Genomic DNA, 547,914 nt, shown 5'->3' on the forward strand with positions numbered 1-547,914 from the left:
AACAGCGATCACTCACTCACATTTAATTTTTTCTACAACAAGGAAGAAGCACAAGATAGTCTCCAAACACCCCACTGGCCCGAAATCCCCATAATTTGCAAGAGGAAGCGGCGCTGTTATAGAGGACAAAGAGCCGGATGCCTGGTCAGGACCCGGAGAAGGCGAGTGGGAAAGCTGCAATTACCATCAATACTACTCGCCAACGTGCAATCATTGGACAAGGTACGATTACGAATATCCTACCAACGGGACATCAAAAACTGTAATATCCTATAATTCACAGAATCGTGGCTGAATGACGGCATGGATATTCAGCTAGAGGGATATATGCTGCACAGGCAGGATAGAACAGCACACTCCGGTAAGAAGAGGGGGGTGGTCTGTGTATATTTGTAAACAACAGCTGATGCACGAAATCTAAAGAAGTCTCTAGATTTTGCTCACCTGAAGTCGAGTACATTGTGATAAATTGCAGGCCACACTACTTGCCTAGAGAGTTTTCAGCAATACTTTTCGTGGCTGTTTTTTTTACCACCACAGACAGATACTGGCACTAAGACCGCACTCAGTCAGCTGTAAAAGGAAATAAGCAAACAGGAAACCACTCAACCAGCTCCTAGTGGCCGGAGACTTTAATGCAGGGAAACTTAAATCAGTTCTACCAAATTTCTATTAAATGTGCAACCAGAGGGAAAACAATTATAGATAACCTGTACTCCACACACAGAGACGCGTACAAAGCTCTCCCTCGCCCTCCATTTGGTAAATCCGACCACAACTCTATCCTCCTGATTCCTGCTTACAAGCCAAAATTAAAGCAGGAAGCACCAGTGACTTGGTCTATAAAAATGTGGTCAGATGAAGTAGATGCTAAACTACAGGACTGTTTTGCTATCACACACTGGAACATGTTCTGGGATTCTTCCAATGGCATTGAGGTGTACACCACATAAGTCACTGGCTTTATCAATAAGTGCATCGAGGATGTCGTCCCCACAGTGACTGTACGTACACACTCCAACCAGAAGCCATGGATTACAGGCAACATTCGCACTGAGCGAATGGGTAGAGCTGACATTTTCAAGGTGCGGGACTCTAACCCGGAAGCTTACAAGAAATCCTGCTATGACCTGCGACGAACCATCAAACAGGCAAAGCGTCAATACAGGGCTAAGATTGAATCACACTACACTGTCTCCGACGCTCGTCGGATGTGGCAGGGCTTGCAAGCTATTACAGACTACAAAGGGAAGCACAGCCGCGAGCTGCCAAGTGACACAAGCCTACCAGAACAGCTAAATCAATAAATTCTATGCTCGCTTCGAAGGAAAGCGAGGCATGCATGAGAGCATCAGCTGTTCTGGACGACTGTGTGATCACGTTCTCCATAGCCGACGTGAGTAAGACCTTTAAACAGGTCAACATACACAAGGCTGCAGGGCCAGATGGATTACCAGGATGTGTGCTCTGGGCATGTGCTGACCAACTGGCAGGTGTCTTCACTGATATTTTCATATGTCCCTGATTGAGTCTGTAAAACCATGGTCCCTGTGCCCAAGAACACAAAGGCAACCTGCCTAAATGACTACCTACCCTTAGCACTCACATCAACACCATTATCCCAGAAACCCTAGACCCACTCCAATTTGCATACCGCCCAAACAGATCCACAGATGATGCAATCTCTATTGCACTCCACACTGCCCTTTCCCACCTGGACAAAAGGAACACTTATGTGAGAATGCTATTCATTGCCTGCAGCTCAGCGTTCAACACCATAGTACCCTCAAAGCTCATCACTAAGCTAAGGATTCTGGGACTAAACTCCTCCCTCTGCAACTGGATCCTGGACTTCCTGACGAGCCACCCCCAGGTGGTGAGGGTAGGTAGCAACACATCTGCCACTCTTATTCTCAACACTGGAGCTCCCCAGGGGTGCATGCTCAGTCCGCTCCTGTACTCCCTGTTCACCCACAACTGCATGGCCAGGCACGACTCCAACACCATCATTAAGTTTGCAGACGACACAACAATGGTAGGCCTGATCACCGACAACGACGAGACAGCCTATAGGGAGGAGGTCAGAGATCTGGCCGGGTGGTGCCAGAATAGCAACCTTTCCCTCAACGTAACCAGGACTAAGGAGATGATTGTTAACTACAGGAAGAGGAGGACCGAGCACTCCCCTATTCTCATCGACAGGGCTGTGGTGGAGCAGCTTCAAGCTCCTTGGTGTCCACATCAACAACAAACTAGATTGGTCCAAACAAACCAAGACAGTCGTAAAGAGGGCACGACAAAGCCTATTCCCCCTCAGGTAACTAAAAAGATTTGGCATGGGTCCTGAGATCCTCAAAAGGTTCTGCAGCTGCAACATTGAGAGCATCCTGACTGGTTGCATCACTGCCTGGTATGGCAATTGCTTGGACTCTGACCGCAAGGCACTAAAGAGGGTAGTGCATACGGCCCAGTACATCACTGGGGCAAAGCTGCCTGCCATCCATGACCTCTACACCAGGCAGAGTCAGAGGAAGGCCCTAAAAACTGTCAAAGAACCCAGCCACCCCAGTCATACACTGTTCTCTCTACTACCGCAGAGCAAGCGGTACCGGAGTGCCAAGTCTAGGACAAAAAGGCTTCTCAACAGTTTTTACCCCCAGGCCATAAGACTCCTGAACAGGTAATCAAATGGCTACCCGGACTATTTGCATTGTGTGTGTAACAGTATAGCTACCGTCCCTCTCCTCGCCCCTACCTGGGCTCGAACCAGTGACCCTCTGCACACATCGACAACAGCCACCCTCGAAGCATCGCTACCCTTCGCTCCACAAAAGCCACTGCCCTTGCAGAGCAAGGGGAACAACTGCTTTAAGGTCTCAGAGTGAGTGACGTCACCAATTGAAACGCTATTCGCGTGAACCACCGCTAACTAAAAAGCCATTTCACATCAGTTACACTCACCCCCCCTTTACCTCCTCCTTCTCTGCAGCAACCAGTGATACGGGTCACGGCACCAATGTAACAGTATAGCTTCAGTCGCTCTCCTCTCCCCTAGCTGGGCTCAGACCAGGGACCCTCTGCACACATTTGACAACAGCCAGCCATGAAGCATTGTTACCTATCGCACCACAAAAGCCGCAGCCCTTGCAGAGCAAGGGGAACAACTACTTCAAGGTCTCAGAGCGAGTGATGTCACCGATTTAAATGCTATTAGCACGCACCACCGCTAACTATCTAGCCATTTCACATCGGTTACATATGCCCCCCAACCCCTCTTTTTACGCTGCTGCTACTGTCTGTTCATCATATATGCATAGTCACTTTAACCGTATCTACATGTGCATACTACCTCAATCAGCCTGACTAACCTGTGTCTGTAGGTAGCCTCGCTACTTTTATAGCCTCGCTACAGTATATAGCCTGTCTTTTTACTGTTGTTTTATTTCTTTACCTACCTATTGTTCACTTAATACCTTTTTTTGCACTATTGGTTAGAGTCTGTAATTAAGCATTTCACTGTATGGTGAAATACAACAGCTGTTGTATTCTGCGCACGTGACATATAAACTTTGATTTGATTTGATTGAGATTGCCTATAATGACAAGTTCAGTCCGATGATGCTGTGACACACCGCCACAGACCATGACAGACCCTCCACCTCCAAATCAATCCCGCTCCAGAGCACAGGCCTTGGTGTAACGCTCATTCCTTCGATGATAAACGCGAATCCGACCATCACCCCTGGTGAAACAAAACCGCAGGGCAGTTGTTGTTGCCATCCTGTCCCTTTCCCGCAGGTGTGATTTTCGACTGTACCAATCCTGTGCAGGTGTTGTTACATGTGATCTGCCACTGTGAGGATGATCAGCTGTCCATCCTGTCTCCCTGTAGCACTGTCTTAGGCGTCTCACAGTACGGACATTCCAATTTATTGCCCTGGCCACATCTGCAGTCCTCATGCCTCCTTGCAGAATGCCTAAGGCATGTTCACGCAGATGAGCAGGGACCCTGGGCATCTTTCTTTTGGTGTTTTTCAGAGTTAGTAGAAAGGCCTCTTTAGTGTCCTAAGTTTTCATAACTGTGACCTTAATTGCCTACCAATTGGTAAGCTGTTAGTGTATTAACAACTGTTCCACAGGTGCATGTTCATTAATTGTTTATGATTCATTGAACAAGCATTGGAAACAGTGTTCAAACCCTTTACAATGAAGTTCTGTGATTATCCATTATTTGGATTATCTTTGAAAGACGGGGTCCTGACAAAGGAAAATGTATTTTCTTGCTGAGTTTTTGTGGCCGACCGGTGAAAAATACGGAGAAGAGTAAGACAGAGATTATTATAGAGCCCTTAACAAGAGCAGTTTTCAATTAGACTAAATTGACATTCAAAACAAAGACTCAAATTAATAGCAGAAGGATAATACAGTAGAAGTTGTGAAGCAATTGGGTAAATAGGTCAATCATTTCAATAACTATTTAAATAACTGATTGCACAGTGGTGCTGATAAGAATATACAGTGCCTCCATATACTGGTGTGCCTTCTATCAGAGTAAATACACACCATTTCTCTTGTTTCTATTCAATAACCAAAACAACCATCTAGCACTTCTAAAAACATGCTAGTTAGGGAGCCATGGGGAACAGTGGAAAAGCAATTTTTGTCCTTGGCCCGGGTACCATGGTTGGGACCAGAGCTCCGAGCAACCTCTAGCACATTGATTCAGAGATGGAGGGGAGTCGCAGCACAATCCCAAATGCAATGACCCATAACTCGCTGCCTGATTCTCTGGACAGGTGCACGCTGGACGATTTATGTGAACGTCCTCTCTCAGGTCCCAGGAGCAAATATTGACTGTTTATTCCTCCCCATCTCAAGGCATTCGGGAAGCAGCATTTTCTTTATTTTTGGACCCAGGGTAAACTGAACACGCAAGATCCATTTTTGGGGTGGTAGAGCGTTGAGCCTGTAACCAAAATGTTGCTAAATTGAATCCCCTTGCTGACAAGGTAAAGATCTGTCATTCTGCCCCTGAACAAGACAGTTAACCCACTGTTCCTAGGCCGTTATTGTAAGTAAGAATTTGTTCTTAGCTGACTTGCCTAGTTAAATTAAGGTTAAGTAAATATCCAAACACTTCTGACAGCTAGCACTTTCACTACCTGATTCCCCCAGTCGAACATGTACAGAGAATATTGTTTTTTAATATAATTTACCAATGATTAATAACGTTTTAGCTTAAAGTTTTAAGCAAATTCTGCCATTTAAGCCAGAGCTCTGACTTTTAGCAAGCTAGTCGGCTAGATCTGATGTTAACACCAGACGGTCTCAGGTTGGTTGGATCCTAAAATGCATTATGGGAATCCATGACAACGGACAAATGTGCCAATGATATGGATGGCAATATCTTAAACAAATGCAAATATAAATCACCTATCAATGATATGACATACGTCCAAGGAAGCCCTGCCCCTGACCAAGGGCAATGGTTAAGTATTGATGAGCCTAGTACAGTTAAGATGTTATTAGCAAGAGAGAGAGAGATTGATCACGTTTGACAGAATCAGTGCAGGCTGCAGATAAAATAGCTCAATAGACCCAACAATCCAAAGCTTAGTGATAAATCTCAGGTATGTAAGGATTGAACTGATTATAAGATTCCACCACATGGGCTCAATTCAATGCGTGGCGCTGAAGTTCAGCGTAGTAGTAGATTGACATTTAAAGGCAATTTTCCTGCATTAGCAGAGACTGGATTCATGGTAAATGTTGGTATGTCAGCTCATTTGGAAATTACCTTCACATTTCAAGCGCACTATAGCGCTGAACTTCAGCGATACAGTTTGAATTGAGCCCTATATCTTCACATAATTATGGTTCTTAACTCCCTCTCAGTTGTTCATATTTAACTTTGGTCTGTATTTAGTTACTAAATGCACAGTGGCATCCATTGCAACCCTTCAACAAACAAAGCTTGGAATACAGTTATGGGATCACACAAACCTCCATCCGTCATGGTAAATCCAGAAGCCTTCTTCCTCTCCATCAGCGTCGTTCAATTTGCCCTCTACCAGGAAATGGAGTGAGCTGCCTTTTTCTGGGGAAACTGGTTGTCCTCTTCAAGCGAAATTGTGTTTTGCGTTATCGGTGGGAGATACACGGCCCAGTCAGCTGGAACAGGCAATTATTGTACAGATGGCAGAGGCAGGGTGTCTAAAGCCCAACACCGTGCTGATATTACTGATGTCAAAGAAGTTATAGAATGTGGATTATGCACTAATGAGGGACAGAAAGTGCTGTTCCTTATTACATCTCTCACTCACTCCTTTGCATGTGTTGTTCCTCTCTCCCTATGTTGTAACTACACTGAACAAAAATGCAAATGCAACAATTTAAAAGATTTTTACTGAGTTACAGTTCATATAAGGAAATCAGTCAATTTAAATAAATAAATAATGTCTTATTCTATGGATTTCACATGACTGGGAATACAGATATGCAGTTGTTGGTCACAGATACTGTATATGATACTGTATATATACACTGCTCAAAAAATAAAGGGAACATTTAAACAACACAATGTAACTCCAAGTCAATCACACTTCTGTGAAATACAACTGTCCACTTAGGAAGCAACACGGATTGACAATAAATGTCACATGCTGTTGTGCAAATGGAATGGACAACAGGTGGAAATTATAGGCAATTAGCAAGACACCCCCAATAAAGGAGTGGTTCTGCAGGTGGTGACCACAGACCACTTCTCAGTTCCTATGCTTCCTGGCTGATGTTTTGGTCACTTTTGAATGCTGGCGGTGCTTTCACTCTAGTGGTAGCATGAGACGGAGTCTACAACCCACACAAGTGGCTCAGGTAGTGCAGCTCATCCAAGATGGCACATCAATGCGAGCTGTGGCAAGAAGGTTTGTTGTGTCTGTCAGCGTAGTGTCCAGAGCATGGAGGCACTACCAGGAGACAGGCCAGTACATCAGGAGACGTGGAGGAGGCCGTAGGAGGGCAACAACCCAGCAGCAGGACTGCTACCTCCACCTTTGTGCAAGGAGGAGCAGGAGGAGCACTGCCAGAGCCCTGCAAAATGACCTCCAGCATGCCACAAATGTGCATGTGTCTGCCCAAACGGTCAGAAACAGACCACATGAGGGTGGTATGAGGGCCCGACGTCCACAGGTGGGGGTTGTGCTTACAGCCCAACACCGTGCATGACGTTTGGCATTTGCCAGAGAACACCAAGATTGGCAAATTCGCCACTGGCACCCTGTGCTCTTCACAGATGAAAGCAGGTTCACACTGAGCACATGTGACAGACGTGACAGAGTCTGGAGACGCCATGGAGAACGTTCTGCTGCCTGCAACATCCTCCAGCATGACCGGTTTGGCGGTGGGTCAGTCATGGTGTGGGGTGGCATTTCTTTGGGGGGGCGCACAGCCCTCCATGTGCTCGCCAGAGGTAGCCTGACTGCATTAGGTACCGAGATGAGATCCTCAGACCCCTTGTGAGACCATATGCTGGTGCGGTTGGCCCTGGGTTCCTCCTAATGCAAGACAATGCTAGACCTCATGTGGCTGGAGTGTGTCAGCTGTTCCTGCAAGAGGAAGGGATTGATGCTATGGACTGTCCCGTCCGTTCCCCAGACCTGAATCCGGGGAACACATCTGGGACATCATGTCTCGCTCCATCCACCAACTGTTGCACCACAGACTGTCCAGGAGTTGTAGGGAGGTCATACAGGCACGTGGAGGCCACACACACTACTGAGCCTCATTTTGACTTGTTTTAAGGACATTACATCAAAGTTGGATCAGCCTGTAGTGTGGTTTTCCACTTTAATTTTGAGTGTGACTCCAAATCCAGACCTCCATGGGTTGATAAATTTGATTTCATTGAACATTTTTGTGTGATTTTGTTGTCAGCACATTAAACTATGCAAAGAAAAAAGTATTTAATAAGAATATTTCATTCATTCAGATCTAGGATGTGTTATTTTAGTGTTCCCTTTATTTTTTTGAGCAATCTATATTGACTAATTGATTTGAGAATGTATCAGTATGTTTGTAACTGTAGAATTGCATTAGTAGTAGTGACTAGTGTGTTATGGGTTAGATGGAATGATATATGTAGGTTGAATATTCTTCCAACTCATTAATCTCTTTCCCAATTTCTAACAGCCGGCGAACACAGATTACAGGCTGTAGTTATTCTCACGGCAGTCGCCGAAGGGATTTAAATTGAATCAGATTATAGGCATGGGCCATGTTCGTAGTCTCAGGGGCTACTTTAGTAGCCTTGTTGGGATATAAGTTTATAAAGACTTATGCCACATGGCTTGGAAACTGGGAGACTAATGGGAGTACAGGGGATGCAGGTATTATTAAAATGTCAAAAATAATGTTGTCAGGAAATAACCTATGTGTTGTAGTGTGTATATCCTCAGGTGAAAGCAGAGATAACCAAGGTTATGGGCTGAATTCTGGAGATTGAGTGAACATCCAGATACACCAGGAGGGGGTGCTGGGACAGATTTGGTCTGGTCCACACACACAGTATGCCTTACAGCACCTGCAGCGGTAAAAATTGTCATGTCTCTCCTTGGTGGGTGTATAGTTCTCACGTGAAGTAAGGTCCAGCCGTATAATGGGTGAGCTTGAAGACACCATGACAGAAGAGGCGGTGCTAGAGAGTGAGAGAGAGAGACTAGATTCCACAACATTTTGAAGGCATCGATGTAAAAGCATAGTGCTGAGTTACCTCGAGGATGTAATGTTCATTGGGGATACGCACTTGCATATCAGGTGACGTGCCTATCAATTGAAATGGAGGAGATGGGGAACAAAGTGAAAATGACATGACTTGGGAACATCTCTCGGAACCTGGGGCCGAAAGGGGAAGACTGGGCGAAAGCATGAGGAAGCTTCTTTAGGGCTATTATTTTTGTAGAGTCCAACAGAAAAGTATCCTGAAGGCATAAAGTCAGGTGAAGAGAGAGTGGGAATTGTCATGGTCTATATAATTATGCATAGCTTACCACATTGTTAATACTGATATGTTTTATGTTTCTCGTTGCTTTGCAAGTCTTATGCTATCACTCTCTTAGGAACCAGAAGGAGAGGAAGTTGCCAGCTTCAGCTGGAATGTCATTTTGTTGTGTGATGAGAGATGGAAATAAGATGGTGTGTGGTGTAATCATAGAACAGAGGCCATAAGTCTCCGAGTTTGAAAACCTCACGGAAAGAAGGAAACAACCTGAACCAGGACCAGAGGTTCCTCGTCCGGTGATCCCAGGGCACCAGGACTACATCCGAGTGTTCCGGAGTAAGTGGAACTAGCCAAGGCGAGAGGGTCCCTACGAAGTGGTCCTAGCAACACCAAGAGTCATCCAGGTGAAAGGAAGCAACACGTGGTACCATCTAAACCACTGCACCAGAGTCCCGGCGGGGAGAAGGAGGTGACCACCGAGCCATGAGGACGCAGAGGATGCTCATAAATCAGGCGCGTGTCCGGAGGGAATGGGTGCAGAGGAGGTCGACACGCCAGGCAGGAGCCAGGAAGTAGCCGAAGGAGAGGCGGATCAAGGAGCAACTTCTAACAGCTAACATATGCTCTCGCCTGAATATCCAGAGTCCAGGGATGGGGAGGAGTGACATGACTGTTGCTCCTGATGACACACCTACTCGAACAGATACCACTGACCAAGGCGTTGTCTAAGAGGATGGAGAAACAATGACCAGGAGAATGGAAAGGAGACTTTCTTTACCATCGACTTCTCTGCCCTCACATGGTCTTCCTAACATACAGTGGAAACCAGGACAGATGAAGAATGGTAGAATGACCTTGAAAGTAACAGCGGCAAACCTAGCAGAAATTGTAAAATCACTTCCCACTAGCACTAGTACACCAATTAAGACAATGGCAAAACCACAAGAAAGTGGGCTGATGAAGAAAATTTGGACATCTGTTACCAACTGGGTAGCTACAATGAAGAAACTACCCCTGAATCAAATATTTAAAAATTTTGAAAAGCAAAAATATAACTTAGAATGGACAATTGTATACTGTGTAGCAAATCTCCTATGACAGGTATATTAATAATACCTGAACCTGCAACGTTTGAGGTTTGTGCAAATGGTGGTGATATTTTACCCAATTTTCTGTGCTATGTGTCAAAAGGGTGACTGTCCCTTATGATTGGGATGAGGATGTGTTTAAAGTATACACATAGTATAACAGAATATAACCAATGTTTCCATTGCTGAATGATAAATGATGTTAGACCTTCTGAATATCTGTTCACCTAGACATGTATGTGACATAGGGTTTGTCCTTAATCCTCCTTTTCATTATGATATAACAGTTGTTAGAGAGGTGTCTGTTAGGAAGGGTTTTATGTTTAGTTATCTTATTTAGAATGACATTGTAAGGGTTAATGAAGGTTACAATACTTTTTTATTATTTCATATATTCTACATAACTGAGAACCTCAGGCAAGTCTAGGTAATACATACACATGCTTTAACACTGTATACTTAAAGGACAATTGCCTTGAGAATGGATATTTTACTCCTTTCTAGTTATTTATGTTTGGAGATGTTTGGTCCTGACTCACCAGTGTGCATGAGAAAGTGAAGCTCAGATTGTTAAAATGGATGAGAGGTTGATAGAGTTTCAGAAGGTGCTCCCCTTCTAATCTATACTGGAAAATATAATTGTGTGGAACTCCGTAAGTTCCAAAGGGGGGTTATGTAGGTGAAAATTCATGACCATGGTTGATTTTTCAGTATCTAGACTGTTCTCCCAGAAGTATTGAGACAGAAAACATAGGGTTAATTAATAGACATCAACATGGAGGGTCAACATGGAGTTAATCACTAGACATGCAAAAACAGAACATAAGCAGAAAATATATGCCTGTGCTGTTGTTATAGGCCTGAGGGAAGTCATTACCTGGTCCTGTGACTAGCATTGGGACATGCAGTTGCATTATGTATGTATGCCTATGCTGTTGTAGGCCTGAGGGAAGTCATTGCCTGGTCCTGTGACTAGCTTTAAGGCATGTGGTTGTATTGTATTGTCTGTGCCATTGCAGGCTTGGGGAGAGCCATTGTGTAGTCCCATGAGTATCATTGAACAGACACCTGCATTTGTGTATGGATACACCACCAATAGAATCAAATCAGTAGAATCAGTAAACAAGCAAGAATTGAGACAGAAAGATAATGGTGGCAAGAGGCCAAGGGGCGTTAATTATCTACATAGAGGGGAGTGACCATGTGTGTTATCTGAAAGTGGAAACCTATAAAGCCTGAGGTCTGTGGCAAGAAAATGTTAGTTCTTCCATGTAACTGCTCAGCTTTGTTACTTTTGTAATGAAGTCTAATTGAATTAACAAGTTCCGGTATCTGTGAAATATTTGATTCAATGGGGCTTTGAGACACCTGTCCATCACCAGTGTTTCGATGACTGCCCCGGTTCTTTTTTATGGTTCAAGCCAAGCCCTGGTCATCTGCATTAGCTGGTACATTTTGGCTCTCACTGACTCGTTGCTATCAAATGTCCACTCGTGAAAACACTTGGCCCTGCCAGTGGATTCAGACAGTACCGGATATCATGTCCTCTTCTGTCCTTTCGCCTTATTTCTTTGTCCGTTCTGTTCTCTCCCCCCGTGTCTCCATTGTTCTCCTCTTTTCCTCCTGCGTGATTGCCCCCGTCCCTTCACCTGCACCGGTAATAAGGGGTGTGTTCGGGAATCCTGTGACGTTGGCGGTGATTCCTGGAGTTGCCCTGCCCCTCTGACTCCCATTGGCCCCCACACCTCTGCATGGTTCACACTAGGTTTGAATCCAATTGGCAACAGATTTTGATGGGAATATTCAAAAATCCGCAAAAATAATATAAACATTTTCCCACCAGAGATGTGTTTCCATCAAAGTGACTTGTTGATGAAAAAAGAGGACGTGATGTAGTACACATAAAAATGACTTTTGCAGTCAAATTCTCATGTACCAGATAAAAAAACAAGTTACTGTAAATGGGTTTCCATCACATTTTCAACTCTACTGATGGTTTGTCTCAAAAACCTTATTTGTTAATAAATCCTCTTGTAACTACCAATACCGGATCCGGGAGCTTTGTCATCAACTGACACTAATTAGCATAACGCATCGGACATAAATATTACTAGAACATTTTCATATTCAGGAAATCACAAGTGAAATATATTGAAACACAGCTTAGCATTTTGTTAATCACCCTGTTATCTCAGATTTTGAAAATATGCTTTACAGCCAAAGCAAGACAAACATTTGTGTAAGTTCATCGATAGCCTAGCATAGCATTATGCCTAGCTAGCAGCAGGCACCCTGGTCACGAAAATCAGAAAAGCAATGAAATTAAATTGTTTACCTTTGATGAGCTTCGGATGTTTTCACTCACAAGACTCCCAGTTAGATAGCAAATGTTCCTTTTTTCCAAAAATATTTTTTTTGTAGCCTGAAATAACCCCATTAGTTCTTCACGTTTGGCTGAGAATTCGACGGGAAATTGCGGTCACGTCAATGTCGCTAAATATTCCAAATTAGCTCCATAATATTGACAGAAACATGGCAAACGTTGTTTATAATCAATCCTCAAGGTGTTTTTCAAATATCTATTCGATAATATATATCAACCGGGACAGGTGGCTTCTTAGTAGGAAAGAGAGAAACAATGGCCGCATTTGTCTCTTACGCACAAAAAACACTCTGAGAGACTCCAGCTGACCACTGACGCAATGTTGACGTTCAGGCTCATTTTTCTAAATAAAAGCCTGAAACTATGTATTGTGACACTAGACACATTAGGGAAGCCATAGAAAAAGGAATCTGGTTGATATCTCATTCACTGCTCAATAGGGACGCATAGGAACGCAGAGCTTTCTAAATAAGAGTCCCTTCTTGATCATCTTCTCCTGACAAAATAGCCTGTTTACTTTGGGGAACGTTATTTTTCCAAAAATGAAAATAGTGCCCCATAGATTCAACAGGTTTTAAATAGCAAATGTGCCCACTCTTGTCTTGGCACATGCGCTTTAGCCAAAAGCTTGCAGATACAGTGCAGGTAGGCTAGCCTACATTATGACATTATTATGCATAATAACGAAATCTTTTTATTTGTAAAATAGCAGCCGAACATTGATCATCATGTCACCAGAAGAAGACCCTGGATATTTATTGGAAAAGAGTGTCAAGCTCAACGCCGTGCACTTCACCACTCTGAAGTTCATAATTTATTTAATCTGTAGCCTAATAAACTGCATGCTTTCCTGAGCAATAGTGGGAGGACCACACAACATATCGTAGTGTGACTCCAAGTTTACTTCGATATGATGGTTATGAGTAAATATTGATATAATAAAGGCAATTCCACCGACATCCTTGCATAATACATGTTTACCTACACAAAAAGATCCCACCATGTTGAACAAGTTTAGCGTAATGTGTGGTCCGTAAGCAAGTGAACCAGTCATGTACTGTAGAGAAAGCATGGCTGTAGACATTCAATAAAGTAAAGCAGTTAGTCTAACCATGCCTTGGTCAAAGCAACCGGGCCAACCTGCCCGCTACACTGTTGCTGTCGCTAGCTTCTCATTACTGTTTTGATAAAAAAAAGCTCTGTTGCCACGGTTCAGTAGAACACCAAGCAGGTGTGATGTGTTCAACCCATGTTTCCGTCTCCCTTTTCGAATGAGTCCATTCATTAGATGATATTAGACACAGGGTAAAAAAAGACCATCCCAGCCTCCACAGGGAAACTCACATTATTATTTGCAGATATACTGGAATGTTTGTAAATTGATGAAATGGTTGTGTTGAACCTAGCCCAAATCATATTTGCCCACTACAGGATATTGGAACAGTTAAGCAAAATGGAATCTACATAGTGAAAAGTGTCTCCAAAACCCCAGGCATCAGAAATCTGAAAAAGGAATGCATACACAAAGCTACCTCTCACAGTGTGAAAACATTCTTGACTGGCACAAAATCAATGCCATCCAGCTGTCTCACCTGGTCAGGAAATCCACTTTGTTCCACCACAGTGCTCCCACCACCACCATCATGCACACACCCGCACGCACAAGTGCACATCTGCACACATACACACAACTCGGAGCAACACCACCCACAAGCCCCACTTTGTGGTTGTGTATTACCAATGGAGCGGGAGATGACACATCAATCAAACACAAGCTGATTGTAATCCCCCACACCTGCATGATTGTCAGCTCTCCTCTCCATTCACCACAGTTTGTCTCACAAACCACCTCGGCATAAGGGGGAAAAATCACCCTGTCTCATAAACAGTGATGGAGATGAGTGGAGGCGCTGAGGTGGAAACTCTTTTGAAAGTTGTGTATTGATGGAAGTGGGATTGATGTTGGGGAAAGCTCAGAACACTTCGGTTTGTGGTAGAGTAACAGAGTACCTTCACGCTCTAGTGTAATTTTGTGGTGTGATGCTGCTCACGCTGCCTCTTTACTGTAGGTACAGTAGTGATTGGGAATTCATAATGTTGGTTTAACTCAATGCAATGATGCTGCTAATCACTGATCTACCAGGCACTAACAGAAACTGTTTTGTTCACCTTCTTTGGATCATTAAAGATTTACCAATGGATGCTTTATTATCCATAAGTGCTATTCTGCTGATACCATAAACATTTGACCCCAGTTATTGTCATGAGATACGGTATGTATTCCTTAGCCAGTCATTGCTCAACACTATTGCACCTTTTAAAGGCATCCATCATCATGTTGCACATTAAATGGTTGGCAAATGCTTTGATGAAGGCAAATGTTTTGTCACTCTATATGAAACTAAACATTTTAGCTTAATTTGCTTTTAATGATGATAACCGTAAGGTAAAGTGATAATGTTACTTTCCTTCCCACTGTAGGGACATTAGGTCCTGAGGGGCTCACCTACACCTGACTACAAAATCCATCAGTTTAAGCAGTGTTTTTGCATGGGTTGTCTCTCAATCCACCACATCCGCCTATGTCGGCTTTCCGCATCTGTGGGGGAAGGTGGCTGAACTAGAGCAGAAATTAGACTTCTCACAAAAATGTCTGTAGTGTCTGAACTATTTGGCCTACAAACTAATATATACCCCATTGTGGAAAGGGAAGACTCTCACGAACACAATGGTGTTTTCCATTTTGTTCCTACGACCCACACAAGTGTCACACATACAAATTAATGTAAGTATGGAGGTAGTTTTTTAACAAAAATAAGGGGTTAAATATGTTTAAAAAACAAAAATGTATCTCCTAACACACACACTTCAAAACCTTATTCCTCATGATCTACTTTTTGACTGTCTTGTTTTGACATTTATGAATGTGTTATTTAATGTGTTTTCATGGGTTATAGACTTTTAGATACTTTGCTCTGTCAATAAACAACTGTAAAGACACAAAGCGATTCTGTAATGCATTAGGATTCAGGAATCGCCCTGAAAGACATCCATCATTCAAAATGGGAGAACTCCACATGGAAGGTCCTGATTGTATACTGACTTCTAAGACTGTATACATAACAGGCAGAGCTCAGCAGAGGCTTTCCTCAAGGATTCTGCTATTATAGTTAATACATAGTTGCTGGTCTGGTTTGGGATTATATACATTCATATTTAATGGAAACTAACCAGCATGCCGATCTCTTCACACTAATAATATATTATTCTTTTCCACAAAAGTCACTTGAAATAAAAAATATATGGTCAGGTACCTTTAAATCGGCTCTCCTATAATATTTTTGAGAATTATAGGGCAGAATATCAAGTAGGATAAACCACAAGGGATGTTTAAGCTCTTTTTATTTTTTTTTATTTTACCTTTATTTAACCAGGTAGGCAAGTTGAGAACAAGTTCTCATTTACAATTGCGACCTGGCCAAGATAAAGCAAAGCAGTTCGACAGATACAACAACACAGAGTTACACATGGAGTAAAACAAACATACAGTCAATAATACAGTATAAACAAGTCTATATACAAAGTGAGCAAATGAGGTGAGAAGGGAGGTAAAGGCAAAAAAGGCCTTGGTGGCAAGGTAAATACAATATAGCAAGTAAAACACTGGAATGGTAGTTTGCAATGGAAGAATGTGCAGTAGTAGAAATAAAAATAATGGGGTGCAAAGGAGCAAAATAAATAAATTAATTAAATACAGTTGGGAAAGAGGTAGTTGTTAGGGCTAAATTATAGGTGGGCTGAGTACAGGTGCAGTAATCTGTGAGCTGCTCTGACAGTTGGTGCTTAAAGCTAGTGAGGGAGATAAGTGTTTCCAGTTTCAGAGATTTTTGTAGTTCGTTCCAGTCATTGGCAGCAGAGAACTGGAAAGAGAGGCGACCAAAGAAAGAATTGGTTTTGGGGGTGACTAGAGAGATATACCTGCTGGAGCGTGTGCTACAGGTGGGAGATGCTATGGTGAACAGCGAGCTGAGATAAGGGGGGACTTTACCTAGCAGGGTCTTGTAGATGACATGGAGCCAGTGGGTTTGGCGACGAGTATGAAGCGAGGGCCAGCCAACGAGAGCGTACAGGTCGCAATGGTGGGTAGTATATGGGGCTTTGGTGACAAAACGGATTGCACTGTGATAGACTGCATCCAATTTGTTGAGTAGGGTATTGGAGGCTATTTTGTAAATTACATCGCCAAAGTCGAGGATTGGTAGGATGGTCAGTTTTACAAGGGTATGTTTGGCAGCATGAGTGAAGGATGCTTTGTTGCGAAATAGGAAGCCAATTCTAGATTTAACTTTGGATTGGAGATGTTTGATATGGCTCTGGAAGGAGAGTTTACAGTCTAACCAGACACCTAAGTATTTGTAGTTGTCCACGTATTCTAAGTCAGAGCCGTCCAGAGTAGTGATGTTGGACAGGCGGGTAGGTGCAGGTAGCGATCGGTTGAAGAGCATGCATTTAGTTTTACTTGTATTCAAGAGCAATTGGAGGCCACGGAAGGAGAGTTGTATGGCATTGAAGCTTGCCTGGAGGGTTGTTAACACAGTGTCCAAAGAAGGGCCGGAAGTATACAGAATGGTGTCGTCTGCGTAGAGGTGGATCAGAGACTCACCAGCAGCAAGAGCGACCTCATTGATGTATACAGAGAAGAGAGTCGGTCCAAGAATTGAACCCTGTGGCACCCCCATAGAGACTGCCAGAGGTCCGGACAACAGACCCTCCGATTTGACACACTGAACTCTATCAGAGAAGTAGTTGGTTAACCAGGCGAGGCAATCATTTGAGAAACCAAGGCTGTTGAGTCTGCCGATGAGGATGTGGTGATTGACAGAGTCGAAAGCCTTGGCCAGATCAATGAATACGGCTGCACAGTAATGTTTCTCATCGATGGCGGTTAAGATATCGTTTAGGACCTTGAGCGTGGCTGAGGTGCACCCATGACCAGCTCTGAAACCAGATTGCATAGCAGAGAAGGTATGGTGAGATTCGAAATGGTCGGTAATCTGTTTGTTGACTTGGCTTTCGAAGACCTTAGAAAGGAATGGTAGGATAGATATAGGTCTGTAGCAGTTTGGGTCAAGAGTGTCCCCCCCTTTGAAGAGGGGGATGACCGCAGCTGCTTTCCAATCTTTGGGAATCTCAGACGACACGAAAGAGAGGTTGAACAGGCTAGTAATAGGGGTGGCAACAATTTCGGCAGATAATTTTAGAAAAAAAGGGTCCAGATTGTCTAGCCCGGCTGATTTGTAGGGGTCCAGATTTTGCAGCTCTTTCAGAACATCAGCTGAATGGATTTGGGAGAAGGAGAAATGGGGAAGGCTTGGGCGAGTTGCTGTTGGGGGTGCAGTGCTATTGACAGGGGTAGGAGTAGCCAGGTGGAAAGCATGGCCAATAGTAGAAAAATGCTTATTGAAATTTTCAATTATGGTGGATTTATCAGTGGTGACAGTGTTTCCTATCTTCAGTGCAGTGGGCAGCTGGGAGGAGGTGTTCTTATTCTCCATCGACTTTACAGTGTCCCAGAACTTTTTTGAGTTAGTGTTGCAAGAAGCAAATTTCTGCTTGAAAAAGCTAGCCTTGGCTTTTCTAACTGCCTGTGTATAACGGTTTCTAGCTTCCCTGAACAGCTGCATATCACGGGGGCTGTTCGATGTTAATGCAGAACGCCATAGGATGTTTTTGTGTTGGTTAAGGGCAGTCAGGTCTGGGGAGAACCAAGGGCTATATCTGTTCCTGGTTCTAAATATCTTGAATGGGGCATGTTTATTTAAGATGGTTAGGAAGGCATTTTAAAAAAATATCCAGGCATCCTCTACTGACGGGATGAGGTCAATATCCTTCCAGGATACCCCGGCCAGGCCTGCTCGCTGAAGTGTTTCAGGGAGCGTTTTACAGTGATGAGAGGAGGTTGTTTGACCGCTGACCCATTACGGATGCAGGCAATGAGGCAGTGATCGCTGAGATCTTGGTTGAAGACAGCAGAGGTGTATTTAGAGGGGAAGTTGGTTAGGATGATATCTATGAGGGTGCCCGTGTTTAAGGCTTTGGGGAGGTACCTGGTAGGTTCATTGATAATTTGTGTGAGATTGAGGGCATCAAGTTTAGATTGTAGGATGGCTGGGGTGTTAAGCATGTTCCAGTTTAGGTCGCCTAGCAGCACGAGCTCTGAAGATAGATGGGGGGCAATCAGTTCACATATGGTGTCCAGAGCACAGCTGGGGGCAGAGGGTGGTCTATAGCAGGCGGCAACGGTGAGAGACTTGTTTTTAGAGAGGTGGATTTTTAAAAGTAGAAGTTCAAATTGTTTGGGTACAGACCTGGATAGTAGGACAGAACTCTGCAGGCTATCTTTGCAGTAGATTGCAACACCGCCCCCTTTGGCAGTTCTATCTTGTCTGAAAATGTTGTAGTTTGGAATTAAAATGTCTGAATTTTTGGTGGTCTTCCTAAGCCAGGATTCAGACACAGCTAGAACATCCGGGTTGGCAGAGTGTGCTAAAGCAGTGAATAGAACAAACTTAGGTAGGAGGCTTCTAATGTTAACATGCATGAAACCAAGGCTATTACGGTTACAGAAGTCGTCAAAAGAGAGCGCCTGGGGAATAGGAGTGGAGCTAGGCACTGCAGGGCCTGGATTCACCTCTACATCGCCAGAGGAACATAGGAGGAGTAGAATAAGGTTGCGGCTAAAAGCAATAAGAATTGGTCGTCTAGAACATCTGGAACAGAGAGTAAAAGGAGGTTTCTGGGGGCGATAAAATAGCATCAAGGTATAATGTACAGACAAAGGTAAGGTAGGATGTGAATACAGTGGAGGTAAACCTAGGTATTGAGTGATGAAGAGAGAGATATTGTCTCTAGAAACATCATTGAAACCAGGAGATGTCATTGCATGTGTGGGTGGTGGAACTAATAGGTTGGATAAGGTATAGTGAGCAGGACTAGAGGCTCTACAGTGAAATAAGCCAATAAACACTAACCAGAACAGCAATGGACAAGACATATTGACATTAAGGAGAGGCATGCTTAGTCGAGTGATCAAAAGGGTCCAGTGAGTGGAGAGGTTGGTTGAGGGTCACGGCGATTTAGACAGCTAGCCAGGCCATCGGTAGCAAGCTAGCATAGGATGGAGTCTGTTGTTAGCCACCTCTTGCGTTCGGTCAGTAGATTAGTGGGGTTCCGTGTGGTAGAGGGGATTAATCCAAATCACACAACAACAAAAATAAGAACAATAGATATAGTTATAGAGGCAAGAGAAGAAAACATAATAATAATAAAAATAAATAAATTGTCCGATTGTCTATTCAGATAGCAGCCGGTAAGACAGCTAACGGTTAGCGGGCCGCAGATGGGCGTTCAGGTAACGTCGCGACGGAGGAGCCAGCCAGATCTCCTTCAGGTAGATAACGTCGGCAGTCCAGTTGTGAAGGCCCGGTGGGGCTCCGCGTAGGCAGTAAAACGGGTTCGGATAGGTGACTGCAGCCCAGGAGTGAATGATGGAACTCAGGAGTGATTGACGGAGCTGGCTAGCACCGGAACAATCGATGTTTGCTCCGGAATCGACGAAAGCCGACTGTCACACGGATAGCAGCTAGCTAGCTGTGAGATCCGGGTATGAATGTCCAGAGAGCAGTTGAAATCCAGGGACATGGAGAGAAAAATTGGTCCGGTATGTTCCGTTCCGAGCCGCGCTGCGCCGTACAAAACTGGCGATAGATTTTCGATAGATTTTCGAGCTAAAGGATAGCTGATGACCACAAACCGTGGTTAGCTGAATACTAACGATTTGCCAGTAAAGAAGCTAACTAGCTTCTGATTAGCTTCTGGATTAGCTTCTGGGCTAGCTCCTGGCTAGCTTCTGGCTAGTTTCTGGCTAGCTTCTTGGAGTTTCTGGCTAGCTTCTTGGAGGATTACAGATCTGAGGTAAATAATACTTTTTTATAAATATAAATTGGTGAGGCTGGTTGCAGGAGAGTGTTTAGAAGATGAGTTGATGGAAAATAAAAATAAAATTCTTTAAGAATGAGTTGAAATAATGAGTCAGGCAAGGGATTCTTCGGAAGTAGGCTGGGTGTTAAATGTTGAAACTGTGATGTCCACTACCACAAATAGTTCAGTGCACCCAGAAATGTATTTTGTTCATATAAAAAGGCACAAGTTGGCTACCAGAACATCCATCTTCTGCAGTAAACACCTATTTCTGTTCCTAATCAATTTGAGCTCATTGTAATAGATGTTTCCATTAATCGGAATGCACATTTCTTTGTTGCTGAAATCTACCGCGCCCCTGCTGCAAAGACGGTTGCTGTTAATGCTATATCTGTCACACCCTGATCTGTTTCACCTGTCTTGTGCTTGTATCCACCCCCCTCCAGGTGTCTCCCATTTCCCCCATTATCCCCTGTGCATTTATATCTGTGTTTTCTGTTAGTCTGTTGCCAGTTCGTCTTCTCTCGCCAAGCCTACAATCAAGTTTTTTCCCGTACTCATGTTCCCTCTAGTCCCCGTTTTCTAGTTCTTCCGGTTCTGACCATTCTGCCTGCCCTGACCCTGAGCCTGTACCTTACTGACTCTGCCCTGGATTACTGACCTCTGCCTGCCCTTGATCTGTCGTTTGCATGCCCCATGTTTTGTCAATAAACATGTGATTCAAACTGTCTGCATCTGGGTCTTGTCCTGAGTCCTGATAGTATGAACTGGCCTTGACTGACCCAGCAGACACGGACCAGCTCTGTAACACTGTCTCCTCCCAAGGAGCCAGCATTGGGAGACACAAGGAGTTACTTCAAGGTCTTATGGAAGGATTCCAGACCTTGGCGGAACGCCACGACCTTGCTTTCCCTACTTTGCTGGAGCAAGTCAGCAGATTATCTATTAGACAGCCAGCCACTACGGTAACCTCCCAGCCTCTCAGTAACCCCACTGTCAGCAGGGCGTTCCCCCCATCCCACCCTGGCTTCCTGAGAACTCTGCTTACCTTCTCTGGAACGCTTCACTGGAGATTCAGGAACCTGTCGGGCATTTCTCTCCCAGTGCTCCCTCATCTTTGAGCTACAGCCCTCTTCTTTTCCATCTGAGCACTCGAAGGTAGCATACCTATACCACTGATGTCCGGGAGGGCTCTCGCCTGGGCTACGGCTGTGTGGAGGCAACAAGCCACTGTGTGTTTCAGTCTAGAGGAATTCAAGGCGGAGGTGAAGAAAGTGTTTGATTCTCCTTTGTCAGAGAGAGAGGCTGCTCGGAAGCTACTCCGTCTACGTCAAGACTCCCGTAGTGTGGCAGACTATGTGGTCGATTTCTGCACGTTGGACGCAGAGAGTGCCTGAAACCCGGAAGCCCTGTTCAACCCATTCCTTCACGGATTATCAGAAGAGGTCAAAGACAAGCTGGCAGCTTGGGAGCTGCCCATCGATCTCGACTCGCTTATTGCGTTGACTATCCAAATTGATGGGCGACTACGGAAATGTAGGAGGGAGAGGAGGTCTGTTCCCATTCGCCCTCGCTCGTCCATGGATCCCACCTCGCGTCTAAGGAATGCCAGAAGTCCTCAGCGTCTACATTGCCGAAAGAATCCGAGGTTTCCCGAGTTCCCCCGGGATACACAGTGGTCTGTCGACTCGCCTCCTCCGGAGCCTATGCAACTTGACAGAGCTAGATTGTCTCCTGCCGACTGAACACCAAGAGCTGTCTGTATTTTGGAACTACAGGTCATTACATTTCTACCTGTAAAAAGACCTGACTCATCAGAAGGTATGAGTACGCTGGTGGGCATTACTGAGAATGTCTAGTCTCCACTTACTCATACCTCTCTCCTTTCCATCCTGCTGGGGGGTGACCGGTCCAACTCTCTCTGAGTACTCATTGACTCTAGGGCCGACGAGAGTTTTATGGACACCACCCTGGTGTCTAAGCATGGAATCCCCACTGGACATAAGACATTTTAATCCAGCTACCTTTTAAGCTCTACCTTTGACTGGTGATTCTTCACAATTTGTGAGAACAATAAATTCACCGAATTATGCTAATTCTATCAGAATTCTTACATCATTACTGAAAACAATTAGATAAGGCATGTTTTTAATCATCATTTTATCTCGGCAAGCTTTAATTTGAGAGGAATGGTGGTTTAAACAACCATGTTCAGTCAGTTTGCTGATCTTCCTGCTCCCAGCCTCTAGCTGACTTGAATGATAAACCGTCAACTACTAGTGAATCTGTGTTTTAATTTCAACAATTTACGATCTGTGATGTTTAATATGCCTTGTTTCAGATTCATGTAACAAAATAAATGTACTGAGGTTGATATGCTTGACCCATTTCTACTGCAGCTCTCCACCCACTTGATTGCAAATTCTTTAACCCATATGTTTATGTGACGATCATATTTGGTACTTTCTTGCCAAGCAAAAATATTAGTCATTGATCAGTTCTGGTCTGTTCATCATTGTGGCTTTAGACCAGGTAATAGACCACCCAAATAAAATGCCAGATAAAAATGTGATTCACATTTTTTTTAAATATATATATATTTACATTTTCAAACAGTACATTTATATTTTCCAACAGGGCTAAACATTTGGGTGAGGTTTTTCTTCTCACGTGAGTAGCCTAATTTCACTGCCAAAAATAAAATGTAACAAACTAGTGTTCTGCGAAATAACAACACAATGTCAAATACAGGAAGTCTAGTCAAATAACTAACAACCAATCACATGGTCCGTTACTCACTTGCGTGAAACTTTCAAAAAACAAGCCACAGGAGTTTTTTGAGCGAGAATAAATATGACTTTCGAGTAGTAAGACATGTATAAAAGCAACAGATACCATTCATAAGAAGGGGCTAGAAGCATATTATATGGTGAGCTACCGAGTGGCTAGGACAGGCAAGTCCCATACTATTGTGGAGGGCTTAATTCTTCAGGTTGCCGCGGATATGGCTGGGACAATGCTGGGGGAAAATGCAAAAAAATATATACAGACAATGCCTTCATCAAACAACACTGTTTCATGATGCATCAGTGACATGTCAAGAAATGTTTTGAAACAATTACTGTTTCGCATACAAGCCAGTGAATTATATGCGTTACAGCTGGATGAGTCAACAGACATGGCGGGCCTGGCACAGCTCCTGGTATATGTCCGTTACGTTTATGGGGGGGGTCAATTAAGGAAGACATCCTCTTCTGCAAACCACTGGAAACCAGGACAACAGGAGAGGATATTTTAAAGTACTGGACAGCTTTGTGACACCAAATGGACTTTGGTGGTCAAGATGTGTTGGTACATGTACTGACGGCGCAAAAGCCATGACAGGGAGACACAGTGGAGTGATAACGTGCGTGCAACCAGTTGCTCCCGACGCCACTTGGGTAGACTGTAGTATTCACCGAGAGGCTCTTGCTGCCAAACTTGACAGCTTGAAAGATGTTTTGGACACTACATTGAAAACGGTTAACTTTGTTAAAGCAAGGCCACTGAACTCACGTGTATTTTCTGCTCTATGCAATGATATGCTGGACAAAATTTAGGCTATGATTAAGAAGTTGGAGCTCTTCTCTGTCTACTGTGACGACCCTCCCACTCTGTCTGCCGTATTCTGTCTTTGTTTTTGTTTCCTTATTAGGATGCCGGTGGGCGGAGTTGAGAGGGTCGTCAGCTACATGGGAAACACCTGGGTCCAGGTGTTTCCCAGGATAAATAAACCACTTCCCCATTCATGGAGGAGACTCTCTCCATGCAGACATTTGTAGATTGTGTTGTGGTTCTTGGTGGCTTTTTGTTTGTTTGCTTTGGCACCTTTCAACACCCTGCATTATCACATTCATGCATGCAAAACACTCACTTACACTACTGATTACACACACCATTGTATATTTTCCTTAGTTGCTTTAGCTAATAAATATATATTTTGTTACTCCTTATCTCCACGTTGTCTCCCTTTGTTACGGGCTTTGAGCCGGTTCGTGACACTACATTAACAAGGCCAACACACAGGTCTTTCCATCATTGTATGATTTTTTTTGTGTAAATGAACTCAAGCTTACGGACAATTTCAAATGTGATATAGCGTGAGCTGGGTGCGCAATTACGCAGGTACTTTCCAAAAACAAATGACACTGTCACGCCCTGATCTGTTTCACCTGTCTTTGCCCCCAGTTGGCCCGAAGGTTATCTTAAGAGCAGGTGAGGTGGTGATGAAGGGACTGGCTTCCTCTCTCACATCAAAACATACTTGCAGATGAGTGCAAATTGGGGAGGGGGGCTAATAGCTGAACAATAGACTATTCAACCTTTACTAAAAAATAGTCTAATAGCCGAGCTAGGTGTGAAAAATCCCCCTTCTATCACAGACCAGATTTTCCCTAACGACCAAGGGGTAGCTTGCAACTCAATGTAATAAAATAATGACTTTTCAAGTAAGTTACCATACACATTATGTTGGCTGACAATTTATTAGCTACGCTGTCCTTACGAACCACATAGCATATCATTACAGAAGTATGTACCGGCATGTTAGCTAGCTTCTTAATGTTAATAGTTATTGACTGATTATTCTCGTCATTCTTAGCTTAGCTAAATGGTTTAGTCGTTGTGCTTTGTCAATGGACATTCGGGTGCATTCGTAAATTCCCTTTGGCTATCTATAGGCTGGACAATAGAATGAGTCAAAATTCACCCAAGGCTGAACATTGGCTAACCTGGAACACTAGCGCACGCCATAGCAAATGAATGGAATCGAACATTCGCAGAGCCTGTTTTGACTGGAGTGATGCTTAGAATTCCATAAATGTATCTCTTTTTATTTTACCACTACAATCTGTACGTCGGACGAAACTGAAACCCAACTTGTGTAGAAAGTAAACATCCGCACCTCGATTGTGCTTATGTCTGCGTAATGAAAAAGTAGGGGAAAATAAAACAACTTTTACTATTTCTGGTCTAGCGATCGCTGACAAACGAGCTCGCTGCCCAGACTTACATAATTACAAGAGAGGAGGAGATTCTCCTGATTAAAATGGTGCCAGTGTAAAAGTTTTGCTTCCGTCCCTCTCCTTGCCCCTACCTGGGCTTCGAGCCAGGGACCTTCTGCACACATAGACAATAGCCATCCTCGAAGCATTGTTACCTATCGCTCCACAAAAGCCACGCCCCTACAGAGCAAGGGGAACAACTACTTCAAGGTCTCAGAGCGAATGACGTCACCGATTGAAACACTACTAGCACGCACCCTGCTAACTAACTAGCCATTTCACACCGGTTACAGCCAACTTGAAAAAATATACAGTGCCTTGCGAAAGTATTCGGCCCCCTTGAACTTTGCGACCTTTTGCCACATTTCAGGCTTCAAACATAAAGATATAAAACTGTATTTTTTTGTGAAGAATCATAAACAAGTGGGACACAATCATGAAGTGGAATGACATTTATTGGATATTTCAAACTTTTTTAACAAATCAAAAACTGAAAAATTGGGCGTTCAAAATTATTCAGCCCCCTTAAGTTAATACTTTGTAGCGCCACCTTTTGCTGCGATTACAGCTGTAAGTCGCTTGGGGTATGTCTCTATCAGTTTTGCACATCGAGAGACTGACATTTTTTCCCATTCCTCCTTGCAAAACAGCTCGAGCTCAGTGAGGTTGGATGGAGAGCATTTGTGAACAGCAGTTTTCAGTTCTTTCCACAGATTCTCGATTGGATTCAGGTCCGGACTTTGACTTGGCCATTCTAACACCTGGATATGTTTATTTTTGAACCATTCCATTGTAGATTTTGCTTTATGTTTTGGATCATTGTCTTGTTGGAAGACAAATCTCCGTCCCAGTCTCAGGTCTTTTGCAGACTCCATCAGGTTTTCTTCCAGAATGGTCCTGTATTTGGCTCCATCCATCTTCCCATCAATTTTAACCATCTTCCCTGTCCCTGCTGAAGAAAAGCAGGCCCAAACCATGATGCTGCCACCACAATGTTTGACAGTGGGGATGGTGTGTTCAGCTGTGTTGCTTTTACGCCAAACATAACGTTTTGCATTGTTGCCAAAAAGTTCAATTTTGGTTTCATCTGACCAGACACCTTCTTCCACATGTTTGGTGTGTCTCCCAGGTGGCTTGTGGCAAACTTTAAACGACACTTTTCATGGATATCTTTAAGAAATGGCTTTCTTCTTGCCACTCTTCCATAAAGGCCAGATTTTTGCAATATATGACTGATTGTTGTCTTATGGACAGAGTCTCCCACCTCAGCTGTAGATCTCTGCAGTTCATCCAGAGTGATCATGGGCCTTTTGGCTGCTGCTCTGATCAGTCTTCTCCTTGTATGAGCTGAAAGTTTAGAGGGACGGCCAGGTCTTGGTAGATTTGCAGTGGTCTGATACTCCTTCCATTTCAATATTATCGCTTGCACAGTGCTCCTTGGGATGTTTAAAGCTTGGGAAATCTTTTTGTATCCAAATCCAGCTTTAAACTTCTTCACAACAGTATCTCGGACCTGCCTGGTGTGTTCCTTGTTCTTCATGATGCTCTCTGCGCTTTTAACGGACCTCTGAGACTATCACAGTGCAGGTGCATTCATACGGAGACTTGATTACACACAGGTGGATTGTATTTATCATCATTAGTCATTTAGGTCAACATTGGATCATTCAGAGATCCTCACTGAACTTCGGGAGAGAGTTTGCTGCACTGAAAGTAAAGGGGCTGAATAATTTTGCACGCCCAATTTTTCAGTTTTTGATTTGTTAAAAAAGTTTGAAATATCCAATAAATGTCGTTCCACTTCATGATTGTGTCCCACTTGTTGTTGATTCTTCACAAAAAAATACAGTTTTATATCTTTATGTTTGAAGCCTGAAATGTGGCAAAAGGTCGCAAAGTTCAAGGGGGCCGAATACTTTCGCAAGGCACTGTATACACAGTGAGATATTTGGTGAAATAGACCTCTCCAAAGGAAATCAATGGGGGGAGCTCAGCATTCCGATTTGATGACAACCGAGCTAGCTGCAAAGGCTTGCATAATTAGAAAGGGGAGATTCTCATAATTAAAATGGCATCCGACTTGAAAAAATACACATTGTGAGATATTTGGCGAAATAGACAAACATGCCTATATTTCCCCCATAGGAAACAATGGGAAGACCTCAGAGTTCCAAAATTATTTTTGTTGTTTACATTTTAACTATAAAACAACATGAGCAGGTCTCATTGCCAACAATAACAAAGCAGGCATTGTGACGTTGAACAATATGCTGGGAATAGAACGTTCGGAAGGCGAGTTGGTGCCACGATGCTCAATATAACTAATAAGAGCTGGCAGGGTGAACGTCAAGCAGCTGGGAAATATGATCATTTTATGACACTGAGCTCCACGGCGGATGCAATGAATGTTATTAAAAATGTTATGTGTCAAGCCCTACTATCTACATGGATTTCAGAGCACTCTTATCTGAGTGTACCAGAGCGCAGAATACTAGAGCACAGTAGCCTAATAAACAAATAACCACATTCATTTTGTTAATAAGACACAGATAAAAAAATACTCTTTCAAACTGCAGATGTTGATTTAGTTATGGATCCATAACAAATTACTATGGGAATAAATATCACTGATTTACAGAAATATTGGAACAAAGTTGTCTAATGAAGGCAAACAATTATGAATCCTCCAATCCTGTAGCCTACTCCCGACAATCACATTGTACAGTGCCATATTTTCCATTCCATCCTAACGGAAACAATCAGGGTTTCATTTTTTGTTTTTCTCAATGGAAACATCATAATATTAATCACATGAATTAAGCCAAATTTCTTAAAATCAATCCAATGTACAATGTTATTACAAAAAATGTTTTAAATTCTCTGACACTGCCAATATGGAATACTATCAAATGCTTCTCAAAGATGCCCTCTGGTGGTCAAACTAGCAATAACTTGCAGTAACATAAGAAATGTCTGAGAATTAAATGACGTGCCACAGAATGCTGAAGGGTGTGTATGACGCAACTTTTAAAGGAGGAACCACTGTAGGATAGATAGGGTTATCTGCTGCATTGATGACTAGTTTAGGAGTAGATGGCAGGTTTGGCAAGCTCAATTTCTAACAATGCTGCCTCTCATTACGCAAAGCTTAATTTCTTATTAAATGGCGCTTTATCAAAACTCAGTAAAAACTTTGTCTGTTCTATTTGGTTGTGTGTGTGCACGCATGCGAAAAGGGTTATGCTTTGCTTTCCATGTCAGAGTAGGCATTTATACTTGTCATGAATGTGTAACTGGAGCTGTGTCGACACCAATGGAGACACTATTTCATTATACGCAATTAGTAAGAAGTACTATCTCTTCTCAAGTCTTCTGCCAATCAGCACTCACATGGCCCCAAGAAACATTAATCATTCCTGTTTGCTATTGATGTCATTAAAATGCAACATTAATGCCACAGACCTCAGGCCATTTTAGTTAGAGGAACTGACAAATACATTTGCCTAATTTCATACTAGAGACTTCCACCAGCATTGCTCTCTCTGCCTTCAAAATAATTAAGTGATAATGTGATGTAACAGTAATGTCTTACAAGCTAATAATGAAGCCCTGCAGTCGATAAGAATTGATTTGGGAGTCATCTCATTAACGACTGGGGCTAAGGCTTGAGACAGCCCTGCTCCAGTGGTTGAGAGTTACAGCACTGGAAGGAGCAAGCACCCTCACTGGTGAGAATAAAATGACAAAGACCTGTCAGCAGGAGGGGGAAGGGTAAGTGGCAAAATGGGGGACTGGCTTTATAAAGGATTTTTGCTTTGTATGAATTCATATTTTTTGAATTCAAGAGTGAGCTGAATAAGAGAGTAATGCACTGCTTGTGCAAAACATTTAAATACAATGTCATGTGCTGGAGGCCAAACATCTGTCCTGAGTAATCACCTATCATTCAATCCACATCCTGTCCCCGATGTCCCAAATAAACCACTGATCTAACTGTTAACCAGAACTCTAAGTTGCCATAGACTGAGAGTCTGTACTGCATAAACACCAACTCAAATGCTACTTAAATACTAATTTCACCATACGACTTTGGCAGGAGCAGCAATTCAGGAGGAGTCATCGTGTTGGTGTTGCAGCTTGACACATTGGAGGTATTTCTGTGTAGCCCACAAGCTAATCCTCAACATTGTAATTCTATCGGAGTCGGTACAGCCACCTGATTTCTCCACGCATCGCGCCGGCAGAAACAAGCATCTCTCCGGTAAGAAGAAGGGCGGGGTGTATGCTTTATGATTAACGAGACGTGGTGTGATCATAACAACATACAGGAACTCAAGTCCTTTTGTTCGCCTGACTTAGAATTCCTCACAATCAAATGTCGACCGCAGTGTCTACCAAGAGAATTATCTTCTATCATAATCACAGTCGTGTATATTCCCCTCAAGCAGACACATCGATTTTTACAGCGCTACCCGGGCTGGCAAAACCCTGGATCATTGTTATTCTAACTTCCGTGATGCATATAAGGTCCTCCCCCACCCTCCTTTCGGAAAAGCTGACCATGACACCATTTTGATGCTCCGGGCCTATAGACAGAAACTAAAACAGGAAGTACCCATGCTCAGGTTTGTTCAACGCTGGTCCGACCAATCTGATTCCACGCTTCAAGATTGCTTCGATCACGTGGACTGGGATATGTTCCGCATAGCGTCGAACAACAACATTGATGAATACGCGGATTCAGTGAACGAGTTTATTAGCAAGTGCATTGGTGATGTTGTACCCACAGCGTCTACTAAAAAACCTCTCCCAACCAGAAACTGTGGATTGATGGCAGCATTCGCGCAAAACTGAAAGCGCGAACCACTGCTTTTAATCAGGGCAAGGTGACCGGAAACATGACCGAATACAAACAGTGTAGCTATTCCCTCCGCAAGGCAATCAAACACGCTAAGCGTCAGTATAGTGACAAAGTTGAGTCGCAATTCAACGGCTCAGACATGAGAGGTATGTGGCAGGGTCTACAGTCATTCACGGACTACAAAAGAAATACCAGCCCCGTCGCGGACCACGATGTCTTGCTCCCAGACAAACTAAACAAGGTAACAACATCTCCACCCCGCTGATCCTCAACATCCTCCGCCCTCTCCTGTACTCCCTGTTCACCCACAACTGCGTGGCCATGCACGCCTCCAACTCAATCATCAAGTTTGCAGACGACACTACAGTGGTAGGCTTGATTACCAACAACGAAGAGACGGCCTACCGGGAGGAGGTGAGGACCCTCAGAGTGTGGTGTCAGGAAAATAACCTCACACTCAATGTCAACAAAACAAAGGAGATGATCGTGGACTATAGGAAACAGCAGAGGGAGCAGTCCCCTATCCACATTGACGGGACAGTAGTGGAGAGGGTGGAAAGTTTTAAGTTCCTTGGCATACACATCACGGACAAACTGAAATGATCCACCCTCACAGACAGCGTGGTGAAGAAGGCGGAGCAGTGCCTCTTCAACCTCAGCTTGTCACCAAAAAAACTCACAAACGTTTACAGATGCACAATCAAGAGCATCCTGTCGAGCTGTATCACCACCTGGTATGTACATATTCTTATTCATTCCTTTACACTTGTGTGTATAAGGTAGCTGTTGTGAAATTGTTAGGTTCGATTACTTGTTAGGAATTACTGAATGCACGGAACAAGAGCACAAGCATTTCGCTACACTCGCATTAACATCTGCTAACCATATGTATGTGACAAATAAAATTTGATTTGACAAAGAAGAGCTCTCCAGTAGGTTTACCAAAACAATAAAGGGGCATTTTCTCAAAAGTGAGGTTACACGTTTTTCAAATTTCAAAGCAGATACTTTCCTTTTTTTCCTCAACTGTAGTGTATGATATACCATTTTCTAGCTCTGAATCTCTGCTTTTATCCAATGTAAAATAAAAATAAAAAACTAATGTAGCCACATGTGATCGAGCCGGTCGGTCACATATGAACAAAGTTATGTCTGAGATACTCATGGTTCTCTGAGCCCAGTATTTAAAAAGCTATCTGGATTTCGCCTATCCGATAGGATTAAAGGCATAGAAATTGAATAAATAGAATGCACAAATCATTGACTTGGATGTGGACCCTCGTTCTATTCATTCTATTTTCATGCATTTCATCCTATCTGATACCTGAAATAGATAATGAAAAAGCTCTTGGCAGCTAGATCCTCTTGAGTGATTTGGCTTCTTGTCTATTGTATATTGATAATGAAACAGAGTAATCTATTTAGCAAAGTGTCTTTGAGGTCACAGAGAATATCAAAGACAAAGAAGAATCTTTAATTCCAAAGACCAAAGAATTTCTGCAAACCTTGAAGCACTGTGTTGATAAATAACCTTTCTACAATTCCAATAAGTACTTTTTGTAGATTCCATCCTTCTCATAAATAATGATCGTTAGATTAAGGTAGAGTCATGGTATAGCATTATAGCAGAGCAGTATTTTAACTATTCTTTATTCTGGACAGCATTAAGAAAACATTCAAATACTGCAAAACTATCTCCTATGGACGCACACATGCACATTCTCTCTCTCACACACACGTACACACAAACACCAGCTGACTAATCCATGGTGGTCTGTTTCTATCTCTGTAGTGTGTCATTTAAGTTTAATTTAGATTTATTACTACCGTTATACTGCCGTTCATTCATTGTTGATTGCCATTACCATTAGAATGTATCTATTTATCCTGGTACTGGTCACAATTACTCCTGTTTACATGTTGACATTACCATAGAATTTACAGTATATTTTCCTTCTATAAGACACTTTTCAGCACTGCTATATTGTTTACTACTACTACCAGTCACTTTTTACTAATTCCTGCCTACATGTACTGTACAAATCTACCTCAACTATCCCTGCACACTGTAAATGTGTTACTGGCATTGAACCTGTATATAGCTTGCACTCTCCTGTTTTCTTTTTCTTTGTTTCTTATTTCTCATGTTTTTTTTATTTCTCTAGATATACTATTTTAGACAGTTAATACTGCAATGTTGGGAAGGGCTCGCAAGTTAAGCATTTAACTGCACTTGGGCATGTGGCAATAAAACGTGAAACATGTCGAAGCAGGGATTATGCCAGTGATTATGATGATCATTTACAGAAAATATAAAATTCAAGTATATTCAATTATATACTAAAAAGGTCATCTGACTGCACTTCCCATGTACCAAGCCTGCACTCCCCATATACCAATCCTGTGCTTCCCATGTGCCAAATCACACCAATTGAGCTCTCCTAGTCCTCACACTGAGTCTTCCACTGAGACCCTCTCCCCAGACATACTCGCCGGGAGATACATTTCATTAATTTCCTGTGTTGACAGTCCTGAGCTGCTTCCTTGGCAATGTACAATTAATGGTCCAAAACGTTTTCCCATCCAATATAGGACCATCAATCACATTGCAAGCCTTCATTACTTTCTATAATTATGTGTCACTGTTCTCATGGCACCCTCCTCTTCTCTTTTGTATTCTTAAAATAACTCCAGCACAGGGAAGAGAAAGGATCCTTGAATAATTAAATATGTCGGTAAAACACTGTTAGACTTGGAGATTATGGTCACGGAGAGTGCTATTCGTGTTACGCCGAACATGAAAGCCCAGGAAAATGAACAGGTACAGTCAGCTACAATACTGTAAAGTCGGCCTAATAATGCTAAAAAATAATGCTTAAATAAATTGACCGCTGGTCTTTACTGTATGCTGCACATTTTTACATTGTATTCCGTTTCCAGCGAGACTATTCAAGCCATCGACTCAATGATGGTTGAAGATGATAAGCGATCAGCAAAGGCAATCTGTAATCTGCTGGCATCACAGCACAACATAAACATTGCTCTAATCACAGTCAGAAGACAGTTGAAGAAACTTGAGTGGACTTATGGAAAGGCTCTGTAAGACATTTTATATAGTATATTGTTTTTTAAATTCCAGAACAGTTTTGTACTGTTCTGTAGTTTCGACCCAATGATTCGTCTGACAAACAAAGAACTTTGCATTCTACAGACCCAGGCCCAGATCAAAGTTGGTGAGACATTCAATGACATCAAGAGATATGCTGGACCCGATGTCAGAGAGGTGTTTTTGGGACCACATAGTGTCTATTGCCCTGCCTAATAGCCTTTGTAAAATGACAAGTGTTTGAAAACATGTTTTCAAAATGCCTCCAGCTGTCCATCACTACTGTAAATAAAAACACATTATCTAAGGGGCTTTTATACAATTATAATGCAGGGTTAATAATAATCATCATTGGATAACAGATCAGCTCTCGGATCTCATTAAGAGGCGGTTTCTAGATTTAAAAAATATGCAGACCTGGGAAGGTTGTGTTCCACATATATATAACATTATATCGGTTGCAAGAATTTAGTATAATAATTTTAAATACATATTCGGAGTTTTGAATCCTGCGTCGTTTTGTGTGTCAATTCATAAACCATGTGCCATGGAATTGGTACATCAAAAATCACTCCTCAAATTTCTTGTTAATCAACTTTGTGCATGACACAAGTAATCTTTCCAACAATTGTTTACAAACAGATTATTTCACTTATAATTCACTGTATCACAATTCCAGTGGGTCAGAAGTTTACATACACTAAGTTGACTGTGCCTTTAAACAGCTTGGAAAATTCCAGAAAATTATGACATGGCTTTAGAAGCTTCTGATAGGCTAATTGACATCATTTGAGTCAATTGGAGGTGTACCTGTGGATGTATTTCAAGGCCTACCTTCAAACTCAGTGCCTCTTTGCTTGCCATCATGGGAAAATCAAAAGAAATCAGCCAAGACCTCAATAAAAAAAAATGATAGACCTCCACAAGACGAGTTGATCATTGGGAGCAATTTCCAAATGCCTGAAAGGTACCATGTTCATCTGTACAAACAATAGTACTCAAGTATAAACACCATGGGACCACGCAGCCGTCATACCGCTCAGGAAGGAGACGCATTCTGTCTCCTAGAGATGAACGTACTTTGGTGCGAATAGTGCAAATCAATCCCAGAACAGCAAAGGACTTTGTGACGATGCTGGAGGAAACAGGTACAAAAGTATCTATATCCACAGTAAAACGAGTCCTATATCGACATAACCTGAAAGGCCGCTCAACAAGGACGAAGCCACTGCTCCAAAACCGCCATAGAAAGCCAGACTATGGTTTGCAACTGCACATGTGGACAAAGATATTACTTTTAGGAGAAATGTCCTCTGGTCTGATGAAACAAAAATATAACTGTTTTGCCACAATGGCCATTGTTTTGTTTGGAGGAAAAAGGCAGAGGCTTGCAAGCCGAAGGACAACATTCCAACCGTGAAGCACGGGGGTGACAGCATCATGTTGTAGGGGTGCTTTGCTGCAGGAGGGACTGTTAAACTTCACAAAATAGATGGCGTCATGAGGAACAAAAATTATGTGGATATATTGAAGCAACATCTCAAGAAATCAGTCAGGAAGTTGAAGCTTGGTCGCAAAAGGGTCTTCCAAATGAACAATGACCCCAAGCATACTTCCAATCTTGTGGCAAATGGTTAAGGACAACAAAGTCAAGGTATTGGAGTGGCCATCACAAAGCCCTGACCTCTATCCTATAGAGAATTTGTGGGCAGAACTGAAAAAACGTGTACGAGCAAGGAGGCCTACAAACCAGACTCAGTTACACCAGCTCTGTCAGGAGGAATGGGCCAAAATTCACCCAACTTATTATGGGAATCTTGTGGAAGGCTACCCAAAACGTTTTACCCAAGTTAAACAATTTATAGCCAATGCTACCAAATAATAATTGAGTGTTTGTAAATTTCTGACACACTGGGAATGTGATGAAATAAATCAGTCTACTATTATTCTGACATTTCACATTCTTAAAATAAAGTGGTGATCCTAATTTACCCAAGACAGGGGATTTCTACTAGGATTAAATGTCAGGAATTGTGAAAAACTGAGTTTAAATGTATTTGGCTAAGGTGTATGTAATCTTCCGACTTCAAATGTATGTATTGGAGTGCACAATCATGTATTGATTAAAAGACCAGTAGAATTGGCCTCTCCAGAATCTGGAGAGGCCAACCCACCTCTCCAGTCTGTCCAGAAGGACATAATAGCAAATAGTGTCGAATGCAACACTTAAATCCTAGAGCACAAGGGCCTTAGCCTTCTAAATGAGAGAATTGTTTTTCATGTAAAGTTTTCCCATTCAGTAACCACGCCCACGTGAGCACAGACCTTGTGGCAACGTGACTGACACCGCCCTCCAATGCGGGTGCTTAGAAGGACTAAATAACATATTAGACCAAAACACGCCGGGTTGCTGCCGGTGTGTGAAATGGTTCCAGCTGAATACGTTGCAAATGGTTTTAAAACTATAAGATCAGAAAATGGTAGCGGGACAACTTCCGGTGAAACTGGAGGGCGCGCAATTCAAATAAATAATCATAAAAATTATGGATATTAAACATTTATGTACATGCAAGTGTATTTTATCGGTTAAAGTTTAAATTCTAAATGCACTGTCTGATTTACAGTAGGCTTTACAGCGAAAGCATGACATGCGATTGTTTGAGGACGGCGCCCCACATTCACTTAATTTTTGAAAATCTTCCTCTGATTTGTCATCCAAAGGGTCCCAGCTACAACATGTAGTCTTGTTTTGTTAGATAAAATCCTCTTTATATCCCAAAGTCAGTTTAGTTGGCACCATTGATTTGAGTAATCCGTTCGTTCAACATGCAGAGAAAGGAATCCAAAAGCTACCACTAAACTTTGTTAAAACAAGTGAAAATGTGTTTCTATTTAACCCTCGGATACACTAAAATGTTCAATACGAAAACGATTTAGCAGGTGAGTGTCTTCTTCGTTGCGCGCACATACACAAATTTCCTAGTCTGTGTCCCTGACTCGTTATTCTTCCTCGGTTTGGAAGAAACAATCCTGAAACCTTGAACAAAGACTACTGACACCCAGTGGAAGCCATAGGAACTGCATACTGAGAGGTAGATTACATTTTTTACCTATATCTTCCATTGGAAGAGCATGGGCTCTCAAAAAATAAATCATTCCAATTGGTTTTTCTTTGTATTATCTCCTACCACATCTATTGTGATATACATTATTTTAACATTTCTACACACTTCTGTGTTTTCTTCAGTGTTTTCTTTCCAATGGTACCAATTATATGCATATCCTGGCTTCAGGGCCTGAGCAACAGGCAGTTAACTTTGGGCATGTCAGTCAGGCGGAAATTGAGAAAAATAGACCCTATCCTGATTAATGAAGTACTCTTTGTCTAGTAAACTCGGCCGAGAACCACCGGGTGGTGCTCTGAAAGATCCATTGTGAAGAACATTTCCCTATTAAACAAGCATTGGTACGTCTGAAGTATCCACTCTAACTGAGCCCTCTGAACAAGCTACACCTACGAAAAATGTTGATCTCTGATGGAGAAACCAGAGACTTTGTCGAATTATTCCCCAGACGGACCGTCGATTTCAACAGCGACAACAAGTCATACACACGTAAATATGTACTGTACATTGCAAATCTTTTTGAATGAGCATTGTGTAGTGTAGTAATCATTGTGTAAGCTATCCTGATTGTGTTTATGTAATTCTGTGTGATGGTTTAGTTAGTTAGTAAATAAATAATGAAGCAAATTTGTATATCGCTGATTCATAATTTATGCCAGGGTTCGTGCAGATACTCAAGAGTTTTGCGACATTTATGAATGAGACTGAAGGTAAATAAGAATTAATGAAATTACTAATGTAAGAAATATTTATATCTTTAGAGTTTAGTCGGGAGATAGTAACTCGTTAAATAACTTTTCCCGTTGTGCCCCAGATTACTACTTAATTGAATGTTACATGATTAATTGAATCGCTTAATAATTAAACATAGTTGATTGATTTTATAAAAGAACAGTCAAACACGAGGGAGCACATAAATCTGAGAAACATCAGAGAAGATATAACTGTGAGGGAGCACGCTAAAGCGCCTCCTCAATTCATTCCACGGCTGGTTTGTGCTCTTGGTCTCTCGATCACAGGACAGAAAGGGTTGTGGTGGGAAACAATGATTTGAGGTCACCAAGCAGACGAACTGACGGAGACGGATTCACTGTGGCCCAAGCATGAAATTGCTTTTTCCTTCCTCTGGAACTGAGCGGGAAGCATCTGAGAGGCTGCAAACAATCTCTCCCAGCCGGGATCCAAACAACACACGGCCTGAGTGCCAGGAAAAGCTTAGAGGCTGGAGGTGGGGAAAACACAGGGCTAATTGGATCACATTTCTACATTTTAGATCACCCTAACCTTAACCTAATTCTCTTAACCTGCTGCGTACATTCTCCCAATGTGCTACAAAAAGTAAATTCTGACATAAACTGTACAATCTAGTCAAAACCTGGAGCCAGGGGAAACAGGAGGCAACGAGGCAGCGACAGTCAAAAAGCTATGCAGGTCCTCAAAATGTGTTTAATCAACAGCAGCTGCTGAGGAGGCAATTTGAAGCCCTTCAAGTCCTGCTTTGTTGAAAAGTACATGTATTTGTTGTTTTTGTCATTTCTTGCACAGCTGCACTCTCTGACTCATCAATGCTGTAAGGCCCGGCAAGGTGAAAAGCTCTTGATGTGATGACAGTTGTCTGACAGTGTTGGTAATTGGTAATTAGGCAGGTGGTATAGGCTCAAGCTCACAGAGGAAAACAGACAGGGAGCATTTCACTCGCTCAGTGGGATAGAGACACAGAGGTGTGCTTTCCAATATTAGCTAGAGAGGCTCTGTACTGAGCTCATTGGCGGAAATCCTTGGGGGCCGGGATACGATCCCCCCCATCCTGGGAAAAATAGGATTTGTCCCCCCCAATATATCACTGTAAACATAACTATGTAATTTCAATAATATGAATAATACACAATGAAAGCACCTGTGCTGATTATAGACACTTAGTAGCGCATTTTTAAGTTTCAAAAGATTGAGACCCCCGCTTTTTGCCTCACAATGGTTTGATCCACTGCCTCCAACCCCCCCAGGCCCCAGCCCTCAGCAGTGGCACATGATGCAAGTACTGTGCATGTGTGGGAATCTGACAGAGTCTGTCGTTGGTGGCTGACCTCCAGTAAATAGTTCAAACAAAGGGTATGTTAGATATTTCTTTACTTCTACCACTCAATATAAGAAAACACATTTATAACTTTCACCAGTCTTCATTTTCACAGCATTAAATTACAGGCCACTCTTTATGTTAGCTAGCGGTTAGCTGATGTTTGCTAGCTAGCTAGCTACAGTAACATCAACCAGTGTTTGCAGCTATTTGAATTTGAGTCAATGAAGGAAGCTAGCAATGCAATGTCATGTTCCTTAGCTGACAAGGTAACAGAGGGTTTGTGTCTACCATCTGAAAGGCACTCAATGCACGTAACCCAACGTTTTATGTTGTCAGGGTTCACACACAATAGCAAGCAAGCTAGCAAGCAAACTAAAGCAAACATTAGCTAGCTAGTACCTATTCCATTTATGTGGAGTCTTCAAAGATGGAATCTTTATTCCAAGATCAGCATGCAGCTGTAGTGCTTCGAAGTCCCTGTAATAAGGTTTGTAATAAACTGAACTCCAAACTGAACTACACTCTCTTCTATCATTGTCTTAAATATATTTAATGGTCTCATTGCAAAAGCTAAATTGTCGCTAGGGAACTTTGAAGCACCTGTGTGCCAATCTTGGAGTAAACTGACGATAGCAAAGATTATAGCAAACACCACACAAACGGAATTGGTGCTCGCAGGCTCTGCAAATTCAGCTATTGTTGGGAGCCAGCCAATATGAAACATAAACTATATTAAATTACAAAAGGTTGCAGCATATGTTGACAGCTGTCAACCCTTGTCAATGCAATCCGTTTCACATTTGCTAGCTACCTTTTAGATCGAAGCCCATATAGAATGATAGAAGATAATAGAAGCCCAACTCCTACTGTAAATAACCTGCACACTGTGTGTGTGAGTGTGTGTGTGTGTGTGTGTGTGTGTCTGTGTGTGTGTGTGTGTGTGTGTGTGTGTGTGTGTGTGTGTAGCCAGCCAGCCAGCCAGCCAGGTAGAAAACTGGCAGAAAAAAGAAAAAAGACGGACAGAGTATTTTTCAGTACACCAAAAGCAAAGTAAGAAATGTTTCACAATGATGTCATTAGGCACAGCAGGCAACAGATGGCACACAGACACAGAGCTGGGGACAGATGGGCAGGGACAGACTGGCAGAAACAGGTAAGTTTGTTGAGTCTTTGTTTGGCAACATTATGAAAGGTTCTCATTTTTTTTACTTGTACAATAGGAACATATTTGGAAAATGCCATGGATACCCCCACTCTCAACTTTAACTGGTGACTGAACTAAGATTTGTGTAAGGCAATGGTATTGCTGTTGTGATTAATTGTGTAGTTTTGGGTACCGGTAGGAATACAGCAAACACCTTATTTATTTATAGGAGACAGACTGTGAGTCAGTGAAGGAGGTGAAAGGGAAAGAGCCAGGGAGAGAGACTTCAGAGAACAGTGTCACAGCCACGGCAGGACCAGGTGTCAACCCTGTTGCCAGCAGCACCAGTATAGTGGACAGTGGCACAGCATTGTCCAGTTACCTCAGTGATAGATAGATAGATCCGCAAACTCTTGCCAACAGAGTGTTGACGTTTCAAGAGAGATGGTTTCGCGATTTCCCCTGGCTACATTATAATCCATCAATAAAAGGAGTGTTGTGTTTTCACTGTAGCCAAGGGTTTTCAAGCCAGCCATCTTTTGGCCAAAGAGCAGATGCTGCCTTCATTTGTGCAGGTTTTAGGAACTGGTGAAAAGCCATTGAAAGATTCACAGCACATCAAAACTGCCAAACGCAACGCCACTTTGTAACTGTAACAGAACACAAGCTAAATCCAATCAGTGTCCAGTTATCCAGCTCGTGGGGTAAACAGCAGCAGGACGCAAGGCATTGCTTGATGAAAATTGTTAGTTTGGTGCGGGATGTAGTAAGACAGGGACAAGCTTTTAGAGGCCACACAGATGACAGTGGGAATTTATACCAGCTTTTGAAACTTAGGGCAGAAGAGAATCCCATTTTACTGAAGTGGTTAAACAGAGAGTACCGCAATGTACACAGGCCCTACAGCACAGAATGAAATTCTGAACATCATGGCCAATACAGTCATTCGAGGCATTGCAGCTGAGATCAGGTCTCTTCTGATTGTACATTGTTGATGGTACTCAAGATGTCTCGGTGCTGAACAGGAGAGTGTCTGCGTGCGTTATGTTGACCATGACCTTGTCCCTCACGGTGACTTTATTGGGCTATACGGGGTGTCGGGACAACAGGCGAGGGCATTGCGGAAGTGGCAACTGATGTGTTGTTGAGGCTCAATTTGCCCATGTCTGGCTTACGTGGGCAGAGTTACGATGGTGCCTCAAACATGGCAGGATTTTGTAAAAAAAAAAAACACCTTTATTTAACCAGGTAGGCTAGTTGAGAACAAGTTCTCATTTGCAACTGCGACCTGGCCAAGATAAAGCATAGCAGTGTGAACAGACAACACAGAGTTACACATGGAGTAAACAATTAACAAGTCAATAACACAGTAGAAAATAAAGAGAGTCTATATACATTGTGTGCAAAAGGCATGAGGAGGTAGGCGAATAATTACAATTTTGCAGATTTACACTGGAGTGATAAATGATCAGATGGTCATGTACAGGTAGAGATATTGGTGTGCAAAAGAGCAGAAAAGTAAATAAATATAAACAGTATGGGGATGAGGTAGGTAACATTGGGTGGGCTATTTACCAATAGACTATGTACAGCGATCGGTTAGCTGCTCAGATAGCAGATGTTTGAAGTTGGTGAGAGAGATAAAAGTCTCCAACTTCAGCGATTTTTGCAATTCGTTCCAGTCACAGGCAGCAGAGAACTGGAACGAAAGGCGGCCAAATGAGGTGTTGGCTTTAGGGATGATCAGTGAGATACACCTGCTGGAGCGCGTGCTACGGGTGGGTGTTGCCATCGTGACCAGTGAACTGAGATAAGGCGGAGCTTTACCTAGCATGGACTTGTAGATGACCTGGAGCCAGTGGGTCTGGCGACGAATATGTAGCGAGGGCCAGCCGACTAGAGCATACAGGTCGCAGTGGTGGGTGGTATAAGGTGCTTTAGTAACAAAACGGATGGCACTGTGATAAACTGCATCCAGTTTGCTGAGTAGAGTGTTGGAAGCTATTTTGTAGATGACATCGCCGAAGTCGAGGATCGGTAGGATAGTCAGTTTTACTAGGGTAAGTTTGGCGGCGTGAGTGAAGGAGGCTTTGTTGCGGAATAGAAAGCCGACCATAGATTTGATTTTAGATTGGAGATGTTTGATATGAGTCTGGAAGGAGAGTTTACAGTCTAGCCAGACACCTAGGTACTTATAGATGGCCACATATTCTAGGTTGGAACCATCCAGGGTGGTGATGCTAGTCGGGCGTGCGGGTGCAGGCAGCGAACGGTTGAAAAGCATGCATTTGGTTTTACTAGCGTTTAAGAGCAGTTGGAGGCCACGGAAGGAGTGTTGTATGGCATTGAAGCTCGTTTGGAGGTTAGATAGCACAGTGTCCAAGTGTACGGAATGGTTTCGTCTGCGTAGAGGTGGATCAGGGAATCGCCCGCAGCAAGAGCAACATCATTGATATATACAGAGAAAAGAGTTGGCCTGAGAATTGAACCCTGTGGCACCCCCATAGAGACTGCCAGAGGACCGGACAGCATGCCCTCCGATTTGACACACTGAACTCTGTCTGCAAAGTAGTTGGTGAACCAAGCAAGGCAGTCATCAAAAAAACAGAGGCTACTGAGTCTGCCGATAAGAATATGGTGATTGACAGAGTCGAAAGCCTTGGCAAGGTCGATGAAGACGGCTGCACAGTACTGTCTTTTATCGATGGCGGTTATGATATCGTTTAGTACCTTGAGCGTGGCTGAGGTGCACCCGTGACCGGCTCGGAAACCAGATTGCACAGCGGAGAAGGTACGGTGGGATTCGAGATGGTCAGTGACCTGTTTGTTGACTTGGCTTTCGAATACACAGGTGCACAGGCAATTGTGAGGATGCAGCAACCATTAGCCCTCTATGTGCATTGTGGAGCACACTGTGTAAATCTGATTACACAGGCTGGCTGCTCAGCCTCCCCACTGATCCGGGATTCCCTTTCTTGTGTCCATCAGTTAGGTATCCTCTATGGCCAGTCAGGAAAGTTTAAGAGCATGTTTGAATCAATTGCCACCTCCAAAGATACAAATCTTACCACCCTGAAACCCTTATGTCCAACAAGGTGGACTGTGCGGAATACTGCTATTAGAGCTGTATTAGGGCAGTATGAGCGGGTACTAAGCAGCCTAGAGGTAATGGCAAAAACTGCATCCAAGACAGCTTCAACTGCCAGTGGCTTATTTGAGCACTTCGCAAAAGCAAGACTGTGTTGGGCCTCACACTTGCCTCTGCTGTTCTTGGAGAGCTTGAATGCTTAAACTCAGACTGTCTCTGGTATGCAGGCTGCAGTCGAGTGTGTGCGGTCATCTCTTACGGGCAAGAGAAATGACGAAAGCTACCTTGCACTGTATGAGAAAGCAACAAAATTGATTAACTCCATTGAGATGCACTCAACGATTTGAGTTGAGGAGGAGCTGATCAGAATTTTGTTTGTGGTGCCAGTGTCTTCATGTGAGGCTGAGAAGAGTTTCAGTGCACTCCCCAGGTTAAAGACTTGGCTACGGGCTAGCATGGGCCAAGAGAGACTGAACGGCGTAGTTGTCTGTAATGTACATAAAGACAGGCTGAACAGTCTCAAGAGGAAAAATATCTGCCAGCAATTTGTTGGATCCATTGAAACCCGCAAACATATGTTTGGTTCTTTTGTTCAGTAGTGTGTATAGCAGTGGTTCTCAACCTTTTTTGGGTACTGGAACCCCTGCATATTTTGAGGCAAGGCAGGCAAGGTTTTGAGTGGTCCTCAGGGACCTCCACCCCCTCTATAATATAATATATGTAAAGTTACTGGAATCCTTGTGGTGCTGAATACGTTCATTACACTTTTTTATTTCACGGACCTCTTGCAATTACACCAGAGACCGCTGTTTGAGAACCCCTGGTGTATAGTATATTTGTTATTTTGTTTAGTAGTTTTTATTACATGAGAGTACACTTACTAATGATTTATTTTATGTTATTTTATTTCAAATTGCATGCTTTGTGTGACATACTTGTTGTTTGAAGAGTTTTATTGACTGATCAATAAATAAGTATTTTTGAAGGATATTTTGGTAACATTTTTGGGCATATTAATTGAAGTGGTTATTTCACTTTTAGAACTACTTATTTTGAGCTGTTTGTTCTTATAAAGCTATTGTAGTACACTCAGGCCAGTGGCACATATTTAATGACTATATAAATGTATCAGAAAAAGTCAAATAAAAAGGTGATTATTTTAGATGAGATCGCACCATGTTCATTGTTTTTACGAAAACTGCACCCATACACAGTGCACAGTACCATTGCCACCTACTGGCTTTTCTTGGTATTGCTGGTTGTAAATGCAAATACCTGCATACATACTGGACTGACAAGGAACACTGCTATAACTATTATTATTATAACGATTTAAACATTTGAACAAGTTGGGACAACCCTTCAGTTAACTACTGTACCTGTCAATTATCCAGTAGTAGTAATTATGGTTCCTCACATTTAACATATTACAATGTAGGCTATGTTACAGCACTACTTTTGGTGGCCACCTCAGGAATTGCTCTTGAGAAAATTTCATGCAATTGTCCCCTCCAAAATTGATATCAGATTTTAGCCCCCGACCCAGACTCAACTCCGTTGCTTCGGAGAACAGCTGTGTGAACAGGTGGCATAGCTCTACAACTGAGCTGTGAGTTTGAGAAAGTTCAAATCATAACCATAATCGTCATCACCAACATTATCACAATGATGGGAAATGCAAGGTTAGTGATGTTACAATTCAAAAAGCCAGTGACACTGCATATGGCTGACCCAATTGAAGATGTGAAGATGAATTTCAGGGACAAAGCAGACAAAAAAGGTTTTCCTAATGGACCATAACAGAAGGATTTTTTTTTCTAAAGAAATGTGTTGAATCCCACAGTAGTTTCACCATTGTTCATGGCTGCAGTGTGACGATGCATACCTTTCTGCTCACTCACTCCCCCTCCAAACTCTGTATATTAATCTTTTCCCACACTCTACTATTGGAATTCCAATTGTATTCAGTCACACACCTCTTATGATGGTCTCCACTAATCCACCTCCCCTGACCCAGTTATTTTATGACAGTCTGCCTGATACTGTCGAGTCATATCAGACGAAGCAACCAATCAGCATAGGCCTGTCTCATCCACTGATGCTCTCTGACACTTCACATCATTCACAGCATAGCCAGCCAGCCAGTGTGTGTGCTTGCTTGTGATTGAGATTGTTAATGCTTGCATGTGTGTGTTTCCGTGAAAGAAAGAGAGTGGCCCTGACCCTAAAGGTGCCCACATACTAGGTTCGGTTTGCTCCTAGCAGAACTTGGCTAGTTGAAGTGAACGTCTGTGCCTCGCATACTCCCTTAAAAGACTTTCGCTTTAAAAATGTTTAAAAACTGCAATATTACTGTTTGTCCCTCTTGAGACGCAGTAGACAGTACACTTCCTAAAAATAGTCTTCTAAAGAAATCTGCAATTAGTTGTGAATTTTTTTGCACCATTTTACATCGACCTACTGCAAGATGTTTAATGCAGTATTTCTCAAGACAAAAAATCAGCATGAAAATGAGTGGTCTCTCGTTAAATGACAACAAACACTCAATTGAAGAATCCCTACTGATGACCAATCACTGACTAAAGAGCATAGACTTCAGCTACTGAACTTCAGCTTGACTCAAGAAAAACATTTGTGTGCACGAACAGCCGAAAATACCCTTGCCAATGACCAAAAGGAACAAAAAACGTCACAGAATGTTGTCATAATATACGTACTAATTGTTTCTAACCGTTTCAGATGGGATGCATGGGGACGCCTTAACCCTCACTCCTACTGTCAGCTGACAGGATTGGCTGTGTTTGTCTAGACTGAGCACAGCTCATTTGTCTGTGTGCATTTAATGTGCAGTAGAAGCAGCGTCCTTATTGTATGCCTATTAATGCCAGCTGACAAGTGCAGAAATGGGAAAGCGATAACAGTCAATGATGCAAATGGAATAACCGGACAAGGTACTGGCTGTAAATTCCTCTCGCTAAATTGTTGTCACACTGAATGTCATTCTATCTTGGGCTATAAAACCATGACCTTATCATAGGTTTATTAATTGTGTGAAATTATATTGGACTGATGGCTATGCTCGGCTATGAAAAGCCAACTGACATTTACTCCTGAGGTACGTGCCTGTTGCAGCAATCACTGTGATTATTATTTGACCCTGCTGGTCATCTATGAACTTTTGAACATCTTGAAGAACAATCTGGCCTTAACGGCCATGTACTCTTATAATCTCCACCTGGCACATCCAGAAGAGGACTGGCCACCCCTCAGAGCCTGGTTCCTCTCTAGGTTTCTTAATAGGTTTATGCCTTTCTAGGGAGTTTTTCCTAGCCACCGTGCTTCTACATCTGCATTGCTTGCTGTTTGGGGTTTTAGGCTGGGTTTCTGCATAGCACTTTGTGAGATCTGCTGATGTAAAAAGTGCTTTGGAAATACATTTGATTTGATGGTGGATGTTGACAAACAAATGCTTCCTTTACCAGAGGTCAATGATTAAGGTGTCACTACTCTCGTGTGTGTGTGTGTGTTACTTGCTTACTTGCATGCTTTTGGCCATTGCACTGTAGAGTGGGATAGTGTTCATTGTCTCTGTATCGTGCTGCACTCATACGTACGTACAAACTCTGAGATGTTCTGTCACAGAAGGCTCAATCAAAAACACACCACCTCAAAGTGGGTTGTGACCCTGTCACCTGGAGCTGTGCGGCACCACTGACAGACAACAAGGGGGGACCAGGGGGGGGCAGTGGGGGAGAGACCCAGATCTGCAGCCAGCTCCCCAGACCCCCCACCAGCTGTCAGGACAGAAGCTCCCCATTCCGCCAAATGTGACCTTCCCCCCGCCTGCTATGAAAGGGAGATGGATGGATGGAGAGAGGGAGATGGATGGAGAGAGGGAGACAAGGGTAAGGGGGATGGCAAGGGAAGAAAAACGCATGAATTATTCTGCTCTAATCCTCTGACAAGAGTCTCTGAACACATTTTTAGAAAGAGTTTCCCCTCCACAGACAAGAGTTTAGTGTAACCTGTACAGAAATCAAATATTAAATGGTTACTCTCTGGATGTGTGTGGATTCCTGGGCATGGCCTGTACAGTAGCATGCCACTAGAATCCCCAATGCCCTGAACTACAGATAGAGGATCCCCAAGGTCTGGAGGTCCAAGTACAGACAGGGAAGGAGGTTAACAACAACAAGCCTAGAAGAAAGAGGTTTTCACTCATAATTAAGTTGGAGGGTGTTTATACCTGGTTCTAACTTGCGTCCTTTGTCCTGATCTTGTCCACATTCTGACTGCACCCACATTTTTAGATAATGTGTATTTTGATTGTTTACACCTATGATCTGATTGTGATCATCCTGCCCACCTCCAGAGGGACTACCAGTCAGCCACACATTGTGTCTGGATATCTTACAAGTGTAGACAGATTGGGACAGAGAAACCACTTAAATCATAATTATTCTGCCCTCTAAAATCATTGACTGATTACATCAATATGTGTCTTATAATAAAGAAATACATATTATTTTGAAAGAATAGCCATGAAATAATTTTCATTAAGGAAGGGTCCTAGAAATCTGGTCACAATGCAGACACAGGGCATGGATAAAAGACACATTTTAATACCACACTTTAATGTCTAGACACTTCTGGAAATCTGGCCACAAACAGAATCAACACCAGGATAAAGGACCAGTGTTAGCACAAGGTATAAATTAGGCTTTTGACTGGGAGAGAGAAGGGTCTATAATGTGTCTGGAACCATGGGGCTGGATGCAAGAAGTGTGGGGCTGGTCAGAGAGGTGGGGGAATAGAACGGGCTGTCAATCAGCAGTATGCCTTAGGCAAGCAGAGACCTCTTTGTATGGGGGTCACCCAGAACTATATGGATAGTGGTCTGTAGAGGTAAATGCCTAACCACTGGGTCTATCGATTCTTTCCTGTGCCTCAGCAGCTAAAGGCTTTGATAAGGTCTCAGGCCCTGACATACAGTGCAATCGGAAAGAATTCAGGCCCCTTCACTTTTCCACATTTTGTTGCATTACAGCCTTATTTTAAAATGGATAAAATAAAAACAATTCCTCATCGATCTACACACAATACCCCATAATGACAAAGCAAACAGGTTTTTAGATATTTTAGCACATTTATAAAATATTAAAACACACAGTGGCCTCCATCATAATTAAATGGAAGAAATGTGGAACCACCAAGACTCTACCTAGAACTGGCCGCCTGGCCAAACTGAGCAATTGGGGAAGAAGGGCCTTGGTCAGGGAGGTGACAAAAAACTCAGCGGTCACTGACTGAGCTCCAGAGCTCCTCTGTGAGAACCTTCCAGGAGGACAACCATCTCTGCAGCACTCCACCAATCAAGCCTTTATAGTAGAGTGGCCAGACTGAAGCCACTCCTCAGTTAACCTCTTGAAACTAGGGGGCACTATTTTCATTTTTTGGAAAATAACGTTCCCAAAGTAAATGGGCTATTTTACAGGACCAGATAATAGAATATGCATATAACTGACAGCTTAGGATAGAAAACTATAAAAATATTGTCTGTGAGTATAACAGAACTGATATTGCAGGCGAAAGCCTGAGAAAAATCCAATCAGGAAGTGACTCTTATTTAGAAACCTCTGTGTTCCTATGCGTCCCTATTGAGCAGTGAAAGGGATATCAACCAGATTCCTTTTTCTATGGCTTCCCTAATGTGTCTATTGTCACAAGACATAGTTTCAGGCTTTTATTTAGAACAATGAGCGTGACCGACAACATTGCATAAGTGGTCAGCTGGTGGCTCTCAGAGTGATTTGTGCCTAATAGACAACTGCAGCCATTGTTTCTCTCGCTCCTACTAAGAAGCCAACTGACCCGGTTGATATATTATCAAAATAGATATTTGAAAAACACCTTGAGGATTGATTTTATAAAAAACGTTTGCCATGTTTCTGTTGGTATTATGGATCTAATTTGGAATATTTTTCGGCGTTGTCATGACCGCAGTTTCCGGTGGATTTCTCAACCAAACGTGAAGAACAAACGGAGGTATTTCGGCTATAAAAACAATATTTTTGGAACAAAATGAACATTTGCTGTCTAACTGGAAGTCTCGTCAGTGAAAACATCCGAAGATCATCAAAGGTAAACGGTTAATTTGATTGCTTTTCTGATTTTCGTGACCAAGCTTCCTCCTGCTAGCTGGACATAATGCTATGCTAGGCTATCGATAAACTTACACAAATGCTTGTCTTGCTTTGGCTGTAAAGCATAATTTCAAAATCTGAGATGACAGGGTGATTAACAAAAGGCTAAGCTGTGTTTCACTATATTTCACTTGTGAAAAAATAAAATATGAATATTTTCTAGTAATATTTTTTGTCCGTTGCGTTATGCTAATTAGTGTCAGTTGATGACAATTCTCCCGGATCCAGGAGCGGTAGTTACAAGAGGTTAAAAGCACATGACAGTTTGCCAAAAGGCACCTAAAGGACTCTCAAACCATGAGAAACAACATTCTCTGATCTGGTGAAACCAAGATTGAGCTATTTGGCTTGAATGCCAGGCACCACTCATCACCTGGCCAATTACCATCCCTACGGTGAAGCAATGGTGGTGGCAACATCATGATGTGGGGATATTTTTCAGCAGCAGAGACTGGTCAAGATCGAGGGAAAGATGAACGGAGCAAGGTACAGAGATCCTTGATGATAACCTGCTCCAGAGCGCTCAGCACCTCACACTGGGGCGAAGGTTCACCTTGCAACAGGACAACAACCGTAAGCACACATCCAAGGCAACACAGGAGTGGCTTCAGGACAAGTCTCTGAATGTCCAGGTGTGCCAAGCTTGTAGCTTCATACCCAAGAAGAATCGAGGCTGTAATCTGAATACTATGTAAATGTAATATTTCAGATTTGTTATAAAAAAATATTTTTTAGTGTAACACACACCGGATAGGTGTGAAATGTGTTGTTTTACAGCATTAGCAGCTCTGTCTTCCTGTCCTCTCCACACTGCATCAGTCTTCCATAGCGACAGGAGGGAGAGAAAGAAAGGGATGGGGAGAGAGGGTGAAAAAGAGAGACCCCACTTCCATGGGCAATCTTTGACTTGAGTACTACTGGTAATTTCCAACTCTTTACAGGACAAATCAATTGAACATCAGTGTAGTTAGGTCGTTCGAAACAGGAGACAAAGGGCTGTGAGACAGAGGTGTAATCCTAGACACATGAAAAGTGGGATATATAAAGAGGGTGTGGGGCAACAGAAGACGAACAGCAGAGGGGCTAAGAATCTTAGAGATGGAGAAAGGGACAATACAACAGGGGAAAGTTTGAGGGACTCCTCCCGGAGGGGCAGATCCCGAGTGGACAGCCGTACCCTCAGCCCGAGACAATATCTTGAAGTGGTCTAGAGAAGAGCAGACCGGGCTCTCTTCCAGGTACAGCAAAAGCAGCGGATGAACATCTGGGCCGAGGGTATGCTGACCTCTTCCTCTTGCTCAGGGAAGAGCAGGGGTTGATATCCCATTGAACACTCGAAAGGTGAGAGACCAGTGGCTGAGCATGGAAGGCTGTTGCTAACATATTCCACCCACATGAGTTGCTGGCTCCAGGTGGAAGGGTTGGCGGAGATGAGGTCCTGATTGGCTCGAGGTCCTGATTGGCTCGCTCCAACTGGCCGTTAGTCTGAGGGTAAAACCCGAAGGACAGGCTGGTCAACGACCCAATGAGTGTGCAGAATGCCTTCCAGAACCGGGACGAGACCTGAGGACCGCGGACGGAGACCATGTGCACCGGAAGTCCATGGATCCGGAAGACGTGCTGCACTATGAGCTGGTCCGTCTCCTTGGCTGAGGTTAACTTTTTATGGATGCAGGGGCAGCATTGAGTAGCTTGGATGAAAAGGTGCCCAGAGTAAACGGCCTGCACTTCAGTCATAGTTGCTAATATATGCATATTATTAGTAGTATCGCAGGAAGGCTGGAGATCTGGCAGGTGGGTACAGAGTCCAGAAAAAGGCAAGGTTCAAAACTGTGAGGACAAGCAAAAGAGAATAGAAAAAGCAGGAGCAAAGGAAACACACACTGGTTGACTTGAACAGACAACTTGCGCAGAGTGACAGGAAACACAGGGATAAATATACTGGGGGAAATAAACAACACCTGGAGGGGGTGGAGACAATCACAAGGACAGGTAAAACAGATCAGGGCCTGACAGGTGGCCTCATATTCTTCTCCAAATAAAACCAAAGATGAATCAAATTATGCCTGTCTGTTCCTCAAAAGAGGCGACCTTTTGATAAGCCCATCTTTCAAATTTATGGCAGCAGTAAGATGCTTTATTGAGCAGCAACCGACAAATAGCTCATGTGGAGACCACAGACCCGAACATTTACAAGCTCTCTCTCAGCAAAGCCAAGGCTCAACATGTCTATAAAGTTGAAGTCAAAAGTTTACATACACTTAGGTTGGAGTCATTAAAACTTGTTTTTCAACCACTCCACACATTTCTTGTTAACAAACTATAGTTTTGGCAAGTCGGTTAGGACATCTACTTTCTGCTCGACAAGTCATTTTTCCAACAATTGTTTACAGACAGATGATTTCACTTATAATTCACTGTATCACAATTCCAGTGGGTCAGAGGTACACTAAGTTGACTGTGCCTTTAAACAGTTTGTAAAATTACAAGAAATTACATCATGGCTTTAGAAGCTTCCGATAGGCTAATTGACATAATTTGAGTCAATTGGAGGTGTACCTGTGGATGTATTTCAAGGCCTACCTTCAAACTCAGTGCCTCTTTGCTTGATATCATGGGAAAATCTAAAGAAATCAGCCAAGACCCCAGAAAAAATTGTAGACCTCCACAAGTTTGGTTCCTCCTTGGGAGCAATTTCCAAATGCCTGAAGGTACCACGTTCATACGTACAAACAATAGTATGCAAGTATAAACACCATGGGACCACACAGCCGTCATACCGCTCAGGAACGAGACGCGCTCTGTCTCCTAGAGACAAATGTACTTTGGTGTGAGAAGTGCAAATCAATCCCAGAACAACAGCAATGGACCTTGTTAAGATGCTGGAGGAAACGGGTACAAAAGTATCTATATTCACAGTAAAACGAGTCCTATATCGAAATAACCTGAAAGGCCGCTCAACAAGGAAGAAGCCACTGCTCCAAAACTTCCATACTACGGTTTGCAAATACACATGGGGACAAAGATCGTACTTTTTGGAGAAATGTCCTCTGGTCTAATGAAACAAAAATAGAACAGATTGGCCAGAATGACCATAGTTATGTTTGGAGGAAAAAGGGGAGGCTTGCAAGCCGAATAACACCATCCCAACCATGAAGCATGGGGGTGGCAGCATCATGTTGTGGGGGTGCTTTGCTGCAGGAGGGACTGGTGCACTTCACAAAATAGATGTCATCATGAGGAACAAAAATGATGTGGATATATTTAAGCAACCTCTCAAGACATCAGTCAGATAATTGAAGCTTGGTCGCAAATGGGTCTTCCAAATGGTCAATGACCCCAAGCATACTTCCAAAATGTTTAGCAAAACTGCTTAAGGACAACAAAGTCCAGGTATTGGAGTGGCCATCACAAAGCCCTGACCTCAATCCAATAGATAATTTGTGGGCAGAACTGAAAAAGAGTGTGCGAGCAAGGAGGCCTACAAACCTGACTCAGTTACACCAGCTCTGTCAGGAGGAATGGGCCAAAATGTACCCAACTTATTGTGGGAAGCTTGTGGAAGGCTACTCAAAATGTTTGACCCAAGTTAAACAATTTAAAGTCAATGCTAACAAATACTAATTGAGTGCATGGAAACTTCTGACCCACTGGGAATGTGATGAAAGAATTAAAAGCTGAAATAAATGATTCTCTACTATTACGCTGACATTTCACATTCTTAAAATAAAGTAGTGATCCTAACTGACCTAAGACAGGGCATTTTTACTAGGATTAATTGAAAAACTGAGTTTAAATGTATTTGGCTGAGGTGTACGTAAACTTCGGACTTCAACTGTAACTGTACTAATGACAGGACAGTATCCTTTGTGAAAAATACATGGCTGAATATATGGGCATTATCTCCCTCATTATGTTAGCATTAAAGCTTTTCTTGTGAGACCTTGTAAATCCAATAAATACAAAGGGGCTGCAGCGCCTGTTGTTCTTGGCCCTCAAATAAAAGAGGTAACACAAAGATATCCAGGAGCTCAGATAATCAGTCAGTCAGTTAGCCAAGACTGCACAGGACTGGGAGGGAGATGGCGGAAGGTAAAAGGTAAGCGTGATAAAAAGAGGTCTGGGAGGTAGTCAGCCATGCATCCCACTGAATCACGTTTTCAGGCCTGATTGCCCCTGGGTGCTGGACTGAAACAGTCTGAAGCTCTGCATACAGTGTATGCACAGTGACTTCCTTTGAGCTGAGAACACACCAGGTAGTATAAGGGATCCAGTCAAATGGACCGTAGCTGTAAACCAGTGAGGGAACAAGGCAGTCAGACTGTGGCCCACACCTCCATCCCCACATCGCTCTACTGAGCTAAGACCTGCTGCAGCCACCAGACCCGCCTGGTCTGTACACATCCAACAAGATGAATACCACAGAGAGGGTGGGACAAGATAATAGCTGGACGTGTGTGTGTGTGTGTGTGTGTGTGTGAGTGTGTGTGTGTGTGTGTGTGTGTGTGTGTGTGTGTGTGTGTGTGTGTGTGTGTGTGTGTGTGTGTGTGTGTGTGTGTGTGTGTGTGTGTGTGTGTGTGTGTAACAGTGTACATTCCTGAACCCAGGGGACAAACATTTCCCCCCATTGCTTCACAGTGTGTGTGTGTGTGTGTGTTTGTAACAGTGTACATTCCTGAACCCAGGGGACAAACATTTCCCCCCATTGCTTCACATTGTGATTGCTGGTGTGGGACATTGTGCCCAGCAATCACACAACATGTGGATGTGATGGCCTGTGTATACAGTGCCTTGCGAAAGTATTCGGCCCCCTTGAACTTTGCGACCTTTTGCCACATTTCAGGCTTCAAGCATAAAGATATAAAACTGTATTTTTCCCAACAACAAGTGGGACACAATCATGAAGTGGAACAACATTTATTGGATATTTCAAACTTTTTAACAAATCAAAAACTGAAAAATTGGGCGTGCAAAATTATTCTGCCCCCTTAAGTTAATACTTTGTAGCGCCACCTTTTGCTGCGATTACAGCTGTAATTCGCTTGGGGTATGTCTCTATCAGTTTTGCATATCGAGAGACTGAAATTTTTTCCCATTCCTCCTTGCAAAACAGCTCGAGCTCAGTGAGGTTGGATGGAGAGCATTTGTGAACAGCAGTTTTCAGTTCTTTCCACAGATTCTCAATTGGATTCAGGTCTGGACTTTGACTTGGCCATTCTAACACCTGGATATGTTTATTTTTGAACCATTCCATTGTAGATGTTGCTTTATGTTTTGGATCATTGTCTTGTTGGAAGACAAATCTCCGTCCCAGTCTCAGGTCTTTTGCAGACTCCATCAGGTTTTCTTCCAGAATGGTCCTGTATTTGGCTCCATCCATCTTCCCATCAATTTTAACCATCTTCCCTGTCCCTACTGAAGAAAAGCAAGCCCAAACCATGATTCTTCCACCACCATGTTTGACAGTGGGGATGGTGTGTTGGGAAATCTTTTTGTATCCAAATCCGGCTTTAAACTTCTTCACAACAGTATCTCGGACCTGCCTGGTGTGTTCTTTGTTTGTCATGATGTTCTCTGCGCTTTTAACGGACCTCTGAGACTATCACAGTGCAGATGCATTCATACGGAGACTTGATTACACACAGGTGGATTGTATTTATCATCATTAGTCATTTAGGTCAACATTGGATCATTCAGAGATCCTCACTGAACTTCTGGAGAGAGTTTGCTGCACTGAAAGTAAAGGGGCTGAATAATTTTGCACGCCCAATTTTTCAGTTTTTGTATGTTAAAAAAGTTTGAAATATCCAATAAATGTCGTTTCACTTCATGATTGTGTCCCACTTGTTGTTGATTCTTCACAAAAAAATACAGTTTTATATCTTTATGTTTGAAGCCTGAAATGTGGCAAAAGGTCGCAAAGTTCAAGGAGGCCGAATACTTTCGCAAAGGCACTGTAGCTGCGTAATTCTCCTCCCTGGTGGCAACCCGGAATGCTAATACACTTCTGTTTGTTTTCCCCCTGATGTTTGGGCAAGGTCAACCTCCAAAGCAATCACTGTATCCCCCTTGGAGACTTTTGGTGTTTTATTAGCATTTTTAAAGTTGAGTCATTTCAGAGATAACAGATGTTTCGCTGTTAAACTGACACCCTTGTGCACTTTGACACACAGCATGCTGCAGTTGCTGAAATCTCCAGGAGTTTCACACCATCTTTCATCAACTAGCCGAGCGCCAGAGCTGATCTGTCTTTGGTAACAAATGGAACGCAGTACATCTAGAGCAGCAGCTCTCCTTCTCAACACAGCAGCTGCTGACTGTCAGATCTTATCTGCATCTACAGATCCACAACATGTGTAGGAGAGGAAGGAATAGAAGGGGAAGAGAATGAGCAGCAGTAATCAACAGCATACTAAGCTCATCCTACTGAGAACGCTTCATCTAATGCGCAATTACGTTGATTCCCGCCATTCCTTCATGTTGGTACAGCGCGTCCCCTCAGCTGATTATCACGTCAAAAACACATGGGTCTCGAAAGACAATTCATTTTCTCAATGGTGTGCAGCGAATTTTACTAGATGAAAAGCTGAAATTAGTATGACATCCTAACATTCAAAGCATACAAAATTGTTGAAATTTCACATACTATAAAACTCTTTTTTGAATACCCAAAATGCCTACTATTTGGAACGCAAATACGGTTATTCGGCCGAATGCCTATGGAGTTTAAAGTTAAGTGAACATAACATAAAATAACATCACATTCGATGAGTCTACTTGGCCATGAGTTGTCCTCCAATTCAACAAGGGAGCTGGGTCTTGTCCTCTAATTAATCTGGCTTGTCACTCTGCTTAAACACTGGATCACTTTCCAGGCTCACTGAATTATTCACCATAGCCCATGCTGAGGGAGGAAGTTTGCGGTCCAGATACCTTACCAACCGTGAGGAGAGTACCAACAGGGGAGAGAGGAGAGGGGAAAAGAGAGAGGGAGAGTTGAGGACACTCAGTGAGAAGAATGATATGACAACAAGGAGACGGAGGGGGTAGGATACTTATTGAGAAAAATATGGGAAGAGTGAAAACATTTGAAAGGGAGAGAGAACGGATGTCATCTGATCCAGGGCCACTGATGCTAACAGACCACATCCGTATGGAGTAACCACAGTGGGTCAAGGCCCTACAGACAGACAGGAAGTCATTCTCCAGCTGTCAGCTCTCTCCACTCCTGCTGACAAGACCATAATAAAACCACAGATTATTTTCATTGCTGTACATTTCAGAGAGGAGGACTTGAGATCATAAGAACTCCAGACAGATGCTTTGCCATTGGAGCTGAGTGGACAGTAGGTACTAGCTATACAGCGCAGTGAATGACATCATCATTTGTCTTTACACAACTGGTTTCAATCAAACCATATGATGGGAAACATTTACCACAAAGACACAAGTAGCCCTTTGTCTCAATACATTTTTATTGTTGATGGTTGTTATTCTTCAGAACAAAAACCCGCACACAACCCCAAATATATTTCCGTTATTTTGTCTCCCTCTCTCTCTCTTTACATACACACCCTGCCCCACAAATACATGGTCAGAAACACAGTAGTCTTGTTCCAATATCATACAGAAACTCTCAAGAAGGAACTAATGGGGGCGGGCCACTCAAGCAATTACTGTCATTGCGAAAGCATCATGAGAGCTTTGAAAACGTAAATTGCGTTCAGTTCACACTGTGACAGCTATGTGGAAATACACAGTAAATTCAGCTTTACAGCGTGATATAAGTTTGAAGGTAATGTTCCTGCTATAGCGGAGACTGCATAACACGGTAAATGCTGCATAGGTCAGCACAATCAGGAATTTCTATGGCAGAATCTGTAATACTTCAGCTTTCCAGATTGAATAGAGCGCCAAGTAACGGAAATTTGAATGTCAATGAGCATGTCTTTGAAGTGGAAGACAAAGGCAAACTGATTTGAAGAAGCAGAACATTTGGATTCACATATGCGTTGATGATGGTCAGAGGCGTGCTTTTTAGATGGAAGGGTTTTGGAATGGCACTCAGAGAAAAACGTCCAATATCGGTGCCAAAATGTGGCAAATAATCCGATGGCATTAAACTCAGGCGCCCCGTTTATACCTGGTGGTAAAATAGGTCCTTTGTCCTCGTCTACATTCTGATTGTACCCACACTTCCAGAAATGTGTCTACGCATGGTATTACAATTTTCAAGTACAGTGAAATACATTTCTTACAAGCTCCAACCCCAACAATGCGGAAATCAAATAACATGTGTCTGTTATCCATCCACTGAGTCTGCATTGTGACCAGATTTCCAGATCGTGTCTGACTACCTCCTGAGGTGGACAGGATGATCTGATTCACAATGTGTCGTCTGGATCGTCTACACCTGTCAAAAAATGTGGGCACAATCAGAATGTAGACAAGATCAGGACAAAATATGTTATAACCAGGTTTAGACAGGGCTAGAATGATGGTCATGTACAGTACATTCAGCATTGTGGTCACTTACTGTACATCTTTACTCTGGGCAAACGGATAGTAATTAGTCACAGAACATACAATAAATATACATCTATATGTACACGTATACTCTTAAACCTCAAATAAGTGTCCAGGCACTACCTTTTGGAGTCCAGGGATTCCAAAGATGAGCAACATTTCCTTTTGCACATGAAGTGCCCAACACAACCCAGGAAGTGCTGCACTAGCAAGCCTCACCATTTTCCTCTTCCAGTTTTGCATTAAAAAGATGCACATGTGTCAGATTTTTAAGACCCTGTTTGGGTCTGGAATACTCTCTTTCTCCACTTCCTCCATCCTGGTGCTTTGACCAGACCGTGGATTTAAGAACCAGCTGGGACTGGGTCTGTCTTAGCTGTCGTGGTTGGGGTGAATGCCACTCATTGTAAGGTCCCAGTCCCAAGGAGAGGGCTTTTTTTTAACCCCCTTTTTGTCCCCAATTTCATGGTATCCAATTGTTAGTAGTTACTGTCTTGTACTCCCGTACGGGCTCGGGAGAGACGAAGGTCGAGAGCCATGCGTCCTCTGAAACACAACCCAACCAAGCCGCACTGCTTCTTAACACAGCACGTATCCAACCCGGAAGTCAGCCGCACCAATGTGCCGGAGGAAACACCTAGCGACCTGGTCAGCGTGCACTGCGCCCGGCCCGCCACAGGAGTCGCTAGTGCACGATGAGACAATGATATCCCTACCGGCCAAGCCCTCCCTAACCCGGACGACGCTAGGCCAATTGTGCGTCGCCCCATGGACCTCCCGGTCGCGGCCGGCTGCGACAGAGCCTGAGCTCAAACCCAGAGTCTCTGGTGGCATGGAGATGGCTTTTTTAGGAGGAGGAACTTCTTCTGGTCAATAATAGTGACATTTGCACCACCATTACAGTACAGTAAGACACTGAGATCATCTAAAGAAAAAGCAATATATTGACAACTGCTTATGTTCTCACAAAGTGGGTATTAGTAGAGACTGCAATATTGGTTTACTGACCCTTGATTTAGCCACAAAATGTTTTATTTAAAATTCCAAAGGGGATTTGCTTCATATTAGTGTTCTATGGGTTATAGACACTTAATTTAATTTGAGATCAGGGTCTCAGCACATATCATATAATAGTCTATACATTCCAACATGCATATACGAGCTGTGTATTTTCATACAGACAGGGTCTAATGGGTTAGTTACACCAGTCTGTATTTTGGAACAAGGTCACGGTTGGGTAAAACCAGGTTTTCCACTCCCCCTGTTTGTTTAACTCTAACTAGAGATAGAGAACACAGATGTCCTACAAGGACTGCTCATATAGACAAGTGGTCACAGATAAAGTGGCAGTTTTAACTCTTTACTCTCTTTAAGCCTCTTAAATCTATCTGTACCTCTGCACTTCTTTCAAGACTACCCCATAAGAGGGTCATCATATTGCACACATCCACATTTAGAACAGTGGTTTTACAAATAGAGTGCATTCGGAAAGTCTAGGAAGAGTCCTGACGGTTCCAAACTTTTTACATTTAAGAATGATGGAGGCTACTGTGTTCTTGGGGAACTTCAATGCTGCAGACTTTTTTTGATACCCTTCCCCAGATCTGTGCCTCGACACAATCCTGTCTCAGAGCTCTACGGACAATTCCTTTGACCTCACAACTTAGTTTTTGCTCTGACATGCACTGTCAATTGTGGGAACTTATATAGGCAGGTGTGTGCCTTTCGAAATCATGTTCAATCAATTGAATTTACCACAGGTGGACTCCAATGAAGTTGTAGAAACATCCCAAGAATGAGCAATGGAAACAGGATGCACCTGAACTAAATTTTGAGTCTCATAGCAAAGGGTCTGAATACTTATGTAAATAAGCTATTTCCAGTGTTTTTATACATTTGCAAGAAATTCAAGAAAACTGTTTTTGCTTTGTCATTATGGGGTATTGTGTGTAGATTGATGAGGGGAAAAGTATGTCATCCATTTTAGAATAAGGGTGTAACAGAATAAAATGTGGAAAAAGTCAAGGGGTCTGAATACCTTCCGAATGCACTGTACATGTATCAACATGAAGGAGTAGAACAAAGTGAAGACAGGATTCAAGTCAGTCTGTGGGATTGACACGATTAAATTAAGTGACAGGTTAGGCATCCCGTTTGATTGGCATTGGATCAGTCTTATGACATACCAGGTCGGCCCTTCACAAAAAGTGGCAAACACATAAAATTGTACTTCTTCCTCCTGTCTCGATGACTCTCATCTATTTATCATAGCACTGCCAAATTGGAAAATGTATTATGCAAAGCACTGTTTTTCATGTAGCCCATTGAAATCATTCCATCGAGTTGTACTATATCTCCCCCAGTGTTAGTGGACGGTAAGGCAGTTTGTGGTAGAGATATCTTGTATTCACCACAGTAGACTGCATTTGCTGTGTCTCTTGGAGAGACCGGAACACTTCCATGTAGAGTCAAATTCTGTTTTTAGCGCCGGACTCTCAACAACAAGACAAAAAAACTGCCCGGGCCATCCATGTTTGAAGAAAAATGATGAAAGGCAGGGTAACCTCTCCACAGGTACTCTCTCGTGTTTCTCCATCGTTGATGCCACAGAAACATTTAGCACAAAAGAGCTCCAGTCCAGAGGCAAATACCAAGAACGCACAAAAACTAAGCTGAAAGTATCATAAAGGAAAACAACCAACGTCAACAATAAAATGGAGGAAACCACAGCTGTACATTAAAGGTTTAAAAGTGAGGAGCACTTCTCCCTTTTTTGTCTATTGTTGTACTTCACAACACCTTAGGCACATTAATCCAAACAATTAAGTAAATGTTGAGGGGGTCACAGGGTGTGTAACCCAGTCAGCAGTCACAGCCCACAAGACGCACCAGCTACGGAACATTGCTATCTCATGCTATCTTCTATGCAGTCCAAGTACTCCAGGATAAGGTCGTAGCAGAATCGGTATTGGTCCTGCAGAATACACACATACATGCATTAGTTACATAGATCAACAATGGTAGTGATATGTAGGGTTAGGGTCAAATCCATTTAAACTCAGGAACTGAAAAATTTAAAAAGCTTCAATAAAATATATCTTTTTAAGTCTTGAATTGAAATTCAATTTCATCTTAGGCCCGATCCCTACTTCGGAATTTAGGCCTTTCCTACTCATGCCTATCCCACACACCTCTCAGTATTTGGTATTCAGACATAACTTTTTCGGGTCACCTAACGCGCTCTGCAGGTGTGGCTACCTTAAACATTCTGAATAAATGTAATTGAATTGCTGAAAACCCTCCCACTTGCTGAGCCAACAGATTTTCTCGTCAAAATTTCATTCAATAAGGTTTTTAGTACATTTAATGTATCTTAAGTCATCCCGTTAAATAGGGTGCTCCTTTAATACTTCACAAACATATATATGTAAATGCGCATGCAAATTTTTTTTATGGTTTTCCTGAGTTACAGCTCATATAAGGAAATCAGACCCTAATCTATGGATTTCACATGACTGGGCAGGGGCGCAGCCATGGATGGGCATAGGCCCACCCACTTGGGAGCCAGGTTATACACATGGTCTGTGATGGTGAGGCCGGTTGGACGTACTGCCAATTTTCTAAAACGACATTGGATGCGACTAATGGTACAGAAATTAACATTAAATTATCTTTCAACAGCTCTGGTTGACATTCCTGCAATCAGCATGCCAATTGCATGCTCCCTCAACTTGAGATATCTGTGTCATTGTGTTGTGTGACTAAACACCACATTTTCAGTGGCCCTTTATTATCCCCAGCACAAGATGCATCTGTGTAATGATCATGCTGTTTAATCAGATTCTTGATATGCCACACCTGTCAGGTGGATGGATTATCTTGGCAAAGGAGAAATGTTCACTAACAGGAATGTAAACAAATTGAGAGAAATATGGAATTTACCTCGCCACTATGGCCTATTTTATTGCCTTACCTCCCTTATCTTACCTCATTTGCAAAATCTGTATATAGACTTTTTCTACTTGTATTATTGACTACAGTCGTGGCCAAAAGTTTTGAGAATGACACAAATATACATTTTCACAAAGTCTACTGCCTCAGTTTGTATGATGGCAATTTGCATATACTCCAGAATGTTATGAAGAGTGATTAGATTAATTGAAAAGTCCCTCTTTGCCATACAAATTAACTGAATCCCCAAAAAACATTTCCACTGCATTTCAGCCCTGCCACAAAAGGACCAGCTGACATCAGGTCAGTGATTCTTTCGTTAACACAGGTGTGAGTGTTGACGAGGACAAGGTTGGAGATAACTCTGTCATGATGACGGAGTTCGAATAACAGACTGTAAGCTTCAAAAGGAGGGTGGGGCTTGGAATCATTGTTCTTCCTCTGTCAACCATAGTTACCTGCAGGGAAACACGTGCTGTCATCATTGCTTTGCACAAAAATGGCTTCACAGTTAAGGATATTGCTGCCAGTAAGATTGCACCTAAATCAACCATCAAGAACTTCAAGGAGAGTGGTTCAATTGTTGTGAAGAAGGCTTCAGGGCGCCCAAGAAAGTCCAGCAAGTGCCAGGACTGTCTCCTAAAGTTGATTCAGCTGCGGGATTGGGGCACCACCAGTACAGAGCTTGCTCAGGAATGGCAGCAGGCAGGTGTGAGTGCATCTGCACACACAGTGAGGCGAAGACTTTGAGAATGGCCAGGTGTCAATAAGGGCAGCAAAGAAGCCACTTATCTCCAGGTAAAATATCAGGGACAGCCTGATATTCTGCAAAAGGTACAGGTATTGAACTGCTGAGGACTGGGGTAAAGTCATTTTCTCTGATGAATCCACTTTCCGATTGTTAGGGGCATCCGGAAAAAAGCTTTCCGGAGAAGACAAGGTGAGCGCTACCATCAGTCCTGTGTCATGCCAACAGTAAAGCATCCTGAGGCCATTCATGTGTGGGGTTGCTTCTCAGCCAAGGGAGTGAGCTCACTCACAATTTTGCCTAAGAACACAGCCATGAATAAAGAATGGTACCAACACATCCCCGAAAACAACTTCTCCCAACCATCCAGGAACAGTTTGGTGACGAACAATGCCTTTTCCAGCATGTTGGAGCAACTTGCCATAAGGCAAGTGATAACTAAGTGGCTCAGGGAACAAAACATCGACATTTTGGGTCCATGGCCAGGAAACTCCCCAACCTTAATTCCATTGAGAACTTGTGGTCAATCCTCAAGAGGCGGGTGAACAAACAAAAACCCACAAATTCTGACAAACTCCAAGCATTGATTATGCAAGAATGGGCTAACCTCAGTCAGGATGTGGCCCAGAAGTTAATTGTCAGCATGCCAGGGCGGATTGCAGAGGTCTTGAAAAGGAAGGATCAACACTGCAAATATTGACTCTTTGCATCAACTTCATGTAATTGTCAATAAAAGCCTTTGACACTTATGAAATGCTTGTAATTATACTTCAGTGTTCCATAGTAACATCTGATAAAATATCTAAAGACACTGAAGCCGCAAACTTTGTGGAAATTAATATTTGTGTCATTCTCAAAACTTTTGGCCATGACTGTATGTTTGTTTATTCCATGTGTATCTCTGTGTTGTTGAACTGCTTTGCTTTATCTTGGTCAGGTCGCAGTTGTAAATTATAACTTCTTCTCAACTAGCCTACCTGGTTAAATAAAGGTGAAATATTTTTTTATATATTTTTTAAACATTGAAAGAACGGGTTCAGAATATAAGGTATCAATGAAAGAATGCCTTATAAATACATGCATATTCGTCTCCATTTCAGCATCAACTGGTAGATAAAAAAATACTCTGATCTTGTAGATTATTTAGGTTTCGGAAAGTATTTATGAATCATAAAACCAGGTTTGGAGAGTCTTTACGCAGGAAAGAAAGAAAACAGTGGTTTGATTCATTCTGAAAATTGCCACATGCAGTTCTTCAACCCATGGTAATGTTGGAAGATTAGTGTAGATATAATTAAAATAGGGAGAATATCGTTGTCTAGTGCCTGCATTAACCATGGAACTGTGTGATGACAAGGTCAAGTATTACGCCATGCGCTCTAATTCATAATGATTAAATTAGCCTACATGTCTTATTTTATATTATCAACTGTTAGTAATGATCCTCAGCAACAACTGAACGGCCATGAAGCGTTTACAGAGGAAGTAAATGAAAGTAAACAAAACAATGTAATTAAACTGAATAATAAGATAGGATATATCAACTGAAGGCCTACTGACAGTCGATACTGATATTTAACATGATAGAAATAGGAGACAGAGAAAGTCCGGGTAACCAATCATTTTGACATTCAAGAGTGCCCTGCAAGTTAAAAGGCCATACGTACAATTTATATTCTGCATAATGGCACTGCATTTCATAAACTTTACTCTTGCTGCCATATGACTGGTTTCACATTTGTCTCCGGCGATCATAAGGTAAAATAGATCTAAAATAAGTGTAATTCATATTTACAATCACCTTATCCAAACAGATTACTTATTAACCTAGTTCTTATCAATAGATCCTATCAAATTGTAAATTACACTGCATGGAGAATGGTGTTATTTCCATGGGGAAAACATTTAATAGATTATTTTTCCACTTGGAACTAATTGGTTCGCTAGACCTTATTCATGGTTTCCTCAATCACGGTTTCCTCGCGTGTAAATGTGGTGGAAATATTAGGGAATTAAGTTAAGGTCATAATAGAGCGTATCTGTAGACACACCTCTGCCATTCGAGCTCCACCTCGAGCTTATACGAGCTCCACCTCAAACGAATAGTGAGTGAATAGCATGCTATTTTCATGCTAAATTCAAGGTCAGAATACACAGAGAGAAAAGCGAACATAAAGGGGAATTATGTTCGCTTAACCTGGGACGGAATTCCTCGCAAAAATACTCCAAAGCTAAATTGCAGCCGGGCAGCTCCCCTCCACATACCAGTGACTCCACCATGTTGGGTTTGGAGTTGCGGAGTGTCTTGATGGAGTAGAAGATGTCCACCATGTTCTGGTACTGTATCATCTCCAGCAGGATGGTGCTGGCACAGAATGTCCCACTGCGCCCACCGCCGTTCCTATAAGACAGGGAGGAGTTGTTAGAGAACGAGGAGTTGAAACACAACCTTCAGTGTTAAGATGCTAGGATTTTAGTATTTAGTATTTATTAGGATCCCCAATTAGCTGCTGCCGAGGCAGCGGCTACTCTTCCTGGGGTCCAAACAGGAAACAACACAACAGATAAAATGCATAATATACATAAATATACATAGCAGAAATACATTTACATTGCAATTTATCCATTCAGCAGACGCTCCCATCCAGTGGCCCACAGCTAGTGCATTCATCCTGACTAGTCTCCCAGTCCCTGCAGCTAAAAAACACTGCCACAGCATGATGCTGCCACGACCATGCTTCACCGTAGTGATGGTTTCCTCCTCAGGTTTCCTCTAGACGTGACGCTTGGCATTTAAGCTAAAGAGTTCAATCTTGGTTTCATCAGACCAGAGAATCTTGTTTCTCAGGGTCTGAGAATCCGATGAAAACGTGCTCCAGAATGCTCAGGATCTCAGAGTGAGGCGAAGGTTCACCTTCCAACGGGACAATGACCCTAAGCACACAGCCAAGACAACGTAGGAATGGCTTTGAGATAAGTCTCTGAATGCCCTTGAGTGGCCCAGCCAGAGCCTGGACTTGAACCCAATCGAACATCTCTGGAGAGACCTGAAAATAGCTGTGCAACAGCACTCCCCAACCAACCTGGCAGAACTTGAGAGGATCTGCAGAGAAGAATGGGAGAAACTCCCCAAATACATGTAGGCCAAACTTGTAGCGTCATACCCAAGAAGACTCGATGCTGTAATCGCTGCCAAATGTGCTTCAACAAAGTACTGAGTAAACTGTCTGAATAGTTATGTAAATGTGATATTTCAGTTGACCAGTTTTATTAAACTAGGAACAAATTCTAAAAACCTGTTTTTGCTTTGTCATTATGGAGTATTGTGTGTAGATTGATGAGGGGAAAAAACGATTTAATACATTTTAGAATAAGGCTACAACGTAACAAAATGTGGAAAAGTCAATGGGTCTGAATACTTTCCTAAGGCACTGTATACTGTTAAGTCGTCAACATACATGGACACACAAGCTTTATTCAAGGTCAGTGGAAGGTCATTAGTAAAACATAGAAAACAACAATGGGCCAAGCCAACTGCCCTGTCGTACACCCCACTCAAACGAATTTGCATTAGAGAGGCTTCCATTAAAGAAAAACCTCTGTGTTCTATTGGACAGGTAACTGTCCATCCATGATAAATCAGAGGATGTTAATCCATAACACCTACATTCTTTCAACAATATGTTATGAACAATGATATCAAAGCCTGCACGGAAGTCTAACAAAACACTTCCCACAATCACATTATTATAATTTTCATTCAGTCAATAATCAGTCATTTGTGTCAGTGTAGGTAGGAGGCATGTTGAGTGTCCTCCCCTATAAGTATAGTCTGTAAGAAAACATCTGTAAAATAACATTGTATTCGGTCGAACACGATTTCTTCCAAAAGCTCGCTAAGCACCGTTAACAAGCTGATTGGTCTGCTGTTTGAACCATTAAAGGGTGCTTTGCTATTTTTGGGCTGCGTAATGCCCTTTGCCTCCATCCAGGCCTGAGGGCACACTGTCTTCTAGGCTTAGATTGAAGATGTGGCAAATAGGAGTCACAATGTATTCCGCTACCAACCTCTGTAATTTACCATCCAGGTGGTCGGTTCCAGGTGGTTTATCCTTATTTATAGATAGCAATGATTTTTTCTGCTCACTTTGCGGAATTCAAAGCTACAGTGCTTGTGTTTCATTATTTGGTCCATTATGTATGACTGTGAACTCAGAATTTGTTGTTTGCATGTCATGCCAAAGTTAGCTAATCTAGTCAACAAAAAAGGTATTAAAAAGTGGTTGGCAATATCAAAGGGTTTTGTTACTTTTAATTTTTTTCACCAATGAAAAACACCAACACATATAAATATATTTTTTAACGGGGTGCAGGTGTGGTTTATTTGGGCTTATATGAAAACCACACTACAAAAAAACTATATACAATACATATTGTAAGTTCCAAAATACATATGTGTGCATGTGAGAGTTGGGCTATTTGGAGGAGATTACTGAGTAGTTTGGTTCATCAGGCTGACCCCCAGTCTCCGCTTGAAGTTATTGAGGGATGATGATGTTTCAGCAATGTGAAGATAAGAATTCCAGAGTATGTTACCTCTGTATCTGATAGAGAATTAACTATGTGAGGTGCGGCATTGGGGAGGGTGAATTTCAGAATGAACCTGGACGAATCCATTGAAGGGTTTAGGTACACTGTGGGAGGTATGAGTATTTGTAGATTAAAGTGCATAATTGGCAATATATATTGAGTCTCAGATGGAGTGCAGATAATTAGAGGTGGCTAGTCTTTTTGTATGATGAGTACTTTGTGTAGGTAGGAGACATACGTACAGTACTGGCCCAGGCAGTACAGTAAATGAGATATGGTTAAATTAAAATATTGTATAGAGTTAGGAAACAAGCCTGATGAACCAAACCACTAATCTTTCATCACTTTGCTGCAAAATAATGGAATATGGTCTTTCCATGATACCTTTTCATCAATTAAAACTCTGGAAATGACTTCTTCCATTTCATTCCCACCAAATGAGATGGTGGATCTTTTTTCTGTATAATATTTCTTATTCTTACTAGTGAATACAATAAAGTAGGATTTTTTTTACATTGAAAGATAATTTGCTCAGAAGATTTGGCCATGACTGAGTTGGCTTTATTAATTAGTGAATAAAAATGATTGTGATAAAATCAAATTAGTATCATCAGCAAAGAAAATGGGAACACAGAAGACACAGCAGAAGACACAGCAGCAAGGGCATTGATATAGATTAGGAATAACAAAATTCCAATTATCGAACCCTGTGGCACGCCACAGGATATCTTCGCCCTGGTAGATGCAGAGCCGATTGCATAAACATAACTATATATCCAATTATATTTGCACTATATATAAAAGTATGTGGACACCCCTTCAAATGAGTGGATTTGGCTATTTTAGGCCCACCCGTTGCTGACAGGTGAACAAAATCCATAGACAAACATTAGAATGGGCTGTAGAATGGGCTTGCTGAAGAGCTCAGTGACTTTCAACGTTTCATTATCATATGATGCCACCTTCCCAATAACAAATTTCTGCCCTGCTAGAGCTGCCCCAGTCAACTGTGTGGTGTTATTATGAAGTGGAAACTTCTAGGAGTAACAATGGCTCAGCCTCGAAATGGTAGCCCACACAAGCTCCCAGAACGGGGCCGTGTAAAAATCGTCTGTCCTTGGTTGCAACACTCACTACCGAGTTCCAATCTGTCTCTGAAAGCAACGTCAGCACAAGAACTGTTCGTTGGGAGCTTCATTTTGTACTTCCAACTTTGTGGCAACAGTTTGGAGAAGGTCCTTTCCTGTTTCAGCATGACAGTGCCACCGTGCACGAAGAGAGGTCCATACAGAATTTTTTTTGGAGATCGGTGTGGAAGAACTTGACTGGCCTGCACAGAGCCTTGACCTCAACCCCATTGAACACCTTTGGGATAAATTGGAACGCCGACTGCGAGCCAGGCCTAATCGCCAAACATCAGTGCCCGACCTCACTAATGCTGTGGCTGAATGGAAGCAAGTCCCCGGAACAATGTTCCAACATCTAGCCTTTACCAGAAGAGTGGAGGCTGTTATAGCAGCAAAGGGGGGGACCAACTCCATATTAATGCCGGCAATTTTTCACCAAACAGACACTAATCTCATCATGACCTGCTGCTGATATCTTTAAGTTACCAATTACCTCCATCACATCAGGAGGATCAAACTGAAGCAGAGAAGGGAAATGTCCCTTAATGTAATCCAAGGCATTTCCATCAGTTTTCTCTATTTCTCCATTTCAAAAAAGTTATTAAATTCACATGAAATAACATCAGGATCACTATAGGTCTTACTTCCAACAATAAATTGAGATGGGATAGTTGAATATACCTTTTTCTTTTTCAACAGTTGATTTATTTTCTAAATGTACTTTATATTATTTAAGGAATTATGGAATTTGTTAGTAAAATATATTTTTTGGGATATCCGAAGTAGGTGAGTAAATGTGACCGACCGCCTCGATTCGGCCTTATGTAGCAAAATTTGAAATTATGTTTTTTTTTTTTTACATTGGATAAAAGTTTAGACTCAGAGCTAGAAAATGGCATACCATACACTACAGTTGAGGAACAACTGTAGTGTACTCTGATAAACTTGTAACCTCACTTTTGAGAAAATGGACTTGGAATATTTCGGTACACCTACTTGTGCCTATCAGAGAGGGTTGCCGTGCTCTTAGAAAAGAGTCAGTTGGGTTCTCAGTTCATTGTGCAGACAGGAACAAATATCTCTCCAGGAAGAAGAAGGGGGGGGGTGTATGTTTCATGATTAACGACTCATGATGTGATTGTGATAACATACAGGAACTAAAGACATTTTGTTCACCCGACCTAGAATATGTCAATCAAATGCCGACCATATTACCTCCGAAGAGAATTTGTGTATATCCCCCCTCAAGCCGATACCACAACTGCCCTCAAAGAACGTCCCTGAACTTTATACAAACTGGAAACCACATATCCTGAGGTCACATGTATAGTAGCTGGGGAGTTTAACAAAGCAAATTTAAGGAAAAGAATGCCGAAATTCAATTATCAAATTGACTGTAGTACTCGGCTGCTACAAAACTCGACCACTGCTACTCCAACTTCCGGAATGCCGACAAGGCCCTTCCCTGTTCTCCTTACGGCAAATCTAATCACGGCTCCATTTTGCTCCTCCCTTCCTATAGGCAGAAACTCAAACAGGAAGTACCCGTTCTAAGGACAATGCTGGTCTGACCAATCAGAATCCACACTTCAAGAATGTTCTGATCACGAGACATGTTCCAGGTACCCTCAGAGAATAATATAGACGCATATACTGATACGGTGACTGAGTTTATCAGGAAGTGTATAGGAGATGTTGTACCCATTGTGACTATTAAAACCTATCCAACCCAGAAACTGTGGAAAGATGGAAGCATTCGCGCAAAACTCAAGTGCAAAACATTGCATTTAACCATTTAACAAAGTGTAGTTATTCACTCCGTAAGGCAATCAAACAGACAAAACGTCAGTATAGAGACAGAGGCGTCGCAATTCAAAGGCTAAGATACGAGACTATGTGGCAGGGTCTACAGACAATCACGTACTGCAAAGTGAAAACCAGCCATGTTGAGGACACCGATGTCTTGCTTCTGGACAAGCTAAACACCTTCTTTGCCCGCTTTGAGGATAACACAGTGCCACCGACGCGGCCCGCTACCAAAGACTGTGAGCTCTCCTTCTCTGTGGCCGACGTGAGTGACATTTAAGAATGTTAAACCTTGAATATAACCCTAGCTGCATCCTCAGAGCATCCGCAGACCAGCTGGCTGGAGTGTTTACAGATACAGTGGGGCAAAAAAGTATTTAGTCAGCCACCAATTGTGCAAGTTCTCCCACTTAAAAAGATGAGAGAGGCCTGTAATTTTCATCGTAGGTACACTTCAACTAATGACAGACAAAATTAGAAGAAAAAAAAAATCCAGAAAATCACGTAGGATTTTTAATGAATTTATTTGCAAGTTATGGTGGAAAATAGGTATTTGGTCACCTACAAACAGGTAAGATTTCTGGCTCTCACAGACCTGTAACTTCTTCTTTAAGACGTTCCTCTGTCCTCCACACATTACCTGTATTAATGACACCTGTTTGAACTTGTACTAAGTATAAAAGACACCTGTCCACAACCTCAAACAGTCACACTCCAAACTCCAGTATGGCCAAGACCAAAGAGCTGTCAAAGGACACCAGAAACAAAATTGTAGACCTGCACCAGGCTGGGAAGACTGAATCTGCAATGGGTAAGCAGCTTGGTTTGAAGAAATTAACTGTGGGAGCAATTATTAGGAAATGGAAGACATACAAGACCACTGATAATCTCCCTCGATCTGGGGCTCCACGCAACATCTCACCCCATGGGGCCAAAATAATCATAGTGAATGACCTGCAGAGAGCTGGGACCAAAGTAACAAAGCCTACCATCAGTAACACACTACGCCGCCAGGGACTCAAATCCTGCAGTGACAGATGTGTCCCCCTGCTTAAGCCAGTACATGTCCAGGCCCGTCTGAAGTTTGCTAGAGAGCATTTGGATGATCCAGAAGAAGATTGGGAGAATGTCATATGGTCAGATGAAACCAAAATATAACTTTTTGGTAAAAACTCAACTCGTCGTGTTTGGAGGACAAAGAATGCTGAGTTGCATCCAAAGAACACCATACCTACTGTGAAGCATGGTGGTGGAAACATCTTTGGGGCTGTTTTTCTGCAAAGGGAACCAGGACGACTGATCCGTGTAAAGGAAAGAATGAATGAGGCCATGTATCGTGAGATTTTGAGTGAAAACCTCCTTCTATCAGCAAGGGCATTGAAGATGAAACGTGGCTGGGTCTTTCAGCATGACAATGATCCCAAACACACCGCCCGGGCAACGAAGGAGTGGCTTCGTAAGAAGCATTTCAAGGTCCTAGAGTGGCCTAGCCAGTCTCCAGATCTCAACCTCATAGAAAATATTTGGAGGGAGTTGAAAGTCCGTGTTGCCCAGCAACAGCCCCAAAACATCACTGCTCTAGAGGAGATCTGCATGGAGGAATGGGCCAAAATACCAGCAACAGTGTGTGAAAACCTTGTGAAGACTTACAGAAAACTTTTGACCTTTGTCATTGCCAACAGAGGGTATATAACAAAGTATTGAGATAAACTATTGTTGTTGACCAAATACTTATTTTCCACCATAATTTGCAAATAAATTCATTAAAAATGCTACAATGTGATTTTCTGGATTTTTTTCTTCTCATTTTGTCTGTCATATTTGAAGTGTACCTATGATGAAAATTACAGGTCTCTCTCATCTTTTTAAGTGGGAGAACTTGCACAATTGGTGGCAGACTAAATACTTTTTTGCCCCACTGTATTATCAATCTTTCCCTGTCCAAGTCTACTGTCCCCACATGCTTCAAGATGTCCACCATTGATCCTGTACCCAAGAAAGCAAAGGTAATTGAACTAAATGTTTATCGCCCCGTAGCACTCACTTCTGTCATCATGAAGTGCTTTGAGCGACTCGTCAAGGATCAAATCACCTCTACCTTACCTGACACCCTAGACCAACTTCAATTTGCTTGCCGCCCCAATAGATCAACAGACGATGCAATCACCATTGCACTGCACACTGCCCTATCCCATCTAGACTAGAGGAATACCTACAGTTGAAGTCAGAAGTTTACATACACTTATGTTGAAGTCATTAAAACTTGTTTAACCTGTTGAGTGTAGGGGGCAGTATTTTGATGTTTGGATGAAAAACGTACCCAAATGAAGCCTATTTCTCAGGCCCAGAAACTAGAATATAGATGTAATTGTTAGATTAGGATAGAAAACACTCAAAAGTTTCCAAAACTGTCAAAATATTGCCTGTGAGTATAATTATCCTTTTGAGGGCATGGCAGATTTACGCCCCCTTTGGAGAAATTGGGTACCCCTAGTAAACTGAAAAAAAAATTCTCAAAAATTGCTAATATATGCATATAATAATTATTATTGGATAGAAAACACTCTAAAGCTTCTAAAACCGTTGGAATTATGTCTGTCAGTATAGCAGAACTCACAGGGCATGCATTCTTCCAAACTAGTTTTTGTGGTCATGAAAGTTGGAGCAACTTTGACGTCATCGCCCCCACCCTTCCCGACCACTTATGGATCTGGGGACACTTTCCATCTCTTCCACTAGATGTCCTCTTTCTGTAGAGCGTTCAATCATTCAAATCGCGCGAGAATTGGCCCTATGGGAGTGATTTGAGTAAGTGCCGCGAGAAAAAAACCTGTGCGTTAGGGCGCGAATTGGTCACAGCCATTCCTTTGTTCCAGCACTCCTGGGAAGAGCAAACGATGCCCGGTTGAATTGAAATTTGTTTTGTGTGTTAAAAACATCATAAAGCTTGCTTCTGCACTTAGTTTGACCTGTTTAGTCGACATATAATATGTAATTTTGAAGTTTTGATGCGCAACGTTTCCGGACCAGAGGACGTTTTGGGTGCATTTCAGCTGATGTTATTAGCTGTAGCTAATACAAAGACGCAAGACTTGAAACCAAACGATGTATTGGGTAAGTATGAACCCTTCCAGAACATTCTGAACGAAGACCATCGAAGGTAAGGGAATATTTATGCTTAAATCTGTGTTTCTGTTGACTCCAACATTACGGAGAAATGTAGCTTATATCTGATCGCCGTCTCAGCAAATTGAATAGTGTGCGATTTCTGTAACGTTAAAAATAAATGTACCAAAGCGGTTGCATAAAGAAGCAGTGTATCTTTCTAACTATATGTAGAACATGTATATTTAGCCAAAGTTTATGATGTCTATTTACGTTATCTTGCCGAGCTACCTAGATTTCCTGCGGGCATTTTTGAGTAATTTCTGAACATGAGCACATTGTAAATGGACATTTATGGATATATATGGCATATTATTGAAAAAAAAAAAAATGTACTGTGTAACATGTCCTATCACTGTCATCTGATGAAGATTTTCAAAAGGTTAGTGAGCGATTTATTTTTTAATCCTGCTTTTATAATTTTATATTTTCTGGGACAAAATGGCTGCCGCTTGTCTTGGTTTCGGTGGTGGTCTAATATAAATATGTGGTGTGTTTTCGCCGTAGAACATTTAAAAAATCTGACATGCTGGGTAGATGAACAAGGTGTTTATCTTTCATTTGAGCTATTGGACTTGTTAATGTGTGGAGGTTAAATACAGTGCCTTGCGAAAGTATTCGGCCCCCTTGAACTTTGCGACCTTTTGCCACATTTCAGGCTTCAAACATAAAGATATAAAACTGTATTTTTTGTAAAGAACCAAAAACAAGTGGGACACAATCATGAAGTGGAACGACATTTATTGGATAGTTCAAACTTTTTTAACAAATCAAAAACTGAAAAATTGGGCGTGCAAAATTATTCAGCCCCCTTAAGTTAATACTTTGTAGCGCCACCTTTTGCTGCGATTACAGTTGTAAGTCGCTTGGGGTATGTCTCTATCAGTTTTGCACATCGAGAGATTGAATTTTTTTCCCATTCCTCCTTGCAAAACAGCTCGAGCTCAGTGAGGTTGGATGGAGAGCATTTGTGAACAGCAGTTTTCAGTTCTTTCCACAGATTCTCGATTGGATTCAGGTCTGGACTTTGACTTGGCCATTCTAACACCTGGATATGTTTATTTTTGAACCATTCCATTGTAGATTTTGCTTTATGTTTTGGATCATTGTCTTGTTGGAAGACAAATCTCCGTCCCAGTCTCAGGTCTTTTGCAGACTCCATCAGGTTTTCTCCCAGAATGGTCCTGTATTTGGCTCCATACATCTTCCCATCAATTTTAACCATCTTCCCTGTCCCTGCTGAAGAAAAGCAGGCCCAAACCATGATGCTGCCACCACCATGTTTGACAGTGGGGATGGTGTGTTCAGCTGTGTTGCTTTTACGCCAAACATAATGTTTTGCATTGTTGCCAAAAAGTTCAATTTTGGTTTCATCTGACCAGAGCACCTTCTTCCACATGTTTGGTGTGTCTCCCAGGTGGCTTATGGCAAACATTAAACAACACTTTTTATGGATATCTTTAAGAAATGGCTTTCTTCTTGCCACTCTTCCATAAAGGCCAGATTTGTGCAATATATGACTGATTGTTGTCCTATGGACAGAGTCTCCCACCTCAGCTGTAGATCTCTGCAGTTCATCCAGAGTGATCATGGGCCTCTTGGCTGCATCTCTGATCAGTCTTCTCCTTGTATGAGCTGAAAGTTTAGAGGGACGGCCAGGTCTTGGTAGATTTGCAGTGGTCTGATACTCCTTCCATTTCAATATTATCGCTTGCACAGTGCTCCTTGGGATGTTTAAAGCTTGGGAAATATTTTTGTATCCAAATCCGGCTTTAAACTTCTTCACAACAGTATCTCGGACCTGCCTGGTGTGTTCCTTGTTCTTCATGATGCTCTCTGCGCTTTTGACTGACCTCTGAGACTATCACAGTGCAGGTGCATTTATACGGAGACTTGATTACACACAGGTGGATTGTATTTATCATCATTAGTCATTTAGGTCAACATTGGATCATTCAGAGATCCTCACTGAACTTCTGGAGAGAGTTTGCTGCACTGAAAGTAAAGGGGCTGAATAATTTTGCACGCCCAATTTTTCAGTTTTTGATTTGTTAAAAAAGTTTGAAATATCCAATAAATGTTGTTCCACTTCATGATTGTGTCCCACTTGTTGTTGATTCTTCACAAAAAAATACAGTTTTATATCTTTATGTTTGAAGCCTGAAATGTGGCAAAAGGTCGCAAAGTTCAAGGGGGCCGAATACTTTCGCAAGGCACTGTATTTCTAAGAATATTTTTGCGTTCCATGCGCCACGGTTTGAGCTGAACGGGGGGGGGAGGTGTTCCTCTAGAGGAACTCCTGGCATTAACAGGTAATTAACATAACTGATATTGCAGGCGAAAACCTGAGGAAAATCCAAAGAGGAAGTGCCTTCTATTTTGTAAGCTCCCTGTACCATTGCATGCCTTCCCTCCATTTAAAGGGATATCAACCAGAATCATTTCCCTGTGGCTTCCACATGGTGTGAACAGTCTTTAGACATAGTTTCAGCCTTTTATTCTGAAAAATGAGCGAGAACGATCACATCGCGTCAGTGGATATTATCGATTATTTATTGTAAAAACAACCTGAGGATTGATTATAAAAAACGTTTGACAATTTTTCTACGAACTTTACGGATACTATTTGGAATTTTCGTCTGTCCCGTCGTGACCGCTCGAGCTTGTGGATTACTGAACATAACGCGCCAACCAAATGGAGGTATTTTGGATATAAAAATAATCTTTATGGGACAAAAGGAACATTTATTGTGTAACTGGGAGTCTCGTGAGTGCAAACATCTTAAGATCATCAAAGGTAAGTGATTCATTTTATTGCTTTTCTGACTTTCGTGACCAATCTACTTTGCTGCTAGCTGTTTGTAATGATTTGTCTGCTGAGAGAGGTGTCCTTACATAAACGCTTGGTTTGCTTTCGCAGAAAAGCTTTTTGGAAATCTGGTGGCGTGTCACAAGCTAAGCTGTGTTTTGCTATATTGCACTTGTGATTTCATTAAAATGTAATATTTTTAGTAATTTAATTTGAATTTGGCGCTCTGCACTTCAGCGGATGTTGACGAAAATGATCCCGCTAACAGGATGGGTGCGCCAAGAGGTTAAACAGCTTAGAAAATTCCAGAAAATTATGTCAAGGTTTTAGAAGCTTCTGATAAGCTTTTTGACATCATTTGAGTCAATTGGAGGTGTACCTGTGGATGTATTTCAAGGCCTTCAAACCTTCAAACTCAGTGCCTCTTTGCTTGACATCATGGGAAAATCAAAAGAAATAGGCCAAGACCTCAGAAAAAAAAATTGTAGACCTCCACTAGTCTGGTTCATCCTTGTGTGCAATTTCCAAACACCTGAAGGTACCACGTTCATCTGTACAAACAATAGTACACAAGTATAAACACCATGGGACCACACAGTCGTCATACCGCTCAGGAAGAAGAAGCATTCTGTCTCCTAGAGATGAACGCACTTTCATGCGAAAAGTACAAATCAATCCCAGAACAACAGCAAAGGACCTTGTGAAGATGGAGAAAACAGGTACAAAAGTATCTATATGTGGATAAATAAACTAGGCTTGCAATTTAACAATTTTATTCATATTTACAGATGGCATACAAGTTTCTTATTAAGGCACATGAAAGTTCACGTTCCAGAAGGCATCTCTGTCAAAAAACATTTTGATAAAAAATAAAATGTTTACGTTCAAATGGCTCTCCTGTGAAGTAGTAACCTGCAACATACGCCTTCCTGAAACCAGTCACAAATTTGTTCTTATACTTTTTGTAATTTGCAGAATTCAGGGGAGAAGGATTTGTGAGAAACTTTTAATTATATTTTTTTTTTAGACCGGTTGGTAACCAAGAGTCTCCTTTGGAAGAATGCTTGTCAAGTGTTGTTTGGAAAATTGCGAAAATCCTCAGACATGGTTTTGAATGACGTCTCGCTGGTGACATTCGTCCCTTTAGCTCCTCCACCTCTGACAGTGTAAATTCAAAACAGTGTTTATATTCCATTACATCCTTAAACAGATCATCAACCCTTTTGTTGGTAGAATCCATAAAGAGTTGCAGGAAGGTCTCAGCATTATTTTCCAGCAGATCTATTAGATCTTTATAGAACTATTTTCGTTGATCAATTAGTTCATGGAGTGTAGTGCTTGAGACGTATTCCTCTTCCACATTGAGCTTTGCAGAGTATTTCTAGAGTATTTTTGGCCATGCTACAAGCTTGTTGTGAGCTAAAATGAGTTCGCAAACACAACCCACACCCCAAAAACAAGCGCCACCAGTGAAATGGCAAACACATACAAGCAACACACATGCACCAGTACGATAAACAGAGAGAAAATCGGACAACTTGCTCACTGTATGGATCCTGGCTGCACTTTACTAAATGAGCGGGAGATTACCAACTCGCAGATTAGTGCTGTGGATACAAGCAGTATGCGGTGCATTAAGCCAAAACACTGGTCAAAGATGCTTGGAAGAGACAGTGGTAGGAGCATTCACTTACCCACTGAACGAGCTGTGTGAACGAGCAGTGTGAACAACGCCAGAGTCCTTCCGGGTGCCAACCTGGTTGGTACTATTATGAATAGTACCATTCACCTCAATGAAGGATGGAGCTGAGTTAGCTTAATTTAGAAGCCTATACTTTCATTTAAGGTACTCCAGAGCTTTTTACTATCATTCTTCATATCATTTATCTTTGTTCCATAGTATAGTTTTTTCTTCTTTTTGTTAAGTTTAGCTATGTGTGTTCTCATTTACTGTATGTTTTCCAATCTGCTATGTTGCCAGACTTATTTGCCATTCCCTTAGCCTCATTCCTCTGAGCCATACAGTTTTTCAATTAATCATTTACCATGGGGATTTGGAATTTTTAACAGTCAGTTTCTTTATAGGTGCATGCCTGTCAGTAACCAGAAGAAGCAATTTCATAAATGCTTCAAGTGCAGTGTCAGGATGTTCCTCATTACACACATCGGACCAATACATATTTGTCACATCTTCAAAATAGAAATCATTGTAAAACCTCTTGTATGATAATTTATACTGTGCACTAATTTAGGTCCAGTCTTTGGAACCTTGTTTTTCCTATTATATTATGATCCCTACACCGGATGGGTTTGAATACGGTTTAAGAGCAGTAAATTAGTAAATATGTGGTCAATACAAGTGGATGATTTAGTTCCTGTTCTGTTTGTAAATACCCTGGTAGGTTGACTGATAACCTGAACCAGTTTACAGACACAGGTTACAGTTTGAAGCTTTTTCTTGAGTTTGATGAAAGCCAGTCAATATTCAGGTCACCCAGAAAATATACCTCTCTGTTGATATCCTATACATTATCAAGCATTTCACACATATTATCCAGATACTGAGTGTTAGCACTTGGTGGTCTATAACAACTTCCCACAAGAATAGGCTTTAGGTGAGGCAGGTGAACCTTTACCCATATTACTTTAACATCATTTGACATGAGATCCTCTCTAAGCTTTACAGGAATATGACTTTGAATATAAACAGCAATACCTCCTCCGTTGGCATTCCTGTCTCTTCTGTAGATGTTATAATCATATATTGCTACAATTGTATCATTAAATGTATATCCTAAGTGAGTTTCAGAGATAGCCAGTATATGAATGCTTCCTGTTGCTAGCAAGTTATCGAATTCATGAACCTTGTTTCTTAGGCTACATATGTTAATGTACTCTATTTGTAGTGCTTTTCTGGGATTCTTGATTGTTTTTATTGCTTTAATGGGAGGCTTATCAGAGGTAGCCATGACAGTGATATTTACATTTGAGCTGATAGTGCAGGGTGAAGTGCTAACAGTGGGCTTCTTACTAGTGCAAAAGATCTCAGTGCTAACAGTATAACTCAGGTTCATAGGCACATGCTTACTGCTGAGAAAATCTGTTGTTTTGACAGAGGCATTTAGAGGAAAATAAATTAGGCTACTTACATTATGAATGGCAACACCTCTGGGAAAATGTACATTTGCAGCAGCACCACAACAGCTCAGCAACAAAATGGTAGGGATTATCTGAGCAGGGTTTGGGTCCCTGATAAGTCATTGTCTCAACGCAGCCTTGAAATGTGAGGACAGGGTCCAGTAAGCATGTTGTGTGTGGCATTTTCTGGTGCTAGATGGTCTGGGTTATCATCATAAGCTATAGGAACATTAATAAACAACGGAGGCGAGGCCACATCCTCATTCCTGAAATGCACCCTGGGAAGACTGACATCAAGTCGCTGTGGCAGCCAATACGGGCAATGTTAAGGTAATCAATCGGCGTCAGCAGTTTGGCAGCCTGGAATTTACTGTCGTGAGAGCCGGCACATTCTGTATTAAGCCATAAGTGATTTAATCGCCATAATCTCTTTCCTGGTTGTCGTGGGTAATGCTATGTGACAGCACTGAGTGATGTGTTTTTGGACACGTGTTGTCATTCAGCAATGTGCATAAGGCTCCATAGATCTATATTCAGCTGAGTTCTCATGAGAGGAGGAGAGTACAGTGCAATGCAGCCAATATGCCATGTGGCACCATGCTTACAGCTCAAACCACCTCTTACACTGATTGATGTATGTTCTGGGGGTTGTTCATCAGGGCATTCCTGATGGCTGGTACCTGATTGGCTTTGAGCCTTATGAACTGGTGTTTATCAGATGTAACGCCTACTTCATTGTCTGTGATTGGGTGCTAGCTATGTTGACTGCTGGTGTTTGATTAGGTAAAGGCAAGGCTGACCTCCAGTCTGGGATGAACTAAGCTGGGAGTACTGCTGTTTATGTGTGGATGATTGTGTATGTCAGTCCCTGTGTGTCAAATCAAACTTTATTTGTCAAATGCTCCGAATACTACAAGTGTATACATTACCGTGAAATTCTTACTTACAAGCACTTAACCAACAGTGCAGTTCAAGAAGAGCTAAGAAAATATTTACCAAAATAAACTAAAGCATTTTTTTTTTATTAAAATAAAAAGTAACACAATAACATAACAAAAACGAGGCTAAATACAGGTAATTTGTACATGTAGCTAGGGGTGAAGTGTCTATGCATAGATAATAAACAGCGAGTAGCAGCAGTGTACAAAACAAATGGAGGGGGGTGGTCAATGTAATAGGCCAGTTGCCATTTGAATAATTGTCCAGCAGTCTTATGGCTTGGGGGTAGAAGCTGTTAAGGAGCCTTTTGGTCCTAGACTAGGTGCTCCGGAACTGCTTTCCGTACGGTAGCAGAGAAAACAGTCTATGACTTGGGTGACTGGAGTCTCTGACAATTTTATGGTTTTTCCTCTGACACCGCCTATTATATAGGTCCTGGGTGGCTGGAAGCTTGACCCCAGTGATGTACTGGGCCGTACGCACTACCCTCTGTAGCGCCTTATGTTCAGATGCCGAGCAGTTGCCATACCAGGCGGTGATCCAACCAGTAAGGATGTACTCAATGGTGCAGCTGTAGAACCTTTTGAGGATCTAGGGACCCATGGCAAATCTTTTCAGTCTCCTGAGGGGAAAAGGTTTTGTTGTGCCCTCTTCACAACTGTCTTGGTGTATTTGGACCATGATAGTTCATTGGTGATGTGGACACCAAGGAACTTGGAACTCTCGACCCGCTCCACTACAGTCCCGTTGATGTTAATGGGGGCCTGTTCGGCCCGCCTTTTCCTGTAGTCCACGATCAGCTCCTTTGTCTTGCTCACATTGAGAGAGATTGTTGTCCTGGCACCACACTGCCACTTCTCTGACCTCCTCCATATAGGCCATCTCATTGTTGTCGGTAATCAGGCCTACCACTGTTGTGTCGTCAGCAAACTAAACGATAGTGTTGGAGTCGTGTTTGGCCATGCAGTCATGGGTGAACAGGGAGTACAGGAGGGGCCAAAGAACACACCCCTGAGGGGCCCCAGTGTTGAGGATCAGCGTGGCAGACGTGTTGTTGCCTACTCTTACCACCTGGGGGCAGCACGTCAGGATGTCCAGGATCCAGTTGCAGACGGAGGTGTTTAGTCCCAGGGTCCTTAGCTTAGTGATGAGCTTTGTGGGCGCTATGGTGTTGAAGGCTGAGCTGTAGTCAATGAACAGCATTCTCATTTTGTCCAGGTGGGAAAGGGCATTGTGGAGTGCAATAGAGATTGCATCATCTTTGGATCTGTTGGGGCGGTATGCAAGTTGGAATGGGTCTAGGGTATCCGGGAGGACGCTGTTGATGTGAGCCATGACCAGCCATTCAAAGCACTGAGTGCTACGGGCGGTAATCATTTAAGCAGGTTAGCTTCGCTTCTTTGGGCACATAGACTATGGTGGTCTGCTTGAAACATGTAGGTATTACAGACTCAGTCAGGGAGAGGTTGAAAATGTCAGTGAAGACACTTACCAGTTGGTTCACTCATGCTTTGAGTACACGTCCTTGTAATCTATCTGGCCCAGCGGCTTTGTGAATGTTGACCTGTTTAACCTCTTGAACCTCTGGGGGCAGTATTTCATTTTGGATGAAAAACGTTCTCGTTTTAAACAAGATATTTTGTCACGAAAAGATGCTCGACTATGCATATAATTGACAGCTTTGGAAAGAAAACACTCTGACGTTTCCAAAACTGCAAAGATATTGTCTGTGAGTGCCACAGAACTAATGCTAGGCGAAACCAAGATGACATTTCATACAGGAAGTGAGCCAGATTTTGAATGCGCTGTGTTCCAATGTCTCCTTATCTGGCTGTGAATGCGCAAGGACTACACTTTCTGTCGTTTCCCCAAGGTGTCTGCAGCATTGTGACGTATTTGTAGGCATATCATTGGAAAATTGACCATAAGAGACTCCATTTACCAGGTGTCCGCTCGGTGTCCTCCGTCGAAACTATTGCGTAATCTCCAGGTGCGTGCATTTTTCCATTTTGTTCAGAGGAGAAACCAAACTGCCAGGAATGATTTATCATCGAATAGATATGTGAAAAACACCTTGAGGATTGATTCTAAACAACGTTTGCCATGTTTCTGTCGATATTATGGAGTTAATTTGGAAAAAAGTTTGCCGTTGTAATGACTGAATTTTCGTTTTTTTTTCTTAGCCAAACGTGATAAACAAAACGGAGCGATTTCTCCTACACAAATAATATTTTTGGAAAAACTGAACATTTGCTATCTAACTGAGAGTCTCCTCATTGACAACATCCGAAGTTCTTCAAAGGTAAATTATTTTATTTGAATGCTTTTCTTGTTTTTGTGAAAATGTTGCCTGCTGAATGCTAGGCTTAATGCTATGCTAGCTATCAATACTCTTACACAAATGCTTGTGTAGCTATGGTTGAAAAGCATTTTTTGAAAATCTGAGATGACAGTGTTGTTAAAGGTCTTGCTCACATCGGCTACCAAGAGCGTTATCACACAGTCATCCAGAACAGCTGGTGCTCTTGTGTATGCTTCAGTGTTGCTTGGCTCGAAGCGAGCACTGAAGCATACACGAGAGCACCAGTGATTGCGTTCGTGCATGTGAGCACTTGTGTGTGTATCAGATTGTCAGGAATACTCACAGGCAGTGGACAACAGTGCGGCCATCTCCACACTCCCTCTGCCACTTGTGCACGTGAGCCAGTAGGCTGAGGAAGGCCTTCTTGGAGTCGGGCACGTCGCGGTAGGCTGACCAGCGCAGGAACTGGAACTGACACACCACCAGCTGGCCCTCCTGGGGCTAAGCACAGAAAGAAAACATGAAGCTCATGAGACCTAAATGTGTGTGTGTATGCATGTGTGTGTGCATGAGTTCCTGCCTGCGTGTGCGCGTTCATGTGTGTCCATAAGTGTGAGAGATTTATAGCTCTGCTGGTGAGACTGGGACCTGAGGTGTGAAAGAGAGATGTCCATGTGTGCTCAGAGCTATAGCCCAAACCAGCACCTGCATTAATATCACTCTGATGCTGCAGGGGCACACGTGACAGCTGTAACAGCCTCCAGCCCTACAAGTAAGGAGCTAGGGATGCACTGTAAATCATGCAGATTGGACTAACACAAACAAATAGGATGCAAGGAGAAGTTACAATCATGGAAGTGGGATTTTCTATGGACCTATTTCTCTTTCACACACACAAACAATTGCACACACCCTCATTTCACACAGACAAACACACCATTTCCCGACACTATGCTATCTGTGGGTTGCATTCTTCCAGGTTGTGTGAGGTGCTGTTTGACAGTGCAGTGTAGAGGAGAGAGGTAGAGAGAGGTAGTGTAGGTGAGGAGGGATGACAGGAGGGGTAGATTGGGGAAAGGAGGATGCCACTCTATGAGGGTGGTTATGGGCACTTCCTCTCACAACCTGCCAGCAGGGACAGTCTGGTTGACAGTGATGCAACACACCTATTCATTTACACACCCACACACAGTACAGTAATGTACACAAACTCAGCTCTTTCTACCGTTCTGACAGACAGACAGAAATAGATCATTAAGACACACACAAAAAGGCACGTAGGCATATGCACAAGCACAAACATGCACACGCACACCAAACAAAGTCTCTATTATTCTTCACAGAGGTAGGGAGGGAACATTGACAGGCATCTTCCTTTTCTTCCTGCCGGCATACTAAGGGGGACTTTGACAACACCAGTACTCCCTGTACTTTGACAACAGAGCTGTCATCTTCAGTTGGGATTGACATGAAGCCTAATTCATGAGTTCTGCCTGATTCTCTATGTCAGGTAAATTTGTGACACGCTTTATGAACAAATAAAAAGGGAGAGAAAATGTGCATTTGAGCCTATTAGAATATCCCACATTGTGGATGTGACATGCATTATGGTCAAAGTTCCCCTTAGTATCCCAGCAGGAAGAAAAGGAAGATGCCCATCAACGTAATGTCAAGCAGGAAATTGAAAAAGGGAGACGGTTGTTTTATAGGATTGAACGCATCAACTGTGTGTGTGTGTGTATAAATGCTCACCCTTGTCACATTTTTGACACAGAACAGACGAGTGATGACGTCGTCGTCAGCTGACATGGACAGGAACTCAACCTCCATTGGCCCATACTGCTGCAGACCAGGCTCTGGCCAGTACTGGACACAGGGCTAGAGAGAGAGAGGAGGGGAAAGAGAGAGACAGGGAGGTAGGGTAGAGTGAAAAAAGGAGGAGGAGGAGAAAATAGTTCATTTGGCATCTTTGGGACCTATAGATCAATGTCAAGATTCCAAAAGGGAAATATCAGAGTCTAATCAATTCACCCCCAAAACCACCCTGTGACAACTCCAAATGTGTTCCAACGGCATGTGATTGGAACTGGTATTGCAACAAAAACTAGCAGACCTTTCTGAAAGGAAGGGCTCTCACATAATTATGAAACAAAGTGAGCGCGGAGAGAGCGAAAGAGAGAGGTGGAGGGAGAGAGCGAGAGGAAGAGAGAATGTGTATATGTGTGAGACAGACAGAGCAAGAGAGAGCAACAGAGAAGTGGGACGGTATTAAATGACAGTCAGGCAGACACTGTGAGATACCTACAAAGAGAAACCTTGAGTTGTGGCTTGGGGGTAGGAATTAAAGTTGATATAGCTGAATCTCTAGAGACTGAAATCAAGCGAGGAGTGTTACTGACTCCGCAATACCAATGTGGTCAGAGATCAAAGAGGCACAATGCAGTGTGAAAGAACAAATCCAAAAGCACACACACTTATACAGAGACTAAATGATGGCAGAGCGGCATGGCTCTGACTGGCTAAGTCTTCTGCTATTAGCACAACGGACACAGGAGCAAGAGTTGAGCTAAGATACAGCATCCCAGACACTGCCAGTAGAATCAGAACTAGATTCAAACTCAGATCTGCAGCATTTTTCAATGTGAAAAGTGAAATGCTAATTCATCAACAGAACACTGTCCCTTCCTAATAAACTGCGTTCATTAACATATACATATATACATACATATATATTACATGCATACAGTATATCTTAATATGCATAAATATTGATATGTATAGCTCACCCAGGCAGAGTTGGACTGGTTGAGCTGGTTGAGCATGACCACCGAGGTGCAGCCGTAGTCGAACACCAACCTCCAGAAGTCGGCGGTGGTGCCGGGGAGCGGGTGAGGGGTGACGATGAAAGCGGCGGGCTGGTGGAAGCTGTCAGTGAGTGCCGCGTTGATGTAGTTGTTGCTCTCGCCCTCGGTGGTGACCAGGAATGCCAGGACGCGGTCGGGCGGCAGCACGTCCATGCTGCGGTTCTTCTCCCGGTTCCTGGGGAGCAGGGCGATGCTGCACTCCTCCACGTCCAGGTGAGGGGTGACCGAGTTCAACGTCTGGAGGACGGAGGGGAGGTGGAAAGGGAGGGAAGGAGGGAGGAAGAAAAGTTGGAGGGATATAAAGATTTAATGAAGGGAGAATTTATGAGATTGGTGAGGTGAGGTGAGATGAAGTATCAGAAATAAAAATAGGTGATGAAGAAAAAAGAGGGAAAGGAGGGAATTGATGCAGGCGGACAGAAAGAAGGGGAGGAAGTGGGGGTGGAGAAACAGCATGTAATGACAGATTGGCCACTCGTAATTCTCTGTCAATACTGGTACATTGATTGACAGTTTCAGTTAGAAGCATCTTTAAAATAGTTTAACATCACTCTGAAATAGTCACAGAGTTCAATAACAAATTGGAATAATTAGGCCAGCCTCTTGCATAATGAACACAAATGTTATGAACCTTTGGGAAAACAAAAGTGAAAACAGAATCATTTGCACCTATTCCTTTTGATGAACATTAACAAGTATTCCACCCTAATTACATAAGACAAAATAAACAGAATGTTTGGATCATTAATGCACCACATCAATAATAGATCTGAGAAATGTTGATCTTAGTGATACTGGCTGGTATTGGCTTTATCTGGGCTTTGTGATAGATTCGGCATGAGCAAAATATAGGTATAGTTTGTATTAGAGGTTGTATTTGGCATACATTGCATGGATCCTTTCAGAAGGAATGTCAGTTGGGTGAATTTACAGGATCAAAGGGATCCACTTGCCCATTTTACTTAGGAAGAACTAACAACCTGTAATCAGAGAGCACCCATGCCCATTTTCCCCTGCCTAAGTAATAAGTAATGAATCGTCAAGTAATGAAAAGTGGCATAATTCATATGAAGTGTATTTGGAAAAACACAGTAAACAGTAAAAGTGTGCCGGGTGTGAGCGCCATCACCGACCTAGAGGACTGGGTGAACTCGCGTTCCGAGGCCGACGTGAGTAAGGTCTTTAATCATGTCACCCCTTGCAAGGCCGCGGGGTCCGATGGTATTCCCGGACTCGTACTCAGAGCTGGCAGGCATATTCATAGTAATTTTCCACCTCTCCTTGTTCTAGTCTGTAATCCACACATGTTCTAATGACCACCACCATTCCTGTTCCCAAGAAGTCTTCATGCAACAATGACTACTACCCTGTGTCATGTAAAAATATTCCCAGCGTGAAAAAGTTTGCAGTCGTTCTGATTGTGTTCTGATTGTGACGTCATGCGGTGAAATTTCTCCCAGCGTGAAAATCCCAGCTCAATAATTGCACGTGCATCTCTTTATATGGATGGATGGCTGAGCTCGTGTGGATGTTTCTCTCACACACATTTGCTTTACACATCTGCCAGGAATACTGACTCTGACCAATCAAAAGCTTGTTGAGGCATGAGATCAGCATATAAATATCCGGACTCGTGTGTCGAAGTGCTGAGGGTCAATGTGAGGAGAGATTTTTTGCAAATGCAAAGACTTAGGCGCTACGTTTTTGATTGACAGTACATACATTTGTTTGTTAGTTAGTTAGTTAGCTAGCTATACAAACAAGTTAAAACTGAACACCTCTGAGAACAAGCCATCTCGACCAGTTTATAGCTAATTATGCTAGTTAGCTAGATAAATCCAAGGTGAGGAGATGAGAGAAACGAACTTCAAGGTCCTCGGTGTGACTTAACCCTTGTTTTGTAAAAAAATGACCCGCCACTATGTTAAACAGCAGAGAAAACCCCCTAAATTATATATTTTTAATTTGAGTGACCCCAACATTAGAAAAAGTGAAACATCACCTTTGTTCATATTTCCATGAAAGCTGTACATCACCAGGGTACAAAAATTGTCTTTGGGTCATTTTTGACCCAGCAGTTATAAAATAATTTACACACCACAAAAACCACAAAGACACACACACACTCACAATGAGAAATTTAGATTATATGTGCTACTGATTGAACTCAGTCAGCAGCTCCTGAAGAGAAAGATCACCATGGTTGGCACAGTTAGAAAGAACAAGCCTGAGCTCCCCCTTGCACTCCTCGCAACAAGGGAGAGGCCTTCTAATCAAAAATTGCCTTCAGCCCCACCACCACTCTAGTTTCTTACCTCCCAAAGAGTAACAATAATGTGGTCCTCCTGAGCACACTCCACAAAACGGCTGAGATCAGTGATCATGAGGACAGAAAACTAGCCATCATCCTAGACTACAACCACAACAAAGGAGGCATGGACAACCTGGACAAGGTGATTGGAACTTACAGCTGCAGGAGGATGACTGCCCGCTGGCCTCTGGTCATCTTCCATAACATCATTGATGTGTCCTCAAACAATGCCTTCGTGTTATGGAACAGCTGGGAAAGGCACATGTAACCCCACACATTCAAAGAAGGGAGCGCCTCCCCCACACAGAAGCCTCTGCAGCGCTTGTGAAAGCTGTTCAGGGGGCTGAATCTTGTCCTGATCCACCTGAGGCTGCAGCTGGGGCAGGTAAGAGGAGGAGATGCCAATTCTACCCCCCAAAGAAGGACTGCAAAACAAATACTATGTGCTGCACATGTAAGAAATACATCTGCAAAGTCCATGCACACAAACATGCATACTGTGCTACGCCTTGCTAGCAGCAGGCAAACTTGTCACGGAAATCAGAAAAGCAATCAAATTAAATCGTTTACCTTTGATGAACTTCGGATGTTTTCACTCACGAGACTCCCAGGTAGACAGCCAAAGTTCATTTTTTCCCAAAATATTATTTTTGTAGGCGAAATAGCTCCGTTTGTTCTTCACGTTTGGCTGAGAAATCGCCCGGAAATTGCGGTCACCACAACGCCAAATTAGCTCCATGATATTGACAGAAACATGGCAAACGTTGTTTAGAATCCATCCTCAAGGTTTTTTTCTAATATCTATTCGATAATATATCAGTCGGGACAATTCGTTTTTCACTCTGTCCGATTGGAGTAATGGCTACCTCTGTATTTTACGCGAGAATCTCTCTCGGAGCCACCATGTGACCACTTACGCAATGTGGCTGCCTACGGCTATTCTTCAACAGAAATGCGTAAAACTACGTCACAATGCTGTAGAGACCTTGGGGAATACGTAGAAAGCGTAAACTCGTTGATGGTACGTTCACAGCTGAATAGGGAGTCATTGGAACGCAGCGCTTTCAAAACCTGGGGCACTTCCGGGTTTAGATTTTTCTCAGGCTTTCGCCTGCAACATCAGTTCTGTTATACTCACAGACAATATCGTTACAGTTTTAGAAACGTTAGAGTGTTTTCTATCCAAAGCTATATATATGCATATTCTATCATCTTTTCCTGACAAAATATCCCGTTTAAAACGGGAACGTTTTTTTTTCCAAAAATGAAAATACTGCCCCCTAACACCAAGAAGACTCCAGCCACCCAAGCCATAGACTGTTCTCTCTGCTTCTGCATGGCAAGTGGTACCGGTGCATCAAATCTGACACCAACAGACTTGAAGATCCCCAAGCCATAAGACTGCTAAATAGGTAACTAAATAGCTTACAAAATGGCTACATAGACTATCTGAATTGACCCTTTTATTTATTTTTGCACTGCACACTCACAGAGCCTTACACACTCACGCACACTGACACTCCAAAACACACACAACTACTCACTTCATCATTTGCTCACACACACATAATATGCATATACATTTATACATACTCCACACACACGCACACCCACTCAAATACAATCATCATATACGCTGCTGCGTATTTTTGTTCTACCTCATGTTATTTTTAGTATTACATTGTTGCATTGTTGGGTTTAGAGCTTCCAAGAAAGGTATTTCACTGTACATGTGCATGTGTCATTACAACTTGAAACTTAAAAGGGGGGATGCGTGTGGGGCTATTCCAGTATGAAATGCAGTACTTTGAAATGCAAAACCTTGAATCAATGATGCTGCTCTTATAGTAGAGTCAGTAGACAGTACTGTTTGGAGGGCTAAGAGAGGAAGTTAATGCATGAGGGAACACAGCTGGTGCCCCTCTGTCCTAATCAGAATCAAATAAAGTGGTTTGAGACCACAACATTCCCGGCTTCCCACAAATCATGGGGGATTTGAATGATAATCATACACTTTTAAAGGTGAGAAGAAACTGGAATCCTTGTTATGCCATTAGCAAACACACATCCAAAACAGGCAGGCATGCATATACAAGCTCACATTCACGCATGGATGCACATACACCTGCACCAGACCTTAAAAAAAGCATACATTTTCTGAGATCTGTATTCAAAAAGTTGTAGTCACCTACAGAGTAACTATTTGTTCCCCTGGAAACAATTATTCAGTGGGAACAAACAGTTACTTTGGTGGTGACTATAACTATTTGTGCCTCTGTAATAAACTGTAATTCCTTTTGGAGCAACATTATATTTGTATTTAAATGTATTATGGATCCCCATTACTAAACCCTGCACCGTAGAGGCTGCTGCCCTATGTACATAGACTTGGAATCACTGGTCACTTTAATAATGAAACACTAGTCACTTTAATAATGCTTACATACTGTGTTTTAGTCAATGCCACTCCGACATTCTTATTTCCATTCTTTTACTTTTAGATTTCTGTGTATTGTTGTGAATTGTTAGATACTACTGCCCTGTTGAAGCTAGGAACAGAAGCATTTCGCTACACCCGTAATAACATCTGCTAAATATTCTACATTTCCTGGGGCCCAGCAAAATTAAGGCAGTTTATACTATTTTAAAAACATAAGAAGAGATTTCACAACACATTAAGTGTGTGCCCTCAGGCCACTACTCTACTACCACATATCTACAAAATATAATCTACAGTATGTGTACATGTGTATGTTATTGCGTGTGTGTTGTAGAGTAGTGGCATACAAGTATTTTACACCATTTTAAAGATAAAATTCTCGTTAATCCAGCCACAGTGTCTGATTTCAAAAAGGATTTACAACGAAAGCACCACAAACGATTATGTTAGGTCACCACCAAGCCACAGAAAAACAGCCAAAGAGAGGAGTCACAAAAAGCAGAAATAGAGATAAAATTAATCACTAACCTTTGATGATCTTCATCAGATGACTTCATGTATGTTTTGTTTGATAAAGTTCATATTTATATAAAAAAATCTATGAGTTTACATTGGTGCGTTATGTTCAGTATTTCTAAAACATGCAGTGGTATTGCAGAGAGCCATATCAATTGACAGAAATACTCATAATAAACATTGATAAAGATACGACTATTATACATGGAACTTTAGATACACTTCTCCTTAATGCAACGCTGTGTCAGATTTTTTTTAAACTTTGCAGAGAAAGCAAACCATGCAATAATCTGAGTACAGCCTTTAGACAACAAAGCAGCCAAAAAGATACTGGGTAGTCAACATTATTCAGAAATTTTAAATATTCACTTACCTTTGATGATCTTTATCAGAATGCACTCCCAGGAATCCCAGTTCCACAATAAATGTTTGATTTTTTCGATAATGTCCATCAGTTATGTCCAAATAACTTATTTTGTTATGGCGTTTGGTAAACAAATCCAAAAGCGCGTTCAGGTCGCGCCGAACGTCGGACGAAAAGTTCAAAACGTTCCGTTACAGTCCGTAGAAACATGCCAAACTAAGTATGGAATCAATCTTTAGGATGTTTTTAACATACAACTTCATTAATGTTCCAACCGGACAATTTCTTTGTCTGTACAAATGAAGTGGAATGTACAAATGAACCTTTCACGTGAGCGCGTCAGATCGAGGCTGTGGCACTCTGCCAGACCACTCACTCAAAGAGCCCTTATGAGCCCCTCCGTTAGAGTGGAATCTTCAAAACAGGTTCTAAATACTGTTGAAGTGGAAGCCTTGGGAAGTGAAACATAACTAATATTCCACTGTATCTTCAATGGGGGCTGAGTTGAAAAACTACAAACCTCAGATTTCCCACTTCCTGGTTGGATTTTTTTCTCAGGTTTTTGCCTGCCGTCTGAGTTCTGTTATACTCACAGACATCATTCAATCAGTTTTAGAAACTTCAGAGTGTTTTATATCCAATATCCAATATCCATCTGTACAAACATTGTGTCTTTAGTGCTAGGCAGGCCACTAAGTGATACGGGCCATAAACTTTTATTTCTCCCTTAACCTGGAGGAGACTCAGCCTAGGAGGAAGGGTTAAGCATAAGTGCTTGTGTGAAAATGTTTTTGTCTAATGCAGCTGTCTTGACCCTCTGGGAAGAATAAACTTGGTTAAGCTTTCATAGTGTCTGTTGAGTTTTTGTATTTAACTAGGCAAGTCAGGTAAGAACAAATACTTATTTACAATGACACCCTCCCAGGGAACAGTGGGATAACTGCCTTGTTCAGGGGCAGAATGACAAATGTTTACCTTGTCAGCTCGGGGATTCGATCCAGCAAACTTTCGGTTACTGGCCCAATGCTCTAACCACTAGGCTACCTGCCACCCCAAGAATGCTGATTTAATCCGTCTACATCAGGGGTGTCAAAGTCAAATGGACGGAGGGCCAAATAAAAAAATCAGCTACAAGACGAGGGCCGGACTGTTCGAATGTTCATTGAAAATTTTTTAAATGACGCATATAGTCTAGTGAACCTAATTGAACCTACTGAAAACCTAACAAATATATTACAATATGATCAGATAAATAAAGCAATATTTTCTTATGGCTCTGTCAGTAATCTTTAATTTTCAACAGACACAAAAGACAAATTTCCTTTATATAAATATCCCCATAACATGAACATTAAATGAAAGAAACCGGTATTCAAGGCACCATCAGTAGACTATATTTTCTATTTTAGCAAAAGTGGGCTAAATTTACTTCAAAGAAAAAACAATAATAGCAATTTTCTATCATCCACTCAACTGAAATATTTTTAAAATATAATTGGATTGAAATACAAAAAAATAAAGTGCAAAAATCTATTAATCAAAAACAACACTTTGTTTAAGGAGAAGTAACATGCAGTGAAAACAAATATTAAATTTTAACTTTTAAACTTGAACTGAGTAAAAACTCTAAATATGTGATTGCACAGTAATGTTCACTTGTTTGAGGTTGAGGGTGATACTTGGTGGTGTCCCATCTTTTCCACAAGTTCATCAATGTTCGGGGTAAGGCTCTGAGCTGAAGAAATCCTCAGAATTGAGTGGAGGTGTTCAGCAGTAAGTCGACTTCTGTGTGATGTTTTGTTCAGGTTCATCAAAGAAAACAGTTGTTCACACAGGTATGTGCTGCCAAACATAGACAACGTTTGAGCAGCCTGGATGCGCAGCTGGGGCATTGTGCCGGGGAGGAAACGGGCGAACTCCGCAGCACCCACTGCCGCATATTTTGCCCTCAGTGCATCATTGCATTGGAGGTCAATCAACTCCATTTGGAGGTTTGGTGGTGAGCTTTCCACGTCAACAGCAAATGGGTTACCGAGCAGTTCCAACCTGCTTTTTTGTGCTTCAAAGTCAGCAAATCGGCGTCGAAAGTCAGCGGCAAGCATACCTATTTTATCAGCCAACTGTGTGCTCGGGAACGCACTGGTAGAGAGCTTCTCTTTCATGGTCTGGCAGCTGGGAAAGTGGCTCAAATTTTCTTTCCGCATCTGCGTCTCCCACAGAGTCAGTTTGGTTTTAAATGCCTTCACTGTACTGTACATATCAGAGATGACACGATCCCGACCCTGCAGCTGCAAGTTTATTGCATTCAGATGACTCGTAATGTCACACAGAAAAGCCATTTCACACAGAAACATTTCGTCTCGGAGTTGTGTTGTGTCTTTCCCTTTGCTGTCCAAGAACAGACAAATCTCCTCACGAAGCTCGAAACATCTTTGAAGCACCTTTCCCTGGCTTAGCCATCGCACCTCTGTGTGATAAGGCAAATCACCATGCTCCGTTTCTAACTCCGTCAGAAATGCCTTGAACTGGCGGTGATTCAAACCTTTGGCTCTGATAAAGTTAACTGTGCGCGTGATGATGCTCATTACATGCTCCATTTTCAAGGCTTTACCGCACAACGCTTCCTGGTGTATGATACAATGATAAGCTGTCAGCTCACCTGTCGCGTTTTCCTCTTGCATCTTTTCCCGTATCTTCGCCACCAGTCCGCTCCTGTGTCCACACATCGCAGGTGCTCCGTCGGTTGTCAAACCCACGAGTTTTTCCCAAGGCAGCTCCATCTCATTTACACATCTTGACACCTCTTCATACAAATCATGCCCCGTAGTTGTGCCATGCATAGGACGTAAAGCCAAAAACTCCTCTGTCACGCTTAGGTTGGAGTCCACTCCGCGGATGAAAATTGACAACTGGGCAATGTCAGAAATGTCGGTGCTCTCATCCACAGCCAAGGAATATGCAATAAAATCTTTTCCCTTTTTCACAAGCTGCTCTTTTAGATTGATGGACAACTGGTCTACTCTCTCGGCAATGGTGTTTCTGCTCAGACTCACATTTAAAAAGAGTTGCCTTTTTTCTGGGCAAACTTCGTCACAAACTTTAATCATGCAGTTTTTGATGAAATCCCCCTCCGTAAATGGCCGGGCTGATTTAGCGATCTCTTCTGCCAAAATAAAACTGGCCTTGACAGCAGCCTGGCCTTGTGATTTGGCTTTTTTGAACAGAGCCTGTCGAGATTTGAGGCCTCGTTTTAATTCCTCTGCCTTTTGTAGCCTTTGTTCCATGTCCATATTCTTGTTTTTGTCCGCGTGTTTCGTTTCATAATGTCGTCTCAGATTATACTCTTTCAGTACCGCCACACTTTCTCCACACAGAAGACACACAGGTTTTCCAGCTACCTTCGTGAACATATACTCCGACTCCCACCTTGTTTGAAACCCCCGGTTCTCAGTATCCACCTTCCGTTTTGCCATTTTTGATGGGTATCTGAAAGTTAATTTTACTGTGATGCTGACGACTGCTGTGCCAATAAATATTGAAATGAAGCAGCCTACTGCTCGGTGCGTCACCTTTGCATTGTGGGAAATGTAGTATTGGTGCGTGTAAAAGATCTGCGGGCTGCCGGCTTGCTGCGGGCCGGTTCTAATAATAAATCAAGATCATCCCAGGGGCCGTAAAAAACCTTCTTGCGGGCCGGATGTGGCCCGCGGGCCTTGACTCTGACATATGTGGTCTACATTGTCCTGTTTTCTGCTACAATGTGTTGGACTTCTGAGCCATGCAGCGTTGTTACATCAAGTTCAGGCCAGACACAACTTCTCTCTGATCCCCTCTAGTCCACCAGCAACAAAGTCAAAATATCCAACAGTGCTTCAATTCAGTATTCTAGGTTGGGGTTGTTGTGTTGTTTGTTTTATCTTAACATTTTCTGTGAAGTCACTGAATAGTATTTTACAAGGAAACAGAATATGTATTATTTCATTCCAGTGTGTGACTGACCTGGAACTCATCTCGTAGCTGGGAGGAGTTGCTCTGAGAGTCCAACCGCAGCATGTCTTTGTAGATGAGTGCAAACTCATTCACCAAGATTGCCGTCTCTCCACACAGACAAGCCTCCAGGATGGCATCATGGATAAATATGTACTGCTCCTGCAGATAGAGAGAAAGGGGTGAGAGAGAGGTGTGTATGGAGAGAGAGAAAGAGAGAGAGAGAGGGGAGATGAAAAGGGGGGAGAGAAAGACAGAACAACAAAACAGAGAGAGTAAGAACATGAAGAACATAGGATGATATCACAAAGAAAGTGGGTGAAGTATGATACAGAGGACAAGGGGGGGTTAGAGAAAGCGAGAGGGAGAGAGATAAGAAAGAGAGAACAACAGAACAGGGAGAGTTAGAACATAAATAACATAGGACCATATCACAAAGAAAGAGTATGAGGTGTGGAAGGGTGGCGAGAGAGAAATCTCATTACCTGCCATGATGTGAATTAAATATAAGCTATAACATTGTACAGTGTATCAAAGAGCGGTGGGAGACTGAATAAATATGTCTAAATAAATAAACATTTGCAGTGTATATATTTCATTAGAGCACCCCTGCAAATAACTACAAATGTAATACACAGCTAAACCAATATTGGATTTAGATAATACGATTAAGATATGCTATATCAACGAAAGAAAAGCCATGTGCTTTTGCATTGCACTGTGACAATGTAAGCCTTCACATCTCGGAAACCATCGACCTATACACAAGTCCCAGTGGACGAGCTAGGCTAGAATATTCCCCTCACTCTCTCCGAGTTCCCCAAACACAATACAGAAAATACAGATGTAAGGATACCAGAGAGGTGTGAATCATTTTATCTTCCCCCCCTGAAATGTACTGTAGGCCAGCCCATTCACCTCTGTCTGGATCATGTTAATGCGTCGTGAGCAGAGGGTTTTGACACAGTTGTAGATGTCCACCACACCCTCACACTCGGCCATGTCCAGCATGACGTCCAGCACGATGTAGCAGCCTGTGCGGCCCGCCCCCACACTGACACAGAGACACAGGGAGAACAACATGTCACTGACCTTTGACCCTTTAGGACAAGCCTTCACATACACTACTGTAATAACAGTGTTCAGATAAGGGTTGAAAGCAACTCTTGGCTCTCTCTTTCTTTGGGTGACATGAAAATAATATAATCAGGGCTGGGGATGGATGCAATTCCCCTATACAAGGCATCAGCCACAGCAGGTAAAACTGGTTGAAATAGCGTCCGACTCATAACGAATGTAAAACTGTTTAAAATTGTGTCATTTCAATCAGTTTTGCCCACTGGGACTAAGCTTTAAAGCTTTGAAAACACAAAGTAGTAATGGTTGCATGAGCATTGACAGCTAGCAGGAAGTGATGTACTGCAATGTGCGTTGATTGGAGGCTGGTACCTGCAGTGGACGACCACAGGTCCAGCATCGGGGGGCGTGGATGCTTTGACCCGCCGTATGAAGGCCAGCAGGCCTGTGGCGTGGTAGGGAACCCCATGCTCCGGCCAGGACGTGAAGTGGAACTGACGCACCTCGTGTTTAGCTGAGTAGCCCATCTGTGGAAACACAACATCAGAAGAAGAACAAAAAGAAGATTACATGAGTTACAGTTCCTTCAGAAAGTATTCATACAACATTTTGTTGTATTACAGCATGAATTCAAAATGGAGTAAATATTTGTTTTCAAACCCATCTACACACAATATCCCATAATAACAAAGTGAAAACATGTTTTTATAAATGTTAGCAAATTTATTGAAAACATATATTTATCGAAAACATATTTAATTTACTTAAGCATTCACACCCATGAGTCAAAACATTGTAGAAGCACCTTTGGCAGGGGTTACAGCTGTGAGTCTTTCTGGGTACGTCTCTAAGAGCTTTGCACACATGGATTGTGCACAATTTGCCCATAATTATTTTCAAAATTCTACAAGCTCTGTCAAAATGGTTGTTGATCATTGCTAGACAACCATTTTCAGTTCTTGCCATAGATTTTCAAGTAGATTTAAGTCAAAACTGTAACATTCACTGTCTTCTTTGTAAGCAACTCCAGTATAGATTTGGCCTTGCGTTTTAGGTTTGTATTTGTATTGATTATGGATCCCCATTGCAGCAGCTACTCTTGCTGAGGTCCAGCAAAAAAAGGCAATTTTAAAAACATTACAATACATTCACAGATTTCACAACACACTGTGTGCCCTCAGGCCCCTACTCCACCACTACCACATTTCTACAATACAAAATCCATGTGTACCTGTGTGTAGAGTGTGTATGTTATTGTGTGTGTGTGTGCATGTGTCTGTGTTTATGTTGCTTCACAGTCCCCACTGTTCCATAAGGTGCATGTTTATTTATTTTTAAATCAAATTCTACTGCTTGCGTCAGTTACTCGATGTGGAATAGTTTTCCATGTCGTCATGGCTCTATGTAGTACTGTGTGCCTCCCATAGTCTGTTCTGGTCTTGGGGACTGTGAAGAGACCACTTGTGGAATGTCTTGTGGGGTATGCATGGGTGTGCGAGCTGTGTGCCAGTAGTTCAAACAGACAGCTTGGCGCATTCAACATGCAAGTAGTGATGAAGTTAATCTCTCCTCCACTTTGAGCCGGGACAGATTGACATGTATATTATTGATGTTACTCTGGGTACATCCGAGGGCCAGCCGCGCTGCCCTGTTCTGAGCCAAGTCCCTTTTTGTGGTATCTGACCACACGACTGAACAGCAGTACTGTAAAGAAGGTAGAGGAGCTCTTCATTATGGACAGACTTCTCCCCATCTTAACTACTGTTATATCAATATGTTTGACCATGGCAGTTTACAATCCAGGGTTACTCCAAGCAGTTTAGTCATCTCCACATGCTCAATTTCCACAGAATGTATTACAAGATTTAGTTGAGGTTTAGGGTTAGTGAATAATTTGTCCCACATACAATGCTTTTAGTTTTGGAAATATTCAGGACTAACTTATTCCTTGCCACCCACTCTGAGACAAACTGCAGCTCTTTGTTAAGTGTTGCAGTCATTTCAGTCGCTGTAGTAGCTGACGTGTATCGTGTCTAGTCATCCACATACATAGACACACTAGCTTCACTCAAAGTCAATGGCATGTTGTTAGTAAAGATTGAAAATAGTAGGGGGCCTACCTAGACAGCTGCCGTGGGGTATTCCTGATTCTACTTGGATTATGTTGAAGAAGCTTCCATTAAAGAACACCCTCAGTTCTGTTAGACAGAAACTCTTTATCCACAACATAGCAGGGGGTGTAAAGCCATAACAAACACGTTTTTCCAGTAGCAGACTATGATCAATAATGTAAAAAAAACGCACCGACATCTAACAAAACAGCACCCACAATCTTTTTTTAAGCAATTTATCTTAGCCAATCATCAGCCATTCGTGTAAGTGCTGTGCTTGTTGAATATCCTTCCCGATAAGCATGCTGAAAGTCTGGTATTCTAGTGGTTAGACTGTTGGGCCAGGAACTGAAAGGTTGCTGGATCGAATCGCCGAGTTGACAAGGTAAAAATGTGTTGTTCTGCCGCTGAGCAAGGCAGTTAACCCACTGTTCCCTGGGTGCCGAATACATGAATGTTGATTATGGCAGCCCCCTGCACCTCTCTGATTCAGAAGGGTTGGGTTAAATGCGGAACACAGTTTTCAGTTGAATGCATTCTGTTGTACAACTGACAAGGTATCCCCCTTTCCCCTTGTCAATTTGTTTACTGTAAAATAGTATTGTATCTGGTCAAACACAATTTTTTCTAAAAGTTTGCTAAGGGTTGGTAACAGGCTGATTGATCGGCTATTTGAACCAGTAAAGGGGGATTTACTATTCTTTAGTAGCGGAATTACTTTTGCTTCCCTCCAGGATTGGGGGCACACACTTTCTATTAGGGTTGAATTGAAAATACGGCAGACATGAGTGCCAATATCGTCCTCTATTTTCCACATTAATTTTCCATCCGAGTTGTCAGAACCCAGTGGCTTGTCATTGTTGATAGAAAAATCATTATTTAACCTCTCACTTTACAGAATTCAAAATTACAATGCTGGTCTTTCATAGTTTGGTCAGCGATACTTCTGTAGTGTCAGCGTTTGTTGCTGGCATGTCATGCCTAAGTTTGCCAATTAAAACATCATTAAAGTAATATCATTCGGTTTTGTAATGAATGAGCCATCTGATTCAAGAGCGGAGTTAGCATTTTCCAAAAAAGTAATTTACCTTCTTAAGGTATAGGAGGCAGCATTTTCACTTTTGGATAAATAGCGTGCCCAATTTCAACTTCCTGCTATTCATGCCAAGAATATAAGATATGCATATCATTAGTAGATTTGGATAGAAAACACTGAAGTTTCTACAACTGTTTGAATCATGGCTGTGAGTTTAACAGAACTTATGTAGCAGGCAAAACCGTTCAGATTTTTTTGAGGTCTCTGTCTGTTCAGTGCAGGGTCTGTTTCATTGGGAAACGGTATTTCTTAGGAACTTGTTTTTAGTTCCTACCGCTTCCACTGGATGTCACTAGTCTTTGGAATTTGGTTGAGGTTATTCATTTGTGCAATGAAGAAGTACGGCCATCTAGGAACTGCGTAACACTGTTGAGAGTTGAGCAAGACTTGAAAAGTAGCTTGGTTTGTTGTCTTCCTGTATTGAACACAGATAGACCCGTCTTCAATTTGATCGATTATTAACGTTTAAAAATACCTAAAGTTGTATTACAGAAGTAGTTTGAAATGTTTTGGCAAAGTTTACAGGCAACTTTTGAAATATTTTTTATTGACGTTGCGCAATTTGGAAGCTGTTTTTTTCTGGATCAAACGCGCCAAATAAATGGACATTTTGGATATATATGGACGGAATTAATCGAACAAAAGGACCAATTGTGAAGTTTATGGGACATATTGGAGTGCCAACAAAAGAAGCTTGTCAAAGGTAAGGCATGCTTTATATTTTATTTCTGCGTTTTGTGTAGCACCTGCAAGGTTGAAATATGCTACCCTCGTTGTTTACTGCTGTGCAATCATCAGATAATAGCTTCTTATGCTTTCGCGGAAAAGCCTCTTTAAAATCTGACACGTTGGCAGGATTCACAACGAGTGTAGCTTTAATTTACTATCTTACATGTGTGATTTAATGAAAGTTTGATTTTTATATAGTAATTATTTGAATTTGCCACGCTGCATTTTCCCTGGCTTTTGGCAGAGTGGGACGCAAGCGTCCCCTATACCATGAGCAGTTAAGGTACTCCAAAGCATTTTACGATCAATCTTCATGTCATTTATCTTAGTTTCAGTGTAATTTCTTCTTGTTATTCAGTTTAGTCACATGATGTCTCAATTTGCAATACGTTTGCCAATCGGTTGTGCAGCCAGACCTATTTGCCATTCCTTTCGCCTCATCCCTCTCAACCATACAATTTTTCTATTTCTCACCAATCCACAGGGATTTTACAGTTTTTACAGTCATTTTCTTAATGGGTGCATGCTTAATTGTAACTGAAATAAGCAATTTCATAAATATGTCAAGTGCAACATCTATTTGCTCCTCATTACACACCATGAACCAACAAATATCCTTTACATCAACAACATAGAAATCACTACAAAAATGATCATATGACCAGTTATATACTATATTAGGCCCAGCCGTTGGAACTTTGGTTTTCCTAGATATGGCTACTATATTGTGATCACCACATCCGATGGATTTGGATACCGCTTTGAACCAAATTTCTGCAGTATTAGTAAAGACATGATCAATACATGTTGATGATTTAATTCCTGTGCTGTTTGTAACTACCCTGTTAGATTGACGGATAACCTGAACCAGGTTACAGGCACTGGTTACAGATTGAAGCTTTTTCTTTAGTGGGCAGCTTGATGAAAGCCAGTCCAAATTTAAATCACCCGGAAAACATGTCACTCTGAATCACATACATTATCAAGCATTTCACACATGTTATCCAGATACTGACTGTTAGCACTTGGTGGTATATAGCAGCTTCCCACAAGAATGGGTTTTTAGGTGAAGCAGATTAACATGTAGACATATTAATTCAAAGGTATTTAACATGAGATCCTCTCTAATCTTTACAGGAATGTGGTTCTGAATATAAACCGCAACACCTCCACCACTGGCATTTCTGTCTTTTCCTTAAATGTTATAACACTGTATTGCTACCACTGTATCATCAAAGGCATTATCTAAGTGAGTTTCAGAGATAGAATATGAATGTTGCCCGCAAATAATTGATTTCATGAACCTTGTTTCTTAATCTACATATGTTAATGTGGGCTATTTTGAGCAATTTTTTACGCTTTACTGGGAAGCTTAGCAGAAATAGATATGCTCATGTTATTTACAGTTGAGGTTGGAAGTTTACATACACTTAGGTTGGAGTCATTAAAATGTGTTTTTCAACCACTTCACAAATGTCTTGTTAACAATAGTTTTGGCAAGTCGGTTAGGACATATACTTTGTGCATGACACAAGTCATTTTTCCAACAATTGTTTACAGACAGATTATTTCACTTATAATTCACTGTATCACAGTTCCAGTGGGTCAGACGTTTACATACACTAAGTTGACTGTCCCTTTAAACAGCTTGGAAAATTCCAGAAAATGATTTTATGGCTTTAGAAGCTTCTGGTAGGCTATTTGACATCATTTGAGTCAATTGGAGGTGTACATGTGGATGTATTTCAAGGCCTACCTTCAAACTCATTGCCTCTTTGCTTGACATCATGGGAATATCAAAATAAATCAGCCAAGACCTCAAGAAGAAAATTGTAGACCTCCACAAGTCTGGTTCATCCTTGGGAGCAATTTTCAAATGCCTGAAGGTACCAAACAATAGTACGTAAGTATAAACTGCTCCAAAACCGCCACAAAAAAGCCAGACTACGGTTTGCAACTGCACATGGGGACAAAGATCATACTTTTTGGAGAAATGTCCTCTGGTCTGACGAAACAAAAATATAACTGTTTGGCCATAATGACCATTGTTATGTTTGGAGGAAAAAGGGGGATGCTTGCAAGCCGAAGAACACCATCTCAACCATGAAGCACGGGGGTGGCAGCATCATGTTGTGGGGGTGCTTTGCTGCAGGAGGGACTGGTGCACTTCACAAATTAGATGGCATCATGAAGAACAAAAATTATGTGTATATCTTGAAGCAACATCTCAAGACATCAGTCGGGAAGTTAAAGCTTGGTCGCAAATTGGTCTTCCAATGGACAATGACCCCAGGCATACTTCCAGAGTTGTGGAAAAATGGCTTAAGGACAAAGTCAAGGTATTGGAGTGGCCATCACAAAGCCCTGACCTCAATCCTATAGAAAATTTGTGGGCAGAACTGAAAAAGTGTGTGCGAGAACTTTGCTGTTCCCTCTTAGCAGCTGTACTCCATAATCGTACAGTGGTGCTCCCACGGAGAGTGGCGGCAACAGTGAAACGATAATTCTGTGTTTGTGCCACTGTCACTCCGCAGAGTTGCTCTGAGCCGCTCCATGGAGAGACCCTGGCGTTGATTGACAGGATGGTCTACTGAGAGCAATGAACACTTCAAGCTCAGGTGCTGTCATTGTAGAAGCAGCATGCCTCAGCGGTGTGGGAGGGGGGGGGGGGGGGTTAAGTAGCTTGAGTTATTAAATCCTCTCACTGCAGGCATATTTAATCAGAGGGCCCTCGATGGTCATCGTCTCTGAGTCACATCGGTCTGTACATCAGGAGCTGTTGTTTATTCTAATCTCTCTACATCGTATTTATGCATCGTCAGGCAGTAAGACAATGTCTACTCAAGTCAGTGTATATGCCAACTGCTGCGGTCTCTGCAATGTTTATGAGCATTGGGAATGAGACTGGTACAGGGGCCAACTCAGTAACAAAGGAGAGGAAAGAACCATAGAGCCAGAGTAGTATTTCCTACTATCACCCCTCTTTAGTCAGAGACAGGGTGCTATATGTCCGCCAAGTGCCTTTATCAGAAAGAGGAGTCAAAGAGGCCTCTGTGGAGCCAAGTTCTCTGAATAGGATGCATTCACAACAGAAGCACCTCATAATTGAGACAGATTGACTGCTGGTTCTGTTCAGTTGGACTGATAAACATCACAGACTCTCTATTATAGAATACTGCCTGGAAACGCTGGATGAAGAAACAAGGCCATCATGGTATATTTAAGCAGTGAAGCCATAAGAAACCCAAATAAGAAAAGAATGAGGGAAAGATACTTAGTAATAGCTGGGATTTGTCCTGTACAAGTAAAATCCATGTGATATTGGTCATCGACGTAGACTGACTCAATGTCAAAAATGTGCAGGTACAGAATGGTTGGACTTACCCTCTCCAAGGCAAAAGTACGAACGGTGTACTCTGAAAGTGTGTCCAGCTTCAGCAGTGTAATCTTGATGTCTCCATACATCTCACTGTCATCAGGCCAGTATTTACAGCATTTCACCTGGTCAACAGAGACAAATTACATTTGATCAAATACGCATACAAGGATAGTCACAGAAATGTGTTTGACATGTGTTTGACCAAGCAGTGTTACTTGTTGGAGAATTATGTCACCTACTGCTCAGCATGAAATAAATGTAAGGAAGACACAGAACAATTATACTTAAATTCAGCTCCAACAAAATCAACCAGTTCTTCCATAGATAGAGGTAACTATAATAGTCTTTAATGAGGGGGAACATAATATCTAAAATTGGGCCACCACTAATGTTTTCCATTAAGGCACAAAGGATTTTTGTAACTTTTTATTTAGGTTAGATGTTTTTTTTTTATTCAGCTGACGAACAATCCAGAGCTAACGTATCGATTATGGAGTACAGCTGCTAAGAGGGAACAGCAAAGTTGATGTACTGATATTGATAGAAACACTTTGTCATCCTAACCACTATGTCTACGTTTATGACTTCAGAAGAAAATAACGGGACATAGACTATAACATTTACATTCTGCTGGTGTTTCAATTACTCTTATGTCTGTCTGAGCAAATAGCAAGGGATCTGCATACAGTACAGAGAAAATGTTATTGTGTCCCCCTTTGCACTGTGTGAGATGTGTGTAAGAGGAGAGAAGTGTGGGACTCACCCTGCCTATCTCTACCAGTTTAGTGATCATGACAATGCTGAAGCAGTTCTCCTGCCACACCATCCTCCAGAAGTCATACACCGACTCCTGTTTGGGCCCTATGGGACAAAGAGGTAAAACCATCACATCAACCATCAACCATATACAGTGCCTTGCGAAAGTATTCGGCCCCCTTGAACTTTGCGACCTTTTGCCTCATTTCAGGCTTCAAACATAAAGATATAAAACTGTATTTTTTTGTGAAGAATCAACAACAAGTGGGACACAATCATGAAGTGGAACGACATTTATTGGATATTTCAAACTTTAACAAGTCAAAAACTGAAAAATTGGGCGTGCAAAATTATTCAGTTATTATTCAGTTAATACTTTGTAGCGCCACCTTTTGCTGCGATTACAGCTGTAAGTCGCTTGGGGTATGTCTATCAGTTTTGCACATCGAGAGACTGACATTTTTTCCCATTACTCCTTGCAAAACATCTCGAGCTCAGTGAGGTTGGATGGAGAGCATTTGTGAACAGCAGTTTTCAGTTCTTTCCACAGATTCTCGATTGGATTCAGGTCTGGACTTTGACTTGGCCATCCTAACACCTGGATATGTTTATTTTTGAACCATTCCATTGTAGATTTTGCTTTATGTTTTGGATCATTGTCTTGTTGGAAGACAAATCTCCGTCCCAGTCTCAGGTCTTTTGCAGACTCCATCAGGTTTTCTTCCAGAATGGTCCTGTATTTGGCTCCATCCATCTTCCCATCAATTTTAACCATCTTCCCTGTCCCTGCTGAAGAAAAGCAGGCCCAAACCATGATGCTGCCACCACCATGTTTGACAGTGGGGATGGTGTATTCAGGGTGATGAGCTGTGTTGCTTTTACGCCAAATATAACGTTTTGCATTGTTGCCAAAAAGTTCCATTTTGGTTTCATCTGACCAGAGCACCTTCTTCCACATGTTTGGTGTGTCTCCCAGGTGGCTTGTGGCAAACTTTAAACGACACTTTTTATGGATATCTTTAAGAAATGGCTTTCTTCTTGCAACTCTTCCATAAAGGCCAGATTTGTGCAATATACGACTGATTGTTGTCCTATGGACAGAGTCTCCCACCTCAGCTGTAGATCTCTGCAGTTCATCCAGAGTGATCATGGGCCTCTTGGCTGCATCTCTGATCAGTCTTCTCCTTGTATGAGCTGAAAGTTTAGAGGGACGGCCAGGTCTTGCTAGATTTGCAGTGGTCTGATACTCCTTCCATTTCAATATTATCGCTTGCACAGTGCTCCTTGGGATGTTAAAAGCTTGGGAAATCTTTTTGTATCCAAATCCGGCTTTTCCTTGTTCTTCATGATGCTCTCTGCGCTTTTAACGGACCTCTGAGACTATCACAGTGCAGGTGCATTTATACGGAGACTTGATTACACACAGGTGGATTGTATTTATCATCATTAGTCATTTAGGTCAACATTGGATCATTCAGAGATCCTCACTGAACTTCTGGAGAGAGTTTGCTGCACTGAAAGTAAAGGGTCTGAATAATTTTGCACGCCCAATTTTTCAGTTTTTGATTTGTTAAAATTTTTTGAAATATCCAATAAATGTCGTTCCACTTCATGATTGTGTCCCACTTGTTGTTGATTCTTCACAAAAAAATACAGTTTTATATCTTTATGTTTGAAGCCTGAAATGTGGCAAAAGGTCGCAAAGTTCAAGGGGGCCGAATACTTTCGCAAGGCACTGTAAGTAGGACCAAAGAGTTTTTCCTGGTCAGGTCAAATGCCCTACTGTAATTAAAGTTGTGCTGTACAGTGCTTCATAGCAGTGTTCATTGGTCTGTGCCAGCGAACTGTGGCTCAGTATGAGAAGTGACAGGTGAAACAGGAAACGGATCATATGGCCGAGGAAGACACTAAGAATAGCTTACTCACTCAGACTCACACTCTATCACACTTTATCTCTCTCTCTCAGAGAGAGAGTGAGTTTGTGTAAGATAAGTGAGTAGCTAGACACGCTAGGAGAGGGTTTAACTGATGCTGAGGTGTGTATCTACACATCCAAACACGCACGCATGGAAAAGCATGAACACACACACACAGTTTGTGCACCCAAACTGCTGCTTAGTAAGAGATCACAGGTGTGGATGATTGACAGAGGGAGAACTGTAGGCTCTCACACACACACACACACACACACACACACGCACACGCACACGCACACGCACCCGCACCCGCACGCACACACTCTCTCTCTCTCTGTCTCCATGTATCACCCACCCCATATCATGCAGTGGGTTGGCGGGTCACACATGCAGTCACCTTTTGATTGGATGGAGAGACACTTGAGATCTGTCTGTGTCACTGTTGCTAGGTCCTACGTGGAAGTTCATTGGGTAGGTTGGTCGACCTCAATTTTACACACAAAAACACACAATCCCACACACAAGCACCCAAATCCAGACATGGCGGGATACTCACCCTGAGTGGCAATGAAGTGGCTGGATCGATGGTAGCCCTGAAAAAGAAAACATGGGATGACATACTTAGTAAGCCATCTGTGCCTCAGACAGCGCTTTCAGCATGCCCACGGCATCCACGCACCACCTCAACCGGTCATAGTGGTAACCGTAACCTCCTGAGATTTGACCTCATGCAAGCACAAGTAATATAACTACATAGGGACACTTGTCACATGCTGGAGATGACAAGGCATGCCAGTGGGTATGGTGAAAATGACACAGCTCTATATGCTTACAGGTCACACAAACAATGGGCCACAAGGCAGTCTCGTCTTCCGCAGATATGGGAGCTCCTTCAAACGTGCATTTCTCTTTACTTAGTGGGTTGTCTTTGATTTAGGTTTGGTCGAGAAAAGGGTGCCTATTCACAATACCTCCTTCAACGGTATTGCCAGAGTGCAATGGTGCTCTTGTTATTCTACTGTAAGATGAGCTACTGGCTTGAAGCTTGGACATGGCTCAGGTGGAAATAGACAAACATCTAAGATTCAATGGCAGATAAAAGGAAAAGAGATGGCAACCCTCAGAGTTTCTTCACTCTGCTGCAATCTGAACATTGTGAAACCTCAGAGCAGCTTGCTTTGTGCCAACTCTGAATGCAGGCTCCCAAACACTAGACTGAAGGGTTTGCATTTTGAAAGAGGGATGTGCTGCATGGGAAAGAGGGAAAAGAAAGGGATGGTAGACAATAGAAAGAGCAGTGAATTACTTACTTCCCTGTTAATCCGAATCTACAGAGTCCAAAGTCGAGAAGGTGGGGAAGGTAGTAGAAAAAAAAGAGAGAACAGATAGAAGCTAGTTAATGAAAGAAGATTGAGAAATCTAAGGAGATAAAGGTTGCAGACAGGAGGAGAACCTGTATTGAGAGGTGTGCTAGTTTACATACAGTATGTGCGTGTGAGGCTGAGTGTGTGTTTTGTGTGTGAGCGTGCGTGCATGCATTCGTTCATGCACGTGCTGCCATGTGTGTGTATTGCTTTGGACTGTCTCCCTATTTAACAAATTAGACGCTGTCATATAGCATTCAGCAGGGTTCAGCAGAGTTTGATGATGGAAAATACTGCCCTGTATGTACACATGACAAACACAGGCAGCTGCCAAGCATGCATATACATACAGCACAATACTGTATACCCACACACACACAGCCACACATACAGGCACACAGCCTGGCGATGAGTGACAAAGAGATCAAATCAAATGCTAAAGAGAAAAACTATCTGAGAGCTCGCACTTCGTCAACCTCTGCTTTAACAAACAGAAAACACATTTCAGAGAGAGGATAAACTTTTCCATGTAACCTTTGGTGAAATAGTAATGCGCTCTCCACAAGTACTCCCCTGTAGCAACGTATTTATTCATCATTCAGTACCAGGCCTTGTCAGGGGGCCAACTTGGCCATACAGCGAGCAGCACCCAAGCATTAAGTGGCAGGTCTCTAATGATGCCTGGTCTCCCTGTGCCCTGACACTCTAATTGGCACCCTCACAATGGCAGGAGTCAAAATAGGACGGACCCATTTTAGTGCCCTCTCAAGTGCCCTCTCTATGCTAATGAAGTCCCCTAAAAGCATTTCTCCTCCACAAGTCTCTATATCTCTCCCGGCTTAACGATGTAAAAGGAATGCTTTCACCTTTCCGACGAGGCGTTTTAGACAAGTTTGTCTCTTATGATGGAATAACGTGCATTCATGACTGTACAGTCCAACAAATTGATGATGCATGTTGCTCTACGGGAAACACATTCTAGTTGATGCAGATGGAAACAAGAAGTATAATGAAGTGAAGGTGAGCAGTCAAAGAGATCATGTCTCAGAGATGCTCCCCGTCCATCCAGCGATTGAACAACATCAATCCAGTCTATTCAATTCAGAGGGATTGGGGGGGTTTTACAAAGGGCTTTACCGCCAGGACTTGGTATTATAAAATTAATGTATTGTCTATTAATAGCGTTGGATAAGGGGTTGTAGAGGTAGTCACCAAACAGACATGGCATCTGGCCAAATGCCAAGAGGAAGGTTTGTGATTGGATGGGGGTTGGGTGGATGGTGGGGTGAGCCTGGTGTTTCCAGGAATAGGAATAACCTCTCACAGGTAAATCTGGGGAACCGGATTGCTTAGGGCGACACAAAATACTGTGAAATGGACTGTGGTTTTTCAGAAAGGGATAAGGAATGACTTGGTGTGTTTCCCAGTATAACACTGTGTGATTGGACAGGATTCTGAGCAGAAAGGAAGGAGAGCTGAAACTTACGTCTATGTAGTTGGCGTTGATGTAGTCGGAGTTGGGGTCTCCCAGGAGTGGGTGGAGCTTGACTCTGTGGCGGTTGTCTGGAATGGAAACATGAATCACATATCAGCCGTGTTTCCAATTGCATTACAGTACATCCACACCACATACAACTCAATTAAATAAAACCTTTCTTTTTTTAAAATTTTATTTAAAAAATCTGTACATAAAATAACACATTTACTGTAGTAACTTGACAAGGAATGCCTACACGCATTTCAATATAACTTTCCTTTACTTTCAACCTAAGAAATAAAAGGTGTACAGCCATGTACACAACTGGCTCCCGGGTGGGAGGCACTGCATCTCAGTGCAAGAGGTCCTTGGTTCACATCCAGGCTGTATCATATTCGGGCTGTGATAGGGAGTCCCATAGGGCTGCGCACAATTGGCCCATCCAGGTTTGGCTGGGGTAGGCCATCAATGTAGATAAGAATTTGTTCTTCACTGACTTGCCTAGTTAAATAAAGGTTACATTTTAAATGTACAAACGGTATAAATACAGCCAAACAATACAGCCCACTCAACATGTGGTATAGTCGCATTGTACAGATCCAACTCAGGGTGATGACATCTTCCAAGGGGAAAGGTTACGGTCAATAATAACCATGCACACATGAATAGCAATCATACTATACTGCAGATAAGTACAATTCATATTTAATGTAATTATATATATAGTGTCCACACTATAACACATCTCCCACCTTAATTTCAAAGGACAAGTACATTAGAGTGTCTAAGTTGAGAAACAGACGCTTTGCAAGTCCTCAACTGGCAGCTTCATTAAATAGTACCCGCAAAACACCAGTCTCAACATCAACAGTGAGCAACATCAACAGTGAGAGGCGACTCTGGGATGCTGGCTTTCTAGGCAGAGCTCCTCTGTCCAGTGTCTATGTTCTTTTGCCCATCTAAATGTTTTCTTTTTATTGGCCAGTCTGAGATATGTATTTTTCTTTGTAACTCTGCCTAGAAAGCCAGCATCCCAGAGTCGCCTCTTCACTGTTGACGTTGAGACTGGTGTTATACGGGTACTATTTAATGAAGCTGCCAGATGAGGACTAGTGAGGCGTCTGTTTCTCAAACTAGACAATCTAATGTACATGTCCTCTTGCTCAGTTGTACACTGGGGCCTCTCATGGTTAGAGACAGTTTGCAATGTTCTGTGAAGGGAGTAGTACACAGCGTTGTACGAGATCGTATTTTTAAAAAATGTTTATATTTCACCTTTATTTAACCAGGTAGGCTGGTTGAGAACAAGTTGCCATTTACAACTGCGACCTGGCCATGATAAAGCAAAGCAGTGCGACACAAACAACAACACAGAGTTACACATGGAAAAAACTATATTAAGTGTAAGGCAATAAATAGGCCATAGTGGTGAAATAAATACAATTTAGCAATTAAACACTGAAGTGATAGATGTGCAGAAGATGAATGTGCAAGTAGAGATACTGGGGAGCAAAGGAGAAAAAAACAGCAACAAAAAAACAGTATGGGTTATTTACAGAAGGGCTATGTACAGGTGCAGTGATCTGTGAGCTGCTCTGACAGCTGGTGCTTAAAGTTAGTGAGGGAGATATGGGTCTCCAGCTTCAGTGATTTTTGCAATTCGTTCCAGTCATTGGCAGCAGAGAACTGGAAGGATAGGCGGCCAAGGAAAGAATTGGCTTTGGGGGTGACCAGTGAAATATACCTGCTGGAGCGCGTGCTATGGGTGGGTGCTGCTGTGGTGACCAGTGAGCTGAGATAAGGCGGGGCTTTACCTAGCAAAGACTTAGATGACCTGGAGCCAGTGGGTTTGGTGACGAATATGAAGCGAGGTCCAGCCACCGATAGTATACAGATCGCAGTCGTGGGTAGTATATGGGGCTTTGGTGACAAAACGGATGGCACTGTGATAGACTGCATCAGTTTTACGAGGGTATGTTTGGCAGCAAGAGTGAAGGATGCTTTGTTGCGAAATAGGAAGCCCATTCTAGATTTAATTTTGGATTGGAGATGCTTAATGTGAGTCTGGAAGGAGAGTTTACAGTCTAACCAGACCCCTAGGTATTTGTAGTTGTCCACATATTCTAAGTCAGAACCGTCCATAGTAGTGATGCTGGACGGGCGGGCAGGTGAGGGCAGCGATCGGTTGAAAAGCATGCATTTAGTTTTTGGAGGCCACGGAAGGAGAGTTGTATGGCATTGAAGCTCGTCTGGAGGTTAGTTAACACAGTGTCCAAAGTAGGGCCAGAAGTATACAGAATGGTGTCGTCTGCGTAGAGGTGGATCAGAGAATCACCAGCAGCAGTAGCGACATCATTGATGTACACAGAGAAAAGAGTCGGCCCGAGAATTTAACCCTGTGGCACCCCCATAGACACTGCCAGAGGCCCTCCGATTTGACACACCGAACTCTGTCTGAGAAGTAGTTGGTGAACCAGGCAAGGCAGTCATTTGAGAAACCAAGGCTGTTGAGTATGCCGATAAGAATGCAGTGATTGACAGAGTCGAAAGCCTTGGCCAGGTCGATGAATACGGCTGCACAGTATTGTCTCTTATCGATGGCGGTTATGATATTGTTTAGGACCTTGAGCGTGGCTGAGGTGCCCCCATGACCAGCTCAGAAACCAGATTGCATAGCGGAGAAGGTACGGTGGGATTCAAAATGGTCGGTGATCTGTTTGTTACCTTAGCTTTCGAAGACCTTAGAAAGGCAGGGTAGGATAGATTTTGGTCTGTAGCAGTTTGGGTCTAGAGTGTCTCACACTTTGAAGAGGGGGATGACCGCGGCAGCTTTCTAATCTTTGGGGATCTCAGACGATATGAAAGAGAGGTTGAACAGGCTAATAATAAGGGTTACAACAATTTCGGCGGAACATTTTAGAAAGAGAGGCTCCAAATTTCTGTTTGAAAAAGCCAGCCTTAGCTTTACTAACTGCCTGTGTATATTAGTTTCTAACTTCCCTGAAAAGTTATATATCGCGGGGGCCATTTGACGCTAATGCCATACGCCACAGGATGTTTTTGTGCTGGTCAATGGCAGTCAGGTCTGGAGTGAACCACGGGCTGTATCTGTTCCTGGTTCTAAATGTTTTGAATGGGGCATGCTTATTTCAGATTGTGAGGAAAACACTTTTAAAGAATAACCAGGCTTCTTCTACTGGCGGAATGAGGTCAATATCCTTCCAGGATACCCGAGCCAGGTTGATTAGAAAGGCCTGCTCGCTGAAGTGCTTTTTTGGAGCATTTGACAGTGATTAGGGGTGGTCGTTTGACCGCAGACCCATTGTGAATGCAAGCACAGAGGCAGTGATCGCTGAGATCCTGGTTGAAGACAGCAGAGGTATATTTGGAGGTCAGGTTGGTTAGGATGATATCTATAAGGGTGCCTGTGTTTATGGATTTGGTGTTGTACCTGGTAGGTTCATTGATAATTTGTGTGAGATTGAGGGCATCAAGCTTAGATTGTAGGATGACCGGGGTGTTAAGCATGTCCCAGTTTAGGTCACCTAACAGCACGAGCTCTGAAGATAGATGGGGGGCAATCAATTCGCATATGTTGTCCAGGGCACAGGTGGGGGCAGAAGGTGGTCTATAGCAAGCGGCAACGGTGAGAGACTTGTTTCTGGAAAGGTGGCTTTTGAAAAGTAGAAGCTCAAATTGTTTGGGCACAGACCTGATGCTCCAGATACTCACCTACCCTAAAGAAGGCCAGTTTTATTGCTTCTTTCATCAGAACAACAGTTTTCAGCTGTACTAACATAATTGCAAGAGGGTTTTCTAATGATCAATTTGCATTTTAAAATGCTAAACTTGGATTAGCTAACACAGGAGTGATGGTTGCTGATAATGGGCCAATGTACGCCTATGTAGATATTCCATAAAAAACAGCTGTTTCCAGCTACAACAGTCATATACAACATTAACAATGTCTACACTGTAGTTCTAATCAATTTGATGTTATTTTAATGGACAATTTTTTTTAGCTTTTCTTTCAAAAACAAGGGCATTTTTAAGTGACCCCAAACTTTTGAAAGGTAGTGTATATGATGGTCCTTCTTTCTTTTCAACTAGATCTGCTGTTCCAAACAAACACTAACACAACAAGTCTCTCAGTCTCAATGACTTAGTCTTTCAGGAGGTTTTAACTTGTAGAATTCCACCCGCAACTGTTCCGTCTGAAAATATGGTATTCCTTTGTCATAGCGCAGGCGGATGTGGTCCTGGTGTCCACGCATGACTCAACCATCAGTCAGTTTGACTACAAGGAGACTGGACCACTCTGACTCAGAATGATACCTGGCAACCAGCGCTCGCTTTCTTGGATTTTAACTGTCTTTCCCTCGCGTTGTGGTCATGTCTTGCTTTAAGTTTCTCCTGCTTCCATTCCACTTGTGCTTTGATGTCCGGACACAGTAGATCCAGGTGAGCTATTGGCTTTCTGCCCATCAACATCTCAGCTGGAGCATGTCCTGTGGTTGTTTGGGGCGTGATGCAGTACTGGAACAAGAACTGTGAGAACTTAGTTGTGATGGTTCCCCCAGTCATCCTTTTGAGCCCCTCTTTCAGTGTCTGCACAGCCCGCTCCGCTAAGCCTTTTGAGGCGGGTGAAACGGAGCGTTGCGGACATGGCGAATCCCGTTTCTCCGCATGAATTTTTGGAACAAGTCACAGGTAAAGTTTGTGTCTGACTCTTGTTGAACACAACAGAGTAAAGCATGAATTGCAAACACCTGCCAAAGCTTTTCGATGGTTGTGGCCGCTGTGATGTTGCGCATGATGTGAGCCTACAGCCACTTGGAGCGCGCGTACACCATGACAAGGAACATGTGGCCCATGAAAGGGCCTGCAAAGTCTATGCGTAGCCTGGACCTTGGGTGGTCAGGCCACTCCTACAGATTTTGGGGTTGCGGGTTGCGCCATCTTCTGGTTGATCTGGAACTCAGAACATGATTTCACTTTGTTTTCTACGTCCTGATCCATGTTAGACCACCAGATGTAAGAGCTGGCTAAACCTTTGATCCAGTAGAACCTTGTGTGAGCCTCATGGACCTCATCCATGACTTGCAAATGGCCAGGGGGTGGAACAACCACTCTGGGCCCAGCTCAGTTTTGTGTTTGCATAAGGTCTCAGTCCACCATCCTCTATGACAGGAGGGCAACCCTGACTAAGGAATCTTTTCACTTGGGCCAGGATAGGTCCAAGATAGAATCCCGGTCTGTCCGCTGTTTGATCTGTTTGGCATTCACAGGTGAGTTTGACAATCTCAACATCAGGAAAATTGTCTCGGGAGGCACCACAGTTGTGCTGGGCAGCAATGGGAGACGGCTGACCGCGTCTGCATTTGAAATATCCTTCCCCGCTCTGTACATGATAGTGTACTCGTAAGCTGACAGTGTTAGGGCCCAGCGCTGTACCCTTGCTGAAGCCATTGGAGGAATGCATCCTGATGCGCTAAAATGACTAATCAGGGGTTTTTGGTCAGTACATATGGTGAAATTATGACCATAGAGGTACTATGGCCAGACTTTCCTTGTCTAACTATGAATAACCCTTCTCAGTACTCGTCAGTGTGCCTGATGAAAATCCAATGGGTTCTCTGACCTGTCCTCCATCTAATGGTGGAGTACTGCCCCAATGCCATATGGCAAGGCGTTACATGACAAGATGATCTCTGTCTTGGTCAAAATTAACCAGCAGTTGTGCAGCTTCTAGTAGTGATTTCACTTCCATGAAAGCTTTCTCTTGTGCTGGTCCCCAATTCCATTTACAGTCTTTGTGGAGCAGCTGATAAAGTGGAGCCAACACTGTTGACAGGGAGGAACGTACCACAGTAGTTCACCATGCCCAGGAACAACCTGAGCTCAGACACGTTCTTGGGTTTTGGAGCATCCTTGATTGCCCTGACTATGTCCTCCACAGGATACAGACACTCTGATCATATGACCTAGGTATGTCACTTGGAATGTGGACTTGCTACGCTTCAGGCGTAGGCCTGTCTCTGAGAATCTCTTTAACATCTGGTCCAGATGGTGGAGGTGCCCCTGTAACCAGGATGTCGTCCAGGTACACTGCTACATGACGGATCCCCTGCAGTAGACTGTCCATTGTCCTCTGGACAATGGCTGGACTGGACGCCACTCTGAAAACTAAGCGGTTGTACCTGAACAATCCTTTGAGCGTGTTGACTGTGACATGCTCTTTTAAGACCTCATCCAGGAGGAGTTGTTGGTAGGCTCGACTCATGTCAAGTTTTGAGAACGTCTTCTCTCTTGCAAGCATTGCGAACTGGTCCTCCACCCGCGGCAGCGGGAAAGCATCCAGCCTAGAGGCCCTGTTGATGGTGGTTTGTAGCCCCACATATATGCAACGTGCCGTCATTTTTCAGAATGGGAATGATTGGAGCTGCCCAGCGGGAGAACTGAATGGGAGTAATGATGTTTGTTTCCTGCAGCCGCTCCAACTCATCCTCAACTTTCTTTTTCATGGCGTAAGGCTTGGAAAAGTTAGGCTTGGCCTGAGGATCTACGAACAGCTTAACTGCAGTGCTCTGCAGTGTGCCCAGTTCATCTTTGAAAATCTCAGGGTACTTTTGAATGACATCCTCAGTCTCTCGTGTGTGTTTTATCTCACCCCAGTTCAGTTGTATTTTGGTGAGCCAGTCACACCCTAGTAAACTAGGCCCATTCCCTTTCACCACCAGGTGCTGTGGTCTAGCTTCCTGGCTGTTGTATGCAATGTCCACCTCCAGAGCCCCAAGCAATGGCATCGTCACACCGGTGTACGTACACAGTCTGATCCCTGCCGGTGTGAGGGCTGTTTTGAGTCCCATATTTGTTTGTAGGTCTCCTCACTGATAACAGAGGCAGAGGCCCCCATGTCAACCTCCATTCTTATCTGCTTTCCATCTTCCTCCACTGTAGCATAGATAGGCTCTGCGCGTGGCTCACTCACATTAAATATGTTGTAGGAACAATGCTTGTCCTCCTCCTCTGTGCTCTCTAGGTGGTGAGCTACTGACTGCAGCTTCTTAGCTGTGAACTTGCCCTACCCAGTCTGCCAACCCTCTGGCTTGCTCCTAGGACCCCTGCATTTTTTTACTAAATGTCCCTTTTTGTTGCAATTGTGACAGACAGTGTCCTTGAACTTACAGTTGTTTGCATAATGTGTTCACCCACATCTGAAACATTCCACTGCTTTTCCCCTTTTTCCTGACGCCTCTTTTGTCACCTGATGCACTGCACAACTTCCACTTTCGGCCTTTTGAATATTTATAGCATTTACAAGCCACCACCATCCCCATCCCTTGAGACAGTTCCAATGATCTCTTGAAAGTCAGTGTGGCTTCCACCAGCAAACAGTGCTGTATGCTGTCATCATTAATGCCACAGACTAATCTGTCACGGAGCATGTCCTCTAACATAGCCCCAAACTCACAATGTTCAGAGAGTTCACATAATTCAGCAACAAAGTTAGCAACAGACTGACCGGAAAATGGCAGTTTTCTGAAAATTTCTCCCGGTCTCCGTGGTGTAGCCAAATTCCTCATTAGCTTTTAGCCCCACACACACTCAAGCCTCATCTGTAATTCTATTTGCCAAGAAAAAGTGTCCCAACCTTTCCACATATTCTGTTCAGACCTCGTTCTCTTCCATAAACTTAGTGATAGTCCCAAACATTGCCATTATAATGCCAACTTGTCCTTGGCCCTCATTAGTTATTTTCACTTGCTACTGATTGTCACCATCGATGTTTCCCTCCAGTGGCAGCTGCTCTCTGTCGCTCATTGAGCTAGCTAGCTAGCTAGCTAGCTAGCTAGCTAAGTGACTACCTCCACTGTTTCTTAGCTAGCTAGCACATCACCCTGTACATGCTGATAAAGTTTTATCCCCATCGCCAAAAAGATGTAGTAGTCCCACACGCATTTCAATATTACTTTCACCCTAAGAAATAAAATGTGTACAGCCATGTACAAACACAGCCAAACAATACAGCCCACTCAACATGTGGTAGAGTCGCATTGTACAGATCCGACGGGGTAACGACATCATCCAAGGGGAAAGGTCACGGTCAATGCCAATAATAACCATGCACACATGAATGGCAATCATACTATACTGCTGGTAAGTACAATACATATTCAATGTAATTATTTATATAGGGTCCACACTATAACATACAGTCAAAGTCAGAAGTTTACATAACCTTAGGTTGGAGTCATTAAAACTAGTTTTTCAACCACTCCACAGATTTCCTGTTATCAAACTATAATTTTGGCAAGTCGGTTAGGACATCTGTTTATGCATGCCCATACCCTAACCCCACCACCTCCATGAGGCACACGCTGTCTGCCATCTTCCCGGTAGAGTTGAAACCAGGATTCATCTGGGAAGAGCTCACTTCTTCAGCGTGCCAGTGGCCATCGAAGGTGAGCATTTTCCCACTGAAGTCGGTTACAACGCCAAACTGCAGTCAGTTCAAGACACTGGTGAGGACGAAGAACACGCAGATGAGCTTCCCTGAGAAGATTTCTGACCATTTGTGCTGAAAGTTGTTGGTGGTGCAAACCCAGTTTAATCCGGGTGGCTGGTCTCAGACAATCACACAAGTGAAGAAGCAGGATGTGGAGGACCTGGGCTGGCGTGGTTACACATGCTCTGCGGTTGAGAGGCCGGTTGGACCTACTGCCAAATTCTCTAAAATGACATTGGAGGCGGCTAACAGTAGAGAAATTAACATTAATTTCTCTGGCAACAGCTCTGGTGGATATTCCTGCAGTCAGCATGCCAATTGCATGCTCCCTCAAAACTTGAGACATCTGTGGCATTGTGTTGTGTGACAAAACTGCACATTTAGAGTTGCCTTTTATTGTTCCCAGCACATGGTGCACCTGTGTAATGATCATGCTGTTTAATGAGATTCTTGATATGTTACATCTCACTAATAGGGATGTAAACAAATTTGTGCACAACATTTGAGAGAAATAAGCTTTTTGTGCGTGTGGAAAAAGGTTTTGCCATATTTTATTCAGCTCATTTCAACATGCGACCAAAACTAAGGAAATCAGTCAATTGAAATAAATAAATTTGGCCCTAATCTATGGATTTTTGTCACACCCCTCCAAGTGTCACCCATCTTCCCCATTATCTCCAGTGTATTTATACCTGTGTTCTCTGTTTGTCTGTTGCAGTTCACTTTGTTTCATCTAGCCTACCATAGTTTTTCTCCTTTCTCTAGTTCTCCTGTTTTTGACTATTCTGCCTGCCCTGACCCTGAGCCTGCCTGCCGTTCTGTACCTTTTCAACTCTGCTCTGGATTGCTGACCTCTGCCTGCCCTTAACCTGTTGTTTGCCTTCCCCCCCTGTTTTGTAATAAACCTTTGTTACTTTGAAACTGTCTGCATCTGGGTCTTCTCCTGAGCCTTGACAGTACAAAACTGTCCATGATGGACCCAGCAGACTCGGACCAGCTCCCCAATGCTGTCTCCTCCCAAAGACCCACCATTGGAAGGCACTAGGAGTTGCTTCATGGTCTTACGGAAGGGTTCCAGACATTGGCCGAACACCATGACAGTGAGTTGAACACATTGCTGGAGCAATTCCGCAGGTTGAATGTTAGGCAGCCTACCACGGCAGTAACCTCCCAGCATCTCAGTCACCCGGCTGTTAGCAGCGTGGCCTCCCCGGCGACCCTGGTTCCCGAGAACCCCACTTGCCTCCCCCGGAATGCTTCGGTGGGGACTCGGGAACCTGTCGGGCGTTTCTCGCGTAGTGTTCAAGCTGCAAGCTGCAGCCCTCCTCCTTCCCCTCGAACAGCTCAACAACTCATCACACTGATGTCCAGTAGGGTTCTAGCCTGGGATATGGCTGTGTGGGAACAACAGTCGACCGTATGCTTCAGTCTGGAGGAGTTGGTGGCGGAGGGGGAAGATGCTTTTTTATTCTCTATTGTCCAGGAGAGGAGCCTGCCCGGAATTTACTCCAGCTTCGACAAGACTATACATACGGTGGATTTCGGCACATTGGCAGCTGAGAGTGCCTGGAACCCGGAATCGCTATTAGACACGTTCCAGCACGGATTATGGGAGGAAGTGAAGGACGAGCTAGCAGCCCAGTAACTACTGACCGATCTCGACTCACTCATTGCCTGCTCCAAAACCGCCATGTAAAAGCCAGACCACAGTTTGCAACTGCACATGGGGACAAAGATCGTACTTTTTGGAGAAAAAGTGTCCTCTGGTCTGACAAAACAAAAATAGAACTGTTTGGCCATAATGACCATCATTATGTTTAGAGGAAAAGGGGGAGGCTTGCAAGCCAAAGAACACCATCCCAGCCATAAAGCACGGGGGTGGCAGCATCATCTTGTTGGGGTGCTTTGCTGCAGGAGGGACTGGTGTACTTCACTAAATAGATGGCATCATTAGAGAGGAAAATTATATGGATATATTGAAGCAACATCTCAAGACCAGAACCAGACTTGTGGAGGTCTACAATTTTTTGTCTGAAATACCGTGCCTTGCGAAAGTATTCGGCCCCCTTGAACTTTGCGACCTTTTGCCACATTTCAGGCTTCAAACATAAAGATATAAAACTGTATTTTTTTGTGAAGAATCAACAACAAGTGGGACACAATCATGAAGTGGAATGACATTTATTGGATATTTCAAACTTTTTTAACAAATCAAAAACTGAAAAATTGGGCGTGCAAAATTATTCAGAAGGAGGTATTGTGAATAGGCACCCTTTTCTCGACCAAACCTAAATCAAAGACAACCCACTAAGTAAAGAGAAATGCACGTTTGAAGGAGCTCCCATATCTGCGGAAGACGAGACTGCCTTGTGGCCCATTGTTTGTGTGACCTGTAAGCATATAGAGCTGTGTCATTTTCACCATACCCACTGGCATGCCTTGTCATCTCCAGCATGTGACAAGTGTCCCTATGTAGTTATATTACTTGTGCTTGCATGAGGTCAAATCTCAGGAGGTTACGGTTACCACTATGACCGGTTGAGGTGGTGCGTGGATGCCGTGGGCATGCTGAAAGCGCTGTCTGAGGCACAGATGGCTTACTAAGTATGTCATCCCATGTTTTCTTTTTCAGGGCTACCATCGATCCAGCCACTTCATTGCCACTCAGGGTGAGTATCCCGCCATGTCTGGATTTGGGTGCTTGTGTGTGGGATTGTGTGTTTTTGTGTGTAAAATTGAGGTCGACCAACCTACCCAATGAACTTCCACGTAGGACCTAGCAACAGTGACACAGACAGATCTCAAGTGTCTCTCCATCCAATCAAAAGGTGACTGCATGTGTGACCCGCCAACCCACTGCATGATATGGGGTGGGTGATACATGGAGACAGAGAGAGAGAGAGTGTGTGCGTGCGGGTGCGGGTGCGGGTGCGTGTGCGTGTGTGTGTGTGTGTGTGTGTGTGTGTGTGTGTGAGAGCCTACAGTTCTCCCTCTGTCAATCATCCACACCTGTGATCTCTTACTAAGCAGCAGTTTGGGTGCACAAACTGTGTGTGTGTGTTCATGCTTTTCCATGCGTGCGTGTTTGGATGTGTAGATACACACCTCAGCATCAGTTAAACCCTCTCCTAGCGTGTCTAGCTACTCACTTATCTTACACAAACTCACTCTCTCTCTGAGAGAGAGAGATAAAGTGTGATAGAGTGTGAGTCTGAGTGAGTAAGCTATTCTTAGTGTCTTCCTCGGCCATATGATCCGTTTCCTGTTTCACCTGTCACTTCTCATACTGAGCCACAGTTCGCTGGCACAGACCAATGAACACTGCTATGAAGCACTGTACAGCACAACTTTAATTACAGTAGGGCATTTGACCTGACCAGGAAAAACTCTTTGGTCCTACTTACAGTGCCTTGCGAAAGTATTCGGCCCCCTTGAACTTTGCGACCTTTTGCCACATTTCAGGCTTCAAACATAAAGATATAAAACTGTATTTTTTTGTGAAGAATCAACAACAAGTGGGACACAATCATGAAGTGGAACGACATTTATTGGATATTTCAAAAAATTTTAACAAATCAAAAACTGAAAAATTGGGCGTGCAAAATTATTCAGACCCTTTACTTTCAGTGCAGCAAACTCTCTCCAGAAGTTCAGTGAGGATCTCTGAATGATCCAATGTTGACCTAAATGACTAATGATGATAAATACAATCCACCTGTGTGTAATCAAGTCTCCGTATAAATGCACCTGCACTGTGATAGTCTCAGAGGTCCGTTAAAAGCGCAGAGAGCATCATGAAGAACAAGGAAAAGCCGGATTTGGATACAAAAAGATTTCCCAAGCTTTTAACATCCCAAGGAGCACTGTGCAAGCGATAATATTGAAATGGAAGGAGTATCAGACCACTGCAAATCTAGCAAGACCTGGCCGTCCCTCTAAACTTTCAGCTCATACAAGGAGAAGACTGATCAGAGATGCAGCCAAGAGGCCCATGATCACTCTGGATGAACTGCAGAGATCTACAGCTGAGGTGGGAGACTCTGTCCATAGGACAACAATCAGTCGTATATTGCACAAATCTGGCCTTTATGGAAGAGTGGCAAGAAGAAATCCATTTCTTAAAGATATCCATAAAAAGTGTCGTTTAAAGTTTGCCACAAGCCACCTGGGAGACACACCAAACATGTGGAAGAAGGTGCTCTGGTCAGATGAAACCAAAATGGAACTTTTTGGCAACAATGCAAAACGTTATATTTGGCGTAAAAGCAACACAGCTCATCACCCTGAATACACCATCCCCACTGTCAAACATGGTGGTGGCAGCATCATGGTTTGGGCCTGCTTTTCTTCAGCAGGGACAGGGAAGATGGTTAAAATTGATGGGAAGATGGATGGAGCCAAATACAGGACCATTCTGGAAGAAAACCTGATGGAGTCTGCAAAAGACCTGAGACTGGGACGGAGATTTGTCGTGCAAAATTATTCAGCCCCCTTAAGTTAATACTTTGTAGCGCCACCTTTTGCTGTGATTACAGCTGTAAGTCGCTTGGGGTATGTCTCTATCAGTTTTGCACATTGAGAGACTGAAATTTTTTCCCATTCCTCGTTGCAAAACAGCTCGAGCTCAGTGAGGTTGGATGGAGAGCATTTGTGAACAGCAGTTTTCAGTTCTTTCCACAGATTCTCGATTGGATTCAGGTCTGGACTTTGACTTGGCCATTCTAACACCTGGATATGTTTATTTTTGAACCATTCCATTGTAGATTTTGCTTTATGTTTTGGATCATTGTCTTGTTGGAAGACAAATCTCCGTCCCAGTCTCAGGTCTTTTGCAGACTCCATCAGGTTTTTTCTTCCAGAATGGTCCTGTATTTGGCTCCATCCATCTTCCCATCAATTTTAACCATCTTCCCTGTCCCTGCTGAAGAAAAGCAGGCCCAAACCATGATGCTGCCACCACCATGTTTGACAGTGGGGATGGTGTGTTCAGCTGTGTTGCTTTTACGCCAAACATAACGTTTTGCATTGTTGCCAAAAAGTTCCATTTTGGTTTCATCTGACCAGAGCACCTTCTTCCACATGTTTGGTGTGTCTCCCAGGTGGCTTGTGGCAAACTTTAAACGACACTTTTTATGGATATCTTTAAGAAATGGATTTCTTCTTGCCACTCTTCCATAAAGGCCAGATTTGTGCAATATACGACTGATTGTTGTCCTATGGACAGAGTCTCCCACCTCAGCTGTAGATCTCTGCAGTTCATCCAGAGTGATCATGGGCCTCATGGCTGCATCTCTGATCAGTCTTCTCCTTGTATGAGCTGAAAGTTTAGAGGGACGGCCAGATCTTGGTAGATTTGCAGTGGTCTGATACTCTTTCCATTTCAATATTATCGCTTGCACAGTGCTCCTTGGGATGTTTAAAGCTTGGGAAATCTTTTTTTATCCAAATCCGGCTTTAAACTTCTTCACAACAGTATCTCGGACCTGCCTGGTGTGTTCCTTGTTCTTCATGATGCTGTCTGCGCTTTTAACGGACCTCTGAGACTATCAAAGTGCAGGTGCATTTATACGGAGACTTGATTACACACAGGTGGATTGTATTTATCATCATTAGTCATTTAGGTCAACATTGGATCATTCAGAGATCCTCACTGAACTTCTGGAGAGAGTTTGCTGCACTGAAAGTAAAAGGGCTGAATAATTTTGCACGCCCAATTTTTCAGTTTTTGATTTGTTAAAAAAGTTTGAAATATCCAATAAATGTCGTTCCACTTCATGATTGTGTCCCACTTGTTGTTGATTCTTCACAAAAAAATACAGTTTTATATCTTTATGTTTGAAGCCTGAAATGTGGCAAAAAGTCGCAAAGTTCAAGGGGGCCGAATACTTTCGCAAGGCACTGTATATCCATTTCTTTAGATTTTCCCATGATGTCAAGCAAAGGCACTGAGTTTAAAAGTCATGCACAAAGTAGATGTTTGAGGAGAAATTTGTGGAGTGGTTGAAAAATTAGTTTTAATGACTCCAACCTAAGTGTATGTGTCATGTCTTGTCATGTTATGTCTTGTTCCTGTTCTTTCTCTTCACTCTGTCTCCCTCTGCTGGTCGTATTAGGTTACCTTCTCTTTCTCTCCTCCTCCAGCCGTTTCTCATCTCCTCTAACTACCTCGTTCACCCTCTTCCCACCTGTTCCCGTTTTCCCTCTGATTAGGTCTCTATTTCTCTCTCTGTTCCTGCTTCTTTCTTTGTCAGATTCTCGTTTGAGTTTCTCATGCCAGAAACAAACTATCGTCTCGTTTGCTTCACCCTTGTCCTGTCCCGCAGGAATCCGCCTGGCAAGTGCATCCTGTACTCAGCTAACTGTCTTGTCGTTTGTACTGTGTCCAGTTCATCTGATGCTACGTGAGATCAGGTACCACTGTTCCTCTACGACCCGCGCCTACCCAGAGAGACCTGCAGCCTGTCGCCGCTAACCCAGCTATTCTCCTCTGCTGCTAAGAAGGGGGCTCTTTTGTAATTATCAGAAGGACTTTTTGTTTCATTTGTCGCCCTCTCTGCGGGTTGTCTATTTTTCCATTATCTACATCTGAAGAGGATCTATGTCTTCCCTGTGTTTACATTAAAGGACTCTGTTTTTGTTAAACCGCTTTTGGGTCCTCACTCACCTGCACAACAGTATGTAAACTTCCAACTTCAACTGTATCTTTACCTCAGGTTCTTCCACTGAGGTAAAAATATATATTTTACATGGAAGACCTGGCCAAAAGATCCTACATAACAATTTTTTTCATGTAAAAGAATATAACACATATTTGTGATTGACAATATTGCTTACGGTGATCAGTGCATTCGTCCCAAGCGGGCTGGCATGTCCATGATGACTTATATCCCATCAACGTGTCATTCCTCCCTTTAGTTTTGTCCTTCTTTTTGGTGCAGTCCCAGCCATCAAAGAAGCTCTGTGGAGGGGTAGGGAAGTATATGTTAATGATACTATCACCAATACCACCCTTCCCCTATGGAGTCAAACATATTTACAATGCGTCTCTTCTAAACCATTATATCTGCAGTTGTCTGTTGTGTTTGAGCGACGTAAGGGGGAAATAGAAAATTAATGGGTATAATTGGAGCAATATCTTTCAAGTATTGAGCCAATGCATACATCATGACGGTGTAGTGCTATTCAAAGACCATTCGAACTGAAAGGGAGTTCAAAAGCATCATAGATGACAAGTAGCTACCCGTTCACATTAACTGATCATGCAGAACATGTGGAAGAGCCTTAGCTTCATGTTCACACAGAGACAGAGCACTCTAGTGAATTCCATACATCCTGCCTAGTCATGGCCCCATGCACAACTCTGTTCCAACACGCTCCTGTCCTCTCATCAACATGCCCCACTATCGCCATCCTATGACAGTCCTGATTCCAGGGCAACCCCAGCAGCAGGATCCAGCTGTCTAATGCTCTCATCAACCAAACTACTCCTGTCCCCTAGTGTGGGGCCAAGTTTCCCCCCACACACACCCCTGTGGATGTTCAGCCCCCAGGGGGGGACTGTGGGTGAATCCAAGCCTGCATGCTGAGCAGGGGAATTACAACCCCGCTGCTCCCCACAGAGAGAGTAACCACCCAAACTCTGCCTATGATTACACCGACCCCCCCACTTTTCCCCAATACAGACTTGGAGAGTTAGGCCCATTGATCGGGGTGGAGGGTGCAGGGAGGGAGGGAGGGTTATTTGGTTCTGAGGATCACACAAAAAATTAAGAGTAAAACTCGAATGAAAGACAAGACGAGACACAGTGAAGAACAGTCTGAGCCGTTACATGAATAATTTTGCTGCAGTGTTTACAAATTATCGCTGTGTTTTATCTCCCCCAGTGCAATATTACTGTGTCAACCAGCCCACCGGTTTTGACTACTTTCCTTTCTCCTAATCATGGAGAAGTATCCCACCGGGGAGAAATGTTTCATGGCTGTGTGCCCTCCAAAATGTGGCCCGACGCATCCAGACAGCCATGGAAATCAGCCTTTACAGAGGTACTGGAATAATAAGTGGGTTAAGTTCTGCTTGTCTCCCAAAACAAAACGTTTCCCTCTCTACCTATGGTAAAGTACAGACTTTGTTCCACAGTCTGCATGTCGAGAGATTTCCAATTATTTGACCTGTACTTAACTAGGCAAGTCAGTTAAGAACAAATTCTTATTTACAATGATGGCCTACCCAGGCCAAACCCTCCCCTAACCCAGACGATGCTGGGCCAATTGTGCACCGCCCTATGGCACTCCTGATCACGGCTGGTTGTGATACAACCCGAGATCAAACCAGGGTCTGCGCCACTCGGGAGACCTCGGAAGATAATGGAACTGAGGGAGACTCTCCTTAACATGCACTCCCTGATGCATAAAGAAGTTTGGAACAGAGTCCTCCAAGGCTTCTCTCCTTAATTGTAGGCGATGATTTAACAAAATGACTCCCTCGTTGTGCCGTGCATCACTTAATAACACTTTCAATCTGGTGGTATCCTATACAAGCCTAAAAACCTCTGTTTTTGAATTCTCCTCCAACCAGAGTACAGAGGTTCTTCTTTTTTCAGTGTGGTACTGGAGGTCAGCCAGGGGTTGGAAGCCACGAGCCCCCGATGCTGAGACAATTGTTGGTCACTGGGCTGGGGAACAAATGGACTGGTCTGGAGAACCCCTGGGGATTGGGGCTTCATCAGCGACATCCACTCTGACAGAGGGGCTATTTGAGCTCCAGACAATGAGGATTTTTTAATAGTCTCACAGTGAACTTGGTCAAAGAAGTGTCTTTTAACCCTGATCATGCATTTTTACAATCTGTAACAACTGGGACGTGAGTGATAACTTCACACAATCTGACTACTAAATGCATAATCTCCTGTCTACAATTTTTTACTTTTAAATGATGACTTATTCTACATTTTAAACCCCTAAATAGTGTACGGTGACAAGACTACAAACTTATATTTTCGCACACCATTATTTTCCAGCAACACACCATTATACCAACCAAACACACATCAGCCACAACCATGCCTATACTTCCTACCTCGTACTCCTGTTTGAAGCCATACCCCTCTGCAGTTTTCATCTGGTTGATGTGCTGGAGAAGGTCAGCCACGCGCACAGCAGGGTGGAGCTGACCGGTGTGGTAGGGTGATCCCTTACGCCCACACTGGCGTCGTGGCGAACCCCCCAGAAGACTACTGGACTCGTTCACTGAGCTACACTGCTCACCTGTGAGAGAAGGACAAAGGAAGGGGGCACCATTAGGCATAGAGTTACACACAAAAGGTGGTATCTGAAATTGAGTAATTTGCAACTTCATTTTTCATATGAAACTCTGTTGATGTCAATGCCAGTCAATATTCCATAGGCTCAGTGGTGACCCATCATTCAGGGCAGGTGGGGCAGAGCCCCCACCTGTTTTGAGCCCCACATTTTTTGGGGGATACATTTTTTCCTGGTTTGCTTGTTATTTTGGCATTTTATACACGTCACATATCAAATAGCAAACAATGTAAAACAAATGTCATTGAGTTAATAAAGTCGCAAAAAACAAGGCAGCTCCAAAATGCAGGTGTTTCAGCCTAGCTCAGTGCTTGGTGGTGGTGGGGCAAGCCAGCAGAAAATGATTGGCTCAGCCTGATTGGCTCAGTTTTCTGTCATGATTGGCTAAGTTTTCTATCACTCATGGGGCAGTACGTCACCCCCAAGTCTAAGGTTAGAGCGCAAACATTTTAGCCCCTTTGGTTACAAGTGCCCATCCAAGAAGGCACAAGGTCATTGGCCACAGATAGTATGACATTACATTATATCTACAGTACCTTTGATTGGACTGATACTTTCAAAAATGTTCATACTTTCAAAATCTGACTGCAGAGTCTACTGGAGGACTTTTCCAAAGGATTGAAAGAGAAGTTGGGGAAACACGTGTACAACATTCGACATCAATACTCCAAACTGATATAATTAAAAGAGAATATGTGGAGAGATCATCGTGCATATTGACTTTGCAGAGAACTACCTGTGTAAATACACCAGTGAAATCCAGGCAGTTCACTTCGGTGATTCTCACAAGCAGGTGGCCCTCCACACCCGTGATGAACATACCACAAATGATACAGTTTCACTTTGCTCATTGAGCTCTTCTATGCGGATGACCCCCTGCAATCTGGGCCCATCTCTCAAAAACACTGGCCTCCTTCCTTGAGCTCTTCCCATCGGCTACTTTTGGAATCTTACTTTATCTTAAATGAATTAAATGTTTAACAATGGTTGTTGTTCAAACTGTTTGCAATAAAATATTGTTTTCATAAAGTTTTTTTTTTTTTTGCATAGATGTCATTTCCACCACACCCATATTTTTTAGGTAAATGAGAATATTGTGTATAATTTGATTGATTGAGTGATTTGTTTTAGATAGGGTTATCATTTGGTTGTTATCATAATCTCACAAAAAGGTCTCATCACATTTTTCATGATAAAAACATTTTTTTCCGTTTATACATTCAGGCATTGTGTTGAATAATGTATATTAGAAAAACATAAAAAATCACTTAAAATAAGATTAAATACAAATTAATGAATAAATGTATAAATTAATGTGATACAAATTAACTGTATGATATTTAATTTTCAACTAAAACTGATGTTTAATGACGTGATCAAAATGACATTTGTCAATTTTCTGTCTGAGAAAAATACATTCCTTGAATACCACGATCACAGCCATTATCAGATATTATTTCTAGACACATCAAAAGCAATTATAATGGTGGTGTTTCAACACATTTTCATTTCTGAAAGCTTGCAGGGTCAAAGTGCTCGAAGTTGCAGAATCTCCCAGCTAAAGATAGACTAGCCAGTTAGCTTTGTAGCCATGGATTGTGCACCCTCCATTATTTAGCTAAGTAACTACAGTAGCTGGTTGATGTTTTCCTTTGGTAAACAGAGTGGATGAAAGCAACATTCACCTCCACAAATGCTGTTTACATCGATACTGAATGAAGCAATTAAGGGACATCATGGGCACCCTTAACTTTTTAACTTATTTTAAGGGGGAAATTCACCTTCAATGTTTTTTGCAACTGACTTAAAGTTAAGGAAACTTTAAAGAACAAGATGATTGTTCCTTCATTCTCTGTTATGCACATTAATATTTCAAGATGACGAGATGAGAAGGAAGACAACTAGAATCACAAATCATTTTCTTGCCTGAAGGTGTTTCACTTTACTTCTGTTTGCAATTTTATTTTTATTGTTATCTTATTAGACTGTGGATCTGCTGCAGGGAGCATAGATGCTTCTGAGGTATATGAAGCTTTTCTAAGACTAGATGGATGTTGTCGGAGGAATAACGTTCACACACAATATAGTGGGCGCGTTTGATGAACATTTTGGGAAAAGCTTGTCCTAAGTGATTATGTGAGTGAATATTTTAGTCCTCAGGTGTTCCAGGAATGAATCATAGCTTGATTGCTGGTGTCTTCTTTTTATTTGAAAGTACATACTGCAGGTGTGTGTGCTTATGCCTGTGTGTGTGTGTCTTACCGCGCATGCTGCAGGTGTGTGCCATGCGTGCTGCAGAGAGGGCCACACGCTCATCCTCCTGCAGGGTACTCTGGTCAGTGAAACTGCGCTCCATCGAACCCATGTGACTCTTCTCCTGACGGTACGTTATGGGTGTGTTATTTATGTTCACTGGCTTCCTACAAACACACAGAGTGAGAGAGGGAGGGGGAGGGGGAGAGAGGGGGATAGAGAGAGCAACAGTTTTATTTGGCCACTGAAACTCTTCATTGGTAGCCAGAGACCACAAGCATGTGAATGATCGATTGGCAAAACAATGGAAAGGTAGGAGGGTGGCAGGACCAATCCACAGCCAAAGCAGCTAGACCAGCCTCTAATTGAATATGTCACTGGAACTAAGGGGCCTAGCCCAAAACATGAAAAACAGCCCCATACCATTATTCCTCCTCCATCAAAGTTTACAGTTGGCACTATGCATTCAGGTAAGTAGCATTCTCCTGGCATCCGCCAAACCCAGAATCGTCCGTTGGACTGCCAGATGGTGAAGCGTGAATCATCACTCCAGAGAACGCTTTTCCACTGCTCAAGAGTCCAATGGCGGCGAGCTCCACACCACTCCAGCCGATGCTTGGCATTGAGCATGATGCTCTTAGGCTTACTGCTCGGCCATGGAAACCCATTACATGAAGCTCCCAACTATGTTATTGTGCTGATGTTGCTCCCAGAGGCTGTTTGGAACTCTGTAGTGAGTGTTGCAACTGAGGACAGACAATGTCTATGAGCTTCAGCACTCGGCGGTCCTGTTCTGTGAGCTTGTGTGGCCTAAAATTTTGCAGCTGAGCCATTGTTGCTCCTACACGTTTCCACTTCATAATAACAGAACATACAGTTGACCAGTGCAGCTCAAGCAGGGCAGAAATTTGACAAACTGATTGCGGGAAAGTTGGCATCCTATGACGGTGCCACGTTGACAGTCACTGAGCTCTTCAGTAAGGCCATTCTACAGCTAATGTTTGTCTATGGAGATTGTATGGCTATGTGCTCAATATTATACACCTGTCAGCATCGGGTATGGCTGAAATAGACAAATCCACAAATTTGAAGGGGTGTCCACATACTTTTGCATATATAGTGTATTTTAATAGGCTACATATAGGGAAAGGGGGTTACCTAGTCAGTTGCACAACAAAATGCATTTAACCAAAATATGTATTCCGCATTTAACCCAACTCCTCTGAATCAGAGAGGTGCAGGGTCTGCCTTAATCAACATCATTGGTGCCCGGGGAGCAGTTGTTGGGGGTTAACTGATGCTTTAACAGACTGGAAACGATATGAACTGAGTTCTCCCTACAACATGCCTGCTCAATGTGTAAATGTATGTTTTTTTTTAACTATAGTGCTTTGTGTTTTATTTGTAAATGAAAATGAATGTGCTGCTATATTGGCCTGGTCTCAATTGAACAATCGTTTTTTAATCTCAATGAGACTAACCTGGTTAAAAAAGGTTAAATGAAAATAAATTAAACGTATAATGCCTGTTCAGCTGGACTGGAAACTCTCAACAACCCTCTTTACCTAATTGGGAAATGTCCACCTATTTCTGAATAAGCATAGACCAAACTCTGAGTTATGATGGGGTTGGAACTAAGCTCATGAGGCATTTATATATTTCTCAAGAATTAGGGGTATATACAGTGCTCTCCGAAATGATTGGTACAGTGAATCATTTTTTGTCTTTTGGCTCTATACTCCAAAGGTTTGGACTTGAAATCAAACAAGGACTATGAGATTACAGTGCAGACAGTTACACATGGACAAATATCATACTCCCAAAAAATGCAAACCTCCCCTTTTATTGTAATGATGAGAGGATAGCATGTCTTGGGAGTATGTGTAACTTTCTCACTCATCATGATTCACATTCATTTAGGATTATCCTTAATCATGGTAGCATCCACATTCATGTAGAAGTGTTTAAATACATATTCTATTCTTATTTACAATAAAAGTGACAAATAGTTTACCATTCATTTCTATTGGGCACAAAATCATCTGAAACACAAAACAAACAGCAAATGCATCCAACAAATTTGTAGAGTCACAAGCTTCATGTAGTCATTGCATACTATGAATTTGAAAATGCAAATACTTATTTTTTACTACTTTAAGACACATATACTTTAATACAAGTGAATTGTCTGAATACTTTTGCTCCCCTAAAATGGGGGGACTATGTACAAAAACTGCCGGAATTCCTAAATGATTCACCCAATATGGATGAAAATACCCTCAAATTGTTTGATTTCAAATCCAAACTTGTCAAGTATACAGCCAAAAGAAGAAAAAAACTTCACTGTCCCAATAATTACCACAAAATTTATTTAAATATCATAGAGTGGGCCCATTAAAAAGTGGGCAAAACCCAGACACTCCCCTCAAGGCAGTGTCAAGTCACTCCTGTGAAAGGGAGTATATGAGTAGGGTGTAACGTCTGGGTCATATGCTGCCATAAAGGTGTGTGGGACGACCCTCTCGTTGTCACCATCTGCGGGGAGGTGAGACCTTTGGGAGCTAGCGGCTAGGCTAATCATCTCCTAAAGCACACCTTTTCCCTCCAAATTATCCTCTCATTTATGGGTCACGCTTCTGCCCGGCGTGCGTAATTACAGTAAGTGAGTAATTGAATTGTATTTGCATTTAATTAAATATTTCACACTCAAACGAGCCCTGCAGATGAGAGCGGTGTGGTCCCTCTGATACACCATAAGGGTGTAACCCTCTCTCTCTCTCTCCCTCCCTGTCACATGTTCTCTCTTCAAAACAACCTGGCACTTTGGAAAGGCAAATACGAGTTCTAGGGAAGACTCGAGAGTAGAATTAAAAAAATAGCATCAACATTCTACAGATGGTTTGTGTGGTCCAGAGAATTGTCAGTTAGGAAACAACTTATTTACCACCCTGTGTGGTAATCTGACTGAGTGAGGACTGAGAAGTGGTATAAAAATGTGGGCCAGTGACTCACCCCTTCCTGATGATGATGATGATGGCCCCCAGGAGCAGGATGAGCACCACCAGGCCCCCAGCACACACCCCCAGGATCAGCCCCATCTCCTCTGAGTGTTGGGACACCTCCAGAGCCCGCCGGTGGTCCTTACATGCCGCTGAGAGAGAGAGATGAAGTGAGGGGAGGAAGCAGAGATGGGGAGGGATGAAGGGAGAGACAAAGGAGGAGGGACAGAGATGGGGGTGGAGAGAGACAGAGCGAGAGAAACAGAAGGAAGGAGAGATACAGACAGAGAGGGTTGAAAGAGTGGTGGCAGCTAGCCTAGTGGTTAGAGTGTTGGGCAAGCAACCAAAAGGTTGCTAGACTGAATCTCCGAGCTGACAAGGTAACAATCTGTAATTCTTCCCCTGAACAAGGCTCTTCCTAGGCCGCCATTGTAAATAATAATTTGTTCTTAACTGACTTGCCTAGTTAAAAAAAAATGTACAAAGAGGGGGACAGAAAAAAGGATATAGGAAGAAATGTACAGGCTTAAAATGCAGATCAATAATCAATGCTTAACATACACAACAGTCATCACTGTCATATCACAATGGCTGGACTGACACTAACCACCCTGACCGCTGAGAAAAGATAGAATGTTTCAAAACAGACTGACTCTTTACCGCCACATCTGTGCATTCATTCGCACGGTTTAATTTATTTATATGGCAGTATGTTTCAAGGGACATGGGAAATGGGAAATGTTACATATTGAAACTCTGTCGGCTACCAGAATGTACGATAAAAACACTTACAAGGGTGGTGCCCACATCAATAGCTCCTGCTAATATAGACACATTGTGTTCATTAGACAAAATAATTGGATGGGAGACACAAACAGACCACTGTCATGTGCGTGCTTTTCAATAGGTGAATCATACTGGATATTTCTCTGCTCTTTTAATAGCCATGGGGAAAGGTTTGCATCTTCTTTGACAATAAGAGCCCTTTGTGTCTTCGAGTGATACACAGGAAAGGAGGTTTGAGATATACTGTATGAGGCCAGGGATAAAAGTTGTTTAGGACTGGGGGAATGTTTTGTGGAGGGTCTTCACAAGCTTGCCACACTTGGTACCTGGGTCGTGTTCAACGGGCACCAAACAGAAGAACCGCAGACTGAAATAGATAGGGCCTACCTAGACCTTTTCGCTTTTCAATTGTGTGCCCTAATGAATGTGACTTTGCTTGAAGACAAAGACATTCTGTATAACCACAGAATGTTTAATGCCACATCAAAACAAAAGCATTTTTTTGTGGTGAAATCCAAGACAACACTAATCTAAATCCAAGATGATAGTGTGGTTTATTTAAATACACACGAGTACAGTAGAGTAAGGGTGGCAGGTAGCCTAGTCGTTAAGAACGTTGGTCCCATAACTGAAAGGTTGCTAGTTCACATCCCCTAACAGGCAAGGTGAAAAAATCTGCCGTTCTACCCTTGAGCAAGGCAGTTAACAACTGCTCTTTGGGCACCAATGATGTTGATTAAGGCAGCCCCCCGCACTTCTCTGATTCAGAGGGGTTGGGTTAAATACGAAATAAATTTCAGTTGAATGCATTCAGTTGTGCAACTGACTAGGTATTCCCCTTTCCCCAGTATAATTTCAAGGTGCCCCAGTGTCTAAGATACAGTAAAGGCCATTACTCATCTCACTGGCACAAAGCTCTACACTTATGGAAGCTTTTTTTGGTCTTGTAGCAGTAACCCACTGATCTACTTTCTCTGTGTAGTGTCAGCCTCTCCTTACAGCCCAAGCAGCCCTGCAACCAGCCCTGCAACCAGCCCTACTGTGCCTTTAGGAACAGCACAGCCATTCTCTAGTGGAGGAGAAAGTCAGAGCTGGCCTAAGGAAAGAGGTCTAGATAGCTAGCGGTTGGAATGAAGAGGCTCACAAGAGCAGAATGAGATCTGGGGCAGAGGCATAAGGAAAGGGAAAAGAAGCCATGTTTTAGCCCTCTTCTTGTGCAACCAGGCCCAGGGGCATTTCATCGACCACATCCCTATGGGAGAGAATTCTTACAGTACAATTTGGAAAAGTTTGTGGTTGGTGCCCAGAGTTTTTCTTATGAAAAATCACCAAATACTGTATAGGATTTGATCAATACTAAGGGATAGCCCCAAAGTTTTAGCAGCCTTGTATGTACTCTGACACTAATGTTTTTTACAGTCTATCACATTTATTCAGATAATTACCATAGATGTCATTGGTGTACAGATCACATCGACTAATGGACTCTGAGCCTTATAAATCCTCTGACAGAGTGGATACAGCCTTGGGGTTCCTTATATGAGTATCACAGGTCATCTTTTTGTGTATCACAAGTATGCTTGACATGCAAGGGTGACAGGTATAACTAATTCAGCCAGCCTCCCTTCAGAAAGTATTTATACACTTTGACTTAAGCCACATTTTGGTATGTTACAGCCTGAATACAAAATTGATTAAATATATTTGTTTTTCTTAGCCATTTACACACAATACCCCATAATGACAAAGTGAAAACATGTTTTTAGAAATATGCGCAAATTTATTGAAATTAAAAATACAGAAATATCGAATTTACATAAGTATTTACACATCTAAGTCAATATTCTGTAGAAGCACTTCATTTGTCACATGCTCAGAATACAAGTGTAGACTTTACCGTGAAATGCTTACTTACAAGCCCTTAACCAACCGTGCATTTCAAGACGTGTTAAGGAAATACTTAACAAATAAACTAAAGTAAAAATAAAAAAAAGTTACAAAATAACATAACAATAACGAGGATTTTTACAGGGGGTACCGGTACCGAGTCAGTGTGCAGGGGTACAGGTTACTTAAGGTCATTTGTACATGTAGGTAGGGGTGAAGTGACTATGCATAGATAATAAACAGCTAGTAGCAGGAGTGTACAAAACAAATGGAAGGGGGGGGTCAATGATGAATTGTTCAGCAGTCTTATGGCTTGGGGGTAGAAGCTGTTAAGGAGCCTTTTGGTCCTAGACTAGGTGCTCCGGTACTGCTTGCCATGCAGTAGCAGAGAAAACAGTCTATGACTTAGGTGACTGGAGTCTCTGACAATTTTATGGGCTTTCCTCTGACACCGCCTATTATATAGGTTTTGTTACAGGAAACTTGGCCCCGGTGATGTACTGAGCCATACGCACTACCCTTTGTAGCGCCTTACGGTCAGATGTCGAGCAGTTGACATACCAGGCGGTGATGCAACCGGTCAGAATGTGCCTGGTGGTGCAGCTGTAGAACTTTTTGAGGATCTGGGGACCCATGCCAAGTCTTTTCAGTCTCCTGAGGGGGAAAAGGTTTTGTTGCACCCTCTTCACAACTGTCTTGGCGTGGTTGGACCATGATAGTTTGTTGGTGATGTGGACACCAATGAACTTGAAACTCTTGACCCGCTCCACTACAGCCCCGTAGATGTTAATCCTTGTATTGTGCAACATTTGCCCAATATTTTCCTCTAGGATTTTGCATGTGCTTAGCTCCATTACGTTCATCGCTTTATCCTGAAATACTCCCCAGTCCTTAACGATTACAATCATACCCATAACATTGCACAACACACCACTATGCTTGAAAATATGGAGAGTGGAACTCAGTAATGTATTCTTACCCAAATATAACACTTTGAATTCAAGGGAAAAAAGTGAATTGCTTTGACACATTTTTTTTGCAGTATTACTTTAATGAATTGTTGCAAACTGGATGCATGTTTTAGAATATTACTTTTTTAAAAGGCTTCCTTCTTTTCACTCTGGCATTTAGGATTGTTTTGTGGAGCAACTACAATGTTTTTGATCCATCCTCAGTTTTCTCTTGAAACTGTTTTAAAGTCACCACTGGCCTCATGGTGAAATCCCATGAGGCCAACTGAGTTATGAAGGACGCCAGATTCTGGGTGTGTTGACACCGCATCCAAAGTGTAATCATTAACTTTACCATGCTCAAAGGGATATTAAATGTCTGCTTTTTAAAAATTAACCATTCTTTACGAAGCTTTGGAAATCCTCCCTGGTCTTTGTGGTTGAATCTGTGTTTGACATTCACTGCTCGACTGAGGGGCCTTACAGATAATTGTATGTGTGGGGTACAGAGAGGAGGTAGTCATTCAATAATCATGTTAAACACTATTATTGCACACAGAGTGAGTCCATGCAACTTATTATGTGACTTGTTAAGCACATTTCTACTCCTGAATTTAAATATGTTTGCCATAAGAAAGGGGTTGCATACATATTCACTTTTCATTTTTAATTCATTTGTAAAAATTTCAAAAAACATAATTCCCCTTTGATATTATGGGGTATTGTGTTGAGGCCAGTGACAAAACAAGCCTAATTTAATCAATTTTAAATTCAGGCTGTAACACAACAGAATGTAGAAAAAGTCAAATGGTGTGAGTACTTTCTGAAGGCACTGTAGTTGGCAGAAGATTAATTAAAGACTTTGTTCCTACCAACACAGAGAGACGGAGAAGGCATATATAACTTCAATTCATCATGTGAAATACAGGAGTAGGCCTATATTTTTCAACCTAATAACATGGCTGCGGGTGAAAATAATTGATTTATTTTACTAACACCCTGGACAGAGACGATCATCTTGCCACATTTAGTCTGCGAATTTCTATTAAGCCAAACAATATGACATTTTTATAATCTGGGTATCACGTTTCAGGTAAGACCCAAATGCAGACTGTGTTGAGGTAACAATGGTCCTTACAGCAACAGGGGCAGGCAAACGACAGGTCAATGCAGGCAGGGGTTGATAATGCAGAGTAGTGGCAAAGGCACAGGACAGCAGGCAGACACAGGGTCAGGTCAGGAAGAGGTCGGAAATCAAGAGTAGGGGCAAAGGCACAGGACAGCAGGCAGGGGCAGGCAGAGTGGTCAGGCAGGTGGACTCAGAGTCAGGACAGGCAATGGCCAAAACCAGGAGAGCGAGGAAAAGAGAAACTGGGGAAAAGCTGAGACAAAACGCGGATTGACTTGACAAACAAGATGAACAGACAGGGAATAAGTGGGGAAGATGGGCGACACCTGGAGGAGGGTGGAGACAAGCATAAGGACAGGTGAAACAGATCAGGGTGTGACACTGGGGAATCCTATTTGTCAGTTTAGTTACATCAGTTGTAGTTTCGAAAGCTGGTCTTCTTACTTAACCCTGTCGGACACGATGTTATTTCCTGTTTTTCAAGAAGGATGTTAAAAGGCTGATTAAAAAGTATCTCATGTTGATCTTAACCAATTTGAAAGCTATTTGGGGGTTAAAGTACAATGTGGCTGAATGTTCAAATACATTTCCATAGGGTTCTCATCAAGGCCCTTTACGTTTTTTTTCTCTCTCTCTCTCTCTCTCTGTCTGTCTCTCTCCCCACCTACAGTATGTGCCAGAGACAAGAGGCACGTACTGTTTAATGTTCATCAATGTGTCAAGACGTAATTAATCAAAGCCCAACTGGGTGTCTGTGAGGAGCAGATGGAGTGAGACTCAGAGCTAAAATGACTTGCCTTGCCTTTTGGCTTCATGCTTCAAGAGAGCCTGGTCTCTTTCATTACTCAGTCACAAAAAAGACATCTTCACCGAAAAGTACACCTTGCCAAGACAATTTACTAGCAAGACTAGCTTACCGTTGCAGCACTATGATAACTATAAATACATGGCTATTAGTCACCACGATCCGACAGCGCACAACAGTAGTGGGGTAGAGCCTGTGGTGCCATCAGGACTCAACTTCTATGCCCTTTTCATGTTCTTTTGAGTCCCTGTGGCAGGGTGATAGAGAGTGGGGGGAGGAAGGGGTGAGAAACATTGCTCATATTGATGGGCTCAAGTAGTTACATTTGTGTTTTTGATGTGAAGGGCCCTTCTTGAGCAGACGGGTCAAAAGCCCTCAGATGTTTCCCTCCCCCTCCGAGTAGTGTAGCTGTCTGACGGGAACAGTGGAACTGCCTTTGATATGGTTGTGTTCACCCAAAGAATCATGATGAAAGCCTGACCTCTAATCTCTCCCTGCTTGTTGTCCTTTTCTCTGAAGGCAAGGAGAGGAAAGCTCACAGGAGTCTGCCTCATCACTAAACAACATGGATCTTCAGAGAAGTCCCACTGCTTCTCCCACATGCTAAACTCCATCTACTGTAAATGTCTGGAATACCAGCACAAAGACTAGTGCTTGGACCTGAACCCAACACATCTTTTCATCTTTGGAGTTGCATTTAGAGTGTAAGGTCAACATGCTAGAGTAAAGCCTACAGGACTTCAGAGACTCGGGGAGATCCATAAAAGGTCCATAAAATATTAATGTTGAATTACCTTTGCGGGCTATTCGGATGCAGTTTATTCTGCTTTCCTGAAAAAAAGAGAGAATACAGAGATCAGAGGTGGGAACATTGCCAATGCTTTGCATTCTGTAGAATGCAGAAACGATGAACCTAGCATTATATACTATTTTGGCTGAACCATAATGAAAATGTTATTTTGACAATAAAATCACAAAGCACATTATCTTCAACAGATGAAAATTAGACAAACATTCACTGTTGGATTGTCTTACATCTTTAGAGACCAGCATATTGGATTGAAATACACTCAAAATAGAGCCCCATGAGTGGAATACTGAGGAGGCATTCAATCGGCTAAAATGATAGTCACTTACAATGATATATGACCAGTGAATGTTAATCAATATGAAAGGCAAGAGTTGAGGTGAAGTGTTAAAAGAGAGAAAGGAAGATTTTATGAAAGGGAAATTAACTGAATTGAGAAGATGGCCCTGGACCAATATGCCGCTATAAAAAGGAATTAATTTCCTTCAAATTTCAGCTGATGACATCTTGGTGTTATGAAAAGGACCTTTGTCAAACAACACTAATGAGAATTAAGACCGTAATCCAATTCCGTCTTGCCACCTCAACGAGGAGATACATTATCAAATTAAGATTTACAGACGCTAATTCAGGCCTTATGGGACAATTATGCAAATCTGCCCATCCGGAAAGGAGCAAGAGCCCTCCTCTCAAACTGCGGCTAAATTGCCTTTTTTTTATTGAAAACCCATTTCAAGCTGACTTCCTCCTAAACCCACTCTTAAACCTAGGCAAATGTTTTGTTCTAAAAAGTACAGACACGTAGGGAGGCATATTGAAGACATATATACACACACACACACACACACACACACACACACACACACACACACACACACACACACATATAAACGATCCTCAAACAAACTGACTAAAACATTCACACACTTTCAGCTCTCTTTTTTAGTATGAGTAAACGCTATGAAAATGTAATTGCAGGATGCTTTGGACATTCAAATACAATGGGCTCTTAGAAGACTATCAAGACAGACAGAAACCAGCCCATAAAAATACAGGGGCAATTCCTCACTGCATCAAGGCAATCATTTGCAGGAATCTATGCAGGAATCCAATGCTGATTTAACACTTGTGCTTAATACAGGCAAAACTAAATAAATGCTGTTTTTAAACTCTCGTCAGAACATTTCAGATGAACTACATGTTCACTCATTAGATGGTTCTCCAATCGAACGTGTCCCGCATATAAATACGTTGGCTTGTGTGATAATGCCCAGCCTGGCTTTCCAAAAGCAGATCTGTCAGCAAACAAATTATGAAGACTTTCAAACCATTCCGGGTGATGGGGAATAAGACTGAGCAGACTTGGTTTACTACATTTGACAGAAAAATGTGTAATGCAGAAAGTAGAGGTGATATATTTTGCAGCTCAAACCATCCATACTGGCACGTCGTCAGTCTGGGTGTAGAAGGCAGAAGAGTGGAGTTAATTGGTGATCTGGAGAGCAGAAACAAATAGCCCACATAGGGGACACTGGTGCCCTGCCGCCAACACAAACTGTGCCAGTCATGCCAGAGGGGTTGGCAGCCCTGGCAGCCATCGTTACTACAGTACACTCAGGTTAGCCTGTGTGAGTGTGCCATTAGGAGACACACTGTGACTGAAATGCTGCCCATGCTATGGTCTTCAAAGAGCCAGTCAGAATGCACCCTCTTTCAAGTGCCTCTTTACATGCATCAATCAAAGCAATTGCACAGAGGCTTGACAGCAAACCTCCAGCACATTAGCATGAGTGAATGCCAAATATTGTTAGTCTGTTTCACTTTTTAAACGTCTCTGCCAATGTTTATAAGGACCACTTATAGCCGTAATGTTGATCCTTAACAAAGCTTATTCAGATCAAAATAAAACATTTGCGCTGCTGAGATGTAATTAACCAAACACAGAAACTTAAGGAACAAATTAGGATTATAAAAAAAAATGTATTGGTCACATACACATGGTTAGCAGATGTTATTGCGAGTGTAGCGAAATGCTTATGCTTCTAGATCTAACAGGTCATATCAACAATTCCACAACAAAAACCTAATACACACAATCTAGTAAAGGAATGGTATAATAATATATAAATATAAAAAATATGGATGAGCAGTGACAGAGTGGCTAAGACGCAATAGATAGTGTAGGATAAAGTATACGCATGAGATGAGTAATGCGAGATATGTAAACATTCTTAAAGCGGCGTCATTAAAGTGACTAGTGTTCCATTTATTAAAGTGGCCAATGATATCAAGTCTGTAAGTAGGCAGCCGCCTTTCTGTGCTAGTGATGGCCGTTTAACAATCTGGATGGCCTTGAGATAGAAAAATAGATTCTATCTCTCGGTTTGATGCACCGGTACTGACCTCGCCTTCTGGATGGAGGCAGGGTGAACAGGCAGTGGCTCGGGTGGTTATTGTCCTTGATAATCTTTTTTTGCCTTCCTGTGACATTGGATGTTGTAGGTGTCCTGGAGGGCAGGTAGTTTGCCCCCGGTGATGCGTTGTGCAGACCGCACCACCCCCTGGAGAGCCATGTGGTTTTGGGGCGGTGCAGTTACCGTAACTGGTAGTGATCCAGCCCGACAGGATGCTCTCAATTGTGCATCTGTAAAAGTTAGTAAGGGTTTTCGATGACAAGCCACATTTTTTTCAGCCTTCTGAGGCTGAAGATGTGCTGTTGCGCCTTCTTCACAACACTGTCTGTGAGGGTGGACCATTTCAGTTTGTCGGTGATATGTACACCAAGGAACTTAAAAATTCCACTTTCTCCACTGCTTTCCTGTTGATGTGGATAGTGGGGCGCTCCCTCTGCTGTTTCCTGAAGTCCACGATCCTCTCTTTTGTTTTATTTTCCTGACACCACACTCCGAGAGCCCTCACCTCCTCTCTGTAGGCTGTCTCGCTGTTGTTGGTAATAAAGCCTACCACTGTTGTGTCGTCTGCAAACTTGATGATTGAGTTGAAGGTGTGCATGGCCACACAATCGTGGGTAAACAGGGAGTAGAGGAGGGGGCTGAGAACGCATCCTTGTGCGCGTTGAGGATCAGCAAAGTGGAGATGTTGTTTCCTACCTTCACCACCTGGGGGCGGCCCGTCAGGAAGCCCAGGACCCAATTGCACAGGGCGGGGTCGAGACCTAGGGTCTCAAGCTTAATGATGAGTTTGGAGGGTACTATGGTGCTGAATGCTGAGCTGTAGTCAATGAACAACATTCTTACATACAGTGCCTTGCGAAAGTATTCGGCCCCCTTGAACTTTGCGACCTTTTGCCACATTTCAGGCTTCAAACATAAAGATATAAAACTGTATTTTTTTGTGAAGAATCAACAACAAGTGGGACACAATCATGAAGTGGAACAACATTTATTGGATATTTCAAACTTTTTTAACAAATCAAAAACTTAAAAATTGGGCGTGCAAAATTATTCAGCCCCTTTACTTTCAGTGCAGCAAACTCTCTCCAGAAGTTCAGTGAGGATCTCTGAATGATCCAATGTTGACCTAAATGACTAATGATGATAAATACAATCCACCTGTGTGTAATCAAGTCTCCGTATAAATGCACCTGCACTGTGATAGTCTCAGAGGTCAGTCAAAAGCGCAGAGAGCATCATGAAGAACAAGGAACACACCAGGCAGGTCCGAGATACTGTTGTGAAGAAGTTTAAAGCCGGATTTGGATACAAAAATATTTCCCAAGCTTTAAACATCCCAAGGAGCACTGTGCAAGCGATAATATTGAAATGGAAGGAGTATCAGACCACTGCAAATCTACCAAGACCTGGCCGTCCCTCTAAACTTTCAGCTCATACAAGGAGAAGACTGATCAGAGATGCAGCCAAGAGGCCCATGATCACTCTGGATGAACTGCAGAGATCTACAGCTGAGGTGGGAGACTCTGTCCATAGGACAACAATCAGTCATATATTGCACAAATCTGGCCTTTATGGAAGAGTGGCAAGAAGAAAGCCATTTCTTAAAGATATCCATAAAAAGTGTTGTTTAATGTTTGCCATAAGCCACCTGGGAGACACACCAAACATGTGGAAGAAGGTGCTCTGGTCAGATGAAACCAAAATTGAACTTTTTGGCAACAATGCAAAACGTTATGTTTGGCGTAAAAGCAACACAGCTGAACACACCATCCCCACTGTCAAACATGGTGGTGGCAGCATCATGGTTTGGGCCTGCTTTTCTTCAGCAGGGACAGGGAAGATGGTTAAAATTGATGGGAAGATGTATGGAGCCAAATACAGGACCATTCTGGGAGAAAACCTGATGGAGTCTGCAAAAGACCTGAGACTGGGACGGAGATTTGTCTTCCAACAAGACAATGATCCAAAACATAAAGCAAAATCTACAATGGAATGGTTCAAAAATAAACATATCCAGGTGTTAGAATGGCCAAGTCAAAGTCCAGACCTGAATTCAATCGAGAATCTGTGGAAAGAACTGAAAACTGCTGTTCACAAATGCTCTCCATCCAACCTCACTGAGCTCGAGCTGTTTTGCAAGGAGGAATGGGAAAAAAATTCAGTCTCTCGATGTGCAAAACTGATAGAGACATACCCCAAGCGACTTACAGCTGTAATCGCAGCAAAAGGTGGCGCTACAAAGTATTAACTTAAGGGGGCTGAATAATTTTGCACGCCCAATTTTTCAGTTTTTGATTTGTTAAAAAAGTTTGAACTATCCAATAAATGTCGTTCCACTTCATGATTGTGTCCCACTTGTTTTTGGTTCTTTACAAAAAAATACAGTTTTATATCTTTATGTTTGAAGCCTGAAATGTGGCAAAAGGTCGCAAAGTTCAAGGGGGCCGAATACTTTCGCAAGGCACTGTAGGTATTCCTCTTGTCCAGATGGGATAGGGCAGTGTGCAGTGTTATGGCGATTGCATCATCTGTGGACCTATTGGGGCGGTAAGCAAATAATTGAAGTGGGTCTAGGGTGACATGACAGGTAGGGTGGAGGTGATATGATCCTTGACTAGTCTCTCAAAGCACTTAATTATCACAGAAGTAGTAATTTAGTACCAGTTACCTCAGCTTTCTTGGGAACAGAAACAATGGTGGCCATCTTGAAGCATGTGGGGACAACATACTGGGATAGGGATTGACTGAATATGTCCTTAAACACACCAGCCAGCTGGTCTGTGCATGCTCTGAGGACGCAGCTAGGGATGCCATCTGGGCTGGCAGCCTTGTGAGGGTTAACACGTTTAAATGTTTTACTCACGTCAGCTACGGTCAAGGAGAGCCCACAGCAGGCAAAGAAGGTGTTAAGTTTGTCTGGAAGCAAGACGTCGATGTCCGCGATGGGGCTGGTTTTCTGTTTGTAATCCATGAGATTACAAACCCTGTCACATATGTCTGACACTTTGCTTGTTTGATTATATTACAGAGAGAATAACTACACTGTTTGTATTCAGCCATATTCCCAGTCGCCTTGCCATGATTAAATGCGGTGAAACGTGCTTTCAGATTAGCGCGAATGCTGCCATCCATCCACGGTTTCTGTTTAGGGGAAGTTTTAATAGTCACAGTGGGCACAACATCTCCTATACACTTCCTTATAAACTCGCTCACCGAGTCAGCATATACTTCAATGTTATTCTCTGAGGCTACCCGGAACATGTCCCAGTCCACGTGATTGAAGCAATCTTGAAGCGTGGAATATGATTAGACCTCAGCACGGGTGCTTCCTGTTTTAGTTTATGCCTATAGGAAGGGAGCAACAAGATGGAATCATGGTCAGATTTGCCAAAAGGAGGGTGGGGGAGGGCATGTTACTTGCTCATGTACTGCATTCGAGATGCTAATAGAATTTCTTTGTGAATTTCAAATGATCTTTGTTATAATCTTCAGATACAATAAATGCAGCCTCAGGATATATGGTTTCCAGTTTGCATGAAGTCCAGTGAAGTTCCTTGAGGGCCGTCTGATATACACGGCTGTGACAATAACCGGTCGGCATTTGATTGTGAGCAATTCTAGGTCAAGTGAACAAAAGGACTGAGTTCCTGTATGTTGTTACGATTACACAATGAGTCATTAATCATGAAACATACACCCCTGCCTTTCCTCTTAACGGAGAGATGTTTATTTCTGTCGGCATGATGCACTGAAATTCCCGTTGGCTGTACAGACCCCCAGACAGCATATCCCAAGCTAGCTATGTTTCCTTGAAACAGAGTATGTTACAATGTCGGATATCTCTTTGGAAAGCAACTCTTGCCCTGATTTCATCGTCTTTGTTAAATAGGGAGTTGACATTAGAGAGTAATATACTCGGGTGGTATGCGCACCTCCAAAGCCTCACTAGAAGATCGCTCCGTCTCATTCTCCTCCGTCGGTATTGCTTTAGGTTGGCCTTTGGAATCAGTTCAAATGCACTGGGAGATGCAGACAAAGGATTCGCTTTGGGAAAGTCGTATTCCTGGTCGTAGTGCTGGTTTTGCTGGTAAGTTGACTTCTCTCTGATATCCAATAGTTCTTCCCGGCTATATGTAATACCACTTAAGATTTTCTGGGCTAACAATATAAGAAAGAATACATAAAAAAAAACGAATTACTGTAGTATCCTAAGGACTAGAAGCGAAGCTGCCATCGGCGCCATCTTGCGGAATATAAGCACAGTATACTGTATAAGACCTGAGCAGGAATACTGAACTCCACCCGAAAAATAACCAGATCATCAAAAATGCAGTGAAGTAGGTTGCTCAATGGAAGATTTAAATACCAAAAATATACTCATGCCCGGTGAGAAACACCGTCAGTAGAGAGCTTTACCATCGTTCAACTGTCAAACACATTTCTAGTGGGACAAGGGGGACTACAAGGGGGACTTCCTGAAGGTTAGGGCTTCCGAGTGCCGCAGTGGTCTAAAACACTGCATCTCAGTGCTAGAGGCGTCACTACAGACCCCGGTTCAATTCCAGGCTGAATCACAATCAGCCATGATTGGGTGTCCCATAGGGCGGCACACAATTGGCCCAGTGTCATCCGGGTTTAGCCGGGGTAGGCCATCATTTTAAATAAGAATTTGTTCTTAACTGACTTACCAAGTTAAATAAAACCAGTTTTTAAAAGTTAATCACATTGTAGACCTGGGCCAAGGAATGAGGCAGGCCAAAAACCACCCAGATAATAAACGTTGCCTGACATACAAGTCCAGAACATTCTAACAGCTCTCCCTGCTAATTTGAAACTATCTCAGATCACCAGAGTTTTGCTGTAGTCAAGTGATAACCTTCAAATAAATGTCAACCAAATCACAATGAGGTTACTGTTCCTTTAAGAAAGACCATACATTATCAAACAAATCAGGTACATCATGACATTGCTGTTAGAATAGCAAGCTAGGGGAATCTTAATCGTCATAAAATGAATCCAGCTATCCAGCCTACAGTGTCTTCGGAAAGAATTCAGACCCCTTGACTTTTTCCACATTTGTGAGGTTAGAGCCTTATTCTAAAATGTATTCAATAGTTTTTTCCCTCTTCAATCTACACACAATACCATATAATGACAATGCAAAAAAAAGTTTAGACATTTTTGCTAATTTCAAAAAATAATACATTTACAAAAGTATTCAGACCCTTTACTCAGCACTTTGTTGAAACTCCTTTGGCAGCAATTACAGCCATAGTCTTTTTGGGTATGACGCAACAAGCTTGGCACACCTGTATTTGGGAATATCTCCCATTCTTTGCTGTAGATCCTCACAAGCTCTGTCAGGTTGGATGGGTTGTCTTGATGCAAGGCTATTTTCAAGTCTCTCCAGAGTTAGATCGGGTTCAAGTCCAAGCTCTGTCTGGGCCACTCAAGGACATTCAGAGAGTTGTCCCGAAGCCACTCCTGAGTTTGTGTTGGCTGTGTGCTTAGGGTCGTTGTTTTGTTGGAACCTTCGCCCCAGTCTGAAGTCCTGAGTGCTCTGAAGCAGGTTTTCTTCAAGGATCTCTCTGTACTTTGCTCCGTTTATCTTTGCCTCGATGCTATCTAGTCTCCCAGTCGCTGCTGCTGAAAAACTCCCCCACAGCATGATGCTGTCACCACCAGGATTCACCTTAGGGATGGTGCCAGGATTCCTCCAGACATGTCGCTTGGCATGCAGGTCAAAGAGTTCATTCATCAGACAAAATAATATTGTTTGTCATGGTCTGAGAGTCGTTAGGTGCCTTTTGGCAAACTCCAAGTGTGCTGTCATGTGCCTTTGACTGAGGAGTGGCTTCCAACTGGCCACTCTACCATAAAGGCCTGATTGGTGGAATGCTGCAGAGATGGTTGTCATTCTGAAAGGTTCTCCAATCTAAACAGAGGAACTCTAGAGGTCTGTCAGAATTCTCATCGGGTTCTTGGTCACCTCACTGACCAAGGCCCTTCTCCCCCGATTGCTCAGTTTGGCCGGGCGGCCAGCTCTAGGAAGAGTCTTGGTGGTTACAAACTTCTTCCATTTAAGAATGATGGATGCCACTGTCTTCTTGGGGACCTTCAATGCTGATGAAATGTTTTGGCACCCTTCCCCAGATCTGTGCATCGACACAATCATGTCTCGGAGATCTACGGAAATTCCTTCAAACTCATGTTTTTTTTGCTCTCACATTATTGTCAACTGTGGGACCTTATATAGACAGGTGTGTCCCTTTCCAAATCATGTCCAATCAACTTAATACCATAGGTGGACTCCAATCAAGTTGTAGAAACATCTCAAGGATGATAAATGGAAACAGGATTCACCTGAGCTCAATTTCGAGTCTCATTGCAAAAGGTCTGAATACTTATGTAAATAAGGTATTTCTGTTTTTTATTTTAGAAATTTGCAAACATTTCTAAAAACCCGTTTTCGCTTTGTCATTATGGGGTATTGTGTGTAGATTGCTCATCCATTTTAGAAGAAGGCCCCCCACATAACAAAATGTGGAAAAAGTCAAGGGATCTGAATATTTTCCGAAGGCACTGTATATCCCGTGAGTGGCCCTGCCATATACTTATTCTGGCTTTACATTATACACTGTAGCGGTATTGTTAGAGAGGGGTAAAGATAAAGATTTTGTTTGGGTGCCAGGTATTAACACTGCCGAAAGGAAAAGAGTAGGATAGATAGAGTAATCATCCCAGACACACACACACATCAGCAGAAGAGACTGCCTAGAGTGTAGCCAGCCATTGGAGAGAAAAGATAAGACACACCATATATATTTTTTTCACCTTTATTTAACCAGGTAGGCAAGTTGAGAAAAGAGTTCTCATTTACAATTGCGACCTGGTCAAGATAAAGCAAAGCAGTTTGACAGATACAACGACACAGAGTTACACATGGAGTAAAACAAACATACAGTCAATAATACAGTATAAACAAGTCTATATACGAGGCAAAAAAAGCCATGGTGGCAAAGTAAATACAATATAGCAAGTAAAACACTGGAATGGTAGTTTTGCAATGGAAGAATGTGCAAAGTAGAAATAAAAATAATGGAGTGCAAAGGAGCAACATAAATAAATTAAATACAGTAGGGAAAGAGGTAGTTGTTTGGGCTAAATTATAGGTGGGCTATGTACAGGTGCAGTAATCTGTGAGCTGCTCTGACAGTTGGTGCTTAAAGCTAGTGAGGGAGATAAGTGTTTCCAGTTTCAGAGATTTTTGTAGTTCGTTCCAGTCATTGGCAGCAGAGAACTGGAAGGAGAGGCGGCCAAAGAAAGAATTGGTTTTGGGGGTGACTAGAGAGATATACCTGCTGGAGCATGTGCTACAGGTGGGAGATGCTATTGTGACCAGCGAGCTGAGATAAGGGGGCATGCCAGAATAAGGGGGGACTTTACCTAGCAGGGTCTTGTAGATGACATGGAGCCAGTGGGTTTGGCGACGAGTATGAAGCGAGGGCCAGCCAACGAGAGCGTACAGGTCGCAATGGTGGGTAGTATATGGGGCTTTGGTGACAAAACTCATTGCACTGTGATAGACTGCATCCAATTTGTTGAGTAGGGTATTGCAGGCTATTTTGTAAATGACATCGCCAAAGTCGAGGATTGGTAGGATGGTCAGTTTTACAAGGGTATGTTTGGCAGCATGAGTGAAGGATGCTTTGTTGCGAAATAGGAAGCCAATTCTAGATTTAACTTTGGATTGGAGATGTTTGATATGGGTCTGGAAGGAGAGTTTACAGTCTAACCAGACACCTAAGTATTTGTAGTTGTCCACGTATTCTAAGTCAGAGCCGTCCAGAGTAGTGATGTTGGACAGGCGGGTAGGTGCAGGTAGCGATCGGTTGAAGAGCATGCATTTAGTTTTACTTGTATTTAAGAGCAATTGGAGGCCACGGAAGGAGAGTTGTATGGCATTGAAGCTTGCCTGGAGGGTTGTTAACACAGTGTCCAAAGAAGGGCCAGAAGTATACAGAATGGTGTCGTCTGCGTAGAGGTGGATCAGAGACTCACCAGCAGCAAGAGCGACCTCATTGATGTATACAGAGAAGAGAGTCGGTCCAAGAATTGAACCCTGTGGCACCCCCATAGAGACTGACAGAGGTCCGGACAGTAGACCCTCCGATTTGACACACTGAACTCTATCAGAGAAGTAGTTAGTGAACCAGGCGAGGCAATCATTTGAGAAACCAAGGCTGTCGAGTCTGCCGATAAGGATGTGGTGATTGACAGAGTCGAAAGCCTTGGCCAGATCAATGAATACGGCTGCACAGTAATGTTTCTTATCGATGGCGGTTAAGATATCGTTTAGGACCTTGAGCGTGGCTGAGGTGCACCCATGACCAGCTCTGAAACCAGATTGCATAGCAGAGAAGGTATGGTGAGATTCGAAATGGTCGGTAATCTGTTTGTTGACTTGGCTTTCGAAGACCTTAGAAAGGCATGGTAGGATAGATATAGGTCTGTAGCAGTTTGGGTCAAGAGTGTCCCCCCCTTTGAAGAGGGAGATGACCGCAGCTGCTTTCCAATCTTTGGGAATCTCAGATGACACGAAAGAGAGGTTGAACAGGCTAGTAATAGGGGTGGCAACAATTTCGGCAGATAATTTTAGAAAGAAAGGGTCCAGATTGTCTAGCCCGGCTGATTTGTAGGGGTCCAGAATTTGCAGCTCTTTCAGAACATCAGCTGAACGGATTTGGGAGAAGGAGAAATGGGGAAGGCTTGGGCGAGTTGCTGTTGGGGGTGCAGTGCTGTTGACCGGGGTAGGAGTAGCCAGGTGGAAAGCATGGCCAGCCGTAGAAAAATGCTTATTGAAATTCTCAATTATGGTGGATTTATCAGTGGTGACAATGTTTCCTATCTTCAGTGCGTGCAGTGGGCAGCTGGGAGGAGGTGTTCTTATTCTCTATGGACTTTACAGTGTCCCAGAACTTTTTTGAGTTAGTGTTGCAGGAAGCAAATTTCTGCTTGAAAAAGCTAGCCTTGGCTTTTCTAACTGCCTGTGTATAATGGTTTCTAGCTTCCCTGAACAGCTGCATATCACGGGGGCTGTTCGATGCTAATGCAGAGCGCCATAGGATGTTTTTGTGTTGGTTAAGGGCAGTCAGGTCTGGGGAGAACCAAGGGCTATATCTGTTCCTGGTTCTAAATTTCTTGAATGGGGCATGTTTATTTAAGATGGTTAGGAAGGCATTTAAAAAAAAATAGGCATCCAGGCATCCTCTACTGACGGGATGAGATCAATATCCTTCCAGGATACCCCGGCCAGGTCGATTAGAAAGGCCTGCTCGCTGAAGTGTTTCAGGGAGCGTTTTACAGTGATGAGTGGAGGTCGTTTGACCGCTGACCCATTACGGATGCAGGCAATGAGGCAGTGATCGCTGAGATCTTGGTTGAAGACAGCAGAGGTGTATTTAGGGCAAGTTGGTTAGGATGATATCTATGAGGGTGCCCGTGTTTAAGGCTTTGGGGAGGTACCTGGTAGGTTCATTGATAATTTGTGTGAGATTGAGGGCATCAAGTTTAGATTGTAGGATGGCTGGGGTGTTAAGCATATTCCAGTTTAGGTCGCCTAGCAGCACGAGCTCTGAAGATAGATGGGGGGCAATCAGTTCACATATGGTGTCCAGAGCACAGCTGGGGGTAGAGGGTGGTCTATAGCTGGCGGCAACGGTGAGAGACTTGTTTTTAGAGAGGTGGATTTTTAAAAGTAGAAGTTCAAATTGTTTGGGTACAGACCTGGATAGTAGGACAGAACTCTGCAGGCTATCTTTGCAGTAGATTGCAACACCGCCCCCTTTGGCAGTTCTATCTTGTCTGAAAATGTTGTAGTTTGGAATTAACATTTCAGAATTTTTGGTGGTCTTCCTAAGCCAGGATTCAGACACAGCTAGAACATCCAGGTTGGCAGAGTGTGCTAAAGCAGTGAATAGAACAAACTTAGGGAGGAGGCTTCTAATGTTAACATGCATGAAACCAAGGCTATTACGGTTACAGAAGTCGTCAAAAGAGAGCGCCTGGGGAATAGGAGTGGAGCTAGGCACTGCAGGGCCTGGGTTCACCTCTACATCGCCAGAGGAACATAGGAGGAGTAGAATAAGGGTGCGGCTAAAAGCAATAAGAATTGGTCGTCTAGAACGTGTGGAACAGAGAGTAAAAGGAGGTTTCTGGGGCGATAAAATAGCATCAAGGTATAATGTACAGATAAAGGTAAGGTAGGATGTGAATACAGTGGAGGTAAACCTAGGTATTGAGTGATGAAGAGAGAGATATTGTCTCTAGAAACATCATTGAAACCAGGAGATGTCATTGCATGTGTGGGTGGTGGAACTAATAGGTTGGATAAGGTATAGTGAGCAGGACTAGAGGCTCTACAGTGAAATAAGCCAATAAACACTAACCAGAACAGCAATCGACAAGGCATATTGACATTAACCTTTCTGATCTCCCCATCCCGGATCCGGGATCGTGAATACAGACTCAAGCTCATTACCATAACGCAATGTTAGCTATTCATGAAAATCGCAAATGAAATGAAATAAATATGCTAGCTCTCAAGCTTAGCCTTTTGTTAACAACACTGTCATCTCAGATTTTCAAAATATGCTTCTCAACCATTGCAAAACAAGCATTTGTGTAACAGTATTGATGGCTAACGTAGCATTTAGCATTAGCATTCAGCTGGCAACATTTACACAAAAAAACAGAAAAGCATTCAAATAAAATCATTTACCTTTGAAGAACTTCAGATGTTTTTAATGAGGAGACTCTCAGATAGCAAATGTTCTGTTTTTCCTGAAAGATTATTTGTTTAGGACAAATCGCTCCGTTTTCTGCGTCACGTTTAGCTATGAAAAAACCCCTGTATCCAGGATTGTGTAAATCTATCAGCAAGCTCATTAGCATAACACAACGTTAACTATTTATGAAAATCGCAAATGAAATGAAATAAATATGCCATCTCTCAAGCTTAGCCTTTTGTAAACAACACTGTCATCTCAGATTTTCAAAATATGCTTCTCAACCATAGGAAAACAATCATTTGTGTAAAACACATATGTCAGAGTCAAGGCCCGCGGGCCACATCCGGCCCGCAAGAAGGTTTTTTACGGCCCCTGGGATGATCTTGATTTATTATTAGAACCGGCCCGCAGCAAGCCGGCAGCCCGCAGATCTTTTACACGCACCAATACTACATTTCCCACAATGCAAAGGTGACGCACCGAGCAGTAGGCTGCTTCATTTCAATATTTATTGGCACAGCAGTCGTCAGCATCACAGTAAAATTAACTTTCAGATACCCATCAAAAATGGCAAAACGGAAGGTGGATACTGAGAACCGGGGGTTTCAAACAAGGTGGGAGTCGGAGTATATGTTCACGAAGGTAGCTGGAAAACCTGTGTGTCTTCTGTGTGGAGAAAGTGTGGCGGTACTGAAAGAGTATAATCTGAGACGACATTATGAAACGAAACACGCGGACAAAAACAAGAATATGGACATGGAACAAAGGCTACAAAAGGCAGAGGAATTAAAACGAGGCCTCAAATCTCGACAGGCTCTGTTCAAAAAAGCCAAATCACAAGGCCAGGCTGCTGTCAAGGCCAGTTTTATTTTGGCAGAAGAGATCGCTAAATCAGCCCGGCCATTTACGGAGGGGGATTTCATCAAAAACTGCATGATTAAAGTTTGTGACGAAGTTTGCCCAGAAAAAAGGCAACTCTTTTTAAATGTGAGTCTGAGCAGAAACACCATTGCCGAGAGAGTAGACCAGTTGTCCATCAATCTAAAAGAGCAGCTTGTGAAAAAGGGAAAAGATTTTATTGCATATTCCTTGGCTGTGGATGAGAGCACCGACATTTCTGACATTGCCCAGTTGTCAATTTTCATCCGCGGAGTGGACTCCAGCCTAAGCGTGACAGAGGAGTTTTTGGCTTTACGTCCTATGCATGGCACAACTACGGGGCATGATTTGTATGAAGAGGTGTCAAGATGTGTAAATGAGATGGAGCTGCCTTGGGAAAAACTCGTGGGTTTGACAACCGACGGAGCACCTGCGATGTGTGGACACAGGAGCGGACTGGTGGCGAAGATACGGGAAAAGATGCAAGAGGAAAACGCGACAGGTGAGCTGACAGCTTATCATTGTATCATACACCAGGAAGCGTTGTGCGGTAAAGCCTTGAAAATGGAGCATGTAATGAGCATCATCACGCGCACAGTTAACTTTATCAGAGCCAAAGGTTTGAATCACCGCCAGTTCAAGGCATTTCTGACGGAGTTAGAAACGGAGCATGGTGATTTGCCTTATCACACAGAGGTGCGATGGCTAAGCCAGGGAAAGGTGCTTCAAAGATGTTTCGAGCTTCGTGAGGAGATTTGTCTATTCTTGGACAGCAAAGGGAAAGACACAACACAACTCCGAGACGAAATGTTTCTGTGTGAAATGGCTTTTCTGTGTGACATTACGAGTCATCTGAATGCAATAAACTTGCAGCTGCAGGGTCGGGATCGTGTCATCTCTGATATGTACAGTACAGTGAAGGCATTTAAAACCAAACTGACTCTGTGGGAGACGCAGATGCGGAAAGAAAATTTGAGCCACTTTCCCAGCTGCCAGACCATGAAAGAGAAGCTCTCTACCAGTGCGTTCCCGAGCACACAGTTGGCTGATAAAATAGGTATGCTTACCACTGACTTTCGACGCCGATTTGCTGACTTTGAAGCACAAAAAAGCAGGTTGGAACTGCTCGGTAACCCATTTGCTGTTGACGTGGAAAGCTCACCACCAAACCTCCAAATGGAGTTGATTGACCTCCAATGCAATGATGCACTGAGGGAAAAATATGCGGCAGTGGGTGCTGCGGAGTTTGCCCGTTTCCTCCCCGGCACAATGCCCCAGCTGCGCATCCAGGCTGCTCAAACGTTGTCTATGTTTGGCAGCACATACCTGTGTGAACAACTGTTTTCTTTGATGAACCTGAACAAAACATCACACAGAAGTCGACTTACTGCTGAACACCTCCACTCAATTCTGAGGATTTCTTCAGCTCAGAGCCTTACCCCGAACATTGATGAACTTGTGGAAAAGATGGGACACCACCAAGTATCACCCTCAACCTCAAACAAGTGAACATTACTGTGCAATCACATATTTAGAGTTTTTACTCAGTTCAAGTTTAAAAGTTAAAATTTAATATTTGTTTTCACTGCATGTTACTTCTCCTTAAACAAAGTGTTGTTTTTGATTAATAGATTTTTGCACTTTATTTTTTTGTATTTCAATCCAATTATATTTTAAAAATATTTCAGTTGAGTGGATGATAGAAAATTGCTATTATTGTTTTTTCTTTGAAGTAAATTTAGCCCACTTTTGCTAAAATAGAAAATATAGTCTACTGATGGTGCCTTGAATACCGGTTTCTTTCATTTAATGTTCATGTTATGGGGATATTTATATAAAGGAAATTTGTCTTTTGTGTCTGTTGAAAATTAAAGATTACTGACAGAGCCATAAGAAAATATTGCTTTATTTATCTGATCATGTTGTAATATATTTGTTAGGTTTTCAGTAGGTTCAATTAGGTTCACTAGACTATATGCGTCATTTAAAAATTTTTCAATGAACATTCGAACAGTCCGGCCCTCGTCTTGTAGCTGATTTTTTTATTTGGCCCTCCGTCCATTTGACTTTGACACCCCTGGTGTAAAAGTAGCTAGCTAGCGTTAGCATTTCGCGTTAGCATTTAGCGTTAGCATTAGCGTTAGCATCCAGCACGCAACATTAACAAAAACATAAAAGCCTTCAAATAAAATAATTTACCTTTGAAGAACTTCTGATGTTTTCAATGAGGATACTCTCAGTTAGATAGCAGATGCTCAGTTTTTCCAAAAAGATTCCTTGTGTATTAGAAATAGCTCCGTTTTATACATCACATTTGGCTACCAAAAAAAATCTGAAAATTCAGTCCTCAAAACGCGAACGTTTTTCCAAATTAACTCCATAATATCGACTGAAAACATGGCAAACGTTGTTTAGAATCAATCATCAAGGTGTTTTTCACATATCTCTTCATTGATACATTGTTCTTGGACACATGCTTTCTCCCCTGAATCAAATGGTAAAGTAGAAGCAGCTGGCAATTGCGCACCGAATTCGACGCAGGACACCAGGCGGACACTTGGAAAATGTAGTCTCTTATGGTCAATCTTCCAATGATATGCCTACAAATACGTCACAATGCTGCTAAGACCTTGGGCGAACGACAGAAAGTGTAGGCTCATTCGTTGCGCAATCACAGCCATATAAGGAGAGAATGGAAAACAGAGCTTCAGAAATTCTGCTAATTCCTGGGTGATGCATCATCTTGGTTTCGCCTGTAGAATGAGTTCTGGGGCACTTACAGACAAAATCTTTGCAGATTCTGAAACTTCAGAATATGCATAGTCGAGCATCTTTTCGTGACAAAATATCGCGCTTAAAACGGGAACGTTTTTTATCCAAAAATGAAATAGCGCCCCTAGAGCTCTTTAAGGAGAGGCATGCTTAGTCGAGTGATCAAAAGGGTCCGGTGAGTGGAGTGGTTGGTTGGGGGTCACGGCGATTTAGACAGCTAGCCAGGCCATCGGTAGCAAGCTAGCATAGGATGGAGGTCTGTTATTAGCCACCTCTTGCGTTCCGTCAGTAGATTAGTGGGGTTCCGTGTGGTAGAGGGGATTAATCCAAATTACACAACAACAACAAAAATAAAAACAATAGATATAGTTATAGAGCCCCAAGAAGAAAACATAATAATAATAATAATAATACAAATAAATAAATAAATTGTCCGATTGTCTATTCAGATAGCAGCCGATAAGACAGCTAACGGTTAGCAGGCCGCAGATGGGCGTTCAGGTAACGTCGCGACGGAGGAGCCAGCCAGATAACTCCTTCGGGTAGATAACGTCGGCAGTCCAGTTGTGAAGGCCCGGTGGGGCTCCGCGTAGGCAGTAAAACGGGTCCGGATAGGTGACTGCAGCCCAGGAGTGATTGATGGAACTCAGGAGTGATTGACGGAGCTGGCTAGCTCCGGAATAATTAATGTTTGCTCCGGAATCGACGAAAGCCGATAGTCACACGGAGAGCAGCTGTGAGATCCAGGTATGAATGTCCAGAGTTAGCGGTTGAAATCCAGGGACATGGAGAGAAAAATTGGTCCGGTATGTTCCGTTCCGAGCCGCGCTGCGCTGCGCCGTACAAAACTGGCGATAGATTTTCGAGCTAAAGGAATAGCTGATGACCACAAACCGTGGTTAGCTGAATACTAACGATTTGCCAGTAAAGAAGCTAACTAGCTTCTGAGCTAGCTTCTGAACTAGCTTCTGATTAGCTTCTGGATTAGCTTCTGGGCTAGCTTCTGGCTAGCTCCTGGCTAGCTTCTGGCTAGTTTCTGGCTAGCTTCTTGGAGTTTCTGGCTAGCTTCTTGGAGGATTACAGATTTGAGGTAAATAATACTTTTTTATAAATATAAACTGGTGAGGAGAGTGTTTTGAAGATGAGTTGATGGAAAATAAAAAAATATATGTGAAAAAAGTTGTAAATATATATATATATACGGGACACGACAAGACGAGGACAAAATACGTCTGAACTGCTATGCCATCTTGGAATTGGAATATAAAACACACGTCACAGCACAAGGGTAACCCAACCAATAATACCTCATACAATAATAATGGCAGACTAATTTAATGGCAACATCATAGAAACAATTGACAAGAAAGAACCCAGTCATCAACATTAGAGGATTTGCAATAATCTGTATTACCTCCCAGTGGAGAAGTGCAGAAGGTATAGATAAACAAAGGCCTTATTAAAATGTCCAAAATCTTCTCGAACACCATTCAATAGTACCACAGCACATCAATACAGTTCAAATAACAATACACAATAAACTCGCAAGTAACCTCCCTTTTAACTAAAATGTCAACACAAATACGTCTGGCAGGGCAATAATAGACCAGCGCACTGAGCGTCAATGGGAAGTGCATTGAAAAAAAAGAAAGTCTGCTGCAGTGTTAAGCACTGGAGCGATAGAGGGAAGAGAGAGAGAGGGGGTCTTAGCTGTTGACTTCAGGCTTTCAGTTGCAATGTCTATCAGTCTGATGGTTTGTATGTCAAAGCTTTGCAAAAATGTCAAATCAAATCAAATTGTATTAGTCACATGCGCCGAATACAACAGGGTAGTAGACATTACAGTGAAATGCTTACTTACAAGCCCCTGACCAACAGTGCAGTTAAAAATATGGATAAGAATAAGAGATAAAAGTAACAAGTAATTAATAACGATACAAACCGGCGGTTGCCGGTACAGAGTCAATGTGCAGGGGCACCGGTTAGCACCGGTAGTATGTATAAAACATCCTCTCACTGTCAACAGAGTTTATTTTCAGCAAACTGTGTGAATATTTGTATGAACATAACAAGATTCAACAACTGAGACATAAACTGAACAAGTTCCACAGACATGTGACTAACAGAAATGGAATGGCCCTAGCCCTCACCCTCCGATCCAACAGGTCCCAGACTTGCTCAAAGGGATTGAGATCCGGGCTCTTCGCTGGCCATGGCAGAACACCGACATTCCTGTCTTGCAGGAAATCACACACGGAACGAGCAGTATGGCATTGTGGCATTGTCATGCTGAAGGGTCAAGTCAGGATGAGCCTGCAGGACGGGTAACACATGAGGGAGGAGGATATATTTCCTGTAACGCACAGCATTGAGATTGCCTGCAATGACAACAAGTTCAGTCCGTTGAAGCTGTGACACACCGCCACAGACCATGACGGAACCTCCACCACCAAATCGATCCCGCTCCAGAGTACAGGCCTCGGTGTAATGCTCATTCCTTCGACGATAAACGCAAATCCGACCATCAACCCTGGTGAGACAAAACCGCGAAATGTCAGTGAAGAGCACTTTTTGCCAGTCTTGTCTGGTCCAGCGACGGTGGGTTTGTAGGCGATGTTGTTGCCGATGATGTCCTATGAGAACCTGCCTTAAAACAGGCCTACAAGCCCTCAGTCCAGCCTCTCTCAGCCTATTGAGGACAGTCTGAGCACTGATGGAGGGATTGTGTGTTCCTGGTGTAACTCGGGCAGTTGTTGTTGCCATCCTGTACCTGTCCTGCAAGTGTGATATTCGGATGTACCGATCCTGTGCAGGTGTTGTTACACGTGGTCTGCCACTGCAAGGACAATCAGCTGTCTCCCTGTAGCGCTGTCTTAGGCGTCTCACAGTACGGGCATTGCAATTTATGGCCCTGGCCACATCTACAGTCCTCATGCCTCCTTGCAGCATGCCTAAGGAATGTTCACGCAGGTGAGCAGGGACCCTTGGCATCTTTCTTTTGGTGTTGTTCAGAGTGAGTAGAAAGGCCTATTTAGTGTCCTAAGTTGTCATAACTGTGACCTTAATTGCCTACAGTCTGTAAGCTGTTAGTGTCTTAAAGACCATGCCACAGGTGCATGTTCATTAATTGTTCATGGTTCATTGAACAAGCATGGGAAATAGTGTTTAAACCCATTACAATGAAGATCTGTATGGATATTTGGATTTTTATGAATTATCTTTGAAAGACAGGGTCCTGAAAAAGGGAAATTGATTTTTTTGCTGATTTTACATTTAGGTAGATTTAATTCAAGTGACTATGCATAGATGACAACAGAGAATGGCAGTGGTTTGGAGAGAGGAGGGAGGGGCAATGCAAATAGTCTGGGTAGCCATTTGACTAGATGTGCAGGAGTCTTATGGCTTGTGGGTAGAAGTTGTTTAGAAGCCTCTTGGACCTAGACTTGGTGTGCCGGTACCGCTTGCCGTGTGGTAGCAGAGAGAATAGTCAATGACTAGGGTGGCTGGAGTCTATGACAATTTTTAGGGCCTTCCTCTGACACCGCCTGGTATGGAGGTCCTGGATGGCAGAAAGCTTGGCCCCAGTGATGGGCCGTTTGCACTACCCTTTGAAGTGCCTTGCGGTCGGAGGCCGAGCAGTTGCAATACCAGGCAATGATGCAACCAGTAAGGATGCTCTCGATGGTAGTACCTTTTGAGGATCTGATGACCCATGCCAAATCTTTTCAGTCTCCTGAAGGGGAAAAGGTTTTGTCGTGCCCACTTCACGACTGTCATGGTGTGATTGGACCATGTTAGTTTGTTAGTTTGTTTGTTAGATTGTTTCCTGTTCCATGTTAGTTTGTTTTCCTGTAGTCCAAAATCATCTCCTTTGTCTTGATCATGTTGAGGGAGAGGTTGTTGTCCTGGCAACACACTGTCAGGTCTCTGACCTCCTCCCTATAGTCTGTCTCGTTGTTGCCGGTGATCAGGCCTACCACTGTTGTGTCATCGGCAAACTCAATGACGGTGTTGGAGTCGTGCCTGGCCGTGCAGTCATGAGTGAACAGGGAGTACAGGAGGGGGCTGAGCATGCACCCCTGAGGGGCCCCTGTGTTGAGGATCAGCGTGCAGGATGTGCTGTGACCTACCCTTGCCACCTGGGGGTGGCCTTTCAGGAAGTCCAGGATTCAGTTGCAGACGGAGGTGTTTTATCCCAGGGTCCTTAGCTTATTGATGAGCTTTGAGGGCACTATAACGTTGAACACTGAGCTGTAGTCAATGAATAGCATTCTCACATAGGTGTTCCTTTTTTCCAGGTGGGAAAGGGCTGTGTGGAGTGCAATAAAGACTGAATCATATGTCGATCGGTTGGGGCGGTATGCAAATTGGAGTGGGTCTAGGGTTTCTGGGATGATGGTGTTGATGTGAGCCATGACCAGCCTTTCAAAGCACTTGAGTGCTACGGGTCGGTAGTCATTTAGGCAGGTTACCTTAGTGTTCTTGGACACAGGCACTATGGTGTTCTGCTTAAAACATGTTGGTATTACAGACTTGAATATGGAGAGGTTGAAAATGTCAGGGAAGACACTTGCTAGTTGGTCAGCGCATGCTCGCAGTACACGTCCTGGTAATCTGTCTGGCCCTTCGGTCTTGTGAATGTTGATCTGTCTAAAGGTCTTACCCACATTGACTGCGAATAGCGTGATCACACAGTCTTCCGGTACAGCTGGTGCTCTCATGCATGTTTCAGTGGTATTTGCCTCGAAGCGAGAATAGAAGTAGTTCAGCTCGTCCGGTAGCCTCGTGTCAATGGGCAGCTCTTGGTTGTGCTTCCCTTTGTAGTCTGTAACGGTATGCAGGCCCTGCCACATCCAATGAGCTTCAGAGTCGGTGTAGTACGACTTGATCTTAGTCCTGTATTGAAGCTTTGCCTGTTTGATGGTTCGTCTGAGGGCATAGTGGGATTTCTTAAAAGCTTCCAGGTTGGAGTCCTGCGCCTTTAAAGTGGCAGCTCTAGCCTTTAGCTCAGTGCGGATGCTGCCTGTAATCCATGCCTTCTGCTTGGGGTATGTACGTACGGTCAATGTAGGGACAACGTCATCGATGCACTTTTGATGAAGCCAATGACAGATGTGGTGTACTCCTCAATGCCATTGAAGGAATCCCAGAACATATTCCAGTCTGTGGAGCAAAACAGTCCTGTAGCTTAGCATCTGCTTTTATCTGACCACTTTTTTATTGACCCAGTCACTGGTGCTTCCTGCTTAAATTGTTGCTTGTCAGCAAGAATCAGGAGGATGGAATTATGGTCAGATTAGCCAAATGTAGGGCAAGGGAGAGCTTTGTATGCATCTCTGTGTGTGGAGTGTATGTGATCCAGAGTTGCACATTTAACATGCTGATAGAAATTTGGTAAAACTGATTTAAGTTTCCCTGCATTAAAGTCCCCAGCTACTAGGAGTGCCGCTTCTGGGGGAGCGTTCTTGTTTGCTTATGGCGGAATACAGCTCATTCAATGCTATCTTATTGCTAGCCTCTGACTGTGGTGGTATGTAAACGGCTACAATGAATACAGATGAAATCTCCCTCTGTAGCTAGTGTGGTCAACAGCTTATTATGAGAAACTCTACCTAGGGCGAGCAGTAGCTGGAGATTTCCTTAGATATCGTGCACCAGCTGTTCTTTACAAAAATACATAGACCGCCGCCTTTGTTTTACCAGACACCACTGTTCTATCCTGCCGGTACATCGTATAACCAGCCAGCTGTATGTTGATATTGTCGTCGTTCAGCCATGACTCATGACTTGTTCAGCCATGACTCTACAGGTAGTTTAATCTTCCCAATAACTTGTCCGTGTTATTGTCCAAAGATTGCATGTTTGCTAGCAGAATTGAGGGAAGTGGAGGTTTATTCCATTGCCAACGTTGCTACTTGTCCATGCGATCAATAACACGTGCAGTCCCAAAAGATAACATCCACGACCTAGAGCGGTAACATAGATGATCGAGTTAAAGACTACAAACTAAACACGCTGAAAATAAAAAGTATTCTGCAGCATTGCACACACTATCAAACTGCCGCGCCAATCGAGAGTTTTCCACAGAGAGCCGGAAGAGCTATCTTTATTTCCTCCTTTCTGACAGCTGAGGCGCTCTTAAAGTGGCAGCGCACGGTGCAGGATTTCGCCACAACAGTGTGTCACAAGCTTTGTTTCCATTAGCCTTTTGAGCCGAGATGGATTCAAGCCGAAACTGGCTGGGGTTGGAGGGTGCAGCTCAATTTGCATTACCATGCTGGCAAGATGGAGCCGACAAACATGGTAGCCTCACCATGAACTCCTACAAAACTGCAGGTTTCTACGTTTTCTAGTGTTTATCTCAAATTGTCTTAGTACTCATCGTCCACGCGACCTTCCCAAATTCCCAGAGACTGCGGAACAAAGGTCCAGTCTCTTCAGTGAGGTGCCGGGTAGCCTGGGGGTCCTACTGGTGAGAAGGAAATGAAGACACGGACGTAGAGGCAGACGTGGAGAGGTCTTAGTGAGATTGAGAAGCCGGGCAACCCGTCCTCCAACAGCGTACTACTCGCCAATGTTCAATCACTAGTAAATAAACATCTCCTTCCAGAGGGACATCAGATTTTGCAACATAATCTGTTTTTCAGAGACCTGGCTTTCCTCCAACATCCAAACCCATTATATACAACCAGTGGGGTTCACAGTTCATAGAGCAGATAAAGCAAACGCCACCACCTTTGTTCTATGACCAATAACAAGTGGTGTGATGGGGGAAATGTACAAGAACTTGTGAGCTTCTGCGCTCCCGACTTGGAATACTTTATCATCAAACGTTGCCCTTTTTACCTTGCGAGAGAGTTCTCAGGAATTATCGCCACACCTGTATACATTCCGCCCCAAGCCGAGACAAAAAATGTTCTCAAATATCTTCATTTGACCTTGAAAAAACTGGAGACCGCGTACCCGGAGGCAGCGATCAGGGGGACTTTAACACAATTTAGTTAAGTCCATGCTGCCCAATTACTATCAACACATTGGCTGTCTAACTTGCTAAAATTTTACCCTCGACCACTGCTACACACTTATTCAACAAGGGTATACGTTTCTCTCCTGTCCTCATTTCAGCAAATCTGACCATGACTCCATTTTGCTCCTCCCCACCTACAAACAGAGACTCAAGAGGGAAGTTCCAGTGCTTAAAAACACGGTAAGGAGACCGGGGTAAATTGTAGAGTTAAAAAGTACAAATACGTGGTGGTGTCCGCTTGAGGACAACGAGGGCTACATGCTTAATGTCTCCACAGAGGATGTATGTCAGTCATTCAAGCATCTTAACCCTTGCAAGTCTGCTGACCCAGATGGTATCCCTAGCCGTGCCCTCAGAGCATGTGCAGAACAGCTGGGTGTTGTGTTTTCTGACATTTTCAATCTCTCTCTAGCTTAGAGAGACCAAGCTCAGTTATCTCTAGCTTAGTTACCCCCCACCTGCTTCAATATGTCCACTATCATCCCCATTCCCAAGAAAGGGAAAGTAGTTGAACTGAATGACTACCAACCTGTAGCACTCACTTCGGTCACCATTAAGTGCTAGTCATGAAGGCTAGTCAAAGTCCACATCACCTCCTCCCTCCCCGACACACTCAAACCTCTCCAATTCACCTACAACCTTAACAGATCCACGGAAGATGCAATCACCACTGCACTGCACAATACCCTCACCTACCTGGAAAAGGAATGCATATGTAAGGATGGTGTTCATCAACTACAGCTCGGCCTCCAATACCATAGTGCCCTTTAAATTCATCACAAAGCTCATGACCGTGGGACTGAACTCCACCCTATGCATCTGGGTCCTGGTCATCCTTACGGGCTGCCCTGTAGAGGGGCGAAAGTAGCCAACATTACCTCTACACTGATCCTCAACACAGGAGTCGCACAGGGGTGTGTCTTCAATTCCTTCCTGTACTCCCTGTATACCCACAACTGTTTGGCCTCACACAGTTCCAACTCCATCATCAAGTTCGCTGACTACACAACAGTAGTAGGCCTGTTTACCAACAAAGACGAGACGGCCTACGGAGAGGAGGTAGGCACTCTGACGGCGTGGTGCCTGGTAAACAACCTCTCCCTCAACTTCAGCAAAACAAAGGAGCGGATTGTAGACTTCAGGAAGAATCAGGTTGGACACACCCCCATCCTCATCAACGGGGCCGCCTTGGAGACGGTCAATAACTTCAAGTTCCTCGGCGTACACATCTCCGATGAGCTGAAATGGTCAGGAGGCTGAAGAAATGCGGTGTTATCCCAGTGTTCTACAGGAGCACCATTGAGAGCATACTGTTGGGCATACTGTCCATGATGCATACTGTCAGGCTGCACCACAGAACTCTTGGATGAACCTTTAATGATTCAATGTAGCAAAGGTTCCTGGTGCGTGCAGGGTACTTGTGATGAAATGGACCAGAGGCTTTCCAACCCGGACCCGATATGCATAAATACATTTAAAAATATAGACCAGTTCCAAACGGACCCGCAGACAACAAGACCCGTTCCGTACAGACCAGGCCAGTTCCTGACCCGGTCCAATCCGAGTAAGGAAAGAAGCAGAAAAGTCATTTTATAAGCTACGTTATTAACCAGAGGTGAAAAAGTGCAAGAGGAGGGAGAGTGAGGTGCAGCTCTAACAGGCGGGGGAGGGGTCGTACTGTGAGTGAGTGACATGGGGAGTGGGAGGCAGGGATAGTGCTATAGTAGACTAATAGCTGCCATAGCTAGGTTATTTATCATAAAATATGATTGTGTAGTACCTGTTGTCATGACGTTGCCCTCTTTGGGTAGAGTGAGCACCATCCCCCTCTATCTGTGTCTCCTACACTTTGGCAGCTGCGACCTCAGGTCATACATTCCTGGAGGAGATTATCTCCTCATGGCCATAGTATAGAGAGAGAGGGAGTTTTCATAGAGAGGAATTTCTTCCACCTCTTCCAAAACAAAGGAATTTCTTCCACCTCACAGAACTTGAGGTCTGAACAACATTTATGTTCGGGAGGAGGTATAAAAGATCGGTGAAGAATCCAGCTACGAACTGGTCCATTTGGTACAATTTTGGGAAACTCATGAGAGACAATACGGCCACATTACCATAACGCTGTTTATACAATATCCTCAGATATGAGGCTTACATCTAATTGTTGTATAAGATGAATGAGTGTGGATGATACTGTTTGTGAAATTGTGTAATGTGATTTTGGACTGTTTAATGAAGAAAACTCCAATTCCCTTTGGAGTTGAACTAAATCAGAGGAACGCCCATGAGCACAGTTATGGTCGGGCATCCTGGGACAGGCCCTTTTCTGCTCTTTATGAATAAAACCCCCACCCGGGTTTTCTATCACCAGACCGAGCTTCCCTCAATTACAAGATGGCTAAAAGTTGCAGACCAGCTTACCTCGATAACGAGAGGGCCAAGAGGAGACCATAAACCTAAGGTTTGAGTAGATGGCTGAATCTTTTAACCACACCACGTGGTTAAACTCTTAGACTCTCAATACCGACAGAATAAGAACAAGTCTTTGATATTAATTGCTAGTCTGCAGCTAGGAATTCGGTATCATTGAATGCGAAGAACGAAAACCCCCGAAAGGTACCAATCGAATTGACATCTGCATTTGGATTTCATGACAAGGTAAAACATTGAGCCAGTTAAGGTTGCTTTTTCACTTCTGTGAAGTTGCTATAGCTAGCTAATGAGTTCACAATTTAGACAGTAGCACCTGTATTAGCTAGCTAGTTGTTATGACAGTTGAAGCTAGTTTTTTGGTGGTTACACCTTGCATTAACATTGGGTTGTGGTCATCCGATAAAGATGACCGTATCACTATCTGATCGAGATTTGTTACATCTACACATTGTAATAAAATGTGTCTCTCATCTGCCCGCATGATTCCATGTTCCCTCCCTGTATTCAAATTAATCTAACCTGCCTTGGACCTCCTGTTATGACACAACCTGTATAAATTGACAGAAAACAGCACACTTTTATAGTTAATAGTTTTATACTCTCATCTTTACTCTCATAGATGCTAATGCAGAACCTGTCCCTGTGGCGTATAGCCCCCTCGATATGCAACTTTTTAGGGAAGTTAGGATCTAATATACACAGGCAGATAGGAAAGCTAAGGCTAGCTTTTTCAAGCAGAAATTTGCATCCTGTAGAACAAACTCAAAAAAGTTCTGGGACACTGTAAAGTCCATGGAGAATAAGCGCACCTCCTCCCAGCTGCCCACTGCACTGAGGCTAGAAAACACTGTCACCACCGATAAATCCACGATAATTGAGATTTTCAATTAGCATTTTTCTACGGCTAGCCAAGCTTTCCACCTGGCTACGCCTGCCCCAGTCAACAGCAATGGACAAGGCATATTGACATTAGGGAGAGGCATGCATAGCCGAGTGATCATAGAGGTCCAGTGAGTAGCTAGGCGGGCTGGAGACATGGCGATTCAGACGGATAGTGGCCCGGGGCTAGAAGAAGGGCCTTAGAGGGATGTCGCGACGGAAGAAGTCTGTTGTAGCCCCCTCGTGCGGTTACGTTGGCAGACCAGTCGTGATGGATCAGCAGGGCTCCGTGTAGTAAAAGGGTCCAGGCCAATTGGCAAAATAGTTATAGTAGCCCAAGAAATTGGCTGATGGACCTCTTCAGGAAACAGTCCAATATGCTCTAGACAGATAGCAGGCTGCGGCTAGCAGGCTAGCAGATGGGAATTCAGGGGACATCACGATGGAGGAGCCTGTTGATAAAACCCCTCGGGCGGATTACGGCGGTAGTCCAGTCATGATGAATCGGCGGGGCTCGGTATCGGCAGTAAAAGGGGTCCAGGCCAACTGGCAAAATAGATATTTTAGCCCAAGGAGTTGCTGATGGACCTCTTCAGCTAGCCTGGAGATGGGCCTAGCATAGGCTAGCTCCAGGCTAATTGGTGCATGCTTCGGGACAGAGACTTTAGACAGGAGTAGCCACTCGGATAGCAGCAAGCTAGCTGTGATGATCCAGGTGAAAAGGTTCAGAGCTTGCGGTAGGAATCCGGAGATATGGAGAAGAATAACCCGGAGATATGCTCTGGGTTGAATCGCGCTGTGCAGACTGGCAGGTGTTGTCTGGGCTAAATGTTAGTTGACGACCGCCAGCAGTGGCTAGCTGACTATTAGCTTGTAGCTAGTTAGCTGGCTAGCTTAAGTTGGGGGTTCCAGTTCTAAAGTAAAGAAAATAGTAGATCCATACCACATTGGGTGAGGCGGGTTGCAGGAGAGTATGTTGAAGTTCATTCATTCATCCCCCTCCTCTCCACTGTAACTATTCCCCAGGTCATTGCTGTAAATGAGAATGTGTTCTCAGTCAACTTACCTGGTAAAATAACAGTAAAATAAAATAAATAAATAAAAAACTCTTACTAATTCGCTGGAGAACCAGTTCGGAATTAAGTATAACTTTTGTATGACTGACGCCTTTAGTGAGAGGTCTATAATGCTTTCATATTCATTATATAAAATAGGCCCTTTTAATTTTGTCTGGCTTGCCATTCCCCCAAAAATGTAATATTTTTGCTCATATAATTTAAACAAGCTGGTAAAACCATAAGCCCATAAACTGTGATATGACTAAAGAGTTTATCAGGGTTTCCATGGTAGCAAGATCTTAACAATTTTTGTTAACTTTCTATAAAAATGTATTGAAGTGAGGTAATTTCTTTCTTTCAGGATACGTTGTCCGATTATGTCCACATCCCCATCAGTCCATTTTATTGGTAAACTACATGTTAACGTAAAAGTACAAAAAAAATGGTGATCCAATACATAATATAGTAAGTAAAACTAAATAATGGGCCCTAGACTAGAAAACACCCATTTATCAGACTTCCACCTAAAAGACTCTACAATAACAACGGTAACCTACCATACCAAGCTAACCAGAGGTATCAAAAAGAGCAATGATGCAAAGTCCCGTAGAAATCATTGCCTTACTGATGATCCACAAAAGGCTGCTCCGAATGCTGGCCCAGATTTAGATTTGCAAAGAAAAGCCTTGCCGCGCTCTCTGAATATTAAAACAGAACATTTCTATCTCTGATCATCTGCACCTGTGTCCAATTATCCCTAAGTAATTGTCTCTACCAGGTAGCGGGGTGATCCTGTAATGGCAGTTTGGACTGATATGGGGCTTCCTAGGTGTATGTTTGGGACTGCTACAGCTTTATTTGGGCAGGAGAGGAGCAGTGGAGTGAGAGAACAGGAACAGAGGACGTGGTCTGGAATAAAGCCCTGCTGGATCAGGATCTTCCTCTACTGAGGATCCTATTAGTCACAGGGTTTAGTCAGTCTCCAACGATTTGGAATAACACAGAGGAAAAGGAGTAGATAGAGGAGAAGAAGGGAAGGATGAGGAGAGAGGGAATGGAGGATAAGGTTAGGGATGAGGAGGCTAAGTCCAGTAGCAGAGGGATTAAAAGAGAAAGAGGGAGAGGGAAAGGACAGAGAATGGAGGGAGGGATAATGTTGGAGGGAGAAGAGAAGGAGAGCCCACTTGTCTCTGTTGTCTATCTGAGTAATACCAGCTAATCACAGATTTACTAGCTGGAAGTAATGCGCACAAGTAATTCCCTGTCCCTGACACCTTTTGTATGCTGTGCATCGAATCAAAGCGCTCGACGCGTTCAGTTACATGGATTCCAGCTAGGGACCATGCCAATCCAGGCATTCTCTTCCAACAAGCACATTTTACACCACAAATATTTTTCACATGGGGTACAAGCCTAAAGGAGGTAATTTCCCCTGCTCTTTCAAACCTGGCATACATTATTGGAAATATACAGTGCCTTCGGAAAGTATTCAGTCCACTTGACTTGTTCTACGTTATTATGTTACAGCCTTGTTCTAAAATTGTTTAAATCGTTTTTTTCTCTCACCAATCTACACAATACCCCATAATGACAAAGCAAAAACAGGTTTATACATTTTTGAAAATGTATAAAACAAAAAAATATTATTTACATAAGTATTTAGACCCTTTACTCAGTACTTTGTTGAAGGACCTTTGGCAGCGATTACAGCCTTGAGACTTCTTGCTTAAGCTTAAGATTTGATTTGACACCTGCATTTGGGGAGTTTCTCCCACTCCTCTCTGCAGATCCTGTCAAGCACTGTCAGGTTGGATGGCGAGGTCTCTCCAGAGATTTTAGATCAGGTTCAACTCCTGAAGCCACTCCTGCATTGTCTTGGCTGTGTGCTTAGGGTCATTGTCCTGTTGGAAGGTGAACCTTCACCACAGTATGAGGTCCTGAGAGCTCTGCAGCAGGTTTTCATCAAGGATCTCTCTGTACTTTTCTCCGTTCATCTTTGCCTCGATCCTGACTAGTCTCCCAGCCCCTGCTTCTGAAAAACATCCCCACAGCATGATGCTGCCACTACCATGCTTCACCGTAGGGATTGTGCCAGGTTTCCTCCAGACGTGATGCTTGGCCTACAAGCAAAAGAGTTCAATCATGGTTTCATCAGACCAGAGAATGTTGTTTCTCATGGTCAGAGTCTTTAGGTGACTTTTGGCAAACTCCAAATGGGCGGTCATGTGCCTTTTACTGAGGAGTGGCTTCAGTCTGGCCACTCTACCATAAAGGCCTAATTGCTGCAGAGATGGTTATCTTTTCAGAGGAACTCTGGAGCTCTGTCAGAGTGACCATTGGCTCAGTTTGGCTGGGTGTGGCCAGCTCTAGGATTAGTGTTGGGGGTTCCAAACCTTTTCCATTTAAGAATGATGGAGGCCATTCTTGGGGACCTTCAATGCTGCAGAAATGTTTTGGTACCCTTCTAGAGATGTGTGCCTCGACACAATCCTGTCTCGGAGCTCTAGGACAATTCCTTTGACCTCAGAGCTTGGTTTTTGTTCTGACATGCACTGTCAACTCTGGGACCTTATATAGACAGGTGTGTGCCTTTTCAAATCATGTCCAATAAATTGAATTTATCAAAGGTGGATTCCAATCAAGTTGTAGAAACATCTCAAGGATGTTCAACGGAAACAGGATGCACCTGAGCTCAATTTCGAGTCTCATAGCAAGGGATCTGATTACTTATGTAAATAAGGTATTTCTGTTTTTAATACATTTTCAAACATTGTAAAAACCTGTCTACACTTTGTCATTATTTGGCATTGTGTGTAGATTGCTGAGTATTTTGTTTTATTTAATCAATTTTAGAATAAGGCTGTAACGTCACAAAATTTAGAAAAAGTCAAGTTGTCTGAATACTTTCTGAAGGCATTGTTTTCAGCCAGTCTTGTGGAGGACAATTTAGAAAAATACATTTTCATAAACCAACACGTATTTGGCGTTACATATTGAATTCCAAATTGCCCACTACTCTCTGGGCACTGCTGTGGATTGGAAAGGATTGGTAAGTAAATTGGGAAAAATTTCTACCCAGCCAATTAGCAACTGAAGCAATTATCATATAGGTTGTTATCAATAAAACGTCTCAACAAGGTGCAAAGCATTCGATTTGCCTGCTGGGGGGCAAGGAGACCCCCACCTCCTTTTAAACTGTTGACAACTGCGTGGCATTTTCAATTTATTTTTAAATAAATGTTAACTATTTAGTTGTAACATCATCTACTTTCCCATCCTTTGTGGGCTCTGCCTATCAAGCAGCAGAAGGGTGCATTTTCCGATGTACTGTTAGCTGATATTATAATGTTTAGTTTGCAAGCTACCGGTAGAAACTTTACACAGTTGGCTAAACATAGGTGTAAGCAGACCTAGTGTACTTTTTCTCCAACCAACATAGGCCTACCTAGTGAAGTTAGCTAACATTATACCCTTTTCAACATTGTTTTTAAGAGTGTTTAATCACGATTGTTTAATCACGATTGCTGCAGACAGCCATGATAGGCTAAAGTTTAAGTTGGAAGTTTGTTTGTTTGTTTGTTTGCTTGCTTGTGTGTGTGTGTATGTATGTATGTATGTATGTATGTATGTATGTATGTATGTATGTATGTATGTATGTATGTATGTACGGTACATACATACATATGTAAACAAACTTCTGACTCCAACGTACATACATACATACATACATACATACATACAGTGGGGAGAACAAGTATTTGATACACTGCCGATTTTGCAGGTTTTCCTATTTACAAAGCATGTAGAGGTCTGTCATTTTTATCATAGGCACACTTCAACTGTGAGAGACGGATTCTAAAACAAAAATCCAGAAAATCACACTGTATGAATTTTAAGTAATTCATTTGCATTTTATTGCATGACATAAGTATTTGATCACCTACCAACCAGTAAGAATTCCAGCTCTCACAGACCTGTTAGTTTTTCTTTAAGAAGCCCTCCTGTTCTCCACTCACCTGTATTAACTGCACCTGTTTGAACTCGTTACCTGTATAAACACCTGTCCACACACTCAATCAAACAGACTCCAACCTCTCCACAATGGCCAAGACCAGAGAGCTGTGTAAGGACATCAGGGATAAAATTGTAGACCTGCACAAGGCTGGGATGGGCTACAGGACAATAGGCAAGCAGCTTGGTGAGAAGGCAACAACTGTTGGCGCAATTATTAGAAAATGGAAGAAGTTCAAGATGACAGTCAATCACCCTCGGTCTGGGGCTCCATGCAAGATCTCACCTCGTGGTGATCATGAGGAAGGTGAGGGATCAGCCCAGAACTACACGGCAGGACCTGGTCAATGACCTGAATAGAGCTGGGACCACAGTCTCAAAGAAAACCATTAGTAACACACTACGCCGTCATGGATTAAAATCCTGCAGCGCACCAAGGTCCCCCTGCTCAAGCCAGCGCATGTCCAGGCCCGTCTGAAGTTTGCCAATGGGAGAAGGTCATGTGGTCTGATGAGACAAAAATAGATATTTTTGGTCTAAACTCCACTCGCTGTGTTTGGAGGAAGAAGAATGATGAGTACAACCCCAAGAACACCATCCCGACCGTGAAGCATGGAGGTGGAAACATCATTGTTTGGGGATGCTTTTCTGCAAAGGGGACAGGACAACTGCACCGTATTGAGGGGAGGATGGATGGGGTCATGTATCGAGAGATCTTAGCAAACAACCTCCTTCCCTCAGTAAGAGCATTGAAGATGGGTTGTGGCTGGGTCTTCCGGCATGACAACGACTCAAAACACACAGCAAGGGCAACTAAGGAGTGGCTCCGTAAGAAGCATCTCAAGGTCCTGGAGTGGCCTAGCCAGTCTCCAGACCTGAACCCAATAGAAAATCTTTGGAGGGTCCTGAAAGTCCGTATTGCCCAGCGACAGCCCCGAAACCTGAAGGATCTGGAGAAGGTCTGTATGGAGGAGTGGGCCAAAATCCCTGCTGCAGTGTGTGCAAACCTGGTCAAGAACTACAGGAAACGTATGATCTCTGTAATTGCAAACAAAGGTTTCTGTACCAATGTTAAGTTCTGCTTTTCTGATGAATCAATTACTTATGTCATGCAATAAAATGCAAATTAATTACTTAAAAATCATGTGATTTTCTGGATTTTTGTTTTAGATTCCGTCTCTCATAGTTGAAGTGTACCAATGATAAAAATGACAGACCTCTACATGTTTGTAAGTAGGAAAACCTGCAAAATCAGCAGTGTATCACATACTTGTTGTCCCCACTGTACATACATACTTACATTACATACATACTGTACGTCGGCCCTCTGGCCGACGCGAGAAAGACGTGGGAAAGACAAGTGTTAAACCTCGAAAGGCTCCCGCCACAGAGGGCAACCCTAGCCGCATCCTCAGAGCATTCGCAGACCAGCTGGCTGGAGTGTTTACTGATAAATTCCATCTCTCCCTATCCAAATCTACTGTCCCCACATGCTTCAAGATGTACACCTTTGTACCCAAGAAAGCAAAGGTAATTGAATTAAATTACTATCGCCCCGTAGCACTCACCTCTGTCATCATGAAGTGCTTTGAGAGACTAGTCAAGGATAAAATCACCTCTACCTTACCTGACACACTAAACCCACTTCAATTTGCTTACTGCCCTAATAAGACCAACAGATGATGCAATCGCCATCGCACTGTCTTATCCCATCTAGACTAGAGGAAAACCTATAGTTGAAGTCGGAAGTTTACATACACTTACGTTGGAACCATTAAAACTTGTTTTTCAACCACTTAACACATTTCTTGTAAACAAACTATCATTTTGGCAAGTCGGATAGGACATCTACTTTGTGCATGACACAAGTAATCTTTCCAACAATTGTTTACAGACAGATTATTTAACTTATCATAATTCCAGTGGGTCAGAAGTTTACATACACTAAGTTGACTGTGTCTTTAAACAGCTTGGGAAATTTCAGAAAATTGCGTCATGGCTTTAGAAGTTTCTGATAGGCAAATCGACACCATTTGAGTAAACTGTATATCCACAGTAAAATGAGTCCTATATCGACATAACCTGAAAGGCCGCTCAACAAGGAAGAATCCACTGCTCCAAATCCGCCTTAAAAAACCTAGACTACGATTTGCAACTGTACATGGGGACAAAGATCATACTTTTTTGAGATATGTCTTCTGGTCTGATGAAACAAAAATAGAACTGTTTGGACATAATGACCATCATTATGTTTGGAGGAAAAAGGGGGATGCTTGCAAGCCGAAGAACACCATCCCAACCGTGAAGCATGGGGGTGGCAGCATCATGTTGTGGGGGTGCTTTGCTGCAGGAGGGACTGGTGGACTTCGCAAAATAGATGGCCTCATTAGGGAGGAAAATTGCGTGCATATATTGAAGTAACATCTTCAATATAACAAAGTAACATCAGTCAGGAAGTTAAAGCTTGGTCGCAAATGGGTCTTCCAAATGGACAATGACCCCAAGCATACTTCCAAAGTTGTGGCAAAATAGTTAAGGACAACAAAGTCAAGGTATTGGAGTGGCCATTACTAAGCCCTGACCTCAATACTATAGAAAATTTGTGGGCAGAACTGAAAAAGCGTGTGCGAGCAAGTAGGCCTACAAACCTGACTCAGTTACACCAGCTCTGTCAGGAGGAATGGGCCAAAATTCACCCAATGTATTGTGGGCAAATTGTGTAAGGCTACCCAAAACATTTGACCCAAGTTCACCAATGCTACTAAATACTAATTGAGTGTATGTAAACTTCTGATCCACTGGGAATGTGATGAAAGGAATAAAAGCTGAAATAAATCATTCTCAATACTATTATTCTGACATTTCACATTCTTAAAATAAATTGGTGATCTTAACTGACCTAAGACAGGGAATTTTTACTAGGATTAAATGTCAGGAATTGTGAAAAACTTTGTTTAAATGTATTTGGCTAAAGGTGTATGTAAACTTCCCACTTCAACTGTATGTTTATTAATGGACCACATCAAATTGGTTCGCTAGCTCAGAACAGATCACTTCAATATGGCTAGTTAACAAACTAACTTTCAGGGGATAAACTAGATGGCTATATCCAAATATTGTTTGATTTGCTTGCCATCTGTAGTGGTGATGACAGCAGTCAAACAGAAAAACATACATTTTTCAAACAACATCAGCTGTTAAACCATATTTCTCTGCTACTTTTCTCTTTCATTTACAACCAGTTGTTTGCATCATTTCTTGTTTTGTTCCTTTTTTTGTGCTTTTAAATTATATTATTAGGCTTTACTTCCCAAGCTTTAAACATCCCAAGGAGCACTGTGCAAGCGATAATATTGAAATGGAAGGAGTATCAGACCACTGCAAATCTACCAAGACCTGGCCGTCCCTCTAAACTTTCAGCTCATACAAGGAGAAGACTGATCAGAGATGCAGCCAAGAGGCCCATGATCACTCTGGATAAACTGCAGAGATCTACAGCTGAGGTGGGAGACTCTGTCCATAGGACAACAATCAGTCCTATATTGCACAAATCTGGCCTTTATGGAAGAGTGGCAAGAAGAAAGCCATTTCTTAAAGATATAATAAAAAGTGTTGTTTAAAGTTTGCCACAAGCCACCTGGGAGACACACCAAACATGTGGAAGAAGGTGCTCTGGTCAGATGAAACCAAAATTGAACTTTTTGGCAACAATGCAAAACGTTATGTTTGGCGTAAAAGCAACACAGCTCACACCATCCCCACTGTCAAAAATGGTGGTGGCAGCATCATGGTTTGGGCCTGCTTTTCTTCAGCAGGGACAGGGAAGATGGTTAAAATTGATGGGAAGATGGATGGAGCCAAATACAGGACCATTCTGGAAGAAAACCTGATGGAGTCTGCAAAAGACCTGAGACTGGGACGGAGATTTGTCTTCCAACAAGACAATGATCCAAAACATAAAGCAAAATCTACAATGGAATGGTTCAAAAATAAACATATCCAGGTGTTAGAATGGCCAAGTCAAAGTCTAGACCTGAATCCAATCGAGAATCTGTGGAAAGAACTGAAAACTGCTGTTCACAAATGCTCTCCATCCAACCTCACTGAGCTCGAGCTGTTTTGCAAGGAGGAATGGGAAAAAAATTCAGTCTCTCGATGTGCAAAACTGATAGAGACATACCCCAAGCGACTTACAGCTGTAATCGCAGCAAAAGGTGGCGCTACAAAGTATTAACTTAAGGGGGCTGAATAATTTTGAACGCCCAATTTTTAAATTTTTGATTTGTTAAAAAAGTTTGAAATATCCAATAAATGTCGTTCCACTTCATGATTGTGTCCCACTTGTTGTTGATTCTTCACAAAAAAATACAGTTTTATATCTTTATGTTTGAAGCCTGAAATGTGGCAAAAGGTCGCAAAGTTCAAGGGGGCCGAATACTTTCGCAAGGCACTGTATATAAAATAAAGCATGATGGCATTGGGCATTTTTTTGTTTTAACATAACATCTCCATTGGACTACTGCTCTCACCGGGAGCTATTGCACTGAGATTAGCCACGCCGTGTCTCTTACATTTTCAGACAAGTGATTTGCCCATGCCAAGCTCTTTCCAAAATCCTAATCTCTGATGAAGCAAGCTAAATGACAAGGTGTTTGCTTAGCTAGCTAGCTATATGGATAGGACACCCTCACATATCTGAATACAGTACATAATCAATTGATGTTAACCGATCATCAAAAGCACGAGTTACTTGTCGTATAACTCTGATCATAGAGCTAAATGTGGAATAATTGGAAATGTATAGTTCTGACTATGCTCTTCAAGAAGTGATGATATTAAAACCAAATAGTTAAAACGTTTATTTAAAAATGCCTTGAAACCCGCAGGTAGTTGTCAATGGTTTTAAACGAGCTGGGGGTCTCCCAGCGGCCAAATCAAATGCTCTAAACCGTATTGTGATAATGACCTATTGCTTACCTACCCATACTCTCAGATCACCTAGGGACTAGGGGTTGATCTAGAAATCAGCCACAGCCTTCTTCAAGTCCTGTACTCACCCCTCTGAAGTTGCTCATGGCCTGGAAGTAGACGAGGTAACTCTTGCGGGGGTCCAGCGGGGTGTTCCAGTAGCCATTGTAGGTGTGGTTGTCCCCCACGGTGAAGGGGCTGACTTCAGGCAAGCTGCTGGGAAGCAGCTCGGCCGTGTAGTAGTTGGGGGTCCCTCTGGCCTGGGCCTCCCCATGGGACATGGGCAGAGGGTAACAGTCCTGAACCCCCAGCTCCCTCTTCACCTTCCTTCCACTCTCCTCCTCTACCACAACCTGGTACGTACTGGTGGAGAGAGAGATGTAAGATGTTTCTCATTAAGTTTGGTCATATAGGGGCATTGGCAAATAATATGTACAGTGCCTTGCGAAAGTATTCGGCCCCCTTGAACTTTGCGACCTTTTGCCACATTTCAGGCTTCAAACATAAAGATATAAAACTGTATTTTTTTGTGAAGAATCAACAACAAGTGGGACACAATCATGAAGTGGAACGACATTTATTGGATATTTCAAAAAATTTTAACAAATCAAAAACTGAAAAATTGGGCGTGCAAAATTATTCAGACCCTTTACTTTCAGTGCAGCAAACTCTCTCCAGAAGTTCAGTGAGGATCTCTGAATGATCCAATGTTGACCTAAATGACTAATGATGATAAATACAATCCACCTGTGTGTAATCAAGTCTCCGTATAAATGCACCTGCACTGTGATAGTCTCAGAGGTCCGTTAAAAGCGCAGAGAGCATCATGAAGAACAAGGAACACACCAGGCAGGTCCGAGATACTGTTGTGAAGAAGTTTAAAGCCGGATTTGGATACAAAAAGATTTCCCAAGCTTTAAACATCCCAAGGAGCACTGTGCAAGCGATAATATTGAAATGGAAGGAGTATCAGACCACTGCAAATCTACCAAGACCTGGCCGTCCCTCTAAACTTTCAGCTCATACAAGGAGAAGACTGATCAGAGATGCAGCCAAGAGGCCCATGATCACTCTGGATGAACTGCAGAGGTCTACAGCTGAGGAGGGAGACTCTGTCCATAGGACAACAATCAGTCCTATATTGCACAAATCTGGACTTTATGGAAGAGTGGCAAGAAGAAAGCCATTTCTTAAAGATATCCATAAAAAGTGCCGTTTAAAGTTTGCCACAAGCCACCTGGGAGACACACCAAACATGTGGAAGAAGGTGCTCTGGTCAGATGAAACCAAAATTGAACTTTTTGGCAACAATGCAAAACGTTATGTTTGGCGTAAAAGCAACACAGCTCTTCACCCTGAACACACCATACCCACTGTCAAACATGGTGGTGGCAGCATCATGGTTTGGGCCTGCTTTTCTTCAGCAGGGACAGGGAAGATGGTTAAAATTGATGGGAAGATGGATGGAGCCAAATACAGGACCATTCTGGAAGAAAACCTGATGGAGTCTGCAAAAGACCTGAGACTGGGACGGAGATTTGTCTTCCAACAAGACAATGATCCAAAACATAAAGTAAAATCTACAATGGAATGGTTCAAAAATAAACATATCCAGGTGTTAGAATGGCCAAGTCAAAGTCCAGACCTGAATCCAATCGAGAATCTGTGGAAAGAACTGAAAACTGCTGTTCACAAATGCTCTCCATCCAACCTCACTGAGCTCGAGCTGTTTTGCAAGGAGGAATGGGAAAAAAATTCAGTCTCTCGATGTGCAAAACTGATAGAGACATACCCCAAGCGACTTACAGCTGTAATCGCAGCAAAAGGTGGCGCTACAAAGTATTAACTTAAGGGCGCTGAATAATTTTGCACGCCCAATTTTTCAGTTTTTGATTTGTTAAAAAGTTTGACATATCCAATAAATGTCGTTCCACTTCATGATTGTGTCCCACTTGTTGTTGATTCTTCACAAAAAAATACAGTTTTATATCTTTATGTTTGAAGCCTGAAATGTGGCAAAAGTTCGCAAATTTCAAGGGGGCCGAATACTTTCGCAAGGCACTGTATGTGCTGTAAATGTGACATCAAAATGTCTATAAATCGTATATCAAATCAAAGTTTATTTGTCAAGTGTGCCGAATACAACAGTGAAATGCTTACTTACAGGCTCTAACCAATAGTGCAAAAAAGGTATTATGTGAACAATAGGTAAGTAAATAAATAAATAACAGTAAAAAGACAGGCTATATACAGTAGCGAGGCTATGAAAGTAGCGTGGCTACATACAGACACCGGCTAGTCAGGCTGATTGAGGTAGTATGTACAGTGCCTTGCGAAAGTATTCGGCCCCCTTGAACTTTGCGACCTTTTGCCACATTTCAGGCTTCAAACATAAAGATATAAAACTGTATTTTTTTGTGAAGAATCAACAACAAGTGGGACACAATCATGAAGTGGAACGACATTTATTGGATATTTCAAACTTTTTTAACAAATCAAAAACTGAAAAATTGGGCGAGCAAAATTATTCAGCCCCTTTACTTTCAGTGCAGCAAACTCTCTCCAGAAGTTCAGTGAGGATCTCTGAATGATCCAATGTTGACATAAATGACTAATGATGATAAATACAATCCACCTGTGTGTAATCAAGTCTCCGTATAAATGCACCTGCACTGTGATAGTCTCAAAGGTCCGTTAAAAGCGCAGAGAGCATCATGAAGAACAAGGAACACACCAGGCAGGTCCGAGATACTGTTGTGGAGAAGTTTAAAGCCGGATTTGGATACAAAAATATTTCCCAAGCTTTAAACATCCCAAGGAGCACTGTGCAAGCGATAATATTGAAATGCAAGGAGTATCAGACCACTGCAAATCTACCAAGACCTGGCCGTCCCTCTAAACTTTCAGCTCATACAAGGAGAAGACTGATCAGAGATGCAGCCAAGAGGCCCATGATCACTCTGGATGAACTGCAGAGATCTACAGCTGAGGTGGGAGACTCTGTCCATAGGACAACAATCAGTCCTATATTGCACAAATCTGGCCTTTATGGAAGAGTGGGAAGAAGAAAGCCATTTCTTAAAGATATCCATAAAAAGTGTCGTTTAAAGTTTGCCACAAGCCACCTGGGAGACACACCAAACATGTGGAAGAAGGTGCTCTGGTCAGATGAAACCAAAATTAAACTTTTTGGCAACAATGCAAAACGTTATGTTTGGCATAAAAGCAACACAGCTCATCACTCTGAACACACCATCCCGACTGTCAAACATGGTGGTGGCAGCATCATGATTTGGGCCTGCTTTTCTTCAGCAGGGACAGGGAAGATGGTTAAAATTGATGGGAAGATGGATGGAGCCAAATACAGGACCATTCTGGAAGAAAACCTGATGGAGTCTGCAAAAGACCTGAGACTGGGACGGAGATTTGTCTTCCAACAAGACAATGATCCAAAACATAAAGCAAAATCTACAATGGAATGGTTCAAAAATAAACATATCCAGGTGTTAGAATGGCCAAGTCAAAGTCCAGACCTGAATCCAATCGAGAATCTGTGGAAAGAACTGAAAACTGCTGTTCACAAATGCTCTCCATCCAACCTCACTGAGCTCGAGCTGTTTTGCAAGGAGGAATGGGAAAAAATGTCAGTCTCTCGATGTGCAAAACTGATAGAGACATACCTAAAGCGACTTACAGCTGTAGTCGCAGCAAAAGGTGGCGCTACAAAGTATTCACTTAAGGGGGCTGAATAATTTTGCACGCCCAATTTTTCAGTTTTTGATTTTGTTAAAAAAGTTTGAAATATCCAATAAATGTCGTTCCACTTCATGATTGTGTCCCACTTGTTGTTGATTCTTCACAAAAAAATACAGTTTTATATCTTTATGTTTGAAGCCTGAAATGTGGCAAAAGGTCGCAAAGTTCAAGGGGGCCGAATACTTTCGCAAGGCACTGTACATGTAGATATGGTTAAAGTGACTAAGCATATATGATGAAGAGAGAGTAGCAGTAGCGTAAAAAGAGTCATTGGCGGGTGGTGGGTGGCAGGACACAATGCAGATAGCCCGGTTAGCCAATGTGCGGGAGCAATGGTTGGTCGGCCCAATTGAGGTAGTATGTACATGAAGGTATAGTTAAAGTGACTATGCATATATGATAAACAGAGAGTAGCAGCAGCGTAAAAAGAGGGGTTGGGGGTCACACAATGCAAATGCATATATTTATGTGTGTGCGTGTCTGTTGCTGTTGTGTTCTCACGTGACGGGTGCTCCCCTGCCCAGGGCGGGGCGAAGCAACACAGTGATCGTGCTCTCTGTTTCACTCAGAGGGGACAGCATGTCTCCATAGTCAAACATTGGAGCTGAGGAGGCAGAGCACAGGAGTACAGACAATGTTATATTATATAGCAATTAGACTGACCTTGTAATAAACAAGATGATATACATACGCACACACAAACGCACTTATTCACATGCTCACAAACACACATACATACTCTCACTCCACACACTCACACACACACACACACACACACACGCGGACATACACACATGCACACAGACACATCCTTCATCAGTCCCCTTTAAAACCAGCTGAACTGTGTCTATCCACACATCCTATCTAATAAACATACAGGCTCTTTCCCTATTCTCTCATAAAAGGTCTGCAGCCCAAACTAATCTTGTGAGTCACTGTTCCCACAGAAATGTCCCTCCAGAATTTCCATACGTTCTGGTTGTCTTGGATACCGAGTGCAATTAAAAGTCCTGGAAGTGGAGGACAAATAGTAGGAGCTTCTCATTTAAAGGGATTTGGCCAAAGCTGCGTTTCTCCCAGGAGATGCCTCCTGCACAGCGTGTCTTTAATATCCCTAGTCAATTAGTGAAGGGGAGAAAAGGTAAACTATTACGGAGAAATGAATGATTATGGTATAAAGAAATAGGATTTGAAAAATTGCAGCTAGCTGAAAAAGCTGCCTTCAATTAAAGTGAGGTGTTTAATAAGTGTTTATTTCATTCACACGTAACAAAAGCTCTAGCGTGTTACAAAGAGTGTGAGTTGTTTGATGTCAGTAAGGTGTTGATCGGTTGGGAGTAGGTTTTGAGGGGATTTATTGGAGTAAGTTCATTGGAGATAAAGTAAAAATTAGCTTGAGGGTTGTGTACAGTTCAGTGTGTGCTCTGTGGTAGTTCACTCTGGAAGACTGTAGAAGGCAGACTCTGTGGCTGTCTTAGTAGGGGTGCGTGTACATTATGTGGAGTTCATTATAAGCGCTGTAAGCTAGTTGTCAACGTAGCAATGAGAGATGTTCCGGACAAGTGAATGTTCTGTACTGTAGGCCATTCAAGGGGGTATGGAGGGGGAGGATGACACATAATGGCTTTTGGACTCTCTCTATGGCCATATACCAGCAGGTCCTTGTCTGACATACAGCCACCAAAGAGTGATTCAGCTGTAAATCTTTAATTAAATAACTCTCCTTTGCATGGAGACACACTCATACACCCACTGAGAGAGAGAGAGAGAGAGAGAGAGAGAGAGAGAGAGAGAGAGAGAGAGAGAGAGAGAGAGAGAGAGAGAGAGAGAGAGAGAGAGAGAGAGAGAGACAGAGAACGGGTCACAACTCCTGCAGCTCTGTCGCACGCTGGGTATGTACATAGTCAACGGTAGGCTTCGAGGGGACTCCTATGGTAGGTACACCTATAGCTCATCTCTTGGCAGTAGTACTGTAGACTACTTTATCACTGACCTCAACCCAGAGTCTCTCAGAGCGTTCACAGTCAGCCCACTGACACCCCTATCAGACCACAGCAAAATCACAGTCTACTTAAACAGAGAAATACTCAATCATGAGGCATCAAAGCCAAAGGAACTGAGTAACATTAAGAAATGCTATAGATGGAAGGAATGCAGTTTGGAAACCTACCAAAAAACAATTAGGCAACAACAAATTCAATCCCTTTTAGACAATTACCTGGGTAAAACGTTCCACTGTAATAGTGAAGGTGTAAACTTGGCAGTAGAAAATCTTAACAGTATATTTGACCTCTCAGCTTCCCTATCAAATCTAAGAATCTCAAATAGAAAACCGAAGAAAATTAACAATAATGACAAATGGTTTGATGAAGAATGCAAAAATCTAAGAAAGAAATTGAGAAACCTTCTCCAACCAAAAACATAGAGACCCGGAAAACCTGAGTCTACGCCTTCACAATGGTGAATCACTAAAACAATACAGAAATACACTACGGAAAAAGAAGGAACAGCATGTCAGAAATCAGCTCATTGCAATTGAAGAATCCATAGACTCTAACCACTTCTGGGAAAATTGGAAAACACTAAACAAACAACAACACGAAGAATTATCTATCCAAAATGGAGATGTATGGGTAAACCACATCTCCAATCTTTTTGGCTCTATAACAAAGAATAAAGAGCAAAAACATATACATGATCAAATACAGATCTTAGAATCAACTATTAAAGACTACCAGAACCCACTGGATTCTCCAATTACATTGAATGAGTTACAGGACAAAATAAAAACCCTCCAACCCAAAAAGGCCTGTGGTGTTGATGATATCCTCAATGAAATTATCAAATATACAGACAACAAATTCCAATTGGCTATACTAAAACTCTTTAACATCACACTTAGCTCTGGCATCTTCCCCAATATTTGGAACCAAGGACTGATCACCCCAATCCACAAAAGTGGAGACAAATTTGACCCCAATAACTACCGTGGAATATGTGTCAACAGTAACCTTGGGAAAATCCTCTGCATTATTATTAACAGCAGACTCGTACATTTCCTCAATGAAAACAATGTACTGAGCAAATGTCAAATTGGATTTTTACCAAATTACCGTACAACAGACCATGTATTCACCCTGCACACCCTAATTGACAACCAAACAAACCAAAACAAAGGCAAAGTCTTCTCATGCTTTGTTGATTTCAAAAAAGCCTTCGACTCAATCTGGCATGAGGGTCTGCTATACAAACTGATGGAAAGTGGTGTTGGGGGTAAAACATACGACATTATAAAATCCATGTACACAAACAACAAGTGTGCGGTTAAAATTGGCAAAAAACACACACATTTCTTCACACAGGGTCGTGGGGTTAGACAGGGATGCAGCTTAAGCCCCACCCTCTTCAACATATATATCAACGAATTGGCGCGGGCACTAGAAAAGTCTGCAGCACCCGGCCTCCCCCTGCTAGAATCCGAAGTCAAATGTCTGCTGTTTGCCGATGATCTGGTGCTTCTGTCACCAACCAAGGAGGGGCTACAGCAGCACCTAGATCTTATGCACAGATTCTGTCAGACCTGGGCCTTGACAGTAAATCTCAGTAAGACCAAAATAATGGTGTTCAGTCACCAGGACCACAAATACAAATTCCATCTAGACACTGTTGCCCTAGAGCACACAAAAAACTATACATACCTTGGCCTAAACATCAGCGCCACAGGTAACTTCCACAAAGCTGTGAACGATCTGAGAGACAAGGCAAGAAGGGCATTCTATGCCATCAAAAGAAACATAAATTTCAACATACCAATTAGGATTTGGCTAAAAATACTTGAATCAGTCATAGAGCCCTTTGCCCTTTATGGTTGTGAGGTCTGGGGTCCGCTCACCAACCAAGACTTCACAAAATGGGACAAACACCAAATTGAGACTCTGCACGCAGAATTCTGCAAAAATATCCTCCGTGTACAACGTAGAACACCAAATAATGCATGCAGAGCAGAATTAGGCCGATACCCACTAATTATCAAAATCCAGAAAAGAGCCGTTAAATTCTACAACCACCTAAAAGGAAGCGATTCACAAACCTTCCATAACAAAGCCATCACCTACAGAGAGATGAACCTGGAGAAGAGTCCCCTAAGCAAGCTGGTCCTGGGGCTCTGTTCACAAACACAAACACACCCTACAGAGCCCCAGGACAACAGCACAATTAGACCCAACCAAATCATGAGAAAACAAAAAGATAATTACTTAACACATTGGAAAGAATTAACAAAAAAACAGAGCAAACTAGAATGCTATTTGGCCCTACACAGAGAGTACACAGCGGCAGAATACCTGACCACTGTGACTGACCCAAAATTAAGGAAAGCTTTGACTATGTACAGACTCAGTGAGCATAGCCTTGCTATTGAGAAAGGCCGCCGTAGGCAGACATGGCTCTCAAGAGAAGACAGGCTATGTGCTCACTGCCCACAAAATGAGGTGGAAACTGAGCTGCACTTCCTAACCTCCTGCCCAATGTATGACCATATTAGAGAGACATATTTCCCTCAGATTACACAGATCCACAAAGAATTCGAAAACAAATCCAATTTTGAAAAACTCCCATATCTACTGGGTGAAATTCCACAGTGTGCCATCACAGCAGCAAGATTTGTGACCTGTTGCCATGAGAAAAGGGCAACCAGTGAAGAACACACACCATTGTAAACACAACCCATATTTATGCTTATTTATTTTATATTGTGTCCTTTAACCATTTGTACATTGTTAAAACACTGTATATATATATATAATATGACATTTGAAATGTCTTTACTGTTTTGAAACCTCTGTATGTGTAATGTTTACTGTTAATTTTTGTTGTTTTTCACTTTATATATTCACTTTGTATGTTGTCTACCTGTCTACCATGTTTCCCATGCCAATAAAGCCCTTGAATTGAATTGAATTGAATTGAGAGAGACAGCGAGAGAGACAGAGAGAGAGAGAGAGAAGCATTGAGGTTTCCTCTGAGGTGTTTTTATTCCTGCCTTTACACAGGTAAACATGCATCATTAAAAGTGAATGGAACCACCAGGGATGGATTTCCCTCTTCAGTAATAAGCTCAGAGTCTGTCTCTCTCTCAGCTGGGAGATGCTGCATGGTCACATGAAGATAGCACTGCATCTATCCTTACACATAACAACCGTTGTTTCCTCTCTGCTGTTTGTGCTTTGTTGTGTGCGATGAAAGGGTGTCAATCCTTTTGAGAGGATGGGAGAGGTAGTACTTCTATTCTTGGAGGAGTTGTTTTGCCACTGCAAGAGGATAAAGCAACTGAGGTTGAAAGTCAAATTTCAGACCCTGATAATAGCACAGAGTGAGTGAAACCTACTATAGCTAGCTACACAACTGCACAAGCACAGACAGTCTTCAGTGATATACCTCGGATAGAGAGACCGCAGTATTGGGAATCTATGAAATTGATGAGAGACAATAACCAAATAGAAAAGGACATGACATTGGTATCTTTTCCTCTGATGGATACAAAGGAATGAATTAGTCTATCTCACAACATTCACTTGAGACCCAGAGGAGTTGTGATTACAACAGCCATGTGCAATATCAATTAACATATTGCTGTAACACCCTTCAGACATACACTACATGACCAAAAGTATGTGGAAACCTGCTCATCGAACATGTCATTCCAATATCATGGGCATTACTATGTAGTTGGTCCCATTTTTTCTTTAACAGCCTCTACTCTTCTGGGAAAACCTTCCAATAGATGTTGGAACATTGCTGCGGGGACTTGCTTCCATTCAGCCATGAGCATCAGTGAGGTCAGATACTGATGTTGGGTGATTAGGCCTGGCTGGCAGTTAGCGTTCCAATTCTTCCCAAAGGTGTTTGATGGGGTTGAGGTCAGGGCTCTGTGCAGGCCAGACAAGTTCTTCCACACCAATCTCGACAAACCATTTCTGTATGGACCTCACTTTGTGCACAGGGGCATTGTCATGCTGAACCAGGAAAGGGCCTTCCCCAAACTGCTGCGACAAAGTTGGAAGTGGAGAATCATCTAGAATGTCATTGTATGCTGGTATGAGGAGGCAGCGCGGCGTCGTGGATGGAAGCCCGGGAGTCAGCCCCAAAAATTTATTGGGGGGGGGCTAACAGGGAGTATGGCTACGCCAGGTAGGAGACCTGAGCCAACTTCCTGTGGTTACCGGTGGGCTAGAGAGACCGGGCAGGCACCGTGTTATGCTGTGGAGCGCACGGTGTCCCCAGTGCGGGTGCACAGCCCGGTGCGGTACATTCCAGCTCCGCGTATCGGCCGGGCTAGAGTGGGCATCGAGCCAAGTGCCATGAAGCCGGCTCTACGCATCTGGTCTCCAGTGCGTCTCCTTGGGCCGGCTTACATGGCACCAGCCTTGCGCACGGTGTCCCCGGTTCGCCTGCATAGCCCAGTGCGGGCTATTCCACCTCGCCGCACTGGCAGGGCGACCGGGACCATTCAACCGGGTAAGGTTGGGCAGGCTCGGTGCTCAAGAGCTCCAGTGCGCCTGCACGGCCCGGTCTATCCGTCACCACCTCCACACCCCAGCCCTCCGGTGGCAGCTCCCCGTACAAGGCTGTCTCTCCGGCCCATCCGTCCAGAGCCTTCCTCTTGTCCGGCGCCTCTGCCGGAGCCTCCCGCCTGTCCGGCGCCTCTGCCGGAGCCTCCCGCCTGTCCGGCGCCGCTGCCGGAGCCTCCCGCCTGTCCGGCGCCGCTGCCGGAGCCTCCCGCCTGTCCGGCGCCTCTGCCGGAGCCTCCCGCCTGTCCGGCGCCGCTGCCGGAGCCTCCCGCCTGTCCGGCGCCTCTACCGGAGCCTCCCGCCTGTCCGGCGCCTCTGCCGGAGCCTCCCGCCTGTCCGGCGCCTCTGCCGGAGCCTCCCGCCTGTCCGGCGCCTCTGCCGGAGCCTCCCGCCTGTCCGGCGCCTCTGCCGGAGCCTCCCGCCTGTCCGGCGCCTCTGCCGGAGCCTCCCGCCTGTCCGGCGCCGCTGCCGGAGCCTCCCGCCTGTCCGGCGCCTCTGCCGGAGCCTCCCGCCTGTCCGGCGCCTCTGCCGGAGCCTCCCGCCTGTCCGGCGCCTCTGCCGGAGCCTCCCGCCTGTCCGGCGCCTCTGCCGGAGCCTCCCGCCTGTCCGGCGCCTCTGCCGGAGCCTCCCGCCTGTCCGGCGCCTCTGCCGGAGTCTCCCGCCTCTCCGGCGCTACCAGAGCCTTCCTCCTCTCCGGCGCTGCCGGAGCCTCCCGCCTGTCCGGCGCCTCTGCCGGAGCCTCCCGCCTGTCCGGCGCCGCTGCCGGAGCCTCCCGCCTGTCCGGCGCCTCTACCGGAGCCTCCCGCCTGTCCGGCGCCTCTGCCGGAGCCTCCCGCCTGTCCGGCGCCTCTGCCGGAGCCTCCCGCCTGTCCGGCGCCTCTGCCGGAGCCTCCCGCCTGTCCGGCGCCTCTGCCGGAGCCTCCCGCCTGTCCGGCGCCCCTGCCGGAGCCTCCCGCCTGTCCGGCGCCTCTGCCGGAGCCTCCCGCCTGTCCGGCGCCGCTGCCGGAGCCTCCCGCCTGTCCGGCGCCTCTGCCGGAGCCTCCCGCCTGTCCGGCGCCTCTGCCGGAGCCTCCCGCCTGTCCGGCGCCTCTGCCGGAGCCTCCCGCCTGTCCGGCGCCTCTGCCGGAGCCTCCCGCCTGTCCGGCGCCTCTGCCGGAGCCTCCCGCCTGTCCGGCGCCTCTGCCGGAGTCTCCCGCCTCTCCGGCGCTACCAGAGCCTTCCTCCTCTCCGGCGCTGCCGGAGTCTCCCGTCTGTCCGGCGCCTCTGCCGGAGTCTCCCGCCTGTCCGGCGCCTCTGCCGGAGCCTCCCGCCTGTCCGGCGCCTCTGCCGGAGCCTCCCGCCTGTCCGGCGCCTCTGCCGGAGCCTCCCGCCTGTCCGGCGCCTCTGCCGGAGCCTCCCGCCTGTCCGGCGCCTCTGCCGGAGCCTCCCGCCTGTCCGGCGCCGCTGCCGGAGCCTCCCGCCTGTCCGGCGCCGCTGCCGGAGCCTCCCGCCTGTCCGGCGCCGCTGCCGGAGCCTCCCGCCTGTCCGGCGCCGCTGCCGGAGCCTCCCGCCTGTCCGGCGCCTCTGCCGGAGCCCCTCTGCCCCGAGCAGCTGCCCCTCTGTCCCGAGCAGCTGCCCCTCTGTCCCGAGCAGCTGCCCCTCTGTCCCGAGCAGCTGCCCCTCTGTCCCAAGCAGCCCCTCTGTCCAGTGGGGTCATTGAGAGGGGTGGGCAGGGTGAGTAAGCCACGGAGGCGGACAATAAGGCGGACTAGGACAATGGCGAAGTGGGGTCCGCGTCCCGCGCCAGAGCCGCCACCGCGGACAGACGCCCACCCAGACCCTCCCCTATAGGTCAAGGTTTTGCGGCCGGAGTCCGCACCTTTGGGGGGGGGGTACTGTCACGTTCTGACCTCTATTTCCGTTATTTTTGTATTTATTTAGTATGGTCAGGGCGTGAGTTGGGTGGGTAGTCTATGTTTGTTTTTCTATGTTTTGGGGCAGTTCTATGTTTTCGGCCTAGTATGGTTCTCAATCAGAGGCAGGTGTCATTAGTTGTCTCTGATTGAGAATCATACTTAGGTAGCCTGGGTTGCACTGTTTGTTTGTGGGTGATTGTTCCTGTCTTTGTGTAGTATTCACCAGATAGGCTGTTTTGAGTTCTCACGTTTCTTGTTTTCGTTAGTTTGTTCATGTATAGTGTCTTCATTAAATTACAATGAACAACCACCACGCTGCGTTTTGGTCCGCCTCAACTTCACAACAAGAGAATCGTTACACCTAGACATTTTCACTTCACAATAACAGCACTTACAGTTGACGTGGGAATCTCTAGCAGGGCCGAAATTTGACAAACTGACTCGTTGGAAAGTTGGCATCCATGACAGTGCCACGTTGAAAGTCACTGAGCTCATCAGTAAGGCGATTCTACACCCAATGTTTGTCTATGACTGTGTGCTTGATTTTATATACCTGTCAGCAACTGGTGTGGCTGAAATAGCCAAACCCACAAATTTGGAGGGGTGTCCACATCCTTTTATATATACGTATATAGTGTATTTACAGACTCCTGTTATATCCTTCAGACAGTTGATGTTCAACTTTGATGCAAGCTAGGTACAAAGGTTGACATGACACACACATGGACACGCACTCTACACACACACGCACACATGGATTTTGTATTGTAGATACAGTGCATTCGGAAGTATTCAGACCCTTTGCCTCTTTCCAAATGTTGTTATGTTACAGCCTTATTCTAAATTGGATTCAATTGTTTTTTTTACCCTCATTAATCTGCACACAATATCCCAAAATGAAAAAGCAAAAATAGGTTTTAAGAAATGTTTGCAAATGTCAAAAAAAAAACTGAAGTGTTACATTTACATAAAGTATTCGGACCCTTTACTTTGTTGAAGATCATTTGGCAGCGATTACAGGCATATCTGTATTTGGGGAGTTTCTTCCATTCTTCTCGGCAGATCCTCAAGCTCTGTCAGGTTGGATGGGGAGAGTCGTGGACACAGCTACTTTCAGGTCTCTCCAGAAATGAAAGAGAAATGCAATCAGGTTCAAGTCTGGGCTCTGACATTCAGAGACCTGTCCCGAAGCCACTCCTGCAGTGTGTTGGTTGTGTGCTTAGAGTCGTTGTTCTGTTGGAAGGTGAACCTTTGCACCAGTCTGAGATCCTGAGCGCTCTGGAGCAGGTTTTCATTAAGGGTCTCTCTGTACTCTCTCTGTGCTCCATTCATCGTTCCCTTGATCCTGACTAGTCTCCCAGTCCCTGTCACTGAAAAACATCCCCACAGCATAAGGCTGCCACAACCATGCTTCACCTTAGGGACATTGCCAGGTTTCCTCCAGACGTGACATTTAGCATTCAGGCCAAAGAATTCAATATTGGTTTCATCAGACCAGATACTAGCCATCCCGGATCCGGGATCGTGAGTACAGCCTCAAGCTCATTACCATAACTCAACGTTAACTATTCATGAAAATCGCAAATGAAATGAAATAAATATGCTAGCTCTGAAGCTTAGCCTTTTGTTAACAACACTGTCATCTCAGATTTTCAAAATATGCTTTTCAACCATAGCAAAACAAGCATTTGTGTAACAGTATTGATAACTAGCGTAGCATTTAGCGTAGCATTGAACGGGCAACATTTTCACAAAAACAAGAAAAGCACTCAAATAAAATAATTTACCTTTGAAGAACTTCGGATGTTTTCAATGAGGAGACTCTCAGATAGATAGCAAATTTTCAGTTTTTCCAAAAAGATTCTTTGTGTATTAGAAATCGCTCCGTTTCGTACATCACGTTTGGCTACCAAAAAAAAACGAAAATTCAGTCATCAAAACGCCGAACTTTTTTCAAAATTAACTCCATAATATCGACTGAAACATGGCAAACGTTGTTTAGAATCAATCCTCAAGGTGTTTTTCACATATCTCTTCGATGATATATCGTTCGTGGAAGTCTGGTTTCTCCTCTCTATCAAATGGAAAAATACTTGCACCTGGCGTTTGCGCACCAATTTCGACGCAGGACACCAGGCGGACACCTGGTAAATGTAGTCTCTTATGGTCAATCTTCCAATGATATGCCTACAAATACGTCACAATGCTGCCGACACCTTGGGGAAACGGCAGAAAGTGTAAGCTCATTCCTGTCGCATTCACAGCCATATAAGGAGACAATGGAAAACAGCGCCTCAGAATTTTTGCTCACTTCCAGTTTGAAGTTTAATCTTGGTTTCGCCTGTAGCATCAGTTCTGGGGCACTCACAGACAATATCTTTGCAGATTTGGAAACGTCAGAGTGTTTTCTTTCCAAAGCTTATCAGCTGATAGCTGATATGCATAGTCGAGCATCTTTTCGTGACAAAATATTGCGCTTAAAACGGGAACGTTTTTCATCCAAAAATGAAATACTGCCCCCAGAGGTTCAAGAGGTTAATCTTGTTTCTCTTGGTATGAGAGTCCTTTGGTGGAGTGCTGCAGAGATGGTTGCCCTTCTGGAAGGTTCTCCCATTTCCACAGAGGAACTCTGGAGCTCTGTCAGAGTGACTATCGGGTTCTTCGTCACCTCCCTAAGCAAGGCACTTCTCCCTCAATTGCTCAGTTTGGCCGGGTGGCCAGCTCTAGGAAGGTTCCAAACTTCTTCCATTAAGAATGATGGAGGACACTGTCTTCTTGGGGACCTTCAATGCTGCATAAATGTGTTGGTACCCTTCACCAGATCTGTGCCTCGACACAATCCTGTCTTGGAGCTCTACGCACAATTCATTCGACCTCATGACTTGGTTTTTGCTCTGACATGCATTGTTGACTGTGGGAACTTATATAGACAGGTGTGTGCCCTTCCAAATTACGTCCAATCAATTTAATTTACCACAGGTAGATTCCCATCAAGTTGTAGAAACTTCTCTGATCAATGGAAATAGGATGCATCTGAGCAAAAAATGTTGTATCATTGCAAAGGGTCTGCATACTTATGTAAGTAAGATACAGTGCCTTGCGAAAGTATTCGGCCCCCTTGAACTTTGCGACCTTTTGCCACATTTCAGGCTTCAAACATTAAGATAGAAAACTGTATTTTTTTTGTGAAGAATCAACAACAAGTGGGACACAATCATGAAGTGGAACGACATTTATTGGATATTTCAAACTTTTTTAACAAATCAAAAACTGAATAATTGGGCGTGCAAAATTATTCAGCCCCTTTACTTTCAGTGCAGCAAACTCTCTCCAGAAGTTCAGTGAGGATCTCTGAATGATCCAATGTTGACCTAAATGACTAACGATGATAAATACAATCCACCTGTGTGTAATCAAGTCTCCGTATAAATGCACCTGCACTGTGATAGTCTCAGAGGTCCGTTAAAAGCGCAGAGAGCATCATGAAGAACAAGGAACACACCAGGCAGGTCCGAGATACTGTTGTGAAGAAGTTTAAAGCCGGATTTGGATACAAAAATATTTCCTAAGCTTTAAACATCCCAAGGAGCACTGTGCAAGCGATAATATTGAAATGGAAGGAGTATCAGACCACTGCAAATCTACCAAGACCTGGCCGTCCCTCTAAACTTTCAGCTCATACAAGGAGAAGACTGATCAGAGATGCAGCCAAGAGGCCCATGATCACTCTGGATGAACTGCAGAGATCTACAGCTGAGGTGGGAGACTGTCCATAGGACAACAATCAGTCATATATTGCACAAATCTGGCCTTTATGGAAGAGTGGCAAGAAGAAAGCCATTTCTTAAAGATATCCATAAAAAGTGTTGTTTAAAGTTTGCCACAAGCCACCTGGGAGACACACCAAACATGTGGAAGAAGGTGCTCTGGTCAGATGAAACCAAAATTGAACTTTTTGGCAACAATGCAAAACGTTATGTTTGGCGTAAAAGCAACACAGCTGAACACACCATCCCCACTGTCAAACATGGTGGTGGCAGCATCATGGTTTGGGCCTGCTTTTCTTCAGCAGGGACAGGGAAGATGGTTAAAATTGATGGGAAGATGGATGGAGCCAAATACAGGACCATTCTGGAAGAAAACCTGATAGAGTCTGCAAAAGACCTGAGACTGAGACGGAGATTTGTCTTCCAACAAGACAATGATCCAAAACATAAAGCAAAATCTACAATGGAATGGTTCAAAAATAAACATATCCAGGTGTTAGAATGGCCAAGTCAAAGTCCAGACCTGAATCCAATCGAGAATCTGTGGAAAGAACTGAAAACTGCTGTTCACAAATGCTCTCCATCCAACCTCACTGAGCTCGAGCTGTTTTGCAAGGAGGAATGGGAAAAAATGTCAGTCTCTCGATGTGCAAAACTGATAGAGACATACCCCAAGCGACTTACAGCTGTAATCGCAGCAAAAGGTGGCGCTACAAAGTATTAACTTAAGGGGGCTGAATAATTTTGCACGCCCAATTTTTCAGTTTTTGATTTGTTAAAAAAGTTTGAAATATCCAATAAATGTCGTTCCACTTCATGATTGTGTCCCACTTGTTGTTGATTCTTCACAAAAAAATACAGTTTTATATCTTTATGTTTGAAGCCTGAAATGTGGCAAAAGGTCGCAAAGTTCAAGGGGGCCGAATACTTTCGCAAGGCACTGTATGTCTGTTTTTTATATTTAATACATTTGCCAACATTTCTTAAAACCTGTTTTTGATTGTCATTGTATTGTCTGTAGATTGATGACGAAAAAATACATGTAATCCATTTTTGAATAATGCTGGGAAGGGGTCTGAAAACTTTCCGAATGCACTGTAAATGGGGCAGCAGGTAGCCTAGTTGGGCCAGTAACCGAAAGGTTCCTGGATCGAATCCCCGAGCTGACAGGATAAGAATCTGTCGTTCTGCCCACTGTTCCCCGGTAGGCCGTCATTGTAAATGAGAATTTGTTCTTAACTGACTTGCCTAGTTAAATAAAGGTTAGAAACTGCCTTAATGTTGCTGGACCCCAGGGATCCTCAATGCAAATGGATAGACAAACATTCAAGTGTGAACACATACACCTGCAGTTGTACACACACATCGACACTCACCAGAAATGTTGGTGGTGATCTCAGTTAGGGCGGTCTGGCCGAAGCCCTTGGTTGTGCGAGCACGGACAGAAATCAGATATGTAGTGCCAGGGTGAAGGTTGGAGAACATGTGATAGGTCTCGTTCCTCAGCTTCGACACTGTTCTCCTAGGTCCTGGCACATTGATGCCTGGGTCAGACGACTCAATGCTCTGATAGCTGATCTGTGGACAGATAAATACAAAAAAGACACCAGAATGATTCATATAGCAATTATTTCTGAGAACAGGAGTTATTTACTTTGTGGAGCAACTACCTTTTAACTTTTGTTCAATTGATTTTCTCTGAGGATTCACATCTGACTTTGAAAATTGTGCTTCTGCTCTAAGTCAATGTACTTAATGGTAATGTTGCTTTTCAAATCAAATTGTATTAATCACGTGCTTAGTAAACAACACAGTGTGTACAATGCAGAGAGTAAGAAAATAGAGAAATAATAGAAAAGTAAAACATGTAATAATAAAAGTAATAATAGTATATAAGTATATAACTTGGCTACACTGAGTCGATGTGCAGGGGTACAAGGTAATTGAGGTAGACATGTACATATAACTAGAAATAAAGTGACAGAAATAGTAGCAGCAGGAAATGTGATCCAGTCCAGTGTAATGCTGTTATTTTTTCATGAAAGCAGAATCATTTTCAAACCGTTATTGTTTTGTGTGTTTACAGATTTCCCAACAATAACAAGATGTTAATGATTTTGTTTGGCTTGCTCATCCATTCATAATGGTCAAGCCTGAAGGACATTCATGCTAATATGGAAATGTGTTCTGTGTGAAATATTGATGCTGTTGGAAGCAATTTTTTCCCCACGAGTCAAACTGTCTTATGGGATTCCACCCATGTGGCGTCAGAGAGTAATGTAAAAACTGGGAATGTTAAATAACACAGACACGCCTTGCTTCCCACTGACTTGAACCAAACTATTGACTATGCAGATTATTTTAAGAGCACGATATGCCCATGCAGGCATGGTAACTGTGAAGACAGCCAATGACTGTACACAGTACACACAGATGTGTTCCTCATAAAAAAGCCAACAAAAAAGCAGATAATAGCTTTCAGAAAGAGCAAAGAGGACCAAGGAGGGGCTTGTGAGGCTGGAGTTATGGCGATTGATGGGCTCAGGGAGACTGGTCAAAGCTTTAATGGGAGAGAAATTAAGAGGATTCCTTCTGCGGCTCTGTCTAAAGCTCTCTTTGTCAGCTCAGAGAGATCAGGACGCTACTGGAAGAAAATCCATCCACTTTATATGTCAAACCACAAATCCCATTCCTCCTTGAGATGACATTGAAATAGAGAGGGCTGGGTGAAAGCTTGAGGCTGGTATAGGTAATACTGTAATGAGCCCCTACCATAGGTGAAGACAAAATTAGCATGAATAAATTAGTGCTAATAAATGAGGGTGAAAAATGTGATGATGCATGGCAGTGCTACAGTATATGCTGATAAATATTTTTCTTAACTTCTCTTGGTGACAATGTGCCAGACTATTTGCTAGCTCTAGATGTATTGTTAGATGAGCGGAGAGAAACAGACAGCGCTCTGGGGATGGACTATGAGCTTGTAAAAAAATGCCATACACAACCACATATATATAGAGGCTGATATGTACTGTAGCTTCTGCCTGTATTCTTAACGTCAAACAGCTGTGTTGTGTCTATTGCGTCAATTAACATCCACCTGTAAAATATAGCTATTGTTCTGTCCTTGTTTCTAACTCTGTTTGAAAAGTTCTGTGACATTTCTCTCCTACAACTTACCTGTGCTAATCAATGCCTGTGACACTGCTCTTGCTGACCTAAACTACACCAATCAATTACTACAAACTACAAAATAGGATATGAGGGTCAGGGTCAATTTATGAGGGTCAATTTTGGGAGGAGATGTTTAGAGGAAGATGATTGGAGGGCATCGAGCAGAGTGGGAAGCATCCTTCTCTTTCTGTACAGCACTTTGAGATATCAGCTGATGTAAGAAGGGCTATATAAATAGATTTGATTTACCTCGTATTGGGTGATGAGACCATTGGGTTCCACTGGCTCCTCCCACTTGAGGAAGATCATGTCTTCCAGGGGGGTGAAGGTCAGCGATTCAGGGGTGATGCCACCGGGAACTATTGGAAACAAGCAACATGTCAGGCAATTGAAGCTGTAAAATCATGGCAAGTATCTCATAATGTCAATATCATATTCAGTGGTGAATGTCACTGAGTTCCTCTTACAATGTTAGCCTTAGAACGGAGAATTCTGCATCAAGTAGGACATAAAGGACTATATTTTGTGTCAGTCAGAGAGTGTACAAGCAAAGAGAATAGGAGATGATTGATGGATATAAAACCACTGAAGTAGAGTAATCATTATCAAGTACTTACAATCAATTCAGACTGATCAGGTTCATACTATCATCATGAGGGTGAGGTTCATATTACATGATATAGAGACCCCGAAATACATTTCTTTGAGTACGGAGTCTGACATGAAAACTATTGTAGCTCTGCTGGAGTCACTTTTATTGATAACTTTGACACCTTCTGGGAACAGAAGATGCTCTTCAGGAATGATTGTGTCTATCCAAATCATCTTGGCTCCTGGACTCTGTCTACACATTTCGAGGTTGCATTGAAACAATGACTAGTAAATGATCCAAGACCAGCTCAATTAATCCCTACCATTGTGACAATGAGTCGTCACAACGCTGCATCAAATGTACATGATCTTAGGGGCATTGGCAAACACAATGTAAGTAATTTAATGTATGTACGCCTAATTGCACTGAATACATCTGTTCATCCTACAGCTATTGTAAGCAGTAATCATGAGCCTATAAACCAGAGTTACACTTTTAGTACTGTGGCGGTGTGCAATAGTAGGAAAACCTCAGCTCCAATGTAAATAACATGAGTAAGTCTACGTCTGATAAGCTTCCCAGGAAAGCATTAAAAACAATCAAGCAACCCAGAAAAGTGCTAAAATTAACCCATTTTAACATATGTAGAATAAGATACAAGGTCCATGAGGTCAATAACTTGCTTGTACACAGATGACATTCATATTCTGACTATCTCTGAAACTCATTTAGATGATACCTTTGATGATACAGTGGTAGCAATACATGGTTATAACATCTACCGAAAAGACAGAAATGCCAACGGAGGCAGTGTTGCGGTCTATATTCAGAACCACATTCCTGTAAAGCTTAGAGACGATCTAATGTTAAATACTGTTGAAGTAATGTGGCTACAGGTTAATCTGCCTCACCTAAATCCCATTCTTGTGGTAAACTGCTATAGACCACCAAGGGCTAATAGTCGGTATCTGGATAAGATGTGTGAAATGCTTGATAATGTATGTGATATCAACAGATAAGTATATTTTCTGGGTGATTTAAATATTGACTTGCTATCATCAAGATGCCCACTCGGGAAAAAACTTTAATCTGTAACCAGTACCTGCAACCTGGATCAGGTTGTCAGTCAACATACCAGGATAGTTACAGACAGCACAGGAATTAAATCATCAACGTGTATTGATCACATTCTTACTAACGCTGCAGATGATAGCAATATCTAGGAAAACCAAATTTCCAAAGTCGTGGCCTAATATAGTGTATAAGAGGTCATATACTGTAACAACTTTTGTAGTGATTCTTATGTTGATGATGTAAATAATATTTGCTGGTTTGTGGTGTGTATTGAGGAGCAACCAGACACTGCACTTGACACATTTATGAAACTACTTATTCCAGTTACTAATAAGCATGCAACCATTAATAAAATGACTGTAAAAACTGTTAAATCCCCTTGAATTGATGAGGATTTAAAAAATTGTATGGTTGAGAGAGATGAGGCAAAAGGTATGGCAATTAAGTCTGGCAGCCCAACTGATTGGCAAACGTACTGCAAATTGAGAAATCAATCGCTAAACGAAATAAAAATAAACTACACTATGAAGCAAAGATAAATGATATAAAGAATGATAGTAAAAAGCTTTGGGGCACCTTAAATGACATTTTGGGAAAAAAGCCAATTCGGCACAAAGCCCACTGATATTGCAAACTGCATTAATGACTTTTTCATTGGCAAGATAAGCAAATTTAGGGATGACATGCTAGCAACAAATACTGACACGACACATCCAAGTATATTGGACCAAATCATGAAATTTACGAATTCCGTAAAGTCAGTGTGGAAGAGGTGAAAAAATTATTGCCGTCTATCAACAATGGAAAATTACTGAGGATAATAGAAGACGATATTGCCACTCCTATTTGACACATCTTCAATGTAAGCCTACTAGAGAGCATGTGCCCTCAGGCCTGGAGGGAAGCTAAAGTCATTCCACTACCCAAGAATAGTAAAGTCCCCTTTACTGGCTCAAATAGCCGACCAATCAGCCTGTTACCAACCCCTTAGTAAACTTCTGGAAAAAAATTGTGTTTGACCAGATACAATGCTATTTTACAGTAAACAAATTGACAACATAATTTCAGCATGCTTATATGGAAGGACACTCAACAAGCACAGCACTTACACAAATGACTGATGATTGACTGAGAGAAATTGATGATACAATTATTGTGGGGGCTGTCTTGTTAGACTTCAGTGCAGCTTTGACATTATTGATCATAGTCTGCTGCTGGAAAACGTATGTGTTATGGCTTTACACCCTCGGCTATAATGTGGATAAATAGTGATCTGTCTAACAGAACACAATGGGTGTTCATTAATGGAAGCCTCTCCAACATAATCCAGGTAGAATCAGGAATTCCCCAGGGCAGCTGTCTAGGCCCCTTACTTTTTTCAATCTTTACTAATGACATGCCACTGACTGAGTAAAGCCAGAGTTTCTATGTACGTGGATGACTCAACACTATACACGTCAGCTACTACAGCAACTGAAATGACTGCAACACTCAACAAAGAGCTGTAGTTAGTTTCAGAGTGGGTGGCAAGGAATAAGTTAGCCCTAAATATTTATAAAACTAAAAGCACAGTATTTGGAACAAAACACTCACTAACCCTAAACCTCAACTAAATCTTGTTATAAATAATGTGGAAATTGAGCTGTTGAGATGACTAAACTGCTTGGAGTAACACTAGATTGTAAACTGTCATGGTCAAAACATATTGATGCAGTTGTAGCTAAGATGTGGAGAAGTCTGTCTATAATAAAGCGATGCTCTGCATTCTTAACAACACTATCAACAAGGCAGGTCCTACAGGCCCTAGTTTTGTCGCACCTTGACTACTGTTCAGACGTGTGGTCAGGTGCCACAGAAAAGGACTTAGGAAAATTGCAATTGGCTCAGAAAAATATATACAAATATAATTATTGTACTATAGTGGACAGGGCATTTCTATTGTTCAGTCTTATGCCTTCAAAATATCAAAATACCTCCATGAAATAGTGGTGATTAAATGCATCCTCAGCTGATGGCCAGTGATGACATTCCTTAGTATAAATGCTGAATGCTGTTAAAACTCTGTCTGGCCTGGACACCAGGGGAAGCCTGGCCTATAGACATCCCTATAAAAACAAAGCTAACTGTTTTGATAGTATCCTCTGTGCACTGTGGTTTTCTATTCCAGACCACAATCCCCATTAGTCTCTCTCCCTCTCTTTTTCTCTCATTCTCATTCGCTATCTCACACACTTTTTTTCTTTCTCCCTTTGGTGTGAAAACAGTGCGTTCGTTTAGTTTCTTTTTAATGGAAATATATATTTGATCTTCAGCCAGGCATCTGCAATGCACAGAGGCTGTTGGCTGCCTTGGCTCAAAAGGAATATATTGAGAGATATGGGGGAAAATCCTTTCTCTCTGGCTTCATTTTCATTTGAGAAATGAGATGGATCCTTTGGTATGCTGATGCAGCCTCTTGGAGATGGTCACAATGCTTTTATTCTAGTCTACTGAGACACAACCGCATGGGACAGGAGACGAACCATGATAGTTATGAATCCCTTCAATCAAACTGTAGCTACTGATGTTGACTGACCCAGTGTTATCAATCCCCACTGTATAGATAGCTAGATTTTTTTCCCATTTTTCACGGCATTATTTTTGTTAATTTGTTAACACAAATATGAATTTAGAGCAGAGATAATACCCTCTGGAGAGGGATGACTCCCTAGGTACTTTCGGTTATTTTGATCACCAAAGTGATCCCTGAACAGTCTGTCACTAAAACAGCCAAGTGTTTCTTACTGGGAAGAAGGGATTAAGAAGGTAAACAGCCATGTGAGGTGGTTGGAAAGCAGCCAATTAGGGCACTCTAACACAAGACGGTTCCGATCATTCTACTTCCTATGAAAATGTGCCCTGTACGTATCAGTTCCTTTTTATGTCTCAAACATTCCCCCATGTTATTCTGGTTTCTATGAATAGGTACCCTGTATGAGCTCCTACGTACAGTATATGTCTCCAACATTATCCCATCACTTACTGTCCTCTTCAGTCTGGAAGGTGACCTCCCGACCCTCCTTCTTGCCCTCAGGGTTGGCGAGCGCCAAACGGACCTGGATGGAGTGGTAGGCCGGCAGGTCACGCAGGGTGAAGCGTGAGGCATTGTGCTCAACCGCCAGGCACTCACGCACAGTAGTGTTGTGCCCACCGCCGCCCCCTGCGGTGGCATAGCGGTAGCACAGGGACACAGAGTAGGTGTGGCAGCGGGTCAAGTTGTAGGCCAGCGTCTCCCACTGCAGGGTCAGCTGCCTGGACTGGATCTCTGAAGCTGTGAGACTTCGCAAGGCCCGTGTGGGTTCTATTAAAGAGGGAAGGCAGGAGGAAGGGAGGGAAAGGAAGAGAGAGAATGGAATGTTATCAACTAGGTCCAGGTCTTCTTTTGAAAAACATGTTTTTATCTCAAGAGACTAACCTGGTTAAATAAAGCTTAAATAAAAACTGTTTAAACACAGTGTAAATTACAAAATCCGCCAGTTATCTTTATTGCTAGGACATTTTCGAAAGGCTGCTTGTTTTTAGTAGTCACCCAGTTACTTCTGGTCACTGCTGGGTTTGGGGTCAACACTGTTTCTTTTGACTAAAGCAGAGAGAACTAAAGCCTCGTCTTTCTATTCCTCCCTCGGGAGAGACAGCTAGAGGGATACAGAGGTACTGAGAAGCTTCTGTGCCTTCAAGCACAAAGCCAGTCAGTGTTGCAGTAAGAGATACAGGCTACAGGGGTGAGCCAAGGCCAATCTCAGCAACACACTACCAATGGAGGCATTTGTCACAGCACATTATTGATGCCTTTTTGTCAAACAGTATTCCACATAATGTATTGTATTGCTTTGTTCTTTTAATAGGGATTCGTGACTAATGGCGCGAATCTCTCTAAATATGCAAGGACACATACGAGCACAAACAGGCACATGCACACACACTAACTCACCACTCAAAAGGGCATCTCTTTCTTGCGGATATTTATCTCTGTATCCCTTTCTATTCATCATACCTCTCCCTGAAGTTTATCCATTTATCCCTTCCTTTTCATTATCTTTCTCACTGAAACAGAATTTCATGATATGGCAATCTAAACTTAAGCCTCTCCACAGTCACCTATTTACTTTCCAATTTTTTTTTTTTTTTGCATTTCGGTCTAGAAGGAAGCATGACCACTGCATTGTTCTGGACATTAGTTTATGATAGCAGAAAAATATGTGGGCTGGGTAATCAAGTAGTGGTACATTAGACGTGGCAGGAAATGTTTGAACAATTGTTCAATTTGATTGAGGATTGTCTTTCTGGTGTAATTGATAGTCTGCACAGTCTCAAAGCTAAATAAAGAGGGGCTTTAAACTGATGAACTGAAGAAAAAAAACACAGAAGAGGCCACAGTGTGCCCATTGTGGATTTTCATCAAATTTGACTTTTGTGCCAACACCCTTCCTCTTGCCCAGTCTATTTGCCTGCATGCCACGCTCGACTGTGTGCAACGCACACTCCCTGGCAGCCTTCGGAGAAGGGTTGCAGTATCCCCAACATGGCCCAGAGCGACATGCTTATTCCTCACGTTATAGTGAGAGGAAAAGAAGGGGAGAGCTTCTGGTTTATTACTCCCACTAATACTGATCCATGGGATTAACTGTGGACAGGGTTGTCCTTGGCCTGGGTTGGTGCTAAGCTGTGTAGGGAGTCTGTGGAGACTTAACCACAGGGGAGATGGGAGATGAAGGAGGAATGAAGCAAGATGCTGACAGAGAGGCCTGACATGATGGGCGAGGAAGACGAGCTGTGAAAGGCATGAGCACTCTCTGTAATGTTCCTAATTTTAGTTGGGCATCGGCATAAAGCCCCTCTCTCAGCAGAGAGGTTTGGTGGCAGGGGGCTCTCCAGAAGGCTCAGTGACCCAGTAGCAGGTGGAAGCCTATTAACGTGGTTTGGAAATAACTTGTCTCCTCTGTGATTTACTTGAGGGATTTAGAGCTACGATAATGCAGCCCTGCTGATAATCACAGTGATGGCTCATCAAGCACACCTGGCTGGCCATCAGAGGCGGGCGGAGACCATGTTCATATTCACGGCCATTAGTTTTACAGTACTCACAGGAGGACGTCCGGGCTACACTACATAGGTCAGAAATTCACTTTAGTCAGAATAACACCCAGAGGGTCCAAGCCTCCCATCTGTTCACTCTGGTAACTAGCACACTCCCATAGATACCCACTGTGACCAGACCATACATTTCTTTATGCTTAGACCTAAGCAGCCCAACAAAGGTGAGGAGGATCATAATGCAATGATGAAGTGTGGGGTCAGTGTGGGATCTGGACCAGATGGTCTGGGGGACAGGGGTCAAAGGAACTCAAGGGTGTCCAGGTGGTGATTAGAGAATCATGGAGGGTGGACCTAGTGATGGACGAGGAGTATGTGAAGGTGTGTGAATCAGGGTGAGGCCACCAACAGAACAAACAAGTAGACAACAACCTAACCCGTATGTTGTGAAAACAACAGCTTGGGAAATTACAGGGCAAGAGGTCAGGCTTTGATATCTGAGACAGTTATTGGGAGTTACTATCAGTATGCAAATTACCTGGAGGGAAAAAAACATGACAGACAGGATACAATGGTGCCACTAAAATACATTTACATTAGAACAGTGTGTGCATCCTCTCACTTCACAACTATAACATTCCCTCTCTATGACTTTGAAAATATAAAAACATTTTCCTTGTGTATCTCTACTTCTACTTAATGTGTCATCAGAGAGAGGACATGGAGGCTATGGTTGGTGGAACAGGGAGGGGGGGTGTGAGAGATGGTTTGTGGTGTGAAGAGATCGCTGTGCATATTAGACTGATGACTGTAGAAGACATGGGACAAATGCCCACAGAAAATATGCATGAATTTTGTGGTTGAGTGTCCGTGCTTGTGTGTGTGTGTGTGTATGTGCGTGTTAGTTGTTTTCTTCCAGCACAAATTATATTTTTACAAAGACCACCTCTCAATCTCACAGAGATTTCAGTCTGGAATACAATTTTGCCACATTATCGCCACAGTCCACGGTCTGTTATTCCACAATATAATGAGCAATTACTCTGAGATTAAATAATGTCTGAGCGTCTAGCTGTTGGGCATCTGTACTTTGAATAGAATTAAGAAATATTCTCTCTAAAATGACCAAAAGATATGAGGAGAGTTTCTGAATTTTCGGAGGAAAAATCCACAGAGGAAGCAAACAGCTTGTAGAGTGATACATTTCCCTCTATTTATCAAGACTAGAAACATACCAAGACCAAGAAAACTAGAATTATCTTACAATAAAAATTGCAAATCATTTCATAAGGTATGTGGCTTTAAAAGTATGATATGGTATGGTAAGATTTTATCAAGGATTTGCAAGTGGTTAATAACATGTATTACCAAAATATTCTGGTTTACCAAACACTGCCAACTATGAGAATGTCACATACTGTACAACCTTGTCACACCGCCCAGACCCTCACCTGCACACTTAGTCCTGCTGACGAGGGGTGGTCCAGGTGGCCCGGTGCCGCCCTCTCCGGGCCGGGTCAGCAACACACTTATGTGATACTCCGTGTCTGGGTCCAGGTGCCACAGCTTGTAGGTGACCATGTTGACCCCATGGACCTCGGACCAAGGTGATTGGCTGGCCCGGTACTCAATCTCCTTCCTGATAATAGGGCCATCTCCCAGGATGGAGTTGGTGTTGAGCTGGATGATCAGATATGTGGAGCCCGCTCTCAGCAGCTGTGGGGGCGCGATAGGGGAGGGGGGAACTGTGGGAAGAAGACAGGATTGGAGGCTGTGAGTTTATTTAAATGTTATTATTGCTTCTATACACTGTAGCTGTATATCTTCCATCCATTATGTGACATTTGAGGACTATGTTGGTCGGAAGGGGTTCAACTGCATTCCACTGTACTTAAAAGTACTATATACTATTGCTAATCAGTCTTATTACAACATGCTTATCAGCTTTATTCATCCTTTTACTCTAAATAGGAGGCCTTTTACTTTAAATAGGCCTCCTTTTACTACATCCATAACCTATTTTTTTTATTTTTTATTATTTTTTATTTCACCTTTACTTAACAAGGTAGGCCAGTTGAGAACAAGTTCTCATTTACAACTGCAACCTGGCCAAGATAAAGCAAAGCAGTGCGACACAAACAACAACAGAGTTACACACGGAATAAACAAACGTACAGTCAATAACACAATAAAAAAAATCTATATACAGTGTGTGCAAATGAAGTAAGACGAGGGAGGTAGTAAGGCAATAAATAGGCCATAGTGGCTAAGTAATTATAATTTAGCAAATAAACACTGGAGTGATAGATGTGCAGAAGGTGAATGTGCAAGTAGAGATACTGGGGTACAAAGGAGCAAAAAACAAATAACAATATGGGGATGAGGTAGTTGGATGGGTTATTTACAGATGGTCTATGTACAGGTGCAATGTTCTGTGAGCTGCTCTGACAGCTGATGCTTAAAGTTAGTGAGGGAGATATGAGTCTCCAGCTTCAGTTATTTTTGCAATTCGTTCCAGTCATTGGCAGCAGAAAACAGGTAGGAAAGGTGGCCAAAGGAGGAATTGGCTTTTGGGGTGACCAGTGAAATATACCTGCTGGAGCGCGTGCTGCTATGGTGACCAGTGAGCTGAGATACCTTTACCTAGCAAAGACTTGTAGATGACCTGGTGCCAGTGGGTTTGGAGATGAATATGAAGCGAGGGCCAGCCAACGAGAGCATACAGGTCGCAGTGGTGGGTAGTATATGGGGCTTCGGTGACAAAGCGGATGGCACCGTGATAGACTGCATCCAAATTGCTGAGTAGAGTGTTGGAGGCTATTTTGTAAATGACATCGTCGAAGTCAAGGACAGGCAGGATTGTCAGTTTTACGTGTGTATGTTTGGCAGCATGACTGAAGGATGCTTTGTTGCGAAATAGGAAGCCCATTCTAGATTTAATTTTGGATTGGAGATGCTTAATGTGAGTCTGGAAGAAGAGTTTACAGTCTAACCAGACACCTAGGTATTTGTAGTTGTCCATATATTCTAAGTCAGAACTGCCCAGAGTAGCGATGCTGGACAGGCGTGCAGGGGCAGGCAGCGATCGGTTGAAGACCATGCATTTAGTTTTACTTGCATTTAAGAGCAATTGGAGGCCACGGAAGGAGAGATGTATGGCATTTAAGCTAGTTGGGAGGTTAGTTAAAACAGTGTCCAAAGAAGGGCCAGAAGTATACAGAATGGTGTCGTCTGCGTAGAGGTGGACCAGAGTATCACCAGCAGCAAGAGTGACATCATTGATGTATACAGAGAAAAGAGTTGGCCCGAGAATTTAACCCTGTGGCACCATGAATTGCCAGAGGTCCGGAAAACAGGCCCTCCGATTTGACACACTGAACTCTGTGGGAGAAGAAGTTGGTGAACCAGGCGAGGCAGTCATTTGAGAAACCAAGGCTGTTGAGTCTGCCGATAAGAATGTGGTGATTGACAGAGTCGAAAGCATTGGCCAGGTCGATGAATACGGCTGTACAGTATTGTCTTTTATCAATGGCGGTTATGATATCGTTTAGGACCATGAACATGGCTGATGTGCACCCATGACCAGCGGTGGGATTCGAAATGGTCGATGATCTGTTTGTTAACTTAGCTTTTGAAGACCTTAGAAATGCAGGGTAAGATAGAAATAGATCTGTAACAGCTTGGGTCTAGAGTGTCTCCCCCCCTTTGAAGAGGGGGATGACCGCGGCAGCTTTCCAATCTTTGGGGATCTCAGACGACACGAAAGAGAGGTTGAACAGGCTAGTAATAGGGGTTACAATTGCGGCGGATAATTTTAGAAAGAGCGGGTCCAGATTGTCTAGCCCAGCTCATTTGTAGGAATCCAGATTTTGCAACTCTTTCAGAACATTAGCAATCTTGATTTGGGTGAAGGAGAAATGGGGAGGCTTGGGCAAGTTGCTGTAGGGGGTGCAGGGCTGTTGACCGGGGTAGGGGTAGCCAGGCCAAAAGTTCTTATTGAAAATCTCAATTATCATGTATTTATCGGTGGTGACAGTGTTTCCTAGCCTCAGTGCAGTGGGCAGCTGGGAGGAGGTGCTCTTATTCTCCATGGACTTTACAGTGTTTTGGAGTGTGAGCTACAGGATGCAAATTTCTGCTTTTAAAAGCTAGCCTTTGCTTTCCTAACTACCTGTATATTGGTTCCTAACTTCCCTGAAAAGTTGCATATCGCGGGGACTATTCGATGCTAATGCAGTACGCCACAGGATGTTTTTGTGCTGGTCAAGGGCAGTCAGGCCTGGAGTGAACCAAGGGATATTTCTGTTCCTGGTTCTACATTTTTTTAATGGGGCATGCTTATTTAAGATGGTGAGGGAAGCACAATTTAAAGAATAATCAGGAATCCTCTACTGACGGAATGAGGTCAATATCCTTCCAGGATACCCAGGCCAGGTCGATTAGAAAGGCCTGCTCACTGATGTGTTTTAGGGAGCGTTTGACAGTGATGAGGGGTGGTCGTTTGACCGCAGACCCATTACGGACGCAGGCAATGAGGCAGTGATCGCTGAGTTCATGTTTGAAGACAGCAGAGGTGTATTTGGTCAGGTTGGTCAGGATGATATCTATGAGTGTGCCCATTTTTATGGATTTGGGGTTGTACCTGGTAGGTTCATTGATCATTTGTATGAGATTTAGGGCATCTAGCTTAGATTGTAGGATGGCTAGGGTGTTAAGCATGTCCCAGTTTAGGTCACCTAACAGTACGATCTCTGAAGATAGATCTGGGGCAATCAATTCACATATGGTGTCCAGGGCACAGCTGGGGGCAGAAGGTGGTCTATAACAAGCGGCGAAAGACTTGTTTCTGGAAAGGTGGATTTTTAGAAGTAGAAGCTTGAATTGTTTGGGCACAGACCTGGGTAGAATGATATAACTCTGCAGGCTATCTTTTCAGTAGACCCCGCCACCTTTGGCAGTTCTATCTTGTTGGAAAATGTTATAGTTAGGGATGGAAATTTCAGGGTTTTTGAGGGCCTTCCTAAGCCAGGATTTAGACATGGCTAGGATATCCGGGTTGGCAGAGTGTGCTAAAGCAGTGAATAAAACAAACTTGGGGAGGATGCTTCTAAGGTTAACATGCATGAAACCAAAGCTTTTACGGTTACAGAAGTCAACAAATGAGAGCGCCTGGGGAATGGGAGTGGAGCTAGGCACTGCAGGGCCTGGATTAACCTCTACATCACCAGAGGAACAGAGGAGGAGTAGGATAAGGGTACAGCTAAAGGCTATAAGAACTGGTCGTCCAGTGCGTTCAGAACAGAGAGTAAAAGGAGCAGGTTTCTGGGCGCTGAAGAATAGAATCAAGGCATAACGTACAGACAAAGGTATGGTAGGATGTGAATACAGTCGAGGAAAATCTAGGCATTGAGTGCTGATGAGAGAGGTTTTGTCTCTAGAGACATCATTTAGACTAGGTGAGGTCACTGCATGTGTGGGAGGTGAAACAAAAGGGCTAGCTAAGGCATATTGAGCAGGGCTGGAGGCTCTACAGTGAAATAAGACAATAATCACTAACCAAAACAGCAATGGACAAGGCATATTGACATGATAGAGAGGTATGCGTAGCCGAGTGATCATAGGGACCAGTGGGTAGCTAGGCGAGCTGGAGACACAGCAATTCAGACAGCTAGCGGGCTGGGGATAGCAGGCTAGCAGAAGGGCCTTAGGGGGGACGTCGCGATGGAAGAGTCTGTTCCCCTCGGACGGTTACGTAGTAGTCTGTCCCTAACCAGTCGTGTTGGATCGGTTTGAGCCCCCCAGGTCTGAACATTTTTAGCAGATCAAGGGTTCAAACAGCTGATTGGACACACCTAGTAATAGCACATTATCTAGTCATACATGAACATAACAGATAACCGCGAGCTGTTCACTCACATATGGTCTGAGGAATGTGTATGATCTCAGAATACAAGCTCTCTTAATTGAGCGATGTGTGCCTCCACTGGCACCGTAAAAAATGCAAGCGCTTCACAGAGGAAGTCACCAAGATGAAAGAAGAGACCCAACATTATTTCGAGGACAAGTTGCCAAAGCAGAAATCATTTCAGAGGCCACCGTCCAAATGACACTTACAGATAATATCTATTGCAGATTTGGAAACGTCAGAGTGTTTTCTTTCCAAAGCTGTCAATTATATGCATAGTCGAGCATCTTTTCGTGTTCTCCCACTTAAAAAGATGAGAGAGGCATGTAATTTTCATCATAGGTACACTTCAACTATGACAGACAAAATGAGAAAAAAAATCCATAAAATCACATTTTAGGATTTTTTATGAATTTTTTTGCAAATTATGGTGGAAAATAAGTATTTGGTCACCTACAAACAAACAAGATTTCTGGCTCTCACAGACCTGTACCTTCTTCTTTAAGAGGCTCCTCTGTCCTCCACTCATTACCTGAATTAATGGCACCTGTTTTGAACTTGTTATCAGTATAAAAGACACCTGTCCACAACCTCAAACAGTCACACTCCAAACTCCACTAGGGGCGGCAGGGTAGCCTAGTGGTTAGAGCGTTGGACTAGTAACCGGAAGGTTGCGAGTTCAAACCCCCGAGCTGACAAGGTACAAATCTGTCGTTCTGCCCCTGAACAGGCAGTTAACCCACTGTTCCCAGGCCGTCATTGAAAATAAGAATTTGTTCTTAACTGACTTGCCTGGTTAAATAAAGGTAAAATAAAAAAATAAAAAAAATAAACTATGGCAAAATTGTAGACCTGCACCAGGCTGGGAAGACTGAATCTGCAATAGGTAAGCAGCTTGGTTTGAAGAAATCAACTGTGGGAGCAAATATTAGGAAATGGAAGACATACAAGACCACTGATAATCTCCCTCGATCTGGGGCTCCATGCAGATCTCACCCCGTCGGGTCAAAATGATCACAAGAACGGTGAGCAAAAATCCCAGAACCACACGGGGGGACCTAGTGAATGACCTGCAGAGAGCTGGGACCAAAGTAACAAAGCCTACCATCAGTAACTCACTACGCCGCCAGGGACTCAAATCTTGCAGTGCCAGACGTGTCCCCCTGCTTCAGCCAGTACATGTCCAGGCCCGTCTGAAGTTTGCTAGAGAGCATTTGGATGATCCAGAAGAAGCTTGGGAGAATGTCATATGGTCAGATGAAACCAAAATATAACTTTTTGGTAAAAACTCAACTCAACTCGTGTTTGGAGGTGTTTGGAGGACAACGAATGCTGAGTTGCATCCAAAGAACACCATACCTACTGTGAAGTATGGGGGTGAAAACATGCTTTGGGGCTGTTTTTCTGCAAAGGGACCAGGACGACTGATCCGTGTGAAGGAAAGAACGAATGCGACCATGTATCATGAGATTTTGAGTGAAAACCTCCTTCCATCAGCAAGGGCATTGAAGATGAAACGTGGCTGGGTCTTTCAGCATGACAATGATCCCAAACACACCGCCCGGGCAACGAAGGAGTGCCTTCGTAAGAAGCATTTCAAGGTCCTGGAGTGGCCTAGCCAGTCTCCAGATCTCAACCCCATAGAAAATCTTTGGAGGGAGTTGAAAGTCCGTGTTGCCCAGCAACAGCCCCAAAACATCACTGCTCTAGAGGAGATCTGCATGGAGGAATGGGCCAAAATACCAGCAACAGTGTGTGAAAATCTTGTGAAAACTTACAGAAAACGTTTGACCTCTGTCATTGCCAACAAAGGGTATATAACAAAGTATTGAGATAAACTTTTGTTATTGACCAAATACTTATTTTCCATCATAATTTGCAAATAAATTCATTAAGAAATCCTACAATGTGATTTTCTGGATTTTTTTTTCTAATTTTGTCTGTCATAGTTGAAGTGTACCTATGATGAAAATTACAGGCCTCTCTCATCTTTTTAAGTGGGAAAACTTGCACAATTGGTAGCTGACTAAATACTTTTTTGTCCCGCTGTATATGCTGTACTCAAAACCATCTACTGCATCTTGCTTATGCCGTTCTGTACCATCACTCATTCATATATCTTTATGTACATATTCTTCATCCCTTTACACTTGTGTGTATTAGGTAGCTGTTGTGAAATTGTTAGGTTAGATTACTCGTTGGTTATTACTGCATTGTCGGAACTAGAAGGACAAGCATTTCGCTACACTCGCATTAACATCTACTAACCATGTGTATGTGACAAATACAATTTGATTTGATTTGACTGTCCTCTCAGAGGGCTCTCATGTCTATTCCTGCCTCATCCCATGGATGCTTCCACAGAGCATGTACACAATGCAGGCAAGTATGCAAGCCTCACAAGCCTCTGGAAGCACAGGGAGACAGTCTATAGTACTATATATTTATGTAATATATATATCATCTCACATCAACAATACTCTCTTACTGTACTTTCCCAAGGATTATATAACTAGCAATATTCATTACTGTTGCATTTCATGCTAGTGAGGGCCGAGAATACACTTTCACATAGGTACATGGTTGCACAGGCCATCAGTGTCTTAACAGCGAGATTTTCCAAGGCAGAATACTCTGAGTGCAGCCAAATCCAGAAATCTGGCAGTGGCTTCTGATTAGATTCAATCTTTGCAGAACGGCTTGTTGCAATTTCAATGAAGCTCTCTTGTTCAGATATCGGTAAGTGGACCAGAAGCAGGGCATGAAAGGGATAACGAATCCAGTTGTTTGTGTGGTCTGTTTCAGGAAAGTACCTGCGTAACTCACTCAGGTGCTTCACTATCTCACAGTTGACATTGTCCGTAAGCTTGAGTTAATTTGCAGACAAAAAAATAATACAATGATGGAAAGACCTATGCGTTGTCCTTGTTAATGTAGACAGAAAAGAGCTCCAACTTAATCATTTTGTTCCGCACATTGAATCCTAGATTCAGATCATTCAGGCGAGAAAAAACATGACCCAGTCGTGTGAGAAACTCGTCATCATGCAAACGGTGAGACAAGCGAAAATGGTCAGTAAAGAAAACTTTAAGCTCGTCTCTCATTTAAAAAAAATTGTCAATAACTTGTCTCTTGATAACCAGCGCACTTCTGTATGTTGTAAAATTGATACATGGTCGCTGCCCATATCATTGCATAGTGCAGAAAATACAGCCCTGCACAACCTGTAATTTAAATTGATTTTTATTTGTAATTCATGTAATTGCCTTACACAAAATAGTCCAAATTGGTGAAATGAAAAAAAAAATATTGACTCAAAAATGTTAAAATAAAAAGATAATGGTGCGTGCATATGTATTCACCTCCTTTGCTATGAAGCCCCTAAATAAGATCTGCTGCAACCAATTACCTTCAGAAGTCACATAATTTGTTAAATAAAGTCCACCTGTGTTCAATCTAAGTGTCACATGATCTGTCACATGATCTCAGTATACATACACCTGTTCTGAAAGGTCCAGAGTCTGCAACACCACTAAGCAAGAGGCACCACCAAGCAAGCGGCACCACCAAGTAAGCGGCACCATGAAGACCAAGGAGCTCTCCAAACAGGTCAGGGACAAAGTTGTGAAGTACAGATCAGGGTTGGGTTATAAAAAAAATATCAGAAACTTTGAACATCCCACAGAGCACCATTAAATCCATCATTAATCAGAGAGGCAACAAAGATACCAAAGATAACCCTGAAGGAGCTGCAAAGCAACACAGGGGAGATTGGAGTATCTGTCCATGGGACCACTTTAAGCCGTACACTCGACAGAGCTGGGCTTTACAGATGAGTGGCCAGAAAAAAGTCATTGCTTAAAGTGTTCGCCAAAAGGCATGTGGGAGACTCCCCAAACATATGGAAGAAGGTACTCTGGTCAGATGAGACTAAAATTGAGCTTTATGGCAATCAAGATAAACGTTATGTCTGGCGCAAAACCAACACTTTTCATCACCCTGGAAATACAGTACATCCCCAAAGTGAAGCATGGTGGTGGCAGCATCATGCTGTTGGGATGTTTTTCTTCAGCAGGGACTGGGAAACTGGTCAGAATTGAAGGAATGATGGATGGTGCTAAATACAGGGAAATTCTTGAGGGAAACCTGTTTTAGTCTTCCAGAGATTTGAGACTGGGACGGCGATTCACCTTCCAGCAGGACAATGACCCTAAGCATACTGCTAAAGCAACATAAACATCTATATGTTTATGGGGAAACATTTAAATGTCTTGGAATGGCTTAGTCAAAGCCCAGACCTCCATCCAATTGAGAATCTGTGGTACGACTTAAAGGCTGCCGTACACCAGCGGAACCCATCCAACTTGAACTGGAGAAGTTTTGCCTTGAAGAATGGGCAAAACTCCCAGTGGTTAGATGTGCAAAGCTTAGAGACATACCCCAAGAGACTTGCAGCTGTAATTGCTGTTAAAAGATGGCTCTACAAAGTATTGACTTTGGGGAGAGGGTGGGGGGGAGGTGGAGGGTGAATAGTTATGCATGCTCAAGTTTTCTGTCTCATTTCTTGCTTGTTTGATAATAAAAAATATTTTGAATCTTCAAAGTGGTAGGCATGTTGTGTAAATCAAATGATACAAACCAGCCAAAAACATCAATTTTAATTCCAGGTTGTAAAGGCCCCAAAATAGGAAAAATGCCAAGGGTGGTGAATACTTTCGCAAGCCACTGTACACGTGAGTTCAGGGGCCTTGTTTTAACAAAGTTAACCATTTTCACTGTCGTGTCCAAAATGTCTTTCAAGCTGTCAGGCATTCCCTTGGCAGCAAGAGCCTCTCGGTGGATGCTGCAGTGTACCCAAACTCCATCGGGAGCAACTGCTTGCACGCGCGGTACAACTCCACTATGTCTCCCTGTCATGGCTTTTGCGCCAAGGGCAGTACATATACCAGCACATCTTTACCACCAAAATCTATTTGATGTCACAAAGCTGTCAAGTACTTGTCTTCCTTAATTGACCCCCATAAATGTAACGGACATATACCAGGAGTTGTGCCAGGTCCACCACGTCTGTTGACTCATCCAGCTGTAAGGCATAGTATTCACTGGCTTGTTTGTGAAGCAGTAATTCTTTCAAAACATCTCCTGACATGTCACTGATGCATCGTGAAAAAGTGTTGTTTGATGAAGGCATTGTCTGTTTCGTTCTTTTGGCCTTTTCCCCAAGCATTGTCCCAGCCATATCCGCGGCAGCAGGAAGAATAAAGTCCTCCACAATAATATGGGGCTTGCCTGTCCTAGCCACTAGGTAGCTCACCATATAAAATGCTTCTAGCCCTTTTTTATGAATGGTATCTGTTTCTTTTATACATGTCTTACTACTCGAAAATCTTAATTCTCGCTCAAAAAACTTCCGTGGCATATTTTTCAAATTGCATGTTTTGTTTCTAAATGGCTGTGTAAGAGTGAAGGCTTCATTGAGTTGTGAGATAGTATTTTTGCACATATAACACACTGTGGATGAGGAAATGCAATACTCCCAATATAAGTGAACCCCAAATCAATGTAGTTCTTATATTTGCGCCTCTTCGATGGTCCAACATCCCTGTCTGTTGTTCGGTGCTTTCCCGGGTAAGGGGGCAGTAGCTCTTCGGCTGCATCAGATTCACAACTGTCAGTGTCCATGCTAGCTGGGCAAACAACGAATGTAGAATTACTGATGCTAGCAATGGATGTGCTCGTGGAAGGAGAACAATGTGTCATCGACAGGTGCAGGAGTAGTACTGCTGGTAGTAGCAGTACTTCAAGTAGAGCTGGTGTGTGTCTCTACCAGCTCTACTTACTTTTTTCTACCAGCGGGCCTTACTTTTTTATCCAATTTCAAGCAAACGGAATGAGCAGCAGCTACGTTTGGCTACATACGTAAATTGAATTCCCGTGATGGAGTAACGGTTGATGTGATTTGACGTTAATTATTTGACTAGGCCACCTGGATTTGACATTGTGTTGTTATTTAACTAGATTTAATTTTAGTTTTGGCAGTGAATCGAGGCTACCCCCGATGGCATTGCACATGCCGCTGTTTGGGAATACCTGGTGATAATATCATGATAATATCAAACAAGCACTTCCATGTGTTGATTAAATTATGCCACAGCTGACAAGTGTGTTTGACGTGTAAATTGATTAATGTTAATTTTACTGCTTTTGCTAACACAAATTAACATGACTAAATCAGTTTTATTCAGTTCACCCTTGGTTCATAGATCTACAGTACAGCATATTGAGAGATCCTAGCCTCGTCCCACTGACTGACGGCGGGCGCATTTACCTTTGACGATGAGTTCAGCGAAGTTGGAGACCCCAGAGCCCCTGGAGGACTGAGTGACACATCGGTACAGGTCCTGGTTGTTGCACTGCACACTGTCCACCTGTAATGACGCCACAAAGCGCCGGTGACTCAGGTGCTTGACCAAGGCTGTAGATGTCACGTCCCCACTGTGCCTCTGGAGAGAGAAAACAGGATGGGTCAAATATAAACAGGCACACAAAAACACATGCCGACAACCATCTGTGGAGATCAGTGGACAAAGGGCTGGAAAATGGGCCGCACCAAAAGAACGCATGGTTGCCAAGAAAGCAGTTAGTTTTCCTAGATTCGTAAAATGTGTGTGCAGCGTTTGTGTGTTGGAGTCACTTTTAATTATTAATTGATCTACCGTTTCTATGATAGGCCACTGTAATCTATGGTACCATTCTGCTCATCTGATGAAGGTGCACATGGATCAGATTCAAACTTTGAAGACTGAGATTGAGTCATTGAAGACAGACCAGTAGAAAGAGAAACATCATCTGAGGGCAGAGATATGGGTGACAGCTAATGCATTGGTCCAGAGCCAGACGACATTGGCGGAGAGTTGAGAAATGACGCGTTGAATAGAGCGAGGAATGAGATCTCACAATCCAAGTCACAGTCCATGCCAGGGACACCTGTGAGCTCTGGAATGAGATCTCACAATCCAAGTCACAGTCCATGCCAGGGACACCTGTGAGCTCTGGAACTCCACCACCTCTGAGACAAGCATGGAGAAACTAAAATGTTCAATTATATTCCATGATATTCTTAAAATATATGTGTTGGCTGAATATCAGCAGGTGATGTCTGCTAAATAATCAAGTTGATTGCACAGTCATAAAGCCTCGGCACCTACATAAAGCTCTGTGTGGGCGACCTCATGCAACTGCAAAATGTTGGATAAAGCATACACTGTACAGTATTGTATTTCTTCATCAGCATCTTTATGATTTTGTTAATAAAATGATGATAAAAAATGATTAAAAAAATACTCTTTCAAAATGCAGATGTTTATGTATCCATAATGAATTACTATGGGAATTACTGAATTGCAGAAATATTGGAACTAAGTTGACTAATGCAGGTAAACAAATTGTTGCTTACTGGAAAATACTCTTTCAAACACACAATGTCACATTGTTCAGCACCATTATGGCTATTAGCAGGTAGCTGGACAATAGACTTGCCTAGAAGGGGGGTAGGGGGAGAGTTATATCGTCAAATGTATTTCTTAGTTAGGTTGACTGTATCAAAACCGTCCGTGATCGGTTGCAATTTTAGTTTAATCCAACAGAAAAAACAAAAACAAATAATACAACAAAAATTATTATTATTATGTATCACTTCCGACCGTGATTGGGAGTCCCATAGGGCGGCACACAATTGGCCCAGCGTTTCTCTCCCTCTAAAAACAGAAATAAATATTTTGGCCTTTACAAATATTATTTTGGCCTTTATTCAGATTACAATTGCTCACTTAGTTTTTTTTTTTAAAACAAAGTAACCTCCAAAATATTGGTATATATTATCAAGTAGATGGCACAGTCATATAGCCCGGCACCTACATAAAGCTGAGGGACTCACTCATTCATGGCTTTGGATCCTAATAAACAAGGACCAACATTCTTTCTGATCGTCTTTAATAAAGAATTGTTTTGGTTATCCTGACCTGGACACCATTTACAGTATTATAATAGCCCTCCTGATTGGCGCAGCGATCTAAGATGCTGCATAACAGTGCAAAATGAGATGCTACAGATGCAAGTTCACTACCCATGTCGGCTACCACTGGGAGACCCATATGTAATTATTGGTGGTCACATCATTGAAATAAATATTTTTCAATATACTGTAGGCCTACCGTAGGCGACATGAGTCTCACTAGTGTTGAGTAATGTGTTGTTAAAAGTGGTTTAGGTCTTATTTATTTAAAGAGCATATTGAAGTTAGAAGCAGTTACCTACAACTATTTTAGCACCATTTTGCACTGCTCTGAGACAAGCATGGGGACTGGTCTTGATAAGTCAATGAGATTTTTATCTTCACTGAATCTCCATTTGGGTGTTGGCTTGACTACAATTATACAATTAGGGTGAATAATGTTATGCTGTTAGTGTAACCTTTGTTTAACTAGCCAAGTCAGTTACAACTTCTTATTTATCTACAGCCTACTCCTTCCTCCCAATCAGGGAAACAAACCCCAGTCTCCCACGTGTCCGTATGACACGGGGATAATTTAGCTAAATAGCCCAGTACTGTAGCCTACTCCCGACCATCACGTTATACAGCTAAATATTTTCCAGAGAGTTTTTCATTTTTCTTGGTATAGAAACACCATAATATTAATCAAATTAATTAAGCAACATTTCTTAAAATCAGTTCCATATACGATGTTCTTACAAAAAAAGGTTTTAAACTCTTGAGTACAGTCACTATTGAAGGCTACCAAATGTTTCTCAAATATCCCCGCTGGTGGTCAAACTAGCACAAACTAGATTTAATAGTTATTATGGCTGACACTTAAATAACCTGCCATTGAATTTTGCAGCACCATGCAAGCTGCGCTGCAGTACATTGCAACTTTTAAAGGATGAACCACTATCGCTCCACAAAAAAAAACTACTTCAAGGTCTCAGAGCAAGTGATATCACCAATTGAAACACTACTAGCACACACCACTAACTAACTAACTAGCCATTTCACACCGGTTACACTCACTGCTCTTTGACCACCTCCTTCTCCACAGCCACCCCAGCAGCTGGGCAGAGCCCAACTGAGTGATCCAATGTAACATTAATGCTTCCGTCCCTCTCCTTGCCCCAACCTGGGCTCGAACCAGGGACCCTCTGAACACATTAACCTTTCTAGCGCAGGTGTTCCGCTGAAAAGGCAGCGCACGAAATTCTAAAAGATTTTTTAAAAATATGTAACTTTCACACATTAACAAGTCCAATACAGCAAAGGAAAGATAAACATCTTGTTAATCTACCCACTGTGTCCGATTTCAAAAAGGCTTTACAGCGAAAGCACAATATATGATTATGTTAGGTCAGAGCAAAGTCACCAAAACACACAGCCATTTTTTCAGCAAAGATAGGAGTCACAAAAGCAGAAATATAGATTAAATTAATCACTAACCTGATGATCTTCATCAGATGACACTCATAGGACATCATGTTACTCAATACATACATGCATGTTTTGTTCGGTAATGTGCATATTTATATCCAAAAATCTCAGTTAACATTGGCGCGTTACGTGCAGTAATGTTTTGAATCCAAAACATCCAGTGATTTTGTAGATAGCCACATCATTTCACAGAAATATTCATAATAAACATTGATAAAAGATACAAGTGTTATTCACAGAATTAAAGATAGACTTCTCCTTAATGCAACCGCTGTGTCTGATTTCAAAAACACTTTACGGAAAAAGCATAATCTGAGTACGGCGCTCAGAGCCCAATCCAGCCAAAGAAATATCAGCCATGTTGGAGTCAACAGAAGTTAGAAATAACATTATAAATATTCACTTACCTTTGATGATCTTCATCAGAATCCACTCCCAGGAATCCCAGTTCGACAATAAATGACTGATTTGTTCCATAAAGTCCATCATTTATGTCCAAATAGCCACTTGTTGTTAGTGTGTTCACAGCCCATTAATCCATCTTCATGAGGTGCTCCTGTTCCTGTGCATTCCGATCAAGGTCATCAAAGGTAAGTGAATATTTATAACGCTATTTCTGACTTTCGTGACACCTCTCCTTCTTTGGAAAATGGCTGGATGTTTTTCTGTGACTAGCGCTGACCTAACAAGGTGTGCTTTCGCCGTAAAGCCATTTTGAAATCTGACACAGCGGTTGCATTAAGGAGAAGTTCATCTATATTTCCATGTATAACACATTTCTGTAATTTGATGTGGCTCTCTGCACTTTCACCGGATGTTTGTTTGAGACAATGCATTTCTGATCATAACACACCAATTTCAAATGAGGTTTTTGGAAATAAAGATTAACTTTATCGAACAAAACACACATTTATTGTGTAACATGAAGTCCTGTGAGTGCCATCTAATGAAGATCATCAAAGGTTAGTGATTAATTTAATCGCTATTTCTGATTTTTGTGAGCCCTCTCCTTGGCTGGAAAATGGATGTATGGTTTTCTGTGACTAGGTGCTGACCTAACATAATCATTTGGTGTGCTTTCGCCGTAAAGCCTATTTGAAATTGGAGACTGTGGCTGGATTTACAAGAAGTTTATCTTTACAATGGTGTAAAATACTTCTATGTTCGAGGAATTTTAATTATGGGATTTCAGTTGTTTTGAATTTGGCACCCTGCAATTTCACTTGCTGTTGGCGAGGTGGGACGCTACCGTCCCACATATCCCAGAGAAGTTAATGCGAGTGTAGCAAAATGCTTATGCTTCTAGTTCCGACAGTTTTGTCACACAACAAAACATGCCAGAGATGTCTCAGGTTGAGGGAACAAGCAATTGGCATGCTGACAGCAGGAATTTCCACCAGAGCTGTTGCCAGAGAATTTAACGTTGATTTCTCTACCATAAGCCGAGGTGGCTTATTGTTGTTTTAGAGAATTTGGAATTAAGTCCAACTAGCCTAACAACCGCAGACCACGTGTAACCACGCCAGCCCAGGACATCCACATCTGAATTTCTACACAAACTGTCAGAAACCGTCTCAGGGAAGCTCATCTGCATGCTCATCGCCCTCAGGATCTTGACCTGACTGCTGTTCAGCATCGTAATCGACTAATCGAGAAGTGTGCTCTTCATGGATTCAACTGTACCGAGCAAATGGCAGACAGCGTGTTTGGCAGAGCAGTTTGCTGATGTCAACATTGTGAACAGAGTGCCCCATGGTGGCGATGGGGTTAAGCTATGGACAACGAACATAAGCCATGCACAACGAACACAATTTTATCTTATCTATGGCAATTTGAATGCACAGAGATACCGTGATGAGATCCTTAGTCCCATTGTCGTGCCATTCATCCGCCGCCATCACCTCATGTTTCAGCATGATATTACACGGCCCCATGTCACAAGGATCTGTACGCAATTCCTGGAAACTGAAAATGTTCAAGTTCTTCCATGGTCTGCATACTCACAAGACATGTCACCCATTGAGCATGTTTGGGTATGCTCTGGATCGACATGTACGACAGTGTGTTCTAGTTCCCACCAATATCAAGCAACTTCGCACAGCCATTGAACAGGAGTGGGACAACATTCCACAGGTCACAATCAACCGACTGATCAACTCTATGCGAAGGAGATGTGTTGTGCCTCATGAGGCAAATGGTGGTCATTAAAGATACTGACTGGTTTTCTGATCCACGCCCCTACCTTTTTTAAGGTATCTGTGGCCAACCGATGCATATTTGTATTCCCAGTCATGTGAAATCCAGAGATTAGGGCCTAATTTATTTATTTAAATTGCCAGATTTCCTTATATGAACTGTAGCTCAGTAAAATCTTTGAAATTGTTAATTTAGATTTTTGTTCAGTATAACAACACTTATTTCACTCCATGCACCGATTGAGGAGCATGCAGCCTTTCTGCGCAACAGGTGATATTCCATCCAACCCTGTTCCTGCAACCAGACAGTGCTTAATTTGTGTAACCAAGTGAAATCTGGTCGGGAACATGTTTTCACAACAATACATATTGTATTACATTCTTGACAGCACCTCTCTCTGACCACTCTAGAAAGGAGAAAGAGGAGATGGAAATGCACAGTGGTGCGATATTCTGTAGCTAAAGGTAATGTGTCAGCCTATTAATTATAAAAAATATTTAATAAATGCCCTAATTCTAGGCTATTCAAAATCAAATATAAATTCACTATAATTGTAGGTTAACTTTGTAAGCCCCCCTGCACAATCAATGAACCAACAGCATTGCCTTGGCCTATATTATATTCTCTCTCAGACTCATGGATAGAACGTTTAGAGCGTAGCATAAGGTAACCAGTCCATCCAGTATGCATAATAATACAGTCCACACTCAAAGGCGATTACTAGAATTTGTTTAATTTTGGTGTATCGGCTAGACCAAGTATGTTTTTCTGCCGTGCGTAATATGCAATAGGCTATTAGGAGATGTATTGTATAATGACACAATCATTATTTTAATTCAGGCTTTTTGGGGGGGGATTGGGCTCATACACTAAGTCTATAAAACATTGTTCGTTCCATGACATATACTGACCAGATGAATTCAGGTGAAAGCTATGATCTCTTATAGATGTCACTTGTTAAATCCAATTCAATCAGTATAGATGAAGGGGAGGAGACAGGTTAAAGAAAGATTTTTAAGCCTTGAGACAATTGAGACATCAATTGTGTATGTGTGCTATTCAGAGGGTGAATGAATGGGCAAGACAAAATATTTAAGTGCCTTTGAACAGAGTATGGTAGTAGGTGCCAGGCTCACTGGTTTGTGTAAAGAACTGCAATGCTTCTGGGCTTTCAAGCTCAACAGTTTCCCGTGTGTATCAAGAATGGTCCACCACCCAAAGGACATCCAGCCAGCTTGACACAACTGTGGGAAACATTGGAGTCAACATGATCCAGCATTCCTGTGGAATGCTTTCGACACCTTGTAGAGTTCATGCCCAAGTTCCTAATGGTTGGTATACTCAGTGTATATAGGCCTATGCTTACACATAAGCTCTAATATGCGTATGGGTGTTTTGAATTAATCCTCACCTTAAAAGTGCTGTCCATTTCTTTGTGCTGGGCTTTGAAACAACATCCACAACATTTGTTCATCCACAACATCTTCTTAAACCAGCTAAACGGAGTGCAATATTTGAGGCAGGCTGCATAGTAAGATTATTGTTCCCTTGGTGGAGCCATGACACTCAGCTAACAACATAATAACCTAATATGTTTCAATTATTGCTATCCAGGCCATTTAAGTTGAGTGATTAAAAAGGATGATTGTCCAGCAGCACGCAATTAAAATGGCAGGGGTCATCCCTCTGACTTAAACATGTACAATGACAATCAGGAACCTTTAATACAAACAAATGAAATCTTGTCAAGATAATAATGACTATGAGAGCAATGTTGGTTATCAGGGCCATTAGTTAATTCAGTGCAGGCGCCGGTAGTCAGTCCTCTTTTGTGTCCATACTGTAGCAATATAGGATGTTATCACCACCCAGCACTATAAGTGCATTCCTGATGGGCTTAATATTTCACCCTTTAGCCACTCTAATGTGGAGTCTTGCAGATGAATAGCAGGGTGTAAGCTTTCATGTTTTGGTACAGGGCAAAAGGAAACGAAACAGAGAAAATGACTCTGACACCAGTGCTCTTCAAAGCCAGAATATATCACGGAGAAGGAGTGGGCATGACAAATGTAGAGTGGGCGCATGAGAAAAAATAACAAAAACAAAAGAGATTACCGGTGCTGGGAAAGAAAGCTGCAGTAGAGATGTTGTTGAATGAAAGGAGGTATCCCACTGAACCCTCCAAGGCATTTCTCACAATGTTGTATTCCATTATCACCACAAGTATCCTTCAAGCCTACAGTCTCAATAACAGGCAACCTTGAGCCTAACAATAAGCTAACGTTTAGGCCAAGGCCTTTCCCAGTGTTTGAAATAGCAGGCTTGCCTATCAACACATTCCTCTCTCTCTTTCTTTTTAATTGAAAAACAGCTGTTGAGTAAACAGAATCAGTCTCAGAGAGCACGTAGGCCCGGGGTCCTCTGGGAAGCAAGTAGGTTGAGCTAGGCCCCTTCTCTGTGTTTTGATAACTCATCATGTGGGGTTCTAGAGTGGTCTGAGACACTGCATCTCAGTGCAAGAGGCGTCACTGCAGCACCTGGTTCGAATCCAGGCAGCATCACATCCGGCCGTGATTGGGAGTCCCATAGGGCGGTGTACAATTGGCCCAGCGTTGTCCATCATTGTAAATAACAATTTGTTCTAACTGACTTGCCTAGTTAAATAAAGGTAAAATAAAAAGTATTTGTGCTGTCCAAAGCCACGGTGGACATGTTTGCTCACGAAAGTCGCAGACCACACAAGCCCCAGCTGTCACAAGTAAACAAACTCTGATGAGGGTCAAGCAGTGACAACCAGTCTGGTCTGGTGGTCATACCAAACCAAACCCTCAATCATAGACTTCAGTGGCCACTGCCCATGACTTACTTCTTTTATCTGTTTAGTTTTTTCTGCCTCCACTAAAGGATATTAGGGAAATCAGGTTAATCAAATAAGCCTGAGAAGGAGTATGTAAACAATCAGGGTGGAGCGAATTACTAAGAAAACTAATCAAAATTATCTGTTTAGTCTGGCAGGAGTTGGCATGGTGAGACTAGGTCGCAGCTGGTGCTCACAGCAGATGCAACAATCAAACGAAAACAACAAAACAACATGAAGGGGAAGCAACCTCATCTAAAATGGTAGCCGTGACACACAGACATGTATCTCCTCATGCTGGGGAAGGCAGGCTTCGAAGAGCCTTGAGGACTTTTGTTATTGCGAATGTTAGTGCCATCATGACAGCTCCCTACTGGAGGAATATGTCCTTGTGATGTGACAAAATGGTTTGTCTGATATCATTCTCACTTGGATGTTAGAGTTTTTGAACGTTGAAGGAAGGACAGGGTCTCAAAGTTGAAGATGATGATGTGCACTGTGTCTCAAGGCTTGCATGGTGTAAGTAACACATACTGTAAGAGGTGGTGGTAAGAGTCGTGGATGTGTGGTAATTGCTGTGAGAGACAGAGGCTGTAAAACAAAAGACTATCACAATTCTCTTTGAAACCTTCCATCAGGCCTTCATATGTGAGATTTTTAAAACCAATGCATGTTATTCACTCAGACATACACTGCAGTGGCCTTCCTGACCTTCAGAGGGATGGAATTTGCATGAATAAAGCATACAAGTGGGAAAAAGGGATATTAAAAACAGAGCCCTCTATTTGGATAAAGGAAGAAGGCTGTGAAGAAAGCAGAGCACTGTGATTTCATGAGCAAACTGGATTTTCAAAGGTGCTGGGCTGGAGAGTCTTCAAGGCTGGAGCGTAGCATTAAAACTCTCCCCAATGCTCTGCTGAATTTGAATACTAACACAAGCATGCTTATACAGTTGAAGTCAGAAGTTTACATACACCCTAGTCAAGTACATTTAAACTCAGTTTTTCACAATTCCTGACATTTAATCCAAGTAAAGATTCCCTGTTTTAGGTCAGTTAGGATCACCACTTTATTTTAAGAATGTGAAATGTCAGAATAATAGTATTGAGAATTATTTATATCAGCTTTTATTTATTTATTCACATTCCCAGTGGGTACGTTTACATACACTCAATTAGTATTTGGTAGCATTGCCTTTAAATTGTTTAACTTGGGTCAAACATTTTGGGTAGCCTTCCACAAGCTTCCCACAATAAGTTGGGTGAATTTTGGCCCAATCCTCCTGACAGAGCTGGTGTAACTGATTGAGGTCAGGGCTTTGTGATGTCCACTCCAATACCTTGACTTCGTTGTCCTTAAGTCATTTTGCCACAACTTTGGAAGCATGCTTGCTGTCATTGTCTATTTGGAAGACCCATTTGCAACCAAGCTTTAACTTCCTGACTGATGTCTTGAGATGTTGCTTCAATATATTCACATAGTTTTCCTACCTTATGATGCCATCTATTTTGTGAAGTGCACCAGTCCCTCCTGCAGCAAAGCACCCCCACAACATGATGCTGCCACCCCCGTTCTTCAAGGTTGGGACAGTGTTCTTCGGCTTGCAAGCCTCCCCTTTTTCCTCCAAACATAATGATGGTCATTATTGCCAAACAGTTCAGAGGACATTTCTCCAAAAAGTATGTCCCCATATGCAGTTGCAAACCATAGTCCGGCTTTTTTATTGTGGTTTTGGAGCAGTTGCTTCTTCCTTGCTGAGCGGCCTTTCAGGTTATGTCGATATAGGACTTTTTACTGTGGATGAAGATCATTTTGTACCTGTTTCCTCCAGCATCTTCACAATGTCCTTTGCTGTTGTTCTGAGATTGATTTGCACTTTTCGCACCAAAGTACATTCATCTCTAGGAGACAGAACACTCTTCTTTCTGAGCAGTATGATGGCTACATGTCCCATGGTGTTTATACTTACGTACTATTGTTTGTACAGATGAACATGGTACCTTCAGGCATTTGTAAATAGCTCCCAAGGATGAACCAGACTTGTGGAGGTCAATAAAAAAATGCTGAGGTCTTGGCTGATTTATTTAGATTTTCCAATGATGTCAAGCAAAGAAGCACTGAGTTTGAAGGTAGGCCTTGAAATACATCCACAGGTACACCTCCAATTGACTCAAATGATGTAAATTAGCCGATCAGAAGCTTCTAAAGCCATAACATAATTTTCTGGAATTTTCCAAGCTGTTTAAAGGCACAGTCAACTTAGTGTATGTAAACTTCTGACCCATTGAAATTGTGATACAGTGAATTATAAGTGAAATAATCTGTCTGTAAACAATTGTTAGAAAAATTACTTGTATCATGCACAAAGTAGATGTCCTAAACGACTTGCCAATACTATAGTCTGAAATTTGTGGAGTGGTTGAAAAACGAGTTTTAATGGCTCCAACCGAAGTGTATGCAAACTTTCGACTTCAACTGTAATTCAAAGACACTCACCCATCGTTTCAAGTTTCCCTCTTTAATGGTGTGACCACAAACACACTTCAAGTAGAACTCAAAAGTGCTGGTATTCCCAAAGAGACCTGCATTCAAATAATATTTGGTTTCTTTGAAATACTTCAGCTGCGCTTGATCGAGCTTGCCTGGCTCAATAGAACTAATGTAATAGTTGAAAATGAACGCAAAAGTGCACTTTTGGCACTCCAGACAGGCTCAATCAAACTCTCAGTGTTTGAAAGAAAAGTGTTTGAAAGAAAATAAATACTACAGATGTGCCCTCCAAATCCCCACTGACCTCCAGTAGGAACCTCTCAGCTTCCGATGCCCGGCCCGATGCCACACACTGGAAGGTGGCATTCTGCCCAACGTTGACCTCCTCATCCCCCAGCCGGGAGAAGTGGGGCGCCTTATCTGTAGGAACAGAATGAGAGAGTAGAAATCAAAGGACTGCTGTGCCATGACAGACAGCCAATCACAATGCCAGCCACCCAGACCAACAAAATAAATGCTTTTATTTAAAATACGTTTTACAAAGTTATGTGTGGCAAAACGCTCATGTTCTTCATTTCGAGGGATTTGCAGCTATACTAAGGCTCCCGAGTGGCGCAGCGGTCTGAGGCACTGCATTTCAGTGCTAGAGGCGTCAATACAGACCCTGGTTCTATCCCGGGCTGTATCACAACCAGCTGTGATCAGGAGTCCCATAGGGCAGCTCACAATTGGCCCAGCATAGTCCTGGTTAGGGGAGAGTTTGGCCGGGGTAGGCTGTCATTGTAAAATAAGAATTTGTCTTAACTGACTTGCCTAGTTAAATAAAAATAAAATACTACATTTCGTGATTTCTAAAGAGCTGCAGTAAATTTTCATAAATCAGACGTTGTTCAGCTTCCTTACCAGTGTGAGATGTGTGTGACTGTGAAAGAACAGCTTTTCACATTATACAACAACGTAATTCAAACTTTTATAGTTATTTAGATAAGAATCAGAGACTAATTTTCTCCCATGAAGGATATCACCGCTGTTTGGAGAAGGACTCATTGACATATTGCTTGTTCTCTCCCTTTATTGTCCTACAATAAACCCATAAAGAGAAGTCATCCAATACACAACCTAGAAATTAATTGCTGGTGGCTAATATTCTCAACAACCTTTCACCGTGGCGATACGTCATAACACGGGCATCAATGGAAGTTAGGTGAACATCCTTTAGCCAGATCACCAGACCCCAGAGAAATCAGGCTCAAGAACATTGTTGCTGATGTCATGACTGTCCTGATCAGTTCAGGTTACAGGAGACCACAACCCTACAGATTATCTCTCAACCCCAACAGAGGAGGAGAGATCTAGGGGTCTGAAGATGTGGGGGTTTTATGACCCCTCACACCCCTGGTAAATCTCAGGCCACAGACAAATTCCTTTGTCCTGTTACTATGGAGAACCAGCCTCAGAACATTAAACATTAAATAAAGGGACTTTAGAACAATGGTTTTAGTCAGCCACAATGGTGGTCATGACGATAGATGGAATATGAAAATGTATGTAATTTTTGTTTTGTTATTAAAGGTGACGTTATTACGAAAACATTGTAACGTGAAGAGTTTTCCTAGTATATGTTTGATGTTTATACATTGTACGTTGTGTGGAAAATGTCCAAATCAAAGGGAATGTTTTGGTAAAGATGAAATGTTAAGTTAGTTGTCCAGAATTGGATTTGAGAAAAACCTAGACCTTGCTCTTAACTTGCTACGCCCAGAGAATTGCCCTAAAGGCGGTTACGCCCACTTCTGACCCAAGAGTATAAAACCTGTGAGTAAAGAATTTACAGAGAAGACTACGTGACCCAAGCTGCAGCCAAGGTCTAAAAAGTCAAAACGCAACGCAAGTTTGAAGACAAAGAAATATTTTTCTACCCAAGCTACGGATGAATAGCTGTGTCTAAGTGGGTGAATTCAAGTCGAACCACCTAGCCTCCATCTCTCATCGAATCGTGGTATCTACACTGTTTCATTCCAACGCTGTGAGCTCTGAGCTACAGAGCTGTTTGTCCTCAGAAGACACCTTCCAGAGCAAGGGTGAGGGAACAGACTCCTAAGCCAAAAGGACACTGACATCGGGAGGACGATCAGAGAGGTGCGCCGGAGAAGTGCGTCATCGAGCAGCTGAACAGTCCCCTGAACGATCCACGCAGAGAATCCTTGGAGACCTTCCCCACGTAATCACATCATTATATTCTGACCCATAAGAGCGGCAGTTTGGGGCAAGGCTAGGGTTAGAATAGCATAGCTGACAAATTCACCCAAATGTATATTTCTCTCGTGTACTTTCTTTTTTCTCTCTCTCTTTGAGAGATCACTTTTGACCAGCAGTACAGTATGTAGGGGGGCAAACATGTTACAGGGAGAGAGAAGCTTTGTCCAGGGTTTAAGCTCAGGCGTGTTAGCCACTGTCGTTACTGCTTTTCCCAGGAATGTTCTACTCCTCTAGGACTTACAGCACACTAAGCCTGTGGTATCCAAGATACACTGTGCACACAGTGAAAAACCACAGAGTGAACAAACCACCACGGGTCTTCTCCTAGAGAAGTGGTTCCCAAACTTTTTATAGTCCCGTACCCCTTCAAACATTCAACCTCCAACTGCGTACCCCCTCTAGCACCAGGGTCAGCGCACTCTCAAATGTTGTTTTTTGCCATCATTGTAAGCCTGCCACACACACACACTATACGGTACATTTCTTAAACATAAGAATGAGTGTGAGTTTTTGTCACAACCCGGCTCGTAGGAAGTGACAAAGAGTTCTTATAGGACCAGGGCACAAATAATAATATAATAATAATTAATCATTCTCTTTTTTAATCATCTTACATATAAAACCTTATTTGTTCATCGAAAATTGTGAATAACTCACCACAGGTTAACGAGAAGGCTGTGCTTGAAAGGATACACATAACGCTGCAATGTTGGGTTGTATTGGAGAGTTTCAGTCTTAAATCATTTTCCACACACAGACTGTGCCTGTATTTAGTTTTCATGCTAGTGAGGGCTGAGAATACACTCTCACATACTGTAAGTACGTGGTTGCAAAGGGCGTTAGTGTCTTAACAGCGAGATTTGCCAAGGCAGGATACTCTGAGCACAGCCCAATCCAGAAATTAAATTACATTTTCACAGAACCGCTTGTTGCAATTTCAATGAGGCTCTCTTGTTCAGAGATGGACTAGAGGCAGGGCATGAAAGGGATAACGAATCCAGTTGTTTGTGTTATCCGCTTCGGGAAAGTACCTGCATAATTGCGCACCCAACTCACTCAGGTGCTTCGCTATATCACATTTGACGTTGTCTGTAAGCTTGAGTTCATTTGCACACAAAAAATCATACTATGGAAAGATGATGGACCTGTGTGTTGTCCTTGAGTAACAGGGTTATATTGGTGACTCCCCTTGCCACTTCATTGTTAAGCCAAAGGGTTTTTGGTTTTACTTTTGTCTTGCCTTCACCAACTCAACATGGCATCTTATTGGCTGTATTGCGTGGCTTGCTTACGAGGGAGGATGTTTCAGTTAGAATCGTCCCAGTGAACAAGCACCAAACCAGCGTGCATGAGTGCAGAGTTGGATGGTGAGCCTTGCATTAAATGACATGCAATTTTGTGCTGTTTCTGTCAGAATAAATCTCCATGACTAGTGCCACAAGTTGGAGTTTGTGTCGATGATTTGATTGTACACAACGCAAGAAGAGTACTGTTATAGTAGTGCCATGACCGTTCTCCTGGATCAGATCATCGTTCGCTGGATTTCCATCTCAGAACATCACCGTGTTTGTTGTTCGAGAATCAAATAAGACGTTGCTGGTGCAGTTTATGGCAAACCATAAACAACTCATGAACATGCACATGTGGAACGGTCAGTAAGACACTAACAGATTACAGATGGTACGCAATTTAGGTCACAGTTATGAAAACTAAGGACACTAAAGAGGCCTTACTACTGACTCTGAAAAACACCAAAAGAAAGATGTCCAGGGTCCCTGCTCATCTGCGTGAACGTGCCTTAGGCATGCTGCAAGGAGGCATGAGGACTGCAGATGTGGCCAGGGCAATAAATTGCAATGTCCGTACTGTGAGACGCCTAAGACAGTGTTACAGGAAGACAGGATGGACAACTGATCGTCCTCACAGTGGCAGACCACGTGTAACAACACCTGTACAGGATATGTACATCCGAACACCACACCTGCGGGACAGGTACAGGATGGCAACAACAATTGCCCGAGTTACAGCAGGAACGCACAATCCCTCCATCAGTGCTCAGACTGTCCACAATAGGCTGAGAGAGGCTGGACTAAGGGCTTGTAGGCCTGTTGTAAGGCAGGTCCTCACTAGACATCACCAGCAAAAACGTTGCCTATGGGCACAAACCTACCATGACTGGACCAGACAGGACTGGCAAAAAGTGCTCTTCGCTGACGGGTTGTGGTTTGGTCTCACCAGGGGGGATGGTCGGATATGCGTTTACTGTCGAAGGAATGAGCGTTACACCGAGGCCTTTACTTTGGAGCGGGATCGATTTGGAGGTGGAGGGTCCGTCTTGTTCTGAGGCGGTGTGTCACAGCATCATCGAACAGAGCTTGTTGTCATTGCAGGCAATCTCAACGCTGTGCATTACAGGGAAGACATCCTCCACCCTCCCTGCAGGCTCATACTGACATGACCCTCCGGTATGACAATGCCACCAGCCATACTGCTCGTTCTGTGCGTGATTTCCTGCAAGACAGGAATGTCAGTGTTCTGCCATGGGCAGCGAAGAGCCCGGATCTCTATCCCATTGAGCACGTCTGGGACCTGTTGGATCGGAGGGTGAGGCCTAGGGCCATTTCCCCCAGAAATGTCTGGGAACTTGCTGGTTCCTTGGTAGAAGAGTCTCACAGCATGAACTGGCAAATCTGGTGCAGTCCATGAAGAGGAGATGCACTGCGGTACTTAATGCAGCTGGTGGCCACACCAGATACTGACTGTTACTTTTGATTTTGGGGAATGTTATGGGGAATGCACGCAGCTCTAACGGTATGGATGTGTCGGGCCTGAACCTGGTATTGAAGTCTGATAGGGAGCCGGTGTACTTTAGGGGGGTTGACTCTGAAAGTGCACAGTGGGAGGAAATGGTCAGGGTTTACATGCGTAAGAGGGGCGTGTCTGTGATGGACCAAGCAGATTAGGTTATGGGTAGGATTATGGGATGGGCCCACGATGTTGTTAAAATGGGCATACGCAGCAATCTCTCTGTTGTTTATTTAAAGGCCCAAGTCCCATCTTTGACATAATGAAACAACATTTTAGTGACACTGCTTTTCAAGTATGCCCCTCGCTGACTATTATGCCATATTACCTCTGACTGATGAACAACCATTCGACTACTGACTCAGACTAAACAGGGCTATGGAGGTTGCTGAAGATTATCTAAGGAGACAGAAGAAAAGTGTTGAAGACCCATCTCGTGAGCTCACAGTCATGTTCATCAGACATTGCCCTAATGCTGAAACGTGCACACCATTACAGCAGTGGACCGCTGCAGATGTCCATGAGAGGTTGGATGAATACAGGAGGGAGCGGAGGTACTCTCACTTTTCTAAGGTGACCTCAGCCATCGCAACAATGAAGCAGGAAGTTGGTGCTGTCATGCCACTCAACATGCCTGCTGTGAGGCCCTACATGGAATCACCTAATGTGTTGCCTTCCTCAGCCCAGGCTATGCAGGGCTCAGCTAAGCCATTGGAATGTATCCTTGCAATGCTGGAGCATGTGCTGGAGCAGGGGCCACAACAGTCTAACTGTCAGTTCCAAAAAGGGAATAGGAGCTAATTGAGGTCTAATGGGCCATGTGAAGTATGTGGGCATGCAGGACACAATACTTACTTTCACTGCAGGGCCAATCACCTCTGCCATGCAGCTGGCCACGCACACTCCCAGTGCCTCAAGGCCGCAGCTCTGAGCACAGCTGGTGGAGTCCCTACAGTAATCACTGCTCAGCTGCCGGAAAACTAGTAGGACTGCATGTAGAAAGGGAGAGTGTTGGGCCTTTTGTAGAGTTCCCATCGGTGAGAGCTGTTGATTTGGAGTCTGTATATAAAAGTGTGTGTGATGAAATGGAGACTGAGAAAAGTATCATAATGCAGAACACACAGAGACTTTCCTCGTATGATGATTTATTCTATGCCAAGGTGTTAATAGGAGAAGTGGAAGTGAGAACTCTGCTTGACAGTTGGTCCATGGCTTGTACCTTGAGCTCTAGGGTCTTACCTGAATTGTTGCATGCAGGAGTGTTGAAAAGTCCATCATTGATTCCTACAGAGGTAGTCTTGGTTGGTTGTGGTGGGTTGAAGACGAGGCCTTTGGGAGTATCTGAGCTGCAGCAGCTTTTCAGCCGCAAGTGCAGAGAACAGCTAACATACTCACTGACTGCCAAGATTACTTTATTCTGACTGATGACGGTTCCATCTGACTTCACAATACTGACGGACCTGACAGTTCAAGCAGTCCTGGGGTCTTACGTGACTTAGGTGTGACTGATACTGACATTGACTCCTGTCACATGACTCCTGCTGGCAAGAAGAAACTCATCCAGCTCATAGCTGAGTACCAGTCCATTTTTTCCAGGCACAAGTTGGATTGTGGAAAAGCTACCAGATATCTTCATCGCATTCAACTGAGTGCTGAGAAACCCTTTCGGATGCCCTACCGATGCCTTTCGCCAAATCATTATGAGAAGCTCAAACAAGCATTGAATGAGATGGAAGAACGTGATATCATAAAGAAGTCTAGTAGTGAGTTTGCCTCACACCTTGTCCTTGTCTGGAAGCAGTCTGGAGACCTGAGACTGTACTGATTTTCGTTTACTCAACAGGCTGACGCGCTGGCTGCTTTAGGTGGAAATGCCTTTTTCTCGACAATGGACCTTACCTCTGGCTACTACAATGTGGAAGTGCATGAGTATGACCAGAGATTCACAGCTTTTACATCGCCATTTGGATTGTATGAATACAACCGTATGCCACCTGTTATGTAATAGTCCTGCAACCTTTATGAGGACAATGCTAAACATCTTTGGGGGTCCGAATTTTCTTAGCCTGCTGTGTTACCTTGACGATGTCTTGGTCTATGCGTCCACTGAAGATGTGGCTATACAGCGCCTGGAAATGGTTTTTGAGCATCTCAAGGCTCACAACCTGAAGTTGGTGCAAAAAAAGTGTAACTTTATGCAGAGGACTGTGAAGTTTCTGGGGTATATCATTAGTGCGGATGGTGTAGCTACAAACCCTGAGAAGGTGAGGGCCATTACAGGAGTAACAGAAGCTGATCTGATGGAATATGTCCCTAACATTCCATCTCAGAAGAAATGAATGTCTTGGGCGTGTTGGTGTATTACCAGCAGTTCATTGAAGGTTGCTCGACCATCGCAAAGCCTCTCTTTGGCTTGACAACTGGACAAAAGGCTTCTTTTTGGAAAAAGAAGCGCAGTTGATGGCTGCCGACTGGACAGCTGAATGCAGACAGGCCTTATTCCAGCTAAAGCAAGCCTTACTGGACCAGGTTTTGTTGGCCCACCCCAACTTCGACAAACCCTTTATACTCTTGGTGGACATGTCCAGCAACGGCTTAGGTGCTGTCCCTGGTACAAGAACGGGGAGCTAGACCGAGACCTATAGCCCTTGCGAGCAAGCCCCTCAGTTATAAGCAGTCGAGGTATCCTGCGCACAGGCTCAAGTTCTTGCATTGAAATGGGCTTTATATGACAAGTTCCACCACTGGTTACGGGGGCAGCAGTTCACGGTATGGACGGATAATAATCCCTTGACATACATCTTGACCAAAGCAAAGCTCGATGCTTATGAACATAGGATGGGTCGCCAAGCTGGCACCGTACGAGTACAAGTACACCCCTGGACTAAAACATGTTGTTGCAGATGCTTTGAGCAGAGAGCCCAGTGCACTCCATCGCCTGACAAGGGTCCCGTACGAGACCTTACTAGCTGAAGCTAATGCTGTGCGAAAAGACAGAGTGCAAGACGTGTTTCGCTGGTCCAACCACCCCTTTAACAAAGCCTCTGACTCCAAAGAGGTGGTCATTAGCTGCCAGTCTACTGTTGACCCCCCATCTGGTGATTTATGAAGACATGAAGTTGCAGCTGTTGTTAATTCACACAAGTGCTGGGTGGGTGAGGTAGGCTCACATGCACTGCTGTTGCCAATGCTTCTGCAGTGGCAGAACATCGACCAATGTTCTGCCACACAACCTACTGATGAGTAAGCAGCCTGATGACAATGTGATGAGCAGAGTGATCATCTTTGTGGAGAGGGGGAGGAGACCATCCGGAGAGAGAGAGCCCATGAGTGTTGAGGTTTTGTGTCTTCTCAGAAGTTGGGACAAGTTGACCATGAAGATGTGTGTACTGTATTGTGTTTCGAAGAATGTGGTTACAAAGAGGAAAACGTATCTGTATATGGTTCCAGCCTCCATGAAAGCAATGGTGTTGAAGGTTGTCCATGATGAAGCTGGCCACCAGGGCCAACCGAGAACAGTCTACCTGACAAAACAGAGGTTCGTCTGGCAAGGCCTGGAGAGGGAGGTAAAGGAAGATGTGAAGTGCTGCAGGAGATGCATTGTGAACAAAAGTCCTGATTCGGAAGCAAGAGCTTCTCTTGAGAGCATAATAACAACAGAGCCTCTTGAACTAGTGTGCATAGACTTTTGTTCTGCAGAAGATTCTTCAAACAAGTCCCTGGATGTGCTCGTTGTTACTGAGCACTTTACCAAATTCCTTCTTGTGTCCAAACTAGTCTGCTAAGTCTGTAGCTCATCAGTTGTGGAATAACTATTTCTGTGTCTACAGGATGCCTCGCCGTATACACTCAGATCAGGGAGCCACCTTTGAGAGCGCTCTAATAGCTGAACTGTTGAGTGTTTCAGGTATTTAGAAGCCTCACATCACGCTGTACCATCCGATGAGGAAAGGTCCTGTGATAGGACATTGGAAAACATGTTCTGGGCACAGAAGTTGTCGACTATGACCAGTTTGTTCAGTCCTTGAGGAGAGATCTGAAAGAAGCCACAAATAGAGCACAGGCATCTGCAGTGAAGCAGTTGAAGAGGGATGTTAACCTGTATTACAGAAAAGTCTGAGGAGCACCAGTGGAGATTGGTGATAGAGTGTTGTTGGCTAACAAAGGGGAGCGTGGAAAGCGGAAGCTCGCTGACCTTTGGGAGGATACTATCTACCTTGTCACTGGATTGAATGCTGACAGTCACACTTTAAAGATTCAGAACAGCTCCACTGGACAGGAGACGGTACATCACAACCTGATAATGCCAGTCAACTTTCTTCCTCATACTGACGTTGATTATGGAACAGACATGTCTGGATTAACAGAGTCTGAGGACATGAATGATGGCCTTGTGGTCTCACCTGCCATGGACACTGCAGTGGATGATGATGCTGAGTACAGAACAAAAGTGTGGGTGTCGGAGTTGCCTTCTGAAGGAATAGGTGACACAAGCCTGAAGGGTGATGTTCGATCCTTGGATGCTCAGCATATTCCACCTTTGGATTTTGTGGAAGATGTACTGCAGCTGGAAGGTCTGCCTTGATCAGAGAGTCTTCAAGAATCTGACCAAGACCGCAACAGTGTAGTGAGTGAGCTAATTGACCAGTCTGCTTACAATATCCGTACTGACCTACCAAACTCGGACCATTCCTTACCTGATCAGTTACGCACTGACTGTGTTGACAGACCCACTATTGCAACAGTACACAATGCTGTCACTCCTTATGCAGTTGAAGGTACTCTGGGTCGTATTAGTTCAAGGGCAAGAAGACTATTTAAACCAGTGTCAAGACTGATTTAGATTAGGAATCAGCAGACAATTAGCTCTTGAAGGTTCATATGTGAATAGAGGGTCAACGGTATTGACATCTTTTATTTGTTTTGTTTTTACATCATTGTGACCATGTGTAGAGGTTTCAGGAAGGTAATGTGACGGATATGATAAAGTCTCTTATGATGGTTTATTGTATTACTTGGATGTTTTAAAGTCGCTGATTGTACTTAACACGTAACAGGCATGTTCACCTATGAGGGCTAAGGGGATTGATCAACCACTTTTCACTCTAATTCTCGTGGAGAATAGTCTAATGACTGGAATATTTAGTGACTGTTTCAAAGCAGGGTCTGCATCCTCGATATATACACAACTTTACCTTTTAGTTTTCTCTATTAGGTAGTCTAAAAAATATATATACTTTTTATCTCTGGATTATTCTGTAAATATGTTGTGTGTCTGTGTACCTGGTATGTTTGAGCAGTGCAGTTTTGCATTTGTATTATTTTTGTTTGCAAGTGATATTCAGTAGGCCGTGCATTGCATGACGTGCAATTTTGTGCTGTTTCTATCCGAATAAATCTCCATGACTGATGCTACAAGTTAGAGTTTGTGTCGATGATTGATTGTACATAACGCAAGAAGAGTACTGTTACACTTGTTAATTGCAGACAGAGAAGAGCTCCAACTTCTTAATGCTACCCATCCCTTAATTAAGCTACCCATAATTGTCATCAGCAACCGCTGAATAGCATAGCGCCGCAGTCAAATAATATTACTAAAAATACTCATATTCATTAAATCACAAATGCAATATTGCAAAACACAGTTTAGCCTTTTGTTAATCCACCTGTCATCTCAGATTTTGAAAATATGCTTTACAGGGAAAGCAATTCAAGTGTTTGTAAGTTAATGACAAAACATTAAGTACACTTAGCATCAGGTAGCTTGGTCACGAAAATCAGAAAAGCAATCAAATGAATTGTTTACCTTTGATGATCTTCGGATGTTTTCACTCACGAGACTCCCAGTTACACAACAAATGTTCCTTTTGTTCCATAAAGATTATTATTATATCCAAAATGCCTCCGTTTATTTGGCGCATTATGTTCAGAAATCCACAGGAAAGAGCGGTCACGACAACGCAGACAAATTCCAAATAATATCCTAAATGTCCACAGAAACATGTCAAACGTTTTTTAGAAGCAATCCTCAGGTTGTTTTTAAAATATATAATCAATAATATATCAACCGCAAATGTAGGAGAGGGAAAAACAATAGCTGTCCAAATTCTGTTGCGCGAGCAAAACTCATGTGATCACCTGACGTGATGTTATCTTTCTGGCTCATTTTTCAAAATAAAAGCCTGCAACTCTGTCTGAAGGCTGTTGACACCTTGAGGAAGCGATAGGAAAAGGAATATGGTTGATATCCCTTCAAATGGAGCAATGGGAGGCTATGGAACATGGAGTTTTCAAAATAGAAGACACTTCCTGGTTTGATTTTTCTCAGTATTTTGCCTGCAATATCAGTTCTATTACACTCACAGACAATATTTTGACAGTTTTGGAAACTTTAGAGTGTTTTCTATATCCTAATCTGTCAATTATATGCATATTCTAGCATCTGGTCCTGAGAAATAGGTAATTTACTTTGGGAACGTTATTTTTCCAAACATAAGAGGTTAATCATAGCTTAAAATGGCTAGCTAGTTAGTGCGCGCTAATAGCGTTTCAAACGTCACTCGCTCTGAGCCTTCTAGTAGTTGTTCCCCTTGCTCTGCATTTGCTCTGCATGGGTAACGCTGCTTTGATGATGGCTGTTGTCGTTGTGTTGCTGGTTTGAGCCCAGGGAGGAGCGAGGAGATGGACGGACGCTATACTGTTACACTGGCAATACTAAAGTGCCTATAAGAACATCCAATAGTCAAAGGTTAATGAAATACAAATGGTATAGAGGGAAATAGTCCTACAATTCCTATAATAACTACAAGCCTAAAACTTCTTACCTGGGAATATTGAAGAGTCATGTTAAAGGAACCACCAGCTTTCATATGTTCTCATGTTCTGAGCAAGGAACTGAAACGTTAGCTTTCTTACATAGCACATATTGCACTTTTACTTTCTTCTCCAACACTTTGTTTTTGCATTATTTAAACCAAATTGAACATGTTTCATTATTTACTTGAGGCTAAATTGATTTTATTGATGTATTATATTAAGTTAAAATAAGTGTTCATTCAGTATTGTTGTAATTGTCATTATTACAAATACATTATTATTATTATTATTATTATTTTTAAATCGGCCGATTAATCGGTATCGGCTTTTTTGGTCCTCCAATAAATCGGTATCGGCGTTGAAAAATCATAATCGGTCGACCATCTAATATTTATTTTGACAGGTAGTCATGCTGAGTCATGCTCTTTCACAGATGAGCACTACATTTGACAAAAAATACAAACACTGCAATACACATCAATAATCACTATATATAATACAGTATATAATACAGAGGAGAGAAGAGCTAAAGAGTTGTTTAGAACTTCTGCATACTTAGAGGGTGTATTTACTTTGTGGGATAAATCAGAAAAAGTTTTCTATTTTTCCATCTCTAACCTTGAGTCAGTTGGGCACATTGTGAGTGCTCTTGAGACTAAATCACAGGGGAGTGGCTGGAGCTGAGGAGGCAACTGGTGAGTGTTTTGGGCAAATGTCATTTACATCAAACCTGGACCCACATTTGGACCCACATTGCAATCAACCAATGAAAAAGTAAATCTTCCATTAGCGTTCTTTTCCTCTTTATCAAATGGAACTAACTCTCTATGCAGTATCTGTCTCTACATTTTCGATCCCCAACCACCTCCCTCCTCTTATACATTGGTGATGGTACTCACAACAGGGATAGGTCAGGAGCATGATGTCATCAATGGCGATGTAGCCTCGCCGCTCCCTGGAAACAGTTGCTTCGATCAGGACCTGGGGAGTAGAATTAAAACAAATAAGTGAGATACCATGGAGGGGTAAATATTGAAACAAATGTGATTGCTGTTATCCTTTATACAATTGAATGAAGCTTTGGCATTTGTTTTGAAGCATTTAAAAAAAATGTAAGAGGCATTTGCATCAATTCAAACTGTCCTCCTGAGGCAGAGGTCTTAATTATTATCACAAAGTTCTAGACAATGCATTGCACAGTTACTGACCCACAAGATGGGTCAGGGAAAAAAGAGAGAGGACCAAGGACCCACATCTTTAAGAATGGATACAAATTTGACACTAACAATTACAGAGACATTTGTGTAAACAGTAACCTGGTTTTCTGTAGTATTATACACTGAGTTTTCAAAACAATAGGAACACCTTCCTAAAAATTGAAGTTGCTCTCTCCCCCTTTCCTTCAGAACAGCCTCAATTAGTCAGGGCATGGACTCTAAACGGTGTCAAAAGCATTCCACAGGGATGCTGGACCATGTTAACTCCAATGAATGAATGATGAAACATTCTTGATACACACATGAAACTGTTGAGTGTGAAAAACCCAGCAGCGCTGCAGTTCTTGACACAAACCAGTGCGCCTGGAACCTACTACCATACCTCATTCAAAAGGCAGACATGGATATGGCAGACATACGCCCCCTTTGGAGAGATTGGGTACCCCTAGTAAACTGAAAAAAAAATCTGTCAAAAATTGCTAATATATGCAAATAAAAAGTATTAGAAAACACTCTAAAGATTCTAAAACCGTTGGAATTATGTCTGTAAGTATAGCAGAACTCACAGGGCAGGCATTCTTCCAAACTAGTTTTTGTGGCCATGAAAGTTGGAGCAACTTTGACGTCATGGCCCCCACCCTTCCCAACCAGTTATGATTCACTTTCTATCTCTTCCGCTAGATGTCCTCTTTCAGTAGAGCTTTGAATCGTTCAAATCCCGCGAGAATTGACCCTATGGGAGTGAAATTAGTGCGTGCCACGAGAGAATAGGCTGTGCGTAGGGGCGCGAATTGGTCCCAGCCATTCCTTTGTTCCAGCACTCAAGAGAAGGGCAGACGATGGCCGATTGAATTGAAGTTTGTTTTGCGTGTCTAAAACATCATAAAGCTTGCTTCTGCACTTAGTTTGACCTGTTTGGTCGACATATAATATGTAATTTTGAAGTTTTGATGCGCAACTTTTCCGGACCAGAGGACGTTTTGGGTGCATTTCAGCTGATGTTATTAGCAGTAGCTAATACAAAGACGCAAGACTTGAAACCAAACGATGTATTGGGTAAGTATGAAGCCTTCCAGAACATTCTGAACGAAGACCATCGAAGGTAAGGGAATATTTATGCTTAAATCTGTGTTTCTGTTGACTCCAACATTACGTAGAAATGTAGCTTGGAACTGAGCGCTGTCTCAGCATATGGAATAGTGTGCGATTTCTGTAACGTTAAAAATAAATCTAACAAAGCGGTTGCATAAAGAAGCAGTGTATCTTTCTAACTATATGTAGAACATGTATATTTAGTCAAAGTTTATGATGTCTATTTACGTTATCTTGCCGCGCTACATAGATTTCCTGCGGGCATTTTTGAGTAATTTCTGAACGTGAACTCACTGTAAATAGACATTTATGGATATAAATGGCATATTATTGAAAAAAAAAATATGTACTGTGTAACATGTCATATTACTGTCATCTGATGAAGATTTTCAAAAGGTTAGTGAGCGATTTATTTTTTAACCTGTTAGAGCTCTAGGGGCGCTATTTCATTTTTGGATAAAAAACGTTCCCGTTTTAAGCACGATATTTTGTCACGAAAAGATGCTCGACTATGCATATTCTTGACAGTTTTGGAAAGAAAACACTCTGAAGTTTCAGAATCTGCAAAGATTTTGTCTGTAAGTGCCCCAGAACTCATTCTACAGGCGAAACCAAGATGATGCATCACCCAGGAATTAGCAGAATTTCTGAAGCTCTGTTTTCCATTCTCTCCTTATATGGCTGTGATTGCGCAACGAATGAGCCTACACTTTCTGTCGTTCGCCCAAGGTCTTAGCAGCATTGTGACGTATTTGTAGGCATATCATTGGAAGATTGACCATAAGAGACTACATTTTCCAAGTGTCCGCCTGGTGTCCTGCGTCGAATTCGGTGCGCAATTGCCAGCTGCTTCTACTTTACCATTTGATTCAGGGGAGAAAGCATGTGTCCAAGAACGATGTATCAATGAAGAGATATGTGAAAAACACCTTGATGATTGATTCTAAACAACGTTTGCCATGTTTTCAGTCGATATTATGGAGTTAATTTGGAAAAAAGTTTGCGTTTTGAGGACTGAATTTATGGATTTTTTTTGGTAGCCAAATGTGATGTATAAAACGGAGCTATTTCTAATACACAAGGAATCTTTTTGGAAAAACTGAGCATCTGCTATCTAACTGAGAGTATCCTCATTGAAAACATCAGAAGTTCTTCAAAGGTAAATGATTTTATTTGAAGGCTTTTATGTTTTTGTTAATGTTGCGTGCTGGATGCTAACGCTAATGCTAACGCTAAATGCTAACGCGAAATGCTAACTCTAGCTAGCTACTTTTACACAAATTATTGTTTTCCTATGGTTGAGAAGCATATTTTGAAAATCTGAGATGACAGTGTTGTTTACAAAAGGCTAAGCTTGAGAGATGGCATATTTATTTCATTTCATTTGCGATTTTCATAAATAGTTAACGTTGTGTTATGCTAATGAGCTTGCTGATAGATTTACACAATCCTGGATACAGGGGTTTTTTCATAGCTAAACGTGACGCAGAAAACGGAGCGATTTGTCCTAAACAAATAATCTTTCAGGAAAAACTGAACATTTGCTATCTGAGAGTCTCCTCATTGAAAACATCTGAAGTTCTTCAAAGGTAAATTATTTTTTTGAATGCTTTTCTGTTTTTTTGTGTAAATGTTGCCAGCTGAATGCTAATGCTAAATGCTACGTTAGCCATCAATACTGTTACACAAATGCTTGTTTTGCAATGGTTGAGAAGCATATTTTGAAAATCTGAGATGACAGTGTTGTTAACAAAAGGCTAAGCTTGAGAGCTAGCATATTTATTTCATTTCATTTGCGATTTTCATGAATAGTTAACGTTGCGTTATGGTAATGAGCTTGAGTCTGTATTCACGAACCCGGATCCGGGATGGGGAGATCAGAAAGGTTAATCCTGCGTTTGTTGATTGCATGTTTTGGCTATTCAAATGAGCTGTGTCTGGTGGTGGTTTGACATATATATGTGCTATGTTTTCGCCGTAAAACATTTTAGAAATCTGACTAGAAATCTGGCTAGATGAACAAGGTGTTTATCTTTCATTTGAGCTATTGGACTTGTTAATGTGTGGAGGTTAAATATTTTTAAGAATATTTTTGCGTTCCATGCGCCACCGTTCCAGCTGAACGTGGGAGGGTTGATCCCCAATTGGGAACCAATATCTTAGACAGGCTAATAACCTCTTACAGCTACCCCCCTACTTTTTTCAATTTCGCCTGAAGACACCCAAATCTAACTGCATGTAGCTCAGGCTCAGAACCAAGGATATGCATATTCTTGATTTAATTTGAAAGAAAACACTCTGAGGTTTGTGTAAATGTGAATTGAATGTAGGAGAATATAACACAATAGATCTGGTTTAGATAATACAATGAAAAAACCATACGTTTTTTTCATTTGTATTGTTGTATCATCTTTAAAATTAACAAGACAAGACAAAACAAAACAAACATTCAGATACAGTGCCTTGCGAAAGTCTTCGGCCCCCTTGAACTTTGCGACCTTTTGCCACATTTCAGGCTTCAAACATAAAGATATAAAACTGTATTTTTTTGTGAAGAATCAACAACAAGTGGGACACAATCATGAAGGGGAACAACATTTATTGGATATTTTAAACTTTTTTAACAAATCAAAAACTGAAAAATTGGGCGTGCAAAATTATTCAGCCCCTTTACTTTCAGTGCAGCAAACTCTCTCCAGAAGTTCAGTGAGGATCTCTGAATGATCCAATGTTGACCTAAATGACTAATGATGATAAATACAATCCACCTGTGTGTAATCAAGTCTCCGTATAAATGCACCCGCACTGTGATAGTCTCAGAGGTCCGTTAAAAGCGCAGAGAGCATCATGAAGAACAAGGAACACACCAGGCAAGTCCGAGATACTGTTGTGAAGAAGTTTAAAGCCGGATTTGGATACAAAAAGATTTCCCAAGCTTTAAAGATATCCATAAAAAGTGTTGTTTAAAGTTTGCCACAAGACACCTGGGAGACACACCAAACATGTGGAAGAAGGTGCTCTGGTCAGATGAAACCAAAATTGAACTTTTTGGCAACAATGCAAAACTTTATGTTTGGCGTAAAAGCAACACAGCTCATCACTCTGAACACACCATCCCCACTGTCAAACATGGTGGTGGCAGCATCATGGTTTGGGCCTGCTTTTCTTCAGCAGGGACAGGTAAGATGGTTAAAATTGATGGGAAGATGGATGGAGCCAAATACAGGACCATTCTGGAAGAAAACCTGATGGAGTCTGCAAAAGACCTGAGACTGGGACGGAGATTTGTCTTCCAACAAGACAATGATCCAAAACATAAAGCAAAATCTACAATGGAATGGTTCAAAAATAAACATATCCAGGTGTTAGAATGGCCAAGTCAAAGTCCAGACCTGAATCCAATCGAGAATCTGTGGAAAGAACTGAAAACTGCTGTTCACAAATGCTCTCCATCCAACCTCACTGAGCTCGAGCTGTTTTGCAAGGAGGAATGGGAAAAAATGTCAGTCTCTCGATGTGCAAAACTGATAGAGACATACCCCAAGCGACTTACAGCTGTAATCGCAGCAAAAGGTGGCGCTACAAAGTATTAACTTAAGGGGGCTGAATAATTTTGCGCGCCCAATTTTTTCAGTTTTTGATTTGTTAAAAAGGTTTGAAATATCCAATAAATGACGTTCCACTTCATGATTGTGTCCCACTTGTTGTTGATTCTTCACAAAAAAATACAGTTTTATATCTTTATGTTTGAAGCCTGAAATGTGGCAAAAGGTCGCAAAGTTCAAGGGGGCCGAATACTTTCGCAAGGCACTGTAGGATGATGGGGACAATTTCAGTGAAAACATAAGCGAGCAACAGTACTTGTGCAAAGTTTCAGAATGATAACTTCCGAAGTGAGTGTGCTACATGACATTTATCATGAAGTCACCCAGGTGCCCCACACAAGTAGCCCAAATGTACCCAAGTGGCCAAATTGGTGAAGTTATACATTTTGAATGGAATAACTATATACAACATACCAAAATGGTATTCTAACACACCCCCCCCCCAAAAAAAAAATGGAGAAAAAACATGAGAAAAGAATATATACATTTACAAAATAACACTTTCAATATTTGGAAGACCCTCAGTCCTCTACACAATAGTGTGCTGCTGATGCCAAGTGCCATAGCAGTCTCTTTCTGCTGTAAAGCAGAGGGTCACCAAGCATGTGGTGCAGGTGATGGGGGACTTCATTTTGCAAAGAACACTGCAACACCTCCATGCTGTGCCCTTTTGGCCCTGAGGCACATCCATGCCTGCAGAAATAAATGTGGAACACCACTTGTGGCAGGAGCTGGATGAACCAGCTTTAGTGGGGGATGGACACCTTGGCACTGGGGGCTCCCATTCGGAGTCAGTGTCGCTGTGAAAGAAAATGTTCAGTTAGAATAGTTTCACATATGAGCCCTGTGTCAACAGGTATAATAAACAGATATATATAGAGTACAGGGAACATAAGGTTGAATATATTATTATAGACCTGCTAGATCTACGGTCTCATTTATATTAGAGAGCTGTGGGTTGGCAGTGCACTAAATTGATGCAGAAGATAAGATGAGAGACAGTGTCTGACAGACCAGCCAATCTGCACATATCCTCTATGCCATTGTTATTATCCATTGTACGGTTATTTTTACCCTTAATTATTGTTGTTTCTGATTGTCCTGTTGACAATCCTGACTATTATTATTATTTTAATGATATTAATATTGTAAATGAATCACTTAATTTCAAAGTATGTTTTGGCAATATGTACATTGTGACATCATGTCAATAAAGCAATTGTAATTTAAGTGAGAGAGAGAGTGAGTGAGAGAGGAAAAGAGGAATAGATGGATAAGTTCTATAGTTCTCTACAAGCCCCTGAGGTCTTGGGGAAATAATGGCTTTATCGGGAAGCACAATGTGCTGCCTGACACAGGGCCCCATTCAGCATTCTAGACACAGGCAGCTCTGAAGCTATAACAGCAGATAGTATAGCAAGGAAAGGGCCATGTGTCTCTGCGGACAGGTGGCTTCCGTACCCATCATGTGGTACAATAAGGTGGAGGTCTGTGGGCTCCAGTGAAATCCAATCAATATCAAATCACCACCCCCAGTAATAGTGAGACGGTTATTAGACATGGGGGCGAGGTTTGTTTTCCCAGCATCGAGGGCAACCTGCCCACACATATGATCGAAGTGCAGCCCTGACTTATTGCTTGTCAAAATGACAGGGCCACTCCATTGTAAGGTGTGAGTACTTAAACAGGGGGTCAAAATGAGATACAACTATTTTACAAGAGAGCCCTGTATAAGTTTACAAATAAAGACATCAGACAATAATTGTTAAGGGAATTTTTATCAATGATGACTAATTATGTATACATTTTAATCAGGACTGACTAATCAGAATACTATTATGTTACTGTATATGTACTAATCAGAATACTATTATGTTACTGTATATGTACTAATCAGAATACTATTATGTTACTGTATATGTATGAATTTTCTATTTAACCCTAGTACTGAATATAATGTGTGTAAATATAATCAAGAATTAGAACAATGACTGTCTGTAGCACGGTAGAAATGAATGAATTTATAGCCAGACTGGCTAGAAGGCTTATCTACACAAGCTGACCTTGGCTCGGTCATATATTATCTTAATAGAGAGAGACATATGAGAACCATACAGCCATTCTACTAGAGCGGAGATGACACGGGTTAGTACTAAAACTAATGACGTAATTTTCAGTTTATAACCTGTGGTAAAATGTGTAATGGGCAGTATTCACGAGCTGGTTGATTTCAAAGGCTGGTCACTGTCCATTTTATACCAATAAGGGTCTTACAAACTCTTATGAATTGACAGAGTGATTTATTTTAATTGGTTATTAAAACAGAGGAAAATAATTCCTGTAACAATAATCAAATCAAATTAAATTGTATTTGTCACATGCGCCGAATACAAGAGGTGTAGACCGAACCGTGAAATGCTTACTTACAAGCCCTTATCCAACAATGCAGTTTTAAGACAATTGAATTTAGAGAAGATGTACTAAACAAAATAAAGTTTAAAGAAATTATTAAAATATAAATCAATAATGAGCCTATATACAGGGGGTGCCGGTACAATAACAGCTAAACAGAAACCTTTATTCAGTTTTGCATACATAAAGTAACTTGAACTACCTTTGCCGGTTGTAATGTGCATGTAGGAAGCAGCCTAGTAATGTCCTGAATCCGAGCCCCATGTTAGCACAAGTTTTTTGCCCCGGGAACCGAGAGGCTTTTCAACATAGAGCTGCCGGTGATAACGACTGGTGAGATGGCAGAGGAGGTCCGGCAGTTGATGAGACTATGCTATTAGTCTATTAAACTGAATATCTGACTCCATAAAGATGATTTAGAAATATGCAAAAAACTATAGTTGAGTTCCAGTATTAGAAACACTCAACAACTGAGACATAAACTGAACAAGTTCCACAGACTTGTGACTAACAGAAATAGAATAATGTGTCACTGAACAAAGGGGGGGGGTCAAAATCAAAGGTAACAGTCAGTATCTGGTGTGGCCACCAGCTGCATTAAGTACTGCAGTGCATCTCCTCATGGACTGCACCAGATTTGCCAGTTCTTGCTGTGCGATGTTACCCCACTCTTCCACCTAGGAACCAGCAAGTTACCGGACATTTCTGGGGGGAATGTTTTATTTATTAGTTATTTTACCAGGTAAATTGACTGAGAACACATTCTCATTTGCAGCAATGACCTGGGGAATAATTACAGGGGAGAGGGGGATTAATGAGCCAATTGTAAACGGGGGATTATTAGGTGACCGTGATGGATTGAGGGCCAGATTGGGAATTTGGCCAGGACACCAGGGTTAACACCCCTACGCTTACGATAAGTGCCATGGGATCTTTAATGACCTCAGAGAGTCAGGACACCCGTTTAACGTCCCATTCGAAAGACGGCACCCAACACAGGGCAGTGTCCCCAATCACTGCCCTGGGGCATTAGGATATTTTTTTAGACCAGAGGAAAGAGTGCCTCCTACTGGCCCTCCAACACCACTTCCAGCAGCATCTGGTCTCCCATCCAGGAACTGACCAGGACCAACCCTGCTTACTTTCAGAAGCAAGCCAGCAGTGGTATGCAGGGTGGTATGCTGCTGGCATGCTGGAATTGGCCTAGCCCTCACCCTCTGATTCAAAAGGTCCCAGACGTGCTCAATGAGATTGAGATCCGGGCTCTTCGCTGGCCATGGCAGAACACTGACATTCCTGTCTAGCAGGAAATCACGCACAGAACGAGCAGTATGACTGGTGACACTGTCATGCTGGAGGGTCATGTCTGGATGAGCCTGCAGGAAGGGTATCACATGATGGAGGAGGATGTCTTCCCTGTAATGCACAGCGTTGAGATTGCCTGCAATGACAACAAGCTCAGTCCGATGATGATGGTCTCAGACCATGATGGACCCTCCACCTCCAAATCAATCCCGCTCCAGAGTACAGGCCTCAGTGTAATGCTCATTCCTTCAACGATAAATGCAAATCCGACCATCACCCCTGGTGAGACAAAACTGTGACTCGTCAGTGAAGAGCACTTTATGCCAGTCCTGTCTGGTCCAGCGACAGTGGGTTTGTGCCCATTGGCGACGTTATTGCTGGGGATGTCTGGTGAGGACTTGCCTTCCAACAGGCCAACAAGCCCTCAGTCCAGCCTCTCTCAGCTTATTTCGGACAGTCTGAGCAACGATGGAGGGATTGTGCGTTCCTGATGTAACTCGAGCAGTTGTTGTTGCCATCCTGTACCTGTCCCGCAGGTGTGATGTTCGGATGTACCGATCCTGTGCAGGTGTTGTTACACGTGATATGCCACTGCGAGGACAATCAGCTGTCCGCCCTGTCTCACAGTACGGACATTGCAATTTATTGACCTGGCCACATCTGCAGTCCTCATGCCTCCTTGCAGCATGAATAAGGCACGTTCACGCAGATGAGCAGGGACCCTGGGCATCTTTCTTTTGGTGTTTTTCAGAGACAGTAGAAAGGCCTCTTCAGTGTCCTAAGTTTTCATAACTGTGATCTTAATTGCCTACCGTCCGTAAGCTGTTAGTGTCTTAACGACCATTCCACAGGTGTTTGTTCATTAATTGTTTATGGTTCATTGAACAAGCATGGGAAACAGTGTTTAAACCCTTTAGAATTAAGATCTGTGAAGTTATTTGGATTTTTACGTATTATCTTTGAAAGACAGAAACGTCCCTTTTTCAGGACCCTATGTCATTTATTTATTTATTTAATGAAGCTGCCAGTTGAGGACTTGTGAGGTGTCTGTTTCTCAAACTAGACACTCTAATGTACTTGTCCTCTTGCTCAGTTGTGCACCAGGGCCTCACACTCCTCTTTTTATTCTGGTTAGGGCCAGTTTGCATTGTTCTGTGAAAGGAGTACTACACAGTGTTGTACGAGATCTTCCGTTTCTTGGCAATTTCTCACTAGGAATAACCTTCATTTCTCAGAACAAGAATAGACTGACGAGTTTCAGAAGAAAGTCTTTGTTTCTGGCCATTTTGAGCCTGTCATCGAACCCACAAATGCTGATGCTCCAGATACTCAAGTAGTCTAAAGAAGTCAGGTTTTATTTAATGAGCACAACAGTTTTCAGCTCTGCTAACATAATTGCTAAATAGTTTTCTTATGATCAATTAGACTTTTACATTTATAATCTTGGATTTGCTAACACAACGTGCAATTGGAACACAGGAGTAATGGTTGCTGATAATGGGTCTCTGTACGTCTATGTAGATATTCCATAAAAAAATATTCAGTTTCCAGCTACAATAGTCATTTACAACATTAACAATGTTTACACTGTATTTCTGATCAATTTGATGTTATTTTAATGGACAAAAAATGTGCTTTTGACCCCAAACTTTTGAAAGGTAGTGTAAATATTCATACCCTTTACTCAGTAATTTGTTGAAGCAGCGATTACATCCTCAAGTCTTCTTGGGTATGACGCTACAAGCTTGGCACACCTGTATTTGGAGAGTTTCCCCCATTCTTCTCTACAGATCCTCTCAAGCTCTGTCAGGTTGGAAGGGGAGAGTCACTGCATAGCTATTATCAGATCTTTCCAAAGATGTTCGATCGGGTTCAAGTCTGGGCTCTAGCTGGGCCACTCAAGGACATTCAGAAACTTGTCCCGAAGCCACTCCTGCGTTGTCTTGGCTGTGTGATTAGGGCAATTGTCATGTTGGAAGGTGAAAAATCCCACCAGTCTGAGATCCTGAGCACTCTGGAGCAGGTCTTCATCAAGGATCTCGCTGTACTTTGCTCTGTTCCTCTTTCCCTTGATTCTGACTAGTATCCCAGTTCCTGCTGCTGGAAAACATCCGCACAGCATGATGTTGCCACCACCATGCATCACCGTAGGTGATGCTGGCATTCAGGCCAAAGGCATTCAGGCCAAAGAGTTCAATCTTAGTTTCATCAGACCAGAGAATCTTGATTCTCATGGTCTGAGAGTCCTTTAGGTGGCTTTTGGCAAACTACAAGCGGATCGTCATGTGCATTTTACTGAGGGGTGTCTTCAGTCTGGCCACTACCATAAAGGCCTGATTGGTAAAGTGTTGCAGAGATGGGAGAACCTTCCAGAAGGACAACCATCTCCAAAGAGGAACTCTGGAGCTCTGTCAGAGTAATCATTGGGTACTTGGTCACCTCCTTGACCAAGGCCCTTCTCCCCTGATTACTCAGTTTGGCCAGGCGGCAAACTCTAAGAAGTATTGGTGGTTCTAAACTTCTTCCATTTAAGAATGAGAGGCCACTGTGTTCTTGGGGACCTTCAATGCTGCAGACATTTTTTGGTACCTTTCCCCAGATCTGTGATTTGACATAATCCTGTCTCGTTTTTTCTCTGACATACAATGTCAAATGTGTGACCTCATGTTGACAGGTATGTACCTTTCCCAATCATGTCCATTCAATTTAATTTACTACAGGTGGACTCCAATCAAGATGTAGAAACATCTCTAGGATGACCAGTGGAAACAGGATGCACCTGAGTTCAACTTCAATATCCCTCTAGTGGTGTGGGGCTATGCTTTGGCAAAGTGGGTGGGGTTATATCCTGCCTGTTTGGCACTGTCCGGGGGTGTCCTCGGATGGGGCCACAGTGTCTCCCGACCCCTCCTGTCTCAGCCTCCAGTGTTTTTGCTACAGTAGTTTATTTGTCGGGGGGCTAGGGTCAGTCTGTTATATCTGGAGTATTTCTCCTGTCTTATCCGGTGTCCTGTGTAAATGTAAGTATGCTCTCTCTATCTCTCTAATTCTCCCTTTCTTTCCTTCTATCTTTCTTTCTTTCTCTCAGAGGACCTGAGCCCTAGGACCATGCATCAGCACTACTGGCCTGATGACTCCTTGCTGTCCCCAGTCCACCTGGCTGAGCTGCTGCCCCAGTTTCAACTGTTCTGCCTGTGGCTATGGAACACTGACCTGTTCACCGGACGTCCTGTCCCAGACCTGCTGTTTTCAACTCTCTAGAGACAGCAGAGAGGTAGAGATACTCTGAATAATTGGCTAGGAAAAGCCAACTGACATTTACTCTTGAGGTGCTGACCTGTTGCACCCTCGACAACCACTGTGATTATTATTTGATCCTGCTTGTTATCTATGAACATTTGAACATCTTGGCCATGTTCTGTTATAATCTCCACCCGGCACAGCCAGAAGAGGACTGGCCGCCCCTCATAGCCTGGTTCCTCTCTCAGTTTCTTCCTAGGTTCTGGCCTTTTTTAGGGAGTTTTTCCTAGGCACCTTGCTTCTACAGCTGCATTGCTTGCTGTTTGGGGTTTAAGGCTGGGTTTCTGTACAGCAGGGCTTTATAAGAAGGGCTTTATTAATACATTTGAATGATTGAAATAGATTTTTTAAAATTTATGAGTCTGAATACTTATGTCAATGAGGTATCTGGTTTTATTTTTTAATAAATCTAGCATCTGGTCCTGAGAAATAGGCGGTTTACTTTGGGAACGTTATTTTTCCAAAATTAAAAATAGTTCCCCCTAGTTTCAAGATGTTAAGGGATGGGTAGGGTCAAGAAGTTAAACTACAATGCAGTTTTAATTTAAAAATATATAAAAAATAAAAGTAACAAAAATTGAAAGGCAGCAGTAAAATAACAATAGTGAGGCTATATACGGGGGTACCGGTACAGAGTCAATGTGTGGGGGCACCGGTTAGTTGAGGTAATTGAGGTAATATGTACATGTAGGTAGATTTACTAAAGTGACTATACATGGATAATAACAGAGAGTAGCAGCAGCGTAATTGTCCTGTGATATCATTAAAGATGTAATAATGGAAACATTGTAACTTCAAGAGATTTCACAATATATATGTCAGAGTTACATCTAAATGTTGTAAACTCATATGATTAAATACGAAACGTGATTTTAGCATTCTAAATGAGAATTGTTTTTCATGTAAAGTTTTACCCAGTCAGTAACCACGCCAACGTGAGCACAGACATTATACCAAAAGGATGGAACACCCCTCCCCCCCCCCCCCCCCAGAGTGTTTATAAAAGTACTCCTAACAATATTTACATTAAACCAGACATCGTGGACTGGTGGCTATATGGCTGAGTAATGGTTTAAAACTAAAGACAAGTATACGGACAGTAAGCCAGACGTCACAAATGGTTTAAAACCACCAGATCAGAAAGTGTGGAGCTGTGGCTACACGTGTAAAATGTTAGACTCTACCTGACCAGAAAATGGTAAGACCCTCAAACTCAACAGAGAAGAAGACTAGACATGCACCGCCTCCAGCTAAAAATCCAAATTTACAATGAGCGTATTATTCAACTGTATGTACAATAGTTGAATTAATTTGTCTCTCCTTCTCCCGCTCTTTCTTTCCCCACCCCTTCATTGTGTAACCAGCCCTCACATCGCGTTATTCCACTAGGTACTTTTCATTGTATTATGTAGTAATCAATGTATAATCTATCCTGTGTGTGTGTTTATGTAATTCTGTGTGACTATTTAGTTAGTAAATAAATAATTAAGCCAATTTATGTATCGCTGAATCCTCATGTAGACTAGCGTTGGAGCAGATTTAACAGATTACGTTCAGAATGAGACTAATATGAGGTAATACTTATTATCAATTGACTGCTGATACTGAGATATTCTGATCTTTTAATTTAGGAAATGATGACTCATAAAACAAACTTTTCCCGTGGTACCCCAGGTTACTACTGAGTAAAATGTTACATGATTCATTTAACCACGTAGTAAATACAATCCGTAAAACACTAAATAAGAATAGTGTTCATGGGAGGACACCACGGAAGAAGCCACTGCTGTCCAAAAAAACATTGCTGCATGTCTGAAGTTTGCAAAAGTGCACCTGGATGTTTCACAGCGCTACTGGCAAAGTATTCTGTGGACAGGTGAGTTATTTGGAAGGAACACACAACACCATGTGTAGAGAAAAAAAAGGCACAGCACTCCAGCATCAAAACTTCATCTCAACTGTAAACTATGGTGGAGGGAGCATCATGGTTTTGGGCTGCTATGCTGCCTCAGGGCCTGGACAGCTTGCTATCATCGACGGAAAAATGAATTCCCAAGTTTATCAAGACATATTGCAGGACAATGTTAGGCTATCTATCCGCCAATTGAAGCTCAACAGAAGTTGGGTGATGCAACAGGACAATGACACATTAGTAAATCAACAACAGAATGGCTTCAACAGAAGAAAATACAGCTTCTGGAGAAAGTCAGAGTCCAGAGTCCTGACCTCAACCTGATTGAGATGCTGTGACAGACCTCAAGAGAGCAGTTCACACCAGACATCCCAAGAATATTGCTGAACTGAAACAGTTTTGTAAAGAGGAATAGTCCAAAATTCCTCCTGACCGTTGTGCAGGTCTGCTCCGCAACTACAGAAATCATTTGATTGAGGTTATTGCTGCCAATGGAGGGTCAACAAGTTATTATATCCAAGGATTCACATTATTTGCCCACCCTGCACTGTGAAGGTTTAAACGGTGTGTTCAACAAAGACATGAAAACCTATAATTGTTTGTGTGTTATTAGTTAAAGCAGACTGTGTTTGGCTATTGTTGTGACCTAGATAAAGTTCAGGTAAAAAATTGTATGACCAATTTATGCAGAAATCCAGGTATTTCCAAAGGGTTCACATACTTTTTCTTGCGACGCTAGGTGTTCCCTTTGTCCAGGTGTGAAAGGGGAGTGTGGAGTGAAATAGAGATTGCATCATCTGTGGATCTGTTGGGGTGGTATGCAAATTGGAGTGGGTCTAGGGTTTCTGGGATAATGGCTTTGATGTGAGCCATGACCTGCCTTTCAAAGCACTTCATGGCTACAGATGTGAGTTCTACGGGTCGGTAGTGATTTAGGCAGGTTACCTTAGTCCCTGTGCCAAAGAACACTAAGGTGGTCTGCTCAAAACATGTTGGTATTACAGACTCAGACAAGGAGAGGTTGAAAATGTCAGCGAAGACACTTGCCAGTTGGTCAGAGCATGCTCGGTGTACACGTCATGGTAACCTGTCTGCGGCCTTGTGAATGTTGACCTGTTTAAAGGTCTTCCTCACATCGGTTGCGGAAAGCGTGATCACACAGTTGTCCAGAACAGCTGATGCTGTCATGCATGTTTCAGTGTTACTTGCTTTGAATCAAGTATTGAAGTAATGTCGCCACTCTGGTAGGCTCATGTCACTGGGCAGCTCTTGGCTGTGCTTCCCTTTGTAGTCCATAATGGTTTGCAAGCCCTGCCACATCCGTCAAGCGTCGGAGCCGGTGTAGTAGAATTCAATCTTAGTCCTGTATTGACGCTTTGTCTGTTTGATGGTTCGTCAGAGGGCATAGCAGGATTTCTTACAAGCTTCCAGGTTAGAGTCCCGCTCCTTGAAAGCGGCAGCTCTACCCTTTAGCTCGGTGTGAATGTTGCCTGCAATCTGTGGCTTCTGGTTGGTGTATGTACATACAGTCACTGTGGGGACAGCGTCATCAATGCACGTATTGATGAAGCCAGTGACTGATGTGGTCTACTCCTCAATGCCATCAGAAGAATTCCGGCAACATATTCCAGTCTGTGCTAGCAAAGCAGTCCTGTAGCTTAGTATCTGTTTCATCTGACCACTTTATTATTGACAGAGTCACTGGTGCTTCCAGCTTTGATTTTAGCTTGTAAGCAGAAATCAGGAGGACAGAATTATGGTCAGATTTGCCAGATGGAGGGCGAGGGAGAGATTTGAACGCGTCTCTGTGTGTGGAGTGAAGGTGGTCTAGAATGTTCCGTCTGCTTGCACATTTAACATGCTGGTAGAAATGAGGTAAAACAGATTTAAGTTTCCCTGCATTAAAGTCCCCGGCCACTAGGAGCGCCGCCTCTGGATGAGCGTTTTCCTTATGGCCGTATACAACTCATTGAGTGCGGTCTTAGTGCCAGCATTGGTTTATGTTGATAAATAGACAGCTACGAACAATACAGATAAACTCTCTAGGTAGATAGTGTGGTCTATGGCTTATCATGAGATACTCTACCTCAGGCGAGAAAAACCTCAATACTTCCTTAGAAATCGTGCACCAGCTGTTGTTTGCATATATACAGTGGGGCAAAAAAGTATTTAGTCAGCCACCAATTGTGCAAGTTCTCCCACTTAAAAAGATGAGAGAGGCCTGTAATTTTCATCATAGGTACACTTCAACTATGACAGACAAAAAAAAATCACATTTATTTGCAAATTATGGTGGAAAATAAGTATTTGGTCAATAACAAAAGTGTATCTCAATACTTTGTTATTAAATACCCTTTGTTGGCAATGACAGAGGTCAAACGTTTTCTGTAAGTCTTCACAAGGTTTTCACATACTGTTGCTGTTATTTTGGCCCACCCCTCCATGCAGATCTCCTCTAGAGCAGTGATGTTTTGGGGCTGTTGCTGGGCAACACGGACTTTCAACTCCCTCCAATGACTTTCTATGGGTTTGAGATCTGGAGACTGGCTAGGCCACTTCAGGACCTTGAAATGCTTCTTACGAAGCCACTCCTTCGTTGCCTTGGGCGGTGTGTTTGGGATCATTGTCATGCTGAAAGACCCAGCCACGTTTCATCTTCAATGCCCTTGCTGATGGAAGGAGGTTTTCACTCAAAATCTCACGATACATGGCCCTATTCATTCTTTCCTTTACATGGATCAGTCGTCCTGGTCCCTTTGCAGAAAAACAGCCCCAAAGCATGATGTTTCCACCCCCATGCTTCACAGTAGGTATGGTGTTCTTTGAATGCAACTCAGAATTCTTTGTCCTCCAAACACGACGAATTGAGTTTTTACCAAAAAGTTATATTTTGGTTTCATCTGACCATATGACATTCTCCCAATCTTCTTCTGGATCATCCAAATGCTCTCTAGCAAACTTCAGAAGGGCCTGGACATGTACTGGCTTAAGCAGGGGGACACGTCTGGCACTGCAGAATTTGAGTCCCTGGCGGCGTAGTGTGTTACTGATGGTAGGCTTTGTTACTTTGGTCCCAGCTCTCTGCAGGTCATTCACTAGGAACCCCGTGCTGTTCTGGGATTTTTGCCCCAGATCGAGGGAGATTATCAGTTGTCTTGTATGTCTTCCATTTCCTAATAATTGCTCCCACAGTTGATTTCTTCAAACCAAGCTGCTTACCTATTGCAGATTCAGTCTTCCCAGCCTGGTGCAGGTCTACAATTTTGTTTCTGGTGTCCTTTGACAGCTCTTTGGCCTTGGCCATAGTGGAGTTTGGAGTGTGACTGTTTGAGGTTGTGGACAGATGTCTTTTATACTGATAACAAGTTCAAACAGGTGCCATTAATACAGGTAACGAGTGGAGGGCAGAGGAGCCTCTTAAAGAAGAAGTTACAGGTCTGTGAGAGCCAGAAATCTTGCTTGTTTGTAGGTGACCAAATACTTATTTTCCACTATAATTTTCAAATGAATTCATTAAAAATCCTACAATGTGATTTTCTGGATTTTTTTCTTCTCATTTTGTCTGTCATAGTTGAAGTGTACATATGATGAAAATTACAGACCTCTTTCATCTTTTTAAGTGGGAGAACTTGCACAATTGGTGGCTGACTAAATAATGTTTTGCCCCACTGTACATAGGTTGCCACCCCTTGTCTTACCGGAGGCTGCTGTTCTATCCTGTCGATACAGTGTCTAACATATTATTCATGTCTGTCACACCCTGATCTGTTTCACCTGTCTTTGTGATTGTCTCCACACCCTTCCAGGTGTCGCCTGTCTGCCCCATGTGTATTTATACCTGTGTTTCCTGTCTGTCTGTGCCAGTTCGTCTTGTTTGTCAAGTCAACCAGTGGTTCGTATCAGCTCCTGCTTTTCCCCAGTCTCTCTTTTCTCGCCCTCCTGGTTTTGACCCTTGCCTGTCCTGACTCCGAGCCTGCCTGCCTGACCACTCTGCCTGACCCTGAGCCTGCCACCGACCTGTACCTTTGTCCCTGTTCGAGAATTTCCAGTCATCTGGTGATTTTCAGTACCTATACTGTTCTCTTGGAAGTAGAAAGAAGGATCGATATAAGTTTAAATATTAGATGTGTAAAAAACACAACGTAAGCAGAATCCGTGTGGATGAGGCAAGGCAGACCAACAAAACGTGACTGGTCTGGGCCATATCTGATTTTGTGACGGCTACTGGACTTGCACATGGGATAATCATACATAGACAACATAGGCATGAACTTGTGAAGACCTTTGGAAAGGAACATTAGCTAATCAGTTATAGGCACCAGAAGGAGTGTGCATGTTACGCCACCAATATAATTTTGCCCCAATGTCTGAGCCAATAAGAGAATGGAAACTAAGCAAGACAACACGATTCATAAAGTGGAGTGATGATGTTATGTAAGGGTAAGACTGTATAAAAGCCAAGTACTTAGATTGGAGAGTCAGTTCTTCCATGGAATTGCTCGGTTTTGTTACTGTTTGTAATAAAAGTCTATTTGAATTCACAAGCTCCGGTATCTGAGAAATATTTGATTCAATATTTCGACGACACCCCCGCTGGATTTTTGACCTCTGCTTACCCTGAGCCTGCCTGCCGTCCGGTACCGTTGCCTCACCTCTGGTTTCCTGTCAACTGACTGCCTTGACTTGTCTATTGCCTGCCCCTGTTGGATCATTAAAACTATTGTTTATTCAATGTGGTCTGCCTTCATGCCTGATAATGTCGTCGTTCAGCCATGACTCGATGAAACATAAGATATTACAGTTTTAATGGTAGGAAATAAGTGCTTGTAGTTCGTCGACCTTATTATCCAGCGATTGTACGTTGGCCAATAGTACCGATGGCAAAGGCAGATTAGCCAGTTGTCGCCGGATCTTCACAAGGCACTCCGATCTCCATCTGCGACACCTCTTTCTCCTGCGAATGATGGGGATGAGGGCCTGTTCGGGTGTCTGGAGTAAATCCCTTTTGTCTCACTCATTAAAGAAAAATTATTTGTCCAATTCAAGGTGAGTAATCGTCCAGAAGCTCTTTTCGTAAGAGACAATAGCACCAACATTATATACAAAATAAGTTACAAACAATGTGAATGATCTAACAAAATAGCACGGTTGGTTAAGAGCCCATTAAACAGCAGCCATCCCCTCCGGCGCCATTCCGAGTGGCCCCCGGGGGGGATGGCTGGCTAGAGAGAAGGTTCTTGTCTTTTTCCATGGTTATACCAACTAGGCTCGTAATTTAACAATTTTATTTATTTTTACAGATGGCATAAATGTTACAATTACTGGGAATATTTTTTGTTGTCTTTAAGCCATTCATTACAAATATAAAAAAAATGTATCAACTAAACCTGTGATCACAGCATCGAAGGGAAAGTATATCCAGGAATGCCTTGAAAGATTTAAGGAAGTTATATTTTAAGACTTCATAGGTTTATAATACGGTCAATTTAATGTGCATTGGGTTTACTAGCATGATGGGCATGACAGAGGAACATTATTCTCTCCATCCTTCAAAAGTAGACCCTGACTCTCTGTTGACCTATCACTTCAAATCCAAAGAGATTCCATAAAGCTTTCTGCATGGCGTCTGTAACCAAAGTCCTTTAATATTTAATGTCATACGGGTTGCAGCTAAGAGCTCCTTGGTGAATACAGAGAGAGAGAGATAGAGAGAGGCGTGCCAGGTCAGATCGAGTCATGTTCAACTCCACTCCGCTTGAATCTCTCCAGCATTGTTTGTTGTTTATTTATCCATTTTCATCAGCATGACTCTTTATGTAACTGCAGAAAGGGGACATCATTATATTTTGCAGAGAAGGGACTCAAAAGCGGAAACACCGTATCAGACAGATAATTTGCGATTTATTTATTCACTGCGCTACACTATACTAGCCATGGTCAGACATACAGTACATGAACCGATCAGTACATTAATTTCCCTATAGGCCAAAAGGTTTCAAAAATTTGCCAAAAACTAGAAGATGTATTATTCTGGATAAATAACATCACGGTATCTTAATTTTGAGATGGATGATTGCAGCCTACAGTTTAAACAGTTTCTTAACAGGTTGTATTTTCCAAGAACGGTCAAGTGTGTTGCTGCAACCAGTCTTCAGACTCATCTACTCCTCATCTGTCCATTATTCCTTCCTTCTCCTAAGTGAAGACTCTCCTCGGTAGCCCTGGTGTGATGCTAACTCACACATGAGCCATCTCTGTGCTGCTTATGGATCTGTGAAGCAGCATGTACCAAGACAGAGGGTAGAGAGAAGGAGGACAACAGAGTTAGAATTAGAAGGAAGATGAGTGTTGTAAAGCAAGCCAAATGAAGACACATCAAAAATAAGCCAGAGGAATGTCGTTTATCCCTAGTTTTTCTGCTATAGGAAACTGCCATGGCCATATTAATGGTCGTAAACTGAGTTGATTAATTGTTTTGCTAAAGGGAGCATTGAAGTGAGAGCTGGTCTGAGTGTGGTGGGATTGACAATGCCATTGTAATTCTCTCATGTAGTGATACATTTACTGAGATGACTCTCGAGCAAATATTAAGTTGAGAGAAAGAGCAAGCTCGTCAATGCTTTGCGTACGTCAGACATTATCGAGGTGATTTTTCCCATGGCCCTCTGCCCACCCACACGTGTTGACAACTTTGTGTGTTGTGTGTGTGTTGTGTTGTGTGTGTCAAGTTTAAATAACCCTCATTGTCAGGCCGCGTAGTTATAATTCCACAGTGTCATCCTACCTTTGGTTCCTGTTTGTACAAAGCTATTATTTACACTTGAAGGTCAGATCCTGCAGAACAGCATGGAAGTTAATTAAGTCGAAGGGTTTGACAGTTCTCAAAAAACCGCACACTTCTCAACTTAATTGCTTTTTGACAGCTCTGCAGAGTTTGCAGAATATATAAATGTAATTTATGGCCCGGTCGCGCCATCCGAAGGCCAATAGAAAGCGCACAGGTACCAACAGTGGCTGCCAGTAAATTTGCTTCCGAGTGGATAATGACTTGCCACTGAGGGAGTGAAGTTGTGCTGTGTATTTCAACTGCGGATGTACAGTTAGCAGAAACAGTCTCAGTAGGTTACACTGTAACAAGCCTACATTTACCAAGGGAGCAATGACAATTAAACTGAGCTAGCTTTGCATGTGATTAACACCAAGGTCTCCCCGTGGCGTACAGTATCTCACTGTGGAGAACAGTCAAGTTATCACACACAGTCCTGGATGATCAGGCTCAGCTTTTGGCTGGTTACCCTTATGCTGTATATTTGTCTTAATATCTAACACCTTCACTAGGCCTTATACGGACTACATTAACATCATACATGAAGGAAATGGGATCAGAATGAGCCTGTTAGATTCTAGCCACTATTATGTGTAGCTGACGCAGTGGGAGAATTGAAGCATGCTGTGTAAAGACTGAAAGTAGCAGAAGTGATGCCACTGGTTTTACCTGGTACTCATTGGGCCAGAAGGTGCTGACAGCCAGCTCCACTTGGTGCCACTGTGGTCCGTGGGACCCCGACGTGTTCCATACTGGGCTACCCAGCGGGCCGCCGTTGACCCGAACGTAAGCTCGCAGTGCCCCTGGACTGTGGCCATCGCGGCTGTACAGGAAGTAGCTGAACTGGACGCAGTGTGTGTCGTTTTCACTCAGCGTCTGCAGCAGGAGTTGGGCGCGATGACCTGCAGCATGCTGGGAAGAGTTCACCAGCATATATGAACCTGGAGGGAGGAAAGAGAAACAAGGGTAATGTCACACGAGGGTCAGAGATAATGCATATGACCCCAAACTCAGCGATGAGCAAAATGTCTGTTTTTGCATTTGTGTTTCGCCATTGGGGGGTGCATGAACTGATTAACCTGACTCATCCTTCAAGTTCCCTTTGGGTAATGATACAGTGTTCTGAAATGTAATTGTAAGTAAGTTATTCTGAATGTGTTTACAAGTACTGAATCATTCATTTTGGCCAAAGAACTTAACTAGAGTAGGAGTGCATTTTTCAACCCATTTTAGAAAGGAATCATTCAAATTTCTGCAGAGGATAGAATAGAAGCACTAAAGATCTAAATGACATATCCCTCCTAAGAGAGTAACCTCTCTTCAGATGCTAGCCTCACTGACAACGTTTACATGCCCACCAATATCCCATTATTATTCGGGATAGTCAAAATGTTTGTTTTTGAGTTGACACATATAAACATCATATCCCATTTGCAATAAACTGAAAAGCTTGTATCATGGTTATGGGAAACTTGAATAAGATGCCTGACATATGCTGATCTTAGAAAGGATACTGTGGCATGTAAACATCTTATCCAATTTATTGTTGTTTTTTGCAGGCTAAGTTTTGCATATAATGGGTGTTGTGTCATCATGTTTTCATCTGATTGTCAAACAAATCACTTTTAAAAAAGTAGTCTAACTGCCCAGTTCGATCCACCATAATTAAATATTAACTTATTTTGCTGATACTCTGTACTGGACCGTATAGCCTACTGGCTACTTTCACCAGTAATTTAGAAAACTTTCTGCTTAGCGTTTCTGACATTTGGTAAGCCAAATTATAACTGATGACATTTGGTAAACCATATGATAATTTCCGACATTTGGTAGGCCATTTGTTTGTCAACTATAGTTAGATACTAGCAGCTTCTCTTCTGTCATAACTTGTTGCCCCAGAATTCTAAGTGAAGTGGATCTATATAGTCACTTTAATGACTCTACCTACATGTACATATTACCTCAACTAACCAGTGCCCCCACACATTGACTCTGTACCGGTACCCCCCTGTATATAGTCTCGCTCTTGGAGACTCTACCTACATGTACATATTACCTCAACTAACCAGTGCCCCCACACATTGACTCTGTACCGGTACCCCCCTGTATATAGTCTCGCTCTTGGAGAAAAAGCAATAACTTCCAAACAGCGGAAAGTGGTCCTGTGCAAAATGTCCAAATTTCACCAATTTGACCAGTTTTAAGAAAATGAAAAGCTGAAAAAACTATGAAACAGGAATATGATGGGTGCATATTTTATGTGGTTGAAATACTGTCTGCTTGCATAACAGTGTCAATGATAAGACACACAAATTCACATTTTGTCAAGAGATGCTGAAAGAAAGAAATCTTATTTCTGTTCCCAAGACAAAATTACATTTTTGTATCATTTTACTGCAAGAAATGCATAATTCTGCAGGAGTTAATATAATATTACGCTAAATGTGAGAGGATATAGGCCGACAGTCATTGTCCATATTTCTGTTACTATTTAATTTGATTTATTTATTTTTATATTACCTTTATTTAATTAGGCAAGTCCGATAAGAACAAATTCTTATTTTCAATAACGGCCTAGGAACAGTGGGTTAACTGCCTTTGTCACGCCCTGACCTGAGTATTCTTTGCTTTCTTCATATATTTTGGTTAGGTCAGGGTGTGACGAGGGTGGTATGTGTGTTTTTGTCTCATCTAGGGGTTTTGTACTGTCTAGGGGTTTTGTAGGTTTATGGGGTTGTTTACCATCTAGGTGTTTATGTAGGTCTATGGTTGCCTAGATTGGTTCTCAATTAGAGGCAGGTGTTTATCCTTGTCTCTGATTGGGAACCATATTTAGGCAGCCATCTGCTTTGGGTATTTGGTGGGTTTTTGTCTATGTCTAGTTGCCTGTGTCTGCACTGTTGATATATAGCGTTTTGTAAGTTTGTTTTAGTGTTCTTTCTTCATTAAATATAGAACATGTATTCATATCACGCTGCACCTTGGTCTCCTCAATACGACGATCGTGACAGCCTTGTTCAGAGGCATGCACGACTGTGTGGCAGGCATTTAATCAGCCTGCTATGGCTATTTGAAACAAAGGGACGAGTACTCTAGTAGGCTGGATATTTACAGCAACAAGGTGAGGCTGAGGTTGGTGAGGGTAATCACTGATGAAACATGAGTCCACTAAGACCCAGAACTCAAACCCTAAAGCCCCTTGTAATTAGGACAACACAACCTCCTCCCCAATCGCCTAGCATCTGTCCTCTATCAAGTCTGTCCCCACAAACGTGACTAAAACAACAATGCCAGGAGATCCTGTATACCAACATAATCAAGTTTGTCTTCTTTGCACTCCAAGGTCTCTGTTTTTCCATTCAGAAATGTACAGTTGTACAATTCCTGACATTTAATCCTACTAAGAATGACCTGTCTTAGGTCAGTTAGGATCACCACTTAATTTTAAGAATGTGAAATGTCAAAATAATAGTACAGAGAATTATTTATTTCAGCTTTTATTTATTTCATCACATTCCCAGTGAATCAGAAGTTTACATGCACTCAATTAGTAATTGGTAGCATTGCCTTTAAATTGTTTAACCTCTTGATCCTACTTGAGACGCAGACGTCTCAAGTAGGCACCTGGAAATGCAAATGCGCTACGCTAAATGCTAAATGTACTCGTTAAAACTCAAACGTTCATTAAAATACACATGCAGGGTATTGAATTAAAGCTACACTCGTTGTGAATCTAGCCAACAAGTCAGATTTTTAAAATGCTTTTCGGCGAAAGCATGAGAAGCTATTATCTGATAGCATGCAACACCCCAAAATGCCTGAAGGCGACGTAAACAAAAGAATTAGCGTAGCCGGCTCTACACAAAAACGCAGAAATAAAATATAAAACATTCATTACCTTTGACGAGCATCTTTCTTGGCACTCCTATATGCCCCGATAAACTTTCACAAAACACTTCGAAATACTTTTGTAATCCAACTTTAGGTATTAGTAAACGTTTATAATCTATCAAAATGATCACGGGGCGATGTGTATTCAATAGCTCCACGTCTTGAAATCATGGTCGGAAAACTCTCCTCCAAAACATCCTGTCGGAGACCGGAAGAAATGGAATCCCTCTCCTTTGTTTTCCCAAGAAATAATTATCAGGAAAATGACGACAATGGCGACATCGTGTGGAAGCTGTAAGAATTGCATGCGTGTCCATGTTTAATTTGGTGTCCTTTAAACAATACATGCAAGTGGCGCATGGATATTATTTTCAGCTTTCAGTGACGTCCCCAGTTTTTCTTGCGCTTTTCGATGAAACACACGCTCTGTTATAGTCACAGCCGTGATTTAACCAGTTTTAGAAACTTCAGAGTGTTTTCTATCCATACATACTAATCATATGCATATACTATATTCCTGGTATGAGTAGCAGGACGCTGAAATGTTGCGCGATTTTTAACAGAATGTTCAAAAAAGTAGGGGGTAAGCTTAAGAGGTTTTAACTTGGGTCAAACGTTTCGGGTAGACTTCCACAAGCTTCCCACAATAAGTTGGGTGAATTTTGGCCCATTCCTCCTGACAGAGATGGTGTAACTGAGTCAGGTTTGTAAGGCCTCCTTGCTCGCACACACTTTTTCAGTTCTGCCAACAAATGTTCTATAGGATTGAGGTCAGGGCTTTGTGATGGCCACTCCAATACATTGACTTTCTTGTCCTTAAGACATTTTGACACAACTTTGAAAGTATGCTTGGGGTCATTGTACATTTAGAAGACCCTTTTGTGACCAAGCTTTAACTTGACTGATGTGTTGAGGTGTTGCTTCAATATATCCCCAAAAAATTTGTGCCTCATGATGCCATCTATTTTGTGAAGTGCACCAGTCCCTCCTGCAGCAAAGCACCCCCACAACATGATGCTGCCACCACCATGCTTCACGGTTGGGATGGTGTTCTTTGGCTTGCAAGCATCCCCCTTTTTCCAAACATAACCATGGTCATTATGGCCAAACAGTTCTATTTTTGTTTCATCAAACCAGAGGACATTTCTCCAAAAAGTATGATCTTTGTCCACATGTACAGTTGCAAACCATAGTCTGGCTTTTTTATGGCGGTTTTGGAGCAGTGGCTTCTTCCTTGCTGAGCGTCCTTTCAGGTTATGTCGATATAGGACTCTTTTTACTGTAGATATAGACACTTTTGTACCTGTTTCCTCCAGCATCTTCACAAGGTCCTTTGCTGTTGTTCTGGGATTGATTTGCGGTTTTCGCACAAAAGTACGTTCATCTCTAGGAGACAGAATGCGTCTCCTTCCTGAGTGTTATGACAGCTGCGTGGTCCCATGGTCTTTACACTTGCGTACTATTGTTTGTACAGATAAATGTGGTACCTTCAGGCATTTGGAAATTGCTCCCAAGGATGAACCAGACTTGTGGAGGTCAACAATCTTTCTTCAGAGTTCTTGGCTGATTTCTTTTGATTTTCCCATGATGTCAAGCAAAGAGGCACTTATTTTGAATGTAGGCCTTGAAATACATCCACAGGTACACCTCAAATTGACTGAAATTATGTCAATTAGCCTATCAGAAGCTTCTAAAGCCATGACATCATTTTATGGAATTTTCCAAGCTGTTAAAAGGCATAGTCAATTTAGTGTATGTAAACTTCTAACCCACTGGAATTGTGATACAGTGAGTTATAAGTGAGATAAACTGTATATAAACAATTGTTGGAAAAGGTACTTGTGTCATGCACAAGGTAGATGTCCTAACCACCAAGAAATGTGTGGGGTAGTTGAAAAACGAGTTTTAATGACTCCAACCTAAGTGTATGTAAACTTCCGACTTCGACTGTCTGTACCCCCTCAGCATTTCCCATCTACCCTCCCCTCAGTCTATGTTCCATGTCATAATTGTGAGAACTCTAATGCAATGATCAAGGGTAATTTATTCCCCCCCCCCCCCTCATACGGGGAGAAAATGTATATCAGGGGTAACATTTTCTGTTAAACAAAATTTGTGGTCTATTTACTGAAATGCCCATGTGGCTATTATTATGTTGGAAAGTCTAAGAGAGAATTCCAAGTCCGTATTACAGAGCACAAGAGCAACATCAGAACTGGTGACAAGAAGTCCGCTGTAGTCAGACACTTTAATTAAACTGGTGTGCTTTTCTTTTATTTTGAAGATCTTCTGGAAAACAGTAGAAAATGTATGTAAATTATGATTGTGAAAAAATTAAGAAGCAGTATTACAATTAAGAAGCAGTACTACAACCATCTATAAATATGGGTGGATGTCTGTTGAATGCTGCTAAAAAGAAAGACATTAAAATGTAAAGAACATTACAGTGAGTGCAGGCTTTTCCTTTCTTCCAGTATTTGTATTTGTATTTATATGTATTAAGGATCTACTCAAACAGTTTTAGGCAGTACCTACTCTTCCTGGGGTCCAGAAACATTAAGGCAGTTATATACAATTTTACATGACACTACAGTGCCTTGCAAAAGTATTCACCCCCTTGGCGTTTTACTCCTGTTTTGTTGCATTACAACCTGTAATTTAAATATATTTTTATTTGGATTTCATGTAATAGACATAGACAAAATAGTCCAAATTGGTGAAGTGAAAAAAAATATTTGTTTCAAAAAATTATAAAAAATAAAAAATGGAAAAGTGGTACGCACATATGTATTCACCCCCTTTGCTACAAAGCCCCTAAATAAGATCCGGTGCAACCAATTACATTTAGAAGTCATATAATTAGTTATATAAAGTCCACGTGTGCAATCTAAGTGTTACATGATCTGTCACATGATCTCAGTATATATACACCTGTTCTGAAAGGTCCCAGAGTCTGCAACTTCACTAAGCAAGTTGCACCACCAAGCAAGCGGCACCATGAAGACCAAGGAGCTCTCCCAACAGGTCAGGGACAAAGTTGTGGAGAAGTACAGATCAGGGTTAGGTTATAAAAAAATATCAAAAACTTTGAACTTTGAACATCCCACGGAGCACCATGAAATCCATTATTTAAAAAATGGAAGGAATATGGCACCACAACAAACCTGCAAAGAGAGGGCCGCTCACCAAAACTCACGGACCAGGGGGTGCCACAGGGTTCAATTCTTGGACCGGCTCTCTTCTCTGTATACATCAATGAGGTCGCTCTTGCTGCTGGTGAGTCTCTGATCCACCTCTACGCAGACGACACCATTCTGTATACTTCTGGCTCTTCTTTGGACACTGTGTTAACAACCCTCCAGGCAAGCTTCAATGCCATACAACTCTCCTTCCATGGCCTCCAATTGCTCTTAAATACAAGTAAAACTAAATGCATGCTCTTCAACCGATCGCTACCTGCACCTGCCCGCCTGTCCAACATCACTACTCTGGACGGCTCTGACTTAGAATACGTGGACAACTACTTAGGTGTCTGGTTAGACTGTAAACTCTCCTTCCAGACCCATATCAAACATCTCCAATCCAAAGTTAAATTTAGAATTGGCTTCCTATTTCGCAACAAAGCATCCTTAAAGTCATGCTGCCAAACATACCCTTGTAAAACTGACCATCCTACCAATCCTCGACTTTGGCGATGTCATTTACAAAATAGCCTCCAATACCCTACTCAACAAATTGGGGGCAGTCTATCACAGTACAATCCGTTTTGTCACCAAAGCCCCATATAATACCCACCATTGCGACCTGTATGCTCTCGTTGGCTGGCCCTCGCTTCATACTCGTCGCCAAACCCACTGGCTCCATGTCATCCACAAGTCCCTGCTAGGTAAAGTCCCCCCTTATCTCAGCTCGCTGGTCACCATAGCATCTCCCACCTCTAGCACACGCTCCAGCAGGTATATCTCTCTAGTCACCTACAATACCAATTCTTTCTTAGGCCGCCTCTCCTTCCAGTTCTCTGCTGCCAATGACTGGAACGAACTACAAAAATCTCTGAAACTGGAAACACTTATCTCCCTCACTAGCTTTAAGCACCAACTGTCAGAGCAGCTCACAAATTACTGCACCTGTACATAGCCCACCTATAATTTAGCCCAAACAACTACCTCTTTCCCTACTGTATTTAATTAATTAATTTATTTTGCTCCTTTGCACCCCATTATTTTTATTTCTACTTTGCACATTCTTCCATTGCAAATCTACCATTCCAGTGTTTTACTTGCTATATTGTATTTACTTTGCCACCATGGCCTTTTTTTGCCTTTACCTCCCTTATCTCACCTCATTTGCTCACATCGTATATAGACTTGTTTATACTGTATTATTGACTGTATGTTTGTTTTACTCCATGTGTAACTCTGTGTTGTTGTATGTGTCAAACTGCTTTGCTTTATCTTGGCCAGGTCGCAATTGTAAATTAGAACTTGTTCTCAACTTGCCTACCTGGTTAAATAAAGGTGAAATAAAATAAAAAAATAAAAAAATAAAAATCAGAGGCAACAAAGAGACCAAAGATAACCCTGAAGGAGCTGCAAAGCTCCACAGCGGAGATGTGAGTATCTATCCATAGGACCACTTTAAGCCGTGCACTCCACAGACCTGGGCTTTACGGAAAAGTGGCCAGAAAAAAAGTGAATTTGCAAATAAATTCATAAAAAATCCTACAATGTGATTTTCTGGATTTTTTTTCTCATTTTGTCTGTCATAGTTGAAGTGTACCTATGATGAAAATTACAGGCCTCTCATCTTTTTAAGTGGGAGAACTTGCACAATTGGTGGCTGACTAAGTACTTTTTTGCCCCACTGTAGACGGGAGAAACTTCCCTTGGTTTAGGTTCCACAAATTATCTATTATAAGAAGTGACAGATATGGATGCCCCTTGGCCCCCTATGTGAAAGGGGTAGAGAGGGATGGTGTGGCCACATATCTAAAGGCCCGAGAGGCGTCTAGTACAACCAAAATCTCCCCCTCTCCAGCCTGACGTCCCCTGATTTGTGTCAGTGCTCCTGGGGTTGAAATCTCAGCACTCTCAAGGCGCTTTGCTTAATTAGATCTTTCAGAGTCATTCCGGTTTCTGCACCCAGAGGTACTCGTAAAAGTAAGAGCAAATGAGCAGGCAATGTTCTCCTCACAGACTCTGTGAAGGGAAATTGTGTTTGCTCTTAGTTTTATACACATGCTTTTAACACGTCTCTGTTGTCTCTGCAAGTTAATGTTATGTAGGGAGACATGTATTGTTCTCCATTTTATATGGATGCCTTTTACCCTCCCTTGACGATGGGGAGGTGTTGAATATGCAGTGAGAGAGTTGGAGGTATCAAATATGCAAAGAAAAATGTATTCGATACAACATACATTTTATTCAGCAAAAAAAACAATCACCTTTTGACACCACTATAACTGGCTCACTCAAACTCTCAACAAACCTACAAACACTCAAACAGTTAACTATTGGCACTATTGTCCCAGATGCTGTCACCTTTATTAAATCCTCCTCAAAGGAGTCTCGAAACATATGAGTTGGAAGATGCAAGGTGCACCTTTGGCCAATTTGTTGCTGTATCATCTCTCACTGTGGTGAGATATTTTGGGAGGTGGTGGGCAAGTCCATCTCTCAGCCATAGCGCTTTGCCTGACACTCCACCGTGCCCTTCTGTTTCAGGGTGGACATGAAAGTGAATGCACAGCTTGACGGTAGGACTACAAGGACAAGAAACAGCAAGAATGGAGAAGTGATGATGAAGGGAGGAATGTGCAGTCCACTATCTCAACTGATGCACAATGTTCCTTGACTCTCATTGAGTTAAAGCCCTGAAAACATGTGCAGCATGTGTAGCTCGTTCAGAAAGGTTGATAGACATGGACATACAACAAGTACTGACCTCGCTTCAAGATGTTGGAAAGGTCTAAGGATTGACCCTGGTGGACTGTAAAATATGACAACTTTAGATAACTTGAATGCTGCAGTGATGGACATGCTGTTCAACTTTAACCTTGAGCTCCATCCATTTACTTTGAAATCCTAGCGCACAGTGTGAAGAACCTCTTTAGCAGCAGCACGTTACATGGAACTCTTGTTATCTTCCACCATCTCATTATTCCAGCAAAGAGCTGGGGTCAACACAACCTCAACTGGCTCTCCTTTAAACACAGCACATGATGATTACGGTGAAACCTCCGCCTCTCATGAAACAACAGTCATCTGACTTTTCTGAAAAGCCGAACCTGTCAACCCTTACCATTATCAACTCTATGATTATACACTTTCTCAGTCACCTTTAATATGAGCTTGACTTCTGATACTAGCCTATTTATTAATTCACAAGAGAGGACTATAGGTTTTTAGGTTTCTGTAATAGCTTGCCTGGTTTAACGCTTGACTTCATATTTTTGTTGCCAACTTGGAGCCTCAAGATGGAAACTTAAAAGGATGATGGACTTGACATTCCGCCTTAATACTGTATGTCAACAGCAGTGCCATAGCAACATTTCGTTAATTCATAACTGGACTATACAGTATGTGCGACAGGTATTATGCTGCTATTATGACAGGTGAGTTATACATGTCATGAGGAATATTACTTAGTGACATTATGTATTGCCATATTGTGTAAATTGCTGTGGCAGTACAAAATCATTTGAGTTAACCAACCAACGCTAGTATTTACATTCATTAACATTCATGCTCAGAGTCATTTTCTCCTTGTAAAATAATATGTAAATATTTACTCGCTAGACATACACATTGACTAACAAACACTTCTTAGAGTTGATGTTAGCTTCAACAAAGTTTCAAATCAAATGTATTTATCAAGCCCTTCTTATATCAGCTGATATCTCAAAGTGCTGTACAGAAACCCAGCCTAAAACCCCAAATAGCAAGCAATGCAGGTGTAGAAGTTTCCTCCTGTTTGCAGGTGATGAAGTTTACTCCTGTTTGTCTCTATGCCAAATGAACAATATAAGTTTCATATAAACAGAAGGGAACACTTTGGCATTCACTGATTTTGAATGTCATTCTCTATATTCTTTAGATAGGCATTAGAGACTTACAGAAATCCTCAAATAAAGAGTTGGCACCGGTTCAATCCATCTCCATGACAATCTCGTTGATAAATATGGACTTGAAAGCGTGGGATAGATGATGCATATTCTGTCTATTACAGGTTACACATATTCAACAGCACCCAGAATAATAACCCAAAGTTCCATTCAACATAATTCCAAGATATTACTTTGATGTTAGAAAAGCTGCACTTGTGAGAAAAAGTGCCTTGTCCTACCTTTATTTAAGCAGTGAACTGTTGACCTATAATGTACTTTAAAACAATCTTCACTGAATAACATTAACAGCGATGAGTTACATCAAAAAGAGAAAAATAAAATAGAGAGAATGGTAAGTGGTTAAAAATATATATATTTACTGCTTGAATAACTAGACAGGTTACAAGGCAACAAGGCTTTGTTCCTCCACACCTGGCAATATCTTACAAAAAACACTCCCATCCCCCCCAAAACAATGTCTCATCAACTGACGGAAGAAATATGCGTACTGGACCAACAAGCAACATCTGAAAGCATGCTTGTTTATGTGTATGTATGATCTTCTGAACGGTATTATGTTCGCCAGGAGTAAATTAGTGTTGCTATCATGTTGTCCTTGTTGAAGAAAGACTGTTCATGCATTCTTTTATCATCTTCATGTGACTCACAGCCACACCCAGGCATATACAATAAATCCTCCACCGCCTGAATATACAGTATACAGTAAATCAAATCAAATTTATTTATATAGCCCTTCGTACATCAGCTGATATCTCAAAGTGCTGTACAGAAACCCAGCCTAAAACCCCAAACAGCAAGCAATGCAGGTGTAGAAGCACGGTGGCTAGGAAAAACTCCCTAGAAAGGCCAAAACCTAGGAAGAAACCTAGAGAGGAACCAGGCTATGTGGGGTGGCCAGTCCTCTTCTGGCTGTGCCGGGTGGAGATTATAACAGAACATGGTCAAGATGTTCAAATGTTCATAAATGACCAGCATGGTCGAATAATAATAAGGCAGAACAGTTGAAACTTGAGCAGCAGCACAGTCAGGTGGACTGGGGACAGCAAGGAGTCATCATGTCAGGTATTCCTGGGGCATGGTCCTAGGGCTCAGGTCCTCCGAGAGAGAGAAAGAAAGAGAGAATTAGAGAGAGCATATGTGGGATGGCCAGTCCTCTTCTGGCTGTGCCGGGTGGAGATTATAACAGAACATGGCCAAGATGTTCAAATGTTCATAAATGACCAGCATGGTCGAATAATAATAAGGTAGAACAGTTGAAACTGGAGCAGCAGCACGGCCAGGTGGACTGGGGACAGCAAGGAGTCATCATGTCAGGTAGTCATGGGGCATGGTCCTAGGGCTCAGGTCCTCCGAGAGAGAGAAAGAAAGAGAGAAGGAGAGAATTAGAGAACGCACACTTAGATTCACACAGGACACCGAATAGGACAGGAGAAGTACTCCAGATATAACAAACTGACCCTAGCCCCCCGACACATAAACTACTGCAGCATAAATACTGGAGGCTGAGACAGGAGGGGTCAGGAGACACTGTGGCCCCATCCGAGGACACCCCCGGACAGGGCCAAACAGGAAGGATATAACCCCACCCACTTTGCCAAAGCACAGCCCCCACACCACTAGAGGGATATCTTCAACCACCAACTTACCATCCTGAAACAAGGCTGAGTATAGCCCACAAAGACCTCCGCCACGGCACAACCCAAGGCGGGGGGGGGGGGGGGGGGGGCGCCAACCCAGACAGGATGACCACATCAGTGAATCAACCCACTCAGGTGACGCACCCCCTCCAGGGACGGCATGAGAGAGCCCCAGTAAGCCAGTGACTCAGCCCCTGTAATAGGGTCAGAGGCAGAGAATCCCAGTGGAAAGAGGGGAACCGGCCAGGCAGAGACAGCAAGGGCGGTTCGTTGCTCCAGAGCATTTCCGTTCACCCTCCCACTCCTGGGCAAGACTACACTCAATCATATGACCTACTGAAGAGATGAGTCTTCAGTAGAGACTTAAAGGTTGAGACCGAGTTTGTGTCTCTGACATGGGTAGGCAGACCGTTCCATAAAAATGGAGCTCTATAGGAGAAAGCCCTGCCTCCAGCTGTTTGCTTAGAAATTCTAGGGACAATTAGGAGGCCTGCGTCTTGTGACCGTAGCGTACGTGTAGGTATGTACGGCAGGACCAAATCAGAGAGATAGGTAGGAGCAAGCCCATGTAATGCTTTGTAGGTTAGCAGTAAAACCTTGAAATCAGCCCTTGCTTTGACAGGAAGCCAGTGTAGAGAGGCTAGCACTGGAGTAATACGATCAAATTTTTTGGTTCTAGTCAGGATTCTAGCAGCGCTATTTAGCACTAACTGAAGTTTATTTAGTGCTTTATCCGGGTAGCCGGAAAGTAGAGCATTGCAGTAGTCTAACCTAGAAGTGACAAAAGCATGGATAACTTTTTCTGCATCACAGAAAGTTTCTGATTTTTGCAATGTTACGTAGATGGAAAAAAGCTGTCCTTGAAATGGTCTTGATATGTTCTTCAAAAGAGAGATCAGGGTCCAGAGTAACGCCGAGGTCCTTTCACAGTTTTATTTGAGACGACTGTACAACCATTAAGATTAATTGTCAGATTCAACAGAAGATCTCTTTGTTTCTTGGGACCTAGAACAAGCATCTCTGTTTTGTCCGAGTTTAAAAGTAGAAAGTTTGCAGCCATCCACTTCCTTATGTCTGAAACACATTCTTCTAGCAAGGGCAATTTTGGGGCTTCACCATGTTTCATTGAAATGTACAGCTGTGTGTCATCCGCATAGCAGTGAAAGTTAACATTATGTTTTCGAATAACATCCCCAAGAGGTAAAATATATAGTGAAAACAATAGTGGTCCTAAAACGGAACCTTGAGGAACACCGAAATTTACAGTTGATTTGTCAGAGGACAAACCATTCACAGAGACAAACTGATATCTTTTCGACAGATAAGATCTAAACCAGGCCAGAACTTGTCCGTGTAGACCAATTTGGGTTTCCAATCTCTCCAAAAGAATGTGGTGATCGATGGTCTCAAAAGCAGCACTAAGGTCTAGGAGCACGAGGACAGATGCAGAGCCTCGGTCCGATGCCATTAAAATGTAATTTACCATCTTCACAAGTGCCGTCTCAGTGCTATGATGGGGTCTAAAACCAGACTGAAGCATTTCGTATTCATTGTTTGTCTTCAGGAAGGCAGTGAGTTGTTGCGCAACAGCCTTTTCTAAAATTTTTGAGAGGAATGGAAGATTCGATATAGGCCGATTAGTTTTTTATATTTTCTGGGTCAAGGTTTGGCTTTTTCAAGAGAGGCTTTATTACTGCCACTTTTAGTGAGTTTGGTACACATCCGGTGGATAGAGAGCCGTTTATTATGTTCAACATAGGAGGGCCAAGCACAGGAAGCAGCTCTTTCAGTAGTTTAGTTGGAATAGGGTCCAGCATGCAGCTTGAAGGTTTAGAGGCCATGATTATTTTCATCATTGTGTCAAGAGATATAGTACTAAAACACTTGAGCGTCTCTCTTGATCCTAGGTCCTGGCAGAGTTGTGCAGACTCAGGACAACTGAGCTTTGAAGGAATACGCAGATTTAAGGAGGAGTCCGAAATTTGCTTTCTAATAATCATAATCTTTTCCTCAAAGAAGTTCATGAATTTATCACTGCTAAAGTGAAAGTCATCCTCTCTTGGGGAATGCTGCTTTTTAGTTAGCTTTACGGCAGTATCAAAAAGGAATTTCGGATTGTTCTTATTTTCCTCAATTAAGTTAGAAAAATAGGATGATCGAGCAGCAGTAAGGGCTCTTCGGTACTGCACAGTACTGTCTTTCCAAGCTAGTCGGAAGACTTCCAGTTTGGTGTGGCGCCATTTCCGTTCCAATTTTCTGGAAGCTTGCTTCAGAGCTCGGGTATTTTCTGTGTACCAGGGAGCTAGTTTCTTATGAGAAATGTTTTTAGTTTTTAGGGGTGCAACTGCATCTAGGGTATTGCGCAAGGTTAAATTGAGTTCCTCAGTTAGGTGGTTAACTGATTTTTGTCCTCTGGCGTCCTTGGGTAGACAGAGGGAATCTGGAAGGACATCAAGGAATCTTTGTGTTGTCTGTGAATTTATAGCACGACTTTTGATGATCCTTGGTTGGGGTCTGAGCAGATTATTTGTTGCAATTGCAAACGTAATAAAATGGTGGTCCGATAGTCCAGGATTATGAGGAAAAACATTAAGATCCACAACATTTATTCCATGGGACAAAACTAGGTCCAGCGTATGACTGTGACAGTGAGTGGGTCCAGAGACATGTCCAGAGACATGCACCCATGCATGCACACACACACACACACACACACATACATACATACATACATACATACATACATGCACCCACAGTAACACACTCAGACACAGAGATATATAATGCATTATGACCTTTTATGATTATGATTCAAAAACCTTTGAAATCTGATAAAATCACATTCATCCCCTGCTGATCCTCCCAAGGGCGTAGGAACATACATACCAAGATTAGGACTGATCCAGCACATCATAACTCATATGGAGCACTGCAGGACCCAGACCCTGGTCACAGGCTGTACTGGGGGATGCTAGGCATGCCACAATGGCAAGGAGGGAGGGAGATCCCTGGTGGGTAGGAGTAGGAGATAATACCACACTAAGATAAAGATAAGTATGAGAAACTATGAATATAGCAAATGAGAGAGGTTAAGAAGGTTAAGGGGGGAAAAAAACGTCAGTAGATTGATGTAAAAGCAGAGAGATGCTCCCATTGAAAAAATATATATAAATACAGGGGCTATCTCAGAGCAAGGGAAACGGAAGGGCAAAGACACTTCTCCTTTTCATTTCTCCTCCCATTTGAATTCTCTGAAGCCTCTCTCTATTTGATCCCAACAACAAGGCTTTGTTCCTCTCCGACATCAAGGGTGGAAGAGAGGCACTTTTAAACATTTCAAGAAATGGGAGCAATAGAGAGTTCTGAAAACATTTGGATCAATAGATGCTTTTGCAGCAGACTCTTTAACAACCTTTTACTGCAGTGGGCTAAATCAGACTCACTCAGAGTGACTCTTGGCAGTCTTAAACAAATCTACATTGAAACAAAAGTATACACATCACACATTGCTATGCACACCTGTACCATGTTAGATATAGAGGTAACATTTATTCAATTTTTAGTTTGCATCCCAATATTACACTTCATATACAGTTGAAGTCAGGAGTTTAGGTACATGTTAGCCAAATACATTTAAACTCAGTTTTTCAACATTCCTGAGAATGAACATTCCTGTCTCGGGGCAGTTAGGATCACCACTTTATTTTAAGAATGTGAAATGTCAGAATAATAGTAGAGAGAATTATTTATTTCAGCTTTTATTTAGGCTTGCCATATCAAATAATTTCAGAAACGTCCACAGTTACAATGAAACCAATGTAATAGTCCCAAAAGTGCAAAATCAACTCTTAGAGGACTAGGTTGTAGCTAATCATAAGTATGCCCGTATGCTAAATGAGTCAGGAAAATATTATTGCCAGAGAAATATATTAAGCTATTATTGTGTTAACTATTATTAATGTTTCTTGGCCTTACTTATTGCCTTAGATACATAATAACATTGTCTGAATATACTTTCTATACACACACAAGGGAAAAACTAACAACCATTATCCAATAAAATCCTTCATGATTTCAAATGACTTACAGTATTCACAATTTCAACACTACAAGGATTAGCACACACTTTCTCCCTCCTTTCAAATATTTATCTCCTCCCTTAGTGAACATTCCACAACATAGATTAATGCTACAGTAGCTCTCTGTAAGAAAACGTGGTCGTAGTCTGAAAGAAAGGCTTATAATCAGTTTCATTACAAAACCACTTCCAAAGCAAAAACATTTCAGAAGAGATGAGATTGGAGGTGAAAAACATCTCTGCTGGGTGTATGGGAGCCTTCTCCATTGAGCAGCATCAGGTCAAGGGGGGACTGATAGGCCTTCCGTTACAGAGCCTGACATGTGGAGTGTGACCCAATCTCATTCGCACCCTCACCCATCAAGCATATCTCCTAGCCTCTCTACTATTAGAAATACACAACTCAGTAAAGGCATTTACATTTTATTTTCTCTAAAAAAATATTTCCCAATGACAAAAGGTTTCTAGTCTGACAGAAACACACAACTCAGTAAAGGCATTCACATTTTCTGTTCTTTAAGACAATATATATATATATATATATATACATATATTTTAGGGAAGTCATATTGAGACTGAAGTCTATTTTACAAATGAGCCCTGCAAAATACAAAAACAAGCATAAAAATAGGCAAGCACAGACAAACAAATATACATTTATACAATACACACAAAAAAATACACATTAAGATACAAAACACAGTCAACTAAAAACTCTTCTCTCTCTGTTTATTTCTATAATCCCACACTGTATTCTGTTATATACCATGCTCACCTACCTCTCTCCTCCCTCTCTCTCTGTCTGTCTGTCTTTCCCCCCACAGGGACCCTTCTTCTCCAGAGGGGTCAGACTGGCAGAGCATATGGCCTCTGAGCAGCACAGAGACTTCAGAAGTGGGAGAACAGTGTCACAATGTGGACTATTATTATTATTATTATTATTGTTATTATTATTATTATTATTATTATGTCTTATTACTTTTCTATTAGGTCTCTATTTTCTTTCTTTCTGCATTGTTAGGAAGTAAGCATTTTCACCTGTAGTTTCCAAAGCATGTGACAAATTAAATGTGATTTGATTCATGTAGGCTGCACAGAACATACCCTTACAAAAATGAATTTGTTGCTGCAAACTTCCCGCAAGTTTGTGGCAAATTTGCTGCAAACTAAATTGTGTACCACAAAATGTTGCCAGAAGTTTGCAAACATTTGCCACCGTTGGTGAATCTGTGGCAAACCTTTGGTAACAATAATATTTATTGCCACTAGTGACAAACAGGTCACCAGAGGTTTTTTTCTGGCAGACAATTAATTCTCAAGATTTTATTTGAATACTGTATGTGGCAAACCTGTGGCAGCAGGTGGCAAACAATTTACCAGAAGCCATTTCTGGTGAACACATGACTTTCAAGACCAGAAACTAAACGAATTTGCATGCGAAAATATGAGCTTGCTGCAAATTTGCGTCACAAATAAAATGTAAAAAATTTGGTCGCATACACATTTTTGCAGATGTTATTGCGGGTGTAGTGAAATGCTTGTGTTCCTAGCTTCAACAGAGCAGTAACATCTAACAATTCACACATTAAAAGCACAAAAATGGAATTAAGAAATGTATAAATATTAGGACGAGCAATGTCGGAATACAGAGTATATTTATATATATATACACAGCATATACACAGAATATATATATATATATATATATATATATATATATAATATATATATATATATATATATATATATATATATACTGTGTATATGCTGTGTATATATATATAAATATACTCCGTATTCCGACATTGCTCGTCCTAATATTTATACATTTCTTAATTCCATTTTTGTGCTTTTAATGTGTGAACTGAGTTTAAATGTGCTTGTTTAAGGTGTATGTAAACTTCCAACTTCATATATATATATATATATATATATATATATATATATATATATATATATATATATATATATATATATATATATATATGAAGTTGGAAGTTTACATACACCTTAAACAAGCACATTTAAACTCAGTTTTTCACAATTCCTGACATTTAATAATTGGTTATGGTTGAAAAGTTCTAATGACGCCAACCTAATTGTATGTAAACATCCGACTTCAACTGTTAATAAACTATAGTTTTGGCAAGTTGGTTAGGACATCTACTTTGTGCATGACACAAGTCATTTTTCCAACAAGACATATTATTTCACTTATAATTCACTGTATAATCACAAGTATCAAAAGTTTACATACACTAAGTTGACTGTTCCTTTAAACAGATTGCAAAATTCCAGAAAAGGATGTCATGGCTTTAGAAGCTTCTGATAGGCTAATTGACATCATTTGAGCCAATTGGAGGTGTACCTGTGGATGTATTTCAAGGCCTACCTTCAAACTCAGTGACTCATTGCGTGACATCATGGGAAAATCAAAAGAAATCAGCCAAGACCTCAGAAACAAAACTGTAGACCTCTACAAGTCTGGTTCATCCTTGGGAGCAATTTCCAAACGCCTGAGGGTACCACACTCATCTGTACAAACAATAGTATACAAGCATAAACGCCATGGGACCATACAGCGATCATAACGCTCAGGAAGGAGACGTATTCTGTCTCCTGGAGATGAACTTACTTTGGTGCGAAAAGTGCAAATCAATCCCAGAACAACAGCAAAGGACCTTGTGAAGATGCTGGAGGAAACAGCTACAAAATTATATTTATCCACAGTAAAACGAGTCCTATATCTACATAACCTAAAAGGCCGCTCAGCAAGGAAGAAGCCACTGCTCCAAAACCGCCATAAATAAGCTAGACTACGGTTTGCAACTGCAAATGGGGACAAAGATCGTACTTTCTGGAGAAATGTCCTCTGGTCTGATGAAACAAAAATAGAACTGTTTGGCCATAATGACCATCGTTATGTTTGGAGGAAAAGGGGGATGCTTGCAAGCCGAAGGACACCATCCCAACCGTGAAGCACGGGGCTGACTGCATCATGTTGTGGGGGTGCTTTGCTGCAGGAGGGCCTGGTGAACTTCACAAAAGAGATGGCATTATGAGGGAGGAAAATGATGTGGGTATATTGAAGCAACATCTCAAGACATCAGTCAGAAAGTTGAAGTGTGGTAGCAAATGGCATACTTCCAAAGTTGTGGCAAAATGGCTTTAAGGACAACAAAGTCAAGGTATTGGAGTGGCCGGCTAGTGACAGTTACAGTTACTAAGTTCAGGGCAATGTACTGCGTGGCTATTTAACATGATGGCCTTAAGATAAAAACTGTTTTTCAGTCTCTCTGTCCCAGCTTTGATGCACCTGTACTGACAAACTACAGGCCACTAGGTACCCTGGTTTAAATGAAGATATGAATTTCTCACCCTTCCTGTTCTCCCCCACCCTTCCCACTCCTTGAAAGTGTCAGCTCTAGTCTTAAACTCAGTGTGAATGCTGCCTGTAATCCATGGATTCTGGTTGGGGTATGAACATACAGTCACTGTGGGGGCGACGGCATCGATGCACTTATTGATGAAGCCAATGACAGATGTGGTGTACTCCTCAATGCCATTGAAGGAATCCTGGAACATATTCCAGTCTGTGGAGCAAAACAGTCCTGTAGCGTAGCATCTGCTTCATCTGACCACTTTTTATTGATCTAGTCACTGGCGCTTCTCGCTTTCATTTTTGCTTGTGGGCAGGAATCAGGAGGATAGAATTATGGTCAGATTTGCCAAATGGAGGGCAAGGGAGAGCTTTGTATGTATCTCTGTGTGTGGAGTATAGGTGGTCCAGAGTTATTTTCCCTCTGGTTGCACATTTAACATGCTGTTAGAAATGTGGTAAAACTGATTTAAGTTTCCCTGCATTAAAGTCCCTGGCTATTAGGAGCGCCTCCTCTGGATGAGCATTTTCTTGTTTGCTTATGGAGGAATACAGCTCATCCAATACTGTCTCAGTGCCAGCCTCTGACTGTGGTGGTATGTAAACAGCTACAAAGAATAAAGATGAAAACTCTCTCGGTGGGTAATATGGTCTGCAGCTTATCATGAGATACTCTAACTCAGGCGAGCAATAGCTTGAAACTGCCTTAGATATCATACACCAGCTGTTGTTTACAAAAATACATAGTCCCTGCCCCTTGTCTTACCAGATGCCACTGTTCTATCCTGCCGGTACATCGTATAACCAGCCAGCTGTATGTTGATATTGTCGTTCAGCCACGATTCCGTGAAGCATAAGATGTTACAGTTTTTAATGTCCCGTTGGTAGTTTAATCTTTCCAATAACTCATCCATTTTATTGTTCAAAAGTTGCATGTTTGCAAGCAGAATTGAGGGGAGTGGGGGTTTATTCGATAGACTCTGACTCCTCAGAAGGCAGCACGCCCTCCGGCCTCTCTTTCTCCGCATCCTCTTCATGCAGATCACTGGGGTCGTGACCTGTTCCCGAGGGAGCCGTATATACTCTGCCTCGGGCTCGTCAGAGTCGTGAAAGAAGAAAAAGGATTCTGCTAGTCCGTGGTAAGTAAATATCTCTGCATATTTGGCAGTTATCATCAGTGCAGTCCTGTTATAGGACCAGAAAGGCTGTAGTCTTCTGGTAGAGAGAGTAAAACGATAAGTTATCTCAAGACAGATGACTACTCTTTTACACTTTGCAAAGTAAAGTCATCATAAAGTCATCATAAAGCAATAGCAAATCATCATCATCACCCAAAGCAAAGTACACTACACATGGAATTGCAGCTGAGCAGCCTCAGCCCCACTAGACTGGTGCATAGTTGCTACAGTATATTGGGTATGTCCCAGGAGTGTTAGTGCAGTGGCCAGGCCTGAGGACTCTACCCCAGATATCTGTTCTCTCATGCCAGAGCGCTTGGTTTGGATCTGGCCCTGGCTCCTTTGTATCTGCCACTCTGTGCCACTGCCATCACTAACAACCCTAACAAACACTCCAACACCCTCAGGGACTCAATGAGGAGTGCATTTTGTGTTGATTTAGAAGTCTCCTTTCCTATCCATCTGCTGTTTAAGTGCCGAAATTAACAGCATTCTCAAAAAGTAGGAGACACAGTCACTGACAATACAATCTTATTGCACCTGCAGTTGATGTATTGTGAAAGGGGTGCTGTGCTATCCATCTCACCCACAAGTAACGACAACAAGCACAGCAGTGTCATGTTGTGAAATGTAAAGCAGGGGAGAGAGACGCCACCACTGTGCCGTGATTAGCTTTTCAATAGTTTCTTGTTATCAATGGCCGATCCCATTAAAATGTCAGCTTGCCGATATGCTCATTTGGTAAACAGAGAAGGTATCATGGGAGAAGTTCCTGCCCAGCGGCATGGAACACTGATTGGTCATTTTTCACAACCAGGCAGCCAATGAGGTGGCCGATCGAGAAGATAACTGGCAAGCTGCCTCCCTCTCTCTCTTTTTTTCTCTCTCACAGGCCTGAAAATGTCTGTCATTGAGGTGTGTATGCAATTATAATAGCTCTTAAACTTCTATCGCACTTTCAGAAAAACTTAACACATTCTTTAGTAATCAAAAACCTTAGCTTGCTCCACAAGCATCTACATTGTCAATCCACATGCTCAATCCCTACATTCCCATCTCCGTCAATGAATCACCAGCCTTTATCAAAGGAAGTATTCACTCTCTTTCTTAACTTGACAATAATGATGACTAAATCTAACTATGGTTATAGGTTCCGTGCTGTCTGAGTACTGCCTGAGCTCTCCCATTCTCCATCTCTCAAGTACTTCAGGCTGCTGTCCACCCCATCACAGGAGGGTTGGATGGACAAGTGCCAAGCCAGGCCTGAGACGAGTCGACTGCCTGTGTGACATAAATCTCAGGCGGACACTGATAGGCTACAGAACTGCGTGACTAGTAGGAGGAGGCTGAGCTGTTTCCTCAGCTAATGTGTCTATGATTAACTGTCAATCTGGTGAGTGGTGCTCTGTCTCTATTAGGCTCACTCATCACTGTGACAGGCACTATACTGTACCCCTCAAATATTAAGGAAGTCTCAAGGTTTTGCTCACCTGAGGTAGAGTATCTCATGATAGGCTGTAGACCACTCTATTTACCAAGAGAGTTTTCATCTATATTTTTCGTAGCTGTATATTTACCACCACAAACTGATGCTGGCACTAAGACCGCACTCAACGAGCTATATAAAGCCATAAGCAAACAAGAAAATGCTCATCCAGAGGTGGTGCTACTAGTGGCTGGGGACTTTAATGCAGGAAAACTTAAATCAGTTTTACCTCATTTCTACCAGCATGTTACATATGCAACCAGAGAAAAAAAAACAACTCTAGGCCACCTTTACTCCCCACACAGAGAGGAGTACAAAGCTCTCTCACGCACTCCATTTGGCAAATCTGACCATAATTATATCCTCCTGATTCCTGCAAACAAAAAAAAACTAAAGCAGGAACTACCCATGACTCGCTCAATACGGAAGTGGTCAGATGACATAAATGCTAAGCTACAGGACTGTTTTGCTAGCACATACTGGAAAATGTTTCTCGGGACTCATCAGATGGCATTGAGGAGTATAACACATCAGTCACCCACAGTGACTGTACATACATACCCCAACCAGAAGCCATGGATTACAGGCTACATCCACACTGAGCTAAAGAGTAGAGCTGCCACTTTCAAGGAGTGGGATTCCTAACAGGGACATTTATAAGAAATCCCGCTATGTCCTCAGATGAACCATCAAACAGGCAAAGCGTAAATACAGGACTAAGATTGAATCCTACTATACAAGCTCTGACGCTCGTCGGATGTGGCAGGGATTGCAAACTATTAAAGACTATTAAAGAGAAGCCCAGCCGCGAGTTGCCCAGTGAAAAGCCTACCAGACGAGCTACAGTTGAAGTCGGAAGTTTACATATAACTTATCCAAATACATTTAAACTCAGTTTTTTCACAATACCTGACATTTAATCCTAGAAAAAAATGCCCTGTCTTATGTCAGTTACGATCACCTCTTTATATTAAGAATGTGAAATGTCAGAATAATAGTACGGAGAATGATTTATTTCAGCTTTTATTTATTTCATTATTTTCAGTTGGTCAGAAGTTTGCATACACTCAATTAGTATTTGGTAGCATTGCTTTAAAATGTTTCATTTGGGTAAAACATTTTGGGTAGCCTTCCACAAGCTTCCCACAATAAGTTGGGTGAATTTTGTCCAATTCCTCCTGACAGAGCAGGAGTAACTGAGTCAGGTTTGTAGGCCTCCTTGCTCGCACACGCTTTTTAACTTCTGCCCACACATTTACTATGGGATTGAGGTCAGGACTGTCAGGCCACTCCAATACCTTCACTTTGTTGTCATTAAGCCATTTTAACACAACTTTGGAAGTATGCTTGGGGTAATTGTCCATTTGGAAGACCCATTTGTGACCACTGATGTCTTGAGATGTTGCTTCAATATATCCACATAATTTTCCTACCTCATGATGCCATCAATTTTGTGAAGTGCACCAGTCCCTCCTGCAGCAAAGCACCCCCACAACATGATGCTGCCACCCCCGCACTTCACAGTTGGGATTGTGTTCTTCGGCTTGCAAGCATCTCCCTTTTTCCTGCAAACATAAAGATGGTCTTTAAGGCCATTTTTGTTTCATCAGACCAGAGGACATTTCTCCAAAAAGTACGATCTTTGTCCCCATGTGCAGTTGCAAACCGTAGTCTGGCTTTTTTTGGGCGGTTTTGGAGCAATGGCTTCTTCCTTGCTGAGGTTATGTCGATATAGGACTCGTTTTACTTTGGATATAGATTATTTTGTACCTGTTTACTCCAGCATCTTCACAAGGTCCTTTGCTGTTGTTCTGGGATTGATTTGCACTTTTTGCACCAAAATACGTTCATCACTAGGAGACAGAACACGTATGACGGCTGCGTGGTGCCATGGGGTTTATACTTGCATACTACTGTTTGTACAGGTGAATGTGGTACCTTCAGGCGTTTGGAAATTGCTCCCAAAGATGAACCAGACTTGTGGAGGTCTACAATTTTGTTTCTGAGGTCTTGGCTAATTTCTTATGATTGTCCCATGCTGTCAAGCAAAGAGCCACTGAATTTGAAGGTAGGCCTTGAAATACATCCACAGGTACACTTCCAATTGACTCACATTATGTCAATTAGTCTATCAGAAGCTTCTAAAGCCATGACATCATTTTATGGAATTTTCCAAGCTGTTTAAAAGGCAGTTAACTTAGTGTATGTAAACTTCTAACTGGAATTGTGATATAGTGAATTATAAGTTAAATAATCTGTCTGTAAACAATTGTTGGAAAAAATTACTTGTGTCATGCACAAAGTAGATGTACTAACTGACTTGCCAAAACTATAGTTTGTTAACAAGAAATGTGTGTAGTGGTTTAAAAACTAGTTTTCATGACTCCAACCCAAGTGTATGTACACTTCCGACTTCAACTGTACATGTACAGTACATATTACCTCAATTACCTTGACTAAGCTGTACCCCCGCACATTGACTCGGTACCGGTACCCCCTGTATGTAGCCTCGTTATTGTTATTTTATTGTTGCTCTTTTATATTTTTCTTTTAACTCTTTTTTTCTGTACTGCTTTGTTGTTTAAGGGCTTGTAAAGTAAGCATTTCACGAAAAGGTTGTTGTATTCGGCACATGTGACAAATAACATTTGATTTGAATTTGGACACATCACAAAATAATGCAACGGTAATTGCCTCTTTTATTATATTGACCATTTCCCTCTAATCTCTGCAATGACTGCAATCTTTTTTCTGTTTTTGGCCATACATTTTTCTCTTCGGCAAATTTGTTTTATAAATCCAGTCCTCTACAGCTTGAAAAACATGAACGTTTTGAAGTGATTTTCACCATGAAGGCATTAGGGTTTATTTTTTCCCAGGGGTTTGGCAGAAGAAACAATGCTTTTCTGCTTTTGTTTTAACACTTATGGATTGCTGCCGCTCCCAGTTGTTAGGGGAGTGAAGTATTTCTCGCCCTCTCCATTGTGCCTTTCCTCCATGTTGTGACATCCCGGCCTTGTCATGAGGTTAAAATGGGAAGAGAGGAACAAACATTTCAGCCACAGACACAGTTTGTGGGAACCAAAAGCTTTTGTAGTCCCACTAAATACATTGGAAAGTCATTACAAGGAGCTTCTTTCTTGTTTGATTTTTCTCCTCCTTCTCTCACAATCTTATCCCCCACTTTCTCTCTCACTTTCCCCCCTTCTCCCTCTTAGTTGGCTTCAGCCTCCCAAGATGGCTGTGCCTTGTGGGATTTAATTAGAGGTAGTCACAGATGATGGGATGGGTTCTGGCCCTGTGTAGAAATGGCTGCCCTCTGACAGAGTGGTGTGCACAGAGACAGGTTAATACAATGGGTGATACAGAGCATGACAAAAGAAGCTTTACTAAACCCTCTGTGCATGGATAAAGAGACTGCATACAGTTTAGGGTACTCATTCTGCATTTCAATGTTATCACACCTGAATCATGATACACAATACCTATGTTTAGTATGCTATGGACATATAAACTACACAACAATACTAACTGCTGAGCATTGAAGTATCAATAATATTTCTAGCTGGGTTTAGTTCTCTAAAGAATGACGTGCTGTCAGCCAACCACAAGTTCCACACACAAATCTTTAATCAAGGATAATCTGTGCCTCTTGCTTAAAAAGGATCAGAAACTGTCAACTGCCAAACTCTGAAGAGCAGTAAGGCCATTAGGCACCCATGGCGAGTGTCGTGCTGGGTTTCAGAGAGTTTGTGAGTGAGCAGCGTTGGAAAGCCCTGCCAAGCTCCAGCTTGAGGGAGCTCCGGGGAGCCCCACTAACCACCTCCGAAATCAGGCTGATGTCATCAGCCAAACATGCCAGATGGAGAGATACCAGAGCCTCCAATGACTGGCGCCACACTAGATAAGGAGCCAAAAAGTATACTCTAGCTAGCGCTCTGAAATAACTTTGTTATTTTGATTTTGTTACACTCTGGATTCATCCTGTAGAAAGTCTACATTTTAAAGGGCATGTTTTTTAATCTAGCCTAAGAATATGAAATCCACTTAAAATAGCACTAATGAGCTTAAGTTGAAAAATAAATGATCCACGCTTTGAAATCAATGTTAAACAAAACTAATACTTTGTCCGATGCTCTTTATGAGAGTGTAGAATGTAAAGAGAAACGTGTATCACACCAACTCATTCCTCTGTATCTACGATGTTCTGTATCAGTTGTGCAACGTGTCTACAGATATTTTTTATATGCCTGACAATATCCTCCTCCAAATTCCAAAATCTATGACTCTTGTCTCCTCTCTTAAACTGTGAGGCGCGCTGAGGCATCAATCAATCTAGTCAGGCCACATTAATGGGTGTGCCTTTGAGAATTACTCAGACAGACAGAGAATTTGCTCAGGTTTCACTCTGCATTACTGTCAGTGGCCTTCTACGTGAGGAGAATCCATTAGGAAAACCTGTGAATACGCATTGCCCATGCTGGTAACAGTTAAACACAACTGCATGCACACACACGCACCTCTAGAACAGGCGCTGATTGCACATGCACATAGGCTGCTGTGTTTCCCCTATATTCGTCTACACCGCTCCAAAAAAATTATACTTATATATATATATATATATATATATACACACATACACACACCCAGTACCAGTCAAAAGTTTGGACACACTTACTCATTCCAGGGTTTTTCTTTATTTTAATTGTAGAATAATAGTGACGACATCAAAACTATGAAATAATTCATATGGAATCATGTAGTAACCAAAAAAAGTGCTAAACAAATCTAAATATTTGTTATATTTTATATTCTTCTAAGTAGCCACCCCTTTGCCTTGAGAGCTTTGCACACTCTTGGCATTATTCCCACATTCGCAGAGACTGCAGTTCACAAGAGAGCTGCATATGTCGGCTCAATTGGAAATTACCTTTAAATTTTAATCACGCTACAGCACGGACCTTCAGCGCTATGGATTGAATCTTTTGAGCCCTGGGCTTCCGTGCACTTACAAAACACGAGCGGGAGATGACCAACTCACAAGTCGGTGCTGTAGAAGCAAGCAGTAAAATACGGGGCAGTGAGCCAAAACACTGGTCAACAAGTTAAGGAGAGACACATAGCAGGAACATTCGCTTACCAACGATCAGCATGGCTTGGACGAGGTTTCTTCAAGTGCAGTTGCAAAAACCATCAAGCGCTATGATGAAACTGGCTTTCATGAGGACCGCCACAGGAAAAGAAAACCCAGAGTTACCTCTGCTGCAGAGGATAAGTTCATTCGTGTTAACTGCACGTCCGAAATTGCTGCCCAAGTAAATGCTTCACAGAGTTCAAGTAACAGACACATCTCAACATCAACTGTTCAGAGGAGACTGTGTGAATCAGACCTTCATGGTCTAATTTCTGTAAAGAAACTACTACTTAATTTCGGAGGTGCAGTTAACACGAATGAAGGACACCAATAAGAAGAATAGACTTGCTTGGGCCAAGAAACACGAGCAATGGACATCAGACCGGTCAAAATCTGTCTTCGGTTAACACTTCTGAAGAGTCCAAATTTTAGATTTTTGTTTCCAACCGTGATGCCTTTTTGAGGCACAGAGTATGTCAACACATGATCTCCACATGTGTGCTTCCCACCGTGAAGCATAGAGAAGGAGGTGTGATGGTTTTGGGGTGTTTTGCTGGTAACACTGTTGGTGATTTATTTAGAATTCAAGGCACACTTAACCAGCATGGCTAACACAGCATTCTGCAGCGATACGCCATCCCAGCTGGTTTGCATTTAGTGGTACTATCATTTGTTGGAAAAGCATTCCAGGCAAATATGGTTGAGGGAATGCCAAAACTGTCATCAAGGCAAAGGGTGGCCACTTTGAAGAATCTAAAATATATTTGGATTTTTTAAAATACTTTTTTGGTTACTACATGATTTCATGTGTGTTATTTCATGGTGTTGATGTCTTCACTATTATTTTATAATGTAGAAAATAGTAAAAAGAAAGAAAAACCCTTGGATGAGTAGGTGTGTCCAAACCATCACAGAAGACTGAAATATAACAAACCTGTTTGATATAGAAACACCAAAATAATTGTTATTATGAAATTGAGAAAATTTCAACATTAATGGATGTTCCACCCACGAGGCCAAAGAGGGCACTTTTGGTCATTGACTGCATGAAAGAGCTACGTATGCAGCGCCCCTCATTGTTGCCTCAGTAACACACATTTTTTAGTATCAGGAAATATTCCAAAAGTATGGAAAGCAGCTTTTGTGCTTCCACTCCATAAGGGCGGGGATAGTAGTGATCTTGATAATTATCGACCCATTTCCAGGCTCCCTTGTCTTGTGAAAATACTAGAATCATTGGTCAACAAACAGCTACGTTATGTTCTATCTGTAAATGGTATTCTTAATGTTAATCAATCCGGATTCAGATCTAAACATAGCACCACTACGGCTACCGTGCTTGTTATAAATGATATTGATATTGAAAATACCTTAGATAAAATAAAGAATTGTGCTGACATGTGTGTAGACTTGTCAAACACTTGATACTGTCGACCATGTTATTCTGTTGAATAAGCTGCCCTCAAAAGGCTTGGGTACTGATGGTTGCCGATGGTTTCATAATTATCTTAAATGACAGAACTCAGGCCATCAAGATAGATTATGTAACTCAAGGACCCAAAGGGGTGACCCAAGGGCCGATACTCAGCCAACTACTGTTTACAATCTATATAAATAACATTGGTAATGCCAAAAAAATGTAATGTTCATTTGTATCCAAATGACAGTGCTGTATTCCATTGCTCCTTTGGTTGGCCAAGCCTTCTCACATTTGAAGTTTTTTTTTTTTCTTCAAGCACTGCAGAGGTCACTATTGTCCCTAAAATTAATGTTAAATGCAAACAAAACAAAATACATGCTTTTTTCTAGGTCCCATAACACATTTTTACATTAATTTGTCATGACTAGTTTGAGCGGTAGACAAATTGAGTGAGGTCCTTCCTACGAATATCTTGGTATATGGCTTGATGACAAACTGTCATTTAAAAAACATGTCACTGAGCTGGCGAAGAAGGTGAAGTTAAAAGGTTGGTTTCTTTAAAAGAAACAAAGCATGTCTAGGGCTGTGGCGGTCATGAAATGTTATCAGCCAGTCATTGTCAAGCATATAATTGATCGTTAATGGCTCTTTATTCAAAGACTCAATCATTGACACTCTTAATGACAGTTGTGACTGCTTTGTGTGATGTATTGTTGTCTCAACCTTCTTGCCCTTTGTGCATTTGTCTGTGCCCAATAATGTTTGTACCCTGTGCTGCTGCAATGTTGTGTTGCTACCATGCTGTGTTGTCATGTGTTGCTGCCATAGGTCTCTCTTTGTGTAGTGTTGTCTCTCTTGTCATGTTGTGTGTTCTGTCCTATATTTTACATTTATTTTGAATCCCAACCCCTGTCCCCGCAGGAGGCCTTTTGCCTTTTGGTAGGCCGTCATTGTAAATAACAATTTGTTCTTAACGGACTTGCCTAGATAAATAATGTTGTTTTTTAAATAAACAAACACATTTACAGTAGCATCTCCTGGCTTCCACACATAGATGTATTATACACTGCTCAAAAAATAAAGGGAACACTTAAACAACGCAATGCAACTCCAAGTCAATCACACTTCTGTGAAATTGTTACGAATCCCTTTTGGCCCGACAGTCTAGGGGGGATGGTAATGAGACCCGTAACATAACTCATGCAATTTATAATAGTGACAAAGTAAAAGTGAGAACGAAATAACCACGACAACTGAAATCTATCGTCAAACTCTATTGAATCTATTATTGTAAAACACACGGTAATGGGGGGAGCAGGAAAAGGAGCTGAGCTGGACCCAAGGAAAGAAACAATAAGTATTCAAAAACACCCCTAAGCTAGACTAGCCCACTTTAACAACAGCTAACTAACCAAAAATACAGTGGGTGGTCCACCCAGTTCTAACTAGTGTATTTAACAAAGTTTACCTACGGGTAGTGTATGCCCATGGGCAACTTGTCTTGGGTCCCCCTTTTCCCACCAGCAAACAAACAAACACCATAACCAATAACAATACTCACAGGTGAGGACAAAGTGCTATGGAGGTGCTCAAACAAAAGAGAGGTTAATACACAAAGAGCGAGTGAAACACAGAGACCTACAGACATGGCATTTACAGAGAGATTGAGCTCTACAGCAAACTACTGATAGGGTTTTTAAACCAAGGGAAAGGAACTGTGATAGGGTAGGAAACAGGAGGAGGTGTGTCTTCTGATTGATGATTGGATTGGTGACTGATTGGGGAGTGATGATTTTCACTTGTGAGCGGAGAAGGAGAGAAAAGAAACACACCCACAGGATACACACACAGGATACTTGTATCCGTAACACTCCCACCCTTAAAAGAGCAACCCTAGGGGGGATTGCGACCACAGTATTAATGAATACTCACAACAACAACAAAGCAACAACCTTGCAAAACATACAAAAATCATTTACACACGAGACAAAGCATCTGCCAATACATTATCAGAACCCTTTTTGTGGCGGATCTCCAAATTATAATTTTGTACAATCAGCGCCCACCGCATAAGGCGCTGGTTCTGGTTGTACATCCGGTGGAGAAACACTAAGGGGTTATGGTCAGTATATACAATCACTGGTAGGGCACTGGAACCAATATATACTTCAAAGTACTGCAGAGCCAACAACAAAGCAAGAGCTTCTTGTTCTATTGTCGCATAGTTTGTTTGACATTTATTAAATTCACGGGAAAAATAACAAACAGGATGATCTACTCCACTCTTGTCCTGCTGCAGTAGAACAGCACCAGCACCTCTGGCACTAGCATCTACCTCAAGTTTGAATGGTTGTTCAAAATCCGGAGCGGCAAGTACAGGGGTACTACATAAGAGTGCTTTCGCAGATTCAAAAGCTCTCTCACAATCAGGGGACCACACAAATGATCTAGCCGGACTGAGCAAATCAGTCAGTGGAGCAACTACCGCAGAGAAATTTTTACAGAAGCTACGGTAGTAGCCAACCATCCCTAAAAAGCTGCGTAGCTCTCGTCTGGTGGTAGGTGCAGGGAATGCAGTTATAGCCAAGACCTTGGCATCAACAGGGCACACCTGTCCATAGCCAACCTCTTTACCGAGTTTGGGAAGGCTACTGTTACCTAACTCGCACTTTGCCAAGTTCAGGGTTAGAGAAGCAGCTGCCAACCGTTCACATACTACCCTTAGAGAGTCAACATGATCTGACCACTCAGACGAATAAATCACTAGGTCATCAAGGTATGCACTACAATTAGGAACGCCAGCTAATACGGAGTTAACCAGTCGTTGGAAAGTGGCTGGTGCATTTCGCATCCCAAAAGCCATGACTGAGTACTGTAGGAAGTTGTCTGGGGTCACAAAGGCAGAAATCTCAGAAGCACGTGAAGTTAACGGAACCTGCCAGTAAGGTTTTAAGAGGTCCAACTTAGTTACATACTTAGCAGCACCAATAGTGTCGATACAATCGTTCAGTCTGGGTAACGGGAACGAATCTGGCATTGTGACAGAATTTACCTTCCGATAATCCGTACATAACCTGGACGTACCATCAGGTTTAGGAACCAGAATGCAAGGAGTACTCCAAGGGCTGGAACTTGGCGTAGCCAGGTCATTCTCCAACAAATATTTCACCTCATCCCTCATTATCTTCCTCTTGGAAGCGTTGATACGATATGGGTGTTGCTTGATAGGTGTAGCATTTCCAACATTAATGTCATGTTCCAACACGTTTGTGCGAGTAGGAACGTCATTAAAGAGACATGGAAAACTGTGTAGATACTGTAGTAGCCTCACAATATCATCGGCCTGTCCGTCCGTTAAATGAACCAGAACCTGACTGGATAGACAGCAGCATTTCTGAGTTGGGCAATCTAACACACTGCTGTTGAGTATCGCGCAACTCCAATCCATCAACATCATCAATATGACAGTCCACTACCATCGCAGTAGTAGCAGAGGAGACAGCAGTGCCTTCCTCTGTTTTTGAACTATCTAACTGTGTGATGGGTCGGGTGTGGTAAGCTTTCAACATGTTAATGTGACACACACGAGATTGGCGTTGTCTATCAGGAGTTTGAAGCACATAGTCAGTTTCACTTATTTTCTTTTCAATTAAATAAGGACCAGAGAAACGAGCTGACAGTGAAGATCCTGGAACAAGTAATAACACCAGTACTTGGTCACCTTGCTGTAGTGGACGAGAAACAGCCTCTTTATCATAGTGTCTTTTCATGCTCAGAGCTTCCTTTGCGAGAGCACAAGCTTGGTGTAGGCGCTCACGAAAGCGACTAACGTAGTCCAACATATTCTCGTCTCCTGTACACAACTCTTGGGATAAGATCTGTTCTTTAAGGACTTTCATTGGTCCTCTCACTGTATGACCAAACACTAGTTCAGCCGGGATGAAACCTAGGGACTCCTGCACAGTTTCACGAGCAGCAAACAAAACTAGAGGGGAGAAGGAGATAAAAGAAACACACCCACAGGATACACACACAGGATACTTGTATCCGTAACAGAAATCAAACTGTCCACTTAGGAAGCAACACCGATTGACAATACATTTCACATGCTGTTGAGCAAATGGAATAGACAACAGGTGGAAATGATAGGCAATTAGCAAGACACCCCTAATAAAGGAGTGGTTCTGCAGGTGGTGACCACAGACCACTTCTCAGTTCCTATGCTTCCTGGCTGACGTTTTGGTCACTTTTGAATGCTGGCGGTGCTTTCACTCTAGTGGTAGCATGAGACGGAGTCTCCAACCCACACAAGTGGCTCAGGTAGTGATGCTCATCCAGAATGGCACATCAATGCGAGCTGTGGCAAGAAGGTTTGCTGTGTCTGTCAGCGTAGTGTCCAGAGCATGGAGACGCTACCAGGAGACAGGCCCAGTACATCAGGAGACGTGGAGGAGGCCATAGGAGGGCAACAACCCAGCAGCAGGACCGCTACCTCCGCCTTTGTGCAAGGAGGAGCAGGAGGAGCACTGCCAGAGCCCTGCAAAATGACGTCCAGCAGGCCACAAATGTGCATGTGTCTGCTCAAACGGTCAGAAACAAACTCCATGAGGCTGGAATGAGGGCCCGACTCCATGAGGCTTACAGCCCAACACCGTCCAGGACGTTTGGCATTTGCCAGAGAACACCAAGATTGGCAAATTCGCCACAGATGAAAGCAGGTTCACACTGAGCACATGTGACAGACGTGACAGAGTCTGGAGACGCCATGGAGAACGTTCTGCTGCCTGCAACATCCTCCAGCATGACCGGTTTGGCGGTGGGTCAGTCATGGTGTGGGGTGGCATTTCTTTGGGGGGCCGCACAGCACTCCATGTGCTCGCCAGAAGTAGCCTGACTGCCATTAGGTACCGAGATGAGATCCTCAGTTCCCTTGTGAGACCATATGCTGGTGCGGTTGGCCCTGGGTTCCTCCTAATGCAAGACAATGCTAGATCTCATGTGGATGGAGTGTGTCAGCAGTTCCTGCAAGAGGAAGGCATTGATGCTATGGACTGGCCCGCCCGTTCCCCAGACCTGAATCCAATTGAGCACATCTGGGACATCATGTCTCGCTCCATCCACCAGCATCACAGACTGTCCAGGAGTTGGCTGATGCTTTAGTCCAGGTCTGGGAGAAGATCCCTCAGGAGACCATCCGCCACCTCATCAGGAGCATGCCCAGGCGTTGTAGGGAGGTCATACAGGCACGCGGAGGCCATACACTACTGAGCCTCATTTTGACTTGTTTTAAGGACATTACATCAAAGTTGGATCAGCCTGTAGTGTGGTTTTCCACTTTAATTTTGAGTGTGACTCCAAATCCAGACCTCCATGGGTTGATACATTTGATTTCCATTGATAATTTTTGTGTGATTTTGTTGTCAGCACATTCAACCATGTAAAGAAAAAAGTATTTCATAAGAATATTTCATTCATTCAGATCTAGGATGTGTTATTTTAGTGTTCCCTTTATTTTTTTGAGCAGTGTACTTTTTGAAATGGCTTGTAGTCTATGTAATATAGCCTACACCTTCAAAATGATACCATTATTTATTTTAGACAGGTCCAAAGAAGCATGATATGAAGACAATGTAGTCTATTTCAGAAGAAAAGAATAGAACACTTTCCTTATGTTAGGTCCTGATGTGGCTATGGCAAATAGCTGTGGGCTACACACTATAATTACGCCACATTATTTTATATTGTTTTATAGTATGAAGAATACAATTGAAGAAAGCTGAATAAAATATGAATATTTTCTCCAAAGGATTTGAGCAGTTAATCTAGAGTTATTCATGTAACTTTAGTTGTTCTACAAACGTTGAGCACTATGTTTAATTTATTTTTAAATACATTGTAAGGTTGCCTGATGAGACTCTAATAATGATTTTTTTTAAAGTCGCTTGAAAGTCATGAGCCATGCTTTGTTTTGTTGCGCAGGCTGTACACACTAACAGACTCTCATTCACAATTTGACAAGCAAATCAAATCAAATCAAATGTTATTTGTCACATACACATGGTTAGCAGATGTTAATGCGAGTGTAGCAAAATGCTTGTGTATTTAGTTCCGACAATGCAGTAATAACTACTTGATAATGCCTCGATTTTCACAGTGGCATCTCCTTTGTGGCTGCAATTCATCCTAAAAAAATCCATGTCTTTTGTGGCCTGGAGTGCTGCTTTGTTCCCTTCTCCCTGAGTGTGCTGGCAATCCGAAGCGCTTCTCACTCACATGGCTCTCCGTCATGTGATTGGGTTTTTCTCACAAGCTACAAGTGAAGACAGACACATCGGGGACTCAACTGCTTGTGTCCTTTTCCAATTCTGATGTGCATATTTAATTTATTGGAAGCACTGTCCACATTTACTTTTCTTCAGCCAACAAGATGATTAGGCCTAATGAGCAAAAGCACTAGCTTATGTCAATCTACTATCCCCCATAGACCTATTCTATGCGAGTCTGGGACAGCAGTGGGATGCGATAGATCCCAAATTAATACAACCACTAGCATCAAAACCACTTTTTTACGCAATGTGGCTGACACAATAGATCAGAACAATATGCTATAAATGTTGATAAACTATTAGAGTATTTCCTCACATTATAAGCGCAGCAATGTGCACATGGTAGTAGGCTATAAGTGTGAATGTTCCATTAGTGGAAAAAAACATTATCAAAAGTGACTGCAAATGCAGTTTTTATTATCGGTCATCACTCTGTTTTCTCCTGCAATTGCAGAGCCTATAGAAATGTTGCTCACGTCATAAGCTCATGGGCTCTCGTGAAGTGTTTGATTACATTTTCGAATACATTTGCATTGATGTCAGAGTGATTAGAGGGACAGTAGAGTGCCGAGTACCAGACAGTTAGCAAGTTTGGTAGGCTACTAATGACCTTGGAGAGTTATGGTCCGATGTGACGGAGACCCAAGCGTGACTGCTGTGGGGCTGCAGCGGAGCAGAGCAGCGAGGAACAGCAGAGACAGGAGGAGCCCATAGCATTTAGACACAAGCCTTTGAACTGGTGAGCCCGTTAATCCCTCACGCTTAAGACGCCAGGGAGATAGATTTGCTGCTGCGCCTCATCTCATCTCGTCCATATCCACACATCAACACACCCTCACGCATGCACATACACACACTTCCTGTCCACACAAACACACACAAGCCTAAATGTGGTAACGGCTTTAAGCCTCGCCTTCCTGCATGACTTCTCATGGTGTGAGGGGGTTGGTTAGACCCGATTACAGGTCCAAGGAAACGGGATTAGCCCAACTCCACTTTCTAATTAATTGTCTTGGTGTTTGGCCAATAAATCATGGTTATCTCCTTCTGTAATCATAACAGGAGACAGCACCTCTCTGACCAAGCCGCTGGAATGTTAAACTTGGTAATGAAACCCTGAGATATGTGGAAGGGGGATATCTATCTTGTTGAGCATTGCTCATTGCTCATCGCTAGATTAGATCATGGCTAGTTTAGTCTTTTTTTGGGACAAAGTTTTGAATGTGTTGGATTTAGCCTGCAATGGAGAGTAGGGGTGAGGGAACCACAATGAGGAGACAGAGGATGGATGTAACAAGGGCAGGCAGCAGGCTGGTACAGGGGTATTTAGAGCCGTGGTGACTGGAAGACTTCTGGGAAAGGGGAGGCCCTACTGTCGTAAAGCAGAAATGCCCTGAAGCTATAGTAATATAGGCAAGAAGGAGACATGTAGCAGTTGGCATAGTACATCTCAGAGCCCCTTCCCACACAGAGCCTGTCTCTCTGTGGAAAGGCTGACGCAGGGCACTGACACTCCCTGCAGTCTAGATGGCTGCAGCTGGAGCCACTGTGTACTATAGGCATGTACAATGCCCCGGCCACAAACTTAGCCAAATTATCTAATTTAATTATCGGAGAGAGAGAAAGAGAGAAAGAAAGGGTCCACTGAGATGGAAAAGTGAGTGTGTTTATGCTCCTGGTTCCCAGTGGGCTCCCGCAAATTAGGAGTTAAGCGACGTGCAAATACGGCAGCTGTTTCTGAGAGTGTTCTGTGACCATGTGTGGGACAGCCAGTTGCAGATAACTTCAAGAGTGAGGGGAAGAGGAGAAAAACATACTTCCGATGCCATAGGGCAGCTCGCACCGCTCTGATGTGAAACTCTCTCCACTCTGCCCAATGTTACCCAGAGGATCGACCCCAAAAGTCCTAATTTTCTTTGCAATGAAAAAGCACAAAGTATAAAATAATACTAGTTTCCCCAGAAGATATGTGTATAGCTTTTGTTATTGCGCCCTTGAGAATGCATGACCTCCAGCAAGGTGACATGGAGGCTGTTTAGTGCCTAAGTGCATAGCAGCGTAAACTGAAACTTCATTATTGTACTGTCATAATAAAACTGATGCAGGCTTTAGTGCAGTCTCTCTTTGGCACTGCTCAAACTTCAAACTTCCAAAAAATGACAGGGAGGAACAACACCTGCCTCTCAGTCACAGCACCCTCCTCTGGCATCTAGCCTGGAGTCAAATTATTTTTACTGCCAAAATACTGTATGCGTTCATCCCGGTGTGTTGGTTGTGTGAGTGAGAGTGTATATATGGTTGAAGTCAGAAGATTACATACCCTTCGGTTGGACTCATTAAACCTCCTTTTTCAACCACTCCTCAAATGTCTTGTTAACAAACTATAGTTTTGGCAAGTCGGTAAGGACATCTACTTTGTGCATGACACAAGACATTTTTCCAACAATGGTTTACAGAAAGATTATTTCACTTACAACTCACTGTATCACAATTCCAGTGGGTCAGACGTTTACATACACCAAGTGACTGTCCCTTTGAACAGCTTGGAAAATTCCAGAAAATGATTTTATGGCTTTAGAAACTTCTGACAGGCTATTTGACATCATTTGAGTCAATTGGAGGTGTACCTGTGGATGTATTTCAAGGCCTACCTTCAAACTGAGTGCCTCTTTGCTTGACATCATGGGAAAATCAAAAGAAATCAGCCAAGACCTCAGAAACAAAATTGTTGACCTCCACAAGTCTGGTTCATCCTTGGGAGCAATTTTCTAACCCCTGAAGGTACCACGTTCATCTGTACAAAAAATAGCACTCAAGTATAAACACTATGGGACCACGCAGCCATCATACAGCTCAGGAAGGAGACGCATTGTCTCCTTGAGATGAACGTACTTTGGTGCGAAAAGTGCAAATCAATCCCAGAACAACAGCAAAGGACCTTTTGAAGATGCTGGAGGAAACAGCTACAAAAGTATCTATATCCACAGTAAAACGAGTCCTATATCGACATAACCTGAAAGGTCGCTCAGCAAGGAACTGCTCCAAAACCTCCATAAAAAAAGCCAGACTACGGTTAGCAACTGCACATAGGGACAATAATTGTACATTTTGGAGAAATGTCCTCTGGTCTGATGAAACAAAAATAGAACTGTTTGGCCATAATGACCATCGTTATGTTTGGATGAAAAAGGGTGAGGCTTGGAAGCCGAAGAAGAACACCATCCAAATCGTGAAGCACGGGGGTGGCAGCATCATATTGTGAGGGTGCTTTGCTGCAGGAGGGACTGGTGCACTTCGCCAAATTGATGGCATCATGAGGGAGGAAAAATATGTGGATATATTGAAGCCAGACGACGGGGCACACAGCAGCGCTCCTCAGGCCTGTATACCCTCCCAGTCCACCAGATACTGCCAACCGCAACCCCAACGGCATTACATCCAAAAGCTACCGGACGTTATAGGCAGAATGGTCATCGATGAGCCAAAGGGGTGGGGAGGAGCAGCTGCAGTGGGGGATAGGGAACTGGAACAGACTGGTTAAATCAAAGACACGTGGAAGGTGGGGTGGATTTTGAGAGAGTCTGGGAGTTTCAGATGCACAGCAGAGGGTTTAATGACATGATCAATCTCCAATGGACCAATGAATCGGGGCACTAGTTTTCTGGAAGCCACTTTCAAGGGCAAGTCCTTAGATGAGAGCCATACCTCAACCTCTTGGGCAGGGAACAAGGGGGGTTGGTAACCCAGGGCACACTCAAAGGGTGACATACCTGATGAGGCATTGCTGAGGGTATTGTGGGTATATTCCACCCAGGGTAGCTGGGCAGTCCAATAGGAAGGTTTAGCCGAAGTCACACAGCGTAGGGCAGTCTCCAACTCCTGGTTGGCCCACTCGGTCTGGCCTTTGGTCTGGGGGTGATATCCAGATGAAAGGCTAACATAAATACCAAGTGCTGTGCAAAAGGCCTGGGATGTAAACTGGGGCCCCTTGTCAGAAACAATATCAATAGGGATGCCATGCAGCCGCAACACATGGGATACCAGCAGGTCCGCAGTCTCCCTGGAGGGAAGAATGAAGCTTGGAGAGGGGAATGAAGTGAGCCGCTTTGGAAAATCGGTCAATAATAGTGAGGATCAGTGAGATACCATTAGATGGGGGAAGGCCAGTGATGAAGTCCAGAGCTATGTTTGACCAGGGGCGACTGGGTATGGGAAGACGGCAAAGCAGACCGGACGTAGGTTTGGTGGAGGTTTTGTTCTGGGCACAGACCGAGCAGGCTGAAATGAATTCGCGAGTGGTATGGTCACCCAAATCCATGGTAGGCCACCCAAATCGCTGATGCAGGAAGACGACAGTCCAGTTCATGCCAGGGTGACTGGTGAGGTGAGTAGAATGGGCCCACTGAAGAAGTTCAGATCGAACTGAATCTAGCACAAACAGAGCCTTACTAGGACGGTTACCTGGGTCAGGCTGGTTCTGCTGAGCCGGAGAACAAGGGACTCAATCTCCCAGGAGACAGCTGCAACGATGCAGGATGATGGCATAATGGTTTCTGGCTCGGAACCTGTGGTGTCTGCGGTGAACTGGCGGGAGAGGGCTTTGCATTCTTAGATCTGGGGCAATAAGTGAGTGTGAAGTTGAATCTAATGAAAAACAATGCCCACCTGGCCTATCGAGAGTTCAGACGTTTGGCGGTCTGGATGTAGGATAGGTTTTTATGATCTGTCCACACAATGAAAGGGAGAACCGAGCCCTCAAACCAGTGACACCACTCCTCAAGAGCCAGCTTCATGGCCAGAAGTTCCCGGTTACTTATGTCAAAATTTCTCTCTGCAGGTGAGAGCTTGCGGTACAAGGCGGCACATGGATGGAGCTTCTGATCAGAGGGTGAACATTGCGACAGGACAGCACCTGTCGGAAGTGTCCACCTCGAGGATGAACTGGAGTTCTGGGTCTGGCTGGGTAACTATTGGAGCGGAAGTGAAGCGGTGCGAAGTGGAGGTGAGAGTGGTGAGAGGAGCTGCCAAACGACTGTAGTCATGGATTAAACGTCTGTAAAAATTGGCAAACCCTAGAAAACGTTGTAGCTACTTCAGATTAGCTGGCACAGGCCACTCTGACTGCCCTAACCTTGGCAGGTTCCATTCGTAGCTGTCCCTGTGCAATAATGTAACCAAAAAGGATACAGAGGAAACATGAAACTCACATTTCTCAGACTTAACAAAAGGTTTATTCTCCAAGAGCCACTGGAGGACTTGGTGAACGTGTTGCTTGTAAGCCTCAAGATCCTTAAATAAGTAAGATAATAAAGTAAGATAAATAACTAAGAATATCATCCACATATACAAAAACAAAGCATCCAATAACATCCCTCAAAACATCATTCACCAGGCTCTGAAAAACAGCAAGGGTGTTCATGAGACCAAACGGCATGACCAAATACTCAAAGTGGTGTGTTGAATGCCATTTTCCACTTGTCCCCCTCTCTGATGCGGACAAGGCATTCCGGGGGTCAAGTTTAGTGAACACTGTGGCACCACGGAGAGCGCCAAAAGCGGAACTGATGACAGGCAAGGGATACTTGTTCCTGACAGTGATACTATTCAGCCCACAGAAGTCTATGCACAGCTTCAATGACCCATCCTTTTTCTTGACAAAGAAAAAACCCAGCTCCAACCGGAGAGGAAGAAGGGCTGACATGTCCGAAAGCCAGGGAATCCTGGATGTATTCCTCCATAGCCTCTTACTCGGGATGGGGAGAGGAGCTCCAGGCTGAAGCTCAATAGCGCAGTCGTACGGCCGATGAGGCGGCAGAGATATGGTGTGGTGCTTACTGAACACAGGAGCTAAACTGTGATACTCTGGAGGAACAGAAGACAGGTCCGGGGGATCTGGAATGGACTGGGGTACAGACAAGGCAGGTGAAAGGGCAGAAGGAAGACAGTTAGAACGACAAAAGGTGCTCCAAGTAGTTACCCTCCCGGTAGTCCAGTTAATCTGATCTTTGTGGGCTATACTCGGCCTTGTCTCAGGATGGTAAGTTGGTGGTTGAAGATATCCCTCTACTGGTGTGCGGGCTGTGCTTTGGCAAAGTGGGTGGGGTTATATCCTGCCTGTTTGGCCCTGTCCGGGGGTGTCCTCGGATGCGGCCACAGTGTCTCCTGACCCCTCCTGTCTCAGTATTTATGCTGCAGTAGTTTGTGTCAGGGGGCTAGGGTCAGTTTGTTATATCTGGAGTACTTCTCCTGTCCTATTCGGTGTCCTGTGTGAATTTCAGTGTGCTCTCTCTAATTCTCTCTTTCTTTCTCTCTCTCGGAGGACCTGAGCCCTAGGACCATGCCTCAGGACTACCTGACATGATGACTCCTTGCTGTCCCCAGTCCACCTGGCCGTGCTGCTGCTCCAGTTTCAACTTATTATTATTTGACAATGCTGGTCATTCATGAACATTTGAACATCTTGGCCATGTTCTGTTATAATCTCCACCCGGCACAGCCAGAAGAGGACTGGCCACCCCACATAGCCTGGTTCCTCTCTAGGTTTCTTCCTAGATTTTGGCCTTTCTAGGGAGTTTTTCCTAGCCACTGTGCTTCTACACCTGCATTGCTTGCTGTTTGGGGTTTTAGGCTGGGTTTCTGTACAGCACTTTGAGATATCAGCTGATGTACGAAGGGCTATATAAATACATTTGATTTGATTTGAATCTGCGGGTTGTGTAGTTTTAACCATGGATGGCCCAGAACCAGGGGAGAGTTAGGACTGTTGATCATGTGGAAACTGATATTTTCCTGCTGATTACCAGAGAGGTGCAGGATGAATGGGACGATTTTCTCACAGACAGGGAAGAGAAGCTTACCATTGAGAGCGTTGGCATCAAGAGGTGCGTTAAGTGGAATGGTGTCCAGGCCCATCTGGTTAACAACCCCTTGGTCCAGAAAGCTCACGTCGGCACCTGAATCTACAACAGCAGATGGGGGAAAAGCCTGGCTCTGCCACACAAGGATGGCCTCAAACAGGGGTCTGGGGGAAGATGGGCCGGCGATTTCACTCAAAAGTATTTCCCCCATAACAGCCGAGCCTCCTCTTACTGTACGCAGGGAACAGGTGGAGACCAAGTGGCAAACCTGGCCACACTAGACAGATCCTAGTATCGATACGCCGCTGCCTCTCCTCTGGAGATAGACAGGTCCGTTCGAGGTGCATGGGTTCCGGCATAGGACATGCCTGGGGTTGGGATGCAGTCGGAGGAGAAGAGAAAGGCACTGAAGCAGATGTTAAGGAACTTGCAACCCTACCTACCCTCTCCCTCTGACGCTCCCGGAGATGGTTGTCAATGTGGATAGTGAGAGAAATTAGTTCATAAAGATCATCAGGCTCCTCCCTGGACACCAACTCGTCCTTGAGGGTCTCAGTGAGTGAGTTCCGGAATGCTCTCTGAAGAGCCTCCTCATTCCAGCTGCTCTCTGCGGCGAGGGTGCGGAGCAACACTCTGGGAGCCTTGACGGAGGGACAGAAGTCATTTAGCGGTGTCCTTTCCGCAGACCGGGTGGTCGAAAACTTTCCTCATCTCCTCCGTGAATCTGCTATATGAGAAGCAAATGGGTGACTGTCTCTCCCACACAGCAGTGGCCCAGGAAAGCGCTGCACCACAGAGGCAACCAATCAAAAAACAGATATTGAATCGTTCACTAGCATAAGAGGTGGGCTGTTGCTATAACACTAGTGAATATTGTACTAGAAAAGCTCTGCAAGCACCGAGATTCCCATCGTAGCGCTCGGGAGTAGGAACAAACGGCTCCCAGGGCGGAGAGGAAGGACTTGGGACAGGTTGTGAGCTTTGGGCGAAGGTTCGGCCCTGTAGGACAGACAGGCTCCGTGAAAACTCATTGATATTCTCCAGAAGGGTTTTTAGGGATTGGTTGAGCAGGGCAGCTTGACCAATGAGAATTTGGTGGAGAGTATCCGAGTCTGCTGGATTCATATCTTGGCAAGATCGTACTGTTAGGCGGAGCAGCAAAGGGGAACCTAAGAGCAGACTCAGACCAGAAAACAGGGATGAATTAATCATTCATTGTAACAGGGAGAGATGAGGTGCAGATCCAGGGAAGTACGGATGAGTTGTAGGAAACCAGATGTGGAGGCTGAGGTTGGAGTGAGCTGGGTTGGGACAGGGTAAACAGGTCCGGAGGGGAATCCAAGGGAGTGATGGTGAGTTGAATCCAGAACAGGGTAGAAGGGTGGTGATATGTGGAACAGGAGACAGGAACCAGAGTCAGAGCTGCAAAACTGTAGTGAGAGGAGAAACAGCGTCAGGCAAGGAAACAGGATAGCCCCCAAAAAAGCCCCCAAATTTCCCTCGCTGGAAGCCTGTGTTTCAGACATAAGGAGGTGGATGGCTGCAAATGTTCTACTTTTAAACTTGGATAAAACAGAGATGCTTGTTCTAGGTCCCAAGAAACAAAGAGATCTTCTGTTGAATCTTACAATTAATGTTGATGGTTGTACAGTAGTCTCAAATAAAACTATGAAGGACCTCGGCGTTACTCTGGACCCTGATATCACTTTTGACGAACATATAAATACTGTTTCAGGGACAGCTTAGTTCCATCTACGTAACATTGCAAAAATCTGAAACTTTCTGTCCAAAAATCATGCAGAAAATGTATCCATGCTTTTGTCACTTCTAGGTTAGACTACTGCAATGCTCTACTTTCCGGATAGCCAGAAAAAGCACTAAATAAACTTCAGTTAGTGCTAAACATGGCTTCAAGAATCTTTACCTGAACCAAAAAAAAATATCATATTGCTCCAGTGCTAGCCTCTCTACACTGGCTTCTTGTTAAGGCAGGGGCTCATTTCAAGGTTTTGCTGCTAACCTACAAAGCATTACATGGGCTCTCTTTCCGATTTGGTCCTGCCGTACATACCTACACGTACGCTACGGTCACAAGACGCAGGCCTCCTAACTGCCTCTAGAATTTCTAAGCAAACAACTGGAGGCAGGGCTTTCTCCTTTAGAGCTCCATTTTTATGGAATGGTCTGCCTACCCATGTGAGAGACGCAGACTCAGTCTCAACCTTTAAGTCTTTATTGAAGACTCATCTCTTCAGTAGGTCCTATGATTGAGTGTAGTCTGACCCAGAAGTGTGACGGTGAACAGAAAGGCACTGGAGCAATGAACTGCTCTTGCTGTCTCTGCCTGGCCGGTTCCCCTCTCGCCACTGGGATTCTCTGCCTCTAACCCTATTACAGGGGCTGAGTCACTGGCTTACTGGTGCTCTTCCATGCCGTCCCTAGGAGGGGTGCATTACTTGAGTGCGTTGAGTCACTGACGTGATCTTCCTGTCTGGGTTGGCTCCCCCCCTTTGGTAGTGCTGTGGCAGAGATCTTTGTGGGCTATACTCAGCCTTGTCTCAGGATGGTAAGTTGGTGGTTGAAGATATCTCTCTAGTGGTGTGGGGGCTGTTTTTTGGCGAAGTGGGTGGTGTTATATCCTGCCTGTTTGGCCCTGTCCGGGGGTATCTTCCGATGGGGCCACAGTGTCTCCCGACCCCTCCTGTCTCAGCCTCCAGTATTTATACTGCAGTAGTTTATGAGTCGGGGGGCTAGGGTCAGTCTGTTATATCTGGAGTATTTCTCCTGTCTTATCCAGTGCCTTGTGTGAATTTAAGTATGCTCTCTCTAACTCTCTCTTTCTTTCTCTCATTATTTATTTCTTCTCTCGGAGGACCTGAGCTCTAGGACCATGCCTCAGGACTACCTGGCCTGATGACTTCTTGCTGTCCCCAGTCCACCTGGCTGTGCTGCTGCTCCAGTTGTTCTGCTGCTCCACTGTTCTACCTGCAGCTATGGAACCCTGACCTGTTCACCAGATGTGCTACCTGTCCCAGACATACTGTTTTCAACTCTCTAGAGACAGCAGGAGAGGTAGAGATACTCTCAATAATCGGCTATGAAAAGCCAACTGACCTTTACTCCTGAGGTGCTGACCTGTTGCACCCTCGACAACCACTGTGATTATTATTATTTGACCCTGCTAGTCATCTATGAACATTTGAACATCTTGGCCATGTTCTGTTATAATCTCCACCCGGCACAGCCAGAAGAGGACTGGCCACCTCTCATCGACTGGTTCCTCTCTCAGTTTCTTCCTAGCTTCTGGCCTTTCTAGGTAGTTTTTCCTAGCCACGGTGCTTCTACAGCTGCATTGATTGCGGTTTGGGGTTTTAGGCTGGGTTTCTGTACAGCACTTTGAGATATCAGCTGATGTAAAAAGGTCTTTATAAATACATGTGAATTGATGGCAGCAAATGACTAGAATGTGGATGATAAGTTTTGTATTTGTATTTATTATTGATCCCCATTAGCCAAGGCAGCAGCTACTCTTTCTGGAGTCGAGCAAAATTCAGGCAGTTTACACAATTTTGAAAACATTACAATACATTCACAGATTGTGTGCCCTCAGGCCCCTACTCCACCACTACCACATATATACACAGTACAAAATCCATGTGTACATTTGTGTATAGTGCACATGTTATCGTGTTTGTGTGTGTGTGTGTGTGTGTGCGCAAATGTTTGTATTGCTTCACAGTCCCTGCTGTTCCATAAGGTTTTTTAAAATCTAATTTTACTACTTGCATGAGTTACTTGATGTGGAATAGAGTTCAATCTCATGGCTTTATGTAGTACTCTGAGCCTACCATAGTCTTGTGGCATGTCTTGTGGGGTATGCATGGGTGCATTCCTGGGTGCATTTAAATACAAGCAGTGATGAAGTCAAACTTTCCTCCACTTTGAGCCAGGAGAGATTAACATGCATATTATTAATATAAGCTATCTGTATACATCCAAGGGCCAGCCGTGCTGCCCTGTTCTGAACCAATCGCAATTTTCTTAAGTCATTTTTTGTGGCACCTGACCACATGACTGAACAGTAGTCCAGGTGCGACAAAACTAGGGCCTGTAGGATCTGTCTTGTTGACAGTGCTGTCAAGAAGGTAGAGCAGCGCCCTGTCATGGACATACAACAGTAGCCAAGATGTGGGGGAAGTGGGAGCAAAATGTTTCAACCATAATAGTTTACAAACCAGGGTAACTCCAAGCAGTTTAGTCACCTCAACTTGCTCAATTTTCACATTATTTATTACAAGATTTAGCTGAGGTTTAGGGTTTAGTGAATGATTTGTCCCAAATACAATGCTTTTAGTTTTAGAAATATTTAGGACTAACTTATTCCTTGCCAGCCACTCAAGCTCTTTCAGTGTTGCAGTCATTTCAGTTGCTTTAGTAGCTGACATGTATAGTGTTGAGTTGTCTGCATACATAGACACTGGCTTTCCTCAAAGCCAGTGGCAATTCATTAGTAGAGATTGAAAATATTAAATGGGCCTAGACAGCTGCAGGGAATTGATTCTAATCTAATCAGGGAATTCCTGATTCTACCTGAATTATGTTGGAGAGGCTTCCATTAAAGAACCCACTCTGTGTTCTGTTAGACAGGTAACTCTTAATCCACAATATATCAGGGGGAGTAAAGACATAACACAAACGTTTTTCCAGCAGTAGACTTTGATTGATAATGTCAAAGGTTGCACTGAAGTCTAACAAAACAGCCCCCTCAATCTTTTTCTCATCAATTTTTCTCAGCCAATCAGTAATTTGTGTAAGTGCTGTGCTTGTCGAAAGTCTGTCTCTATATCCATGCTGAAAGTTTGTTCCAGAAGTTTACTAAGGGTTGGTAACAGGCTGATTGGTCAGCTATTTGAGCCATTAAAGGGGGATTTACTATACTTAGGTAGCGGAATGACTTGTGCTTCCCTCCAAGCCTGTGGGCACACACATTCTTTGTCCCCGTTTGTCCCCTTGCTCCTGTCTGTTCTTGTTCCTCCCAGTTTTGACCTTTCAACCTGCCTTGAACCTGCCTGCCGATCTATACCTTGCCACACCTCTCTGGATTATTGACCTTTCTGCCTGCCCTGATCCTGAGACTGCCTGCCGTTCCGGACCTGTTGGACCCTTTCTGGATTTCTGACCTCTGCCTGCCCTTGACCTGTCGTTTGCCTGCCTCTGTACTAGAAATAAACATTTGTTACTTCGACACTGTCTGCACCTGGGTCATACCCGAACCCTAGTTTCATAGTATAGTTTCTTCTTCTTTATATTCAGTTTAGTCACATGATTTCTCAATTTGCAATACATTTGCTAACAGGTTCTGCAGACAGACTTATTTGCCATTCCTTTTGCCTTATCCTTCTCATCCATACAATTTTTCAATTCCTCATCAATCCACAGGGATTTAACAGTTTTTACAGTCATTTTCTTAATGGGTGCATGCTTATTAGCAACTGGAATAAGCAATTTCATAAATGTGTCAAGTGTAGTGTCTGTTTTCTCATCATTACACACCACGGACCAACATATATTCTTTACATCAATAACATAGGAATAACTACAAAACTTCTTGTATGACCTCTTTTGAACTCTCATTCCTGTACTGTTTGCAAGTACCCTGGTAGGTTGACTGATAACCTGAACCAGGCTGCCGGCACTGGTTACAGTTTTAAGCTTTTTCTTGAGTGGGCAGCTTGATGAAAGCCAGTCAATATTTAACTCAACCAGAAAATATACCTCTCTGTTGATATCACATACATGATCAAGCATTTCACACATGTTATCCAGATACTGACTATTAGCACTTGGTGGTCTATAGCAGCTTCCCACAAGAATGGCCTTTGGGTGAGGCAGATGAACCTGTAGCCAGTATTTAACATTATATTGTCTCTAAGCTTTACAGGAATATGGTTCTTTATATAGACCACAACAGTGCCTCCATTGGCATGTGTCTTTTCGGTAAATTGTATAACCATATATTGCTACCACTGTATCATCAAAGATGATGATGAACCTGTAGCCATATTACTTTAACAGTATTTTACATGAGATCCTCCCTAAGCTTTACAGGAATGTGGTTAATAAATGTCCTAATATTCTATTCGCTTGATTGTAGTGAGTCTTATCATTGTGTTGTCTGTCTCAGCACAGCTTATGTTATCTTTCTTAATATCCATTTTTGTATCAGCCAACCATTTGTCCTATTCTATTATGTAATTATGATGTCTTGGGGGGTTTCTTTCAAGTTTATTTTGCATCTCTAACTTTTTTTCATTTTCATTTTTTTTTTAAATGACTCCATACTATTCTCTACACATTGCACAACGTTCCTGCCACACCTCTCACACAGTGAGACATCATTGGTTGACTGATTGATTGACTGAAACTGAGACAAAGGTCAGTGGTCTAATCACTCCTCTCAGGCAGTCGGCTTGAAGAGCTGCAACCTTGCCCATAAGCGTCAATAGCACTGCTGTAAATACTGTAACCTCCCCCCTCTCTTTCTGTCTGTTCCCCCAAGGTGCTTGTTAATGTGGGGGTCGGATGATTGGTGCATTTTATGAAGTACGCATGCAGTTCCATTCTCCATGTGGCAGCATCCAGCAGAGACGCATGAAACTGTACATTTCTGTCAGTTCCTGCCCTGCAAACCTGGTTAACATAAGAGTTATCCCACGGGTTAGTGGGGGAATAGACACCACTGCGGGATATGACTGCTTGATTAAAGACATGCTGGACATTTCATGGTTGATTTGCATACGGCCACACATTCCTGATGAGGCCGACGCCGCTCGACACCACACCCATGCACGCTGAATCCCATTAACCTCTCTGCGCACGGAACCCTGAAATTCCACAACATACGGTGATCGCTACATAAATAGTCATATTAAACATGAATGAAAATACAAGTGTCTCACATGTATCGAAAGCCTAGAATCTTGCTAATCCAACTGCGTTGTCAGATTTTAAAAAGTATTTACTGCGAAAGAATACGATGCGATTATCTGAGCATAGAGCCCCATAAAAATTTTAACCAGCACAGGCGTAACATATTCACAAACTGCATTAACCAGTTAGAGCTCTAGGGGCGCTATTTCATTTTTGGATAAAAAACGTTCCCGTTTTAAGCGCGATATTTTGTCACGAAAAGATGCTCGACTATGCATATTCTTGACAGTTTTGGAAAGAAAACACTCTGAAGTTTCAGAATCTGCAAAGATTTTGTCTGTAAGTGCCCCAGAACTCATTCTACAGGCGAAACCAAGATGATGCATCACCCAGGAATTAGCAGAATTTCTGAAGCTCTGTTTTCCATTCTCTCCTTATATGGCTGTGATTGCGCAACGAATGAGCCTACACTTTCTGTCGTTCGCCCAAGGTCTTAGCAGCATTGTGACGTATTTGTAGGCATATCATTGGAAGATTGACCATAAGAGACTACATTTTCCAAGTGTCCGCCTGGTGTCCTGCGTCGAATTCGGTGCGCAATTGCCAGCTGCTTCTACTTTACCATTTGATTCAGGGGAGAAAGCATGTGTCCAAGAACGATGTATCAATGAAGAGATATGTGAAAAACACCTTGATGATTGATTCTAAACAACGTTTGCCATGTTTTCAGTCGATATTATGGAGTTAATTTGGAAAAACGTTCGCGTTTTGAGGACTGAATTTTCAGATTTTTTTTGGTAGCCAAATGTGATGTATAAAACGGAGCTATTTCTAATACACAAGGAATCTTTTTGGAAAAACTGAGCATCTGCTATCTAACTGAGAGTATCCTCATTGAAAACATCAGAAGTTCTTCAAAGGTAAATGATTTTATTTGAAGGCTTTTATGTTTTTGTTAATGCTGCGTGCTGGATGCTAACGCTAATGCTAACGCTAAATGCTAACGCGAAATGCTAACGCTAGCTAGCTACTTTTACACAAATGATTGTTTTCCTATGGTTGAGAAGCATATTTTGAAAATCTGAGATGACAGTGTTGTTTACAAAAGGCTAAGCTTGAGAGATGGCATATTTATTTCATTTCATTTGCGATTTTCATAAATAGTTAACGTTGTGTTATGCTAATGAGCTTGCTGATAGATTTACACAATCCTGGATACAGGGGTTTTTTCATAGCTAAACGTGACGCAGAAAACGGAGCGATTTGTCCTAAACAAATAATCTTTCAGGAAAAACTGAACATTTGCTATCTGAGAGTCTCCTCATTGAAAACATCTGAAGTTCTTCAAAGGTAAATGATTTTATTTGAATGCTTTTCTGTTTTTTTGTGTAAATGTTGCCAGCTGAATGCTAATGCTAAATGCTACGTTAGCCATCAATACTGTTACACAAATGCTTGTTTTGCAATGGTTGAGAAGCATATTTTGAAAATCTGAGATGACAGTGTTGTTAACAAAAGGCTAAGCTTGAGAGCTAGCATATTTATTTCATTTCATTTGCGATTTTCATGAATAGTTAACGTTGCGTTATGGTAATGAGCTTGAGTCTGTATTCACGATCCCGGATCCGGGATGGGGAGATCAGAAAGGTTAAAATAAATCGTTTACCTTTGATGATCTTCGTCTGTTTGCAATTCCAATGCTCATTGTTACACAATGAATGATCTTTTGTTTGATAAAATCCGTTTTTATAGCCTAACACAAAACATTTTGTGAACCACTTGTGTAGTGAATTCTGTCTCATTCCATTTTCGACGACACATTCCAGGTAAATAACCCACACAGAACGTGACTTTTCCAGTCATGTTTGGTTTCACTGCAATCAACTGGGTTGTTTGTAACACAAGCAAACGTGATGGGCCATTTCGCGGGACGTATTGACTGAAAGAAACCGATTTGAAGACAACAAGTCATGACATCATTGTGCACCAATGATTTGCCCACTGTTTCATTGATTGACTGTCTTAACCAAATGACCGTCTTGAAATATAGCTGGGTAGATAGCCAATGAGCTGAGCTAAACGGCAATAGGCCATGTTTATGTGTTGCAAGACCAACCCATGTAGTAAGCTCCAGCGTAAAGTGAGTCATTCGCTATTGAAGTTTCATACCGGAAGGAGAAACAGATCTACTGTCTTTATTATATTACAACAGACCAGCTGTATCTACTGTCTCCATTTCACTTTGGCCATTGTTGTGTGGGCCTGCCCTCCCCTCAACAGCCTCAAATAGGCTATTTCATGTGGGTATATCTAGACTTAGATTTAGCGTTCCCTGACTTAGTCGCTATAATGATTGATATATAAACAGCTGAATCTGAATCTGTGCGTTTACCAAACAATGATCTAGTCACGTTCTGTGTGGGTTATTTAGATCTAGCTTCTTACGCACTGCATTGTTTGGTAAACGCACAGATTCAGCTGTTTATATATCAATCATTATAGCGACTAAGTCAGGGAAAGCTAAATCTAAGTCTAGATATACAGATGTACACACAATTTTAGAATAAATTGATTGGGAAGGTGAGACAGAGATTGTTGTAGGACGAGGATTGTAGGATTGTTTTGGACTGGTAAGTTCTTATCATGCTAATGCCCTTCTTTGAAATTAATATTATAAAATATTTTTTGTGATTTTAATTTTAGAAGCAATATATAAACATGTAATGTCATGAAATGTGAGATGCGTGTGTCTGCCGCCCCATCCCAACCCACATGAAATAGCCTATTTGAGGCTGTTGAGGGGAGGGCAGGCCCACACAACAATGGCCAAAGTGAAATGGAGACAGTAGATACAGCTGGTCTGTTGTAATATAATAAAGACAGTAGATCTAGCTGGTCTGTCATAATATAATAGAGACAGTAGATCTAGCTGAAATGTCATAATATAAAAAGAGACAGTAGATCTAGCAGTTCATAATAATGTATTCAAACTTATGTTCCCTGTATTCTCTATATACACTGCTCAAAAAAATAAAGGGAACACTAAAACAACACAATGTAACACTTCTGTGAAATCAAACTGTCCACTTAGAAAGCAACACTGATTGACAATAAATTGCACATGGTGTTGTGCAAATGGAATACCACAGACCACTTCTCAGTTCCTATGCTTCCTGAATGATGTTTTGGTCACTTTTGAATGCTGGCGGTGCTTTCACTCTAGTGGTAGCATGAGACGGAGTCTACAACCCACACAAGTGGCTCAGGTAGTGCAGCTCATCCAGGATGGCACATCAATGCGAGCTGTGGCAAGAAGGTTTGCTGTGTCTGTCAGCGTAGTGTCCAGAGCATGGAGGCGCTACCAGGAGACAGGCCAGTACATCAGGAGACGTGGAGGAGGCCGTAGGAGGGCAACAACCCAGCAGCAGGACCGCTACCTCCGCCTTTGTGCAAGGAGGAGCACTGCAAGAGCTCTGCAAAATGACCTCCAGCAGGCCACAAATGTGCATGTGTCTGCTCAAACGGTCAGAAACAGACTCCATGAGGATGGTATGAATGCCTGACGTCCACAGGTGGGGGTTGTGCTTACAGTCCAACACCGCGCAGGACGTTTGGCATTTGCCAGAGAACACCAAGATTGGCAAATTCGCCACTGGTGCCCTGTGCTCTTCACAGATGAAAGCAGGTTCACACTGAGCACGTGACAGACGTGACAGAGTCTGGAGACGCCGTGGAGAACGTTCTGGTGCCTGCAACATCCTCCAGCATGACCGGTTTGGCGGTCGGTCAGTCATGGTGTGGGGTGGCATTTCTTTGGGGGGCCGCACAGCACTCCATGTGCTCAGAGGTAGCCTGACTGCCATTAGGTACCGAGATGAGATCCTCAGACCCCTTGTGAGACCATATGCTGGTGCGGTTGGCCCTGGGTTCCTCCTAATGCAAGACAATGCTAGACCTCATGTGGCTGGAGTGTGTCAGCAGTTCCTGCAAGAGGAAGGCATTGATGCTATGGACTGGCCCCCCCCGTTCCCCAGACCTGAATCCAATTGAGCACATTTGGGATATCATGTCTCGCTCCATCCACCAATGCCAAGTTGCACCACAGACTGTCCAGGAGTTGGCGGATGCTTTAGTCCAGGTCTGGGAGGAGATCCCTCAGGAGACCATCCGCCACCTCATCAGGAGCATGCCCAGGCGTTGTAGGGAGGTCATACAGGCACGTGGAGCCACACACACTACTAAGCCTCATTTTGACTTGTTTTAAGGACATTACATCAAAGTTGTCCGGGGCGGCAGGGTAGCCTAGTGGTTAGAGCGTTGGACTAGTAACCGGAAGGTTGCGAGTTCAAACCCCCGAGCTGACATCTGTCGTTCTAACAAGCAGTTAACCCACTGTTCCCAGGCCGTCATTGAAAATAAGAATTTGTTCTTAACTGACTTGCCTGGTTAAATAAAGATAACAAGTTGGATCAGCCTGTAGTGTGGTTTTCCACTTTAATTTTGAGTGTGACTCCAAATCCAGACCTCCATGGGTTGATAAATTTGATTTCCATTGATAATTTTTGTGTGATTTTGCTGTCAGCACATTCATCTACGTAATGAAAAAAGTATTCAATAAGAATTTTTCATTCATTCAGATCTAGGATGTGTTATTTTAGTGTTCCCTTAATTTTTTTTGAGCAGTGTTTATATCTGTTTATTATACCTGTTGATACAGGGCTCATATGTGAAACTATTCTAATTGAACATTTTCTTTCACAGTGACACTGACTCCGAATGGGAGTCTTATCTGGTGTCCTGTGTGAATTTAAGTATGCTCTCTAATTCTTTCTTTCTCTCTCTCGGAGGACCTGATTCCTAGGACCATGCGTCAGGACTACCTGGCATGATGACTCCTTGATGTCCCCAGTCCACCTGGCCTTAGCACTGTTCCAGTTTCAACTGTTCTGCCTGCGGCTATGGAACCCTAAACTGTTCATTTTTACTCTTGATGTGCTATTATAACACCCATGTTATTTTGTAAATGTATATATAAATATATATATTTTTTCATATATTTTTTAATTAATAATTATTTTTTCCCCCATTTTTTTTTTGGGGGGGGGGGTGTGTTAGAATACCATTTTGGTATTTTGTATATAGTTACTTGGTTCAAAATGTATACCTTCACCAATTTGGCGACTTGGGTACATTTGGGCTACTTGTGTGGGACACCTGGGTGACTTCATGATAAATGTCATGTAGCACACTCATTTTGGAAGTTATCATTCAGAAACTTTGCACAAAGTACTGTTGCCCTCTTATATTTTTCACCGAAATTGTCCCCATCATCCTATCTGAATGTTTGTTTTATCTTGTTCATTTTAAAGATGATGATACAAAAATAAAAATAGAAAATGTATCGTTTTTTTCATTGTTTTATCTAAACCAGATCTATTGTGTTATATTCTCCTACATTCAATTCACATTTACACAAACTTCAGAGTGTTTTCTTTGAAATGGTACCAAGAATATGCATATCCTTGGTTCTGTGCCTGAGTTACAGGCTGTTAGATTTGGGTATGTCTTCAGGCGGAAATTGCACAAAGTAGGTGGGGAGCTCTAAGAGGTTTTAATAATCCTAGGAAGGCTTCCACACTTTGGAGTTTTTCCAAAACACCCACAGCTTCTGGACAGCTTCAGCATCTCATTTGAACAAACATGCGCCTAAGAAGAGCAGGCACTGTCTGCTTAGAAAGGCAGTGTTGTTGGCTAGTACACTGATAATCTAAGGATTGTAATCCAGGGAGGATAACATCACACATTAAGACTCGAGATGTCTCACCCCCCAGTCCTTGTTTCTTATACTTGCTGATACAGATACCCCATCCACAAAGTGAAAGTGATACTTGCATTGGATACCATAGTGGATACCAGGTTAGCACCTGAGAATACTTCAATACTCTGAAGCATAATAAGAGCAGGAACTCACCACGCAGGAGGTCAGAAGAGGCGTAGGGTGAGTTGTGTGTCCTGAAGAGCTGCCAGTCAAAGTCATCCTCCTCGCCTTGGGTGAAGTCACACAGACTGGGCTCAGAATCCTCGTCAAAGGTGCAGCCTGCTGCTGAGGAGAGAGAGAAGGAGATGACATTAAGTGGGAGGTCACACATGATGAAGTAAATGGCATTCAATATCAAGGGATTAATGAATTATATATTTTTTATGGACTGCACATAATCACATTTAATTAGATTTCCTAGGATTGAAAAGATTTAAGCCCAAAATGGACACACAGTTCAGCCATGGCCACCATAAATCAGTAATTGCATCTGATTTGTATATTCCTGATGATAACATGAAGCTCCATAGAGAATAAAGGGAATGTTGCAGTAGGTGAGAACCCACCATCAATCCCCAACAACACCTGCCTTCACTTCAGAAACGTTCCACTATCAGTAGTTATTATTACAGTGTTATTGTGTACTGGCTCATTTGGGCTACGATATTTCACCACGATATCCCTCTGATCCTCTTTCTATTACTAGTAAAGTTAAATTAAATAATTAACAAACCCGTTTGAAAAACTAACTATACTGAAACCATTATGACTTTGCCACGAACAGCACCGCAGATGCGGGCGCGTTTGAGTGGTAAGGCTAAAGCAACTGACTGTAGACGACAAGTTGGGGTAGGTGCATCTACTGAAAGTCAGACACTAATGTGGTTTTCCAACAGCAAGGCTAAGATCAACATGGCAGTGTTGCCATTGTTTATAATGTCTGAATATCAAACGTATATATATGCACTGTACATATACAGTGCCTTTGGAAAGTATTCCATTTTGTTACGTTACAGCCTTATTCTACAATTGATTAAAATAATAATAATCCACAGCAATCTACAAACCATATCCCATGATGGAAAAGAGAAAATAGGTTTAGAAATGTTTGTAAAATTTATACAAATAAAAACAAAATATATTTTTTTACATAAGTATTCAGACACTTCACTATGAGACTATAAATTGAGCTCAGGTGGATCCTGTTTCCACTGATCATCCTTGAAATGTTTCTACAAATTGATTGGAGTTCACCTGTGGTAAATTCAATTGATTGAATATGATTTGGAAAGGCTGTCTATATAAGGCTCCACTGTTGACAGTGCATGTCAGAGCAAAAACCAAGCTATCAGGTTAAATAAATTGTCCGTAGATGTTCGAGACAGGATTGTGTTGAGGCACAGATCTGGGGAAGGTTATCAAAAAATGTCTGCAGTATTGAAGGTCCCCAAGAACACAGTGCCCTCTATCATTCTTAAATGGATACGTTTGGAACCACCAAGACTCTTCCTAGAGCTGGCTTCTGAGCAATCTGGGGAGAAGGGCCTTGGTCAGGGAGGTGACCAAGAACAAGATAATCACTCTGACAGAGCTGTGGAGTTCCTCTGTGGGGATGGGAGAACCTTCCAGAAGGACAACCATCTCTGCAGCACTCCACCAATCAGGCCTTTACGGTAGAGTGGCCAGACGGAAGGCACTCCTCAGTAAAAAGGCACATGACAGCTTGACAACTCCGCATGGAGTTTGCCAAAAAGCAAACAAGATTCTCTGGTCTGATGAAACCAAGATTGAAATATTTGACCTGAATATCAAGTGTCACGTCTGGAGGAAACCTGGCACCATCCCTACGGTGAAGCATTGGGGTGGCAGCATCATGCTGTGGTGATGTTATTCAGTGGCAGGAACTGGGAGACTAGTCAGGATGGAGGGAAAGATGAACAGAGAAAAGTATAGAGAGGGATCCTTGATGAAAACCTTCTCCAGAGCGCGCAGGATCTCAGAGTGGGGCAAAGGTTCTCCTTGCAAAAGGACAATGACCCTAAGCACACAGCCAAGACTACACAGGCGTGGCTTCGGAACAAGTCTCTGAATGTCCTTGAGTGGCCCAACCAGCCCCGAACCCAATCGAACATCTCTGGAGAGACCTGAAAATAGCTGTGCAGCAACGCTCCCCATCCAACCTGACAGGGCTTGAGAGGATCTGCAGAGAAGAATTGGAGCAACTCCCTAAATACAGGTGTGCCAAGCTTGCAGCGTCATGAAGACTCGATGCTGTAATCGCTGCCAAAGGTGCTTCAACAAAGTACTGAAAAAAGGGTCTGAAAATGTATGTAAATTAGATATTTCAGTTTTTTTATTTTAATGAATTAGCAAACATGTCTAAAAACCTGTTTTGGCTTTATCAGTGTGGGTTATTGTGCGTAGATTGATGAGGGAAAAAACTATTGAATCCATTTTTGAATAAAGCTGTAATGTAACAAAATGTGAAAAAAGACAAGGGGCCTGAATAATTTCTGAAGGCACTGTAAATCGCAGCTAATTGGTTCCTGTTTCAGTCATGTCTTTGTTCACTTTCTCGTGAGTCAAACAAACACACCCTAATGGTTGGTTGACAATAGAGCCTCCCACAATGCAGGTGATGGCTGCAGGAAGAGGTTGGGGAAGAGCAACTGCACAAACTTGCAATTGACTGCAGGCAATACTTCATGACCTTTGATCACAGGATTGTTGTAAAGTTCATGCAGTTGGCATGTAGGTGCAAAATCAGACAATTTTCATTCTCAGAATGCGACACACTTTGAATGGCAAAAGTCATTGGCTTAAAATTGCCCCTTGAGATGCTCATCCCATTGAGATGAGCATGATGCAAGACTTTTCTCTCACACAGAAGTATCTGCGCATTTGCATGGGGTGCACTTCACACTGCTACAACGTGCAGTCTACAGGACCACAACAATGGAACAAACGCTCCTGGTTGTTGGGAAATTGACCCACTACTACTGTTTACTTTGTGAATCTACATCATCTCGCTGAGTCTACTTTTAAACACCTAAACTATGACCTGACCCAGGCAACAAGATGGCGCCGGAGGAGATGGCTGCTGTTTTACGGTCTCCTAACCAATTGTGCAATTGTGCTATTATGTGTTCTTTTCGCGATATTTGTCAATTATTTTGTACATAATGTTTCTGCAACCGTGTCTTACGGCAGAAAATAGCCTCTGGGTATCAGGACAGCGATTACTCACCTCGGATTAGATAAAGACTTTTTCAACAACAAGCAGGACTCAATATTTTCCAAACACCCCATAGGGCAGACATCCCAAATATCCGCAAAAGGAAGTGACGCAGAAGACGAACAGCCAGATGCCTCGTCTGGACCCGCAGAAGGCGAGTAGGAAAGCTGCCGTTACTGTTAATATTACTCGCCAACGTGCAATCATTGGACAATACACTAGACGAGGTACGATCACGAATATCCTACCAACGGGACATCAAAAACTGTAATATCCCATGTTTCACGGAATCGTGGCTGAATGACGACATGGATATTCAGCTAGCGGGATATACGCAGCACCGGCAGGATAAAACAGCACACGAGGGGGGAGGGGGGGGGGGGTATTTGTGCATATTTTTAAACAACAGCTGGTGCACGAAATCTAAGGAAGTCTCTAGATTTTGCTCGCCTGAAGTAGAGAATATTGTGATAAATTACAGGCCACACTACTTGCCTAGAGAGTTCTCAGCTATACTTTTCATGGCTGTTTATTTACCACCACAAACAGATGCTGGCACTAAGACCGCACTCAGTCAGTTGTATAAGGAAATAAGCAAACAGGAAACCATTCACCCAGAGGTGGCACTCCAAGTAGCTGGGGACTTTAATGCAGGGAAACTTAAATCAGTTCTACCAAATTTCTATCAACATGTTAAATGTGCAACCAGAGGGGAAAGAAATTCTAGATCACCTGTACTCCACACATAGACGAGTTCAAAGCTCTCCCTCGCCCTCCATTTGGTAAATCCGAACACAACTCCTGCTTAAAAGCAAAAATTAAAGCAGGAAGCACCAGTGACTTGGTCTATAAAAAAGTGGTCAGATGAAGCAGATGCTAAACTACAGGACTGTTTTGCTATCACAGACTGGAACATGTTCCGGGATTCTTCCGATGACATTGAGGAGTACACCACATCAGTCACTGGCATTATCAAAAAGTCCATCGAGGACGTCGTCCCCACAGTGAATGCACGTACATACCCCAACAGCCATGGATTATAGGCAACATTCGCACTGAGCTAAAGGGTAGAGCTGCCGCTTTCAAGGTGCGGGACTCTAACCCGTAACCTTACAAGAAATCAAATCAAATCAAATCAAATTTATTTTATATAGCCCTTCGTACATCAGCTGATATCTCAAAGTGCTGTACAGAAACCCAGCCTAAAACCCCAAACAGCAAGCAATGCAGGTGAAGAAGCACGGTGGCTAGGAAAAACTCCCTAGAAAGGCCAAAACCTAGGAAGAAACCTAGAGAGGAACCAGGCTATGTGGGGTGGCCAGTCCTCTTCTGGCTGTGCCGGGTGGAGATTATAACAAAACATGGTCAAGATGTTCAAATGTTCATAAATGACCAGCATGGTCGAATAATAATAAGGCAGAATAGTTGAAACTGGAGCAGCAGCACAGTCAGGTGGACTGGGGACAGCAAGGAGTCATCATGTCAGGTATTCCTGGGGCATGGTCCTAGGGCTCAGGTCCTAGTTGAAACTGGAGCAGCAGCACAGCCAGGTGGACTGGGGACAGCAAGGAGTCATCATGTCAGGTAGTCCTGGGGCATGGTCCTAGGGCTCAGGTCCTCCGAGAGAGAGAAAGAGAGAAGGAGAGAATTAGAGAACGCACACTTAGATTCACACAGGACACCGAATAGGACAGGAGAAGTACTCCAGATATAACAAACTGACCCTAGCCCCCCGACACATAAACTACTGCAGCATAAATACTGGAGGCTGAGACAGGAGGGGTCAGGAGACACTGTGGCCCAGTGTCCAGCTATGCCCTGCGACGAACCATCAAACAGGCAACGCGTCAATACAGGGCTAAGATTGAATCATTCTACACAGTCTCCGGCTCTCGTCGGGTGTGGCAGGGATTGCAAACTAATACAGACTACAAAGGGAAGCACACCTGCAATCTGCCCAGTGACACAAGCCTACCAGACGAGCTAAATCACTTCTATGCTCGCTTTGAGGCAAGCAACACTGAGGCATGCATGAGAGCATCAGCTGTTCTGGACGACTGTGTGATCATGCGCTCCGTAGCCGAAGTGAGTAAGACCTTTAAACAGGTCAACAGGTGATGAGGGTAGGTAGCAACACATCTGCCACGCTGATCCTCAACACCGGAGCTCCCCAGGGGTGCGTGCTCAGTCCCCTCCTGTACTGCCTGTTCACCCACAACTGCATGGCCAGGCATGACTCCAACATCATCATTAAGTTTGCAGACGACACAACAGTGGTAGGCGTGATCACCGACAACGACAAGACAGCCTATAGGGAGGAGGTCAGAGACCTGGTCGGGTGGTGCCAGTATAACAACCTATCCCTCAATGTAACCAAGAAGGCCCTAAAAATTGTCAAAGACTCCACCCACCCCAATCATAGACTGTTCTCTCAACTACCGCATGGCAAGTGGTACCGGAGCGCCAAGTCTAGGTTATATTCGGCGCACGTGACAAATAAACTTTGATTTGAGCACCTTATGCATTTCCCCACAGTGGAAAGAACTGACATCCCCCAAAACACAAAAACTATAAAAATACATAAATGGCTCCTAGCCTCCCATGCATAGGCTACTTTCTGTCCCACACACCAAAACTAAAAATAATATGAAAACGAAATAAATGTTTTTATAAAACTTTAGCTAAATGAAAATGAGTAAAATGGATCGGAAAACTAACTGAAACAACAATAAAAAATGTTAAACTAATAGAAATAAAAACAAATATAAAAACACAAACCTTGCAACACACACACACATAAACACACAGATCCTGGCAAAGGCAATGATGGCCCCCTGCTTTTGTAAAGAATTCCCCTTCCCATAAAACACAAACAAACTACAGCGCACATCCCCTAAACACAGCCACATAAACACACACACTAATAACGTTGGGGAGGGAGAGAGGGATGGCAACCAGGGGACTGTGATTATTATTGTACTGTAATACATCACAACATGCTACATTCCACATACCAAAAAGCAAAATATTTCCAAATTATATTTAATAGCCAGGGCTTTTAAGGCCCTTGGGCATAATTTGCTTCCGTCTCCTCTCAGAGCATCTGTTGCCATCTCACACATTAGCCCAGTGTTGTGAAAATTACAGGCTAGAAGTGGGCAGCCACTGATTCCCCCAGCCAGAGTTGGAGCGCGACAGTGAGAGCCTAGAGACGCATCGGGGCTACTGATGGGGATGACTAGAACCAGACCCTCAAGGTCACCCTGCTGGTCCACTGCTTTATTAACACTCATTCTGGACTCTAATCCACCATTAAGCAAATGGTTCAAATGTGACCATTTTGCCATTAAGCAGCAGACGCACAGACTACAGTCAGCTTTAAAGCAATTTTACAGCTGATGAACAAGAGGACACCAAAACCATTACAGATCATTGGCAATTTTGTTGTCTGGAAGTTCAAATGTTACAGGCAATCATAAAAAAACTTGGTTTGGTCTAATAACTAGATGGTTCATTCCAATCCTGTAAGAACAGATAGCAGACATACTGTGGACTTAACCAGTTGCATCTCTAGGGGCGCTATTTCATTTTTGGATAAAAAACGTTCCCGTTTTAAGCGCGATATTTTGTCACGAAAAGATGCTCGACTATGCATATTCTATTCTATATGCCCCAGAACTCATTCTACAGGCGAAACCAAGATGATACGTTAAACAGGAAATGAGCAGAATTTCTGAAGCTCTGTTTTCTAATGTCTCCTTATATGGCTGTGAATGCGACAGGAATAAGCTTAGACCTTCTGCCGTTTCCCCAAGATGTCGGCAGCATTGTGACGTATTTGTAGGCATATCATTGGAAGATTGACCATAAGAGACTACATTTTCCAAGTGTCCGCCTGGTGTCCTGCGTCGAAACTGGTGCGTAAAGCCATGTGCAAGTATTTTTCCATTTGATTGAGAGGGGAAACCATGCTTCCACAAACGATATATCATCGAAGAGATATGTGAAAAACACCTTGAGGATTGATTCTAAACAACGTTTGCCATGTTTTCAGTCGATATTATGGAGTTAATTTGGAAAAAAGTTCGCGTTTTGAGGACTGAATTTTCGTTTTTTTTTGGTAGCCAAATGTGATGTACAAAACGGAGCTATTTCTAATACACAAAGAATCTTTTTGGAAAAACTGAGCATCTGCTATCTAACTGAGAGTCTCCTCATTGAAAACATCTGAAGTTCTTCAAAGGTAAATGATTTTATTTGAATGCTTTTCTGTTTTTTTGTGTAAATGTTGCCAGCTGAATGCTAATGCTAAATGCTACGCTAAATGCTACGTTAGCCATCAATACTGTTACACAAATGCTTGTTTTGCAATGGTTGAGAAGCATATTTTGAAAATCTGAGATGACAGTGTTGTTAACAAAAGGCTAAGCTTGAGAGCTAGCATATTTATTTCATTTGCGATTTTCATGAATAGTTAACGTTGCGTTATGGTAATGAGCTTGAGTCTGTATTCACGATCCCGGATCCGGGATGGGGAGATCAGAAAGGTTAAGGAATTCCGTAATAAAGCTGCCAGACGAATCGTCTGCCAGACGATTTATTCAGTGGAGCGCAAACGCACAGGAGTCAGCCATGCTCACCTCCTCCAACCTCCATTACATTTCGATGATAATATGCTAAAACTGGAAACTCTATAGCATTGTAATTGGTAGCAGAGAGTAGTAGCAGCCCAGCCAGAGAGCCAACAGAGTAATGAATGTTGAGTTGGGCTAGGTTTCTCCTCTTCTTCACCCCGGGGAGCTGATTTATGGGCCATGCTAAGCCGTTACTGAAGGGATCCACATGGCGAGGGCCAGAGGTTAATTGTCCTGCACAGGGATCTATTTCTAATAGAACAGCCAAAGATATGGGACTTGACACATCCAAATGCTGCCAGTATATTATTCCTTACTGGAGCTATAAATGAAGCATGCTGATTTCTCCCCACAGGGACCAATCAGGCGAGAGCTGGAGCATCATGACTGGAGTGTCTTATTTTCTGCTCTGACTGGTCTATATAGTGTATGGCCCAGCCCGGCCTTCACATTTCAATTCTGCCCTCTCCCTCTCTCCCTCGCTCTTTCCCGCCATCCCTCCCTCCATGACAGCGGTGTCTCTATCCCGCTAAGTAATTACATTATAATTTGGCATCAGGCACAGCGTGAACCTAAATATGATGTTTGAGACAGTGCCAAGGTTAAAAGGTGAAGTTTTAAAGTGCATTTACATCCAATTCTATATATTTTGCCATGTCTAATGTGTATTCATGTGATATTTGAGTGACTCAAACATTATTACAAAATCTTTGGGCTAACAAACCAAGCTGACATGGGCTAGTTGATCTGTTCCATTTCTGACAAGTTATAAATAGTTCTCTAAGGTATGCAATGACTGAGGAATACTGATGATGCACTACATCATTTCGAAATGTCACCTTGTGTATTTTACTATTACAACTTTCAAGAGTTAAAAAAAAAAAAAAAAAACTGTGCGCCCCACAGTTTGGTAACCACTACCCTAGAAAAACTAAATGAATAAACTTCAAATGAAATGGAACACATTACTGTACACTTTCTGTTTTTGTATCTTAAAATTCTTAAATATGCTCAGAACTAGACTTCTGTGTAAGTTATTGTTAGGGAAATTATGATATAATGACTGAACAATAGTCTTATTTTAAATGAAACTGTAACTAAGTAAACTTGTACTCTGTTTTATTATATCTGATTAACATTATGAGTTCATAAGTAGGGATTGTGTGACACGGACAAGGAGTAATTAAAGTTAATGAACACCATTCCAACTAGGAAGAAAGGAATGGTTTGTGGATTAAGTAAACAGAAAAGGTAGTTAACCTATGGTTGAACCGACGAAACTGAGCTCTGGGGTGTTTTAGATAAGGCAGTGAGTGCATTCCTAGGTTTTCTGTTAATTAGAACTGTCAGCTAAGTGGTGATCGATAATGGTGAGGGATCAAAAGTTAATTCAGTTGTGTTGTGTGTCCTGTATATGTGCTAGTGGGTCAGAATTAACTTTTAAAGTTCCCTTTGTCTCGGTCGAGAGGAGGAGATTAATTTTACAAGCAATGAAATGATGTCATTTTATTGTATATGAACTGTTGCTCGTGGTAACGTGGCTGCGCGCTCCGAGAATAAATTCTGTTACCTATTATTGATAATACTGGTCTCTGTCTATTTTATGCAAACAAGAATCTTACAAATTCTCATAAAATAGATTAAGGGAATTCAATTAATGAAAACACATTGGTATAATTAAATTACAGTAACAGTTATTATACCATCTTTTTATAAGAGAATACATGAACCTGCATCCCCTTTATGAAAAGACAACCTCTTCAGCATCCCAGTAATCATAATAACTTCACAAATCCACTGGTACTGTTGCCATGACTCTCAGGGTATTACCAAAGAAAAGAGAAAGGTGCAAACAGAATAGAAAGTTGTCAGAAGCTCACAAGGATACAATGTCACTGAATAAAGATGTCATAGGGGGGCAATTTGTTCAACAATTTGCTCCCCCTTTGACATGTGCATTCAAATCAGGGATTGGGCTGTCTGTCTCCCTGGATCAGTCTATTCTCAATGTCATATGTAGCTTCACAAATTAGACTTCACATGTCTTTGCTCATCTGTTTGTGGCATCCCTGCTTTACCACATAATGAGGTGTTTGCTATGCACAGTTGGCATTGCTAGTGAATCCCTGATTATTCTCTCTATTTACATATGCTGTATTCAGGGTGTAGCATGCATTCGCTCATTTAAGGGGACACTTTCCACTTGGATAGAGTCTTGGAGAAAATGCTGCTTATGTTATATAAAACAAACCAAGTGCCAAAGCAGATCCAAGCAGACCGCCACCCAATTACACACACACGCACACACAAATTCGCACACAAAGCCCAAACAAAATTCATATGCAACTTTAACCAATTCACAAACTTTTGCTCAGCCTTCATGCCCCTCTCATCTCTCAGCACACGCCCTCAGTTATAACTAGTTCACAGGCGCTACGGGTAATGAATCCCCACCGATTAAAATAAATGATGGCGTCACCAAGCCACCTGGGAAACAAATTAAATGAGGATATGCTAACTAGCTGTCCACACGATTAAAACCTGAGCACACGTCTGAGAGACCTGTGGAGAGACATTCCATTCATGTTATTCTCCCAGTTCTTCAGTGTCAGATCAGATGGTCAAGAAAAAACACAGTCCCTACTCATTTATTTTTACTTAACCTTTAAGTCTCAATGAGGTCAAAATACCTATTTTTATCTCTCATACCTTCTTCACTGTTACGTGGATAGGGACACTTACCCATGCACACATCTTAACACTATATGGGGTCCATGTAGCTGGATCCAGATATGGTCTATTGTGTAACACCAGTTACAGGAGGATAGTGGTTGGCAAGGTTGCTGGTCTAATTTGCATTACATAAAATAGAGTGTCCATATTATTTAGCTATTTACACATCCATCCCCACTGCATACAACATTAAATAATGTTTCTGGCTCCCCGGGCATTAATAATTCAGTCTAACCTCATAAAGAGGATGGGGAATTCTCTCAACAGGCTGCTCCACTGCACTCATTATTTGTCACTGAGTTGTACAATACATTAGGAACACTTGGTCTTTCCATGACATAGACTGACCAGGTGAATCCAGGTGAAAGCTATGATCAATTATGTTCTGTCACTTGTTACATCCACTTCAAATCAGTGTAGATGAAGGGGGGAGAAAGGATAAAGAAGGATTTTTAAGCCTTGAGACGATTGAGACATTGATTGTGTACGTGTGCCATTCAGATCGTGAATGGGCAAAACAAAAGATTAAAGTACCTTTGAACAGGGTATGTGCACCAGTTTGAGTATGTCAAGAACTGCAATGCTGCCGGGTTTTTCACGCTCAACAGTTTCACATGTGTATCAAGAATGGTTAAAAAGGACATCCAGCCAACTGTGGGACTCACTGGAGTCAACATGGGAAAGCATCCCGGTGGAAAACGTTCGACATGCCCCAACGAATTTAGGCTGGGGGGGTGCCAGTGTAACAGGGTTATATTGGTGATTCCACTTGCCACTTTATTGTTAAGCCAATGGGTTTTTGGTTTGGGTTTGTTTTGCCTTCACCTACTCAACATGGCATCTTATTGTCTGGTTTGCGTAGCTTGCTTACGAGGGGGGATGTTCCAGTTAGAATCGTCCCAGTGAACAAGCACCAAACCAGCGGTAAGTTGTTGGTTGCAAAGCACTGTACATCAAAAGTGATTTTTATACTCCCAAGTGATGATTTAAATGTACAATTTATATCAAATTGTTTGTAAATGTTATTCGAACATCACACATAAGATGCAGCGGTTTTTGGAGAATATTTGTTGTGCATTTTGTTGTAGAGAATTCCCGCCAGTACTAGCTAGCAACTTACGGTGTCTGGTGGGGGGGTTCATATATTTTGTACAGTGCGTGAGTGCAGAGTTGGATGGTGAGACGTGCATTGCATGACGTGCAATTTTGTGTCGTTCTTATCAGGTACATTGTTAAATATATTATATTGTATATTGTAATTGTATTATTTTGGTAACTACCCCAGTGAACAAGCACCAAACCAGCGTGCGTGAGTGCAGAGTTGGATGGTGAGACGTGCATTTTGTGTCGTTCTTATCAGAATAAAGCTATATGACTGGTGCTACATGTTGGAGTTCCGTGTCGATGACTGATTGTACACAACGCAAGACGAGTACTGTTACACCACTCAATATTAGGAAAGTCTTCTTAATGTTTGGTACACTCAGTGTAGAGTCATATTGAAAGCTATTGTGGTTAGGTGCCCTCAGGTGCTGCTGTGAGGTCTCTGAGGCCATTTGCTTTTACATTAAATAAAACATTTAACAGTTTAAAAGACAACTCTAATCATCCTCAGGCCCTGAAGGTTTGTGATACACTCATACGTATGACAGCCATTATATTTAACCTCACAATTAAGTGTTTAGCATTTCCTTTTCAGGACAACCAGGGCTACAAGAAGAATGCAAAACAATTAGACATAAACAGTTGCAAATATCAATAAAAAAACATGGTTCCGCCAAAGCCAAAGTTAAGTACAGAAATAGTTTGCTCACTGGAAAATTAATCTCCAACTAGTCGGTGACAATTGTGCGGAGTTCAGAGTTTGTGACAGTAAATATGTGAGTTATTACAGTATGATTTCGTTAGAAGTGGTTCTTCTTCATAGAAGATCACAATAGTCTATGTAGAAGAACCCCTTCTTTGTCTGCTTTCATCGACGCGGCCCGCTACCAAGGATAGTGGGTTCTCCTTCTCCATGGCCGATGTGAGTGTTAACCCTCGCAAGGCTGCTGGCCCAGACGGCATCCCTAGCCGCGTCCTCAGAGCATGAGTAGACCAGCTAGCTGGTGTGTTTACGGACATATTAAATCTCTCCCTATTCCAGTCTGCTGTCCCCACATGCTTCAAGATGGCCACCACTGTTCTTGTACCCAAGAAAGGAAATTAACTAAATTGAATTTCTGTCATCATGAAGTACTTTGAGAGACTCGTCAAGGATCATATTACCTCTACCTTACCTGTCACCTTAGACCCACTCCAATTTGCTTATCGCCCCATTAGATCCACAGACAATACAAATCGCCATCACACTGCCCTATCCCATCTGGACAAGAGGGATACCTATGTAAGAATGCTTTTCATTGACTATAGCTCAGCATTCAACACCATAGTACCCTCCAAGCTCTCAATCAAGCTCGAGGCCCTGGGTCTGAAACCCGCCCTATGCAACTGGGTCCTGGACTTGCTGACAGGCCGCCCCCAGGTGGTGAAGGTAGGAAACAACACCTCCACTTCGCTGATCCTAAACACTGGGGCCCCAAAAGAGGGCGTACTCAGCTCCCTCCTGTTCACCCATGACTGCGTGGCCAAGCACACCTCCAACTCAATCACCAAGTTTGCAGACGACACAACATTAGCAGGCTTGATTGCCAACAATGACCAGACAGTCTATAGGGAGGAGGTGAGGGCTCTGGGAGTGTGGTGCCAACTCTCACTCAATGTCAATAAAACAAAGGAGATGATCGTGGACTTCAGGAAACAGCAGAGGGAGCAACCCCCTATCCACATTGATGGGACCGTAGTGGAGAAAGTGGAAAGCTTCAAGTTCCTCTGCGTACACATCACGGACAAACTGAAATGGTCCACCCACACAGACAGTGTGGTGAAGAAGGCGCAACAGCACCTCTTCAACCTCAGAAGGCTGAAGAAATTTGGCTTGGCACCTAAAACCCTCAAACTTTTACAGTTGAAAGTATCCTATTGTGCTGTATCACCGCTGGTATGGAAACTGCACCACTCTCAACCACAGGGCTCTCCAGAAGGTGGTGCGGTCTGCCCAACGCATCAAAACTATCTGCCCTCCAGGAAACCTACAGCTCCCGATATCACAGGAAGGTAAAACATCTCATCAAGTACAACAACCACCCAAGCCCTGCTATCATCAAAGCTGGGACCGAGAGACCATCAAGGCCATCAGACTGTTAAATAGCAATTACTTAGAGGCTACTCTAGCACATCACTCATCTCATATGTATATATACACTGTATTCTACACTATTCTACTGTATCTTAGTCTATGCTGGTATGACATTGCTTGTCCATATATTTATATATTCTTAATGACATTCCATTGCTTAGAAGATGGACATTTACATACACTTAGGTTGGACTCATTAAAACTATTTTTTTAACCAATCCACAAATGTCTTGTTAACAAACTATAGTTTTGGCAAGTCGGTTAGAACATCTACTTTGTGCATGACACAAGTAATCTTTCCAACAATTGTTTACATACAGATTATTTCACTTATAATTCACTGTATCACAATTCCAGTGGGTCAGAAATGTACATACACTAAATTGACTGTGGCTTAGAAAGTTCCAGCTTAGAAAATTCCAGAAAATGACATCATGGCTTTAGAAGCTTCTGATAGGCTAATTGACATCATTTCAGTCAATTGGAGGTGTACCTGTGGATGTATTTCAAGGCCTACCTTCAAAATCAGTGCCTCTTCGCTTGACATCATGGGAAAATTGGAAGAAAATCAGCCAAGACCTCAGAAACAAAATTGTAGTCTTGATCATCCTTGGGAGCAATTTCCAAATGCCTGAAGGTACCACGTTCATCTGTACAAATAATAGTACGTAATTATAAACACCATGGGACCACGCAGCCGTCATGCCGCTCAGGAAAGAGACGCGTTCTGTCTCCTAGAGATGAGCATACTTTCGTGCGAAAAGTGCAAATCATCCCAGAACAACAGCAAAGGACCTGGAGCTGGAGGAAACAGGTACACAAGTATCTTTAACCACAGTAAAACAAGTCCTATTTCGACATAACCTGAAAGGCCGCTCAGCAAGGAAGAAGTCACTGCTCCAAAACCGCCATAAAAAAAGCCAGACAGTTGCTTGCAGTTAGCAATTGCAAGCAACTGCACATGGGGACAAAGATCACACTTTTTGGATAAATGTCCTTTGGTCTGATGAAACAAAAATAGAACTGTTTGGCTATAATGACCATCGTTATGTGTGGAGGAAAAAAGGGGAGGCTTGCAGGCCGAAGAACACAATCCCAACGGTGAAGCACGGGGGTGGCAGCATCATGTTGTGGGGGTGCTTTGCTGCAGGAGGGACTGGTGCACTTCACAAAATAGATGGCATTATGAGGGAGGAAAATTGTGTATATACTGAAGCACATCTCAAGACATCAGTCAGGAAGTTAAAGCTTAGTCGCAAATGTGTCTTCCAAATGACCCCAAGTATACTTCCAAAGTTGTGGCAAAATGGCTTAAGGACAACAAAGTCAAGCTATTGGAGTGTCCATAACAAAGTCCTGACCTAAAATCCCATAGAAGATGTGTGAGCAGAAGTGAAAAAGCGTGTGCAAGCAAGGAGGCCTACAAACCTGACTCAGTTACAACAGCTATTTCAGGGGGAATGGGCAAAAATTCACACAACTTATTGTGGGAAGCTTGTGGAAGGCTACCTGAAATGGTTGGCCCAGGTTAAACAATTTAACTTCTCTAGGGTAGGGGGCAGCATTGGGAATTTTGGATGAAAAGCATGTCCAAATTAAACTGCTTGCTAGATTAAACTGCTAGTAGATTTGGATAGAAAACACTCTGAAGTTCCCAAAAACTGTTTGAATGATGTCTGTGAGTATAACAGAACTCATATGGCAGGCAAAAACCTGACAAAAAATCCAAACAGGAAGTGGGAAATCTGAGGTTGGTCGTTTTTCAACTCATTCCCTATTGAGGATACAGTGGGATTTTGGTCATCTTGCACTTCCTAAGGCTTCCACTAGATGCCAACAGTCTTTAGAACCTTTTTTGATGCTTCTACTGTGAAGTGGGGGTGAATGAGAGGGGAATGAGTCAGAGGTCTACCAAGAGCCACGAGCTGACAATGCGCGGTCACGTGAAAGTTAGCTTGCGTTCCATTGCTTTTCTACAGACAAAGGAATTCTCCGGTTGGAAAATTATTGAAGATTTATGTTAAAAACATCCTAAAGATTGATTCTATACATCATTTGACATGTTTCTATGGACTGTAACGGAACTTTTTGACTTTTTGTCTGCTGCTAGTGTCCGCGCCTCGTGAGTTTGGATTGTGTACTGAACGCGCAAACAGTTATTTGGACATAAATGATGGACATTATCGAACAAAACAAACATTTATTGTGGAACTGGGATTCCTGGGAGTGCATTCTGATGACGATCATCAACGGTAAGTGAATATTTACAATGTTATTTCTGACTTCTGTTGACTCCAACATGGCGGATATCAATTTGGCTTGATTTGTCGTCTAAGCGCCGTCCTCAGATTATTGCATGGTTTACTTTTCCGTAAAGTTGTTTTGAAATCTGACACAGCGGTTGCATTAAGGAGAAGTGGATCTAAAATTTCATGTATAACACCTGTATCTTTTATCAATGTTTATTATGACTATTTCTGTAAATTGATGTGGCTCTCTGCAAAATCACAGCATGTTGTGGAACTACTGAACATAACGTGCCAATGTAAACTCAGATTTTTGGATGTAAATATGAACTTTACCGAACAAAACATACATGTATTGTGTACCATGAAGTCCTATGAGTGTCATCTGATGAAGATCATCAAAGGTTAGTGATTTATTTTATCTATATTTCTGCTTTATGTGACTCCTCTCTTTGGCTGGAAAAAAATGGCTCTGACCTAAACATAATCGTTTGGTTTGCTTTCGTCGTAAAGCCTTTTTGAAATCGGACACTGTGGCTGGATTTACAACAAGTGTATCTTTAAAATGGTGTAAAATACATGTATATTTGAGGAATTTAAATTATGGGATTTCTGTTGTTTTGAATTTTTGCGCCCTGCACTTTCACTGGCTGTTGACAGGTGGGACACTACCGTCCCACGTACCCTAGAGAGGTTATATATATGCTACCAAATACTAATTGAGTGTATGTAAGCTTCTGACCCACTGGGAATGGGATGAAATAAATATAAGCTGAAATAAATCATTCTCTCTACTATTATTCTGACATTTCACAATCTTAAAATAAAGTGCTGATCCTAACTGGCCTAAAACAGGGAATTTTTACTAGGATTAAATGTCAGGAATTGTGAAAAACTGAGTTTAAATGTATGTTTTGTATGTTGTGAAATTGTTAGATATTACTGCACTGTTGGAGCTAGAAACACAAGCTACACCCGCAATAACACCTGCTAAACACGTGTGTGACAGATTTGATTTGACTTTGAATGACTCATGTAGATTGTGAGCGTCATAGAACAAAACATAGCTTTTAATAGTTTGAAGCTCAAACCCTTCGGACTCTACAGACAATATTATCCACCCCGTCTTACAAACATCGCTCTAGCTCAGCCCCCATTAATCACACAGACTAATGGTTGGTATATGGTAGAGCCCTGTAGCTCAAACACTGTCTTTAGAAAAATTCATTGGGTTAATAACAGTTGTTCCTGCTATTATCATGACAGATAAAATAAAAAAACAGGGTGAAAAAAAAAACATACAGGAAGCTTGGTTTTCTCCTCTCAAAATGTGGACTTGAAATGAGGGGTGCATCAAATATTCCACCTCCTCCTTCTTGTAAGGGGGGATGGAGGGAGGGAAGAAGGGAGGTAAGTGGGGGAGGGTAGAGGAAATCTCAGTTAACACCACTGATGAGTTACTATTAATTATCCCATTTCCTCCCCATCCTTTTCAAGTAGGTCTATTTTTAGTTGATCTGGAGGGTTGTTTTTTCGTCCAGAGGCTGCAATTGCTATGCTCCCTCTCCTGATCATCCCTGCATGATGTCAATTTCCAATTTGAGAGGGAGACACTTTGCATCTCTCTAAATCCAGAGGAGATAAGAACAGAGTTATAAGTGGATCCTGATAGCAAAGTCAATCTTAAGGAGCATAACGCAAATCAGTGTAATTAGCAAGATGCGATGGGTGTTGCCTCGCATGGGCTCCAACACCTGCTTCCTTTTTTTGTCACATACTATATTTTTATGCTGAAGTTTTCTTTGGAGTGGAGAACGATACCAGACACCTGCAAAGGCTATTTGAAAAGATAATTTGCTCATTTATATGCAGAGGAAGGTATTTGGCACCCACAGTGACAGGATACAGTATATTAGGACCTGAGGCTGAGACTCATGCAGGGAAGGGAAGGACCCCAGGAGGAAGGCCTCTCAATGCCTGGCTAAAATGTATGTCTGGCAGCTGTTCCTGGGAGCCAGAGAGAAATACAACTGGAGCAGAGCAACTCTTAGAACACTAAGAGCAGGGACACAAGGTTAACACTGTGGCAGGTCCAACACCCATTCTAGCACTAGCTCTGTCCTCTTTTGATTTCTCCCATCTGCAGGTGGTCAGTGGTCCGCTAATGTTGTTTGCAAGAGATGACATCAACAGTGAGGGAAAGACTAGAAGAAGTTGAATAGAGCATCATAACACTTACTGGACACACCACCAAGCCTGCTTGTGTCATAGCAGTGGCACTTGAATCACTTAAGCAACACGACAGAAGACAAGTAATAGGGGTACATAACAGAATATCTACCCCTAGCATTTATTCTTGATAGACTATAAACTGGTGGGGTCAGTATAGAGTACTGTACATGTATGTTTCTCTTTCACTCTCTCTCTTACTTTGCACTCCTTTCTCACACTCACACGCCCATGTTATCCAAGGGGAGAATAGTGACACAGAGTAAGTGAAGAAATAGATTTTGATTATGTTTTAATGTAATGGGGACAAATGTAAATGCCAACAAAATAACTTTTTGGTCAGTGTGGTGTGTGTGTAACCTTTATTTAGCTAGGCAAGTCAGTTAAGAACAAATTCTTATTTGCAATGACGACCCAGATGACGCTGGGCCAATTGTGCGCCGCACTATGGGACTCCCAATCACGGCAGGATGTGATACAGCCTGGATTCGAACCAGGGACTGTAGTGACGCCTCTTGCACTGAGATGCAGTGCCTTAGACCTGTGTGTGTGTGTGTGTTAACTATTTAACTGTACTAGAATGCTTAAAAGGCTGGTACAATTTTAAGTATCGGACACCATGTACAGTATGGGCTATTAGCAGGACAATATACCTTTACTAACACCACTTTTTATTTTGATACTTTGTGGATGGGGCCTCCCCAGTGGTGCAGCTGTCACTGTGTCACAATGCAAAATGCCTTGCTACAGATACCCGTGCCGGGGGTTGTGCCGAAAATATCCCCCCTGCCAGAATTCTCCCCCACCCCTCGCGTGAACTCACACACACAATTCTTCATTGCTGCAACTTGCCACTGCGAGACCCATGAGGGGGCTTTTGGTTTTAATTTAGAATCCTCTATGTGCATTTATTGGCGGAGAATCAAGTCATATTGTTGTATATACTGTAGGCAACAAGAGTCTCACTAGTGTTGAGTAATGTGCTGTTAAAAGTGGCGCAGGTCTTATTTATTTAAAGAGCATATTGAAGTTAGAAGCAATAGGATTTGAAGCAATAGCCTACAACTATTTTAGCACCACTTTGCGCTGCTCTGAGATATGCATGGGGACTGATCTTGATAAACCAATGAGATTTTTATTTTGACCGAATCTCCGTTTGGGTATTGGTTAGACTAAAAGTATGGTGTAGAAATGTTATGCTCTTAGTGTAACCTTTATTTAACTAGGCAAGTCAGTTAAGAACAAATTCTTATTTAAAAGGACAGTCTACTCCTTCCTCCGCATAGGGGAATTAAAGTCCGGTCTCCCCCGTGCCCGACACAGGGATTCTTTAGCTAAATAGCCCAGTATTGTGTAGCCTACTCCAGACCGTCACATTGTACAGCGCCATATTTTCCATCCACGGAAACTCAGAGGGTTTTTCTTCGAATATAAACACCATAACATAAATCTAATTAATTAAGCAACATTTCTTAAAATCAGTCTCACATACTATGTTCTTACAAAAAAGGTTTAAAATTCTCTAGTACAGCCACTATTGAAGGCTATCAAATGCTTCTCAAAGATGCCCTCTGGTGGTCAAACTAGCACTAACTCGCATTAATGGTACCAGTGGTTCACATTTAAATAACGTGCTATAGAATTCTATGCCGCAGTACTTGTAAAGGACGAACCACTGTACTTACAAAAACCGTGCTTCTGATGAAGCTCTACAAAAGTATGTAAAAATGTTAAATGTAAATAGCTCTATTGAAAGATAAGGTCATTTCATAAAAAATGTGAGGCTATTTACCATGCTCTTAGTTGCTCATTCAACATTTTAATTGCTGCTACTTTCACGTAGTGATTTGCCCAAGGTTAATGCTTCAATAATTTAGGTGTGCCTTTCATTGTTTGCTGAAATATACTTTTCAATAAACGTTAAAATACAACCACTGACTGTTTCCATGTTGCGATTCAATTGGCACATTTACACTGTGTTGCCATCTTAGAGCAACAAACAGTCAGTGGTTGTATTTGATTAACGTTTATAAAAAAAATAGGATTTCAGCAAACAAAGAAAGGCATGCAACTACAGAGTACAAATATAGATACAAGGTAGGCGTTTCATAAAAAAATAAAGTATTGACCTTAGGTGAATCGATGTAGTCTTACCTAGATTCCACAAAGCCTGGTCATCAGAAACTTCCTTCAACATGGAGTGGAGTTTAGTCCACTACTACTTCACTCAATCCCATTTAAAAAAAAAGTGTTTTACATTTCCTGAGTCCAACCAGAAATGTTGCCTTGGCTAAATATTCCTATATTTTCATAAAACAGCCACACATGGCCGCTCGTTTCTGCATCAGCATTTTTTTTGCGCAAAGCAAACGTGTAGGCTACGTGCATGAGTGGGAGCAGGTTCTACATAACCAAATATAACAGCATTGTATAACGCTACTGTTACACCAAAAATTCTACCTTAGTCATTTCATTTTAGGATGGTTAGCTGAATAGTCACTTTATTTTTGTTTTCGCCCAAAACTCAATAGCGCGCCACTAGGCAGAATTTGCTTGGATTTAAACAAAATAGGCCTACAGGAAACTTGAGGCTATCCATGCTCATTCAACATTACATTTGCTGCTAATTCACTTAGCGGACTAAACTCCACTCCATGGTGAAGGAAGTTTCTTATGACCTACAAAGGCTGCTCACAAAAAAGTAATTGAAGAAGATATAAATGCATATCTCCATGAAACAGATTGAGATCAAATGATTGTCATGCGATGCTGCCAACATTTTGAATTCGTGTAGGCTCCACTGTCCTGCAAAATTACCATGTTGTCCCACATTTGGGTATTTTAAATGTGGTCACCCATGGACCCCTTTACTGCTGCAGCTGCCACCAACCCAGTCCCTCTGTGTTAACATTAATCTCACTGCGGCTGGAACCAAGCCGTCAGCCCAGAAACAACGACAATCTCTCTGGACCTCTCTTCTGAAAGCAAACAGAGGGGAGGGCTTAGGTCCCCTGCCGTGTTCCTGTGTTTGTCTGTTCGTGTGTGTTTCATGCATCCAGCCTTTCTCATGGGCGGCAGGTAGCCAAGTGGTTAGAGCGTTGGGCCAGTAACTGAAAGGTTGCTGGATCAAATCTCTGAGCTGACAAGGTAAAAATCTGTTGTTCTGCCCCTGAACAAGGTAGTTAACCCACTGTTCACCAGTAGGCCGTCATTGTACATAAGAATGTGTTCTTAACTGACTTACCTAGTTATATAAATAACATCCTCAAAGCTTAAATGCTTTGAAGTATATCTTAAGTATATCAAAAAAGGGGATCAAAGTTTTTGGGCCACTTTTTGGTGACGGCCAAAAGAAAAGAAACCTATTGAATGTGTTTTAACACCGTTGGATAGTGTGTGTGTGTACGCACATGTTTGTGTGTGTACATGTGCATTGATTAAGAGGCACCGAGGCCTGATACAATGGCCTAGATATAATGAGAATGCTTTGTGGTAGACGTGGTGCACACACAGGCAGGCAGAGATGGACAGATGGAGAGATGGGCACAGACACCCAGGAGTCATACACAAATATCTATTTACATATGCTGCCTAGCTGGGAGACACAACCACACAGACACCAAACAAGCCACCAGGAGTCACAAAATGCTTCTTGGCACATACTCTCCCTTGTCAATCTCTCTGCACTCCTTTTCTCTCCCGCCCCACTTCTGCTGATATATTGAAATAGGTCATTTAAGCACGGGGGAAGAGCGTGGAAACCACAGAGAGAAGCAAAAGCCTGCGAAAAGCAGAGGAGAAAGTATGAGACTGAAGTAGTGAGACAGCTGTAAGGAGAAAAAGGGAGGGAGAGAGAAATAGAGGGGGAAGAGAAATAAAGAGTGAGATAAAAAGAGAGAGAATTAAAAGAGTAAGGTAAAGAGAGATCGAGAGAGAGATGTGACCTGAAACGTAAGGAGGTGTTCAGCCAGTCACTAGACGGTGGTGCTCCTGGGTTGCAATAACTGTCTAGTCTGGTTCCAGTCAAAAAAGGACACAACAGCTTCAATGTGAAACAACACTGCAAGCTTCACCACAACTGGGCTTGGTTTACAATGGAGATGGAAAGAGCAAGATGTGGAGCCAGCACTCTGAGTGATCCCCCCTTCCTGTTTTGTCATTAAGGCTTCAGAACTTTGCAGACAGTTAACATTCCACATCAGTAAGAGGGAGGGTTACATTTCAACCACGATGAGCTCCAGACTGAAAAGTGAGGGAAAACAGACAAACATACAGTAATCTGGGGAGTTGCGGTGAATGATTTGGGGCAGGGTATGTTGAAATGTAATAATAAAAAGTCAGCTAGTCTGAGTAAGCGCTGGTCCCCAGGGGCCTAATCAGTGAGATTCAGAGTCTGACAGAGCGTCTGCTGTTGACTCCATTTGTATTTGTATTTATTATGGATCCCCATCTTCCAGGGGTCCAGCAAAATTAAGGCAGTTTTTACAATTTTAAAAACATGACAATACACTCACAGATTTCACAACACTCTGTGTGCCCTCAGGCCCCTCCCTACTCAACCACTACCACATATCTACAGAAATACATCAATGTGTACAGTGGGACAAAAAGTATTTAGTCAGCCACCAATTGTGCAAGTTCTCCCACTTAAAAAGACGAGAGAGGCCTGTAATTTTCATCATAGGTACACTTCAACTATGACAGACAAAATGAGAAAAAAAATCCAGAAAATCACATTGTAGGATATTTAATGAATTTATTTGCAAATTATGGTGGAAAATAAGTATTTGGTCACCTACAAACAAGCAAGATTTCTGGCTCTCACAGACCTGTAACAACTTCTTTAAGAGGCTCCTCTGTCCTCCACTCATTACCTGTATTAATGGCACCTGTTTGAACTTGTTATCAGTATAAAATACACCTGTCCACAACCTCAAACAGTCACACTCCAAACTCCACTATGGCCAAGACCAAAGAGCTGTCAAAGGACACCAGAAACAAAATTGTAGACCTGCACCAGGCTGGGAAGACTGAATCTGCAATAGGTAAGGAGCTTTGTTTGAAGAAATCAACTGTGGGAGCAATTATTAGGAAATGGAAGACATACAAGACCACTGATAATCTCCCTCGATCTGGGGCTCCACGCAAGATCTCACCCCGTGGGGTCAAAATGATCACAAGAACGGTGAGCAAAAATCCCAGAACCACACGGGGGGACCTAGTGAATGACCTGCAGAGAGCTGGGACCAAAGTAACAAAGCCTACCATCAGTAACACACTCAAATCCTGCAGTGCCAGACGTGTCCCCCTGCTTAAGCCAGTACATGTCCAGGCCCGTCTGAAGTTTGCTAGAGAGCATTTGGATGATCCAGAAGAAGATTGGGAGAATGTCATATGGTCAGATGAAACCAAAATATAACTTTTTGGTAAAAACGCAACTCGTCGTGTTTGGAGGACAAAGAATGCTGAGTTGCATCCAAAGAACACCATACCTACTGTGAAGCATGGGGGTGGAAACATCATGCTTTGGGGCTGTTTTTCTGCAAAGGTACCAGGATGACTGATCCGTGTAAAGGAAAGAATGAATGGGGCCATGTATCGTGAGATTTTGAGTGAAAACCTCCTTCCATCAGCAAGGGCATTGAAGATGAAACATGGCTGGGTCTTTCAGCATGACAATGATCCCAAACACACCACCCAGGAAATGAAGGAGTGGCTTCATAAGAAGCATTTCAAGGTCCTAGAGTGGCCTAGCCAGTCTCCAAATCTCAACCCCATAGAAAATCTTTGGAGGGAGTTGAAAGTCTGTGTTGCCCAGCAACAGCCCCAAAACATCACTGCTCTAGAGGAGATCTGCATGGAGGAATGGGCCAAAATACCAGCAACAGTGTGTGAAAACCTTGTTGTCATTGCCAACTAAGGGTATATAACAAAGTATTGAGGTAAACTTTTGTTATTGACCAAATACTTACTTTCCACCATAATTTGCAAATAAATTCATTAAAAATCCTACAATGTGATTTTCTGGATTTTTTCTCCTCGTTTTGTCTGTCATAGTTGAAGTATATCTATGATGAAAATTACAGGCCTCTCGTCTTTTTAAGTGGGAGAACTTGCACAATTGGTGGCTGACTAAATAAGTTTTTGCCCCACTGTATGTATAGTGAGTATAGGTTGATGAAGTGGGAGGAGAAATTGGTTTTCCACAGTGACAAGGGTAGATAGCCAGGAAGAGAGAAGGGGAAGGGACCATGTTCCATTCATGTAAGGTCGAAAGGAACGAAAATGAATGTTTCAAGTGATTAGCCATGCACCAGTCTGATGAGAGACTCCCCAGCTCCCTGGGTGGATAATGCCCCTGAACTGAGGTCTTCCTCTCTCCCATTCCATCCATACTGAGTTGACTTTTTAGAGGATATTGGGCATAGAGGCAGCTATCTCAGAACAAATGTCAGCTGTGTCAGAGATGCTACAGTTAGAAAAATACACCAATGAAGGGCAAACCATTAAAACCAAAGTAAGCCAAGGGAGAAAGAGCAAGGAAGGAGATGGAGAAAATCAGATGGAGAGAAAGTGAAACAAAAAGAGAAAGAGAGGATAAGAGAGAGCTTATGGCAGGAGGGCATATCTGTGTAAGCTCAGGAGGCCAGCAGGGGTCAGTGTTTGATGTCCAGGTGGGAGAGAGGCCTCTGAGCCCTGTGTGAGAGGTGAAAGCTGAAGCACAGGCCAGCACTCACCCCAGGAAGCCCCTCTTCACTTCAAAGAGCCAAACGCTCACCAGTCAGCTTTCTCACTCGAACAGGCCTGAAAAGCATTTCTCTACCACTATCCCTTCTACTCTGTTGCTTTCTACCCCTATCTTTCCCTTTCTGACACATTCACACTCTGTCCGAAACACTAACACATATCAATCTAGCAATCAATTCAATTTGTCCATAGATGCCCTCTTGAGGCAGCGTGCCCTCCACAGATGTGTACCCATAACAGAGATTAGAAATAATATGAAGACAAATGCCCAGCAGAGAATGAAATTCAAAAGCACAACAGGTGGCCATCAATAAATATGGAGCACAAGGAATATGTTGCAACCAGCTTGGCAGACATCTGTATTTTTATTTCCGGGGTTAATAGGCTAATTAAAGACTGAGGGGCCTCTGTAAGAGCTGAATGACCCCAGCATCGGCCTTGTTACACACTATGACAGACAGGTGACACAGCAACCTTGAGATGCCCCATAACACGACAGTTGTGAAGATTAGAAACAAATAATAAATAATTGATCCCATGTAGACTACTATTGTTATTGTTTGAATGCCAATAGTATAACTGCGAGTCCTGCGACTGTGTTATGTAAACACTGTGTATTGCCTTTTGGACTTCAAAAAGTTTAAAAACCAAAAATAACAAATTTGGGGGTTTTCTAGGCACACAAAGTACAAAATATTACATTGAGTTATACGAAAGTGTGGAGTGCCAAAATGAAGGGTGTTCAACACAAAGGCCTGTCAGACCTTTGTGTACACTAAACAACTATTTATATACACTAAAGCAAACAGTAAGACTGAGAGAGATGTTATTCCTGTTGGGCTGAGCAGCGTACCGCGGTGTGCTGCAACCACTTTTCATGTTCTACGTTTCATGTTCACGGTTAGGGCTTCACTCCTCCAGCATAATATTTGAACCTTATCAAAGCAAAGTGCATGAAGTGTGCCCTGGGAAGGTTCTATTCCACTCCCTTCTAATTGTCTTTTGAAAATGTTTCTCTGCTGAGCAGACTATGTTGGGGATTTCGAAGAAACTCCAGATAAGAGAAAATAAACTAGATCTAGAAGATGCTGAGCAAAGCTTTGGCACTGGACGATGTATCGCCATTGGCCAGCGAGCTAAGGGTCTTACTTCATCTGAGTTATCCATACTCCCATTCACACAGACTTTCATGCTAGACTAATCCCCTACAACTATTAACTCTGCCCTCCCCTCCACATAATTGTTTTATTAATCTGGATTTAGGCCCAGCAGGATAGTGTCAGGCTCCTTGTATATAGAGTATATAAAACAAAGGGATTACTACAGCAGTTCAAATCTGGACTGTTTCTATGGCACCTTTGTGTGAAAGTCATCCTGTGATATACAAGAAGGACAATAACAACAGTTATAAGTATGGGGAAAGGAATTGATGAATCATGTTTACCGTTTACTTTATTGTTCTTTTCACTTCTCTCTTTGAGGATTATCATTGAAACACGACAGGGAAACTCAATCTCTGTCCTCTGTTCCAGAGTAAATCAGTTTGTTTTAAATAAAGCATGTACAACTTGAATGAGCTACGACAATGGAAATGTGACATATTGAGAAAACCCTGCTGTCTTTTATCAGATGAGATCTGATAAAACAAATTATGATTCGGAATTTAAAATAGATTAGTTACATTCTGCAATTCAAGATAAACCATAAACAGGATTATCGACTGATTATATTTTCACAAATGCTATGAAAAAAAATCTGATTAATTGTTTTGTTGATATTTTCAAAATCAACAGTATAAATGCATGCTACAATCCTATTTATCGTTTGAAGAATACACATCAGCATGCATTGTCATGCCCTGATCTGTTACACACGTCCCTTGTGCTCGTCTCCACCCCCCTCCAGGTGTCACCCATCTTCGCAATTATCCCCTGTGTATTTATACCGGTGTTCTCTGTCTATTGCCAGTTCGTCTTGTTCGTTCAAGCTTACCAGCATTTTTCCTGTCAGCTCCTATTGTTTACCAGTCTCTCTTTTCTCGTCCTCCTGGTTTAACCTTTGCCTGTCCTCATCCTGTACCCGTCTGCCTGACTTCTCTGCTTGTCCCTGACCCTGAGTCTGCTTGCCGTCCTGTACCTTTGCCTTACGCTGGATTACCGACCCCTGCCTGCCTTTATCCGTCTTTGCCTACCTCTGTTGCTACAATAAACATTGTTACTTCGACAGTCTGCATGTGGGTCTTACCTTGATTCCTGATATGCATAGCCTTCCAATATGTCTGCCCCCTGCAGTACTTTAGTTCTGATCATGCCCCAGTGGATCGCTCTTGCTGGGGGAAGACACTGCAGGCATGTTTCAACTCCGCCATAAATATTCCACTGGAACAATAGGGCCCATGAGGAGAGAACTAGAAGTTATACAGAGGCCCTCGAACTAAGAGACTTGACTAGACAGGCATACTTTCCCACAACTCTCATTTTTGCTTATCTACAATGATTTCACTTTGCTATTCATAGACTGGTGTCTGGTGCTTTTCCCTGCTACATCCAGGCTGGTGTCTAGCTGTAACTGAAACGTTTAGGACGATTCAGTGCAACTGCATGTTTGCTCATTAATGGTTTTACGCATATCTGCGGCATGGTCAACAGCATACAGTGTCCTGTGAAGTGGCAGGTCTACAAATTGCCACAGTAAAGATTAAACCTTTAGCTATGGGCTATATTCACACTAATCTATACTAAAGTTACTGAAGTAGATGTAGACATTGTGTATCAAGGGAGGACAAAACCAACAACAAAAGAAGGCAGAATAGTGGTTGGGAAATGTTGCTTTATTTGTCACATACTTCGTAAACAACAGGTGTAGATTAACTGTGAAATGCTTACTTTCGACAATGCAGAGTCTGCCGTCAATAGAAGAGTGAAAAGATGACGCGGTTGTAGGGAAACCATTACACACTGTTCATGACATGTCAGTATTTATGCTCATAGCAACTGAACTATATTATATATATTTTTTTGTGTGTGTGTGAATTTTAGCCCTTTTTCTCCCCAATTTCGTGGTATCCAATTGTTTAGTAGCTACTATCTTGTCTCATCTCTACAACTCCCGTACGGGCTCGGGAGAGACGAAGGTTGAAAGTCATGCGTCCTCCGATACACAACCCAACCAAGCCGCACTGCTTCTTAACACAGCGCCATCCAACCCGGAAGCCAATGTGTCGGAGGAAACACCATGCACCTGGCAAGTCTTGGTTAGCGCGCACTGCGCCCGGCCCGCCACAGGAGTCGCTGGTGCGCGATGAGACAAGGATTTCCCTGCCGGCCAAACCCTCCATAACCTGGACGACGCTAGGCCAATTGTGCATCGCCCCACGGACCTCCCGGTCGCGGCCGGTTACGACAGAGCCTGGGGGCGCGAACCCAGAGTCTCTGGTGGCGCAGCTGGCGCTGCAGTACAGCGCCCTTAACCACTGCGCCACCCGGGAGGCCCACATTTTTTCAATATTTTTTTTTAAAGTAGAATCTTTGTAAACAATATCATAATTAGGACTGGTGGAGTTATGTCACACATGCAGCTGACACAGATATATGGAAATGTATGCTCTCCCTAAAATTATAACCAACTAATTGCAGCATTAACGCAAAAATGATAGAGGCAAGTGGAAGGGGTAAAAAGTCAGGATCTTGTCTGTCAGGCCAGCATTAAAGACCTAAATTAGTTAAAGAAAATTGTGATACATAAAAATATATACCAATTTCATTTCAGGACCCAAAAATGTACAGCTGTGCCATAAACATTGCAAAATAGTTGTGAAGAGACTGACAATGTACCGATTCCATGACACATGGTTTATGAAATGACACGCAAAACGACACCGGATTCAAAACTTCTAATTTTTACATTTTAATTATTATAGAAAATTCTTGCAACCAATATAATGTTTTATATATGGGAGATACAACCTTCACAGCTCCGCAGATTTTGCTGCGAGGAGGCAGAAACATTAGATCATTTATTTTGGCACTGTCCATATTTAGCTACTTTTTGGTCACAGGTCCTGGAATGGCTGGAGAATTGCAACATCTACCTAGATCTAATGCTGCACATAGCAATACTAGGTGATTTGAAAATTCAGTCAAATCAATCAATAATATAATTATTTTAGCCAAAAAATATATCTTTAATTTACAATCTGTAGACACTATGAGAATAGAAAAGTTCAGAACTTTTCTGAAGCATCACAGCACAGTTGAAAAATATATGGCAAATATAAATCCAATATGGATGGTGTTAAGAGATAGATGGGAGGAGTTGAATGGAGCTGAAGAGTGAGACTAATAACAACATGATAACAAATGTAAAACATACGGGGGTCTGTAAAATGTATATAGGTTCAGAATTTTTGTGAAATAGCACAGTTACAAATATATGGCAAATCGAACTGGATGGACATCTGAAATAGGGCAAAAAACAAACCAAATAGAACTATTCTATAATATATTGTGTCTGTAAAATGCATACAGTATGTATAAGCTGGAAGTAGAACCCTAAGTGTCATTGTTTACTAGTTTACTCCAATTAGGGGAGGGGCAGTAGGGTTTGCGGGGAATAAGACAAACAAAAAATGTTACTAAACTAACTAAAAATCTAAATAAACTATCCTATGAAACAAAAATAAATTATACAAAGAATGATAGTAAACAGCTTTGGAGCATCTTCAATGAAATTTGGGGGAAAAAAGCTAACTCGGCTCCATCATTAATTTAATCAGATTCATCACAATATCCACTGATATTGCCAACTACTTGAATTACTTTTTCATTGGCAAGATAAGCAAATTTAGGGATGACATGCCAGCAACAAACGCTGACACTAGACTTCCAAGTATATCTGACCAAATTATGAAAGACAAGAATTGCACTTTTGAATTCCGTAAAGTCAAGTGTGGGAAGGGAAGGGAAGGACACTCAACACAGTTGAGCACAGCACTTACAGAAATGACTGATGATTGGCTGAGAGAAATTGATAAAGTGATTGTGGGGGCTGTCTTGTTACACTTCAGTGCAGCTTTTGACATTATCGATCATAGTCTGCTGCTGGATAAACGTATGTGTTATGGCTTTACACCCCCTATTATAATGTGGATAAAGAGTTCCTTGTCTAACAAAACACAGAGGGTCCCAAACATAATCCAGGTAGAATCAGGAATTCCCTAGGGTAGCTGTTTAGGCCCCCTACTTTTTTCAATCTTTACTAACGACTTTGAGTAAAGTCAGTGTGTTTATGTAGGCGGGTGACTCAACACGTCAGCTACTACAGCAACTGAAATGACTGGAACACTTAAAGAGCTGCAGTTAGTTTTGCAATGAATAAATTAGCCCTAAATATTCCCAAGACTAAAAGCATTGTATTTGGGACAAATCATTCACTAAACCCTTGACCTCAACAACATCTCGTAATTAATAATGTGGAAATATAGCAAGTTGAGGTGACTAAATTGCTTTAAGTAACCCTGGATTGTAAAACTGTCATGGTCAAAACATATTGATACAACAGTAGCTAAGATGGGGAGAAGTCTGTCCATAATAAAGCGCTGCTCTGCCTTCTTAACAACACTATCAACAAGGCAGGTCCTACAGGCCCTGGTTTTGTCACAGCTAGACTACTGTTCAGTAGTGTGGTCAGTTGCCACAAAGAGGGACTTAGGAAAAGTGCAGTTGGCCCAACACGGCTGGCCCTTAAAAGTACACGGAGAGCTAACATTAATGACATGCATGTCAATCTCTCATGGCTCAAAGTGGAAGAGAGATTTTCTTCATCACGCCTTGTTTTTGTAAGAGGTGTTAACAAGCTGAATGTCCCGAGCTGTCTGTTTAAAATATGGACACCCATGCATACCCCACAAGACATGCCACCAGAGGTCTCTTCACAGTCCCCAAGTACAAAACAGACTATGGGAGGCGCACAGTAGTACATAGAGCCATGACTACATGGAACTCTATTCCAAATCAGGTAACTGATGCAAGCAGTTGCATCAGATAAAAAATAAAGAAAAAAATTGTAAAAATGCACCTTATGGAACAACAGGGACTGTGAAGAGACACACACACAAAGGTACAGACACATGCATAGTTATATTGTTGTATGGTGGTTTTAAACATTTTGTATTGTAATAATGTTATATAATGTACTGTTTTATATTTTATTTTATAAGTAATGTAAGTGCTTTAATATGTTTGGATCCCCAGGAAATGTATGGGGATCCCTAATAAATACAAATACTAAATAAAAAGCAGAAATGAGTATGACATCCTGGCATTTTAAGCATACTCAATTTTCTAAATTCCACATAATACTGTATATAAATTTATATTTTCGCATACCCAATCAGCCCACTATTTAGAACAAGTATGGGCATTCGGACAAGGCCAATTGTCTTGTAAGAACACAGAGGCTCTCTCCTGTTGCAGTAATACAAGGCATGGACTCATTAACTCACTCCTAATTTAGGCAGTGGAACCGGCAGTCATTCTCCTGAGTGTGAAAAGAGACAGTCTGACCCATGTGCCATCACCAAATTAAACTAGAATGTTTTATTTTATATTTATAAGTCCGTTAAAAACAATTTAGTATTCATAATGACGGCATACCCCGGTCAAATCCTAATCCGGACGACGCTGGGACAATTGTGCGTCGCCCTATTGGACTCCCAATCACAGTCGGTTCTGATACAGTTTGGCATCAAACCAGGATCAGTAGTGAAGCCTCTAGCACTGATGCAGTGCCTTAGACCGCTGCGCCACTCGGGACCCCACACACATTCCCAAAAACAAATTTAAATGTTTCTACAGTGGGGACATGGACAGTCGTTTCAAATTAAATTGTCTCATTCCAACACAAGCTGTTATTTTCCTCATCAGATAAGACAATTAGCATCACAGTGACAAGCAATCATGTTTAAAGGAAGGTAATTTAGCATTTTCATCTAGACATGTAGACACACTGTACTTTAAGGCACCAATAAGAGTGAAATAAACTGTGGAGGGGTTCCAAAAGACACAGATCTGATGGAAGATTAAAAGCCTTAGATCCATACACTACCTCCAATAGTTATAGTATGTGTCCCATTGTCTATTGAATTGTAGTAACATGGATAGGGATCTAAAAATAGGTGGAGTTAATGCATGTTTTTCTTCTTTATTGCTGTCGCTTCATAATATCTGTAGAACATCCTACAGATCTTGTACCTAAGCTTGTACAAAGAAACCTGTCTGAAATTAACTATTTTATCCACACTGATTTGCATACCACAGAAGTGGTCATTTATACAATCCAATCAAATTAGTGGATTCAGCTATTTCAGCCACACCCATTGCTGACAGGAGTATAAAATTGAGGACACAGCCCTGCAATCTCCATAGACAAACATTGGCAGTAGAATGGCCTTACTGAAGAGCATTGGACCGTCATTGAATGTCACCATTCCAACAAGTCAGTTTGCTTTGCTAGAGCTGCCGCCGGTCAACTGTAAGTGCTGTTATTGTGAAGTGGAAACGTCTAGGAGCAACAACGATGCAACCACGAAGCGGTAGGCCACACAAGCTCACAAAACGGGGCCGAGTGCTGAAGCGAGTAGCGCATAAAATTGTCTATGCTCAGTTGCAACACTCACTACCGAGTTCCAAACTGCATTTGGAAGCAACGTCAACACAATAACTGTTCATCGGGAGCTTCATGAAATAGGTTCCATGGTTGAGCAGCTGCACACAAGCCTAAGATCACTACATGCAATGCAGTGTCGGCTGGTGTGGTGTAAAGCTTGCGTCATTGGACTCTGGAGCAGTGGAAACGAGTTCTCTGGAGTGATGAATCATGCTTCACCATCACCATCTGGCAATCTGATGGCTGAATTTGGGTTTGGCGTATACCAGGAGAACGCTACCTGGCTAGTACATAGTGCAAACTGTAAAGTTTGGTGGAGGAGGAATAATGGTCTGGGGCTGTTTTTCATGGCTCAGGCCAGGCCTTTCAGTTCCAGTGAAGGGAAATCTTCACGTGACAGCATACAATGTCATTCTAGACGATTCTGTGCTTTCAACTGTGTGGCAACAGTTTGGGAAAGGGCATTTCCTGTTTCAGCATGACAATGCCCCCATGACAAAGCAAGGTCCATACAGAGATAGTTTGTCAAGATCGGTGTGGAAGAACTTCACCGGCCTGCGCACAGCCCGGACCCCATCGAACACCTTTGGGATGAATTGGAATGCCGACTACGAGCCAGGCCTAATCGCCAAACATTGGTGCCCGACGTTACTAATGCTCGTGGCTGAATAGAAGCAAGTCCCCGCAGAATTTTTTTTATTTGACCTTTATTTAACTAGGCAAGAAAGTTAAGAACAAATTCTTATTTTCAATGACGGCCTAGGAACAGTGGGTTAATAAAATCTTGAACTTCTCAACCTCCAGACATCTGACAGTCCAAGAACAGCATAATTGGATTTGTATGCAGGAGAGACTCCATTATTTGCCTGAATTCTACTGAAAGTGTTCTCTCATTATGAACTAGACAGACCCATGCTGAGCCAATGTGGGCACTAAATCAGTGGGAGAGGTCTCTTCTGTGAAGGGGTAAGTGGACCCATGTAGCGGGAACACAGGCGAGGCACGTAAAAAATCTCAGGGCCCTGACACCAGATGTACTCGGCTACTCTACCCTTAGCGCTAACATTCCATGGCCTTGTTTTATACAAATATTTGAGTTGAGTTGACAAAGAGGGAAATGCCTCGCTAGTGACCGTCTCATTATGTTTTCGTGTTCTGGTTGGTTGTCACAGCCTTTCTGGTCAGTGTGTTTAGAAACTGTATAACAAGAGGTGGCATAGTCAAACCACTTAACGGAACATGTTGGAGGAATAAAAGCAAATAAGCATGTACATTTCAATGTCATTTTGTTAGTCTCTTGTGACAGACATTGAATTGGTTCTGGGTGCTGAGATTACCTGTTTGTTGACATGGAAGAGCTTCTAGCGCCACCGTTGAGCTAAAATGTCCCTTTTTCCATATTCTTTCAAGATGCTTTTATTAGCTTTTGAGTGGAGAACGTAGCAGGTACACTAATACAATAGTGTAGGATGTGTACACGTAGGCTACTTAGCTAAGTGTAATGATTGGGAATCACACAAGATACTATATATTTTTTACAAATTCTGAATTAAATTGTTGTAATCTTCAATGATGTATTTTCACACTACCAAGCACACACTACATTACCAAATTATGTGGACACCTACTTGTCAAACAATTCCAAAATCATGGGCATTAATATGGAGTTGATCCCTCCTTTGCTGCTATAATAACTTACACTCTTCTGGGAAGGCTTTCCACCAGATGTTGGAACAAGGCTGTAAAACATCTGGTAAAAATTTGTCGTTCTGTCCCTGAACAAGGCGTAACTTCTTAAGGCTAGGGGGCAGTATTTTGACGTCCGGATGAAAAGCGTGCCCAAGGTAAACTGCTCGTTACTCAGGCCCAGAAGCTAGGATATGCATATAATTGGTAGGTTTGGATAGAAAACACTCAACATTTTCTACAACTGTTAAAATAATGTCTGTGAGTATAACAGAACTGATTTGGCAGGCAAAACCCAGAGGACAAACCATCCAGGGGGAAAAAAATGGAGGTCATAGGATTTCCCAATTGGTTTCTATGGGATGCCCTTATTATTAGGAACCTGGTTGCCGTTCCTATGGCTTCCACTAGATGTCAACAGTCTTTAGAAATTGGTCAATGTTTTTCTTTTGAGAAATGAAGAAGTAGTGTTATTCATTCCATGTGTCACTCTGAAGGTCCCTACTATTTTGGTGTACGTGAACTGGAGCGCACTTCGTTGTTTTTATCTGGTATTAGAAACAGTTTATCCCATCTTAAGTGTATCAATTATTTACATTTTAGGATGCCTGAGGTTGGATTAGGAACGTTGCTTGAAATGTTTGGACCAAGTTTACAGGTAATTTATTAGATACTTTGTAGTCATGTTGGGAAAGTTGGAACCCATGTATTTCTGAATCAAAGGCGCCAAATAAATTGACATTTTGGGGATATAAAGAAGGAATTTATCGAACAAAACGACCATTAATTGTGTCACTGAGACATTTGGGATTGCAAAGAAGATCTTCAAAGGTAAGGCATTTATTATATCCTTATGTCTGATTTTTTGTGTCGCACCACTGTCAAAATAAATTATTGATTAAATCTATCAATGTAAGAATTGTCATTTGTGTTGTTTGTGCATGATCTCTGTCATCTCAAAGCCCACTGCTAATTAGCTTCGTCTGCAGTATCCACATATAAAGCCGATTAGTCCTCATTAATGCCACAACAAGGCCTTGCCCGTCAACACCATACCACACTTAGCCATCAGCTTCCGAGCCAGAAATTGTGGCTGTTTTATGGTTTGAGCACTCAGGCCTTAACCAGAAATAGCGAAGTGTGTCCATGGCCTAATTGCGAAAGCACACATCAAGAGTGCCGACACTGAGGGGAGGAGATAAAGTCCAGTAAATTCTCAGGGATTATCTTTGAAGGTTAATTGCTTATAGAGCCTTAGGGTCTTGGCGAAACATGAGAATGTCTTAACTTTATTCATTAATTGTCTTCTGCTTCGGCTCACCATAGCGGTTATAACAGAGGAGTCAAAAGGTTCCATGATGTCACATGAGGCTAGCACACAAGACAACAGAGTGTAAGTCCTCCTCGTCCATATCTTAAACAAGGACTTATAATGGATGGAAACTAGGACATTACTCTACAACAGTTGAAAATGCTTTACAATAAAACTGAAGAATAGATGCATCACAGAGCAGATATTTGAGGCTAAAATGCAACAAACAACCTATGTGACAGCAATAACTTTTATAGAATATTATGTGTGAGAGAGAGACTCAACTCTCAACTTCTCTGACAAGTATTTTTGAGGAGAAACAGCTTAGACTGGACAGAACCAGCACCAACTCAAATATGACAGGGCAAGGCTTGATTTCACTAATGGTGCATCCATGGGGATGCAGAGTGACATGTTCCTGGCACTTTGTCTCGGACGGCTGTAGTCGGAGAGAATAATTATATCTATCATCCCTAACACTCGCATGCATTATCACATCAGCACTGTCTCTGGGTCTATGGTACCAGTAGCAGCGGAGGAGGCCGTAGCTGAGGCGGGATACCAGGCTTCTGTGGAGGGGGGGGGGGGCAAATGTCCCTTCGCCTCTCATTAGCATCAATGGAAGGGCACTGGCAAAGAGCTGAGCAGAGTTAAGGCACCAAGGGGCAAGGGTGGCAAGAGAGGGGAGGAGGGGTGAGGCGAAAAATAGTTTTGAAAAAGCAAGTCCTGCCACTAAACATTAGTTGAGCTACACTTGAGCTACACTCAACAACAAAAAGGATTGGTCGGCTGTCCCCATAGAAGAACCCTTTTTGGTACTGTTTTAGGTTCTAGATGGCACCTTTTTTCTAAGAGTGTACACAATAACAACAACAAAAAGTAATGGGGGTAAAAAGAACCTTTACATTGACACCCCCCCTCCTGTTACTTTTTTTTAAATATATTTTTTTTTACTTTAGTTTATTTGGTAAATATTTTCTTAACTCTTTCTTGAACTGCACTGTTGGTTAAGGGCTTGTAAGTAAGCATTTTGTACTCAGCGCATGTCACAAATAAAGTTGGATTGGGGCAATAGAGTGCTTCATATTGAGAGAAACCTGCCTTCCAATGACATTTGGGCTCCCGAGTGGTGCAGCGGTCTAAAGCACTACATCGGGGGGAGGGTTTGGCCGAGGTAAGCCGTCTTTGTAAAATAAGAATTTGTTCTTAACTGACTTGCCTAGTTAAATAAAGGTTAAATAAAAAATAAATAAAACAGAGAAGGAATCACAGATTCTGGCCAATGAGTTCATTAAAACCAGTCAAATGTACAATAGCAAAGCACAGATAAAGTCCCTGGGCATTTCCAGCAATCTCCTCCTCTTTAGCAAAACTCTTTCCGTGAAGAGAGGAAAACGGAAGTTAACTGAAGCGAACAAGATGCATGTGGGCTGAGAAGAAGGAGCAACAGTGACAGTTAAGCCTGCAGTCCTGGAAGTCGGAGTGTAAAGCCTGTCTGGCCTCTGGGCATAACTATCACAGTGTAGGAGATGCAGGCACAGCTTATGTAAACAAACCCCCTGTTTGTTTGATTATGTAAAAAGGGATGGGAGTTGTCAGAGCGCTAACACTTAGAAGTTGTCACAGTTTCGGCACAGAGATAATACACACTGACAAAGCAGCTGACCACAGCATAATGTGTGCCGAAATTGGTGCCAGGGGCAGGGCTGAAAGAACACGTCAATAAAAATATCATCATAAGCGTGAAACTTTTTTCCGCTGTGATTATACTGTATATATGTGTTTTGCGTGTCCTTGAAGGGCGTCTTCTTAAATTCTGAGTATTGTTTATCTTCTAGAAATGTGATAATGATTAAATCCCCCTGTCAAAGCAATTGGATATCATGAAGATATTCACAAAGCAAACCAACTACAACATACATTTCTAAAACCAAACCAACATACAGTAGCCAAAGTCAACATTTCCTCCACACAGCAGTAAGAGTGTGATGGTAATGAGACTAAGTTTAGGTGCTCCATCTTTCAAGGAAGAAAGACAATTGCAAATGATCTGGAATGATCCGTCTGGCCACCTTTCTGAGATCACAGTCCTAGAAGTAGAGGTGCGAGATGCTGGGTAAAGGGGAGGTGGCTCCAGCGAGCATGGCTCCTCAAATCTCTGACACCATTAATCCCACTTTGCAGTGGCCAGGCGAACTGTGTAACAGTGCTGAGAATGAGTAATACTTAATGCAGCGTTTAAGATAATGATTTATGCTATCTGTTAGTGGATGACACGAAGCAGAAGTCCACCTCTCCACTTCACACAGACTCCTTGTCAGCCAGGATTAAGGGGGTGATTCATAACTTAATCTGGGGAGCAGTGGGTCACCTCCAAAATTAGGGTGGCTTTGGACCATGAACAAAGGGTGTAGTGTGGATGTGGTGCCATAACCCCATGCACTCTCTGTGAGGAGCTGGATGTGTGACAGGCAGACACCGCAGACTCTGCTACCACCTCTGTATCGACACTGAGAAACTCAACACCTACTGTATATGGCTGCTGGGACTATTGTGGTGACATTACTACATGCTGTTTGTGACAGACTATCTTCTGATCCAAAGCCCTACCAATATTGTTCCACCCCAAACATCTCCATGCTCAAACCAAACAATTTGTTACCCGCCAGAGTTTGCATGATTAAAAATACACTGCATGAAATCCTCCCAGCTTGTCAGTGTGTGACGTTATTACTGGCTGCTACTGCTCTGCCTCCACAGGAAGCTGCTGTCGAAGGTGAACATAAGGACATTCTGTTTGTACACTGATTTGAATCTTTCCATTCCAGCAGGTTATGTGGTTTGTTATTTCCTTTGCACCACAGAGGGTATTCAAAAAGCAGTTGGTTTATTTTCATAGTTGTAGCTAGAGGAAGTCAGTCACTCATATTCCTTCAATAAATATCCCTACAGAATGTCACTGAATGTCAGTCAATGCATATCAACCAATATGGACCCATATCAACCCAAAAATCTATATTATAGTTTTCCGCTCCGAAAACTGCATGTAGCCAAATTAAACTATGCTAAAACTGTAGTTACCACAGTAAGAAGACCAAGGGGAACTCAATCATATTTAGGAGAAAAGAGAACATGGCCTTAGGACAGGCCTGGGAAAAGGCTGGCCTAGGGACGGTATGCGGCCTGCGACCTGATTAAATACAGGCCGCAGAATCATGCTCAGATCACACAAAGAATTTGCGATTGTAAAGTTTAGAAAAACGTATTTGTTATACAAATGAAAAGCCCAATGAATACACGCCTTTGTGGAATGATTTAACTCCCACCGCTTGTGGGACATTTATTTTGAAGGTGCATATAAATAGCAACTGCACAAGGACAGACAGTGACTAACAGGCTGACCCACACATCACAGTTACAAATAGTAGCCAACTAGAAATTGCGCAAAAATAAGTCAAAGAAAAAGAAAGTAGACAATGAATGTACCAGCAAGAGTGGACATCGAAATATGTCTTTATTGAGGTATCAGGGAAAGCTGTGTGCTTAGTGTGCAAAGAGAACATTGCTGTCTTGAAAGACGACAACTTGTCCCGACACTTCCAGACGAAGCATGCAGAGAAGTATAGGAATATGTCTTCTGAGCAGAGGGCAAGTGCATCGAAATAGTTGCAAAAGCAGCAAGGACTTTTCACAAAACTGCATTCGACAAGAGCTAGCTATGTACTGTCCCACAAAATTGCTAAACATAGCAAGCCATTTGTTGAGGGTGAATTCATTAAAAAAAGGTTTATCTCTGCAGCAATACCGACAAGAAAGAGCCGTTTGAAAATGTTTCCCTGTCAAGACGAACAGCGACACGGCATGTTGAGGACATCACAGAGAATATGGAACAACAGTTGAAAGACAAGGCAAAGGATTTAACCTATTTCTCCTTGGCCCTGGATGAGACCAGTGATGCATGTGACACGGTGCAGTTGTTGATATTCTTCCGAGGCAGGTTCCCAGACTTTGAAATGACAGAGTAGCTTGTTTCAGTGCAGTCAATGAAGAGCACAACCACAGGGAAATATTTTTGGGAGGAGGTTAATAAGTGTGTGGCAAAGCTGGGACTGAGTTTTGAGAAGTTATCCAGCTTGACCACTGGTAGGTGCACAAACTTGACAGGAAAAAACATTGGCCTTTTGAAAAGGATACAAGATCAAGTAGCTGAGCTGAACCCAGATCAGAAAATTATTTTCCTGCATTGCATTATTCATCAGGAGGGAGGTGGTCTGTAAATGTGTTCTAAAAATCAGCCATGTTGTGTAGAGGTCAGTAGATTATGATTTTTCAACGCCGATACCGATTAAATCAGCCAATTTTATATACACACACACACACACACACACACACACACACACACACACACACACACAGTGCTGTGAAAAAGTATTTGCCCCCTTCCTGATTTCTTATTTTTTTTGCACATTTGTCACACTTAAGTGTTTCAGATCATCAAACAAATGTAAATATTACACAAAGATAACACAAAATGCAGTTTTTAAATGCTGATTTTATTTATTAAGGGAAAAAAGCTATCCGGACTTTCATGGCCCTATGTGAAAAAGTAACTGCCCCCTAAACCTAATAACTGGTTGTGCCACCCTCAGCAGCAACAACTGCTATCAAGCGTTTGCCAGTTATTGCAATGAGTCTTTCACATCGCTGTGGAGGAATTTTGGCCCACTCTTCTTTGCGGAATTGTTTTAATTCAGGGTTTTCGAGCATTAACCACCTTTTTTTTTATTTTTATTTTTTAACTCTGTTTATTAAGTTTTGAACATACACACATACAGACAAGACAAAGCAATATAAATAATATACTCAACTAGAAAAAAAAATAAAAATACAAATAAAAATACAAATAAAAAAATAGCTTTAAAGATACCATACTTTAGACAAGTTAAACACACCGGGCAGAAGGCTACAGAGGTTATAGGGCAATCTATAGTACAGGGACAGGGCTAACATCTCACCATTGTTCCTGTAAACAGTCAAGGGATAAGGGTGGAGAAATGCAACCACTCACAGAGAATCATGGCCACAGACCGACCATCTTAACCACCTTTTTTAGGCCACAGCATCTCAATCGGATTCAAGTCCGGACTTTGACTAGGCCACTCCAAAACCTTCTTTTTTTTAAGCCATTCAGGAGGTGGACTTGCTGGTGTGTTTTGGATCATTGTCCTGCTGCAGAACCCAAGTGCGCTTCAGCTTGAGGTCACGAACTGATGGCCAGACATTCTCCTTTAGGATTTTTTTGTAGAGAGCAGAATTCATGGTTCCATCAATCACAGCAAGTCGTCCAGGTCCTGAAGCAGGAAAGCAGCCCCAGACCATCACACTACCACCACCATATTTGACTGTTGGTATGATGTTCTTTTTCTGAAATGCTGTGTTACTTTTACGCCAGATGTAACGGGACGCACACCTTCCAAAAAGTTCAACTTTTGTCTCATCAGTCCACAGAATATTTTCCCAAAAGTCTTGGGGATCATCAAGATGTTTTTTGCCAAAAGTGAGACGAGCCTATATGTTATTTTTGGTCAGCAGTGGTTTTCGCCTTGGAACTCTGCCATGGATGCCATTTTTGCCCAGTCTCTTTCTTACGGTTGAGTCATAAATACTGACCTTAACTGAGGCAAGTGAGGCCTGCAGTTCTTTAGATGTTGTTGTGGGTTATTTTGTGACCTCTTGGATGAGTCATCGCTGCGCTCTTGGGGTAATTTTGGTAGGCCGGCCACTCCTGGGAAGTTTCACAACTGTTCCACATTTTCGCCATTTGTGGTTCATGGCTCTCACCGTGGGTCGCTGGAGTCCCAAAGCTTTAGAAATGGCTTTGTAACCCTTTCCAGACTGATAGGTGTCAATTACTTTGTTTCTAATCTGTTCCTGAATTTCTTTGGATCGCGGCATGATGTCTTGCTTTTTGAGATCTTTTGGCCTACTTCACTTTGTCAGACAGATTCTATTTAAGTGATTTCTTGATTCAACAGGTCCGGCAGTAATCAGGCATGGGTGTGGCTAGTGAAAATGAACTCAGCTTTCCAAAAAATGTGATTAACTACAGTAAATTTATGACTTAACAAGGGGGGGCAATTACTTTGTAACATAGGGCCATGAAGGTTCGGATAGCTTTTTTCCCTTAATAAATTAAATTATCACTTAAAAACTGTAATTTGTGTTTACTTGGGATTTAAGTGTGACAAATGTGCAAAAAAATAAGAAATCAGAAAGGGGGCAAATACTTTTTCACAGCACTGTATAGATTTCTAATAATGACAATTACAACAATACTGAACAAACACTTTTATTTTAACTTAATATAATACAGAAATAAAAATCAATTTAGTCTCAAATAAATAATGAAATAATGCAAAAACAGAGAAGAAAGTAATGGTGCAATATGTACCATATAAAAAAAGCTAACGTTTAAGTTCCTTGCTCAGAACATGAGAACACATGAAAGCTGGTGGTTACTTTAAGCATGAGTCTTCAATATTCCCAGTTAAGAAGTTTTAGGTTGTAGTTATTATAGGAATTATTGGACTATTTATCTCTATACAATTTGTATTTCATATACCTTTGACTATTTGATTTTCTTATAGGCACTATAGTATTGCCAGCCTAATCTCGGGAGTTGATCGGCTTGAAGTCATAAACAGCCTGCTGCTGCCTACCACTGCTCAGTCATTTGTTATTCAGAGAGGGCCAGCATCCTCTTCACTGTTGATGTTGAGACTGGTGTTTTGCGGGTGCTATTTAATGAAGCTGCCAGTTGAGGACTTGTGAGGAAGTGTATGTGAACAGACATTTTCAGTGATGAAATATAAGTCAAGGCACAGATCATATCTTACGGACTCTCACCTTTCAGCAATCGTGTGCATAGTGACGTCAGAAACTATACCTGACTTCACTGCTCTAATAAATGCCCATCAGAGACTTCACTCCTCACACCGACTGAGTAGTTGAAATGTAATATTGAGCTCTCTCTTTGTGTTTTTGTACATACCCGTTAACAAGAGTTCTGTCCGTGGTGTTGAATGCACAGTGTACTTTTCCCTCCGTGTAGTTCATTGCATGTTGAATAATGAAAATACTACCAAAAGGAGAGCATGGATGTGGTTTATATCTGCATTTAAAAAAAGTAAAATAAGTAGCATATCTGGATGTGATTTACAGTAGATATAGCTGTCAACACCTGCATTATACATGATGTATAATCCTGTAATTTGATTCTGGCCCGCGATGGCAAAAATATATTCTAATGTGGCCCTCCATGGAAAATAATTGCCCAGGCCTGCCTTAGGAGGTACTATTCTCAGACTAACCCCTGGCCTCTAGTCTTCAGGGAGGGGAAAGGGGAATGTTTGTCAATTTTGGAACGAGCATTAGCTTTCCCAAGAGCAAACACTACAGAAGTAGTGGTGGTGGTGAGAGGCAAGTGAGAAGGAGGGGGACGGTGCTTTTCTTTGAGATTGCAAGTCTGGACTTCAGAGCACTTGTCAGCATCCCTGTACAAAGGAAGCTGCTGAGAAACCACTAAGACTACAGGTTCTTTACAGTTTGAAATGGCTTTGTGAAATGTAGGCATTAAAATAATGTTCTTATCAAACTCAGCGATATGACGTTGCCACAAGCAGCACTGCAGATGTTGCAGGTGAGCACGATGAAAGACAATGCCCTCACATATTATCACAAATGGTGATACAGGTGTTGTTTATTCAAGCTATTCAATTACTATTGGAATGAATCCCAAAGTTGAAAAAGCAACAATAAAAATCTCTGTGTCTTTTTCTCTTTTACTGATGCTTTATCATTCAAAAGCATCACTAATTTCATCAGTCTACCACAAATTTAATTTATATTATTCCCAAGACCCTGCTACCAAGCACTGCTTATCACTGTTACATTAAAGGTTGAATTAAAAGTGGAATTTGAAGAATCAGACCATAAAAGGGCAATGCTAAACCTGTTGTAGGTTGTAAAGAATTGATTGAGAATTCAATAAAAATGTATCTCTACTTCATATTACACTCATTTTACATAAATGAGTAAAACCACATAAAACCATTTCCTGTAACACCAAATTGTAAAAATGGAGAAGGTGTTTTTCAATGGAGAAGAACGTATTTGGGCCAATCACTCTTCAACAACTTCAAATTGCGGTCATAACGCCTGTGGGCATTAGCACAGCTTAGACAGTCTGATTAAAATTACACACTATTAATCCACTTTGTAATACTGTTTATTAGGCTGCAGCCAGCACAATGAACAAGTAGAGAAATATGTTATCTGTGATTACCTGTGCTTTCAAGCTGTTTCACGAATTGTAGTATGTGTAGAAAAGAACAATAAAGCAATAAATTAGAGCGTGGTGACAGACTAGATAAGGTGAGAAGAGAGTAGAATGGAGGAGTAAGGTGGCCCTGCGAAATGTGGCATGGTACTCTTGTTCAGAAAAACCTCTCAGCTCTATGGGTGGTGGTGGAGCAAAACAACCGTACCGAGAGGATCACACAAACATCAAAGAGGTGATGCCTTCAAAAGTTTACAACACTACACTTACATGTCCATTTCCACATGCTTTAAATACCAGCAGTTGGCGATCTCTGGATCCACACTGCAAGGCAGAGAGAGAGTGAAATGAAAACGAAGACAACAGGATCCTGGAAATTGTTTCTCACAAATGTACACTTATGTAGTCGTGGCCAAAAGTTTTGAGAATGACACAAATATACATTTTCACATTCTGCTGCCTCAGTTTGTATGATGGCAATTTGCATATACTCCAGAATGTTATGACGAGTGATCAGATGAATTGCAAAGTCTCTCTTTGCCATGCAAATTAACTGAATCCCCAAAAAACATTTCCACTGCATTTCAGCCCTGCCACAAAAGGAACAGCTGACATCATGTCAGTGATTCTCTCGTTAACACAGGTGTGAGTGTTGACAAGGACAAGGCTGGAGATCACTCTGTCATGCTGATTGAGTTTGAATAACAGACTGGAAGCTTCAAAAGGAGGGGGGTGCTTGGAATCATTGTTCTTCCTCTGTCAACCATGGTTACCTGCAAGGAAACACGTGCCGTCATCATTCCTTTCCCCAAAAAGGGCTTCACAGGCAAGGATATTGCTGCCAATAAGATTGCACCTGAATCAACCATTTATCGGATTATCAAGAACTTCAAGGAGAGCGGTTCAATTGTTGTGAAAAAGGCTTCAGGGTGCCCAATAAAGTCCAGCAAGCGCCAGGACCGTTTCCTAAAGTTGATTCAACTGCAGGATCAGGGCATTTTCTCTGATGAATCCCATTTCCGATTGTTTGGGGCATCCGGAAAAAAGCTTGTCCGGAGAAGACAAGGTGAGCGCTACCATTATTCCTGTGTCATGCAAACAGTAAAGCATCCTGAGATCATTCATGTGTGGGGTTGCTTCTCAGCCAAGGGAGTGGGATCACTCACAATTTTGTCTAAGAACACAGCCATGAATAAAGAATGGTACCAACACATCCTCCGAGAGCAACTTCTCCCAACCATCCAGGAACATTTTGGTGACAAACAATGCCTTTCCAGCATGATGGAGCACCTTGCCATAAGACAAAAGTGATAACTAAGTGGCTCGGGGAACAAAACATCGATATTTTGGGTCCATGGCCAGGAAACTCCCCAGACCTTAATCCCATTGAGAACTTGTGGTCAATCCTCAAGAGGCGGGTGGACAAACAAAAACCCACAAATTCTGATAAACTCCAAGCATTGATTATGCAAGAATGGGCTGCCATCAGTGTGGCCCAGAAGTTAATTGACAGCATGCCAGGGTGGATTGCAGGACTGCAAATATTGACTCTCTGCATCAACTTCATGTACAGTGCCTTGTGAAAGTATTCGGCCCCTTTGAACTTTGCAACATTTTGCCACATTTCAGGCTTCAATCATTAAGATATAAAACTGTATTTTTTTGTGAAGAATCAACAAAAAGTGGGACACAATCATGAAGTGGAACGACATTTATTGGATATTTCAAACTTTTTTAACAAATCAAAAACTGAAAAATTGGGCGTGCAAAATTATTCAGCCCCTTTACTTTCAGTGCAGCAAACTCTCTCCAGAAGTTCAGTGAGGATCTCTGAATGATCCAATGTTGACCTAAATGACTAATGATGATAAATACAATCCACCTGTGTGTAATCAAGTCTCTGTATAAATGCACCTGCACTGTGATAGTCTCAGAGGTCCGTTAAAAGCGCAGAGAGCATCATGAAGAACAAGGAACACACCAGGCAGGTCTGAAATACTGTTGTGAAGAAGTTTAAAGCCGGATTTGGATACAAAAATATTTCCCAAGCTTTAAACATCCCAAGGAGCACTGTGCAAGCGATAATATTGAAATGGAAGGAGTATCAGACCACTGCAAATCTACCAAGACCTGGCCGTCCCTCAACTTTCAGCTCATACAAGGAGAAGACTGATCAGAGATGCAGCCAAGAGGCCCATGATCACTCTGGATTAACTGCAGAGATCTACAGCTGAGGTAGGAGACTCTGTCCATAGGACAACAATCAGTCGTATATTGCACAAATCTGGCCTTTATGGAAGAGAGGCAAGATGAAAGCCATTTCTTAAAGATATCCATAAAAAGTGTCATTTAAAGTTTGCCACAAGCCACCTGGGAGACACACAAAACATGTAGAAGAAGGTGCTCTGGTCAGATGAAACCAAAATTGAACTTTTTGGCAACAATGCAAAACGTTATGTTTGGCGTAAAAGCAACACAGCTGAACACACCATCCCCACTGTCAAACATGGTGGTGGCAGCATCATGGTTTGGGCCTGCTTTTCTTCAGCAGGGACAGGGAAGATGGTTAAAATTGATGGGAAGATGGATGGAGCCAAATACAGGACCATTCTGGAAGAAAACCTGATGGAGTCTGCAAAAGACCTGAGACTGGGACGGAGATTTGTCTTCCAACAAGACAATGATCCAAAACATAAAGCAAAATCTACAATGGAATGGTTCAAAAATAAACATATCCAGGTGTTAGAATGGCCAAGTCAAAGTCCAGACCTGAATCCAATCGAGAATCTGTGGAAAGAACTGAAAACTGCTGTTCACAAATGCTCTCCATCCAACCTCACTGAGCTCGAGCTGTTTTGCAAGGAGGAATGGGAAAAAATGTCAGTCTCTCGATGTGCAAAACTGATAGAGACATACCCCAAGTGACTTACAGCTGTAATCGCAGCAAAAGGTGGCGCTACAAAGTATTAATTTAAGGGGGCTGAATCATTTTGCACGCCCAATTTTTCAGTTTTTAATTTGTTAAAAAAGTTTGAAATATCCAATAAATGTCGTTCCACTTCATGATTGTGTCCCACTTGTTGTTGATTCTTCACAAAAAAATACAGTTTTATATCTTAATGATTGAAGCCTGAAATGTGGCAAAATGTTGCAAAGTTCAAGGGGGCCGAATACTTTCGCAAGGCACTGTAATTGTCAATAAAAGCCTTTGACACTTATGAAATGCTTGCAATTATACTTCAGTATTCCATAGTAACATCTGACAAAAATATATAAAGGCACTGAAGCAGCAAACTTTGTGGAAATTAATATTTGTGTCCTTCTCAAAACTTTTGGCCATGACTGTACTGATCCTTGACTTTGGCGATGTCATTTACAAAATAGCCTCCAACACTATACTCAGCAAACTGGATGCAGTCTATCACAGTGCCAAAAAGTCTTTGCTAGGTAACGCTTTGCCTTATCTCAGCTCACTGGTCACGCTAACAACACCCACCCATAGCACGCGCTCCAGCAGGTATATCTCACTGGTCATATCCAAAGCCAACACCTCCTTTGGCCGCCTTTCCTTCCAGTTCTCTGCTGCCAATTACTGGAACAAATTGTTAATTGCCAGCATGCCAGGGCAGATTGCAGAGGTCTTGAATAAGAAGGATCAACACAGCAAATATTGATTAATTGTCAATAAAAGCCTTTGACACTTATGAAATGCTTGTAATTATACTTCAGTATTCCATAGTAACATCTGACAAAAATATATAAAGGCACTGAAGCAGCAAACTTTGTGGAAATTAATATTTGTGTCATTCTCAAAACGTTTGGCCATGACTGTACACCCATTTGACACGCTCTACTCTAGGTTGGTTGGTGTAACTCTTTCTCTTCCTACCCATTATGGTTGGTAATTAGCGCTGCGTCTGGGGACAGCTGTGCAGAGAAGCACCGAGCAGGGGAGTTAACAGGGGGATCAGGCCCCTGCAGTTACATAAACCCTGCCTGTGATAGAGGGGTAAACAAACCCACCCCCCTGCTCCCAGAGTCACCACTCCCAACAAAGTAGAGTCCATGTCAGTCATCTGAGATAGCCAAATAGGAGTCTGGAAAGGTAATAATAGTCTAATACCAGTCTCCTAATTAGGTAAATAAGAGACGAGTCATCGCTAAAGAGTAATTAGCTACAAGATACAGGTAGACCATGACGGGGAGAATGTACTTCAGTTATCCAGGCTATTGTAGGGATGGCACTGCCTATAAACATGAATAAAAGTCCAAGGGAAAAGGATTCAAATGATAAATGGGACCACGAGGTGAGGTCATTCTTTCACAACCAATAATACAGGTGACGTTGTTCCTTTCGAGAGCAAGATGCACCGTTTACTTGCTCACCTGGGCAACAATACGAATCATGAGACTTTTCCCTTTTTCTTTGTAAATGTAGAGTGAATGGTCGGTCGGGCCATTCCTCTCAGCATGAAAGAGAAGACGTGATGAATCAAAACCAAGTCCCATTGGCAGGGATGGATCTTCAGCAGTAAAGAAGGCTTAAAGCAAAACTCCACCGAGGTTGAGAGATCCATAAATAATGCATGGTGATCACATACACCCCTCTGGTGTGGCATTGTCTATCACTGCCTTTTTACAGTCCTCACACCGTCTTCAAGCGTTTCCAGCCTGTCAATCAAATGTCAGGTTCGGGGGCACAGCGTGCCCTCACAGTGATGGGTCCCCCTGTCAGAGTCAGTCAAGTCCCCCAGTTGGATTTGACTGGGCACCAGAAAGGCCTGTTGTGACAGGTGGACGGGTGTGTGTGAGTAGGACTAGTGGTATGGCTCACTTAGTCCTCTGTGGTAGTACTGGCATCATACCACACAGACTTGGACTGACGCTGGAGTGTGACTAGGTAGTATTACTCTTAAATTCCTACCTAAACGACTATGTACACAATCATTATTGATGAAAACAGTATGTGGTGTACAGCAGGTCAGCCACAAGGGGAGACTCGTCGATGCCTGGTGACAGACGGAGTCCACATCACGAGGCGATGGCTCCCTCTGCTGGACGTGCCAGGTCTTGACAGGCTCTCCGGCCAGAACTAATCGGGGCTGATTGTGGTTGGTGAGTAATCAAGGGCTGATTGCTCACCAGCTGGACGAGTCCCATAAAGCTGCCAGAAGGTCACGACAGAAGGGACTGGGGGAAGAAAGGTTACTCCTGTATAGTTGGGGACGGTTCAGGAGATAAGAGGGAGTTCAGTTTTGTTCCCCACGGGATACAGCAAGACCCTGAGCCCAAAAGACGGTATCCCGGAGAGGGTCTCATGGGGGAGACCATTTCTTTTGGTTTGTTATCCAAATAAACACCTTTCAAACCGAGCTAATCCTACTCTGTCCGTGTCTGATCTGTGTAAACGTTTTGACCCCCTTGTCTGCCACAAGTAGTATAAACTTGAGCATGTCCAATACCTTAATTCTAATTGGAATGTCTTTAAACCTACAAGCTCATACCAGCTCCAATTCCATTCCTCACTTGTGTCTTAACCCCATTCACATCCTCAAATTACATCACAACTACAGGTACTTCACACCTTCGGCATGTGGCTTCCCCTCACTAGGCAAACCACAATAGACTTGGTGCTCCACACATTTGTAGAAACAGCAGGTTGCTGGCGGAACAGAATACAGAGGAGAGGAGGAGGGAAGAGCGGTGCAGCAGCAGGCCCTATGGGTTGATAGGAAAAAACGCACATCTAATAAGCCAATGATGGAGGCTGTGAGTACAGCTCAGTCCTGCGGAGCTGACACCTCCTTGTTCCAACTGTGTTATTTACTCCACTCTGATTCATCCAGCCGGCTCCAGAAATACACGGTCCTGAGCTGCTGTCTGTCACAGAGAGAGCAAGCGAGAGAACGCAGGGAAACACAGCCCACGGATTAAACCATTGATCGACACACTGTCTTTGCCTTGAAGCTAATGGTGTAAATAATTGACCTGTAAGAGCATTGACAGTTTGAGAAGAATGTGTCAGGGAGAAGAGTTATTGGGTTCACTCATCCAGTACATGAGGACAGCAGAGATCCGTGATAGGCCTACCAATATCCCAAATTACAATTTCCACTAGCCTTGCTAGTGCATAACGGCTTGGAGGCTAAATTACAGTTACATCACAAAGAGCCTGGCGGAAGTCAGAGTGCAGTGCGCACCATGGGCTGTCATTGGCCCGTGTGTGTATGTGTGTTAAACACGGACCTCATGCCTGCTACTCCTCCTAACAGGGAATTCCACACACGCTTCTGACAGGACAAGGATGTCACCACCATCAATATTTACACTCACACATAAAATAGCGAGAGAGAGCAGGAGAGTCACTGTCGACTGTCATCTATCTACATGTTCTCCCAGAGGTAATATTAATTATAGGCATGTTAATTAGTTTATAAAACTACAGCTGCTTACAGAGACACCCCTCTTTACAAACTACTGCTTACACAGACAGTCTTCTAACACGAGAAGCATCTACATTTGAAGTCGGAGGTTTACATAAACTTTAGCCAAATACATTTAAACGTTTTTCACAATTCCTGACATTTAATCCTAGTAAAAATTCCCTGTCTTAGGTCAGTTAGGATCACCACTTTATTCAAAGAATGTGAAATGTCAGAATAATAGTACAGATAATGATTTATTTCAGCTTTTATTTATTTCATCACATTCCAAGTGGGTCAGAAGATTCCATACACTCAATTAGTATTTGGTGGCATTGCTTTTAAATTGTTTAACTTGGGTCAAACGGTTTGGGTAGACTTCCACAAGCAGTTGGGTGAATTTTGGCCCATCCCTCATGACAGAGCTGGTGTAACTGAGTCAGGTTTTGTAGGCCCCCTTGCTCGCACATGCTTTTTCAGTTCTGCCCACACATTGTCTATAGGATTGAGGTCAGGGCTTTGTGATGGCCACTCCAATACCTTGATTTTGTTGTCCTTAAGCCATTTTGCCACAACTGTGGAAGTATGCTTGGGGTCATTGTCCAGTTGGAAGACCCATTTGCGACCAAGCTTTAACTTCCTGACTTAGGTCTTGAGATGTTCAATATATCCACTAATTGATGCCATCTATTTTGATGCCATCTATTTTGATGCCATCTATTTTGTGAAGTGCACCAGCCCCTCCTGCAGCAAAGCACCCCCACAACATGATGCTGCCACCCCCGTGCTTCACGGTTGGGATGGTGTTCTTTGGCTTGCAAGCATCCCCCTTTTTCCTCCAAACATAACGATGGTCATTATGGCCAAACAGTTCTATTTTTGTTTCAACAGACCAGAGGACAATTCTCCTAAAAGTACGATCTTTGTCCCCATGTGCAGTTGCAAACCGTAGTCTGGCTTTTTTATGGGAGTTTTGGAGCAGTGTCTTCTTCCTTGCTGAGCGGCCTTTCAGGTTATGTTGATATAGGACTCGTTTTACTGTGGATATAGACACTTTGGTGACGGTTTCCTCCAGCATCTTCACAAGGTCCTTTGCTGTTGTTCTGGGATTGATTTGCACTTTTCGCACCAAAGTACGTTAATCTCAAGGAGATGAGTCTCCTTCCTGAGCGGTATGATGGCTGTATGGTCCCAGGGTGTTTATACTTGCGTACTATTATTTTGTACAGATGAACGTGGTATCTTCAGGCGTTTAGAAATTGCTCCCAAGGATGAACCAGACTTGTGGTCTTGGCTGATTTTCTTTTTATTTTCCCATGATGTCAAGCATGGCACTGAGTTTGAAGGGAGGCCGAGAAATACATCCACAGATACACCTCCAAATGACTCAAATGATGTCAATTAGTCTAGCAGAAGCTTCTAAAGCCATGACATCATTTTCTGGAAATTTCCAAGCTGTTTAAATGGAATTGTGATACAGTGAATTATAAGAGAAATAATCTGTCTGTAAACAATTGTTGGAAAAATTACTTGTCATGCACAAAGTAGATGTCCTAACTGACATGCCAAAACTGTAGTTTGTAACAAGAAATTTGTGGATTGTGGAAAAACTAGTTTCAATGACTCCAGCCTAATTAAACTTCTGACTTCAACTGTATATAGGCTGAACTAGTCCCCAAGCAAAGCCACACTGTGGTAGTGTGTGATTTGAAGAGCTTTGTGACAGTGTTTTGTTTATGCCTTAGTGCACTGTATTGGTGAGAGAGAAGTGGGGGTGAAAGAGAGCATAAGAGTGTGTGCGTGTGGGAGAGAGAGAGTAAATAGAGCCCGTCTATGAGAGTTTGCATAATTCATTTTTTGTTTAACAATAGTGTCCACACACACACACACACAGCAACAGTGCTGTTCACAAACAAATAATCATGTCCAGAGAATACGTGTTGAAATCTTCCTAATTGTATTCATCATTGCCTAAATGAAGCTCTCAGACACATTCATTACTCTTGTGGATATGTTTTTAAACTAAACATAATGTAAAGCCCAAAGCACAAATTACTTTCCCTTACAGATGTGTTGTGTCATTGGCATCAGTAGTGAAGACTGTTATTTTATCAAATTAATTCTCTGTAGTCATTATTAAGTGATTAAACAAATAATGTAAATGTAATTAACTAGGAAGTCGGGGCACCAAGGATAATCTTCAGATTACAAAGTTATAATTTTCCAAATATAACTCTTCAGATATTAAAATATCTAATCAATTAGTCTTCTAATTAATTAATTATTCTTTACCTCACTTTATTCTCATTCCAAATGTCGTAAAATGTTAGTTATCTGCACAAACCCAGCCTTTACTATGAATCATCAATTGTCTTAATTACTAACTAAATAATCACAGAAATGCATAAACAAACAAACAGTAGATATGGTTACAAGGAAATAATAGGGGAGGTTCCCTAGTGGGCTAAGCCGATATGACGGCTTGGCGGACAAAGGGAAGTGGGTGTGGACTAAGAAGGGCGGGAAAGACAAAAATGAGTCACTACGCAGTTAAAGAATTATATTAATTGTAATGCTAATCCTTTGCACATGAACGAACGCTCACTCATTCTGGGGCGGCAGGGTAGCCTAGTGGTTAGAGTGTTGGACTAGTAACCGGAAGGTTGCAAGTTCAAACCCCCGAGCTGACAAGGTCATACAAATCTGTCGTTCTGCCCCTGAACAGGCAGTTAACCCACTAGGCCGTCATTGAAAATAAGAATTTGTTCTTAACTGACTTGCCTAAAGGTAAAAATATATATATCGAGATCTCTGTTGGAATCGTTCATCCAAGCGTCTCTCTGCTTCCCTGGAGTCGTTCGTGGTTAGAATGGATACTGTTCTGATAGAATAGATGTTTTGGCGGTTGTTGGTCTTCGCATATCAGGTTGACATAATTAATAAGTATGGAAGATCTGCTCTTATTCTGTCGGGATCGATAGTCTTAAGGTTTAACCATTTCCACCCGTGTAGCCAATGCGCCACGTGGTATGGTTAGGAATTCAACAACCATTACAATCTTAGCTTATACTGAGGTTTTTCTTGTCTCTACTCAACCTTCGCCCCCTCCGCTGACTGAGGTACGTGTGGTCTAAAGAGGATTTCTTCAAGTGGGGGATTTATTCGGAACAGTAGAAAAGGGATGTCCCATGAGCCAGATCATGTCTGTGCTCATGAGGGCGGGCCAATGACTTAAACTTTAAAGGGAATACAATTCTCTCAGATTAACAGTTTAAAATCACGTTACATAATTTCACAAATAGTTTAATCTTTTCTCATTCATTTTATACAATACTTAGACACAAACCTCATAACGGTGGCTCCTGTATAAACAGAGTTAAGGTAATGTGGCTATATTGTCTTTCATGAGGTCACAAACATGAAACAAAACAGACCGACCGTTTACACATTCTCCAAAACATGGATATTGTTCAGTTCTCAAGTTCTGTGATGTAGAAGAAGTTCCTTGTTCTCTCTATGTCTCTTTCTGCATGGCCAGGAGGAGAGAGTCTCCTCCAGGAATTTACGACCGGAGATAACAGAACCTGGGTGTAGGAGGGAGAGAGGGGGAAGCCACTCGCTACACCTAAAGAGGGCCACGTCATGACAGACGCTAACAAACATTTTTGCAACTTACCATTTACCTTTGGGAAGAGTGAACACCTAAATGAACACATTCATTACTTAACTGACAATTTGATTGATAGGTCTATACAAGTCTTGGCCCTATCAGATATGTGTTTGAAGGGCGCTCCTTCACATAGCGGTCTGTCTGCCCAGGACTAGCATGCGAACACACACAGACACACACACACACACACACACACACACACACACACACACGTGGCTCTTAAACAATTTCAGAAACATCTTTTACGATTCTGGACAGATTTCTCTCTGTAGAGATCCACTACTCTCAACATTATGATAAGTGTGTTTATCCAGCACAGATGTGTGGGTGTGTGTGTCTGACAGATGTGTATGTGCTGAAACTGTACATATAGATGGACAATAGAGTTTTAGTGGCCATTGAGACAGTGTTCTCCCCTTGTTATGACATGCATTGCCATTTCTATAGGCAAGTTGAAAGGCTCTTTGAAAACTCCTTGACGTGCTCCAGAAGGGTTTTCACGGCTTGGTCACGTTGCTCGAGCAGGGCGCTATGGCCAGCGAGGGTTTGGTCATGTAGTGTATTTCTCAATGCCAGAAATGCATATAATAGTAACTTAGAGCACCCCAAGAAAATATTCCACTAGCTAGTTACAGGTCACACCCATTTTTTAAGATTGCGGCAAGCATGTCTTTTTTTCTCTGATCAGTGTTTGTAGCTGAACAGCTTTTCGTGGGTTTTTGTCTACATTTAGCTGCGTTTCATCTGGCTGTGAAAACATTGGGCAATACAATATTACAAACAATTTTTTAAGGAGACAGGTCTGCTGAAACTTTTGAGGCCTACTTGGATATATCTGGGCACCCTACTCTGCACTGGGGCCTGCACGGGGGCCTGCATGGGGGTATTATCTGACATTGTACCTTGGATGTTTGCCTTCACTGACATGTTCAACCTCTCCCGACTGAGTCTGTAATAACTATATGTTTCAAGCGGACCACCATAGTCCCTGTGCCCAAGAAAGCAAAGGTAACCTGCCCAAATGACTATTGCCCCGTCTGTAGCCATTAAGTGCTGTGAAAGGCTGGTCATGGCTCACATCAACACTATCATCCCGGAAACGCTAGACCCACTCCAATCTGCTTACCGCCCCAACAGATGACACAATCTCAATCGTACTCCACACTTCCCTTTCCCACCTGAAAAAAAGGAACACCTATGTGATAATGCTGTTCATTGACTACAGCTCAGCCTTCAACACCATAGTGCCCACAAAGCTCATCACTAAGCTAATGACCATGGGACTAAACACCCCCCTCTGCAACTGGATTCTGAACTTCCTGACAGACCACCCCCCAGGTGGTAAGGGTAGGCAACAAAACATCTGCTATGCTGATCAACACAGGGGCCCATCAGGGGTGTGTGCTTAGTCCCCTCCTGTATTCGCAGTTCACCCACGACTGCATGGCCAAGCACAACTCCAACACCATAATTAATTTTGCTGACGACACAACGGTGATAGGCCTGATCACCGACAACGATGAGACAGCCTATAAGGAGGAGGTCAGAGACCTGGCAGTGTGGTGCCAGGACAACAACCTCTCCCTCAACATGACCAAGACAAAAGGAGATGATTGTGGACTACAGGAAAAGGATGGCTGAACACACCCCCACATTCAGATCGACGGGGCTATAGTGGAGCGGGTCGAGAGTTTCAAGTTCCTTGGTGTCCACATCACCAACAAACTATCACGGTCCAAACACACCAAGAAAGTTGTGAAGAGGACACGACAACGCCTCTTCCCCCTCAGGAGAATTTGGCATGGGTCACCAGATCCTCAAAAAGTTCTACAGCTGCACCATTGAAAGCATCCTGACCGGTCGCATCACCTGGTATGGCAACTGATCGGCATCCGACCATAAGGCGCTACAGAGGGTAGTGCGTACAGCCCAGTACATCACTGGGGCCAGGCTTCCGGCCACCCAGGAACTATATACTAGGCGGTGTCATAAGAAGGCCCCAAAAATGGTTAAAGACTCCAGTCACCAAAGTCATAGACTGTTCTCTCTGCTACTACCTCTCGGCAAGCTGCAACGGTACGCAAAGTCTCGGTCCAAAAGGCTCCTTAACAGCTTCTACCCCCAAGCCATAAGACTGCTGAACAACTAATCAACCAAATGGCCACCCAGACTATTTACATTGACACCCCCCCCTCCCTGTTGTACACTGCTGATACTCACTGTTTATTATTCATGCATAGTCACTTTACCCCTACCTACATGTACAAATTACATCGACTAACCTGTACCCCCACACATCGACTCAGGAACCAGTACCCCCTGTATATAGCCTCATTATTGTTATTTTATTGTGTTACTTTTACATTCAATTTTGTACTTTAGTTTATTTAGTAAATATTTTCTTAACTCTATTTATTTAACTGCATTGTTGGTTAATTAAGGGCTTGTAAGTAAGAATTTCACAGCAAGGTCTACACCGGTTGTATTCGGTACGTGTGACAAATACAATTTTATTTACTATTTTTTACTCTCCCGCTGCCCAGTGTAGCGCTTGCCTCCCTGCCGGCTTCCATCCCCTCCAAGGTGCTTCTCTCCTGGCTATCATTCTGGTAACACAACCGTTGTTACATTTCTGTTTTAATGGGCCCCAGCATTTAATTGCATTGAGTAGGTCATTGCTCCTTGCTGTTTTTATGATGGCAAGTTCTGTGCCTCGGGAGAGTTTATTGTGGGTCCTAGTGCTGGCTGGTTTCTATTCTGTGGTTGGGTTCTGGCTTGCTGCCTATAACTGTTGTGGTCCTACAGCCTGTGTGATTCAAACTGTGTGGAGTGATAGACTTTTAGCTGATTCCTTGCCAACCTATTTTATTTGTGTGGATTTTAAGACTTTTTCCAAAATTAAAGGATATAAAGTAAAGGATATTACAGGAATTCTTCCATCCGTCCAACATCAGCAACCAAGGGCTGTCATTGTGCAAGTGGGATCAAATTATATAAAAAAGGGTCAAATCAGAGCTAATGAACATGATTTTATTGAGCTGATAAACTCCCTTTGCAAATTTATTGAAAATGAAAAATACGGAAATATCTGATTTACATACTGTACCAGTAAAAATATTGGACACACATACTCATGCAAGGATTTTTCTTTATTTTTTACTATTTTCTGACATTAGGGAAGACATCAAAACTATAAAATAACACATATGGAATCATGTAGTAACCAAAAAAGCGTTAAACAAATCGAAATATATTTTATATTTGAGATTCTTCAAAGTAGCCACGCTTTGCCTTGATCACAGCTTTGCAGTCTTGGCATTCTCTCAACCAGCTTAATGAGGTAGTCACCCAGAATGCATTTTAATTTACTTTTTATGGCCATTTTTATGCCATCCCGTTAATCTCTGATCTCCCCATCCCGGATCCGGGATCGTGAATACAGACTCAAGCTCATTACCATAACACAACGTTAACTATTCATGAAAATCGCAAATGAAATGAAATAAATATGCCATCTCTCAAGCTTAGCCTTTTGTAAACAACACTGTCATCTCAGATTTTCAAAATATGCTTCTCAACCATAGGAAAACAATAATTTGTGTAAAAGTAGCTAGCTAGCGTAGCATTTAGCGTTAGCATTAGCATCCAGCAGGCAACATTTCAACAAAAACATAAAAGCCTTCAAATAAAATCATTTACCTTTGAAGAACTTCTGATATTTTCAATGAGGAGACGCTCAGTTAGATAGCAAATGCTCAGTTTTTCCAAAAAGATTCTTTGTGTATTAGAAATAGCTCCGTTTTGTACATCACATTTGGCTACCAAAAAACTCCGAAAATTTAGTCCTCAAAACGCTAACTTTTTTCCAAATTAACTCCATAATATCGACTGAAAACATGGCAAACGTTGTTTAGAATCAATCCTCAAGGTGTTTTTCACATATCCCTTCAATGATATATCGTTCGTGGACACATGGTTTCTCCTCTCTATCAAATGGAAAAATACTTGCACCTGGCGTTGCGCACCAATTTCGACGCAGGACACCAGGCGGACACTTGGAAAATGTAGTCTCTTATGGTCAATCTTCCAATGATATGCCTACAAATACATCACAATGCTGCCGACATCTTGGGGAAACGGCAGAAGGTCTAAGCTTATTCCTGTCGCATTCACAGCCATATAAGGAGACATTAGAAAACAGAGCTTCAGAAATTCTGCTCATTTCCTGTTTGACGTTTCATCTTGGTTTCGCCTGTAGAATGAGTTCTGGGGCACTTACAGACAATATCTTTGCAGATTCTGAAACTTCAGAGTGTTTTCTTTCCAAAACTGTCAATAATATGCATAGTCGAGCATATTTTCGTGACAAAATATTGCGCTTAAAACGGGAACGTTTTTTATCCAAAAATGAAATAGCGCCCCTATAGATCCAACAGGTTAACGGGATAATTTTCATCAACCGCTGCTGAATTGTATAACGCCACATTAAGATAATATACCTAAAAATATGTATATTCATGAAATCACAAGGTGTAATATAGCAAAACACAGTTTAGCCTTTTGTTAATCCACCTGTCATGTCAGATTTTGAAAATATGCTTTACAGCGAGAGCAATCCAAGGGTTTGTGTAAGTTTATCGATCGCTCGACAAAACATTATGAACACCTAGCATCAAGTAGCTTGGTCACGAAAATCAGAAAAGCACCCGACCATACAATGACGATGTTATCTTTCTCGCTCATTTTTCAAAATAAAAGCCTGAAACTATGTCTAAAGACTGTTGACACCTTGAGGAAGCGATAGGAAAAGGAATCTGGTTGATATCCCTTTAAAATGGAACAAAGGCAGGCTATGGAACATGGAGTTTTCAAAATAGAAGCCACTTCCTGGTTTGATTTTCCTCAGGGTTTCGCCTACAATATCAGCTCTGTTTTACTCACAGACAATATTTTGACAGTTTTGGAAACTTTAGAGTGTTTTCTATCCAATACTAATAATAATATGCATATATTAGCAACTGAGACTGAGGAGCAGGCCATTTAGTTTGGGCAACTTATTCATCCAAGCTACTCAATTACTGCCCAGCCATAAGAAGTTAACAGGTGAGCCTTGTTTTTTTTTTACACATTTTTATTTCACCTTTATTTAACCAGGTAGGCAAGTTGAGAACAAGTTCTCATTTAAAATTGCGACCTGGCCAAGATAAAGCAAAGCAGTTCAACACACACAACAACAGAGTTACACATGGAGTAAAACAAACATACAGTCAATAACACAATAGAAAAATAAGTCTATATGCAATGTGAGCAAATGAGGTGAGATAAGGGAGGTAAAGGCAAAAAAAGGCCATGGTGGCGAAGTAAATACAATACAGCAAGTAAAACACTGGAATGGTTGATTTGCAGTGGAAGAATGTGCAAAGTAGAGATAGAAATAATGGGGTGCAAAGGAGCAAAATAAATAAATAAATACAGTAGGGGAAGAGGTAGTTGTTTGGGCTAAATTATAGATGGGCTATGTACAGGTGCAGTAATCTGTGAGCTGCTCTGACAGCTGGTGCTTAAAGCTAGTGAGGGAGATAATTGTTTCCAGTTTTAGAGATTTTTGTAGTTCGTTCCAGTCATTGGCAGCGGAGAACTGGAAGGAGAGGCGGCCAAAGGAAGAATTGGTTTTGGGGGTGACCAGAGAGATATACCTGCTGGAGCACGTGCTACAGGTGGATGCTGCTATGGTGACCAGCGAGCTGAGATAAGGCGGGACTTTACCTAGCAGGGTCTTGTAGATGACCTGGAGCCAGTGGGTTTGGCGACGAGTATGAAGTGAGGGCCAGCCAACGACAGCGTACAGGTCGCAGTGGTGGGTAGCATATGGGGCTTTGGTGACAAAACAGATGGCACTGTGATAGACTGCATCCAATTTGCTGAGTAGGGTACTTGTAAAGGTTCCTTGTAAAAACTTGTAAAAAGGTACTTGTAAAAGTAAGTTATTTTGTGGAATGTCTTTCCTTCTTAATGCATTTGAGCCAATCAGTTGTGTTGTGACAAGGTAGGGGTGGTATACAGAAGATAGCCTTATTTGGTAAAAGACCAAGTCCATATTATGGCAAGAACAGCTGAAACAAGGAAAGAACAACGACAGTGCATCATTACTTTAAGACACGAAGGTCAGTCAATCCGAAAAATGTCAAGAACTTTGAAAGTTTCTTCAAGTGCAGTCACAAAAACCATCAATCACTATGATGAAACTGGCTCTCGTAAGGACCGTCACAGGAATGGAAGACCCAGAGTTACCTCTGCTGCAGAGGATAAGTTCATTAGAGTTACCAGCCTCAGAAATTGCTGCCCAAATAAATGCTTCAGAGTTCAAGTAACAGACACATCAACATCAACTTTTCAGAAGAGACTGTGTGAATCAGGCCTTCATGGTCAAATTTCTGCAAAGAAACCACTACTAAAGGACACCAATGAGAAGAGACTTGCTTGGCCCAAGAAACACAAGCAATGGACATTAGACCGGTGGAAATCTGTCCTTTGGTCTGATGAGTCCAAATTTGAGATTTTTTGTTACAGAGTAGGTGAGCGGATGATCTCTGCATGTGTGGTTCCCACCGTGAAAGCATGGAGGAGGAGGTGTGATGGTGTGGGGTGCTTTGCTGGTGACACGGTCTGTGATTTAAAATTTAAAGCACACTTAACCAGCATGGCTTCCACAGCATTCTGCAGCGATACACCATCCCATCTGGTTTGCGCTAAATGGAAGGAGTGATAGAGTGCTGCATCAGATGATCTGGCCTCCATAAATCACTCAACCTCAACCCAATTGAGATGGAAAAGCAGTGAAGGAAAAGCAGCCAACAAGTGCTCAGCATATGTGAGAACTCCTGTTCTCACATATGCTGCTGGAAAAGCATTCCAGGTGAATCTGGTTGTGAGAATGCCAAGAGTGTGCAAAGCTGACATCAATGCAGCTATATAGTATACACACACGACATGACCAAAAGCATGTTAACACCTGCTCATTGTACATCTCATTCCAAAATCATTGGCGTTAATATAGAGTTGGTCCCCCCCTTTGCTGCTTCTGGGAAGGCTTTCCACAAGATGTTGGAACATTGCTGTGGGGACTTGCTTCCATTCAGCCACAAGAGCATTAGTGAGGTCAGGCACTGATGTTTGGTGATTAGGCCTGGCTCGCAGTCGCTATTCATCTTAAAGGTGTTCGATGGAGTTGAGGTCAGTGCAGCCCATCAAGTTCTTCCACACCGATCTTGACAAACCATTTATGTATGGACCTTTGGCAGAAATTTGACGAACTGACTTGTTGGAAAGGTGGCATCCTATGACGGTGACAGGTTGAAAGTCACTGAGTTCTTCAGTAACGTCATTCTACTGCCAATGTTGGTCTATGGAGATTGCATGGTTGTGTGCTTGAACTTATACTAAAATCCCCTAATTTGAAGGGGTGTACACATACTTTTGTATATATAGTGTATATTGTGTATAATGTGCATATTTATTTGTACTATGCAAGGCACATTTGGAGAAGAGACCTAGGTCTTAATATATCTTCCCTGTTAAAATCAATCTTTTAATTTTTTTATTATGAAAACGTCGGATTTGAGGTTATCCAAAATCAGCTCTAACTTCGGAAACAATCCCAAAACGCCCTTCGGTCAGCTTCACATCGTGAATGAAAAACGTTTTAAAAAGTGGGATAAATGAGTTATAATGAGGAGGGCGAATTTGGCATCTACTCCTTAAAGCCCAATTCGCCCAAATCTACTCCTTAAAACGCCAGGCCACATTTCATCTCTGAGAACTTCCACGGCTATCAACAATAAAAGGAGGCTTCAGCAAGAAGTTGTTTCTCAAAGTGGATGTTGTCCCTAACATTGAAGTGACTTCTAACGCATCTCAAAAAGCCAGCAGCACCAGCAGAGACCCAGCATTATCACTTGCATGGAAGTGAACAGGGTAATTGAAAGAGCTAGCTTGCTAACCTTAGCTAAATAACACTGATAAAACTAACCAAATGTAAACATGTGTGCTTGCTATTGGTAGCGAATGGCTGATGCTGTCATTGATAGTAACAAGCCTATGGGGAAGAGTCGTTTTCAAGATGTTTGTGGGGCCTGAGCGTTGCGGTAATTCATTGTTCTGTGGCTCTGGAGAGTTTCCTATGCGGCCTGGTGAACTGAAATGCGAAGCTTCGGCATTTTGGAGAAGCTCTAGAGCTAGGCATTCTTTGGAGGGGTGGATTTTGGTCAATGGGAAAGAGACCTATTAAAGGCCACCCAGGTCAGTACAGGTTAAAAGAGGTTAACATCCTTTGCCCTGAGAGTTATAAAGGACATGGTGTGTGGGCAGATTTGTAGTTGTGTGCATGTGTAAATAGGTGATGTAATATATGTTAGAAATACATACACTGAGTATAAAAAAACACCTAATACTGAGGAGTTGCAACCCTCCCCCTTTGAAGATCCAAATCTGGTGTTTTTAGACAGAATTCAAGCTATATTAGATCAAATCCAGAGAGGAACCATTATTTTAGCAGGTGACCTACACTGAGTATACCAAACATTACGAACACCTCCCTAATATTGAGTTGAACCCACCCCCCTTTTTGGCCCTCAGAACAGCCTCATTTGTCGGGGCATGGACTCTACAAGCTGTCAAAAGTGTTCCACAGGGATGCTGGTCCATGTTGCCTCTAGTGCTTCCCACAGTTGTATCAAGTTGGCTGGATGTCCTTTGGTTGGTGGACCATTCTTGATAGATACTTAAATCTTTCCTCTTACCCATTCACCCGCTGGGACCAGTCCTCTGCAACTCTGCCCTGTAGGTGGTCATGAATCTTTCATGCCACTGGAATACATAGGCCAGAGCCAAGACAGTGACAAGTAGGGAGTGCGCACACCAACCCTCACTATAATCAACTCCTCGCGCAGGCCCTTTCCATACCCAATCTCACCCCTACCTGTCACAAAGCCCTATGGCGACAGGGAAGGGTATAAAGTGCAGGTCAAGGATGTGACTGTGAGCACCTAGTCCAACCCTGCAAGTAGGCGGCACAGGACAGGAACAGTGTGCCTCCTCTGCAGCACCCACACATTATATTCACCCATAAAGACTATAGACACTGGTTGCACATGAACTCCAAAAGATACAAGATCGACATTGCAGTTCTGAGCGAGATCCGATTCCATGGAGAGGACACACTAACTGAAGTGGGAGAAGGATACACATTCTTTTGGAAGGATCCCCTGAAGCCTCCATGGAGTGGGTTTTGTAGTCAGAACTAGCCTGCTCCACAACATACCAGAATCCCCAGTAGGTATCAATGAGACTCATGACATGGCAAATTCCCCTCACCAAGAAACGCTATGCCACTCTCATCAGTGCCTATGCCCCAAACCTAGATTTAGACCTGGAGAGCAAAGAAGCATTCTACGCCTTCCTGAATGCCGTCATTTGCCGGACAACTCCAACTGACAAGTTAACTCTCCTAAGAGGTTTTAAACGCCAGAGTGAAATGATGTGATCGGTCAGCATTATGTCAGTAACCACAACAGCAACGTCACCTGGTGATCAAACAGTTTGACAATAAAACAGATGGTTCACCTATTCCATTTATGTTTGTAGGCTACTACATCTGAATACTGTAATGTCAAATTTCTTGAGTAGACAATATGTGACTTGTTTCAGGAAACTAGGAGCATGTCGCACGTCACTACTTCAAAGGAGCGGCACTTGAACGTAAACATTATTTTTTTTATACAAATGTGTTTTTTTGGCAGAAAAGCCTTCTGGAACATGTGCCTTAATAACAAGCGTGTATTCCATCCCTAAATACAAATAAAATTGTAAAAATGTTTAACCTAGTTGGTTTAGCCACGGGAAAAAAAATGGATGAGCTGGACATGCCGGGAGATGTGTTTAGATTGGTCTGCCATGTAGCTTGCTTCTGTCTATAACGTGAGCTGTTCACTATGTGAGGACAGTCCTTTCTACAGTGTAGGTCTTGAAAGAAAATGTTAGTTGTGCTACTTTTCTCTGAATTTAGCAGGCGCTATCGACAGATCAGTTGGAAAAAGTCTTTCTGCACATGCCACAGTCTGTGTGAATCAGAGTGACTTGACAACGCTGGCCAAAGGAGATTTTATTTTATTTAACCTTTATTTAACTAGGCAAGTCAGGTAAGATCAAATTCTTATTTACAATGACCTGGCCTACCGTCATTGTAGGGGCAGAATGACAGATTTGTATCTTGTCAGCTCGGTGATTCGATCCAACAACCTTTTGGTTACTGGCCCAACGCTCTAACCACTAGGCTACCTGCCGCCCCAAAGATGTAAGTTAGCTACAAACAAATCAGAGTTAAATGGTTCATCCATGTACACAGGTAAGAGTCCAGCTATATTTTCAGATACGTTTCTAATTTTGACAGAAAGTAGTTTTTATTGCAACTTAAAGCGTACTGCTTGTTAGCAAGCAAACGTTAGCTTGCTGGCTCGCTAGCTAATGTTATGTGTATGATCTGTGAAGGAATATTATTCAAATCTGAAATCCTTTTGCATTGCTAGTTATAGCCTAATGTTAGCTAGCTAACAATGTACATAGTTTGTTAGCATTAACTACATGCAGATTCATACTACAGCTATGACTACAGCCATGTTTGTATTGGTAGTAGTATGAGCTGGGATTATTCCGGTTCATTGTTTAGCTACATGTCTAAACAAAATATCTATCGATCTCATGAACATGTGTCCATGTCTAGACAATAGTGACCCATCCACTTAGCTAGACATGGCTGGGGGGGTGGTTATAGCATTTCCTACTCATGACCCATCAATTTAGACAAGTGTGTCAGGTAAGCGTAATCTAATAATGATAAAAATATTTATAAAATATTATCTGGACACTTTGTTTTTGATATTGCACGTAACCACTTCACTGTATCGTTTACACCTTCTGTATCCTGTGCATGTGACAAATAAACCTGGATTTTCTTTGATATAGCGTGTGTTTAACTTCTTGGTGACTGGGGGGCATATTGAGTAGCTTGGATGAATAAGGTGCCCAGAGTAAACTGCCTGCTACTCTGCCATTAAAGCTAGAATATGCACATAATTAGTATATAATTAATTAGTACATAATTATATTAGTATATTTGGATAGATAACACTCTGAAGTTTCTAAAACTGTTGAATGATGTCTGAGTATAACAGAACTCATATGGCAGGCGAAAACCTGAGAAAAAATCCAACCAGGAAGTGGGAAATCTGAGGTTTGTCGATTTTCAACTCATTCCCTATTGAAGATACAGTGGGATATTGGTCATGTTGCACTTCCTAAGGCTTCCAATAGATGTCAACAGTCTTTAGAAACTTGTTTGAGGCTTCTACTGTAAAGGAGGGGCTCATAAGGGCTCTTTGAGTCAGTGGTCTGGCAGAGTACCACGGGCTCGTGAAGCGTGGTCATGAGAGAGTTAGCTCGCGTTCCATTGCTTTTCTACAGACAAAGGAATTCTCCGGTTGGGACATTATTGAAGATTTATGTGAAAAACATCCTAAAGATTGATTCTATACATCGTTTGACATGTTTCTACGAACTGTAATGACAATTAATCTGCTCCTAGTGAACGCGCTTCGTGACTTTGAATTTGTTTACAAAACGCGCTGACAAAAGTAGCTATTTGGACATAAAATATGGCCATTATCGAACAAATCAAACATTTGTGCAACTGGGATTCCTGGGAGTGCATTCTGATGAAGATCATCAAATGTAAGTGAATATTTATAATGCTATTTCAGACTAATGTTGACTTCACAACATGGCAGATATTTCTTTGGCTGGTTTGGGCTCTGAGCGCCGTACTCAGATTATTGCATGGTATGCTTTTTCCGTCAAGTTTTTTTGAAATCTGACACAGCGGTTGCATTAAGGAGGAATGTATCTATAGTTCCATGTATAATAGTTGTATATTTTATCAATGTTTATTATGAGTATTTATGTGAATTGATGTGGCTCTCTGCAAAATCACCTCATGTTTTGGAACTACTGAACATAACACGCCAATGTAAAATGAGATTTTTGGATACAAATATGCACTTTATCGAACAAAACATACATGTATTGTATAACATGAAGTCCTATGAGTGTCATCTGATGAAGATCATCAAAGGTTAGTGATTATTTGATCTATATTTCTGCTTTTTGTGACTCCTCTCTTTGAATGGAAAAATGGCTGTTTTTCTGTGACTTGGTGGTGACCTAACATAATCGTTTGTGGTGCTTTCGATGTAAAGCCTTTTTGAAATCAGACACTGTGGCTGGATTAACAAGAATTGTATCTTTAGAATGGTGTAAAAATATTTGTATGCTTGAGGAATTTTAAGGCTACCGTCCCACATTTCCCAGGGAGGTTAACACATGGCCCCACATGTCAACCCTGAGATGGGTGGGGCTAAGGCTTAAGAGGGTGTGAACGATGCTGAACAGGTGTAGACAAAGAAGAGCTCTCCAGTAGGTGTACCAAAACATTCAAGGGACATTTTCTCAAAAGTGGGGTTACAAGTTCATCAACTTTAAAAGCAGAATGACTTTCCCTTTGTTCCTCAACTGCAGTGTACGATATACAATTTTCTAGCTCCGAGTCTCTACTTTTAGCCAATGTAAAAAAAAAAATATTCAAACATTGCTACATAGGACCGATTGAAGGTCGTCACATATTTCCTTTATATATCAAATCAAATGTTATTTGTCACATACACACGGTTAGCAGATGTTAATGCGAGCGTAGCGAAATGCTTGTGCTTCTAGTTCCGACAATGCAGTAATAACCAACAAGTAATCTAGCTAACAATTCCAAAACTACTACCTTATAGACATAAGTGTAAGGGGATAAAGAATATGTACATAAAGATATGGGTGATGGTACAGAGCGGCATAGGCAAGATACAGTAGATGGTATTGAGTACAGTATATACATATGAGATGAGTATGTAAACAAAGTGGCATAGTTAGTGGCTAGTGATACATGTATTACATAAAGATGCAGTAGATGATATAGAGTACAGTATATACGTATACATATGAGATGAATAATGTAGGGTATGTAAACATTATATTAGGTAGCATTGTTTAAAGTGGCTAGTGATATATTTTACATCATTTCCCATCAATTCCCATTATTAAAGTGGCTGGAGTTGAGTCAGTGTGTTGGCAGCAGCCACTCAATGTTAGTGGTGGCTGTTTAACAGTCTGATGGCCTTGAGATAGAAGCTGTTTTTCAGTCTCTCGGTCCCAGCTTTGATGCACCTGTACTGACCTCGCCTTCAGTATGATAGCGGGGTGAACAGGCAGTGGCTCGGGTGGTTGTTGTCCTTGATGGTCTTTATGGCCTTCCTGTGACATCGGGTGGTGTAGGTGTCCTGGAGGGCAGGTAGTTTGCCCCCGGTGATGCGTTGTGCAGACCTCACTACCCTCTGGAGAGCCTTACGGTTGTGGGCGGAGCAGTTGCCGTACCAGGCGGTGATACAGCCCGACAGGATGCTCTCGATTGTGCATCTGTAGAAGTTTGTGAGTGCTTTTGGTGACAAGCCAAATTTCTTCAGCCTCCTGAGGTTGAAGAGGCGCTGCTGTGCCTTCTTCACGATGCTGTCTGTGTGGGTGGACCAATTCAGTTTGTCTGTGATGTGTACGCCGAGGAACTTAAAACTTACTACCCTCTCCACTACTGTTCCATCGATGTGGATAGGGGGGTGTTCCCTCTGCTGTTTCCTGAAGTCCACAATCATCTCCTTAGTTTTGTTGACGTTGAGTGTGAGGTTATTTTCCTGACACCACACTCCGAGGGCCCTCACCTCCTCCCTGTAGGCCGTCTCGTCGTTGTTGGTAATCAAGCCTACCACTGTTGTGTCGTCCGCAAACTTGATGATTGAGTTGGAGGCGTGCGTGGCCACGCAGTCGTGGGTGAACAGGGAGTACAGGAGAGGGCTCAGAACGCACCCTTGTGGGGCCCCAGTGTTGAGGATGAGCGGGGTGGAGATGTTGTTGCCTACCCTCACCACCTGGGGGCAGCCCGTCAGGAAGTCCAGTACCCAGTTGCACAGGGCGGGGTCGAGAGCCAGGGTCTCGAGCTTAATGACGAGCTTGGAGGGCACTATGGTGTTAAATGCCGAGCTGTAGTCGATGAACAGCATTCTCACATAGGTATTCTTCTTGTCCAGATGGGTTAGGGCAGTGTGCAGTGTGGTTGAGATTGCGTCGTCTGTGGACCTATTTGGGCGGTAAGCAAATTGGAGTGGGTCTAGGGTGTCAGGTAGGGTGGAGGTGATGTGGTCCTTGACTAGTCTCTCAAAGCACTTCATGATGACGGAAGTGAGTGCTACTGGTAGTAGTCGTTTAGCTCAGTTACCTTAGCTTTCTTGGGAACCTAAACATAATACATACTGTATATCATAGGCATTGCAGAATAAATTCCTCACCTTTTCTGGCCATGAGGAGTTCATATTCCCGAAGTTGCCTTATAACAAATTATCATGCGCATCCCTCATTGTCCCTATTAGATATTATAATTGAGAGTTTTTGCATCTGAAAGTGAGTGTGGTTTAACAGGTGTAGGCCTACTGTAGTTTTAAAAAATGTATCAGAGTAGACAATGTTTCAGTATTCGCGTGCAGTGGAGCATATTTAGGTTGGGGAAAAAGTAAATGCAAAACATTATTGATCTGTTTAAAGGTCCACAACAATGTGCAATTATTTGCCTTTCAGACATGGTCAGATACAGCAAATGTCACTGCAAAAGACAACATTCTGCCATTTCCTCCAAAGAATTTTATCAATTTCTATATCCTTAGATACTGTCTTGGCCTAATTCCAATACTTCCGAAGTATACAGCAAATGATGGGCGTTTTTATAATACTCGTTCATGTCACGTTGTATAAATGATTGGAGACAGGCACAGGAATACGTAATAGGGGGGTTTTAATACTCCACTCAAAAGATACATCATGCAATGAAAAGGCACTGGGACAAAGCCCAGAACAAACATGTATACAAAAACACATGGATGTAACCCAAACAAAAGAGCGAGGTAAAACCTCTAATAAATACACAGAACGAGACACGCAATACACTACACGAGGCAAGACCCTATAAATAACAAATGCACAACAATATACGGGACAAAACCCGTAATAACAAGTGCACAATACATGCAGCACGAAAGCCAGAATAACAAAGCACAGGTACTCACAGACCAACAGACATGGGAACAATAACCGACAAGACAATGGTAAACAGAGGACACATAAATACAATTACTAATCAGAGGAGATGGAATCAGGTGTGCGTGAGACAGTTCAGTAACGCCTAGAGGTCGGTGATGTAGACCTCTGGAACAGGTGCACTGAATGAGCAGCAGTACTGGGGGAATCCTTGACAGTTCACGCTCGCACAGTTTCACGACAGGTCTGATGTATAACGGGAAACATGCAAATGGCGTGCGGCAAAAATCTCAATATCTCAATATTTTGAAGTGTGAGCAGACTTTTCAGAAATTGTGCACGCAGATATTTAGTGTTACATTTACACAACCGTTATAAATGTGGACCCAGGTCCTGGAGTTTTAGGTTGGCTTGGAGGGAATTCCAAGACCAGGGCTGTCATGAAAGGACCTTTTTCCATGCTCAGTTCAAATTGTCCGGACTGTTAGCATGAAACAAGATTAAGATCCGAGCTTGTATGTGTTTTCATTTCAAGGACAGATAAAATGGCAGTTTTCCTAAAATGTACTTATAAATAAGAATGTACCAGTGTTTGAACCTGTGTGTTTGAAGTGATGTCCACCCGACAGCACTGTAGATATCAGAATGGTGAGTTAGACGTCTTTGATTGATGACAAAACAAAGGGCTGCATGATACACAGAGTCAAGAGCCTTCAGTGTAGCGCTGGAGGCTTGCACATACGTAGTATCACCATAGTCCAACACAGAGAGAAAAGTACAACAAATCAACTATTTTCTGGTAGCAAAGGAAAAACAAGCTTTGTACTGGTAATATGCAGCTTGAGTTCCCTGACAAGGTTCTACATTTTTAGACCGTCATTGTAAATAAGAAATTGTTCATGCCTAGTTAAATAAAAACATGGGTGGTGAAGCTCAACTTCTCATCCACCCAAACTCACAGATATTGCTACGTTTTGACTTCTATGATGCCATCAAATCTATCAACGGTCCCCAAAGAAAAAAACATAACCCCAGTGAGATCCACAGATGTGTGCCCTTGATGTGTGTGGCTCCATCAGATTCTGGGAAGATGGGCGGAGCACTTCAGCATCCTTCTCAACAAGGGAAACCCAACAGTACACAACGCACTCAACGAGCTGCCCAACATCCCCCTCTGTCCAGCCAATTGGACTCTCCCCTGAGCATTGAGGTTTTACAAGTCATCAAGGTTCTCAAAAACAACAGGAGGAATCGCAGCTGAGATCTATAAGCATGTGTTGTGTTGAGTTGAGAGGAGAGTGACTGCCTGGATGCTTTCACATACCTCCTCACTCACCGCCTTCCCCTCCTGATAAATAATATCTGGTCCTCGGAAGCCATATCTAATTTTCAAGAGAAAAAGGTGACAAAGCAGACTTCGGAAACAGCAGAGGAGTATCTCTCCTCGCGGTCGCTGACAAAGGCCTAGCCAGGATTATGCTATACCGCTTGGCAACACATATTTAAAAGCATTCTTCCAGACGCGACTGCAGTACCACCGATATGGTATTTATGGTAAGGCAGGTGCAAGAGAAGTGCAGAGAGCAGAATCAAGATCTGTACCTTGCTTTTATCGACCTCTCCAAGGCTTTCACCACGGTAAACCACAAGCTCCTGTGGGAACTTCTCAGCAGGCTCGGAGTTCCGCCAAAGTTCCTCAAAGGAGTGTGCATTGGTGGTGTTCAGGCAACCCCATTCAATGTTGAGGTTGAAGTGCAACAAGTTTGTTTCCTCATCCATGTCATCTTCAACATGTTTCTCACCACAGTCACTCCCCTCTCACACAAGTCCTTGGGAGATGAGGATGGAGTGAGCATACAGTTCCACTTGGATGGCAAACTTTTCAATTTCTGACACCTAAGACCTCAACACATCTTTGAACTACAATATGCAGACGCCCGTGCTTTCCTCGCCCACTCACCAGAATCCATGCAGCATCTCTAAATGTGGTCTCCTCCATCAACAACTCCATTGGCCTCAACAAAAAAAGATGCAAATCATTGTGCAACAAGTCACACCCATTGAGACCATGTCCACATCAGTGGTCAACAACTCGAAGTCGTACCTCACTTCACCTATATCGGCAGTGTCCTGTCCCCAACATGCAGCATTGACAATGACATCCAGGTTCGTGTGGGACTCGCATCTGTGGCCTTTGGTCGACTCAAGTCCAGGGTATTCCAGAACAGGAACCTGGCAATACCCACTAAGACCGCAGTCTACAAAGCAGTGCGTTGATCCACCCTTTTGTAGGGCTCCGAAGCCTGGACACCGTACAGAAGGCACATTAACATCCTTTGAGGCCTTTGACATACGGTACCTTCAACGGATCCTGGGCCTAACATAGGGTACCCTACATCGACAGACAAACCCAAACGATGAGCAAGCGTTTCTTGCTCAGAGACACCTGCATGTGATCGCATTTCCCAGCAGATCCTCTATGGCCACCTGAAAAATGGAGATCTGCCGGGGGACAAAATAAATGCTTAAAGGACCACAGCAAGACCCTCCTGAAGCGGTGTGAGATCCAGCCTGTAAACATGGAGTGCCTGGCAACAATAACCGCCATACCTGGCATTCCACCTGCCACCTGGGTGTCACACACCTCAAGGACACAATCTCAGAGAGGAGAATTGAACTGTGAGCGCAACGGTATCAGTGTGCAAACAGTGGCACCCCTCTCTGGTATAGAACTCACCTGTCCCACAGCCACATGCAATGCCACAAACAACCCCCCCCCCCACAACAAACACAAATCGGTGGCAAAGTCAACATTGTGATGGAAAACCATAAGCAAGTAAGAGTGTGTGTGTGTGTGTGTGTGTGTGTGTGTCAGGAGTATTACCCCCATCAGTCTTAATGTGATTATAGAGGGCTCCCAGAATGATACCTGTTCATTATGTTGTAGATCATAAAACCTAACTAACTGAGTACAGAGACGCCAAAGTCCCAGGTGTCAGACCTCCCTCAAGCACTGCTAGACGAACACACACACAGACACACACAAAACAATAGCTCCAGGTGTGAACTGCGTCCTCAGTACCAATGTCGCCATCTAAACTCAGTTAGTGTAATCAAGTTAAAGTGATGCTAGAGCTGGCTAATGAAGTCACCTTCTCCCATAGCCTAAGGGAGTGGAGTTATGACTTCGTCGTGGGCCTTTCAAACTCAACGTGTTTTTGGCTGTAGCCTTAAGGAAAACACACCTTCTACCCCTTCCCCGAAACACTGGGGCATATTACCCTCAGACAGACAGGAGAGAGAGTGCAAGATGCAGAGAAAGAAAGAGAGATGGATCGACAAAATGTGGGGATAAAGGACCAAGAGAAATAATGCATCGCTGGGCTCCTGTATTTCATCAGTTCAACAGCACTGTAGAAACTAAGACAGGCTTCCTGCCGTGCAATCCCCTGACAAATCCCTAGACAGCACGCGACTATCAGTGTGTGTGAGAATCTTCCTCAAACACTTCTTCACACTAACTCATTCTTGACCGACACATACTCAGACATCCATGCACAGAGACAGAGTCAGACCCAGACATGTATCACAAACTAACTGAAAAGAATGGCTTCAGAATATCCCTCCAGTTTGTGTGTGTCAGATCCAAAGCCCCCAGACAGAACCCATGCAGAACCTCTGGCGCAATTGGGGCTCACTGGACTGGGCTAAATCCCGAGGACTCACTACTGAATGGGCCTGCTCCCCAGCCAGGAACCTATTTAACTAGCCCCACAGGAAATCACCATTCTAAATACCACACTGATAGTGTAGCAAATGGAGTGAGGCCAGGTAGCATCCGTCATTGAGGTAAAATTTGCCCCAGTTAATCCTGTCCCTGCAGTGTAATGACAGCCTAAACCGACCATTCGTGCTTCCCCTCCCCTTCCTTCCCCCACCCTCCAAACCCACCTTCTCACCGACATATCAACTCAGTCAGACTCAGCCTCCCTATTCCATTTCAGCTCAGGGGGAAGGAATTAAATAATCTGGAAGGACATTTTCCCTTTTCCTGTACAGTGAATAAAGCAAAGTTAGCCAGACAGCCACAAAAGCACATTCCTGTCTGAATGGTGTTGTGTTCTGTTATGGCGACTCTGTCAGGGCACCACACTGTACAGGTCTTCTGAAGGGATAATGTTAGTTAGGGGATTTTTTTTTTTTTTTACTGTTATTTAATTAGGCAAGTCAGTTAAGAACAAATTCTTATTTACAATGACGGCCTAGGAACAGTGGGTTAACTGCCTGTTCAGGGGCAGAATTTAACAGATCTGTCATGGAAAACAAGCGCCACCTCTCTCTGAAAGTTTTTTTGTTCTTTCATTCTCTCTATATCCTTCCTCCTCTAAGGTCAATGTTACACAATGCTGTGATTCAGTCATTTTTTAAATTATAATTTAACCTTTATTTAACTATGTGCAGGAGAGGATTCATGACATCATGGAGATCTTCCAGTATCTGGACTGTTCTCCCAGAAGTAGTGAGCAGAATCAACATAGGGTTAATTAATAGACATGTATAAGCAGAATGGGGGCTGAGCTCAGGTGAATGAACAGAGCTGGGTCAACATGGAGTTAATCACTAGACATGAAAAAACAGAATGTAAGCAGAAAATGTATGCCTGTGCTGTTATAGGTCTGAGGGAAGTCATTGCCTGGTCCTGTGACTAGCATTGAAACATGCAATTGCATTATGTATGTATGCCTGCGCTGTTGTAGGCCTGAGGGAAGTCATTGCCTGGTCCTGTGACTAGCATTAAGGCATGTGATTGTATTGTATATGTATGTCTGTGCCATTACAGGCTTGGGGAGAGCCATTGTGTAGTCCTATGAGTATCATTGGACAGACACTTATATTAATTGTCTTTTTTGTATCATTGCTATGGATATGCCACCAATAGAATCTGTAAACAACCAAGAATTGATACAGAAAGATAATGGTGGCAAGAGGCCAAGAGGTGTTAATCATCTGCATAAAGGGCAGTGGCCATGTGTGTTATCTGAAAGTGGAAACCTATAAAGCCTGAGGTCTATAACAAGAGAAGGCAGTTGTTCACTGGAATTGCTCTGCTTCTGTTACATTTGTAATAAAGTATTTTTGAATACTTTATATCTGAGAAATTTGATTCAATATTTCCATGGCATAGGCAAGTCAGTTAACAACAAATTCTTATTTACAATAACGCCCTACCCCGGCCAAACCCAGATGACGCTGGGCCAAATTGTGCGCCTTCTCATGTAAAATGTAAATAAAGCGATGGGAATCCATGCACCTGTGCATATTAGATGAGGATAGCCTGATGTGGGGACACAAACTCTGTGTTTGAATAAACCTTATACACCAGCCATTATTATTCAGCCTGGCTTAATGCCATATCCTGTCTAAAGGTCAGTTTTTATGGCTTGACTTATAGAGGTGGATCATAGGCTGTATGGATCATATTACTATGACATGTGGATCAGACTAATAGCCCACGATAAATACTGGAAAAACTGTACTAGAGAAACTAGAAATATGGTCATGTGTCTGTTTTGTGAAACAACCTCTTTTTGTCTGGATCAAGCCAAATCAATAGCACCACCTTAATCCTTTCAAAACAGGGGAGGGAGAGAGGGAGAGAGATTCTCCCTTCCCCAGCGGAAGCCCCATGGGTATCATGCTTTCAATGCATGAGCCTTCAGCTGATTCACTTTAACAAATGAGAACATTACATTCCCCCAAAATATCTCAAAAGTGAGCGTGTGTGCTATGGGTGGTGCGTGCCTACGTGCGTGGGTAGGTACTTGCGCGCGTGTGTGTGTTCACACCAGCGTCTGTGTGTTCCAAACACAAAAATATTACCATACTCCAATTAGGTAAAAACTAATTATGACAATTTGAGAAAACAAGAGACTAAGAGAGAGAGAGAAGTACTCTGACTGTGTGTGAACAGCTTTGAGGTAAAGCCTAAGGCCTATTATAAGAAAGCCTCCGTGCAGAACTCAGCAGCATCAACAGGCTTCCATTGTCAGCTGTGTCAGTGTCACATGATACCGTAACAAAACACACAAAGACCCATATTAACCACCATTCTCCCTCTAATGCCTTCTCTCCTCTCCCCTGTGATCCGACTACCTCAATGTATAATCTGAGCCTAAACTGATTGTTAACTGCGCCATCTGACCAAACAGACAAAGGGAAAGACACAGGGCTTTTCTGTACTTTTTCCTTAAAAGGAAAAAAAGCAGGCCATTGTCACACACTGATCTGAGACAAATAACCACCCTTTCAGACAGACTACAGAGACTGGTTACCACAGGAGGTTGGTGGCACCTTGAGGAGGACGGGCTCGTGCTAATGGAATTTGGAGCGGAATAGGTGGAATGGTATCAAATAGATGGTTTCCATGTGTTTCCATGCCATTCCATTTCCTCCTTTCCAGCCATTATCCCCTCAGCAGCCTCCTGTGCTGGTTACTTTGGGCCTAGTGTTTCTGGAGGCAAATGTGGTTGACCATGTGGTATGTCATTTTGTTTGTGTGCAAATTAGTCACATATTATTCAAATAAGCCAACCAAAGGCTAACCCAAACATTTCTCATAATGATTCACATGCTCACATTGTCCCACAGAGTTCCCCAAATATTTCCATACACTCAGGTGGGAATGATTCTGCCTACAAAATGACTGAAAATAATGAAAATAATATCAACACACACAATCTTCCGTTTGTCCTTGTGGATCCATCCCTTTGTCAACAGCACCCAGTGGGCCGCAGGACAGGGGTGTTCCTGCATTCTTTAGGTGCTTTGTGCTAATGTGAGACACTACCACTATGCTGCCTCAGTTCCACCAGCCTACATCAAGGACCTGGCTTCTGTCCAGACAGACATGAGAGAAATATAGAGAGAGTGGGCCATTGGGGCATGCCATGTGGGCACCTTCTGCTATTGATCATGAGCTTGCTGGAGGCATGAATGGCATGGTGTCTTATGAAAAGGCCATGATTGAGTGTGTGCTTTATCGCTGCCTACATCTGTACATTACGAATTGTAAGAATTGTACGAAATCCTCCTGTGCTTCAGGCAAGACTACGACATTGAGAAAAGAAATTGACACTTTGTAATGTGTCATATTAACACACCAAGGACCAATATTTTCACACTACCTATACCCAATTCGAAAACCAAACTAACATGTGTCTTACATGTGTCAGCCAAGGGCAGAAAGGACACCTGGTCAATTGCACAACTGAATTAATTCAACCGAAATGTGTCTTCCGCATTTAACCCAACCCCTCTGATTCAGAGAGGTGTAGGGGGGCTGCCTTAATCAAGGTCATCAGCGCCCGGGGAACAGTTGTTGTTGGGTGTTAACTGCCTTGCTTAAGCAAATTTTAGGCAGATTTTTTTCACCTTGCCGGCTCGGGGTTTGAAACCAGCGACCTTTCAGTTACTGTCCCAACGCTCTTAACCACTAGGTTACCTGCCGCCAGGCTACTCTGAATGATAGAGTGATGCCGAAGTTAGGAGGATTTTGGCAGGAGAGAGGGGCTCAAGATGAAGCCAATAAGCTGTATCTGACAGCCTGCATTTGTGAAATCGATAGACCTTCCTTTGTTCCATCTCCCATCAACACCTGGATGTGAATAAAGCTGCTTGTGCTCTCTCTGTTCTCACACTCCCTTCACTTATTTAATGCCCTTTCCCACTCTATTTATATTAAGCATCTCAATTCAACAAGTTGTACTTACAGTATAGTGTATATAACCAGCCACAATAAGGTTGAGGGTTGCAAACCAATCTCATGAGATGCTCCATTTCAAAAAAGCCATTAAACAAATCTATTTCTAAAGTTTCTAGCATGTTTTCTCAGTCATACCTTGGCAAATCTAGCACACTACAAGTTACACATTGCCTTGAATTCGCCACTTTCCCATTCCCCGTCCTCAACCAGTTGGAAGTTACTCCCAGCTGGCACCTGGAGCCACCGAACCAGCCATGAACTGACCATCACCTGCCACCTCCGGCTGTCACTCTGGGTGGCAACCCCCCTTCCCCTGCACAGTCCCCAGTCCTCACCACCTCTTATAAAGGAGAGGGAGTGAGAGGGATAGTGAGAGAGATGTAGAGGGAGTGAGAGTTAATGGGATTTACAGCTGTGACAGGGCATGTGAATGGGAAATGGGGGGGGGTGATGACTGAGGTTCAGGCTGAATCTCAGGAGGGCTGACATGAAAAACAGTATTCTAAGGAGTTGTCCACTTAGTCGTGCAGCTTCAAAGGTAATGAACTACCAGGGACTCACAGGCAATACCTGTGAGCCAATACACAAGGCAATACAAGAGCCACTACACTAGCCTGGTCCCAGATCTGTTTGTGCAGTCTTGCAGATTCCTATGGTCATTGTCATGCCAAATAACCATATGAGTTGGCTACACAGCATTAACAAATATTGGGCCAAGCTCACTCCACACATCTCAAATCTTTCCATTGCACCCAATGACTTAAAATGTGGAGATGGAATCTCATAGAGGATACTGTATGTGTTTAGCACTGCCCACAGGGACTGACCTAACCAGCCAGCAAGAGGGACCAGGAATCCATGTGAAGCCTGCATCCATCACACAGAAAGGCCTGAAGTAGCCGTTTTCTCATGAGTGTGTGTCGATTTCATATTTCACTGTGGTGGTATCTCAATACAGAATGTTAAAGGGCAGCTCTATAGCCCAGACAATGTCATAACATGATCTTGCAACACTGGACTTTGACCTTTCTATGACTTTACTGACCTGTACATACATAAGGGTGAGCCACTGCGCTGATCACAGTCAAGAATCAGAATATATTCAATGACTTATAAAGGGAAAAAACTGCAGTATTAGAGTTTACACAAAATAAGCCAATAAGCTAAAAAATAAACACATGCGAGAGTCTCTTCCCTCTAGGTAGGGGTGAGAAGTAGTAGCACTAGAAGCATCCGTCTTGCAGACCCTCTTTTTGCTGCTTTATGGAGAGAAACACAGATCATGTGCATTTCAGATGAGGGATCTTTCCTCAGTGGTGTATAGTACTTAGTAAGTATTTATATTTTTTACAAATTTTACTTCGCTACATTCCTAAAGAAAATAATGTACTTTTTACTCAATAGATTTTCCCTGACACCAAAAGTACTAGTTATATTTTATCAAGACAACATCCCTTGTCATCCCTACTGCCTCTGAGCTGTCGGGACTCACCAAACACAAATGCTTTATTTGTAAATTATGTCTGGGTTTTGGAGTGTGCCCCTGGCTATCCATAAATAAATAAAAACAAGAAGATTGGGCCATCTGGCTCACTTAATGTAAGGAATTTGAAACTTTTTTTTTTAGCAATTACCTTTACTTTTGATACTTAAGTATATTTAAAACCAAATACTTTTACTGAAGTAGTATTGGTTGACTTTACTTGAGCCATTTTCTGTTATGGCATCTTTATTTTTACTGGAGTACGACAATTTAATTTTTCCACCACTGGTATTATTTTGGTTGTGAAGCAGATGGCAGTCAAATAACTAAACTCAGCAAAAGAAGAAAACGTCCCTTTTTCAGGACTTTGTCTTTCAAAGATAATTTGTAAAAATCCAAATAACTACACAGATATTCATTATAAAGGGTTTAAACACTGTTTCCCATGCTTGTTCAATGAACCATAAACAATTAATGAACATGCACCTGTGGAACAGTCGTTAAGACACTAACATCTTACAGACGGTAGGCAATTAAGGTCACAGTTATGAAAACTTAGGACACTAAGAGGCCTTTCTACTGACTCTGAAAAACACAGAAAGAAAGATGCCCAGGGTCCCTGCTCATCTGCATGAACATGCTTTAGGTATGCTGCAAGGAGGCATGAGGACTGCAGATGTGGCCAGGGCAATAAATTGCAATGTCCGTACTGTGAGACACAATGTCTGTACAACTGCCCGAGTTACACCAGGAACGCACAATTCCTAAGTCAGTGCTCAGACTGTCCGCAATAGGCTGAGAGAGGCTGGACTGAGGGCTTGTACGCCTGTTGTAATGCAGGTCCTCACCAGACATCACCGGCAACAACGTCGCCAATGGGCACAAACCCACCGTCGCTGGACTGGCAAAAAAAATGCTCTTCACTGACGATTTGCGGTTTTGTTTCACCAGGGGTTTCACTGTGTGCTACAGCGTTGATATTTACATCCTCCTCCCTCATGTGGTACCCTTCCTGCAGGCTCATCCTGACATGACCCTCCAGCATGACAGTGCCACCAGCCATACTGCTCGTTCTGTGCGTGATTTCCTGCAAGACAGGAATGTCAGTGTTCTGCCATGGCCAGAGAAGAGCCTGGATCTCAATCTCATTGAGCATCTGGGACCTGTTGGATCGGAGGGTGAGGGCTAGGGCCATTCCCCCCCAGAAATGTCTGTGAACTTGCAGGTGCCTTGGCGGAAGAGTGGGGTAACATCTCACAGCAATAACTGGCAAATCTGGTGCAGTCAGAGGAGGAGATGCACTGCAGTACTTAATGCAGCTGGTGGCCACACCCGATACTGACTGTTACTTTGATTTTGACCCCCACTTTGTTCAGGGACACATTATTCCATTTCTGTTCTCAGTTGTTGAATCTTATGTTCATTAAATATTTACACATGTTAAGTTTGCTGAAAATAAACGCAGTTGACAGTGTGAGGACGTTTCTTTTTTTGCTGAGTTTGTTTATTTTCTTGTCAATAATTGTAGTATAATAAGCCGCACACTTTCAATATGTATGCATATATTCCCATAATTGTATTGAGTTCTCCACGATCTACAACTAACCCTGAGTTGTCTTTGAAAAGTACTACTGGACATCAGAGTGACTTGTCTGATTATTCATTTAATCCCTAAAACATTCCTTTTCTAAGGCATCATACTACATAGAGAGACTACCTTTGTCATACCCAACTGCATTCATGTTAGCAAAGGGCTAACCTGGTCGTAGATGACATACGTTTTCAGTGCTCGTGTGGCTATCTCAGGATATTCAGCCTTGATTTTAATGGAGAAGATTGGCAGAGATGAAGTTCTTAAACATACTTTTAAGGCCACCGTCATTTGCAACCTCAAGGAGTTGATCTTCTTCCTGCACGGACATTTCAACTGAGACATTCACAAATGGGTCGCGGATCCATTCCTTCCCACTTTATGGGTCTTTGGCGGTTGGGAAGTAACACTCTAAACTAGGTGATCACGCACCAGCTGGGAGAAAGACGGCCCAGTCTCAGTCTCTCCCAAAATCCCTGCTAATGCTTGGAACATGTCAAAAATGCCCTTGTCCACAGTTCCAGTTTGGATTTCAATGCAGCCACTTTATCTGCCAACTTAAAGACAGTTGTCATTCTCCCCTGAAGTGACAGATTGAGTCCGTTGAGCTGGTTCAATACGTCGCACAGGAAAGCGAGTTTTGCAAGCCATTCCTCCTCATTGAAATGTGCTGCCAGTGGTGACTTTTTCTGAAATAAATATCTTTTCACGCACAGGGGGCTTGGAGCGTGCGAGTCACTTGTCGCAATGAAGCCATATTTTAGGTAGGACTCATCATATTTTCTATTGAAAAAGTTTTTTTTTTTTTTGCAGTCTTGGGCTCTGCTGTCTCTGCATTATCGACATCGTTGTTGGGCCTTATCTCCCTTACCCATTCCCAAAGAAGCGATGTTTGTTTGTTTTTATTCATGTCAGCTAATGTAGCTAGCTAGTACAAAGTTGGTCGGGCAACCCAGTTTTAAAAACCCAGTTTGAAAAAGCTAGCCTTTGCTTTCCTAACTGCCCGTGTATATTGGTTCCTAACTTCCCTAAAAAGTTGCATATCGTGGGGGCTATTCGATGCTAATGCAGAACGCCACAGGATGTTTTTGTGCTGGTCAAGGGCAGTCAGGTCTGGAGTGAACCAAGGGCTATTTCTGTTCCTGGTTCTACTTTTTTTTTAATGGAGCATGCTTATTTAAGATTGTGAGGAAAGCACTTTTAAAGAATAACCAGGCATCCTCTACTGACGGAATGAGGTCAATATCCTTCCAGGATACCCGGGCCAGGTCGATTAGAAAGGCCTGCTCGCTGATGTGTTTTAGAGAGCGTTTGACAGTGATGAGGGGTGGTCGTTTGACCCCCGACCCATTACGGATGCAGGCACTGACGCAGTGATCGCTGAGATCCTGGTTGAAGACAGCAGAGCAATTTGGAGGGCAGGTTGGTTAGGATGATATCTATGAATGTGCCCGTGTTTACAGATGTGGGGTTGTACCTGGTAGGTTCGTTGATAATTTGTGTGAGATTGAGGGTATCAAGCTTAGATTGTAGGATGGCCGTGGTGTTAAGCATGTCCCCATTTAGGTCACCTAACAGCACGAGCTCTGAAGATAGACGGGGGGGCAGTCACGTCACATATGGTGTCCAGGGCACAGCTGGGGTAAGAAGGTGGTCTATAGCATGCGGCAACAGTGAGAGACTTGTTTCTGGAAAGGTGGATTTGTTTAAAAGTAGAAGCTCAAATTGTTTGGGCACAGACCTGGATGGTAAGACAGAACTCTGCAGGCTAACTCTGCCCCCTTTGGCAGTTCTATCTTGTCGGAAAATGTTATAGTTATGGATGGAAAGTTCAGGGTTTTCCGTGGTCTTCCTAAGCCAGGATTCAAACACAGATAGGACATCTTCGTTGGCATAGTGTGCTAAAGCAGTGAATAAAATAAAACTTAGGGAGGAGGCTTCTAATGTTAACATGCATGAAACGAAGGCTTTTATGGTTACAGAAGTCAACAAATGAGAGTGCCTGGGGAATGGGAGTGGAGCTAGGCACTGCAGGGCCTGGATTAACCTCTACATAACCAGAGGAACAGAAGAGTAGGATAGGGGTACGCTAAAGACTAAGAACTGGTCGTCTAGTATGTTCGGAACAGAGAGTAAAAGGAGCAGGTTTCTGGGCACGGTAGAATAGATTCAAGGCATAATGTACAGACAAAGGTATGGTAGGATGTGAATACAGTGGCGGTAAACCTATGCATTGAGTGACGATGAGAGAGATAATGTCTTGAGAAACATCATTTAAACCAGGTGAGGTAACCGCATGTGTGGGAGGTGGAACTAAAGTGTTAGCTAAGGAATATTGAGCAGGGCTAGAGGCTCTACAGTGAAATAAGGCACTAACCAAAACAGCAATGGACAAGGCATTTTGACATTAGGGAGAGGAATGCGTAGCCGAGTGATCATAGGGGTCCAGTGAGTAGCTAGGAGGGCTGGAGACACAGCCATTCAGACAGCTAGCGGGCCGAGGCTAGCAAGCTAGCAGAAGGGCCTTAGAGGGAAGAAATCTGTTGTAGCCCCCTCGTGCGGTTAATACGGCAGACCAGTGTAGTAAAAGGGTCCAGGCCAATTGGCAAAATAGGTATATTGATGGGCCTCTTCAGTTAACAGTCCGATATGCTCTAGATAACTAGCGGGCCACGGCTAACAAGCTAGCAGATGGGCATTCAGGGGACATCGCGATGGAGGAGCCTGTTGAAAAAAAAAACCTTGGGCAGATTACGTCGGTAGTCCAGTCGTGATGGATTGGTGGGGCTCCATATCGGCAGTAAAAGGGGTCCAGGCCAATTGGCAAAATAGGTATTGTAGCCAGAGGAGTGGCTGATGGACCTCTTCAGCTAGCCGGGAGATGGGCCTAGCATAGGCTAGCTCCAGGTTAACTGGTGCTTGCTTCATGACAGAGACATTAGCCAGGAGTGGCCACTTGGATAGCAGATAGCTAGCTGCGATGATCCAGGTGTAAAGGTTCAGAGCTTGCGGTAGGAATCCGGAGATATGGAGAAAAATAAGTCCGATATGCCCTGGTTTGAATTGCGCTGTGCAGACTGGCAAGAGCTGTCCGGGCTAAATGTTAACTGATGACCGCTAGCAGTGGCTAGCTGACTACTAGCTAGTAGCTAGTTAGCTGGCTAGCTACTGTTGGGGGTTCCGGTTCTAAAGTAAAGAAAATAGTAGATCCATACCACATTGGGTGAGGCGGATTGCAGGAGAGTATGTTGAAGTTGAGGTTAAGAAAAATATATGCAAAGAAAAAATATAAAAAGATATATACACGGGACAAGACGAAGACAAAGGTTTTATTCACGTCAGCAACGGCTGTGGCTGAAATAGCTGAGTCCACTTATTTGAATGGATGTCCACATACTTTTGTATATATAGTGTAGGTGTTCCTCCAGGTGGGAGAGGGAAGTGTAATAGAGATTGCGTCATCTGTGGAGGCTGTATGCAAATTGGAATGGGTCCAGGGTGGTTGGGATGATGGTGTGTATGTGAGCCATTACCAGCCTTTCATGGCTACAGATTTGACTGTTATGAGGTGAGTCATTTAGAGAGTTATCTTGGCGTTCTTGGGCACATAGCCTATGGTGGTCTGATTGAAACATGTAGGTATTACAGACTGGGTCGGGGAAAGGTTGAAAATGACAGTGTAGACACTTGCCAACTGGTCAGCCAGCACATGTTCTCAAATCAAAGCATGATTTTCCCTCAGCAGTCTGCATATTTCAATTAGATATGAGGCTTTAAAACGGAACTCAACACAAAACATCGGTAAAGCTGCATCCACATTTACACGTTGGAATGCAATTTCGGGAATTGAATGTCCAGAAATGTTCATCCAGAAATAGAGTAGCAAAAAATACGAATAGGTTATCATGACAGGGTAGCAGACGCACTGTTTGAATAGCCTACTTAAATATTGGAAATATTGGCTATAAACGATTAGGCGAATATACTAATAACATACCCTAGACTACCATATTTAAAGGGACGGGTAAAGTTATAACAAAACGCGGGAATGTGAGGTGGATCTGATCTGTTAAGCAGAGGGTCAAGTCTTTCAAAACAGTGAGCCCCAAAACAAGCACTATCCTCCGATTCGAAGCAATCTAAAACACATTTTCATAAAAGCCCCTTATCTCGCACCTTGACAATTCAGTAAACCCTCTTCATTATACAATATATCGAGCGTTCCATTGAATAGCCTTCAGTCGCCTATGAATAAAGTTAACTGCGGAAAACATACTGCGACATCTTTCACACCCCTTTTCAGGATCAATATATCGATGCAAAACTCTCCACGATGGATGCATCGCTTCCCAAGTGCGCAGTGACTCGAAAACAGGAAGAAAGGGCTCTTTACCTGTTGGTCCCTCTATGCCTTCGGCGTAGATTTGAACAGCCAGGATCAGTAGAAATGCACAGTTGTTCATTGTGCTGTTTTAGTCCAGTTTGGAATAGATGCAGAAATAATTTCAGTGACTCCGCGAGGACCGATGTGCAAACTGTTTTCTCCAACCTATCGATTCCCTAATTCTTTCTGAAACGTAGTTGCGAGACAGCAGCAGTAGTGCAAGACGTGCTAACTGACGTCAGGATAAACAGTACAGCACATTTTCACTCTTCCGCCAAGCACACGTTCTGTCTCGATATGTGTGTGATTTAAAATATGCGACGGACGCCTCCAAGTGGCACCATCTTGCAACTATTCTGGCGTCTAAAGGTTTTTCTGAGGTAAGACAACTCGCTACATGTCTCTCACTCTCCGTGTGTGTGCCTCACCAAGCATTCACATACATCCACCTAGTCTCTTGCAACAGCCTAGTCTCCATCAAAACTGATTGGTTCTGGGTGCTGAGGTTATCCACCTGACGATCTCCCAAAATATGTCACACCAGATCCACCCTGACCAGTGGCTCAAAGTAGCCTCAACAATGGATTCACTGGTGGCTTTATGATCAAAGGTGAGATGAGCATATCTGCAACAATGGACACAGCCTGTCAGTCTATCTGCAGAATGGGAAACAGATTGATTATCCTAACAGCTTCACAGGTTGAGTGGATAAGGCAAATCTCTTTAGCACACGACAAAAGACCAGGTACCTTTTGAGCCATGAATAGGAGTACTTGTGCGGAGCCGAACACTTTGGCTGGCTGCTATGTCATAACTGAGGGAGTAGAAAGGACATAGATATCCAAATGTTAATCCATCTATCAATGTAAATGTATAGCTCAGTCTCTATGACATTGTACTGTGTAGGCTATGGGTATGTGTGACTTGTTCAGAGGTGAATATCTCTACTTCATAAAGGATGCACACAGATAAAAAATACACCTTATGGAACAGCGGGGACTGTGAAGAGACACAGGCACAGATAGACGCACAGACACACACGTACACATGGATGTTTGTTGTTGTAGTTACATGGAATTAGAGGGCACACAATGTGTTGTGTAACGTTTTTATTTGAATATAACTGCCTTTATTTTGCTGGACCCCAGGAAGAGACGAGAAAATACAAATTAGAGACTTTAACAGATCAACTAATGGGGATCCATAATAAATACAAAAATACAAATACATTAGTTTATGGGATAATCTCAATTGCATACTCCTCAAGTCCTCTCTCCTTGCCTCCTTCTCAAAATCCATTGGAGGAGAAGGTCAGAGGGGAGGGACTTTCTCTTCTAATATGTTTTGAGAGAGGACGCGAGAAGTATGCAATTGAGATTCTTCCAATGTGTTGTTCTGAAGAAGAAGATTCCTGCATGTTACTGACCTGTTAAAGTCTCTAATTGAAGTATTTTCTCTTGTCTGGTCTGTTTTCTGATTGAAAATCATTGTTACATGTTCCATCAGGCATTTTAGTACTTAGCTAATCCTGCTATACAGGTTAAGGACACTTAAATTAGGACGCTTGGTCTGTCACTCTTACTGGTCATTCACCTGACATCCATTTTCAAACATGTCATTGATTCAACACAAAGCCATGGACACTGATAATTTTGTGAGTTTAATGTACCATTAAGTCAGCCATGATGGCATGTTTAGATTAGTTCAATTGCCAGCCGACTTGTTTGCTGCCATGCGATTGCATACAGCAACATGCATTAAGACATTGCAATGTGATTTACTTATTCCATTATTTATTTCATGAATTGCCAGATACTGTCACATATAAATGGTGTCCTCACATTTATGGGCACACCAATGGGCACACCACATAATTTCAAAGTGGTAATATTTGGTAGAGAAGTTGATCAATGAGACTTCAACCTTTATTCACAAAAGACAGTAAAAAGTTATTTAATTTCAGTACTATCGAGTTTATAAACTGTACTCGACTAATAATCAACTACATTTAAATATTGGAATGAGGTTGAGAACACATTGTGAACTGATTTGACCAAAACGCATCATGAATTCAACAGGGATTATTGCCAATCCATGAAGTATGTTGATTATATGTTTAGAAGTAGTTGCCATTTTGTGATGTAAGCTTTTTTACATTAAATAAGGATAAGAGCAAAGAATAGGAAAACAAACTGAATCAACCAGGACCTGCACACTCTTGAAAAGTACTCTTGAAAAGTACCCTGATACAGTATGTACACTGAACAAAAATATAAACACAACATGCAACATTTTTTTTTTTTACTGAGTTACAGTTCATATAAGGATATCTGTCAATTGAAATAAATGCATTAGGCCCTTATCTATGGATATCACATGACTGGGAATACAGATATGCAACTATTGGTCGAAGATACCTTAAAAAATAAGTAGTGATCGGGATCAGAAAACCAGTCAGTGTCTGGTGTGACCATCATTTGCCTCATGCAGCGCAACACATCTGGCATCCCTTTGCCTTGATGACAGTTTTTCACACTCTTGGCATTCTCTCAACCAGCTTCAACTGGAATTCTTTCCCAATAGTCTTGAAAGAGTTCCCATATATGCTGAGCACTTGTTGGCTGCTTTTCCTTCACTCTGTGGTACAACTTATCCCAAACCATCTCAATTGGGTTGAGGTCGGGTGATTGTGGAGGCCAGGTCAACTGATGCAGTACTCCATCACTCTCCTTCTGGGACAAATAGCCCTTACACAGCCTGGAGGTGTGTTGGGTCATTGTCCTGTTGAAAAACAAATGATAGTCCTAAGCGCAAACCAGATGGGATGGCGTATCCCTGCAGAATGCTTTGGTAGCCATGCTGGTGCCTTAAATTCCTTGAATTCTAAATAAATCACAGATAGTGTCACCAGCAAAGCACCCTCCTCCTCCGTGCTTCACTGGACAAAAAAATCTCAAATTTGGACTCAAGGACAGATTTCCACCGGTCTAATGTCTATTGCTCATGTTTCTTGGCCCAAGCAAGTCTCTTCTTATTGGTGTCCTTTAGTAGTGGTTTCTTTGCAGCAATTCGACCAAGAAGGCCTGATTCCTGCAGTCCCCTCTGAACAGTTGATGTTGAGATGTGTATGTTACTTGAACTCTGAAGCATTTATTTGGGCAGCAATTTCTGAGGCTGGTAACTAATGAACTTATCCTCTGCAGCAGAGGTAACTCTGGGCGGTCTTCGTGAGAGCCAGTTTTTATCATAGAGCTTGATGGCTTGATGGTTTTGGACTGTCTTAAAGTGATGATGGACTGCCATTTCTCTTTGCTTAATTGAGCTGTTCCTGCCATAATGTTTTACCTTTAAGTCAGTTCAGAACAAATTCTTATTTTCAATGACAGCTTAGGAACAGTGGGTTAAACTGCCTGTTCAGGGGCAGAATGACAGATTTGTATCTTGTCAGCTCAGGGATTTGAACTTGCAACCTTTCGGTTACTAGTCCAACACTCTAACCACTGGGCTACCCTGCCGCCCCAATATGGACTTGGTCTCTTACCGAATAGGGTTATCTTCTGTATACAACCGCTACCTTGTCACTACACAACTGATTGGCTCAAACGCATTAAGAAGGAAAGAAATTCCGCAAATTAACTTTTAACAAGTCACACCTGTTAATTGAAATACATTCCAGGTGACTACCTCGAAGGATTTCGCTACACCCGCAATAACATCTGCTAAACGTGTATGTAACCCCAAAAAATCATTTGATTTTGAGAGAATGCCAGGAGTGTGCAAAGCTGTCATCAAGGCAAATGGTGGCTTTTGTCTGGTACTGTAAATAAAATATTAAATCAATGTCACAGAACTCACTTTGGGCACACACACCATCCCACAAGTCCAGAGATTGGCAGACAGAGCTATGTTGCTCTCTGTCACTGCTTGAAGGAGATTGCAAGTATTGTGTGACCTGTATAGTCAACGGCTCGCCAGGTAGCTTTGGCTGGTGATGATCTGGAGGCGATGCTGCTGGAACCCTGTAGGCCACCCGAGCCGAGGAGAAGGTTCCCTCAGACTCCACAGCAGTAGAGGGAGGATGGGGAAGGACATCTAATGTGGGCTCAGTCTCCATAGCAGGCAACTCCTGAGGAACGAGGACATGATGTCTCAGTCGCAGCCGTGCCCGACAATGGTGCCGGGGCTGGAGAGGCAACTTCTTGCTGCTGTCCTCCATATGACTGTCCCATGTTCTCCACTGCAACCTGTTGAAGAGGGCTCCCCTGACAGGAGGAAGCCCGGATCTGGTCTTCTGTTGCATAATGCGAAGACTGTATATTCTGCTCAATAGGGGCAAATCAGGCTTCCTGTTCTCCATATGGCGTATGCCGCAATGTCCATGGCGCTGCAACTCCCTGTTACTCCAACGTAGACAAATAATCCACACACTGGTTTGTTGGGATGCAGCATCACCTGATACTGAGTAGTATCCCACAGGTGGAGGAGTCCCCGCTGTGTATTTTCATCAGTTTTTTAAATCCGATGTGGAATAAAGTTCCATGTAGTCATTGCTCTATGTAGTACTGTCACGTCTACTCCCCTCCGGCATTCAACGTTGCAGGTATACTAACCACCGGTCTTGGCATCCATCATTGCGCACACAGTGATTATTGTCAGTCATTATTGTTTCTGTGTCTATGTGAAGATGTCACTACTATGTTGTCTCGGTCTATGTTTGTTGGTTTGTTAAAGGTACCACCTGCTTCTCAACTCTCAGCGTCTTCGTTACAGAATACTGACTCAAACAATGGACGCAGCAGGAAAACAGAATATCTCCATGACGGTCGACGAGCAGGGATACCTTCATTGTCAAAACCACGACCAGCTGGCACAACTGGAGACGCCTATGGAAGAGGTTCTTCACAGTGTGCAACATCTCGAACATACCCGGGAGGCGTTGCCGTCAACTAGCGGAGGATACTCTACAACCAGTCGACCCAGCACTACAGTCCATTTAGGAACCCGTTCAGGCCAGCGATGCCTGTTTGTCTCTCCAGGATAAATATGATGGGCACCCCATCTAAATGCCATGGCTTCCTACTTCGGTGCTCCCTCTACTTTGCACACCAGATGGGCACCCCGCCACCCGAGAGGTCCAAGGTTGCCACGGTTATTTCTCTACTGACTGGGCAGGCGTTGGAACGGGCCACGGCCGTCTGGGAGAGGAGGAGCTAGATTCATATGAGGGGTTCATGGCTCTGTTGAAATGTATCTTCGATCATCCACCGGAGGGCAGAGAGGGGGTGAGAGCCTACTCCAATTATGGCAAAGAGACCAGACGGCTGCCGAGGACACGCTCACCTTCCGGACAGTAGCAGCATCCAGCGGATGGAATGAGCCGGCGCTTCTTGCGCTATTCAGCAGATGTCTGAGCGAGGTTGTCAAGATGGAACTGGCCTGTCGAGACGACAACCTCTCCTTAGACGCATTCATTGCGATGGCCTCCGTCTGGATAACCTACTTCGGGAGCATCAGTATTCTCATTGCTTCTCTCCCTGCCTCAGTGAACACCCTGGATCAGAGCCTGAACCCATGAAGGTAGGGGTCACACGCCTCCAAGCGGTGGCGCGACGCAGACGGAGACAGCTGGGACTCTTTATTGTAGTCAAGGAGGGCTCCAGCGGTGTCCGATACTTTCCAACCCTGGATCCACGAGAGTAGAGGTCACGTGATCTTCCACCTCCTGGGGAAGGAGTGAGTATTCCCTTTTCATCACTTTTTGCTGAACTCTTTTTGTTGTCCACCACAATAGTTGACTGTCCCTCATGTACTGTGTCTACAGCGTTAGTGGATTCCCGTGCCGCGAGGAACTTTATTGACCAGACCCTTGCCTCTAGGCCACTAGGATCCAGAACCATCAGACACATCACCCAACCACTCACCCTCTCCGTGGAGTCCATTTATCAGGAGAACATCCCCTTCTTCATCACCAGTGTACTAGTTCACAAGATCATCTTCCGCCTTCCTTGGCCATAACCCCACCATCTCATGGTCGAGGATGAGAATTACAGACTGGTCATCCAAATGCCGGAGGACCTGCTTCCCCATCCCCTGTGGTTCCACGTTGTTTGAGAGTCCTGTGGTTGCCCTTCAGCCCAACATCCCGGAGGTATTTTCCAAGACCCGTGCCATCCTTCTTCCTCCTCATCGCCCCTGGGACTGTGCCATCGACCTGCTTGCAGGTTCTGTGCCCCCGTGCAGACACATCTCCCCTCTATCGGTGGCTGAAACCCAAGCCATGGAGGAGTATATCCAAGAGGCACTCCAACAACGTTTCATTCGCACATTCACTTCTACTGCGTTGGCTGGTTTCTTCTTTGTGGCCAAGAAAATTGGAGGGTTACGTCCATGTATTGATTACAGAAGACTCAATGAAATCACCACTAAGCACCGTTACCCTCTCCCGTTGTGCCGGCAGCCATCGAACAGCTTCGCAGGCCTGGTTCTTTACCAAACTGGACCTGCGGAGTGCATACAATCTCATCCGCATCTGTGAGGGGGATGAATGGAAGATGGCTTTAAGCACGATGTCTGGTCACTACGAGTACTTAGTGATGCCATTTTGGCTTAGCCAATTCTCGGTCAGTGTTCCAGGCATTTGTCAACGAGGTGTTCAGGGACATGCTCGGACACCAGGTAATCATGTACATCGATGACATCCTGGTCTACTCGGCTACCCTGGAAGATCACATCGCTCACGTTCGAGCAGTCCTGGAACACCTCCTGGGTACCTACCAGTTCGTCAAGGCTGTGAGGTACCAGTTTCATCAGAAGTCGATCTCCTCCGTAGGCTACCAAATCAGCCTGCAGGGAGTGAGGATGGATGACAAGAAGGTAGATGCGGTCTGGTCATAGCCAGCCCCAACCACCATAAATGGGTTACAATGGTTTTTGGGGTTAGCCAACTTCTACCGCCGTTTCATTAGGAACTTCAGCTCCGTCTCCGCTCCTATCTCTCCTCAAGGTTGGCCCCCGTAGGAGGCCTTCCGTCTACTCAATGGACGTTTCACCTCCACCCTATTGCTCAAACACCCTGATCCCATGATATCCTTTGTGGTGGAGGTGGATACTTCAGAGGTGAGCGTGGGGACAGTTCTGTCTCAACAAGGTAATCCACATAAATTGTATCCGCTACTCTAAGAAACTGTCACCTGCAGAGAGGAATTACGACATTGGTGATCGAGAGCTCCAGGCAGTGAAGTTGGCATTAGAGGAGTTGTGACACTGGCTGGAGGGCGTCAAGGACCCAGTCGCCATCCTCACTGACCATCGGAACCTGGGGTACATACGAGGAGGCTGAATCTGTGCCAAGCAAGGTGGGCCCTTTTCTTCACAAAATTTGACTTCAAGCTAGCCTACCGCCCAGGTTAAAAAAACACCAAGGCCGCTGCCCTGTCCTGTCTCTACGATTCTGAAGAGGGTCCTGTCCAGACTGCACCTATAACCCCATACTCTCAAGTCATTACCCCTGTTGTCTGGGACGTAGATGTGGACATCCGCCAGGTTCTGGAGAGGGAGCCCGCACCCACTAACTGTCCTCCTGAGCGCATCTACGTTCCCACGGGGACAAGGGATTGGCTGCTGACCTGGGCACATACAGCTGTCGTCTCTGGACATCCAGGTATTTCTCACACTACCCAATCCATCTCTGAGAAGTACTGGTGGCCCACCTTGGCGCAGGATGCCACTCGCTATGTCAACTCCTGTGCCCAAACCAAATCCCTCCCATAATGCTCCAGCAAGGAAACTCCTTCCCGTGCCTCAGCGTCCCATCTATCCATTGACTTTGTTACGGATCTCCCCTCTGACAGTTTCACCACCATTTTGGTGGTTGTGTATAGAGTTTACATATCCTGTCGTTTTTATCCTTCTCGCTGGTCTCCCTACTGGTCTCCAGATCACTGAGTCACTATTCCAGCAGGTCTCCCGGCATTATGGCCTTCCGGATGATATCGTCTCCGACCGTGGCCCCCAATTCACATCACAGGTATGGAGAGTCTTTATGGAGACGCTCGGGGTCATGGTCAGCCTCACTTCCGGGTATAAGCCTAAGTCAAACAGGCAGATGGAGAGCATGAACCAGGAGCTGGGGAGGTTCCTGAGGAGTCATTCTGAAACTAACTGCACCTCTTCAAATTAAATCAAATGTATTTGTCACATACACATGGTTACCAGATGTTAATGCGAGTGTAGCGAAATGCTTGTGCTTCTAGTTCTGACAATGCAGTAATAACCAACGAGTAATCTAACTAACAATTCCAAAACTACTACCTTATACACACAAGTGTAAAGGGATAAAGAATATGTACATAAAGATATATGAATGAGTGATGGTACAGAGCGGCATAGGCAAGATGCAGTAGATGGTATCGAGTACAGTATATACATTTGAGATGAGTATGTAAACAAAGTGGCATAGTTTAATGTGGCTAGTGATACATGTATTACATAAAGATGCAGTAGATGATATAGAGTACAGTATATACGTATACATATGAGATGAATAATGTAGGGTATGTAAACATTATATTAAGTAGCATTGTTTAAAGTGGCAAGTGATAGATTTTACATCAATTCCCATCAATGCCCATTATTAAAGTGGCTGGAGTTGAGTCAGTGTGTTGGCAGCAGCCACTCAATGTTAGTGGTGGCTGTTTAACAGTCTGATGGTTGAGATAGAAGCTGTTTTTCAGTCTCTCGGTCCCAGCTTTGATGCACCTGTACTGACCTCGCCTTCTGGATGATAGCAGGGTGAACAGGCAATGGCTCAGGTGGTTGTTGTCCTTGATGATCTTTATGGCCTTCCTGTGACATCGGGTGGTGTAGGTGTCCTGGAGGGCAGGTAGTTTACCCCCGGTGATGCGTTGTGCAGACCTCACTACCCTCTGGAGAGCCTTACGGTTGTGGGCGGAGCAGTTGCCGTACCAGGCGGTGATACAGCTCGACAGGATGCTCTCGATTGTGCATCTGTAGAAGTTTGTGAGTGCTTTTGATAACAACACCTTTGTTAAGTGTTGCAGTCATTTCAGTTGGTGTTGTAGCAGACGTGTTGAGTCATCCGCATACATAGACACACTGACTTTACTAAAAGCCAGAGGCATGTAATTTTTAAAACATGTAAAAAGTAAGGGGCCTATGCAGCTGACCTGGGGAATTCCTGATTCTACCTGGATTATGTTGGAGAGGCTGCCATTAAAGAACACCCTCTGTGTTTTGTTAGACAGGTAAATATTTATCCACAATCTAGCAGAGGTTGTAAAGCCATAACACATACTGTACATTACTGTTAAGTTCAGAGTCACTTAGAAATGTCCTTGTTTTTGGAAAAAAAAGCACATTTTTGTTAATGTTGGAAATGACTATTGTAGCTGGAAACGGCTGGGTTTTTAATGGAATATCTACATAGGCATACAGAGACCCATTATCAGCAACCATCACTCCTGTGTTCCAATGGCATGTTGTGTTAGCTAATCCAAGTTGATCATTTTGTAAATAACATCTGGTGCATGAAATGTAATATTAAGGAAGTCTCAAGGTTTTGCTCGCCTGCGGTAAAGTATTTTATGATAAGCTATATTCCCTTTGGTTGAGAGCTTCAAGTTCCTTGGCGTCCACATCACCAACAAACTGACATGGTCCAAGCACACCAAGACAGTTGTGGAGAGGGAACAACAAAACCTATTCCCCTTCAGGAGACTCAGATCCTCAAAAGGTTTTACAGCTGCACCATCGAGATTATCCTGACGGGTTGCATCACTGCCTGGTATGGCAGCTGCTCGGCCTCCGACCGCAAGGCACTACAGTGGATAGTGCGTACAGCCCAGTACATCACCGGGGCCAAACTTCCTGCCAGGCAGTGTCAGAGAAAGGCCCTAAAAATTGTCAAAGACTTTAGCCACACTAGGCATAGACTGATTTCTCTGCCACCGCATGGCAAGCGGTACCGGAGTGCCAAGTTTAGGTCCAAGAGGCTCCTAAACAGCTTCTACCCCCAAGCCATAAGACTCCTGAACATCTAATCAAATGGCTACCCAGATTATTTGCATTGCCTGCCCCCCCCCCCCCCGGAACATTGCTGCTACTCTGTTATTATCTATGCATAGTCACTTTAATAACTCTACCTACATGTACATATTACCTCAATTACCTCGACACTGGTGGCCCCGCACATTGTCTCTGTATCGGTATGTGACAAATGAGATTTGATTTGAACATAGTTTGGACGTCATTAAACACTGTGGCCCCAGAACGCCCAATTGGATCAAACCACCATTTGCAGGATGTTTCATCATTCATTTTGTTGTCCCGCCTGAACATTAGAGACGCTGGATTGGATTAAACAGGGTAAACAGACGCACACCCCTGCTGACAGCGACATCTCTGGGTCTGCAAGGGGAGCTTCCATCCCAGTCTCTAATGTAGTTAGCCGGGGATGGCAGATGAGCGATGGATTATTCTGCAAATGATTCAATTTGACCAAAGGAGCAAAGTGAATGTCAAACTAACATCTGGAATCACACCTGGGTGATGCATGGCAGCCATTTTGCACCTTCATTTGTGGTGTGGTGGACTATTGACTTGGTCACTTTGAAACTGGAGTGTAATTTGCCACACATAGGTGGGGGATGGGATAATATGCTGCCCGAATCCAATACAAGGATAGGTGAACAGATGGACACTGACAGTGTGGATGTGTTAAGTGGTCAACTAGACCAGCATCTGCCACTATCAACCCTCTGTAAACAAACACATCTGGAGAACCAAACAGATTAGCTTTAGCCTCTAATCAAGAAAGGTTATGATTCCAATCCCCAAGGAAACAAAAGTAATACTCTACTTCTATGACCCAACATAGACTCAAAAGTCCCCCACCTTCCCAATCCCTAGACAGTGTGTTAAATTGTCAGTCTGAGAATGCTTTCCTCAACTTAATAAAGAGCCATATTCAGATCAGAGAGATCCCACAGCAACAGCAGGCGGTCACTTAAACTGAGCCCTGATGAATAGGGTAGTGATTGGGGGGTTGTATTCAAATCTACAGCACCTCTCAGATGGAAACAAGGGGGAATCCAGACAGCTCCGGTCTCTGTGTAATATACAGTATGCTACAGGTTCCATTGGGAAACACTGAATTAGGTTACATCAATGTCACAGGGCTAAGCCATCTCAAAAACATCATGACATTAGACCTGTGTAGGTAGTGTAGTGCTGCTCACATAATCCATACATCCACACACTTTATTCAATTTTTTGTTTACAGTCGGGAAAGGCTTACCGACTAGTGGCCGCTGTTTTTTGACAGATCACCATAGTCTGAATGGACATTGTCTGGGACACTCATTGAGAGAAGTCCAGCTGCAGACCTCATCTCTCAGGCCCCTCGCTATACTGCTACCTACTAGAGAGCTCATCTCTCAAGCCCCTCTCCCTGAACTATCTACACGTCAGACAGGAGTCAAGAGCCAATTGGAAGAGGGGGTTCGTTTTCCCTGGGAGGTTCGTAACTGATGAGCCTGAGAGATGAGAGCGACAGTGTGTGATTGACGGCCCGCAATTTGGGGCGTCCCTGCATGTGGGCGTTCCTGCTGCTGCAGGAACACCCCCCTCAAACATCCCATAGGTCCGTCTGAAAAAAGGTGTGACACACTCATATCTAAGGATCCATAGCGAGTGACAAGCTATTCTTAGAGCAATGTGTGTACTAGCTAGGTCAGGGATGGGCAACTTTTATTTGTATTTTTTGGGAACAGTTGGTGTCTCAACTTACTGTTGCGAATTAGAATAATAGAATACACGGTGCAATTTCAAAATTTGGTTGGGCATCATCAGTTTTTCTCTTATGTCAGTCACTGATAGGCAATTAGCCCATGTCAGCTAACATTTTTTAGATTACTAAGTTAGCTGGCAGCTAAACTATCTAAACTTGATATCGTGGTCGAAATACCTGGCCGGGGGCATTCATTTTGTAGCCCTTTCCTACAGTCAAATTACCTAGTGGCCTCATGGGTGGAATGTTATTCATATTTTTTCTTAATTATCAAACATTATACATTTTGAAAAAATGTTGTGTGATGTATACAGTGAGGCAAAAAAGTATTTAGTCAGCCACCAACTGTGCAAGTTCTCCCACTTAAAAAATATGAGGCCTGTAATTTTCATCATAAGTACACGTCAACTATGACAGACAAAATTAGAAAAAAAATCCAGAAAATCACATTGTAGGATTTTTAATGAATTTATTTTGCAAATTATGGAGGAAAATAAGTATTTAGTCAATAACAAAAGTTTCTCAATACTTTGTTATATACCCTTTGTTGGCAATGACAGAGGTCAATCGTTTTCTGTAAGTCTTCACAAGGTTTTCACACACTGTTGCTGGTATTTTGGCCCATTCCTCCATAAAGATCTCCTCTAGAGCAGTGATGTTTTGGGGCTGTTGCTGGGCAACATGGACTTTCAACTCCCTCCAAAGATTTTCTACGGGGTTGAGATCTGGAGACTGGCTAGGCCACTCCAGGACCTTGAAATGCTTCTTACGAAGCCACTCCTTCGTTGCCCGGGCGGTATGTTTGGGATCATTGTCATGCTGAAAGACCCAGCCACGTTTCATCTTCAATGCCCTTGCTGATGGTAGGCTTTGTTACTTTGGTCCCAGCTCTCTGCAGGTCATTCACTAGGTCCCCCCCGTGTGGTTCTGGGATTTTTGCTCACCGGTCTTGTGATCATTTTGACCCCACAGGGTGAGATCTTGCGTGGAACCCCAGATCGAGGGAGATTATCAGTGGTCTTGTATGTCTTCCATTTCCTAATAATTGCTCCCACAGTTGATTTCTTCAAACCAAGCTGCTTACCTATTGCAGATTCAGTCTTCCCAGCCTGGTGCAGGTCTACAATTGTGTTTCTGGTGTCCTTTGACAGCTCTTTGGTCTTGGCCATAGTGGAGTTTGGAGTGTGACTGTTTGAGGTTGTGGACAGGTGTCTTTTATACTGATAACAAGTTCAAACAGGTGCCATCAAATCAAATCAAATGTATTTATATAGCCCTTCGTACATCAGCTGATATCTCAAAGTGCTGTACAGAAACCCAGCCTAAAACTCCAAACAGCAAGCAAAGCAGGTGTAGAAGCACGGTGGCTAGGAAAAACTCCCTAGAAAGGCCAAAACCTAGGAAGAAACCTAGAGAGGAACCAGGCTATGAGGGGTGGCCAGTCCTCTTCTGGCTGTGCCGGGTGGAGATTATAACAGAACATGGCCAAGATGTTCAAATGTTCATAAATGACCAGCATGGTCAAATAATAATAAGGCAGAACAGTTGAAACTGGAGCAACAGCACGGCCAGGTGGACTGGGGACAGCAAGGAGTTATCATGTCAGGTAGTCCTGAGGCATGGTCCTAGGGCTCAGGTCCTCAGAGAGAGAGAAAGAGAGAATTAGAGAGAGCACACTTAAATTCACACAGGACACCGAATAGGACAGGAGAAGTACTCCAGATATAACAAACTGACCCTAGCCCCCCGACACAAACTACTGCAGCATAAATACTGGAGGCTGAGACAGGAGGGGTCAGGAGACACTGTGGCCCCATCCGAGGACACCCCCGGACAGGGCCAAACAGGAAGGATATAACCCCACCCACTTTGCCATTAATACAGGTAACGAGTGGAGCCTCTTAAAGAAGAAGTTACAGGTCTGTGAGAGCCAGAAATCTTGCTTGTTTGTAGGTGACCAAATACTTATTTTCCACCATAATTTGCAAATAAATTCATTAAAAATCCTACAATGTGATTTTCTGGAAGAAAAAAATTCTCATTTTGTCTGTCATAGTTGAAGTGTACCTATGATGAAAATTACTGGCCTCATCTTTTTGAGTGGGAGAACTTGCACAATTGGTGGCTGACTAAATACTTTTTTGCCCCACTGTATAAAGTGTAATATTAGGATGCAAACTCAAAATGGAATACATTTCATCTCTATACCTCACATGGTACGGCTGTCTTAATTTCTTTAAGCCCATAACCATGTCTGTGGTGTATACTTTTGTTTCAAAGTAGAAACACTCTTTGTGACCCTGAGTTAGCACAATGCAGTAAAAGGTTAAATACAATTATATACAATTATATCATATTAAAAACTGCAAGCATTTCTCTCCGCCCTATGGAAAAATGTGTAGATTTGCAGGAAATGATATCTACCCTGTCAAGAGGGGGGACACTAAAATGATTTGCTCTATAAGCTTCAATGTGAGGTCCTAAACCTAGCATGAAAGTGCATCCTTGTAGCTGTGTGGGCTAACATAGTCTAAATGTTTGCCTTGGGGTGAAAGTTGAGCAAACGTAAGTGTTTTCTTTGCATTATCGCTGGGATATGAGGTGAAAACAGAGCCTGGTCTAAGTTAAGTGTTTTAAAAAAAAGTACAAAGTGCTAGTCAGGTTTTAAGCCAGTGTTAAATATGCTTTATATTATTAAAACACAAAAAAAATCGATTGTGTGATTGTGCTGATTTGTGTTTGGGAAATAAAGATAGACAGTGTTTTAAAACAGTAGTGGTTATATTTAATTCAGTACAGAAATAGGCAGCTTAACTTACCTTACCAGCAAAACTGTCATATTTAAATTATTCGGATTATTTCCAGGGATGCACAACATCCTGAAATATATGTAGATATCTTCGTTAGAAAGAATACAATATTTCCCTAGACGGGGTAATGCTGAATGTAAAAAAAAAAATGGCTCAACTTAGCATACTCTCCCCTATCATTAAGTATTTCAATGTCCTTGATGATGAAGACCATGGGTAATTAAAGTACTATGGGCACTGCAGTAATAAACACCATGTGAAAATGTACTGTACGTAAAAAAAAAAAAATCTGAAATGTCTGTGTGGAGTTACACATGACATGGCGAAGTTCACCTTCTTGTTCTCTTCCACATGGACACACACTCTTTCGCTCGCTCGCTCACTATTTTCTTTTAACTGTTTTCGTTACGGTTCTCTCTTTTCTCACTTGGTTTTTTGTTATTTTAATGCCCTCTTCTTGCCATTATGCAACCGTTCCTTCTGTACCTTCATTCTCCTGTCCCTCCCCTGCTCCTCCTCCCCCTCTTTCTCAATCACTGATTGAGACCCCACTGTTCCAAGCCTAGTGTGTCTGAATCTCTGGAGTGTCCAGTAGTACCCCCTGCTGCACAAGTACTATCCTCTCCTCCCCTAGCCTCTGGCTCTCCATGTCCCCAGACTCCTGCTCCCTCTCCTGGGTTAGATGAAGCACCTGTAGAGGGGTCCCCAGCCCTGACTCTGACCCTGGAGGCTGCATGGAGAGCCACAGACCTGGCCCTGCCTCTCTTTCCCGCAGAGGTGTTGCCAGTGGTGTAGTGGTTGAAGAGCCGGTGGGGAGTTTGGACAGTGTGGCCACAGGCAGGCCAGCCACAGTGAGAGGCGGACTCACTGGGGATGTGGTGATGAGGGATAAGACAATGGACGATTGTGTGGTCTGGTTCTGAGGTTGGGTGGTGGAAGAGCTAGAGCAATACAGCCGCAGGCACTTTGAGGGGGTGGCCTTGGAGAAGCTGCCCACGTAGAGGTGACCAGGGCTGGGTGGGGGCTCATCCTGCCTTGGCTTCCTCTGGTCCTCCAACACTGAGGAAGTATACATGGTTGTACTGGTATAACATCGGGCAATGAACACTGAAATAAGAAACACAGCTCTGCGGCCCATCCTGTGCCCCCTACCCTCGTGCCTTGAACCTTGCGCGCTTTCAGTGGATACAGCTGGAGAACTGCAAAGCAATCCCATTGTGCGCCACTCGGGAGCCATGACCAATATATATTGTCCTGCTAACAACAGGGTTAAAAATATATCTGTGAGAATATCCAACGGGCTTTTATATAATTGTAAATGAATAATAATAATACTTTGTTTAAAAATTATCAATATTTTGGAGATTATTTAGTTTTCAAATAACGTAAAATGAGCGAGGAAAAAGGCCATTCTTGAACATGGGGTTAGACATTGTTGCTAATTTGTAAATAAAGCCAGTTTGTTATTTAGAATGATTTATTCCTGTTTTTAAAGGGAGAGAAACCAAAAACCTACAGTTATCTCATGGGTCTCCCAGTCGAGGCAGGCACAGGTATTGAACCAGTATCTGTAGCAACACAGCTTGCACTGTTTGCACTACTCAGGCGCTGTACAACGTGACCGGTCGGGAGTGGCCTACAGCACTACGGTAAGAGCAAATTAATCCTAACAAAATAAAATAATAAAAACCTTAGTGTAACAACAGTTTTAGTAAGTAATATTGAAGTCGTGCACAATTATCAGTTTCTATTGAGGTTTATGTCACCCATTCATTGTCAGTTAGAGACACAGTAGGACCCAAAAGCATAATCAGTGCTCTAACTCCCCCTTGCGCTGGAGCAATGAAGTGGTGACGCATACTGTACTAAACCACAGCATAATAGCAAAACTTTTAGTGGATCAACCACTGTATGTTTGCCCATTCCAAGCTCACATCCAAGCTTACATTCTCTCACCATTAAGAGCATTGTGAACCTGCTGCTGGTTGTCATCAGTCTCACCGGGTCTCAGGTCCAGAACCCTCCTCACTGAGTCCAGCAGTCCAAACATCTCAGAAAGGTAGTTCAGCACAACAGCATCTGACAACAAAACACATTACAGTTTCAACAAATAGACAGACAATTCAAATAAATCAGTCCAACAAATGAACCAATCCCCAATTATAATTTTTTTCTATGAAACCCTTGCCAATCCACCTCCCTCTATATAAACCTGCTAAATACACTGAGTACAGGTGCTCAACAGTTTCCCGTGTGTATCAAGAATGGTCCACAACCCAAAGGACTTCCAGCTAACTTGACACAACTGTGGGAAGCATTGGCATCAACATGTGCCAGCATCCCTGTGGAACACTTGACACCTTGTAGAGCGCATGCCCGACAAATTGAGGCTGTTCTGAGGGCAAAAGGGGGGGTACAACTCAATATTAGGAAGGTGTTCCTAATGATTTGTACTCTGTGTACATGTTACCCACAGAACATTACATTTTTTAACTGATATTTCATACATGTAAGTATTACGTAAGTATTTGTGGAAAGCTGTCACCCAGTGTGTAAGCCCACCGGCTTCTTGCAGAATGGCCTTCTCACTGAGGACCTCCACTCCTCTCAACATGGCTACCAGTTCTGTGCGGAAACTGGATAACATCTCCCCCATCAGGCCTACATCTGCTATGCCTCTCCAAAAGCTTAGACTGCCATCTAAAGGCAAGAAGCGTGGCATGATTAGGAAAAAGGAATGGTGTGGGGGGAATGTGTGTGTGTATGTCAAGATGTCAGATGTGACCAGGATGCCTTTTTAGTCATCAAGGTGACTTTCATTAGTACTGTAAGTCCCTAAGAGTGTGTGTATGCGTGCGTGAGTGCGTGCCACCATGTGTTGGTGTTTATATAGTATGTGTGTGTGAACGTGTGTGCGTATGCGTGTGCCTGTTTGCGTGTGTTTACATTAAGATAACTATCAATTTATAAATCCCTGTTGTTGCTATGCTGACCAGGGATAATATCGGCACTTTTCCTCTTGACATGTCCATTGGCTGTGCTGATGATGGGAGGAGCTGGCCCAGGGCTCCACTCCACTTTAGTGTAAGCCTTCTGTAGCCTCTCATCTGACATTGCAGCATGGCCTCTATCCACTATACACTATACACAAAGAGCCACCAACACATACCAGATCACTCCACCCACATCTCATGTCATCACTCATATCACTAGCTCAAATTCTGATACAATTCTGTTGTAGACATTTGGTTGTAAGCAGTGGTAACAACTGTATGACTCTGCAAGTGCCTTCATTAACACAGGGTTTTCTATCCAAGTTCTACGCGCTGCTGAGGGGACCATTGAGGCCCCTAAATCTAATTGTTTCTTACTTCTAGATTCCAATCACTGCTCTGTGCAGTGATGAAATAGGTGCCACACCAAAGACTGCTGAGGGCAATTATTCATTGATGTTTTGATGTAGTCCATTTCAAAATATGAGTGGTGCAGTTTATGAAGGTGAAGTGTAGTTTGTGCAGGGATAATAACAGCAGTTTAATAAATGGCAGCAGCCACGGGATATGATATACAGTTGAAGTCAGAAGTTATGTTACTGATTACAATTTTGGACAGGTAACTAGTAACTAACGGATTACATTTAGAAAGCAACCTACACAACCCTGGTTAGTACACTGTAGATAATCTCATCACCAAAAATAACCAATGAGAGACTACACTGTCTGCTACTTATGTGCAGTTGAAGTCGGAAGTTTACATACACTTATGTTGGAGTCATTAAAACTTGTTTTTCAACCACTCCACAAATTTCTTGTTAACTATAGTTTTGGCAAGTCGGTTAGGACATCTACTTTGTGCATGACACACGGCATTTTTCCAAATTTTTTTTACAGACAGATTATTTCACTGTATTTGACTGTATCAAATCCAGTGGGTCAGAAGTTTACATACACTAAGTTGACTGTGCCTTTAAACAGCTTGGAAAATTCCATAAAATTATGTCATGGCTTTAGAAGCTTTTGATAGGCTAATTGACATAATTTGAGTCAATTGGAGGGGTACCTGTGGATGTATTTCAAGGCCTACCTTCAAACTCAGTGCCTCGTCGCTTGACACCATTGGAAAAATCAGCCAAAACACCATGGGACCACGCAGCCGTCATACCGCTCAGAAAGGAGACGCGTTCTGTCGCCTAGAGATGAACGTACTTTGGTGCAAAAAGTGCAAATCAATCCCAGAACAACAGCAAAGGACCTAGTGACGATGATGGAGGAAACAGGTACAAAAGTATCTATATCCACAGTAAAACAAGTCCTATAATTACATAACCTGAAAGGCCGCTCAGCAAGGAAGAAGCCACTGCTCCAAAACCGCCATAAAAAAAGCCAGACTACAGTTTGCAACTGCACATGGGGACATGTCCTCTGGTCTGATGAAACAAAAAAATGTTTGGCCATAATGACCATCGTTATGTTTGGAGGAAAAAGGGGGATGCTTGCAAGCCGAAGAACACAATCCCAACCGTGAAGCACAGGAGTGGCGGCATCATGTTGTGGGGGTGCTTTGCTGCAGGACGGACTGGTGCACTTTACAAAATCGATGGATCATGAGGAATACAATTTTTGTGGATATATTGAAGCAACATCTCAAGACATCAGTTTAAATGTATGTAAACTTCCGACTTCAACTGCATATAATTATGGTGTAGTTTGATTAATTTAATTTGTTGTCTTGTCTTTTATAAGAAAAAAGCGGCACACATGAAAAAGTATTCCTTACCCAATTGTATTTTTGCGCTTTGCTTACTGTTTCTTTTTTACTTCTCCATAAAAGTTGGTTTAATTTATATGAAAGTCTACTGAAGTATGATTTTGTCCTCATGTTTCTTGGCTATTTACATTGTTTTGTTCACACGTTAGAAAAACAACCTGTTTAAGTTTCAACTGTTAGGGAAGAGAAGACAACGTTTCAACTAGTCAGACTCAATCTCACAGGCACAAATATGACTGGAGTCGTGCTACCATGTAACCTCCCGCCCTTAAAGGGTCAGGTGAACATTTGTCTCATCTGTGATATTTGGTTAAAAGACTCAGGTCACAGAAACTTTTAATTAAACAATATACCACATTACTTCTTACTAGTAATACATTTATTGTTTTAGAAACAATACAAAGCATGCTCATCTGTTTTTTTTGTGTTTTGATGGTGTAATTTTAGCAACAACAAAAATATTTTGGCTGGTAAAAAATCTGAGTGGCTGGTATATTTTTATCTACCTGCCACAATGGCTGGTGGACCAAAAATAAAATTGTATGCCCTGCTCCCCTTCCTTGCCAAGACTGGAATGGACTGCTGCATCCCAATTCCAAACCCACCTGCTAATCGAGCCTTTCCAGTCTGGTTTCCGCCTCCTCCGCAGTGCTGAAACTGCACTCCTCAAAGTTGTCAATGACCTCCTCACCTCTGCTGATGCCAGTGCCCATCCCGATTCTTCTCCATCTAAGTTCCCGCTTTTGACACAGTGAGTCATCAGATCCTCCTCACCAGGCTACAATCATACCTCACACCTCATACCTCTGCAATAAAAACATGGATGCAACAAACCTTAAAATGGAACTCCTCATGATAGCCACCAAATCTACCCTCACCAAAGCTGGCAACCTCACCATTGACGACACCACTGTCTCTCCCTCCTCTCACGCATGTAACCTTGGCGTCAGCCTGGACTCTACCCTCTTCCACCTCTGCAACATTGCCAAAGTCAAGACCTCCCTCTCCCGTGGGGGATTAAGTGCCTTGCTCAAGAGCAGAACGACAGGCAGTGGCCCATAGGATTAGAACTGGCTCGCCTCTATCCGCTAGGCTACCTGCTGCACCAACCTACAAGCTTACTCCGTTCCACCACAGCAGGCCACGTTGACATCCCCAGGTCCAAGCTCCAGAGCTTTGTCGACAGGGCCTTTTCCAGGGTTGCTCCTAGGCTCTGGAACTCCCTCCCTCCAGCCATCCGTGAATCTGAGTGCATCACAGTCTTTCAGTCCCACCTCATCTCTCTCTCTTTCAACAAGCAAACAGCTTTTCTCCATGGGCTGCTCATTCTTCCACTTCGCTTAGTCAGTCTCACAATTGCAGTATAAACATTCCTTTGGTCTGTGGAGCCCGCTCTAAAAGAAACCCTTTAATAGGTGCTGGATAAAGGGCACTCATGCCAGGGAAGCACAGCCTCCCCCTCCTTCCCACAGATGAGGGGGCCCTATAGTGAGAAGGCCAGTGATAAACAAGACAGAGGGTCAGTCGCTAAGACAATTATAGGCATCTCAAATTAAAATAGCTCCTTCTCGAAGGTTGGATACGGGATAGGGTCTGAGGCCTCCCCTATCAGCCCTCATCCCAGCCACAGAGCTCTTGTAGGGGCTCAACAATGCCCATGATATGATCCCTACTGAGTATGAGGAAGGCTCTTTCAAGACATGACTGGAGAGAGTACAGGGCAACACTTGAATTTGAATGTATTTTTGCCCTAATGTCATAACATATACCCCAGTACTGTAAAAAACATTTAACCTTTATTTAACTAGGCAAGTCAGTTAAGAACAATTTTTATTTACAATGAAGGCCTACACCGGCCAAACCCAGACAACGCTGGGCCAATTGTGCGTCGCCCCATGGGACTCCGAATCACAGCCGATTGTGATACAGCCTGGATTCGAAGCAGGGTACAGTGCCTTGTGAAAGTATTCGGCCCCCTTGAACTTTGCGACCTTTTGCCACATTTCAGGCCTCAAACATAAAGATATAAAACTGTATTTTTTTGTGAAGAATCAACAACAAGTGGGACACAATCATGAAGTGGAACGACATTTATTGGATATTTCAAACTTTTTTAACAAATCAAAAACTGAAATCGGGCATGCAAAATTATTCAGCCCCCTTAAGTTAATACTTTGTAGCGCCACCTTTTGCTGCGATTACAGATGTAAGTCGCTTGGGGTATGTCTCTATCAGTTTTGCACATCGAGAGACTGAAATTTTTTCCCATTCCTCCTTACAAAACAGCTCGAGCTCAGTGAGGTTGGATGGAAAGCATTTGTGAACAGCAGTTTTCAGTTCTTTGAACAGATTCTCGATTGGATTCAGGTCTGGACTTTGACTTGGCCATTCTAACACCTGGATATGTTTATTTTTGAACCATTCCATTGTAGATTTTGCTTTATGTTTTGGATCATTGTCTTGTTGGAAGACAAATCTCCGTCCCAGTCTCAGGTCTTTTGCAGACTCCATCAGGTTTTCTTCCAGAATGGTCCTGTATTTGGCTCCATCCATCTTCCCATCAATTTTAACCATCTTCCCTGTCCCTGCTGAAGACAAGCAGGCCCAAACCATGATGCTGCCACCACCATGTTTGACAGTGGGGATGGTGTGTTCAGGGTGATGAGCTGTGTTGCTTTTACGCCAAACATAACGTTTTGCATTGTTGCCAAAAAGTTCAATTTTGGTTTCATCTGACCAGAGCACCTTCTTCCACATGTTTTGTGTGTCTCCCAGGTGGCTTGTGGCAAACTTTAAATGACACTTTTTATGGATATCTTTAAGAAATGGCTTTCATCTTGCCTCTCTTCCATAAAGGCCAGATTTGTGCAATATACGACTGATTGTTGTCCTATGGACAGAGTCTCCCACCTCAGCTGTAGATCTCTGCAGTTCATCCAGAGTGATCATGGGCCTCTTGGCTGCATCTCTGATCAGTCTTCTCCTTGTATGAGCTGAAAGTTGAGGGACGGCCAGGTCTTGGTAGATTTGCAGTGGTCTGATACTCCTTCCATTTCAATATTATCGCTTGCACAGTGCTCCTTGGGATGTTTAAAGCTTGGGAAATCTTTTTGTATCCAAATCCGGCTTTAAACTTCTTCACAACAGTATCTCGGACCTGCCTGGTGTGTTCCTTGTTCTTCCTGATGCTCTCTGCGCTTTTAACGGACCTCTGAGACTATCACAGTGCAGGTGCATTTTTACGGAGACTTGATTACACACAGGTGGATTGTATTTATCATCATTAGTCATTTAGGTCAACATTGGATCATTCAGAGATCCTCACTGAACTTCTGGAGAGAGTTTGCTGCACTGAAAGTAAAGGGGCTGAATAATTTTGCACGCCCAATTTTTCAGTTTTTGATTTGTTAAAAAAGTTTGAAATATCCAATAAATGTCGTTCCACTTCATGATTGTGTCCCACTTGTTGTTGATTCTTCACAAAAAAATACAGTTTTATATCTTTATGTTTGAAGCCTGAAATGTGGCAAAAGGTCGCAAAGTTCAAGGGGGCCGAATACTTTCGCAAGGCACTGTATCTGTAGTGACGCCTCTAGCACTGAGATGCCTTAGACCACTGCGCCACTCGGGAGCCCAAGCCCCTGTGTGTACAGTACTGGGGTATGTTGTCATGACAATCCTTAACCCCCGTTACCCTTTCTGAAATTAAGGATGTCACATTTAAACTGTACTTCAGCTATATGTTTCTGGTGCTTCATAGAACTATAAATAATGTGTGAGCACTATGACACATTCATGTTTGTTGTGTTTCTGATTGCCTAAACTATGCTGAGCCAGATGTGATGGCTGGGGGGCAGAAGCTTGGCTCCACCTTCCGGCCCACAGTGGAGTAGGGCTACAACGTGCCCTTCACTGTCAAGTCACTATGACACCCCTGGAAAGCTCCTAGAGCACACTGAGGCCCTGCCCCTGGAGCCCAAGTATGCCACCCCATTCAGTGACCAGCCCCCCGATCCCAGTCTGGCAACTCCACAGGGGACACTACACAACAACAAACATGTACTGCCTATGGTTTCAACAGGGACAAGGACCACAATAACCCAGGCCCAGAATGACTGCCCATCTCAAAGAGAGTTGCCCAATGGCTATTGCACTACATTTCTCCATGCCAATGGCCCACACCTGGCCAGTGTGGTCTACACATATGAGGAGCCTTTCTGAATACAGCAACCTCAACCAGTATTGCTGAAGTGTTACATACGGCACGCTATAAATGTAATGGTAATTTCCCATTGAGCTGAAACGTGCAGCATTTACTGTGAATGCAGTCTCCACTAACATAGAAACATTATCTTTAAATGTAAATCTCACTGTAACGCTGAATTTCAGCAATATGGATTGAATAGAGCCCAACCTGGTACACACAGCCATACTCTTTTAATTGGCTGTGTGTACCAGAATGCACTTGGTGGCACCATTGGCTGCTCTCTGCCTTGCACTCCCAACCCTTGGGTCACCTTAATGGGCAAAGCAGGGACCATTCATGACCAGTACCGTCCAACATTGATGACCTGTTATTTACAAGAAAATGTGTCTCTCTTTGCATTGAATGGCTATAGGCTACATATAGATTCCAATATCTAATATATTTCGTAAATAAAATAGCACAAAAAGTAAAATATAATTGTCAAAGTTTAACATATTTGAAAGCTGAAATGCTCATTGAAGTGTCATATGAACTTGTTATACAGTTTAAATCTTTGTTTACAAGAGCTGTACAAAAAAATAGCATGTATTAGAAACAGCAATATGACTGTCTGATTAGTGTATTATATTGTATCAAGTTGTGACTCATCTGTTTAGATAATGTTTACCATATTTCCTTTTTACTGTGATATTTTTTGAAAGAATTTATGAGAACTTCATGTTCACAGAGTGAACTGAATGACACTGAAATGTGAATATATTTGTACTGGGAAAAAAATTGTGACGAATAGTTGTTTCTATTACATTTAACAATTTTATTTGGGCCTCAAATGTTTGTGTACAGAGCTAAAAGTGTGTTGTGGTTGAATAAAACTGACACAAAAGTGCTTTGTTGACATCAAGCGGTAAAGAAAATGTGTGAAAACATAAAACCAAACATTTTTATTTAGTATTAAATTATGTTATGCCCAAATTTACCCATACACAATCACACTGACCAGTTGTGGGTTATTGACTAGGCTACACGTGATATCAGTTTTTGGGGATTGCGTTCACATAGACCTTTTGCACAACATAGCAACATAGCAACGCCCACTTCCACTCACCTTCCTACCCGATACATAGCTTCCTGTCCCGATCGCATCTTGTCAGTAGTGATGGGCATTCCGGCTCTTTTCAGTGAGCCGGCTCGTTCTGGCACCATTGGCTGCTCTCTGCCTTGCACTCCCAACCCTTGGGTCACCTTAATGGGCAAAGCAGGGACCATTCATGACCAGTACCGTCCAACATTGATGACCTGTTATTTACAAGAAAATGTGTCTCTCTTTGCATTGAATGGCTATAGGCTACATATAGATTCCAATATCTAATATATTTCGTAAATAAAATAGCACAAAAAGTAAAATATAATTGTCAAAGTTTAACATATTTGAAAGCTGAAATGCTCATTGAAGTGTCATATGAACTTGTTATACAGTTTAAATCTTTGTTTACAAGAGCTGTACAAAAAAATAGCATGTATTAGAAACAGCAATATGACTGTCTGATTAGTGTATTATATTGTATCAAGTTGTGACTCATCTGTTTAGATAATGTTTACCATATTTCCTTTTTACTGTGATATTTTTTGAAAGAATTTATGAGAACTTCATGTTCACAGAGTGAACTGAATGACACTGAAATGTGAATATATTTGTACTGGGAAAAAAATTGTGACGAATAGTTGTTTCTATTACATTTAACAATTTTATTTGGGCCTCAAATGTTTGTGTACAGAGCTAAAAGTGTGTTGTGGTTGAATAAAACTGACACAAAAGTGCTTTGTTGACATCAAGCGGTAAAGAAAATGTGTGAAAACATAAAACCAAACATTTTTATTTAGTATTAAATTATGTTATGCCCAAATTTACCCATACACAATCACACTGACCAGTTGTGGGTTATTGACTAGGCTACACGTGATATCAGTTTTTGGGGATTGCGTTCACATAGACCTTTTGCACAACATAGCAACATAGCAACGCCCACTTCCACTCACCTTCCTACCCGATACATAGCTTCCTGTCCCGATCGCATCTTGTCAGTAGTGATGGGCATTCCGGCTCTTTTCAGTGAGCCGGCTCGTTCTGGCACCATTGGCTGCTCTCTGCCTTGCACTCCCAACCCTTGGGTCACCTTAATGGGCAAAGCAGGGACCATTCATGACCAGTACCGTCCAACATTGATGACCTGTTATTTACAAGAAAATGTGTCTCTCTTTGCATTGAATGGCTATAGGCTACATATAGATTCCAATATCTAATATATTTCGTAAATAAAATAGCACAAAAAGTAAAATATAATTGTCAAAGTTTAACATATTTGAAAGCTGAAATGCTCATTGAAGTGTCATATGAACTTGTTATACAGTTTAAATCTTTGTTTACAAGAGCTGTACAAAAAAATAGCATGTATTAGAAACAGCAATATGACTGTCTGATTAGTGTATTATATTGTATCAAGTTGTGACTCATCTGTTTAGATAATGTTTACCATATTTCCTTTTTACTGTGATATTTTTTGAAAGAATTTATGAGAACTTCATGTTCACAGAGTGAACTGAATGACACTGAAATGTGAATATATTTGTACTGGGAAAAAAATTGTGACGAATAGTTGTTTCTATTACATTTAACAATTTTATTTGGGCCTCAAATGTTTGTGTACAGAGCTAAAAGTGTGTTGTGGTTGAATAAAACTGACACAAAAGTGCTTTGTTGACATCAAGCGGTAAAGAAAATGTGTGAAAACATAAAACCAAACATTTTTATTTAGTATTAAATTATGTTATGCCCAAATTTACCCATACACAATCACACTGACCAGTTGTGGGTTATTGACTAGGCTACACGTGATATCAGTTTTTGGGGATTGCGTTCACATAGACCTTTTGCACAACATAGCAACATAGCAACGCCCACTTCCACTCACCTTCCTACCCGATACATAGCTTCCTGTCCCGATCGCATCTTGTCAGTAGTGATGGGCATTCCGGCTCTTTTCAGTGAGCCGGCTCGTTCTGGCACCATTGGCTGCTCTCTGCCTTGCACTCCCAACCCTTGGGTCACCTTAATGGGCAAAGCAGGGACCATTCATGACCAGTACCGTCCAACATTGATGACCTGTTATTTACAAGAAAATGTGTCTCTCTTTGCATTGAATGGCTATAGGCTACATATAGATTCCAATATCGAATATATTTCGTAAATAAAATAGCACAAAAAGTAAAATATAATTGTCAAAGTTTAACATATTTGAAAGCTGAAATGCTCATTGAAGTGTCATATGAACTTGTTATACAGTTTAAATCTTTGTTTACAAGAGCTGTACAAAAAAATAGCATGTATTAGAAACAGCAATATGACTGTCTGATTAGTGTATTATATTGTATCAAGTTGTGACTCATCTGTTTAGATAATGTTTACCATATTTCCTTTTTACTGTGATATTTTTTGAAAGAATTTATGAGAACTTCATGTTCACAGAGTGAACTGAATGACACTGAAATGTGAATATATTTGTACTGGGAAAAAAATTGTGACGAATAGTTGTTTCTATTACATTTAACAATTTTATTTGGGCCTCAAATGTTTGTGTACAGAGCTAAAAGTGTGTTGTGGTTGAATAAAACTGACACAAAAGTGCTTTGTTGACATCAAGCGGTAAAGAAAATGTGTGAAAACATAAAACCAAACATTTTTATTTAGTATTAAATTATGTTATGCCCAAATTTACCCATACACAATCACACTGACCAGTTGTGGGTTATTGACTAGGCTACACGTGATATCAGTTTTTGGGGATTGCGTTCACATAGACCTTTTGCACAACATAGCAACATAGCAACGCCCACTTCCACTCACCTTCCTACCCGATACATAGCTTCCTGTCCCGATCGCATCTTGTCAGTAGTGATGGGCATTCCGGCTCTTTTCAGTGAGCCGGCTCGTTCTGGCACCATTGGCTGCTCTCTGCCTTGCACTCCCAACCCTTGGGTCACCTTAATGGGCAAAGCAGGGACCATTCATGACCAGTACCGTCCAACATTGATGACCTGTTATTTACAAGAAAATGTGTCTCTCTTTGCATTGAATGGCTATAGGCTACATATAGATTCCAATATCTAATATATTTCGTAAATAAAATAGCACAAAAAGTAAAATATAATTGTCAAAGTTTAACATATTTGAAAGCTGAAATGCTCATTGAAGTGTCATATGAACTTGTTATACAGTTTAAATCTTTGTTTACAAGAGCTGTACAAAAAAATAGCATGTATTAGAAACAGCAATATGACTGTCTGATTAGTGTTGTGACTCATCTGTTTAGATAATGTTTACCATATTTCCTTTTTACTGTGATATTTTTTGAAAGAATTTATGAGAACTTCATGTTCACAGAGTGAACTGAATGACACTGAAATGTGAATATATTTGTACTGGGAAAAAAATTGTGACGAATAGTTGTTTCTATTACATTTAACAATTTTATTTGGGCCTCAAATGTTTGTGTACAGAGCTAAAAGTGTGTTGTGGTTGAATAAAACTGACACAAAAGTGCTTTGTTGACATCAAGCGGTAAAGAAAATGTGTGAAAACATAAAACCAAACATTTTTATTTAGTATTAAATTATGTTATGCCCAAATTTACCCATACACAATCACACTGACCAGTTGTGGGTTATTGACTAGGCTACACGTGATATCAGTTTTTGGGGATTGCGTTCACATAGACCTTTTGCACAACATAGCAACATAGCAACGCCCACTTCCACTCACCTTCCTACCCGATACATAGCTTCCTGTCCCGATCGCATCTTGTCAGTAGTGATGGGCATTCCGGCTCTTTTCAGTGAGCCGGCTCGTTCTGGCACCATTGGCTGCTCTCTGCCTTGCACTCCCAACCCTTGGGTCACCTTAATGGGCAAAGCAGGGACCATTCATGACCAGTACCGTCCAACATTGATGACCTGTTATTTACAAGAAAATGTGTCTCTCTTTGCATTGAATGGCTATAGGCTACATATAGATTCCAATATCTAATATATTTCGTAAATAAAATAGCACAAAAAGTAAAATATAATTGTCAAAGTTTAACATATTTGAAAGCTGAAATGCTCATTGAAGTGTCATATGAACTTGTTATACAGTTTAAATCTTTGTTTACAAGAGCTGTACAAAAAAATAGCATGTATTAGAAACAGCAATATGACTGTCTGATTAGTGTATTATATTGTATCAAGTTGTGACTCATCTGTTTAGATAATGTTTACCATATTTCCTTTTTACTGTGATATTTTTTGAAAGAATTTATGAGAACTTCATGTTCACAGAGTGAACTGAATGACACTGAAATGTGAATATATTTGTACTGGGAAAAAAATTGTGACGAATAGTTGTTTCTATTACATTTAACAATTTTATTTGGGCCTCAAATGTTTGTGTACAGAGCTAAAAGTGTGTTGTGGTTGAATAAAACTGACACAAAAGTGCTTTGTTGACATCAAGCGGTAAAGAAAATGTGTGAAAACATAAAACCAAACATTTTTATTTAGTATTAAATTATGTTATGCCCAAATTTACCCATACACAATCACACTGACCAGTTGTGGGTTATTGACTAGGCTACACGTGATATCAGTTTTTGGGGATTGCGTTCACATAGACCTTTTGCACAACATAGCAACATAGCAACGCCCACTTCCACTCACCTTCCTACCCGATACATAGCTTCCTGTCCCGATCGCATCTTGTCAGTAGTGATGGGCATTCCGGCTCTTTTCAGTGAGCCGGCTCGTTCTGGCACCATTGGCTGCTCTCTGCCTTGCACTCCCAACCCTTGGGTCACCTTAATGGGCAAAGCAGGGACCATTCATGACCAGTACCGTCCAACATTGATGACCTGTTATTTACAAGAAAATGTGTCTCTCTTTGCATTGAATGGCTATAGGCTACATATAGATTCCAATATCTAATATATTTCGTAAATAAAATAACACAAAAAGTAAAATATAATTGTCAAAGTTTAACATATTTGAAAGCTGAAATGCTCATTGAAGTGTCATATGAACTTGTTATACAGTTTAAATCTTTGTTTACAAGAGCTGTACAAAAAATAGCATGTATTAGAAACAGCAATATGACTGTCTGATTAGTGTATTATATTGTATCAAGTTGTGACTCATCTGTTTAGATAATGTTTACCATATTTCCTTTTTACTGTGATATTTTTTGAAAGAATTTATGAGAACTTCATGTTCACAGAGTGAACTGAATGACACTGAAATGTGAATATATTTGTACTGGGAAAAAAATTGTGACGAATAGTTGTTTCTATTACATTTAACAATTTTATTTGGGCCTCAAATGTTTGTGTACAGAGCTAAAAGTGTGTTGTGGTTGAATAAAACTGACACAAAAGTGCTTTGTTGACATCAAGCGGTAAAGAAAATGTGTGAAAACATAAAACCAAACATTTTTATTTAGTATTAAATTATGTTATGCCCAAATTTACCCATACACAATCACACTGACCAGTTGTGGGTTATTGACTAGGCTACACGTGATATCAGTTTTTGGGGATTGCGTTCACATAGACCTTTTGCACAACATAGCAACATAGCAACGCCCACTTCCACTCACCTTCCTACCCGATACATAGCTTCCTGTCCCGATCGCATCTTGTCAGTAGTGATGGGCATTCCGGCTCTTTTCAGTGAGCCGGCTCGTTCTGGCACCATTGGCTGCTCTCTGCCTTGCACTCCCAACCCTTGGGTCACCTTAATGGGCAAAGCAGGGACCATTCATGACCAGTACCGTCCAACATTGATGACCTGTTATTTACAAGAAAATGTGTCTCTCTTTGCATTGAATGGCTATAGGCTACATATAGATTCCAATATCTAATATATTTCGTAAATAAAATAGCACAAAAAGTAAAATATAATTGTCAAAGTTTAACATATTTGAAAGCTGAAATGCTCATTGAAGTGTCATATGAACTTGTTATACAGTTTAAATCTTTGTTTACAAGAGCTGTACAAAAAAATAGCATGTATTAGAAACAGCAATATGACTGTCTGATTAGTGTATTATATTGTATCAAGTTGTGACTCATCTGTTTAGATAATGTTTACCATATTTCCTTTTTACTGTGATATTTTTTGAAAGAATTTATGAGAACTTCATGTTCACAGAGTGAACTGAATGACACTGAAATGTGAATATATTTGTACTGGGAAAAAAATTGTGACGAATAGTTGTTTCTATTACATTTAACAATTTTATTTGGGCCTCAAATGTTTGTGTACAGAGCTAAAAGTGTGTTGTGGTTGAATAAAACTGACACAAAAGTGCTTTGTTGACATCAAGCGGTAAAGAAAATGTGTGAAAACATAAAACCAAACATTTTTATTTAGTATTAAATTATGTTATGCCCAAATTTACCCATACACAATCACACTGACCAGTTGTGGGTTATTGACTAGGCTACACGTGATATCAGTTTTTGGGGATTGCGTTCACATAGACCTTTTGCACAACATAGCAACATAGCAACGCCCACTTCCACTCACCTTCCTACCCGATACATAGCTTCCTGTCCCGATCGCATCTTGTCAGTAGTGATGGGCATTCCGGCTCTTTTCAGTGAGCCGGCTCGTTCTGGCACCATTGGCTGCTCTCTGCCTTGCACTCCCAACCCTTGGGTCACCTTAATGGGCAAAGCAGGGACCATTCATGACCAGTACCGTCCAACATTGATGACCTGTTATTTACAAGAAAATGTGTCTCTCTTTGCATTGAATGGCTATAGGCTACATATAGATTCCAATATCTAATATATTTCGTAAATAAAATAGCACAAAAAGTCAAATATAATTGTCAAAGTTTAACATATTTGAAAGCTGAAATGCTCATTGAAGTGTCATATGAACTTGTTATACAGTTTAAATCTTTGTTTACAAGAGCTGTACAAAAAAATAGCATGTATTAGAAACAGCAATATGACTGTCTGATTAGTGTATTATATTGTATCAAGTTGTGACTCATCTGTTTAGATAATGTTTACCATATTTCCTTTTTACTGTGATATTTTTTGAAAGAATTTATGAGAACTTCATGTTCACAGAGTGAACTGAATGACACTGAAATGTGAATATATTTGTACTGGGAAAAAAATTGTGACGAATAGTTGTTTCTATTACATTTAACAATTTTATTTGGGCCTCAAATGTTTGTGTACAGAGCTAAAAGTGTGTTGTGGTTGAATAAAACTGACACAAAAGTGCTTTGTTGACATCAAGCGGTAAAGAAAATGTGTGAAAACATAAAACCAAACATTTTTATTTAGTATTAAATTATGTTATGCCCAAATTTACCCATACACAATCACACTGACCAGTTGTGGGTTATTGACTAGGCTACACGTGATATCAGTTTTTGGGGATTGCGTTCACATAGACCTTTTGCACAACATAGCAACATAGCAACGCCCACTTCCACTCACCTTCCTACCCGATACATAGCTTCCTGTCCCGATCGCATCTTGTCAGTAGTGATGGGCATTCCGGCTCTTTTCAGTGAGCCGGCTCGTTCTGGCACCATTGGCTGCTCTCTGCCTTGCACTCCCAACCCTTGGGTCACCTTAATGGGCAAAGCAGGGACCATTCATGACCAGTACCGTCCAACATTGATGACCTGTTATTTACAAGAAAATGTGTCTCTCTTTGCATTGAATGGCTATAGGCTACATATAGATTCCAATATCTAATATATTTCGTAAATAAAATAGCACAAAAAGTAAAATATAATTGTCAAAGTTTAACATATTTGAAAGCTGAAATGCTCATTGAAGTGTCATATGAACTTGTTATACAGTTTAAATCTTTGTTTACAAGAGCTGTACAAAAAAATAGCATGTATTAGAAACAGCAATATGACTGTCTGATTAGTGTATTATATTGTATCAAGTTGTGACTCATCTGTTTAGATAATGTTTACCATATTTCCTTTTTACTGTGATATTTTTTGAAAGAATTTATGAGAACTTCATGTTCACAGAGTGAACTGAATGACACTGAAATGTGAATATATTTGTACTGGGAAAAAAATTGTGACGAATAGTTGTTTCTATTACATTTAACAATTTTATTTGGGCCTCAAATGTTTGTGTACAGAGCTAAAAGTGTGTTGTGGTTGAATAAAACTGACACAAAAGTGCTTTGTTGACATCAAGCGGTAAAGAAAATGTGTGAAAACATAAAACCAAACATTTTTATTTAGTATTAAATTATGTTATGCCCAAATTTACCCATACACAATCACACTGACCAGTTGTGGGTTATTGACTAGGCTACACGTGATATCAGTTTTTGGGGATTGCGTTCACATAGACCTTTTGCACAACATAGCAACATAGCAACGCCCACTTCCACTCACCTTCCTACCCGATACATAGCTTCCTGTCCCGATCGCATCTTGTCAGTAGTGATGGGCATTCCGGCTCTTTTCAGTGAGCCGGCTCGTTCTGGCACCATTGGCTGCTCTCTGCCTTGCACTCCCAACCCTTGGGTCACCTTAATGGGCAAAGCAGGGACCATTCATGACCAGTACCGTCCAACATTGATGACCTGTTATTTACAAGAAAATGTGTCTCTCTTTGCATTGAATGGCTATAGGCTACATATAGATTCCAATATCTAATATATTTCGTAAATAAAATAGCACAAAAAGTAAAATATAATTGTCAAAGTTTAACATATTTGAAAGCTGAAATGCTCATTGAAGTGTCATATGAACTTGTTATACAGTTTAAATCTTTGTTTACAAGAGCTGTACAAAAAAATAGCATGTATTAGAAACAGCAATATGACTGTCTGATTAGTGTATTATATTGTATCAAGTTGTGACTCATCTGTTTAGATAATGTTTACCATATTTCCTTTTTACTGTGATATTTTTTGAAAGAATTTATGAGAACTTCATGTTCACAGAGTGAACTGAATGACACTGAAATGTGAATATATTTGTACTGGGAAAAAAATTGTGACGAATAGTTGTTTCTATTACATTTAACAATTTTATTTGGGCCTCAAATGTTTGTGTACAGAGCTAAAAGTGTGTTGTGGTTGAATAAAACTGACACAAAAGTGCTTTGTTGACATCAAGCGGTAAAGAAAATGTGTGAAAACATAAAACCAAACATTTTTATTTAGTATTAAATTATGTTATGCCCAAATTTACCCATACACAATCACACTGACCAGTTGTGGGTTATTGACTAGGCTACACGTGATATCAGTTTTTGGGGATTGCGTTCACATAGACCTTTTGCACAACATAGCAACATAGCAACGCCCACTTCCACTCACCTTCCTACCCGATACATAGCTTCCTGTCCCGATCGCATCTTGTCAGTAGTGATGGGCATTCCGGCTCTTTTCAGTGAGCCGGCTCGTTCTGGCACCATTGGCTGCTCTCTGCCTTGCACTCCCAACCCTTGGGTCACCTTAATGGGCAAAGCAGGGACCATTCATGACCAGTACCGTCCAACATTGATGACCTGTTATTTACAAGAAAATGTGTCTCTCTTTGCATTGAATGGCTATAGGCTACATATAGATTCCAATATCTAATATATTTCGTAAATAAAATAGCACAAAAAGTCAAATATAATTGTCAAAGTTTAACATATTTGAAAGCTGAAATGCTCATTGAAGTGTCATATGAACTTGTTATACAGTTTAAATCTTTGTTTACAAGAGCTGTACAAAAAAATAGCATGTATTAGAAACAGCAATATGACTGTCTGATTAGTGTATTATATTGTATCAAGTTGTGACTCATCTGTTTAGATAATGTTTACCATATTTCCTTTTTACTGTGATATTTTTTGAAAGAATTTATGAGAACTTCATGTTCACAGAGTGAACTGAATGACACTGAAATGTGAATATATTTGTACTGGGAAAAAAATTGTGACGAATAGTTGTTTCTATTACATTTAACAATTTTATTTGGGCCTCAAATGTTTGTGTACAGAGCTAAAAGTGTGTTGTGGTTGAATAAAACTGACACAAAAGTGCTTTGTTGACATCAAGCGGTAAAGAAAATGTGTGAAAACATAAAACCAAACATTTTTATTTAGTATTAAATTATGTTATGCCCAAATTTACCCATACACAATCACACTGACCAGTTGTGGGTTATTGACTAGGCTACACGTGATATCAGTTTTTGGGGATTGCGTTCACATAGACCTTTTGCACAACATAGCAACATAGCAACGCCCACTTCCACTCACCTTCCTACCCGATACATAGCTTCCTGTCCCGATCGCATCTTGTCAGTAGTGATGGGCATTCCGGCTCTTTTCAGTGAGCCGGCTCGTTCTGGCACCATTGGCTGCTCTCTGCCTTGCACTCCCAACCCTTGGGTCACCTTAATGGGCAAAGCAGGGACCATTCATGACCAGTACCGTCCAACATTGATGACCTGTTATTTACAAGAAAATGTGTCTCTCTTTGCATTGAATGGCTATAGGCTACATATAGATTCCAATATCTAATATATTTCGTAAATAAAATAGCACAAAAAGTAAAATATAATTGTCAAAGTTTAACATATTTGAAAGCTGAAATGCTCATTGAAGTGTCATATGAACTTGTTATACAGTTTAAATCTTTGTTTACAAGAGCTGTACAAAAAAATAGCATGTATTAGAAACAGCAATATGACTGTCTGATTAGTGTATTATATTGTATCAAGTTGTGACTCATCTGTTTAGATAATGTTTACCATATTTCCTTTTTACTGTGATATTTTTTGAAAGAATTTATGAGAACTTCATGTTCACAGAGTGAACTGAATGACACTGAAATGTGAATATATTTGTACTGGGAAAAAAATTGTGACGAATAGTTGTTTCTATTACATTTAACAATTTTATTTGGGCCTCAAATGTTTGTGTACAGAGCTAAAAGTGTGTTGTGGTTGAATAAAACTGACACAAAAGTGCTTTGTTGACATCAAGCGGTAAAGAAAATGTGTGAAAACATAAAACCAAACATTTTTATTTAGTATTAAATTATGTTATGCCCAAATTTACCCATACACAATCACACTGACCAGTTGTGGGTTATTGACTAGGCTACACGTGATATCAGTTTTTGGGGATTGCGTTCACATAGACCTTTTGCACAACATAGCAACATAGCAACGCCCACTTCCACTCACCTTCCTACCCGATACATAGCTTCCTGTCCCGATCGCATCTTGTCAGTAGTGATGGGCATTCCGGCTCTTTTCAGTGAGCCGGCTCGTTCTGGCACCATTGGCTGCTCTCTGCCTTGCACTCCCAACCCTTGGGTCACCTTAATGGGCAAAGCAGGGACCATTCATGACCAGTACCGTCCAACATTGATGACCTGTTATTTACAAGAAAATGTGTCTCTCTTTGCATTGAATGGCTATAGGCTACATATAGATTCCAATATCTAATATATTTCGTAAATAAAATAGCACAAAAAGTAAAATATAATTGTCAAAGTTTAACATATTTGAAAGCTGAAATGCTCATTGAAGTGTCATATGAACTTGTTATACAGTTTAAATCTTTGTTTACAAGAGCTGTACAAAAAAATAGCATGTATTAGAAACAGCAATATGACTGTCTGATTAGTGTATTATATTGTATCAAGTTGTGACTCATCTGTTTAGATAATGTTTACCATATTTCCTTTTTACTGTGATATTTTTTGAAAGAATTTATGAGAACTTCATGTTCACAGAGTGAACTGAATGACACTGAAATGTGAATATATTTGTACTGGGAAAAAAATTGTGACGAATAGTTGTTTCTATTACATTTAACAATTTTATTTGGGCCTCAAATGTTTGTGTACAGAGCTAAAAGTGTGTTGTGGTTGAATAAAACTGACACAAAAGTGCTTTGTTGACATCAAGCGGTAAAGAAAATGTGTGAAAACATAAAACCAAACATTTTTATTTAGTATTAAATTATGTTATGCCCAAATTTACCCATACACAATCACACTGACCAGTTGTGGGTTATTGACTAGGCTACACGTGATATCAGTTTTTGGGGATTGCGTTCACATAGACCTTTTGCACAACATAGCAACATAGCAACGCCCACTTCCACTCACCTTCCTACCCGATACATAGCTTCCTGTCCCGATCGCATCTTGTCAGTAGTGATGGGCATTCCGGCTCTTTTCAGTGAGCCGGCTCGTTCTGCTCAGGTCACCAAAAAGAGCCGGGTCTTTTGGCGCCCAAACGGTTCTTAAAAAAAGGTTTGTATTTTTTCAAGTCAAACAGTTTGTGATAGTTTGACTATAATTGGTGTTAGAACAATTCTAATTAAATTATTAAATGAAATTGTACTCTACCTTGTTATAACCAGCAGCACACAGCAATGCTGACCATATTTTGCTTTTGAGAGATTTGCAATCAGAAATGCAAGCTGCCTCACTTTTGAGGGGCTGATGCAGTTTCTTCTCTCAGTAATTATTTGTCCAGTTTTTGAGAAGACCATCTCAGAGGGAACGGATGTGGCCACTATGCAGTCTCCCTGTCATGACTTTAGTAAGCTGTGGGTAGACCGAGGCCTTGTTCTTCCATCTTTGGAGGAGGGCCTCCTCCAAATAGCATCGGACCTCCATTATGGCATCTGCTGAGGGATTCCTTCATGCTGCATCCCCAGTTGCTCTCTCGTCAAACAGCATCCAAACAGCAGAAGTTTGTGGCACTACTGCTGGTGCTTCTGCTCCATCTGATCCCTCTTCTTCCTGTTGCCCTGGTGCCTGGGCCAGCTGACTGGTGGGGCTGTCCCTCCCTGCTGCTGAGGTTATTCTTTGAAGAGCCTCATCAATCGCTCTGGCATCACTGAAGGCTAACTTCTTAAACCTGGGGGCAAGTGCAGTGGTTTCTGATAGCACGTGATTATATTCCATTCTATGGAACTTTTTGTCCATTGATGAACATAGGGTGTCCATCAACTCTGTCACATGTCCTGTGGTTAGATTTGCTTCTCTCTGGCGGCTGGATGTGATTCGCTGCAGACCCTTACACAGGAGTATCATTTCTGAGGCTGTCACATAGCTGAAACGAGAGAACAGTAACTTATTAATTCAGGTTCATGTTTTGTCTACTGATACTACATTCTCATCTACTGCTAATATACATATATAATACTGGATTGAATAATGATGTAGTAATAACTGCCCTCTCCACTGATCTCCACAGTGACCTGCTCAAAGGGTTCCAGGACTCTGCACATCTCCTCCACCACCTCCCATTCCTCTAGGGTCAGAGCATCAACAGGTGCATTGACAGTGGCCAGGGTAGAGATGATGGCATCCTTTGACTCAAGAAACCACTTCAACATATAAAATGTTGAATTCCACCTTGTAGTGCAGTCTTGTTTAGGCCTCAGCTCAGGCATCCCCATCTGGCGTTGTGTAGACTGTAGTTTTTCTGCACCTACTGCGCTCCTGTGGAAGTATTCCACAGCTCCTTTCACTTTGTCCGGTGGGCTTCATCACCTTCAGAGCATCTCTTACAATCAGGTTGATTGTGTGGGCAAGACATGGTCTATTTTAAAATGTTCATGGCTTTGGTTATGTTAGCTGCATTGTCGCTAACACAACAGACCACTTTTCCATCTACTTGCCATTTTCTGGCCACTCTCAACAGCCAAGTTCTCTGATGTGTGTCTGTCGCTGAACTCAAAACAGTCCAGAAGACAGCTAGACATTGAAAAATCTTCAATGAAGTGACATGTAACCGACCTGTAAGAAGTGGTTACCCTTGATGTCCAGCAGTCAGTGGTAAGGCAAACTGCGGTAGCTTTTTGGGCTCTTTCCCGCACTGAAGCCTGTGTGCTCTCGTACAGTTGTGGAATAAGTGATTTTAAAAGGGTTTTCCTGCTTGAAATTGTGTACATTGGATTTAGACTATTGCGATAATTTCTAGAACCTCTGTCCTCTACGATCGAAAATGGCTGGAAATCGATGCCAATAATTTATCCAATGCAATATCAATTTGGCCTTGTTCTGCTACAGACATAGACTTTGGCATAAACTGGTCCATAGAAGACTGCGTTGCTGTGGGTCGTGGAGTAGGCCTACTTGACTGAGTGGATACATCTCCACATGTGCAGGTGCTGGCTCCAGCACTATCACTAGAAGACCCGCTAGCTTCACAGTTGGGTGCACAGTTCGCATATGCCGGTGTAGGTTGTGCATAGAACCGGCTTTATATGAGATTTTGTTTTGGCAAATTCTACACTGTGCTCTAACATTGTCTACATTATTAAAATGCATCTAAATGCTACTGTGCTTCCGACTCATTTTCCAGCTGTTGTTTTCACAGCTGTCCTTCCTCTCTCTCCTCGGCTGCTAAGTGTGTGACTGTGAGTAAGTTGGCTCGGCCCTCCCTCACCCATCGTTGGTTCATTGGTTGACACTGCATGTCTGATTGACAGGAACAACAGGTGAGGCTGTTAGTCTGAGCAGACAGTCAGAACGAATGTGTGTGCTTGAGTATTTAGGCCTATTATTATTTTATTTTTTTGTTCTTTGAATTAATTAATTTAAAATATTTTGATTATTCAGATCTTCATTTTTTTGTAAATAGAGTCGGCTCTTAGAGCAGACATGTTCGTGAACGACCCATCACTACTTGTCAGCCATACTAGCCTCGAAGTCGCTCATTTTATCATTACCTCAGTATATTAATATAATCATATTTCTATACATTTTTTAAATTTGATTGGGTTCTGTCTTTTGTCTGTTTAGCAAGCAAACGTTCGCTACCAGTACCTAGCTAACGTTAGTGCTAAGGACGTTAACATTATTAGTTGGTACGGCATCTTTATTGGAAGTTAGGAATTTAAGAAGATTTCATTGAACCTTCTAGTGGGCTTCGACATCTAAAAAAGGGAGCAGTACCTTTGCTATTCCAGTGGAATATTACGATGTCCAAGAGATCTTCATGTCACTGATGGGAAGCATCAACTGCATCTGGGCTGTGGCTTGCCTTCTCACAAAACTACCAGTGAAGGCCTCGTGAAGGCATGGGCCAAGGAGCAATGAGCTACTACCACAATGCATCTATCCTTTTTTAGCTGTGTCCATCCACATTGTCTAACACCCCATTGTTCCTTTATTGATAACAAATACCTCTGCTTATACTCCAAACAAAATGTTATAGTTTTTATTTAGTGATGAGAACAGAAACATTTTACGGAATTATTTTACATTTTTAATGAATTGCACAGACAGATGTTGGTTTGTTTCTCTTTCATGAATTGAAAGATAAAGGAGCCTGTCCCTTGTTATTTAGTCTTTCCTGCCTAAGAACTTTTGCATGTACACATAAGTAGTGTCAGTCACCCTTCTCTAATTAGTGAGAACACCACTGGGTCTCTATGTATTCTCTCACCTGAAGAGACTGTGTGAAGCTGGTCTTCTTCATTGAGCACAAGTACAGCCTTGAAAGTTGCTCTCCAGTCTGTAGCCACCCAGGGGCAGTAAAGGGAATGGTGGTGTCTCCTTATAGTGAACTATGGTCACGTTGTGATTGGAGGCTGCTGGTAAGACAGGAGGCTCCCCACCTGTACCTTTCCAAAATGGGAGTCAACTAAAAGCTTTTCAGCAGACATCCCCATGCTGCAGATCAATGGTTTGGATAGAGGGTCAAAGTTCTTGTATGCCTCTTCTATCTGGAGAACTGAGAGGTCAGGGAGCATTCCAAAAAAGGGCGCTGTAGAGTACTTCCGCAAAGCAGCCGCTGTGGTTAGCCAATCTAAACAATGTACTTGAAACCACCTGAAATTAAATAATTTTATATAGTCTAAGTTTAATAGGATATGACCAGCTACTACCTACTATACTGGTTATTAGGGAATACTCACGTAATCCCTCCTTCTGCCATGCGCTTTTTGGTGGGCTTGGTGATGGTCATTTTGCCTATGGGCCCAGGTTGCAGACCCTGTAAAAAGACAGTGCCGGGGCACTATTCTAAATCTAATCATGAGACGATTTAAGTTTTTATTAAATCATTTATTAGCATTATGGTGGGATTATAACCATATGATTTTGATATGTGGTATAGCTATTAAAACATATCATAGTCCTTGGCTTACGCCACTGCTGCTCGGCCTCTGTGCAGCTATGCACAGGTGGGACGACTGGTGTTCCCATCTTAGTGTGCAGACTGGAATAGTAATGCAACTGTGTGGTGATGTTGTGTCATTGTTACTGGCTCACAGCGATTCAGTACAACCCACGTGGGGATATAAAATCACTCAACATGTGTCACGACTAGCAGACAGGAATGACTGGCGCAACATGCAACAGCCAATGAATTCATTACAGCAATACGGATTTAAACTTTTCTATTAAGGGTATATGTCCTTGTTTAAATGTAATCTAATGTGTCTAACATAACAGAGCTTATATAAACAGCAAGGAAGAGAAATGAACAATTACTACACTAAGAACGCTTTCATCGACATGGGTTAAACCTAGTCCTAGACTAAGCAATGCCTCTTAATGCAGATCTCCATTGACAGGAACTTCTTAGTCTAAGACTAGGCTTCATCTCTGACTGTGTAACCTGCATATAGTGTGTCACAAACACCTGACTTTTCACCCTACACTCAAACTGTGTGGTTTCTCATTTTTCCTCCTGGACCTGTAGCAGCAAACCCTTATGCTGACCTCTGTCACGTTGGCCCTGTTCTAAGCTGTTTGGAATCAAAAGAAAGAGCAATCATAATGTTAGCTAACTACTGCAAAAGGCACGTCTTAAACTACGTTACAGCTTTGAGTAAACGTCCTTGTCTGATCTGATAGGCAACTTGGCTATACTTACCTTTATAGTTGAAAAGGTAACTGGACACAAAGTTTGAATCCTTGTTTTTAACTTGGAGTTCGGTGCTTTGCTACTTGTCTTGGCCAGACGATGTACATCCGTCAATGGCAGCTCTTACAAGCGTCTTGAGTAAAACAGTGCCATGATTGGTAAGGGAGGGAGGCGTTGGCTAATTGCTAGCCACCTTACTAGTTAGAACGTTAATAGGTAGCTAGTGAAGAAACTAAAAAAGACACAGCACACAATAATCGAATTACAAAAATCACTAACTGAACGGATAAACATAATTTTCAACAAGAATTATAAAAATAAAAAAACCACTAGAAATATGATAATATTAATATACTGAGATAATAATAAAACGAGGGACTTCGAAGCTAGTATGGCTACAATCAGGCTGACAGGACGCGATCGAGACAGGAAGCTATGTATCGGGTCGGAAGTAGAGCGGAAGTGGGCGTTGCTACATTGTGCAACATTTCCCTTTTTTTCTTAATTTTTTTCTATTAACAACAAATCAATACATAAAGCACATGAGGTAACACAAGCATACATAGATTACAAACAATGGACAATCGAGCTAGGGGGTACAATATCACATTACAATTACACAAGGACCTTAAGGGACATACAAATACTTACATATTACTTACTAACAGCTTTTTTGTTAGTAGAGCATTTAACCGTCTTAAAATACAGTTCAATTTCTTTTTGTAGGGTACGAAAATGTGGTTTTCTGTTTGTAAATTTACATTTGTGTATATGACATTTGGCCAAAAGTATAATGAAATTAATTACATAAAAATGTTTCAGCTTATTTCTATTGTATGTAAAGAATCCAAACAGTACATCTCTCCACAATAGTGTAAAATCTTCATAAATGTGTTAAATTATAATTGTGCAACATTTCCCTCATCAGACACTGGGGGGAGGAGTACGTCTATTTGGGTGTACCAGAAATAGTTATTAAAATAGGAAGATAAGAAAAAAAATCGGAATTTCTTGCCATAGACAGGTTTGTGTTGTGTGGACTTAAATTAACTAGTTTAAAACATGGGGAGATAGTGTTTGTTTTGTCAGGTAAGTATTCAAAACATATGTATATATGTCTATGAGAGATTACTTGTACATTTTACCAGCTAGCTTCACAGCGTAATGATTATGGGAAGAGCTCAGTTATTTACTGCTCGCGTCCTCTCTCCTTCTCAAAAACACATTGGATGAGAAAGCCAGAGGTCCCGCGCTTCGGACCCTCTCCTCCAATAGGTTTTTGAGAAGGAGGCAAAGATAGATGACGTCTGCAATTGAGATCCTCCCCATGTCGTGTTAGCAGGTATCTAGCTGGCTATTAAGGTATTTATTTACTATATGTAAATATGCTTGCTTGGACCATTCCATGGTAAATGTGGCCGTTGTGTCTTCAAGCTGAATATTTGCTAAATCTGTAACGTTACCTAGTTAAACCATGTTAGCCTGCTAACTAACTGACGTTAACTGAAATTAGCTGTGGTTGTGATGCATTTTAGTTTTTCAACATGATTACGGATTCCTTTAGTTAAACTCAACGCTTGTCTCACGATATCATACAATCAACATGTGCTTAATAAATATTTATCCAGTTAACATGTCGGCCGGCTAGCTAGTCAACAAACATAGCCTGCTAGCTAACATAGCTGTCACGTGAGTGTTGATATGCCCATACGCAATAATGTAAGACTGACAGACGGTGTAATGTTTACTGGTTTGCCAGCCGCAATGTGTGATATTTGTTTTTTTAACTACCCAGTAAATATCCATATAAATATCATGCCAGGTTTTGTAACCTAGGTTTTAGTTAGCTAGTCTGACATTTAAATGGATAACTGCCTAGATGTGATATGATATGACTAGGTTTTAAGATCTGTAGAATTTTTTTCCCAAATTATGTTTGTTTTTCAGGTTTTCATGCTCAAAATCACACTTAAAGCATTGTTGTGGACTACAATATTAACTACATCAGGAGACGACTTTTGAGGTCTGGGGAAAAATAGAAGAAATGTGGGTTTTGGGGTGGAGTTACCCTTTAATGCAGGTGTTCTCCACAACGCAGATTTTATAAGGCCCTAGTCATATCCCATCTACCAGTCTATCCGCACCCTGGTATTCTGTGTGCTTGTTGATTGAGGGCGCAAGGAGCTTTTTTTCTCACACTTTTCCCTTTTGATTCCAGTTTCACGGTCCTTACGACGACAGTGCAGACCCAGAGAGAGGCCCCACCGTCTGGCAGATTATGACCCAGTGCCACCCACTGTCCAACCACTCCAACTTCTTCACCGTGAAAGCCGAGGCCTCCTCAACACTACCTCTCGCCACCAGCATGGCCAATTGCAACACCGCCGCCGTTCCAGGGAAGGTGATGGGCACACCTGGCCCTGCCGGCAGAATCAGCCCAGAAGGAAGTCAGGTGATTCCTCTTATCCATTTCCTCATCACCTACCTGGGGCATGCTGTAAAAAGTTTTGCGACAGAAAATGAAAATGTATCTTTCTTATTGGACAGGAAGTCCCTCCCTGTTTCAGTTTGGATTCTTCCATTTGGTGGCTAATAAGCATGACCATGCAAGAGTATACCTCTTGCTGGGTGACGGTTTTAAATAGAATTGTTCAAAGAATTCACTATAACTGTAACGTACAATTACTACTTGGCTTTACATACATTGACGCCAATCCTTCAGTTTCATGTGCAGGTTGATTCTGTAAAAACATGTCTTCTATATTCATCTCCCTTGCCAGATGCCAAGTTTCAGGGTGTACAATGAGCGTGTAGCCACTCTGCTTGACTGCTTCGAGTGCACCATTGACTATGACGAACAACCTGTTTGCCCTCCACTCAGGTGTTGAGTAAAAAGAAGCTGCAGGACCTCGTAAGAGAGATTGACCCCAATGAGCAGCTCGATGAGGATGTGGAGGAGGTATGCTTCCTAGCTCAGAAGTGTCTTTCACTGAAGATGGCGTCCCAAACCACAATGCAAAGACTAGTGCATGCAATGTTTAGGAGCCTCATCACTTGTCACCTGAGGTCCCCCATCTGTCTTCCTCTCAGATGCTGCTACAGATTGCAGATGACTTCATTGACAGTGTGGTGACGGCTGCCTGTCAGCTGGCCCGCCATCGCAAATCCAACACCTTAGAAGTGAAGGACGTCCAGCTACACCTGGGTGAGTAAAAGTACAGGCTAATACTGGTTGATGGGGTGCCACAGGGTTCAATTCTCGGGCCGACTCTTTTCTCTGCATACATCAATGATGTCGGTCATTGTTGCTGGTGATTCACTGATCCACCTGTACGCAGACGACACCATTCTGTATACTTCTGGCCCTTCTTTGGACACTGTTAACTAACATCTAGACGAGCTTCAATGCCATACAACTCTTCTTCCGTTGCCTCCAACTGCTCTTAAATGCAAGTACCTTCTGCACATCTATCAACTCAGTGTTTAATTGCTATATTGTAATTATTTCGTCCCTATGGCCTATTTATTGCCTCACTTCCCTTATCTTACCTCATTTGCACTCACTGTATATAGACTTTTTCTATTGTATTATTGACTGTTTGTTTATTCCATGTGTAACTCTGTGTTGTTGTTTGTGTCGCACTGCTTTGCTTTATCTTGGTCAGGTCGCAGTTGTAAATGAGAACTTGTTCTCAACTAGCCTACCTGGTTAAATAAAGGTGAAGGAAAAAAATGGTTGGAGCAGCTGCTGGAGTCAGGGCTATATGCTGAACATTTTTGAGAAATGTTGGCGCACACAAAGAAATTTAGGATCACAATATTAGCGGTAATAACGATAGAATCCTTCATTTTTCTAGGTCCACTGGTGCTTCTCAATAAAAATTCCAGGTGCATATGTGAGTAAAATAGTCGCACCGTAGAGTCCTGGCAGCTATTGTGACAGTGTTTGTCTCCATTACTGGAATGATTAATTTTCAATGGCAAAAATGAACAGAGTCTTGAGTGCAGTTTTGAGTTTTAAAGATATGCATATAAAAGGTGGATGAAGTTAATGGACCATTTCCTATTGAGTGTATTTTCTCCTGGATTTTTATTCTCACTCCCTATGTTGTCTGCCACTCAACAGAGCGCCAATGGAACATGTGGATTCCTGGCTATGGTTCAGATGAGATTCGGCCGTATAAGAAGGCTTGTACCACAGAGGCCCACAAACAGGTTTGTTTGTCACTCTTTCATCTTAATCACACCCAGGGTTCACATTTATACTAATGAATTGTGCTAAACGTTCAATAATTTAAATGAACAGTGCTGTGAAAGTATTTTACCCATTTCTGAGTTTTTCTATTTTTCAATATTTTTGATACTGATTGTTATCAGATTTTCAACCAAAACCCAATATTAGATAAAGGGAACCTGAGTTTACAAGTAACAAAGAAAAATGTACTTATTTTATTAATTAACAAAGTTATGCAACACCCAATTCCCCTGTGTGAAAAAGTAATTGCCCCCTTACACTCAATAACTGGTTGTGCCACCTTTAGCTGAATGACTGCAACCAAATTTCATCGGAAAAGTTTACTCAAGTTTGCCAAAAAGCACCTGGATGATCATCAAGACTCTTAGAAGAATGAATCAAGTGTTTGGTTTTCACCAGGCATAATAGGACCGATGTCACCCAAAGAACATTCTTCTAAGAGTATTGATGATCATCCAGGAGCTTTTTGGCAAACTTGAGAACTTTGCAGATTAAATTTGGTTGCAGCCATTCAGCTAAAGGTGGCACAACCAGTTACACAGTAAGAACCTTCTAACAATGGTCAAGCATGGTGGTGGGTGGTAGTGTGATAGTTTTAGGATGCTTTGGCACCTCAGGACCTAGACGACTTGCCTTAATAGAAGGAACTCGGGCTGGGCGATATGACGATATATATATTGTGTGACAATAGAGCATAATATGAAACGATAGACGCTTTTCTATCATTTATTTTGTTGTGTCGCAAATCACTCTTTACGGCAATATTTGTCGTCAATTGGACGACGTTTTGCTTTCTTCCACACGGGGAAATTTGCAACACAAACAGAGGAGAGTGAACGTGACACCGAGCAAGGACCTCCTACCTAAAAGAGGGGCTTCTTTGGTCGCATGCACGTGGTTTGGGTATGAAAAGTCTGACACGGACAAAAAAAACGTCATCTGCAAAATATGCCGAAGGACGGTCCCGACAACAGGCTCAAACACCACTAACCTCTGTGAAACAGTACGGAGAGAGTCTATAGATGAGACTCAAAAAAGTAGAGTCGAGTGCTCAACACAAACCCCCGACTCACAAGAGTCTTTTGCCCGCGGCACACCAAATGCCAAAGATTCACGAAGATGGAAGGAGATAACAGCTGCCATTACAACTTACATCTGCAAAGGCATGGCCCCAATTTACACGGTCGAGAAACAGGGGTTTCGTGAGTTGGTGCTAACACTCGACCAAGGTACCAAATGCAAATTGATATGTGTGTCACACACATTAATGCCAAAATAACATGCAAAACAGGCAAGCCCCCAAATAAATAAATATATATATATATATACAGTGCCTTGCGAAAGTATTCGGCCCCCTCAAACTTTGCGACCTTTTGCCACATTTCAGGCTTCAAACATAAAGATATAAAACTGTATTTTTTTGTGAAGAATCAACAACAAGTGGGACACAATCATGAAGTGGAACGACATTTATTGGATATTTCAAACTTTTTTTAACAAATCAAAAACTGACAAATTGGGCGTGCAAAATTATTCAGCCCCCTTAAGTTAATACTTTGTAGCGCCACCTTTTGCTGCGATTACAACTGTAAATCGCTTGGGGTATGTCTCTATCAGTTTTGCACATCGAGAGACTGACATTTTTTCCCATTCCTCCTTGCAAAACAGCTCGAGCTCAGTGAGGTTGGATGGAGAGCATTTGTGAACAGCACTTTTCAGTTATTTCCACAGATTCTTGATTGGATTCAGGTCTGGACTTTGACTTGGCCATTCTAACACCTGGATATGTTTATTTTTGAACCATTCCATTGTAGATTTTGCTTTATGTTTTGGATCATTGTCTTGTTGGAAGACAAATCTCCGTCCCAGTCTCAGGTCTTTTGCAGACTCCATCAGGTTTTCTTCCAGAATGGTCCTGTATTTGGCTCCATCCATCTTCCCATCAATTTTAACCATCTTCCCTGTCCCTGCTGAAGAAAAGCAGGCCCAAACCATGATTCTGCCACCACCATGTTTGACAGTGGGGATGGTGTGTTCAGCTGTGTTGCTTTTACGCCAAACATAACGTTTTGCATTGTTGCCAAAAAGTTCAATTCTGGTTTCATCTGACCAGAGCACCTTCTTCCACATGTTTGGTGTGTCTCCCAGGTGGCTTGTGGCAAACTTTAACCGACACTTTTTATGGATATCTTTAAGAAATGGCTTTCTTGCCACTCTTCCATAAAGGCCAGATTTGTGCAATATACGACTGATTGTTGTCCTATGGACAGAGTCTCCCACCTCAGCTGTAGATCTCTGCAGTTCATCCAGAGTGATCATGGGCCTCTTGGCTGCATCTCTGATCAGTCTTCTCCTTGTATGAGCTGAAAGTTTAGATGGACAGCCAGGTCTTGGTAGATTTGCAGTGGTCTGATACTCCTTCCATTTCAATATTATCGCTTGCACAGTGCTCCTTGGGATGTTTAAAGCTTGGGAAATCTTTTTGTATCCAAATCCGGCTTTAAACTTCTTCACAACAGTATCTCGGACCTGCCTGGTGTGTTCCTTGTTCTTCATGATGCTCTCTGTGCTTTTAACGGACCTCTGAGACTATCACAGTGCAGGTGCATTTATACGGAGACTTGATTACACACAGGTGGATTGTATTTATCATCATTAGTCATTTAGGTCAACATTGGATCATTCAGAGATCCTCACTGAACTTCTGGAGAGAGTTCTAAAGAAAAGGAGAAATAATCAAATATGAGTAAGTACCTTTTATTTGTTGAGTATAATTCAAAATGTAATAAGAAATAGGCCTTTACATGTGGTAATTTTATATAAACTATTTATTCATTGAATTTACAGCAAATGTGCCATATTGTTATATATATCGTTATCAGGATATGAAATTACCTATATCGGGATATGAGATTTTGGCCATATCACCCAGCCCTAGAAGGAACCGCTGAGTCATGCAGCAAGATAATGATCCAAAACACACAATCAAGTCGACATGAAAATGGCCAAAAAGCAGCCCATTTGAAGTTTTGGAATGGCCTAGTCAAAGTCCAGACCTAATCCCAATTGATGTTGTGGCAGGACTTGAAATGAGCAGTTCATGCTTGAAAACCCATGTGTTGCTATAATAAAGCAGTTCTGCATGGAAGAGTGGGCTAGACATCTTTACAAATGAAGCATTTGTGTTTAGTGAGTCCGCCAGATCAGACCAGGAATGTTCTCTTGATGTGTGTGTGAATTTGTGAAAGTGTGTGAATTTGACAATTTTCCTGTCCTGCTAAGCATTCAAAATATAACGTGTACTTTTAGGGTGTCAGGGAAAATGTATGGAGTAAAAGTACATTATTTTCTTTAGGAATGTAGTGAATATTAAAGTACAGATACCCCAAAAGCTAATTAAGTAGTACTTTAAAGTATTTTTACTTAAGTACTTTACACCACTGGAAATGAGTATGTAATTGTTGTGTTATTTGTTCACTCAGGTTCCATTTGTCTAATATTAGGTTCTGGTTGAAGATATAACATTCAGTATCAAAAATATGCAAAAGTAGAGAGAATTAGAAAGGGGGCAAATACTGTTTCACAGCACTGTACATGTATTATATAATTATTATTTTGGTGTATTGTTTGTTTAGGAAGTATTGAAAATAATTTCCATAATTTAATATGGGACTGATATGTGGTTGTCTTACCAACCTTAGTTGAATGCACTGACTGTAAGGTGCTCTGGATAAGAATGTCTACGAAAAAATGACCTAAATGCAGTAGTGATTGAGCATGTTTTTCATTTGTCTCATCCAGAGAATGGCATTGATCCGCAAAACAACCAAAAAGTAGCAAGACCTGGAACCAGCCTCGCACAAACACTCTGTGCTTTTTGTCTTTTCTCTGTGTATTTCTAATAATGGGGGACATTGTTTCACCCATGTCTTCATCTTCCCCAGGTTTTGTGTGTGATTTGTCAGCTCCATCATCACACAAGTATTTTGATCTTCAGTCCGTTTTAATGCTTTTCACCACAGACTGGCCAAAATCACACATTCCTCATTCAGTGTAAATGTACACTCTGGTATGGAGTGTTGTTTTGGGACAGTGTTTTGTTTTTGGAATTATCTGTTCAACTTTACTTTTTTGTTAAGGGGGTAACCACCAAACACGCACATCTTCAATATGGTGGTGTCTTCCATACTCTTTCCCAAATTTTTTTAAAAAAACTTTTTTTTTATTTTATTTTATTTTGTCTGGCATGTGTTTGCTGTTGTGTGTTTAGTTTTTGTCACACAAACAAACCCCCTTCATCTAACATCAGAAATATACACCATTTGCATTTAGTTGGTTTCCAGGATACTGTCATGGCACAATGTTTTTGTGTGGTGTAGGGATCTGATGTCATCTCCACAGTTCATTAGAAATGTACCCAGGACATTGTTTTTCATAAGATGTCAACAATTAACAACAAATGACTGACTATTATTCAAAAAATAATAAGTATGTGAAGTATGTCTTGTGTCGCCAGACTGCAGTGAGATGTGGTTAGGTAATGGTCCTTATTTGGGGATGTGTGGGGAAGCTGTAACATTTGTTTTACTTTATATTGGCAGTGTTTTAGTTAAACCTGTTATTTTTATTCCATAAATAAGATTCATATTTCACTTGGCATTTAATTTGTGTGTTTATTTCACTGTTCAGTCATGTTCTTTCTCATTTGTTGTAAACTTGAGTTTTTCAGAGTTCACTTTCTATATAAATGGATTACATCAGTATATCACTATTCAGGGTAAAGAGATTTGACTACATTTTCATAACTGTAATACCACTGGTGTAGAGTTTCTCAATTCTGGAGGACAAACTAATGACCTCCTTCAGAAAATTCCCTGTTCACACACTTGCAAAGAATTTTACATCTGTTATGTCCATGTTCTGACAAGTTGGCACAATTGGTAATGCCCATCTTGTAACATTTCTTCTCATCCGGTGAAGGGCCTCAAGTCAAGATCATAATCTTTTGTCCAAGATGGCAGTCAGTTTTTCAAGGGCAGCATTGTGACATGGCATACAGTTGAAGTCGGAAGTTTACATACACTTAGGTTGGAGTCATTAAAACTCGTTTTTCAACCACTCCACAAATTTCTTGTTAACAAACTATAGCTTTGGCAAGTCGGTTTTGTGCATGACACAAGTCATTTTTCCAAATTTTTCTGTTTACAGACAGATTATTTCACTTAGAATTCACTGTATCACAATTCCAGTGGTCAGAAGTTTACATACACTAAGTTGACTGCCTTTTTTAAACAGCTTGGAAAATTCCTGAAAATGATGTCATGGCTTTAGAAGCTTCTGATAGGCTAATTGACATAATTTGAGTCAATTGGAAGTGTACATGTGGATGTATTTCAAGGCCTACCTTCTAACTCAGTGCCTCTTTGCTTGACATCAGGGGAAAATCAAAAGAAATCAGCCAAGACCGCAAAAGAAATTGTAGACCTCCACAAGTCTGGTTCATCCTTGGGAGCAATTTCCAAATGCCTGAAGGTACCATGTTCAGCTGTACAAACAATAGTACGCAAGTATAAACACCATGGAACCACGCAGCTGTCATACCGCTCAGGAAAGAGACGCATTCTGTCTCCTAGAGATGAACGCACTTTGGTGTGAAAAGTGCAAATCAATCCCAGAACAACAGCAAAGGACCTTGTGAAGATACTGGAGGAAACCGGTACAAAAGTATCTATATCCACAGTAAAACGAGTCCTATATCGATATAACCTGAGAGGCCGCTCAGCAAGGAAGAAGCCACTGCTCCAAAACCGCCATAAAAAAAGCAAGACTATGGTTTGCAACTGCACATGGGGACAAGACATGTCCTCTGGTCTGATGAAACAAAAATGAAACTGCTTGACCATAATGACCATCGTTATGTTTGGAGGAAAAGAAGAGAGGCTTTCAAGCCAAAGAACACCATCACAACCATGAAGCACGGAGGTGGCGGCATCATGTTGTTTTGCTGCACCAGTCCCTCCTGCTTTGCTGCAGGAGGGACTGGTGCACTTCACAAAATAGATGGCCTCATGAGGGAGGGAAATTATGTGGATTGAAGCAACACCGTCAAGTTAAAGCTTGGTTGAAAATGTGTCTTCCAAATGGACAATGACTCCAAGCATACTTCCAAAGTTGTGGCCAAAGGGCTTAAGGACAACAAAGTCAAGGTATTGGAGTGGCCATAACAAAGCCCTGAACTCAATCCTATAGAAAATTTGTTAGCAGATCTGAAAAAGAGTGTTCGAGCAAGGAGGCCTACAAACCTGACTCAGTTACACCAGCTCTGTCAGGAGGAATGGGCCAAAATTCACCCAACTTATTGTTGGAAGCTTGTGGAAGGCTGTCCGAAATGTTTGACCCAAGTTAAACCATTTAAAGGCAATACTACCAAATACTAATTGAGTGTATGTAAACTTCTGACCCACTGGGAATGTGATGAAAGAAATACAATTGTGAAAATTTGTGAAAAACTGAGTTTAAATGTATTTGGCTAAGGTGTATGTAAAGTTCCAACTTCAGCTGTACATATTTATCACTACATTTACATTGCCATTGAGCCATTCAGCAGATGCTGGCAGCGTGACCCACAACTAGTGCATTCATCTTAAGATAGCCATGCGAGAACCACATATCACATACATCAGTGGTTCCCAAACTTTTTATAGTCCCCTAGCCCTTCAAACATTCAACCTTCAGCTGCGTACAGCTAGCACCAGGGTCAGCACACTCTCAAATGTTGTTTTTTGCCATCATTGTAAGCCTGCCACACACACACTATACAATACATTTATTAAACATAAGAATGAGTTTGTCACAACCCGGCTCGTGGTAAGTGAGTAAAAGCCCTTTTTGGACCAGGGCACAAATAATAATCAATAATTCTGCTCTTTATTTAGCCATCTTACATATAAAACCTTATTTGTTCATTGAAAATTGTGAATAACTCCACAGGTTAATGAAAAGGGTGTGCTTGAAAGGATGCACATAACTCTCGCAATGTTGTATTGGAGAGTCTCAGTCTTAAATAATTTTCCACACACAGTCTGTGCCTATATTTCGTTTTCATGCTAGTGAGGGCCGAGTATACACTCTCACATCGGTACGTAGTTACAAAGGGCATCAGTGTCTTAACAGCGCAATTGGTCAATGCAAGAAACTCTTGAGCCAGCCCTATCCATAATCTGACAATGGCTTCTGATCATTCAGGCAAGAAAAAACATCACCCAGATAGGCCAGTCATATGAGAAACTCGTCATCATGCAAGCGGTCAGACAAGTGAAAATGATGGTCAGTAAACAAAACTTTAAGCTCGTCTCAATTTAAAAAATGTGTCAATACTTTGCCCCTTGATAACCAGCGCACTTCTGTATGTTGTAAAAGCGTTACATGGTCCCTCCCCATATCATTGCATAGTGCAGAAAATACACGAGAGTTCATCAGGGGCCTTGCTTTAACAAAGTTAACCATTGTAACTGTAGTGTCCAAAACATCTTTCAAGCTGTCAGGCATTTCCTTGGCAGCAAGAGCCTCTCGGTAGATGCTGCAGTGTACCCAAGTGCCATCGGGAGCAACTGCTTGTGCGTGCGTTACCACTCCACTATGTCTCCCTGTCATGGATTTTGCGCCATCAGTACAGATACCAACATATCGTGACCACCAAAGTCCATTTGATATTACAAAGCTGTCCAATACTTACAAAATATCCTCTCCTGTTGTCCTGGTTTCCAGAAGAGGATGTCTTCCATAATTATTAATGGACATATACCAGGAGCTGTGCCAGGCCCGTCTTTTAACTCATCCAGCTGTAACGCATAGAAGTCACTGGCTTGTATGCAAAGCTGACGCGTCGTGAAACAGTGGTGTTTGATGAAGGATTGTCTGTATAGTTTTTTGGGCCTTTTCCCCAGCATTTTCCCAGCCATACCCGCGGCAGCAGGAATAATTATGTCCTCCACAATAGTATGGGCTTGCCTGTCCTAGCCACTCGGTAGCTCACCATATAAGACGCTTCTAGACCCTTCTTATTAATGGTATCTGTTGCTTTTATACATGTCTTACTACTCGATAGTCGTCTTAATTTTCGCTCAAAAAACAAAATGTGAATCACATTTTATTTTGTTTTCCCCCCGACGACATTGCGTGTACCCCTGGGGAATACCTGAATACATGATACAATGCAAAATAAAATACAAAATGCATGCAAATGTGTCTCGTGCCGTAAGGTCTTCTTTAATCTGTTTTTTCAATCTTGTTTAATTGCTAGCTTGAGTTACCTGGGGTGGCAGAGAGTTCCATTTAGTCATGACTGTACTTAATACTGTATGTTTCCCGGCCTCTGCTCTGGACCTGGGGACTGTGAAGAGACTTCTGATTGCATGTCTTGTGTGATACCAGTGATTATCCGAACTGTGACCAAAAGGGATGCAGTCAATATCTCCTCAATTTTGAGCCAGGAGAAATTGACATTATATATATATATTTTTGTTAACCTTTATTTAACTAGGCAAGTCAGTTAAGAACAAATTCTTATTTACAATGACAGCCTACACCGGCCAAACGCCGATGACGCTGGGCCAATTGTGCCCCGCCCTATGGGTCTCCCAAGCACAGTCGGTTGTGATACAGCCTGAATTCGAACCAGGGTCTGTAGTGACGCCTCTAGCACTGAGATGGAGTGCCTTAGACCGTTGAGCCACTCGAGAGCCCAAATATACACTATACAGTGCCTTGCGAAAGTATTCGGCCCCCTTGAACTTTGCGACCTTTTGCCACATTTCAGGCTTCAAACATAAAGATATAAAACTGTATTTTTTTGTGAAGAATCAACAACAAGTGGGACACAATCATGAAGTGGAATGACATTTATTGGATATTTCAAACTTTTTTAACAAATCAAAAACTGAAAAATTGGGCGTGCAAAATTATTCAGCCCCCTTAAGTTAATACTTTGTAGCGCCACCTTTTGCTGCGATTGCAGCTGTAAGTCGCTTGGGGTATGTCTCTATCAGTTTTGCACATCGAGAGACTGAAATTTTTTCCCATTCCTCCTTGCAAAACAGCTCGAGCTCAGTGAGGTTGGATGGAGAGCATTTGTGAACAGCAGTTTTCAGTTCTTTCCACAGATTCTCGATTGGATTCAGGTCTGGACTTTGACTTGGCCATTCTAACACCTGGATATGTTTATTTTTGAACCATTCCATTGTAGATTTTGCTTTATGTTTTGGATCATTGTCTTGTTGGAAGACAAATCTCCGTCCCAGTCTCAGGTCTTTTGCAGACTCCATCAGGTTTTCTTCCAGAATGGTCCTGTATTTGGCTCCATCCATCTTCCCATCAATTTTAACCATCTTCCCTGTCCCTGCTGAAGAAAAGCAGGCCCAAACCATGATGCTGCCACCACCATGTTTGACAGTGGGGATGGTGTGTTCAGATGTGTTGCTTTTACGCCAAACATAACGTTTTGCAGTGTTGCCAAAAAGTTCAATTTTGGTTTCATCTGACCAGAGCACCTGCTTCAACATGTTTGGTGTGTCTCCCAGGTGGCTTGTGGCAAACTTTAAACGACACTTTTTATGGATATCTTTAAGAAATGGCTTTCTTCTTGCCACTCTTCCATAAAGGCCAGATTTGTGCAATATACGACTGATTGTTGTCCTATGGACAGAGACTCCCACCTCAGCTGTAGATCTCTGCAGTTCATCCAGAGTGATCATGGGCCCCTTGGCTGCATCTCTGATCAGTCTTCTCCTTGTATGAGCTGAAAGTTTAGAGGGACGGCCAGGTCTTGGTAGATTTGCAGTGGTCTGATACTCCTTCCATTTCAATATTATCGCTTGCACAGTGCTTCTTGGGATGTTTAAAGCTTGGGAAATCTTTTTGTATCCAAATCCGGCTTTAAACTTCTTCACAACAGTATCTCGGACCTCCCTGGTGTGTTCCTTGTTCTTCATGATGCTCTCTGCGCTTTTGACGGACCTCTGAGACTATCACAGTGCAGGTGCATTTATACGGAGACTTGATTACACACAGGTGGATTGTATTTATCATCATTAGTCATTTAGGTCAACATTGGATCATTCAGAGATCCTCACTGAACTTCTGGAGAGAGTTTGCTGCACTGAAAGTAAAGGGGCTGAATAATTTTGCACGCCCAATTTTTCAGTTTTTGATTTGGTAAAAAAGTTTGAAATATCCAATAAATGTCGTTCCACTTCATGATTGTGTCCCACTTGTTGTTGATTCTTCACAAAAAAATACAGTTTTATATCTTTATGTTTGAAGCCTGAAATGTGGCAAAAGGTCACAAAGTTCAAGGGGGCCGAATACTTTCGCAAGGCACTGTATATACAAAGTATGTGGACACCCCTTCAAATTAGTGGATTTGGCTATTTCAGCCACACCCATTGATGACAGGTGTGTATAAAATTGTGCACACAACCATGCAATCTCCATTGACAAACATTGGCAGTAGAATGGCCTTACTGAAGAGCTTAATGACGTTCAGCATGACACCGTCAAACAAGTCAATTCATGAAATTTCTGCCTCCGGTCAACTATAAGTGCTGTTATTAGGAAGTGGAAACGTCTAGGAGCAACAACGGCTCAGCCGTGAAGTGGTAGGCCTCAGTTGCAACACTCACTACCGAGTTCCAAACTACCTCTGGAAGAAACATCAGCACAATAACTTTTTGTCGGGAGCTTCCTGAAATGGGTTTCCATGGCCGAGCAGCCGCACCATGCACAATGCCAAATGTGTAAAGCTCGCCACCACTGGACTCTGGAGCAGTGGAAACGCTTTCTCTGGAGAGATGAATCACACTTCACCATCTGGCAGTCCGACTGACATTTCTGGGTTTTGTGGATCCCAGCAGAATGCTACCTGCCCCAATGCATAGTGGCAACTGTAAAGTTTGGTGGAGAAGGAATAATTGTCTGGGGCTGTTTTTCATGGTTCGGGCTAGGCCCCTTAGTTCCAGGGAAGGGAAATCTTAACCCTACAGCATACAATGACATTCTAGGCAATTCTGTGCTTTCCACTTTGTGGCAACAGTTTGGAGAATGCCCTTTCCTGTTTCCGCACGACAATTCCCCCATGCACAAAGCGAAGTCCATACAGAAATGTTTTTCCGAGACCGGTGTGGAAGAACTTGACTGGCCTGCACAGAGCCCTGACCTCAACTCCATCGAACACCTTTGGGATGAATTGAAACGCCGACTGCAAGCCAGGCCTAATCGCCCAACATCAGTACCTGACCTCCCTAATGCTCTTGTGGCTGAATAGAAGCAAGTCCCCGCAGCAATATTCCAACATCAAGGGGAAAGCCTTCCCAGAAGAGGCTGTTATAGCAGCAAACGGTGGACCAACTCCATATTAATGCCCATGATTTTGGAATGGGATGTTAGCACCACATACTTTTGGTCATCTAGTGTATGTAATAATACATAAATCATTTAGCAGACTCAAATTACAGTCATGCGTGCATACATCCTCTGTATAGGTGGCCCTGGGAATCAAACCCACAACACTGGCGGTGCAAGCTTCATACCAGATGAGCCATACAGGACCACAATGACATACATGAGAATACTGATCTGGACCAACTGCAATTTGCCTATGTCTTTCTTTGCTGCACCTGACCACACAATTGGACAGTTGTCCAGGTGCAACAAAACTAAAACTTATAGGACCTGTCTGGTTGACAGAGATATCAAGAAAGCAGAGCAGTGCCTTATCACGGACAGACCTGTTCCCATTTAATCAAATTAAACTTTATTTGCCATGTGCGTCGAATACAAGTGTCGACTTTACCGTGAAATGCTTACTTGCAAGCCCTTAACCAACAGGGCATTTTTGATACTTAAGTATATTTTAGCAATTACATTTACTTTTGATCCTCAAGTATATTTAAAACCAAATACGGTTGGACTTTTACTCAAGTAGTATTTTACTGGATGAATTTCACTTTTACTTGAGTAATTTTCTAGTTAGTATCTTTTAGTTTTACTCAAGTATGACAATTGGGTACTTTTTCCACCACTGGTTGTTGATCTATCCTCAGTTCTCTCTTATCACAGATGTACCTGTTTTAAAGTCACCATTGGATTCATGGTCAAATCCCTGAGCTGTTTCATTCCTCTCCGGCAACTGAGTTAGGAAAGACGCCTGTATCTTTGTAGTGACTGGGTGTAGTGACGTGGCTCCCAAGTGGCACAGCAGTCTAGCTGGGGTAGGCCATCATTGTAAATAAGATTTTTTTTCTTAACCTTTTTGGGATAGGGGGCAGCATTTTCACTTTTGGATGAATAGCGTGCCCAGAGTGAACTGCCTCGTACTCTGTCCCAGATGCTAATATATGCATATTATTATTAGTATTGGATAGAAAACACTCTGACGTTTCTAAAACTGTTTGAATGATGTCTGTGAGTATAACTCATATGGCAGGCAAAAACCTGAGAAAAATCCAACCAGGAAGTGGGACATCTGAGGTTTGTAGTTTTTCAAAGCTTGGCCTACCGAATACACATTGAGATATGGATAAAGTTGCACTTCCTACGGCTTCCACTAGATTTCAACCGTTTTTAGAAACTGGTTTGCGGATTCTACTATAAAGGAGGAGCTCATGAGACCTCTTTGAGTCAGTGGTCTGGCAGAGAGCCTTGGTCTCATGACGCGCGCTCCCGACAGAGTTACCTCTCGTTCCAGTGCATTTCTGAAGACAAAGGAATTCTCCGGTTGGAACATTATTGATGTTTTATGTTAAAAACATCCTAAAGATTGATTCCATACATCGTTTGACATGTTTCTAAAGGACTGTAACGGAACTTTGAGTTTTTGTCTGGATGAAGTGCCTGTGCCTCATGAAGATGGATTACTTGGGCTGAACACGCGAACAACAAGTGGCTATTTGGACATAAATTATGGAACTTTATGGAACAAATCAGTAATTTATTGTCGAAATGGGATTCCTGGGAGTGGCTTCTGATGAAGATCATCTAAGGTAAGTGAATATTTATGGTGTTGTTTCTAACTTTGTTGATTCCAAAATGGCGGATATTCCTATGGCTGTTTTGGGTTCTGAGCGCCATTCTCAGATTATGCTTTTTCCGTAAAGTTTTTTTGAAATCTGACACAGCGGTTGTATTAAAGAGAAGTCTATCTTTAATTCTGTGAATAACACTTGTATCTTTTATCATTGTTTATTATGAGTATTTCTGCAAAATCACTGGATGTTTTGGAATCAAAACATTACTGCACGTAAGGCGCCAATGTAAACTGAGATTTTTGGATATAAATATGCACATTATCGAACAAAACATACATCTATTGTGTAACATGATGTCCTATGAGTTTCATCTGATGAAGATCATCAAAGGTTAGTGATTAATTTTATCTACAGTGGGGCAAAAAGGTATTTAGTCAGCCACCAAAACGACGTGACTTTCTGGCGACACGGCTGCGGTTAGGCATAAAGTTATCTGTGTGGTTAAGGTTAGATTTAAAATCACATTTTAAGAAGAGAAATTGTAGAAATAGACAGCCTGTATGACTTTGTGGCCGTGGTAACTAGTGACAAACTAGAATTAGCTTGACCCAAGTTACTGCCCTGATGACACAGACGGCTTCATCAACAATGGTAATGTGTCTTATGTGAAAAGTTGTATACAAAAAAAATACCCAGTTTGATAACTAGTAGGTTAATTACCCAGCCAAGCAGACACAAGTAGTAGAGTGATTTTGTAACTGTGAAGTGCATTATCAAAAAACGTTGTCCTTTCTTTATTCCAAAATGAAATGTTCTACTTGGCTGTCTATTGTATCACCCTGTCACAGGCCCTACCAGTCAACACCAGCTCATAAGATGACGAAGTACATTGCCTGCTGCAGTTGTTCGAGAGATGTCCCGTTTCAGCAAAACATACAACATAGAGAAGACCAGCAAGGGAACCCTCACAATCACACAGACATGTCCTCACTGTGAGCATTCCTATAAATGGAATAGTGGGGACACTTGAATCCGGTTGGTGACATTTGACCTGGTCAACAGTTGCGAGTTTTGTCCCAATTCAACTTCAAAACATAGCCTGGTGGAACCAGCCTGATCACTGCGTTTACCATTATATTTCACTTCAAATCTGAAGTGAAATAGAAAGGTGAATGTAGCGATCAGGTTGTTTCCACCATGCTAATTATAACCACCATTGATAATGTAATCAGTGCTCAGGAGGGGCCAGGAGCTCATCTACGCTGCCATGCCCATCAATGGGGTGCTGGCAAAGAACTTACCTCCAGCCTCACTTCTTGCCTGCTTACCCAACGGTCGTCAATGAAGAGGTAGGTAGGTTTAGTCTGACCTGTTCAAACTTTAATATGGTATATCAAATATCCTAACTGGCATTGGTGATCAAACAGTGACTGTGTATTTGTTCACAGATGTACAGTATCTATTGACCTGGAACTTGGAGACTTGCAAGAGGATGTGATGAAGTCCAGAATGACATATGGGCTTCATACTGCTGTCTCTAATTGGAGAGAGACCTGGTACCATGAGACCATGAACATTTTACTAGACCACTTTAACTTGTCTTTTTTTATTATTGAATTTAATGGTGTCCGGCAATATGGGGAGGGAGAAACCCGGTGTATTCTGCACCAGGATCAGGTAACTCCTGGTGTATACAGGACACCACATAGGAAGGTATGACCACCCTGACATGTTTACCAAGGTAGCCCCATTAACACCAAACAAAATGCCGATGGGCATAAAGATACTCTTTATCAGCTGGGAAAGACAATCAAAGGTGCACATTGTTATATTAGCCGAACACTGATTCTATGGTATTATGTAAAGGGTTGTTTATTTTACATGGACCTGTTACTACATTTGAAAGTTATCAAAACACTTAGTTTAGAAAATCTACATAAATGTTCTTATTTATTTTTTACCTTTATTTAACTAGTCAAGTCAGAGAAGAACAAATTCTTATTTACAATGACAGCCTAGCAAAGGCAAAAGGCCTCCTGCGGGGACGGGGATTGGGATTAAAAATAAATTAAATCAAAATATAGGATATAACACACATCACGGCGAGACAACACAACACTACATAAAGAGAGACCTAAGACAACAACATAGCATGGCAGCAAAACTTGACAACACAGCATGGTAGCAAAACAACATGACAGCAGCACAACATGGTAGAAGCACAAAACAAGGAACAAACATTATTGGGCACAGACAACAGCACAAAAGGCAAGAAGGTAGAGACAACAATACATCACGCTAAGCTGCCACAACTGCCAGTAAGAGTGTCCATGATTGAGTTGTTGAATGAAGAGATTGAGATAAAACTGTCCAGTTTAGGTGTTAGTTGCAGCTCATTCTAGTCGCTAGCTGCAGCGAACTGAAAAGACGAGTGACTCAGGGATGTGTGTGCTTTGGGGACCTTTAACAGAATGTGACTGGCAGAACGGGTGTTGTATGTGGAGGATGAGGGCTGCAGTAGATATCTCAGATAGGGGGGAGTGAGGCCTAAGAGGGTTTTTATAAAAAGCATCAATCCGTGGGTCTTGCGACGGGTATACAGAGATGACCAGTTTACAGAAGAGTATAGAGTGCAGTGATGTGTCCTGTAAGGACCATTGGATAAGGAGCATTGGTGGCAAATCTGAAGGCCGAATGGTAAAGAACATCTGCCACTCGAGAGCACCCTTACCTGCTGTAATCTAGCATGGGTAGGATGGCCATCTGAATCAGGGTTCGTTTGGCAGCTGGGGTGAAAGAGGAGCAATTACGATAGGTCTAGGGGTTTGTAGTCTATGGGGTTGTGTCCAAGTCTAGGTTTAACTTTAGCCTGCAGTTTTGATAAGTGCTGAGAGATGGACAGTGTACTGTCTAGCCTTACTCCCAAGTACTTGTATGAGGTGACTACATGAATCTCTAAACCCTCTGTCACGCCCTGGCCTTAGTATTCTGTGTTTTCTTTATTATGTTGGTTAGGCCAGGGTGTGACATGGGTGATTTATGTGTCTTGTTTTGTCTAGGGGTTTGTAGTCTATGGGGTTGTGTTTAGTTGAGTGTTCTAGGTAAGTCTATGTTGCCTGGAGTGGTTCTCAATCAGAGGCAGGTGTTTATCGTTGTCTCTGATTGGGAACCATATTTAGGCAGCCATATTCTTTAGGTATTTTGTGGGTGATTGTTCCTGTCTCTGTGTTTTGCACCAGTTAGGACTGTTTCGGTTTGTCCACGTTTTCTTATTTTGTATAGTGTTCACGGTTTCATCTTTCATTAAAGATGTTTATAAATAACCACGCTGCATTTTGGTCCTCCTCTCCTTCCCAGGAAGAAAGCCGTTACACCCTCAGAGTTAGTAATCACACCTGTGGGGAGAGGGGCATTCTTCTTACTAAACCACATGACCTTTGTTTGGAGGTGTTCAGAACAAAGTTAAGGGCAGAGAAAGCATGTTGGACACTAAGAAAGCTTTGTTGTAGAGCGTTTAACACAACATCCGGGGATAGACCAGCTGAGTATAAGACTGTAAATTCAGCAATTGCGTTCTTCTTGTATTACTCTGCAGGCTACTGACCTATTCAAATCTCCCTCCGGCATCTCACCATACTTCTGCCTGTAGTTATTTAACTCAACCTGCAGGAGGTTTGTTTGTTGTGTTTGAGTGGGTGGAAACCACTGTGGGAAAGATTCTATGAACTAATATATTATCAATACAACCTAAATTACATTTACTTTAGGGGCCCAAATGTAATTTGATTGTTAAAAATGTTAAAGGGGATTCTTGTGTTTTATTATCGTTCAAACTCATAATTTTACATCTTGATCCACAAAGAGGCTGGGAGCCCTACTGTTGTGGGAGGCAGAAGGTGGCCCAATCTTGTGGCAGTCAGCTCTATGACCACCAGATGGCATGTGAGCTCTATCACTGTTTTTGTTAACCTGCTTGATGATATACACTGAGTATACCCCCCCCCCCCCCCCACACACACACACAAGGTGTCCAAAGCTTTCCAGGGATGCTGGCCCATGTTGGCTCCAATGGTTCCCACAGTTGTGTCAAGTTGGCCGGATGTCCTTTGGGTGGTGGACTATTATTGATACACACAGGTCAGTTGTTGAGTGTGAAAAACCCAGCAGCATTGCAATTCCTGACACAAACCGGTTTACCTGGCACCTACTACGATACCCAATTCAGGCAATTAAATATGTTGTCTTCCCCATTCACCCTCTGCAAACCATGTCTCAATTGTCTCAAGTCTTAAAAATCCTCCTCTAACCTGTCTCCTCCCCTTCATCTAAATCAAATTAAATCAAATTGTATTAGTCACAAGCGCAGAATACAAGTCACCTTACAATTAAATGCTTACTTACGAGCCCCTAACCAACGCAGTTTAAAAAAATACAAGAATAAGAAATAAAAGTAACAAGTAATTAAAGAGCAGCAGTAAAATAACAAGAGCAAGACTATATAGAGGGGGGTATCGGTACAGACTCAATGTGCTGGTTAACTGAGGAAATATATACATGTAGGTAGAGTTATGTACATGTACATGTAGGTAGAGTTATTAAAGTGACTATGCGTAGAGAATAACAACAGAGGGTAGCAGCGATGTTGGGGGGTGGCAATGTAAATAGTCAGGGTAGCCATTTGATTAGATGTTTCGGAGTCTTATGGCTTGGGGGTAGAAGCTGTTTAGAAGCCTCTTGGACCACTTGCCGTGTGGTAGCAGAGAGAACAGTCTATGACTAGGGTGGCTGGAGTCTTTGACAATTTTTAGGGCCTTCCTCTGACACCGCCTGGTATAGAGGCTCTGGATGGCAGGAAGCTTGGCCCCAGTGATGCACTAGGCCGGGAGCACTACCCTCTGTAGTGCCTTGCGGTCAAGGGCTGAGTAGTTGCCATATCAGGCAGAGATGAAGCCAGTCAGGATGCTCTCGATGGTGCAGCTGTAGAACCTTTTGAGGATCTGAGGACCTATGCCAAATCTTTTCAGTCTCCTGAGGGAGCAAAGGTTTTGTCATGCCCTCTTCAAGGAACTTGAAGCTCTCAACCTGCTCCACTGCAGCCCCGTCGATGAGAATGGGGGCGTGCTCGGTCCTCTTTTTCCTGTAGTCCACAATCAAATCAAATCAAATGTATTTATATAGCCCTTCGTACATCAGCTGATATCTCAATGTGCTGTACAGAAAGCCAGCCTAAAACCCCAAACAGCAAGCAATGCAGGTGTTGAAGCACGTTGGCTAGGAAAAACTCCCTAGAAAGGCCAAAACCTAGGAAGAAACTTAGAGAGGAACCAGGCTATGAGGGGTGGCCAGTCCTCTTCTGGCTGTGCCGGGTGGAGATTATAACAGAACATGGCCAAGATGTTCAAATGTACATAAATTACCAGCATGGTCAAATAATAGGTCTGGGACAGGTAGCACGTCCGGTGAACAGGTCAGGATTCCATAGCCGCAGGCAGAACAATTGAAACTGGAGCAGCAGCACGGCTAGGTGGACTGGGGACAGCAAGGAGTCATCATGCCAGGTAGTCCTGAGGCATGGTCCTAGGGCTCAGGTCCTCCGAGAGAGAGAAAGAAAGAGAGAATTAGAGAGAGCGTACTTAAATTCACACAGTAAAGGTCTTACATCGGCTGCAGAGAGCTGCAGAGAGGGTGATCACACAGTCTTCCAGGAACAGCTGGTGCTCTCATGCATGTTTCGGTGTTATTTGCCTTGAAGCGAGCATAGAAGTAGTTTAGCTCATCTGGTAGGCTAGTGTCACTGGGGCGCTCTCGGCTGTGTTTCCCTTTGTAGTCTACAATGGTTTGCAAGCCCTGCCACATCCGATGAGCGTCAGAGTCGGTGTAGGACTATTCGATCTTAGTCTTAGTATTGATGCTTTGCCTGTTTGATGGTTCGTCGGATGGCATAGTGGGATTTCTTATAAGCTTCCGGGTTAGAGTCCCACTCCTTGAAAGCAGTAGCTCTAGTCTTTAGCTCAGTGCGGATGTTGCCTTGGCTTCTGGTTGGGCTATGTACGTATGTTCACAGTGTCGACGACGTCATTGATGTACTTATTTATGATGCCAATGACTGATGTGGTGTACTCCTCAATGCCATCGGAGGAATCCTGGAACATATTCCAGTCTGTGCTAGCAAAACAGTCCTGTAGTTTAGCATCAGCTTCATCTGACCACCTTTTTATTGATCTAGTCACTGGTGCTTCCTGGAGATAATTATGGTCCGATTTGCCAAATGGAGGGCGAGGGAGAGCTTAGTATGTGTCTCTGTGTGTGCAGTAAAGGTGGTCCATAGTTTTTTTTCCCCCTCTGGTTGCACATTTAACATGCTGATAGAAATTTGGTAAGACGGATTTAAGTTTCCCTTACATTAAAGTCCCTGGCAACAAGGAGCGACATGTCTGGGTGAGCATTTTCCTGTTAGCTTATGGCGGAATACAGCTCATTCACTGCAGTCTTAGTGCTATCATCAGTCTGTGGTGGCACGTATGTAGACGGCTACAAAAAATACAGATGAAAACTCTAGGTAGATAGTGTGGTCTACGGCTTATCATGAGATGTTCTACCTCAGGCGACAAAACCTTGAGACTTCCTTGGATATCGTGCACCAGCTGTTATTTACAAAAATACATAGTCCGCCACCCCTTGTCTTATCAGACGCCGCTGTTCTATCCTGCCGCGTATAACCAGCCAGCTGTATGTTGATAACGTCGTCGTTCAGCCACGACTCTGTGAAGCATATCATATTACATTTTTGAATGTCCTGTTGGTAGTTTAATCTTCCGTGTAGGTCATCAATTTTATTTTCCAAAGATTGCATGTTTGCTAGCAGAATGGAAGGAAGTGGGGGTTTATTCGATCGCCTACGAATTCTCAGAAGGCAGCCCTCCCTCTGGCCCTTTTTTCTCCGCCTTCTCTTCACGCAAATGATGGGATCTGGGCCTGTTCCCGGGAAAGCAGTATTACATTCACGTCGGGCTTGTCGAAGTCAAAGTGTTCGTTCGACCGGATGCTTCAGATGTACAACATGGTGGTGAGAGGGAAATGTTCTTCTCCTCTCATCTTCTTTAGACTGAATCCTTCAAATGTTCCACACGTGGTGGTCTTTGGTCGAGTTTACTAAAGTACTTACTGCAGACTGAATGCTCCGATGTAGTCTCGATCTTTTTCACTCGAGAGTTTCAGAGTCTTACAATTTTCTGGTCTATTGTTTTAAACCATTTGTCAGCCATGTAGCCACAGTCCCATGCTACCTGGTCTGTATTTAAATTGCAACCATTTCAACGTATTCCACTCACGCTGCACGTACAGTTGAAGTCGGAAGTTTACATACACTTAGGTTGGAGTCATTAAAACTTGTTTTTCAACCACTACACACATTTCTTGTTAACAAACTATAGTTTTGGCAAGTCGGTTAGGACATCTGCTTTGTGCATGACACAAGTCATTTTTCCGACAATGGTTTACAGACATATTATTTCACTTATAATTCACTGTATCACAATACGAGTGGGTCAGAAGTTTACTTACACTAAGTTGACTGTGCTTTTAAACAACTTGGAAAATTCCAGAAAATTATGTCATTGCTTTAGAAGCTTCTGATAGGCTAATTGACATCATTTGAGTCAATTGGAGGTGTACCTGTGGATATATTTCAAGGCCTACCTTCAAACTCAGTGCCTCTTTGCTCTTTGCTCAATCAGCCAAGACCACATAAAATATTGTAGACCTCCACAAGTCTGGTTCAACTTTGGGAGCAATTTCCAAACGCATGAAGGTACCACGTTCTGTACAAACAATAGTACGCAAGTATAAACACAATGGGACCACGCAGTACCGCTAAAGAAGGAGACACGTTCTGTCTCCTAGAGATGAATGCACTTTGGTGCAAAAGGTGCAAATCAATCCCAGAACAACAGCTGGAGGAAACAGGTACAAAAGTATCTATATCCACAGTAAAACGAGTCGACAAAACCTGAAAGGCCGCTCAGCAGGGAAGAAGCCACTGCTCCAAAACCACCATGAAAAAGCCAGACAACTGTTTGCAACTGCACATGGGGACAAAGATAGTACTTTTTGGAAAAATATCCCCTGGTCTGATGAAACAAAAATAGAACTGTTTGGCCAGAATGACCATTGTCATGTTTGGAGGAAAAATGGGGAGGCTTGCAAGCCGAAGATTACCATCCCAACTGTGAAGCCCAGGTGTGGCAGCATCATGTTGTGATGCTTTGCTGCAGGAGGGACTGGTGCACTTCACAAAATAGATGGCATCATGAAGAGGAAAATTATGTGGATACATTGAAGCAACATCTCAAGACATCAGTCAGGAAGTTGAAGCTTGATTGCAAATGGGGTCTTCCAAATGGACAATGACCCCAAGCATACTTCCATAGTTGTGGCAAAATGGCTTAAGGACAACAAAGTCAAAGTTTTGGAGTAGAAAATTTGTGGCCAGAACTAAAAAGCGTGTGTGAGCAAAGAGGCCTACAAACTTGACTCAGTTACACCAGCTCTGTTCAGGAGGAATGGGCTAAAATTCACCCAACTTATTGTGGGAAGCTTGTGGAAGGCTACCCGAAACATTGGACCCAAGTTAAACAATTTACAGGCAATGCTACCAAATACTAATTCAGTGTATGCAAACTTCTGATCCACTGGGAATGTGATGAAAGAAATAAAAGCTGAAATAAATATTTCTCTATTATTATTCTGATATTTCACATTCTTAAAATAAAGTGGTGATCCTGTCTGACCTAAAACAGGGAATTTTTACTGGGATTAAATGTCAGGATTTGTGAAACACCGAGTTTAAATTTGGCTATGGTGTATGTAAACTTCGAACTTCAACTGTATGTAGTGGCTGGTGCAATCAAACTTGTCCTCTGGGTGATTAATAAAGTACTTATCTTATGGATGTGATTTCACATTAATTGCAGGAGAGTGTGAGAGAGTGTGCGTGTGTGTGTGTGCGCGCGTGTGTGTGTGCGCACGCGCGTGCATGTCTGTGTGTGCGCGCGCATGAGGTGGGAGGTGTTAGTCATAGGAATTTCAGAGTTATTCCTTGTGAGGGGAGTGCCTTGTTTCTAGGAACCAAAACAAAAACATCTCAGCAGCTTTCAGGTCAAGTTGCCACAGCCTCAACCTTTTGGTTCTTTTCTCATGTGGATGTCCTGCTTTCTGACCTGAATTTCTCTTTCTGCCTTCCATCCCTCCACTCACTGGACACCACACTGAAAACAGGAATCTTTATGCCTGGTAATTATGTAAGTAAGTTATATACAGGACAATGACACTACAGTTCTAGGGAAATGAACTATGACACAGGGTTGTGATGTGGATGAGATGTATAGATTCTCCACATGTCTGTCAGCTTCTACACTTACATCTGTACAGGTTTGAGTACTTAGGGTTACCAGGAACACTATTCAGTTAAACAAACAATGACTTACCATAGTTATGCAGTTAGTAGAATATAAACATTACTTTCCCTCAGTCGGAAGATGTGCTATAAGCATAACCATTATCATCAAGGTATCATTAATCAAATTGTATCCACTATAACTGGAATTATTAGGGATAGGTTAGTTTGCCTTTTCACTTGACTAATAACGTGACTGGACTAAGCCATCTGTGCTCGTGCTGTGGCCTGCGTGTTGTCAGTGTAGGGTGCCCATTCTGCTGGTGGTGCATTCATCTCTTAGTCACCCAGAAGCAGACCAGGAGGTGTCTCCTCCCTGCAGCAGCCTACAGATGGACGATGAGGTCATTATTTGCTGTGGAGCTTTTCTGTTCTCACCGTGTTTTCTTTCTGTAATTCCAGGTTATGGTAATCGGATGGTAAATTCATGGAAGTTTGAATCACCACTGCAAAGATTAATCAATTCAATTACAATACTATGCGTCTTTGCAGACTTTAGAAAAGAACAAGCATTAACGACCAATTAATGAAAAGGATGTGAAAAGAAGCAGTGTTCATTTAAGCGATTGGAAAGTGTCCAAATATAATAAGTGTGTGTTTATTTGTTGTTTCTCATAAATCATCACTGTGTCCCATGCATCAACACAGTGAGTGATTTCTCCCACAGCATTTTTTTATAGATGCTGTTGTAGACAGCAGGTGAGACTACAATGTTCTAAAGGAGTGTAGTCTAAATAAACCCCCTGTTCAAAACAAATATACCCTGTGAACAAACGACAGGCAAAAGTGGGGCAATCTGTGCTGCTCTAGCCACTGTGGGCGGGCTGTGGGCTGTCATTGCCATGGTGCCAGCCAGGTCCTCCAGATAAGCTGAGAACAATGAGGAGGGTAAATCCTGTGTTTACATGCTTAGTGTACTCTGTGTGCTGTGTTGCAAACAGCTACCACAAATATAGGGTTCCCTTCACAGCAGCTAGGGGTGTCAGCAAGTCTCTCTCTTCTCTCTCCTCTCTCTCTCTCTCTCTCTCTCTCTCTCTCTCTAGGCTACAGTATATTGATATCACTTCCTGTGCTAGTGTGCTTTTGCAATTGCTGTGCGTTGCAGTAAAAATACTATTGGCTTGGCTTTCCTCTCTCAAAATGTGCCCTACATTTACTGTGTTGACTTTGGGTCTTATCATGCATTATTGAGGAATGTTTGTCTGAGCGGCAATGTTTATTGTTTTGAACAAAATCCAAATATGTTGAGGTGTCCGCTGAGGCAAATTGACTGCATAGTTAGTGCTATGGGAGGTTGCTGTTGATCTTTTAATGACCTCTGGCACACAGCCTTGCCGAAGGACACTTCATTGGAGCTGTGGTGTTTTCTCCTTTGTTTAATTCAGCAACTGAAATGGCCAGAGAGGTGATGAGGTATAACTTTTGTGCCCACACTTTAAAATGAATTAATTTATCTCTCTTTGCCTGATGGCTAGACAGCACCAGCAACACAGCTCTCATCTCATTAGAGTAGGAATTTACTGTTCTTATATGCCCTCACACTTAACAATGAGCAACTTATCAAAATAACAACTTACTGGTACTTCTACAGATTTCGATCTAGAGGTATGGTCTAAATTGTGCTATAAGTGGAATGGGACACAGGTCCACTGAGTTTTGATTCAATCAGTAATCAGTATTTATTTATCAATTATGTTGTAGCTATGCTTCTTCAATATAACTGTTTTGCTTGAAGGGTTTGATGTCAGAAACAGAGTTATTTTCATAATTCCCGACTTTGTGGCTCACTTCAGTCTGCGCTAACGGTGGGCCTGCATGGTCCCGTCCCCTGTGGATGTAGCCTACCTTCAGGGGCAGTAGTAACCTAAAGCTCTGGGTTAAGAGGAGTGTGTGGTGCGCCCACCGCCACAGACACACATTAGCATGTCAAAGCCTCCCCAGGCTCTGGATATATTTGGAAAGCCAATTTGGAATGACAAAGCGCAGACAGACACAGCTGATCCACAACATAGGCTTGGTTAAGTTCTTCCTCCCAGGGACCAACTGCTCCACTGACCCACCCATCCCACAGCAGCAGCATCTCACAATAATTCACAATGTCCATGTAAAGAAAAGAGAGGGGATATTCATCCACGTGGGTAGCAACAGAGGAAGGGAAAGCTATTTTTTACACCTTAAAGATGTTCTTTCCCCATGTACTCTAAACATTCGTCTGATTTCAAATCTGTGACAATTGAATGGTCCTCTCGGTTAAAAAAATATTGGTTGTCTTGTAATTGTCAAAAGGTGCTTTCATCGACAGAAAGTTATCTTTGGTGGTGAATGACATTATTTCCCTTCTCCCTGGGCTAATGTAAATAGATGTGGCAGCAGAGATACGAACAGGCTGCTGTTTCTACTGAGTTTTATGACAGTTTTTAGAATGGAAGTGATCCTTGTCTTGAGTGATTTCACCCAAGGCCGTTGCAGCTTCTGTCAGTTGGGACACTGTACATACCTTCCTCCTATTTTGGAGCACTGACACGAACTGTCTACGGGATTTGTCACTTCCCTCACTGTATTGTGTGCTGGATGACAGGATACCAGTTGGGACCTTTAGGTCACACCCAACATGTTTTCCTGGATTTGTGTTTGACGTCCAAATGGAAATGGACTGCTTCCTCCACTCTCAATTTCCAGCACGCCACATACACCTGGCCTACTAGACTAGATCTACAGGAACACACACACACACACACACACACACACACACACACACACACACACACACACACACACACACACACACACACACACACACACACACACACACACACACACACACAGAGAGAGAGAGAAATTAAACTCCTAAATAATGAACACGGCCTAGTTCCTAAGACACACACAGAAAAAGACAAACGATGAGAAGTAGAACATGTATTGGATCTGCCCCAGTGGTGCAAGCAGCTCTTCTTGCTACAAGGGGGCATTACATAAGTGGTTTTGAGCCAGGGACTAGGGGACTTGTTTGGAATCATTAATGCGGTGATCTATATTTGGAGCCTGAGCCCGGAGAAATGGACGTGCACGGCTAAAAATAGCCCTAATACCCCAGTTTGAGAAGCTTTGTTCCATTCCACTTTCCGGCCAAAAGGAGACTAACTGAGCGTGCTCTTCAGAACTGCTTCTGATTGACCAATAACAGCACAGGCAGCATGGGAGCGAGTGTGGGAAAAGAGAGAGGGGGATTGGGAGGAGAAGAAGGGAGAGGATGTGGAGAGAGGAAGAGGCTTGTGGTTCTGTGTTGTGAGTGGCCAGTGAGGAATGGTACAGAAAGAAATGGTTGGCTCTAGTTAGATCAATTACATATCAAGATGCAATACTGAGCATACTAATGCATACATGCAGCCCCCAACATTAGCCAATCATTACAGAAAGTCAGATCAGCCTTTATGTAACGGATGTGAAATAGCTAGCTAGTTAGCAGTGGTGCGCGCTAAATAGTGTTTCAATCGGTGTTGTCACTTGCTCTGAGACCTTGAAGTAGTGGTTCCCCTTGCTCTGCAAGGGCCGCGGCTTTTGTGGAGCGATGGGTAACGATGCTTCGTGGATGACTGTTGTTGATGTGTGCAGAGGGTCCCTGGTTCGCGCCCGGGTATGGGCGAGGGGACGGTCTAAAGTTATACTGTTACATTTGCATTATTGCTATTTCACATGAATTTCATCATAGTCTACCACACATCAAATGAATTGTTTGTGGTACAATTACATTGTGTTCTAAGGAATTATCAAACATGAAACACTTCTAAGTGGGCATTTTAAGGATCTCTGTTTTGATTCCTTGTCACAAGTAGTTACACTCCCACACAGCAAAACATTTTTGAAAAACAAGATGGCTGCAGGGTCCAGAGAGAAGTTGTCTCAAGGCCTCAGGATGCTTCAGTTCGGCTGGCGCCTAATTCAGCCGAGCAAGACAAACAAGTGTGCTCATATACCACAGGAGGTTGGTGGCACCTTATTTCGGGAGGTTGGGCACATGGTAATGGCTGGAGCAGAATCAGTAGAATGATATCAAACACATCAAACACTTTCCATTCGCGCCGTTCCAGACATTATTATGAGCCGTCCTCCCCTCAGTGGCTTGCCTCCCTTTAAAGACCTTCACTTGAAAAATGAGAAAAAAGCAGCAATAGTACTATTTCTGCATGTTGAGACTCCTTAGCCACTTCCTCAAAATAGTCAGAATTAATCTAAGATCATTACAACCTTTTGGTATTTGTTTCGTTAGTTCGTTATTGACATAGTGCAAAAATGTTTTGCTTGTCAGCAATTATTTTTTTAATGACATATCTTGAGTCTGACTATTTTGTGGAAGTGTATACTGGCTATGGTGTCTCAAAATGAACAAACAGTGCTATTGCTGCTTTTTCTCATTTTTCAAGCAAAGGTCTTTTAAGGGAGTACCCAAGCACACTCGTTCAGCTCGCATAGCCGAGTCACAGTCAATGCTGCTGCTGCAGATGTGGGGTGGTAGAAACCCAATCCCTGCCCATTGCCCCCAGAGAGGGGAGCAGCAACAAGAAGCCCAGCTGTCATTAACAATGGACCTGCTTCTCACCATCCAGGTCTCAAAGGGCCTCATTCACTCCCCATTTCACCAGGGACGCTTCCAATGGAGGCTCGCCAGAACATGCTCATGTGCAAGGCAGTTAGGCAGACGTGTGTGTGTCTGCAATAGGCGTACGTGTGTCTGTATTGGGAGGAAAGATAGAGAATGTATTCTTGAGATGCACGATGCCACATAAAACCACTTAACCACATTTACTCTGTACTGCACATACTCACTGAATGTTCATACTTCTTTTCTCCCTAAAATATTTAACTATCTGCATCATTGTGGAACTGCCCTCTCTACTAGAGTCATATGAGGAGACTAGACTTTGACCTTTAATCATGACACAATCACCTCCAGGCTTTGGACCCTTATCACATCACTATGGCAGGAGGGGTCCTAGATCTGCACAGTCATGCTCTGGCAGTTGGTCCCACCCAACCAGCCCAGATATCACAGGGTAGACTTATTTTCTCCATTGACACTAAGTAGAACATATGTTAGATAGTTCTCTTTCTTACTTTCAATGTATCTGTCTGACATACAGTGCCCTCCACAATTATTGGGACAGTTAAGCATGTATTCTTCTTGTTCTCTATACTTCAAAAGTTTAAATTTGAAATCAAACAATGACTACGAGGTTAAAGTGCAGACTGTCAGCTTTAATTTATGGGTATTTGAACTGTTTCGAAATTACAGCACTTTTTGTACATTTTAGGGGAGCAAAAGTATTGGGACAAATTCACTTATGTGTATTAAAGTACTAAAAAGTTAAGTATTTGGTCCCATATTCATAGCACGCAATGACTACTGGTGACTACAAATGTATAGAATATGTTTCTAAACACTTCTAGATTAATGTGGATGCTACCATTATTACGAATAATCCTGAATGAATTGTGAATAAGGATGAATGAGAAAGTTACAGACGCACAAATTGCATACCCCAAGACATGCTAACCTCTCACCATTACAATAACATGGGGAGGTTAGCATTTTGGGAGTCAGGTGATTGTGGAGGCTAGGTCATCTGATGCAGCACTTCATCACTCTCCTTGGTCAAATAGCCCTTACATAGCCTGGAGGTGTGTTGGGTCATTGTCCTGTTGAAAAACAAATGATAGTCCCACTAAACACAAACCAGATGGGATGGCGTATCGCTGCAGAATGCTGTGGTAGCCATGCTGGTTAAGTGTGCCTTGAATTCTAAATAAATCACTGACAGTGTCACCAGCAGAGCACCCTCCCATCATAACACCTCCTCCTCCATGCTTCACGGTGGTAACTACACATGCAGACATCATCCATCCACCTACTCTGCATCTCACAAAGACACGGCGGTTGGAACCATCAAAAATCAAACATTTGGACTCATCAGACCAAGGACAGATTTTCACCATTCTATTATCCATTGCTTGTGTTTCTTGGCCCAAGCAAGTCTCTTCTTCTTTTTGGTGTCCTTTAGTAGTGGTTTCCTTGCAGCAATTCGACCATGAAGGCCTGATTCATGGATTCTCCTCTGAACAGTTGATGTTGAGATGTGTCTGTTAGCATTTATTTGGGCTGCAATTTCTGAGGCTGGTAACTCTAATGAACTTATCCTCTGCAGAAAAGGTAACTCTGGGTCTTCCTTTCCTGTTGCGGTCCTCATTAGAAGCCAGTTTTATTGCAGCGTTTGATGGTTTTTGCGACTGCACTTGAAGAAACTTTCAAAGTTCTTGAAATTTTCCAGATTGACTGATCTTCATGTCAAAAAGTAATGATAGACTGTCGTTTCTCTTTGCTTATTTGAGCTGTTCTTGCCATAAATTTACTTCCGGCACTGACAGAGATGGCCGCCTCGCTTCGCGTTCCTAGGAAACTATGCCGTTTTTTGTTTTTTTACGTGTTATTTCTTACATTGGTACCCCAGGTCATCTTAGATTTCATTACATACAGTCGAGAAGAACTACTGAATATAAGAGCAGCGTCAACTCACCTTAACGCATTATCTACCAAGGGAATTCTCTTCGATTATAATCACAGCCGCATATATTCCCCCCCAAGCAGACACATCGATGGCTCTGAACAAACTTTATTTGACTCTTTGCAAACTAGAATCCACATATCCTGAGGCTGCATTTATTGTAGCTGGGGATTTTAACAAGGCTAATCTGAAAACAAGACTCCCTAAATTTTATCAGCATATTGATTGCGCAACCAGGGCTGGCAAAACCTTGGATCATTGCTATTCTAACTTCCGCGACGCATATAAGACCCTCTCCCGCTCTCCTTTCGGAAAAGCTGACCACGACTCCATTTTGTTGCTCCCTGCCTACAAACAGAAACTAAAACAAGATGCTCCCGCGCTGAGGTCTGTTCAACGCTGGTCCGACCAATCTGATTCCACACTCCAAGACTGCTTCCCTCACGTGGACTGGGATATGTTTCGTTGTGTCAGACAACAACATTGACAAATACGCTGATTCGGTGAGCGAGTTCATTAGAACGTGCGTTGAAGATGTCGTTCCCATAGCAACGATTAAAACATTCCCAAACCAGAAACCGTGGATTGATGGCAGCATTCGCGTGAAACTGAAAGCGCGAACCACTGCTTTTAATCAGGGCAAGGTGACTGGAAACATGACCGAATACAAACAGTGTAGCTATTCCCTCCGCAAGGCAATCAAACAAGCTAAACGTTAATATAGAGACAAAGTAGAATTGCAATTCAACGGCTCAGACACAAGAGGTATGTGGCAGGGTCTACAGTCAGTCACGGATTACAAAAAGAAAACCAGCCCAGTCATGGACCAGGACGCCTTGCTCCCAGGCAGACTAAATAACTTTTTTGCCCACTTTGAGGACAATACAGTGCCACTGACACAGCCCGCAACCAAAACATGCAGACTCTCCTTCACTGCAGCCGAGGTGAGTAAAACATTTAAACGTGTTAACCCTCGCAAGGCTGCAGGCCCAGACGGCATCCCCAGCCGCGCCCTCAGAGCATGCGCAGACCAGCTGGCTGGTGTGTTTACGGACATATTCAATCAATCCTTATCCCAGTCTGCTGTTCCCACATGCTTCAAGAGGGCCACCATTGTTCCTGTTCCCAAGAAAGCTAAGGTAACTGAGCACTCACTTCCGTCATCATGAAGTGCTTTGAGAGACTAGTCAAGGACCATATCACCTCCACCCTACCTGATACCCTAGACCCACTCCAATTTGCTTACCGCCCAAATAGGTCCACAGACGATGCAATCTCAACCACACTGCACACTGCCCTAACCCATCTGGACAAGAGGAATACCTATGTGAGAATGCTGTTCATCGACTACAGTTCAGCATTTAACACCATAGTACCCTCCAAACTTGTCATCAAGCTCGAGACGCTGGGTCTCGACCCCGTCCTGTGCAACTGGGTACTGGACTTCCTGACGGGCCGCCCCCCAGGTGGTGAGGGTAGGTAACAACATCTCCACCCCGCTGATCCTCAACACTGGGGCCCCACAAGGGTGCGTTCTGAGCCCTCTCCTGTACTCCCTGTTCACCCACGACTGCGTGGCCACGCACGCCTCCAACTCAATCATCAAGTTTGCGGACGACACAACAGTGGTAGGCTTGATTACCAACAACGACGAGACGGCCTACAGGGAGGAGGTGAGGGCCCTCGGAGTGTGGTGTCAGGAAAATAACCTCACACTCAACGTCAACAAAACTAAGGAGATGATTGTGGACTTCAGGAAACAGCAGAGGGAACACCCCCCTATCCACATCGATGGAACAGTAGTGGAGAGGGTAGTACGTTTTAAGTTCCTCGGCGTACACATCACAGACAAACTGAATTGGTCCACCCACACAGACAGCATCGTGAAGAAGGCGTAGCAGCACCTCTTCAACCTCAGGAGGCTGAAGAAATTCGGCTTGTCACCAAAAGCACTCACAAACTTCTACAGATGCACAATCTAGAGCATCCTGTCGGGCAGTATCACCGCCTGGTACGGCAACTGCTCCGCCCACAACCGTAAGGCTCTCCAGATGGTAGTGAGGTCCGCACAATTCATCACCAGGGGCAAACTACCTGCCCTCCAGGACACCTACACCACCCGATGTCACAGGAAGGCCATAAAGATCATCAAGGACAACAACCACCCGAGCCACTGCCTGTTCACCCCGCTATCATCCAGAAGGCGAGGTCAGTACAGGTGCATCAAAGCTGGGACCGAGAGACTGAAAAACAGCTTCTATCTCAAGGCCATCAGACTGTTAAACAGCCACCACTAACATTGAGTGGCTGCTGCCAACACACTGACTCAACTCCAGCCACTTTAATAATGGGAATTGATGTAAAATATATCACTAGCCACTTTAAACAATGCTACTTAATATAATGTTTACATACCCTACATTATTCATCTCATATGTCTACGTATATACTGTACTCTATATCATCTACTGCATCTTTATGTAATACATGTATCACTAGCCACTTTAAACTATGCCACTTTGTTTACATACTCATCTCATATGTATATACTGTACCCTATACCATCTACTGCATCTTGCCTATGCCGCTCTGTACCATCACTCATTCATATATCTTTATGTACATATTATTTATCCCTTTACACTTGTGTGTATAAGGTAGTAGTTTTGGAATTGTTAGATTACTCGTTGGTTATTACTGCATTGTCGGAACTAGAAGCACAAGCATTTCGCTACACTCGCATTAACATCTGCTAACCATGTGTACATGACAAATAAAATTTGATTTGATTTGATTTGGACTTGGTCTTTTACCAAATAAGGCTATCTTCTGTATACCACCCATACCTTGTCACAACACAACTGATTGGCTCAAGCGCATTAAGAAAGAAATTCTGGCTCAAGTGCATTAAGAAAGAAAGAAATTCTACAAATTCATTTTATCAAGGCACACCTATTAATTAAAATGCATTCCAGATGACTACCTAATGAAGCTGGTTGAGAGAATGCCAATAATGTGCAAAGCTGTCATCAATGCAAAGGTTGGCCACTAAGTTTAGATGTTTTGGTTACTACATGATTCCATATGTGTTATTTCATAGTTTTTATGTCTTCACTATTATTCTACCATTTAGAAAATAGTAAAAATAATGAAAAACCTTTGATTAAGTATGTGTGTCCAAACGTTTGACTAGTACTGTACATATATTTGTTTTTATATAACTTCATAAGATTAATGTCTATGACAATAACTTGATGGCTTAATCAAAAGGATTGTGTACATCAAGGGACATGATCATGTAATTGCATCAACACCCAACCTAGTCAAAACCATCAGGACGCTCAGCAATTTGTACAGTCTGTAAATGAGTAAATTATGAAAAAAACAGTGTGTTATCGTATTTATGCTTATGGGGATTTCACTGGTCTTTATAAATCTATTTAGCGTTATTACTCTTTTTCTCATAAAAAAAAAACATACGGAACGTTGTCAGGCAACCAAGGCAACATTAAATCACCTATGTTATTTACAGTACATTGTCTCCATTAGGATATCTGTTTAATTCCAGCAATATTCCCACATTTGGCTAATCTCTACCTGCTGTATTATACCATGCTCTCTTTTTCCTTGGACTTCCCAGGAGGTCCACAAAGTGACACCAAGCATTAGCACCTCTCCCACACCTGGTCTTCTCTATAAATCCCTTTTATAGATAGGATGTGTGGGATTCCCCATAATGGTTTAGATTGCCTTCAAATAGATTCCTCTCTCAGCTATTGCCTTTTCAAATTGCATTTATAGGTTTTGTGCTGCTACCATATCAATAATGGCAATCTATCCAATCCATCCTATTGTTACTAGCTGTCTCGTTTGGAGTATTTTATCAATCATTGACAAAGTAACAACAAAAGCAAGCCATCCTGCTTCCTTCAGCCTATAAACACCTTCCTTTGCCACAAACGCACACATTTGCGCACGCACGTACGCACCCATGCACGCACACACACGCACACATACACACACAAACACGCACGGGAAATTGAAAGTCTGCTATTGAACCACGCCAATATCAGTGCCCATCCGCATCCTCAGAGAGACAATAACAGGAAGTGATTAACAAGGTCTACGACAGCCATCCCTTCACTGGAAACACTGCAATTCCTTCCAGAGCAACATGCCTCTTTCAAACCAGAGGGTGGGCGGGTGACAACTAGAGACTCCTCCTGAAACTATTATGTTCCAGGAAAAAGCCGGATACAAAGCCATAAAGCTTGAAAAGGTGGAGTCTCACTTGTACTCAAATAAGTTGTTTCTGTTTGGAAAAAAAACATAGCAATGTAGTGTTTTTAGGCAGCCAGAGGCATTTGCACTCACAGCAAATATGCAATTCACCCCATGGTTGGGGTGAACAATGATACTATATGGGAGAGCGTTCAGCTGCGGTGGGGCTCTAGGCTAGATTAGATTGTGCCCGCTTCCTAATATGTGTTTACATACCAGAAACATCCTGTTCATAAACAAGCTTTAGGATAAACGTTTCCATGCGAATCTAATATTTGAAAATAATCCTTATTTTATAAGGGACATGATCATGACAATGCAGCCAGCACATAGCCTATAATGCAGCATCTTAATCTTCTATATGTGTCTATAGAACGTGTGGAAAAAGACATCATCATTTATTTAAACATTTTATTTAACTAGGCAAGTCAGTTAAGAGCAAATTCTTATTTACTATGGCGGCCTACCCCAGCCGATGTTGGGCCAATTGTGCGCCGCACTATGGGACTCCCAATCACAGCAGGCTGTGATACAGCTTGGATTTGAACCAGGTTACTGTAGTGCACTGATATGCAGTGCCTTAGGCCGCTTCGCCACTCTGGAGCCCCAGGAATAACTTCTATCTCGTCTTGTAATTAATGTTTTTTGGGGATGTGTAAATATAGTTGCTCGCTCTTTTAGCCAATTACGTAGAACATAGACGGCAGTAGTCAGCAAAAATGTCCGTGCTCAGGGACTCACAGAAACAGGAGAGATGACCTTCTGAGTTTCATGTCCCCTCCTTTTCCCCACAACAGAGATTTGTTTATTATGTCATTGGTTCCTGCCTATTTCCAGAGACTAGTTGGGATACTTTGGAATCATGCGGGAACTCAAGCCTTCAATTTTCTCCTCCATAACTAGCTTTCAAGATGCACATAATGTTCTGAGAACCATTATGTTGCTTAGGGCTTGGTGAGAGTGTGGTTGTCCTATGGATATTTTGCATACAGCCTTTCCACAACGTTCTGGGAATGGTGCAGGATAATTACTTGACTTTGGAACATTCTCAGCACATTTACGGAACTTAACAAAATAACATAATTTTCTTGGTATTGCATTACTTTAACAGAACGTATCCTAAACGTTCAAATATAGTTACATTTAATTACATGTTTTGCCATGTTCTAGGAATGTTTTCCAACTGGTTTGACATTGGGAATGTTCTCAAATAGTTCAGAGAATGTTAAGAAACAACATTCTTCTCTGGGAATTTTAGTACTTCAGCATAACATTTTCTACTGGTTTCCTAATGGTTCTACTTAAGTCATGTTCTCAGAAAATTAAGAAAACTTTCCATAAAAACCACAAGAAAACATTTGTAACGTTCAAAGAAAGTTCTAAGAATGTTAGGGAGTGAACGTTATTTATAATAAGGGTTACATGGAGAAACTCTGAAATGAAAATGGATGGCCCTCCCTTCAGTAAAATACATTTGACCTAAACCCTCCCTGAATGCTTGAAAAACAACATTTTGACCCTCCCCTATACCCAAAATAAGAATTATCACAAAGTGGATAGCAAAGAACATGTCTTCCTTTTACCCTCACTTCTTGGACAGACCAGAGCCTTAGATTTGCAGTTTTAGAAACTGTTCTTCATCCTGTAAGGATTACATTTACTCAGGAATTGTGATAGCACACAGGGCTGCGGGCCAGAAGGTTGTGGGTTCTCAGACCGCCGTGGACAAGAATAGGGGTGGAAAGATCTACTTTATTGTAAAATAATTGCATGAATCTATTTGCAGGTCAAAGAAGAAAAATGGCCTTTAATATACATTTCATGCCATAAATAATTGCATGAATCTATTTGCAGGTCAAAGAAGAAAAATGGCCTTTAATATACATGTCATGCCATTCTATGTCATTTGACATATAGTGGGGCAAAAAAGTATTTAGTCAGCCACCAATTGTGCAAGTTCTCCCACTTAAAAATATGAGAGAGGCCTGTAATTTTCATCATAGGTACACTTCAACTATGACAGACAAAATGAGAAAAAAATCCAGAAAATCACATTGTAGGATTTTTAATGAATTTATTTGCAAATTATGGTGGAAAATAAGTATTTGGTCACCTACAAACAAGCAAGATTTCTGGCTCTCACAGACCTGTAACTTCTTCTTTAAGAGGCTCCTCTGTCCTCCACTCGTTACCTGTATTAATGGCACCTGTTTGAACTTGTTATCAGTATAAAAGTCCACAACCTCAAACAGTAACACTCCAAACTCCACTATGGCCAAGACCAAAGAGCTGTCAAAGGACACCAGAAACAAAATTGTAGACCTGCACCAGGCTGGGAAGACTGAATCTGCAATAGGTAAGCAGCTTGGTTTGAAGAAATCAACTGTGGGAGCAATTATTAGGAAATGGAAGACATACAAGACCACTGATAATCTCCCTCGATCTGGGGCTCCACGCAAGATCTCACCCTGTGGGGTCAAAATGATCAGAAGAACGGTGAGCAAAAATCCCAGAACCACACGGGAGGACCTAGTGAATGACCTGCAGAGAGCTGGGACCAAAGTAACAAAGCCTACCATCAGTAACACACTACGCCGCCAGGGACTCAAATCCTGCAGTGCCAGACGTGTCCCCCTGCTTAAGCCAGTACATGTCCAGGCCCGTCTGAAGTTTGCTAGAGAGCATTTGGATGATCCAGAAGAAGATTGGGAGAATGTCATATGGTCAGATGAAACCAAAATATAACTTTTTGGTAAAAACTCAACTCGTCGTGTTTGGAGGACAAAGAATGCTGAGTTGCATCCAAAGAACACCATACCTACTGTGAAGCATGGGGGTGGAAACATCATGCTTTGGGGCTGTTTTTCTGCAAAGGGACCAGGACGACTGATCCGTGTTAAGGAAATAATGAACGGGGCCTTGTATCATGAGATTCTGAGTGAAAACCTCCTTCCATCAGCAAGGGCATTGAAGATGAAACGTGGCTGGGTCTTTCAGCATGACAATGATCCCAAACACACCTCCCGGGCAACGAAGGAGTGGCTTCGTAAGAAGCATTTCAAGGTCCTGGAGTGGCCTAGCCAGTCTCCAGATCTCAACCCCATAGAAAATCTTTGGAGGGAGTTGAAAGTCTGTGTTGCCCAGCAACAGCCCCAAAACATCACTGCTCTAGAGGAGATCTGCATGGAAGAATGGGCCAAAATACCAGCAACAGTGTGTGAAAACCTTGTGAAGACTTACAGAAAACGTTTGACCTCTGTCATTGTCAACAAAGGTTATATAACAAAGTATTGAGATAAACTTTTGTTATTGACCAAATACTTATTTTCCACCATCATTTGCAAATAAATTCATTAAAAATCCTACAATGTGATTTTCTGGATTTTTTTTCTCATTTTGTCTGCCATAGTTGAAGTGTACCTATGATGAAAGTTACAGGCCTCTCTCATCTTTTTAAGTGGGAGAACTTGCACAATTGGTGGCTGACTAAATCCTTTTTTGCCCCACTGTATTAGCGGAATCTTTTTTTTACCACACAAATTAACAAAATTACAGGCTAAGAATGGACAGGGAGCTAGGCCTCTGTTCATCTTACCATATTTCTCCAATGCGAAATCAGTTTGTCTTGTTGGCAACAAAACTGTCCATGTTTGCAGATAATTAAATCTGAGACGTAATTAGGAATCTGAGCATGTTACTGTACTTTCAAAAGTTAGTCCAACGTTTCCAGCCGCAGACAAAGTAGTCTGACTGCCGTATAAAAAAATTACAGTGCATTGGGAAAGTATTCAGACCCCTTCCCTTTTTCCAAATGTTGTTATGCTACAGCCTTATTCTAAAATTGATTACATTTAAACAACAAGCATCAATCTAAACACAATACCCCATAATGACAAAGTAAAAGCAGGTTTTTAGTTATTTTTGCAAATGTATTAAAAACAAAACACAGGAATACCTTATTTACATAAGTATTCAGACCCTTTGCAATGAGACTTGAAATTGAGGTCAGGTGCATCCTGTTTCCATTGATCATCCTTGAGATGTTTCTACAACTTGATTGGAGTCCAACTGTGGCAAATTCAATTGATTGTACATGATTTGGAAAGGCTGTCTATATAAGGTCCCACAGGTTGACAGTGCATGTCAGAGTAAAACCAAGACATGAGGTCGAAGCAATTGTTCGCAGAGCTCCGAGACAGGATTGTGTTGATGCACAGATCTGGGGAAGGGTACCGAAACATTTCTGCAGCATTGAAGGTCTCCATGAACACAGTGGCCTCCATCATTCTTGAATGGAAGAAGTTTGGAACCACAAATACTCTTCTTAGAGCTGGCTACCCAGCCCAACTGAGCAATCGGGGGAGAAGGTCCTTGGTCAAGGAGGTGACCAAGAACCCAGTGGTTACTCTGACAGAGCTTCAGAGTTCCTCTGTAGAGATGGAAGAACCTTCCCAAAGGTTATCTGCAGCACTCCATCAATCAGGCCTTTATGGTAGAGTGGCCAGACAGAAGTCACTCCTCAGTAAAAGGCACATGACAGCCCACTTGGAGTTTGCCAAAAGCCAACTAATGACTCTCAGACCATGAGAAACAAGGTTCTTTGGTATGATGAAACCAAGATTTCACTTTTTGGCCTGAATTCCAAGCGTCACGTCTGGAGGAATCCTGGCACCATCCCTACAGTGAAGCATGGTGATGGCAGCATCATGCTGTGGAAATGTTTTTCAGCGGCAGGGACTGGTAGACTAGTCAGGATCGAGGGAGTGTTAGGAATTTTATGAATAATGACTAAACAATGTCTACATTTTAAATAGAACTATAACTAATTAAATTCTACTCTGTTTTGTTATATCTGATTAATAATGTTAATGCATAAGGAAGGGATTGTGTAGCATGAAACAGGGGGTAATTAAACATAAATACCATTCCAGCTAGGTTGGGGAGGAAATGGATTGTGGGTTTTAAGTAAGCAGAAAAGATCGTTAACCTATGGTTGAACCAACTCAACTTAGCTCTGGGATGTTTAGATAAGGCAGAGAATGTTTTCCTGGGTTTTCCATTATCTGGAACTGTCTTCTAAATAGTTATGGATGAAGGTGAAGACTCCAGAAGTGAATCTTGATAATAGTGTGTGTGAGCTAGGAGGTTGGAATAAACGTTTTAACCTGTTTTGTCCTGGTCGATAGGAGGAAGGACATTTTATAACCTATGACGTCATATTTTGTATATAAACTGTTGTTCGTGGTTTAAAATGATCTAATTTTAATAGGACTGGTTTCTGTCTATTTTATGCAAATAAGAATCTTACAAATTCTTATAAAATAGACTGAGTGAATTTAATTATCTGAATTCTGAAATTCCGATGACAGGGAGAGATGAACGGAGCAAAGTACAGAGCGATCCTTGATGAAAACCTGCTTCAAAGCGCTCAGGACATCAGACTGGGGTGAAGGCTCACCTTCCAACAGGGCAACGACCCTAAGCACACAGCCAAATACAAGTGAGCCAAGCTTGTAGAGCATTATACCCAAGAAGACTCGAAGCTGCCAAAGATGCTTCAATAAAGTACTGAGTACTTATGTAAATGTTATATTTAAGTTTTTTATTTGTAATACATTTGCAAAAATGTCTAAAAACCTGTTTTTGCTTTGTCATGTGGGTTTTTTTGTGAAGATTGACGTGGACAATTTTAGAATAAGGCTGTAATGTAACAACATTTGGAAAAAGTCAAGAGGTCGGTGTCACACCCTGATTTGTTTCACCTGTCTTGTGCGTGTCTCCACCCCCCTCCAGGTGTTGCCCATTTCCCCCATTATCCCCTGTGCATTTATACCTATGTTTTCTGTTTCTCTGTTGGCAGTTCGTCTTGTGTTGTCAAGCCTTCCAGCATCTTTCCCGTATTCCTCTTTTTCTCTCTAGTCCCTGTTTTCTAGTTTTCCTGGTTTTGCCCATTCTGCCTGCCCTGAGCCTGCTTGCCAATCTGTACCTTGTGACCCTGCTCTGGATTACTGAACTCTGCCTGCCCTGACCCTGAGCCTGCCTGCTGTTTTGTACCTTTCAGACTCTGCTCTGGATTACTGACCAGCCCAGGAGCTGCCTACGGACCTCGATTCGCTCATCGCCTTGACCCTCCGGATTGATGGGCGGCTACAGGAATGTAGGAGGGAGAGGAGGTCTGATTCCGGTCCCAATCGCTCGCCCAAGGAACCCATCTTGCCTCCGAGGAACTACGGAAGTCCCAGGCATCTACGTCCCCGAGAGGATCCGAGCTTACCCGAGTTTCCCCAAGAGTCTCCGTGGTCTGCCGACTCGCCTTTAATTAACAGAGAGCTAGGCTGTCTCCAGCCGTCATTATGTGTCTACCTGTCCTTTAAAGAGACCAGGCTCATCAGTAGGTACGAGTACTCTGGTGGGGCATATGGAGAGTTTTTCTTCTCCCCTTACTTGCACCCCTCTCCATGCCATCCTGCTGTGGGGCGACCAGTCTAAATCTCTCCAGGTTCTCATTGACTCTGGGGCCAACGAGAGTTTCATAGATGCCACCCTGTTGTCTGAGCAGGGCATCCCCTCTCAGCCCCTCTCTGGTACCCTGGACGTTAGAACACTTGGATGGGGGCTCTATAGGCAGGGTTACCCACAATACTACTCCTATCCACTTGTGTGTCCGGTAACCACAGTGAGTCTATGCAGTTTATGCTCATCAAGTCTCCTTAGGTTCCACAGACCCCTTATCAACTGGACTGGAGCCCATTCTGCCATGCCCACTGCCTGAAATTGACGCAGTCTGCCTCGGGACATCTTCCTGTGGGCTCAGAAGAAGCCTTGAACCTTTTCGCTGTTCCAGCGGAGTACCAGGACCTCCGGGAGGTTTTCAGCAAGGCCCGGACCACTTCGTGTCCTCCGCATCAACCCTATGACTGCGGGATCGACCTTCTCCTGAGCACTATACCACCTCGGGGATGGCTGTTTTCACTGTCAGGTCCGGTGACCAAGGCTATGGAAGATGTACATCGAGGACTCCCTGGCTGCAGGGGGTATTGGTCCTTCTGACTCCCCTGCTGGCGCAGGGTTGGAAGCACAAAACTCTTCGCCCATGCATCAACTATCTGGGCCTCAATGACATCACGGTTAAGAACCGCTACCTTCTACCACTCATTGCCTCGGCTTTCGAGATGCTCCAGGGGGCCACTATATTCTCTAAGTTAGAACTGCGGAACGCCTACCACCTGGTACGGATACAGGATGGTGACGAGTGGAAGATAGCCTTCAACACTGCTAGCGGCCACTATGAGTACCTGGTGATGCCATTCGGTTTGACCAATGCTCCTGCTTTGTTCCAGGCCCTGGTTATTGATGTTCTCCGGGATATGTTAATCAGGTTCATGTTCGTCTACCTCAACGACATCCTCGTCTTTTCCCGCTCAGCTCAAGAACAAAGCCGAAAAATGCATGTTCCATCGCTCCACCATCTCCTTCCTTGGGCACATCATCACTGCTAGGAATGTGCAGATGGATCCGGGAAAGGGGAGAGCGGTGGTGGATTGGCCCCAACCCACATTCAGATTGCAGCAGCAACGTTTCTTAGGATTTGTCTATTTCTATCGCCATTTTATCCAGAGTTACAGCACCCTGGCTTCCCCCCTGTCAGCACGTACCTCTCCCAAGGTCCCGATCACGTGGTCCCCAGCTGCTGACCAAGCGTTCCTGGACCTTAGGCACCACTTCACCACAGCTCCCATATTGATCCTTCCAGACACGTCCCATCAGTTTGTGGTGGAGGTAGACTCTTTGGATGTCGGATTGGGGGCAGTCCTGTCCCAACATTCTGCCCGGGACCTTTAACCTGTTAGATCTCTAGGGGCGCTATTTCATTTTTGGATAAAAAACGTTCCCGTTTTAAGCGCGATATTTTGTCACGAAAAGTCACAGTTTTGGAAAGAAAACACTCTGAAGTTTCAGAATCTGCAAAGATTTTGTCTGTAAGTGCCCCAGAACTCATTCTACAGGCGAAACCAAGATGATGCATCAACCAGGAATTAGCAGAATTTCTGAAGCTCTGTTTTCCATTGTCTCCTTATATGGCTGTGATTGCGCAACGAATGAGCCTACACTTTCTGTCGTTCGCCCAAGGTCTTAGCAGCATTGTGACGTATTTGTAGGCATATCATTGGAAGATTGACCATAAGAGACTACATTTTCCAAGTGTCCGCCTGGTGTCCTGCGTGGAATTCGGTGCGCAATTGCCAGCTGCTCGTACTTTTCCATTTGATATAGGGGAGAAACCATGTGTCCAAGAACGATGTATCAATGAAGAGATATGTGAAAAACACCTTGATGATTGATTCTAAACAACGTTTGCCATGTTTTCAGTCGATATTATGGAGTTAATTTGGAAAAAAGTTCGCGTTTTGAGGACTGAATCTTCGGATTTTTTTTGGTAGCCAAATGTGATGTATAAAACGGAGCTATTTCTAATACACAAATAATCTTTTTGGAAAAACTGAGCATCTGCTATCTAACTGAGAGTATCCTCATTGAAAACATCAGAAGTTCTTCAAAGGTAAATGATTTTATTTGAAGGCTTTTATGTTTTTGTTGAAATGTTGCGTGCTGGATGCTAACGCTAATGCTAACGCTAAATGCTAACGCTAGCTAGCTACTTTTACACAAATGATTGTTTTCCTATGGTTGAGAAGCATATTTTGAAAATCTGAGATGACAGTGTTGTTTACAAAAGGCTAAGCTTGAGAGATGGCATATTTATTTCATTTCATTTGCGATTTTCATGAATAGTTAACGTTGTGTTATGCTAATGAGCTTGCTGATAGATTTACACAATCCTGGATACAGGGGTTTTTTCATAGCTAAAACGTGACGCAGAAAACGGAGCGATTTGTCCTAAACAAATAATCTTTCAGGAAAAACTGAACATTTGCTATCTGAGAGTCTCCTCATTGAAAACATCTGAAGTTCTTCAAAGGTAAATGATTTTATTTGAATGCTTTTCTGTTTTTTTGTGTAAATGTTGCCAGCTGAATGCTAATGCTAAATGCTACGTTAGCCATCAATACTGTTACACAAATGCTTGTTTTGCAATGGTTGAGAAGCATATTTTGAAAATCTGAGATGACAGTGTTGTTAACAAAAGGCTAAGCTTGAGAGCTAGCATATTTATTTCATTTCATTTGCGATTTTCATGAATAGTTAACGTTGCGTTATGGTAATGAGCTTGAGTCTGTATTCACGATCCCGGATCCGGGATGGGGATCTGAAAGGTTAAGCTGCATCCCTGCGCCTTCTTTTGCCATTGCCTTAATGCCACAGAGAGGTTAGGGGGGGCGAAACTTCCACTCATATTGTGGACGGATCACAAGAACCTGGAATATCTCTGCACCTCCAGGCGTCTCAACCCCTGACAAGCTCGATGGGCCCTGTTGTTCACCCAGTTCAACATCACCCCTGGGGGGGCCCGGCTAACCGGATGTTTGTTCCAGACATCCCACGTCTCATGTATCTAGGATAAAACCTCTGTCTCACAGCACTCTGTCTCCTCTTTTCTTCCCGGTTTTGACCATTCTGCCTGCCCTGACCCTGACCTTGCCTGCCGTACTGTACCTTTCGGACTCTGCTCTGGATTACTGACCTCTGCCTGCCCTTGACCTGTTGTTTGCCTGCCCCCTGTTTTTGTAATATACTTCTGTTACTTCGAACTCAACTGGGTGAGGTTCTGATAGTCTGAATAGTTTCCGAATGCACTGTAACTTTAACTGCTGGCTACTCTTCTTCCATGGCTTAACCCAATGAGAGAATGTCACAAGTGTTTCTCTAAAATTGGTGTTTAAACATCAGTGAATAGCTTAATCAATTGATAGCGACATAATTCTATTATTTTCCAAGCAACGTCAGCCTCTGAATGTCAAAGAAACAAAACAGTGATATCCTCATATGCATCGGAGTTATGTCTTTCACGGGTATTTTACAGCTTTACAAGTATTATGGACCAGAGGGCTGATATAGATCACTTTATATAATCGGATCTGTTTTATTTCTTTTTTATCTTAAACTTAAAAGGGATGGGCCTGTGCTTTTTTCCATTTTCTTTAATAAAAGGTAAGCCTATGGCATACCCTCATACCCCCTCAGTCTGAGTCTTGGTTTTAATTTAACAGCTGTTCATTGACACAGAGGTAGGCTATTTAAACTTCTTATGGGCAGGTGGGACGGTAGCATCCGGGGAAATTGCAGAGCGTGAAATTCAAACTACAGAATTATCCATATTTAACTTTCAGAAAATCACAAGTGTAAGACATCTAAATAAAGCTTATCTTCTTGTTAATCCAGCCGCTGTGTCAGATTTCAAAGAGGCTTTACGGCGAAAGCACACCATGCGATTATCTGAGGACCGTGCCCCGCATACAAAAGCATGAATAACATATTTCAACCAGGCAGGTGTGCCACGAAAGTCAGAAATAGCGATATTTTAAATGCCTTACCTTTGATGATCTTCTTCTGTTTGCACTCCAAAAGGTCCAAGAAACATCACAAATTATGCTTTTGTTCGATAATGTCCTTCTTCATATCCATAAAAACTCAGTTTAGCTGGCGCGCTTCAGTCAATAATCCACCCATTTTCCCTCCATCAAAATGCATACAAAATGAATCCCAAACATTACTAATAAACTTTTCCAAACAAGTCAAACAACTTTTATTATCAAACCTTAGGTACTGTCAAGACTTCCGCCGAAGTTGGCTCCCCTGCCTGTTCGGGCGGTGCTCGGCGGTCGTCGTCACCGTCCTACTAGCCGCTTACCGATCCCTTTTTCGTTTGTCTGTTGGTTTTGTCTTATTAGTTTCATCCTTGTGTATTTTAGTTTAATTAGCGTCCTTATATATAGTAGGTTGTCCCGCCCTTGTTTTGTGCGGGATTGTTTTTTGTTACTCTGTCGAAAGGTGGTTTTCATATGTGTATTCTCCGGACTATTTGGTCCTGTGTTTGGGCTGGTCTATTGTATGTTGGCGTGACCGTTTTTGTTTGCCGGAGAATACATTTACGATATACTGAACCCTGCTCTCTGCGCCTGATTCCAATCCACCACTCCTAGTATCCCGTGACAGGTACCCTAATATGTAAATAACTATCAAATTTAAGACGGAGAATCGGTATTGTCTTTACCGGAGAAAAATACCAAAGAACGCGTTCTCTTCCACGCGCTTGGAAACACTACAGCCAAAATGGGAGCCACGTAGAAAAACTACAATTTCTGGCTAATTTTTCCAAAAAAGAACATGAAACTCTTTCTAAAGACTGTTGACATCTAGTGGAAGCCCTTGGAACTGCAATCTGGGAGGTATTCCATTGATTTTCCCATAGACAGCCAAACTTTAGAGTTTTCTATCCAAAACTACCAATTATATGTGTATCCTAGCTTCTGGTCCTGAGTAACAGGCAATTTACTTTGGGCACGCTTTTCATCCGGAAAATACTGCCCCTTACCCAAGAGAGATTCATTATTTGTTTTTTTCTTACCTCTTACTTTTTTACATTTTATTTTTTTGGTATTTTCTTAAAACCATTGGTTTACGGCTTGTAAGTGAGCATCTCACTGTTAAAAAAAAATCTATAAAATAAACTGTGCCTTTAAACAGCTTGGAAAATTCCAGAAAAGGATGCCATGGCTTTAGAAGCTTTTTATAAGCTAATTGACATCATTTGAGTAAATTGGAGATGTACCTGTGGATATATTTCAAGGCCTACCTTCAAACTCAGTGCCTCTTTGCTTGACATCAGGGGAAAATCAAAAGAAATCAGTCAAGACCTCAGAAAAAAATTGTAGACCTCCACAAGTTTGGTTCATCCTTGGGAGCAATTTCCATACACCTGAAGTTACCATGTTCATCTGTACACAAGTGTAAACACCATGAAGCAGCCATCATACCGCTCAGGAAGGAGATCCTAGAGATGAACGTACTTTGGTGCGAAAAGTGCAAATCATCCCAGAACAACAACAGCAGAACAACAAGTTTCTGGAGGAAACATGTACAAAAAGTATATATATCCACAGTACTATTGTAACGGCCGTCGTCGGTGGAAGAAGGTGAGGACCAAGGTACAGCGTGGTAAGTGTTCATGATTTTTAATATAATCAAAACTGAACACTAAACAAAATAACAACTAGGAAGAACGAACAAACGAAACAGTCTAGTGATGACACACAAAACAGAAAATAAACACCCATGAAACACAGGTGGAAAAAGGCTACCTAAGTATGATTCTCAATCAGAGACAACTAACGACACCTGCCTCTGATTGAGAACCATTCCAGGCCAAACTCAAAAACCAACATAGAAAAACAAAACAGACTGCCCACCCCAACTCACGCCCTGACCATACTAAAACACTAAAAGACAGAACAAAGTAACTAAGGTCAGAATGTGACAACTATATCGACATAACCTGAAAGGCCACTCAGCATGGAAGAAGCCACTGCTCCAAAACCACCATAAAAAAGCCAGACTGGGCCTCCCGGGTGGTGCAGTGGTTAAGGGCGCTCGCTGCACTGCAGCGCGAGCTGTGCCACCAGAGACTCTGGGTTTGCGCCCAGGCTCTGTCGTAACCGGCAGTGACTGGGAGGTCTGTGGGGCGACGCACAATTGGCCTAGCGTCGTCCGGGTTAGGGAGGGTTTGGCCGGTAGGGATATCCTTGTCTCACCAAGGTTGCCAGGTGCACGGTGTTTCCTCCGACACATTGGTGTGGCTGGCTTCCGGGTTGGATGCGCGCTGTGTTAAGAAGCAGTGCGGCTTGGTTGGGTTGTGTATCGGAGGACGCATGACTTTCAACCTTCGTCTCTCCCGAGCCCGTACGAGAGTTGTAGCGATGAGACAAGATAGTAGCTGCTAAAAACAATTGGATACCATGAAATTGGGGAGAAAAAGGGCTAAAATTCACACACACAAAAAAAAGCCAGACTACGGTTTGCAACTGCAAATGGGGACAAAGATAGTACTTTTTGGAGAATTGTCCTCTGGTCTGATAAAACAAAAATAGAACTGTTTGGCCAAAATGACCATCGTTATGTTTGGATGAAAAAGGGGGAGGCTTGCAAGCTGAAGAACACCATCCCAACCGTGAGACACGGGGGTGGCAGCATCATGTTGTTGGGTTGCTTTGCTGCAGGAGGGACTGGTGCACTTCACAAAATAGATCGCTTCATGAGTCAGGAAAATTTGGTGGATATATTGAAGCAACATCTCAAGACATCAGTCAGGAAGTTAAAGCTTGGTCGCAAATGGGTCTTACAAATGGACAATGACCCCAAGCACACTTACAAAGTTGTGGCAAAATGGCTTAAGGACAACAAAGTCAAGGTATTGGAGTGGCCATCACAAAGCCCTGACCTCAATCCTATAGAACATTTGTGAGAATAACTGAAAAAGCATGTGAGAGCAAGGAGGCCTACAAACCTCTTTCAGTTACACCAGCTCTGTCAGGAGGAATGGGCCAAGATTCAACCAATTTATTGTGGGAAGCTTGTGGAAAGCTACCTGAAACGTTTGACCCAAGATAAACAATTTAAAGGCAATGCTACCAAATACTAGTTGAGTGTAAGCTTCTGACCCACTGGGAATGTGATGAAATAAATAAAAGCTGAAATAATTCATTCTCTCTACCATTATTCTGACATTTCACATTCTTAAAATAAAGTGGTGATCCTAATTGACCTAAGACAGGGAATTTCTACTAGGATTAAATGTAAGGATTTGTGAAAACGGAGTTTAAATGTATTTGGCTAAGGTGTATGTAAACTTCCAACTTCAACTGTATATTCTTATTACATTCCTTTACTTAAATGTGTGTGTATTAGGTAGTTGTTGTGGAGTTGTTAGATATTGCTGCACTGTTGGAATTAGAAGCACAAGGATTTTGCTACACTCGCAATAACATCAGCTAACCACGTGTATGTGACCAATAACATCAGCTAACCAGGTGTATGTGACCAATAACATCAGCTAACCACGTGTATGTGACCAATAACATCAGCTAACCACGTGTATGTGACCAATAACATCAGCTAACCATGTGAATGTGACCAATAACATCAGCTAACCACGTGTATGCAACCAATAACATCTGCTAACCACGTGTATGTGACCAATAACATCAGCTAACCACGTGTATGTGACCAATAACATCAGCTAACCACGTGTATGTGACCAATAACATCAGTTAACCAGGGGCCTGTTGCACAAAACTAGGATAAGGGATTAAGCCAGGATATCTTGGTGATCCTGGCTCAATTGATCCGTAATCCGGTTGCACTAAAGATGGATAGGGGGCAGGAGGATATGTTATGGTATAAATTACCATGGAGATTTATTCTGTGGAGCTAGCCTGCTCCAGACCAGGCTAAATTCCAGGATCTATTTAATCTCATCCCTAATGTCAGTCAGCAGTCACCACAAATGGAAACCAATAGTTATTTCACTGCTCACTATACATTGTTATCACATATAACTAGACCCACTGTTATTTAAACGTTTGTGATCATTAATTTCAATGATTTTGGATAAAAAATGATTTTTAGATGATGTTGCTATCATTAGATAATTTACAGTTTCCCATAGACTATAAGGCTATATATAAAATGCTAGAATATTAGGGCCACAGAGGGGAAAAAAACACAAGTCATAATATTGTAACCAGTTGTTTTAAAGGAGGACAGTTGTTAAAATGACAGATGTGGGGCATTTCGTGAAATTGTACTTCAGTATGGTTTCATAAACAAAGACATGCTGATGTGCCAGAATATTAAGTATCACATTGTCATAAGTATCAAAACTGTAAAAACAATATGTAGCTTTTCTGCAGAAAGAACCAGCCTCATAAATTTATGACTTTATCCTTTTTCTTCAGTGTGGCCCTAGTACTCTGTCATATAAACAAATACACATTCCATATGAATATAAAAACACAATGTGTAACATTATGTTCCTTTATTGAATAAGGACAAAACAAAGCAGGTAAACCATCAGCTCCTTTCAAAACTGAAGTCACAGTGACTCTACAAGATGGAAAGCACAGAATCTAAGCATATTATATAAAATGATACATATACAGACCTTTGAATGTGTATAACACACCCTGCATGTCTGCACACTAAAATAAATGCAGGACAAATCCATACACATCAACTGAACAGACAAATGAATGGATGCAGTAGCCTCCCTGCAGCCTTGTATTACACACAGTATACCGCACAAACATCATAAGAGGCCAAATTCGTCAAAAAACGAACCCAAAAAAACCCAAATTCCTCTGCCACCGCAGGACATATTTAACCAAAATTGAAAGCACACATACTAACTAAAATAATTCAACACATATTGGTCCCTCAGCAGCCGACCACTGTCGTCATCAGGGAAGATTGCCGGATTGTCCCAGTCCATGGCTGGTGGCACTCTGGGGGCCCTCTCCTTCCTCAGGCAGGCCACATTGTGGAGGACAGCACAAGCCACAGTAATATCACATGCCCTAACAGGGCTGACCCTTAATTTGTGAAGGCAGTGAAAGCGTGCCTTCAGGAGGCCAAAGGTAATTTCAACTCTGGCCCTGGTCCTGGCATGGGCATGGTTGTAGGCCTGCTGTGCTTCCTGGGGGTCTGTGAAAGGTGTCAGGAGAAAAGGCTGGCAGCCATACCCCCTGTCTCCCAGCAACACACCAGAGAATTCACCTGTCAACACAAAATCTCATCATTACTACCTCATAAACACAGTGATATTCTTGACACAGCCATGATGGTTATAAATAGGGGTTGTGTGGCTTACCTTGTGATAGGCACTGATAGATTTCAGAGGCCCGAAAGATTCTGGAGTCATGGACTGAGCCAGGCCATTTTGCCACAACATTGCTGATCACACAGTCAGCATTGCAGACCATCTGAAATCATAAGATGAGGAATATTACACCAATCAATGCACATCACTGGCAATGCAGAGTGTTCGTCAATGGACAATATCAAAAAGTTATGTTCACCTGAACATTAATGCTGTGAAAGGATTTCCTATTCACAAAATCGGCCTCATGGGCACCTGAGGGGGCTTTTATCCTTATGTGTGTGCAGTCCACTGCACCAATGACATTGGGGAAACCTGTCACACAAAGTAATGAGTATCCTACTATGTGTTAACAGTTGTCCTGTAATTTGTAGATCCTCTTACCTGCAATCCTATAGAACTCCTCTTTGATGTCACAGAGTCTTCTGTGGCCAGGGAAGGAGATGAAGACATCTGCTAATGCTTTGATAGCCAGACACACACTCCTTATTGTGCGGCAAATTGTGGCCTTGTTCAGCTGTTCTGCATCCCCCACTGAGTACAGGAAGGCTCCACTAGCAAAAAAGCGCAAGGCCACACAAACCATTTGCTCCACACTCAGTGCATGGCTCCGTGCAGTGCGGTGCTTAATCCTGGGACCCAGTAGTCTGCATAGATACCTGATGCCATCTGCAGAAAACCTGTATCTTTCATATAGATGGTCATCAGGGAAGGCCAGTGGGTCCAACCGGTCCCTGAAGACCCTTTCTCACCTGAAGGCTCTCCTCAGCACAAGTGCTTCTTCATCCACCACATCTCGCACGAATGGGCATGCCATTGTCAGAGCAGAAAGGAACACACAATTTTGGGCCTTCATATAGGCTAGTGGCCACACCTGGTGCTGGGGGGGGGTGGGCAAAAGAGGGCGATGCCTTATAACGATGACTTGGTTGTACTGATTGCTGGGAAAATAAAAAAAACCTTAGAAAGATGCCACCGTCCTGTGTGCTCACAATAAGAGCTCATATGTCATGGCTCACTTGACTTTACGAGAATATACCTAATTTTTATTTTGAGCTGTGTCATCTTCTTGGAGCTGGGGGAGGAAAGAAAAATAATGATTAATACATTTGTGTTACAGTTAGCATACAGTGTACATTGAAGGCATATCTCACCTCCCTCTCAAGTTTTTTTATTTCAAGGTCCAGTTTCCTAATTGTCCTCTTTTTTATTTCGAACTCCAGTGCAAGATTTTCCATCTTTTTCTTCTTGTACTGAATGTCTATGTCTGCCAGTTCTATTTGGCACCGGAGGTGGTTGCCATACAACTTTCTGATAGCTTGTGAGCTCTGTGAACACAATACAATTAGCGCAGCTGGAATTTGGCAGGATGTGGTGTCCTTTTATTAATACGCACTATGTTGCCAGGCTGGTTTTCCCACTGTATAGCATCTGGGTCCTGTAAAAGAAATTAGATTTTTTGATTTTGATGAGGACTCCTCACCATTGTAGAGTAAATAGTACTTTCACAGTCTTAACATGATACCTCATGCCTTCTGGAATCCAGAGAGATGGTCTCCTCCTCATCATCGTCTCCATCATGTGCTGTTGCTGCTGCACTGGGGCCTTCACCCTATCACATTTAATCGGATTCATATTGAAGCTAGTAGACAAGACATGCCAGGCCTACAGTATGCCTTTGATGGAGTACTCACTGGATCAGCATCGTCTGGTGCTTGTGCTGGTGGCTCTAACAGGAACACAGTGCTGCCAGACACTGCAAGGCAATAGGTAAACCAAAGTCAGACAGTCCAAATTGATTCAATATGAATGTGGTTGTATCCCATGTAGAGATGGAAGGACATACCTTGAATGAAGCGGGTGGCATCTTGGGAGGAACCGATGCTCGTCTCTTTCCCCCCAGGGATCCCCTCTAAGACGGGCCTGCCTTTATTTAGCTCCAAGGCCATGTCCTCTGCTGGGGTAAGGTCAGCCTTTGGTGACCCACCACCCGTGCCTTGTCTGTGGGTATTCTTTTTCACTGCTAAAACAGTACAGACAATGTGTGAGCAGGCACCTTCTGGGTACAATATATGCTTGTGCTTTGTTAAATATTAGTCAGGGACCATACCATTCTGCAGAATGTTCTTGTATTTGATTTTGACCTGCTGCCATGTCCGTTTTGGCCCGTTCATGTTTAATCTACACACACACACACACACACACACACACACACACACACACACACACTTAATGGAGTCACACTGCAAAAAATTACTTGGTATTTTTGTCTTGTTTTCAGTAAAAATATCAAATTTTATCATAGCTTTATACAGTGTGATGGAGTTACTTTACACAATTTCACTCATATCTGCAGTGCATTTCAATAAAAAAAAATAACCGTTTCATAATTACAGTACAACTGCATTTTTGGAGATGTGAATTAAATATTTGAATTGTAATTGTGATGTTTCAGCGGAGCGGTGAGTGTGTAATTGTGCACTACTTACGCATTCAGGCGGTCTGCAATACTTTGCCACGCTTTTTCTCTTTATCACTGTGGCGGTGTTGCCTTTCTTCTTAATTATATCTTTTACCTCCTCGTATGCCTCCATGAGGATTTGTGCTTCCGACGGGGAAAAGTACGCGGCTCTAGTTGCCATGGTAAATCAGTTAATCTGTGATCTGTGGCGGGGTCTATTTGAGTGAGCCGTGAGCGCGCACCTATCCAGGATTGGTTTCACCTGGCTTAATGAATCCGTGTCTGCTCATCCTGGCTTGGTCTTTGTGCAACCAATTAAGCCTGGACGCACATGTTTTGGCTTCATTGAGCTCAGCTGAGTCATTTATCCCGGATGTCTTAATTCTACTTTTGTGCAACAGGCCCCAGGTGTATGTGACCAATAACATCAGCTAACCACGTGTATGTGACCAATAACATCAGCTAAGCACGTGTATGTGACCAATGAAATGAGATTATATTTGAACATTGATTCAACCAGTTTGTGCCTAGTGGGTCCTTTGTTTCGGTGGAACTGAACAGATGATGTGTCCACAAGATTTACATTGTGATGCTGCTTAGAGTGGGAGCGTGGGACACTTTTGTCAATCTGACCAAATTGTAGCGCGTTAGGATTTTTACAACAACAAAAAGACTACAACAGAAGATTAGAGGAGATGCAGTCCTGTTCTTTCCTATTTTCAAAAAACAAGTATAATATTATCCCAACCTGCATTTTAATAATTACATCATTGGTCAGGGCTTATGTTCCTATTTCACTGGTTCAAAGTACAAAACAACAATAAAACAGCCAAGTAAGGCCGAAATGTGCCTTTGGGAACGACACATGTCACATCCTGAATTGCTTAATGGTCATGAATAATTAGGGCATTCTCTCACAGAGGAGATGTCTCTTTCTGCCAAACACAGCCCTACAAAGAATGAATGACAAGACAGAACATTTTGGAAGCAAGAATGGGTGCGGCAGTCTCTTTTTAACTGGGAGAGGAGTATTCATAGAGATTGGACAGTAGCCTGTAATCCCCCCATACAGCATACACACACACACAGACCCTGGAACCCCTGAAGTCAGAGCAGAGAGAAGGTGGCAGAGCGAGCCTCCGCATCACATTCATTTTGCTAGTGAAACCATCAATTATTCAACCTCCACTCAAATATTTATATGGAAATTACCATTTTGTCATCTGACAGGGAATATATAGTTAGAACCAAAACCTTTTTTTAATCTCAAATGTTTACTCACTCTCATTCTCTTCACTGAATACATTGCATTCTTTTGTAAACTTCACTTCCCTTAGTAACAGATCAATACTGTAGGTATTGTATTTAACATGGTTGCTGACTGTGTTAATTCAAACAAAAATAAGTGGTGTGATGTTTTATGGTGCACACCTTGGGCAAAGCTGAATGTACAAATCAACGTGATGTATCTCTCAGCAGTAGCAGCATTGGATGTACTTGCTCGTTGAACATGCAAATGCATTAATATAATGAAAAGTTCATGTTTGTAACGACGGTCGTCTGTAGAAGGAGAAGCGGACCAAAAAGCAGCGTGGTGGTTACTCATGTTCTTTAATGGAAAATGAACGATACATGAAATAACTAAATCTACAAAACAACAAACGGAACGTGAAAAACCTATACAGCCTATCCTGTGACAACAAACACAGTGACAGGAACAATCACCCACAAACACACAGTGAAACCCAGGCTACCTAAGTATGATTCTCAATCAGAGACAACTAATGACACCTGCCTCTGATTGAGAACCATACTAGGCCGAAAACATAGAAATGCCCCAAAACATAGAAAAACAAACATAGACTGCCCACCCAACTCACGCCCTGACCCTACTAAATAAATACAAAACAACGGAAAATCAAGGTCAGAACGTGACAATGTTATAATGAATTGAATTGGATGCATTCCACACTCAAGCATATTGACTCAAACTGACTAAATGTCTCTGGATATAGCAGAAAAAATAACAGAGGGAAAAATGTGCAGACAAACAGATGACTGTTTGTGAAAGTACACAAGCCTGCGTCTATGATGTAGGGACACTGTGTTTCTCCACCCCATTCACAAGCACTGTGTGAAGGTTAACCGAGGAAAACATGTGACCCTCAAAATATTGATTCCTCTGTTTGGAATATTTTACTTAAGGCATGCATGTACAGGGAGGACTCAAACCTGTGGGTTTGGTGCTGGGGAAACAATAATTGGTCGTTATTTGTGAGATTGAATTATAGAGATGTAGATTTGAATGGCGGAAAACATTTTAGCACTTGAAACCTAGTGATTTTTCAAAGCTTTGCATAATGGTTAAGAATGTGAATAGCTTTAATGGCTCCAGATCTAGTTGTCGTATGATAGGAAACGAAGAAGAGGTGAGCCAGAGGGATTTGTCACAAAGGTATTGGTGTTCAAAAAGCTATCCTTTTCAGATTTTGAGAGGGTTTTCTTTTGCGTTGGTGTTGGTACCTAAAAGTAGTTTGGCTGCCTATCTGTTGTGTAACCCTTTTTAGAAGGAATTCATTCATTGTCCTGATGAAAACAAATGGGTCCAAAAAGGGATACATTCGTGAGACACTCCTATCCTGTTACAGGATAACTGTCATAAATCAGACAGTGGGAGAAAGAAATGTTGTTGTTGGTGTGCATGAGGATGTCATTTTTTGCAAGATGGTACCTGTGTTGTGTGAATCAAATATTTGGGAATGGAATTGAATGTGTGAATTATTAATTTCAATTCTGACGTGCTTTATCTCAATGTGACTTTTTGTGTAATGCCTGTGATTCAAGCACATCACACAATCATGTTTGTTTGCCATGGCAAGGTTGAGTGATATTATTGAGTATGTTGCCGATATCAGATAGGAGATGTGTCCTGATTAGGAATCCTCCAGGAAATCCCTGTGAGAAGGCTGAGCCACCTCATCCCATTGCTGTAATAATGTCATCATTGTCCATATGGGTCGGAATGGAAATACGTTATGATCCACTCTGATAGCTTGGTAATCAAAATATTATGCAATTTCTGCCAACTCCTTTTTAATCTCCTCACACTTTTAATCGCCCCTCTTTGCTCCAAATGTATGTGGCCACCTGCTCGTCGAACATCTCATTCCAAAATGGAAATCAATCATGGGCATTAATATGGAGTTTGCTGCTATAACAGCCTCCACTCTTCTGGGAAAGCTTTCCACTAGATGTTGGAACATTGCTGCAGGGACTTGCTTCCATTCAGCCACAAGAGCCTTTGTAAGGTCGGGCACTGATGTTGGGCAATTAGGCCTGGCTCGTAGTAGGTGTTTCAGTTAATCCCAAAGGTGTTAGATGGGGTTGAGGTTAGGGCTCTGTGCAGGCCAGTCAAGTTCTTCCACACTGATCTCGACAAACCATTTCTGTATCGATCTCACTTTGTGCACAGGGGTATTGTCAATATGAAACAGGAAAGGGCCTTCCACAAACCATTCTCACAGAGTTGGAAGCACAGAATCGTGTAGAATGTGTATGCTATAGCGTTAAGATTTCCCTTCACTGGAACAAAGGGGCATAGCCTGAACCATGAAAAACTGCCCCAGACCATTATTACTCCTCCACCAAACTTTCCAGTTGGTGCTATGCATTCAGGCAGGTAGAGTTCTTCTGGCATCTTTTGATCAATTTCTTCCAATGATCAGGTCTATATAATTATCAAACATTCATTAGTAATGGAAAGGAAACACAGATTCTTTGTTTAAGTATTTAAATTATCCTTTAGTAATACAATTGCAGGCAGAAGTTGGTAGAGAGTACAGTAGCTCTCCCCAGGTTCTGCAAAATGTCTAAGACATCCTGTAACTCATATAGCCTCTCCCAGTCCTCCTTGCGTGAGTTTCCCTGGCAACAATATTTTAATACATCTAACCTCCCCCTGACAGCAGCAACCATCTTATCAGCAATTAAAATCACAGAAGTGGGTTTGACCAAAACTTGACCTTTCATCACAAGTATAGGGTCATAACAAGGTGAACGAGTCCAAGCATCTTCTGACAGGTGGCTGTTTTCATCAGGCCTGCAGCAGCCTTCTGTTCTCAGAAAACCCGTCGTATTCTCAGAACCTCAGATAGCCAGGTCAGGCCCAGACAGGAGGAGTATGTATGAACATAGGCAGTTTCCACCTTCTGAGAATGTCTGAAGGGCACACCACTCAAAACAGGTGTTAATACACACACAGAGGTCTCCTAGAAGAGGAGACCTTACAGTTTATCTTAACACAATTTATTAACCCTTTAAAAGCTATGGGGCCTTGGTTTAACCCTCTTCACATCCGCCAAACCCAGATTTGTCTGTCGAATTGCCAGACGGTGAATCAGAAAGTTGACAAACTGACTTGTTGGAAAGGTGGCATCCTATAACGGTGCCACATTGAAAGCCACTGAGCTCTTCAGTAAGGCCATTCTACTGTGTTTGTCTATGGAGATTGCATGGTGGTGTGCTCGATTTGATACACCTGTCAGCAACGTGTGAGGGGTGTCCACATACTTTTGTATATTTATAGTGTAGCTTAGACATTTCTACTTTCCATAATTATATCTATATTTTAATTTACATTTTATTTAACCTGTTAACCTAAGGGTCTCATTTCCAGGTGAGCCCTGTGTACACAATATACACATTTCAAACTACACATCCATACAGTACATTCACGTTAAAATACACAAAGATACACAAAAAGCAAAACACAATCATAAAAAACATACACATTCCTCTGTAAAAAGGTCCCCTAACATTCTTTTGAAATGCTCTAGGGGCACCAATTCTTCCAACTTGAAAGTATCTTGGATGTCATTCCACATTTAAAGTACAAAAAAGAAAAAGGCTGTTCGTCCCAACTCAATGGCAATCATAAGGATCTCCAGGTCTATCCACCCCTAAGACCGGGTCCTGTATCCCATTCTTCTGTATGTTAATAATGAAGAAAGATATGGCGTACGTTTCTGAAATAGGGCCTTATAAACAAAAAGAGTGTGATGAATCAATCTGGGACTTCAAAGAGGGCTAGCCCAAAATGCAATGAACCTATCGCCCACAACAATGCACTAACCTTTCGCCCGTAATAATGCACTATGGTAAACTGCATCCAATGGATTTAATACAGTGGCAGCTGCATTCATATAGACGATATCGCCATAGTCTGTAACTGGAATGAATGTTGACTGAATTATTTGTTTTCTTCTATTTAGCGACAGAAATTACATATTCATATAAAAGAAGCCCATTTTAATTCTTAATTTCTTAACTCCTCAACATGCTTTTTGTAGGAAAACGTATCGTCAGTCCAGATGCGATCAATCAGAGCACCATCCAATGTACAACGTATACATAAATTATCAGAAACATTCGTATGTGATTTAGAAAACAACATATATTTAGTTTTACTCGCATTAAGTACCAATTTTAAATCATCAAGGTCCTTCTGCAAGGCAACAAAATCAGTTTTCAGTTATAACCAACCTGTTAGCAGTTGGGGCAATAACATACATACAGTTGAAGGCGGAAGTTTACATACACTTAGGTTGGAGCCATTAAAATTTGTTTTTCAACCACTCCACAAATATCTTGTTAACAAACTATAGTTTTGGCAAGTCGGTTAGGACATCTACTTTGTGCATGACACAAGTCATTTTTCCAACAATTGTTTACAGACAGATTATTTCACTTATAATTAATTCATTGTATCACTCAGTGGGTCAGAAGTTTACATACACTAAGTTGACAGTGCCTTTAAACAGCTTAGAAAATTCCAGAAAAGGATGTCATGGCTTTAGAAGCTTCTGATAGGCTAATTGACATCATTTGAGTCAATTGGAAGTGTACCTGTGGATGTATTTCAAGGCCTACCTTCAAACTCAGTGCCTCTTTGCTTGACATCAGGGGAAAATCAAAAGAAATCAGCCAAGACCTCAGAAAAAAAATTATAGACCTCCACAAGTCTGGTTCATCCTTGGGAGCAATTTCCAAACGCCTGAAGGTACCACGTTCATCTGTACAAACAATAGTACGCAAGTATAAACACCATGGGACCACGTAGCCGTCAAACCGCTCAGGAAGGAGACGCGTTCTGTCTACTAGAGATTAACGTACTTTGGCGCGAAAAGTGCAAATCAATCCCAGAACAACAGCAAAGGACCTAGTGACGATGATGGAGGAAACAGGTACAAAAGTATCTATGTCCACAGTAAAACGAGTACTATATCGACATAACCTGAAAGGCCACTCAGCAAGGAGGAAGCCACTGCTCCAAAACCACCATAAAAAAGCCAGACTACGGTTTGCAACTGCACAAAGGGACAAAGATCGTACTTTTTAGGAAAATGTCCTCTGGTCTGATGAAACAAAAATAGAACTGTTTGGCCATAATGACATAATGTCAGTCAGGAAAATTATGTGGATATATTGAAGCAACATCTCAAGACATCAGTCAGGAAGTTAAAGCTTGGTTGCAAATGGGTCTTACAAATGGACAATGACCCCAAGCACACTTACAAAGTTGTGGCAAAATGGCTTAAGGACAACAAAGTCAAGGTATTGGAGTGGCCATGACAAAGCCCTGACCTCAATCCTATAGAACATTTGTGAGAATAACTGAAAAAGCATGTGAGAGCAAGGAGGCCTACAAACCTTTTTCAGTTACACCAGCTCTGTCAGGAGAAATGGGCCAAAATGCACCCAACTTATTGTGGGAAGCTTGTGGAAGGCTACCCGAAACGTTTGACCCAGGTTAACAATTCAAAGGCAACGCTACCAAATACTAATTGAGTGTATGTAAACTTCTGACCCACTGGGAATGTGATGAAAGAAAGAAAAGCTGAAAGAAATCTTTCTCTACTATTATTCTGACATTTTACATTCTTAAAATAAAGCTGTGATACTAACTGACCTAAAACAGGGAATCTTTACTAGGATTAAATGTCAGGAATTGTGAAAACTGAGTTGAAATGTATTTGGCTAAGGTGTATGTAAACTTCCGACTTCAACTGTAACAGTGTTGTCTGCATACAGATGAACGTTACAGGTTTTCGCAGATAGGACAATAATATTTATTGAAGTAGTAAAAAGAACAGGTCCCAATATTGACCCTTGCGGGACACCTTTCGTAATATTGACAAAACTGACTTGACACCATCAAAAAGCACATTTGGTGTTCTCTGTCCGATTTTTTAAAACCACTTTCAAGACGCCTTGTCCAGGCTCAATTTAGACATCCTTTGAATGAGTAAGGTAGGTCAACAGTATCCTTGGGAAGGTCTATAAATATTGAAGCACAGTGATTTCTATGATCTAAGCAATTTACTTACTAATAATTTAAGACAACCGTAGCTGCTGAATCAGTGCTATGTCCAGGTCTGAAATGGTGCTCATTAAGAATGGTGCTCATTAAGAATAGATACTTAACATGTTGTCTTGTTGTCTTGTCCTCCCCCTCTTTATTGGAGGCTGCTGTACATGGATCTGAACACTGAACACAACACAGCATCTCTGGTACACCAACCAAAGCCAAGGCAAAATGACTTGGGCTTTCCTATGTTTCTGTTTACAGTCAACATTAAGTTAAGAGTTTTAAGGCTCTCTTATTGTATCTTTCCATCTAAATTAATACTGTACCATCATGACTCATGCGTCAACTCTTGAAAGATCAGCAGGCTGTGACTTTATTTTAAATATGACTTACTTTAAACGCGTTGACCACAATGCTCTGTCCAATTGCCCATGTGCAACATCTGGACCATCCCATATGGAAAAGAATCATGAAAATCAAATAAGAATCTTGAATGGCAAAAGGTTATTTTCACAAATATTTAATATGTAATCTAATAAGGATCTGGTAAGATTTTGTATGTTTTTCCTTATTTGTCAGTGGTGTATTTTATTTGTATATGTGTTAACTTATGTGCTTATGACACCATTGATTGATTACATGATTGATGTGAATTTCCTACAAAGACATGATGTGACATATTTGAATCAAAATATATGAATTATATTAGTCATCTATGAATATTATAAGAATAGTGTATGTTCTGATAATGTAACCTTTACAAAATAACTGCTCTCCTTATACTGGCCTACCAAGTAAAAACGAAGTAACTGCTCATAGCGTGGAACTGAGTAAAATGGCTTTTATTTACTTTGGTTTCACAGTAACATTATGCAGTTACTGCTAACATGACCCCCACGATACTTGTCCACGTGATTAAGCATGTATTTAATGTAGCAAAAATGACATTAACTCATTGTCGACCAAATGAACAGTTACTGCCTTTTTTCTTGGTAGGGCAAAGACAACATATAAAAAACAAGACAATTACTCTAAGAAAAATACAACATTTCTATATACATTTTCATTTTCAGGTATGAGTTTCCATGAGCAGCACCTCATCTACAGCTATGCCTTTGGTCTCCCATCCAGGGTTTTAACCAAACCCAGCCTTGCTTAGCTTTGATATTTGTCACTACCAATGTGCTATCGTGAGAATGATTGTTGAGAGACGTCCACTTAGTAACTAAATAGATTCACTGCTGCTATCAAAACCATTCCTCCTTCACCCCCTCCTTCATCCCCTCCTCCTCTTCTTCTCTTCTCTCCTCTCCTCCCGTCTTTCTCTCTCCTCCTCCTCCCCCTACCCCTCCTCCTTGTCTTCTCTCCTCCTGTCATTTTATCCTCTTACTCCTCTCTTCTTCATCCTTCTTTCCTCTCCTCCACCTCATCCTCTCCTTCCTCTTCTCTCTCACCTTCTGTCCTCCTCCTCGTCTCCCATCTATAGTGCCTTCGGAAAGTATTCAGAACCCTTGAATTTTTCCACATTTTGTTTCATTACAGCCTTATTCTAAAAAGTATTAAATAACAACAAATCCTCATCAATCTACACATAACACTCCATAATGACAAAACGAAAACAGTTTTTTAGACATTTTTGCAAATTAATAAAAATTATAAAACAGAAATACCTTATTTACGTAAGCATTCAGCCCCTTTTCTATGAGACTCAAAATTGAGCTCAGGTGCATCCTGTTACCATTGATCATCCTTGAGATGTTTCTACAACTTGATTGGAGTCCACCTGTAGTAAATTCAATTGATTGGACATGATTTGGAATGTGTTTATATAAGGTCCCACTGTTGACAATGCATGTCAGAGCAAAAACCAAGCAATGAGGTCCAAGGAATTGTCCATAGAGCTCCAAGACAGGATTGTGTCGAGGCAGAGTTCTGGGGAAGGGTATCAAAAAAATCTGCAGCATTGAAGGCCGCCAAGAACACACATCATTCTTAAATGGAAGAAGTTTGGAACCACCAAGACTCTTCCTAGAGCTGGCCGCCCGGCCAAACTGAGCAATTGGGGGAAAAGGGCCTTGGTCAGGGAGGTGACCAAGAACCCTGTGGTCCAAAATTAAGCACACAGCCAAGACAATGCAGGAGTGGCTTCGGGACAAGTCTCTGAATGTCCTTGTGTGGCCCAGCCAGAGGCCAGACTTGAAACCGATTGAACATCTCTGGAGAGACCTGAAAATAGCTGTGCAGCAACGCTCCCCATCCAACCTGATAGAGCTTGTTGCTGCTTCAACAAAGTACTGAGGAAAGGGTCTGAGCCCCTTATATATAAATGTGATATTTATGTTGTTGATTTTTTTTTACATAAAAGCTGTTTTTGCTTAGTCATTATGGGGTATTGTGTGTAGATTGGTGAGGGGGATAACTATTTAATAATTGGAATAATGCTGTAATGTAAAAAATGTGGAACAGGTCATGGGTCTGAATACTTTCCCGAATGCACTGTATGTGATAAGACCTTAAAATGTTTAGCTTACATGTCTCATGTATGTTTTTGATATAATATATGCAACATTTCTGTTGTGTCTAAATGTTAACCACTCATGTCAGATATTACAAATGTATTTGCTGCCATATGTAGTACTTACAAGTTCCAGGTAGAATATATAAGAATGTTGTTCTCTTCCTTTATTGTGTATTTTAACTGTTGCTTGTATTCTATAATATTTATAATTTGTGAAATGCAGGACTCCTTGTAAAAAAGACCTTGGTCTCAATGGGACTACTGTGCCTTTGAAATAAAGGTAATATGTTTATTTTAGTTGACATTCTAAAGGAATGGCTATCAATGACAGACTCTTTCTTTCTTTCTTTCTTTCTTGCGTAGGAGTATTGGGCCAGTAACTGGCAGGTTGCTGGATCGAATCCCCGAGCCGATAAGGTGAAAATCTTTTATTTCGCCCTTGAGCATGGCAGTTAACCTCCAACAACAACAGCTCCCCAGGCGATGATGATGTCGATTAAAGCAGTATGTCCACCAGACGCGCATATGTTTTCTCTGTTGTTTTTGCCAGACATCTAGTCCGCATTTTTGTACTTGAAGCACAATTGCTTCGCAAGGCTGCAGAAAATGGCTGCTAAAAATGATGCATGAAGACACATTGCCAAACAATTGGATTATCTGGTCAGTTGAATGTGAAATAATTAACTGGAAAGTGGAAGCTTACATAAAGTGTACACTATATTTACAAAAGTAAGTGTACACCCCTTCAAATTAGTGGACTCGTCTATTTCAGCCGCACCCATTGCTGACAGGTGTATAAATTCAAATACACAGCCATGCAATCTCCACACATAAACATTGGCAGTAGAATGGCCTTACTGAAGAGCTCAGTGGCTTTCAACGTGGCACCGTCATAGAATACCAGATTTACAACAAATCAGTTAGTCCAATTTCGGTCCTACTAGAGCTGCCCCGGTCAACTGCAAGTGCTGTTATTGTGAAGTGGAAACGTCTAGGAGCAACAACGGCTCAGCCCATGGTAGGCCACACAAGCTCACAGAACGGGACTGTAGAGTGCTGAAATGCGAATGCGTAAAAATGGTCTGTTCTCAGTTGCAAAACTCACTACCGAGTTCCAAACTGCTTCTGGAATCAACTTCAGCACAAGATCTGTTTGTTGGGAGCTTCATGAAATGGGTTTCCATGGCTAAGTAACCGCACACAAACCAAAGATCACCATGCACAATGCCAAGCGTAGGCTGGAGTGGTGTAAAGCTCGCCGCCATTGGACTCTGGAGCAGTGGATATGCATTCTCTGGAGTAAATTATTTTTATAAATGTATTTAACTAGGCAAGTTAGTTAAGAACAAAGTGGGACTCCCAATCACGGCCGGATGTGATACAGCCTGGATTCGAACCAGAGACCTTAGTGACACCTCTTGTTGTGAGATGCAGTGCCTAAACCACTGCGCCACTCGAGAGGGATGAATCATGCTTCACCATCTGGCAGTCCAACAGACAAATCTGGGTTTGGGGGATGCCAGGAGAACTCTACCTGTCCCAATGCATAGCGCCAACTGCAAAGTTTGGTGGAGGAGGAATAATGGTCTGGGGTTGTTTTTCATGGTTAGGGCTAGGCCCCTTAGCACAGGGAAGGGAAATCTTCACGCTACAGCATACAATGGCATTCTACACGATTCTGTGCTTCCAACTTTGTGGCAACAGTTTGATGAAGGACGTTTCCTGTTTCAGCATGACCAATGCACAAAGCGAGGTCCACACAGAAATGGTTTGTCAAGATCGGTGTGGAAGAACTTGACTGGCCTGCACAGAGCCCTGACCTCAACCCCATCGAACACCTTTGGGATGAATTGGAATGCTGACTGCGGGCCTGGCCTAATCGCTCAACATCAGTGCCTGACCTCACTAATGCTCTTGTGGCTGAATGGAAGCAAGACCCCGCAGCAATGTTCCAACATCTAGTGGAAAGCTTTCACAGAAGAGTGGAGGCTGTTATAGCAGCAAAGGGGGGACCAACTCCATATTGATGACCATAATTTTGGAATGAGATGGTCGACGAGCACTTCCGCCGGAATGCAGAGTTTGAGGTATCTGGTGGACATGAGGCAGCCCCCCGCAGCCCTGACTCAGTGGAGTTGGGTTAAATGCGGAAGACACATTACTGTTTAATGCATTCAGTTATGCAACTGACTAGGTATCCCCCCTTTCTCTTTCCCTCTCTCATACAGACTCTGTTGCCAATTTAATAAAGAGTGACTTTGTCAACCGTATCTCTCCCACAGCTTCCTGGACAAAATGGCAACAGAGTGCGGGTGAGTGTAAAAACAGGAAGTGGACGAGGCGCTGGTGGACGAGGCGCTAGACTGCGTTCACATTTTGCCACCTGGAGACAGACACGTGCTCATCAGGACATTGCTCAACACACAGAACCCATGGTGCAAGCTAGATTGTCTCCCCCAGTCAGGAAGGCAGCCTGGCTGTTTCCTGTAAATACTGGTACAGGCTGGCTGGCAGCTCACATGTGGTATTGCTGAACCTGGCGGCAGGTAGCCTAGTGATTAGAGCGTTGGGGCAGTAACTGAAAGGTTGCTGGATTGACACCCCGAGCTGAACAAGGTACAAATCTGTTGTTCTGCCCCTGAGCAAGGCAGTTAACCCACTGTTCCTGGGCGCCGAAGACGTGGATGTCGATTATGGCAGCCCCCGCACCTCTCTGATTCAGAGGGGTTGGGTTAAATGTGGAAGACATTTCAGTTGAACGCATTCAGTTGTACAACTGACGAGATATCCCCCTTTACCATTTGATGCATGATGTATTTTGAGGCAACTATTGACCAAGATATGAAGCTCCTTGTCAGTCATTCATTTTCAACCATATCTCTTTGTTAACCAAGATGAAGAGGGCAGCGTTAGCAGCATGTACAGTGTATTTACACAGCATATCTTCAAGCTGTAATTGGATTGTGTGTAATTTTGTAAATAAAATGAGTAATAGTGCAGGAAAGGCTGGACTTAGGTGTTTAACACTCCAACAGTACACACACAGACAAACTGGGTGGCTGAACTGTCAGCCGTTGGATGCTCCGGGAGACATTTGAATTCCCAGAAATCCTGTAGTATGTAGATGTCCGATGGAGTGCTACCCTGAACAAATAGCGTGTGATGCAAAACATTGTTTGCTCTATGTAGGTCATATAAAGTGGTGTAGCTACCAGCTAGGGTGTCTAAATTACCATCCTACTATTGTAACTATCTACAAAAGCAAGAGCTATTTTCAATGCAGGAGAACCCAAGTAATTCCCTTTGTAGTGAGTGGAGCGAAGCAGGAGTGGAGGGTAGGGTAGAGGATGAGGGTTGGCGTCAGTGAGTGCTTTGGCCCTCTTGGCTCCTCCTGACATCTGTGTGTCAATTAGCTGACTGGAGAGAAAACATCCCTGCCCCCTCCACCAAACAACCCTTGGCCAGTTAGCAGCCCCAGCCTGCCATCCGTACTGAATGTGAATGCAGCCTGCCTGGTGAGAGGTTGGTGGGGGAAGGGTGCTATCTAGAACCAAAAAAGGGTTCTTTGGCTGTCCCCACAGGAGAACCCTTTGAAAAACCCCTTTTGGTTCCAGGTAGAACCCTTTCCACAGAGGGTTCTACCTGTAACCAAGAAGGGTTCTACTATGGGGACAGCCGCAGAACCCTTTTGGAACCCTTTTTCTATGAGTCTACAGTAGCTAACCATGGCTCCCCATTGACTCCTGTGTAAAAACCAAAAGGCCCTTGTGCTAGCTACCTTTCTGAAGTAACACACAATGTATAAACAGGATGAACAAATGAACCCACCCACAACATATATATACAGTCCACTCTTTCTGTTCCTCTATTTATTCTCTTTCTGGCTCACCTCTCTCTCTCAAAATACTGTACATTCACTTTGCTCATCTTTTCCTTCTCCCCCCCCCCCCCCCGGATGGTGCGTCCCACATTCCCTTCACCGTTCGTCCCCGATGTCCTCCTCCTTATCCTTGGGCTACTGCTTTGGAACTATGCTTCAGTCACATCGCTAATTATTTAAGAGCCACCACCTCATTAACAGTGCTGGGAGGTAATACATGATTTATGGGCCATTCTTCACGTCAACCTCTGTTCATGTCCCTCAGCCCTCCTCCTGCCTCACAAGTTATATCTCTGTTTGTCCACCCTGGTGTATCTCCCCCTCATTCTCCTTGTTTGGTCAGGTTCCTGGCTTTAACTCAATATGAGGACTGTGAAAATGTTGCGACTGGATGCCGAGCAGGAAGTGCAGTGAAGAAGAACGAGAGATAGGTGTGTCTTCCCTCCAACCACCTGGGCAGGAAACACAAAAAGAGAATGTTGTGTGGATTGTGGAAATGTCTTCACTACATTATTGGTACAAAAATGGTTGACTCTAGCCACGTTTATGCCTGGTTCTAATATGCGTCTTTGTCCTGATCTTGTCCTCATTCTGATTGTGCCCACATTTTTAGATAGATGTAGACGATTAAAAGACACATTGTGAACTGATTTTGATCAGATCTTATAGGTGTAAACAGGCAAGATCGGGACAAGATAAGGATGAAGGACGCATGTTAGCAGCAGGTATAAACAGGGCTAGAGAGACTGGTCACAGATACAATGCACGTTCAGAAATAGTAACTCATCACTAGACAGAATGAATCCCACAGGCATTTAACAATTATAAGCTTAATCATTCAAATAAATGTTTCAGTGTTGATATATATTCTAGGATAGACCTGTTAAATAAAAACAACAGATATCCAATGCCTCAAAGAAATCATCTAATTCAGTACCAGGCTTTCCTTACTGACCAGGTCTGTCACGCCCTGATCTGTTTCACCTGTTTTTGTTATTGTCTGCACCCACCTCCAGGTGTCACCTGTTTTCCTCATTAGTCCCTGGGTATTTATTCCTGTGTTCCCCGTTTGTCTGTTTTTTCCTTTTCTCTGTTTTTGCTAGTCCTCCCGGTTTTGACGACTGCCTGCCTCTGCTCTGAACCCGCCTGCCTGCCTGACCATACTGCCCGTCCTGACCTCGAGCCTGCCTGCTTGCCATCCTGTACCTCCTGGACTCTGACCTTGTTATGATCATTTTCCTGTCCATGACATTGCCTGCCCCTTGGATTATAATAAATAGAGACTTGAACCATCTGCCTCTCGTGTCTGCATTTGGGTCTCGCCCTGTGCCCTTATAGGGGCACTGTTTTCATTTAGGGATGGAGGTCAGCCTGTAGTGACAACTCAGTGGCACTGAGTATTGATCTCTAGGATTGGCTCATACCCTTTAGCTATTGAGATTGGCTTGATCGATCACTCTCCCTACAGAATTCATAATTCATCACATCACCTTCATGGCTGAGGTATGGACAGTATTGGTAAGAACACAGGACTGACATTAGATTGATATCTCTTATTCTATTCCATGGCATTTTTCTGTTTACATCTTTTATGTATTATGAGCTACATAAATCAAACCATGTTTAGCACCTCAACCACTGAGTCAAACTCTTTGCGTCACCACAATCAGTCATTTGTTTTTGTTTTGTGGAGGTAGTATTGTTGAGTGTTGCTCGTGGGGCTTTCCAGACTATGGTAAGAGATTATAGAACTGACTGAAAACATGCCTAACGTGTGTCCCTAATTCTCTCTGGTAGGAATTCATAAAACTCTTGACCACTGACCAGTGATGAGAATCAGAATAACAGTTTAGTTGGCAGTCAGGAACAATTCCAAAAGAGTGGAAACTTCATCAATTGTAATTGAGAGAATGAGCGCTACATATTTGAGTGTCAATTCTCCCCCACTTTAGCCCAAGTTCCCCTCTACCTTGGGGCCATCAAGTGACGCTTAACAGGTTTCCCCCTATCCAAATTTCCCCCACTGCAGTGCTCAAGGCAGGCAGGCCCTCCCATCCCCCACCCTGAGCCTTGACTTAGCCAAACTGAACCCTCAGAGCTGTCTCACTGAACACAACACTCACTTCTGATTAGGCGCTGGGTCCAAAAGGAAACTTTGAGTGTATTTATAGACGTCTCTCATTTACCAGAACAATAACAATTCTCCAACCACACCACCACCCCCAAATGAAGAAAGAACGAGCATAGCCTGGATTTACAGTACTTTTAGTTTTGGGTTGTTGTTGAATTGCGGAAGCATGACATTTTGGGGGAAAATTAAGTTCACTTTTCTAGATTCGGATTTATTTAAATGTATTTAAATGTAAAATGACTAAAACCAAGACACCTTTTATTAAGACACACCGAATTATCAATGGAATCCTCAATTTGATGACATACTAACAATGTGTGATTAGCTAATAATTTTTTATTTAATATAGACCCCTTACCCATAACAGTTTTCCACTGGAGGGAATGCTCAAGGTCCATGTATATATTTGTAATGAATGCTTTTCAAGGCGGTAACACCAATGACATTAACAGAGGGATACATATTATACAGTGGGGCAAAAAAGTATTTAGTCAGCCACCAATTGTGCAAGTTCTCCCACTTAAAAAGAAGAGAGAGGCCTGTAATTGTCATCATAGGTACACTTCAACTATGACAGACAAGATGAGGAAAAAAAATCCAAAAAATCACATTGTAGGATTTTTAATGAATTTATTTGCAAATTATGGTGGGAAATAAATATTTGGTCACCTACAAACAAGCAAGACTTCTGGCTCTCACAGACCTGTAACTTCTTCTTTAAGAGGCTCCTCTGTCCTCCACTCATTACCTGTATTAATGGCACCTGTTTGAACTTGTTATCAGTATAAAAGACACCTGTCCACAACCTCAAACAGTCACACTCCAAACTCCACTATGGCCAAGACCAAAGAGCTGTCAAAGGACACCAGAAACAAAATTGTAGACCTGCACCAGGCTGGGAAGACTGAATCTGCAATAGGTAAGCAGCTTGGTTTGAAGAAATCAACTGTGGGAGCAATTATTAGGAAATGGAAGACATACAAGGCCACTGATAATCTCCCTCGATCTGGGGCTCACGCAAGATCCTACCCCGTGGGGTCAAAATGATCACAAGTATGGTGAGCAAAAATCCCAGAACGACCTGCAGAGAGCTGGGACTAAAGTAACAAAGCCTACCATCAGTAACACGCTGCCAGGGACTCAAATCTTGCAGTGCCAGACGTGTCCCCCTGCTTAAGCCAGTACATGTCCAGGCCCGTCTGAAGTCTGCTAGAGAGCATTTGGATGATCCAGAAGAAGATTGGGAGAATGTCATATGGTCAGATGAAACCAAAATATAACTTTTTGGTAAAAACTCAACTAGTCGTGTTTGGAGGACAAAGAATGCTGAGTTGCATCCAAAGAACACCATACCTACTGTGAAACATGGGGGTGGAAACATCATGCTTTGGGGCTGTATTTCTGCAAAGGGATCAGGACGACTGATCCGTGTAAAGGAAAGAATGAATGGGGCCATGTATTGTGAGATTTTGAGTGAAAACCTCCTTCCATCAGCAAGGGCATTGAAGATGAAACGTGGCTGGGTCTTTCAGCATGACAATGATCCCAAACACACCGCCCAGGCAACGAAGGAGTGGCTTCGTAAGAAGCAATTCAAGGTCCTGGATTGGCCTAGCCAGTCTCCAGATCTCAACCCCATAGAAAATCTTTGGAGGGAGTTGCACAGCAACAGCCCAAAAACATCACTGCTCTAGAGGAGATCTGCATGGAGGAATGGGCCAAAATATCAGCAACAGTGTGTGAAAACCTTGTGAAGACTTTGACCTCTGTCATTGCCAACAAAGGGTATATACAGTGCCTTGCGAAAGTATTTGGCCCACTTGAACTTTGCGACCTTTTGCCACATTTCAGGCTTCAAACATAAAGATATAAAACTGTATTTTTTTGTGAAGAATCAACAACAAGTGGGACACAATCATGAAGTGGAACGACATTTATTGGATATTTCAAACTTTTTTAACAAATCAAAAACTGAAAAATTGGGCGTGCTAAATTATTCAGCACCTTTAATTTCAGTGCAGCAAACTCTCTCCAGAAGTTCAGTGAGGATCTCTGAATGATCCAATGTTGACCTAAATGACTAATGATGATAAATACAATCCACCTGTGTGTAATCAAGTCTCCGTATAAATGCACCTGCACTGTGATAGTCTCAGAGGTCCGTCAAAAGCGCAGAGAGCATCATGAAGAACAAGGAACACACCAGGCAGGTCCGAGATACTGTTGTGAAGAAGTTTAAAGCCGGATTTGGATACAAAAAGATTTCCCAAGCTTTAAACATCCCAAGGAGCACTGTGCAAGCGATAATATTGAAATGGAAGGAGTATCAGACCACTGCAAATCTACCAAGACCTGGCCGTCCCTCTAAACTTTCAGCTCATACAAGGAGAAGACTGATCAGAGATGCAGCCAAGAGGCCCATGATCACTCTGGATGAACTGCAGAGATCTACAGCTGAGGTGGGAGACTCTTGTCCATAGGACAACAATCAGTCGTATATTGCACAAATCTGGCCTTTATGGAAGAGTGGCAAGAAGAAAGCCATTTCTTAAAGATATCCATAAAAAGTGTTGTTTAAAGTTTGCCACAAGCCACCTGGGAGACACACCAAACATGTGGAAGAAGATGCTCTGGTCAGATGAAACCAAAATTGAACTTTTTGGCAACAATGCAAAACGTTATGTTTGGCGTAAAAGCAACACAGCTCATCACCCTGAACACACCATGCCCACTGTCAAACATGGTGGTGGCAGCATCATGGTTTGGGCCTGCTTTTCTTCAGCAGGGACAGGGAAGATGGTTAAAATTGATGGGAAGATGGATGGAGCCAAATACAGGACCATTCTGGAAGAAAACCTGATGGAGTCTGCAAAAGACCTGAGACTGGGACGGAGATTTGTCTTCCAACAAGACAATGATCCAAAACATAAAGCAAAATCTACAATGGAATGGTTCAAAAATAAACATATCCAGGTGTTAGAATGGCCAAGTCAAAGTCCAGACCTGAATCCAATCGAGAATCTGTGGAAAGAACTGAAAACTGCTGTTCACAAATGCTCTCCATCCAACCTCACTGAGCTCGAGCTGTTTTGCAAGGAGGAATGGGAAAAAATTTCAGTCTCTCGATGTGCAAAACTGATAGAGACATACCCCAAGCGACTTACAGCTGTAATCGCAGCAAAAGGTGGCGCTACAAAGTATTAACTTAAGGGGGCTGAATAATTTTGCACGCCCAATTTTTCAGTTTTTGATTTGTTAAAAAAGTTTGAAATATCCAATAAATGTCGTTCCACTTCATGATTGTGTCCCACTTGTTGTTGATTCTTCACAAAAAAATACAGTTTTATATCTTTATGTTTGAAGCCTGAAATGTGGCAAAAGGTCGCAAAGTTCAAGGGGGCCGAATACTTTCGCAAGGCACTGTAACAAAGTATTGAGATAAACTTTTGTTATTGACCAAATACTTATTTTCCACCATAATTTGCAAATAAATTCATAAAAAATCCTACAATGTGATTTTCTGGATTTTTTTCCTCATTTTGTCTGTCATAGTTGAAGTGTACCTATGATGAAAATTACAGGCCTCTCTCATCTTTTTAAGTGGGAGAACTTGCACAATTGGTGGCTGACTAAATACTTTTTTACCCCACTGCATTTGTTTTTTTAAAAAAATCTGTATTTTAGTAGCCTTTGTTTTTATTGATCAGTACAATACATGAAATACTTTCTAGCATTCAAAGTAATAGATATCTCTAAATCCCCAAAACATGGCACTACAACTCTCATCATCACTACAGTGGCAAGCCAATTTGCTTGTCCTTAGTACTTTTAACAATACATTTAGGTAAAGTTTTGCAGTATGAAGGAATTTTATTATGTTTTATATTGATAAACAGTTAAATATAAACAAAAACATGTATGATGTTTATCTATCTATCATTTTAAAGTGTTTTTCGTGGTTACTATGCCGAGGGAGGCAAATGCCACCGCAATTCAAGAATGACCCTTTCACAACTTGTAGAAAACACAACTGGAGATTTGAACACGACAAGAAATATAAGACTATAGCTGCAGGATAATTATTGGTAATCTGGCTAGATCTATACTCTCCCAGCTATGTTTTTAGATTAAGTTAATGTGATACCATATTCTTTTTTATTTCCTTTCAACATGTGCTATCACCTGTTTTTATCCAGATACCCATTATCCAGAATTTAATCCATTTACTCAACAATTCAATCTCAACAATTCACAATAAAAAAAAAATTCACTGTCCAACAATTCACTCGTCTGTGTTTTGTCAATATCTTTAACAGGTGGCCAATTAAATGAGAACCGTGGTAGTTGTACAGTTTGATGAATAACCTCACAGTGTATAGTGTGTACCCTGATCAAACATGACCAAGTTTCTGGGCATTACAGACAATCTCATTGAAAGAAGTGGGCAATCAGGTTGAAGCATGTGCAAGCATTTTCCTAACCGCTCCACCATATGGCTGCTATGATAGCATAAGCTCTCCTAACCAACCATAAGGCTCAATGCTACAACTCCTGAGCAACCTTACCGATCAATGCTAGCGCTCATTACCGGCCTGAGAGATAGAGTGTGTGTGAGAATTAAGGTTGAACTGCTTGTTCCTAGATCTGTGTCCGCTGGCCAACTGATTAGCTCATCCTGTGGTGCGGCAAAGTTTCCCATCAGGCTTCCTGTCTAATCCCCTGCTTCACTGTAAACATGAGGAAACTCACACAGGCTGAGCCCATGAAACTAAGCACTTGCAGCCAGAGAGGGAGTCAATTAATTACTGTGGAGTAGATTCACCCAGTCAAGGCCTTGTCTGCTCTGTCAGCTGTTCAATGTCAGATATAAACTCAAGCAATCAAGGATTCAGGGTCAAAGCTATATCGTTATTCAGATGAAACACATCAAAATATCAGGAGAACAATTGGTATTTGACTTTCTTACCAAGAGAACATCCCTTCTTCTTAAAAAGAGGATCCACAGATGTAACATAAAATCAAATCAAATATTATTGGCCACATACACATATTTAGCAGATGTTATTGCAGGTGTAGCCAAATGCTTGTGTTCCTAGCTACAACCATGCAGTAGTATCTAACAATTCACAACAATACACAAAGCTAAAAGTAAAATAATGGAATTAAGAAAAATATAAATATTAGGACGAGCAATGAAGCGTGGCATTGACTAAAATACAGTATAATACAATAGAGTATATACATATGAGATGAGTAAAGCAGTATTTAAACAATATTAAAGTGACTAGTGTTCCATTATTAAAGTGGCCAGTGATTCCATGTCCATGTATATAAGGCAGCAGCCTCTAAGGTGCAGGGCTTAGTAGCCGGGTGGTAGCCGGCTAGTGATGGCTATTTAACAGTCTTGAGGCTGTCACGACTCCGACCGAAGGTGGCTCCCCTTCCCGTTCGGGTGGCGCTCGGCGGTCGTCGTCGCCGGCCTACTAGCTGCCACTGATTATTTCCTCCCCCTCCCTTATGTGTTCATTGAGTGCACCTGTTTTGAATTATGTATAATTAGTGAGGCTTTATTTAGTCAGCCGGCCCGCCTGGTTCCTTGTGCGGGATTAATTATTGTGACCTTCTGTGTTGTGTAAACTTGTGCGCACGTCTGTGAGTTACGTGCTCTCCCATTTCGTGGGTCTTTTCTGGACAGTTTAAGTCCCCCTGTTTGGGGCGTTTGTTTTGTATTACGCCCTGTGTTTTCGTGGGGTTGGCTTATGTTCGCCGTTGTGGTGCATTAACCTTTCTGATCTCCCCATCCCGGATCCGGGATCGTGAATACAGACTCAAGCTCATTACCATAACGCAACGTTAACTATTCATGAAAATCGCAAATGAAATGAAAGAAATATGCTAGCTCTCAAGCTTAGCCTTTTGTTAACAACACTGTCATCTCAGATTTTCAAAATATGCTTCTCAACCATTGCAAAACAAGCATTTGTGTAACAGTATTGATGGCTAACGTAGCATTTAGCATTAGCATTCAGCTGGCAACATTTACACAAAAAAACAGAAAAGCATTCAAATAAAATCATTTACCTTTGAAGAACTTCAGATGTTTTCAATGAGGAGACTCTCAGATAGCAAATGTTCAGTTTTTCCTGAAAGATTATTTGTTTAGGACAAATCGCTCCGTTTTCTGCGTCACGTTTAGCTATGAAAAAACCCCTGTATCCAGGATTGTGTAAATCTATCAGCAAGCTCATTAGCATAACACAACGTTAACTATTTATGAAAATCGCAAATGAAATGAAATAAATATGCCATCTCTCAAGCTTAGCCTTTTGTAAACAACACTGTCATCTCAGATTTTCAAAATATGCTTCTCAACCATAGGAAAACAATCATTTGTGTAAAAGTAGCTAGCTAGCGTTAGCATTTCGCGTTAGCATTTAGCGTTAGCATTAGCGTTAGCATCCAGCACGCAACATTAACAAAAACATAAAAGCCTTCAAATAAAATCATTTACCTTTGAAGAACTTCTGATGTTTTCAATGAGGATACTCTCAGTTAGATAGCAGATGCTCAGTTTTTCCAAAAAGATTCCTTGTGTATTAGAAATAGCTCCGTTTTATACATCACATTTGGCTACCAAAAAAAATCCGAAATTCAGTCCTCAAAACGCGAACTTTTTTCCAAATTAACTCCATAATATCGACTGAAAACATGGCAAACGTTGTTTAGAATCAATCATCAAGGTGTTTTTCACATATCTCTTCATTGATACATCGTTCTTGGACACATGCTTTCTCCCCTGAATCAAATGGTAAAGTAGAAGCAGCTGGCGCACCGAATTCGACGCAGGACACCAGGCGGACACTTGGAAAATGTAGTCTCTTATGGTCAATCTTCCAATGATATGCCTACAAATACGTCACAATGCTGCTAAGACCTTGGGCGAACGACAGAAAGTGTAGGCTCATTCGTTGCGCAATCACAGCCATATAAGGAGAGAATGGAAAACAGAGCTTCAGAAATTCTGCTAATTCCTGGGTGATGCATCATCTTGGTTTCGCCTGTAGAATGAGTTCTGGGGCACTTACAGACAAAATCTTTGCAGATTCTGAAACTTCAGAGTGTTTTCTTTCCAAAACTGTCAAGAATATGCATAGTCGAGCATCTTTTCGTGACAAAATATCGCGCTTAAAACGGGAACGTTTTTTATCCAAAAATGAAATAGCGCCCCTAGAGCTCTAACAGGTTAAAATAGCACTCCCCTGAACTCTCTGCTTCCTACGCCTGACTTCTCACCCACTACACTCAGAACGTTACAGAGGCCTTAAGAAAGAAGCTGTTTCACAGTCTCTCGGTCCCAGCTTTGATGCACCTGTACTGACCTCGCCTACTGGATAATAGCGTGGTGAACATGCTGTGGCTCGGGTGGTTGATGTCATTGATGATCTTTTTGGCCTTCCTGTGACATTGGGTGCTGTAGGTGTTCTGGACGGCAGGCAGTGTGCCCCTGGTGATTCGTTGAGCATTCCATTCCACCCTCTGGAGAGCCCTGCGGTTGCGGGCAGTGCAGTTGCTGTACCAGGTGGTGATACAGCCCGACAGGATGCTCTCAATTGTGGATCTGTAAAAGTTTGAGGGTCTTAGGGGCCTTCTTCACCACACTGTCTATGTAGGTGGACCATTTCAGATTGTCAGTGATGTGTACGCCAAGGAACAAGGAACTTTCCACCTTGGAGACAATGTGGTTCCGTCGATGTGGTACTCCCTCTGCTGTTTCCTGAAATCCACGATCAGCTCCTTCATTTTGTTGACGTTGAGGGAGAGGTTATTTTCCTGGCACCACTCTGCCAGGACTCTCACCTCCTCCCTGTAGGCGGTCTCGTCATTGTTGGTAATCAAATCAAATAATTTGTCACGTGCTGAATACAACAGTGAAATGCTTACTTACAGCTCTTAACCAACAATGCAGTTTTAAGAAAATACCTAAAAAAAATATGAAATAAAAGTAACAAATAATTAAAGAGCAGCAGTAAAATCATATGCCAGTTTGATGCCATACCAGGGGGTGATGCAATCGGTCAGGATGCTCTCGATGGTGCAGCTATAGAACCTTTTGAGGATCTGAAGACCCATGTCAAATCTTTTCAGTCTCCTGAGGGGGAATAGGTTTTGTTGTTCCCTCTTCAGACTGTCTTGATGTGCTTGGACCATGTTAGTTTGTTGGTGATGTGGACACCAAGGAACTTGAAACTCTCAACCTGCTCCACTACAGCCCTGTCGATGAGAATGGGGGCATGCTCGGTCTTCCTTTTCCTGTAGTCCACAATCATCACCTTTGCCTGATCACGTTGAGAGAGAGGTTGTTGTCCTGGCACCACACGGCCAGGTCTTTGACCTCCTCCCTATAGGCTGTCTCGTCATTGTCGGTGATCAGGCCTAACACTGCTGTGTCATCGGCAAACTTAATGATGGTGTTGGAGTCGTGCCTGGCCATGCAGTCATGAGTGAACAGGGAGTATAGGAGAGGACTGAGCATGCACCCCTCAGGCCTTACTACTGTTGTGTCGTCTGCAAACTTGATGATTGAGTTGGAGGCGTGCGTGGCCACGCAGTCATGGGTGAACAAAGAGTACAGGAGAGGGCTGAGCACGTACCCCTGTGGGGCCCCTGTTGTTGAGGATCAGCGAAGTGGAGGTGTTGTTTCCTACCTTCACCAAAAGTTTCCGTTTTAACACCTGTAACAAAGGTAGTTATAATACCTGTAACAAGAGAGTGGTCTGCTTTGTTGTATATAATCATCTGATTGCAGCGCCCTCTCAGTGCTTGGGCCAATAAGTGACATGGTTGGCTGTTAAGCAATATCCAACCACACAGATTGTCACGGCTGTAAATGATTCATGATCTACATTGTGAACAACTGTCTCATCATTCTGGACTGCTGACCCTGTTCCTCAGAAAGCAGATCACTTGTGTAAGGTGGCCTTATTGTGTCCGTCACCATGAAAGTATGAATTATGGCACAGTAGAAAACATTTTAAAACAGAAATTGAAAATTAGTGTTTCTCATTGGACAAATTCAGTTATTCTCTCCCGGATTAATTGTTCTTCTGTTTGGCGCATAATGAATATGACCAAGGGCTTGGGGAAAAAAGTGATAGTATAAGTACTGATGTATGAGAGAGGAGAAAGCTTATTGAGCTGCCCAAAAAGTAGCCACATTGCTATTGTAGCAAAGAGGAACTGAAGGAGAGTAGAGAACACACAGCAAAACAATGTCTTCAGCAGTTCTGGGAAGTAGTAAACTACATGTAGTTCAACTGGTAATTTAACTACATTTTGCAGTAGCTTGGTGGTAGTTCATATCTTGGTCGTTTTTTCAATAGTTAATAACTTTTTTTGCCATGTAGCTAACTACTGGAACTCAAACAACAACACTACTAATGATAATAACAACAAAAACACAAGAGACAAAGCTACCCACTGAGCACAGACATAAATTCAATGTCTATTCCACGTTTGTTCAACGTAATTTAATTGAGATGACGTGGAAACAATGTTGATTCAACTGATGTGTGCCCAGTGGGTAAGTACACATGGTGATGATCATTATGCAAATTCAAAGGACACAAATTTAAGAAAGGTACCATCCTGTAGGTTTTTGCTCAAACCCTAATCTAGCTCACCGGATTCTAATAATTAGCTGATTGATAAACAAAATCAGGTTAGTTACAACAGGTTGGAGCAAAAACCTACAGGTTTGCTCCTCAGGAACAGGGTTGGAGAGCCCTGATCTAAATTGACTGTGAAGAATGCACTTTCATGACATGATATTACATGAAGCAAGTATGGAAAGGATTTTATTGTCCTCATACTCAAGCTTTGGATTGCTTTTCCAGTCCAGCAAGCGTCAGAGCTTCAGAAAACCAATTTTGGCACGTGAGGTAATGAACAACACTGAAGCTAAACATCTTTCCCAAACAAACAAAGACACGCTTAGACAGGCACACACACACACACACACACACACACACACACACACACACACACACACACACACACACACACACACACACACACACACACACAGTGGAGGCTGCTGAGGGGAGGACGACTCAGAATAATGTCTATAACGGAGCAAATGGAATGGCATCAAACACATGGAACCCATGTGTTTGCTGTATTTGATACCATTCCACTCATTCTACTCCAGGCAGTACCACAAGCCCGTTCTCCCCAATTAAGGTGCCACCAACCTCCTGTGACACATACACACAGATCAAATAAATCAATATTTGCTACATGGCTGAGGGCAGGCTCTTCGGAAGCTCCTCCCCCAACCCTTAGGCCACAGTTTACAAGGGGAGGGAAGGAAAGACCAGTGGAGAAACATACAAACAAAGGTCACAAATTATGTTCTGAGATACCTATGGCACAAAACTGCTGTATCTGTATATCCTATAGTCTACAACATGCTTCAAATGTTGAAGGCAAGCAATATAGAGGATATATTCAAATGTATCATAGACCAACCATACTCTCCTTTGCACTGTAATATTTATTTACCCTTTATTTAACTAGGTACGTCAGTTAAAAACAAATTCGTATTTACAATGACGACCTACTCCGGCCAAAACCTAACCCAGACGACGCTGGACCAATTGTGCACCACCCTATGGGACTCCGAATCACAGCCGGATGTGATACAGCCTGGAATTGACCAGGGTCTGTAGTGACTCCTCTAGCACTGACATGTAGTGCCTTAGACCGCTGCACCACTCGGGAGCCCTATGACTACTGTATACAAAGATAGTCAGTACGACCAAGAATATGACTTTTGCGAAGCGGATCCTGTGTTCTGCCTTTCACCCAGGACAACGGAATGGATCCCAGCCTGCAACCCAAAACAAAGACGTCGTAAAAGGGGTAAACGAAGTGGTCTTCTGGTCAGGCTCCAGAGACGGGCACATCGTGCACCACTCCCTAGCATTCTTCTTGCCAATGTCCAGTCTCTTGACAACAAGGTTGATGAAATCCGAGCAAGGGTAGCATTCCAGAGGGACATCAGAGACTGTAACGTTCTTTGCTTCACGGAAACATGGCTCACTGGAGAGACGCTATCAGAGTCGGTGCAGCCAACTGGTTTCTCCACGCATCGCGCAGACAGAAACAAACATCTTTCTGGTAAGAAGAGGGGCGGAGGTGTATGCTTCATGGTTAACGTGATGTGGTGTGATCATAACAACATACAGGTACTCAAGTCCTTCTGTTCACCTGATTTAGAATTCCTCGCAATCAAATGTCGACCGCATTATCTACCAAGGGAATTCTCTTCGATTATAATCACAGCCGTATATATTTCCCCCCAAGCAGACACATCGATGGCTCTGAACAAACTTTATTTGACTTTTTGCAAACTGGAATCCATTTATCCGGAGGCTGCATTCATTGTAACTGGGGATTTTAACAAGGCTAATCTGAAAACAAGACTCCCTAAATTTTATCAGCATATCGATTGCGCACCCAGGGCTGGAAAAACCTTGGATCACTGCTATTCTAACTTCCGTGATGCATATAAGGCCCTGCCCCGCCCACCTTTCGGAAAAGCTGACCACGACTCCATTTTGTTGATCCCTGCCTACAGACAGAAACTAAAACAAGAAGCTCCCACGCTGAGGTCTGTTCAACGCTGGTCCGACCAATCTGATTCCACACTCCAAGACTGCTTCCATCACGTGGACTGGGATATGTTTCGTATTGCGTCAGACAACAACATTGACGAATACGCTGATTCGGTGAGCGAGTTCATTAGAAAGTGCGTTGAAGATGTTGTTCCCATAGCAACGATTAAAACATTCCCAAACCAGAAACCGTGGATTGATGGCAGCATACGCGTGAAACTGAAAGCCCGAACCACTGCTTTTAATCAGGGCAAGGTGACCGGAAACATGACCGAATACAAACAGTGTAACTATTCCCTCCGCAAGGCAATCAAACAAGCTAAGCGTCAGTATAGAGACAAAGTAGAATCTCAATTCAACGGCTCAGACACAAGAGGTATGTGGCAGGGTCTACAGTCAATCACGGATTACAAAAAGAAAACCAGCCCAGTCACGGACCAGGATGTCTTGCTCCCAGGCAGACTAAATAACTTTTTTGCCCGCTTTGAGGACAATACAGTGCCACTGACACGGCCCGCAACTAAAACATGCGGACTCTCCTTCACTGCAGCCGACGGTAGGAAAACATTTAAACGTGTCAACCCTCGCAAGGCTGCAGGCCCAGACGGCATCCCCAGCCGCGCCCTCAGAGCATGCGCAGACCAGCTGGCTGGTGTGTTTACGAACATATTCAATCAATCCCTATCCCAGTCTGTTGTTCCCACATGCTTCAAGAGGGCCACCATTGTTCCTGTTCCCAAGAAAGCTAAGGTAACTGAGCTAAACGACTATGAAGTGCTTTGAGAGACTAGTCAAGGACCATATCACCTCCACCCTACCTGACACCCTAGACCCACTCCAATTTGCTTACCGCCCAAATAGGTCCACAGACAATGCAATCTCAACCACACTGCACACTGCCCTAACCCATCTGGACAATAGGAATACCTATGTGAGAATGCTGTTCATCGACTACAGCTCGGCATTTAACACCATAGTGCCCTCCAAGCTCGTCATCAAGCTCGAGACCCTGGGTCTCGACCCCGCCCTGTGCAACTGGGTACTGGACTTCCTGACGGGCCGCACCCAGGTGGTGAGGGAAGGCAACAACATTACCACCCCGCTGATCCTCAACACTGGGGCCCCACAAGGGTGCGTTCTGAGCCCTCTCCTGTACTCCCTGTTCACCCACGACTGCGTGGCCACGCACGCCTCCAACTCAATCATCAAGTTTGCGGACGACACAACAGTGGTAGGCTTGATTACCAACAACGACGAGACGGCCTACAGGGAGGAGGTGAGGGCCCTCGGAGTGTGGTGTCAGGAAAATAACCTCACACTCAACGTCAACAAAACTAAGGAGATGATTGTGGACTTCAGGAAACAGCAGAGGGAACACCCCCCTATCCACATCGGTGGAACAGTAGTGGAGAGGGTAGTACGTTTTAAGTTCCTCGGCGTACACATCACAGACAAACTGAATTGGTCCACCCACACAGACAGCATCGTGAAGAAGGCGCAGCAGCGCCTCTTCAACCTCAGGAGGCTGAAGAAATTCGGCTTGTCACCAAAAGCACTCACAAACTTCTACAGATGCACAATCGAGAGCATCCTGTCGGGCTGTATCACCGCCTGGTACGGCAACTGCTCCGCCCACAACTGTAAGGCTCTCCAGAGGGTAGTGAGGTCTGCACAACGCATCACCGGGGCAAACTACCTGCCCTCCAGGACACCTACACCACCCGATGTCACAGGAAGGCCATAAAGATCATCAAGGACAACAACCACCCGAGCCACTGCCTGTTCACCCCGCTATCATCCAGAAGGCGAGGTCAGTACAGGTGCATCAAAGCTGGGACCGAGAGACTGAAAAACAGCTTATATCTCCAGGCCATCAGACTGTTAAACAGCCACCACTAACATTGAGTATCTGCTGCCAACACACTGACTCAACTCCAGCCACTTTAATAATGGGAATTTGATGGAAAATTATGTAAAATATATCACTAGCCACTTTAAACAATGCTACCTAATATAATGTTTACATATCCTACATTATTCATCTCATATGTATATGTATATACTGTACTCTATATCATCTACTGCATCTTTATGTAATACATGTATCACTAGCCACTTTAACTATGCCACTTTGTTTACATACTCATCTCATATGTATATACTGCACTCAATAACATCTACTGTATCTTGCCTATGCCGCTCTGTACCATCACTCATTCATATATCTTTATGTACATATTCTTTATCCCCTTACACTTATGTCTATAAGGTAGTAGTTTTGGAATTGTTAGCTAGATTACTTGTTGGTTATTACTGCATTGTCGGAACTAGAAGCACAAGCATTTCGCTACACTCGCATTAACATCTGCTAACCATGTGTATGTGACAAATAAAATTTGATTTGATTTGATTTAGTCCGATTGCATTCTGCACTAGATCAAAACAGAGTGAGCAGTGCAGATTTGATTGGAGTATTCGTATCATAGACCTGAATAAGGCACTAACCAATTCTGATGCAAATTTGGGTAAAGGTTTAGGGCCTGGCAGAAAACAAAGACTAGGCAATGTGAATGTGGAGAATTACATGTTTTTTTACATTCACATGTACATTTGTGTCAGACAGATATCGTCATGTTGAATGGGGACTAACAGACAGGATTTGTGAGTTTCTCAAAGTCCACACACCTGAGGCCAAAAGTCATTAGCACCTGCTTAAAGTGACAAGGACAAAGGCAAGCGTTAGGCGTAAGGATTCACCCATAAAATATGTGCCCTACACAATGGGTTTCTCAAAATTCTAAGTTGTTTTCATTCAATTGCAATTGCAGGCTAGGGTCCTTGTGGTGAAAGGCGATCTGATGCACGTGCATCTGTGGTCAGAGCACACTATCACAACAGCCACTGTAGCCAGTGGCCTAGAATAGCACAGGCATTCCACTGCCCCTCCCTGTCCTCACTCAAGCAATGCACAGCAGACTGGTGTGTCACAGGGACTCTCAGTGATCTTCAAGATGAAACACTTTCACACACACACACACACACACACACACACACACACACACACACACACACACACACACGCACTCACTCACACACTTCAGTAGGTATAGACATAAACACACACACCACCTACCTATCTATTATAATTTAACACATTTCCCACTGTAACTCTTATGAATTCCATTGTATTTGTTAAACCAAAACCCAGCAACATCTTAGAAACAAGATCATTTTATTAAAACACATTGTTGTCTACATTTATCAGGGAAGGGGAGAAACCATGGTGATAGGCTCCCGAGTGGCACAGCTGTCCAAGGCACTGTATCTCATTGCAAGAGGCGTCACTACAGTCCCTGGTTTGAATCCAGGCTGTATCACATCCGGCCGTGATTGGGAGTCCCATAAGGCGGTGTACAATAGGCCCAGTGTAGTCCTGGTTTGGCCAGGGGTAGGCCGTCATTGTAAATAAGAATTTGTTCTTAACTGACTTGCCTAGAAAAATAAAGATTACATCTAAAGTTGACTACTTTAAAATGGCAGAAGCATGGTGGACGTCCTCAATGGCATTGCACATGCTAAAACTGGCCACTAGAGGCCTCTGTCATTCTCTATGGGAGAAACATTGATTATAAAATAAATACAGAGGAAGTATTCAAATTGGCTAGTGCACCTTTTTTCTATGCACATGCGCAACTATATTAAATAGAGGCAACCGTAGCTCCACCTCCCCTTGAGTTAAAAAAAATTGTATGTATAATCCCTGAGTTGACCCAGAAAATAAGCAGTATGTGCATCGGCCCTGCTTGAGCATGAAGCGTAACCCTGTGGAATACATACTGTAATCTGAAGACACCTCGCTTTGCAAAACTAAAATAAAAACGTAGCAGTAGCAAAATCGCTGAACTTTAATCCGAGTAGATACGGGTACGTGTTTGTTTTAATTTATTGTATTTAATTTACGCTGTCTGGCGTTTGTGTGAAGGTCTTGAGGTTGATGTTCCATTGTTTCCATTTTCGTTGTCTTTAGGGGTGTTGGAATAATTAATCGGCAATGCAATTATAGGCTAGACCTAAAATAGTGGTGTGTATTAACAAATGTAGGAAGTCGTAGACTTATGTGTTAAATTTGGGAAGCAATCCTAAATTTGAACAACCGTATAATATAGGCTACAGCTGTTTGGGAATGCATAATACCAATGTATCGCTTCTCGCTTCTTTGTTGCAACGTGGGTAAAATAACCGAGCTAGTTTCATTTTGTGTTTGATGTGCACTGTGGAGGGACTATACACCAAATTATAGTTAATGCATCATCACTGACCGAGACGCCCTTATCTATTAAATCAACCGAATGTCCAGTTGTAAAGGTAACAAGGTTGATAGCTAGCCTACCTGTGTTTCAATCGGCAAAGCACAAAGAGGAGCATTTTCAGCGAAACTGAGGAAGACGTGGAAAGGCTTTCTAATGTTCGCGAAAAGGAGAACAAACCCGGCGGTTCTTAATTAGGAAGCGTCTCTTGTGGTTTTACTCTGCCAGTTTAGGACATTGTAGGCTACATTCTTCCAGGAAATAATATTGCGTAATCATAATATTTTGGAGGGTTGAGAAATATATCGAAGGGAATTGTCTTGTTACCAAATCAACCCATTTTGTTTTCACATGAACTGATCTTATGCATCCAAACATATGGGTTTCTCTAGTGCAGCCAAGTCAAATATGTCCATGGCATGTCACCTATTCACTAATTGGCTTCAACTGTGCCAAATGTAGGCTACTGCATGCTCACTGAACCTACCTGCTCTACCTACCTACATGATGGTTTGAAAATCAACTGCATCGCTCTAACTGTGTTTCCTCTGTGCTGAAAGACAGGAGCCATGGCAGATCATCTAATAATGCCCATGAACCACAGCTCTGCAGGCGGGGGCCTCCACAGCTACAGACTAGGCATGAACGGAGGCCTGCAGGCAGGCCACCAGCAGCACGTAGTGCCTCAGCCCGGCCTCCGAGCCCTGCCCAATGGCCAGATGATGCACTACGGTGGGGGACCTCAGCAGCAGGCCACCATGGAGGTGGCCATGAGGCAGCGGCAAGGCATGGTGGGGCCCGTGAACAGACAGCCCAACGGGGCTCAGATGGGCCACCACCAGATAACGTCTGGTAACACGATGTACAACAAAGGGCAGGCCCAGCAGCAACACCACACCCAGCACCAACACATGAGCCTCCAGCAGCACCCGCAGCAACAACAGCAGTATATGAATGGTGGTCTCACGTCCCAGCAGCTCATGGCCAGCATGCATCTGCAAAAACTCAACACCCAGTATCACGGACATCCACTGGGGCCCATGAACAGCAACCACATGGGCAACGGGGCAGCCCAGTACCGCATTTGCCCGGCCCAGCTGGCTAACATGCAGCAGATGGCCGGGCCGGCTCTGGCCTTGAATGGCATGGATGCGGACATGATTGACGAGGAGGTTTTGACATCCCTGGTTGTGGAGCTGGGCCTGGACCGCATTCAGGAGCTGCCCGAACTCTTCCTGGGCCAGAACGAATTTGACTTCATCTCAGACTTTGTGAGCAAACAGCTGCCCAGCACCATCAGCTGCTGAGTGAGAGAGGACCTGAGTCAACGATGCTGTGAAGGGGCCTGGAAGGGTGGAGAGTTTGGAAAGACTTGAGTAGAGTGTTGCCCACTGGAAACAACTACTGCTCCGCTTTTCGTTTTTGTGTTGTTCCTTTCACTCTAACAGTGCTAGGTCGCAGAGAAGAGTGAGCGAGAGACACTGGTCTGGATAGCCACAGTGCTATGGTGTCATTTGTGAAGTGACCAGAGGTATGGTTCTGTGTTGGGTCGCAGCTCGCCTGTAATGGGACATCGTCCTCCAGCATCTCTTCTCTCCAGAGATGAATGTAAACAAAACTGCAGAATTTGTTCAGAGTGGCTTCTCAATGTTACGACACTGTTGCCTCCTACATTGGACTCAATGGCAGTTTAGTAGTAAAATGTATTTATTTATTACTCTCAGAGAAATTAAAATAGAACAAACCAGAGACCGACAGAATCAAGTTATTTTGGTGTTTTGGATAAGGTCAGGGGAAGCTCGTAGTTTGTATTTTTTAAATATTGTTTTTATTTTTAGTTAATTGGTCTGGGCCTTCTGTTTTGAAAATAAGCCCCTCAGATTAATTTTTTATTTTCCAAGAGCTTGGATTTCTCTCCAAGAATGGAGATGGCAGTACAAGTAGAATGCCATTTCATGGATTTGAATGGAAGTCTATCATCATTGAATAACTCACTTTTGGCAAGGATTGCTTTTAGCTGTGATGTTCTCAAACCTACTCCTTGTACTGTATAAAGCTGTGTTAATACAGGAAAGTCTATGTAAGATATAGAACTACATTAATTATGCGAATTTATTATTTTCTTTACTGGTGGTTTTTATCTTCCCTTTGCGGTCAAGACGGGGTTTTGAGGATCAATAAAGATGGCCCGGATATAAGTGTGGCCTGCTTTTACATTCATTGCAGAGGAGAGCATTAAAGGTAATCTGGGGGCTAAAGGGAATATTCCACTTCAGGGCTTTCCAGCCTGCAGGGTTCAGGATATGAAATAACTTAATAGTGAATTAGTTTATCTCAAAGGTGTCCCTGTTTCTTAGGAATATCTTTATCTCCCTCAAGGTATACGCAGTCTTCTGATGACCCACATTTACTGCTGTAAGCAGCAAATTGCCTTCAATCCTGCCATGGAAAATGATGACTGGTATGTTAAAATCAAACTCAATGGTGCACTGCTATCCACCAAAAAGCTGAATTTCTAATCTGAATTCTTGACCTTTGATATGAAGAAGGACCCACATTGTGGTTTTAGTCATTGCATTCCTGATCATCCTGACACCATAAATAAAAATAGATTGAGGAATGAATGTCCTGGTTCCTATGAGTTATGGTAACTATATGTTGCTGGGTAGAAAGTAGGTGAGACCTAGGTGTGTGTGTGTGTGGTGGGGGAGATGGAGCGGGCCAGGGTTAATCTACGCTTACCTTGATGGGGGGTTTAACTGAATTCATCCCTGTAAATTACTACTAAGTAAGGCACACCTTTAGTGACAGTTGTTAGCTCTGAGAATGCACTTAATGGTTGGTTGGGGAAGCAAAATGAGTATAGGTTAGTGCCGATAATAAATGGCATATACAGGCATGGCTCCTTCTTCAAAAGAAAATCTGTATAAATTCCATGCCTTACCTGATATGAATTATATTAAATTCAGATGAGTTTACTATTCTATGGGGTTGGGGTGACTATTTTGCCTCAGGGCTTGGAATGCTTGATTGATGTCATGTTATGGGAACATCACCTCCACATTAAGGTGCATTATGCAGAAATCACTCCGCAATGTCCTGGTTAATAAAACTCGTAGTTCGCCTAATTTCAGTTAGTGGCAAAAGAAGATAGTATAGAATCATTGTACCGTCTAAGCTGCTGTGAAATATATGTGTTTCAGCTGTTTGAAGGTGGTGTACAAAAACAAAATGGGAAGCATAGAAATGGAGCACATAGACTTGCTTTCCAGTAGATTGATAGATCTATATCTCACATTTTATATGTGCATTTGGTCAGGTTGCCCAAAAAGTTACATATTGCCAGTTTAAGATACTTTTTTTTTTGCAACTTGATGAGTAACAAGTCCTCGCTTTTGTCTAACTCATTCTAAAAAGAGACATCTATTTTCAGTAGTTTAATTATGTAGAACAAGTTAGCCCTTACTGCCAAATTGAAACATGGAATCAACTGGAGGTTTGCTCTAAATGAAACTCACTTGATCTTAATGTGACTTGTGTTTGCCAAACACAAAAACTCCAGATTCAGCCGAGGGCATGTGGGGTTACTTGTGTTGTCATGAGAAAGGCTGGGGCATAAGCTACAATTGCGCTGCCCCTCTTGGCACCATCCTTAAAGGTTGCAGAGTCCATGTCCAGTCTACAGGGTCTTCCTGGAAACTGTCAGTGCAAGTTGTGCTGAGGCAGGTTGACTAACTGGCAGAACATACTCCATGCTCCACATACTGTATATCTGAAAACACACTGCATTGCAAGGTCCCTCTTTAGCATCAATAAAAAAAGTGGGTTCTTAATCATTGTGCATCCAGAGTTAAATGGGATTATGTCCCATACACCCATTTGCTCACTCAATCCCTTGTTATGTCTCAGTCTCCTACAGAGGGGCCAGTCTAGACATAGACTAAGCAGGGTGTGACTGGAAGAAGTTTAGTTAGCCTGTTTCTGTTTTTCTCTTTCTCTCAGACAAGGCAGCTCACCCACAACAACTGCTAGCTTCGCAACTTGTCTTCTTCCTGTGTCGGCGGCTTGCTGTTTTCTCGATATGTCAAAGCTCAAAACCCACATGGCGAGAAAGACTGATAGAAACAAAATACTGCATATAAACACCAAGGAAATTCTCCAATGTGAAAAAAAGTTACATTAAAAACTACTCCCATCCACTACTTGAAGTGGATGGGAGTTTTTGGTGCATGGGGATTTCTCGGTGGGATTTACCCCTAAGAGGCCCTAGGATTCCTGACAAAGACCACCCCTAAACAGTGTTCAGCACCCTCATTTGGGCAGACAGATCGCATTGTTGCGTATGGAAACAAGTATAGTGTTGTTTCCTCTCAATCTCTGTTACACATGGTCCGTTCTACACAAGCCTATCCATTTGTATCTCTAACAGCGCCTAGCTTCAACACCCCCACACGGGCTGAGAGATCACTATGGCTGAAATAATCAGATTGTTGCATCTAGTAATATATTGCATAGTGTCAATATTCTTCTCATTCTCTGCTATACCTGGTCCATTCTACACAAGCCTATCTATTTGTATCTATTTGTAATTGCTCCTAGCTTCAGCACCCCCACACGGGCTGAGAGAGCACACTGGGGCTGAAAGATCAGATTGTTGCATCTAGAAATATGTTGTGTAATGTTAATATTCTTCTCATTCTCTGTTACACATGGTAGTCAATTCTATCTACACTTTACATGTCTACCTCCTGAACAGGCCCAAGCGTTCTATTTCCAGGTACTACAGCTGGTGTCGAGGCTTCCCATGAGCTCAGTGTAATCTCCGGGCCCTGCACCAATGAGGGCACGGTGGCCATACCTAGTCACGCATGGGTTGTGGTCCCCACCCCCAACCCCTCTGATAAAGCAAGCTGACCAGGCCTGCAGGCTTATCAAACATGCCAACTGGATAACACTAGTATTTCGCTCTGAATAATTTCTCTCATAAAGTGCTAGCAATTCTGTGCAAAAGGTTTTTTGTCATTTAAAAAAATCATTGCATTGGCTCTCGTCTATACACCTTTATTTGCAGTTGTATCTCATGCTGTAGGCTATTCCCTTTGTAAATATGACATTGAGTAAGCTTCTCTCTGTCCAACTAAAATATCCTAGTGATTGGGCCATTTTACTACGATGTTCTACATTACATTCTTACATAACACTATCCAAACATAAATTAGTTTTGGAACTAGTGCCCATTGTTACTATATGACGACATAATCACTATATTATTCAGATAAAAACATTAACCCAAAAGTTTGTAGTTCAGTTGATTATTTAATGACAAAGTAGAAGCCTCACGGGAATTAGGACAGAACAAACACAGGATCAGCTGCTGAGTTAATTATTGATAGCAGAGGCAGGTTCCTGAAAGCCTGGTTGAATGTGGGAGGTTGCATTATCATGCATGCCTGCAGTCTGACTATTTGCAGAGAATGGTTGTTTTAGGGTTGTTTTAGGACCTGAATCTGAATTAACCTCTCTCATAGAAAGAAGGTAAACAAACTGCAGCTTCACTAGGATGAGATAATTCAGAGGACATCAAATTGTATTTGTCTCATGCTTCTTTACAAACAGGTGTAGACTTATAGTGAAATGCTTATTTACGGACACTTCCCAACAATGCAGAGTTTGTTTTTGTTATATAATAGAAAAATAGACAAATAATAACACAAGGAATAAATACACAATGAGTCGTGATAACTTGGCTATTTACACAGGGTACCAGTACCGAGTCGATGTGCAGGGGTACGAGGTAATTGAGGTAGATATGTACATATAGGTAGTGATAAAGTGAATAGGCAAAAGATAGATAATAAACAGTAACAGCAGCATACAGTGTATTCGGAAAGTATAGAGACACCTCTTTTTCCAAATGTTGTTACATTACCGGCTTACTCTAAAATGTATGTTTTTTAAAATCCTCAATCTACACACAATACTCCATAATGACAAATTGAAAACAGGTGTATATAAATGTTTGCAAATGTATTAAAAATAAAAACTGAAATACCTTATTTACATAAGTACTCAGACCCTTTGCTATGAAACTCGAAATTGAGCTCAGGTGCATCCTGTTTCCATTGATCATCCTTGAGATGTTTCAACAACTTCATTGGAGTCCACCTGTGGTAAATTCAATTGATTGGACATGATTTGGAAAGGCACACACCTGTCTATATACGGTCCCACAGTTGACAGTACATGTCAGAACAAAAAACCAAGCCATGAGGTCGAAGGCATTTCCCAGTAGAGCTCCAAGACAGATTTGTGTCGAGGCACAGATCTGGGGAAGGGTACCAAAACATTTTTGCAGCATTGAAGGCCCCCAAGACACAGTGGCCTCCATTACTAAATGGAAGAAGTTTGGAACTACCAGGACTCTTCCAAGAACTGGCCACCCGGCCAAACTGTGCAATCGGGGGAGAAGGGCCTTGGTCAGGAAGGTGACCAAGAATCCGACAGTCACTCTGACAGATCTCCCAATGTCCTCTGTGGATATGGGAGAACCTTACAGAAGGACAACCATCTCTGCAGCACTCCACCAATCTGGGCTTTATGGTAGAGTGAACAGATGGAAGCCACTCAGTAAAAGGCACATGACAGCCTGCTTGGAGTTTTCCAAAGGCACCTAAAGGACTCTCAGACCATTTAAATCAACATTCTCTGGTCTGATGAAACCAAGATTGAACTCTTTGGCCTGAATGCCAAGCATCACGTCTGGAGGAAACCTGGCACTATCCCTATGGTGAAGCATGGTGGTGGTAGCATCATGCTGTGGGGATGTTTTTCAGTGGTAGGGAGACTAGTCAGGATCGGGAGAAAGATGAACGGAGCAAAGTACAGAGATCCTTGATGATAACCTGCTCCAGAGCGTTCAGGACCTCAGACTGGGGCGAAAGTTCACCTTCCAACAGGACGATGTCCCTAAGCAAACAGCCAAGACAACACAGTAGTGGCTTCGGGACAAATATCTGAATGCCAGAGCCCGGACTTGAACCCGATCGAGCATCTCTGGAGAGACCTGAAAATAGCTGTGCAGCAAAGCTCCCCATCCAACCTGACAGATCTTGAGACGATCTGCAGAGAAGAATTGGAGAAACTCCCCAAATACAAGTGTGTCAAGCTTGTAGCGTTATACCCAAGAAGAATCAAGGCTTTAATTGCTGCCAAATGTACTTCAACAAAGTACTGAGTAAAGGGCCTGAATACTTATGTAAATGTGATATTTAAGTGTTTTATTTTTTAAACACTTCCAAACATGAATAAAAAACTGTTTTTGCTTTGTAATTATGGTGTGTAGATTGATGAGGACATTTTTTAAAATCCATTTTAGAATAAGGCTGTAACGTAACAAAATGCGGAAGAAGTCAAGGGGTCTGAATACTGTCCGAATGCACTGTATGCGATGAGTCAAAAGAGGGTCAATGCAGATAGTTAAATAGTTAGCCAATAGCTACTCGGACTAACTACATAGTAAGTAGTCTTATGGCTTGGGGGTAGAAGGTGTCAGGGTGGTTCTAGACTTGGTACATCGGTACCGCTTGCCAGGCGGTAACAGAGAGAACAGTCTATGACTTTGGTGGCCGAAGTCTGACAATTTTTACGGCCTTCCTCTGACACCGCCTGATGTACTGGGCCGTACGCACTGCCCTTGTAGCGCCTTGCGGTCAGATGCCGAGCAGTTGCCATACCAAGTGGTGATGCAACCAGTCAAGATGCACTCAATGGTGCAGCTGTTTAACATACCAAATATTTTCCGCTTCCCGAGGGGGAAGAGGCATTGTCTTGCCCTCTTCACCACTGTGTTGGTGTTTGTGTGACCATTTATTTTTGGAGAGCTCAATTGATTCTGAGTTCAGGCATATAAAGTTTATATGTGAAAACTATTTCTTACTACTTTCTGATTTCTCAAACTCACTTCTTCGTTTAGCCCATTACTTGCAATGCCCATGCCCAATCCACCCTGTCACGGCTTCACACAACATTCATGTCCATGTTTCTATACTTTTACGGAAATGTTTTCACTGACTGAGGAAGCCATGTGAATGTGTGTGTGAGAGTTACTTTTCCCCTTGAAAGATAATACCCTTGCTGACATGTGACCGATCAGCCACGTTCCTGCAATCATTGCTGAAACATTTCCTAACATTAGCCGGCACCTTCTGCAGAGACATGGGGGTGCTGAGATGGGGCTTTTCATCTGTGATTGTCTCACAAACAAGGTCGCAGGAGCCCAAGGAGGGGGCTGCTCTCCATTCAGCATGCATTCCAAGACCTGAGGTAATTTGAAAAGCACCCTACAGCACATTCATTCTGCTGACAGTGAAAGCATTCTGGGAATTCTGGAATGAATCGGGTACGCCAGAGAGGCCAGAGAGGGAGAGGAGGTGTCCGACTCCCACCGTGGTTCCTCTCCCTGTTCGGGCGGCGGTCGGAGTCGCCGGCCTACTAGCCATCACCGATCCATGTTTCCTTTTCCGTTTGTTTTGTCTTTGATTCATTCACACCTGGTTTTCATTTGCTTTTATTTCTGTGTGTATATTTACCCCTGTTTCCCCGCTTAGGTTTGTGCGGGATTATTCTCTTGTTGCTTGTGGAAGCTTTCTTCAGTGTAATTCACGTGTGGTTATTATAGTAAGGTGCGTTGTGTTTTTGCGCCTTACTGTTAGTTTCCATTGTCTTGGGCGTTGTTTTGGGGTATTGTACTGTACCGTTTTTTTGGACTTGCCCTTGTTAAAATATACGCTACACTGACATCTCTGCTCTCCTCCGCTTGGCTCCTTACCTACCCTCAGTGCATAAACGCAACAGGTGCCCTGAACACTTTATCCCTTTGGTAAACCTGTCTCACTACACCACATCGCTAGAACCACTGCCCTCAACCTGGACTCGGGGGTAAATGTAACATAGTAAACAAAAATCTGGAACACTCAAATTAATATGATATATATGTTACGTTTGGTATGGTATGATATGTTACGTTTGGTATGGTATGATATGTATTACTTTTTGGATGTCCGTCATCCATTTCGTATGACATACACTACATGACCAAAATGATGTGGACACCTGCTGTTTGATGGTGTTGAGTTCAGGGCTCTGTGCAAGGCATTCAAGTTCTTCCACAACAATCTTGACAAACCATTTCTGCATGGACTTTACTTTGTGCACGGGGGCATTGTCATGCTGAACCAGGAAAGGGCCAAACTGTTGCCACCAAGTTGGAAGCTCATAATCGTTTAGAATGTCTCTATATGCTGTAGCGTTAAGATTTCCCTTCACTGGAACTAAGGGGCCAGGCACGAACCATGAAAAACAGCCCCAGACCATTATTCCTCCACCAAACTTTACAGTTGTCACTATGCATTCGGGCAGGTAGCATTCTCTTGGCATCCGCCAAATCCAGATCCGTCCATCGTACTGCCTGGTGGTGAAGCGTGATTCTTCACTCCACACTTTTCCACCGTCAGCGATCTTTACACCACTCCAGGCAATGCCTGGCATTGCACATGGTGATCTTAGGCTTGAGTGTGGTTGCTCGACCATGGAAGCCCATTTCAGGAAGCTCCAGACAAACAGTTATTGTGCTAATGTTGCTTCTTGAGGCAGTTTGGAACTCTGTAGTGAGTGTTGCAACCAAGGACAGATGATTTTTACGTGCTTCAGCACTTGGCGGTCCCATTCTGTGAGCCTATCACTTCGCAGCTGAACTGTTGTTCTTACTAGACATTTTCACTTCACAATAACAAAACATACAGTTGATCGGGGCAGCTCTAGCAGGGCAGAAATTCTAAGAACTGACTTATTGGAAAGGTGCCATGTTGAAAGTCACTGAGCTCTTCAGTAAGGCCAATGTTTAACTCTGGAGATTGCATGGCTGTGTGCTTGATTTTATACACCTGTCAGCAACGGGTGTGGCTGAAATAGCCAAATCCCAAATTTTAAGGGATCAAGTCAAATCAAATCAAATTTTATTTGTCACATGTGCCAAATACAACAGGTGTAGACCTCACCGTGAAATACTTACAAGCCCTTAACCAACAATGCAGTTCAAGAAATAGAGTTAAGAAAATATTTATGAAATAAACTAAAGTAAAAAAACTAAGTCAATGTGATGAATTGTTCAGTAGTCATATGGCTTGGGGGTAGAAGCTGTTAATTAGGGATATGAGTCCCGCCAGTTCCGCAAATAAAAATAAAAATGCTAATATTAAACATTTAGGAACATACAAGTGTTATATATCGGTTAAAAGCTTAAATTCTTGTTAATCTAAATGCACTGTCGGATTTAAAATAAGCTTTACAGCGAAAGAATGCCATGCGATTGTTTGAGGACATCAAAATATTTTTCTACCAGCACAGGTTTCATAAATTCACAAATAGCGATTAAAAATTCACTTACTTTTTGAAAATCTTCTTCTGATTTGTCATCCAAAGGGTCCCAGCTACAACATGTGTCGTTTTGTTCAATAAAATACTTCTTTATATCCCAAAAAGTCAGTTTAGTTGGCGCCATCGATTTGAGTAATTCACTCATTCAACGTGCAGAGAAAGGAATCCAAAAAGCTACCGCTAAACTTTGTTAAAACAAGTCAAAATATGTTTCTACTTAATCCTCAGGTACCCTAAAATGTAATTCAACTATAATATTTCATACGAAAAGAAGTATGTCCAATAGCACGTCCTCTTCGTCGCACGCACATAGACTGATTTCCAAGTCTGTGTCCCAGTACTAAAACTCATAATTGTTCCTTGTTTGGGAAGAAACAAGCCTGGAACCTTGAACAAAGACTACTGACATCCAGTGGAAGCCATAGGAATCGCATACTGGAAGCTATATTAAACCTTTTCCTTAAACCTTCTATTGGAAGATCATGGGCTCTCAAAAAAAAGTTCTGGTTGGTTTTTCTCCTACCATATCTATTGTGTCATAGTCTCCTACATTATTTTAACATTTCTACAAACTTCAGAGTGTTTTCTTTCCAATGGTACCAATTATATGCATATCCTGGCTTCAGAGCCTGAGCAATAGGCAGTTTACTTTGAGTTCGTCAGTCAGGCGGAAATGGAGAAAAATAGACCCTAGCCTGAAGAAGTTTTAAGGAGCCTTTGGTCCTAGACTTGGCACTCCGGTACTGCTTGCCGTACGGTAGCAGAGAGAACAGTCTATGACTTGGGTGACTGGAGTCTTTGACCATTTTTTGGGCCTTCCTCTGACACTGCTTAGTATATACAGTACCAATCAAAAGTTTGGACACACCTGCTCAATCAATGGTTTTTCTTAATTTTTACTATTTCTACATTGTAGAATAATAGTGAAGACATCACAACTATGATATAACACACATGGAATCATGTACTGGGGTAACCAAAAAAGTGTTAAACAAATCAAAACATATTTTAGATTCTTCAAAGTAGCCACCCTTTGCCTTGATGACAACATTGCATTCTCTTGGCATTCTCTCAACCAGCTTCACCTGGAATGCTTTTACAACAGTCTTGAAGGAGTTCCCACATATGCTGGGCACTTGTTGGATGCTTTTCCTTCACTCTACAGTCCAACTCATCCCAAACCATCTCAATTGGGTTGAGGTTGGGTGATTGTGAAGGCCAGGTCATCTGATGCAGCACTCCATCACTCTCCTTCTTGGTCAAATAGCCCTTACACAGCCTGGAGGTCATTGTCCTGTTGAAAAATAAATGATAGTCTCACTAAATGCAAACCAGATGGGATGGCGTATCCCTGCAGAATGCTGTGGTAGCCATGCTGGTTAAATGTGCCTTGAATTCTAAATAAATCACAGACAGTGTCACCAGCAAAGCACCCCAACACCATCACACCTCTCAAATTTGGACTCATCAGATCTAAGGACAGATGACCACCGGTCTAATGTCCATTGCTCATGTTTCTTGAGTAATGGTTTCTTTACAGCAATTTGACCATGAAGGCCTGAATCATGCAGTCCCCTCTGAACAGTTGATGTTGAGATGTGTTTGTTACTTGAACTCTGTGAAGCATTTTTTTGGGCTGCAATCTGAGGTGCAGTTAACGCTAACAAACTTATCCTCTGCAGCAGAGGTAAGTCTGGGTCTTCCTTCCCTGTGGCGGTCCTCATGAGAGCCAGTTTCATCATAGCGCTTGATAGTTTTTGCAACTGCACAAAGTTCTTGAAATCTTCCGTATTGACTGACCTTCATGTCTTAAAGTAATGATGGACTGTCGTTTGTCTTTGCTTATTTGAGCTGTTCTTGCTATAATATGGACTTGGTCTTTTACCAAATAGGGCTATCTTCTGTATACCACCCCTAGCTTGTCACACAACACAACTGATTGGCTTAAACGCATTAAGAAGGAAAGAGTGTGCAAAGATGTCATCAAGGTGGCTACTTTGAAGAATCTCAAATATAGAATATATATAAACGAAACACTTTTTTGTTACTACATGATTCCATATAGGTTTTTTCATAGTTTTGATGTCTTCACTATTATTCAACAATGTAGAAAATAGTAAAAATAAAGAAAAACCCTTGAATGAGTAGGTGTTCTAAAACTTTTGACCGGTAGTGTATATACATTTGCTCAAATTCTAAAAACCTTTTGCTTTGTCATCATGGTGTGTGGTGTGTAGATTGATGAGGATTTATTTAATCCATTCTAAAATAAGGCTGTAATGTAACATGTGGAAAAAGTCAACGGGTCTGAATACTTTCCGAATGCACTGTATGACAATGGTCTATTTGTATATAGGCATACTGCAGCTCTGATTGTTTAGGTCTGTGTGGAGTACAGGCTGAGTAGTGTGTCAATGCAATAGAATCCTACTCCGATGTGTTCTGCATCCATTTTCAAAGTCTGGACATACATATTTTCAGCTTTCATCAGAAACGAAAATTAACCTTGATTCAACGTCTGGAAAATAATACATATTTTCAACGTAATTTTGCTCAATGGGCAGGGAATTTCCTATTCGGGTCTTTCCTAAAAGTCTCTGGCATCCCCACGAGAATGCCACCATCAGTTAGCTAAAACTGTGGGTGAGTCAGATAGCATTCTGTTAACACCACTGTCTCTGCTCGCCTCCCTGTCAGCAGTTTTTATTTTATTTTATTAAATTTTCTTGTTTTTCAAATCAACCAACACAACACATTCCACATTGACAGATGTGACGGGCTTTAAATTTAAAAAAAAATAATAATAATAAATAGTAGTTATACACACATACATACATACATACATACATAGAACAATTAAAAAATAAACATATATATAAAACTTGCAGCAGCACTATCAAGGTTCTTATTAGCTATTTCTAGCCTTCGCTGAGACGACGAGCAAATAATCAGTTTTTAGATTTTACAGCACCTTAACCGTAACCGGCCGCGACCGGGAGGTCCGTTGGGCGACGCACAATTGGCCTAGCGTCGTCCGGGTTAGGGAGGGCTTGGTCGGTAGGGATGTCCTTGTCTCATCGCACACCAGCGACTCCTGTGGCGGGCCAGGCGCAGTGCGCGCTAATCATGGTTGCCAGGTGCACGGTGTTTCCTCCGACACATTGGTGCGGCTGGCTTCCGGGTTGGATGTGCGCTGTGTTAAGAAGCAGTGCGGCTAGGTTGGGTTGTGTATCGGAGGATGCATGACTTTCAACCTTCGTCTCTCCCGAGCCCGTACGGGAGTTGTAGCGATGAGACAAGATAGTAGCTACTACAACAATTGGACACTACGAAATTGGGGAGAAAAAGGGGTAAAAAAATACACGGGGTCATATCAAACTGTACATCTAGTATTTTCTGTGCAGCAGTATGTATAGAATCTGGCAATCTCTCTACAGTTCCAAAATACATGCATATAGGTTCCACTTTCAGAGGTACATCTTTTACAGTTAGGAGACATGTCTGTTTTCATTCTATGGATTTGGGCCCATATTGAAGTTTTCTAAGACTGAAAACAGAAAGCTCCACTCCATCCTGTCAAACGCCTTTTCAGCATCCAGTGAAGCCAGCAGGACAGGGGTCTTCTGTGCGTTTACTTGATCAATAATATCAAAAAGACGGCGAATGTTATCAGAAGAGTATCTGTCTCTAATAAATCCAGTTTGGTCAGCTTTTATTATTTTGGGAAGAAGAGTGTTTAGTCTTTTGGTGAGCAATTTGGTAATTATTTTGTAGTCGAAATCCAACAAGCTTATGGGAGGACGAGCAGGATAGAGGGTCCTTGTCTTTTTTGAGCAACACTGTAATGCGAGCTGTGTACATTGAGTCTGGGAGAACTCCGTTTTTGCAAAAATCCTCCAGCATTGGCATGAAGATAGGGCTGAGCTGGGGCCAAAAAGCTTTGTAGAACTCTGGGGAATCCATCTAGGCCTTGGGACTTATTAGGTGGCATGGAGGTAAATGCCTCCAGGATCTCCTCGGGAGTGAAGGGGGAGTTGAGATCTTCTTGGTCGGTCTCTGATAGTTTAGGTAGCGAGATTCCCTCTAGGAAAGAGTGGAGTTCTGCCTCCGTGTGTTTTCTCTCAGAGGTATATAGTTTGCAGTAAAAATCATGAAAAGTTACATTTATATTTTTTGGGTCATATGTGACCTCGTCCTCTGCTGTTCGGATAGCCATGATTGTACGCTCTGACTGCTCTTTTTTAATTGGTAAGCAAGCAATCTACTCGGCCTATTGCTATACTCATGGTATTTCTGTTTAGTAAAGAAAACTCCCGAGTGTAGTCCAAATTCAGTTTGGCTTTGGCTGCTTTAAGATGACTCCAGGAGGTGCTGTCTGGGGATTGTTTATGTACTTTTTCACAGCATTCCAGCTCCCTCTCAAGATCTAGCCTGTGTGCTTCCATTGCTTTTTTCTTAGAGGAAGCATATGCAATTAGATGACCTCTTAGTGTGGCTTCAGCAGTGTCCCACATTGTGGCCGGAGAAACAGGAGAATCTTTGTTGTCTTGTGTGGAGTTGTCTATCCATGTAGTTACCAATGTATGGAACGCTTCGTTTAATAACATGGAGGTATTGAATTTCCAGCTCTTTGACCTCGGGATGTTTTTGCAGAGGTCAAAGCGGAGGTGGACAAAGGCGTGATCTGAAAGTGCTATGGGTCCGATTGTACACGTGGCTGAATTTATGAAACTCTTTGGGATAAAAATGTAATCTATACGGGAGTAGGTGTTATGGACATTAGAGTAGTACGTATAGTCCATAGATGAGCTATTATTCTCTCTCCAGATATCTATCAGTCCCATCTCTTTAGTAAGAGAGTTCAACATTTTGCAGATCTAGGATTTGTGGTGGGGACTTGAGATGATTTGTCTAGGGTTGGGTTAAGGGTACAATTAAAATCTCTGGCCACCACGCCAAAGGAAACACAATGCTCACTGAACAGGGTTATCATTTTTTTCCATTTTATTGTATGACCTGGAGCATGGCAGTTCCATGTCAATAGATTTAAGATACTAGTCATCGTCATCGAACAGTAATCGAACTTTAGTGCAAGTCATCTCTGGGTAAAAGTGGATAATACAGCTGCGTTCACATAAAAGGAAAATAAATGTTGTACATAAAATAACAATCTCTGAACACCCCAGCCGAGTTCCCAAACAACTCGACACATCCCGTTGGATCTATTACCCCCCCGCTCAGTCTCAATTCTGTGTTCCGAAAAAAAAACACACAAAAAAACGGGAAGTTAGCAACGCACGTCTCCCACCAAAGAAATGCCTCATCCTCTCCGCCCCGCATTGAGTAAATGATAACCTAGCCCCCGTCCAGACCACATTAAAAGAGGGAGAAAATAAAACCAATAACTACTATAACTCCCCCAAGGGACATAGGGAACCACAAGTAATAGTAGCAACAAAAAGATGGAAATAAAAGTAGGCCGAAACGTTAGTAGGCCTAGGTTAGGCTATAGAGCCTATCCCTCTCAGCTAAAGGAAAATAAATATAAATTGGACGGCTATAATGACATTTAGCGGGGCGGGTGGGTCTTTGGATATCGGCTATATGTTGTCTTTAGTAATAGCATTAATCGCATTTAGTCATTGGTCCGTTTCTCATTGACCAGGATTGTCTTTCAAAAAACGTTTTGCCTCTTTGGGAGTTTTGAAGTGTCGCAGGGCTCCTTGGTGAAGCATCCTGAGCTCGTTTGAATCCCCTGAAGATGCCTCGGTCAATGGAGTATTTCTTTACCTCGTCAAACTCTCGGCGCTTTCGGCGTATTCCAGCTGACAGGTCCTGGTGTAAAGTAAGTTTTGCGTTTCCCACTGTGATGGTGTTGATTTTCGCTGCCTGTAGGACTCATTCCTTGTCGGTGAATCTGTGGTTGTCTGGCTGCTGGTGGGGGCCTCAGTGCTCGGTGAGCTCTCTCTCGAGTTCTATTGGCCTGTCGGTGGACAGGTGGAGCCACTCGGGAAGTTTGTCTTGCAGGTAGCGGATCAGTGGCATGTTTCCCTCTTCTTTTTTGCCCAGATTTAATAGAACACAATTATTCATTCGCTCCCTGTTTTCCAGGTCCTCTGTTTTCTCTTCCAGATGTTCTATTTTCTTTTTAGCATATGCTATTGTTTCCATGGCATCTGTCAATAAGTTTTCCATGGATAGGATTCACCCCTCTGCCTCATCCAGGCACCCCGCGTTTATGGTTATCTTGTTGTTGATGTCAGTCAAAGCGTTTTCCAGGATTGTCACCTTGCCCCCTATCGCACTGAGCTGAGAGTTAATGGCATCTAATTTAATGTTAAGTTCTGTACGTTGGGATCTCAACTCAGAAAGGATGTATTTGACAGAGTGCGAGGATGTCATTCGTTGGGCCTCGGGGGGGGAACGGGTCCTCTTGCTTCTGGCTAATGGCGCTAGCTTTTTCTGAAGCTAGCTTTTTCTTGGAGGCTTTTTCCGTCGCTAATGCTCGAGTCCGGGTAAAAATGTCACCTGTAGTGTTGCCTTTTGTAGCCGCCATTACTTTTTTTCTACAGCTAAAGGAGTTTAAACTTGGAGTGGAGGTAAGATGAGGAATTGGAAACTACTTGTGCGGAGCTCTTAGTTCACACGGCCATCTCGTTCAAGGGTCACGTGATTTCCCCCCCCCCCCCCGTCAGCAGTTAAAACCTGAGTCAGTCATGTTTGTTCAGTGTTTGTGAAACTCACATGATGTGAGCACAACATAAAGAGCAAGAAGCTGGAGGTCTATAAATAGCTATTTTTTTCATGAATGACACAGTGGCTACTATTAGACAACAAACATAGCCTATACCCTTGATCTTGTTATAACTGTCTTGCACACAGGCACACAAATACACACACAGGAACAAGTCTAACTAACAGGCACGCAAGCACATACACAAACCTCCCTAATCGGCACTGATCAGCGGGTTCAGTGGGTTTGGTCCGTTAACCCTCACATGCACTTTCCTGTTTTTGCAAAGAGGATGTGGTTACATCCGCACTTATAATGCTTCTGCTGCAATCGATACGTCATGCACACAGGCCTAACTCTCATTCACACTTTAATTCATTGGAATAACCATCACTTCAAAATCACTTTCCTAGCTATTTTGTCAGGGAAACGTGAAAATAATAGGCTAACTTTGATGTAAGAATTATGTTACAATTTGCTTTGGAGAATCTAGCTCACCAGTCAGAAAAGAGGTACTAAATTCAATAAGCACCCAGGTGTTACACAACATATGGGCTAGTTAACTTGTAGCATCACTTGGGACACCTCAAAGGAATAAAACATATGCAAATAGTATGCCCTCTGCAAATAACATGACTGTGAGTTAAGTTGGGTCTCCAATTCAGACTAAATGACTCATGGCAGAACATGTGCCTGAGCCTCAAGGAGAGGAATCAAGGAGACAGGACTGAGTAAATCTGGATGGATGGAGCTCACCTGCCCTCTGTTGGTCAATTGTCATCCATCAAACATTTCCTGGAGCAATAGAGTATGATTTCAATATTTACTTAATCTTGAGCCACTATACCAAAACTGAAAATGTACAAAAACAATTACTGCATAACTCTTCATGCTATTCACTCATCTTGAGACTTTGGCCTAGATTCAATCAGATCAAGTATTAATGTCGATAACCAAGGTGTAACTGTGTGGAGATGTCAAATCGTTGAGCAGCTGTTCTTGATCATTTTCATGAAGCCACACCCGTCCCACTTGTGTTAGAAGTTCAGAACTAGAAAGTGTAGGCCATATACAGTGCCTTGCGAAAGTATTCGGCCCCCTTGAACTTTGCGACCTTTTGCCACATTTCAGGCTTCAAACATAAAGATATAAAACTGTATTTTTTTGTGAAGAATCAACAACAAGTGGGACACAATCATGAAGTGGAACGACATTTATTGGATATTTCAAACTTTCTTAACAAATCAAAACTGAAAAATTGGACGTGCAAAATTATTCAGCCCCCTTAAGTTAATACTTTGTAGCCCCACCTTTTGCTGTGATTACAGCTGTAAGTCGCTTGGGGTATGTCTCTATCAGTTTTGCACATCGAGAGACTGAAATTTTTTCCCATTCCTCCTTGCAAAACAGCTCGAGCTCAGTGAGGTTGGATGGAGAGCATTTGTGAACAGCAGTTTTCAGTTCTTTCCACAGATTCTCGATTGGATTCAGGTCTGGACTTTGACTTGGCCATTCTAACACCTGGATATGTTTATTTTTGAACCATTCCATTGTAGATTTTGATTTATGTTTTGGATCATTGTCTTGTTGGAAGACAAATCTCCGTCCCAGTCTCAGGTCTTTTGCAGACTCCATCAGGTTTTCTTCCAGAATGGTCCTCTGTATTTGGCTCCATCCATCTTCCCATCAATTTTAACCATCTTCCCTGTCCCTGCTGAAGAAAAGCAGGCCCAAACAATGATGCTGCCACCACCATGTTTGACAGTGGGGATGGTGTGTTCAGGGTGATGAGCTGTGTTGCTTTTACGCCAAACATAACGTTTTGCATTGTTGCCAAAAAGTTCAATTTTTGGTTTCATCTGACCTTTTTCCACATGTTTGGTGTGTCTCCCAGGTGGCTTGTGGCAAACTTTAAACGACACTTTTTATGGATATCTTTAAGAAATGGCTTTCTTCTTGCCACTCTTCCATAAAGGCCAGATTTGTGCAATATACGACTGATTGTTGTCCTATGGACAGAGTCTCCCACCTCAGCTGTAGATCTCTGCAGTTCATCCAGAGTGATCATGGGCCTCTTGGCTGCATCTCTGATCAGTCTTCTCCTTGTATGAGCTGAAAGTTTAGAGGGACGGCCAGGTCTTGGTAGATTTGCAGTGGTCTGATACTCCTTCCATTTCAATATTATCGCTTGCACAGTGCTCCTTGGGATGTTTAAAGCTTGGGAAATCTTTTTGTATCCAAATCCGGCTTTAAACTTCTTCACAACAGTATCTCGGACCTGCCTGGTGTGTTCCTTGTTCTTCATGATGCTCTCTGCGCTTTTAACGGACCTCTGAGACTATCACAGTGCAGGTGCATTTATACGGAGACTTGATTACACACAGGTGGATTGTATTTATCATCATTAGTCATTTAGGTCAACATTGGATCATTCAGAGATCCTCACTGAACTTCTGGAGAGAGTTTGCTGCACTGAAAGTAAAGGGGCTGAATAATTTTGCACGCCCAATTTTTCAGTTTTTGATTTGTTAAAAAAGTTTGAAATATCCAATAAATGTCGTTCCACTTCATGATTGTGTCCCACTTGTTGTTGATTCTTCACAAAAAAATACAGTTTTATGTCTTTATGTTTGAAGCCTGAAATGTGGCAAAAGGTCGCAAAGTTCAAGGGGGCCGAATACTTTCGCAAGGCACTGTAGAAATGACACTCCAAATTAAAATCCTTAAACAAAATGAGGACTTCTATCAGCCTATAATCGAGGTGTAAATTACCTCACATTCCAGTGTTCAAACGTGTAAAAAAAAGGCTTAATGGGGATTTATCTTAATGGCAATGTCCGCTTTAGGTATACTGCCAGGAGCCTCTTGTGGATTTGACAGCACTAACACAGTTCCAACTCCGACACTGCCCAAAAACCGCTATGTGGATGTTGGCTAAGTAACTTAATGCTATGCCAATACTGTTTACAAATTAAGAAAGTATGACTGACAGATACCAACATTTATTATATATTTATTGAACATTAATGCGTATGATAAAGCTCTCAATGTATGAACTCTAATAATATAGTATAAAAATGTAAATAGTACAAATAACGAGTCATTGTAAACATCCATAACAAGATAAACGCAAGTTTATCATGTCAGTATTTCTTCAGCACAGTATAATGTGTTTTGATAATGTAGTGTGTCATACTGTTTGAAAACCATGCCTCCAAACAACTCCCAAACAGCTGGGAGAAACATAGTGTTTTTTTCTGGAATTAATGACACTGAACAAAAATATAAACGCAACATGCAACAATTTCAAAGACTTTACTAAGTTACAGTTCATATAAAGAAAGGCCCTAATCTATGGATTACACATGACTGGCAATACAGATAGCTTTAAAAGAAGGTAGGGACGTGGATCAGAAAACCAGTCAGTATTTGGTGTGACCACCATTTGCCTCATGCAGCGCGAGACATCTCCTTCGCAGAGTTGATCAAGCTGTTGATTATGGTCTGTGGAATGTTGTCCCACTCTTCAATGGCTGTGCGAAGTTGCTGGATATTGGTGGGAACATGGAACACGGTGTCGTACACGTCAATCCAGAGCATCCCAAACATGCTCAATGGGTGACATGTCTGGTGAGTATGCAGACCATGGAAGAACTGGGACATTTTCATCTTCCAGGAACTCTGTACAGATCTTTGCGACATGGGGCCGTGCATTATCATGCTGAAACATTAGGTAATGGCGGCGGATGAATGGCATGACAATGGGCCTCAGGATTTTGTCACGATAAAATGCAATTGTGTTCGTTGTTCGTAGCTTATGCCTGTCCATACCCTAACCCCAATGCTACCATGGGGCACTCTGTTCACAATGACATCAGCAAACCGCTCGCCCACATGACACCACACACGCCATCTGCCTGGTACAGTAGAAATCCGGGATTCATCTGTGAAGAGCACACTTGTCCAGCGTGCTAGTGACCATCAAAGGTGAGC

At 42.5% G+C, this 547,914-nt stretch overlaps 4 protein-coding genes across 25 annotated transcripts; 2 read left to right on the forward strand and 2 right to left on the reverse strand.

Annotated features, from left to right (window-relative positions):
- Positions 1-59,561: 59,561 nt before the first annotated feature.
- On the reverse strand, positions 59,562-397,887 carry LOC110490335 (receptor-type tyrosine-protein phosphatase U). 3 transcript variants are annotated; one of them, XM_021563676.2, is made up of 30 exons: positions 397,509-397,887; positions 313,047-313,175; positions 258,303-258,574; positions 236,864-236,945; positions 224,389-224,504; positions 213,389-213,563; positions 202,607-202,900; positions 199,105-199,422; positions 194,666-194,775; positions 192,619-192,820; positions 179,513-179,615; positions 175,345-175,618; positions 138,011-138,047; positions 131,673-131,811; positions 128,670-128,827; positions 126,166-126,353; positions 123,924-124,047; positions 108,590-108,666; positions 107,050-107,067; positions 106,296-106,332; positions 103,831-103,928; positions 103,073-103,189; positions 96,125-96,279; positions 95,594-95,729; positions 94,688-94,837; positions 84,980-85,294; positions 83,946-84,071; positions 82,537-82,694; positions 64,583-64,718; positions 59,562-60,592 (listed from the first exon to the last, which is right to left on the reverse strand). In XM_021563676.2, exons 1-30 carry the CDS (start codon positions 397,576-397,578, stop codon positions 60,524-60,526), a joined length of 4,383 nt encoding a protein of 1,460 aa, XP_021419351.2. In that variant the 5' UTR covers positions 397,579-397,887; the 3' UTR covers positions 59,562-60,523. The 3 variants fall into 3 exon arrangements, with proteins under 3 accessions (XP_021419351.2, XP_021419344.2, XP_021419358.2); XM_021563669.2 differs by having other exon boundaries at positions 313,047-313,178; XM_021563683.2 differs by lacking the exon at positions 107,050-107,067 and having other exon boundaries at positions 313,047-313,178.
- Positions 397,888-410,925: 13,038 nt separating this feature from the next.
- Positions 410,926-439,451, reverse strand: LOC110490352 (glucocorticoid modulatory element-binding protein 1). Of its 8 annotated transcripts, none has more exons than XR_005036881.1 (19): positions 439,025-439,451; positions 438,063-438,139; positions 434,536-435,247; positions 434,293-434,428; positions 433,361-433,497; positions 432,429-432,565; positions 431,497-431,633; positions 430,565-430,701; positions 429,633-429,769; positions 428,701-428,837; positions 427,769-427,905; positions 426,838-426,974; positions 425,906-426,042; positions 424,991-425,127; positions 424,059-424,195; positions 423,127-423,263; positions 422,195-422,331; positions 414,072-414,194; positions 410,926-410,944 (listed from the first exon to the last, which is right to left on the reverse strand). XR_005036881.1 is itself a non-coding variant. In XM_036949412.1 (6 exons), the coding sequence occupies exons 4-6, from the start codon at positions 417,593-417,595 to the stop codon at positions 412,678-412,680; spliced, it is 642 nt and encodes a 213-aa protein (XP_036805307.1). In that variant the 5' UTR covers positions 417,596-417,688; positions 434,536-435,247; positions 438,063-438,139; positions 439,025-439,451; the 3' UTR covers positions 411,379-412,677. The 8 variants fall into 8 exon arrangements, 3 of the variants coding, with proteins under 3 accessions (XP_036805307.1, XP_036805314.1, XP_021419421.1); XR_005036880.1 differs by lacking the exon at positions 410,926-410,944 and adding an exon at positions 411,379-412,184; XR_005036879.1 differs by lacking the exons at positions 410,926-410,944; positions 414,072-414,194 and adding an exon at positions 421,332-421,399.
- Positions 439,452-439,975: 524 nt separating this feature from the next.
- Positions 439,976-447,926, forward strand: LOC110490388 (transcription initiation factor TFIID subunit 12). 12 transcript variants are annotated; one of them, XM_021563788.2, is made up of 6 exons: positions 439,976-440,104; positions 441,234-441,467; positions 441,897-441,974; positions 442,106-442,220; positions 443,142-443,230; positions 447,215-447,926. In XM_021563788.2, exons 2-6 carry the CDS (start codon positions 441,294-441,296, stop codon positions 447,275-447,277), a joined length of 519 nt encoding a protein of 172 aa, XP_021419463.1. In that variant the 5' UTR covers positions 439,976-440,104; positions 441,234-441,293; the 3' UTR covers positions 447,278-447,926. The 12 variants fall into 12 exon arrangements, with proteins under 12 accessions (XP_021419463.1, XP_021419486.1, XP_021419455.1 ...); XM_021563811.2 differs by lacking the exon at positions 439,976-440,104 and adding an exon at positions 440,225-440,377 and having other exon boundaries at positions 447,072-447,926; XM_021563780.2 differs by lacking the exon at positions 439,976-440,104 and adding an exon at positions 440,225-440,377.
- Positions 447,927-526,164: 78,238 nt separating this feature from the next.
- On the forward strand, positions 526,165-528,981 carry LOC110490437 (cbp/p300-interacting transactivator 3). Of its 2 annotated transcripts, none has more exons than XM_021563838.2 (2): positions 526,165-526,371; positions 527,319-528,981. In XM_021563838.2, exon 2 carries the CDS (start codon positions 527,324-527,326, stop codon positions 528,059-528,061), a length of 738 nt encoding a protein of 245 aa, XP_021419513.1. In that variant the 5' UTR covers positions 526,165-526,371; positions 527,319-527,323; the 3' UTR covers positions 528,062-528,981. The 2 variants fall into 2 exon arrangements, with proteins under 2 accessions (XP_021419513.1, XP_021419504.1); XM_021563829.2 differs by having other exon boundaries at positions 526,166-526,371; positions 527,315-528,981.
- Positions 528,982-547,914: the final 18,933 nt, after the last annotated feature.

Source organism: Oncorhynchus mykiss, chromosome 2, assembly GCF_013265735.2.
Source record: "Oncorhynchus mykiss isolate Arlee chromosome 2, USDA_OmykA_1.1, whole genome shotgun sequence".
Taxonomy (NCBI): domain Eukaryota; kingdom Metazoa; phylum Chordata; class Actinopteri; order Salmoniformes; family Salmonidae; genus Oncorhynchus; species Oncorhynchus mykiss.

Excerpts from the sequence above, each read along its gene's own strand:
- LOC110490388 (XM_036949444.1), top strand. The coding sequence starts at position 440,780 with ATGTGTGATATTTGTTTTTTTAACTACCCA. Across the intron at positions 441,975-442,105 it reads TCGATGAGGATGTGGAGGAG|ATGCTGCTACAGATTGCAGA; the intron begins GTATGCTTCCTA and ends TCTTCCTCTCAG. Across the intron at positions 443,231-447,214 it reads CCACAGAGGCCCACAAACAG|GTTTTGTGTGTGATTTGTCA; the intron begins GTTTGTTTGTCA and ends CATCTTCCCCAG.
- LOC110490437 (XM_021563838.2), top strand. The coding sequence starts at position 527,324 with ATGGCAGATCATCTAATAATGCCCATGAACCACAGCTCTGCAGGCGGG.
- LOC110490335 (XM_021563669.2), bottom strand. The coding sequence starts at position 397,578 with ATGAACAACTGTGCATTTCTACTGATCCTGGCTGTTCAAATCTACGCC. Across the intron at positions 313,179-397,508 it reads AGGCATAGAGGGACCAACAG|CAGCAGGCTGCACCTTTGAC; the intron begins GTAAAGAGCCCT and ends CTCTCTCCTCAG. Across the intron at positions 194,776-199,104 it reads CTTCCAGACTGAAGAGGACA|TTCCCGGTGGCATCACCCCT; the intron begins GTAAGTGATGGG and ends TGTTTCCAATAG.
- LOC110490352 (XM_036949412.1), bottom strand. The coding sequence starts at position 417,595 with ATGGGCACTGGCATCAGCAGAG. Across the intron at positions 414,195-417,573 it reads GGGCACTGGCATCAGCAGAG|ATGCTGTTGTGCTGAACTAC; the intron begins GTGAGGAGGTCA and ends TTTTGTTGTCAG. Across the intron at positions 413,175-414,071 it reads GGTTCACAATGCTCTTAATG|TGTTGGAGGACCAGAGGAAG; the intron begins GTGAGAGAATGT and ends ATACTTCCTCAG.